The following is a 576,716-nucleotide window of genomic DNA, read 5'->3' on the forward strand; positions in this document are numbered from 1 at the left end:
CACCTGGGTAAATGAAGCTTGAACTTAAATCTTCATCCCGCCTCTCTTGTTGTTCAGTTGTAGGGAAACCAAGGAAGGGATACGAAATATTAGCTCTGTGAGCAATTTTTTTTCTCCAGTAAAAATCTCTGTCCCTGAAGGGTTTCAGGCATTTTAGTTTTGAGATCCACAATATTGGAACATTGTTGTTTTGGGGCAACTTCCCTGACCATAAATGAACTTTGCCTGCAATCTTATTTTATGCCAGGGATTTTATTGCCTAGAGAATAACTGCATGTAGAATGTTTAATCAATATTTGGGGAAGCCAATCAATTTTTCATGAGACAAAAATGCTGTGATAGTAATATTCTGCCTCTGTCGTCTGTTGTTTTTCTCTACCCAATAAGATAAAAGAAATATTTTCTTCATGAGCAAAATGGTCATTTCCCCATGCACATTTATAAACAGGAAGTCCACCATCTGTGGTTGCTATTTCTCCCTTCAGTCAGCAAACCACCTGCATCTTTGACTCAACAGACCATGATTATTGTGATCCTGCCACACGTGCAGAGGGAAGGTTTGGCTTTCAGTGGGTTTGTTTTGTTAGGAGAAGACAGCAAGTTCCCTAAGACTCCAATTTCCATACTAGAGAAAAAGACCTGTAGCTTTTAGAAGAAGCAGTATAAATTTGACTAGATACCCTCCGACTGAATAAAATCAGGAAAATTAATCGTCATAGCTAACATTTACAAGCCCTGTGGTAAGCCCATTATATGGGTTAACTCAGTTAATCGTTACAAAATCCCTTTGAGTTAGGCACTCTTGTTATCCTCATTTTCAAGATGAGGAATTGAGGAAAAGACAAGTCACTCACGTAGGACGTGGCAGAGCTGGGATTTGAACTTAGGCAGGCTGAGTCCAGTACTCACGTTCCTACTCAAGTCCTGGGCACTGGCCCCTATGGCAGGAGAAGAAAGCAGTGCCTGGATTCTCCAGCCAGGTGGACCTTCTCTCATGGGACACAATGTCATAGCACAGAGCCTGGGAATTAGAACAAAGTCACACTCTTCCCTTCTGCAGACATGGGGGAGGACTGGCCATTGCCCACAGGGTAGGTCATCTCTTCTGAGCAGAGGTTGGGATATTCAGGTGGGGAAAGGTGGGTTCGTCAAAGTCTGGTTGAGAGGAAGTGTAGCTTAGGGAGAAGAACTTTGTGCTGGGGGTCAGGGGATGAATGAGGGCCCCCACCCAAACTCCACCCTACATCAGCTGTGTGACCTGGGGAAAAGCACATACCTTTTCTGGTCTTCATTTTCTTTACCTGTGAGAAGAGAGGTCTGGTGGACAAAACATGTGTAGATATAAATATAAGTGGAGACAGCCTAACACTCTGAGACTCATCTAAAGGGCGTGATAAAGTTGGTTTTATTATCAATTTGGGAAGCAAGGATTGCACAATATATAGTCCTGGGTAACTGATAAACTATTTGGAAATGAATTGTATTAGGCTCATACCTTATATCCACAGTAGACTCTAAATGTATTAAAGAACTACATGTAAAAAAAAATTCCCTTAAGAAACAATATGAATTATAAGCAAATGTTAATTTCAGAATAGGAAAGGACTTGATTCTCAAAAGCAAAAGAAGAAGTCACAAAGCAAAAGATTTTTAGTAACCTAAATTTAAAAATTTAACCCAATAGAAACTTAAGAGAAATATTTAAAAGAAAGGGTTCAGCTCTCTTACCAATCTTTCAAATTCTTATGAAACTGATACTGGTTTCATATCTTATTAATTTTATTTACAGTTCTTTGATGAGGCATGAGGCTGAAACTTTTCAAGTGTCTGTTCTTCTTTTAAGTGTTTGCTTATAGCCTCATCTATTTTTTTAAATTGGTGTGCTCATCTTTTTTCTGAAAAAACTCTGTACATTAAGGAAATCAACATTTTCTACTATATGCTGCAAAGATTTTTCCTTAATATATAATTGGTGAATAGAAGTTTTAAAGTGGAGTTTTCCTTTTAACTATTCTTTTTTGCTAAAAAGCAATTTTATATATTTGAATCTATTTCTTTTCCTTTATAATTTTTGGCCATGAAATCGCTTGATCTCAATATTATTAATGATTTCACTAAGAATAATTCCTCATTCTTTTATGATTTTATATTTTGCTTTTAAATAGTTTATCCATCTGGAACTTATTTTAATAATGAGAATGGGCCAAAGATCCAGGTTTATTTATTTTTTTTACAAATGTACCAAAAATGTTTATTGAATAATTCATTTTCCCTACTGATTTTGAAATGACACTTTTATTGTAAATTCCATTCTCACATACTTGTTTCTATTTGTTGGCTCTCCTTCTAGTCCATTTATCTGCCTATCTTTTCCAGTGTCACTTCTATATTTTATACTGTCATTTTATAATGCGTTTCAGTATCTGACAAAGTAAGTCTGATTCCTCTCCTTCCTCCCTTCCCCAGAATTTTCTGAGCTCTATTCCCATGTTTGTTCTCCTTGTCATGCTAACATGCCAAATTCCTACTGGATTTTTTATTACATTTCTTTGAATTTATGGGTATATTTTGATATCATTAATATTCATAATCGATTTTTCCCTACAGAAACATGGCATGCATCTTATTTTGTACTTTTCTTTTAAAAATTAAAACAGCACATGTACACAAAAGGTGAAATGCCACTACAATATTTATAGTGGAAACAACAGTCCTTTTATGTATTTACATGTGTACTATTCATACTACCAGATCTAAGAACTAAGAAAAAAAGGGGGAAGACTCGAAATACTAAAATCAATACCGAAATGGGGAACATTACTACAGACCTTACAGAAAAAAAAAAAAAATTATGGAAATCATTTGACCTGATGACATGAACAAATTCCTGAAAAGACACAAACTATTGAAATTGAATCAATCTGAACAGACCTACAACAAGTAAAGGGATTGAATTATTAATCCAAAATTTTCTCACAAAGAAAATTCCAGGACAAGATGGCCTCATTGGTCATTTCTATCAAATGTTTAAAGAATTAACACCAATCTTTCACAAAGTCTTCAAAAAAGAAAAGAAAAGAAAAGGAATATAATGGATCACTTCCCAACTCATTCTCTAAGACCAGCATTACTCTGATATTAAAATCAAAGACATCACAAGAAAAGAAAACTACAGATCAATGTCTTTTATGAATATAGACATGAAAATTCTCAACAAAATGCTTGCAACCCAAATCCAACAGTCCATAGGAAGGATTGTGTACCATGACCAAGTGGGATTTATTCCAAGGATTAACATTTCCATTTGGGTCACCATTATAGCTTCTATTTCTTTGTGAGACTTTCTATTTCTTTGCATTTTTTTCACATATGTTTGTAATTGCTCCTTGAAACATTTTACTGATGGCTGCTTTAGAATCTGTGTCAGATAATTCTAATCTCTGTCACCTTGGTGCTGTTATCTAGTTTTATTCAGTCTGAGATCTTCCTGATTCTCTGTATAGTGATTTTTTAATAGAAACCAGAACATTTGGGCTATTATTTTATGAAATCTAGATGTCATTTAAACTTAAGGTGTTAGCTGGCTTCCTCTGACCCATTATGGCAGAGTAAGGTGGGGAGATGGGGTGGGTTGCAACCTCATCACAGCCAGGAGAAGTCAAAGTACAGGTTCCCCACTCAGGCTTTGCTGGTGTGTGTTGGAGCCACAGCTGTGTATCTGTGCTTGTGTGTGCATGCACGTGTGTGTGAGGCGGTTGCCTGGGGCAGAGTGGTTATTGTCTGAAAGTGTTCTGCCTTGCTAGGCTGCCCCATTCCTTTGGCTTTTGGGGAGGGCTTTTCCTGACTACCCTCATTAGAGTTTCTGGGTTGCCACCTTCTTCAGCACCCAGCTAGATATGTGAGGCATAAAGAAAACCCAGAGAACCCACTGCTGTATGATTCTTCGGGTCTCCAGTTCCCTAACGAATCTGCCTTCCTCTCTCCACCTTTCAGAGTCTCCTGTGTTCATTTATACATAACATCCAGGGGTTTTAGTTGGACTTAGAGGCATAGGGAGAAGTACATCTATGCTGTCTTCCTGGAAATGAAGTCTCTTCTTCTCTAGTGTTGAGCACTTTATTTGATTCCATTTTATTTCCTCTTGTAGTTTATCATTTATACTTTTAAAACGTTTTAATGGTTGACTTATGGCTTACAATGTATATTTCTAAATAATCTATACCCATTTAAAAATAACTCTGTACCACTTCATGTGTAGTGCAGGAACCTTATGACAGATTATTCCCAATTCCTCCTCCTGTTGCTGTCATTTATTTCTCTTACCCATATGTTATAAAAACCCAATGCATAGCTATTATTATTGCTCCAAACAAACAATTATCAACTAAGAATAAGAATAGGGGAGGTGAAGATTTTATTTTACCTTCATTTATTCCTTCTCCAACACTCTTCCTTTATTTTTGTGGTTCCAAGTTTCTGACAAAGGTTAAACATTTCTTGCAAGGAAGGTCTGCTGGGCATTAATGCCCTCAGTTTTTGCTTGTCTGAGAAGGTCTTTATTTATTCTTTGCTGTTGAAGAATACTTTTACTGCGTATAGAATTCTAGATTGCTATTTCTCTTTCTTTCATCACTTTCAAGATTTCCCAAGAACAGACTTCCAGGTGGTCCAGAGTAGACTTGCTGAGTCACAGTCTGCATATCTTCAACTTTGACCTGTATTGCACATAAAAATTTTCATATTTCTGCCAACAATATACATGAATTCTGCTTACATCACCAAAACTCAGAGTTACTAACTTTCTGCCATCTGATGGGGTGAAATGTCTCATTGACTTAATTAACATTTCCTCTGATAGTTAGGAAGTTTGGGAATATTTTCATATACCTACTGACCATCGAGGTTTTCTTTTCTCATGAATTTCCTGTTCAGCTCTGTAGGTCATTTTTGGGTCATTGTAGGTTTCTTATCTTTTTCATATTGATTTGAAAGACATCTTTATACATTTTGCCTATCAGTTCTCTGTTAGTTATTCTGCATTCTGAATATCTTCTTTTCCAATTTGCAACTTATCTTTTCACTTGGCTTTGGTATCCCTTGTTGCACAATGTTTTTCATTTTCACAAAGCCTGATTTATTATTTTTTCCTTAATGGTTTATGCTTTACTCCTCATTTAAGAAATTATTTTCTGTATAATGTATTCAGTACAATGTTTCTCATCATTGATTTTATCAGCTTTCTTTGGCGTAATTTAGTTGTTATTTTACTAAATATTGAGCCTAATACTTAACTAATTTTTATTCTTTCTTTAGTTTTAGCAAAATTTGATTAGGAAGATTTTTAAAAATTTCCACGTGGCAAGGCTTTCTGTTTTTGCTTTTTTCCTTTCTTTTACTTTTTCTACTTAAGGTATTACATTAACTTCACTGCATTACAGTCAGAGAATCTGGTCAGTATTTTTTATGTCTTTCTTTAAATCTCAGTCTGAAGCACAGGATCTCAGCATTTCCTGCCACTCACATGGTAGAAGACTCAAAGGCATGACCAGTACACGCATGTATGTTTGCATGGAGAGAGAATTGGTATCATCAGCCCCTAAGGGGAGTCATACACAATTTAGAGATTCTGCTGTATGGTGAAAAAGATTCTCATGTATATATTTGACCTCTTAATTCACAGTGACTCTGCCTGCTCCAAAACTATGTCTGGAATTTAACTGATCAAGTTAGCAAATTGCCCCTCAACAATCCCTCCCCAAGCATCCTTTTTTTTTTTTTTTTTTGGTACGGCCAGCCCAGAACAATCCAGCAGAGCATTCCAGCTTTGTCCCTGAGAAGCTCTTGCATGGGAGAAAATAGAACGTTCATTGACTGTCATGTCTACTCTGATCAGCTGGAAATTCACTCCCAGCCCTACTCCATCACTGGTGAGTTGGTCAACCTTACTTACAAGAGGGTCATGCAGTGAGCACCACCACATGGTAGACTCTGAAAATCATAAGGCCAGAAATAGAAAATGACCCAAATTTTAATAGGATGAGCCTTCTTCAATTATTAAATTTCCTGAGAAATTAGAACCCCAACTACAAATCCTCCCTCCCCCCTGGGAAATGAATGTCCTCAAATGAAATGTCCCCTCCCCATAATCTCAAAGGAATTAAGGTCCCTTCCCACATCACCTCTCCCTGATTATTTTTCTAATGAGTCCCAGGCATACAGCAGGACTACTGCCATCACTCTGAGGATTATGTGGTACCTCTCCCTAGTCCGCAGACAGAAGGTGCCGAGCCAGCAGCACGGGGGAAGGAGGCGTGCAGATGACATAGATCTGCTTCGAGGCATTCTTTGTGTTAACGCTGTCTCTAGGATACCATATTTTCCCAAGGTCCCGAACCCCACAGAGTAATATATATCCTGTTGCTTAATACATATTTATTGAAAATTAATGATGATAAGCAGCTGCTTTCTATGTCTGCCAAGTACTCCATTTCCATAATTCTGTTCTTTCTGAAAAGAGTTGATTCATCCAAGGAAAACATCCAAACGTTGGATATTAGAGCTTATTGTTGTAAAACCCTTATGTCCAAACCTCCCCTGGTTCCTCCTGCTTTAACTCTGTTGTAGCAGAGCCCCGACAACTAACGGATCCCATAAATCTGCAATCAGTAACAAAGCTTTCTGATGACATTTATCGTTTTTGAAAGTAGAAGAGAGGAGGCGGTTGCACTGCATCCCTTAGAACAAAATACCAGCAAGGATTTCTCTGCAATATCTTTGCTCTTACTTGAAGGGCCACACTCTCCCTTTACTTACTCCTGCTCCAAACACACACGCTCACACACGCACACGCACAGACACGCTCACACATGCACACGCTCACACACACACATGCACGTGCACACACAAGCACAGACACGCTCACACACGGACACGCACACACGTGTGCACACACAGGCACGTGCGTGTATGCACACACGCACATGCATGTGCACACACATGCACGCACGCACACGCAAGACACGCACGCACACACACGCTCACACATGCACGTGCGTGTGCACACACATGCACACACACGCACACGCTCTCCTAGCATCTGGTCCCAGACTTCCTCTCAGCATTAGGTCTAAATCCTCTATGTTTTCAGTCTCACTAAGGAAAACAAAAACTTGGCATGTATTAAGTCCTTGACTTATGTGTGGCATTGCGTTGGTGAGGATTGGGTTCTAATTATCTTGCAAAAATCCGTAAATATAATAGATCCTATCTATGTGCCTCATTGAAGTCCAACACACTTTTTTTCCAGTGGGTTAATTCAACATAATCACTTATTTCTCTAAGGCTGAGCATCAGATGAAACAGTTGATGATATAAAGGGGATACAGTTTGAAAAATATCTCACATTAACTTGCACGTCCCACTCAGTGCAGTGTCACTAAAGTAAACAGTTTAAGCTTAGGAATGACTTGTCATACAGGAGATTGAGACCAACTGAGGAGACAACAGCCTGGTGAATCCCACTCCACAGTCAGGAGAGCATATGCCATTATGCTGTCACATGGAAGTGCAGACAGACTCACTGTGGAATTCTTTTTTTCATCTACCTGTTTTCATATAATCGTAATGGCTTAATTTAAATGTATATATGATTTAGCTCTGCCATCCTTGACTCAACTAATGTAATGGGAAGTCTCTGTTTATTTTGCCACAAATAAGTGCATATTTAAGAAAACTATTTTCACCGTATAATGACCTTGTAAATATCTAATAAAAATATCAGATTTTAAAAACAGGGCATCTGGTATTTTAAAAGATCTCAATAAATCGGTTGATTAAAATGTAGAGAAATGCTTCAAAGTACAGGGGGATAATGTCTACAGGCTGCACAGGAGCTAATTTTTATCCCAAGGGGTTTGTACTGCTGAGGAAAGCATTTCCTGATTCAGCCAGTTTTCCATAGCAATTGAAATTGAACCTGGATATTAAAGATAGAGGCAAGTTCCCTCAGAAACATGAGAGCAGGACATAGTTGCTATTTGTGGCCTAAATAGGATGGGGTGAGTGTATATAATTTTATTACTAGAGAAAGAAGGGATGTCTGACTAGAGACATTGAGTTTTGGGAGCCTTCATGAACAATTCTGTTTAAGGGAAGCAAAGCTAGAATACAAAATGAATACATGGTACAGGCAAGATATAAAATGTATATAGGAATGTATATAGAAAATGTATATAGAAAACAATATTTACCCAAGAGAAATAAAAACCAGGATAGTGACTATAGGTAAGAGGGTATACATCCAGCTCTTTTATATTTCATTTATATTGTAGGGAGAATCTTTCTCCTTTTATTTTTAAGATTGCCAATGATGAAATATGGAAAAGCGACTGGGGGGTTATTATTTTTTAAATTGACACCTTACTCAATTCAAATTCAATTTTCATTCTTATCTTAATTTGTGGGAATAACCACATCTATAAATTATGGAACTGTTTATACTCAGTTTTAATATTTCTAATATTTTCACTTTTTAATGTGAGTGACTAGAACACTCTGTGTGATATAAATTAGTGGTAAGAAGTGGCAATTTTGACTAATTCTTGAAGGTAAGAAAGGTTGCAGTGATGGCCTCTCCTTTGTAAGCCCACCTACAGCTTTGAATGGTTCTCTGCATGCTGACAGCTTTCCACCTAAAGCACCTGTGCCCCACTTCTCTTCTGGAGGCTTCTGTCCATGCTCTGGGGGTTTGCTTGGCTATGTGTAGAACTAGCTCTGAAAGGTGGCAGGGGAGAGGTCTGCTAGGGATAGCCATGAAGAGATGGGGGATGGGAGTGGGTGATAAGTGCCCTCTCCTCCTCAGTCTCTGCTAGGACAATTCTGAGGAGATCATTGTACTTGCATGTATTTACCTCTTCTTCTGTGATCATTAAACATTTTATTTCTTTTTCTGGCCTTATTGCAATGGCCGAGAACGTCAATACAATTCTCAATAGGAGTGGTGAAAGTGGGCATCTTTGCCTGCTCTTCAAGGACTCTTTGGTTTGTCCCTCCTTCACTGAAGCTTTTCCTGACCCCCTTCTATAGAATCCATCCTTGTTTAGCCTCAGCTTCCAGAGAGGGTAGTGAAGACCTCTGTCCCTGAGTACAATGGGTTTTATTTATTTTTTCACCGTGAACTTTTTTTCCACGTGTCTTTCCCTACTTGGACCGAGATCTTTTCCAGAGTACAAGGAGACTGGCGGATTAGAAAGACAATGAACTGATCTAGATTCGAAACCCCCTTTATTACTTATTTCTATGTAGATCATTTAATGTCTGAGCTTCATATGTGTCTTTCATAAAACAAGGATAATAACACATGCGTTGAAGAATATTTTGAAATCTTACCATCAAGGAAGTAAAGGATTGGGAGATGATCCCATCAGACACAAAGGTCTAAGGATTTGTCATGGGAAGGGATGCTGGCCGAAGCTGCTGCTCTGTCATGGTGCCTGTGCTTTCATACCCAAAGCTGAAAACATGCGTGTGAAGAACAACGAAAACCCCAATCCTCGTTACCTCTCTGCCTCGCTGATCAGTCCCCTTCAGCCACACCAGCCTGCTCTTCTTCCTCAATGAAGATGAAGCCAGGCTCACTGCTGCCTCAGGGCCTTTGTACGGGCTGTTCTTCCCGCCCAGAGTGCTCTTTCTTCCGCTATTTTTTTTTTTTTTTTTTTTTTTTGCGGTACACGGGCCTCTCACTGTTGTGGCCTCTCCCATTGCGAAGCACAGGCTACGGACGCACAGGCTCAGCGGCCCTGGCTCACGGGCCCAGCCGCTCCACGGCATGTGGGATCTTCCCAGACCGGGGCACGAACCCGTGTCCCCTGCATCGGCAGGTGGACTCTCAACCACTGCGCCACCAGGGAAGCCCTCTTCTGCTATATTTGCAGGATGAGTCCCTTCACATCCTTCATGTCCTTGCTTAAGATAATTTAACCCTGCCCCTCCAACCTTTTATATCTCCATTTCTAACTAAAGTTTTTTCCGCCTTAATATTTTCTACTCATGATTTAATTAGAAGTCATTTAATGACTAATTTTTTTCTTTGTCCATCTCTACCCCAGAAAGAGGGTGCAAGGATTTCTGTTTTGTTCAGTGCTGTAACCCCAGAACCAAGAGTAGTGCCTGACACATAGTCAATCCTCATTAATGTTCGTAGAATGAATGAATGCAACTTTGGGGCCCAACCATGGGCAAAGCCTGGACCAGAGAGAGGGTCATGCTGGTGGCAGTAGATGGGCGATCTCAGCTGTCAGTTGAGTGGCTTCTGCTCACAGTGATCACGCGTGTGTGAAGGTGGAATAATAGACTCTGTGTATTTTTCCACTGAGCTTTGGGGCTCAAGCTTGAAGCTTCTTTGGACTGAATTTTGGAATAAATTAGGGGTGGGAAGGGTGTACTGTTTTCAATAGGGAAGATGATAATCTGAGCAGTTAATTGGAAACACAAAGGAAAAAGGCCATGTCTGTATCTTGAGAAAGTGGGGCAGGTTGCACCAGTTTCATTCCTCTCCCTGTGTGGATGCCCGTCAGTGCTCAATACAATACCAGGTACGCAGAACTACTTCCTAATGAAGAATGACTGATTGAGAAGGTTCGGTGTGCAATTCATTATATTGTTTGACCATGGATGACAATAGCCTTGCATTTCCTCTACTTCTCAGCATTTGGATCCAATTCCACTGACACGCTACAGATTTTAATCAGCACACGATTCAAATTATCTGCATCTCATGTGCCTACAGAGTAAGATTCATTCCTTAGAGACATCCTTGATTAACTCTCACAGTTGGCCCGGAAGCAGTGTCCTTAACTTGGTCTTAGGCGTCACTCATTCCTGCAGAGACTCTTCAACCCCTTTTCACTGCTCTGCCCAATACATGACTGCCTGCCTTTTTCTTATAGTCTAAAAATATCCCCCGCCCCGAAGTTATCATTTTATTGTTTTTCTAAGAGAAAAGACTGTATTTAATGATTTAGTCTGAGTCAGAGAAAAGAGGGTCAAAAATGGTGGTGAGGACTGTTTACCCTTCTCTGGAAGGAGCCATCCTATCCTAAAACTCAGCAAGCGTTTTCCTGGGGTACACTTTCGGGACAGTGCCATCCAAGGGCACCCCCCCATCACCACAAGGTGTTTGTTCTCGTGGGACGTACTGAGAAATTCCCTCCGTGCCAGCACCATCTCTGGTGCCAGATACTCTAGTGTCTGCGATTTGTGTTTAGGAACTAGGAACGCACAATCTCGCTATCACGGTGCCCTGTCCTTCCTGGGTTGTGTGAGGTTGGCACACGCGGATTCCTCAGCTGCTCACACGGGGGTATGTCTATGGAGGGCTCAGAGATCAGTTAAGAAGGCAGATGAGAGCCTTTGCCAAGGGGAGACGGGGACACGAGGGAGACCGGGCCTGCAGCCAGCCTACTGTCCTGAGAACGAGCGGTCGGGAGGATCTCTGCTCTCTCCCATCTCTGTGTCAGCTCTGCGATGGGGCCACTAGAATAACAAAGACAAACCATCTCCAGGCTGTACGCTAAGATTTTTCCAGTCCCATAAAATCAAAAGCCGCAGATGACATTAGATTTGGAGCCTGTACGTGCCCGCTAATCAAAGCCATGTGCATGTGGAGCGTGATTGCAACGGAAAAAAACCCCAAAAAACAGCTTCCAATTTGTTTGCAAAGATGCATGCACGGCAACATGCATAGTGATGCAGATCCTACTGAGATGGCTGAGGGGACGTTCAGAGTGTGTGGTGGGGACAACCCAGCTGTGAGCACACATGCATTTTATTGATCTCATCAGCATATATTTGCAGTTTTCAGAGATCATTTCCTCTTTCTTTTGGAGGGGGAGTGTTATAAGAACTGCCTCTGATGTTTCTCTGATTTGGTCTTGTCTCTATCCTAACAAAGCATAAAGCCCAAAACCTCTAGACCGGAGTCTTCAGATTTTTCTGAGGGTGGAAGCAGCCAAACATTATATTGAAGCATATACTGTGTCAGGGAGCAGAGCAGTGCTTCCTGTTCAGGTCACTGTAAACTCCCTGCTGACTGTCTCTGCACCCAGGGACATATTATGATGCTCTGACTGCCTTCCTTGGGTTGCCCGTGGTATTCACAGGCCATATATCACACCAAACAAGGGGGTTCTTTCCAAGTTGCAGACTTTATTTTGCAAGCACTCCTGGAAAGAACTCTACTACAAGTTTCAATAACATAAAGAAGTCTGTAGCCTCACTGAACTCACTCACAGAGGAAGTAGGGATGGTCTGTGTGGTGAGGAAGAGCTAGTTCCCTGATGCCAGGTGGACCATTCCATGATGTGGGTATTTAGTTAGGTGTTGCCAGAATCTGCTAAGGATGAGACATGCTCCACATAATACCATGAAAATCCAAAACGCACCATGTGCCCTTGATCCAAATGTTCCCCAGCAAACGTGCAGTGTGCAAGCCCTGTTGTCTGAATCTCTGTCCCTTCCTACCTCCTCTTTCCTCTCATTTAGGAAAGATGTCTTTCTCCCAAAGAGTCTCATTATACGTGTTTATGGTCCTTCACACATTAGTTAGAATGTTAAATTCTAGAAATTGTTAGAATATGTTAGTGGTACAATATATGTTGATTGTATGTCATTGGATGAATGAAACTATCTCTCTTTTTCTCCCAGATAATGAGTCTGAGAAAGAGATTATTTAAGGCTCATGAATGCAGTTCCACAGGCAAGTTGCAAGGAGTTTCATCCGGACTTGAGTGTGCCAGCTCCATCCTTGTGGGACGTACTGGGTCTGGGTGTGCCATGATCATAGCACTGATGCCACATCATGATGGACAGCGACTTTCCCATTCAGTAACCTCATTCTGAAGCCTGAGGTCCTACAACTCACAGGTACCATCATCCATTTTTCTTTTTTCAGTTTTATTGGAGTATAGCTGATTTACAATGCTGTGTTAGTTTCAGGTGTACAGCAAAGTGATTCATTTATACATATACATATATTCATTCTTTTTCAGGTCTTCTCATATAGTTCATTAAAGAATATTGAGTAGAGTTCCCTGTGCTAGACAGTAGGTACTTGCTGGTTACCTATCTTACATCTAGTAGTGCATCATCCATTTTTCTACTGGACTATAATGACACACTTCCATGAGTGTGCATACAACATTTTATAAAAATGGGGCAGATTTTACATGCTGTTTTGTGACCCTTTTAATTCAAATGAATATTTCACAAACATCTCTCCATGTGAAAAGTGTGCTTCAACTCCGACATGTCCAAAGACCACCCTCAATCCACCATGTGGCTGCATCGTTCATTTGTTTAAGCTGAAATAGATTTGCAGACAGCTCACAGAGATGAAGGATCAAGACCTCTCTCTCCACCAATCTTCAAAAGCCCTGTTCTTACTTCTGTATTCCTAATTTTATACTGCTTTTCTTAAATAAGGCTCCCTGAAATGCATGAACTTCATGTCCTGCAAAAGGGTTTTTAGGGCCATCTTATATTTATCTGTACCTTTACTTCCCTTTCATTCCTTACCCTTTTTTGCTCCCCTTCCTTCAGGAAGCAAGCATCTGGCAATCTTGACAGGTCATCACAGGAACACTTTGAAAGCCCATCTGCTACGGACTGAGTGTTTGAGTCCCCCCACAAAATTCATATGTTGAAATCCTAACCCCCAAGGTAATGATTTTGGGAGGTGGGGACTTTGGGGTGATTAGGTCATGAGGGTGGGGCCCTTATGAATGGGATTAGTGCCCTTATAAAAGAGACCCCAGAGAGCTCCTCATTCCTTCTACCCTATGAGGAAACAGCTAAAAGATGGCCATCTATGAACCAGGAAGAGGACACTTACCAGACACCAAATCTGCCTGCACCTCAATCTTGGACTTCCAGCCTCCAAAACTGTGAGAGATAAATGTTTACTATTTAAGGCCCCCCACCCAGTTGGTGGTATTTTTGTTACAGCAGCTGAAACAGACTAAGACCCTATCTTTAGTCAAATACTCTTTAAATACAAGGAGACAAGCAGCGCCCATAGAGGGAGAGTCCAGGACCCGTGGTTCTTGACCCTAACTCCACTTGAGTGTCACCGGGGAGCTTTCAAAAATGTCATCCCCAGGCCATGCCTCAGACCGAGTGAACTAGAAACGCTGGCAGTGCAGCCCACACCTCAGCCTTTTTAAAACTCCCCAGATGATTCCAATGGGAAACCAAGGTTGAGAACCATCTCTAGCTGAGGCTCCTCCAGCAGCAGGGGAGATGGTGCTCAAAGCCAAGCCACGAGACACTGTCCCAGGACGGGGCAAGAAGGCACAAAAGTCACAGTCCCAGCCCTGAATAATTCCCTTCTAAGGCTTTCCAAAGCCTTTTAAAAGGAAACCAAAGGAGCAGCTTTGTGGCTGTGGGAAGAAGAGGCACCAACAAAGATTTTCCTTTGGATAAGTCACGGACATGGACCACAATCTCCTGTGTTTTGTTGTAAAGCTTAGGATTCTGCTAGGTGCGATCACTGGTTCTTAACAAGGAAGACATCCATATTCGGGCTTTGGAGTTGCAGCGTCTAGCCAAACTCAGAAAGCTCCACAATTCAAATAGATTTCCCTTTAAAATAACATGAAAACTTCTCCCTCTCCACCCAGACTTATGGGTTTCTAACCCTTTGGTGCAACCAATTATCAGCACAGCTGCTGATTTGTTTCAATCCCCGTTGGGTTGGAAGCTGCTTGCTTGGCTGCCATTCTTGATCTTTCTGGGAGGACAGTGGTGAAGCCTTGAGGCTGGGCAAGGTCTGTGGGGCGAGTCCCTCCCTCCGGACGCTGTGTCATAATTGCCTGTAAGAATACTAATTTGGGGCTGGCAGAAGTCCTGTGCTCTAGAAATCAGATATGTTACTCAACTCTTTGATTTATTTTAGGATCATTAAAAATTAAATGAGGGAAAAAGAAGCAAAATAACATAGAATTCTTCTTGAAAGAATGAAAATCCCCTAGGTATGCTTTTTGACTTTTAGAGTAGAAGGCAGGACTGGGTTTTCCATCTCTGGGGACCATCTGTGGGTCTCAGCAACACGGCTAAGGAGGGGACCACAGGCAAGCAGAGAGGAAAAGCTTTGAGTTACAAGGGTTTTAACGCTGGTCTCCCAGATAGGTGGGAGCAGACAGGCCAACCGTGGAAGAACAGGCCTGTTTTCCTCAAAGCTCCATAGGAATTGAAAGCATATGTGATAGTGATTACTTTTCAGCGCTGTGGGTTTGGTGATTTTTCCAGTGGGAGAGCTAGTTTGTGGTGGATTCTGTTAGCAATGAATTAGGATTTAGGAACCAGGAAGAGGTGAGGTTTGACATCAGATAGTTTGGTCATGTGAGTGCAAAGTTTCAGGAACCATCGAAGTGAGGCTTTTCATAAGAATTTTCCACTGCCTTTGGAGGCAACTTGAGATTCTTGCTAAAGAAAAGAGAAAGTTAGTCTAATGATGCCAGATGGTGATAGGGGGCTTCCTTTTGTCATGTAAATTCCAAGTTTCCTAAGGGCTGCACAGGACAGCTGCTGTTTCTTCCCCCTAAGTCCCAGAGAACTGTATAGCTTCACAGAACTTTCTTTGCAGTTCTGGGACCTCTCCCACGCCCTCAGTTATATACACAAACCCCTTTTTTGTGGAATACTTCATTTCCTGGCAAGTGGCTGAGCCAGCAGAGCTACAGGTCCAGATGTTACCCAGCGCTTGCAAGAGTGGACTCAAAATTCACAACACCTGTACTGAACACTCCTGGCCAGGCCCCCAACCTGGGGATATGCGTCTTCACAATGTACATGTGACACCGGTGTGGCTGGAGACCGACCACAGCCTGTGTGTCTTTAAGTTTCCTTCCTGACACAGAAACTCCACCCTAGGAGGGAGTTACTGCTTTACTGCTGCCTCTGACCTTTTGTTCCTCCAGTGCCTTTCATGTGTCTTATATCAAGTATGTCGCCCTCCTGATGAGAGGCCCTCCCTCCAGATGTATCAGAGCAAGGAAATGAATCCACATGGAATGCTCCGCACAGACCAGAGCCTGCAGAGAGTTCCAGAACCTGGACCACTGCGACAGGTTTATGATTGCAAAAACAAAGCAAGGAAATGGATCCAGCGGGCATACCGAATTCCCCGAATACCTGGGATATTGCCCCCAAATTTCCAGCTGCGGTCAGTTTCTCCTCACTGACTGAGTGCAACCTGACCTGCCCCAGGGACAAAGCAAAACCTTGCCTGGTCCTCCTGGGTCACTGCAGCGCCGGGGCTCAGAATTCATTATACATCTAATGCAGCTGTATGGAGGGAGTGGTCTGCAGCAAGTCCAGAAACTGCTCTCCCTGACCTTGGGTGCTTGGTGGGCTGTTAGAAATTTAGATCTGCAGCTCAATACAGAGACCAAGGGTGAAGGTATGGATTCTGAGTTTGAGGTAAACTGGAAAATAGCTCCCGAAAGATATCCATGTCCTAATCCCTGGGACCTGTGAATGTTAGTTTATGTACAAAAAACAAAAACAAAACACAGGGTCTTTGCAGATGTGATTAAATTAAGGACCTTGAAGTAGAGAGATTATCCTGGATTATGTAGGTGGGCCCTAGTTGCAATCACATGCATCCTTATAAGAGGGGGGTAGAGGGAGATTTGACGCACTGAAGGGAAGGCACTGGATCACAGGGGCAGAGTTTGGAGGGATGTGGCCCCAAGCCAAGGACTGCGGCAGTCACCAGAATCTGGAAGATGCGAGGAATGGGTTCCCCCTGAGCCCCCAGAGGGAGTGGGATCTGCCAACACCTTGATCTCAGCCCAGGGACACTGATTTGGGACTTCTGGCCTCCAGACCTATAAGAGAATAAACGCATTATTCTAAGACACCAAGTGTGTGGTAACTTGTCACGGCAGCAATAGCAGCACAGGACACTACTAACCCCAGGGGCAGAGGGAACAGGTCCGGGGTGGGGTCTTGGAGACCACTTGCATTTAAGGAGGTGGTGGTGTGGACAGAGGATAAAAAATCAGTGTCAAAAACTAGACGTCAAGCAGGAGTAACACTGAGCTCTCCGCCCCCAGGATCCAGCCCAAGTCGGGCGTCTCTACTGTGGGATTCCCCTCCCGATGTTCCCAGCAACCTAGTGACGTGGCATCTGGAATCACCTGGCTCTATCTCAACCCAGACGTGTGTATTTGGTGAGGTGCATACCCTCCCCCATCTATGAAGATGCTGATACTAATAGCTCTCTTTATTAGTAGCTAGGTGAATGGCTAAAAGCATTTAAGGAAAACTACCTCTTCCTCAATCCTGTGGGGCTGCAGTGAAGTGATTAGTGCTAAAGGCCTGATCTTTAGGAGCAGGAGGGATGGCCGGGAAGTGGTCTTCGGAAGAGGAATCACCAATGACACTTCACCTACAACACAGAAAAATTCTACCCATCCTTCCACCCGACCCATCCGAATTCAACCCAGGCCTCTGCCTTGGAGTTGGGAAGTGGAATCAAGTGACCCTGAAAAGACCTCTGTGGTCCTATTTCTTCCTGACTGAGCTAGCATTTCTCACTAGGCCATTCATTACATGTGCCTCTGGTGGATGCTGCCTGCAAGAGGAACTGGGTTAGGTAAGGCATTTCTTTATAGCTCTCAGGCTTTATACAGCAAGATACAGTTTACCATGCATTGGTGGCATGGCAAGAAAAGATGGATGTGAGGGGTAAGACCCAGATGAGAATTTCAGGCAACCCATGGAAAAGACTTCACTGGTCTTTGGATATCTCAGAAGTGGACGGGGTCCAGGACTGTGCATGGGGCTGTTGGATCTGTTGTATGGGCTTCACGTCTGAGGTCTGTGAGCTAAGAGCATCACACCAAATCCCAGAGATTCATGGCAGATTCGTGGAAGATTGCTTTTCCTTGTTTCAAGGCAATGACGTCTGAGTCTGCTGTCTCTTAACTCTCTCTCTTCCCTGAACCTCAGACACCTCATCTTTGTTCCTTTGTTCCCTAGTGCTGAGTTTCTTGGGAGCCTTCAGCAAAGGAGCTGAGAAAATGTCTGATTCCCAGAGTTAATGGGATAACCTATACTGTCCTCAGAAGACTACTCAGCCCTTAATTCATAGGCCAACAATATAAATACTTCCATTCCCTGGGCTGAGAATCTTCAAAAGCAGAAATAGTTATCCCTTAGGTCAGCAGTCCTTAGCTTGTGGTTGCAACCCCCAGTGGGAAGATCTAGTCACTGGCAGAGTTGGGAGGTGGGTGAAAAATTAAGAAGGAATGTCCTGTGTGAGGACTGTCAAAGCTCTGCAGGGACCAAGGCATCCATGGGATTCAGAGTCTGAGTCATTCCAGGGGCAGTGACAACAGCTGAACGTACGTGGCCAAGAGGCATCGAATCGGGTGACTCAACCTCAGGGCCTCCCACTGCTTCCTGGCTATGCGGGCACCCACACACAGGACAGAGTCAAGACGGGACCACCAAATTGTATTTCCCACAGCTCAAAGAAAGTACCCATGGTTTCAGAATGAGTCAGAGCAGGACAAGATGAGTGAGTGTTTTCTGATGACTTTTTTTTTAAATTCCAAAAAAGTTGAATGCTTGAAAGTTGTGAGCTCAGGCTTAGCCAAAGTAACCCAGATAAGTAAGAAATGGAAAAGTTGTAACTGCATTTCAAAGTTAATTTTAGTCCCCTACCTCAAGTAAGCCTTGAGTATAACAGCTTTGAGAGGCCTATGCAGAGAAGCAGACCATAGAATTTTCTAGGAACTTGAAACTTGTGATCATTGATGCTGCAGGAAGAACAATGCTTCCACTGAAACAGGCTTGTCAGTCATCCTAGAGTCCCCAGGTCCCACCACCTCACTGGCAGTGAGTGTCCTCTATAGGGAAGGAGACTGGGATCCCGGACCACTGGTCGCTCCAAGCCTCCATAAAGAGGCTCTCGGAGCTCCTCAGGCCTCAGTGCAGTCAGCTCAGTTCTCTGGATTTCTCTCACTGAGTCTTACCCCCAAATGTGTGGAAAAGAAGAGAAAAAGGAAAGTGATTCACTAGGAAAGGGACTCATCCGATCTCTGCTTCTCCTCCCCTCCCCTTCCTCCTGGGTCTCATGTCACCTCCACGTGGAAGAGAATGTTTCCCAGTGCCAGGCTGGCCAGAAGCTGGTGCTCAATGGTGAGACAAGCTGGGCAGCTGGAAACACCGAGATGGTGAAATGATCCGAGGGGATCTGTGTGAGGCATGCAGAGCACTGACGGCAGAGTCTGAAGCTACTCTGGGCTCAGGTGCAAAAAGCTCCCACCTCTGCTGGGGGTCGGGAGGGGGAGGGGTAGAGGGGGCCTGGTATTTGCCACCCTGACCTGTGTGATTCTTGCTCAAGCCCAAGTCTCCCAACCAGCAGTATTTTGTTGATGAATGCTTGTTTACTTTTCTCTGTGTCCTCAGAGACTTAAGACAGAGGCTACCGTAGTTCTGACATCACTCCCATATACCCAGATATTTGTGGAGTACCTGTTATTACCTGCCAGGTATGGTTCTAGGCACTGAGGAAACAGCAGCAAAAAAAGACCAAAAATAAACAGTAAAAAACAAGCAAAAAACTCTTCAGAATCCTGTCATTATAGACCTTAGATCGTAGTCAGAAAAGACCAATTAAAAAAATTACCATGATGAAGAAGTCAATTTCATCCCTGTCTCCCTGTCTGTGTAAAACATCACACAGGTCCTTTGGACCTTCCTCACGTCATTTGCAGATAAATCAAGTTGTCGTTGGGTGGGGTTCCTTCCATTCCCTGCATTTGATTTAGGACTCGTTCCTTGTCTGAATCCAGCTCATGTTGGGAAAAGGACACAGGTGCACCTCTAACAAGCCCAATGGTCACTCTTCACTTCCTTGTTGAGCCTGTGCTTTGTGCCAGGCGCTGCGCAAACACAGTGAACGTGTGTCTGTACTCCACGTGTGTAGAGCTTCTCTTCCAGTATGGGGGACAGATAAGAAACGAGATCGTGACAAACTGTGATCATTGTTAAAAGGAAATTAAAGTGGTGACCCTGTAGAGAAGGGCTGGTTGGTGTGCTCAAGTGCAGCTGCTCTGAGAGGTGCAGCACGGGCAGGAGACTCTGGGACAGTCCAAACGATACGACTGCTGGGCCTTTGGACCGTGTAGAGTATGGATTTTACTCTTGGTGCAGAAAAGTGACCCTCTGTTACTCTGTAGATCGAGCTGCTGTGTATTGAGGTGATTGTAGGGCAATGAGCCTTTATCCCTGCCTGCAACAGTACAAGCAACAGGCAAGAAGAGGCACTTCCCTCACCCACCCAGTTTTCCATTTCCCCAGGGAAAGGCACTGGGCAGGGGTCAGATGGATGTGGAGCTGATGGGAGGAATGTCTCACTCAGAGGAGCCTCTGCTTCTTTATGGACCCATAGGCCATGGTAAGAGGGAGAGGAAAGGCCTAGAGTAGGGCAAAGTGCGCAGCCAATGTTCCCAATTAAGAGGCCTCCAGAGAGAGGTACCTGGGCTGGGGAAGCAGACATGTGCAGAGCACGGCTGCCCTGGCAGCACCTGAGTCCTTGACCGCAGCTTCTTCCAGAAAATTGCAGCATGCAGACTGTGCCCCAGGTCTGGCGTGAGGGGGGTGCTTTCCCCCACGAGGTCTGCTGGGCAAAGCCTTGTATTTGCTTGTGGTCCAGCCTGAAAGATCACTCGTGGGGTTTTGGCCTGACCCTGGATTTCAGCCTCCCCAGTGAAGAAGATGGATTTTAGGGGGAGTCACCATACATTCAGGTTTGGGGCACAGTCCCTACTAGAACCTATTGTTCTGGCATCACTATTACCAGTGCCCCAGTTCATCCAGGGGAGAGTTCATCCAGGACCAAACATAGACATAGCAACGGAGAGAAGCGAAGAGAGATGAGGTTTCGGAGACCAATCTATAGGGTGTGCTAATGCAGGGGTCCCCAACCCCCAGTACCGGTCCGTGGCCTGTTAGGAACCGGGCCGCACAGCAGGAGGTGAGTGGTGGGCAAGCAAGCGAAGCTTCATCTGTATTTACAGCCGCTCCCCATCACTCACGTCACCTCCTGAGCTCCGCCTCCTGTCGGATCAGTGGCGGCATTAGATTCTCATAGGAGCGCGAACCCTACTGTGAACCGCGCATGCGAGGGATCTAGGCTGAGCGCTCCTTATGAGCATCTAATGCCTGATGGTCTGAGGTGGAGCTGAGGTGGTGATGCTAGCGCTGGGGAGCGGCTGCAAATACAGATTTTCATTAGCAGAGAGGTTTGACTGCCCGGAGACCATAATAAATTAATTACTTGCAGACTCATATCAAAACTCTATCAGTGAGTGGCAAGTGAAAACAAGCTCAGGGCTCCCACTGATTCTGCATTATGGTGAGTTGTATAGTTATTTCATTATATGTTACAATGTAATAGGAATCAAAATAAAGTGCACAATAAGTGTAATGCACTTGAATCATCCTGAAATCATCCCCGTCATCCTGGTCCATGGAAAAATCGTCTTCCACGAAGCTGGTCCCTGGTACAAGAAAGATTGGGGAACACAGTGCTAATGTATTGGATGTCAAGGATGGAGGAAAAAGAAGAATCAAGAATATATCCCTGGATATTTGGCTTGAGCAATTGTAAATTATCATATATGAATAACAAAAAAGTGGTGTCAGCAATTGTTAGAGAAAATGCGAAAATGTCAATGTTCAGTTTTGATCATTAATTTTCACCAAGTCACTGATGATTCAACCTAGCTGCTGTTGACGCTGGCATTCTGTGGGGAAAAAATACATTATAAGATATCATATTTCCCCTTAAAGTTGAAACAGTCAAGACTAATTTTAAAAACTATGCCTCTATGATAATGTAGCTAATCATGAGTAATTCTCTCAACAAAAGGCAAGCACAAAGGAAAAACGAAAACCCCCAACCTTCCATGATTGTTGTTTAATTCTTTACCCATAAATTCTCCCTCTCTAAACACAAAGGTTTTAGTTTAATTTCTAAGTAAAAGGAAAATTGACCGAGCCTCACACACATCCCTCCACTAGACAAGCTAGTAAAAGAGTCTCAAATTGAAAACAGAAAGAGAGGGGTCAGATGAACAGGGTGAAGTCCAGCATTAGTGACAGAGATGCTCTGAGCTTGAGGTCCTTCCTGCATCAGAAACTGGCCCCAACCCAGCCCCATGCTCCCTGTCCTTGCTGAAAGGGTCAGCATCACTCCTGCTGACTCCTTGACCCAATGAGGAAGAAATAGCCTGGGAGGAGGCATTCTGCAGCGGTGGAAAATGCATGGAATTCGGAGCCAGACACACCTGGGTTCAGTCCTGATCTCCACCGCCTATTAGTTAAGTCTCTGGGAAAGTAACTTCTCTGAGCCTGGTCTGCAAAGTGTAGATTCCACGACAGACCACCCAGGCTGTTCTGATGACTCGGAAGTGTGTATATGAAGTGCTGAGCACAGTGCCTGTCGTGTATGGAAAGCCAATAAAAATGCAGATCCCAATTCAGGCTCCTGCAACTTAATGGTAGAAGTCCAGGGATTTTAGAGCACAGGAGTGATTTTTAAATTTCTTTTTTTTGGATGGAAAACCTCTTTTTTTAAACTCATAGATGCTTAAAAATATTTACGCATAGCATTTCCCAATGGAATTTTTAAAAAGTAAGAAGTAAGGGGCATCTGTTTATCTACCATGATTCAAGAGCTTTATGTTAAAAAAAAAAAGATGTTAAAATTTTTGCATGTAATAATAAATTCTTATTCTCGAAGTGAGAATGGAAATTTGAAACTCCCTCCAAAAAAAAAAAAAAATCCTCCCATGCTAAATTTTAAGACTATCACATAGTTTCTGCTGATTCAGGACCTTATCTACAATGTTGAAAACAGGTATTTCAGCCAAATTTAAAAACAGGGAGAACTATATATTGAAACATTTTAGGTTCACAGATAAACACATGAATTAGCATGGCTGTAATTTTTTCAATTGGATGAAAATAACAAATAATTCCTGTAGAAGATCTTCTGGAAACCTAAATCTACAGATACTAGGAATATTTGTCAGTAAATCCTTCTTCTGAATAAGCTCCCATGTAATGTTCTTCTTCTGTCTTCTGGAAGCTTCAGTAGCCAGCAGTGGGGACTCTTCCTCAAATTTGTCGTGATTTCCCACCTCCACACTGTTTGCTGTATGTTGTATAATTACAAGAACACTGGATTTAGAGGTGGGAAAATATGAATGCTTGAAATCAAACTTCTCCCTGACTTTGGTTAATTACATAACCTTTCTGTATCAGCTAGCTATTTCCACAGTAATGCTGCATAACAAACACTCCCAAATGCAATGGCTTTTTGCAAATTTTTACGCGCATGTTCATGGACCTACATGTTGATGCCACGGAGCTGGTCAGCCCTGGGCTCGGTGGGCAGCTCTGTTTCAGGCTGTGGGTCAGCTGGGCTTGGCTCTGGGCTTTAGGATAAACTCAGGTCTGCTGCTAAGTTTAGTTCAGGGGTCAAGGCTAAAGAGGCAGCAGCCACACAAAGGAAGCTCTTTTAATAGCAGACCTCAGTGCATAAGAGAAAGGCAAACTGCCCAAGCATGTCAAAGGCTTGTGCTCATTCCACATCTGCCTACATTCCATTGGACAGAGCGTGTCCCAATGTGATGAAGCTGCTTGGGAGTGGTGGTGTGTATTGTGGATAATCACCCAAACTATCAGACTGCCCAAAGCCATCTGTAAAACTGTAGCGCTTCCCACCTCCCTGGCTGCTGTGTGTGTGTGTGTTCGACAGACCCAAGTGTCTGTTCCGTGGTGAGATCAGCATTGTCCTGGTCTAGTTGTCCAAACACAGGAATAAGAATCAACTGGACTGACACACAACTCTCATCCTGTAACTTCCCGGGGCACTTCAGTGGCATGCAGCCCTGCAGCAGGGTTAAGGGGCGCTCCTCTGGCTGAGCCCCTCTGCCTGGTTCCAGCGACCACAGCTTTCCCTACTAGCACACTTGTTCAGTGTCTATCCCCCCACCAGCCTGCCTGACCCTCTGTCGGTGGAGGGGCTTGATAGCTAAAGTGGTTCTTTTATTTTTCCTTCCTAAGAGCTGTGGAGACCAGGACAGATAACTGCTTCCTTCTCTTTCTTTCTTTCTTCTCCTAAACTCATCCCAAGTACAAATCTTATCCAAAACACATCTTTGATAATCTGACATGAGTCTGGCAGCAAAATAAGATTCTTAGAGAATTTATGTCACCATCTTGATAATGGAACGTTCCCCAGTGATTCCCTTAGAACATGTCTGTTTAATTCAGGGTGGTTTGGGAATACAGCTGCTTTTGAAATGGACCAGCTCGTGGTCAGCAGCTGTACACAGGAGCTGCTTTAACCTGGGAACATGTGAACTCTGGTTTGTGGGGATGGTTGTCTTGTTTAAGGGACAACAAACAGTTGTAGAATTGCTGGTGACTCAAGGGTGAAGGGTCTCTCTGAGAGCTCTGTGGTCCTTGGCAGTTATATGTTCAAAGACAGAGGCTTTGCTTCTGTTGCATCAGAGCCCATAACTTCCAATTCTGACGTGGAGGCACTGAAATCTTTCGTTTGAAGCTTTGGTTGAACTACCATTGGGGGAAGTGTAAAATCGGGAAGAGATGCAGTCTGTCGAGTGCACGGTTGCAGCGAAGAGGCTACTGTACTGGAACACAGAGAGTTGAGCCTACTTGATCCAGATGCCATAGTGTCAAGTGTCACAAGGCCTTTGAGCCTGGAAGACTCAAACCCTGTTTCTACCAGTTAACACTGTGTGTCTTAGACATGCACTTAATTGCTCTGAACCCCAACTTGCTCATCTCTAATGAATACAATCATACCTCACCCCCACTGGGTGGTTGTGGGGATTTGAGATCATGTAGCAAAGCAGCCAACACAAGGTGCCGTTGCAAGAGGCTGTAAAGCACAGGTGTTCAAGTTCTGTTTGCTGGTGTCGCCTACCTGGATTGAGTCAGGAATCTGTCTCTTACCAGCTGCGTGTCTTTGGGAATGTTGCTTCACCTGTCTGAGCCTCAGTCTCTGAGTCTGTAGAATGATGATGATGGATCACCTGCTTTACAGCTGTTTGTGAAGGTCAGGTGAGGTGATGCGGCGTGTCAGTTGTCCTGCACGAAGAGTCATGGCAAATCCCATGAAATTGAATGCCACAGGAAGAGGTAGGGCACACGCCGTATGTCAGGGCCAAGGTTGAAGGCAACCTGACTCAGGTGGACACTGGTGCCTCCAGAAAGGCCTCTCCAGGTTGCATTGGTCAAAGGTAGAATGAGGCCGGTCAGCTCAACTCCTGAGCGGTCTTGACTTAGGCTCAGGGCTGCGTGGCCCGAGAGACCAGCGGAGTACAGTGTTGTAAGGACATCCGCACAAAGCAGCGCTGATCTCAAAGATGGTCTGGTGGGAGGCTGTCAGAAACTGGGGGAAAGCCTTAGAGATTCTCCATGAACTAGGCGAGGCAGAATAACTACTTTTCCATTGAGATAGAGTCTGGCTGCCTCTCACTAAGCCTTGATGTCTTGTTTTCGAAAAGGATTCCAAATCATTTGTTTCTCCACTTTCCTTGAAGAAAGATCATTGTCTTTTCCCTCTATTTATTTTTCCCAACATTTATCCTCAGACGAAACACAGCCACACGTCACCCGCTTTGTCTTCACACTGGAGGTTTTGACTTTGTGTGGGGTGGGGAGTGATGAGACAGGCTGAGAAATGTCAGCCCCCATGGTGGGGGAGGGAGGGCCAGCTGGGGACCTTAAAAAGCCACAGGCTGGAGCCCGTGAAGCCTACACCAAGGGCTACAGCAGGGACCCATCAGGGGATGGAGGCCAAACCCTGCTGGAGTTTTACACTGAGTCCTGACACACTTTCCAAGGGTTATACTCCCAGGGTGAATCCGGATCAGCTATAGCTGGGCTGTAGCTGGCAGATTCACTCATTCTATTAATATTTTCTAAACATCTACTAGGCATTGGGCAAGACCCCCTAGTCCTTGCCACAAAGGCTCAGGGAGAGGAACATGAACCAAATAATCTGAGAAATAACAAACAAGCAGTACCTGGAAGAAAAATACAAAGAACCATGAGTGCCTCTAACAGGGACATGATTTACTCCAAAGAAGCAGAGAAGATTCTCCTGAGACAGTGAAATCAGCTGAGCCTTGTACCGATTCTCTCAGTATACGTGAGATTGGGCTCCCTGGAAACAGACTGGCAGAAAGGTTACCAGGCAGTGTTCCCAGGAGAACTCCACAGGGACATGGAGGAGACTAGACACGGGGACAGCTGACCTATAACATGGCTGCAGATAAGACCCCCAGGCAACCGGCAGGTAACTCTGCAGATGGGATGCTCCTGCAGAGTCGTCCCAACCGACGGGAGAGAGTTGGGTCTCTGTGTCCCCAAGTCAGGTGGTCATTGGCCATGGCACACTTCTGGGACCAGGAGAACCCTGAGTCAGGAGTTCCCTGGGGCTGAGGGCAATTCCCAGTAAGGGATGCAGCCATGAGCCATCAGCAGCCCATATTCCCTGCAGCTGGGGAGGGTGCATCTGTCTGGAAGAGGGAAGCTGGGTGCAGCATCAGGGAGCCGTCACAGCCAACAAATCCCTGTTGAAAGCCCGCTGGGAATTAGGTCCTCTTCTAAGTGTCGGGAGTCAGCACGAACAAGAGGCACACTCTCCGCCCTCACACCAAGTGCTGATGGTTCTAAAATCTCACCCCATTCCACTCGTCTCCCCTGAGATCTATGCCTGGATCCCCGACTGCCTACATGCTATGTCCTCTGGGATGGGACACACACACACACACACACACACACACACACACGGCAAACTTAACGTGCACAAGCCAGACTCCTTATCTCCCCTCCCCCGACCAAACTCGCTCTTCCCACAGCCTTTCCCAAATCTGCTGGGGGGAAATTCATTCTTCTAGTCCATCAGGCTGGAAAGCACCCATTTCCCACTGATCAGTTCTACCCACATCTTGAATCCAGAATTTGACCATATCTCCACCTCCATGGCCACCACCTTGACCCAAGCATCCATTAACGTTAGCTCTCACCTGGATTATCACAGTAATCTTCTCTCTGGCTTCCCTGTTTCTGCCCTTGCCCCATGAGTCTATCCTCAACCCAGCAAGCGCTGTGATCTATTAAATCACGTGTCAGTCGATGCCACTGTGCTGCTCACCGCTCTGCAGACCTGGTCTCATTCAGCACAAAGCCCAAGCCTTACCATGGTCTCTACGACCATCCTGTCACCAGCTTCATTTTATTTATTGTCCATCTTTCCAACTGAAATACAAGCTGCATTGAGGGGAGAGTTTTTATTTATTATTAATATTTTTATACCTATTCTACTTCCAGTGCCTAGGACATGAGCTAGTACATACTAGGTTATCAATAAATGTTTGGTGCATAAAAGGAATAACTTGATTGCTTGAATCTCCTCCCCAAACCTCTCGTTGGAGAACATGAAGCTACTTGAAGTGAAGGTCAATATTTCACATCGGCCAACAGGATGTGCTTTACGTCAGCCCCACCTGAGACTGGACCTCACCTGTTTTCAGGGTGCGATCCCCACCAAGGGCTCAGACTCTGTACAAGGCAAGCATGTGCCTGAGTCCTTGCTCGCGGTGATTGACATGGGAAGGTCTTGATCACTTTGGGATTGTTTCTTTGAATTGACTCCAGGCTGAGTGTGGACCAGGTGGAGCCCAGATTCTGTCTGAGTTAAACCACAAAGAGAACTTAAAGATACTTCCTGTATCTTGTTCCCCTTCAGCTGCATAGAAGGAAGAAGATAAAAAAGCGAGGCTTGATGGCCAAGCCTGTATCTGATCACTAGAGGGTGAAGCCATGGATGGTGGAGTCATGAAAAAGAAGAGATGCATCGCATGGTGAGGATGAGTTTCTCCTTCCCAATTATCCCAGGGGCTGATCTGAATCATGGAGAAGGTCAAAGATCCTTGGAAGGAAGAACATGCAGTCCTGTGAGTAGGATGGGACGTCCAGCCTGAGTGGAGATGGAGTCACAGTGAGGATCCAGCCCATCGGCAACAGGTTGAGACCAAACACTCTGCCTTCCCCCTGACTTTTATACAGTCAGAAAAACAGATTTTGTCTCCAAAAATTCACATCACATGAATTTTTAGTCATGAGTGTTCTGCAAAATAGACCATTTCCTCTAGTTAAATAAAGAACTTGTGACCCATGAGCTGAACTTTTCTGAAAACAACTTGATTTGCAAGCCAAGCTATATGTCTAAGAATGGATGTTAACGAGGTCCAGCCAGCTGGACTTTCCAGGAAATCCTCTGGGCTACATTCACAGAAGCTTCTCCTTCACTTTCATCAACAATGTAAGTTTGTAACTAGATGGATGTCTTTCCCGAGCTCTAAACTTTTTATTTTCTGCGATTCTGTCATAATTACAAATTTTATTCTCAAAACACATGAAATTCATTTTTCCAACTTGTCTGAAACCTTGAAAAAACAGAATGAAATTAGATACAGAGGCCAAACCCAAGGCACTCAGAGCTACAGGGAGCTGCTGTCTTGTCCTTGTAGGAGGGCAGAGAGGGAAGTTGGTTGGAGAAGACGCCTGCACAGTTGGGCCCAAGGACTTGGATCAGAACTTACTGCCAGCGAGTTGTCTGCATCTCCCACCCATCTTCCAGCCCAGAATATTCGCTTCAGTTCCCAGGAAGCAGTGCTATCATCCTGGATTCCAGAACCAGGGTAGCACCTGGGCTGACTCACCAGCTGACCCTCCAGTTAAGCGACGAAGACTCCCAGATAGGAAAGTCACGTTTTCCATAGGACCTGCATCCTAGTCATTTCTACAATTGGGGACCAAGATCTGGGATCTTTCTGTTCTGATCTTGAGAAGAGTAAAACGTGGGATTCTGTGTCTGGAGGAAGAAGGCCCAGGTAAACCCCGAGAAGGCCCAGGACAGGATGCGGACACAAGTCCTCCAGTATATCCCAGAAAGGTGGCTTCAGACAGACAACTAGTCAGTTCACCCCTCCTACCCCTCCCGCCTCCAGGGAGAGCTGGAGGAGCTACCCATGGCTTGTCTCCATCACCCTCCCCTTTATCTGTCCATGCCCGTAAATAAGTGAGGATACAACTCAATGTACAACCCAGAGAGCAATTTTCACGGGGCGCCTGTGGAGAAGCAAAGGGGTCTCCCTTTCCTCAGAAATGACTCTCACCACATTCCTCCCAGAGACACTGTTCATCCACTGGGCTCCAGTATTCAGCCAACAGGGAGGGAGGAATTCCTACACTATCTCAGCCACCCCGGGAAGTTCCAGTGGACTCTGTGACACAACTCCGGCCCCCTGGGCATTTAGAATCTAAATTCCCGGGCTGATGAGAAGCTCAGGCCTGATGTTTGTCATCTATAGACAGCAGGCTACACGGCCTTCTGATATTTACACCCTCTGAGGAGAGATGGTTCTTAAAGGTACCATTTGGCTTCTCTGAAAAGGTGAGATAGTGAAGACCCAGACAGTGCAGCTTGCCTGGAATGAGACAGTGAATCACACAGAAAATGAGAAAGAAAACATAATCTCTGGGCTTGCAGCCCATGAGACCATTTTCTTTTTCTTGTTAAAAAAAAGCACAAGTTAAAATGAATCCATGTAATACCATAAAATCTTACTTCACTGATAAGTCAGACACAGACAAATATCATATGGTATCACTTGTATGTGGCATCTAAACAAAATGATACAAATGAACTTACTTATAAAGCAGAAATGGACTCACAGACAGAGAGAACAAACATATGGTTACCAAAAGGGAAAGGTGGGGAGGGATAAATTGGGAATTTGGGATTAACAGATACACACTACTATATACAACATAGATAACAAGCAAGGACCTACTGTATAGCACAGGGAAATATATTCAATACCTTGTAATAACCTATAATGGAAAAGAATCTGAAAAAGAATATATATGTATATATATACATTATATATATATATGAATGACTTTGCTGTACACGTGAAACATTGTAAATCAACTCTACTTCAATTTTTAAAAAAAGAAAAACAAACTTAGTTTGCTGAGAATATTGCTCTATTTAAAAGCGTGAAGGGCTGACAGAACTTGCTTATTTAAGTGTATTTTTATAAGTAAAATTAGACCCATTTTGTAAGTAGAAAAAGATTTTGTGCACTTAAAGACTGATTAATTTTTTAATTTATTCACATAGAAATATTTTCAACTTCCAATTATACACAAGACATCATATGCATAAATGAGTATAATTCCTTTCCTTTTAAAATTTACTCAACATACTTAGCACCTTGGCCCCAATATTATTTATAATTGTGTTTTCAATAAAGAACAATGTATCTTGGGAAAATAGGAAGGTAAGTGTCCTTGTTTAAGCCTCTAATGATGTGCACTGCAGAAGGTGAGGATTAACTGAGAGAAGCAGCAATGGAAAACTAGGAGAGAGACATGAACTCTCTCACTTTTGTGCTGTTCAGGCATCACAGCATGGGAAACAACAGATAAATATCCTCAGTCCTCATTTCTTAATAGTCAAAGATGATGCACTAAAAGGCTTTGGGTTTCATCAGCAGTGTGATTTGTAGTTGCATGTCTTGAGTATCAGGTGACATGGGACGCTGCTACAACATGCTACTTGTTCACTGGCCAGAAACATGTCCAGCCAGGGGACGAGGCAGACCAGAATGCCATGGGATTAACACCCTGAAACAGCCCTAAAGCAAGGATGGGTGGAAGGTGGTGGTCCAATAGCCAGACCCCTTGCCCTCAAAGGTGAGTTGGGTGCAGTTTCCCAGGGGGACTGAGCCTCCACTGCTCACAGTGGAAGCTTTGCTTATTCATGTGCCCTGTGTTTGTTTTCTTCTTTTTCCAATGCTTCAGCACATCATGAGGTCCCCCCAGTTCCAGCCCTTCCTTACCCTGCTGGACTTTCCTGCTTGGTAGACAGGTTTGAAGGACTTTGCTAAGGCAGACATTCTCATGCAGATCACTCTGAACAGCCAGCCTGCTTGCCCAGCCCACCTGTTGCCATGGTTATTGCACAGAGGGGACGTCGTCAAGCAGACTATGGACTCAGAACACGTTCCTTCTGAACCCCAAATCTACCAGTTTGCATCTGCGTGTTTGTTCCCCAAAGTACTGGTTCCAGATTATTTCCCAGAAACTGGCAAGGAGGCTTTTTAACATCACTCAAACTTTACTTCTACAGTAAACTTATTAACTAAATAAATAACACATACCACAGTTCTTCCTGACTCCACCCCCATCTAAGCTAGACCAGTGGCTGGGGTGTGGCGATGTTGTCCCAGGTGGACACGAAACGTTTCCTTAACGTCTGCTTCAGGCAAAGTTGGTGCCCAGACCACCACCCTGGACCAGCATCAATGGCTTTCTTGTGTAAGCAGCGCTGAGGTTTGGGCTTTTTCTCCCATGGGAGAAAGCATAATAAAAATCTATCAACGATCTATGAACCAGGAGGGGAGCTCTCACCAGATACTAAATCTGCTGCCACCTTGATCTTGCACATCTCAGCCTTCAGAACTGGGAGAAGTAAATGTTGTTTAAGCCACACAAACACACAAAAATATCCATTAACTTCAGAAATGATTGTAGACCTTTTTTTACTTCTTTGGCCAGAGGAGTGATCCAGTTGTTGCTCTCCTGACCTGCCCTTGAGAAAGATGCAAACCTTCTGTGTGACACAAAAGCCGTAGTTTGCTCCCAGGACTCACCCACGCCTTCCTTAGAACTGCAAAGTCTCTCCCTTTAATATTATAGATTACTTAGCAGTGAGTCATCGCAATCTGAATTGTCCGATCTCTTACTATATTTGGGGACCTTCCTCCCCACGTGTCCCTGGAAGATTCCTGGTGACCCTGAACTCAGGCAGGGATGCTTGGACCACTGTAATCTTCCCAGCTGGATGCTGTCCTGTACTGACACCAAGCATCTAGCAGTGGAGACCAGAACGCGCTGGCAATAGCCAGAAATGAAAGACCTTTTCTCGTGCCTTGTATTTCCTAATATCACTTGGCAAACAACCACATTGTAACACCTGAGTGTACATACGATTTAATCCTTATTATTTGATTGTAAATCCCAGCATCACAGGAGCATCAGCAAAATGTGCTTATTCTCTTTCAGCTCAGAAGTTCACCCTCACATGGGCTACTCATTACAAGGGTCCAAGAAAGTGTTTTCAGGGCTCTGTAAATATTCTAGGAGGTCTTTTTGGAATATTTTGCTTTTACGACCCTAGTTGATTGAAAAAACTATGGCTGAGGAGGTAGGACCAAGATGGCAGAGCAGGGAGACCCTGAGCTCACCTCCTCCTGTGAGTACACCAAAATTACAACAACTTATGGGGCAACTATCTACGAGAACAGCCTGAAGACCAGCAGAAAAGAGTTTCCACAGCTAAAGATCTAAAAAAGGAATCACAGTGAGAGGAGCAGGAGGGGAAGAGACACAGTCTAGTCAAGACCCATACCACCAGGTAGGCGACCACAAATAGGACGGTAATTACAATTGCAGAGGTGCTCCCCAAGGATTGAGGGGTTGAGCCCCACATCAGGCTCCCCAGCCTGTGGGTCCTGCACGGGGAAGGTGAGCCTTCACAACATCTGGCTTTGAAGGCCAGCAGAGCTTGAGAACAGGAGAGCTGGAGGGCTGTAGGAAATAGAGACTTCATTCTATAGGAAATAGCAACTCTATACTTAAAGGGCATGCACAAAGCCTCACATACTCCTAGTCCCAGTGCAGAGGCAGTAGTTTGAAAGGAGCCTGGGTCAGACCCACTTGCTGATCTTAGAGAGTGTCCCAGAGAGGCAGGGGGCAACTCGGACTCCTCCTGGGGACATAGATGCCTGCAACAACCGTTTTTGGGTACTTGTTCTTCTATGATGACACTGGTGCTGGCAAACACCATTTTGAAATCCTCTCTCTAGCCTACTAGGACCAGGGGCTTACCTATCCATCAGTGGGCTGGCACCAGTCCTGGAACCCCTGGACCATGCAGCAGACACCCACCAGCAGGCTGGCATCAGCCCTGAGCACCCCCAGGCTGCACAATCAGACATGCTTGGACCTGGTTTCACCCACCAGTGGGCCAGAAGCTACCACATGAGGCAGAACTTGGCAGCCAACCTGGCCAGGGGCCAGCCCAGTGTACCAGAACACTCACAGTAGTTGGACTCCCCACAACAGAAGGCCCATGCAGCCCACACAGGGGGCACGCCTAGAGCCTATATCTCTGCTGATCAGAAGGAAGTGTGCTGTTGGGCACCATAGGACATGTCCTACATAAGGCCACTTTTCCAAGATTGGGAAACATAACCAACCTACCTAATACATAGAAATAAACAAAGAGAATTAGGCAAATAAGGAGACAGAGGAATATGTTCCCAATGAAGGAATAAGACAAAACCTTAGAAAAAGGTCTGAACAGAGTGGAGATAGGCAATCTACCTGATAAAGAATTCAAGGGAATTATCAAAATGATGCTCAAAGAACTTGGAAGAAGAATGGATGAACACAGTGAGAATTTCAACAGAGTCGTAAAATATAAAAAAAAACAAAACAGAGCTGAAGAATACAATTAGTGAAATTAAAAAATACATTAGAAGCAATCAATAACAGATTAAGCATACAGAGGAACAGATCAGTGAACTGGAAGACAGAGTAGGGGAAATCACCCAAGCTGAACAGAAATAAGAAAAAAGAGTTTTTAAAAATGAGGATATTTTAAGAGACATTTGGGACAATAGCAAACACAACAACATTCACAGTATAGGGGTTCCCGAAGGAGAAGAGAGAGAAAAGCGGGCAGAGAATTTATTTGAAAAAATATTAGCTGAAAATCTCCCTAACCTGGGGAAGGAAACAGACATCCAGTTCTAGGAAAGACAGAGAATTCCAAACAAAATGAACCCAAAGAGGCCCACCCCAAGATACATTATAATTAAAATGGCAAGAATTAAAGATAAAGGGAGAATCTTGAAAGCAGTAAGAGAAAAATAACTAGCTAAGCACAAAGGAGCTCCCTTAAGACTATCAGCTGCCTTTTCAGCAGAAATTCTGCAGGCCAGGTGGAGTGGCGTGAGATGTTCAACGTGATGAAAGGAAAAAAACCTACAAACAAGAGCGTTCTACTTGGAAAGGCTATCATTCAGATCTGATGGAGAGATCAAAAGTTTTACAGACAAGCAAAAGCTAAAAGAGTTGAACATCACCAAACCAGCTTTACAAGACATCTTAAAGGGACTTCTCTAAGTGAAAAAGGAAAGGTCGCAACTAGAAATGTGAAAAGTACGAAATATACAACCTCTCAAAACTGAACCAGGAGGAAATAGAAAATATGTACAGAACAATTACCAGTAATGAAATTGTATTAGTAATTTTAAAACTTCCAATAAACAAAAATCCAGGACCAGATGTCTTCATGGGTGAATTCTACTAAATATTTAGAGGAGACTTAACACCTCTCCTCAAACCATTCCAAAAAATTGCAGAGGAAGGAACACTTCTGAACTCATTCTACAAGGCTCCTCTCACCCTGATACAAAAACCAGAGACTCCACAAAAAAAGAAAATGACAGGGGCTTCCCTGGTGGTGCAGTGGTTAAGAATCCGCCTGCCAATGCAGGGGACACAGGTTCGAGCCCTGGTCCAGGAAGATCCCACATGCCATGGAGCAACTAAGCCCATGTGCCACAAATACTGAGCCTGTGTTCTAGAACCCACAAGTCACAACTACTGAAGCCTGTGCATCTAGAGTCTGTGCTCCACAAGAAGAAAAGCCACAGCAATGAGAAACCCATGCACTGCAATGAAGAGTAACCCCTGCTCACCACAACTAGAGAAAGCCCGCGTGCAGCAATGAAGACACAATGCAGCCAAAAATAAAATAAATAAATTTATTTTTTTAAAAAAGAAAATGACAGGCCAATATTACTGATGAATGTAGAGGCAAAAATCCTCAAGAAAATATTAGCAAACTGAATTTGACAATACATTAAAAGGATCATACAACATGATTAATTGGGATTTATCCTAGAGATCAAGAATGACTCAACATCCACAAATCAATCAATGTGGTATACCACATTAACAAATTGAAGAATAAAAATCAAATGATCATCTCAATAGATGCAGAAAAATCTTTTGACAAAATTCAACATCCATTTATGACAAAAACTTTCAACAAAGTGAGGATAGAGGGAATATACCTCAACATAATAAAGGCCATATATGACAGACCTACAGCCAACATCATACTCAATTATGAAAAACTGAAAACATTTCCTTTAAGATCAGGAACAAGATAAGGATGTCCATTCTTTTCAATTTTACTCAACATAGTATTGGAAGTCCTAGCCACAGCAGTCCAACGAGGAAAAGAAATAAAAGGAATCCAAATTGGAAAGGAAGAGTTAAAATGTTATGTTTGCAGATGGCATGATATACTGTATATAAAAAATCCACCACAGATGCCACCCAAATGAATTAGAACTAATAAATGAATTCAGTAAAGTTACAGTATACAAAATTAATATGCAGAAATCTGTTGTGTTTTTATACACTAACGATGAACTATCAGAAAAAGAAATTAAGAAAGCAATCCTATTTATAATTGCACTGAAAAGAATAAAATACCTAGGAATAAGTCAAACCAAGGAAGTCAAAGACTTGTACCTGGAAAACTAAAAGATATCGGTAAAAGAAATTGAAGATGACTCAAACAAATGAAAAGATATATTGTGCTCATGGATTGGAAGAATCAATATTGTTAAAATGGCCATGTTACTGATGACAGTCTTCAGATTCAATGAAATGCCTAACAAAATACCAATGACATTTTTCACAGAGCTAGGGAAAAAATTCTAAAATTTGTATGGAAACATAATGGACCCCAAATAGCCAAAACAATTTTGAGAAATAAGAACAAAACTGGAGGTATCACTCTCCTTGCTTTCAAACTATACTGCAAATCTACAGTAATCAAAACAGTATGGCACTGGCACAAAAACAAATATATAGATAAATGAAATCAAATAGAGAGCCAAGAAATGAACCTATATTTATGTGGACAATTAATTTATGACAAAGAAGGCAAGAATATACAATGGGGAAATGACAGCCTCTTCAATAAATGGTGTTGGGAAAATTGGACAGCTACATGCAAAGGAGTCAAACTGGACTACTTTCTCACACCATATACAAAAATAAACTCAAGATATATTAAAGACCTAAATGTAAGACTGGAAACCATAAAACTCCTAGAAGAAAACAGAGGCAGTGCACTCTTTTACCTTGATCTAAGCAATACTTCTTTTTTGATCTGTCTCCTTAGACAAGGGAAACTAAAACAAAAATATGTCATACAGAGTGAAGTAAGTCAGAAAGAGAAAAGCAAATATCGTATAACATCACTTATATGTGGAATCTAGAAAAATGGTACAGATGAACTTACTTGCAAAGCAGAAATAGAGACACAGATGTAGAGAACAAATGTATGGATACCAAAGGGAGAATGGTGGGGGGGGGGTGGATGGCATGAATTGGGAATTGGGACTGACATATATACACTATTGATACTATGTATAAAATAGCTAACTAATGAGAACCTACTGTATAGCACAAGGAACTCAATGCTCTGCAGTGACCTAAATAGGAAGGAAATCCAAAAAAGAGGGGATATATGTATACATATAGCTAATTCACTTTGCTGTACAGCAGAAACTAACACAACATTGTAAGGCAACTATACTCCAATAAAAATTTTTAAAAACCCCAAAAAACGAAGGGAACTACAGCAAACTAAAGAGCTTTTGCACAGTGAAAGAAACTATCAACAAAATGAAAAGGCAGCCTACTGAATGAGAGAAGATATTTTCAAATGATATACCTGATAAAAGGTTGATATCCAAAATATACAAAAAACTCATACAACTCAACATCAAAAAAACAAACAACCTGATTTAAAAAGGGGCAGAGGATCTGAATAGACATTTTTCCAAAGAAGACATGCAGATGGCCAACAGACACATGAAAAGATGTTCAACATCACTAGTCATCAGGAAAATGCAAATTAAAACCACAATGAGATACCACCTCACACCTGTCAAAATGGCTGTTATCACAAAGACAACAAATAACAAATGTTGATGAGAATGTGGAGGAAAGGGAACCCTCGTGCACTCTTGGTGGGTTTGTAAATTGATGCAGCCACTATGGGAAACAGTATGGAATTGCCTCAAAAACTAAAAATAGAACTCCTGTGTGATCCAGCTAGTTCACTTCTGGGTATTTACTGGAAGAAAAAACTCTAATTTGAGTTATAATGTCTATTTCCACTATTTACAATAGCCAATATATGGAAGCAACCTAAATGTCTATTAACAGAAGAATGGATAAAGAAGACATGATATATATACAATGAAATATTACTTGGCCATGAAAAAATGAAATTTTGCCATTTGCAACAACATGGATGGATCTAGAGGGTGTTATGCTAAGTGAAACAAGTCAGAAAAAGGCAAATACTGCAAGATCTCACCTGTACGTGGAATCTAAAAAACAAAACAAAATGAAATGAAAACAGACTCAAAGACAGAACAAACAGGTGGTTGCCAGAAGGGAGGGTTGGTGGTAGGAGTGAAATAGGTGAAGGGGATTAAGAAGTAGAAACCCCCAGTTATATAATAAATAAGTCACAGGGATGTAACATACAGCATAAGAAATATGGTCAACAGGGCTTCCCTGGTGGCACAGTGGTTGAGAGTCTGCCTGCCGATGCAGGGGATGCAGGTTCGTGCCCCGGTCCGGGAAGATCCCACATGCCGTGGAGCGGCTGGGCCCGTGAGCCATGGCCGCTGAGCCTGCACATCCAGAGCCTCTGCTCCGCAACAGGAGAGGCCACAGCAGAGAGAAGCCCGCGTACCGCAAAAAAAAAAAAAAAAAAAAAAAAAGAAAAGAAAAAGAAATATGGTCAATAATATTGTAATAACTTTGTATGGGGACAGATGGTTACTAGACTTTTTGTGGTGACCATTTCGTAATGTAATGTATGCAAATATCAAATCATTATGTAGTACACCTGAAACTAACATAAAATTGTATGTCAACTATATTTCAATGAAAAAATAAAAAAATATGGTTGCAAAGTTTTGCAGCCCCTCCTCATTAAGAGATAGAGTCTATTTCTCTCTCCCTTTACTCATGCAGCTTGTTTTAGCCAATGGGTCACAAGCAAGTATGACATAAGTAGCAGCTTGAAAAGTGTCCATGATGGTTTGTCTTCTCTTGCTGCCTTTGGAACCCAGAAGCCATGGGAAAAAGACAGGGCTGGCTAGCTAGATGCTGGACATGTGTGGCTCACATGTCACTCCCCAAGTTTTACTCATAAGAAGAGCGGCTGTTGTGAAGTTTCAGGCTCCTGGGTCAACCAATAAACGTTCCATTCCTGGGCTTGTATTTCTTGACCTCAGGATGTAGAATACGTAGGATGTTAGTCATGTCTCTGCTGGGAATGTACAGACAGATGGTCAGCATCCCAAACCTCCAGGTCCTGGACCACCTGCTTGAACAGGCAGTTGTGTGAAATGAGCTCTGACATCCGAATCCTACCATTCACTCCTTCTCTGCTCCAGTGACCCCTCCAGGAGTGATCCACACCAGGATCCCAAGGCAGATGGGATACAGCTCTGGTCATTAGTGTGAGCCAATGCCTGGCGACCTCCTTCCTTATCCCCTGAGGACACAGGTCTCCTCCGGTTGACAATGAGGGGTAGGATGAGCCTTGGGTGAGGAGGCCCTGAGGGGAGCTTCTTGGACCACACTTTGCGCCCCTGAGTCTGTATTTCAGACTTAAAGTCCACTAGACCAGTTGGTAGGCAGAACAGAGCCGAAGGCTCTGATATAAGCTGGTGTGCTCAACTCACAAAGCAGGGAGTCATTGAACATCCTGACAAAGGGAACTATGAGTGGAGACTGACCTACATACTACGATTCCTCTGCTGTAACCAAAATACCATAGATGGGGTGGCTTAAACAACGGACATTGATTTCTCATGGTCCTGGGGGCTGGGAAGTCCAAGATCAAGGTGAGGACCAATTTACCTCCTGGAGAGAACCCTTTTCCTGGCTTGTAGATGACGCCTTCTTGCTGTGTCCTCATGTGGTCAGGAGACAGAAAGGAAGCAAGCTCTTGCAGGTCTCTTTGTACAAGGACACTGGTCTCATCGTGGGGGCTCCACCCTCATTACCTAATTACTTCCCAAAACCCCACCTCTGAATACCATCATATTGGAGATTAGGGTTTCAACATATGAATTTGGGGGGGATGCAAACGTGCAGTCTGTAACACTGCTATACTACAGATATGGCCAAAGAGAATCCAGCTCTGACCAGGTTGTTGACCTCTCTCCTTTTGGAGAGGAACTGGAGAGGGAACAGAAGGACAACGGGGACCTCTTCACCCCTTCCCCAACTCTGGTACTTCCAGTGAGGACAGAGAGGCAGAAATGACCACCCCCATGGACCAAGGTGGGAATGTGGGGAGAAGGAAATTATTAGCCTCCCTGACACCCTCAAACTCTCCTGGGTCTGCTCTCTTGACACCCAGGGGGCTTAACACCAGTGATCCCAAGGGTACCAGCTATGTCCCCAAGCTTCCCTGGGGATGAGACCCAACATCATGTTCTGCTCTCACCTGGCACCCAATTCTGCCTCTGCCTTCAGAAACTTCTGAAACAATTAAAACAGATAGTAACGAATTCTGAAACTTCTGAAACAATTAAAACAGATAGTAACAAATTCTATGTCCAAATTATGCCCCAAGCCAAAAATTCACCCCTATACTCTTTCTTTGTGTGTCACTCAGCATACATAAGGCCATGCTGGGTGCTGGACCCCTCGTGCTCTATCATTACGGTCTGTTATGAAATGTTTTCAACACTGACATGAAACCATCAAAATTTCAGATCACTTGTTAGCAAAGTAGTACAGTGACTTTTCCTATAAATCACTTGATAACTATTGAGGAGGGAGAGTGTTCTAATAAGTAAGCACGAAGTCAATATTTTAGGTATGAAATAGATAATTTTGGGAGCTAAAGACAGAGAATAGACTGAAACCAGAGAGGCATTATTCCAGGAGGCAGTCGCCTAGCTGGACAGATGTGACTTCCTCAGTTCCTGAGATGCTCACACAACAAGCCACAAAGCCAGTGACACTTTGCTCAGAGAAATCTGAAATTTCCATTCACAGAATTCATTTATCAAATGACACCAAGTAGTGGTACGTAACATCATTGACGTATGCTGGTAAGGGTTTTGCTTTGGGACTCAAAGTCTGTGACGTTCAAGCATCGTTGGCTCTTGACTGACGTGTAGGAGGGAGAAGCCCGGGGAGACGGCTCGTGCTGCTTTTGCCCTGCGAGCCTGGATGTGGTCTGGAAAGCGAGCGTGGGAACGGTCTGAGAGGACTGTCTGTACTAGTCTGTAGTGAGGGAGGTACTGCTTTATTGAGACATTTATGAACCCTGAATGGCCAGCCCACAGGATCATGAGGTCTCCTGCTCTCAGTTCAGTGCTGGAAGCAAGGGTGAAAATTGAAAACAGATTCCAGCCACTGAGTTTACGGGATCAGCACGCTGTGTGAAGAAATGGCTACAGGGTACAAGAATCTGCTTCCTCACCCTGGTGCCTTTCAAGGAGAAGGTTGTGTCTGTGAATTTTTGAAGGGAGAGATCTTTAAAACCACACTTTCATTACCCCAATAGTGTCAGCTCAAATCATGCTATGATTTTGAGTGGTTTGATTAAATGGTATATTTCAGGAATAATTAAATGCCTTGAACAGCTAGAATCCAACACCACAGGGCTATTTTTTTTTAATTGAAGTATAGTTGATTTACAATGAGTTAATTTCAGGTATATGGTACAGCGTTTCAGTTATATATATATATATTTCTTTTTTAGATTATTTTCCCTTATAGGTTATTACAAAATATTGAGTATAGTTCCCCGTGCTCTACAGTAGGTCCTTGTTGGTTATCTATTTTATATATAGGAGTGTGTATATGTTAATCCCAAAGATTAGACCTAGAAATTATCATACTAAGTGAAGTAAGCCAGACAGAGAAAGACAAATATCATATGATATCACTTATATGTGGAATCTAAAAAAAAAAAAAAAAAAAAATGAACTCATTTACGAAACAGAAAGAGACCCACCGACATAGGAAACAAACTTATGGTTACCAAAGGGGAAAGGGGGGAAGGGTAAATTAGGAGTTTAGGGCTATTTTTTTAGAGATAAAATGTCTAGGTTTGTAAAAGAAAGCCACCCATGGGCAGACGGCTGAAATGCCAATAGTTGGTCTCCTCCCTGCTCTTCATTTTCTTTACTGGTCAGAGAGTGAAGGCAGTGAGAAATCATTATACAATAAAATCCACATCCAAACGCTGCCACAAAATTGAAGAAATACTTTCCAGAACTGAATGTATCCCCCGAGTAGATTTGAAGTCACTACAAAAGTAATGCATGTTCTTCAGGAATTTTAAAACAGATATAAAATAAAAATGAACCCTTCCCCCAACACCTTCCCCCTCCTGAAATAATCATTCCTAACACTTTCAAATGTTCCATTCAAGCTTTGCTTCAATGCGTATGCAAATACTTACATACCCCAACTCACACACACATACAGACTGAAAACCAGATGTCAGATGAGGAAATTTGTCTTTCAAGATTCAAATAAAATTTTCTGGGACGTCGTCCCACATGTGGTGGGAATTCCACATTCCTCCCAACCAGTCTGAGAATTTGATAAGGGAAGGAAATAGGGTATCATTTTTTCTTAGTCCCCTTTGTTTTTTTTTTTTTAACATCTTTAGTGGAGTTTAATTGCTTTACAATGGTGTGTTAGTTTCTGCTTTATAACAAAGTGAATCAGCTATACATATACATATATCCCCATATCTCCTCCCTCTTACGTCTCCCTCCCACCCTCCCTATCCCACCCCTGTCCCTTTGGGTTTTTTTGGGTTTTTTTTTTTGCGGTACGCGGGCCTCTCACTGCTGTGGCCTCTCCCGTTGCGGAGCACAGGCTCCGGACGCGCAGGCTCAGTGGCCATGGCTCACGGGCCCAGCTGCTCCGTGGCATGTGGGATCTTCCCGGACCGGGGCACAAACCCGCATCCCCTGCATCGGCAGGCGGACTCTCAACCACTGCGCCACCAGGGAAGCCCCCCTTTGTTTTTTAGCTCAGTTTTCTCCCAGTTACTTCAGAAAATGATGATTGCTTTGTTATCCCAAACATACTAATTTGTTTCCTTAAGCCTCAGGTGCAAAAGCTGAGGTAATTAGACTCTTTAGTTCATGGATCATTATCGTCTGTGGTCCCTGCTAAGTCACCCATCTGCCTGTCTTTCCATCTATGCATCTACCCATTATCTCTCTCTCTCTCTCTCTCTCTCTCTCTCTCTCCATCTACCCATCCATCAGCCATTCAAACAATCATCATCATTCATCCATCCATCTATCCATCCGTCCATGCATCTACCTTTGTCTGCCTATCTATCGATCATCTATCTATCTACCTATCTATCTCTCCATCTACCCATCCATCAGCCATTCATCCAATCATCATCATTCGTCCATCCATCTATCCATCCATCCATGCATCTACCTTTGTCTGCCTATCTATCGATCATCTATCTATCTCTCATCTATCTATCTCTCATCTATCTATCTATCATCTATCTACGATCATCTATCTATCATCTATCTGTCTATCTATCTATCTATCTACCTCTCTCTCCATCTGTTCTTCTTACTTACTAAACATTTCTGCTGCTCCCCTTTCCTGTTAGTAAATCATTCTGTGTACTTCCTTCTAAATCGGATCTTTGTTTTTGGCATGTGTTATTACAAAATGTGTACTTTTGAATCATGCACGTGTATTTTTAATTTATGTAAACTGTATTGTTTTAAATGTTTCACAGCTTTTCCCCCTCCATTTTCACTCACCCTTTCCACCTACACAAGGCATCTGTGGGATTAGCAGATTTACTAATTAGCAAACAACTGAGGAATTTTATACATTGCGTTGCTTAGCTTCCTCTCTCCTAAAGACTTCAACTTGTTCTGCTTTTAGGGTCCCTTCCCCCTGAGTTCCCCTCAAATCTTTCTCTATTTGGCTTGGACTCATATGTACTATATATATATTATCAAATATATTCAGTCTCATTAATGCTCTGCTAAACAATAGCCCACCTGGATCTCTCTCAGTCTCAGTGCAGAAGTGGTGGCGGGTATCAGAAGGTCCCCTATCCCTTTGCTCTCTCTCCCAATATCTGCAAGTAGAAGGGGTGCTATTAGAGATTTATGTTCCTGCGGATGTGGCTATAGTTGCTTTTATGAGAAGGAATGCATAGCTATAAACAGGTTTTAATATTAAATAACAATGTTTCTCTCTTCTCTACTCACACATAGACTTACCCATTTATTTTCCCTACTAAAATGAGAGATCCTACAGTACATGTGCATTCTGTATTTTTTAAACATATTTAGAATGACCAGCAAAGGAACCCAAAACTCATGGCCTGATGGGATGTAGGGAGCAGTTAAGGGCTGAAAGTATTAACACTACAGTTAGAAATGGTATTAATTACATATGGCTCATCCTCGGGCAAGAATGTGGCAGGAATGCTTAGACAAGTGTACACGTCCATTTTCATGTCGTTATAGTGAGGATTTCTTACTGAGGCTGTTCAGTATCTAATTACCATATATTTGGGGGGATTTTTTTAGATAGATGGGAAGCAGGACTCCACCTCACACTTTACAGGCAGCCAGTGAGGGGCAGCAAACTAGGTGACTTCACCTGGAGCTTTGCATCATGAGCTGTCCTGGCTGCAGCAATGAAAGGCCACCACAGCAGCGCCAAACCAAACACAGTGGTACCCACCGTCCCCAGCCTCATACAAGCAGGCAGCTCCTGGGAAAATGCTGGCTGTGTGCCTCTCCTATTTTCTCTTGGGTCTGGTTCTGCAGCCTTTCATCAAGCTTGAGAGCCCCCTGTTACCCTTTTCTTGTGCCAGAGTGGGTTTCTGATATAAGCAGAAGCCTTGGAAGTTGGACCAGAAGGGCAAAAGGCATATGGTTATTCAGGAGAGAAAAAGATGAGAAAGAGCTAAGAAACAGGACATAAGATCTCTGGAATCTGTATTCTGGTGCCCAGAGCATGAACAATAACCTGAGGAACTTCAGGATTTAAAATACAAGACTGTAATTAGGAGGTGGCAATGGAAAAATATATCCAAGTCAAAATGCAGAGAACTTTAAAGAGAATAAGAGTAAGATGTCAATGGAAGCAACCTAAGTGTTCATTGACAGATGAATGGATGAAGAAGATGTGGCACATATATATACAATGGAATATTACTCAGCCATAAAAAGAAACAAAATTGAGTTATTTGTAGTGAGGTGGATGGACCTAGAGTCTGTCATACAGAGTGAAGTAAGTCAGAAAGAGAAAAACAAATACCATATGCTAACACATATATATGGAATCTAAAAAAAAAACGTTCTGATGAACCTAGGGGCAGGACAGGAATAAAGTTGCAGATGTAAAGAATGGACGTGGAGGGGGAAGGAGACGGGTAAGCTGGGACGAAGTGAGAGAGTGGCATGGACATATATACACTACCAAGCGTAAAATGGATAGCTAGTGGGAAGCAGCCGCATAGCACAGGGAGATCAGCTCGGTGCTTTGTGACCACCTAGAGGGGTGGGATAGGGAGGGTGGGAGGGAGACGTAAGAGGGAGGAGATATGGGGATATATGTATATGTATAGATGATTCACTTTGATATAAAGCAGAAACTAACACACCATTGTAAAGCAATTATACTCCAATAAAGATGTTAAAAAAAGCAAAAACAAAAACAATAAAGGTGACCATGTAAAGAGGATCTAAAAAAAAAGAAAAGTAAGATGTCAAGAATGTGTGTGCCTCAGTGGAGAGAACTCAGGGTGTGAACAGAGGGAGAAGCCTTAGATAGTTGGCAACTTCCCCAGGCTGCCCAGATGGAGGGCATAGATGGTTCAATCCTGACTCTACCCTCAAATGTCTAGATGGAGAGATAAGAGATGCAAGGAAGTGGAAATGGCGTCCACCAGACTTTTGTCCGCATCTCATGAGAAAAGGTCAGGGAATCTCTGCTCAGCTTTAACTCTAAGAGGTCATTGTGAAGTGCACATAATGCAACCTTTAGAGTATCATATATTTTATCTCTGAGTTTTTGAAAGCCAGGGAGAGGGACACTTGAGAAAGTTAGCTTTGAAAACTTCAGGAAAAAAAATAGATCTTTCTGGAGGAGTTAATGAAAATGTTGAGTTCATTTATTTCCAGGTGTCAAAGAGGTTTTCTCATTTGAATGAGAAATAAACTTTACATAAATTATTTTTTAAGTGAATACAAATATACAAATAGTATCAATGAATAAATAGGCATAAAATACGTTCTGCCTTTAAGGAGAAAAGAGCCGTCTACCTTTATGGCTGTTTTTAAGATAGTACCGTTTTCTTGGGTTATAGAAATTCTTAAGATCACTTCACTCTTGAGAGAGCACAGAAAACTTCTTTTAATTTTAACCCTGAAATTATGAAAGCATATGAAGAAAGGAATTGATGTCCCTAGGAGTTTAACTTGGTGGGAACTTAAATGTACCTAAATGAAAGAAATGAATTATTAATCTGTGGGTAAGAAAATGCATGTAACTCATAATTGTTTATCCTTTGGAAAAGTACTTCTAATAAAAACATTAGAGATAAAATAAAATAAAATAAAATAGTAATGTTAATCATTAGTTTTGAAGGTAGGTGTCAAGGTGAGTTCGGGGTACTTCGCTCCTTCACCCCATCCCATCTCCTTTACCCCAGGCATCTAGCAAAGGCCACCATGTGAGCTCTCAGGTGACACTTTAGTTTATTAGGTGGAACTTGAGCCAGAATTGGTTGTTGCCAAATAGGAGCGCAAATGGGGCGAGAGCTGAAGCAGGAGATGCAGGATAAATCATGGGGAAGAAAGGTGTCGGGAGGGTGGAGGCAGGGAATGGGAGGGTCGGAGAGAGACGCGTGTTAGATTTTTCCTGCTCACGTTACTTCAAATTGCCTCCTGTACCTTCTTTAGCATCAGTGAGACCTCAGCTGGAAAACCTAACCAAACCCAGCCTCAATAGTGAGACGTCTTGCAATAGTTTGAATACAACATAAAATGAAAGATGGAGAAAAAGAATGCCATTTTAACTCCACAACTTGTTACTTCAAATGGTTTTTAGAAGATTAGGTTTTTAAGATGAGAACCGACCACCTGTGTCAACATGATGTCATGCTTTGCTCTGCCTCTGCCTGTGAAAGATAAAATACACCCACCAGTAAATTTGCTCTTTGCTTCAGAAACTTCCTGAAGATGAATTTGTCTGAGACAACACTCTGCTCACTTAAACAACTCACTTATAAACACCAGTTTACTTCTCAAGACTTGCTTCAAGAGTCTCACCTATCAAGTCCATCATCGTGAAGTCACTGTGTCACAGACTTTGTCCAGACCCAGTCAGTTTCCTGCCTCAAAAAGTCTGCCTCACCCAGACCCTACTGGCCTGTAGGTGTCCTGCTCTCACTCCCCGCAATCACTGCTGAGACACTGGCCAGGTGTGTTCCCCCTTTCTGCAGTGAGCCCCAATAATCTTAGTTTTGCTTTATTAGCAACATTTTGGTGATGTTTTGGGGAGTTCAGCAAAATATAAAATTCAATCATTAAGCTTTATGTTCAGTATAATTTCAGTTGTAAACTTGTGTGACCTGCAGCAAATGCATGAACCCTTCTGAGTACCATTTTCCTTTGCGCGGAAAGAGAACCATCCTGTTTCATAGGTGAAGAAAAACAACACGGTGTAGGGGACACAGTGCCTCTTGTAGCACTTTAGAAGGTGACTGTCATTGCAATTCAGAAATGTCTTGATTTTCAGGCTGAGTTGAAACTTAAGGTTCGGACTTCCCTGGCGATCCAGTGATTGGGACTCTGTGCTTCCACTGCGGGGGGCATGGGTTCGATCCCTGGTTGAGGAACTAAGATCCCGCATGCCGCATGGTGCGGCCAAAAAAACAAACAAAACAAACAAAAAAACCCTGAAACTTAAGGTTATTTGGGGTGGCTTGCTTTTTTGGTTTTGTTTTTTAACGAAAACCGTAAGTAGCATTAGAGAAATGAGTCAAGCTCATGCCCTTTGATGAAAAGGGAATTTTATCTGTCACAATTACTGTCAGATAAAGGGAGAACTGGCTTCCTTGTCATCATCCTCAGTGTGCTCCTGTCCAGCTCAAGACTTTGCTCAAATTGGATTACATCTTAGCTTTTTTTCATGACATGGAATTTTTCTAAGCTGAATTTTAGTATGTTATTCAAATGCTGAAAAATTGCTAAATAAAAATGCTCAATTTTCAAGTGTGCTTTTACTTTTAAAATTGGGAATAGAGGATTATTATAACACATTTGCGGAAGGAATGTAACAAGCGAAGTCTTTCTATCAATCATTTGCAACAGAATGTTAATCTTTCCATTTCTTCAGAGGCACCAAAGGCGGAGAGTAATGCAAGAGTTGCCAAGCACCCTCTAACCTGACCAAGGTGCTAAACCACCTACCAGAAGCAAGCGTGTCCAAAGCCACTTCTGCCGGCATTAGCCTATTATCCTTTGCAGCTACATAAAGGAAGGCTAAGAACTTATTAGATAGTTGGAAAGGGTGATAAATATACCAGAGAAGACTCTTGGAGATCATTGTCTGGAATTGTGACCTTCCATCCTCCCCCCCATGGTAAGAATGTTTCATCTTCATCCTCCTTCACCTGAAGTCACATGAGAGATCTTCAAGTGTGAGGGATGCTGAGACAGGTGTTTTGTGATCTAAGCAGGAAAATCTGAAGGCTGTGACCACACTGGTTCACCTGGTGGTAGAGTTAAGAATCAGCATTAACTGTATACAGGAACATTTTGGGGTTGGGAGGCCAAGGATGGATGCCTTTTCTTCTGAACCCTAAGGTTCTCCCTAGGGGGGAGAATTCTTACCTGGAAAAGCACAGTGTGACTCTGGGAGAATGCATTGAAATGCAAAGAGGAGAAACAAAAAATAAATCAGTACAACCTAATCCTTCTTCTGCAGGCGTCCAAGCCCTAGGCTGGTCTGAGAGAAAGATATTTTAAATCAGACAAGAGTTTGGAGGTTTGACATTACACTTAACTTTTCAAAGCCAGGAAAAGAGAGACTATCCTTTTGTCATTATCTTCAATGATTTTGAAAAGCAATGAAATTTTGCCCAGAATTTAATACAGGGATAGAAAGAAAGATTCAATAGACCAGGCTTCCAGGGGTCTCAGAATGAAGAGTAAAATTGTACTTGGTTTCCACTATATTAAATCCAACTCTCTGAATACACGGGTTTACAAAGTTCGTAGCAAGAAAAAAAAGAAAAAGAAAAATCCTTGACTCACATACACAACCTAATCTTCTTGCTTTCTTTCACCTTATATTTGTGTTAGGATGAAATTCTAGACCCATATCCCCTTGCAGAGTTTAATTATGTATCTGCGGATGATCTAGAGATTAAGATATTTCTTACACTTATTGGAAATGCAGCTTCCAATTGTTGAGGTAACTCTTGGATTATTTTTGTGCCATTCAGAAGGAAAAAGGAAATATCTAACTCTGATACCATCAAGAGGTAAGGTATTGGAGAACTGGTGGAAACAAGTGAGCTCTCAGAGGAAACAAAGGAAGACGGACCAGCAGGACTGGAGGAAAACCAGAAGCCACACCATGGAAGCCATGTGAAAAGTATCCTCCACAGTGTGGGAACCACCACGTGGAGTTGTGTTAAAGTTCGACCGCCGTGAGCGTTGACAGAGGTCTGAATCTGGTGGGAGGGGAGTCATCGGTGTGTCCGGGTAGAGTGGTACACAAGGGTTCCAGGTACTGTAGAGAGAGTAGGGAAGGCTTCTGGAAGCAAGGTAGACCAGGCTGACGCCTGTCCCCCCACCTCCCACCCTACAAATGTACACAAGTAATTTGGACCAGGAGAAGAACGTGCTCCTAGTAAATGCACAACCACACTCAAAGCAAGGAGGGGAATCATCAGATGCCCCAAACATAAAAAGAACGCAAAGCTAAGATGACACTCTCCCACCAGTGCCAGGGCAGTCTGGGACCCTGTGTTTGAGTTTTCATGTCCATATCAGGCAGGAGACAGGACTTTGGATGCATTTGAGTTAGGGAGATAGAACTGAGATGCCTGCATAAAGTTCTTTGTGTGAGGAGGGGATTAAAATTCGCCACTCAACAGAAACATGACAAAGAAGGCTTTTCTTTGGTTGGAGAAGAGCTGTTCCTATGAGAAATAATCTCACGTCAGGAGCTCACGTGCAACAGATAAGAAGTGGAGTGGCCTGTGCACTATGGAATCTGGAGCCTAGAAATGAACAGAATGTGCCTGGGGTGCAGAGCATCCTCTAAGACCCCAAACCAAATCACAACCAGTATCAGAGGCACAGTTGCTTCTCATCCATGAAATCATGTCCACTGACAGTGAACTCGCTATAAAAGATACAAACTACGGGGCTTCCCTGGTGGCGCAGTGGTTGGGAGTCCGCCTGCCGATGCAGGGGACACGGGTTCGTGCCCCGGTCCAGGAAGATCCCACATGCCGCGGAGCGGCTGGGCCCGTGAGCCATGGCCGCTGAGCCTGCGCGTCCAGAGCCTGTGCTCCGCAACGAGAGAGGCCACAGCAGTGAGAGGCCCACGTACCGCAAAAAAAAAAAAAAAAAAAAAAAAAAGATACAAACTACGTAGGGAAATTAGCCACCATGAGGAAGGACGGCACGTGCAATGAATGGTATGATTTTTTCTCCAAGAAATTAAAAAAAATAGGACAATCTATTAAAGATGACTCAATAAAAGCATCTTTAAAATGATTACAGTGATTTAAAAAAGACATGGAAACTATAAAGGAAAAGCTGGTAGTTTAGAAAAAGAACCAAATAGGCCTACTGGAGTCAAAAATATAGTCATTGAAAGGGAAAACTCAATGGGAAGATCCAGCAGTAGAGTAGACACAGGTGACAAAAAATATTAGCAAACTGAAAGACGAGGAACATCGGAATTCAGCAAGAGAGATGATGAGACGGAGGTTACAGAAGTAAAAAAAATTAAGAGAAATAAAGACTGGAGAGAGAGTTATCACAGAAAGGGACAGACGGACACAGAAGAAGGAAAGCGGCACGAAAATGGAGAAAAGGGAAAGAAAAACCTCAATCAATACTATAGTAGGAAAGGGGTAAACAAAATTACAGTCAATAAAAAACACAAAATAATATCATAGAATTAAATGTGATCATTATCCCTAAAAATGGATCAAATTCACTTTTAAAAGAGACTCATACCTCATAATGAGTTTTAACATTAAAATACAGCAGGAGAAAAGAAATATATAGGCCAGTCTCACTTTTAGCAGTTTTATGGGGAAGTTTTACCGGGCTTGAAGAGAACAGATTATCCTGGTGTTCCAGACTGTTCCAGAGACTAGAAAAACCTGGAATATTTTCCAACTCATTTTATAAGTTAAGTCACTGAAATGAGACAAGGATAATATGATACAAAAAATTATCAAAGGAACATAAATACAAAAATCCTAAATGTACTATTAGCAAACTGAGTCCAGCAATGCATTTAAAAGGTTTATTTTTAAGTACGATGAAGTGGGATTTGGACCAATAATATAAGAAGAGCTAAACATTAGAAGAGTGTTAATATCATTCATTATATTATCAGATTAAAAGAGAGAATCATATGGTCAATTCAATATACATAAATGTAGAAAACACATTTGGTAAAACTTATCACCAGGAGACGAAGAGAGCTTCCTTAATTTGATTGGGGGGATTTACCACAAAACCACAGTAAATCGCACATTAAATGCTAAAACCATGGGGATATTCTCTTTGATGCTCCTAAACATCAGACCAAAATAACTACCCAGCTGTCACAGTTTCTATTTGTCATTTTACTGAAAGTCCCAGACACTGAGATAGCAAAAGAAAAATTAAATGAGGTAAAAAGTTGGAAAAGCAGAAACCAAATCGTCATTATTAGCAGAGGATATGATTCTTGACATGTGAAATTGAAAGAATCTACATACTATCATTCTTTAAAAATGAATTCAGCAAGATTCTCGGATATAAAATCAATGTACTAAAAGCAACAGCATCACAACGTACTAGTAAAAACAAATTACAAAATTAATAAAATTAAATACTGATCTCATTCATGGTAACAAAGTTATGAAGCATATAGGAATAACTAAAAACAGGCTATCTGGAGAGAAAATAAGAACATTCTATTTGAAGAATATCAAATATGCCTTAAATAAATGGAAAGAGAAAAAAAACAAAAGATGGGGGAAAGATTATATTTACGTATGGGAAGACTCAAATTCACCCCAAATTAATGTGTAAATTTAATGCCAGTTCAAAAAAACTCTTAACAGGGTTTTTAATGAATGTGACAAACTGATTCTAGAATTTGTGTGAAGGATTAAATGGCCCCAAACTGCCAAACTATTTAAAAAAGAATAAGGAAGGACTCATACGACCAAATATAGAGACCTATTATATTGTTATAGTATTTACAACAGTGAGTTACTGGCTCAGGAAAATACAAATACACCAGTGGAACAGAACAAAATCCAAGAAAGATACCCACACACATATGGGGACTTGAGCTACAACCATGATGGTATTTGCAAATCGATGGAGAAGAAACAGGCCATCTAGAAAATGGAGCAGTGACAATTGGATTGGATCAAAGACTTACATGTGACAAGTACAACTTGAAAACTTTTAGAAGAGACTGTAAGAAAACATCATTCTAACTTTGGGGTAAAGGAGCATTTCTTAAAGAAAACACACACACTGAAAAAAAAAAGAAAGAGAGAAAAAGATAAATTTAATGAATTAGAAATTAAAAACTTCTGTGCAGCAAAAGACATGCCAAAGTTAAGGCAGTCTCTGATTAGGAGAAGCAACATGCAACTTATATAATCTGATGAAAGATTAGTATTGGGGTTAGATAAAGAAACCCTTTAAACCTAACAAACAAACACATGGACTGGAAGATAAACACTCTGATAGAAAAATGAACAAAAGACGTAAGTGGTCAACTGAAAGCAGAATATACCCAAATGCCTAATAAACTTTTGAAAAGACATTCAATCTCACTAGTAATTCATGGAAATCCAAATTGATGTTGATTAAAACAAGATGAGACACTTGCTTCTCAACTTTTCAAAAGCCCAAATTTTAAGAGAAGGTACTGAAAAATGAAACTACCAAGCAAAAGTAATTTTGTAAAAATTTGCAACCAGTTTTCAAACATGGTTAGACCCACAAATACTGTCTTTGGCACTGGAGGTAACTGGGCTGACATCATTGAACTGGCAGCCCCGGGTCTCCCCCAGCCCCACTTAATACACTTGCCTCACTTGCCCTCGGTCCTCACTGAAGATCTAGGCCTATTCTCTCTCTCCAGATGGTGATGGGTGACCTTCTAGGTCGCATGGTCGCATGGTCACCTGGCCTCTAGTGACTTCAATAACAGTGGGTATTTCGGACCCTGGGGCAATCCAGTTAAGGAGACATTTGGAGGGCAGGTGACCCTGAGCCAAGGGCTGTCCCTGAGATGTGGCCTGACCACTCTTCCTCTGGAGACTGTCACAGACATCACAGAACTTCACCAGCCTCCCCGGCCAGCCCTTCATGGCTTAGTAAGAAACTCCGGGGAGCTCCCGCCCACGGTTCCCTTCCCAGAGCCATCCCCCCGCAGAGTGAGGAACCTCGTTCAGCTTTTTAGTCTAAAGATCTACTTTGCTGCTCTTGTTCTGCTAAATGCCCCCTTCGCCCTGGACACATGATGCCTCTCCTTTAGCTTTGAGTCTTTGGGGAGATACATTTCACCACTCAGACAAGCTAAAGAGGTTCCAGAGGGAAATGATGCGAAACACTGTGGTTAAATCTGTGGGTGGAGCTTAGAGTCTGCATTTCCTGATCCCTCCATGTGAGGTTGACTGAATTCTTTACCTGATCCAAGTTTCTATACTAAGCTGTATACGACAGTTCTGAATCACACAGGTGTAGCTCTAGGATATGACTTTTTCCAGTTTTTGGAACCTAGGGGTGGTCCACCAAGGGGGTGTGGGAAAATCTAGAAAATTAGTGTCTCTATCAGGAGCCTCCCTGGGGAACCCAAGTCCTTCCTTACAAACTTCTCTCTTCACCTGACCCATGACTCTGCTTAATCTTCATTTTTATTGTGAATAAAACAGTTTTATAGAAGAAAATATATAAAGAAGGAACTAGGACTCACTCCTAATTCAAAACAATCAAAGGAAAACATTTGATGAGTTCTGAAGCAGTTCTCTTTTTTCTATGCATTTTACAAGAGTGTGTCACACATGAACTTCTGTGATCACTGTTTTCACGACCGTCATATTATTAGAATTGTCCTAGGTCATCAAATACTTTCAGAAATTGGATTTTTCACACTGGCTAGTACACTAGTACTTTGGACACCCTCGACTACTGGAAATATCGGTTTCCTACTTTTTACTGTTACAAATAATGCCACAAAGGGTATTTTATCATCAGTCCTAGAGATGGACTTACAAGGTCAAAGGTGATATATGTGTTTAAGTCTTTTGAAAAACACAGTCACGGTGCCTTTGAGGGCGGGCAGCCCGGGATCCATCCCACCAGCTGTGGGTGAGAAAACATCTCCCCACTGTTTCAGAGTCCTCTGCGGCCTCCGCCCCTCATCACAGTTGCAGGCTGCGCCTCTGGGCTTCTCTGCTGGCCTTGGCCCCATGACACCGTCAGGCCACCGTACCTCCCTTTGCTTCTGAACAGTGCTCGACCTGGGGCCTCCTGCTGTGCTTAGTGATCAAGGGGGCCATTCCCCAGTCATCATGGAAGCTCTTTATTTGTCTCCCTCTACGGAAACCTTGTCTGTCCATCTCCTTCCAGCCCACGTATTTAGGAGACTGTGGTGAGCCCCCATAGAAGTGGTTTGGAGGATCTCTGAAGGCTGTGTCCCCAGCGTATCCCTTGCTGGTGAGGATCAGGATTGAGCTCAAACACCTGGACTCTCTCTCACCCCACGGGAAGTCCGGGGTGGCCAGGACTGGCCACTTACATCAGCTTCCGGTTGAAGGCATCTCTGCCTGCCCCCAACACGCTCCTCGGCAGCGCCCCCTCCTGTGCACCTCACTCTTCTCTGAAGACCCCGAAGGACTCTCCTCTGTCACCTTCTTAAACAGGTCATCAAAAACTAACTGGGGATACAAAACGAAGCTGTGTTATATTTAGGCTTTTTCTCAAAACAACAAAACTTTAAAGAAGGGCCTCCTAAGAGAACGCGAATACTATTTTCTAGCATTTCCTTTAAAAAATTCCTCTTGTACTCAGTTTAACAAGCCCCAGGAGGACTGGCCCACCGTTCTCTATCCCCGCTGCAAAGCACCTCCATCCACGTTTATTACTCTGTTCTTCTATTAGAGACAAAGTATCTTCACTGCATTTTTGTCTGCCATGTACATCCACATGCCCTGTTTGCACGAACTGGCCAAGTCTTATGATGTCCAGAGTGGGGCAGGAAGCCTTTCTGGGTAGTCCCACAGAGAAATAATTTGTAATTTCCTTTGGAGTAATTAAAAAAGAGAACCCCGTGGCTTCCCTGGTGGCACAGTGGTTGAGAGTCCACCTGCCGATGCAGGGGACGCGGGTTCGTGCCCCGTTCCCGGAAGATCCCACATGCCGTGGAGCGGCTGGGCCCGTGAGCCATGGCTGCTGAGCCTGCGCGTCCAGAGCCTGTGCTCTGCAACGGGAGAGGCCACAGCAGTGAGAGGCCCGCGTACCGCAAAAAAAAAAAAAAAAAAAAAAAAAGAGAACCCCCGGAGCCGGGTCCACTGTCTCCATGGTGAACACGATGTAAGGACTGGTCTGATTCATCTGTGCTGAGTAAGGGCAGGCCTTTGCGAGAACACTGAGATGCAGCCTCATCTGATCTGAGCCTCATCCAAGGCCATGGAGTGTGCAGCTCTTCTCCACGTTAACTGTAGCAATGCTGTGTGGATGGTCTCCCAGGGCTTCAATGAGAATCCTGTAATCTTTCATTAGACTTCCAAAAGGCTTTGTCTTTCTATCCACGTTTACTTAGCTGAAAACTATTGTAAATAAATGTTGCTTTGAATACGAAAGGTGCTGCAGATATGCTCTCTCCAATGGGATGCAGATAAATGTGTAATAACCGATTCTCCGGGAAAACCCAAAACCGAAACCACCTGATTTGTAGTGTTTGCCAGTTTCCAGGGCGTGGATACTTCCACCATGGCCAATTTTAAGCTACCCACATGAAGTAACTGAACACAGAGCTGGGAAGAGATACACAGTATCACACCACTATATAGTACTTGACCGTTTGGATTTAGTTAAATAAATAGTAGGTAACAGTGAACTGTAATCCAATAAGAAAAAGTGGTAAATTGGGGGAATTTATTACCTGTATTGATAATAACTTATTTAATTGTAAACATGTACAATTTCATTTGTAACGATGGCTGTGTTTAACAACTCCCTCACAAAATTCCTGAGTTCTAACACAGCACGTGAGAGCCTGTCTGAACTGGCCATCGTAGATAGACCACTGGCTCTGTCTGTAGTCGAGACCTGCTGTCTGTCTGTCCCTGGATAAGAGCCGTATCAAATTCCAGACTCTGCTGAAGTACAACCTAGTTCTCCTCGAGGCAGAGGAGCTTGCTGGATATCATGACAAGTCAAGCAAGAAGGACCTCGCAAAATAGCAGAGCAGCGGGATAGAAGCAATTTATTCATGCCGTATGCAAACGGTTCAGCGGTCTCTGCCACACGTACAGCCAGCCACGGAGGGTGGGAGGAGGGAGGTAAAGTCAGAATAAATTAGACTATAGACTCTGAAGCCAGCAGTGCACGGTTCAAATCCTGGCCCTGTTGCCTAGCGGCTGAGGGACCACAGACAGCTCCCTGAAGCTCTCTGGTCCTCAGTTTCCTGGCCTGTAAAATGGGGGCAGTGAGCAGCCGGCGCTGAGGGCTGTTGTTGAACCAACGGCGACAACGTGTATAAAGTCCTGAGCGGGGGGCTCAGGACCTCAAAGGCACCTCACCGAGGCCTGGGGGGCAGGTCTTCCGCTGCTCCCCCTCCCACCTGCTGAGTGGCCGAGCGGGGCAGGCGAGGAGAGGGGAACCAGCACCCTCTTCTCCCTGCAGAAGCTGCTGAGTCCAGAGAAGCTGAGAGACTGTGAGGTTGAACCCTCTGTCTGCAGCCCCAGGCTGGGTGGGCAGTGGGCTCCTCTGTGCAGCCGGGGTGGGGGGAGGGCGACCCCCATGCCCGTCTCTGTGGCCATCGCCACAGAGAAGCAAAGGGTCACGTCAGAAGTGCTTTCCCGGCTGTGCTCAGTTAGTTTGGGGTGTAATGCATGACACGGATTAAAAGCACGGACTCCGGTGAAAAAGCCCCGGAAAAGGGTCCGAGCCTGAAGCTGATGAGCCCCAACCTTGCTTTCCTGGTCTGTGAAATGGGTAGAGGGGCAGCCTCCTCCTGAGCTGCTCTGAGGACCCCAGGGGTTAATCCACAGGCAGGCAGGCTGGTCTCTGAAGACGTGCTCATCCCTGGAGCACTGTCCTTTCAGCCAGAGCGCACACACCTGGGCCACGTCCAGGAGACCAGGGGACCGAAGCAACGGAACGTCCAGGGAAGGATTATCCCCTGGACCTGGCTGGGAGCAGCAGCTCCCGCAGAGCCAGGCCTGTGACTCACAGGCCCTGCAACCCTGCAGCCCAGCCAGCAGCCGGCTTCTGATTCGTGTTTTCCATGGTGATTGCGTGGGCAGTGGCAAGGACGGGGGATGGGGGCGGCAAGGGCGGGGGTCGGGGGGTGAGAACGTCTGACACAGGAGGAGCTCTTGGTCATCTGAACCCTTATTAACGTGGAATCTGAAAACCTTCCTTCCCTTCCCCAGCTCCCTCCCCGAGATGCAGCTTCGGATCCTACTGACCAGAAGGCATGTGGCAACTTCAAGCCTAAGACCAAATGACCGGGTGTTTCTGCAAAGGAGACCCAGTGACGTCAGAACGCCCTGTGCACCAGGTGGCAGGGGGCGTTTGTAGGTCTCTGTTTTTTTTCTCATTTTCTGTTATCCTGGGCTGTTCTTTTCATACAGGAACCACAGAACGTCACGTGGTCTCTATTGACTGCGGTTCCCCTCAACAGCGTTCCATGGGGAAGGACGGTTAGAATTTTTCTCTAATTACAGTGTTTGAGTTTGAGGAAAGGGAAAATAGGGGGGAGTCACAGAACTGCCCATGTAAAGTTAACTGTGATTTTCTTTGGAACCTTCTGCAGCTGGTTGCTAGAATTTTCACTCTTCTGTGTAGGTAGCGGTATAAAGAACTTTCCAGTTAAAGTAAGCAGCATTCAGAGGTGTTTCAAAAAAGGAAACAAAAAAGGAAATGTGTGGCCTCAGGAGGCTCCCAGCACAACCTGACGTCAGGTCAAGGGTGCTTTCCTGGGAGCACCGGCCATCAGCCTGCGAGCCCTGGGCAGACGGAGGAGAGGAAGGTTCTGACCCCCAGGCTGGCTGCAGGACCTGGGGGGACTCACTCACTGCTCTGAGCCTCAGTTTCCTTCGCTGTAAAATGGGCACGATAATGATTCTTCCTGAGGTTGCTGTGACGACCGCATGAGGTGGTCCTTGGAAAGCACTTAGCCGGGAGTCCGGCCCAAACTATTTGCCCAAGAAAGATGCTGCAATCGCTGCTGCCGTGTCGGGGGTGCCTCTCCCTCCTGTGCGCTCCTCCAACCCCCTTTCAACAATTGCACGCTGAGTTTTTTGTTTTTAAATGGTAAGTGTGTGAAATTCACATTGGTTGAAGAGCACAGCCCAAACTCCATCTCCTTTGGGGTCTCTGTTTAGCCCCAAGGAAAGAATTCCTCACGCCCCTTCCCTCCTGAGACTCCATTTATCTCTAGTCTGAGTCATTCTCGGAAGTTCTCTCGCCTCTTTTGCTTGCTACCTTGCCATGACCTTGAGCAGACTTCTCTCTGGCCAAAGGCCCAGGCTTGTGTACATGGGGACACCGCGATGGGAGCCGTCCCTTCTCTCAAAGGACAGATGAGGGCCCTGCTGGGTGAGAGGCTGGATCAGAGAGGTTGGTCTGTGAGCCCCCTGCCCCTGGTCCAGGCAGCTGTGAAGGGAAGGAAGCTGGGGCAGAGACGTTCCCAGAGGCCAGCAGAGGGAGGGCAGTGCCCTGGAGGAAGGCTGGGGGGAGAGCGGGCAGGTGGGAGAGCACGCAGAGGCCCGGAGCCAGGATGGGGGCCAGGGGGAGGGGCTCGGGAAGAGGGAGTGGTGGATGCTGCCCCAGGCCTGGAAATCATAGCAAGGAAACTGAAAGAGGATGTGGAATTTGCAACCAGGAGGCCATCCAGGGGAAGGAGCTGCCATCTGTGCAACGGTGGGTTGAGCATCGGAGTTGATACAGGAGGAAAGTCGAGGTGAGGGCACTCTTCTAGAAAGTTGGCCGTGGAGACAAGGAAAGAGAGAGGTAGTCACGTTGGGTGCAGGGACTAAGGTCTGCTGTTTGATTGTCGTTGGTGATGGGGGACAAGCACGTTGAAAGCCTGGTGTGAGCAACCAGGTGAGGAGGGGCCCACCTGTCCACGGGGAGCGGAGCGGCCTGGAGAAGGCACACCTGCCCTTTCAGCCCCATCACCTTCTCCTCAGTGAGAAGGGCCTGTTCTCACGCTGCTGGGCTGTCTGCTCTCCCTTCTCTGTCCAACAAGATGTTACTTACACCTCTGCGAGGGACAGGACACGGATTTCTGTATCCCTGTTCCCCCCGCAGGGGGATGCTGCAAGGAAGCCGCCCTGAAAAGAAATCCCAGCAAAGGTTTGCCAAACAGGAAACCTGGGAAACCTCCAGGGGATTCCTTGATTCACCGCATCCCTTATTTAGGAACTGTTCACAGTGACCTACAACAGCTCTGAGAGCAGGGAAGTGTCTCCTCGGTTTAGCTAACAGCTGACAGTTCAGGAGGGATATGCCGCTGGTAGCAAAAAGTAAGTCAGGACAATCCCGTGTTTTTGGAAGACCACCCTTTGCAAGGAGACCCTGGCCCTAAGGTTTGAAGTCAGTGTCCCTGATACCAGCTGCCCCCTGAGGCCACCTCCCTGTGTTTCAAGGGTGCCATCTTGTGGAAGGCAGTGGTAACTGCAAACACTTAACATTCCCTTACAAGACCTTTTACATTCGGGGCAATTCAATAACCCTGCAGCACCAGCTACATGACCTTACAATTCTGGAGTGCCGTGCATCCCCAAAAGACTTTCACATTTGTTTCATTTAATTCACAAAACCCAGGGTAATAGTCTGATTATCCCCTTTTTATAGTCTAGGAAACTGACTCAGAGAGGTTAATTGACTTACAGAAGGTAACACAGCCAATGAAAGGCAGTGGCAAGTCCTCCCCGCCCTCTTCACTGAGCACTCCATGCAAAGTCCATCACCAGGTGTTCTACACCACTGGTTTTCCAACTTCTGCCCGACCTTTAACCTTGGGACCCTGTGTACACACATGTGCTGTATGTGCAGAGGTATGTATCAATATTACTGAGATAAGTTTCATGCTGCAGCACTTTCCTGCACCAAGTGTGGTGCCTCTGATTGTTATATTCTTTTTTTTTTTTAATTTAATTGAAGTATAGTTGATTTACAATGTTGTGTTAGTTTCAGGTGTACAGCCAAGTGATTCAGTTATACATATACTTACATAAATTCTTTTTCAGATTCTTTTCCATTACAGGTTATTACAAGGTATTGAATATAGTTCCCTGTGCTACCCAGTAGGTCCTTGTTGTTTATCTATTTTATGTATAGTAGTGTGTTGATTATTCTATTCGATTTTTAAGGGCGCTACTTTTGATCCATTAAATTGTTCCCATGACCCATTAGTTGTCGAGACCCACAGGCTGAAAGACTGAGTAATGGCTCCCCCCACATGTCCAGATCCTAGTCTCCAGGATCTGTGAGTCTTACCTTACGTGGCAAAAAGGAATTTGCAGATGTGGTTAAGTTAAGGCTTTTGAAGTGGGGAGATTATCCAATATAACCAAAAGAGTCCTTATAAGAGGGAGGCAGGAGGGTCAGAGTCAGAGAAGGAGTGAGGACAGAAGCAGACTGTAGAAGGTGGTGGAAGGGGCCACAAGCCAAGGAAAGCAGGAGAGGCCTCTAGAATGTGAAAGAGGCAAGAAAACAGATCCTCCCCTCAGGGCTTCCAGGAGGATCCAGACCTGCAAACACCTCGACTTTAGTTCAGTGAAACTGCCTTTGGGCTTCTGGTCCAGAACTCTTCGTAGGAGATTAAGTTCGTGTTGTTTGGGGTCACCACATCTGTGATAATTTGTTACAGCAGCCCCAGAAACCAATGCAGATGATGTCTGAGAATTATAACCAGGAACATCACGCTGGAACTTCCAAGATGCATATGACCTGCAGACATGGTGCTTGTATGCTTGCCTTTGCCTTCATAGTGTTTTAAAGTCTCTTTTGAATTATTTAGAACCACTTAAAATCATGATGTTTCATGTGAAAAATCAGAATTTCTGGCTTGTCTTTGGTTATACAAAGCCCAAGTTCTCACATGGTAACATCTGACTATGGCTGGCCAGACCCTTTTCCCAAACCTTCTCCTTCTCTTCCAACATACTTTTAAAAATTAAGTTTAATTCTTGTCAAGGTGGTACACGCACATAATTGAAGGATACGAAGGAGTGCTGTAAGGATTGAGGAAAAACACATTTTCCCATCACTCGAACTTTTCCACCCTCAGTTCATACTTTCAGTCTTTTAAAAATTCTATTTCTTCTTGTATTTCTGAATAATATGCTTGCCCTGGTATATCAGGGGTACCCAACACTAGACATTATCTCTCTGCTGAGGGTCTAGAGTGGATAGGTTTAGCTGTTAACCCTACTCCAATTCTACTCTCTTTTCTCATCTTCCCAATGCGATGAAAACATAAGATTTGATAAAATCACGTAAATACTGTTCACTGTTGAGTTTTTTCTTATACAACTTTTTGTTTTTCCTCGATTTAAGAATTGCATCATTTTTTATTGTCTTGGTTCTCTGTGTGTCTACCACTACTTTTTGCAAATGATCTATCTGATCAGGCAAATGGCCAGCAATATTATTTTCCACATGATTAAATATTTTGAAAGAGCCTAACAGGCCCATTACTTTCCCTGGAGGCTCTTCCTCTGGAACTTACCATGGTCCTGGCCACAGCAGGTTTCACCCTTTGCTATGCTCTGCCTTGGGGTCCCCTTTTTCCTGATCTCCAGGTCTCCCTCCCTCTTAGTTTGGACTCTTGTTTTGCCAGGCGCACCCTGCAGCAGTGCTCTCAGAATGACTGACAGCTTGGCTAGTTATAGAACTCTGCTTTCAGGTATTTTTCTTTGACCTTTTCAAGGTATTGCCTCATTGTCTCCCACCCTCACCACGGATCCTGAAGAGTCCAATGCCTTTGGGAATCTCAGTCTTGACTGTGACAGCTTTTCTCTGTAGGCTTTAAGGGCCTCTTCTTTTTTTCCCCCTGGTGTGGTGACATCTCATACCAACATGCATCTGTGTGGGTCTTCTTTCCTTTTTCCTAGTTGCACCTGGCATTCAGTGGGCCCTCTCAGTCTGGAGACTCAGATTCTAAATTCTGGGAAACTGTCTTAGGGATATTTCCATCGATAATACTCTTCGTCCTCATTCTCTCTCCGTCCTTTTTCTGGAGCTCTGATTAGTTAGGGCCTCAGGAGACAGCAGAGGGCACACTCAGATTAAGGTAATTCCAGGAGGGTTTGACAATGGAGAATTTGCAAGGCCATGCAGTGCCCTGGGGGAGTAACAGTGGGACTGTAACCCCCAAAGGGGGGAAGGGGGAGCTGCCTCCAGGATGAGAAGAAAGAGTCGTGTGGATGTGCCTAGACTCCTCCTCTGCTCCCCCTCCGCTGGTCTCTTACTGGACCTCCCACTGGCCCATCTAAGCTGGAGGCCGGAGGGCTGGGGTCCTCTTGGGGTAGAGCCTGGAGGTCAGCCCCCTGGGTGCAGAGCAGGGGAAGAAAGGAGAATCAGGGTCTGGATGGGGAAGCAGAAACCACCCAGTGCATTCCGACATGGCTGCACCGTTTTCTCATCTTTTCTACCTTTCAGCCCTTTCTCTTTTTCTCCTACTAACTCAGAGCTATGAACATTCAGCTCTCCTACGAACATTTGATTTTGCTATAGTTTCCAGGGTTTGAAAGTGATTTCATATTCTGCTCCGTATTTAGGGAACTTTCATTCTTGTTTTTCGGATGCCATAGTTTTCTCCTCTCTCTGAGGTTAACAGTTGTAATTCTTTTCTTCTGCTTCCTGCCATGTTTCCATTTTCTCTGGGTTGCTTTTTTCTATTTGATTTTGGTCTCTGGTCTTCATGTCGATGATTTTCCTTAATTGTTTCTTGGTTCGTCCCATTCATACTAAAAAGTGAGGCACCAAACAGCTGGTTGGGATCCCCGTGTGAGCGCCTGGCTTGGAAGAACCCAGTTCTTGATGGGCTGGAGACACATTCTTCTCACATTTTCTCACGTCACTGCTCAGTGGTGAGGGGAGATGGTCACCAGGATGCCCACCCCACGTCAGGCACTTCCCTGGGAATGGTGCCGACATTGAAAGGAGGGTCTTACTTCCCTAAAAGTTCAGAAAGTCCTTCAGGACAGAGAATAAGCAAACACAACACTAGTATTTATGGAGAACGAATGTACATTCACTTAGCACTGGCTGAGGTAGGTCCTGTCATGTGGTCTCATGAATTGGAGCATGGAGACATACCAAGGTCAGACAGCTTGCCCAAGGTCACAGAGTCTGTGGGAGGTGTGGAGGGGGCAGGGGGGAGGTGGGAGGTCTCAGCCTCCGGAGTCAGGAGCTTTTTGGTAAGGCTGTATCGCATCACACTGAAAAAAGCGATGGATGAGGAAAAGGTAGGATTAAGCAGGCGTTTAAGGCAGGACAAATAAGGCAGAGCAGGCAAAGGGAATGTTTTTCAGAAGAGAGAATTCTAGAAACTGGGGGTGGACGGGCTGTGTGTACTGAGTGATGAGGGTTATTAGTGACCCTGGGGGAGAAGTTTCTTGGGAGGGAGGATCCTCTTGGAGCCCTAGAGCTAGAGGCTGCTGGCAGAGAGTATGAACGTCATCAGCGCTCAGTAAACAAACTGAGTGGGATCCTGAAAGGAGTCAGATTCACGGGGAAAAAAAAAAAGAAAAAATGAAATATTGAGCTATCCCAGCCCCAGGGAGTCCTCTGAGGGACCTCACAGTTCTGGAGAATCCCTGGGAGTCCAGCCAGATCTCCAGGCTTCAAGTGAGGAAGGAGCCCCCGTAGAGATGCTGGGGCTCCGTGCGGAGGCCCCCCACCTGGCCTCCCTGCCCCGAAGCCCACTCGTCCCTGCAGCACTGAGTCCCTCCGCAGCTAAGACTGAACTTGCCGCACTCACGCAGGCAGCCATGCTCTTGAGAGCTGCTTTCCTGTGATTTAAACGCCTTGTGATCCTGTTGCCGCAGATGCTGGTGGGCTGGGCGGTTTGACACTTGTTTATTACTTCATTCAGACAAAGAGCACGTGCTGGGAAGCTCCCAGCAACAAGTGCTCCGGACATTTTGCTGCTGTGATTTCAATTAAGGACAGCGAGGATCACCCAGCTACGTGTCCAAAGCTGGAGCTACAGACTCAAGAGCGAGGCAAATCCTGTGGGTCCCAAGAGGGTCAAATTGTGCTCAAAGAAGAGAGTTTCGAGGGAAAAGAGGGGATCATGGAAGGTGGAGTGGTGAGATGGGAATGGGGTAGGACAGCCGTGGGGTCAGTTCCCGGCATTGCTGTGGGCCGGCTCTGTGGCACCTTGCAAGGCCACATGCACACATGCACACAACTCACTACACATAGCGTGTACACACACACGTGCACACACATAGCATTACACACACACACACATGCACACACGCTTACCACACATAGCATGTACACACACACGTGCACACACACACCACGTAGCATGTACACAAACACACACACATGCACTCACACTCACCACCCATAACACGCACACATAGGCAAACACATACACCCTCCAAGGGTTGCCAGCACAGGGTGGACACCCCACACCCAGTCCCACAATTTACACTGTGGCTCAGGCTATGATTCAAATATTCTACACGCCTGTCCCCAGACGCCTGGGAGCCTCACCCCCGGCGCACACACTCTCTCCTCTCAGGATTTCCACGTTCACTTCAGCAAACGCTCAGTAGCAGATCTGTTTACTTTCCGATGCTGTTGTAACTCGACCTGTTCTTTCAACAGCAAGGAAAAGCCGGAGGAGCTAAACCATTTCTGTTCAGGGAACTCACTGCCTTCCCGCTCCTGAGCTCTGTCTGTCTAAGTCTTGTCCAGAAATCAGTGTAGCTACTAAAAAAGAACACTCTCTTCACTTTCTCTTGCCCAGTAGGAAGCCAGAGCTAGCAGTCCTAAGGAATAACTAATAAGCTCATGAGCTTCTGCTTGAGTCTCCCTGTCTGGTTCTAGAAGGTTCTTCTGCCTCCACAGAGTCCCACGGGTGGTCAGAGTGGAGGCCGGAGAAGGAAGGGGCTCCAGATGATGGAGGCTTCAGAGCCCCTTGCCCATGAGTGAAGCTCATCACTTACTTATTTCACTTTTGTTCATTCTGGAACCTTCCTAAGACGCCAGCTAGTATTAAAAAGCCCTCCACGTAACTGACTAACAAGTAATAATAATAGAAATGTGAAAAGTGGCCTCAGTGGGAACCAAGGCGTGCTTCTCTAGGGGCTGCTCCACCCTCGCCCCGTCCCTTTGCTCAAGTGCCAAACCCTCAGGAAGGAGAGTGTCTGCTTGGCCCCCGGGTGTCGGGGGATGTGGCCCGAAGTTCAGGCGGCATGAAGCGACAGTCCTCCCGGGAGCAAGTGGCATGGAGGAGGGGCACTCGCCAAAGGAGAATGGGGGGCTGCTGCCAACAGAAACAGGTACAGGGAGAGCAAGCATCCAGGGGGCCACCTGTGTGACTGGGGGACACCCGATCAGCTCAGAGGCTTCCAGCCTCAGGGCGGGGAGATCAGGGCCTCCCTTCCCAAGGCAGACCTTCAGCAATGGCTGTAGAGCCGGGGCGCCCGAGAGCCAGGCCACCTGCCCCGTATCTCCTAAGCGACATTCGGGGGTCCCAGCCCACGGGGCTTAGCCGAGCTGGCCCACAGCAAACGCCGACTCCGACACAAGCTGTTGGTGAGCACAAAGTCTCGGTGGAAAGAGGACCCTGCATTTGTCTAGCGGCTGGGCTGCGCTTCCCATCCCGCAGTTGTTCTGGTGGAACAAGGGGCTCCCGGAACTGGCCGGAAGGGGCGGCAGCATCCGTAAGGAGGAGGGCTCGGCTGCTGCCTGGGTGCACAGTGATGAGCCTGGGCAGGGGCCGTGGCAGAGGGACCGCACGAGCCCGGGGTGGAGGCGAGGATCTGCACGGGGAGGGAGGGGGCAGGGCCTCGGGCTGGGCAGCGGGGCTGCTGGGACCGAATCCCAGCTTCCGCCCTTGGTGGTGAGAGCAGGCAGGTCATTGCCCTCTGGAAGAGCAGCGTCTTCCTCATTAGCGGGGTAACGGCAGCAGCTGCCTCTTCAGGTCGTGGTCCCGTTGGTTTGGGGTAGAAATAATCCAGAAGCAATATGGTGCGATGCTTCTTGGGCTGGAATTCCATGGAGCGCTAAGTACACCATTCTTCTCCCCTGATGGCCTGGCCTGTGTCAGCTGACAGTAGACGCCCCTCTAGGATTTCCAGTGCTCTAAGGTGCCTGTAATGGAGCTGACAAATGTGGCAGTAAAGAACATTCTGGGTCATATTTAACTCAGTGGTTTCCACAGTTATTAACAACAACAAACATGAAAAGACTGAAAATGCATGTTGGGATTGGGGTCACCCAGGTGTTTCCTCTCCAGGCCTCTCTGAGCCTTGACTTTCTCTTCTGTAAATTGGGGACGTGAATGCTGCATCCCAGTGTGGTGGTCAAGATTGCACAAGGTGGTTTGCACGGGTGCTTAGCACGAAGCCCAAGCTTGAAGCTGGAGCTTGAGAATTTCCACGAAACTCTTACACTGAGAAAAAAATGTATCGCTCACAAATTGACTACAGAGCGTTAGCACCTGGTAAAGGTTATCAGTGAGGAGCCCCAGCAGATATATTCATAAGAACAGCTCAAATACCCCTTACGTATGGACTAAACTAATAGAGGGAACTTAGTTACAAAGCAGAAACAGACTCACAGACGTAGAAAACAAACTTACGGTTACCAAAGGGGAAATGTGGGGATGGGGGTAGGGATAAATGAGGAGGTTGGGATGAGCATACACACACTACTATGTGTAAAATAGACAATCAACAAGGACCTACTGTATAGCGCAGGGAGCTCTACTCAATACTCTGTAATAACCTATATGGGAAAAGAAACTGAAAACGAATGGAGATATATATATATATATATGTATAACTGAATCACTTTGCTGTACACCTGAAATTAACACAACACGGTAAATCAGTTATGCCTCAATATAAGATAAAAATTTAAAAAAAAGGAGAGGTTGGTAGATAACCCATATCTTTTTGGAAATATTTCTTTTATGTAGTTGTAGATGATTATTTATCACCATACAGGTATATCCGTGAATGAAAAGGGAATTGCTCATTAAAAAAGAACAACTCAAATTTATAATCATATTGACTTATATAGAATACAAGAATAAGAATATATAACTTTTGATAACATAAAGAATTTTCTTATAGATACCACTGCCCATGACTAACATATTATCACATACACATACTGGTCTTACATTGTGCTGGAAAGATTAGTCCTGGTTAGGCAATATGGTAACTCAACTATATGAATACCCCAAACAGGGCCAGGAAATGCACCATGATGTCTCAAAACAAGACGGAAAGCCCCAGACATTGCCCCTAGGACTCAGCTGTCATCAGCTGAGGTTAAACGTGGTCATTGGCAAGGAAGGAGAACAGGGGACTTTGAAACCTCCCGCTTCCTTACTGAGTGACCGTGGGTATGTGGCTTCTGTGTCGTGGGTGTTTGTGTGAAGACTCCCAGGGCTTATGAATGTTTATATAAAGTCCGTGAGCTGAAATGGTTCATCTTTCAACAGAGACGACAACCAACAGAGAGACATCCAGTTCTCAGAAAAGACCAAATTTAAAGCCAAAAGTAAACAATTGTCATAACATGAATTCGAAGTAACACTCTGGTAAAGCTTCTGCATCATCTGTTCCAGGGGTCTGCAAACTTTGTCTGTAAAGGGCCAGAGAGCAAATATGTCAGGCTCAGTGGCCCAGACAGTCTTTGTCAAAACAACTCTACTCTGTCGGTGTGGAGCCAAACCAGTCACTAAACTAACTGGTATCAAACTTACCTTCCCACTGTAAATCACCAGAAATCTGGTCAAAATACTCGAAACAACTGTTTTTAAGTATAAAATGACAGGCAGGGTGGGATTCTAATCTCTGATAAAATATACATAAAGTCAGCCCTACAATTGCCCTAGCCTTCTGCCTGTTTCTGAGCACATCCCAGACCACAGCGCTGAGAGGGGCACCTTACCATGGTGGTCTTGCTGGGTTGAGAAGTCAGAGGTGAGACATGGGGCAGCATGAAGTGACCAGAATTTGCTGTTCAGAGCGCTGGAGAGGAGAGAGCTACATATAGAAGGAGCACGAGCTCTGTGTATAGCAGTCCCCTTGAGTCTTAGATTGAATGCTAAGCTATACATTTATATAAGTAAAACCCTTAAGGAAGAGATAATAATAATTCTACGTAAATTCAGAGAGTAAGAGAAAGGAGCATATCTCAACTCATTTTATGAAACCAGCATAACCCCAGTATGAATACGTACAAAGACATTACAGGAAAAGAAAACTACAGAACATCCCTCATAAACATAGAAGCAAAAATTCTTAATGAAATGTTATTAAACCAAACATAGCAATACATATAAAAGGATAATATAACATGACGAAGAGGGGACTTTATCAAGAATGCAATGCTGGTTTAATATTCAAATACCAATCAGTGTAATCCACCACTTTAATAGAATGTAGTAGGAATAAACACATATGATCATCACAATAAATATAGAAAAAAAACTTGACACAATTCATCATTCATTCTTTTTTTCATCATTCATTCTTGATAAAAATTCTCAGTAAACTAAAAACAGAAGATAATGTTATCAATCCAATAAAGAGCATCTATGAAACTATTTACAGCTAACATCATATCTAATAGTGAAAAATTGAATATTTTCCTTGTGTGATCAGAAACAAGGTAAGGATTTCTACTCTAACCACTTCACTTCAATACTGTAGTACAATCTCTGTCCAGTGCACTAGGATGAGAGGAAAAAATAAAATATATATAAATAGGAAAGGAAGAAGTTAAATTGTATTTTTTTCCCACAGAAGACATGATTATATACATGGAAAATCCTAAGAATTCTACAAAAAAAAAAAAGCCACTAGAACTAATTAGTGGATTTTGCAGAGATGCAGGATACAAGTAAATACATGAACATCAATTGTATTTCTATATACTCAAAACAACAACAGAAAAGGAAAATAAAAATACCATCTACACTATCAGGCAAAATCTTGAAATATCTGGGAATGAATGTAACAAGACATAAGATTTGTACACTGAAAGCTACAAGACATTGCTGAGAACATTTTATAAAGACCTAAGTAATAGCATGCTGGTAAATTAGAGGATTTAACATTGTTAAAATATTAGTTCTCTCAGACTTGTCAAGTGTATAGATCTAACACAACCTCAACCAAAATCCCAGCAGGAGTTTTGGTAGGAATTGACAAGTTTATTTTCAAGTTATTATGGATAATTATTAAATGTACTAGAAATGCCAAAACAATTTTGAAAACATAGAAAGTTGAAGATTTACACTACGTAATTTCAAGACCTACTACACAGCGACAGTAGTACAGACAGTGCTATTCACTAAGGGTATCCATGTCAATCAATAGAACAAAAGAGTCAGCAAATGGTCCTGGAACACTTTGCTATCCATATGGGGAAGAATTAACCTTGACTCTTACCTCAGAGCATATACAGAACTTGATATGAAATGTGTCACAGATGTATACATGAAAGCTAAAACTGTAAAGTTTCTAGAAGAAAAAATGAGAGAAAATCTTCATGATAATGAACTAGGCAAATATTTTTTTACACAGGACTCAAAAAGCATTAACCATAAAAAGAAAAAATCAGTTAGGGGAACTCATCAAAATTAAAACTTTTGATCCTTGAAAGACTTTTAGGAAAGTAAAAAGGTGATCAGAGACTGGGAGGAAATAGTCTCAAAACATATTTGACAGAGCACTTGTTTCCAGAACACATAAAGAAATCTTTATTAATCAGAAGATCAACAACCCAACAGGATATGAGCTGAAGATTTTGAGCATTTTACAAAAGAAGATACGTGAATGACCACTAAGCACAGGCAGATGTGCTCAGCCTCATTAGGATCATGGGCCATCAAGGAAATAATCATTAAAAATCCAACGAGACAAAACTGCAAACCCAACAGAACGGCTACAGTCAAAAACGGGCCGCACAGAGGTCGCAGCTGGTGACCGGGCGGTAGAGGGGGATGCCTCCATGAATGAGGTCCTCACCCTCCCATCCGGGAGCCAAGGCTCTTGAGTGTCACTGACTCCTGCCCTGCTTGTGTGTTCCTGAATGGGTCCTGCAGCCTCCAGAGCATCTATGAGGACTGCAGCATTTGTTCCTCCCAGAGTGGCTCCTTTCTACCTCTGTACCCTTCGGACATAGCTCCCATGTCTGTCACTCCCATCCCCACAAGACTTTGACCGCACTTTCCCAGCGTCCTTGGAGTTCTCTGACAAATTTCAAACTCATCCTAAGATCCCTGGGTCAACAGGCTCTCCCTTTTGCCCCCCATTGTCTTAAATGTGGCACAATCAGTGTTCCTTATAAAAGTGAGAGATGAGCGAGCTCGTCACTTCCTGAGTTTCTAGAACATCTAAAACTATAAAAATACAAGTGTTTTGAGTTTGGCAAAACACAAAAGGGAACTGCCAAGCTTCTTGACTTCATTTTGAAGTCTGTGTTTACTTAGAGTATACATGTGTATATTTTCTGATAATGTGTCTCTTTAGGTCTTGCAAAATGATCTCGTACGTTAGTGAATTTTCAAGAGGCTTGTTGAGTTTGTGAAGGAAAACCATTAAAACAACAATATGTTAAGTATTTTCTTCCCTAGAAACCCTATGACTCAACAGATCCTATACCAGGCAACACCAGCTCTCTCATCCCACACTGCAGGAATCTGTGGTGTAGAAAAGGAAATGGAGTGTGGAAACAATAAGTATATTCAACACAGAAATTAGAAGCACATGTCTCTGTCTTCAGGGTTTTCCCACAAGAGGGAAATGTGAGTGGAGCACAAGAGGTTTTTCTCAGGAGAAAAGTCCAGGCTGCGGGATCTGTTTTTAAAGTAAGATTTGGGTGTTCTTTAAGGGAACTACAGATCAGAAAGCCAACAGCTCCCTGACTATCCAGTTTGAGACTACAGTAAACCAAACTGGTGTTCAGCTTCCCCTGGCTTTGTGCACGGTACTGAAATATTTCAGAGAAAACAGACTGGGAGTGACGAGGTCCATTGTATACATGCTGACGAGGGTGAAACCCTATTGATTTTTCTTCCCATCCATTACATTTCAGTGTTTGTGAATGTAAAATAAAACTCAAATCAACTTCAAAAGTTGATGAAAAAATGAAATCTCAATTACATATGATAAAACAAGGAGGGTTGGCCAGACAGGATTATACAAAATAAAATAACAGAGCCTTGAAGGCAGAATGAACATTTTTCACAACAGAAAGAGCAGATCTCAGTCCTTTTCTGACTGGCATCTTTGGTTCTGGGTTTAGAGCTGGAAGTAGAGGTCAAAGTCATGGGTCAACCTAAGAAATCCAGCACACTAAGGCATCAGTGAAAGTGCTGTACAACAGACAGACAAATATTTAAGACAGACATACAAGAAAAACAGACATATAAGACAGAGAGAGACGAACAGATGGACAGACGGGTAAGACAGGTAGGAAAAGTGGAGGGCCTTTCTTGACCAATCAGTACCTTCTCCCACAAAACCCCCAGTCCCTAGGGATTTAGAGAAGACAGGGTGTGCTTTGTCCTGACAGCAAAGACTGAAATTTTTATTTAATCGTTCTATATTTTGGCAATATTCAGACACCAAAATGAACAAAAGCACCTTGGAGTAAACATTCCATCTAGACCCCTGTACACGGACAAGATCTCGGTTGATCTCCAGCACACACCGGGGCCCCAAACCCACAAGCTTCATCTGCTGTGATGGATGTCTACTTAGGAAGGTTTAATACTTGGGCAGGTCCTGAAGTTTGAGTCTGGAAAAGGGTAAGGGCCCTTCCCACCCCAGTATCCCTGGTTCCCAAGTCCAGTGAAGGAGATGAACATTTGAATCAGTAGATTGAGGAAAGCCGATCGCCCTCCCCATTGTGGGTGGGCCTCACCTAATTCTTTGAAAGCCTGAGTAGAACAAAACGGTGGAGCAAGAGAGAACGTGCTCAGCTCTGGCTGACTGTCTTCAAGCTGGGACGTTGGTTTTCTCCTGCCCTTGGACTCAGACTCAGACTGGAACTTACACGATCAGCTCTCCTGGGTCTTCGACTTGCCAGCTGCAGAGTTGCGGACTTCCCAGCTGCGGATCTGGGGACTTCCCAGCCTCCATAATAACCACAACCCCAAGGGCTAATTCCTTCTTAGGTATGTTAATCTCATCCAGAAAAATGCTCACAGACACATCAGAAATAATATTTAGCCAGATATCTGGACATCCCGTGGCTCAAACTGACACATAAAGTTAACCATCACATTATACTCTCCGCTCTCATCCCCCTGCAGCTATTATCTTGTCTTTCTTCTCCCTTCACAGATAAACTTGCCCAAACTGTCCTCACTCACTGTTCCCATTTTGTCATATCTATACAACTATATATCAACATATCTATATTGGTTCCATTTCTGGGAGAACCCAGAATAAAACAAACATGCATAAAGGATTGTTTGTACTGGTGGTGGTTTTCACTGGTGGTGATCATGGTCATCTTGGGTGTGTTTTTAAAGATGAGTGGCATGAAATGATGAAAAGGAGACAAGGAGAGCAACATGTCAAAGATACAGGAAAGAATGAAAATCAGCATGAAAGGGTCCTGAGAATGGAGAGGTCGGATGGGCTCCAAAGAGGCTGGCTGCAGTCAGTGCTGGGGCCACTCCTCCATTGTACCAGGCAAGAAGGAGGATAGGATCAAAGAAGACACGAGTGGGAATGATGATGCAAAATTAGAGCACTCCATGTGATGGCGTCTACTCTCTCCGGGAAGAAGGAAGGCGGTGTGTTGAGAGTTAAGAGTTGCCTGGTCTCAGAGGCTTGAGTAGAGTGAAGACCATAAATCTGACAGAGGGAGATTCCCTCCCTCCTGTGTTTCCACCTCCTTCCTCCTCAAAGCCATATATCATGGGCAGCTATGTCACGAATCCCCACAGCCAGGTTTTTATTAAGTGCAAGAAATTTTGCAATATGATATAAATTTGATCAATTCTCGACTTGTTCTTTGGTGTTCTGTTTTTCATGCTGCTTCACTAACCCAGCCAATTTTTTATTCTTATAAATATTTCCAGTCTTTGTCAAACTAGGTGTTTGGCAAGAAAGGTCCACATCTGTTCACACATGGGACAGACCAGACCGGTTTTTGACAGCCAGTAGTTTTTGACAAAAGAATGGTGTGAATCTGCTCTCTCAAGTTTCTAATAATAAGAGCAACAATGTGTCAGACTCTAAGTTCCAAAGACACATATTCATATTCATACATATTTATTCTTACAGCGTGATCGGGGTTCCTGCCACTCCCACTGAGAGGTGGTGTCTGGTTTCTCCACTCAGATCTGGGCAGGGACTTGTGACTGCCTGACCAAGGGAGTATGACAGAAGTTTGATGCTATATGATTTCCTATGCTAAGTCATAAGAAAAGAGACAGACACAGCTTCTTCCTGGTCTCCCCACCCCTCTCTTCCCCTTCTCCTTCTCCTTCTTCTGCTTCTCTCTTTCTCTCTCTCTCAATGTCAGGATGTTCATCTTTGAAACCCAGAGACCATTATGTGAGGAAGCCCAAGCCACACGGACTGACCCACACGGAGAGGGATGGGGCCGCTGTCAACAGGCGGCGCCGATCTGCTAACCACGCAAGTGAGCCACCTTGGAAGTGAGTCCTCCAGCCTGTGCAGCCTTCAGACGACTGAAATCCTAGCTTTGCAACCTTTGCAACCTGTAAAAGGGCCGGGGTTGCAAATCCTTTGCAACCTCACCAGAAAGCACACGGCAAGCTGCCCCTGGATTCCTGACCCACACAAAGCCACATCAAAAAGTACATAATTTATCATTGCTTTAAGACACTGAGTTTTGGGGGGCTTTGTTTTGCAGCATCGGATAATTATAACAAACAACATGAGTAAATTCAACAGATCCTGCTTGACCGTCTACCTCTGTCAGAGTTCTCAGTGCCCAGCACAGAGTCTCAGGGGAATAGTTTAGGGTATTTGATTTACAGATATCACCACACAGAGTCTGCACAAAATCCCCATGAGTCATGTACTGAGATTAGCCCTATTTTACAGATGAGGAAAATGAGGCCCAAAGGTCACACAGCTGGTAACTGGGAGAGGCCTAGGACAAGAACCTCTGTCTCTGGGATGACCGTCAGAGCCTCCAAAGACATGCTGTCCCTTTGCCTCAGTCTCTTGAGGTCCACTGGGCCCACCTCAGGTCACAGATAAAGGTTGGCCCTGCCACCAACTAAGGGGAGACCAGCTTTGTGTTCCAGGCCAAGCGGCCCCCCGGCCAGTTCTTCGACCTCCCCGTCCGCTCGCTGCCCCACTGCTGGTCCTCCTGGAAGGACTGTGGCTCTGACTTCAGGAGTGTTTGTGCCTGATTAAAACCCCGTGGCTGGTGGGGCGAAGAGGCCAGGATCTGCTGGAGGCTGTGGTGCAGTGAGAAACATAACACTTCTCCTTGGTGATGTCTGTTTTAGGCAGTGGAACCTGGGCCGATCAGAGCACCTACAGCCTCTGTCCCACAAGCGCGGACCCTGCCACACTTCCCCAAATTGTCCTGCAGCCTCAGGCCCTCCAGGCCCTGGGCCGCTGAGCCTCAGGCTCTTTGGGGCTCCTGCAGGGATTCCCTCACTTTCTTTCCAGGGGAGGTTTTCTAAGATATGTGCAATTATACCCATCAGTCCCTCCTTTCTTTCCTTCTACTCATCTACTTTGTACGTGAAAGACGTTTCCTGAGGTTTCTTGCCTGTGAGTATCAACCTTCCCTGTTTTCCAGGGTTGATTCACTCCCCAGCACTATTCTTACATTTGTTCCGTGATTTTCCGTGGGAATTTTGGAGACAGCAAAGTTTGATTGAGGGGCTTGTCATCTTGAACCAGATCTGAAAATTTTTAATGGTCAGAACGTCTCTGCAGAGTGAGTTAATGCAGGGTGGGTAGCAGGATGTTGGGCAGCCCTGGCCTGGCTGAGGGGTGAGGCTGGGAGGGGGCCGCCCAGGCCCTTCTGACCTCACACTTCTTGCCCCTTGGAGGTTCTCTCAGGAGAACATGAGGACCTAGGGGCGACAGGCTCGGTGTGTGCCCGTGGTTAGAAACTCCAGATCTCCAGATGATTTTCATCTTTTGATTGTCGTTAGAAAGGGTGTACAATGAAGAATACTAACTATTCCCTGAAGTCCTGAAGATGCAATTTTCCCAGCCACAGCTCAGGGCTACTGGCCAAACGCTGTTCCCACGAACAAAGGAGAAGATGGCCTTTGGGGACATGAGTCAGTGACCTTGGCCTTGGGGAGGGCTGTGGTCCCGAGGTTCCAGTAGGAACACTCAGTACCTTCTCCCACCCAGCCGAATCCACTGGAGCCTGTGTGTCAGGAGACCCACAGACGATACAGTATTTTTGGAACAGCAAGGAGGTCTCCAGGGACTGACATGACATTGCTGGGGCCATGGTCTGCTCTGCGGAGTCCTAGTGCAAAGGGGACCAGATCTCTACACTGGCCAATCCAGTCTACCCTGGTGCATGACTTGAGGCTGCATCCTGACCTGATGATCAAGACCTACTGTTCTAAACATCTGCTGCTTCTCCCACTCCTGGTCTCGTCAGCCACACAGGGAGACCCCAGCAGCACCAGGGTCAGCTCAAAGGGCCACGGGAGGTCTGGCCTCGGTAGCTCTCTGAACAATGTGCAGTTAGGTTCACCGCAGGTCTTGCCATGACCATGTTGGACAAATGGCTGGTTTGGAGGCCTGGAGGCTGTGTCCATGCTCCCCGACCCTTTTACAGCTCAAACCCCAGAGCCCAGACAAAGGATTCTGGGGCTGGATCCCTCGGCACGACCTCTGTTGTGTGCCATCCCCTGAGCCCAACCACTTTTCTTACTAGAAATGAAAAACCTTATTTTCTCCACGTGTTATCAAAGTAATTTGCGCTCATTCAGGAAGATTTACAAGACGCAAAGAAGTAGAAAGAAAAAAATACATGAAGTACCATCACCACTATGTATACTTTGGTATATTTCCTCTTGGTCTTTTAAACATGCATAAACAATGTGTGTGTGTTCTGTACAAATGTCTAACTAACCCAGGATCTTCCTTTTGAAATGTATTATGTGATAATCCTTTTTAATGTTATGAATTTATTGGGGAATCTGCTTAATGGCTCTTTAATATTCTATCAAGAGTATTCGTAATAATGTTTTCACATTTCCTATGATTGGATATTTTGGAGTTTTTTCCCCCCTCAAGTTTATTATTGCAAAAATGCTGAAATGAACCTCTGCTTATTTTTTTTTAATTGCTTTGGTCCCCAGAATAGATTCTCAGAGAAGAAATTAAGAAGTTAAAGAATATGAACATTTTTCAATCTCAAAATGTGTTGCAAAATTTATTTCAAAAATTCTTCAAATGATTTATTTTCCCTCCAACAGTGCATTAAAGCGCCTGTTTACACACATCCTCTCTGGTTTTGGGTTATCTGAAGCACAGGGGAAAAAAACCCAACAACAACTTGCTATTTTAAAAACAGCTCCACACACAAGATGCACATTGTGGATCAGAACATCCATCCACATATTTCAACAGGAATTCTCCCTCCCAACCCAGAGTTAGAGTATTTCAATCAGGTGAACTGAAGCAAATCTGGGGGGAAAAAATCCCCAAAAAACTAAGTTGAGGTGGTATTTGAAAGATACTAAATTTTATTGAGGAAAACTGTTTTCTCTCTGCATGACTAATCCCTTCCATCCCTAAAAGGTGTGTTTGAGACAGAGCTGAACTGCAAGCACAAGGTCAGATGGACTACAGGCCTCTCAGACCCGAACCTGAGGTCACCTGGGGACATCATTCAGGCTGCCTGCCAGCCAGGCTCTAGGACAGATGCTCCTATCCAGCTCCCTTAGGAAGTATGTCCAATTTGTCAAACATTCTATACTCTTAACATGTAAAGAAAGAAAGGGGGAAACACGGTAGGAAAGTAGTTAGAAGTATTGAGCTCTGGCCTCCAACGGGAGGAAGTAAAACACAACTTCAGTGAAGGAAACTGAGACCATCTTACTTTTTTTCGACAAACAGAATGTGAGGGGAATCCAAAATGGAACACAAGTAAACACAAGTGACAAGTAAACCTAAATGAAAAATGAGAGGGCTGAGAAGAAGTGACATCCCAGTAGCAACGAACACACCCAGTACCCAGATCTTGGTTTCTAAATAACATTGTCCAATTAAAGGAACAGGGCTCCTTGGAGAGACAGTTGACACCAGAGCTGGCCCAGGGAATGCACAAGACTAGCCGGAAACATTCTGTAGTGCCAGAAAATAGGACAGTGATCCAAAAATGATGGGGTCACTGTCAAAACAGGAGCTAACTCGAAGGATCACCAGTGACTAAATCTGGGACAAGTCGAGCAATTAAAAGACTCCTCATATGATAGTCATGGATTATAACTCCTAGAATAAACTAAATACCCAAGAGGTCATATTAATACAAATAAATAATTGAACATATAAAATAAGAGAAAGAACAGTTCTTACAATAAAATTTCAGTTAATACATGTAGAAAGAATGATGAAAATAATAAGTCTTTATTTGGGTAACACATACTAATAATTGTTGTAGGCAAAAAGCATTCAACGGATGGTAAAATGGGTGAGTGAAAAGTATGATGAGAAATGGGATGTTTACCTAGTCTCATAGTATCTCCCCACCAGATACTTATTAAGCACAAAGGGAAATATGCTAGTATGACAGTAAAGAAACCTGACAGAGACCACTTTAGGCAAATCATCAAAGTGACCATTAGCAGTAATAAGACATGGACCTCATGTAGCCACAGCTATGATGCACTGAGAAGGGAGCAGCAGTTTCTGGGGTATCCTTGGCAAAAATGCATAACCTTGGTCTCATCATGAGAAAATATCAGGCAAATACAAACTGAGAGACAGTCTGCAAAGTAATGGCTGATGTCCTTCACTCACACTGAGGTCATAAAAGACAGACTGAGGGGGCTTCCCTGGTGGCGCAGTGGTTGAGAGTCCGCCTGCCGATGCAGGGGACACGGGTTCGTGCCCTGGTCCGGGAAGATCCCACATGCCACGGAGCGGCTGGGCCCATGAGCCATGGCCGCTGAGCCTGCGCGTCCGGAGCCTGTGCTCCGCAACGGGAGAGGCCACAGTAGTGAGAGGCCCGCGTACCGCAAAAAAAAAAAAAAAAAAAAAAAAAAAAAGACAGACTGAGGAACTGTCCCAGATGGAGGAGACCAGGGAGACAGGACTACCAAATGCAGTGTGGGATTCAGAATCAGATCCTAGACCAGAAAAGGACATGGGTGGGACAATGGAAGTGAAATGTGAATAAGGTTTGTAGATTAGTTAATAGTGGTATATCAACATTAATCTCTTGGTGTTGATAACTGTACTATTGGTTATGTTAGAAGTTAATATTTGAAGAAGCTGGAAGAAGAGAGTATAGTATTTCTGTACTATTTCTGCAATTGTAAGTCTGAAATTATTTCAAAATAAAAAGCAAGAAAACAGATGGCATACCTTTACAGGGTTTCAAAGCTTTTCATTGGGAATTTCATTTATTAATCACTTTGGGGAAAATTGAAATTTTAGATATACTTAAACTTTCATTAGGTCATGTGACTTGATCTGTTTAACAACATAGAGCTTATGGAAGTAAAATTAGTTAGGAAGTAAAATTAGTTAGGAAAATTAGTTAGGAAAGTTAGGAAATTAGTTAGGAATTAGTTAGGAAAGGGACTGTATTTTATTTTATTTTTTAATTGAAATAGAGTTGATTTACAATGTTGTGTTAGTTTCAGGTGTACAGCAAATTGATTCAGTTATAGATATATTCTTTTTCAGATTAAGGGACTGTATTTTAGTGTTGAGCAGTAGAGCTAATAGCAAATAGTCATCCAAAAATAAACATGTTGACTATCAAGAGGTCGAGTTGAACTAATTATAGAAATCCTTGACATGCTATCTTGATTTAAAAAGAATTCAAACTAGCATTTATGGGAACACTTGGTAAAGATTAATTGTGAATCTCTCCAAAGTATGTATGTAATCAAGGCATTTTCAGAGACATACCTTGGATTTCCTGCAGCTTGAATTAAGAAGCAGGTCAGTTAGCTCTTCTAGCTGAAGGCTACCTTCAGTTTCATGGATAATTAAGCCAGAGCTGTTGGATCACTCGAGTAAGATGTTAACTGCTGATGATTTCAGAATGAGCTAATAAGGGAGACCCTCCAATTGGCTATGGGTTTTACTAGAAACTGAAGCAATAGTCAAAAGTCTGTGTTTTAATCACATTTAATCCTTAAATCTCTGAATTTGCTCTTTGGCATGCATTTAAATCTACAGATGATTTCCATCACAAAGCTTCTACTAGATCTTCTCATTCAGGGTGATATTCTAACCTTTAGTAGTTTTTATATACTTTACTCTACAAAATCCCCACTGAGATGACCTAACAGAATAATAAGGAAAATTCTCCATAATCACTGGGAATTGGAAAAGGCACTATCTAAATTCCTGAATTCCTGATGCTCTGACATAAGAAATGGTACCAGAAAGAAAAAGAGATTAAAGGAAAATGTGGACCATCCCACCATTTACATCTTCCAGAGGGGGCTACAGATTATGGTGGTTGAGTGCATAGGGGTTGAATTTCAGTCCTGCTGCAGCCAGTCTGGGGCAACCTCAGCCTATAATACCTGCTTAGAGAGAGAGGTGGGGAGGGCAGCTCTCTGCATGGAGCAGAAAATTCTGTTGCATCAGCTCCTGCTGACCTCTGTCAGCTGGCAATGGGAGTTAAAGGCTAAGTACTCCCAGCCAGCTGAAGACTGCCACAGCAGATGGCCCACTGGGAGGGGAAACTGTTCCCCCCAGAAGACCTCCCAGGTGTGTGCCACCTTCCATTACCTGACTTGCACATCAAATTACATTAAATCTACCAAAAAGAGATGCTAAGAATTCTAAAATTTTCCATTCTTTTACCTGGACTAGATTTCCCTCTGTAAGGGTTGAAAAGAAAAGAAAAAAAAGCATCTAAAACTCACTAGTTTCTGCAGATGAAAAAATGAAGACCAGTTGGCCCATTCAGGGAAATTGAATCTCTATGAAACAGGTATTTTAAGAAACAAGAAAACTTAACAAAAAGAAACCAAGGTTAAGAAATTTGAAATATATATTGTAAATGAGACGTCAGGAAGTATTTTTTTCTTCATAACCGTTTCACTGGTGCAGTTGTAGAGAAAGAGCATTCTCCAAGTATTATATACCCAGCTAAACTACCAATAAAGAATAAGGGCAAAATAAAGACCTGTTAACATTCAAGAAATCAGAATATTATCTTCTATCTGTCCCAAAATGTACTTTGGAATAAAATTCAGCAAAATCAAAGAGGAATCCAAGGAAAAAGAAACAATTCAAGAATCAGTGGGCATAAACAAGTGCAATGAAAAGATACTCCAGGTACTAACATCAAGTCAAATGACATATGGAGGGTGAAAAGGCAGCCCATAGAGTGGAGGAAGATACATGAGTATTATACATATCTAACAAAAGGCTCATCTTCGGGACATATGCAGAGCTCCTAAAGTCAGGAGTAAAATAAGAAAACCAATCCAACAGTAAAATGGTCAAAAGACTTGGCAAAAAATGATATCCAATGACCAACAAACATAGGAAAAAATGCTCAACTTCATTGGTCCTTAGAGTGGCGCAAATTAAAACCACTGTGAAATTTCTTTATGCACCCATCAGAAGGACTCAAATAATAAATTTTTGAAAAACACACAATACTGTTGATCAGGATGTAAAACAACTGTAACTTTCATACACTGCTCATGGGAGTGTAAACTGGTATAACCACTTTGGAAAACTCCCTAAGTTAAACAGAAACCCTTGGATCAGGAATGCAGAATTCCAGATCTGGGCTCTTCCTGCTGTTTACCAGGAGTGTGCATCGGGAGCTACTCTGCAAGGAGATTGGTGTAGTGACAGTCAGGTTGCCAGCGAGAAACAGACGGCACACGCAAGCTGGGGAGCGTGAGAGGGTTTAATAAAGGAACAGTGAACAAGGCAGGGCCTGACTCACAGGCTGCCGCACATGGGCTAAGCCTTTAGCGGAAACCCGGTGCCCTGTCCTCAGCAGCATGTCTCGTCACCCTCAGGGAATTTGCGCTACCCATTGAAGTCCCAGCTTTGGGCTCCACTGCAGTATGGCCCTGAGTTTGCTCGGAGGCGCTGTAATGGGTCCACTGGGGTTGAGGCTACCATCACTTGTGTCCTCATGCCAGTGGCCAGTAGGTAAAGAAAGGAATTGCTCTAGTGATATTTTGAGCCACATCATTCTTTGCGGTGGGGCTGTTCTGGGCCCTGTGGGGGGCATAGCAGCATCCCTGCACCCTGTGACCTCCACCACCAATTGTGACAACCAAAATACCTCCAGACATTGCCAAATGAACCTTGGGGGCCAAACTGCTCCTGGTTGAGAACCACTGACTGAGGTCATCATCTTCAGCCACGGGGACATCCCAGGATCTGCACAAATACATTTTAGTTCTGACAGTCACACAGTTTCTTTGGATTTGCTTTATGATCTGCTCCCCTGCCGAGCATCTGATGCAGGCGAGGTTAGGTCAAAGGTCTGGGTCAAAGGTCTCCTAAGGGCTTTCACTGTCCAAGGCTACCTTCTCAGACAACCTCAGGCCCTCCCCAGCTCCAAAGATGGTTCTTCCTGTAAAATAGATAAAAAAAGACAAGGTTTATGTTTTCTAATACCTTTTAAAATATTTGTTATTGGTATCCACTTGGTATTGCGGAAAGGATGGGCTAGAATCAGAGGGAGTTTAGGATCTGGGCTGCACCATTCCCACCGTGTAGGGTCCAGCTTGCTCCTTGGGGTGGGGGGCAATTTCCTCAGGCTGTAAAACTGTACCGGACCCACAGGCTTCTCTGCAGGAGTGAATGGTCTCAACGTGTGAAGCATTCAGTAAAGCCTCACCTGACGCTTCTTTCCTGGTTGAGGTTGGCTTCCTAGTTTCCCCTCTTCTCCTTTTCACGTGCTGTTTCTCCCCCTGATCATCATAGTGGGTGAGAAACGTCGTGAGGAGCGGCGAGCCTGCCCAGCTGCTGCATTAAGTCTTGCTTCTCCTTATGGACCGGGCAGAACCGACAGCGCCACGCCACTGAAACAGAACATGAGACCTTTATCAGCTTCCGAGTTACCACGGAATCACCCCTAAGGACACAGGTAAGTGGGATGCGCTGAAGAAGAAGGCTTTGTGAAGCCTCAGAGTCCACTGAGCCCAGGCTGGCCAAGGAGCAGGGGTGGGGAGGTTGACGTAAGTCAGCAGCCGGTGGAAGAACCTTGTTTCAAGGCCTGTTCCTGAGAAAGCGGTCTGGGGAAGGCAAAGGGGAATCAGGGAAATGTGTACGCAGATATACACAGGAACACACACGAAGACGGTCCCACATACACACCGCTTCTCACGCATGCACATTTGCTTACTCGTACCTGTACACACAAGCTCACACACAGACTTGGTTTCTCAGTCTCACACACACACACACACACTTTCTCATGCTCACACACAGGCTAACACACATTCACATACTCCTACACACACGCCCTCTCACACACACTCACTGACCCACACACAGACTCTCTCACGCTGTTGGGCCGCAGCCCGCAGCCCTGCAGGCCTGTAATCGCCTGGCCGCCAGGCGGAGGAAAGAGTCCAGAGACAGCAACAAGGACATCAAGTGTTTATTGGACTGGGGGCCTTACACGTCCGAAACTAAGGTCCTGGAGCGACACTCCACCATGGATGGCAGTAACCTTCCCTGCTCGGGGGAGAAGAAGGCTGCCATTTATACGAGGATTGATGTCGGATGGCCTTCTCAGTTACCATGGAAACCAGCCTTGGGTGGGGGGGTACATCCCTCAGCTTAACAAGCATCTCAGGGTTAGAGGTTTCCCTTTAGTGAACTAGCAGGTGGAGTGTTAGAACCGGCCGCCGGGGGGCGGGGGCGGGGGGGGGCAGGCAAGCTTCTGTGCGTAGGTGCAGGTGGCGCAGGGGCTGGGCAAGCACAGGTGCAGAGAGCAGATCAGCCGTGTCGAGCGGCCTGACCGCGCAGGCGCACGCTGCCGCTCAGCTCTCGCCCCGTCCATGCCCAGCTCCCGCTTCCCGCTTCCCGCTCTGAGTCAGGGTTCCCGTCATGGGTTTGGCAGTGGGTTCACTCCATCCTCCAGCCGCCTCATCCCGTGATGAGTCACAAGCTTCTTGTTTATTTAGACACTTGGAGAACCTGGGTTTCTTCCAGGTGGTTTCTTGGGCGGCGGGAGACGTGAGGGAGGAGAGGCTGGGAGAGAAAAGCAGGGTCATTCTGGACAGGGGCTGAGGAAGGAGATGTGAGCGGAGGAAGTACCAGCTGGTGCCCGGCCTGCTTTCCCTCTGTGGGTGCCAGGCCTCCAGGGCCCCCCACCTGCCCGGGGAACAGAGGCTAGAGGCCGGCCTCTTGCTCTGCAACTGAGGAGGGAGTGGCCTGGCTCCTGCCAGAGCTGGAGCGGATGCTGTGCGGAGCCTGACAGGCTCCCTGCCCCGAACCCGGGAAAATAAGAGCCCGCCACCCATCTCACCACCGACACAGCTGAGCGAGCTCAGAATCAAAGCAGCTTTAGAAATGTTCTGCCTTGAGCTGATGTGGCGTTCAGAGAAATCCCAGGAAACAGGAGGTTTTAGTAAATAAAGATGCTGTCCTGAGACTTTGGCGGGCCCTTATCTGAAAGCCGTTGATAAGGATCAGGGAGGAACGGCTGGGTAACAACGATGCTTTCTGTCTTTGCTTCTTCAGGGCATTGGTTAACATTTTTTTAAGAGAAAAGGGAAAGTAGGACATTTTAGCCACCAGAAATGTATGAACTTAGCAAACTTAACTGCTTCTCCAAGGAGCTTAAATCCAGTGATTTACAGAGGCCCAAATGCAACTCTAAAATTTCCTTCTAACCAGACCAGCCGTCCTGCATTTTGAGGCGTTAGGAGTGAAGTTGGCAGGCATTCATTAGCATAATGAATGCTAATTAGTGCTGGCGGCCCTGCTGGAAGGCTTCGTACCAGGTTCCAGGGGAAGCAGCCCAGCCCCGCGTAGGAGCCTCTTTGGAGGAGTGTGGGAACGAGCTCCACAGCCTCGCTTTTCCTTCGGAAACTACAGAAACCAAAACCCAAGTTGCTCGGAACACGGCTTGGCTCAAAGCGTGAGTCTGAGGCCGGTGGAGTCGAGGCCGCTGCTCGCCCGGCAGTGACCCCCGCACAAGAGGCAGGGCTCCAGGCACTGACGAGGCCTGCCGCTGTCCGAGAGGCCAGGGGAACCCTCCCGTCACGGCCTCGGCTTCCCTTTAGCAGTGGGGGAGACAGTGGTTTCAAGGAAAGGGCCTTGTAGGCTGAATTTTACAAAATGTGGTTTCAGCTCAAAGGGAAATGGAGAAAGAAAAAGAAGAGGGGGTGGAGAGGGGCAATGGGGTGGAAAAGTAAGCAGCAAAGAGAGGGCAATAGGTCCGAGTAGGGGAGTGGGGTGTGGAGGACGGAGAGGGGAGAGAGATGCTGTGATCCTCGGGTGGTGCCGGGGAGGGTGGCCCAGTGGCCTTGAGGAGGGGCCTTCGTGGGACCCTGGGCTCAGACTTCACACAGGGAGGGTCTGAAGACCAGACTCAGGCTTGACCCAGGAGTAGGTGGGATGTGAGGAACCCAGAGGGTCCTGGACCAGCCTCGGGTCTCCCCCGGTAGAGAGGACTGGGTGGGGAGCCGGGCTGAGGGCTGACCCTCCGGGTGGCGGGAAGGTGCAAGGGCACGGCTGGCCTGGGCCCAAGTGCTCCGCACCTGTGTCCCCTTAGGATGCGGAGGGAGGTCACGTGCCCTGCTCCCATGGTTGCATGCATTTGCGGAGCCGCAGAGACCCTGCAGCCCATGCCAGGACCCTGGTTCAAAGCCTGGGTCCACACGGGAACCTTTTAGCAATCGTTAAAGTGAAGCTCTGGCAGTGGCCTCGACTGGGCCCAGGAGGGAAGCTGGTGGGGACCTTGCGGCCGGGCTCCAGCACTACCCGTTCCCCTGCCCCGCGCGCTGACCCACCCCTGCACCCCAACTCCTGAGAGGGCTTCTGTCCAGAGAGGGTGCCCATGCGGTGCTCTGTGGGACAGACAGCAGGGGTGCACGGGACAGGGACAGAACATGTAGGGGAGGAAGAAGACAAGTGCGGTGGGTTTTGGTGACTTATTTCTGCTATGCTTGAACTGTTAGTGGGTGATCTGGTGCTTCGGTGTGTGTACACACATCCACATATATGTTTGTACGTGATAATGTATTTGAATTTAAGCTCATTTTAAATTTGGACGATGCCAGAGCGTCTCAGGCTTACACGTCAAACTTGAAAGAAACAAAATCCTCTTCCTGGTGGAAAGATTTAGTCAGTTAGATGAAAATGCTGGTTCTTTTTTTTGAAATGCTGAGGAGATGCATTTCTAGACTTGGGCCTTTTTAATTCTCAATTTTTGAAGTGCTGCAAATTCCTTTTCAGGGACTGACGTTAAGGATATTTAGTCTGTTAAAATTCACAATCCTATTATGATGTTAGAAAACAGACAGAGCATTTAGTCCCCCTCTTAATTTTTGTCTACACCAAACTGGACTCAGAAAATGACAGCATAGCAATTCAGTTAGTCTAAACTGATGCTTTTTAACAATGGAAAAACCTTCAGTTCTTTGTGTTTTTAATTACAGGATGGGTTTGTAAATGCCAAAGTTTCTAAATATATTTTGAAGTTAATTGAATGACTAATTTCTCCAAGAAAGCTTCCAGTCCCCTGGCAGAAAAGAGGCAGAGGGAGGCTGAGGACCTTGGCCATGACCAGTGCTGGTGTCTGGGAACAGCTTTTGTTCTGTCATTGGGGTCTGGTTTCTCTTATAAATGAAGGATTAGTGGGTCACAGAGAGAAAGGGAGGAAGGGTGCCGTACCAGGAGCCCGGTTGTGGTGACTTGGGCGGACACTATTAAGGTTGGTTTTAGCCAAGCTCCATAGAAAGTGGACCCCTGGAGTCAGGGAAAGGGGTGCATGACTCCCTCAAAACTCCTTTCGGAACACCAGCTCTATTCTGCAAATGTGCCCCAAAAACACTCACCCAGCATCATGACACTCTTAGATGGAAAAACAGAGTTCTCACTCCAAAGGACGCCCCTCTCTCTCCTGTGCTATCAGAGGGGGAAGCTGTTTCTGGCTCAGACGAGGGTGCACAGGCCGGGGCCCCCGGTGTGATGGGCAGACAGCCCAGGAGGACTGGGGAGTGTGTGTCTGTCCTGTAACGACTTGGTGACTCTCTGAAAGGACCTCCATTTTCACCAGTGTGACCTTTTGACCACTCGTCGCCCTTCTCCAGATGCTTATCAGGCCCTTACCCTAAAATAACTTGTGATTCCTTAAGGACAAGTATTTCCTGGTTTGTGTCACTGTCAGTCAGCACTCTGTCCAGGCAACTTTAACAACCTTGTGGCTTTTGTCTCTGTAAACCCCTGACTCTTTTTCCTCCCCAGAACACTCTTGGGGATTTAGCCAAATCTGTGTCTCCTGAATTGCAATTCTTAAGACCCCAAATCAAGCCCTCCGTTCTTTGCAGCCCTGACAGTTGTTTGACGCCAGGAAAAGTCTCTCACTGCAATGCATTTTTCTACCACATCCTTACACTGTTAGCAAGTTGTATTAAAACGTGTAGACTGGTCTCTGCCATGCTGTGGAGGGGGAGATGAGGGAAGACGGAGATGGGGTAGAGCAGGGTCCCCAGCTAAGCCCAGGGTGACAGCAGCGACAGCGTGACTGGGGTGGACAGCTTCCCAGCAGAGCGCGGCTGCATGGCTGGGAAGGTCCAGGCAGCAGGGGCGCTGTGAACGCCGCTGTGAGACCCCTCGGTCACGGTCGGCCAGCTTTAAGGCAGGTTAACTAGGACGGTTAGGGGTAGCCCTTCAAGCAAAAGTGATTCTTCTCTTCAAAATGTTGACAGCAATGGGTTTCTTTTTCTAATCATCTTTCTTACCACTTGAAGCTGGATGATTTCAGTTAGAGAAGTGCACAACAAATAACGAGCACATGACTGTTCAGACGTCTGGAACGTGGTGGGAGATCAGGATTCTGGGGCAGGGGGGATCAACGGGAAAGCACGCCGAGGACTCATCAGGTGTTGGAGGCTGTTTGTCTAAAACCATGAAGACTTGTGCTCCCAAAGCTGGTTCTGGAAGTTGGAGTGAAAACCAGCCATGGCTGTTAGAAGCGTGTTTCAGTGACTGGGAGACACTGTGACTTTTCTGCATCACTCTGTAAACCAGGAAGCAGAACGCTGATCATCAGGGCTGACACGGTGGTGCTGGACAGTGGCGAGAGCCAATGTCCCCAAGCCCGAAAGCCAGCTCTTCACGGAGGCAGCCACCCACCCTGCAGGACAGGGTGCTCTGTCCACACCAGGAGCGAGCCTGCACCCATGACCCCCAGGGGCCGAGCACGGAAGCATCCTTTGGAACTTTGAGACCATTAATTAATTTTAGTCCTTGCTTGTGTTCTTCACCCCAAGACGCATCTCCAAAGGAAGAAGAGCCTGCCCCGTTCGGCCAAACTGCAGCACAAGTGTGAGAACAGAGCCTTTTGCTTAAGCCGTTCTTAACAATACATTCGCTTCCTTTGGAAATGCCATGTTAATTTTCTAAATAATGTAGTGGTAAATGTTATCATTCCCAGAATCTTTAGCTGCATCTGAGATGACTTCTTTAGAAAGAAATGATGAGAAGAATTACTGGGTCACGTGGATAAGAAATTCTTGGGGTGTTTACATCTGCTGCCTTAATCTGAACATCTGATACTAGGGATTTCAAGATACCTCAGTTTTCTCTCTGAAACTTCCTGTCGAATCAGTCGTCATCTGTGGCCTCAGAAGGACTCTGGCCAACCCTCTGGTCTCCTTCCTCTGGGACAGTGTGACAGTTGAGATGACCAGCTCCATCACTGCTGTGTGACCTTGGGCTCACTGAAGCCACGCTCTTACCACTTACAAAATGGAGACACAGAGGTCAGCCCCATAGTTTTGTGGGAATTAAACAATGTATACGGAGAACATGGCAGTATGCTAAACTAACATAACAAACCTTAGTCAAACACTAAATATAGAAAAAACACTAACGGCAAAAGTTAACATCAATTCTGAGAGCTAGAGTGTCTTCCCCTTCTGATGACAAAAGGCCAGAGGATCACGAATCCCGGCTGTTGTTTTGCACGTTCACGCCTGGCTCCCAGGAGCAGCTGCCGTGGTGGATGGAAGGCCAAGTGTTGGGGTCAAGAAACTTGGCAAGTGGTCCTTTGAAAAATATCACGAAGGCTTCCTTTATCCATTGAGGAAACATCACCATCAGAGAAGACTATTCATTTTCACGAATAATATTAATTTACTAATGGATTCCCCCCTTGTTCTAGAAAAAAATATGGAGGGCATTTAGAGGAATTCATTCAGGATAAAGAGAATTAAGTAAAAAAAAATCAGGGCGTGTGGGCAGTAAATAGAGGGAGAGAAAAAGCAAGTTTAGGGAGAAAACCCAGTGTCACACGGGAACAGCTCTGAGCTCCCCGTGGGCCAAGGCGAAATGGCAGGTGTGTTGGTTTCAGGATCACGGGATCCACCAGCCTCCCTCTCCGGACGCAGAGGCCTGGCGGAATTTCTCACCTGAGAGGGTTCTCATGTAGGCACGTCACTTGGTGACATGGGTGCTGCCTTCTCCCTAGTTTGACAGGAAACACAAAAGCCGTGTCCCAAGGCTCCTCTTCAGATTGTCTCATCGAGGGCAGGGCCGGCACGAGGGTAGAGCGAGGGTCTAGAACGAAGACTGCAAGTCCTTGGGGCCACCGCCCTGGCTTTCCTTGCAGAGAATCACCTGCAGAGCTGGCTGAGGGCAGGTGTCCGTTTAGTATGTCTGGACTGGGGCTCCTAGGTGATGCCCAACTTGTGGCCCAGGGAACACACTTTGAGAAATCAGGGCTTTCGGGGCTCCCTCTATGAATGTGATTTTTCACAACTGAAAATATGATGAAACCTGGATAGCAGAGCACTTGGAGTTAATTTCCTGATGAGAGCAGAATGCTTTCACACCCTGGGCTGCAGTCAAAGGCCGGGCCACACACTTGAATGTGCAGGGCCGATGCTGCCTGCCTGTTGGTGCTGATAGCCTGACCAGCACTGGACCTGCAGCCACGGCTGCTGCATTTCCCCCCCCGGGGGGGGGGGCATGTCCTCAGTCGGCCCCGGCTGGCGCTCCCTGTGCGGACTCTGCAGATGACCTCTCTTAGCAAACATCCAGGGTAATGTGATTTGGCTTTGTCTATTTTATGTTTTGAGATTAAAACAATTATTTTTATTTTTTAAAATTATTAGTTTCATTATTATTAATTAAAATTTTAAATTATTATATATTAATTTAATTTAATTTTTAAATTTAGCCTACATTTGGATTTGGTCTTCCAAACTTATGAATTCAGGTATATGACCACTGCCCCCCACCCTGTCCCCCAAGAATTACACCTTGGCTGGATCTTTTAATTTTTTTCCCCAATTATTAGGGATTCAGCTCTAAATTCACCAGATTTTCTATCTTGCCAAGTCTTAGTAAACTCATCCATTCCACTTCTATGACAAAAGGACTGACATCTCAAGGGCTGATCAAAAAAATTACAAACTAAGAAAACAAAACTTCTCTTTGTCCAAAATATCTAGTATCTAAGGGCACTTTCTCCAGCCTTTAGATAAGGTTTATTTCTCTAGGAGACTACGTTTTCAGCCAGGAGTGAGTGATAGTGACCTGATATCCACAAAGCCTGGAGCCACAGGAATGACCCTGCCCACCAAGTGAATTACAGCAGCATTTTCCAGACAATTAGAAGACCGAGTGACAGCAAGGGGAGGGGTAAGAATTACGCAGACGCCTGGCTCTGCCTAGACCACGTGCTTCAGGCCATTCAGTGTGGACCCCGTGTGTCTGGCTGCCCTGGTTGGAGCCCCAGGCTGCCCTGAGGAGGGCGTGGGTGGACGTGAAGAAACGCTTCCCTGCAGGGGATCCCGCATCGACAGCAGCAGCTGTGGGCACAGGGAAGACGTCAGGTGCAGCATCAGAACAACCACTGAGCCGAGTTAACCTGCATCCTGGAAGACAAAAGCCTCCTGCCCTTTTGAAATCAGTCCCTATCAAAGGGTCTCTGGCAAGACGCAAGCGGCTGCTCCCGTATTTCCATCCATGTTCTTTGCGTTTTATGGTGACGTGGGCTCAGAAACCTGTGTAGCAGTTCTCTGGAAATCCAGATTTTACAGGAAGCCATCCAATCGGCTTAAGGCTGCCAGATGGATTTGGAAGTTCTTAGACCATTCTCCTTTGACATCACTCACCACACAACCTCACAAGCAACCTACTCCAGTTTTTAAACTGTTATTTAACTGACATGGGACACCTGAAAATAGGTTTTTATCACCATATGGATCATTACACGTGGGGCATTTTGCTGGTTGTCCTGAGTGGCTCTTCTTAGCATCTAGGCACTGGCACACAATTAGGAGAATGTTATTCAGTCAAAACTGACTTTTGGCGATTCCTCCCATCATGTGACTCACGTGGAAAATGGCCTGGTTTCTCTTTATTCAGAATGAAACCTTTGCCTACAGCTCCACCCAGGAGAAATCTTGTGATTCACATTCAGGGTTTGGTCAGGTGGATGCACACACGTGATCAGTGAAGTTCACTCGTTTTTTGTTTTTTTTTTTTTTTACATATATCCACTCTTATTAAAAAAATTTTTTTAACATCTTTATTGGAGCATAATTGTTTTACAATGTTGTGTTAGTTTCTGCTTTCTAACAAAGTGAACCAGCTATACGTATACATATGTCCCCATATCCCCTCCCTCTTGCGTCTCCCTCCCACCCACCCCCATCCCACCCCTCTAGGTGGACACAAAGCACCGAGCTGATCTCCCTGTGCTATGCGGCTGCTTCCCACTAGCGATCTATTTTACATTTGGTGGTGTATATATGTCCATGCCACTCTCTCACTTCGTCCCAGCTTACCCTTCCCCCTCCACGTGTCCTTAAGTCCATTCTCTACATCTGCGTCTTTATTCCTGTCCTGCCCCTAGGTTCTTCAGAACCATTTTTTTTTTTAGATTCCATATACATGTGTTAGCATACGGTATTTGTTTTTCTCTTTCTGACTTACTTCGCTCTGTATGACAGACTCTAGGTCCATCCACCTCACTGCAAATAACTCAATTTCATTTCTTTTTATGGCTGAGTAATATTACATTGTATATACGTGCCACATCTTCTTTATCCATTCATCTGTCGATGGACACTTAGGTTGCTTCCATGTCCTGGCTATTGTAAATAGAGCTGCAATGAACATCGTGGTACATGACTCTTTTTCAATTATGGTTTTCTCAGAGTATATACCCAGTAGTGGGATTGCTGGGTCATATGGTAGTTCTATTTTTAGTTTTTTTAAGGAAACTCCATACTGTTCTCTATAGTGGCTGTATCAATTTATATTCCCACCAACAGTGCAAGAGGGTTCCCTTTTCTCCACACCCTCTCCAGCATTTATTGTTTGTAGATTTTTTGATGATGCCCATTCTCACTGGTGTGAGATGATACCTCATTGTAGTTTTGATTTGCATTTCTCTAATGATTAGTGATGTAGAGCATCCTTTCATGTGTTGGTTGGCAATCTGTATGTCTTCTTTGGAGAAATGTCTATTTAGTTCTTCTGCCCATTTTTGTATTGGGTTGTTTGCTTTTTTGTTATTGAGCTGCATGAGCTGCTTGTATATTTTGGAGATTAATCCTTTGTCAGTTGCTTCGTTTGCAAAATATTTTCTCCCATTCTGAGAGTTGTCTTTTCGTCTTGTTTATGGTTTCCTTTGCTGTGCAAAAGCTTTGCAGTTTCATTAGGTTCCATTTGTTTATTTTTGTTTTTATTTCTATTTCTCTAGGAGGTGGGTCAGAAAGGATCTTGCTGTGATTTATGTCATAGAGTGTTCTGCCTGTGTTTTCCTCTAAGAGTTTGATAGTTTCTGGCCTTACATTTAGGTCTTTAATCCATTTTGAGTTTATTTTTGTGTATGGTGTTAGGAAGTATTCTAATTTCATCTGTTTACATGTAGCTGTCCAGTTTTCCCAGCACCACTTATTGAAGATGCTGTCTTTTCTCCATTGTATACTCTTGCCTCCTTTATCAAAGATAAGGTGACCATATGTGCGTGGGTTTATCTCTGGGCTTTCTATCCTGTTCCATTGATCTATATTTCTGTTTTTGTGCCCGTACCATACTGTCTTGATTACAAGTTCACTCGTTTCTTGAAAAGATGTTGGAAGAACTGGTTTCCCACTGTCTCGACTGACCCAGGAGAATGTCGTCCATCACTTAAATGAAGAAAATTTCCACCCTGGTTTTAGCTTGTCTTTACATATTTAGATAAAATTAAACTGTCTTTTCCACTGGGTTCTGAAAACTTTCTTTCCTTAGAGAAGCAACAAAATCACAGGAGTGTTATTACTTTGCTGGACCTTAAAGAGTGATCAGATGACCCAAGGTTATCAACTCCGTCAAAAGGCAAGCCTCCATCTTCCTCAAATTGCAGTGTTATCAGTGGTTTGCAAGTGAGGGGATACCCAGGCATAGCATTTGCTTAAAAAGAGGTACAGTTGACCTTTGAACAACTTGGAGGTTAGGGGTGCCAGCTGCCCCGCCAGTGCAGTTGAAAATCCACATATAACTTTTGATTTCCCCAAGTTAACTGCTAATACCCTACAGTTGACCAGAAGCCTTATCGGTAACAGAAACAGTTAATACGTGTTTTGTATGTCTATATATATTATATATGTATCTACAATAGAGGAATCTAGAGAAAAGAAGATGTTACTTAGGAAAGAGAAAATACATTTTTAGTAAAGTACTGTGTTTATCAATACCTTAAGTTTATGTCATCTGTTTACAAGATGAATTGTCTGTCAGTACCTACATCAACATTGTCTAATATGACACAAAACACTGTAGATGTTATACATATTACTAACACTAGACATCAAAAATTAAAAGCTAATGTGAAAAAATTCATATTTATTTATAGGTATAATGATTGCATTGATCTGAAGAAGCAGCAATGTGATTGCTTTATGGTTGCCTAGTGTAATCGATCTGATTGCTTCACAGTAGACTAGCCTATATCCTAATGAATGCATCATTATAAAACTTTTATAGCATAGAGTATTACAGTCACATTCATAATACAGTATTGGAAATATTGTTATACTTAAAAAAACCCCACCTCTGATGATAGACTGATATGCAGTATCCCCAGTTAGGAGAGAGGGACGTATTGTACACTGATGTAATTCTTTGAAAGCGTAGTCATAAAATAGTAAGAAAACTAACATTATTAATTTTATCCTAAATATCACTTACCTTGCACCTATATAAGGACAAACTAGTACATATGTATATTTTATGCATTCATAACTTTTCTTATTTTATCAATATTTCTAGGCTACGTGTGATTCATCTGCAAGTTTTTTCAAATTGTTGAAAAATCTCTAAAAGTTTTTCCAATCTATTTATTGAAAAAAATCTATGTATAAGTGGACCCGTGTAGTTCAAACCCGTGTTGTTCAAGGGTCAACCGTACTTACTCCTCATGAGCTGTCAAGAGTCAATAGATGCTTTTGTCTCCCTGCTTTTCAATGCAGAGTTGATTGCGGGTTGTTTTAAAAATCCTCCAAACTCACTGGAAGCTAGGAGACTTCTGGAAAACCGCTAATCCTTCCCAGAAGGCCAACAGCCCTCACTGCCATAATCTGGGTGGACGGGGGCAGAGAAGATGCATGCCGTTAGGTGGGGTTCTGTTCTTCCTGTTTTTGCTACATAAAGTGGAGATGAGGCAAGTGGGGAGGAGAGATCAGGAAACGGTCCCTTTCATAACCAGTACATTCCTCTAAACGTCCTTAATGAGTGGTTATCTAACTTGGTTCCAATGATACCTGATTGACAGGACTCTCTTGGTCTCTGAGACAGTCCAGACCACTGCTGTGTAATACGCACTGGGCACATGTGGCCGCTGGTGAACACTTGGGTGGTCCAGACTGAGATGTGCTGTGAGTATAGAATCCACATGGGATTTCAGAGACTTAATATGAAGAAAACAATGTAAAATATCTCATTAATATTTTTTGATATCGTTGACATTGTTTAACTGATAACACTTTGGACTGGGCTGAATAAAATATGTTAAAATTAATTTCATATGTTTTCCTTTGTCACTTTTTTTGTTTTGTTTTGCGGTATGCGGGCCTCTCACTGCTGTGACCTCTCCCGTTGCAGAGCACAGGCTCCGGACGCACAGGTTCAGCGGCCATGGCTCACGGGCCCAGCCGCTCCGCGGCATGTGGGATCTTCCCGGACCTGGGCGCGAACCCGTGTCCCCTGCATCGGCAGGCGGACTCTCAACCACTGCGCCACCAGGGAAGCCCTCCTTTGTCACTTTTTTACAGTGGCTACTAGAAAATTTAATATTACATGTGTGACTCACCTTCTATTTCTATTGGATAGGGCTGGTCTAGACAGTTTGGGTTGAGTCCAAACTGGCCTTCTCTAACCTTCAATCAATTTTGCTTTTGGAAGCAATAAACAAAACTTTTCCACATGAAAGTCCAATATTTGAGGATTCTCATCATCCCCACCCCATCTTTTCTTCTCATGCTGTACAGCCCCTCCTCGAAAACATTCCTTCTACGGCATCTGTTAAAGATTATTTATCCAAAATTTGGAAAATGATTGCTGCTATCTTGCTGAACAATTTCTTTATTAAGCCTAGTTGACTTTCACCGGGCTCTTCCAGGGAATGTAACTTTGATTTTACAGTGCTGTGAAACATCTGGGTCCTTATCAGTTGTGGATCATTACTCAGAGCTTAACCTGTAGAAACTAGAGAATGAGTGATGTTCTTACAACCTTAAGAGAAACGCAAAAAAATCTGGACCTGTATCTCCTGGAGTTATGGGGACGGTACCCAATGATGCTCTGTCCTCGTGCTCCTGCCTTCCAGCTGTTGAGGACACAGCTTCACATTAGTTGTGGTTTGGTTCAGTAAATGCTCCACCTCTTGGAGGGAAGCCTCCCGATCGGCAAGTTGTTGTCCCGAAGCTGGCACACTAGCTGAGCCTTGACTAGGACATGCCACCATTCTATTAGGCTGGGTACTCTCAGGTAAGGATTGAGAATCAATGGAATAGCTTAAAGTCAATGGATCACGTGGTCATGTACCCAGTGTCACATCTTCTTTTGTATATAACAGACTAGGCAGTGTTCTGCAGGATTTTTATCAACATCAGGTATTTTGGATGTTCTTGGAATGTGATGCTAGAGAAGACACTGTCAGCGTGGAGGGCGAACCACACCTGGACTAGACGTCACTTCCAACAAGGAGGCAGCACTGCCCTTTGCTGCACGGTGGAAAGGGCCAAGATAATCAACTTGCCACCGGCTGGTTATTTGCTTTCTTTCAGGAACGGTGCCCTTTGGAGGGTTCAACATCACTTTCTGCTGAGGCCAGGTCAGCCTTGGTGATAGAGACCTCATTCTGCCTAGCTCACGCATCATCTCCATTCCTGCCACCGTGGTGGCCCCGCATAGGGGCCCATTGTGCCAGCAGTAGGGTGACTGAACAGAGCCCGGCTTGCGTCCAAAGAAAAGTTACCTTGTCACCTTGGTAGCTGAGATTGTCCTCTCTGGTGGGTGCTTTCTGGCGGGCATTAACATTGAAACCCAGGGATCTACCTGCTGTGTGTCTACTCCCTTGAGTTCAACCATCTTTCCCAGATGTCTGTATCTCCAATTTTCCAATCGTGCTCCTTTCAGGACCCTGACAACCAGCCTAGCCATTTGCCACTGTCTTTAAGTCTGTAACGTAGGCTCCTAACTTTGCTCAAAGTGAATGGCCAAAAGCACTGCTCAGAAATTTGCCCACTGGGACTATTCCCCTCACTGCTGTCCTTTATGGTCACCACTAAATGGTCTGTAATACGGCAGCCTTGCATTTTTGGCTTGTATCAACACATCAAGCTGACCTAAACATGAACCAGGCATGGGGTTTTGTCTCTTCCATCCGCTTATCAGAAGACACCTCCCATAAAACGACAAGCATGCGTTGAGAGAGAGGAGCTGGTACCATAGAGGCAGGAAGTATCTGAGTCTGGGTTACCTGTTTGTGTAATTTCTCTCTACCTCTTGGACCTGCTATCAAATTTACCATTTTCATTGAACAGCAAAGGACTGCTGTACACCTTTTAATCTGACAGTACCAAGCTATAGCCCATCCATTGAGATTCTAATTTTAACTACTGTGTTTTTCTTTTTGAGAGATTCTAGTTCTTTTTCATATACGCCAGGTATTTTTTGATGTCTCTTCATTCTTCACACTTTCTGTACCTTGATTTCCGTACATATATTTAAGAAATATAATGTAATAAATTTGTTTCATAAACATTTTAGCATATATGTATACTTGTAATACTTTATTATATGGTTATAATATTGATAGCTAGTGTAATGTCTTTGAGAATTTAATCCTCTAGTTTTCAGTTTATCCTGATTCTTTCTCCCCTCCCTCCCTTCCTTCCTTCCTATCAGTGGCCAAAAGTAACTCGGGTTCTAGGGCGTCAAGACTGGCAGATGCCCCAAGAACAAATGCAGTTCCAGCACTGGAGTCCAGTTGTTTCTGGCCTTTGAGGATTTGCATGCAAGCTCATGAATGTATATTAAAAAATAATTTTAATACTCTAAACCACAGTTTAGTTGTTCTAGACTTAAAGGTTTTCTCCATTTAGACAAGTATATCGGCAGAAGCAGACGTTAACCCTAGAGTTTAACGTCTAAAATTAATCTGTATCTTTCCTCCTTCTTGAACACTTCAATGATTTAGGATTAACATACTGGGCAATAATAGTTTATAAGTTTGGAGACATTTTGTTTTTAGATGTCTTTATTTTAATAATTCTCAATTAGACGCAGGGAGTATCAAAATCTTCAGGAGACCTTTCCAAATATTACAAATGCATTGATAGTCAATTACGTGCATGGATATATCTCCTAGTTCTATCCACTGCGAGAGCCTATGCTCTGTCTGTCCACTGAGAGAGCATGCAGCAATGACACCCCAGCAGCAAAAAGCACACCTACCCTCAGATCATTGCTTCTGGAAGCATCTCTAAAAGGAACTGGAGAGTTCCACATTTGTGTGCCTTCTGATACAAAACACTGAAGAGAACACAACATCACTTTCGTGGTGTTCATGTCAAAGATGTATATCCCAAATCTAATAATTAAGAAGCTTCAGACAACCCCCAAATGAAGGACATTTTACAAATTAACTGGCCTGCACTCTTCAGGAACACCAATTTCACAAAGCTTGAAAAGCTTATGTAATGAATGTACTGCATATACTAACAGCATGAAGGCAAAAAAACTTTGAGAATTCAGTGCTCTCATTGATTAAATCATCTTATAAAAGTAGCTCTAATATTTATTGCTGACAAGTACATATATGTAAACTATGTACACATATATGTATGTGTATATATATGTTTATAAATATTTCATTTTCTAAGTAAATTTACTTTCTGAAAACAAGGATGCTCTCTTCTGTCACTACAGTAAAATCAACAAAATCAAGAAAATTAATGTTGAAACAAAATTATCTAATCTAAGATTTGGGAAAGTTTCTATAAAGGGCCAGACAATAAATATTTTAGCCTTTGTAGGACATACAATCCGTCACAACTACTCATTTTGCTCTTGTGGGCTGAAAGCAGCCACAGACAGTACACACACAAGTGGGCGTGGCTGTGTGCCAATAAATCTTTATCTACAACAGGCAGCAGCCTGGTTTTGGCCACAGGCTGTAGTTTGCCAGCTCCTGACATAATCTATACTTTATTCAGATTTCATCTACTTTCCAATCATGTGCTTTACGATGTACTTTTATTTGCTATAGCACTGCATTTAGTTGTTGTGCACCTTTAGTTTCCTCTGAACTGGAACAGTTTTTCAAGCTTTCTTTGTTTTGTATCAGAAGACACATGAAAGTGGAAGTCCCTAGTTCCTTTTAGTGGAGATGCTTCTAGAAGCAATGACCTGAGGGCAGGTGTCATTGCTCTACTCTCAGGGGACAGAGCTTAGTCTCTCTCAGTGGACGGAATTAGGAGATATATCTATGTCCCTCTCTATCCATGCATCCATCCACCCACCCGTGCATCCACCCATCTTAAAACCCAGGAGTTTATGCAATATCTCTAGTTCAGTCCAACATCACAGGATTCAGTCTAATGCTTCCTCTTTTCTATAACTGTAACTCCTCCGACAGTGGGCAAACTGGATCCTATTATCTTCAATATACTTATTTGTTCAATCCTAGAATACACACAAAGTAGTTTTAGAACTGCTAACTTTTACTTTTGCAAAAAAGAAACCCACTAACTGGAGTTCAACATGTTTAAAGTTCTTTTGTCTTTAACCTCTGGACATATCTAAATAGCATGTTCGAAACCTACTTGAGTTACGTCCCTTGCCTTCAGGGCAGTTACGTTATTCATTTGAAATACAGACAGGGTCACTCCTCCCCACGCCTCCATCACCATTTATATTATTTCTTCCTTGAATATGTGAAACATTAACATAATTCCAAAAGTCAGAACTGTACAAAAGTGGCCCTAATTCCCCAATTTTTTCTATCCTTTCCATCTCATTCCTTCCCATACCCTGAAAACAAACAATTCCATTATTTTCCTTTCTCTCTCTCTCTCTCTCTCTCTCTCTGTGTGTGTGTGTGTGTGTGTGTCCACTGAGGAGCAAATACAGGTATATTTTATTTCCTCTTCTCTTACACAAAAAAATAGCATACTCTGGGCATTTTTATGCACTTTGCTTTATTTTCCTTAACAACATAGCCTGAAAATCCCTCCACATCAGTGACTGTCATCATCCTCTATTACAGATACGTAGCGCTCCCTTACATGGATATACGAACATCTATTCATGTATAAGCAATTAGGTTGTTTCCAAATTCTTTACAATCAGAAACAATGCTGCAATAAATTAATGCTGCAATAAATAACCTAGTGTATGTCTGTGTATATTTATATTTATATTGTGGGAGTTGAATCTTCAGGGTAAATTCCTGAAGATTAGTTGCTGGGATAAAAAGTAAATGACTGTAGTCCTTAGATATTGCCAAATCCCCCTCTATAAGAACCATTCCAATGTGGATTCCCATCAGCAAAGCACGAGAACCAGTTTCCCCAGAGTTTCACAACAGAATGCAGTTAAAACTCTTAGTTTTTGCCAACTGGACGAGTTAACTCACTGTTTCTAATTTGCATTTCTCTTACCAATAAAGTTGAACATCTATTCATGTTTAAGGGCCACTTTTATAAATTTTTTGTGAATTGTGTTCACGTCCTGTGAATTGTGTATTCATGTCTTTTGTCACTTTTTTCTGTTTTCTTCCAATTCCCTCAATTTACATATTAGGAATATTACTAGTCCTTTCTGTTGTAAATATTTTCTCTCAGTTGTCAGACATCTGTTTGAGTTTATTTTTGGCCATGCAAATGTTTTATTTTTAGGTCGTCAAATTGATCATTCTTTTCTTTAATCTTTTCTTTAATCGGGGAGCCAGAGGCCCTTCCCTTGCCCAGGTTAAAGAGGAATTCATCCATCTTTTCTTCCAGCGCTGGCATCAAGATCTCCGATCTATCTGTACTTTATTCTTATGGACCTTTCTAGTTTTCCAATGGCTAACCAGTTTTCCCGGAACCATTTGGTAAAAAGTGTGCTTTTATCCCAGCGCTCTGCGATGCCACCTTTATCCTATAGTGCATCCCTGCATCTGTCTACTTCTCATCTCTGTTCCATTCCACTGGGCTGCCTGCTACTCATGCCCCAGTGCCTTGCCCTTAGTAACAGAGGCTCTGCGCTGGTTTAATGTCTGATAGGACAGTGATGTCCCCGCCCATGACCGCAGAGGACTCCCAGTTGTCAACTCTTGCTTGATTAGACTTAGTTTTAGATTTCACGATACATTTAGAATTACATATTCCTGTTGCCTGTTGAACTGATTCCTGTGGTAAGAAGAATGGTCCAAAAGACATCCATATCCTAACCCCTGGAACCTGTGAACATGTTAGGTTACATGGTAAAGAGAAATTAAGAGAGCAGATATAATTAAGTTTGCTAATCAGCCTATTTTAAAATAGATTATCCTGATTTCCAGGTGGGACCAATGTAACCAACCACAGGGATCCTTAAAAGTGGAAGAGGGGGCAGAAAAGAGAACCAGAGAGAGAGTAGTATGGGCTCAGCCCGACGCTGCTGGCTTTGAAGATGCAGGCAGAGGGCCACGAGCCAAGGAATGTAGGCGGCCTCTAGAAGCTGGAAAGGGAAAAGAGACAGACTGTCCCCGACAACCTCCAGAAAGAACGCAGCCCTGCTGACAGCTGATGTCAGCCCATGAGACTCATCTCAGGTTGCCGAACTACAGAACTGTAAGTGTATATCCCCCTGCTGCTTTAAGCCATCAAGTGTGTGGGAATTTGTTACCGCAGCAACAGGAAACCAATGCACCCTTTTCCACAAAAAATTCTTCTCTGTAATGATGCTTCTCGCCTTAAAGTCTACTTTTTGTAATATTACCTAAGCTGCGCCAGCCTTCTCTTAGTATTTGCATTGACGTATCTCTTCCCAACTTTTAACAACACAGGAAGACTGAAAGTTAAGCATCTCTCATAAATAGGAGTTTTTTCTTTTAACACTTTAGGAACGCCAGTTCACTGTCTTCTAGTTCACTGTTGCTTCTTTGAAGAGAAAGTCCCCCTCCCTGCACCCCCATGCTTCTAGTATTTTGCTTTCTGGTTTTCAGTGGTTTTACTATCATGTGTCAGGGTGTGGTTTTGTGTATTTATCCTGTGTGGGGTTTTCTGAATCTGTGGCCTGATTTCTTTTATCAGTTTTGGAAAATTCCTGGGCAGTACTTCAAGTATTATTCTCCTTCTTTATCCTCTCTCTCCTTCTTGGGTCCCAATTCCTACAGGGTCTGTCTCTGTACTGTGTGCTTCAGTCTGAATAGTTTCTAGTACCCTCCAGTTGCAGTTTGACTAATGGTTTACTGCAGTTTATGCTTACAGGTACCTCGCGACCCCAAGCCTTTCGTGTTGACTGAAGCCCAGCACAGCGGACTGAAGAAAACCAAGCTGTACTCAAATGGTTTTTTGGATTTGGCCTGTTGACTTCCTACCCCAAGGAGCCTTAAAGTTTACCAGATGGATAAACAGCAGTGTGGTTTAGCCCTCGCAAGTCCTGTTTTTAGCACTCCAGCCCTGTGAAAATACCCGAGTCCCACGGGTTGCTCGGTTCTTAGCAGTGGCACCAGAATCGGCACACCCCCCAGGAAGAGGCTGCTGCAGACACAACCTCTTCAGGAGCCTCTCTGCTCTCAAACCTCAGCTCCTCATTCTCCAGCTCTCCAATGCCGTCAGACAGATTTGTATTTTATGCATCCCTCTTTCTGTAGTTCTTGGCACATTATGGGTCTGCCTGAAAGTACTTCAGCCAGGAGCAGAAATACACATGTCCTTATCGCCATCTCCACCTCTCTTTTTACGTTATTTATTTAAGGAAACTCGGTTCTTTGTCCTGCTAAATTCCCCTCACTCTAGATTTGGCTGATTGCTCCTTAGTGGGGTGTTTAACTTGTTCATCCGATTCCCACATTTCATGTAAGTGAGCAGGTAAATCTGAAACCTTGATTAGATTCACATGCATTTTGTGGGGGCAGGGCTTGCCTTGACAAGAAAACTTACGGCTGATGCTACGTGTTTACTATGGCTCCGCACCAGGCCCACTGGTGCCACTGTTAGTGACGCTAAGCCTCCACGCACAGGTGGATCACTGCTCTTGATTCCAGGAAAGAGATGGAGAACTGGGAAAAGCAAAATGAAGAAGAAACAGTCCAAGGCCATGCTGCAGACAGGCTGGTCACAATGGGCAACCACAGCTCAATCTTCTTGGGGTCTTTTCAGGAACCAGGTAGAGCACGTACCCTGGAACTGTCTTCCTAGACAAGGAAGGGAGTGTTTACTCACCATATCACGTGCCCAGCTGCTGAAGAGCTAACTCTCTTCCCCGGTTTGCAAGGGCAGCCCCTGTGGCAGTGTCACGGTAACCCTCACTGGATGTACAGCAAGGTGCTGCCTGCGTGCAGCGGGCAGTCTCGGTGGCAGCCAGAGCACGAGGATGGGCTGATTCTCACTCCGTGGTCTCAGCAGCCACGGATACTCGTTCCCTAGATGCCTTACTTATTTCACTAGGGGCGGCAAAGGACTGCTTTTCTATCTGTATTTTTAGGTGGAATTCTTCCATGAAGAAGTTCCCATCATTGGTCAGCTGGCTACTGTGCAGGTTCCATTTTATTACTTTGGAGATTGCTAGGGCATCAATTCATTGTTCTGAAAACTGATAACTAAGCGAGTGTACTTTCTTGTATATGATGAGGTTTTTCTAATATTATAATTATGACCTTGCGATTGAAAATAGAAACACATATACCTATTTTTCATGCTCAATTTGTCTCATGTTTAGCCAGTGGGAACTCCTTCAAATTATGGCGAGCGGGGGCTACTCTTCGTTGTGGTGCGCAGTCTTCTCATTGCGGTGGCTCCTCTTGTTGTGGAGCATGGGCTCGAGGTGCGCGGGCCTCAGTAGTTGTGGCTCACGGGCTCTAGAGCGCAGGCTCAGTAGCTGCGGTGCACAGGCTTAGCTGCTCAGTGGCGTGTGGGATCTTCCTGGACCAGGGCTTGAACCCAGGTCGCCTGCATTGGCAGGCAGATTCTTAACCACTGCGCCAGCAGGGAAGCCCCAATCTACAATTATTGCCCCAGACCTAGTATTAACCATTTTGCAAATAAGTTCTTGTTCTATGTAGTTGAAAATGGAATTTAGAGACCACGACCTGGACATTAGTGGTTCTCATTGTTACTGGCTTATAATTCTTCTAGGCCTTTACAGATGGGCAGAGCTAGGAAATATTTACTGTTTAGAAAGAAAAATAAACCATATGAGGTTGTTGAGTCAAATTTAAGATTAGCTTCTAACATTAAATTATGTAATTTCCAATTGGTTTTATCCTATAATATACTTTTAATAATAATGGTAATTATTATCAAATAACGATTAACAAAATCGTTTTTGAAATTAACCATGAAACCATATTCAGTAGTTTGAGATTTTTTTGTCCTTTGTATGTATCCCATTGATAATGTAAAACAAAATACTATGAAATACTACGAGTCGCCTGAAATAATTTTTCCTCTATGCTCGACTGTCCTCCCCTTCCATTTTAGGGAACCATTTTTATTAGTTTTTGGTTTATCCTTCAATGGCTTCTGCTTGAAATACAGGTAAATATGCATGTATGCACAGTTGTATATCCATTCACCCTTTCTTACCCTCAAAATAACAGTATAAACCCCCGCTGCTTTGTGTTTTCACTTGAGATCACCTTTAGTGCACCGAGATCGTCACTCATTCATGCATGCGTGCATTCTACAGCTGCATGGCGTCACCATACTGTACACTACTGTTTACTCAACTAGTCTCCTATTAATGAACATTTGGGTTGATTCCAATCTATTAAAACTAAGACCCGTGGATACAATTTGTCCTTAAACCTAGAAGTTCAAAGACTAGCAAACTAGCATTGTTACTTTCTAGCTATTGATCCTCTGACTTCTTGAATTTCCATTTCCTCAACTGTAAAACAAGAAGTTTTAACAACATGACTTATATCAAGGTTAAATAAAACATTAATTTAACAGGTATTTCCATAAATGTTAACAATAGCTGAAATAGCCAGTAAAGTCTATTTAAAATGAGTGAAAAACATGACTCATGTAATTACCACTATATAGGTCATTTCTATTTAATTAAGAAATTTGTAATTTAAAAGAGACAATGACAAATTAGAACACATCCACAGGAAGACAGGATAGTGAAACTTCTAGAAACTACCTTCAAAAAAACAGTTGAAAAATTCAATTAAATATTTATTGAACAAATGCAGAATAAATGAACTAGGGGGTGGTTTTAACCTGAAGATACAATAAACAACTTCAAATATCATTCAGAGGGCTGTCACACAAAACATGAAAGACTTGTTCAGTATTTCTCCAAAGGGCAGAACTTGACCCAAGGGCCAGACGTAAGCAGCCAAAAGGCTGCGGACAGCTGTACAGAGTGTGTCACTTAATCGCTTCTTTCCCAAACAATGCATTCCACACTTACACTTCCCTTCTTCTGAAAGGAAATATTACAACTTAATACTTCTCATGAATGTCTTTGACAAGTTGCATTTTCATGGCAAGCCCTCCACTGCCAGCAATGGATGTACTCACACTCTTAGAAAAAAATCTGAAGTTAACAAGCTGGTTTACTAGGGAGATGGCCTTTGTTCCTCAGCTCTATCTCAGCATTTTATATTTGTGATTCTCAGGAGGGGAGAGAAAAAGAGCATATTCTCCAAAGGGGGTGAATTAGAGTCCCCAGCACTTCAGATCCTGCCCCTGGGGACAGTCCTTCTCAAACCCCAGACGCATCACTGCAACTGTCAACCTGTGGTAGAGATGGGAGTGTGCTGTGTGCTGGGGCAGAAGAAGACAGCTGACAACCACTGTTCTACACGAAGCAGGAGAGCTGTATTTCGCGAGTCACTAGGAAATATAAACTGACTGCCTAATACTGACGGGCTCCATCCAAACTGTCAAATATTACAAAATGAGAATTGTTTCAACAACCATTCAGCATGTTTAAGGACAAAATATATATAATATATTTTATATTATATACGTATTTTATCACATACTCAGTAAGGAATGCTGAGGTGCTTAATCCATCCAATAAAATTGAAAATAAGAATTTTACATTTTTCTGTCAGTATTCAGGATGCTGAAGGTGGATCTTGAACTCAGAATGATAAGTCAGTTTTCGAGGAAAGCCACATAATCGGTGAGTCTGGCTAACTGCTGTTCATTGGGGATGGGTGGAACGGGGGCAGGCTCTGCGCGTTGGAGACAGAAACACACTCAAGTCAGACACCAGGGTCACAAATCTTTGGTACTGCCACCCCCGCCCTCCAATGTCTTTAACAATACGGAAACTTTCTTAGCTTTGCCTTGATCTTGGACATTTAAAAAAAACAAGCCAAGAAGCATCAATTTTTATGAGTAGTTTTCCCAACCTGGGAGTAAAGGCATGTCTGGCTTTGCTGTTACTGAAGTTTTCCATGCGAAGGTTAAAAATACTTTTAACAGGTAATCCGTCTACCAAGGGAACATAGCCCTTCTTGGAAAGACCCTCCCCACACGACATTTACTTCCATAGTCACCTAGTGCTAGCCACATGCCAGGCACTCCTCTAGACTACTCAACTGTCAGTGAACAAAAAACCCACAAAGGACCCCATCCCCCAAAGTTTACTTCTAACTTTTAAGCTACTAAGTGTCAGCCTGGGGCTGCGTCTGTGTCAATGCTGGTGAGATGCTCGATCACACCTCCCCTACAGGACACCCTGCGGCCAGGCCAGAGGGGATCACTACCTCCAGGTAAGCTACAGAGGGGAGTCCACACATTCACGGTTGTAACCAGATGTACTATTATAAATACCAAGTTAGGATTTCATCCCCTTGTTTATAAGATTAGAGCTAAGAAAAATAAATACTACAACAGCAAACAAGAAAAACGATGAAACAATTTTTAAATGAGCATATGAAAATACATACCTGAAAAGGGAATAAACCTGTTAAAGGAAACATCCAGGGCCCCTGCAACTAAATAAAATGTAGAGCCCAATTTACAGAAGTCATTGTAAAGAACCTTCACATAGAACATGTCATTTTTTTTTTTTTTTTTTTTTTTTTTTTTTTGCGGTACGCAGGCCTCTCACTGTTGTGGCCTCTCCCGTTGCGGAGCACAGGCTCCGGACACACAGGCTCAGCGGCCATGGCTCACGGGCCCAGCTGCTCCGCGGCATGTGGGATCTTCCCAGACCGGGGCACGAACCCGTGTCTCCTGCATCGGCAGGCGGACCCTCAACCACCGCACCACCAGGGAAGCCCAGAACATGTCATTTTTAATGCAGTGGCGTTCAGACAGAGACAGTTACGCTCTATTTTCTTGCATTGCTTTTTACTGCAGCAGTCTTCTCTCCCCATCTAGACTGACAGGACCCCCTCGCATCACTCCTCTGCACCCTCGCAGGTCCGAGCACATGGAGATCTGTGCACCACTTTACTGTGGGGTCAACAATGTCTAACAACAGGGGTTCAGAGCAGACGGAAGGAACTCTGGGATGAGGCAGATCAGAAGGTTTACGGATGTGGGCACTGAGGCCAGCTCTAAGGACAGGGCAGGAAAGGCCACTCCTGGTAAGCAGGAGGGAGTGGAGCTTTCTTGCAGGAAGGAACGTGGCTCATTTCAGAGAGGAAGGCCGAGGGACCAGGAATTCAGGTGGAGACAATGAGGACAGGCCAAATCATTTAAGGCCTGTAAAGGCCAGAGACCTTAATTTTGTGAACGTTAAAGCCACTGAATATCTTGTTTAGGAGAAGAGTCTATGTGTCTACAGCATGAGGAGAAAAGGGGAATTTCTGAATATTTTAAATATCTTTTTAAAAGGCAATAGTTTAGATATTAAGAATAAGCAGTTAGAAATGGCCCCATAAATAAAAGAACGAGAGATTAATACTTATTAAAAATTAAGTTGTAATAAAGATTATGAAACACTCACATAAAATAGTTTATGTATGAAATACATTAAAAAAATTAAGGTAAAACCAGGTGACTTTTTTTTTTTTTTTTGCAGTGTGCGGGCCTTTCACTGTTGTGGCCTCTCCCATTGAGGAGCACAGGCTCCGGACACGCAGGCTCAGCGGCCATGGCTCACGGTCCCAGCCGCTCCGCAGCACGTGGGATCTTCCTGGACCGGGGCATAAACCTGTGTCCCCTTCATCGGCAGGTGGACTCTCAACCACTGCGCCACCAGCGAAGCCCCAGGTGACCTTTAAGATCCTTTCTACCCTAAGTATCCATCCTATACCTGAACTTAACATGAGTTACTCTCATTTTGTTAGTATAGCAGAATTTTATATCAAATTATTCAAATTCAATGCCTGAAAAACTTCAGTGATCTTATAAGAGCTCAGTGCTGCAAGACGGACGAAGAGCTCCACCTACCTGGCTTTCTGGGCATGACCATCCTCGTGGTGGAGTCGGCCTGCCATCCTTGTTCTAGGATACCTAAAAATGTGTATTTAACACAGAAATGAATTAAAAAAACCAAAAACTTTTCATTTACAAGATTCACAATCTGTCAATGACACTACTTGTACGGGAGACCTGACGTGTGTAGATTAACCTGTAATGTGTATTTTTAACTAGAAGCGTATACTAGAGACAGCATTCTCACGGGAACTTATTTTTGAAATATTTCTGAAACATATGATTTTATTCTATCAGGCTGCTATAATCACTAACAGATGATTAGTTTTCTATAATATATATATATATTATAGTATTAACCTGATCAAACCTTATTAAAGACAGACATAAGGAAGACTTATTTAGTATCTTCTATAATCATTACCTCAGTAATAACAAAGACGATGGTGACAATAAAAACAACAGCATACATACACAACACAGAAGGCTGGCCACTAGGTACTGTCCTAGGTGCTCTTACAGGGATCACTTTACGTAATCACAACAGCTCTGTAAGGGGACACAGCACCATAATTGAACAGACGTGGAAAAGGAAGTTTAGAGAATTCCAGTAAATTGCCTTAGGTCACGTAGCTAGCACGGGGGAGGGTACCAGGATTCATACTCAGTCAGTTAAGAGTATGGACTCTGGGATATACTATTTATTAGATAATAAATTATGGATCAATTTCAAAATAGTCAAAACAAATAAATGTTTGTATTAGTAAGTAACAGTATGATTTACTGTAAGAACGTTCATTAACCTGCCGTCTATGCGTCTAGAACTGTGCTAGGCCTTGGAAATTTATAATCTGTGGTGCTTAGTGGAGCTCGTATTTTGACTGGAGAATCCATCATCGTAAAACAACGCCACAAGGCACATGCAGTATTAATATTCTACAGCAACCTAGCAAGGGGAGGGGACAGTTTGGGCATGACCTGAAAAATGAAAATGCAAAAGCACATCTGGAAACCAGTGGCTAAGAGTGGGGTGCAAGCACCTAGGTTACTGTTAAGAAATGGTGAGGGAAAAGTTGGGCTGAACAGGGATGCTGGGATGAGACCGCCTTCACCACGGAAGGGTGAAACAGGCATTTCTAAATGCGAGTTCCAGACCAACTAAAACTTCCTTCCCTGAGAAAACCCACCAACCAAACCCCCACCTCGTGCTGATTTTCAAAGGAAGAGAAATAATTTAAAGACGTTACAGAGTTTAAGCTCAGAATTATGAGTATAATGTTACCCACCTGGCATGTTTAGAAGCAAATGATGTGCACATGCTTTATTTTCTTGCATCTCACATTTTCTACCACTTGTAACAACTATGCTGTAACCTGGGGCTCAGATGTGGGAATGTTATCGAATGCTTGACTCTGTACCCCCATTCGCTACCTTTTTCTTCCAGTAACTCACTGTTCTCACTGCCTTCTTTTCCCTCCCACTCTTAGTCAACAGCAGCTCTAATTTTTCCTTCCTGGGCATCAACTTGGAGAGCTCCCTATCACTTAGTAGGGCTTAGGAGTTGATCAAAGGTCTTAGAGATAAAAGTAGAAAATATTCAGGGGTCAGACCATGGGTACCATGATAAGAAATAGCTACAGGAACATTAAAGAGGTTCCGTAAGGGAAGAGCTAGAATAATCACATGCAACAAGGGTACATCTCAAAGACACAGTCAAATGTTAATTTCATAAAAATGGCAAAGTATTCCTTTACAAAGCTCCTGTTCTAAGACATCTCTAACTGCTGCCTGTCTTTGGCAAAAAGTGCTTTAGTAAACACAAACCCGAAATTTCTCATCCACACGCAGAAGTCAAAAAAACTCTATGAACCAAAAAGTCTTCTTTAACCGCCACGGTGGCGAAATCTGATGCGAACCCCCAAGCCTTTTCTGTACACTCTTCCCTGACGCCACCTGCGTGCGGGTCTGCGCTCTGCTGCCTGCAGAACCACGACTGGGCTTGGCCACGTGGTGCTGGCTGCTACGGTTTGTGCAGTGCAGGTCTGCCAGCACCTTTCTAAAGAACACACACAAACTGAACTCCAAAACACATCCTGTTCCAATGGTTTCAGATAAGGGACCGTGGACCTGTAATTTACACTTCCGTTTTCCCTGAAAGTAAAAAGTAAGCCCCAAATACCTTTCACAGCCTCTTCCACGGGAAGTCCAACAAAGGCTGCGAAATCGTCGGCGATGATGGAGGTATATGCCTGAGAGACCAGGGCGAAGGCTCGCCTCCGGGTGGCATCTATTGTGGGAGGGGAGGTTTGGCAAACAGTGAACCACAAGAGCTGGCATTTTTTGAAACACACAATTAAATTATTACATCACTGTCCTTGTCCAAGTTTGATAAGCAAGACTACAGCAACCTAAATTTGTGTTTACAGGTACAGCTGTAGGCGCCTAACATGTAAGAGGGGCTCAAATATTGCTGAATAAACACATGCACTTCCTCTTAGGTCAAAAAATCTCAGGTGACAATAAAAATTACAAAGATGGAAAAAAGTTAATATACACAAGACTCCAGCTCTAAGAAAATTTCGTTTAAATTTGGGATGTACTGGGGATGTATATTTCAAAATTTTTCTTTTATCTCACTTATAAAAACTAGAAAGAATGGAGCAGAAATTACCTAGTCCCATAATTAGTTGTCCTTTCTCATCAGGGCCTCTGCTATAGGACCACACCTGGGAGTTGCAGAGCAAACCTCGTAACTAGAGCACCTTCATAACTTTCAAGTCTACTCTGAACTCTTGACGTCATTCAGGTGCAAATCCTGAATGACTGAGCCTCACAGAAAGGGGCTGCAAGCAATTCCAGCAACAAAACCTCCTCCCTGGAGACCACATGTGGGATTTCCGCCCCCCAGGCTTAAATTTCCACATTAAATAATTCAGGAATGAAGCAGAGACAATAACCAAATGGTAGAAAGTGGAGCCCACTGCTCCTTGAGTAACACAAAGCATCCTCCACCTGCCTTCAACATGCTTAGCAAGTGTTCTGGATTTTACTTTCCACACTTAATAGGCAAGTATACACGTACAAGATAGCCCTGCAACATATGAAAGTCCGCTCTCCACTCCTGGGACACCGCCTAACAGCCACATCAATCCCCGTAGACACTCTGCTCCAAAGTGGCCTGCTGGCTCTCAGAGAGGAGCCTTACACCTTCTCATCCGTGCGGCGCTGGGTGTATGCTGCTGTGTGGTCTGAACCGCCCTCCTCTCTTCTAGTCCCAGGTCTGTTTATAAACTCTCCCTGTGGCACTGGAGTCACTGCAATCTCCGCCCTTCTCTGAACTCACAGTAACGTTTACTTATTGAACAAGCAATCTTTTACCACCTATGGTGTACACTGCACCCCTCCTCACCCCATCGTCTCAATTATATCCGGAACTTCTCTGCAGGAGGGCTTTTATATCTTTATATCCCCTGAGGGGCCCAGCATCTCTAAGGAAGTATGTGCTGCACACAGGCTTGCGGAAGGTCTCACCAGGACCCAAGGGGGCCCGACCCCAGCCCTAGGCTTTGTGCTCCCATCTGCCTGAAAAATCGCGGGCAGTCAATCACCTTGTGTCATTTCTCACTGAGGCTGACACCCTCCCCAGCTTTCAGTGAGCCACTGTTTGCTCCTCTTCCAATTCCTTCCTTCTTGCTACCAACTCTCAGCAAACGACCTTAAATCAGACTTCTAATACAGCTTAGAGATGAAGGAACTTTCTCCGTTCAAGGCTACAGACATTCAGTGGAAAAGAACCGAGAGCAACAATGAAAGAGGAAAATACAAGGGTGCACTGAAAACTACATTCATTTGGCAAGCTTACCATATTGTAAAAACATTCACTTTAGTTCAAGTACTCTGGTCAAATTCTCAGATTTGAAAAAGATGGGGAACAGAACAAGAATAGAATGTGAATGAAAGAGAAAAACAGAATGGAGAGAAGAGAAACATACAAGGGGAGGCACAGCAGACTGACAAGGAGAGCAGAAATCAAGGCTAAGTGATCCAGGGCACCAGTGAGACACTCAGGCGGCTTTTAACCTCTCAGCGCGAATGAATCTGACATCTGCATTCTCACCAGTCACTATGTGGCCCGCGAGATCTATGAGACGTGTAACCTCAGGAGGGCACGCGTTACAACGACAAGCTGGAAGGTGGCATCAGTTGAGCTCGCACCTAATACTGCTGGCAATTCATCCTGGGACAGTCCTGGGGAGACCCTAAGAGAATGCTCATTCTTTTGTTCAACGAATACTTAAGTGTGCCTATTATCTACCGGGAACTGCCAACTGCCGGCACTGGAGACACAAGGGAAGGTGAGCTTGCTGTCCTTCCCAACCCATCTCTGCCCTTAAATTCCAGGGCGGCGGCCACCCAGGCCTGTGGCACCTGGGCTCCCTTACTCCGTGAATGGGATTCTGCAGGGCAGGGAGTGTATTTCCTCGGCCCCTCCCTGTCTCGCTCTGGCTAAAGCTCTGTATCCCCGCTCCTCAGGGCTTATGCAACGTGGTTAAGGCTGCCTCCAGTGCGGAGATCCAAAGCTGCCCCCACTGCGCCCGCGCAGCAGTGACCCCACACGCCTCCCTCCCACCGCTGCCGGCTCCGTGCCCCTGCTCACTTCCCCCACGCTGAAAGGAAGCGGCTCCTGTTTCCTCACTCACACTGCTCTGCTTCACCACGCCAAGAACCGGGTGCACCTCGGAAGCAACCTTCCCCTCCTGCCCCTGAAAAGCTGACATGTCCTGCCAGAGTGATGAGCGATTCTCAAGAACTTCTGCTCACTGATTCCTCCAGAGCAGAAGGGCGGACAGTGAGGGCAGGTAGTGGCCAGAGAAACAAGGTAACAAGAAGTGAGGGTATAACAACATATAAGAGGGGGAACCAAGAGACTGAAAGCAAACGCTGGGGGTGGGAGAATGGAAAGAGAGAAGCACGGGGGAGTTTTGTTGCAGGATCAGTGCTATGTCACACCAGACTTGCAATCTTTCAGCGTGATTAAAAGAAGTTTGAGCATCTGCGTACTGAATTGATTAATCACAAATCCAGAAGCTGGAGACAACCCCATCAAATGCTGAGGTCCACAGAGTCCAAAGCAGTCTCTACTTTCAAACATGCGGGCTTGAAATCTTATCCAACTCATGACCTGGACTTATTAGAATATTACATTTCATTTCAGTAGCCAAAAAAACACCTCTTACTGACAAGTAACTCCACTTCTAGAATTAAATTAATAGACAGTGAGGTCCTCAGCTGCCGACATAAACTCAAGCAACGTGAAATCAAAGCATGATTACAGCAAATCTAAAAAAGACTTCTGAAAACCCTACTCACTTAGCAGAGCGTACCTATTTTCACACACATCATCGACTTACTTCAACACCCTGGCACCTTAGGGGAACAGGTCTAGTCTGATTTAATTCTGAGCCACAAAGAAACACTACCTTTAAGTGCCTCCATGATTGGCTGGACCGTCTCAGACCACGGGTGAGCGCTGATGGTGGTATAGATCCCGGGGAAATCTCTCTGCCAGATTCTTTGTCCTACCGACCAAATTCCCCCAAGTTCAGAATTTGCCTGCAATAAATATCATTGCCTCATTTGAAGATATTCACTCTGCACATATACCAACAAACGTATCTTAAAACATAATTCAACATTTCTTTTAAGAGGTGTAATTACTTTTTCAGCCCAACCACTATCAAAAAGGTTTTCAAATGTTTTGAACAGTACTGTAGAATTTATTTGCACGTTTTATTATAACAGAAAATTAAGGCATGGGAAATTAGTCCAACAATATTTCACAAATAAGTTTAGGAATTAGTTATCTGAAACATTGTTTTTTGAAGATTTACATTTATTTACATTTCATATATACTTATGTATAGTATACAGAACATGTACTAATCCACATATACATGTACATAAAATACATACACCTATTCTTCGGGCAAAAATAGTAGCAAAATGGCTAATAATATAGACTCCCAACCTAAGATGTCATAAAATGTAGCCTAAGGATAAAGTTCCCACTAATATCACTGAAATATCATCTCATTTACAGCTTTATTTTAAACCAGTAAAGCTGGAGGAACATTCCAAACTTACTTCATAGAATGTGGAGGAAAGAAAGAGAGTATAAATGCTAATCTGATCTGCTGCTGAATATCAATAATGAACAAAGGAATTTAGGTGAATTCTTATTAATGCTCTGTGAATGTACAAAAAATTCACTTCACATTTATGCTAGACACAGTGAATCACCTGAAATTAAAAATTTACTTCATTCCATCTTGGAAGAAACTTTTAAGTGAGTTCATCTATTCTCACACGAAAAACAAGAAATCCAAAATCCTAATTAGCAAAAATCTTAATGCTCTGAATAATTATTATTTTTAGAGTGTTCTTGTAAATAATACTAGTTGCAAAATAAATACCATTATAGGAAACTGCACAGATCAGTTAAAAAAAAAACCTAACAAACAAAAACCAAACTTTTACCTAAACTGACCCAGTTGTTTATTGCGTAAATTGACACTTTGCTACAAAGTGTCTTAAGAAACCTGATCGGCAGGAGCTGAGCACAGATTTCTGTACCACCCAAGGGAAATTACAATTTCTGATGAGAAGAATTTGTAGATCTATTCTTAAACTTTAATACCAGTTTAATAACTATTTCTGTGATCCACATGAAAAAGAAAACAGAAACTTTTAAGAGATCGCTTTTTAAATGAATGTCATTACTATATTAAAGTAATAAGGTATATTGAAGACTACTTACAGATTTTATAGCAGGTGGTATTCTTTTCCAAAGATATCTTGCATTATTCCTAATTTACACCCCCCCAAGAAAGAATAAGCAATTTAAAAAAATCACCTCCGTAAATGTTTAGAATTCTAGATCCCAGAAATATACTTTAAAATACTCTATAAAATACAGAGCGAAATTCATATAATGAGTTTATCCAGGGGAAGTAACAGTGGTTTTCCAGATAAAAGACATGAAATATTTTTACCAAAGTAATGTTTTACCATTTTTAGTGAATTTTTAAATTAATAATACAGATCTTAAATTGAGGCAACACCACAAAGCCTTAAATAGAACTGCCTAAATAATTTATTCATATATAAAATAAACAAATTCATACACTTTCAGGGTCCTGGCATTCCCTGACAATATACACAGTACACGATGCTTTTCTCCTTATCATGACCCCTCGTCCTACTAGTGGATATAGAGCCACCAAAACTTCAAGGTAGTTCTTTTTTTTTTTAAAGAGTTCGCAAACTTGAATGACATCAAGCATATGACATAATGAAAATCTCAGTTTAGTTTAAAAGGTATGAAATGAAAAGGTTTAGAAGAATTTAAAACAAAATTTAACAGTAACCATCAGTGGGTTACAGAACTACAAGGGACTCTTTTTGCACAACTATACTTTCTGACTTTTCTTCAATGAACGTGCATTAGGAATAATTAAAAAACAAAAACCTTTCAAGAACTGTCATACATGTTAGTAACAAATTCCTCTTAGTCGTCTCAATCTTCCCTTTCAGTTTCTCTCAGTCTCAATAGAGACTGGGAAGTTAAGTAAACAGTTTAAGTCAACAGTAAAGTAAACTTTAGATGTGAAGTTAAGTAAACAGAGGTCATAAAAGACAGAGGTTTTATAACAAGAGAATAAAGAAAAGATCAATAGATTTAAAGGAATTTACTGACAATGCAGTTTCTCATAACAAATTGGAATGTTTTTTACAAGGTATATGTAAAACAGGTGTATTTAAAAATAACTCAGACTAATCATAACTTCTTGTCATGATTCAATATACGAAATAAACATACTAAGTATTACACTAAAAAGTATAGCTCCTTGTGCCTACGCTTTAGTGCTGGTACTTCAAGGCAAGAATAACTGCTTGAGGAAAACGCTTCTCTTAGCTTTAGGTAAAAGGTACTTACATGTCATTATAAAGCAGATATAAAGCTAGAAGCTGACCATACACTGGGGGTGTAGCAATTCCTCCTGGAGCCTGTAAGACCAAAAAACAAAAGAAAAAAAACCTCATTTATTCTTATACTTTTATAATTTTAGAAGTGTTTTCTTAACTCATCTAAAGAGTAAGTATATTCTATAGTACTTACAGATGGAGAGACAGCTTAGAGGAGTATCGCACACTAAAAAGCCAGAGTATTAAGTTTAGATCTGTCATCAGATGTGACTTCTCCCCCTCTGGGCCTCTGTGTCTTCATACGCACAAGAGTATTTAAATGGGATCCCTTTCCCAGTTCTCAAATTCTTATTTAAATAGCCTCACTATTATAGGAAGTATTTCCAACAGATTCCTAAAGCAATATGATTCTGCCCATTATACCGAATATGTTAAATAGCTACATAAATGAGTAATAAAGAGAAAAACATCACAGCTGAGTTACAAAGACACTACTCCCCTCATTCAATTTTAATTCATTCAGGAGACATCTACTAAGCGTCTGTTAGTGAGCGGCTGCTTCTTCGCAGTTCCCTCCTTTGGTTAATTAGCTTTTTAGACCAATGCTATAAATGTCTTTAAGGGCCTTTCTAAGAAAAAAAAAACAAACCCTTAATTACTTTAGTAGTTGCATGATATAACCTTCACCTGCCCTACTGAAAACAAACGGTAAGCTTCAGTGATCACAGGAGACTAAGGGCTTTCCGAATTAATAAAAGGTTACAAGTTACATCTTCTTGGTCTGTGTGTAGGCCTGCACAAACGTCTTTAATAATATACATATTCTCCACCTCTCCCCACAATGGGGAGGAAAGAGATTTAGTTTAATACGAGAAGCATAAAGGATGTTAGGAGCAAAGATGCACAGCGTTTTCGGGCTCACTAGCTGAAGACAAACAACAGAAAGCTCCGAGCGAGTTGGGGGAGGCCAGGCCTGGATGCTTAGCCTTCGGAGCAGGCCCCGGCGGCCCGGACTCCACACGCCCAGCTCCCGCGCCCGCAAGGGGCCGGCCCCAAGCCCCGTGGGCCCCAGGCCCCGTTACCCTGGAGACCGGCGCGGTCCGAAGCCACGAGCGACCCCACGAGGAGAATGGCTACCTCGAGCTCCTGGTTCTCGCACTGATCCAGCAACTTTCTGAAACTAAAGGAACTTTCCGCCATCACCGCCACTGGCATTTTCCCGGCCGGTCCCGCCACCGAACCTCCCCGCCGAGCCGGACCTCAGACTGTCCCTCGGGGCGTCGCGCCCGCGATGACGTAAAAGCCGACGATGCCGCCGAGCGCCCATGCGCAGGCGCCTCGTTGGTTCCGCCGCGTCAGCAGACATCCCTGAGGTCGGGAGGGTATGCCCCCGCTCTGGCCGGCGCTCTCGGTGCTCTGGAGGACTGGCCCGGCCTCCAAGGCAGCCAGTCGCTTTAAGAGCGTGCAGCCGAAGTCGGGATGGGAGGGGTTTAGTGCATATTTGAGGACGATTAGACGTCTTTGCTTTGAGGCCATGCAAATTTAAACGTTCAAAACCTAACTTTTGGTTCCTCCCGCACCTACTCCTTCAGCAGCCCTGCCACATCGGTGAAGGCGCTGCGGTGCCCTGCGGGGCTCCCCTCCAACGACCTCACGTCCCCACCTCCGAGGGAAGCTGCGCTGGCCTGGACCTCCAGCACCGCCTGAACTGCAACGTTATCCTGACTTCCACTCCTGCCTCCCTCCAGGCTACTCCCCACACAGCCACCGCAGCCGAAACGATGCTTTCGGAAACATAAATCAGATCTTGTTGCTCTGATGAAAATGATAGCATAACAACAAATTCCTAAAATCCAGTCTTTCACATTGCTTGCAAAGGGCTTCAAGATCTAATTCCCAGATCCCCTCTGACTCGCTCTGGCCATCCTGGCCTCCTTAGTTTTCTGCCCGGTGCTTACCGTTAGCGAACATTATGTTGTGAATTATTTATTTACATCTTTGTTTTGCTGCCCTTGGCTACACAGCCAAGGAAGTGACTTCCATTTGTCCCGTGTTGCAGGGCTGGCTACACTATTTATGGGCCCAGAGGCAATTGAAAACGCAGGTCCCTTGTTCAAAAAACAGGGGAAAGTACAATTAAAGCTATGTAATATAAAGCTTTTCCCTTTATTCGCAGTGTGTCTCTCAGACTTTCACATCATTTCAAAAACTGCTATTTAATATCCTAAGTAAAGAAAAAGTAATACAATTTTAAATTATTAGCATGAATTTTACCATCCATCTTTATGCAAAGCCCGTTAAATTTTATTTTATTTTAATTAAGTTGTTATTGAAACATACTTGATTTACAATGTTGTGTTAGTTTCTGGTGTACAGCAAAGTGATTCAGTTCTATATATGTGTATACATATTCTTTTTCATATTCTTTTCCATTATAGTTTATCACAGGATATTGACTATAATTCCCTGTGCTATACAGTAAGACCTTGTTGTTTATCCATTCTATGTAGAATAGTTTGCATCTGCTAATCTCAAACTCCCAATCCATCCATTGGGAAGCCAGTTTTAAAAGCAAATATAAGTGCATTTAACTGATATGTGGAATCACAGAAATCACACAATTTGTATTTCATAGCTCGTACATGTGTGTGTATTTTATCCTTATCAGAATCATGGGAATGCTTCACAAAATGAACTCAACTGTTTTTACCACACTTTGTTTTTTGCAGAAGCCCTACCAGCACTGCCTACCTTAGTTAGGCTTATGGATGTGTGAGGGAGGACTGAAAGCAAAAGGAACTATGGGTTGCTCTATCTTGCCCTTCACTGTTACGTTATTGTTTTCAAAACAAAGGAATATTTAGCATCATACAAGGAAGTAACACAAGTAAGAAAGAATATGATCAGGTTCCTTGATTATTCATGTTTCTTAGGACACAGTTGTCTACATTATGCATTTGAAGCCAGTTCAGGTTCTACGGGGAAAATGTGGCCTTTCAGGGATGTCAGCACCCAACGTACTCTATTGAAGACATAACACAGTTGCCTTGCACTCATGTTGAGTCTTGGGTGGGTGAATTCCCACCATTGGGGATCCACTGAGAATTCTAGATTCATGGGATATTTTAAACACGCTCTGGAATGGCAGACAACACACTGCATGTGTCTCTTTGCTTGTGTTTCCACTGTCCCTTTGGACTTCATTTACCAAACACAAGCTAGAAGATAAAATTGTTAAGGACGCTAAGACAGTGATGGCTTTACTGATTAGTTTTGCAGAATCAACACTGTTTCCCCATGGAAATGATTGTGTTTAGTAATGCATTGGATGGAATATAAAAATAAAAACTGACTACAGGGCTTCCCTGGTGGCGCAGTGGTTGAGTCCGCCTGCCGATGCGGGGGACACGGGTTTGTGCCCTGGTCCGGGAAGATCCCACATGCTGCGGAGCGGCTGGGCCCGTGAGCCATGGCCGCTGAGCCTGCGCGTCCGGAGCCTGTGCTCCGCAACGGGAGAGACCACAACAGTGAGAGGCCCGCGTACCGCAAAAAAAAAAAAAAAAAAAAAAAAAAGACTACAAAAGTCCCTTGAAGAATAGCCAACCTTAAATAGGAAGGTATCAAATAGCTAGTATAACTAGATATTTTGAAGGAATAAAGCAACAAAGTTTCATTGATCATGCAGAAGAGAGAAGGACTCAGGGCAGAATGATTCTGAGATCGTTCCGTAAAGTTTGAGGAGCCAGATTTTGAATTTTCAACATGTGAGAATGGCTCCCAACCTACCTCTGACTAAGAAGGATCCAGTGGGAAGATGGCTAATTCAGATCCCTGAAATTTCACCTGATTCCAGCAGTTTGATCATTTAAAGGGAAAACTATGATTTTAAAGTTTTGGCAGGTAATATGGGTTGCTAGAAGATGAAGACAATAGATGGGTTTTTTGCTGAACAGAAAATCACAATAAAGATTTGGAAATACAATCACAGGTTAGAGGTAGAGTTTGGGGTGTCAGTCAGAGGACCAAACTCTTCTTTAACAGACAGGTACAGGGATTTGGGAATTGGAGGCTGGGAGCTACAGGGGGGAAGGAAGAGAGTCTTGGAGAGGGAAAGAGGGCTCTGAATGTGAGGGGAATGGAGTAATTGGGGGCCTATGGTGAGACTTGGCTTACATGCAGAGAATTCCAAGTGACCGTGAAGGGCTGATGGATTTCCAGGGCTGCAGTGGCTGACATTCAGTTTTAAGTTGTTACTGATGGTGCTGTACCTATGTTTTTACCCCCAAACTTTCAATAATGGAGTGAAAGGGTATGATAAAGGGCACTGTGGTATAGAAGGCAGTAATTCCAGGAGGTAGGACTCAGAAGAGATATAGAAATGCTGCAAAAACAAGACAGTAGAGAAGAGGCCACCAGAAGGAAGCTCTGCTCCCCAGAGATGCTGCCTTGGGGCTGGCGGGAGGCTGTTTTTCCCAGTGTGCTTGGGATGAAGGATGGGTCATCATGCAGCAGGGAAGCGTGGGCTCCTGAGGCTGGAGAGTGTAGGTCTTATACCCATTACCCTTAGCTTAGCCCCCACTTCTGCAAGTTGCCCCTCCTCTCCCAACGGTTCTCAGAGGAGAAGCACAGTTGTCATCAAGGGGTTGGAAACGGGAAGATGGCTAACTCGGGACTCCAAAATTTCATCTAGTTCCTAAGGAATCCACTGAAAAAAACTAGAATTAATAAATGACCTCAGCAAGATTGCAGGAATAGATGATCAATACACAAAAGAATTGATTTCTATACAGTAACCATGAACAAACTGAAATTAAGAAAACAACTTCGTTTACAATAGCATGGAAAGAATGAGATACTTAGGAAGAAAGTTAACACAGTAAGTGCAAAATTTATACTCTGAAAACTATAAAGCACTGTTCAAAGAAATTAAAGAAGGCTTAAAGAAATGGAAATGCATGTCTTGTCCATGGATTGGCAGACTTTATATGATGATGGCTACACTACTCACATTCAGATTTAGTGCATATCCTGATCAAAATCACAGCTGGTTTCTTTGCAGATATTGACAAGATGATCACAAAATTCCTATCCACATTCAAGGGACAGGGAATAGTCTAAACAATCTTGAAAATTAAGAACAGTAGGTTTCAGACTTCCCTGGTGGCACAGTGGTTAAGAATCCGCCCGCCAATGTAGGGGACACGGGTTCGAGCCCTGGTCCGGGAAGATCCCACATGCCGTGGAGCAACTAAGCCCGTGTGCCACAACTACTGAGCCTATGTTCTAGAGCCTGTGAGTCTCAACTACTGAGCCCGTGAGCCTCAGCTACTGAGCCCACGTGCCACAACTACTGAAGCCCATGCGCTCTAGAGCCCGTGCTCTGCAGCAAGAGAAGCCACCACAATGAGAAGCCCGCGCACCGCAACAAAGAGTAGCCCCTGCTCACCACAACTGGAGAAAGCCCGCACACAGCAATGGAGACCCAGCACAGCCAAAAATAAATAAATAAAGTAATTAAAAAAAGAAGAGTAAGTCTCACACATTTCAATGTAAAAACTTAACTACAAAGCTACAGTAATCAATACATGGTAGATATGTAGGTCAATGGATAATTAGAGGAGATATATAGATCAATGGGACACATTGAGAGTGCAGAAATAAACCCTTGCATTTACATTCAATAAATTTTTGACCAGGCTGCCAAGACCATTCTGTGTGCAAAAGAATAGTCTTCTCAACAAGTGGTGCTGCGACAACTAGGTATCCATACGCAGAAGAAAAAGGTTGGGCTCCTGCCTCATACTAGATACAGTAATAAACTCAAACTGCATCAAGGACTTCAATGTAAGAGGTAAAACTATAAAACTGTTAGAAGAAAACATAGTGTTAAGTCTTCATGACCTGGGATTAGGCACTGGTTTCTCAGAGATGACACCAAAAGCACAGGCATCCAAAGAAAAAATAGACAAGTTAGATGTTATCAAACTTAAAACCTTTTGTGCTTCAAAAGGCACATCAAGAAAGTGAAAAGACAACGAAAGAATGCAAGAAAATTTTATAAATCGTATGTTGGACAGGAGACTTGGGTTTAGAATAACTCAAAAGTAGAATGGCAAATAACCAAATTTAAGAAGAGACAAAGGGTTTACGTAGTCGTTTCTTCAGAGAAGATGTACAAATGGCCGATAAGCACAGGAAAAGACGCTCAACATCACTACTGGTTAGGAAAATGCAAATCAGACCCAAAATGAGATATTACTTCCCACCCACTAGGGTGGTTATAATAAAGAAGGCAGAAAAATGTGTGAGGATATGGAGAAGTTGAAACACTCACTGCTGGTGGGTCTGTGATACGGTGCAATTTCTTTGGAAAACAGTCTGGAACTTCCTCAAAAGTTTAAACATAGAGATATCACGTGACCTAGCAATTCTATTCCTAGGTATATATCCAAGAGAAATGAAAATATGTCCACACAAAATGTTTACGTAGATGTTTATAGCAGCATTATTCATAACAGCCAAAAAGTAAAAACAATCCAAATGTCTATCAATTGATGAACTGATAATAAAATGTGATCTATCTGTACAGTGGAATACTATTGGGCAATAAAAACAGTAGAAGTACTGACATACGCTACAACCTGGAGGACTCTTGAAAACATTGTGTTAAGTGAAATAAGCCAATTGCAAATGACCAAATACAGTATGATTCTCTTTATATGAAATATTCAGAATAGGCAAATCCGTAGAAACAGAAAGGAACTGGCAGGAGGCAGCAGGACCTGGGGAAGAGGATGGGCCACAAAGGACCAGAGCCATGGTGGAGTTTGTTGACAACACAGGTCTGCATCAGAGTTGCAGGGAAGCGGCTGCAGCAGTGGGCCAGTCTTGAACCAGCCCTCCTCTGTGGCAAGGACCTGGGCTTCACACTAAGGGTGGAAAATAAACTCAGCGCATGGGCAGCTGCCTCTGTCACAGGGTGAGCAGAACAGGCAGGGAGGGAAAGGGATGCATTTTAAGTTCCTGGGCCATCGAGAAGTCTCAGCAGAGTTGAGGAGTGTATTAATTCTGATGGGTGGTCCTCTGGAGGCCCAGGGATTTGGGGGCCGCCGATGCGGCCAAGAGCAGGAAGGTGGTACTGATGTACTCCATTGGCCCGTTGACTTAGAGGGTGTGTGGGTCTCTGTGTGGTAAAATTACAAATGGAGCTCTTGGCAAAGTCATGCCCTGTGGGTGGCGTCACTGGTGGATGCCGCCATTTTGGAAAGTAAGTTAGCAATGCGACCTTAGCCTCAATGTAGAGTTCTGCCCCTGGGAAGTTATCCTGAGGGGGCCATTGCAAAAGAGGAAGTAAACATAGCTAAAAATGGCGCAGCAACATGAATACAACGGCTGAAGCCCTTAACGTGACCTAAATGTTTAATAGGTGAATGGCTACACGTGTCATGGTCAATCAATTCAAGGAGATTTTTGCAGCAATTAAATTCATAAACATAAAGTCTTTGTAAAAGTAGTCTTTCTGAGATAATATTAAAAAAAACATGGAAAGTGATATTATATATACCTCTTGGCTATTAGTACGTTCCAGACTAGATTTATGGATAGATATTGGAAGGGAACATAGAATTGAAAACTCTTGTAAGGTTAGGGGGATAAATGATCAGTGAAACAATATTTTCTTTTAAGATTTTTAAAAATATTGTAAAATTATTTTAATGATTTTTTTTGCCCCAAGTCTTAACTTTAACAATCCAAACTTAAAAAATAGGACATTTCTCTTTTTTCTTTTCTTTTCTTTTTTTTTTTTTTTGGTCTCTTTCTTTTTTCCCCCTTTTGACTAATGCTTGTGTTCACAGTTGAATAATAAAAGAGAACATTTTTGCAAAACTTCTGAAAGGCCCTGGAGCTAAGGGCAGATAAATGTTAGGGAAAGTTTGGAGGAATAAAGAAAAGTGGTAAAAAAAAAATGATGGCAGTGGTAGAAGCAAAGGCATTATAAATAAAGCAGGGAAGAATAGAAGATGTACAAGGGAAAGCGAGGCCAGGGATGGACCGGGAACAGGGCAGTCTTCTAGAAAAATGTCATCATTTAAAGCCCCTTCTCATACTCATTATTTATTTCCTCGGTAAAGACGAGTCTCTTGGCTAACAACATGAGAGGGAATGTAAACAGTTCATTATGCTTTGTCGTTGCTAGTTCTATTTTAATTCTTTAAGCTCCGTGGGGCAGTGCCACACTCTTGTATTGTGAGCACATCATAACGTTGTAGGTGCTCAGTCAATGTTGAATGAATGCTGACTGCATGTGTTCACTTTCATTTATTCCCTGAGACCAGGACCTGGCCTTGCTTGCCCTTCCTCTCTGTCCATTAATTCTTGCTTCATTTCCTTCTGTGTCTTCATCTCTTTGCAACAGGGTCTTCTGGTACTTTCAGCTCCGGTGGCCATTTGATGAAGAGGACCTTTCTCAAGACAAAAGGGTGTCTCGGCGCTGCTCTCCCCTCCCCACCCGGGGGGATCTGGCTCCTTGCATGCACCCAAACCTCAGGACAGGGTCGTGGCTGGAACTTCTCTTGTGTTCAGGGAGCCCAGCACAGGACATTCATGATGTCACCTCCTAGGATCCCCCTCTGCCCTCCCCAGTAGCACCCAGAGCCTCTGCCTGGATATCTGCCTTCTGTCCTGCAACACTTCCTCATGGTTTATGCTGATGGCTTCTGTCCACTTCACTCTTCCTGGACTGTAGGACCACCCACGACCCAACCCATTCCCACTGGGTTAGGACTCCATACTCCATCCAGTGCCCTTGACTTTCCTCCCCTTGCTTTAGGTCATCTCCTCCATTTCCAGCCTGAGTACAGACAGCTCTCTTGGAACCAGAAAAGGCAAATTCATGGCGTGGATGCTGCCGCCATTACTAATCAATCACAGCCTTCTTTCCAATGGAGCCTGGATGTGGTCTTAGAATCCCCGCTTAGGATCAGAGTTGGTGAGCAACTTGGAGTGATCAGGGTGAATAGGTTGGTGGCAGCCTTCATTCCCGCACAAGGATGTCGTGCCCCATAGGCTTGATCAGCGTCCCGATCTTGAGAATCTCCAGAGGTGGAATCGAGACGGTATCTTCCTTAGGCACTTCTCTCCCTGTTCATCCTTCCTTCCTGCCTCCTGTTTGCTCAGGGCTCCCCAGGTCCCAGCAGACTCTGTGCCGGAGTGAGTCGCTGTGACCTGCAAGCCTGACCCAAGGCTCACAGCCACAGCACGCACGTGGTAATGAACCCTGGGTTTCACTTGATTTCTCAGCTGGGAGTCTGATTGTAGCCATGCTTTGGAGCCACCAGAGTCACCCGGGTGACCCTATGCCCACTGGACTGTGCGAACCGCTCGCCCAGAATGTGAGGCTCCTGCTGCTTGCTTTCCCACAGCGCCTAACCCAGCTCCCTTGCAAACTGCATGTCATCAATTCTCTCTCTCTCTCGGAGGGATGATTTATACATTCCTAAAAGCAGACTGGAATCCGGAGTTGACTAACAGAAAGTCAGTTTTTGGTGGGGAAAGAAATGTAGGAATTCTGGAAACCAAACAGAACTCATCGTGTATTTGTGGAATCAAAGCTGAAACCATCAAGTGTTTCCCACACAACTTACAGCCGAAGTTTTGGGATCCCAGCCTTAGAATCCTATCACTGACCTTGGGCGAGACCCTTAGCCCCTCTGAGGCTACTTCTGCTCCTGTCAAACCGAGGCAACACCGGGGCTGCCCTGCAAGGCCGCTCTGAGGACTGGATTAGGTTACTCTTAGTCCAGCGTTTGGGCTAAAACGAGGTGATTATTGTTAACCGGATGGAAGCAGCCAGATGGACGCTAGGTTGGGATGTCCCATAACCTTATTCACCCGGGGTTTTAAGACACAGCTTCTTTAACCTGTAAGAGTGGAAAGCAAACATTATACTTAAGTTTTCTGGAGGCAACAAGGTCGTAGGGAAGTAATTTTCAGCTTTCTCTCCTCCAAAGCAAAGGCGGGAGCCGCCTGGAAACCTTCTGGGTGCCATCTCAGGACGCGCCACTAGGGGGCGGTATCGCACCGCGAGGATCTTTAATTTCCCTCCTACCGGGAGGAATTCGGACAGACCTTGGGTTGAGCAGTTTAACACGCGGGGCCTTATCTCATCCTCTATTTTTCAGTTCAGAGCAATTAATTCCTCCTCCTCCTCCAAATGACTTTTTCAAGTGGAAACCTGGGGCTCTGTGTTTCTGAGGAGTCCCCTTCCGTGTGCCTTATATTTGGCTCTAAATCTTCCGGCTTCCTCAGGCCTGTAGTCCCCTTTTGGCTGCACTGACGGTCCAAGCAAGTGGACGCGTGTACGAGGCTCGGGGTGCAGGTCAGGATCAGCCTGGAGCATCTGGGTGCAAATCCGATGAAGGTTTTGGGAGAGCAGAGGGGAAGGAAGCTGGTAGGTAGGTTCCTCTGGGCGTCCTTGCTGGGAAGGGGGCGTTCCCAGCTGTCTTGGGGAGGCTGATGGGCTGAAGGAGGGGCCAGTGTGAAGGAGCGTGAGGCTGTGAAAAGGTCACTGCTGCATGTCTTGGAGGTCGGGGGCTGAGTCCGATAAAGTTGAGGATGATTTTTGAACTGGATTTAACTAGATTTGAATGACCGTGTATTAAGCTACCTTATTTGCAGCATCTCCTGCAATCTTCTTCCAAATGAAGAACCAGGGCTCAGAGAGGTTAGGTAACTCTCCGGAGGTCACACAGCTAGTAAGTATGAGAGGTTTGAACTCACATTCTCAGCAGCGTTGCACAAGAGGCTGGGGGGACCCCTCAGTACCAAGGGGCACTCTCTCCAGCTATGTGACTCCTGGGGATGGGTGCCTGAGGCAGCCTGGACACAAGTTTAAGCCCAGGTCACAGCTGAATTTCTGAGGCCATATTATGATTCCACATCCTTCCTGATCCTTTCAATTCCGTTCTCTCTCCGCACTTATATCCACTCTGCCCACTACCCCACCAAGACCTACTCACTCTGCCCATGTCAGCGCTTCTCCCTCCTGGAGCAGCTCGTGTACCAAGTGCTTACTGTGCGCCTGGCACTGCTCTGGCTTCTGGGGCACAGTCTCTGTCCTCGGGCCGCCCACGTTCCCGTGAGGCATTTCTCTGGGGTCTGTGCTTTCTAGAATTTACTCTCCATTCTGTATTAATTATTTACATAACACACAATCCCAGAATGTAGCAGATGACACGATAGACTTTTATCATCTCATAGTCCCTGACGTTTGGGATCCTGGTGCGGCTCAGTTGGGTTCTTCCTCAGGGTCTCTCACAGGCCGTCATTAAGGTGTTGACTCCTCTTGAGGGCCCTGGGGAAGGAGCCCTTCCACGCCCCTTCACGTGGTCCTCGGCAGGGTTCAGCACCTCAGGGCTGTTGGCTGGAGGCCTCCCTCAGTTCCCTGCCAGGCGGGCCCCCCGCAGATCAGCTCACGGTGTCAGCTGGTCACCTCAGATGGGAGACAGCACCACAAATTAAAACCAGAGTCTTTTCATAACTGGATATTGACGTGACATCCCATCACTCTGCTGTCTTATGTTCTTCAGAATCAGGTCATTAGGTACAGCCCACACTTCCTGGAAAGGCTGTGAGCACTGGAAGAAGGTGTGGCTACCTGAAGCGGGGCGGGGGGGGGGGGCACTGGGGTCATCTTAGAGGCTGCCCACCAGTTTGCCCTCTGGCCCTCAAAGATTCACATCCCTTTCACATGAAAAAGACACTCGACTCCTCCCAAGACCCCCAAAGTCCCATTCCATTTTCACATCAGCTCAAAGTCCAGAATCTCAGCGTCTGAATCAGATCTGGGTGTGAACAAGGCCCCAGGGTGTGGTTCAAGTACAGTTCCTCTCAAACTGTAGATCTGTGAAACTAAAGAGACACATGCCCTGTCCCCTGTGCACTGCAGGTGGGACGGGCACAGGACAACCGCTGTAGATATTCCTGCTCAAGAAAGGGGGGGAAATGGGGGTATGAAGGAGTCACTGGTCCACAGCAGTTCTGAAATTCAGTTGGGTAAATGGCGGCCATTTCTGGAATAGTTTCCACATCTCTCTAGCTCCTGACTCTGAGCCATCCTTCCTTTATTCATGAAAGGTAAACCGTGTTTACAGCTAAATGGTCTCCTCAATCTGTTTCCTGCTGGTCTAACTCTTCCTTTCTTTATGTGTCTTCAGTCCAAGCTGGCAGTGTTTCTACTGGTGTGAGTGGGGGAGGGACACACACACAGAGGGGTTCAGCTGTTACAGTGATTTTTTTCTTTCTTAAGCTGGGTAATAGGTATACAGGTCATCATTGCCTCACTCTTTAAACCTTTGGGTATGTCTTCAATATTTCACAGTAAATGCTGTAAGAAGAAAGTATTCTTTTAAAAGAAAACTCAGGGTGTTGGTGCATGAATAGAAAGACTGATCCACAGAACAAAAGTCCAGAAATAACCCAAGTACATAGGGAAATTTAGTCTATGATAAAGATGACATTTCAAATGCTGGAAAAGTGATTGGCCTTTTAACAAATGATGCTGAGAAAATTAAATAACCATTCCTCATCTCAGACACAACAATAAGCTTCAAATGAATTAGACATATAAACGAGAACAATGAAATCATACAAATTCTAGAAGGTAACATGAGTGAACTCCTCTATGGGGAAAAGGTTTTTCATTATGAATCAGAATCCAGGTGTCATGAAAGAAAAAGTGAGTAAAATAAAACACATAAAAATTACAAAAGAACCTCTGCGACCCAAATGTGACACATGCACTGTTTAAAACACACACGCACACGATTCGCCAGAAAATACTTGCAATGTATCAGAAACAGGGACAATTTCAGGAGCCCATAAAGAATCCTTCAAGATTGAGCAAAGGCAGGTGAAGATGGCCACGTTGGCAGTACTCTGGTTTTTCATTCTCTCTGCATTCCTCCGTAAGAATAGCTAGAGCAACTAGACAGAGAAGCAGAAGCTACGGGTAACATTTATAATAAAACTGGGTCACAAGATGTCTTAAGAACTTCAAAATACAAGCAGATGGGAGCAGACCATTATCAGTACGTGAAGACTCGTGTGTTTTTGTGTCTGTGCAAGGAAAAGCAGAAGAAGTAATGGGGCTTCTGATGGACCCAGGAAGAGGAAACCCCCAGAATAGCCACGGGGTTTTCACGATAATGCACAGAAGCATGATTTGAGCGCGGAGGCAGGGGCAGAGCCAACCTCAGCAGCCAATGACTGCAGTGGTCCCTGGTGAAGGCGGGGTGGAGCCTCCTAGCCCCAGTTGACTCTTAAAACGGACCCCTCAGGGCTTTCTTCCGGGACACCCTGCACCCGGGAGAAACTGCCGGGAGTGGAATAAACAGTTTCCAGAAAAGGGGCAACTGAGAAACGGGAAAGAGAGGGTCTGCATACAACTGAACAAGAGGAACATAGCCAGGGAATTTCAGAAACGAAGCTGCCGTATTTAAAAAACGTTTTACATGAGTAAGGGCAGAGAGCTCTGTGGATTAGAGAAGCTAGTGCGAGCCACGATTCCTTCTAACTGGTCGTGAAAACTTCGCCACACGAAAAAGAACAACAAAAAAGAATTGAGGGAAAATCCTGGACAAGTTGGATAGGAAAAATAGAGGGAAAAAGACCAGAGCTCCTTAGAAAAAATGGGCAAAGATATGAACTGTCCAAAAAAAAAAAAAATGTGCAAATCGACACATAAAAAAACCGCTCAACTTTATGCATAATGAAAACGGGACCACTGAGTACTGTTGTCCACATGTGAGGTTGGCAAAATTTCCAAAGCTTGACAACACACCTTGTTGCTGGCTGTGGAGAAACTGGCGCTCCCATACACCGCCAGGGAGAGACCACCACGGGGTAACTCCGTGGGGGGGGGAATTCAACACAATATAGCCAAACTACATACACACTTACAGGACTGGGTTGAATAGCTTCTCCCCAAATTTCTGTGCACCCAAAACCTGTGAATGGGACCTCATTTGGAAATAGGGTCTTCGCAGATGTAATCAAGTTAAGACGAGATCATCCTGGAGCAGGGTGGGCCTTAAACCAAATATGACTTCCTTATGGGAAGAGAAGAGACACAGACACGGGAAGAAGGTCATGTGATGATTGGAGTGATGGGTCCATAAGTCAAGGAATGCCAGGGGCTGCCAGCAACACCAGAGGCTGCAAGAGGCAATGAAGGATGCTTCCCTAGAGCCTTCCTAGAGAGCATGGCCCTACCAACACCTTGATTTTGGAACTCTAGCCTCCAAAACTGTAAAAGAATAGATTACTGTGATTTAAAACCACATTTTTTTTTTTTTTTTTTTTTTTTTTTGGCCACACTGCGCGGCTTGCGGGATCCCCGACCAGGGATTGAACCTGAGCCCTCGGCAGTGACAGCAGGCATCCTAACCGCCCGGGAATTCCCTAAAACCACACATTTTGTAGTGTTAGGTAATATTAATACTAGCATGTATTAGGTAGCCCGAGGCAATGAATACATGTACCCTTTGGCCAAATAATGCCTCTTGTAGGAATTTATCATGAAGACACACCTCCAACGATACAACAAATAGTACATGAACCATCTTATTCATTAAGGCATTGTTTGTAGTTGAAAACCATCTAAATGCTGAGACGCAGAAGCTTGGTCGGCTAAACCATGGTACATACTCTCAGTGGAACGCTTTTCAGAGGTTTATAGCTCTAAAAAGGAATGAAGAATATCTTCACTGACTCCAAAGATGACACAGTCAATTCCATGAGTCCCAGTATGAACGTGCAGCTAACTGCATGCAGAGTCTGGGCTGACCCTGAATCTTCCTTCCTTCCTTCTACTGTGCCCAGTAGAACATAGAAGTGAACTCTGTCAGTTCTTTAAGGGCACTAGTCTTCAGGAAGACTGGCAACTTCCACCTCCTCTCTCTTGGATATCACATAAAAGATTGGGGGCAGACATGGAATATGGTTGGTGCAGCCAACAAGGTCATGATCAAGGGCACTGAAATCATGGTTTCTTTGGCAAGTCTCGTCTCTAGGGAAGGCAAGGAGGCCCTCAACTCTTTGAGCCAGGGTAAGGGAAATGGTGAGGGGCTTTTAAAAATGGCCAAGTCCTTCATTCCCTCTCTCTAGCACCCAAAATGACCTTCCTGCCACAAAGGTATCCACAGGTAGAGAAGGGCCTGGAGGGTCTGGTCCCTCTAAGAGCTGACATTTTCATTATGGGGTCTTAAAATAGTATTTTAGAGGACACTTCAGCCTTTGAAGGCTTTGGATATGTTACTCTTCTGAGCTGATCACTGCTGGGTCCTAACCAGATGGTTTCTCCGAACTGCTCCTCTGGAACCTGGGTCTTCTGTTGCCACCATCAGCCAGGGCTCTGCCCTGGAGGCTCTGAAGGGCCCCACTGCTCACAGCCCTGCAACCTGTGAAGCTTGGATGATGACATTTCATTTTCCTCCCCAGGAGGCACTGGAAATTTTCCACATCGTTTGACCCCTTTGAAGGGTTCAACCATTGCTGACATCATCTGGGGCAGATAGCAAACCATTGCCCCATTTGCCCAGAGGAAGAGGAAAGTGTATTTTTTAGAAACATACTCATTTCCTTTTAGAGCTACTGGGTCTGGGTTAGCTGGTGAGTGTTGAAATCCTCAGAAGAGCTCTGTGGGAAATGACTTTCCTGATATTCAATAGCACATCCTGTGGCCCCCAGGCAAAGGCCAGCTTACACGAACTGTTGATGTACTCCCTAATTGAGGGGACAAACCAGGGTGAAGTTTCTGAATTTCAGGGTGATTGATAACATCAGCTCTGGCAAAACAGAGAGCCTTCAATAGAATATGATACTGATATCAAATATGGGCTTGGAGGAAAACAAAAAGTAATTCACAGAAAGTGCGCGGGCCAAAGAGGCATTATACGTATGATTATGGGGCTACGATTTTGCTGTTTGGTTAAATACTTATCCAGTTACAGAATTTAAATGTAAGTGTTCCTGCCCCAGAGCCCTACTCACCCAAAGGGATGTCAGTAGCTGGTTGTGTAATAAGGAATCTGGTTGGCCTTTATCTTTGGTTCCCGGGAGGGGAGGTAACCTCTAAACCTTTGGAATTTCCTGAGTGACGGGAAGGTCTTTGTTATTCATGGTGGGCCTTTTAGACCCCACCTGGTAGGTGATGCCAGTGAGGTGACTCGTGGGGGACCCTTAGATGTTTTATGTTTATGGGATGACTCAGGATTCGGGCTGGCCATGCCAGAAAGAACGATGATGTGATCAGCAAGTTGGAGGTTTGATCCTCAAGCTGTCAGCCCAAATCCAGGGGGACAGGAGGGGGCTGGATGTGGAGTTCAGTCATGCACGTGGTGATTCCATCAATCATTCCTCTGGAATGAAACTCCAATAATAGATTCTGGATACGGAAGCTTGGGTGAGCTTCCTGGGCTGGGAAAACTCTGTGTGGATCGTCACACATCAGTGACGGGAGGGTACTGCGTCCTCGAGGATATAGAAGCTTCACGTTTGGAACGCTCCCACGCCTAGACCTGCCCCCTGGGTCTCTTCCTCTGGCTGGTTCTGATTTATTTCCTTTTGCTATAATAAAACTGTCATTGTAAGTGTCGTGCTTTCCTGAGTTCTGTGAGTCATTCTAGCGGATTATCAATCCTGTGGGTGTCCATAGGGAGCCCCAAATTTGTAACCAGCTGGTCTGAGTGAGGGTGGCTCTCGGGACTCCTAAACTTGCAGCTGGGGTCTGAATCTTCGCTTGGAGTTTGGCAGAACCTGGGTGGTGGTGATGAAGACCCAGGGGTTGGAAAAGGTGTGATACCCAGACTGGGTGACCACGTGGGTGAGGAGGGGCGGGGCCTGCAGATGATGGAGGCGGGGCCTGCAGATGGGCGGGATGGCCTGCGACCAGCTCAGACAATTTTTCCCCAGACAATTTTTCCCCGGGCTCCGCAACACACAGGGCAGAGAAGGCTTTGGAGGGAGAGACCTGTGCTACAGGCGGGGGTCTGTGCAGTTGCTCAGCAGCCTCGCCCCTGCCATTGCAGTAGCCCCAGGTGACCTCACGGTTCTGTGCTGGTGGAAAGGATCGTCTGGGTCCAGTAGACCCACCAGGGCAGGGGTAGCGTTTTCCCAGGGCCACAGTGCCCAGACCCAAGACACAGATCGCTGCCAATCACGGCGGACAGCTGAGCTCTGTAGGTAACCAGACAGAGGCCCCCGACCGCCTCCACCGGGTGGTGCCGGGCCTGCTTTGCATCGGGCGGCTGCCCTGCCCGCGCTGGGAGGTCTGGTTTTCAAGTCGAGTCAGTAAGTATGCATAAGCTGCCTGCTCGGTGCTGACAAGGACTAAGTGGCAAAGGGAGTCACCTCCTGCCCCGTGGGCTCTGAGCAGGTAGATGACACAGATTCCTGTACTGGGGCCGCTGGGAAAGAACAAAGTCGGGGTGCACGTAGAAAAGCTAAGTCCACGGGGAGAATTGATGAAAGAAGTGGGAAATCTATAGGACCTCAAAGGAGCCTTGGGGTCTGGCTTGTCGGAAAGCTGGGCAGGTGGGCACAGGACTGGGGGCGCAGGGGAAACCAACCGCCAACAGAGACAGCCCTTGGGAGGTCTGGCCGGCAGGGGGCGGGCGTGAGACCTGCGCCCCCCCCACCACCGACGTGAGAAGCCTGGACTGCGGGCTGAATGGGGCTGCCTCGAGCGTGGTTCTCGTTGGTCAGGCTGTCACACAGGCTGCGCCCTGGGCCCTCATCCATCATTAGACTCGGCACACGGTGCGTCCAGTTTCCTCCATCTGAAGATGAGGCTGGTGAAGCCCCGATGGGTTGTAAAGCCTCTTCCAGAGTCACACAGCTTGTCCTCAGTAGAGCTGGTGTTTTATTATATTTCTTTTACTATGGTAAAATATTATAAAAGGATTTACTTAAATAATATACAGTTTGCTTTTTTAAAAAAAAATTATTTATTTTTGGCTGCCTTGGGTCTTCGTTACGCCGCGCGGACTTCCTCTAGTTGCGGCGAGCCAGGGGCTACTCTTCCTTGCGGTGCGCAGGCTTCTCATTGCGTGGCTTCTTTTGTTGCGGAGCACGGGCTCTAGGCGCGTGGGCTTCAGTAGTGGCAGCACATGGGCTCAGTAGTTGTGGCGCGTGGACTTAGTTGCTCCGCAGAACGTAGGATCTTCCTGGACCAGGGCTCAAAGCTGTGCCGCCTGCACTGGCAGGCGGATTCTTAACCACTGCGCCCGGGGAAGTCCCCAATTTGCTGTCTTAAAGTGTATAATCCATTAAGTACATGCACAGTGTTGTGTAGTCATAATCACTATTTCCACAATGTTTTCATCACCTCAAATAGAAACTCTGTACCCCTTAAATAATAACTCCCCGCCCCCTCTCCCCCATGCCCTGCTAACCTCTAATCTACTTTCTGTAGAAAGAGAGACGCCTGGAGGCATTGCCCTCCCTTGAACATGTCAACTCCACTTGCCCTCACCCCGCGGGTCCCTCCTCCTGGGGGTGGGGGGGGGAGTGAGGGAGGGACGTGGGGCTAAGCCTCCTCCTCAGTGCTTTCCCAAGAAGCTCCCATGCTCTGGGTCAAGATACAAGGAAAGGAATTCATTTTCTCAGATACATTTTATAATCATACTTTGTACATTACCGTGTCAGTTAGGACTTTTCGTGCCAGAAATCCAACTACACCGTCTCAACCAACAAGGGCGCAAGGAACAGAGAAGCCCGGAGTCGGGGCATTTCAGGCAGGCTTTCTGAGTGGGTCTCACGTTGCCACCTGAACCTGGTTTCTCCCGTCCCACCGTGACTCAGTTTCCCCTGAGTTGGCACACTGGCAGGCAGGCCCAGCCTCACCTTCTCAGGTTCAAGGGCAGCAGGAGAGAGTCCCACGGGATCTGGCGCCCAGTAGGCCAGTCAGCGCGAAGATGTGAGGCTCTGATTGGCTTCGACCCCACCCAGAGCCCGTGGACTTGAGGCAGGCCGCGTGGGCGTGCTTTCCAGGCTGAAATCTGGAAAGAGCCACCGGCAGTGGGGTGAGTGGCTGCCAGGGGTCCGAACCAACAGGAAATGACCCGCAGTCACTGAGCCCAACCTCAGGGCTGCTGAGGGGCTCACTGAGTTAGTCCTGTAAAGCACTTAGGAAGGCGCGCTTGCGTGGCACGTGGCCACGTCCTAGGTCAATGTTAACTCGTATTACTATTTGCCAAGCACGATTCTCAGCTCCTAACTTGTTCTCTATCATTTCATCCTTACAACAGCCTCAGGAAGTGGGTCTTATTTTCTCCAGTTTACAAACAAAGACACCAAAGCTCGGGAAGTTTATGCAGCATGGCTCAGGTCGCACAGCCAGTGCGGGATGGGGCGGAGGTTTGAACCCTGGAAGTCCCATTCCAGAGCTTGCGTGCTTGTAGAGGGATTCAAGAGGGAAGCCCGTTCCTTGCATGGGGGCCAAAGGCAATGGCAGTAGGATAAATAGCAGTGTATTGAAACACCCCATAATAGTGCGAATCAGGTTCTCTCAGGAGCCAATTTTCACCCTGGTTTTAATTTGTAAACCCTTTAAAACTACATTAATGCTCTTAAGATATAATACTGAAACACAGGAGAATTAGCAATACCTCCCTGTCACTATAGTAGCCAGAAAGAGTTAACGCAGCTTCTAAAGCCTTGTAACTTACAACGAGGAATTACACTCCCAGAAAGTATAATTCAATGAGTAATGGGAATCTGGATTAATTCCCAAATAAAGCTGTTATCATAAGAATTTATGAACAGAGGAATAAAAGACATTTAGCAGAATCTCCAGAGGCAGATATTAGACATGAAAATCAAACTTTGCAGTGGTTTAAATATTATTTATCACATCTTGCTCTCTTTTGTGGTCCAGCGCCTGGAGCTCCAGGCGTGTGATCATATTGTTTTCAGTGGAAAGGATCACAAGTGGCTGCTTTCACATGGAGGTAAAAGGACAGGGAAAGATAAATGGGATAGAGATGATTCACAGATGTGAACACACAACACAGGAGGTAATAGTCTATCCAGCTCAGGTTCAGTGCTTAAAACTTTCTCTGGAAGCTTAACATCAGGACTTTTCCATTAAAACAACCCAGAGGATGTTGGCAAGTCAAGCCAAGTATTCCTCTCTGCTCTGTTTTCTATGTTTAGCCCAGGACCAGCGGGGCTTATCAGTGTGTGAATTGGGGCAATGGGGTCCCAGCTTTGTCCGTCTCCTTAGTGGTCGTGCTCCACTTCTAGAAGTCTCTTTGGAAGTGGGAGCTGTCCCCCATCCAAACAGAAGCCAAAGCAACTGGCCTGTGGGCTGCTAAGCTGGGATCAGTGTGTGCCCTGTCACCTTTGCATGGCATTTTTTTTTTTTTTTTTTGGTACGCGGGCCTCTCACTGTTGTGGCCTCTCCCGTTGCGGAGCAACAGGCTCCGGACGCGCAGGCTCAGCGGCCATGGCTCACGGGCCCAGCCGCTCCGCGGCATGTGGGATCTTCCCGGACCGGGGCACGAACCCGTGTCCCCTGCATCGGCAGGCGGACTCTCAACCACTGTGCCACCAGGGAAGCCCTGCATGGCATTTTTGAGAGGTCCCAAAGGCACCTGGTCATTCATCCCAACACATCTGCGATCCTGGGGGGCTGTCCCTTCAAAGCTAGTCCACTGATAAATGACGTGCAAAGGCTCCGCCTTCCTTCTGCTCAGCTAGCTGGTTGGATCTGCGCAGCGTGTTGACCTCCTGGCCACAGCCTGCAAGCCATGCTTCAGTGGAGATGAATGATTTAGGCCCACAGATTTGGAGATATTGGCTTTCTAGTGATGGAAGTGCCTCTGCTGGATGCGATTCAAACTTCTTGATCCAGGATGGGTCTCCTACATACACAGTCAGCAGCCTTCCTCCCGGACGTGAGCCATCTTAACTGGGGCCGATAGAACCTATGGGGGAGCTCAGCCCTGACCACCACCTGGGTCTTCATGTTCAGTTCACTATCTACACATGAGTCACATGGTTACCTCCCACATCTCTCCTTCTGACATATTTCTTACTGCCTGCAAAGCCCTTGAAAACCATCATTAGGCCTCTGCTCACCTCACTGTTTTGCCCTAGTCTTCACTCTAGTACAGATCCCATGAATATCCTCTGTTTGGCTGTATTACTGTTTCCATGACAATTTCCAGCACAGCTGTGTTATTCTGCTCTTTTTTCTCTAACCATTTTTTAAAAACATTTATTTATTGATTTATGTAGGCCATGCCATGCAGCTTGTGGGATCTTAGTTCCCTGACTGGGGATTGAACCTAGGCCCCAACAGTGAAAGCACTGAGTCCTAACCACTGGACCACCAGGGAATTCCTCTCTAACCATTTCTGGATGCCTCCTTTTGCTCTCCTAAGTGTTGCAGTCTGCCTTTGCCTGTCCGTAGGTGGCCTCGAGTCTGGGTGGCCAATGTGCACCCTGTCCCAGGTACGTGGGCCTCTTGCATAGGGTCACCTGAGAGTCTGAGAAGTGGGCAGACATAGTTACAGGAAATGTGGCAGGACCCCAGCGCTGGTCCATCACGTCCCAGCCCGGCGGGGGGTGATGGAAAGGGCTGCCAACCTTTCTCCTGCTCCAAACAGTTAAAGACAGCGGCAGCACCTGCACCTCTTCTCCCAGAGTCACCTAGGGCCACCCTTTCCCTCCTGACTTCCCACGTTTGTCTCCCCAGTTAATGAGCCCCTCCCAGCTTTCTGCTCCACCTCTGGGTGCCTGCTGATGGTCTCTCCATTTTTCAAATCTTCTAGCCCCTCTGCCCAGTTTACATCAACAGATCCAGCCTTCCTGTCCTGTCCATTAGCTCTTGGCTCTGAGCAGTCCCTGGATCTCAGCAGGATTGACTGCTCCAGGTAGGGATGCACCATCTATCTGACTCGGTCCCCCAGTATCCGATGTTCCCACATCATTGGGAGAGCAGCTGACTGGTGAGTAGACCTCATGGTATGCGGGAACCATTCAGAGATGAACAGGAGCATGGTAGAACTTTGGGGACAGTGGCAGGAGAGACACAGAGTGACAGACTGAGAAATAAAGATTATCTGCTTTCCGTAAAATAGTGACCAGGGAGAAAGGGCTCTCTGTCATCTGAGGGAGCTGGATATGAGTGATGATTCTGAAGACCAAGAACCCATCTGCATGCCACGCTAGATATCGAGGAACCTCAGCCCTCTGAAGGACATCCTGTTAATCCCATTTTTTCTATAGAAACTAGGAACAGTCTTCAGAGGACAACCAGCAAGAAAACAGGGACGTCGGTCCTACAACCACAAGGGACTGAATTCTACTGACTCCTGAATGAGCAGGAAATCGACCCCCCCTCCCCCCCCACCCCCCGCCCAGGCTCCAGAAAGAAGGGCAACTGCCTACACTCAGCTTTTAGTCTGGCGAGATTTGAACTTCTGACCTACAGAACCACAGGTTACACGCTTGTGTGGTGAAACCACTAAGGTTGTGGTGATTGTTATGGCAACAGTAGAAAATGAATACAGAGTAAAGAAGAGGAAAGCAGTGCCTGTGCCTGGTGGCCCCTGGTCTGAGCCCTGCAGCGAGAGGGCTCTGGACAGAGCGTGACGGAGCAGTTTTCAGCTTAAATGCTGGTCACCACACATGCTGCCTGGGAGGACAGGGCAGTTTGCCCAGCTCTGTAAGGAGAACAGCCTCGCTGCAGCATGGAGAGGGCTGACGGAACCCTGCACACGTGGGTCCTCCTGAGTTTGTCCAGATGGTTCTTCCAGAACCCACCTGCAGCCGTGGTGAAGGGGGTGCTGACCCCCACGGCTCTGCAAGCAGGGGTGTCCATGAGGAGAGCCTGTGTGAGATACCCAGAGACCAGAGACACCCAGAAATGCCCACATATCACTGAGGGGTCCCGGTGGGGCTGCTGATGCTACTTCCATTTGAGGGGAGTCACAAGCCAGTAGAATTTGAGTATCTGTGACAAAGTGAACTCATTCAACAGGTTGGTAATGTCTAGGGAAATTCAAGACAAGTACATTTCTAACCTCCTGAGCCTCTGTTTCCTCATCTGTAAAATGGGGGAAACAATCACTACATTAAACTGTTGTTGGGGAGAATGAATCAAATACGATGAACCAAGTGTTGGATATGGGGCCAGGCCAGCCTCCTGGGTCCACATCAGAAGTCACCTTTGCCAAGTCACTTTGGCTGCAGGATGGGTCTGAATGTGGAGGGAAGGATAGATTTTCCTGGCAGATGGTAGTTTTGAGTCAAAATAGGCATGGGGTGGGGTGGGTGGGCACTGTGTAGGGCAATGATCTCAGGTGTGGCGGCAACCTGAGGAAGCAGAGAGTGACCTGGGGGCACAGTGATGGTTACAAGACACCTGCGCCCTGGTCCAGGGGCAAAAAATTGACCTACAGTCTTAATTCCAGAAAGTGGGATGAGCCTGCTGGGGTGGGTCTGTGGTGGTCCTGAGCCCTCAGGTGGGAAGGTTAGGTGTATTTGTCCAAGTGTGGGTGGCGAGACCCCTGTCCCCAAGCCTGGGCGCCTCTACCGTGTTCTTGGGAAAACTTCAAGAGATGGACCACAAGGTGGTGCTCTCCACAAAAGGATTCCAGTCCAGTCACTGCTTCATCCCCCAAATGTAATCTTTCTTATTAGTTCTCCATTTACAAACACAACAGTACGAACAAAATCAATCTGAAACTTTCCTGGGCATTCTTTCCTTTTTCTGCTTTCCCAGTATTTGCAGTTTGATTTGCATAACCTAACCCTGTGTTGTCCCAAGCTCTAGCTCAGAACAGAGGAGCTACTCTTGAACTTGTCTGGGAAAGAAAAGCTCCATCTTCAAAGTGACCTAGAACACTGATGAAGCCACAAAACGCCCCGCCATATGTGATTTCCTGGATGGATAAACGCTTTCCCCCCAGAGGACTGACAGAGTTGGGCAGGGCAGCCTTTGGGATGTGAATTTAGGATTTTATCCTAACCCAGAAATTCTAGGGATATAGGGAAGAGTTTGGTTATTTTTTTGTTTTTTGTTTTGCAGTACGCGGGCCTCTCACTGTCGGGGCCTCTCCCGTTGCGGAGCACAGGCTCCGGACGCGCAGGCTCAGCGGCCGTGGCTCACGGGCCCAGCCGCTCCGCGGCATGTGGGATCTTCCCGGACCGGGGCACGAACCCGTGTCCCCTGCATCGGCAGGCAGACTCTCAACCACTGCGCCACCAGGGAAGCCCAGGAGTTTGGTTTTATGCAAAAATTATTCTATTTCTACACACCTATCCTTCCTTCCGTACCATCCCAACCTTCTTTGCTTCTCACATTCCCCATGCGGGATCACACCTCCCGTTCGCTCTCACGATCCCGTGGCACGAGCAGCCTCCTTAAGCCTCCAGAGCTGGGTGCTGTGCAGGGTCCAGGGCATCACCTTAGGACGTGACGTGGAGCGAAGGGGGTGACAGGACTCTTCAGAGACCAGCTGCTCCTCAGAAGGAACCCAGAACTTTGGAACTTTGGAAACAAATACGTTTAGTGTCCTTGTGAAAAGTCCCCAACAAGGAAATTGTCGCAATATTTTTTCCTGTTATTTATCTCTTGGTGTGGTGTATGTGTATGTGTGTAAATAAAATATTCATTTCTAGTGTTGCCTAAGAGATCCTCATGGAATTCTGCCTGCCTTTCACGGATAAGGGGAATGCTCTTGGCAGCATCATTGGTAAGGTCCAGCCTGCCTTCTGTGAGCTTTGTTCCCAGGACTGTCCTATCTGGGCAGGACAATCACAGCCAGAATGTGTGGTTGGCCAGAGTGCTCAACCCTACATCTCCCCAAGGCACACCTGCTTTGCCTGCCCATTGACTGGGGCCACTGATGCAAACATTTGTAGATGGTAAGCCAGGGCTAAAGAATTACATGGTTATAACTGTCGTGATGGCGATGGTGAGAGGAAGAAACATGGGAACTTCTGTAAAAGGAATTCTCTTAGCAGTGAAATCTGCTGAAATCAAGATATATGTACCTTGATGGGAATATACACCTATGATTTAATATGAAGTCTGCTTCAATCCCAAACGATGGAGAGGTGAATTTATACGTATCGGAAAATGAGCATTAGGTATCTGTGAAATAGACAACGTTGAAAAATACGCAATGACATGGACTAACGTTCTGAAGTGAAAATAGCAGGCTAAAAACAGTGGATTATCCCAAACCAGGGACTTAGGACATGTAAAGTGGAGACCACAGGCTCACAGCACGGTTCTGTGCTTAAGTCATGATAAATGCTTTATATTAAAAAAAATACTGAATTCAAACTATAATAAGATGCTTTATAAAATATTACTATTGTTTAGCTATGCTTGGTGGAATTATAGATGATTTCTAATTTTTATTCTTTTTTAAAAAGTAAACATGTTGTATTCAGTACTTTGAAAATAATTTTAAAAACACCAACTAAAGGGTAAATCTCTCATAACTTTCAAGACACCTGCTTCTCGTCAGTAATGCAGCAGAGTCAACCCTACTGGGACAATGGGGTGGCTTTGTGCCACCTTATTGCTGCAGCTTCCCCTGGGATCATGTTGACAAGGGAGCCCCGTCTACCCCACCCCCAACTGGGGACAGGGGTCCGGCCCTCCTCCAGGTCATTGACTCCTGTAGAGGTGTGAGTGTTCACAGATCTGACATCTTCCAGGAGTGGGATTGAAATTGATGAAACCCAGGGGCACGCTGGCTTACCTGAGCTGATAGCCCTCTCCAGGCCTCTCTTGGATGGAGCTGGACGTGGCTTGCCTCCAGCCAGGGCTTGTCCAGTCTCCAATAGGCCCCTCCCTCTGCAGCCTACTCAGCCCAGCAGGCATGCAGATTCTCACTGGTTCCAGTCCCTGGCTCAGCATGGATGACTTTGGACTCCCCACAGTGTGGTTAATTAAGCAGTGTCCAGGAGCCCATCACACCCAGGCCTGAAGCAGATCCATGGGCATGCAACTCCACTGACTGAATTCCTCTCCTGTCATGTGACATGGTGAGGTTCTATAAACAAAGACCCTAACCTGTTAACTACCCTTCTATAAACAAAGACCCTAACCTGTTAACTACCCTTTTGGGTTATAATATGATCTCCTCGCCAGTTATCTGGATGTTTAGAAAATAAATTATTTCATCCCTAAGGTTTTGGGCTCCTTTCTTTTCTGATCATAGGGGGAAAAATTTGTCAAGAATCCAGCCTTGACTGGCCACCTTCATTTCATCCTATGCGCCCAGGCTCATATAATAAAAATCCATTTCTCCCCTTATGATTTTGCTGCTTAATGAGATGGACATCGTATGGCTTAGTTAGAGGCTTAGCCTTATTCTGACAGTCATTTGAACTCTACGTAGTCCATGAATTCTATATATTCCAGCTGCTATCATTATTTCTGAAAAGTGAAAGTCAGGATTGGTGGTTAGAAGATCACCTCCACAAACAACTGTGAGACTCGAGCTAGCCAGATTTAGTCTTAAACATTAGTATTGCTGGATAGCTCTCTTCCGGCTAAGACTGGGGTAAACTTCAATTAAGTTCCTATTTTAGGGCTTCCCTGGTGGCGCCGTGGTTGAGAGTCCACCTGCCGATGCAGGGGACACGGGTTCGTGCCCCGGTCCGGGAAGATCCCACATGCCGCGGAGCGGCTGGGCCCGTGAGCCATGGCCGCTGAGTCTGTGCGTCCGGAGCCTGTGCTCCGCAACGGGAGAGGCCACAGCAGTGAGAGGCCCGCGTACCGCAAAAAAAAAAAAAAAAAAAGTTCCTATTTTAGGGCCAGAGTTAGAGATTATTAGGAAAATCTCTCATCTGCATTTGCTATATCCATTACCAGAAGAAAATAATTTACAGACACAAAGACTCACAGACTCTCAGGGTCCAGAAGATGAGTCGCAGTGCTGAGATGTGTTGCCCATCCAGCCCTCCACATGCAACCTGGACCAGAGCATCACCTGGGTGCCCCCTGTACGGTTCTCCCTCTGCTCTCTTGTCGCCACATTCCCTTCTGAGTTTTCCACCCATCAGTCACCCCGAGGCTCCATCCTGCTTTTTCAGTGCATGAAGGAGGGGTGATTGGCACTAGGGCATCTTCAAGGTGAACAATTTAGATGTTGTAGTGTCTTAGCCCTTCAGCATCTTCACCGTGACCAAGGCCATCTTTCATAATTATACTTTTCATTATCCTTGCAAAATCTCTACTTCTTTACTCTGTGTCACGGAAGATTTTGATAGTGAAATGAACAAAACAGTGGGTGGGAAGAAAACGCAATTTTCCACTTAATATTCCCATTGAGATAGCATGGATCATCCTGATATGCAGTCTAACTGTATGTCTGCCTCCGTGCACCTGGCCGCTCTCGTTAAACCACAGGGAAAGAAGGCTCAGGTGTATACATTTAAGTTTATAGTGATACAGACCCTATGGAGATATAGAAACTTAGAGCAGTGCTGTCCAATAGAAATATAATGTCAGCCACACATGGAATTTTCTAGTAGCTGTATTAAAAAAAGAAAATACGAAACAAAAAAAATTAATTTAAACACTATATCTTTTTTAAAATAATTAATTAATTAATTAATTAATTTTTTGGGCTGCATTGGGTCTTCATTGCTGTGCACAGGCTTTCTCTAGTTGAGGCGAGCGGGGGCTACTCTTTGTTGTGATGTGTGGGCTTCTCATTGCATTGGCTTCTCTTGTTGTGGAGCATGGGCTCTAGGTGCGTGGGCTTCAGTAGTTGTGGCTCGCGGGCTCTAGAGCGCAGGCTCAGTAGCTGTGGCGCACGGGCTTAGTTGCTCCACGGCATGTGGGATCTTCCCGGACCAGGGCTCGAACCTGTGTCCCCTGCCTTGGCAGGCGGATTCATAACCACTGCACCACCAGGGAAGCCCTAAGCACTATATCTTACCCAGTATATCCAAAATATCATTTACCATGTAATCAGTATAAAGTTATTAATGAGAACTTTTGTATCTTTTATACTAAGTCTTTGAAATCTCAGATGAATTTTACCCTTACCTCTCAAGGCAAATGTTAAGTTTTCATGTGAAAGACTTGCTGTGCATTTAAATTTCATAAAATTGAAGATTGGAAAGGTAGGTTCACATACCCAGGTGGTGCCAAAGATACTTCAGTTTCCCAATAACTGAATGATCAGTTTTAATTTAAAATTAATTAAAGGAAAATATAATGTAAAAATCATCCACGTTTCCAATACCCAATAGCATTGTTATAGACAGCTGGTAGTTACCACACTGGACATGTGGATTTAGGATATGCATGTGTTTTGTTTCTAAAGATTGCGTAATAACAGCAGTAGGATGTATATAGGATAACTACCAATAGGGAGCCTCAGGAGGAAGCTCTATAGAAATGTTGGCCCAATGGACCATTTTGCTGAGAGAGGCTGGACTTAGGAAAAGTATCAAAAACTAGGAGGCCCAATTCCTTTTGCTGTTTGTCCCAGAACTGCTATCTCAAATTGCATAGACCCTACCCCACTCTCAGCATGTGTCTCTTCCACCTATAATTCCTTCTAACCCATAGCTTACTTTATTGAAGACCAATACCACTTCAGTTAGGGTAAGACTGCTGAGGGCAAAAATCATTTTTAGGCTTTGATTCTGAGGCCAGGATTCTACCGTGGGCTAGCTGCATAAACCCGCAAGCTGCATTGCTTCCTGGTCTTTAAAGTTCTTGCAAAATCTTACCGTTCATGTAAAAATTGGGGTAGGCAAGACAGCTTTCTGCCAGACCAGGTTACTCTCTTGAATACTTACCTGTGTCTGAGCCTTCGACCTAGATATGTTTCATTTGTGTTTGTGATTGGAACCACTTGGAGGAAGTACCCCTTTCATGAAGCAGTAGCGCACTCCTGACACCCGTGGTATGGTTTGCTCATCACGGACCAGTCCTAGTTGCTGCCCCAAAGAATCCATCCTCAGTAATTGTTATAAGTGTGTGTGAGGCCCTCTTGACTTCAAGACTTTGGATGTTGATAGGGGGGATAGGCCTGGGAATTACGGTGTTTCAACTATTCCATAATAAGGGAAGTTCATCATGTGTTCAGGTGGGGTGGACAGTGTTAATCATTTCCAAGTTACCTCCTCTGCCTCCAGTGTGTGTTTGTGTGTGTGTGTGTGTGTGTGTATTTGTGTGTGTGTGTGTGTGTGCCTAAGAAGGGATGGCAAAGGAAGACCCTGTAGGAGAGGTTGGGTCTGATCAGCCCAGCCAACTAGTAGACCCACTGGTAATCCAACAACCCAAAGTTAGCAACTAACTCTATACAATTTTACAGTTTTCTCCCCAAGAACAGAAGGTAGCACTTGGCACTGCTCCAAACTCCTACGGCCCTCCTGGGATGCATAGATGGTTAGTGTTTTCCTCCAGTTCTTTCCTGGTTTATTTGTCTATTTCACCACAGCACAGAAAGGTGGAAAGGGGCCCGATCAAAGCTTACTCTCCTTCATCCTTCAAAATGATGCCTTACCATGTTCACTCTGATTGAATTTTGATGCTGAGCATCTTTTGGCCTCTAATTGGTTTCAGACTTCAATCAGGGGCATTAACAGGAATCACTGAGTGCAACACACACTCCCAGCTCCCGGTCTCGGGCTTCCTTTTCCAACATCTGCAGGAATCCCCTTGCCCTTGATCTTTCTTATAAAATATTTTGAAGACTCTGATATATTAACTGCTTACCTACCTCTCTCTCTAATTCTCATTTTTTTTTTTTTTTTTTTTTTTTTTTTAGTCTTTGAACCTTTAGTCTTTGCAAAATTCCCCTTCCTTCACGGCTATTACTCTTTGGGCTAAGGGGCCTTCTGGAGCCCACGTTAGCATTCATTTCCATACTTGCCAATATTTCCCTGTTTGCTCTCAGATGGGGCTGCCAGATTGGCACATAAACACACAAGATGCCCAATTCAATTTGAATTTCTGATAAGCAACGAGTAAATTTTTGTATAACTGTGTACCAAATATTGCATGAGGCATACTTATACTAAAAATTTATTAGTCGTTTATCTGACATTCTAATTTAACTGGGCATCTGTATTGAATTTGGCACCACACTCTTAGAACAATCCCCTCCTTGCCGTACCTCACAGGGACTCCATCTCCCAGCTCCCTTGCCCTCCTGCTGCTAAATCCTGCATAAATAGGTTCGGTGGGCAGGTGGCCAGGAAGAGCCAGGTTATTTGGCCCCTCCCTTTTTCTGGTGGCCTCTTCGGCCATAACCAAGCTTTCCTATGGCTCCAGGTCTGGCCAGATCTGCCTGCCACCGTTGCAGTTTCTTCCAAGTGGCCAGATCCTGGGCTGCCCTGGGTCTCCTCTCCGTGACTTCCTAGCCCTGGGGACAGCAGCTGCACCCTGTTGTCCATCTCCACATTGCCTGCCATCCCTGTTTAAATGCTCTGCTTTCCCAGTACCTGTTTAAACTGTTTTGTGTATTACATTTCCTCTGTTTGAAATACCTAGAGTGGTTTCCATCTTCCTGACAAGACCCTGACTGAGAAGCCTATTGACTATTTATTCTTTGCTTATTTCCTACCCCCACCCCACCCCCCGGCCTTTTGCATTCAGTTGCCTTCGCCTGTAAAGATGGATAAGTGTAGGCCATGGCACAATTCATTTGTTACCAATATCAAAGCCCCAAATTTACTTCTCTATAAAGGTTGAAGTACATTCAGGGCTACCTGTAAAGGAATGCCACTGTCACTCACTTACACTCTAACCCTGTTGACAGCCCAGAGCGAGCATCTGTCAAGTTGGTCAAGAAAAAGAAAGACGGTGGAGAGTTCCTCCTGCAGAGAAGTTAGAGAATGTCACAAGTTCCAGACTTAGCTGTCTATTTCTTTCCTGATGGCTGTACCCAGATACAATCAGATCAATCCATAACTACAAACGAAAATCACGTTCTCAACATATAACCAGATGTGAAGGCTGTGAGAGACCCCTGATAACTTAATTACTGGAAAGTGGTCCTTTGCAAATTATTTCCAAATTACATTGACAATAACCAAAGTAGCTGCCCCCAGGCATAGCACAGACGGGGTGGTAACTTCTAGGACTCATGGAACTCTGGGGTATAATGGAAGGGAAAACACGACAAGAAATGCTTAGAGTTGTTACCAATGTTACAACCTTCAGAGCTCCAGCTCTGTCTCCACATCCAAAGCCAAACTGGCAGAAGCTCCCACAAAGAAATGATGCCATTGCTCATTTGCTGTCCCCAGAGCTGCCTCTTCTTGTTACATTGGACAGTGGGACTCCTGACTGTCTTCAAGAGGAATAGCACACATACTCACAGGGCGTGGTCTAGCCCTGTCTCGCCCCAACAAGATAATGGTACCGTATAGTCTTAACATCAATACCTGTATCAGGATGTTAGTTAATTAACATTAAGTAATATTACATATGGATGTCAAGAGAATTTTATTCCTTTTTATAGTCCTGAGAATGAGCCTATGGATCTTCCCAAGTTTTTGAGATTCCTTACTCCTGTTAACATTGAACAAGAAAAGTGTATGCGTGCACACACACATACACACGCACGTACGCACGTATACATATATAGTCGCCTCCCTAGAAGCAGGAGAATGAACAAAACTTAGGTGCATGGTTTAGTCTAGATGAATATTTACAGAAAACCTTTTTTTCCATAGGAAAATTTTTGCAGAGACATACTTTTAGAATTCTGCTTACACTTTTAAACACATGTCTAATCACCCAGAACAGTTTACCTCTTCAGAGCTGTCTTGTCTTGGATATTTCCTTCTCAGAAGAGGGCCTTCTTTTTCTCCCAGGAAGCCACCTCTGTGAGCTTTTAAATTATGCAATTGTGAGCAAAGAACCTGAGACCAAAATGCAGATGCAAATTTCTATTCTTGATAGCAGAATCTACCACTAACCTAAATGAGAGGTATTTTAAATTATGAAATAATTTGAAGATACAGAAAGAATATAGTTAATGAATAAACATCCTCTTAACCAACCATCGAATTTAAGTAATGTTAATTCACTAATATTTTTACATGTATGTTTCATACTTCTTATTAAACTATGTAAATGGTTTTAGGAAGAATATATTATTCTTTAAATTTGATCTTTTTCACTTAATATTCAGTTTCAGGATAGATGTTAATGTGTATAAACTTATCTATTACTCTAGTTCATTCCTTAAAACTGCAATATTCCATTCCATCAAATTAGCTTGTTCTTCTTGCCAAGGTGGAAACACAGGGACTAGATTTACCCTCCTGCCTGAAACAACCAAAAAACAGACAAAAGATATGAAATGATGAATTTCAAGACAGTGGACTTCAGGCAATGGAGGACAGTGATCTTGTGAGACAGGAAATTAACCACTTCCCAATTTCCCTGCCTTGAGAGAGTTACAGGCTATGTGCAGGGCAGGGGTGAACCAGCAAAGCCTGATAACTCCTGAGTTGAGAAGGCAAAGGTGAGAGTCCAGGAAAATCATGGTGGCTGGAGCTCACATGTCAGAATACCAGAGGAGAGGGCTTCATGGAGAGAAAACTCCGGAGATGTGGAGAGTCACTCTCAACAATTCAGCTGAATATTGATTAGCATATACATTTGAGGAAAGCTCCTGTCTTGGGAAAGAACCGTCCAAAAGGATTAGAGGTAACAGTGCCTGCTGCTGACACAGTCTGAGAAGAGTGCCTCCTCTCACCAGCCAGACTGGAGAACATCATGACTCACAAGATCTTTGGCTGGAACACACAGAAAGGCCTCACCTTAATTAGTGGGAAATAAATTAGAACTAGCCTGAGCATTAATCTGTTCCCACCTAGAAGATCTTTAAAAGCAAGAGCCAAAAGGATTAAATCCTTTCCAAGCAACCTAGCTGCATCTCAAGATAAAGCTCAAGAATACTGATAGGAATACAAAAACTTTCCACATGCAAGAGAAGGAATGCAGAGATGCTGAAAAGTGTGGCCCATAATGGAGTTAAATCAATGAAAATTAATCCTGAATGGACACACATGTTAGATATTAGACAAGAACATTAAAGTGCAATTACAATAGCTGTATCCCCTATGTTCAAAAATTAAGTAGAGGCATGAAAGGTAAAAGATGACACAAATCAAACTCCTAGAGATGAAAAATACATTGGATGGAATTAACACCACGGTAGGTACTGCAGAAGAAGAGATTGGTAAATTTAATGATATAGCCACAGAAACAGTCCAGAATGAAACACACACACGAGAAAAATACTGAAAAAAAAAATAAAAGGAACAGTAAGTAGTGAACTAATACACTTGTAATTGGAATCCCCAAAGGGGTGGAGACGGAAGAGATGGTAGAATGAATAATTAGCCCCCAATTTTCTCAAAGTGGATGAAAATTATAAACTCACCGATCCAAGAAGCTCAGGCAACCCCAAGCACAGGAAACATGAAGAAAAGTACACCAAGACACATAACAGTCAAATTGTTCAAAACCAATGATAAAGAAAAATTTTAAAAGAAGCCAGAAAAAAATAACAAGAGAAAAAGCCAAACAGAATAAAGAAGAGGAAACATGTGGATGACAGCACATTTCTCATAAGAAACAATGCAAGTGAGAATGTTCCAATGTCTTATTGGAGCAACATCTTTAATGTTTGGAAACAAAAAAAAATTGCCAACACTGAATTCTTTACCCAGTGAAAATATGTTTTAAAAATGAAGGTGAAATAAGGACTTTTTCAGAACACAAAAGTGATTCCATCAAGTGAATCTATTACAATGTTCTTGTCCATTTCTTTACTGATGGACAGTTAGGTGGTTTCCCTTTCATGTTGTAAATGCTGAAATAAGCACATGCACATTACCTTTTTGTCCACATGATAATTTTCTAGGATGTGTCCCTAACAGGAGAATTGTTGGGTCATAGGTGAGTGCAACTTCAGTTTTACTTGTACTGCCAAGGTGCCCGCCAAGGTGCCCACCAAGGTGCCTGTCAGCACTGGTATTGTCAGATATAATTTTTTTCTTTTCTGATGAATCTGGGTGTTCTATTCTGTTGCACTGGTCTGTTTTCCTATCTTTGTCCCTATATAATATTGTGCAATAACATAGATTTATAATAAATTTTAATATCTATTGGATGAGATCTTCTGTATCGGTTGTTTTGGACTGCCATTATAAAATACCACAAACTGGGTGACTTAAGCAGCAGGAATTTATTTTCTCACAGTTCTGGGGGATAGAAGTCTGAGATCAAGGTGTTGGCTGGGTTGGTGTCCTCCGAGGCTCAAAGGGGAGGATCTGTTCCAGAAGATGTAGATGGACATCTTCTCCCTGTGTCTCCCATCATCTACTTTCTGTTCATGTCTGTGTCCATAGTTCCTCTTTTTATAAGGACAACAGTCATATTGGATTTGGGCCCTACCTTAATAATTTCATTTTAACTTAGTTATCTCTATAAAGACTCCATCTCCAAATATGGTCACTTTCTAAGGTACTGGGGGTTAGGGCTCCCACCCATGAATTTTGAGGGGAATAATACCTCCTCTCTTAGTTATTCACCAAAACAGAATTCTAGAATCAATTTCTCCAGTCCCACCAAGAAAATCCCTTTCATTAGAATTGCATGGGATTGACTTTGGGAAAAATGACACATTTGTGATACTAAGCCCTCCTTTTCATAAACATGTAGATCTACCTTTTATTCGAGGATTCTTTTAAGTCTTCTAATAAAGTTGTAAATTTTGCTCCTAATGGCCATGCATTAATCTCTTTCCCATGGCTTACTGCCGTAGACCCCACCCCACCCTGGAGTCCACTCAGCCTTTATTGAGAAACTCTCGCCTGCAAGCTCCTGGGTCCTGTGTCATTATCCTCATTTCTCATCATTCACTACTTCAAACTCTATGCCAAAATTCTTGAGGTTTTATCAAACATACCATGCTATAACACACCTTCCTGCCTTTTCTTCTGTTCTTCTCTGCCTTTCTTTTATGATTTACCTATTAAAGGATGGGCTGAGTTAAAGACTTAACCCAGACAAAACCTTCTACAGGAATCCAACCTTAGCTCAGACCACTGAGCAACCCACAGACTAGTTAGGTGGTTCTTCTCTTTGTGCTTCTGACCATACAACTGTAGTGTCACAGGATCTTATAAAAGTCTCTAGAATGGAGTCAAGCTAACGGAGCCTCTCTGAGGGCTGGGATTGTACCTGATTCAAATTTGGATGCCATCAAACTGTAGCACAGTGTTTGGCATACGGGAAGTTATAATAAATATTGATGGTATGAATGAACGAAATAAATCAGAAAGGCTATATTTCCTTTTCAGAGACTGCTAGCTACGACCCCCTTCTTAGGATTAGTAAACGTGGGAAGTCAAGGGAGATAGGAAAGTGGGCAGGTAAACATTAATTCAAGGAAAATCGGGGCAGACGTGATGACAGCTGACAAGCTCTCCCCACTTTATAACAGAGAACATCATTTTAGTAGCCAGAATATTTGTGTCCAAGATTTAGGGCCTCTTGTTCTTAGAAATTGCGGGATAAACATGATCAGGGCTTGTCTGTCTCTCCATTGTCTTGGCTTCCTGCTAGCTCTGTCATCACAACGTTTCTCTGAGACTTGAAGGCAGCCTTCCTAATTGTGGACCCATCCTGGTGCTGCCCCACTGAGATTACCACGAGCCACACGGGATGAAGCCACGGGCCTCCCCATGAGGGCCCAGAGTCCTCAGTGACAGATCAGCTCCTGACTCGAGCCTCAGGGCATTTCCTTTCTTTCCAAATTCTTGGGTGAGGAAGCACCCGGCTCTTGTCCTCAGGTACTGGCTCCACTTAACAAGGAAAACTCAGTGTCTGTGCCTGGGCCTTTTCTCTGAAATTAGTGAGCCGACTGAGGGTTTCAAAACACCCCCAAGGCCACATGGTAAAGGTGACTCTTCAAATATGTTTTAAGTCCCCGGCTTTTGATGCCTTTTATCTTCTCAAAAGTAAGTCAGAGCTTTAGACAGAGCAGTGAGGACTATGCAGTCAAGTGTGAGGCCTGGAGGGAGCTGGGACACACCAGCTGCTTGCAGAGTGCTCTTCTGTCCCCTGTCCCCTGCGCTGGGGCCTTTCTTCTCTCCATGGGAAGATGGATTCGGATGGGCTGTTGAGCTGTCTGTGTCTACAAGACCTTCTCCTGTAAACCAGATGCTTCGCGTGCACCCCTCCTCCCGCGTCCCCTCTTGTAGGACACTGGGACCTAGGGATTTGCCGTTCTCATTTTCGGGAAAAGAATGATATGGATTCAACCTCCCTTTTGCCTTGTGCTTTGCACAACAGAGATGACCCCCTTTCTCCCTGTGTGGAAGGTCACTGGGCTCGAGTGTGACACTCATGGGAGATTCTTATGGGAGAGGCAGAATACTCTAGAAAACTGCCTTGCATCATGTTGGTGGTGGGCTACTGCTCTTCGCTTGCTTCCTGTCTTCGGGTGGTAACAGTCTCCTTGCTTTCCTTTAAGGACCTGTCCCTTGCTTATTCCCTGATGACTTTGTGGACTCCTAGGCAAGCCCTCGCTCCAAATAGCTCCTCCAAGGTCGTGTTGAAATGCTCCCCTTGTGGGTTCTTTTGGGGACTCAGAATGGCCATCCCACTTGTTGCAAAGAACTTCTCATCCCCCTCCATATGCTGGGTGCTCGAACACTATTCGTGGTTTTAATCAGTCCATACACATATTTTAGGGATGGGCAACACCCCCAGTGGATAACTTCTTGGGGGTAAACTTCAGCAGCCCCTCACTTATCTGCCATCCTTGAGAATGTATTGTTTCACCTAAGAAAAATGACCAGATAATTGAACCAAATTTTTGTGAACAAAACTTTAAAACACTCTACACTTCCATGGGACTTTGAAATATAACAGATGAATCAGAACATACAGAAAACACATCTAATTTAACCTGGTCTTTACCAATCAGAATAGTCCTTCCGCAAATCAGTCATGGCTCAGGGTTGCAAGGTTATGTACCTGACAAGTGCGTTGGCTCAGAGAGCTTTGGTTGGCATTCCTTTGAAGGCTTTCCTTTGTACTTCCAAAACTTCTTTCTCTCGCAGGCAGCAATCGACCTCTCTTGCCATTGAGAATATTTCCCTTCTCATAGGTTTCTGTGCGCTGGTAGGTCATCAAAGGTGTCTGAGTCCACATGTAGGGAGGGGTGGTGGTGGTGAGTGGGGCAGGCAGAGGCAGCTCTGGGAAGTTTTCAGGAAGGCACAGGTGATCCACAAACTCTCATCTCTGGCTGACCTGTTTCCTCAAATGTTGGTTCAATGATTGAATAAATGAATGAAGTAGAACACGGCAAAGCTGATTAGGTAGAGACAGATCTTCCTGGAGTTCTCAAGTTTCATCATACCGGTTTCTTTTATACAAGTTCTACAGATTATACAACTTTTATCTGTCAGCTTAACAACACCATTCAAATAATGAACATTGGAAAAATTACTAGAAAAACAACCCAAGTATCATATTGTCAAATGTCTTAGGGAAAATATATTGAGCCAAAACTCTTGCTTTATTTTTTTGAAAAACCAGGTATTGTTGGGTTTTTAGATTTTTCCTGTTAAAATTGGTTCACTTATACATTTTCAAAGGAATTAAACATACTCTAGGAAAAAGGAGTGTGCAATTGCATGGTGTCTAATATTAGGGATGCTTATTTGATACTATTATAAAGTAAACAGAATTCTGGCATGCAAAGTTCCAGGCTCCCTTGCTACCCTCTGCGTCCTGGTTTATGTTACTCCTGTCTTTTCTAAGGAAGCTACACCCATTGTCTCCTGCCCTGCCATTCAAGTTGCTTTTCTCTGACATCAAAGATTCCTCTGTGATTTCCTTTCTTGGCTCAGCTGCTAACAGGGAAGAATGTGGACTCAGCAGCAGTGAAATCTCAAGTCATTAAGTGTTTTAAATTCCCCTTTGGACATATACAGTGACTTTCAACAAGTACTACATTTCCTGTACCTTTGTAAGAGAAGGGGAAATTTAAAAAACATTACAAACTTCAAAGCAGTTAGGTCATCCAACCATCATGTTTACATTTGCATGATTACAGCAGCAAAATGCAAGAGTCCAGGAGATGTTTTGAAGTAAATTGAATAAATGATATGTCACAGTAAAAATAAATATTTTAAATCGCTATTGTGTTAACAGATTAATCGCCCTACAACCTCAGTTAGATAAAGCAGAGGTGGGAGCATGTGATGTACGGTCATTTGGAATATCTCCAACTACCTCCATGGCGTTCCATTGGGCACTTAATGATGTACTCTAGGTTTTTATGAAAACATGCCATCTGCTGCAGCGTGACCCAGCTACTCTACGAGGTCAGCTCTTACTGAACATTAGTGTAGTGACTTAATCCTCTGCAGGGTGTACACTGTCCAGGGATTCTCTTATAGACAATACCACAAAATGTTTCTTTAATTGGAAAAGTAGAAATAAAGACAATAATTAACAGAAACTCAGTTGTACTACAGGTGACCATGTTCATGGAGTGATTTAATGAACAGTCAACTTCTAAATAGCTAGCTTGGGTGGGATTCTGTTTTGGACCACTAGAAGTGTCTCTGGCCTGCACCAAGGACTGGGAACTCCTCCTCCTGTTTTCGTTTCATCATCAACACCAGCTTGACGTGGACAATGGGCTATTCCAAAGGGCTTTATAAATATTTACTTATCGTATTTACTTCTTAGCCCAAGTAAGGTCTTTGTGTTATATGCTCAGATGCCCTCTCTGCTTCCTGGACTTTTCCCAGATTACAATTTTATGTACACTTGCAAAATTAGTTGATTACTGTCTCTTCTCCCCCACCCCCACCCCATTGAGCGGGAGCTCCATGCAGGCAGAAATTAGTCTGCATTAAAATTAACAGCTGGGGATGGGGAGGGATAAATTAGGAATATGGAATTAATAGATAAGCACCACTATACGTGAAATAGATAAACATCAAGGACCTACTTATAGCACAGGGAACTATATTCAGTATCTTGTAATAACGTATAATGGAAACAATCTGAAGCTGTATACTCGAAACTCACACAATATTGTAAATCAACTGAAGTTTAACAAATAAAAATGTTAACATCTGATTGTGAGTAGGGCCCACACAAGTCCATGTGTTCTGTAGTTGTTTAAATGGAAAATTAGAAATAAGGATGTTGACTGAAAGTGACTAAATTGTGCTTATGGATGAACAAGTATATAGAGAGATTTTCTGAACAAGGGACCCGCAGATGACTGATGACAGGTGCATATTGCATGGGTGGGGTACTTGCTTGGTGACCCATGAGAGGTGCTCCGTGAATGTCTGTGAATGAGTGGATGTCAATACTCGCAATAGTGCAGTGAATTAGGAGATGTTATTCCGGTACGTGAGGAAACTGAGGTCTAAAGAGCATAGGCTCTGGGCTCAGTAGTGGGGCTGTGGCACCAGAGCTAGGGCTGCAGGGCTGCAGAGCTGTACAGGCTTGACCATCATATGAACTGTCTTCAACCCTCTCCTTTGTTATGTCCTGTGTTATCTTCTTGGGTCCAAAGCCACCATTGCTGATTGCAGGAACTCAAGACCATCATGGTCACATTACGTCAGTGTTTCTTTAGTGTGGCAGCATTCCACGGACGATGCTTGTAAGGGTTTTACATGACAGACGCATGAATATTTTTATTTGTTAGTTATATATTATTTTAATTTGAGCTGAAGAAAATGTAATTGGAAAACATAACTAAACCGTATAACTGCAACATGAAACCAGATTTTTTCATGGATATTATTGCCTACGATGGAAATAAATTATTTAAATTTTCCAGTGAATCAAAGAAATACATTAAGTAACTAGTGATGGGTGTTTGCACGGACAAGTTAAACATCATAAAGTGTTGGAAACACTACTTAATGTTATGCAACTTTCAGCCTAAGTGGAAAACATTCTCTTTGATCTGTCCCCCTCTCTTCACAAAGTTTCATCTAACCTACTGCAGGCAATGGTGAAAGTCTTCTCATGGCAAAAAAGGACACACCTTCTTGAGTGGGAAAAACCATTGCTTTATCTGTCTGACAATAAGAAGGTTTATGCTTCTGTCCCATGGGGAAACCTTAGACTTTCCAGGAGAAGAGTTTGCTTTGAGAGGTTCCATTTGCAAACCAGTCCCCCAAACAAAGCACCTCCGCTATCTTTCTTGCTTTCTTTGCAAAAATTTCCTGCTGCCCTGAAATAGGAGGATCAAGGGGAACTCCTTCCCCTGGAGTAAGGAAAGGCTATTGCTGCTTGTAGCAGAGTTGACAGCCAGGCCTGGGTAAGGGGCTCTTCATAATATTATTAAAAATTAATAAGCATTTTAAGACCAGGGACTTGCCTTATGAATAACTGACACTCCCCCATCCCCTCCCCCCAGCCCGCTCCCCCCTGCCAAGATATATGCAAATCATGTATCTTTCAAAAAAAAATATGCTAATTGGATGAGGAATGGGTGGATAGTTCTTCCACTATTTCCCTCCAAAGTAGCAAAACACTAGTAAAACTCATACTTTTACAATTATAATATATTCTTTAACGAGTTGAAAACAGAGTTGACATCCACGCTTAGACAGTACAGGAAGCTTCTTTGAACTTTCAACTTGGAATGTGAAATTTGGGAAATCAAGAGATATGGAATTATTCCTTCTATATTAAGCAGCTGCTCAAGGAAATTTATTGATATTTTTACTGGCATTAATAGTGTCCTTTCAAAATTCATGTGTGCACGGAACCCGTGAATGTGACCTTATTTGGAGATAGGGTTGTTGCTGATATAATCAAGTGAAGATGGGGTCACAGCTGAGTAGGGTGGGTCCCAAATCCAGGATGACTGGTGTTCTTATGAGAAGAGGGAAATCTGGACACAAAGACACAGACACAGGGGGAACTTTATGTCATGACAGAGGCACTATGGGATGACAGATAGGAGTGACCCATCTACCAGCCAGAGAACTCCAACTCTTGCCATATTACTGGGTTAGGTAGCTTACAAAATAAATTTTGTGGAAATTTCACAGCAGTCTGCAATTTCTCCATGAGTATTTTACAGTTTTGTTTTCTGTTTTGATGATTAAGAAATTAGTAGAGACCTACTTGGAATTACCTGGAAAACCCTTTGCCATGTTATTTGAAGGCCTGCATTTACTTTAACCATCACGTCATGCTCTGTGGTCTCATACAATAAACCTAATGTCACAGGACAGCATCCTTTCCTGTTTGCCACTGTGTCAAGTTGAATTCCTCAACCAGGTATAACCACAACCATTTTCACAGATGAAGACTTCACTTTCTTAAATTATCTGAGGACAGAAGACTTTGATTTGACGTAGCTTAAAAGACCTAGAACTGCAGGGTGGTACTCTTTGTAATCATCCTGGATTAGCGAGAGCAAAGGCATACTTTATATGAAAGCAATAGTGCTGCCTCAACAAATATGCAGTCATATTTTACTGAACAATTAAGGCTTGCAGAGGTTAGACAAAAAGCACGTGCTTGAACTGAGACCTCACACCATACCTCCTGGAGTAGACCAGAGACCTGGGGCCATGGCTGTCCCAACACTCCGCTCTCGCAAGGCTGTGACTCCCAGGTCCCACCTTCTGTGCATCGTGGAGCAACACAGCAACAGTCAGTTAGCAGTAAATGTAGCAGGAGACGGGCCATGGGGAAGTTTTTATTAAATGGCATACTTTGATTTTCCATCATTGCATTTGGAATACACTTTTAAAATGATTGGCCTGTCAACATAATGGATTGGCAGTTAAAAATAACTAAGAGAATATGTAAAATAATAAAAGGGTAAATTATGACAATAATAATGTTGGTGATTCAAAAGATGGTCCATTAAGACAAATAACAAAACACATTCCAGGCAATGACAAGCCAACATAAAGCCACCAATACATTTTTCTATGCAACACAGAACTAGCAATTTTGTTTTAGCAAAATAATGCAATCTGTCATATCTAATGAGTGCCATTGATCTGAATATCATTTGTCTTTAGGTCTTTCTTTTTGTATGTTCTCTGTAAATGTCAGTTGCAAGTGAATAAGGGGTTATGACTAGCTTTACGTTTGTACTTATTTAAGAAACATTATAATGAAAGAATTTGTCAACCATAGGAATCCATGAGAATTATTTTCCTTTTAAAGGAAATGACTCAAGTTTGAGCAGTTCAGCCCTAATGGCATTGTAGTCTTTTCTGCATTTTATTTTCAATTTTTGAAAAACCACATTTTCGGTATTTTCCTGTGATTATAAAGGAAACACATGTCTCTTGCAAAAAGTAATTGTTTCTTACAGAGAAGCAAAAAGAGGATGAATCACTGAGAACTTCTACTTCCCACACCATTTTCATACCTATTCTTTTAGGGGTTTTCTATAAATATTTACTTTCATAAAGTAAAAATGAGATGGAGCTATACATTTTATTTCATAATCTGCTTTTATTATTTATACATTCATGACTATCACAGGATGTTAAAGGGAGACTTTTCTACTTCAGCGTTTCAGCATTGAACAAGGCAATCAATCTCCCAAAGGTGGAGTGGATCACGGAGTGACGATGAAGCCACGTTCCCAGCATTACCCCTGTCGCAAATCTGCTCCAACTGTGAATTGAGACCAGGTAGGGGGTGGGAAGAGGGTGAGCTGGGACCCCTTTGGGGAGGGTTGCCGACATGCTGAGCATCCCCCCTTCCAGGGGGACAGGAGGGTTGCTTCCTGCACACCTGGAGCCAGGTGAGGGGGTGTCAATGGGACCCTTCGGGAAGCTTCGCCCATCTGCTGGAATTTGGGGAGCATGATGTCTGCCTCACAGAGGAGAAGTATCAAGGCCTGAGGCTGTTTTAGGTAGGTGCTATGGACTGAATTGTCTCCCCAAATTCATATGTTGAAGCTCTAATCTCCCCTCCATGCGACTGTGCTGGAGACAGGCTCTTTAAGGAGGGTAATTAAGGTTAAATTAGGTAGTCAGCATGGAGCCCTGATCCCAGAGAACGGATGCCTTTATAAGGAGAAGCTCCCTCTCTCCTCCACATGAGGACACAGGAAGAAGGCGGCTGTCTGCAGGCTGGGAAGAGGGCTCTCACCAGAACCTGACCGTGTTGGCATGCTGATCTTGAACTTACAGCTTCCAGAGCTGTGAGAACTAAATATCTGTTGTGTAAGCCCCGCAGTTTATGATATTTTGTTGTGTTAGCCTGAGTGGACGAGGACCGTGGGCTTGAAGAGGAAACGGTGAGTGTGCTAGGACCTTACCAGGGGATGCAAGGGGCTTGACCAGTCTCTGAAAGATGACTCTTTCTACCTGTGTGTAGGTGGATTACACATGCGCACACACAACCATAGGACTGATAAAGAGAGAAAAGGAGAAGGACGCTGGGGAGTGAGGGTGGACAAAGGGGGAGGTTTCTGTGAAGGATGTTCAAGTTTGCTCCCTTTCCTCAGAGGTCACAAATATAACCTCTACTGACCCAGGGAAATACCTGCTACAGCTATTAGCTGAAAGTGCGAGGTTGAGCACAGCTGCAGGTCTGACTAGTAGGATTTTACCGTCAGAGGTGAGGAACCCCAAAACAGGCCAGTCTTCTTTGTTCAAAAATAGTATTGAAAAAGCAGCCACCTGAGAAACTCCTTCCTTGCCCTGCCCTTCTCTCTCAAGAAGAAATTCTCTTGGGTTCTGGCTGTATGATGGCTTCCTGTCAATTAACACAAGCACATAAACAATTTCTTTAAACGTCACAATCTAACCCTACCTCTATCAGAGCATATAAATAAAATGTCAATTTGTTGACTCTTCTAAATGTCCCTTATTTTCTCCTTTTTTTCCTATGAACATCTGTATATTTCAAGAAACGTTCTTTTTTCTTCTTCTTCTTTTCCCAAAATAGAGGGAGACAAGCATATAACTAAACATATAAAAATGCAGGTGACAGTTTTCTTAATGTTTTGTATTCTTTGGATGGAGTCATAAGGGGTGCAGCTTTGGAAGCTGGCATGCATAATCTCTCACCTGTTCAAACATCACGGTTTTGCAAGGTTGGTCCTTCTGTCAATCACCACCTGCAAAGCCTTTGCTGTGAGTCTGCTGAGTCAGCCAGTGTCCTAGCCGTTGATGGGTGGAAATCTCTCTTGTGTGTGTGAAGGCTCCTGGCAGGGCAGCTGGTGACTGTTATTAGCTGAATGGAGTGATATTTAAAGATATGATTAAAAATGGGATGTAAAGAGAAACAGGGTGTCAAGAGCGTCCAGACACTCCCAAGTCTTCGAAGCCTTACACGATTCTAATTTCCCACAGGTCTGCTTTTTTGTTTTGTTTTGTCTTTTCAATTAATGAAGAATCAAGGGAGTTACTGGAACTCAGAATTGAGTCAGAGGTTAGAATTTAGAGTCTGACAGCCCTCAGGTGAATTGGTGGATAGTCCATCCTTTCTGGGTTTGGGAGATGGTTTTCTGATTTCTTGCTCAGATTTCTCAAGAGTCCACTGAGAAGGTGGTCCATGGGGTCTCCAGTCATGAGGAGTTTGTGCCCATGGAAGTTACAGAAGTCAGCCTTGCAACTTCCAGCATCCTTTGATGACACTGACGGAAGAAGTAAAGAGGTCACGTCATGCTTGCTTCCTGGGAGGCTGAAAGGGCAAACTAGAGGCACATATTACGGTGATTGTCTGTGTTTTAACTCAGACTTGTGGGTGTCTAGATACTGGCTTCCATGCTTTTTTTTTAATTGGGGTATAGTTGCTTTACAATGTTGTGTTAGTTTCTGCTGTACAGCGAAGTGAATCAGATATATGTATACATACACCCCCTCTTTTTTGGATTTCCTTCCCATTTAGGTCACCACAGAGCATTAAGTAGAGTTTCCTGTGCTATGCAGCAGGTTCTCATTAGTTATCTATTGCTTTTTACTAGCCATGTGACTCTGGGTAAATTATGTAAATATTCCGACCCCCAGCTTCCCCATCTGTAGAATGGGAATAACTGCCGAGCTCATAAAGTTGTCACGCAAGTCAAGTGCAGGGCCGTCACGGGCACGAGGTCAGCCCTCTTCTGTGACAAGCAGGGGCTGAGGGTCATTGTTGTGTATGCTATGTCAAATAAATAATAAGAAAGATCCCAGCAGAGGAATGCCATGCCGTTATTTTATCATCCTAGGACCTGGTACAGGATATAGGTCTTGGTAAGTACCATGCTGGGAAATCGTTTAACAACGATTTGGGAGAGAAATGATACGTGCAGTAAAACGGATGCTACGGATCTTTTATGGGGAATAAAAGGCAAAGCAATACAAACTGTGCTTCACTTTTTCCTGGACTAGATTCATATTCAGAATTTTATGGTAAATGACTTACTCTGTTCAGATCAATGTCATCCCCGGATACCACATTCCCATCTTTATCAAGATCCTCTGGTGACAGATCTTAGTCTTTAGTGTAAAAAGTACCTTAACCTTGTGAGAAAAAAAGAGATGCATGGATGATGGATAAAACTGAAAAAATGAAAAAAAGGAGATTCTAAGGAAGCAATCAGAAAAGATATAGTAAAGGGATGAAAAAGTTCATACGAAGGATGAAACACAGTTATAAAGCCTCCTACGTGTATCTAATAGGCAGGGGGTCTCAGGATCTCATTACTCAAGAGAGCACTGAAAAATTAGCAACAGGACTATTTTAGCAAACCGGTGCAGTTAGAGGGAAAACGTATCCTACACCCATCAAAACTATGAATGAGCAGTTGCTTAAAGTTTGGGTTGAACTCAGGTTCATTAGATTTAAAATGACCTTGGCCAGCTTATAAAATCACCATCAACTTTGAAAAATTGTTAAATTCCTAATCACACCCAGCAGCTGATTCTTGATTTAAACAGGTCTAATCAGCCCCTCCCAATGATGGCCTTAACTGACCTCTTACAGTAGCAGCCTAATTAGTTGAAGAGGAACTGCCCTTATGGAAGGTTTAGAATCTCCAGAGGGTAGGTCCCTGGAGGAAGGACCCTGGGCAGGCCAGTAGGGCGGGGTGTCAAGAAAAATTGGGAAAAGGCTTTGAGAGCCACTCGGAAGCTGGGTTGTGGGTCTCTGGAGTCTGTATACCTTCTCTTGGTCTAAATTATTTTGCAATTCCAGGCTTTCCTCTCTCTATTCATATTTTGAAATTTAAAAGAACAAAGGTAAAAAACAGCGCTAGAGATTCTTAGAAGTTCACTCTCCTTTTGGATGATAAATAGTCTTTATTTTGGGTGATAAATAGCCTTAATTCTCCTTTCCTAGCAGCGTAACCAAATGACTTTTTCTCAAAAGAAGTCAAAACTCTCTAAGGAAATCATCTTTAGCTAGTAGAATTTAATTCTGTTTTAGACCCACTGTTAAGTCCTCTTGTGATAAAACTATAAGGTTACCATTATATTTTCCTCATTAAAAAGGATAGCCTACAAAATGGAGTTAGTTTGAGATATTGAAACATTTTCTTAAAGGAAAGTTTCATCCATGAACATGATTGAATAAAGCAAGTCTTTCCCAAGGTGAGTCTGAGGATTGTCAAAGTTTCCCTTCACATATTTTCAGCAGAAGGACTTTTCTATTGTAACTACCTGGGGATATTTGCAGTCATTTCATTTCCAGTCATTTACCCCACGAATGTTCACTGCACACCGACTACATCTCAGTGTTGTGCTGGGTGCTGGGAAGAGAGAATATATAATGCAGAGTGAGGAATGCAATAATTTCCTGAGAGTCTCTCTTTCTGTGGAAAGGCTTCCTTGAGGGTTTGAAATTTGGGTTGGACTTGGGAAAACAAACAAAGTCCCTTTCCGGTGGCCACAGTTGCGGTGGGATTTTGTGTAGAGGGGACAGCAACACCCAGTGGGCACAGTGGCCTGACCTGCAAACAGGGTGCTCCATTGTTGGAGTGTCAGGTGAAAGGTGGGGTGCGGGCATTGGGATGGACCTGGACGGGTGTGCAGGGGCCAGGTCATGCCCCCTACGGAGCTGTAACTGGAATCCATAGTCAATGAGGAGCAGGGAAGTGCCTCAAACAGGAGAGAGAGATTAGCAGTCTGGTGTTTCAGAAGAATCCTTGTTAATAAGGAAAGGAGTATTTGGAAGAAATGGGTTTAGATAGATGGAGACCAGCTAGGCCACTGCTGCAATAGGCCAATTAAGGCCATCGTGGGAGTGGCTGGGAAAGTCGGGCTTGAAAGGTGTTCAGAAGGGACGGTCCTCACTCATCTTGCGGACCTTGGTTTCTAGATGCAGAAACTGCAGAGGTGTTGGTGCTGCCAGTCCGGATACAGTATGCTGTAGATGGGATGCGGAATAATTCTATTTGTCTACTTAGAGATCTAGAAAGCTCTGGGGTGTGGAGAGGGCAGCTGGATGTAGGCAGGGCTCTGGAACAGAGGGATATTTAAGAGTCATCAGAAGGTAAGTAGCAGCTGCAGCCCTGGGGGCTGAGAAGAGGAAATTCCACAGGAGAGGGTGGTAGCCCCCAAGAGACAGACACAGATTGCAGTGGTTAGATGCTCGCTCAAGGCCACATGGATAATGCCAGAGGGTAGGGACTGGGTCCCCGGGGGCCAGTGGGGATTCTGATTCTACCACCTGTGCTGCTTTTCCTCTGTCCCACCTCATCTTCATGATGCCGGCGAACTTACGTCCTTGTCTCGATTACTCAAAAAAGCTACAACGTTTGTAGAATTCAATGTGTTTGTTCTCAAAGGCAAAGTTTTGGAACTAATCAGAGTATATTTGGCCTTTTAATCACTCACAAAATGAATGCCTTTCTGACTCAGGGAAAGCAGTTCACATATTATTGAAAATTTTAGACCAGAGCATGGACTTCAAACTCCTTAACAGTGGATAGGACTTTTGTACAAATTTAAATAAATGGATAACAAAATAAATAAATTTGATAGATGAAAGTGGGTTGACCTGATTGAAGGAGGGGATGGGTTCTCTCTGCTCCAGTCATTGGTCCTCCTTTTCACCCCTGGGGGAGAAGGCACTGGACCCAATGGTTGTCCCCTAGTTGGGTTTCCCAGTGGTTGTATGGGGTGATATAAGGCCGGAACCAAGTGTGGAATGGCAGACGACGAACAGAGGGTGGGATGGTGAGGTCTGGGAGACGCCCATATTGATGCACACATCTTGATACTCATGGGTCTCAGATATCACGGGTTACCGTGAATTTAGCGATGATCTTAAGTGAGCTGATGTAAAGTCTCAGTGGCCAGCCTCTTTCAGATGTGTTCAGTCCTGTCATACTTACACAGCCACCGCCAAAGGGAGGCCCTAAGATCACATCCGCGTGTTATTCCTCTTCCTACCTACCTGTGCATGGACTTCCTACCTCTGCCACCTCTGCTCGCTCTGGAATCAAGGTCCTAGCGTGGAGTACGCGACTGCCCTGCGATCTGCAGCAGCTTGGTTCCGAGGCCAACGCAGGGAGTCCGAGACAGATAAGGAAGTTCCTGGGAGTGATTGCCATGCACGCAGAAGGCAATCTTCCGCAGGTATTTGCTTTGCGGTTAGTTAAAAACAAGCAGCAAAGTGTCTGATGTCATGCCGTTTACTTTAGCATTAAGGATATATTACGATTTGAACACAGATGGCGGTTTTCTGCTGTATTTTTGCAGAACTATCAGGAGAGGTGGGGAAAGGCACGAAGTGAGGTGAATACCAGACGAGAAACTTGAGAAAAGCAAATTCGCTTCAACTCTGAGTCTCCCAGTCGCATGTGATTGAACTTTCCTTTCATTGTCTTGTGAATGAAAAATGTTACCTGCCGTATCAGTAAACAAAGGATGCTGCAGGCTTCAGCCGCCCGCAGCGGGGCGCCCTAAGGGGACTCAGGATGAGAAAGCACAGGATGCTTGCCCCAGGTAGCTGAGATGCGGATGATTTCTGATTTCAATGAGCCCAGACTCCCGCATCTTCCCATACAAAGAAGCATGCTAAATTCCTTGACTTGAGATCCCTGGTTTTCTTTAATTAACAGTAATCTTTTAATGTTCCGACTACCTGGTCTTTGTTGAGGAAAACTCTGTATATCCTGGCCCCTCCCTTGCCTCTTTGGAGCAATCTGAGAGCCTGCCTCCCAGGCTTAAGTCCTCGGCAAACATAACATAACCTTCAAGTTATAGGTTGTGCATTTTCTTCAGTTGACACTCTCCATGAACTTCTGATGATGAATATCTCACTTTGAACATATTGTGTTGCCACAAAGATTCCAAATTTCAAAGATCCCCGGGAGGTTAGCATGTTCATGGGTGCAGGTTGGTACAGACTGATTGAAAAATACATAAAAATACTCACGTGAGGTCATAACTCATTGGTCCCAAAGCCCATGGGCACATGTTTAAAAGTCATGAGACCTTTCTTTAGTATGCAAGTGGCACCTGGTGGCCACAGTGACTGCAAGGCTCCCTGAAGTAGGACAGAGCTCTGATATTCCCCCAGGGGTCTGCCACCCACAAATTGGGAACCATGGCCCCAGGAAGCAGAAATCCTAGGATGTTTGGTTTCAGAGTTAATTTTCCATAAAGAGGTAGAATCTAACCTTCTGATGCTGTCATACCCCCTTATCCATCACAATAACAATATGCTCAAAGAAGCGAAGCCCGCTCCAAATGTCTTCTATTGGATCAATATGGCAGTTAAGCTCTGTTACCATTGAAAAGGGCAATTACACAGTGGGTAAGCCAGACAGGAACTTTGGGAAACCGATGCATTGGAAGCCTCTGGAAGTTTATGAAGAACAAAAAGTGCGGTGAGAACCAAAATATTCTTTTTGCTCTGGGCTTTGGTAAAAAGATCCAGGATGTTGAATCATGGTTGCCTGGAGGAGTTTCAGAGAAACGTGACCTTAGTGGGGTCCAGGTGCCTCTTCTAATGGTCTGAATGGATTTGGATACAGAGCTTACAAAAGAGGGGGACTGGTCAGAAAATGCCTTCACGGGGCTTTGCCAGGAAACTCAGGTGGGCACTGACTGTTGGCACCAATGGGAAAGTCCTTGACACAGACCCCATGGGGAAACTGGTTGAGAGGGGATCCAGCTGCTTCCTCTGATGTGGTCATGCAGAGGGAATATTTTGTTCATTTCTTCGTCCACTCATTCAGCGAATATCTGGGGGTATGGCAGGTGGGCACAGGGGGTCCCTGCTCTGGTAGAACCTTTGTTCGGGTAAGGTGTGGGGCGAGGGGGACAGACAACAAGCAAATAAATAGGTAAACGTATAGAATACTTCCTGGTGTTCAGTGCCATGGGAGAATGAAGCAGAGAGAGGAAAGGGTAACTTAGCACAGGGTGGTCCAGGAGGCCTCCTGAGAAGGTGATGTCCGGAGCAGAGCCCTGCAGGAAGTGTGGGTGTAAGTCGCACAGCGCTGGGAGACAGGAGTGTTTCATGAAGAGGGAGCATCACATGCAAAGCCCCTGAGGTGGGAGCCAGGAGGCTAGCGGATGGAGCAAGGTGAGGGGGAGGGAAGGGCGATTACAATATGGGGTCAGAGGGATCAGATGAGGCCTCCTTGAAGGAAGATGTGCTCCCGGTGAGGACTCACCGCGGTAGGGAGTGTTCTGAGTGAGCTGGAGACCAGGGATGCTTTTGAACGGCGGAGGGATGCAGTCTGACTGGCTTTTTCACTGCATCACTGGCTCAAGAGATGCCTTTGTCCGTGGAACTAACAGAGCCTGACTTGACTCTGTCCCAGATGGAGATCAGACTGTCCCTACACAGGATCATAGACACACCTCGGGCAGCTCCTGTCTCCCCTTCTGCAGTCCTGAATCCCATCGATGGCTCCGAGCAGGGGCTGCTCCCCACGGGCCAGGCCACAGGGCCAGAGCCCCTCCCTCCTGTCGCCCAGCTCGAGTCCCTTAGCAGGGTTAGACCCTGGTCCCACAGCCCCACCCTTGGAGGTGAACCCGGGGCTCAGCACGTCAAATGTGCACCCCGAGTGTGCCTCGTTTTCCTCAGTGCTGAAGGCCATTCCCGCCACAACTGAGATGTCCTCTTCTTCTGGATTTTGAGATGTTTGATGAAACCCTCAGTGAAATTGGTTATTGAATGTCTGCGTCTACTTCTCGAATCTCATCACATTTGTGACCACCTGGGAAGCAGTTCTGCCTGACAAGGACCCATTTCAATTCTGCACGTTAAACAGCTGTGCCCCAGGCACAGCCCCACCTCCCCCGATCCCTCCCTCCCCCTCAGCTTTTCTCAGTGCCTTTTGGGGCCTCATCCCTCTCCCCCCCACCCATCTACCCCCGGGTTTGTCTTCCCTCCCAGGTAGGAGACATTAACTTAAACAAGGCAACGTATGCCTATGGCTTGGGTCTGGTAGAATCAAGTTGCTTCTTGCCAAAGGCCACTGTAAAACCTTTACCACGGGAAGCAAATGCAGTTGGCTTTCAGAGTAAGTAAGAATTCTAGTGCAGTCTTGGAGCGTGGGGGTACCTTGCACAGAGATAATTGCACAAGAGGACTCTAGACCGTGCAATGCTGTGTCTTCTTAACATGCCTTTGCATATAATATAACTTTAGCTCTGAGTTCTGAGGTTTTCATCACCTGGGAGAATACGAAGCAGTCAGAAGCTGTGCCCGAGCCATCTTGGCATCCTTTCTCACAATCAGTATGACCAGCATCTCGCTGCCAGCCCTTGGCAGCCGCGGGGGAGCCCAGGGGAGCAGGGCAGGGTCCTCCCCTGTCCAGGGACTCACGATTTCCTAGGGAAGAGGCCCAGGTAAACGGAACCAGGGATCTAACCGGAGTGACAACCCGGTGACATGACTAATGCCCTTGAAGCGGGGGAGGGCAGTCATGCAGAGGACGGACCACCGGAGTCTTCAGGAGGAGGAGAATTTTCTCCGGGGCTAGAGAGGATCGGGGGTGGGTGAGGCAGGGGTGACACCGATGTTACTTCCTGAAAGCGGCTTCCAGGAGCAGGGAGGACAGGCGTGGACGGAGCCTGCAGCGGAGTCACTGCTTACCTAACTTGTTCCTGAGTTTGTTCAGAAGAGCCAGCTCTTCAGGGCTTATTAGTTTGAGGTCCAGGGAGTTCTTCTGGGCATCAAGAAACTCCAGAAATGATATCCGGAAGTTTCCATGCCTGTGTATGTTTTCCGAGGGAGACTCCACAGTGTCAGGTGATTCGCGAGGAGCCTGTGTCCCTGAGGCTGGAGCGTTGCCTCTGCTCAGGGCCCGCTCACCCCTGCTTTCTGTCTTTGACCCATGTCCAGGTCCTGCCCCCTCCATCCCCGAATCATGCTCAGTTCTCCCGCGTTTCTGAACTGCAGCCTCAGGATCCTTCCCGAGGCCCCTCGCACCCGCTGGGCTGGACTGGTGGCCGCTGGGCATGGTGGGTGGCCGGGAGAGACAAGATGAACTTGTCTGAATGCTCACTTTGCTCTCCATGTCCCTCTGATTTCCATGACAGGGTGTCTGTGTCAAGCTTTACAGCAAAAGTACGAAGGTCCCGGAGGAAAGTGGGCTCCTGTCCTGGGGTGTGGCCCTGGGGGGACATGAAGCAGGTGCAGCTGGTGATGGAGGAGGAAGGGCCTGGACCAGAGAACCAAGGGGCTGCCAAGACTGAGGAGAGAGACAGAGCCGGGAGCTGCTGGCCGTCACAGTGGCCATGCCTCAGGTCCGGCCTGTGTGGGTCTGACTGCACAGCGCTTTGGGCTGGGGTCCAAGAAGTGGGTTTGGTTCTGGTTCTGCCCTCACTGTGAACCTTGGGCAAATGCTTCGTGTGTTTGGACGTCTGCTTTCTTGACTGAACACGGGAAGGTGAAGTTCTCCGTGATCTCTTGGTGCAGACAGCTCCCAGGTTTACTCATATTCCTAGACGGGTCCACACAAAGCACTCAGAAAATCTCAGCAGAGTTGAACTGAATGCGTCTCTGGATTGCACGGCCATCTCTTCATCATACCCTGTATGGCCAATAACAGCACCTTTAACCAACTAAGTAAGTGCCCGTTGGCGTGAACAAATGGCCGGAGGCCCTCGACCAGCAGGAACACCTAAGCAGCCTGGTCGGGTCGCGCACCCCAGGTCAATTAGAAACCTAACACTTGTTTCGAAAATGTCCTTTCTGGCAGGCTTTAGGGAGTGAATTTTTTTCCAATAATGGGAGAGCTGGAAACGACTCAACTGGAGGAATAGAAGCCCCCAAAAGACGTAAGAAAAGTCAATGACAGCTTCTCAAAAGACAGTGAAAGGGTAAGGTGTGACAAAGTGAGAGAGTGGCATGGACATATATACACTACCAAACGTAAAATAGATAGCTAGTGGAAGCAGCCACATAGCACAGGGAGATCAGCTCGGTGCTTTGTGACCACCTAGAGGGGTGGGATAGGGAGGGAGACGCAAGAGGGAAGAGATATGGGAACATATGTATATGTATAACTGATTCACTTTGTTATACAGCAGAAACTAACACACCATTGTAAAGCAGTTATACTCCAAAAAAGATGTAAAAAAAAAAAAAAGACAGTGAAAGGGAATTGATAGCAAGGAAAATATCCTTGAATGTTTAGCATAAAAAAGAGGACCGTGCCCAGTAAAGCAGGCGACCTTGCTGCGCCTGTGGCCAAGAGCCATTTCCAAATAACTTGCGCCTTTCATGTGTGAAGAGAGATCTCTGTCTGTTTCTACTACAACTGCCGCCAGCAGCTCTGTGTCGGGGGTGAGTCCCTCAACATGCCCATCTGTGAAGAGTCGAGGCTCCCAGGGCCACGCTGAGGACAGAGCGGGCAAAGGATGCTGAAGGGACTTAGGACAGATCAAGTCTACCCAAGTTGAGTGTTGCATGGTAGTCATTAGTAGGGACCACCGGCGACAGCTTTGCTCTGACCTAATTTTATGTCATTGGAGCTGGTGGTGACTTCCCTCATGTCACCCACCGGCCACCAGGTGGACTCAGCTGTCCTGGCTGGTGGCTGCGGGTCCCTTTGTTTCTCAAGGCTTCTTGAGTGTCCTTTCCTCAGAAGGCAGGTGCCGGGATGGAGAGCCGTCATTCCTGGTAGAAGAGGCTGGTTTTCAGTCAAGCCGTGATGTACTTGCTTCCTTTCCAAACTCTCCTCCTCTGAGTGTGGGGCAGTGTGGGCAGTGGTGGGGGTGTCCGAGGGGCTTCCCTCCTTCCTGACAGCTCCAGCGCAACCCCCTTTAATTCCTCCCTTCACTGGAGAAGGCATTTCCCCAAATGCTCCATCCTTGGGTCTCATGGTCCCCCGGGCATCTCACCCGCTCTGCCTTCCAGCTTGTGTCCTTGGGATGCTCCACGTCCAACCTCCCAATGGACCGGTAGCTCCAACAGACTGCCCGGTGCACAGCAGGTTCTCAACAACTATCTGGGGGACGGACACACTCCCTGGGCTCCCAGACCTTCCGCTCCCTGATCCCGTTGCACACGCTCCCCTGAGCTCACGCAGGGGCTTCCTCGGCCTCCTGTCCCCCTGCTTGAGTCCCTTAGCAGGGTTAGACCCTGGTCGCACAGCCCGTAACTCGTTCTCTCTCTGCTTCTGCACTCGGCTTCTCCGTCCTCCCTGCAGCTCTCAGCGCCCGGTACCCTCATCTCCAGCCCCGGTGCCTCTGGGAATTCCCTCTCAGTCTCCCTTACCCTCTTCTGAATGAGTCAGGTTAATACGACTTCTCTGTCTCCTTTCCTTCCTCCTGGAGGAGGCACTGGCTTCTTCCTTCAGCCCAAGGTGAGTCCCTCTCTCTGGGCTCTGGGTTCCATCCGAAAGGTCTAGGGTCTCCCGTGACCCCTCCTCTTTGTATCTTCAGCTTCTCCCATCACTGTTTCCTTCTTCAGCCTAGAAATATGCTCTGCGGTTTGGGGTAACTGCACACACCACACGACCAGAGCAGCAGCAAACCTTCCTTGGGCCCCATGGAGCCGTGGAATGCTGCTTTGTCTCCTTCTGTGCCAGTTATTCGATACACGTGGAGTGTTAGAACAGAAGAGAGATGTTAGGGGCTTCCCTGGTGGCGCAGTGGTTGAGAGTCCGCCTGCCGTTGCAGGGGACACGGGTTCGTGCCCCGGTCCGGGAAGATCCCACATGCCGCGGAGCGGCTGGGCCCGTGAGCCATGGCCGCTGAGCCTGCGCGTCCGGAGCCTGTGCTCCACGATGGGAGAGGCCACAACAGTGAGAGGCCCGCATACTGGCAAAAAAAAGAAGAGAGATGTTAGTTATCACCATCATCATTATCTTTAGGGCAAATATTCTCAAGGCTTTCTCTAAATTCACAGCCTCCATGTCTTCCTGTCCCAACAGCCCCTCAGGGCACAGAAGCTGCAGTGCGGCTTTGCTTCCACCACACCCTGAGAGTATTCTGACCAAGGTACCATTGACACCCTAATCACCAAATCTGAAGGAGGCTTTGGTCCTCTTGGGCGTGTCGGCATTTGACCCATGGGAGCCTCTCCTTGTCCCTGAAATGCTTGGCTTCCTTCTAGTTGGAAGGCCTTCCCTCTGCGGCCACCCTCCCAGGCATCTTTGAGGCTGACCTTTAACCTTTGAAGTCATTCGGGGCTCAGTCCTCTGACTCTTTCTCTTTCCCATCTTCATCCAGACAGCGGGACCGCATGCAGTCTCCTGGCTTTGAATGCCATCTGTATCCTGAACGCCAGCAAAGCCGTCTCTCCGGCCCTGGGCTCTCCCTGGAATTCCTGTGCATCCACATCGCTCCTTAACGTCTCCTCTGGGCTGCCCGCTATAGTCACCTGACGCCCACCCCATCGTCATCTGAGCTCCTGACCTGTCCACCAAATCTGTTCTTCTTCCACTCTTTCTTCAAAGTCAGTGAATTCTTTCTATTGCTCAGAAAAAATGCTTGGAGGGAAGCACTTTTAAGTCTTTTCTGCTCCCACTGCCCACCCCCCTACACACTACCACCACCCGCCCTCAGCCCCCTTCAGACCCGCTCCCTCCTGGGTTCCTGCACTTCTTCGTGACCCGTCTCCCTGCCTCTGGCCCTGCCCCGCCGTGCCCTCCCTCAGCGCTGCTGGAGTCTCTTGTCAAAGGGATCCTGTTACAAGTCAGATCCTGCTTCCGAGCCCTCCTCTGAGCAAAACTCCCCATCGGCCCCCCCAGCTCGCTCAGCCACTGCCCGAGTCTCGTTAAGACGCCCCAGGGTCCCGTGATCCCGTGTGACGCTTCCCACCCACCCCCTAGCTCATCCGCTCAGGCCACGCTAGCCCGTGCCCTGCGCCCTGGACACACCAGCACACTCCTGCCTCACTTCCGTGCACAGTCTGTTCCCTCTGCCTGGAATGCTGTTCCTTCGCGGGGCTCCTCCCTGACTTTTTTCAGGTCTTCACTCACGTGGCATCTTCTCAGGCCCCCGGAACTGGCATTTCAACCCCCTTCCTAACACGACACGCTCACTTCTCTGCTTTATATTATCTGTCACAATATTCATAGTGAATATTCTATATATTATATTATTTATCTTGTGAGTTGCTGGCCTCCCCAGTTTCTCACTGTGATAGAAGCTTCACGGGGCAGGGGTTTTGTCAGCTGTTGTTTTTTTTCTCTAGAAACAGGACACTGGAGCTAAGCACCGTCATGTGCCCTCCTGTAAATGAGACCTGGGAGTTCAGAGTCCAACCTCGGTGGGATCCGGACATGGTGACATAGGTCCATAGGGGTAGGAGAGGGACAGGCTGGAGACCACATCGCGGGGAGGGACAGAGGGACCCTGAGAGAAAAACCTCCATGAATGAGCGGCAAGGCTGGGGCAGGGACGTTGGGGGACGGGGCAGCATGTTCAGTTCTAGTGAGGGTTACACTGGAATCTTTTCTGACCCACTTTTCTCCTTCCCTGAGAAAACAACTCCATGTCCTATAAGGGCAACGCCAAAGCTAGTAGGATCCCTGACTCCCAACCTCTTCTCCTAGAGGAGATCCACTGGGAAAAGCCCAAGTCAAACAAAAACATGCATTTTCTTAATAAATGGAGAGAAAGAGGAGAGCAGAGGTCACCAGAAGCTCTGAAACGAGTCACCTGATGGTAGCAGCAGAAAGTCTAGGGCAGGTGCCTTTATTCTGGCCATTACCAGGGCAGGGGGGTGGACAGGAACTGATGCAGAGGTTGGGCCAGGTGGGGGATGGCTTCTCCGGTCACAGCCACGGTCACAGAGAGGGTGGCACTCACTCTGCCGTCCCCTCAAGTGGACAGACGGTCCAGCAGACTCAGCGATGAACAGCTAACATGACCATTTTATAAGAAATGGGAAACGCAGATAGATGCCCCTCTGCAAAAAAAAAAAAAAAAAAAAATCATAGTCAGTGTACCGTTATGAATCTTTTCCATTTAAAAATATGGCGAGACTATTTTCCAGTCAATAAACAAATATATGCAATTTCATTTGAATTGAACAGAGAAGATGGTGGCTATGAGGTCCGTGTGGTTTTGTACCTCGTGGGCCCTTCCCTGCTCTAAGGTTTCATGACCTTTACGGCAGCAACATGCTGGTAATTGAAAGAACTCAACGAAATTACCACCTTATTGAGCCATCAAATCTGTCAAAAGGAAATTGAGGCTGAGCGGCAGGAGAACTTTTCCCTCATAGCAGGAAAATCTATGGGAAGGTAAAATTATTTCCCAGGGAAGTTGTTAAAAATCCCTTATGTGAGCCATTTATAAACATGTTATTTAGCAACATCTTACAAAAAATGTTGACAACACATCATCAACAAAAGTCCTATATTAGCAAGATGGACCAGATGCCTCAATAAGAAAGTTTTTCAAATCCACTGATGATTTAACTTATAGTATTCTATTTTTTTACAGGATAAAGAATGTTATTTTCTTGCAATATGAAATGTAACATCAAATGAAACAATTGCTTTATAGTTATCTTTTATAGCTTTCAATTGGCGAATTAGGACAAAATAAAAAAATCTGTGTAACTGCAAATGAAGGTAATTTTTTAAAAGTCAGATTAGTTACGTGAATATGTCCTTAGAAGACACAAAAATTGATTTATTACTGATTAACATGATATATTAATATTAACATGGTTATTAGGACATATTAATTAAAATGACCCAAGGGCAGGTGGGGTGGGGGAGGAAGGGCATTATAGGGAGGGACTCTGGTTGAAGGGATGATGAACAGGGGTAGGTCCAGCCTGAGGTTGAGAGGGAGAGGGTCCAGGGGCATATTTCATACTTGAAAGATCAATCGGGTAAGTCAGGTACCACCCAAAGTGCTGGATCAAGATATCCCACTGAAGCCAACTGGCAGCGAGCTTTTTAAAATCAAGCATAACGACCCCAATATAGAGGAGAAATTAACTGGAAAATATTTATTCATAAGAGCTACCGCTCTCTATATAAAATAGATAAACATCAAGGACCTACTGTATAGCACAGGAAACTATATTCAATACCTTGTAATAGGGCTTCCCTGGTGGCGCAGGGGTTAAGAATCCACCTGCCAATGAAGGGGACACAGGTTCGAGCCCTGGTCCGGGAAGATCCCACATACTGCGGAGCAACTAAGCCCGTGTGCCACAACTACTGAAGCCTGGGCGTCTAGAGCAAGAGAAGCCACGGCAACGAGAAGCCCGCACACCACACTGAAGAGTAGCCCTGAGTAGCCCCCGCTCGCCGCAGCTAGAGAAAGCCCGTGCGCATCTGCAAAGACACAATGCAGCCAAAAATAAATAAATAAATACGATAAATAAGTTAAAAAAATACCTTGTAATAACCTATTATGGAAAAGAATCAGAAAAAGAATATATATGTAACTGAATCACTTTGCTGTACATCAGAAACTAACACATTGTAAATCGACTATACTTCAACTAAAAACAAAAGAGCGACCCCTGTGTACGCTTAACGGATATTCCTCTATGTGTTTAAGGCATTAATAGTGCTCTGCACTTCTAGACATCAGAGTCGGAGAAAGAATGGTACACGGAGCCAGCAATGGATCAGCTCCCAAGTTCTTAATTTACAGAACTACTTTAAAGGGGCAGAGAAAATTCTGGAATGGTGTTTGAAGTGACCACTGTAACATTCTCCAAGCTATGGAAAATATTGAAGTCAAATATTTACAGTACTGAAGGGCTCACGTGCAATGTAAAATAACCTCCAAATTGAGAACATCTGGGAGAAAAGTCTTAAACAGAGGCAAGTAATGAAAGCAGTAATAAAAATGCAGGCGATATTTGTGAGGAAGTCTAATGAAGAAGGGAAGCTTTTTTTTTTTTTTTTTTTTAAGGTAACGAGGCTACCTTCCTGCAGTGAGCTCAAGGGAAATGATTTGATTCTCTCTGACTGAGTTTACAACCTGCCAAATGAAAATATTGCTACCTCTAATTTCATGGAATGAAATAATTACTGATGTACAGAACTTGTAGACGGCCTTAGATTTTAAAACACTAGAGGAAAAATGGATATATATGTGTAACTGAATCACTTTGCTGCACAGCAGAAATTAGCACAACATTGTAAGTCAACTATACTTCAATAAAATAAATTTAAAAAAAGAAAGAACAGGAAAACCCAAATTAAAAAAAAAAGAAAGAAGTAGAACATATATATGTATATGTACATATATGATATATATACGTACATATTTGGGATCAATCCATTGAAGAATGTTTTTCTGGATTATAGGAAAACAAGAGGGAGACCGAATTTAGAGAGAAGATAAACAATATTGGCTTTGGTTGCATTCAAATTCTGATTCCATCTCATTGCTGATCTTAGGCAAGCTGTCTTAGCCTCTCCCAGCCTCAGTTTGTACATCTTTAAATGGGGCTCTTACAGAAGTTAATCGAGATACTGCTGACAAAGCTCTTGCCCTTACACCTGGCACAGACAGAGCCAATACGTGGGTTTATCATCACTGCTGTTATTACACCTTTATTTAAAAAAATACAAGGTATCAAAAGGAGGTTAGATTTCCATCAAACAACAGTGACCCAACAAAAAGTATTTATAAACTCTCAAGGGTTTAAACTCTCTCTCGAGAGCATTTTGGATGATGAGCCTCATAATATAATGGGGTAAAGTATTTGCTTCCTGTGGTGAGAATAGTTGCATGATTGCACAGGAGGGCCACGGGGCACATTTGGGTGGTCTCATGTCGAATGTACTATGGAAGGGAAATTAATAAAATGCAATCTGAATGAGCATGGCTCCTCTCCCAGGTTTCCTCTCCTCTGATGTTTATAATAGGACATCACACAAGGGTAGAATCAGCAGCGTCTCTACATTAACAAGAACAGGTTTAAAATCCTAGATGTCCTTGGAGGTCTATTATTTATACCGTGCATGGTCAGTATTTCCACCTCGAGAACCTCCTGTTACTTAGGCACTGAAAAAAACTTTGAAGTTTAGAAAGTTATGGACTTCAAAAGAATGCTATCGGTTGAGGATACAAGAGCAAAGTCAGGAACCAGAAGAGGACAAAAGAATCTCATGGTATTCAAGTCATAATTATGGCTCGTCTGATGTCTCCCTGCTGTTTAGAACTGAATAGCAAATCGCAAAGAATTCCTAATTTCAGGCAGGGTCTGGCTGCCCATTAGGGTACCTTGAGTCTTTAACGATAGCAGAGAAAGCCTATAAGAAAAGTCAGAAGTATTCATACTCTGTGTTTGTCAAACAACTGGCATTGAAATGACACTGGTGGCTAAGAAAATTCTATCTCTCTATCTCTCTATCATCTATCTGTCTGTCTATCTATCTATCTATGTATCGTCTATCATTTAATAAGCCTCTCAGAACTGTTAAAGCATTGAAGTAGAAGCCATGTCAGAAAATGCCTGTTCCAGTGCCTGATGCAAAGCCAGTGATAATAGTAGTTCTTTATTTCTCTTTTTCTCTTCCCAGAAAGCCAAAGAGGGTCCCAGTGGTGTTATTTTGCCTCCGATGTTTACACTGTTGGGATTACTCTCTAGGTCACATCAACAGCAAGTAGGGACCCCAGTCTCCTTCTGCCCTGCAGGAGGCACGGAGAAAAATGGCTCTGGGTGTGGGCAGACATGGAGTTATGATCAAGCACAAGTGGAGGAGGAATATTTGAGACCTGAGAAGGCACCAAAGCCCCTGAGTTATCAGTGGTTACTTGTCCCTTCTGGAATCCCTTTGATTCTGAGCCCTGGGCCCCAGAATGGCCAGCCATGATCTAGAATAGGGAGAAGACAATAAATAGATTGCACCTTCTGGGCCTGAGGATGTGAGCCTGGAGTGCCTGTGTGGAGAAGGATTGCAAAGCTCAGTGAGAAAGGGAGCCATGATCAATTAGTGATGTCTGCCACTGGATAATCAATTAGTGATGTCTGCCACTGACTCAGGATAGAGGAGGATAGCACACATCAGCTTATTTGAATTACCATCCATAGTACAAGACCCAGCTCAAACACCGTCTTCACAAACATTTCTCAAGACTTAGAATTAAAGCATCATATGACCTCAAGGAGAATATGAGTTAACATGGAATCCAAGGGTCCTGATGCTGCCATTTCTACCACGCTGCCTTGCCTCGTATTTTGTTCTCTCACCAGCTTGTTTTGCCCGTTGGTTTTCTGACTTTGTCTGATTCCTCCAACCAGAGAACTTGGAGCCTTTCTGATTTCTCCCACCGAGTTTGAGCCCCTTAAGAATAACTATGTTTTGTAATTTCCTTTGTAGCAGTCAGCAGAGCCTGCAGATGAAAATCCCCATAAGCAATGACTGAAATAGATGCATGGAAGCTACCCACATGCCTAAGAAAATAGTAAATAATCTTGACACCCACCAGAGACTCTCTTGTGACACCCAGAATTATTGGCACCAGAAAGTAAATCAGGCTCTGTCACAGGGCAGTAAGGCTCCACATGGATGGAGCAGTCATCTGGTCCAGTGTTCCTACTGCTCAGTGGAGCCACCATGGTCCAGCATGCTGAGGTCACCAGTATCTGGTAGCAAAACTGGAATCAGAACCTAGTTGCACACTGTATTACTTTCTTAAATTAATTTTTATGGGAGTGTAGTTGATTTACAATGTTGTGTTAGTTTCAGGTGTACAACAAAGTGAATCAGTTATACAGATACATATATCCACTCTTTTTTAGATTCTTTTCCCATATAGGCCATTACAGAGTATTGAGTGGAGTTCCCTGTGCTATACAGTAGGTCCTTATTAGTTATCTATTTTATATATAGTAGTGTGTATACGTCAATCCCAATCTCCCAATTTATCCCTCCTCCCCTTCCTCCCTGGTAACCATAAGTTTGTTTTCTATATCTGTAACTCTATTTCTGTTGTGTAGATTAGTTCATTTGTATGCTTTTTTTTAGATTCCACATATAAGCGATATCATATGATATTTGTCTTTCTCTGCCTGACTTACCTCACTCAGTATGACAATCTCTAGGTCCATCCATGTTGCTGCAAATGGCATTATTTCATTCTTTTTTATGGCTGAGTAATATTCCATTGTGTATCCATACCACATCTTTATCCATTCCTCTCTCGATGGACATTGTTGCTTCCATGTCCTGGCTGTTGTAAATAGTGCTACAATGAACACTGGGGTCCGTGTATTTTTTCGAATTATGGTTTTCTTTGGATATATGCCCAAGAGTGGGATTGCTGGGTCATATGATAGCTCTATTTTTAGTTTTTTAAGGAACCTCCATACTGTTCTCTGTAGTGACTGTACCAGTTTACATTCCCATCAACAGTGCAGGAGGGTTCCCTTTTCTCCACACCCTCTCCAGCATTTATTGTTTGTAGATCTTTTTGATGATGGCCATTCACTGTATTTATCACATCAATATCCCCCAGTTTTCCTGGGCAAGGGCTGAATGGATAGAAGCTGAGGGAGGAAAAGCGGAAGGAAGGGAAGAAGCAATCCAGACATTGAAAAGGGTTAGGATGTCATGGCTCTGTGCGTCTTACAGCAGGGCAGCCACTCCCTGGTAAAGTGTCCAAGGAGGCCTGAAACTGCTCTGGTATCTTTCACAAGCTTCCCTCTCTCTTTTTGCAAGCAGAGAACTTTCTGGCTCTCTGTTTTTGTTTGTTTGTTTGTTTTTCTTAATTCTCTGATTAAGATGTACCTTCTCCCTTCTTTACTCCTATCATCCCGTCAGATCCCTCCTGTCCCCAGAACTCCCTTTTTAATGACAGAAAATGCCTGACTGATCTTGGAAAGGGCTGTGAGTAGGCAAGCCCTCCGGAGACAAGACACTTTGGGTCCTGCTTTTTCAAAGCTGCTCCCCTGCTGGCTCTGTTTTCTGTCTCTGTCAAAGAACTATCAACAGTTCTCTAAACCCAAACTTGTTCCTCAGGAATCAAATGTGTATGTGGGGAGAAGAACCGTTTGTATATGACTGGTGGTGCCAGGCGTGGCATTCGTGGGGGGCTGTCAGGCCAGGCCGTTTAGCTGTCAGTTCATTTAATCTCATTCATTCAGGTAACTCAGGGGTGAATTATCTTTCACCTTTTGGTCGGTTTGGCCTCATGTAGATAAAACCTGGTTGCGTTTTCTAAAGGACCATTTGAAAAAGTTCTTTAAATCAGAGAAACAGCTCACCCTTAAGAGAGCAGAACCAATCTTTGTGATATTCAGGGAACAGAAGGTCTAGTGGACTGTTTTAATGCCAGGTTTTTTATCATGGAAATCACCCTCAGGTCCTCGGAGGAATTAAACTACGTACAGACAGGGCATTATTAGCATACTCAGTTAACTGCATCGTTCTAAAACAATACTGGGGCTGATTTACAAATTTGGGCAGGGAAGGTCCTTAGACGTGATTCTGAGTCTATACAGCCTTCCGGTATAACCTTCCACATTGACACGTGGGTCAGTTTCAGAGCCCATGGATTCCCTGTTTGGCCGCTGCCAATAGACTTTCTTAGGCGAATCAGTGATGTCTTATAATAAGTATATGCTGCTAATGGCCAGCGATCATAATATCACAGGATTTTTATTTATGATCTCAAATAATATTCCCATTCAATTAGTGATAAAACAAGCCAGGGTGAGAAGAAGTGGGAATTTAATGAAAGGTTGCTGCATGCCAGATGGCATTCCAGACCACGAATCCTGTTACACGGGGGAGACTCACAGATTCGCTCAAAACATGCTCTCCCTTCCTCCTGGGAGGCAGCCTCCAACTCGCGGTGTCTCTCTCAGAACTCTTTTGAATTTTCCGAAGATGTAGGTGATTAATCAGGGCCCCGGGTGTCACAATGACCCATTGTCCCTGAAGGCATTCCTTCTGCTGGCATCTGACCCTTTCCTCTTGGGGTGAGTGTGCAATTTCCCAAACTCTTAATGCACAAAAACTCAAGAACAATGGCCCTGCGTGTAGCTTACATTTGCGGGATGGAACAGAGAGGGGTTTTGTTGCTGGAGGGAGGGGAAAGGGGCATCAATTAACTTAATCTTTATATTCTCATGAAAAGCATACATATATTTTGAGAAAGACAGCATTCCACTTGGTGTTTTCTTCGTAAAAGAATTAGTGGCACAAAACCCCATCGTGACAATATTAAAGAAAACAAAAATAAAGGCTCAAGCCCAATGCTATCTCTGGCAAATTTAGTTATTTGCATTATCTGTTTCCCTCTAGCCCTTGTCCACACACGTCCACATGTGCACAAGGTTTTTACACAGCTGTCTGCAAAGCTCCCTTTGCTTGTAAAAGCATTACACTGTGATGGAGAGATCTCTTTTAGATAGTTATGTCCCGTTATTAAAGATTCCAAATATCATTCATTTCCTTCAAGCTCTATTATATTTATCATCTATCACCGTGTCAGCACATTAATCACGTGCTCGGTTGCCTCAGGACTGTTGCCTAACTATCCACTGTTAATAGAAATTTGACCACCATGGCCTTTCTCCGCACCAGCAAAGACAAACCACTTCACGAGCTGCTGATGCCCTGAAACAAGTGAGCTCTTTTAATGATCTCCTATGTGGGTGAGATTTTTTTTTATATTTATAGAATGAAAATTAAAGGCCAGAAAAGTTTGAGGAAACAGAGAGAAATGTCCCTGTTATTCCACAGTTCCCGGATGCAGAGCAATTGTGGACACAGCAGTGATGAGAATTCTGACCAAGGGAAGCTTATCTGCAACCCGGGGCCCCTATGCTCAACTGATCACTGGCCAGGCAGCTGAGATGAGGTTATTGGCTCAAGTTTGCAATGAGGGTGGAGGGTCAGGTGCCGGGTCTTTCTAAGTGCACAGTCCTAGCGGTATAAGGAAGCTTGAGAACGTGGATTTAAGAATCAAAGGCTCTGGGTTCAAATTCACACTTGTACGTTTGCTCAATATGTGACGTTGGGCAAGTTACGGGACCTTTCCGATTCTTGTTTCTTTATATTTGAAACAGAAATTTCAGCTGTCATTCGTTCCATAAATATTTATTGAGCAGGGCACTAGATGCTGAGAATAAAACTGATTTTATAAATTAGAAGTTGCAGGAGACGGGGAGGCACAGATACTGATCTAATCATTGCCCTGTGAAACCACAGGCACATTCAGTAGGATGAAGGAACAGAGCGTACATGCTGAGAGCCTGTAAGAGGGACCTTGAACTTGTTAGGCTTGTTAAAGAATGAGTTAACCAGCTGGGGACTGGAGGGAACAGCATTCTCAGCAGAGGGAAGAGAAAGCGCAAAGTCTTTGTACTGAGAGGAAGCATGGTGACCGGGAAGTACAGGGGTCGATGGGAGCGTGGTGGTAGAGGTGGCTGAAGGGTAGGAGCCTCGGCCTGTGTTAAGGATCCCCTCTAATGGCTTGAGGTGTCTCAGGAGGGTTCAGTAGGACAGGATATAATGAGTTATAGGCATTGAATGCCAACTTGGTACCAGGGGAGCTGGAGTAGATGCAGAGAGACCAATGAGTCTCTCTGAAGATCTCTAGGAAAATCACCTGGTTTGCCCCTTGTTGGGGTCTGACAGCTGGCTCAGAGCTTGGAACAGAGTACGTGAATAAATAGTTATTTCAGTGAATGAGTGATCCTTTGATAATTGTTGAGACAGGGGGACATTGGCAGATTTCAGGAATATTTAGGAGATAAGATGGGAGGCTATTGCTGCCTGTTTGGCAGGGGGAATCATCATCTAGGCAGCCCTGCTGACTGTGGCCGGGAACCCACATCTCGGTTCCAATGGCCACTGGCTGGCCCCCGGTGGCCTCAGCTGGGTGATTGGAGCCCATTGGCTCTGACCATAGTTTCTTACCCTATAGAAGCCTATCCCGGAGCCCATGCTTATATGACTGCAGAGGGACATGAGGGAGCCTGGTCACACAAGCACACTTCAAGCCTCTGCTTGCATCACGTTTGCTCACACCCCCCTCACCCAAGCTGCCTCCAAGGTCAGACTGGGAGGTCACTATAAAGTCACACGTGGCTACGAGGGAGGGTGAAGAATGGGCGCCACCGTCGTGATCTATCAAAGCTCTGAGCTAACCGATCCCTTCCTCATTCTCATCTTCTCTTAAAGAAACAGGAGTTAAACAATTCCTTTTTCTCTCCTATTTTCCTGTGGCCGTTCATTTCTGGCCCTTCACCCCCACGGGTTTCCCCAGCTGTAACCTGGTCAACTGAGGATGAATACGTAGTCATGAAGAAAATTCCAGAAGTGGCATGTTGTTTGTAATCCAAATCCCACTCATGATATAGTTAACCTTGAATATTATGAGTTTATTCTCTCAGGCCATGAGCTGAATCTCTTTCGCAGTGTATAGTCATGTATTTTCTGTGGGCTGCAAAGCACACAGTGGGCGCTGAGCACGAGTATATTCTACCCTTGAAGTTTCATTCTTAGGCAATGTCTTTGCAACCACTATGTAAAGATTACCATTTTCCAAAGTATTCCATTTTAGCTCATTGATCAACCTCCAAAATATTCTCCATCACTGACTAGGTCTTAGAAAACACATACACCCCACATAATAAGAATGAAAGTAGTAGTAATAACAACAATAATAATAACAACAGATGAAAACTAACTAGTGCTTACCATATGTCAGCATTGTTCTAAGGGCTGATTCGTTACGAGAAATTGAGGCTTCTATACTGATCCCCCCAAGGTGAGTGTGATGGAATACGATGGAATCATCTCAAGAGGGTCTTGAAAAACACATCGACACCACAAATAAACTATATATACTTGGTAAAAAACTTTCAATAGAGAATGATCCTAAATGCTATTTACTTAAACCTATGTTCAAACCCCTTCTGTTTGATTTGTAGCGTTGAAGGGTTCATTCTATAAATGGTACACTCCATAAAAAAATTACATTAAAGGGTTCCATTTTGTATTTCCAGGAGCATGAACTCAGGTGGAGATGCACAGGCGATGAACACAGCCTCTAGGGCTGTTGGGGACTTAGGAGGGGACAGTCCCATCTGACTGATGAAATGAAGGAGATGTGATGGGACCGAAGATTGTTAAGGATTTCACAGTGTTCCCACTCTTTACTTTTAACTGTGGTATAAAATTTCATTTCCTGACTGGAACTTGGCTCCAAAGGATGAAGTTAGAAGGACTAAGGTCACACTGAGCCGTATTTCTCCCCAAGTGGAAAATAACATTCTATTTGATGTAGAGTGGGTCTTTAAACCAACAGAGAGAGAGAGTGAGAAGAAAGAAAACTCTTTTAAGCAAATGAAAGTAAGATCTGAGTTTTTATTTGGAATTCCTAGAGCACTCTTTTGTTGTTTAAAAATTGCCTGCCAAGATCTCACGGTTTATGTGCAGGTAATGGACATCTTCATTCTGGCTTTGACATTTAAGAGCGTCTAGTCCTGACAGGCAGAATCTTAATAGAACCACAGTACGGGAATATGGATTATTTTATAAAATATGGGGAATCCACTATTTTCTTACTTAAAGCAGTTATGATATCTGGCAATTTCCCATTAGTTCTGAATAAACTTCTTTCCTCCGCATCACACTCCATCCCCAAGGACCAAAGAGACGTTGAATTTAACTTCCTGCTCTCTACTCCAATGGGTCATGGGTCAGGGTAGGCATTTGTTCACCTTGGTTCTGTGTTCATGGAATTGGTTCATTTTATATTACACCATACACTTACCCCTAGTTTCTACAAGGTCTTTCAACAATTATGCTTCGTGACCATGTAATATTCCATTAGATTAAAGTACCAAAATTGATTTCCCTATTTGTCTGTTATTCAACCTTTAAGTTGTTCTTTTTTTCTAACAGACATTATGCCGATAATTACCTTTTAAAATTTAGCTTATATCTTCTATTTAATCATTTCCTTTAACATCTCTTCTAGATAAATTTCTAGAAGTGGGAAAATTAGGTAAAAAATGTATTGGCCATACTATAGTCATCTATAAGAGGTTTGTATTAATTTACGAATGAATGCTATCAACTGTGCATTACGCACGCATATGTGCGTGTTAGTTTCATCCCAATTTCACCAGCAACAGATGTTACTTAAACTATTTTTTCTAATTTAAGTTTAAAGTTGTACTTCACATTTGCTTTTATATTCATTTCTTTTTCAAATGTTGGTTTATTATTTTTACCTTCTTTTGTGTGCATATTTTGTATTTGGCCTTGATTCATTTCTTATAAGGGTCTTTAAATCCTTCCAAGTATGTGTGAGTATTTTCAAAGGGCATTACTAATATTATTATATTTGTTGACATAATTCATGTAAACATTTTATCTTACATGTTTCCCTGTATATTTTAGTCCAGTCCTTTTATTTTATTTATTTATTTATTTATTTTTTTGCGGTACGCGGGCCTCTCACTGTTGTGGCCTCTCCCGTTGCGGAGCAACAGGCTCCGGACACGCAGGCTCAGCGGCCATGGCTCACGGGCCCAGCCGCTCCGCGGCATGTGGGATCTTCCCGGACCGGGGCACGAACCCGCGTCCCCTGCATTGGCAGGCGGGCTCTCAACCACTGCGCCACCAGGGAAGCCCCAGTCCTTTTATTTTAATCAATATAGTAAAAAAAATTGTTTAATTGAATTGCTCATCAGTTTGTTTCCTGCCTCCTTTACGTAAAAAAAATATTATTTATCATTTCTTCAAAGGCAGGATATTCACTGCTGATTTTTCTCTATGAATATACTTGTAATGATCAAACGACCTTTTTATTCGTTTGATTATGGTGTAAAGTATGGATATAAATTAGTTTTTCTCCAAATTGCTACCAGATTATCCCAACGGTGTTTAGATTACAGTTCATCCTGACCCCTTTGTTTTCAGAAGATCGTGCAATCACATATTATACTGTGTCTATTCTGCTATGAGTATTCTACCCATTCATTTTTACCTCTATTTCTTAACAATTCCCCTCGGCTTTTATTATCGTTACAGGAATTAATACTCTGTTTCCTAAAAAAGCTCAGCTTCAATTCATTTCCTCTATTTAATAAAGCCACACAGGGAAGACTCCAGGTTCTGTGGAACATGAAGTTTATACAATTTGGGGACCCTCTTAAGAAAAACAAGACAAAATTATAAACACAAAATGTCGTAGCTCCTCCTGTGAAGGACCAGAGGAAATGAGGGGCCCTGAGCCTTCGGCTTCCTTTTCTTCGTGGGAAACACCCGTCCCCACCTCTTTTATCGTGCTGAATGAATTTATCATCACTTGGCTGAGTTATAAAAACTGGACTCTATTTATATTTTAAATGGAATCACATTATATCTGTAAAATAGAACATGATGTTTCTCCACTTTGTCTTCTTTTTTTAATCCCCTAATAAGGCCTTCTAATTATACTCATTCATCCAGTGGCAATTTATTGAGTACATCTTCAGTACTTTTGCAAGGTTTTTTATGATGGTACCACATGTACACAATTTGACTTCTTATTTCAAATCCTCGAGTCATCTGTGGATGGGATCTTGAATTTCAAAACAGTTTTATCTGCTTGTTTTCTAGGTTTTCCATGACTAATGACATTGCTAGTTTTTTTTTCTGCTTTTAAACCATTTTATTGTGAAGTATAACACTCAGAAGGTACATAAAACATAAATATATAGTTTAGTGAACTGTAAAGTGATTAGCCAGGTAACCACCACCCAAGACAAGAACGTTGCCCGCATACCAGCATCCCCTGCTTGTCTCTTTCCCATCATAATCCCATCGCCTTCCCATTTGAGCAGTAACCACTAATTCTGGTAATGACTCACTTGCTTTACTTTATAGTCTCACCACCCATGCGTGAATCCCACACAATATAGTTCAGGTTTGCCTACTTCTGAATATTTTACAAATATAATCAATCAATATATGACATTGCTACTTTTTTTTCTGGGTATTTCTCTTATAGCTGTTCCCTCACAGAGGTGTTTGTATTAACCTTTAGATTTTCAAGCAGTTTGTCTTTTAGACATTTTTAGGAATGGAGTCAGGTCTTCTTCAACTAATCGTATTTAAAGAATCTTAAGTGCAGCTCTTCCCTGCTCAGAACTCCCCGTGGTTCTCTATTATCTTTGAAGTTTAAAAAATATATTTTTAGGGCTTCCCTGGTGGCGCAGTGGTTGAGAGTCCGCCTGCCGATGCAGGGAACCCGGGTTCGCGCCCTGGTCCGGGAGGATCCCACATGCCGCGGAGCGGCTGGGCCCGTGAGCCATGGCCGCTGAGCCTGCGCGTCCGGAGGCTGTGCTCCGCAGCGGGAGAGGCCACAACAGTGAGGCCCGCGCACCGAAAAAAAAAAAAAAAAAAAAAAAAAAAAAATATATATATATATATATATATATATTTAATTGTAAAAAAAAAAGCATAGCATAAAATTTACCATCTCAGTCATTTTTACATGTACAGTTTGGTAGTGTTAAGTATATTCACATTGAGGTACAACAGATCTCCAGAATGTTTTCATATCAAAACTGAAACTCTATCCCCATTGGACACTAACTTCCCATCCCCCTCCCCCAGCCCCTGGAAACACCGTCTGCTTTCTGTCCCTATGAATCTGACTACCCTAGGGACGTCACAGAAGTGGAATCATGCAGTATGTGTCTTTTTGTGATTGGCTTGTTTCACTGAGCTATGTCCTCAAGGTTCACCCATGTTGCAGCCTGCGGCAGGATTTCCTTCCTTTTTAAGGCTGAATGTTATTCCCTTGGATGGATGGACCACATGTTTATCCATTCATCCGTTGATGGACTCCCATTGCCCTTTGATGGGATCCCAACTCCCCTCTAAATCCTTGTGTGTCTGGTCTTATCTCCTCCAAGGTCTCATCCTGGTCTGACCCTCCCCTCCCCCGCTCCCATGCCAGAGGCTCCTTCTTCACTGCTTTCTTTCTGTCCCTCAGAAGCCAGATTTGTTCCTGCCTCAGGGCCTTTGCATGTGCTTTCCCCACTGTGCCTAATGATCTTCCCCAAATCTTCAAAAGGCTGGCTCTTCTCAGCATTCACATTTCATTTCAAATGTCACCTCTGCACAGAGGGCTGATTACTCATGTAAATAGATGCCCCATCCTTGTCACGTTTTTCCACTCTGCTGTTTCAGACTTTTGTCATTACATTTATTATGACCTGACGCTCACCTGTGTATTTATTCCCGTGCCCATTGTCTCTGTGCCCCACTAGAAGGTAAACTCCACGTGGGTTTGAAGGTTATCTAGCTGTCTCACACTGTGTCCTCTTCCCAGATAGCCCCTGACCGTCATTTACTAAATATCTCTCCTATGAATTTGCTCGTCATTATTTATTTTCCCTGCGTTATTGCATTGTGGGGAACTTGAAAAATAGAAAACGAATGGAGATGGTGGTTTTCTCTGTGTCATTCTTGAACGTGAAGCCATCTTTCAAAGGCTCCACTATTATGTAGAATGTGGCCTTTGAAATGTAGTCAAACATTTTAAGGGAAGGATACTTAAATTGGGTTTGTTAGGAATTTATGATGAATTCTGTTAAATGTGCATCGGCATTTATTTGAAATATTGCTCTTTTTTCGTCTGCCCAAGTGCAGCACGAGCCAGCCCTCAACAGTGAGAGGCCCGCGTACCGCAAAGAAATAAATAAAATAAATAAAAGAGCTTAACTCCTTTGTGTAAAACCAGTCACCCATGTATTAAAATGACTCTCAAATTATTTTGATAGTGATCAGGACAATTAAAACCAGAGATACCCCGAAAACGGGGGTACATAAAACGTAGGCTTTCTGGAAAAGCTGAATGGGTGGCATTTCCTGTGTCCAGCCTCTTTGTTTATAGCCCTGTGTTTGGAGTTGTTTTCCACTGACAGCAGAGTTAAATCATCCCCTACGTGGGCAGACACCCTGTGTGGTGGGAACCTACCTCTGTCCGAAGGGCTGGCGTGGGAAACCTCACCTGACGTGACAGGCACTGGGGTGTGCTCAGCGCCCTGGTAGTCTGGGCCTTGAGGAGTGTCCTTTCTGAAATCTTTGGTGGCGGCGGCCCGCCCCTGTAGGAGTGCTGTCAGCCTCTGAAGCCAGTTCAGCCCAGAGCAGGTGTCCTGCCAGCTCTAGGGCTCTGGGCAGGTCATTTACTATCCCGCACCTCCGTCTTGCTTTATATGTCACGAGAGTACTCAGGTGTGGTTATCACAGAGGTAGAGGTTTAGCATGAGCCTGTCACATACATGGTCTCATTTAATCCTCATCCTATCTTACAAAACCCACAACCCATATTTTACAGATCATGAAACAGAACCTCACAGACACTAAATAAATTAACCAAATCAAATGGTAAGTGATAGGACCTGAATCTGAATCCCAGCAGCGCCAAGCACAGGCCACACCCTACACACTCCCCAGCAGCTGCCACACTTGTGGGCTCTTCTGAGCAGCCAGGCGGAGATTCCCAGTTCACTTGGGAGGTCCATCCCGAGAACGGAGATGGATGAAGTGGACTTTCATAGCCTGATAACAGTATTTCCTAAGGTCACCCAGCCGGTCCTAAACCTCTGGTTCATACTCCCTAATGGGTCAATGGTAGAAATTTTATTTTCCAAATAGGTTTATCAGTTTCCACCGGAGAAGAGTCTGCTTTGCTGCCCCGCTGCCGTGAATGCACCATCCCTCCCAATGGTCAGGGCAGGGTTCACGAGAACATCACTACTGGGTCTGGGCTGAATGTTTTTTTTGCCGGGGGCCATCTGCACACTGTAGGATGTTCAGTAGCATCCCTGGCCTCCATCCCCTTGATGCCAACAGCATCCTGTCCCTCAGTTGTATCAACCAAAAATGTCTCCAGACACTGCCAGATGTCCCCCGGGGGCAGAGTGCCCCCATGGAGAACCACTGAGTTAGAGCACGCTGTTAATTCACAGGAGACAGTCATTTGCGTGTCTGCTGAGCATGAACCGCAGCGTCAATCTCTCCAGTCCTGGATGAAGAGATAAAATTCAAATTCTGAAATTGCATGTGAGACTGAAGCTTAGTGGCTGCATCCCAGGGCACCAGGAGGAAACAGATGGCCCCTTAGATCTGGGTCACTGAGGGGAGCTTAATTAAGATGATCAGAGCAGCATCAGCAGGGCTGAGGGAAACCTGCGAGGGCCTGGCAGTGGCTGGAAGCTTCGATCATTCCTACCCTAAAGGGGTCAATGACTAAGCAGTTTCCTGAACCTGGAGAGTTGCCTGGAAAGGCTGCCTGGGCCAAGCAGCGGGCGCCAGGACAGGGAAGCTGCTTCCGGTCCAGCAGTCACCTGGCGTTGGAGACCGGGGAACACTCCCCTACACGTACTGTCCTCTCTCCTGCCTATTACCTGCTGCCTCCCTCCACTGGCCAAGGCAGGAAGAAGACAAAAGGCAAGAGAGCTTGTAAATACAGTCCACATTGGGTTTTGTTCTAGATTCATTTTCTGCCAATTACATACGAGCCATCCCAACCTCATTTGTTACATAACCCTTCTTTCCCCTAAATGGAATGCTTATTTATTATATTTTGAATTCTTCTATATAATAATCTTTCTTCTGTTTATTTTGTTGTGTAGTTCCATATGTCTTTTAAAAAATTAGTCCCTCATTCCTTCAGTTATTTGTTTTACGTTGTGGTTTAATATCTAATGGAGTTAGCAGGACTAATTTTGCTGGTCAAACTATAATTTTCCCTAGATGTGTCTTAACTGACTAATGGCCAAAAACCTTCTGATTGCAATGAGCAGATTGCCTGGCCCTTACTAGAAATTTAGCACATTTTAACACTTGTCAAGCTTTGCTTTGCCTTGTTTTCCTTTTCATTAAACACAAAACTTTTCTTTAGAATTGTCCCACTGCCTATTTGCTGGCATGATTTATTTCATCCTGGATGTATACATCATTAGTCTCTTTTCCAAATAGAACATTCTACAAAAATCAAAGTGCACACGCACACAATATGCCCTTTTGTTCCCAGGCAAGAATTTCCAACAGTAGCCAAAGCTTTGTTTTGGTCTTCAAGTACGTCATAAGTCTTAATTAAACAATGTTATTTCATTGAGAGCTGATGTTTCTCCCAGACATACAGCACTTATTCAGTGTAAATGTTTCATTTTTAATGAGAAAAATTTAGATTCAGTATCTGCAAGGAAAGGTAAGATTTTGGTATCTGACATTACTACTAACCCTTGCTTGAATAGTACAACATCTGGGTACAATAAACAATAATAAAGTCTAATCATGTTTTCATTGCTCAGAATTCTCTTAATAACCTGTCTATAGATTTTTAAGTGCCCTACACAAATAACAATAAAGTTTCAAAACCACAAAGCATCACTAGCTTGTATATCCTGAGAATTATTCTGCTGAGTAAAATAGGGACGTGCACACATGATCTAAAATTCCTGGTGGGCAGAAACATTTATCATAGCATGGGGGGAATGCTTAATGAGTTACAGGGAGACAAGACCTCCCGACTGGAAATGCTGATTTGTGCTGCCTCTTGGAGCAGGAACCGTGGACTGAAAGGTCATGATGATATAAGCTTCAACTGGAGCCAGTGGAAGAAACGACGCAAAAATTCAGTGTTCAATTTGGCTAACTTTGTTTTGTTTTTTACATTGTAGATGTGTTTGGGTTTTGCACAGCTTTAAAGTGTACTAACTAACACTCACAAGAATGGCACCCATGCAGCGGTAAGACAAGACCCTAATTTATTTGGGAAACTGACCAAAACAAAAATACATTTCTGGAAAAGGTGAAGAATGACTTTCCCTTTCTCTGTTTGCTGAGTGATTCTGTGTACTTCGCTCGGGCAGGGAAAACAAGCATTGATACATTAGCTGTTGCCAGCGCCCTCCTGCCACGTTAGGATGGAGGACCCGTGGCTTGCTTCCTCCTAATCACTTGTCACTTTATTTCTCTCCTTGGGAATGTCAGGAAGCTGTCCAGAAAAATAATTGGTAGGTGGGTCAAAACCTTTTCCCAGCTCTCTAGAAGAAAGAATAAAATATTACATTCAAATATCTGTCTTGCAAAGTCTCTTATATTTTACACTTTTTTTATAATTTAAAAAATTTATTTATTTATTGAAGTATAGTTGATTTACTATGCTGTGTCTATATTTTGTACTTTCCATCATTCCACTGTGTAAACAAGTGATACCAGTAGGTCTGTCCCTGTATTACTTTCCTACATAGCGAGTGTCATGGGAACAAAATTTAGAAATACGCGGTCTCTTTCTGGAAGACACGTAAAGTAACAAAATATTCCTAATTTAAAATTAGCCAGGGATATGAGATGGGATTTGCCCTTACAGGTGAATTAAAAACTACAAAGAAAGTGGCCTGTTGTTTCAGAGGAGAGACGCACCCAGCTGACATGCTCACGTGGGTTTCCCCAGGGGCCAGCTGTGTCTGCAGATCGAAGGCCCTGGCCCGCTCTGGCTGTAGCGCTGGTGCCAGTACATGGACGCAGACACATCCCTGAAACAGATCAGAGAACAGGAACCTCGCGGGGGTCAGTGGCCGCTCAGGAATGGCAGCGTTAGGAAGGCTTCCGAGGCAGTTAGAGAAGTGGGTCTGGGTGGCAGCAGGGTCCCGACTTCAGGAAGCCACAGAACATGCCAAAAGGGAGGCGTCGGGCACAGCTATGGAGTTCCCTACCCCACGCTGCTCCTAACAGAGCTGCCTGCCGGGAAGCTACGTGGACCCCAAGATCCCCGGCTTGACAGCTAGGGCTGGAGGTGAGGTGGGAAGCGGGGAGGGGCCTCAGCTGCGTGTGGGGAGGGGCCTCAGCTGCGTATGGGGCTCCCTGTGGGCCTGCTCCTGGGTGGGAGCACAGCTGGTGAAGGGGGGCCCTCTCATGTGGGCTCACTGCGAGGGTGGCATCCCAGGGCTTCCGCAGGGGCAGCCCCCCACCAGCTGGGTGTACCTCCTGAGTGGCTCTGCTTCCCCAGGCCTCCCGCACTGGGACCTGTGCGTCGCCAGCAACAGTACTGAGAATACGTGTTTCCTCTGCCCCCGCCTTCCTGGGCTACAAGAGCTCACCAGGGGCTCAGGGACCATCCTCTTCCTCCCCCGAAACGTCAGCAAACAGAAAATTGTGAGCTATCCAAACAGCACCCGAGGAGGAAACGTCTCCCCAGGCAGACAACTTGCTTCAGGAGCGAGAGGACAGCTCTGAAGTAGTCAATTCACATTCTCCAAGACCTCTAAGGACATTCTTTAGAGAAAAGAGAACAAGGTAAATGGGAAAACGTGTAAGTTTTGTTTTTAGTCAAAAGAGTAAACAGTAGATTGGCTCCTGTGCAAAAGGGAACACATTACTTTTATAATTAGGGGGGAAAAAAGTAAAGCTATTTGCATTTTTGATTTTAAGAAGCACGTAACTAGACATATCTCTGATCATTTCAGAATTCCAGAAATACGGATGATCTGCCAAACCAAGACAGAAGGAAACAGGCTGGCGTTTAGACTTCTTTGCAGCACGAAATACCATCATTGGAGCACCAGCTTCTGAGTTTGGGTGGGAAATATGTGATGCTGGCATCCAGTACTGCCACATCCCATCCCTCACCTGAGGCCACGTCATGGCCTTCTCACAACTGGAAGGGCCGTGGTGCCCTACAGCAAAAGTCACCAGTGGAGACTTCTTGAAAACTGAGCGGCAATTAAATATGGAAGGCAACAATGGGGAAGACGAAGTATAAAATCAACCCCGTGAAACGTACAGCTAATGAAAACACGATCACACAGTTTAATGCAAATGTGAAGAGTAATCGTACTGAAAAGAAATGTTCTGTGATATAGAAATAATTTAATGATAATTGTCTGCATTTCAAATTCCTAATGACTTCAACAAGATTTTGGAAGGGAGGTAGGATGAAAGAAAATAATTTAGTAACATACTGCATGCTAACTCTTTCGTCCCATGCGTAGGAGCTAGGAGATGCAGTTTATAAATGTTGATGGAAAAATATCTTATTACACATTAGGCATTACTGTTATAAACTTAGGCGTTGCTGTCGTTATAAAGACACAGAAAATTTACAAATCGTAAAAGGAAGAGAGCAAGTATTGCCTAAGCAGTTTGACAAAAAGAAGAAAGGAAATAAATTGGAAACATGGAAGAAACAAAAGGTAGAAATCATAAACTAAGATGAGAGAATCAAGACCAAGGAAATCAGTTAATATGACACAATAAATGTGTTAAACTATTTTATTAAAAGACAAACTCTCAGACTGTATAAAAACAAGTATACACTTATATCTCCCTCCAGACTATCCCTTTAAAATACGGCCATCTTAATGGAGAAGGCAGATTCTTGGGGAAAAAAGAGCTACTAACACTAGTGAGACAGAGAGAAAACCAGTAAGAAAGGATTCATCTCTCCATCCATCCTTCATTCACTCAACCAGTATCTCCTGAATGTCCAAGGGGCATGAAGCTGGTGGGTGAGAACTGGGTCAGCTCTCAGCAAGGTGACCTTCTAGAGAGGAACACAGATGTGGCTAAAGGTGGTTTTTCACAGAACACATGCTGTGAAGGAAAATCCCAACCAGCCCTTGCCCCTCCAGGGATGAGATCAGCTTGAAGCAGATTGGGTCATTATACAATGAGTCATTTGTGTCCAACAATCTTATACAGAAAAGAAAAATCAGATTGGATAACTGCCCATGTACTTAATATATAACCCTTCCTATGTACATTTCAGTTCTCAATATTAACTTTTATTTTGTCTGCAGGGACCACTTCCCAGTGTGGGCACCAGCCATCCCAGCCTCCCTACGTGTTTACAGCTTGACTTTCCTCCATGGGTGCTGCCTGGGAGCTGGTTGAGCACAGAGCAACTCTGAGCTACACGTGTGAACTTTTCCTACAGCAGCAGAGTATAAAAAGATCAATGAAAATAAGAATTCAGGAATTCAGTCTGCACAGAACAGGGAATGAAAGCACTGCACTCTCAGGGGTGGGGCCGGAAGCACGCAATTGCTTTAAATTATTTTTACAACTGGTCCGCCATTGTGCCAGGTCTGAGTTTTTCCCCAATGAGTGGAAAGGTTTTTAATAACTCTTCACATTTTTGGAACCACTTGAGGCTGGTATATGTGCTTTTTATGTGTCTCACACCTGTGTGGTGACTTACCTACTGTTGATGGGACCCGTCTGCGATTGGGCTCCCTCGGAAGCGGACGCCACAACCAAGACGGGAATGTAAGTCATGAGCTTTGGAGGTGATCCTAAAAAGCAACGGTGAGTGAGTAGGGGGAGGCGCCAAGCTAGGGTAGGAAACCAATGCCAGGTGTCCCAATGAGCGGGTCACCCCTCTGGCATTAGGGACTCATTCTTGCTTTGAACTTCAGAGGCTGCGGAGAATGGGCTTCCAAGTTGTGGGAGAGCAGATCCTCACCCACCTCTCCCTTCCATTGTGGTTGAGGGCTGCTCTGGGACGGTAGCCCAGCTACTCTTCAGCTCATTCAGTCAAGCCTTGTTCTGCAGCCAAAAAAGCCCCAAGCAGAGGATCACTGCAGACGAGGGCCTTGCAGCAAGAAGCCACGGAGGGTGCCGAGGTGCCAGTCGTGGGCTCTCACAGCCTCTCCTAAAAGGTTTATCTCCACTCTCTTCTTGTTATCCTCTGCTTTTTTTTTTTTTTCATTTCTTTGTGAAGTCGGTGCTTTGCATGTGATCCTGCTACAGCACTATGGCCTCACTCTGTCACCTTCCCTCCCTTTCTCCCTTCCTCCCTGTCTGTAAACCTGTACTGAGCGCCCACTCATTCTAGGGCTCAGTGATGAAAGATGACGAGATGTTTGTGTGCACAGACCCTTTCACAAAGCTGTGCGGAGGAGAGCTGAGACAGGTGAGCACAGGATACTGTGGGACCCAGAAGTGTCTTCTGGCTCCAAATCTCTGGAAAACTAGATGGAGTGACCCCTGAAAAGGTACATTGACAGCACGAAAGGTGTGGGCAAAACATGAGGTTTGATGATCGTAACTGGTGGCAGGGGTTTGATGGGCTGGGAGGAATCTGGGCTGCTCTGAGTTCCCATCACTTTCCCGGCAAGGAAGTGAGCAGGCCCGTGACCTCCATGGGGGGAAGGAGCCGAAAGAGCGTGCTGAGCTGATGTCTTTTCCAGGTGGAATTTGGGTCATCCTGTGAGCAGTTCAAGAGAGCTTGAAGGAGGACACGTGGCAGACAGCATGTTCTTCAAATAAAAGAGGGTCACCATCACCTCTTCTCACATCCCTTTCTTCCCAGAGAATGTTCCCCTGAGCAATTGCACTTCACATATCATTTTGCCAGGCGTTCAGGCCAATGGGAAGCCTGTGCACCCTACTCTTGAGCTCAGACTTCACTGTACATGATAAATCCTGAGAATCTTATTCTAATGCGATTTCTAGGCTCTGCTCCAAGCCTACTGAATTGGCATCTCCATAGTTTCCTCAAGGTTAGGCACTTCCTAGGCAGCACACTTTGCTTTCTCTGAGCTGGAAGAAGAGGTCCATCCTTCCATCCATCCGTCATTCATCCTTCCATCCATCCGTCATTCATCCAGCCATCATCCAGATATCCATCCGCCATTCATCCGCCCATTGATCCATCCATCCACCCGTTTATTCATCCATTCCAAAAATATTCACTGAGGACCTATGATGTGCCAGGCGTGGCACCAGGCAGTGGAGATACTGTAGTGAACAAAACAGATAGTTAATCCTGCCATCAGAAACATTGCCTCTTTGTGAGGGAGACAGACAGAAACAAGACAGACAGGCCAGTTCTGTAGTACGTCAGTGGTGATGAGTGCTGTGGAAAACCTAAAGCAGGGGAGAAGGACACAGAATGTCAAGGATCAGCTGAACTTTTAACAGGAGTGTTTGGGCAAAGTTCCTCTGAGAAGGTGACATTTGTATCGAACACTTGAAAGAGGAGAGGGAGCAGGCCGTGGAGATGCCCCCGGGGGAGAGGATTCCTGACAGAGGGACCAGCAATAGTGGGGCCCAGAGCCATGCTGGCCTGGTGCCTCCTAGAAATGGCAAGTCAGTGCAGCTGGGCTGGGGCAAGTCAGAGGTAAGAAGGAGCTGGTCCTCATGGGCACTGGAGGACTCTGGATGTCACTCTGGTTGGAATGAGAGTCCTGGGGGGATGGAGACGTGGAGTCTTATGATCTGACTTGGGTTTTAACGGGGTCCTTCTGGCTGCTGTGTTTGGAATAAACAAAATGGGAGTGAGATGGATTCAGGTAGCCTGGTCAGGAGGCAAGTGCAGTGGTCCAGGTGAAAGAGTCGGGTGTATTACAGGGATGTCGCTTACCGGCTGAGCGCACAGCTCTGGGGGTGCATTGCACAAAAGTTATCGGGGCAGTGCAGTCGCCCAGATTGGACCAGGGGCTTAGCAGTAGATGTGGAGAAAAGGGCTAGGATCCTGGATCGATCTGGATGGTAAGGCCAACGGGACTCACCAACGAGGTCACCTTGGAAAGTAAATCACCTTTCATTGTTTTCCCTAGAGGGCTTCTCTCTGCAGAGCAGGTGAAGGGGAGAACTTTCATTTTGATTCTCAAGAACGAGCAGCATGGTACCAAGTGTTCCCCCGGTTTTGTCGTAGGTCATCAATCTCGCAAGAGCCCGAGGAAGACAGAGTGGAAAGTGCGCCCAGATATATCTTTGGAGACAAGGTGCCTATTAATAGAATGTCCTATGTAGTCAATGACATTGTAAGTATTTTCTGAAGGGAAAAATAGTTTGCCTTTGATGGATTTTCTGTTTTACAGACATAATTAGTCACAAAGTCTTAAGAAATCAATTTCATAGCAAAAATAATCTATGTTTCGCCAATTGGAAACACCTCTTTTACTTAAGAAACACTCTCCCTCTGTTGATTGTACTTCTTGGCACCAGGAGCAAGAATGCTGTCCATGAGCACAGATTATATGAGTCACTGAGGAAATATGAAGTTCTCGGGCAGAATGCATTAAAAGGGTTTTCCCTTAACAAATGGATTTTTATTCAGAAATGGATGTGACAGGGCTTCCCTGGTGGTGCGGTGGTTAAGAATCCGCCTGCCAATTCAGGGGACACGGGCTTGAGCCCTGGTCCGGGAAGATCCCACATGCCATGGAGCAACTAAGCCCGTGCTCCACAGCTACTGAGCCTGCGCTCTAGAGCCCACGTGCCACAACTACTGAAGCCCACGCGCCTAGAGCCCGTGCTCTGCAACAAGAGAAGCCACCGCAATGAGAAGCCCGCGCATCGCAACGAAGAGTAGCCCCTGCTCGCCGCAACTAGAGAAAGCCCGCGCTCAGCAATGAAGACCCAACCCAACGCAGCCAAAAATAAAAAATTTAAAAAGTTAAAAAAAAAAGAAATGGATTTGACAGATAAACAGTAAAATGTGCAACAGTTGTTTCCCAAATTTCTGAGCAATAAACATTTTCTAAGGGGCATCATGCCATAATCCAGAATTGAAGAATTCTGGGACTAAATTAACATTCCATGAATTTAGTCCCCTTCCCCTTGTCCCCATTGTAAGACCTCCTCCTCAATATCAGGAAATGGGCCTCTGGTCTCTCTCTCAACACATCCAGGGCTGGGGCTGACTAACCGCCCACCATTTCCCATCTGAGAAGGGCTAGTTGTTGGAAAGTCCTTCTGTTAATCAGAAATCTGCCCTCCTGCAATTTCCCCATTGCCCCTAGGTCTGCCTTCCGGAATTACAAAGAATTTGTACAGTTCCTTTTGCAAAGAGATGAAGATGGCTATTAAGTCACTACTAAAATTTTTTCTCAATCCGCACTTTGCCAGTTCCTTCATGGGTCTCGGCAATCCAGTTTGAGGAGTGACTTCTGACAGAAGCTGTTTTTAGTAAATCATATCAAAGGTCCATTGTTCCTACAAAATCTCCCCCTGTGCTTTCCCCATCCATCGCCGTGTTTCCGGATGGAGCCAGGTCTAAGCCTGAGCCCAGAGTGCCTCATCCTTGCCAATGGGCTTAAGAGGTGGGGTCACTTTGGGGGAAAAGATCCACTTGTTTAAAAACAAGGGAGGAATTTGGCTCACCCCGACTCAGAGGTTCAGGCTCTGTTGGAAAAGAAAACGCAACATCCTGAATCCACCAGGGTGTGGAAGGAATCTCTTCAGAGAGAAGGGCTTGATTTTAAAATTTTAGCTGCCTTTGTCATTTTCCTGACAGGCCCAACCTTTTATAAATGTGCTTTTAATTAAGCAAGCGTTTTCTTTTCCGGCCGCCACCCTCTTCTGTTTCCAGCAAAGATGCCAAAGAAGCCGCGTCAACTTCTTAAAGCAACGTTGGGGACCGCGGTGCTTGCGGGGCTTGGGTGGGCACAGCGGGGTCTCCTTCCCTTTGCTTGTCATGGCTGTAGGTCTGCAGGCCAAGGTCTGGGGACACGGGCGATGGTCCTCCTGGCTGCCCACGTCTGTGACCTGGCCAGTGGCTGCTGACTCCGACCTGGATGAACTCAGAGGACGCGTCTCTGGGGTGAAGGGTGGTTGGCAAAGAAGCTTGTCTTCTCTGCTCCAAGGCCACAGCTGCAGAGAGTTTTGGTCATGGAGAGCCACTGCTGTCCCAGAGTCTGAACTTGGAACAGGGTGTCCCTTCTGTTCTCTGAAACTAAAAAGAAGAACAGGAAGAAAGATCAACAGACGCAGAAAGTGCGCTTGTGCAACAGGCCTGCTGGAGGAAACACAGAAATCACTTAACACGAATTGGTGAAATTATTGTGGCAGTGTTTTCTGGTCACATGAGGCTAGGTGACATTTCTTCTCAAGAGTAAAGGGGTAGCGCTGAAAGGATGCTCTAACGAAATACTCAAGCTCACTGGCTAAGCCCCCCTTTGTCAAGGTCTGACCCCTGGTTGTCTTCAAAGGTAAATATTGACTCTGATAACGGGTGAAAATCAGTCATTTCAAACACTCCCTGACAAACATTCTGTAAGCAAGGTTCACAGGACATGGTTTTAAATCCAGACACCCCAAAAAGCCTGACTCTGTCACCACACTCATCTCTAATGTAGGTACTTGCAGATACCTGTTGGTTACATTGGTTTCCTTTGGATTCGGGAGCCTGACATTGTTTTAAATTAGCTGCTGAGTCTCAGAGCTCAGCTGCTTGCTTGGGTTCCAGCCCTTCTCTTGTGTCTGGAATTTTGAGAGACATCATGGCCTCCTTGTGCTTCCTGCTAAGTCCATCGGTCTGGGATGCACTCAACAAACGGAAACGGCAGACAAGTTTGCTTCTGAGGCTGAAGGAATGAATTCCCTTCATAGCTCACTTGAAGTAGAAACCTACCTGCCTCCTTACAGAAGGGTTCCTCCCTTGTATATCATATTGGGGTGAATGCTTAGGGCACAACACTGATAGCCAGGGTCATAGAACGTCAGACCAGGAGACTCATTAGAATTCACTCATCTCTTGATGACAAACCCACGGTCCAGGTGTTCCAGGTCCCACACCAAGCAGACACCAAAACTCTGCCCACGTTCCTGGGACTGCTGGGACCTGTGCCCCGTACTATACCCTCCCAGGATCCTCCAGGCCTTTTTTTCATGTGATTTTGCTTTATTTCATTTTTATTATTTTTATTTTTATGGAAGTATAGTTGATTTACGTCGTGTTAGTTTCATGTGTACAGAAAACGGATTCAGTTATACATATATATGTATACATATATGTATTCTTTTTCAGATTCTTTTCCCTTATAGCTTATTACAAAATATTGAGTATAGTTCCCTGTGCTATACAGTAGGTCCTTGTTGTTTATCTATTTTATATATAGTGATGATTATCTGTTAATCTCAAACTCCTAATTTATCCCTCTCCCCTTCCCCTTTGGTAACATAAGTTTGTTTTCTATGTCTGTGAGTATCTTTCTACTTTGTAAATAAGTTCATTTGTATCTTTTTTTTTTTCAGATTCCACATATATGTGATGTCATATGATATTTGTCTTTCTCTGTCTGGCTTATTCACTTAGTATGATAATCTCTAGGTCCATCCATGTTGCTGCAAATGGCATTATTTCATTCCTTTTTATGGCTGAGTAATATTCCGTTGTAATATATATACCACATCTTTATCCATTCCTCTGTCCATGGACACTTAGGTTGCTTCCATGTCCTGGCTATTGTAAATAGTGCTACAACAGACACTGGGGGTGCATGTATCTTTTTAAATTATGGTTTTGTCCAGACATATGCTCCAGGCCCTTTAAAAGGAGGAACCACTGAGCTTGGTGAGGAGAGGCACACCCTTCCTGGACAGGGGGTGGGGTGGGAAGGGGAAGTTGCCGGTCTCAGGGATCGCACCTGTTCAGTGTCCTCCCCACTCCTCATTTTGCAGTCACCACCAAGAAGGGTAAGAAGAACCATCCCAGCCAGACCCCTTTGCCCTGAGTCACCTACCACTGATGCGGTGGGTGGGCTTCTTCCCCACCTGCTGAAGTTCTCATGTGTCCATGCAACCTCTGTCTGCAGCACTTCAAAGAGCTCCCCTTCTCATGGCACTGGCAGTGGGAGCCAGCATGGGTCACTGGAGAGGACACTGTCTTATAGACCGAAACACGATCAGCACGCTGTCACCCAGTGGGTGATATCAGATCTTAGCGGAGGGGAGGGGGCGGTGGGAACTGCCATTCCCGTATCTTCCAGAAGAATTCCTCAGACTACACGGAAAGTCATCTTTTCCACAGGGCAGGCCACCACCACCTGTTCCCTTGAATGGCCCTATGTCAGTTTCAGATGCAAATAAATCAAAGGAAGGGTATTGTCCGGTTTTGTTCTCCTGACCTGTGAACGTGGGAATCTCTTCTGTGCTGCTCCCACAGCAAGGTGGGTCCTCAGTACGTGTTCAAAGGGGGCGGGTTGGTTCAGTGACTGGTCACCCCACTCATCTCAGCCAAGTTGGGGGTTGTCTCTCAACTGAGTCGTGCCTACAGCATGCTGAGATGGTCTCAAAACCTTCCCAAGGAGGTCACTAATGAAAAGTCCAAAAACCCAGTGTGTCCACCAACCTCCCTGCAACATAAATAGGCTTTATTTATCTAGGATCTGGACAAAGCTACCACTGAATAGATGTTTGTAAATGAATGAACAGTGGATGGGTAACTGTTCAACATGTCTTACACAAGGAAAGTGGAATGGGGGAGTAACCCAAGGGTCAAATGATTGCCAGAAAGCTGAGAATTGAAGGATGCAACCACCATGTCTCCATTATTGGTTTTCTTCAAATATATCCTACCTCTTGCAATTACTGAAATAATCCAATATTAAATATATAGGACAAAGACCCATATGCATATAACATGGCATAATTTCAGACTTTGGAAGCACTTTCCCACAAGAAAGACTGAAAAAGTGTTAACGAACGCAGGTTTGTGTGTCCAACGCACAGTGAGGCCAAACAAACGAAATTTTGGAGTCTGGAGCAGAGAAAGTTTTATTGCAGGGCCATGCAAGGAGAACAGGCCCCCCAAATCCCGAACTCCCAGAAGGGTTTCAGCAAAGCACTTTTAAAGCAAGGTGAGGGAGGGGAGTGGTTGGTTGTTGCAGACTTCTTGGTGTCCGCATCCTTTGTTCTTGCATGGACAATGTAGGTCAGGTCATGAAGTTCCTGTAAACCTCCAACAAGACAAATGTTATTCTCTGCTCTGCAACTTTGTATCATATGAATATAAAAGCGTTATACCGTTAAAGATCAGAGCCTTGAGAATGGACTCTCCTGCGTATTTCAGGCTCTAGGCAACATTCTTTTACAAAAGGTACAGAGGCAACGGAGCACAAAGGCTAAAGTAAAAGGAACAGATTTAATATGGAGTCAGATTTGTTCTTCCCTATTAGAAAAGGACTTTCTGAGCCTGCAGGAGAGAAAGAGAAACAACAAGTCAGGCCCAGAGAATGGTTCACAGCAAGCCACAGCCTGTCTGGGAGCCTTGGTGTACACACGGGATGGGCCCCCGGCCGAGACTGCAGGGCAAAGGCTGAGCAAACAGGAAGTACCTTCAGTTATTCTAAGACACAATGCTGGTGACAATACCAAATACAGGCTGAAAAGAGAAGCAAACAGGCTAGCCCTGTCTTCCTGGAGTTGTCACAGGTGTCTGAATAATTGTGTAATTAAATCACCCGCCGGGTCATAGGATTATAGGCTAAAGTGAATACTTATCACAATGTCACCTTCTTCAAAACAAAGATAAAAATAAGCGGTAAAAATAGGTCAGGGTGTGCAGTATCTGCTTCGAATTTTTTGTGTTTAACCGAAACTAAAGAGCCTTCAAGAAGGGCTGAAGGGTTGTGTAACCCTCAAATGCTTTAGTCAAAAACAAAAAAAATTGACCTGCCTAAGCAAGTGTTGGGATTTTTTTTAACTGTATCAATTCCCTAGAAAAACAAAGTCCCCCACAGCATTCATTTTCCCTTTTTAAGCTGTTGTAAGAAAAATAGATGAGACCCGATGGCCTCCCCATGAATGGGATTCTCCCCCACCTGCATCCTTCAACTGCGTCCATGGGATTCCTCCTCTATCACACGTCTTCTCTCTTCCCTTTCTTCCCTCTGATCACAGCCTTTAGCTCAGGGGCTGCACTATCATTAGTCACTTTCAGACAGACTCTGTAGATTTCAAATGTCAAAATCAGGGAATTCCCCACATGGTCATTTTATTGGGAAAAAACAAAAAAGGAGAGAGAGAATGAAAAGTAAATTAAGTACAGCTCACATTTTCCACACCCTCTGTTGATATTAGGTTTTGGCCAAGTCTTCCTACCATGTGTTCTGCATGTTGAATAATAAACTGAATGGTTCGTTTCCAGGGTTATGTTACTGTTGGCTGATAGTGTATCATTTCAAGGGGGTCCATTTTTCTCAGCTCTGCTCAAATCACTTTGGCAAGTTTAATCTGGTCTAACAGTTTTGCTATTTACTGCTGGAATTTCTGTATCTTAAGAGCACCCTGGGAATTTAGCTTAGTGGCTAAAAGATTGACTTATAGCTCTTAACCAGGAGGAAGTGGAGATGCACAGAAAATATACACAAGGATATATTGCAGAGTTACCTTTGCTCTCAGAGTGTTCCCGTGGGTTCAAGGATTAGTTTCTGGTTTGCAAACTGTGCAGAAGTGACTGAATCTAGAGATTTAGAGCACTGCTAACGCCCAAAGTGAAGAGCTGTGCAGGGGAAGGAGTGGGTGCTGGGCTCTGTGATTTACTAGTCCTGTGATCTTGGGTGCATCCCTTGATCTCTTTGAGCTTTCTTTCCCTCATTTGCAAAATGGGGTTAATAAATCTTACCTTGGAGGGTTGTCTTGGAGGTAGAGTGAGGTGGTGCTCCTGGGAGACGTTTTATCTATAAGACTCCATCCCTCTCTTGGTTCAGAGGTAGCTCCAGCTCCTTCTCCAGCCAAACCACTCTCTCTTGTGTTTCCTTCCAAATGGGCTTTAAATATTGTGAGCCTGGGAATTATGAGGCAAATCAGAGTAATTAGGATCCCAGGTCTTAATAAGTGGTACCATAGCTTTTTCACAAATTTGATGAATCCTATTCTTCCAAAAGTCTTAGGAAGAAATTGTTATAATTACTGTATCTAGATAATGAAACCATGTCACACAATTGAAAGCAGCAAAGCAAGGACCTAATAATCATAAGGTAACTATGATGACAATGATGCCACTGATGACAGTGATACTGATGTTGACGATGGTGCTGTTGGTGACAAGTATGCTGATGTTGATGCTACTGATGACAATGACAATGATGCTGATGACGATTTTGATGTTGACAACATTCAGTGAAGCCTTCCCTGCACCGACACTCTGTCAAGTGTTCCAACCTATAGCTATTCATTTAACACTCACAACATCTTATGTGATGGGACCATAATTATCCCTATTTTACAGTTGAGGTCATCACATTTCAGAGAGATCCAAGGTCAGAAAGCAAGTGCAGAGGGAGGACCTTCAAGATGGCAGAGGAGCAAGACATGGAGATCACCTTCCTCCCCACAGATACATCAAAAATACATCTACATGTGGAACAACTCCTACAGAACACCCACTGACTGCTGGCAGAAGACGACAGACTTCCTCAAAGCTGTGTAGCTGACAGGGTGTTGGTGCTCCAGCCAGGTGTCAGGCCTGAGCCTCTGAGGTGGGAGAGCTGAGTTCAGGACATTGGACCACCAGAGACCTCCTGGCCCCATGTAATATCAATCAGCAAGAGCTCTCCCAGAGATCTTCATCTCAATGTTAAGACCCAGCTCTACTCAATGACCAGCAAGCTCCAGTGCTGGACACCACATGCCAAACAACTAACAAGACAGGAACACAACCCCAACCATTAGCAGAGAGGCTGCCTAAAAACATACTAAGTTCACAGACACCGCAAAACACACCACCAGACGCAGTCATGCCCACCAGAAAGACAAGATCTAGCCTCATGTACCAGAACACAGGCACCAGTCCCCTCTACCAGGAAGCCTACATGACCCACTGAGCCAAACTTACCCACTGGAGCAGACACCAAAAGCAGTGGGAACTACAAACATGCAGCCTGCGTAAAGGAGACCCCAAACACAGTAAGTTAAGCAAAATGAGAAGACAGAGAAATACACAGCAGATGAAGGAGCAAAGTAAAAACCCACCAGACCAAACAAATGAAGAGGAAATAGGCAGTCTACCTGAAAAAGAATTCAGAGTATTGATAGTAAAGATGATCCAAAATCTTGGAAAAAGAATGGAGAAAATACAAGAAATGTTTAACAAGGACCTAGAAGAACTAAAGAAAAAATGAACAATGATGAACAACACAAGAAATGAAATTAAAAATTCTCTAGAAGGAATCAATAGCAGAATAACTGAGGCAGAAGAATGGATAAGTGACCTGGAAAATAAAATAGTAGAAATAAGTACTGCAGAGGAGAATAAAGAAAAAGAAATAAAAAGAATTGAGGAGAGTCTCAGAGACCTCTGGGACAACATTAAATGCACCAACATTCAAATTATAGGGGTCCTAGAAGAAGAAGAGAAAAACGAAGGGACTGAGAAAATATTTGAAGAGATTATAGTTGAAAACTTCCCTAATATGGGAAAGGAAATAGTCAATCAAGTCCAGGAAGCACAGAGAGTCCCATACAGGATAAATCCAAGGAGAAACATGCCAAGACATATATTAATCAAACTATTGAAAATTAAATACAAAGAAAAACTATTGAAAGCAGCAAGGGTAAAGCATCAAATAACATACCAGGAAATCCCCATAAGATTAACAGCTGATCTTTCAGCAGAAACTCTGCAAGCCAGAAGGCAGTGCAGGACATATTTAAAGTGATGAAAGGGAAAAATGTACAAACAAGATTCCTCTACCCAGCAAGGATCTCATTCAGATTCAATGGAGAAATCAAAAGCTTTACAGACAAGCAAAAGCTAAGAGAATTCAGCACCACCAAACCAGCTTTACAACACATGCTAAAGGAACTTCTCTAGGCAGGAAACACAAGAGAAGGAAAAGACCTACAATAACAAACGCAAAACAATTAAGAAAATGGTAATAGGAATATACATATTGATAATTACCTTAGATGTAAATGGATTCAATGCTCCAACCAAAAGACATAGACTGGCTGAATGGATACAGAAACAAGACCCGTACATATGCTGTCTACAAGAGGCCCACTTCAGACCTAGGGACACATACAGACTGAAAGTGAGGGGATAGAAAAAGATATGCCATGCAAATGGAAACCAGAAGAAAGCTGGAGTAGCAATTCTCATATCAGACAAAATAGACTTTAAAATAAAGACTATTACAAGAGACAAAGAAGTACACTGCATAGTGATCAACGGATCAATCTAAGAAGAAGATATAACAATTGTAAATATTTATGCACCCAACATAGGAGCACTTCAATGCATAAGGCAAATGCTAACAGGGATAAAAAGGGAAATCGACAGTAACACAATCATAGTAGGGAACTCTAACTCCCCACTTTCACCAATGGACAGGTCATCCAAAATGAAAATAAACAAGGAAACACAAGCTTTAAAGGATACATTAAACAAGATGGACTTAATTGATATTTATAGGACATTCCATCCAAAAACAACAGAACACACTTTTTTCTCAAGTGCTCATGGAACATTCTCCAGGATAGATCATATAGTAGATCACAATTCAAACCTTGGTAAATTTAAGAAAATTGAAATTGTATGAAGTATCTTTTCCGACCATAATGCTATGAGACTAGATATCAATTACAGGAAAAAAAAACTGTAAAAAGTACAAACACATGGAAGCTAAATATGCCACTAAATAACCAAGAGATCACTGAAGAAATCAAAGAGGAAATCAAAAAATACCTGGAAACAAATGACAGTAAAAACACGATGACCCAAAACCTATGGGATGCAGCAAAAGCAGTTCTAAGAGGGAAGTTTATAGCAATACAATCCTACCTCAAGAAATAAGAAAAATCTCAAATTAACAACCTAATCTTACACCTAAAGCAATCAGAGAAAGAAGAACAAAAAACCCTCAAAGTTAGCAGAAGGAAAGAAATCATAAAGAACAGATCAGAAATAAATAAATGAAATAAATGAAAAAGAAATGAAGGAAACAATAGCAAAGATCAATAAAACTAAAAGCTGGTTCTTTGAGAAGATAAAGAAAATTAATAAACCATAACCAGACTCACCAAGAAAAAAAGGGAGAAGACTCAAATCAATAGAATTAGAAATGAAAAGGGGGAAATAACAACTGACACTGCAGAAATACAAGGGATCATGAGAGACTACTACAAGCAACTATATGCCAATAAAATGGACAACCTGGAAGAAATGGACAAATTCTTAGAAAAGCACAACCTTCTGAGACTGAACCAGGAAGAAATAGAAAATATAAACAGACCAATCACAAGCACTGAAATTGAAAGTGTGATTAAAAATCTTCCAACAAACAAAAGCCCAGGACCAGACGGCTTCACAGGCAAATTCGGTCAAACATTTAGAGAAGAGCTAACACCTATCCTCCTCAAACTCTTCCAAAATATAGCAGAGGGAGGAACACTCCCAAACTCATTCTACAAGGCCACCTTCACCCTGATACCAAAACCAGACAAAATGTCATACAAAAAGAAAACTACAGGTGAATATCACTGATGAACATAGATGCAAAAATCCTCAACAAAATACTAGCAAACAGAATCCAACAGTACATTAAAAGGATCATACAACATGATCAAGTGGGGTTTAACCCAGGACTGCAAGGACTTTTCAATATATGCAAATCAATCAATGTGATACATCATATTAGCAAACTGAATGTTGAAAGCCATATGATCATCTCAATAGATGCAGAGAAAGCTTTTGACAAAATTCAACGCCCATTTATGATAAAAACCCTGCAGAAAGTAGGCATAGAGGGAACTTTCCTCAACATGATAAAGGCCATATATGACAAACCCACAGCCAACATCGTCCTCAATGGTGAAAAACTGAAAGCTTTTCCACTAAGATCAGGAACAAGACAAGGTTGCCCACTCTCACCACTCTTATTCAACATAGTTTTGGAAGTTTTAGCCACAGCAGAGAAGAAAAGGAAATAAAAGGAATCCAAATCGGAAAAGAAGAAGTAAAGCTGCCACTGTTTGCAGATGACATGATACTATACATAGAGAATCCTAAAGTTGCTACCAGAAAACTACTAGAGCTAATCAATGAATTTGGCAAAGTAGCAGGATACAAAATTAATGCACAGAAATCTCTGGCATTCCTATACACTAATGATGAAAAATCTGAAAGTGAAATCAAGAAAACACTCCCATTTACCATTGCAACAAAAGGAATAAAATATCTAGGAATAAACCTACCTAAGGAGACAAAAGACCTGTATGCAGAAAATGATAAGACACTGATGAAAGAAATTAAAGATGATACAAATAGATGGAGAGATATACCATATTCTTGGATTGGAGAGACAACATTGTGAAAATGACTCTACTACCCAAAGCAATCTACAGATTCAATGCAATCCCTATCAAACTACCACTGGCATTTTTCACAGAACTAGAACAAAACATTTCACAATTTGCAAGGAAACACAAAAGACCCCAAATAGCCAAAGCAACCTTGAGAACGAAAAATGGAGCTGGAGGAATCAGGCTCCCTGACTTCAGGTTATATTACAAAGCTACAGTCATCAAGACAGTATGGTCCTGGCACAAAAACAGAAATATAGATCAATGGAATGGGATAGAAAGCCCAGAGATAAACCCATGCATGTATGGTCACCTTATCTTTGACAAAGGAGGCAGGAATGTACAGTGGAGAAATGATAGCCTCTTCAATAAGTGGTGCTGGGAAAACTGGACAGGTACATGTAAAAGTATGAGATTAGATCACTTCCTAACACCATACACAAAAATAAGCTCAAAATAGATTAAAGACCTAAAGCTTAGGCCAGAAACTATCAAACTCTTGGAGAAAAACATAGGCAGAACACTCTATGACATAAGTCACAGCAAGATCTTTTTTAACCTCCTAGAGAAATGGAAAGAAAAACAAAAATAAATAAATCGGACCTAATTAAACTTAAAAGCTTTTGCACAGCAAAGGAAACCATAAACAAGACCAGAAGACAACCCTCAAAATGGGAGAAAATATTTGCAAATGAAGCAACTGACAAAGGATGAATCTCCAAAATTTATAAGCAGCTCATGCAGCTCTATAACAAAAAGCAAACAACCCAATCCAAAAATGGGCAGAAGACCTAAATAGACATTTCTCCAAAGAAGATATACAGACTGCCAACAAACACATGAAAGAATGCTCAACATCATTAATCATTAGAGAAATGCAAATCAAAACTACAATGAGATATCATCTCATACCAGTCAGAATGGCCATCATCAAAAAATCTAGAAACAATAAATGCTGGAGAGGGTGTGGAGAAAAGGGGACACTCTTGCACTGCTGGTGGGAATGTGAATTGGTACAGCCACTATGGAGAACAGTATGGAGGTTCCTTAAAAAACTACAAATAGAACTACCATATGACCCAGCAATCCCACTACTGGGCATATACCCTGAGAAAACCATAATTCAAAAAGAGTCATGTACCAAAATGTTTATTGCAGCTCTATTTACAATAGCCCAGAGATGGAAACAACCTAAGTGTCCATCATCAGATGAATGGATAAAGAAGATGTGGCACATATATACAATGGAATATTACTCAGCTATAAAAAGAAACAAAATTGAGCTATTTGTAATGAGGTGGATGGACCTAGAGTCTGTCATACAGAGTGAAGTAAGTCAGAAAGAGAAAGACAAATACCATATGCTAACACATATATATGGAATTTAAGAAAAAAAAATGTCATCAAGAACCTAGGGGTAAGACAGGAATAAAGACAGAGACCTACTAGAGAATGGACTTGAGGATATGGGGAGGGGGAAGGGTAAGCTGTGACAAAGCGAGAGAGAGGCATGGACATATATACACTACCAAACGTAAGGTAGATAGCTAGTGGGAAGCAGCTGCATAGCACAGGGAGATCAGCTCGGTGCTTTGTGACCGCCAGGAGGGGTGGAATAGGGAGGGTGAGAGGGAGGGAGACGCAAGAGGGAAGAGATATGGGAACATATGTATCTGTATAACTGATTCACTTTGTTATAAAGCAGAAATTAACACACCATTGTAAAGCAATTATACTCCAATAAAGATGTAAAAAAAAAAAAAATAGAATACTGAGACTTAAAAAAAAAAAATAGAGTCAGGGATGGCTTCCAGGTTAAGCTTTAGTCAAATGATGCCTTCTTTTAAAAAATTCACCATTGGTAGGCAATGTTTCTAAGAATCTACTTCCCTTTATTGAGCAATTCTTGCCATCTACCATCCTGGATCTTTAGCAGAGGGTGAGTTGATAATCTGTTTCCTAAAAGCAATCTTGTTATGTGGCTGTGTGGTGGAGATAAGAATAACTTCTAATACTTGAACAGAATCCTGTAATTCGGAGGGAATTTCCTTCTATCTTATCTCACATAATTTCTACAGATATCCCATGAAATAGTGGGCTAGAGATTCTTGTTGCTGTTTATATTTGATAACTCTGAGGCTCAGGATAAGCAACTCATTTGGAAGCTGTGTATTTTGATCCTGGCCCAATGCTCCTCTGATCTTAGAAGCCTTGGTGCCCACCACCTTCTCACTGATGCTGCTTTTTCTTTAGAGCTGTCATCTCCCTTCTGATGGAGGTACCCACTTTCAAGGTAACAGATACTGCAATTCTTCATGGGTATGGGTGGGTTTGTGATTTTCTTCTTCAGTGTAATCCTTTCAGAGATTCTCAATACTACAAGGAGTCAGATCTTTGTTTATTTTTCTTCCTGCGCATAAAAGGAGGGATTATATCATGTTCATTGGCTGAAAAATCCAATACTTTGAAAAATGCCAATCCTACTTAAAGTAATCTATAGGTTCAATAAAACCCCAACCAAAACCACTGGGGTTTGTTTTGTGGCATTGGACAAGTTGGCTCTAAAAATGTGGAAATTCAATTCATTACACCACCTATATGTGTTAATATACGATATTTGTTTTTCTCTTTCTGACTTACTCACTCTGTGTGACAGTCTCTAGATCCATCCACATCTCTACAAATGGCCCAGTTTCATTCCTTTCTATGGCTGAGTAATATTCCATTGTATATATGTACCACATCTTTATCCATTCGTCTGTCGATGGACACTTAGGTTGCTTCCATGTCCTGTCTATTGTAAATAGTGCTGCAATGAACATTGGGGTGCATGTGTCTTTTGCAATTAAGATTTTCTCAGGGTATATGCCCAGTAGTGGGATTGCTGGGTCATATGGTAATTCTATTTTTAATTTTTGAGGAACCTCCATACTGTTCTCCGTAGTGGCAGTATCGATTTACATTCTCACCAACAGTGCAAGAGGGTTCCCTTTTCTCCACACCCTCTCCAGCATTTGTTGCTTGTAGATTTTCTGATGATGCCCATTCTAACTGGTGATGAATTGGGAGATTGGGATTGACATATATACACTAATATGTATAAAATGGATAACTAATAAGAACCTGCTGTATAAAAAAAATAAATAAAATAAAATTTAAAAAATGTGGAAATTCAAAGGGCCAAGATAGCCAAGACAATCATAAAGAAGAACAAAATGATTCAACCTACACTACCAGATATCAGGACCTATTACAAAGCTATACTAATGAAGAGAAGGCAGTATTTCTGAGAATACATAAATAGACCAGTGTAACAGAATGGAGAATCCAGAAACAGACTTATACATACGTTATCTCAGTTTATGCAGTATATAAAGGATGGTGTTACGGGCAATATTGTGTCCTGCCCAAATTCTTATGTTGAAGCCCTAGCCCTCAATGTGACTATTTGGAGATGGGGCCTTTAGGGAAGTAATTAAGGTTACATGAGGTTGCAATGAACATGTAAACTCTTACAATCATTTTGGAAAACTGTTTGCATTATCTACTAAAAACACATACCTTATGATTTAGTAATTCTGTTCCTAAGTGTATACCCGAAAATAATATGTAAATATATTCTTCAAGGGACATGTTTGAGAATATTCGTAGCAACACTATTTGTACAAGTCTCAACCTGGAAACTCTCCAAATGCCCATTAATAGTAGAACAGATAAATAAAATGTGAAGTCATACAATGGACTATGAAGTGAGAATGAGCAAACCACACAATCATAGGGATGAATGCACAAACATAATGTTGAACAAAAGAAACCATTGATGGGAGCCATGAGTTCCAAAAATATATATCAGATGTCAGGAGAGTGGTTGTCCTGGGTGGTGAATGCCTGGGAACAGGCGTAAGTGGGCCTTCTGAATGTTTTGGTTCTAGATCTGAATGCTGAGTGCATTCAGTTTGGGAAAAACTGTGTATTATATTTTTTATGCATTTCTATGTGTTTATAGTATTTCAATAAAAAGTTAAAAAATTATTAAGGTGCTAACTGACTTCATATTGATTAGCTTGGCTGCATTTGGTCACTCTTTATGGTGAACTGTTAATTGTGGTCCCCAAAGAACAATGTCTCCTGACTCAGTTCTTATGTAGTCCCCTCCACGTTGCCTCTGGACTTGGCCGTGTGACTGGCTTCCACTCGTGGAACACCAGCCAGCAGGATGTAAGTGGAAGCTTGATGAGCACTTGCCCGTTGAGGTTGTCCTCGTGCCACGCTCGTCCTGGGACCCTAGCTGTCATGTTGTGAGGTAGCACAGTCAGCCACCTGACGGTATACTTGTGGACTTTCCTCCTGTGTCCCAGAGGCCAACCTGTACAGTTGACGAAATGAGCTAATGCACAAAAGGTGGACGCTCCGTACAAGGTTGACCAGAAGGATTCTGTCTCCTATCTGCTAGTTCATACATTTCTTCTAACTTCTGCTCCAAATTCACCTTTTCTAGGGAGCCTACTTGGTACTGCCTGTCCCAGCTGTACCAGTCCACACAGTCTGAGTCAACATAGGAAGGTTCAGTTTACCCTCTGTGGTTCTGCAATATTTTAACTATAAGTCATTGCATCTCTATGGCGCTAAGAAGCTCCCTCGCACTCTCTCTCATCTGGGTTTCACCACAGTGCTATGAACTGGGAAGAGTACACGCTGTCATTAACATTTTAAAAGGAGAAGATTGATGAACAGAGAAGCTGGCTGCCTTCCCTGGATCACCCTTTAAGGGGAGCCAGGATCCAGAGCTGGCCTCCCCTTCTGGCCAAGCATCCTTCAGCAAGGAGTCGGTACCTCCTCTGCTTGGCATCTCCCCTCCACCACTTCCTGTTCCTGCACCCACCAGGACATTCCACGGTGCTCTCAGCAGTGTTGAACCAGGACTTGGTGCAATAAATCTTAGCTTTTATTGAGTAGTCTTATCCTCAGCGGGCTCTGCTACCTGACAAGTAGGGCACTCCTCTGAGAGTCAGAGGGATGGGCTGTCTCCGCAAGAGTTAATGAGGTGGTGTCATCCATCTTGCATGGTCTCACCCCATCGTCATTTACTAAACCTGCCCACTCTTGTTCCTGCTGCTGGACCGCACTTATCGAGCAGTTATTCTGCAAAATTGTGGTGCAGAGATGAAGGCCTGCTTTCTCCACTGTGGTCTCTTCTTGTTATGGGGATTAAGACAGATAACAAAATAATGCTGGGTTGGGGGCCGTGGATGGGCACACACAGGGTGGCATGCAAACCCACAGGTGGGTCACTAAAGCTTCCCTGAGGAGAAGCTGGGCTGACTTAGTGATGACATCCACCTTCATCTTACCGTCTGAGGAGACCTCAAGGAGAGGGAAGCACAGATACGTGTAGCAGACTCTGCAGAAACTGTTGCTTTCACCTGCTTTTCCATTCCCACTGAGATGGTCCAGGTCCAAGGACCATAACCTCTGCCTCAGCCCTCCAGTCTCCTTTACATCCTGAGCACAGCTGCCAGACTGACCTCTAGAGCGTAGCTTTGTCCTCCGCGGTCTGCCTTGGCTCCCTATTGCCTGCAGCCGTGTTTATTTACTTTCTTCTCCCTGCAAAATTACACTTGGCATCACAGTGTCTTGGCCACCGAAAGCCCCCAGGGGAGCTGGAGTAGCTGACATGGATTGATTTCTTTGATCAGGCTTTAGCCTCAATACAACGTCTTCAGGAACACCCTCACTGGGGTCATAGCCTGGACCCACCCCATCCATGCACTGCCTCTTTCCATAACACCCATCCTAATATTAACACATGTAAGTGTGGACTAAGTGTGAACTGATGTTTTAAGGGGCCGTTTCCCACACCAGCCTGGAAACTATGAAGAAGGTGGCAGTGTCTGTCCAGTTCCCCATCGCAGCTGCACTTCGCAGAGCTTGGCACATGCGTGGGGTTTCATAACTAGTAACTGCTTGGCTACTGGTTCCAAGGCCACTTGCGGCATTTGGTGTCTCCATCCGGGACATTCTCAGACTCCCCTGTAACAGATTTTAGGCTAAAAGCTAAAGGAAATGCAAATAGGCTTGAAACTTAGTCTAGGACCCCAGGAGCCTTCAAGTTAGTGGTGGAGACAGACATTGTTACAAAGGGCTCCACGTGTGGCTCCTGTGAGCTGTCATCTCATGTCAGGAAGTCTCTCCAGTACCATCCGCCGTTCGACATCTACTTCTGCTGCATTTTTCCGAAAGGTTCTGAGATGAGGTTGTGGAAGCTAATGTTTGTGGAACATTCACTCTGGGTCAGGCACTATGTAGAGCACTTTACATGAAGCATTTTTTCTTAATTTATTTTTACTGACGTATAGTTGATGTATAATATTATATGTTACAGGTGTGTAATATTGTGATTCACAATTTTTAAAGATTATACTCCATTTCTACTTACTGTAAAATATTGGCTATACTCCCCGTGTTGTATCCTCATAACTTAATTATTTTATACCTAATAGTTTGTGCCTCTTAATCCTCTATCCCTATCTTGCCCCTCTCCTCTTTCCTCTCCCCACTGGTAACCACTAGATTGTTCACTGTATCTGTGAGTCGCTTCTTTTTTGTCATATTCACTTGTTGTATTTTTTGTACATTCCACATGTAAGTGATATCATACAGTATTTGTCTTTCTCTGTCTCATTTCACTTAGCATAATATCCTCCAAGTCCATCCATGCTGCTTCAAATGGCAACATTTAATTCTTTTTTATGGCTGAGTAGTATTCCATTGTATATATGTACATCACATCTTCTTTATACTTTCCTCTGTTGGTGGATACTCAGGTTGCTTCCATATCTTGGCTATTGTAAATGATGCTGCTATGAATACTGCTGCTATTGGGGTGCATGTATCTTTTGAATTAGTGTTTTCTTGGGTTTTTAAAAATACATACCCAGGAGTGGAATTGCTGCATCATATAGTAGTTCTATTTTTAGTTTTTTGAGAAACCTCCATGCTATTTTCTGCAGTGGCTGCACCAATTTACATTCCCATCAATAGTGTATGAGGGTTCCATTTTTTCCACATCCTCGCCAACATTTGTTATTTGTTCGTTTTCATGATGGCCATTCTGACAGGTGTGAGGTGATTCCTCATTGTGGTTTTAATTTGCATTTCTCTGATGATGATTACATGCAGTTTATAATCAATCCATGCAAGAACTCCATTTGAGAGAAAAGAAGTCGTGATTTGGACTAAAAAAGTAATTTGCCCGAGGTCACACAGCTAGCGAGCAGGAAAAGCTGAAATGGACCGAGGTCTCTGTGATGCTGTGCTCAGCCTTCAGTTATAGAAAGCAGAGTCATTCCAGCCAAGTTAGAAAGAAATTTACTTCTGTTACTAGATGGACAGCAGAGTCATGAGGTCTGCTGGGGAATATAATTGTAAGTGAGCTTGCAGGAAAGTCTCCCATGCCACAGAAGTTGCTGCCCAGGGAACTGCCTGTCAAGTGGAAAGCCATGGTTTCCATGCCGCCTCCAGAGCCTCATTACGACCTGCCTCTTTCCCCGCTCAACCCACTTCTGAAAGCATGTCTTGAAAGAGTGTGTCTGATTGGCACACACTAAGCCATCACCAGAACCCTGGCTGCGAGGGAGTCTGGGAAACATAGGTCTTGGCGTTTAGCCTCTGAAGAGCAAAATGGTACACTAAGTAGCTTCTCTGATGTGAGTTAGAGAATCAGCCTCAAATATCAAAGTCCAAACATTACATGGTGATGAGGGTATGTATACTCTTTCCTCCTGTGCAAAAGCACCAACCCAGGAGAGAGGGAAGCCCCCGTCAACTCCTTTCTGCCGTATGCCTGCTGCATTTCATCTTGTCCAAACATCTCTTTCACCTGCTAACTTCCTGACCATGCTGGACACTAATTGACTCCAGTGTGTGTTCTCCCTTCCTTGCTTCCAACCCCCACAGCAGGCTGGTCCCTTTTCCTTGTCAGCAAAAGCCAGCTTATGTCAGGGTGTGCCCAGGACCTCTTGCAGCTAAGGATAGACTTGCCACTTAGTTCTGGCCAGGAAGATTTAAGGAGCAGTTTCATAGGGGAGGCTTCTAGGAAAGCCATTGCTTTCCTGATGAAAAGGGACAGACTGAGCTGGCCTTTCCTTTGGAGAGTTGTCCTTTCTTTTTCTTTCTTCCTGTCTGGAAATGTGAGCAGATTACCAGGAGGTGGTGCACCCGTCCAGGGAGCATGTGAGCAAAAGCCACATGCCGAGAATCAGAGGAGGAATCGGGAAGCAGCCTGTGTCCTGGTGGCACAGGAGAGGTGTCTGACTTCGGCTGCCTGCTTATGGACTTACTGTGATGCCAGAAAAATAAAACCCGATTTAGATAAGCTTGCCTGTTCAGTTTTCGGGTTTTGATATCCACAGACCCCAAAGGGTCTTCTCTAGGGTCAGTCCTTGTATACCAGCCCCATGGCTGATGGAATTTTAGGGCCGGAAGAGAGTAAGAGGTCACCTGGCTATAGTCATATATTGCCTTGCAGTTTATCAACATCCAGGTATATATGCCTAGTCTACACTGTCAGATTTAAGCTCCCTGTAGATGGGGATTATATATAACATATATGTAATAATATATACAATATATATCTATATATCAATATAGATAAAATGCTTAATATTAAAAATGTTTATCAAACCCTTGCTAAGTGAATGAATTCACAGATCCTTTGACAATGTCTGTGGGACACTTACTTTTAAAAATTGAAAAAATTTTTTTTGCAAAAGAACTCAAATGGATTTATTAAAAATGTATTTAAGGCATATCCAACATTTGAGAGCAAATATTCTATTCTGCATACATCATTTTTTAAAATTGAAGTAGAGTTGATTTACAACGTTGTATTAGTTTCAGGTGTACAGAAAAGTGATTCAGTTATACATATATATATTCTTTTTCAGATTCTTTTCCATGATAGTTATCATAAGATATCGAATATAGTTTCCTGTGCTCTACAGTAGGTCCTTGTTTTTTATCTGTTTTATATCTAGTGGCGTGTATCTGTTGATCTGAAACTCCTAATTACCCTTCCCCGCATTTACCCCTCGGTAACCATAGGTTTGTTTTCTATGTTTGTGGAGTACTTACTTTGGAACGTATACTCATTGTATTAAGAATTTGGAGAAGCTAGAAAGAAAAAGAAGAAAAATCCTATGGAGAGGTGAAATTCTTTTATTCTTTCTTAGATTTATTGTGCAAAACTTGATTTATCTATTGCTGTATAAAAAAACCAGCTTCAAATTTGTGGCTTCAAGCAACCCTCATTTTATTTGTTCTTGATTACATGGGTCAGGAACTCCAGTCAGGTTGCTCTTCCGGTTCAGGTGATGTTGGCTGGGGTCACTCGATAGGTTGCATTCGGTTGCTGCCTGTGTTGGGCTGACAGGTCCTAGAAGGTTCCATTCACAGGCACCTGGGCGTCCCTCCTCAAGGCCACCCTTTCTCACTTGCTGCTTTGGGCTGCCTCACAGCATGGTGGCGGAAGGAGAGCTGGAGTTCTTCGATGGTGTCTGGCTTCTAAGAGGGAGAGTTGAAAGTGGCAAAAGCTAGAGACTTTAGGGTCAGCCTGGGAATGTACAGCACATCATTTCTGCTGCATTCTGTAGGTCAAGAAAGCTCACTTCGTGGGCCCTGCTCAGATTCAGGGGAAGGACCAAGGTTCTCTACCTCTTAATGGAGGAGAAGCAAGGTCACACTACTAAAGGGTGGTAGATAGTACTGCTGTCATCTTAAGAGACAAATCTGCCTTGCTACCCTTTACCTCCCTACAGGTCCAGATTACCCTACAAATCACCTCATTTGACAGTTTTTACATGGGAGGAAGAATTAATATTTGTAGGATTCATACTATATGCAGAGTGCTGTGCTAACTCCCTTCACATAGTATTTCTTGTTCACTGTGACTTTAATTGTCAAAGTAATATTCTTTGGACCTAATCTCTGGGTTCATTTGAGCCATCTGTTGATGGTAAGTAAGTAGCCAGTGAGTTCATAAAGCAAGATGCACGATTAGTCGCTGAGAGGTGGGACTTATCTGGCTGTCTTCCCTATGCAGAGATAACCCTAAATGTTTTCTCTTTATCTCTGGGGATCACAGGTTACCGACTTGCATTCCTAAAAGAGCTCACTTCAAACTCTTGTTCCTTCAGCTCCCAGGGTGGGGGTATGGAAGCTTATCTCTTGAGAGATTCTTTTATTATTGAAAAGAAACCATTTCTATGCCTCTGGGTGCCCAATTAAAACTTGTACAGACAGAAGATATTGGAGGGGCAGCTCCCTGGCCACTCCCACCTATTCAGTTGTAAAATACCCTTCCAGAGCTATTCAGAACTGCAGACTCCATCGTTGCCTCACGATGTCTGCACAAGAACTGATGACAGACACACCCAGAGGCTTACGGGTGTTTGTGCTAAACGGCAGCCCCTGCGGGGATCGTCTTATTTTATCCCTTTTGAAAGTCTTGACTGGGATTTAAGAGGAAAGAAAAAAAAACGTAAGCTGCGTGTGCACCAGAGCAACTGCGCTGTAGTAAAACAGCAGATGCAGGAACACTTCTTTCACCAAAGGCTCACCAGAAGCCAGAGGAAAGTTGTGACATGGGTGGAGTCAGAGGCAAGTGGAAAGTTCTGGAAGCTTCTAGCTCCCCAGTAAGACTTCAGGGATGTCGGGGAAAAGTCGGGAGAGGCTCCTCATTTCCAAGAGGTGTAACTTGCTAAGAAACACCTTTGAAAACCTCAACCCACTTTAGGGGTAATTCAGTTATTTTGAACCATTATTCTTCAGATGGGGACACAGAGGCCCAACGAGTGAGGTGACTGGATGGGGTCAGTGCCCTGGCCTGTGACAGAGCAGCGTCTGCACCCAGTTTGCCTAATCTCCCGTTCAGATCTCTTCCAGACACTGTGTCCCCTCTGACTTTGACTTTTCGACCTGATTGGCTTTACCATGTGATGTTGAAATGGGGAAATAGAAACTCCTGCCTGCTCGGGCCTTGGATAGCAGGGATAAGGGGGGTGACACGTACCAAAGGGGGTTGCACAGGGTCAGGGGCTTCCAGAGGGTTATGAAGCAGCCTCAGGCTGGAAGGTGGGTGCATGGGGGTCTCTAACCACCCCTCCCCTCACTAAGGGGAGAAGGGAGCTGCCTTCCTGCAGGAACACCTGCGCAGAGCCTGCATCCATGCTCTGCGCGGGGCAGGGAAGGTGCTGCCACAGTTGGGCCCTCGGGGACGCCCGTGTCCCTCATCCTTGGAATCTGGTCTCCCAGCAGATGTAGACAGAAAGCTGGAAAGTCTCGTGGATGAGGTCCTGGTCAGATCCATCTGTGTGAAACGTGGCAGGACAGGAAAAGGAGGTGGGAGGCTAGCCGTGGGCACAGTTGTGCAGGAAAGGATCGTCATTAATCTGAGAACACAGAGTATCTCATTTGTGTCTCCTTGTATCTGTGAATGGATGGGTATGTGAGATATTGAAAACTGTACGGCTCAGAGCAGAATCGCCCTAGCCTGGCTTTGTTTGGGACTGTGGGTTAGCAGATGAAGAGATGAAAGACTCTGAGTCAGGGTCTGGGGGAGGGGTGGGGTGGAGGGAGAGGGAGGGGGGAGCCAGGAAGAGGAACTTAGAACTCGAGCTTCGGAACTAGCCCGGGGGCTTTTAAGCAAAGATGGCCCACTATTTTAAGATGCCAGGAAACCTGGTCTGCTATCCCCTTTGGGCTCCTAAATATTCAGTCAGATCTGTGCTCAAGTCACCGGCCTTGTTGGGGGTGGGAGGTACGATGGATACAGAGGAAAGGGGTGGAGTTCTCTTGAGGGGGAGACAGACCCCAAGATGCTCCTTTAGCCAGATTGGTTCAGTGGAAGCAGAGCTCCTGGGAATCACCCACTGCTTGAGGAGCTCACTGCCGGGGAAGGAGGGTCAAGTGAATGTTGTCTCCACCCTAAGGGCCCAGGGCCCCCAGTGACATACTCCTATTGTTCAGAAGCCTGGTACAGTTTATGACAGAGTCCTGAGGTCCATGGCTGTCCTTACAGAGCGAGGTCTTAGCCAAGACAAGTCCTGGTTGGGTAGACACTCCTTGCACCAAAAGGCAGGAATTCTGTACCAACTATTTCTCAACAGAACTTCATAGCTGGCATATCCTCCCCACTCCTCTCTCTCTTTTTTTTCCTACCTCCTCCCCAGTTATATAATTCTGGTTACAAATAGTTTATGAAGTCCAACCTTCTCTTCAAAGCCTCCATATCCGTTAGAAATGAGTTTGTATGCAAGTAACAGAACATGCAACAGTGGCCTAAACCAACAGGGCTGAGTTTCTCACAGAGCAGGACATATGGAATCAGCAAGCCAGGGCCAGCACAGTGGCTCACCAGTGTCACCAAAGCTCTTTGCACTCCACCGTCCTTAACATGTTGGTATGCAGGGTCACAGTCACAAGGTGGTTGCCCCAGTGCCGGCCACGTGTGAGTTAGAAGGGGAGGTGTCCTTGTAAGGCCAACTGGCCCGAGGCAGGGGAACACAATCAGGTTGCATCAGACCAAAATTCTACGGACCACCCAGTTCCAGAAACTGACCTGGAGACTTTCCAGACCACCCAGTTCCAGGAACTGACCTGGGGACTTTGAACCCGGCCCAGCCTTCCCGCCTTTCGAGGGGCGGGACTAACGGTCCACCAGGATACCCGAAAAGACCACCAAATAAGGAATACCCTGCACCCTTCCAGATTCACCACATCCGTTTCCCTTCTTCCCCTATAAAATCTTGCCCAACCCTCGCCCGGGTGCGACTTCTCTGGCCCCTTTCTCTCGCACCAGTGACCCTCGCCCAGGAGCGCTCCCTAATAAAGCTCACTTGAAGTTTTCCTCTGTTTCGCGGTGCCGTTTGTTAAGATCCGACCTTACAGTCATCTTTGTCGCTTTCATCAGGAAAGCAAAAGCTTTTCCAGAGGTGATCCCAGACCCCAGCATTACGGTCACATCTTTGTGGTAATTAGTGCTTACCCAGGACACTGCAAAATCAGTTCCCTACATTCTTAAGCGTCCTGGCAATTAGGTTGAAATGCAAGTTCTGTCCAACAGACAGGGAGCAAAATGACACAAGACACTTTACAGCCATGAGTGTTAAAAGCCTGAAATGTCCTCCATCTTCCTCTTCCCTTTGTTGGCAACTTTGGGAACTGAATGTTCCAGACCGGGCAGCTGCAAAATAGTAAAATTCCATCCGGCTGGGTCCCTGAGGGACATGGTGGAACAGAGACCCCAGTAGACCCCCCAGGGGCATGCAACTTGCGTGAGAAATCAACCCTGTTGTGCTAAACTGCTACATGTCAGGGTTAATTTGTGACCACAGCATAACTTAGCCTATGCTGGCTTACACAGTCTTATCCTCCAAAACTCCATCCTACGGCTGCCTCTTGCTGACGGAGACTGGGAACATGAGCCTTTGGGTCTTTCGGTCTCCACCTGGAGTCAGGCAGCAGAGCAGTGTGTTGGGGACTGGTGTTAGGTTTGCCTGATCATAACGCCCACCGTAGCTTCCCAGGTTGGTCCTGAAGTTCTGTACCCGTGTGGCTAAGATCTGAAAGCAAGAGACACAGATTAAAATACACACACACACACTCCCACACATACATGCACAGTCTCTCACACAAAAACACACTCTCTGGCACAAACACCCACATACTCACACAGAGATACACACACAGACACACACTCAGACACATGTGACAACATGATCTCTCAACCACGAAGAAAAGTTTGAAAGAAAAAGTGTTATTTTCCTGTCACCTCTTTAAACTTGCTTTCTGATTTTGGAAAAAACCACAACCTCTCAACGTTGAGGTTTTCCAGCTCATGATCCAGATAAAGAATGATTCTATTAAAATAATGTCAGGCAGACGTGGCAAGGTGGGCACAGGAAGGCAAACCTACCATTGGTTTGGAAACAACCCTCCGAGTCTGGGATGAGGAGAAAAGATGGAGATGAAATAATTGCTGTGCTGTGAGAACGCGGGGCTGGATACTAAACTTGGCTGACGTCTTGAAGACAAGGAAGGGGAAGTTCATGATACCTGTGAGGTCAGTGACTTAAGACCAAATGGTAGGGAAAGACCTTGGGAATTTCAGCAAAATTCTCAATTCAAAGAGTGAGAGAAGGCGGATGATTCATGGTGGGCGGGGCAGCCTGACGAGCTGACGGCAGGCCAGGAGCAGGGAGCGCCGGCTTGGGGAGCTGTGTGGGCAGAGTCCCGGGAACTGCTGGTGACGGACGTGCCACGCATGTTCTTACCAGGGGGGCGCGAACTGGGCCCAGGGCAAAGGCGGTCGCTTCTCCAGCGGCCCTGGTCTTCTGTGGATGTAGCCAGTGAAGCCAAACCAGGAGAGGTCTGGGTTGGGGGCCTGGAAAGCCAGGTCTGTCTCCCAGGACACAGCACCCCGACGCACAGAGATTTTTGCCCCCAGGGTCCCTTGTCTTGCAGTGAAATGCTTTGTGCCCTTCGAAGCCACTGTGGGTTGTCAAGGTAGTGAGGCGGGGCAGGGTGAGGTAGATGTTGAGGAGGTCCCCTGACCTTCCTGCTTTGGGAGACAAGAGGAGTGCATCTTGGGAACAGCAGCAGACCAGCTCAGCCTCCCCTGGCTTGGGCCCCTGGGGCGAGCTCTAATAAGAAGCCGAGGCCACTTCCGGCCTCCATCTCTCGTCCTCCAGCCTCGGGGTACACAGCTGACCCTGTAGGTGTGCAGCCTCACCTGGTCCCTCACGTGGTCCCTCACGTGGCATCCAGAAGACCCAGGCCGGGAGCCAGATGTTTCCAGTGCTGGCCTGGGCTTTGTCAAGCTCGGAGTGAGCTCACCCAGGGCTGTGGGCAGGCAAGAAGGAAAGGGCATCTGAAGCAAGATCTGAAGAAGGCCCTCAGTGTTGGAACACAAGAAATACCTTCCTATCTGGCCCCCTTCCCCAACCATATTCTTCCCTAAAAAGTCACATTTCAGGAAGAAATATTTTGAGACAGTACGGGGGAAGGGAAGAGATCAGCTGAAATAGGGCATGAGGCGACATCACATCTATGGGTTTTGTGTGCAGGAGAACAGACAGGGAAGGGGCACTTCCCGCGCCCCCCCCCCACCCCACCCCGAGTCTGCACCTGCCCTGGGTCTGAGGTCACTTGGGGTTCCATCCATGACCTGACACATCGCAGTGTGGCTCTTTTAAATTTCCTGACTCATATGTTTATTTTACAAGATATTTTCTGGGCAAATCTTAGCTGTAGCACTTTTTTAAAAAAATTATTTTATTGAGGTCTAGTTGCTTTACAAATGTTGTGTTAATTTCTGCTGTATAGCACTGTGATTCAGGTATGCATATATATATATAATGTACATATGTATACGTTCTTTTTCATATTCTTTTCCATGATGGTTTATCACAGGATATTGAGTATGGTTCCCTGTGCTGTGCAGTATGACCTTGTTGTCTATCCATTCTATCTATAAAAGTTTGCATCTGCTAATCCCAAACTCCCAATCCATCCCTTCCCCCACCTCCACTGGCAGCCACAAGTCTGTTCTCTATGTCCGTGAGTCTGTTTCTGTTTTGTAGATAGGTTCATTTGTGTCATATTTTAGATTCCACATATAAGTGATATCATATGGTATTTGTCTTTTTCTTTCTGACTTACTTCGTTTAGCATGATAATCTCTAGGTCCATCCATGTTGCTATAAATGGCATTATTTCATTGTTTTTTACGGCTGAGTAGTATTCCATTGTATATATGTACCACATCTTCTTTATAAACACTCATCTGTCGATGGACATTTAGGTTGTTTCCATGTCTTGCCTATTGTAAATAGTGCTGCTATGAACATAGGAGTGCATGTGTCTTTTTGAACTATAGTTTTGTCCAGATATATGCTTAGGAGTGGGATTGCTGGATCTTATGGCAACTCCAGTTTTAGTTTTTTTGAGGAACCTCCATACTGTTTTCCATAGTGTCTGCATCAACTTACATTCCCCCCAAGAGTGTAGGAGGGTTCCCTTTTCTCCACACCCTCTCCATTAGCTGTACCGCTTCTATGTCAAGTTGACCTCTCCTTTTCACTCAAGGACACCAAAGTGAAATAACTTCACGGTGACTGATGCAAGACACCCCTCTAAGGATGGCTCCTTCCTCATGGAATATTCCACCTGGGGAAGGCAGAAGATTTTGTTACGTCTGCCCAGATGAAGACGTTCATAAGCCCCCAGTTCTGGGCCTTGTCTGTCCGATGTGTCCATGTGCCTCGCGTGCCACGCATCTGTGGAGTTGGGGGTGTTAGAATACGCTCGTCCCGGAGAGCAGGGCTCCGGGTAGCAAACCACCAGGATTGCGTGTGGAGCGGAGCCTCAAAGGCCATCAACACACCGCTGTGCTCCCAGTCCTGTGAATATCAGTTTAAAGATTTTAACAAAACAATGGAAAAATTATTAACAGAAAGCTGAGCTCTGAGTCTGGAGCCAGACAGCCAATACTCTAGGCCGTTTCTTTAGGGCCTGCGACAGAGGCCCCATGGGATAGGAGTCACTTCCCTGCACCTCACTCTTTCCAGAGAGGGATGTGAAAACACACCTGGAAAACTCTCCTTTTGCTCGCCCAGGTTTGAATTTTCCTTTAGTCGCCTGGGCACAGAAATGATGGTACATTCATCATGAGATTCCAGAACCCCACAGGACATCAGAGATGCTGGCTGATTTTTCTTCTAAGTCCCAAATAACCCACTATGGGTAAGTCTGGCACCCTTGTCCAGGACCGGGTTTTCTATCAAACTAGGACCCCTGCCCACACCCCTACCCTGGCCTCCTCCTTTCCTTCACAAGGTTCTGGGAACATACAGAAACACGAGAAAAGTGAGAGCAGCACACTTCCCAAACTTATGTGAATCCCTGGGGATCTTGTAAAATGGAGATTCCAATTCAGTAGTTCTGGGCTTGGTCTGAGACGGTGGATTTCTAATATGCTGCTGGGCCCATGGAGCACACTTTGAGTAACAAGGGTTAGTGCAGTGGTTCTGAAAGGTGGTCCCCAACGAACAGCCACATCAAAGAGCTGGATGTTAGAAATGCATGTTCTCAGGCCCCTCCCAGACATACTAACTCAGAAGCTGTGGGGCTGGGGCCCAGGCATCTGTGTTTTAACAACTCTCCCACCCCACCCCCTGGGATTCTCTCTCTTTCTTTTTTTTCTGTCATAACTCGCAGCATGTGGGATCTTAGTTCCCTCACCAGGGATCGAACCCGTGCCCCCTGCATTGGAAGTACGGAGTCTTAAACATTGGACCACCAGGGAAGTCCCTACCCCCCGGGATTCAGATGCAAGCCTGACTGCTGAGTTTTGGGAACCACCAGGTTATAGTAAGTTGCAGTATAACCATCTGGCTACAGTAGGGTTTAAACTAGCGGGGCTGGGGAGGAGAGGTGGCCCATTTACTGCATAAGCTGGCCCTGTGAAGGACAATTAGGGACTCCTAGACAGAGCAAAGGGCTGTGCAAAGGCCCCGAGAGGAAAATGGAGGCTGGGGATGGGGAAGGGAAGGAGGCTGAGGAATAGTCTAGAACATTCTTTCAGGCCAACCCAGCCACAGGTACAGAGTTTTCCTCGGCACCTGGCCTTTCGTGGTTAAGCATCACTACCTCACCCCGCTGCTCTTTACCAACAGAAAGATAAGAACTCAGCAGCCAGGGTCCCTCTTCCTGTCCCCGGCTGTTTTTAAGCTCATCTGCCTTCCTGGAGAGGAAAGCTTCTGATACGGAAAACGATCCCCAGTCTGATAAGTTCAAGATGGTGTCCAGAACTGAAATTTTCACTCGGGGATGGCGGGACTCAGCAATCCCCCTTTCCCCAGGATGCTGAAACAGGGAGCGTGAGCCTGTCAGAAGGAGTGAGGGGGAGAGGCTGGGGCAGAGGGAGGGCAGCGTCAGGAGATGCCGTTGTGGTTTCCTTGGTTGATGTCGTCTCACAGGAAGGAGGATGGTTCCTGTCTCTGTTTTAGGTCCCTGTAGGCCTGCAGACACTCTTCCCCCAAGTATCGCCAACTGCAGAGAATGTGTGTGTGTGATTCCAGGACCTGGGGGAATAGCCAGGGGCAGCTAGGGAAAGCTGATACTGTCTGGATTTTATCTTTGAAAAGTGTGCCTATTTTCTCCTATTAAATAATAAATGTTTGTATTCGTGTAAGATATGGCCCAATGCTGAGGAAAATAAATAATCCTGTTATCCCACGGTTACATCCCAGGGAGTACGCACATTGCCCTTGGAAGAGAACAGGCCCAGGCAGAGAACACGCTGTTTTCTGAATAAGTGTTTTCACAGAGGGGACGTTTTAGAGGAAGGATGAAATCTACCTTCTTTGCGGTGAGCACACAGGGGTTGGGGTGAGGGCAGCGTGTTTGGGGGCGTCCTGTGACCAGAGACTGGGGAAGTTCTCTTCAGCCCAACAAGCCCGGTTCCCAGAATCCCTTGTGCCCAGGGAAGCAGGCCCGGCAGCCTCAGGGGGGCCACCAGCAGGTCCTGGGGTTCACAGTCCATCCTGAGGGGCTACCGTGCTAGAAAAGTGCTCAGTTTTCGGAGAACTGAGCAGCAAGACGAACTCTGACAACCTGGGCGATTCCCGTCCTGAGGATACACACTGGCTGCCTTGTCTCGGCGCCCAAGTGCGTGGGCCTGAGCCTGAGCCCGATCAGCTGGGGAAGGAGGACGGGCTGCTGGGCGGGGGACCGGAGCAGCTAGTTCGCGGAGCATTTCCAAAAGGTCACGCTTGCTCAGAAGCACCAGACAGGAAGCAGGGCGATCCGCTTCAATCTGTAAGGAAAGGACGATTCGTAGGGTGGTTTGTGTTTGCAGAGCAATCTCAGGGCTTCTGGTATCAGGTTCTTCACCTCCTAACCTCCCCCCCCCCCCCCCCACAGCTCGGGTTCTGGAGTCACCAGCGTGGCCAGACGCACCGTATTGCTAAGCACGTAATCCATCTCCTAAACCCTCGTTAACATCTAAACGTTAGAATATAAAAGCTGACTTGCAAAACTTTGGGCAAGCAGACTTGTACCTAAAGCACCAACAAATGAATGAGTTAAGAGGCAAGAGAGATGCCCTGGTGACGCAGGGGGTGGGCTGCCCTCCAACTCCCAGGGTCCAGGCAGCTGCAGCCGTCTGGCCCCGCCAGGACCAGAGGGCACAGAGGGATGCCAGAGACACCCTTCCCTTCGGCCGAGGGACAGCGGAGGCCACAGGGCTGGGAGCCAGTTCAGGGCACACTGTGGGGAGGAGGCCGCCCACCCAGAGAGGCCCCCGCCTGGGACGAGGGCACAGGAGCCCCGTCGAACTGGCTTAGGAAATCCCAGCTCCAGGCTGGCCTTGGTTTGGGTGGACTGAGGGCCTCAGGGAGCTCCCCAAAATGCTGACAACCATGCTTTGAAAAGGCAAAAATTCCAGCAGCAACCCTTCCTGCTTCTGACCCTCTCACCCTCGGCTCCGGGAGCGGATTTCTGTCACGAGAAATGTATGTTCATTTATAACAGATGGGGCGCGTGGACTTTCGGGAAATGGATTTATGGCTTTGGGCCCAGCCCCAGCTCTCTGAATGTTGGGCCCTCCGGGAGGTCACCGGCCTTCCTTTCCGGAAGGGGCCTGGGGCATCATGGCCTTGTGTTGGGACAGGAGCAGGGCGGCGTCCACACCACACCCTCTGACCTTGTGACATTCAGCAAGCGAGAGGAGGAGCAGAAAGTGTTTGATCAAAACTCGGCCCTGCTGCTGTGCAGCTTCTGAAGTTGATGGAACACAGGTTCTGAATCGTAAAAAAAAATCAAAGAGATAGAGTAATTGACCGCAAGTCGTATTCTCCCCGTTCATTATATCCAGGAAGGTGCATTTTCTTCATGTTCTCACTTTCAAGTGCATCCACATCCCCTGAAGGGCTTGTTAAAACAAGTCTCCGCCCTCAGGATTCCTGACTCAGGAGGTCCGGGTTGGCCCTGAGAATCTGCACTTCCAGCAAGTTCCCAGGTGAGACTGACGCTGCTGCCCAAGGACCGCAGCTGAGAACCGCCCTTTGCAGCTGACAGTGCCCCCGTGGCCCGTGTTCCTGCCGCATCCCCTCTTATTTCCGTCTCCCAAGGCTACTTAGGCCGCACGGGAGTGGGCCCTGTTTCTGCAGAGGCAGGTCCTAAATCGGGAATTGGGGTCGTAGAGGGGCTCCAGCGTCCACTGAGGCCACCAAGGAGGCATCGCAAGGGCAAGGCCCCACCCTGGCCAACCAGATGACCTTTCACACCTGGGACGCGAGTGGGAAGTGGTAGCAAGGCCAGCAGCGGCTTGGGGGCAGAGGTCCTCGTCCAGCCACTCAAGAACCTCAGCTCTTCCCCTCCAAGTGCAAGTTTCCACAGCAATACCACCCTTTTATGTACAGGAAAGAAGCTTTAGGGAGAGATGCAGGCAGAGAGGGGATTTATCTGAGAAACAGAGTTTTTATTTTTCCAAGGAAGGTAAAAGCAATTTTTGAAATTATCGGGTGGAATTAAGCGTTTAAGTACAATGAACATTAGCTATTAGCTAGTTTCTCCGCAAACCAGTGAATAGTGGCTTAATGGGTAGATTAGTAATACACAGAATAGAGAAATATTGTCCCCTCTAAATACAAGTCTTGGAATGAGTTGGCTTTTTTATGTCACTGCCCTTGCTTTGGCGGGTGGCCATGTCTCCAGAAGCCCGACCCACCACCAACCAGTACTCATGATATTAATGGCCAATGTCCATGGAGATTTAGGGGAGGGTGAATCATTTTCTGCTGTCTTGTTTTCAGCAGTTTGGGAGAGAGTGTTTTACCCAGAAAATGGGGAGTAAGTGTCATATGTGACCAGTCTTAACTCTAGAGAAACCCCACCAAAAAAGCCCTCTGATTTTCCACTCTCGAGCACCCCGCTCCCAGGCCTCTTGGGGTCTGCAAGGATGGATCAGTGACGGGGTGCATCCCAGGAACTGAACACCTTAATCTGTGGAAGAGTTATTTAGAAGTGCGCATCTATGTTTTGGAAGATGTCTTCCAAACACAGCAAAAAATGGAGACAGATTGGATCACCTCCTAAAGCCCCCCCAGTTGCAGAGAACAGGAAGGAGGGGCCACCACCTCCCACACAGCTGGAATTTTCCTGAAAGCACTGTTGGCAGGCTTTCTGCCAAGCTCAGGTCTTTAATTCCTTTCTATTGCCCTATTTTTTCCAGTATCGTTCCATGTAATGCTTAGTGACCAAAAAAAAAAAAAAAGTTAAGCCAGTGAGCTAGAAAGTTCTTGATCGCCTTCTACTTCCAGATGTGAGAAAAATCTCTGAGATGTTACTGCCTTTGCACTTCACACTATCCTGCCTTAAGTAATGAGCAGTTTTATGGCTAATTTCTGAGCCTATATTCCAATAAAGATGAGGCAAAGCACTTCTGGTGGTTTTTTGTTTTTTAGGTTTTAGTGTAGTTGATTTACAACGTTGTGTTAATTCAGGTTGTTTTTAATCAGTGGTAGAGCGGCAGGCATGCCAAGGGTTAAGCTGCTGGTGCCGTATTTGAGAGCTTAGGGCTGCCTGAGGAAAAGCCCAGTAACACTGGACTGAGCTGTCCACTCAGCGTGATTCCTGGAGAATTTTCTCCAGCCTTGCTGCGACTGTGCTAACAACCGACAGGGCTGACTTGATTTTATATCATTGGCAGGTTTTCCAGAGGCCCCGAAGCCGTGCCCTGTGCTGTGATGCTAACAGGCAGCTAGAAAGGTATTGCCTCCCACCTGGTTTGGAATCTCTTCCCCAGCTGCAAATATTGTATCATGGCTGCCGATCTCTTTGCAGAATAAACACCAGCTAGAGTCGCTGCCTGTCTTCTGAGTGAGGCAGCCACGCCTACTACAATCACGCTAAATGCCAGGCCACCCACCCCACGGGGCTGCGTTGAGGCCCAATAACGCAGACACACGGGTCTGCTCGAATGGGGGGGAGCCTGCCTCGCACCCCGGTGGGCACGAAGGGAGCTAGATGTCAAATGACCTGCACGTGGTCTGTCAAAATGCATGCTTCCCTCTATGTGTTCCAGAAAGAGCTGGACGATTTCTCCTACCATACCCTGCATTTCAAACCCAACCCTGGGCTTGGCTAAAAGATAAAATGCACGAATCTGAACCCAAGTCTGCTGTAACAAATAGCCTCGCTCCAGTCCAAGGGCGAATGAGGGGCCTCCGCCGGTGGGAAGTTCAGGAAGGTGAGGGGAGCTCCCCACGTCCTCGAGCCATCCCATATGTCCAGGAGGCGGGGAGGTCACACTCTGAGCAGGAGGTCAGGAGGCCAATCAGAGAGAGGCTGCGGCAGGCCAGGCCTTAGCTGGCAATGCTGATGGGAATTAAGGTGCACGGTGGCAGGACCAGGAAAGTCGGAACAAGGGCCCGGACCCAGGGAAGACGTGGCTTCACAGCCCCTCCGCAGATCAGGGAGAGGGGGCATCAGGCCACAGGGCCGGGCTGAAGGACAAGATACAGAGGGAGGTCAGAACCCAGTGTGCCCAGGCAAGGAGACGTCACCCAGCCCTCAGGGGCCCAAGGACACGAGATGGAGACACTCTTCTTACTGGCATTAGTGGGGGCCTGGCACAGAGGCCTGTGTGCACGAGGCTTCCCTCCCCAGAGAGAATCGCAGGTTTGAGACAGAAGTCTCAGGACTGTGCTGATGCCTGCTGTTTACCACGGGGCAAGTCAGCCAGACTCTTCTGGCACATTCCTTGTGGTGTTCAGCTTAGGACTGATGATTCGCTGGCTTACGGAACACGTTGGGATTCTGTAAGGAAACACTTGGAATTCTTGTGCAGCTTTGGGGCCAAGAACAGAGAAGGTCCCTGCTGACCTCCTGGGTTGTTATGAGTTGGGTTGTAGCTCCCAAAATTCATATGTTGACGTCCTAACCCCAGTACCTCAGAACGGGACTGCATCTGGAGATAGGTAATTAAGTTAAAATGAGGCCATTAGGGTGGGCCCGAGTCCAAGGTGTCTGGGGTCCTTAGAAGAGGAGGAAATTGGACACGGGCACACACACAGAGATGACCACGGCGGGGCACTTGGAGAACACGACCATCTGCCAGCCCAGGAGAAAAGCTCAGAGGGAACCGACCCTGACAGCGCTCCGATCTCGGACCTCAATCCTCCAGAATCAGGAGAAAATAAACGTCTGTTCTCTGAGCCCCCTAGTCTGTGGTACTTGTCACGGCAGCCCGAGCTGTAACACACGAATGATCTCTTGTTCCTGAATTTGTAGTGAGAAAAGACTTGTGACATTCAGGAGACCCCAGCACTTTTTGATATTCGCATGAAATCTTCATTTTTTTTTAGGAAACCCTCAAGCTGTAACGGCATGCACTTAATCTCCCCTAATGAAGCCTCCTTCTCCCACTAACTCCAATGACCAGTGTCATCTATTCCAGAACCAGAGCGCAGACACTTCCGGGGTGATCCAGAGGACCACTTCCCTCTCCTCCTAACTGCTGGGAAATGGTGTAATGACAACAGAAATGTATTACCTCAGACCAGGCAAGGACTGTCAACACAATAACTTATTTAGAGCTTGGCTTTTGGTTGGGAGAAGACAGTGTGAAGGGTGAATGAAAGGCATTACTATTCCAGTCTAAAAATATACGGCATAGGGCTTCCCTGGTGGCGCAGTGGCTGGGAGTCCGCCTGCCGATGCTAGGGGACACTGGTTCGTGCCCCGGTCCGGGAGGATCCCACGTGCCGCAGAGTGGCTGGACCCATGAGCCATGGCCGCTGAGCCTGTGCGTCCGGAGCCTGTGCTCCACAACGGGAGAGGCCACAGCGGTGAGAGGCCCACGTACAGCAAAAAAAAAAAAAAAAAAAAACCTATATATATATATATATATATATATATATATATATATATATATGGCATAAAAAAGACGATCTCATTCAATGGAAATCTTTCTTTGTTAAGAATAGCCTACAATACATTGGACGTTTGGCCAGAAAAAAATCTTTTAGAGCTTTTGAGTAGCTGTTTAAAAGGCCTGGATAGCCAAAAATAGACCTGCAAATGCAGACGACAGATGGAAATGAAGTCTGCTTGGAACTGTGCCGTGAGCCAGGTCCAGAGGCCTCCAAAGGCTGACACCCCTAAATCTTCATGTCACGAGCCAGGTGGAACACCTACAGGGCACACCTTCGTCAACAATCCTGTGCGTGAAAATGGAACCACTTCTTAATTTATTTATTTTATTCTTCAATTTGTTAATATGGTGTATCACATTGATTGATTTGCGTATATTGAAGAATCCATGCATCCCTTGGATAAATCCCACTTGATCATGGTGTATGATCCTTTTAATGTGTATGATCACATTAAAAGGACCATGGTGTATGATCCTTTCATATTTTCTATTTCTTCCTGGTTCAGTCTTGTAAGGTTATACCTTTCTAAGAATTTGTCCATTTCTTCCAGGTTGTCCATTTTATTGGCATAGAGTTGCTTGTAGTAGTCTCTTAGGATGCTTTGTATTTCTGCGGTGTCTGTTGTAACTTCTCCTTTTTCATTTCTAATTTTATTGATTTGAATCCTCTCCCTCTTTTTCTTGATGAGTCTGGCTAATGGTTTATCAATTTTGTTTATCTTCTCAAAGAACCAGCTTTTAGTTTTATTGATCTTTGCTATTGTTTTCTTTGTTTCTATTTCATTTATTTCTGCTCTGATCTTTATGATTTCTTTCCTTCTGCTAACTTTGGGTTTTGTTTGTGCTTCTTTCTCTAGTTCCTTTTGGTGTAAGGTTAGATTGTTTATTTCAGATTTTTCTTGTTTCTTGAGGTAGGCTTGTATTGCTATAAACTTCCCTCTTAGAACTGCTTTTGCTGCATCCCATAGGTTTTGGATCATCGTGTTTTCATTGTCATTTGTTTCTAGGTATTTTTTGATTTCCTCTTTGATTTCTTCAGTGATCTCTTGGTTACTTAGTAATGTATTGTTTAGCCTCCGTGTGTTTTTTTTTTTACATATTTTTCACTGGAATTTATTTCTAATCTCATAGCATTGTGGTCAGAAAAGATGCTTGATATGATTTCAATTTTCTTAAATTTACTGAGGCTTCATTTGTGACCCAAGATGTGATCTATCCTGTAGAATGTTCCATGTCCACTTGAGAAGAAAGTGTAATCTGCTGTTTTTGGATGGAATGTCCTATAAATATCAATTAAATCTATCTGGTCTATTGTGTCATTTAAAGCTTGTGTTTCCTTATTAATTTTCTCTTTGGATGATCTGTCCATTGGTGTAAGTGAGGTGTTAAAGTCCCCCACTATTATTGTGTTACTGTCAATTTCCTCTTTTATAGCTGTTAGCAGTTGCCTTATGTATTGAGGTGCTCCTATGTTGGGAGCATATATATTTATAATTGTTATATCTTCTTCTTGGATTGATCCCTTGATCATTATGTAGTGTCCTTCCTTATCTCTTGTAACATTCTTTATTTTAAAGTCTATTCTGATATGAGTATTGCTACTCCAGCTTTCTTTTGATTTCCATTTGCATGGAATATCTTTTTCCATCCCCTCACTTTCAGTCTGTATGTGTCCCTAGGTCTGAAGTGGGTCTCTTGTAGACAGCATATATATGGGTCTTGTTTTTATATCCATTCAGTGAGCCTGTGTCTTTTGGTTGGAGCACTTAATCCATTCACATTTAAGGTAATTATCAATATGTATGTTCCTAGGACCATTTTCTTAATTGTTTTGGGTTTCTTCTCTTGTGTTTCCCACTTAGAGAAGTTTCTTTAGCATTTTTTGTAGAGCTGGTTTGGTGGTGTTGAATTCTCTTAGCTTTTGTTGTCTGTAAAGCTTTTAATTTCTCCATCGAATCTGAATGAGATCTTTGCCGGGTAGAGTAATCTTGGTTGTAGGTTCCTCCCTTTCATCACTTTAAATATGTCATGCCACTCCCTTCTGGCCTGTAGAGTTTCTGCTGAGAAATCAGCTGTTAACCTCATGGGAGTTCCCTTCTATGTTATTTGTCATTTTTCCCTTGCTGCTTTCAATATTTTTCTTTGTCTTTAATTTTTGCCAATTTGATTACTATGTGTCTCGGCATGTTTCCCCTTGGGTTTATCCTGTACGGAACTCTCTGTGCTTCTTGGACTTGGGTGTCTATTTCCTTTCCCATGTTAGGGAAGTTTTAGACTATAATCTCTTCAAATATTTTCTCGGGTCCTTTCTCTCTCTCTTTTCTTTCTGGGACCCTTATAATGTGGATGTTGTTGCATTTAACGATATCCCAGAGGTCTCTTAGGCTGTCTTCATTTCTTTTCATTCTTTTTTCTTTATTCTGTTCTGCAGCAGTGAATTCCACCATTCTGTCTTCCAGGTCACTTATCCGTTCTCCTGCCTCAGTTATTCTGCTATTGATTCCTTCTGGTGTATTTTTCATTTCAGTTATTGTATTGTTCATCTCTGTTTGTTTGTTCTTTAATTCTTTGAGATCTTTGTTAAACATTTCTTGCATCTTCTCGATCTTTGCCTCCATTCTTTTTCCAAGGTCCTGGATCATCTTCACTATCAGTATTCTGAATTCTTTTTCTGGAAGGTTGCCTATCTCCACTTCATTCAGTTGTTTCTCTAGGGTTTTATCTTGTTCCTTCATCTGGTACATAGCCCTCTGCCTTTTCATCTTGTCTATCTTTCTGTGAATGTGGTTTTTGTTCCACAGGCTGCAGGACTGTAGTTCTTCTTGCTTCTGCTGTCTGTCCTCTGGTGGATGAGGCTATCTAAGAGGCTTGAGCAAGTTTCCTCATGGGGACTGGTGGTGGGTAGAGCTGGCTGTTGCTCCACTTCTTACTTTAAAATGTGTTATTGTAAAGGAAGAATATACTAAAGACCCAAGAGGGAATTTTAAAGAGAAAAGTATACTCACATCAAAGGCTTTTATCTTTCCATGTTCCCTTATAGTCATTGTTCAAGTATATTTATAATTTTATAGTTATGATAATGGAATAAGGCACCACTTCCTATCATTTTTTTCCTTCTTCATTTTAAATGATTACCCTTAGGATAAAATCAAGGATGATTTTATTGGGCCAAGTATGAACATATTGCTAAATTGTTTCTACCACCAGAAAGGACCTTATCAGCTGAACCACATTCTCACCCTCACTAAGTATTTTAGTTTTGTTTTTTTTTTTTAGTTATTAAGAAAGGTGAAGGTTGATCCTTAATTTTTAAGAGCACTGCATTTAAAAATTATTAAAAAGACAGCATGCTGGGCTTCCCTGGTGGTGCAGTGGTTGAGAGTCTGCCTGCTGATGCAGGGGATGTGGGTTCGTGCCCTGGTCCGGGAGGATCCCACATGCCGCAGAGCGGCTGGGCCCGTGAGCCATGACCGCTGAGCCTGCACGTCCAGAGCCTGTGCTCCACAACGAGAGAGGCCACAGCGGTGAGAGGCCCGTGTACCATAAAAAAAAAAAAAGACAGCATGCTTTTCCAGATTTGTTTGAGAATTGTAGATTGTTTTGTACAAATTTTTTTATCACATCCTTTACCTATTTGCGTGCTTAGATTTTGATTTGTTTTTTTACAAACTGGGATGCATGTTTTATATTCATACCAACTCCATCATATTGCTGGAATGGTTCTCCCAGTCTATTATTTTTTTCCTTATTCCTTTCATGTTAGTTATACAATATTGATGCAGTTAAATCTGTTCAACATTTCTTGCAATTCTGTCTTCACTTGAGTCTCAGAAAGTCCTCTCCCTGCCCTGGTTAGGCCCCCTGAGCTCTCCTCTCTTCCTTTGCTTCCTCTGCCCTCCTTGCTGGACCAGCTGGCCCTTCCCTTATACTTGTGTAGGGCTGTCCAGTTTAGCAAATAAAAATACAAGACAGCCAGGTTAATTTGGATTGCAGATAAACAACAAATAAGTTTTTTTTTTAAATAAGCACTCCCAGGCAATATTTGGAACATACGTATGTTAAAAAAATATCTTGCTTTTTTGAAATTCAAGTTTAACGGGAAGTCCTGTATTTTATCAGGCAACCCTAGCTTTCGGTCCCCACTTGTGCCCGGTGTCAGCTCTTCCCAACCAGGTTAGTATTTATTCTCAGTCCTCAGAAGGATGTGCTGCTTGCCCAAGAAACAGAGCTCAGGTCCCTGTGTGGACCCCAGGGGTGCTCCTGTGCTGCTCAGCAGGTCTGGGTCTACTGTGGTGGTCTGGGGAGGGGGTTCTCACTGGTACAGTCTCTGGTCTCTGCATCTGTGCTAGTTTGCTCGGGCTGCCATAACAAAAGACCACAGACTGGGGGCCTTAAACAGCAGAAACTTATTTTCTCACTATTTTGGAGCCTGGAAAGCTAAGACCAAGGTGTCATCAGGGTTCCTGAGGTCTCCCTCCTTGACATGTAGATGGCCGTCTTCTCTCTCTGTCCTCACATGGTCCTCCCTCTGTGCGAGTCTGTGTCCTAATCTCCTCTTATAAGGACATCAGTCCTACTGGATTAGGGCCCAGCCTAGTGACCTCATTTTAACTTAACTACCTCTTTAAAGACCTTATCTCCACATACAGTCACACTCTGAGGGGCTGGGAGGTGGGATTTCAACACACGAATTTGGGGGACACAATCCAGCCCCAAACAGCATCTTCCGCTCCCATGGTGTTTTGTCCAAGGCACTCATCCTGCACCTTGTTCTCTCACTCGACAGTACATCTGTGGTCTGGAGGGTCCCACTGTCCCCCTAGGATTGGGGCCATATGAAACCCTGATGGTTCTTGGGGCAACCTGACTTCCTCAAGACCTTCTCCCAGGGCACAGCTCCAGCCTCCTTGGTGGGGCTGCAATGGGAGGCGCCCAGTCCACTGTGGACAGATTACCCCAAACTGGGCAACACCCTTTTGGGCTTCAAATTGGACCCAGGCCTGGAAACTTCTTCTCTACAGCCTCACCCCATGAGGATCTCCCGATCCAGATGGTTTTCTGAATCACTTTGGAAATTCTCTCTCTGCTTTTTGGTAGTTGGGTCCCTTGTCGTCTTCTCGAGGACCTGCCTTAGTAAACAGGTCATCCATCTCCGTCGCGTCCATCACCTCCTACCTTCTTCCCTCCCTCCTCAGGGAGTTCATTTTTTCATCGAACTGACAGCCCTCTCACCAGATCCAGCCAAGACATGACACAGTTCAACTTACTGCTGGCTGATCTATGTTTTTGTTTCTGAAATAGTTTATAATCTACTACATGTAGGATTTATTGTGTCAGATGGCCTATGGTGTGGTTTCATTGGGATATACTTCTGGATTTCACAAATCATTATCAAGACATTATACCATTTAATAAACATCTATTTTCCTTCACTGTTTTCCTGATACTTGTTCAATGACATGTAAAACTCCCTATCCCACAATCTGTGCTGTAATAATGTGATAGCCACTTGCCTCATATGGCTACTGAACCCTTGAAACATGGGTAGCCCAAATTTCAAAGGCAGTACAAAAAAAAATAAAATGTAAAATATCTTTTAATATTTTTTAGGTTGGTTGAAATGATAATGTTTTTGATATATCGGGTTAAGTAAAACATTATTAAAATTAGTTTTACCTATTTCCTTTTGCTTTTTAAAATGTGGCACCTAGAAAATATTAAATTCTGTCTTTGACTATATTTCTACAGATGATTGCCTTTAACTTAAGGCTTACATATTTCGTTACTTTTATCTCTCTCTTGGTTTTTAGCCAATATTTTAATGTTTCCGTGAATGTTCTTCTTAAAACATTTTAAGATCTGTTAGAAGTATAAACATTTCCCTCATTATTCTTATCTTTTCAGACTGTCTTTTGGAAGTCTAAGCCAATTGTTCTTTCAGATGGATTTCGAAATTATTTTTGCCAAACTGATAAAAATCCTGTTTGAATTACTCATCTTTACATCCAGAAATATTTTTTGCCCCTAAAATTGATTGACTTCCAATATAACTTTGAGGTTTTATTTATATGTTATATATTTTCTCAAAATCACCTCTCTGTGTATAATACTGTTGATACCATTGTGGATAGAGGTCTATACCGAGACGCTATTGGTCTTTACATATTTGTCCCTTGAAGTTGCTTAATTAACCTGTGTTTTAGATAGCGTAGTCTTAACTGGTATTATCTATGAAGAGTATTTTTCTCCTTTTATCATATGCATTCATTTTATTCTGTTTCCTATTTTATTATAATGTTATAATGACCAAGACTTCCAAGGCTTAATAAATAATTATGGTGGTATTGGGCATTGTTCCTGAAGATAATTTGCTAAATATTACTTTTTGGAATATTTACCCTTTGAAACTTGGCAATGCTTTTTCTTGGCTTTGATTGCCTTCAAGGACATCCACTGGAGAGGAGTTTTCCTTGTCCAAGTAAAATAAGCAGCCTAGAAAACAGAATTTCCTCTGGCTTTCTGCAACCTACCCACTCTAAAAATAACACAAAATCATCATGTTTTTGGTTTTGAGACATATTTTCACGGGTAAATTGTCAGATTATAGACTGTCCCTGATGCCCTGCAAAAATGTCAGTGGATGGAGAGACAGTTCTGTTCTCTCCCCTTGGGCAAGGGGAGAGAACAGACACATGATTTAAGGTCAGGCTTGGTGTTAGGGTTAGATTTTAGAGTTAGGGTTAAAGTTAGGGAAACCTGCCTTGAATGCACAATGTATTGAATTTCAATTGAAAAACTCTAACATTTCACATAACTTTAAAAAATGACTACATTCTCCAAACATCATTTAGAGCAAGGCTCCCCAGCCGTGGCTTGTTAGGAACCGGGCCACACAGCAGGAGGTGAGCAGCCAGCGAGCAAAGTTCCCCACGCTTGCATTACCATGTGAACAATCCCACTGTAGAAAAATGGTCTTCCACGAAACTGGCCCCTGGTGCCAAGAAGGTTGAGGACCACTGAGTTAAAGGTATCTTATGCTTTATATCAACAGATCAACAAAGAAGCCACTAGGGTGTATCTTGGAGAAAAAGGCAGGCTTAGAATGGTCATAGGATAAAGCCACAGGAGCAATCTCTTATCAGAGGATGAAGATGGATGTTGCTGAGTGTGTCATCAGCCAGGGCTGCCGTGGCGGGCAGGCTCTCCAGACAGAGTTGCCAGCTGCGGCGACGGGGGCGCCTGGGCTCTGTCTGAATCCGGGTCCTCAGGAGAGGGCATTTTGTTAGGTTTGGAGCCAAATCAGACACAACTGAGTGACGAGAAGCATCTTCCTCATCTTTCAAAGTGTCTCATGAGGACCCAGGCTACAGTCATTGGCCAAGTCTGGGACTTCTGGGCTGAGAAAATTCTGGATACATCTCCACCCCAATAAGTGTACGCAGCGTTACTCGCCACAGACATGGAGTGCTGCCCTGGGTCTGACAGAGTATTTTCAGATGCACCTTCCCTTAAAGGGACATCCATGGGATGGTGTTCTGGTCAATAAAATAGAGTCCCTCCACCCCCTTGGCTCATGATGTCTGGAAAGTCATATAGTGGAAGAGAGTCTGGGTAGGGCTAGATTCCAAGAAGATTCTTCTTTTCCCAACTCTCCAAACTGTTCCTGCTGTCCTTTAAACGGCCCCCGGGGCTCTATCTCCCTGGGGATCTCCTTCATCAAGCAGTAGCTCCTGCAGGGAGAGGGCCACGAGACAGCCCCTCATGGGCAGGTGGGTAGATGCCGGAGACCTTTCGGGTGATGGGGTTTTCGGCATGCAGTGTGCCTTTTGGACCCTCTGGGAAGCAAACGCTGAGACTGAGTTAGGAGAGCAACGTTTCGTTTAGGGTTTCAATGAAAAAAATGTCACCTGCCATATCAGTAAGCAAAGGATGTTGCAGCCATCAAGCCGTCACATTACAGCTGCCCAACTGTGCACCCTGAAGAGACTCAGGATGAGAAAACACAGGATGCTGGCCCTAGATAGCTGAGGTGCATTTCAAAGGAATGATTTCCATGAGCCCAGACTCTTGCATCTTCCCATACAGAGAAAAGTGCTTAATTCTTTAACTTAACCGGAGATGTCTGGTTTTCTTTAATTAGCAGTAATCTTTTGCTGTTCCAACTACCTGGACTTTGTTGCAAAAACTCCTGAAGATCCTGGCTCCTCCCTTCCCTCTTAGGAGCGGTCCCTCAGAGCTTAGAGCAGTCTCTTTATACGCTGTCTACTTATCCTGGGCTAAGTCCTCAGTTTTGTCAGCCAAGTAAAACATAATTCAGAACTTTTATGTTGTACATTTTTTTTTTTTTTCAGTTGACAGGGATAATGGCTTTGCAAGGAAAAGGGAAGATGCAGGATGGGGCAGGCGAACCGTCGGGCTTTGATGCAGACCTGACATCTTCCCTGCCTGCCCTACAGTGAGCTCTGGAGCAAAGCTTCCTCATTAGAGGAGTCCTGTGTCTGGTGGAAATGGCCAGGACTTTGCCCCTCAGTCTTGCTTAGTCACTGTCTGGGGCCACCCCAAGATCAGGAAGGTCCTGGCCCCAAAGCTGAGGGTGACCTGTAAGCTGTCTCCTCATGTCGACCAGCTGACCACACTCCTCTCAGCCTGCACGGGAGTCTGAACTCCCCATGTAATAGGGACTGTCGATAACCCTCTTGTCAGGCACACACAGTGTCTGGTCTTCTATGAACTTCAAGCCTAGCTCAGCTCTAGCAAGAAGATTCCCATCCTCTCAGCACCTTATCTACTCTGGGATTCAGCTCCCTTTGCAGACAAGAACCTGCGTCCCTTTGGCTCACCCCTTCTGGTGGCCACGCTGCCAGAGACCCCTCTTTCTGACCTCCCCAGGACCTCCAGCTGTGCAGGGCCATGAACAGGGCAAGAGCAGTTCCCAGATACTCTGGGCTTACTCAAACTTAACTAGAGTTGAGATTTAATCATCTTAAGAGTAAAGGTCCTTCCACCTCTCTAGGCTGGGAAAGAGTGATAATGTGTTATCTCCTCTGCCGAGCCCTTTGTAAACACTTGCGTCATTCAGCTGATACAGGACGAGATAAGAAGGGGGTCCAGGGTCCCCTTTGAAAGTAGTCATGAATCCAAACAAGGATTCTTGGATGGGTCATCCAGCTCTGGTTTGTGTTAGCTCTGCAGTCACAGGGTTTATGCAAAGCACCCCTCAAAGGGGCTTCTTCACCACATGAAAGGAGGAAAGTTAGGTCCTGAAAGGAGGCGTTCCTGAGCTTTTCTTGGCGCTTTTTCCCAGACCTTGGAAAAGGCCAGTGCTTTTAAAAGCAGAGGTCACCCGGAGGGAAGATGATCAGAGGCCAGCTGCATAAAATGGTCCTTCCAAAGCCAACCGTTTCCTTCCTTTCTCAGTCCACGATGGCTTCAATCTGCCTTTCCCTTAAATCGGACAGGAGGAAAGGGAAAGCAGGGTGATGATGCTGAGAGGGTCTAAAGTGAATAAAGATGGCCTGTGTAACCCCCCAGGTCCCTCCATCCTCCAGGACCAGGTGAACCAGCCAATTCAGAACATGCTGACAGGAGCCACGGAAGAAAGTGGGACAAAGTACCCCCCAGTGTAGCCCACCCCCCAGCCCTGCTGCCACCCACCCTGCTGCTTCCACCTCGAAGGTTTTCTCATGTGACAGAGAGGCTGAGGCTCTGGGCTGGATGCAGGAGGGGAGGGGCTCCCAGAGAGCCTCAAAGTCAAAAAGTCTGTCCTTTCATGTTTCATTCCAGGACCTCATACAGGGCCAGCCACCACGTAGGTAGGTGTCCAGCACGTTTTTCTTTTGAGGAGTCTTTGAGGGATTTTTGGAGAAGGAAAAGAGCCTATTGTGGTCTTTCTCTCCATCTTTTAAAAGTGATGAACTCCAAATTTGTACTGTGAAAAGTCTAAGGTCACACAACCATTCTTCCCTTGCACATGTAGGGGTGTATGGGTCCCTCCCCACCATTGGGTAGTTTGGGTGGTAGACTCCACCTCAGCTCCAGGGTACCCAATGTCCGTGGTACAGTGGGTAGGTCAGGTGACCCAGGTCTAAGGACATGCCGTCCTCCTGGTCACTGGGTTGGTTCAGGAGTGTTCCATCAGCCCAAAGCTCAGGCCGTGGTCAGATGGCTGTGGATGTGAATGAGGGAGCATGTGTATTTGGGGGTGCTGCTATCTTGCAATCATGGGGGAGGGGGCTGGCAAACACAAAGGGACGAGCAGGGCTGAGAAAATGACATAGAAAGAGAGTCAGAGTCCAGATCAAAGCCTGCTGAATACTTAGTCCACCTCTGTATTTTTCTGTTAGGTGCTATGATAAATTGCCTTGAAGTATTGTAGTCATTCTGAGTTGGGTGGTCTGATGTCTACGGGCATACCACCCTGAACGTGCCCAATCTCGTCTGAGTTGGGTTGTCTGATATTTGAGTGCAAAAGGTTGTTGATAACAGGGTGTGTTAGGTAAGATGTGCTGTTGACTGGAGCATAAATAAAATGCGGAACTTCAACACGTATGTCAGCGTCAGCGTCATCTCTTACTGGTCCTCTTTCCCTTTGTAATTAGCTGTATTTGGGACGGATTTACAATCTTTCTTCTCTCACTTTGACACTTGCTGGTCCATACAGTTCAGGATCCACACTTTAGGAGCAGAAGTGGACAAAGAAGACGCCATCCTGGCCTTTGTGGACACGCTGAGCCTTTGGTTGCTTCCCATTTTGTCAGAGTCTGGACTGAAAAAGATGGCGACTGGGAGAATGCAGCTGAGTGCTTCCCTAGGAAGGAAGCTGTTCATGCTGAAGGACAGGGCTGGCCTTGCGAGCTTCTGAAAATGCGCCCTGTGTTGGGTTCTAGTTTAGCTTTGTAAGGAGCTGTGTTACCAGGTGGACCTTCTCTGAGAACGGGAACCTCTTCCCACGCACTCCACCCACCAAGGCCACACTTTCCCAGCAGGTGTGACACATCACAGGGCTTGATCTGATGAAGGCAGGTGGGTGGACTGCAAAATAAGCAAAACCCAAGACAAAAAAATCATTATCAATAGAAGTAATATATGATCCAGAGAAAACTATAATTCAAAGAGATGCACGTACCCCTGTGTTCATAGCAGCGCTATTCACAACAGTCAAGACACGGAGACAACCTAAACGTCCATCAACAGATGAATGGATAAAGAAAATGTGGTATATAGACTTTATGTATATATACATATATATAATGGAATATATAGAATATATATATAGAATATATATATATACATATATATAGAATATCACACAGCCATAACAAAGAATGAAATAATGCCATTTGCTGCAACATGGATGAACCTAGAGGTTATCATACTAAGGGAAATAAATCAGAAAGAGAAAGACAAATACCATATGACAACACATATGTGGAATCTAAAATATGACACAAATGAATTTATCTACAAAAGAGAAACAGACACACAGGCATAGAGATCAGACTTGCGGTTGCCAAGGAGGAGAGGGGGTAAGGGAGGGACGGATTAGGATTTTGGGGATTAGCAGATGCAAACTATTATATAGAGAATGGATAAACCATCAGGTCCTACTGTATAGCACAGGGAACTATATTCAATATCCTGTGATAAACTATAATGGAAAAGAATATGAAAAAGAATGTATATATGTGTATAACTGATCATTATACGGTATAGCAGAAATTAACACAACATTGTAAATCAACTCTACTTCAATAAAATGAAAAGTAATACATGCTCATTTTTGAAAACATGGACACAAAGAATAAAAGAAGAATCATCCACAATCCAGATATTATAACTACGTACCCACTGTCCAGGGTTTATTTCTCATTTTTAAAAACAATTATTTCAGTATAATATACATACTAAAAGTACACACGTCCTAAGAGTACAGCTTGATAAATTTTCCAAGTTTAACACACCCATGCAACCGGCACCAAAATACAGAAAGAACTCCAGCAGCAGCCTCGCCACCCTTCCTGAGTTCCTTCCGTCATCCCCTCCACCCCCAATCACTCCAGGGATAACAGCTAGCATCGTACATTAGATTTGCCCGTTTTCAAACTTTATGCAAATGAAATCAATACAGGATGCTCTTCTTTGGAACTGGAGTTTTGTAATCAACTTTATGTTTCTGAGGTTGACCCACCCCATTGCATATAGTTCTTTATGCTTGTTGCTCTCAGGTATTTTCTTCTGCAAATAGAACTCGGTTTGTTTACATCTGTATTCAACTTTAGTAGATACAGTTTTCCCACTACCACCCTCAGCAGCAAGCAGTACACAAGTGTGCTGGAAGCTCTTGCCAACACTTTAATTTTTCCATTTTTTCCATCTTAGCCATTCTTTTCATATTTATTGGCCATTGGGTTAGCCTCACCTGTGAAGTACCTTTTCCAATCTTTTGCCCATTTTCCTACTAGGCTATTCATTTTTTCTTATTTAACTTGTAGGAGTTCTTTACCCATTCCAGCTATGATTCCTTGGTAGGGATAAGTATTGCAAATCTCTCCTTCTACCCTGTGGCTTGCATTTCTACTTTCTTCATTAATATTAAAACTTTATGATAATCTTTCTGTTTTCTTTATGGCTCAGCTCTTTTCTGGTCTGCTTAAGAATTCCCCCTCCTTCGTGTTCATGAAAATGTTCTTTTTTCCTACATTCTTCACGGTTTTTCCTTTAACATTTAAATCTATTTAATTTAAATCTACCATGTAAATCTGGAAGTGATTTTTATATGGTGTGTTTTTTCCCAAGTGGATATCTAGATTGACTCAGCAGATTTCCAGTCTTTTACTAAAAATACTATGAATGCGTATGCATGTTTATTTATAAATAAGTATCTTAATGCATACAGACTATTTTTTTCACACACACTGTATTTTACTTTTACAAGAGATAAACAAACTGACACCAAGCATTGTAAATGGGTGACCACAACAAAAGCAACAATGATTGCAATTACCAAACACGAAACACACTCACAATGTGTCATTCAGTCCGGCAATCCTCCACTGTAACAGCTCCTTTACTTTGCAGTGAAAATTGATTTGTATATTTTTTGCCTCTGAGTCCTTGTGGGATTTTTTTTTTTTATTCAAACAGAAAGTCACAAAAATTATAATCATCCTCATCAGTTCACTCAGTCACATGTAATTAATTTTTTTTTCATCTTGATCTTTTGGTAGCAATTTTATGAGTTCATCAGTTTTCCATTAGAGTTCTGAAAATGCTTATTCATTCAGTTCAGCAGTAGAGTCAGTTGCCAGAAACCTGTACTTCTCAGAGCCTTTTGCATGAATTCCTTGAAGATGAAACCCTTTTATAGGAACATTTTTGCAAAAGCATCAGAGTACACCCAGAACTGCATACAGACTATTTTTAACATTGCTTTTAAAATTATTGTTGACTAATTGTCATTTAAATCCACCAAAACATAACTTTCAGTGTCTGCATGATATTCCATTATATGGATATATCAATTTATTTGACCATCCAAGTGCTATTAGACATCCAAATTATTGACAGATATTCATACTTATAAATAAAACCGATGAAAAGCTAGGAATCTATATCAGTGTTTCAACCCATGTACTCACAAAAGGGTCCTGGAAGGATGGACCCAAATGAACATTTTAAGGCTCTTCATCATCATCACCAAATTGCTTTTCAGAAGATTTGATGAAACATAAAATTCCATGAAAATTGGGATGATTGTATTCTCCCCGTGTCACTACAATTTGTCAGCCTTGAAGATTGTCATTAACATCTTATGACTATTGTCTAGACGATAAATCATACCTTGATGTCAAATTAGGTGTTTTAAGAAAGTGAATTGGAACACTTTGTGTTAACCACGTTTATTTCATCTTCAGAGAACAGTGTATCTTTTTTACAAAGGCTTTTCTACAAAGGCTTTACTGTTCTTCTTACTGGTTTGTCTGAGCTGTTTACAGAAAAGGTAGAAACCAGTCACATATGAGGTAGATTTGTTCCAAGGCCTTTAAACCTTGCCTATTTATATTTTCATGTAGTGAAGGCTACTCATTTTTATTTTATTATTTCTGCCATTACGTTTAATCTTAATAGCTTAGAGCAAATATTGACCTCTACAGGTTACCCTTGTGTTTAACTCCTTTATCTAACGGCAACTTATTCTGCAGCTTTGAGGTAAGATACGGATCTCAGTGTATGCCTTCTCCCCTATCCCTAGATACCTAGCTAATTTTTCCCAGCATCACAACCAGGATGTGGATCATTTTGTGTTATCTTAGCAGCTGGTGTTAGAACTCCACTTAGGTGGAGAACCAATACTGTTTGCAAGAATCTCTTGGTACTGTGGTGTAACTACTGGAGGCCCAGCGATCCTGGCACTGGAGCCTCAGGGGAGGGAAGAAGCCGGTCTGCGATTCCATTGGAGGCATTTACTGCTTTCGGGTGGCGGGGGCATGGGGATGAAGAAGAGGAGGAAGGTGGTGAAAGAGAAGATCCAGATACGTGAAAAACGGTTGGAGCAGGTGGAGGTGCTAGAGAAGCTTGTTGGTGATGGGGTGGCCAACAAGGTGATGCCCACGTGTCACATTCCTGATCCCCAGACCCCAGACTGCTCCCAATTGCTTTATCTGCATTTTGCCGTGTTCTGTGAGGCTCAGAGAGGTGCAGAGCTCACCTCTGTGCTGTGCACACAGGGAGCAGAAGCAGAGTGCAGAGGCTGAGGGGTGCCCTCGGGAATGCAGGGGCTGTGGACCAGGGCTTGGGGCTGCGATGGACCAGGGCCTTGGTAGGAGACTGAGTCAATTACACCTGCTTCTCGAGGGCCAGGGAGGCCCCTAGCTCACGTCTGTGGATTAATCTGGCTTGCTTTCTTGCTTTGCCATTCACTTTGGTGTCTTCCTTTATCACCAGAGCTGACGTGTTGATTCCCTGTTGCTTCTATGTGAAATCGCTAAGCTCCTTGCGCCAGTGTTGCAGTCCGGGCAAGCCCTCTCTCTTAACCATCTTAACTATGTTGAAGTGTACAGCTCAGCAGCGTTCGGTGCATTCCCATTGCTGTGTAACCAAACTCGAGAACTTTTTCACCTTGCAAAACTGAAACTCAGCTCTGCCCAGTAGGGAAGAACAACTCCCCATTCCCCTCCCCCAGCCCCTGGCAACCCCTCCTCTTCTTCCTGTCTCTGTGAAGCTGACTTCTCTAGGGACCTCACAGAAGTGGAGTCCTGCAGTATTTGTGTTTCTGTGACTAGTTTATTTCACTGAGCATAATGCTCTCAAGGTTCATCTACATGGTAGCACATGTCAGAATCTCCTTCCTTTTTAAGGCTGAATAATATTCCACTGTGTGGTTGGACCACATTGTGTTTTCCCTTCATCCATCTAAGGATACTTAGGTTGCTTCCACCTCTTGGCTATAGTGAATAATGCTGCTATCAGAGCTTTTTCTGCGCTCCTAAAACTGAAATTGCAGCCCAAACTTGGGGAGAAAACAGCATGGCACTCCAGAGCATGGGATCTGCTTGACCTTCAAACCCCTGATGGTCTTTAAGGAGAAAGACCTTGTCCTGCCTCAGGGTCATTACGTGAGTACCATGTCGCTGAGAAATGCTCTGACTCCACACTGTTCTTGACATGCGCCCCCCACCCCACGCCACCACAGAGGAGATGTAAGGACCGTGGTCTGCTTTCACCCTGCCACAAGGGTTCCTCATGAGGTTTCTTACACTAGAGCCTCACCCAAGCCTGTGGCGAGGTCCATTCTAATCTAATTCTCTCACTTAGTTACTTCCAGAAATGGGACTTCCCCAGCTGACCCAATCTCTCCATATGGATCATGATTTTCTTTTTCAGTGGACTCCAAAGAGAGAGAAGTTTCTTGAAACACATAACAGCGGTGACATTTGGGATGCCACCAGCACCCCTGAGCCAGATGCTTCATTTCTCAGGGGTGCTCTAAGTGAAAGAGGGCCCACCTCAGGCTTGACGACCATGGCATCCTCTGAGGTAATGGAGTCTGGCTTGTGAGTCATCCTCATTCATTCATTCAACAAATATCCAATAAGAGCGCAGTATACATCAGTCGCGGGGCTGGGTGTACTAGATACAGATATGCATAAGAATCCCTGCCATGGAGGAGATGACCAGGTACTACGGGAGACACATGCACACAAACAGCTAAGCACAGTGACATAAGTCCTGGGATGAAGTCATGAACAGCATGGTAGGTTGTCCAGCTCTGGCTTTTCGGCTGTCAATTCAGAGAAGGTGATGGCGAGGATTGCTACCTTAACAATCAGCCTCATTTAAGGATGAGAAAACCGAGGCTCAGGGAGAGTAACTGATTTCTAAGGACGTCAGTTGGTTGGTGGCAGCCCTGGGACAGGCATGCAGACCTTCCATGATGAGTCTGGTTCTTTCCTGAACCAGTTTGCCCGTTTCTGTGGTTCAGGTCAGAGCTGGCCTTGGGCTTTGTTTTGCTGGGCTTTGAAGAGACGCTGATCTCCAGAGTTTTTGTTAGAAATCCCCACTCTTCCTCCATTGAATTCTTTGCTGAAATGACACAGTGTTTTAGACGCACCCTTTCTGATGCATGAGTCTTACCTCATCTCCTGTGGGACAGTAGCTAGAGTGTGGCTGCAAGATTACCAAATGGTCAGTTTGCATAAACAAAATCCATCAGCCTTGCTCTGTCCTGCCACGAGGGGTTAGCACGAGCTGATTCCAGGAAATCGTGATATCCATCAGAGCATGCGACATTTCACAGAGGATCACGGCTACATTCAGAAGTGCCCTGACTCCCTGGGAGCACACTTTGTCTTTTCACTGAGCCTGTGTCCTGTCTGAGGCATTCTGATGGACATCTGATGGACACCTGCAGGTGTGTCTACCTGCCCATCATCCATTCCCTCTTATCCTGGTAAGAGGACCTTGATCTTCCTTCAAAGACTCACCATCTTCTATTCCCACCATCACTCCAAATGCATCCAACACCGTCCATGTGGGAACATGGTCCAAACCAGACAAATTAGACTCTGACGTTTGGACATCAAGCTGAGGGCCTCAAGGTCAGAAAATGTCTCAGTTTTGTTAGTCACAAGGGCTGAGCCCAGAGGAGGCTGCCTGTCCGTTCTTGCTACCTAGTCTCCGCACCCCACCTCCAACTGTGGGCTTTGAGTTGTCTTTCTATTTTGTGACCCTCCATGTTTTTCTGTGTGACACGATTTTGCTTTAGGTGGCCAGAGTCTACTGTTATTTGCAATTACAGAGCCCTGACTGACATGTGTTGACACTGGTCAGGTAGAGGAGGGTCAAAAAACCAGGAGCAGAGGGGGAAGTTAAAGGATGAGGGGCCAGATGTGAAGATGAAGAACCAGTTCAGTGTCAGTGGGGAGCCACAGAGAGATGAGGTTTAGAGTGAACGGGAGAGAAAAACCGGATCCAGTGATTAAAGTTACCAGGAAAGTGGAAGTATGTGAATTTACCCAGCTTGGACCCTTGGAGTCCTCGTATGAACAGTGGGCACAGATGGATGGGATTGAGAAATCTTTGAATTCACCTTCTCCAGGACCTGGTTTCCTCTCCTGCACTTGGGATCATATGAATTGGATCGTTCAACTGTGAGTTTACGTAACCCCAAGTACTGGGGTCTTAGCGTGGTCTAACCGTGAGGATAAGTTCTGGCTCAGAGCTCCTGATGACCTCCTATACCCCTCCCAGGATGAGGCAGATGGGGCAGACACATGCCAAGTCCTGACAGGGTAGATCTCCTTCTGGGACCGAGCAGTAGTTGTTTACAAGGCAGTGTGACATAACAAATGTAGTTCACATCCCAAGTGACCGGGCCTTTTCTGGCCCTGCCTTCCAGTAAAACGTCCAAGATTCTGAGCCCAAACACCCATCCTTCATTTGCTCTGCTCCCTCCCATGTGTCTCCTTCCCTCACCTGGGTCAGAACCTGTCCAGGCTCCCAGGCCCCCGGGGCAGGCTGGAGCCCCCCTTGCCCCGGCCCATTCCTTTCAGGGAAAGAATGACCTTTGGCCTGGAGCTCTGTTCCTCCATGGATGACATTGCTCTGTCTTGGACGGATTTTCCTACAATCACATCAAGAGCAGTCCGGATTAATCAGAAGTTTGGTTAAGCACTCAGAAATGTGGGCTTCTAACCATTTCTGGGTCACTGACCTCTTTGAAAATGAGAAGGAAGCTATGAACACTTAAGAACACACACACACACCATGCAGAATTCTGTCCACAGTTTTGGGGTGTTCCTGGGACCTCCCATCTGGTCTTCCCTTGGACTCTGTCTAGGACACATAGCTGTCTCTGGACCCGCGAAATTCTCCCGCCCCATCCGCAGGGTTACTCACACAGATGGTAGCTCTCCTGCCGGAACAGCACTGTGTGGATCCACGTGCTGGGTGCCAGAGGCTGCCCTGTTCTAAGGGTCATCGACAAGCCTTCAATGGATCAATGAAGGAACACGAGGATTCACAAGGAAGCTCTAAATGTCACCTGGATAATCATTTGAGAGGGTTGGGTGGGTATCATGCCCAGGACACTCACCTCCTTGAGGTAGAACCTCAGACCCAGCCTGTATCAGTCCCAGCCCAGGGCCCCGAGGAAGAGCCCCTCAGGCCTGCTGTGGGCACACTGGCTCAGGTGCGGGGGGGACTGGGGCTCACCTTACACTCAGTGGAAACACACATGCACACACACACACATGCACACACAGACACACATGCACACACAGACACACATGCACACACAGACACACATGCACACACACACACATGCACACACACACATTTCAGATGCACTTAATACGTGTATTGGCCTAATGCAAAATGTTCAAATGTGAAAATCAACAGCTGACTGAAACTAAGATCAAAGCATCTGGGTCTTAATAATAAAAAGAACAAAATTCAAAAGTATTTAAACTTGTATTTAAAGGTTTATTTATTATTACACTTTTATTACAATTTTAGAGATTAAAATGTTAAGTTTGATGCTATAGACCAGGAACAAGGATCTTTCAGGGCTGCCATCTCTTCCTCATGCCCTCCTACTGCACGTTTGCAACATGAAACAGAGAAAAACATGGTCCCCTAAACTGATGTGTTCCCAGCTGACTTCAGTTAAAAGCAAGGACTATATTCTTGTTTTTTCACCCACACCCACACCCACACACACACACACACACACACACACTGTATTTTATTTTTACAAGAGATAAACAAACTGACAGCAAGCATTGTAAATGGGTGACCACAACAAAAGCAACCATGACTGCAATTACCAAACACGAAACACACTCACACTGTGTCATAATATTGACATTCAGTCCAGCAATCCTCCACTGTAACAGCTCCTTTACTTTGCAGTGAAAATTGATTTGTATATTTTTTATCTCTGAATCCTTGTGGGATTTTTTCTTTTTATTCAAAGTCACAAAAATTATAATCATCTTTATCAGTTCACTCAGTCCCACGTAATTAATTTTTTTTCATCTTGATCTTCTGTTAGCACTTTGACGAATTCATCAGTTTTCCATTAGAGCTCTGAAAACGCTTATTCATTCAGTTCAGCAGTAGAGTCAGTTACCAGAAACCTGTACTTGTCAGAGTCTTTGCCATGAATTCCTTGAAGATGAAACCCTTTTATAGGAACGTTTTTGCAAAAGTATCAGAGTTCACCCAGAACTGTCTGTAAATGACAAAAGACTTAAAAATGACCACAGTTAAAGATTTGACGGAAGTTCATAATAATGCAATTGACAAGGAAATTTAGTTATTTCTGAGATATACATTTTAAAGTAATAACTAGAATTATGACTTATAACATTATACCAGAACATATAAGATTTTTAGAAATTTCACGTAATGTCTGAAACTTTTATATTAACATATTTCCATACAAATAACCCAAAGGAAGTTTAGTATTAGTTGTTTTTTCTTTGTTTGTTTGTTTGTTTTGTTTATACCGCAGATTCTTATTAGAAGGACTATACTCTTATGCTGTCTATGGTGTCTGGATTAGTCCTGTAGGCTGAATATCCTCATTTTGGAGTTTTGCCTCCTTATAATACTTTGAGATAGCAACTGTTGACATTCTGCTTTCAATTTGTCCATATAAGGTGTGAAGAATTCTCAAATAGGATTTTTTTCTTGAAAGATCATGGCCGAAGTGGAATTGAATAACAAAAATAAAACTACAGCTATTTATGTTGTTTCTGGTATAATTCTAGTATCAAACAATTCTACAAAGGTTAGAACCATGATATAACTAGTACCCAAACAATTCTACAAAGGTTAGAATCATGATATAGCTAACTTCTGTTTACCTGTCTACATTTACTATTTAAGTTTTTTATGAATATTTTTGGCTCAGAAGGCTTTAAAACAATGTTATTCTGAATATTATCTAACACATAGCCTCTTTCTAGCCAATATCTTCCAATCTCTTTCCTTATTTAACTACAGGAAGACTTTCAACAGTTTTGTATATAAAATTAATAGATTTCAAATGATCATTTATTACATTGTTTTTGCAATATTATACATTACTATATAGAGACTGGTGGAATTTTAAATCGACAGTATACACGGAGATTTTTTTCTGGATTGCATCTACAAAGGTTATCTACGTTTGAAAGTGAATGATTAACAATAAATCTGGCTTTGTCCATGTTGGAAAACAGGTTAGACAGGATAATAACTTCCAGGACCACCTAATCCTTGACCCACACAAGACTGAGAAGCTAAAAAGGATGTTGAAATAGGCATACACCTAACTGGCCTTCTGAAGGTCAAGGCTGAAGCCGAAACTGAACACTGGAGTCTGTCCCAAAGCTGAATTTCGGTGCGTTCTGGTATGTATGTGTGTGAAACACTACTTACTCTTGCCATAGACCTACGATATCTTTTACCATTGTGCTTTATCCTATGCTCCACGCCAGTCCATTCAATGAATGCTGGCCATCACCTTCTAAGTCAAGTTCACAACCCACAGTTTGAAAAGCCCTGGAGGATGCTTTCTAAATTCTGGTTCCCTTCCTTTGTGCTTTAAAATATCCCCAGGAAGGCATCGTCCCATGATCAGTTTCACTCCTGCATCCCCATCTTCCTTCCCCGGGCACGTGTTGGGCCTGCTCTTTGTCAGGAGCAAATGTGAAGACCTCACCTCTGTCTCTAGGAATACTCTAGCGAGTGAGGAAGTTCCCACAAAGGCTACTCTAAACATGGCAATCCCATGTTTAGGATAAGCGTGGCACATCATAGGAGCTGAAAGAAGGATGTCTCTCCTAGGGAGGGGTTCTGGCTGTCTCCCTGGGGAAGGTGACATCTGAACTGAGACTTGAAGATTGCATAGGAGACGCCAGGTAGAGGGAAAGGAAGGGCAGGGTGGGAATGGGAGCTGGGGCAGAGCGGGAGAAAGCATGCTCTGAGCCTGAGCATCTCCCAGCTGTAAGGTCTCTGGGACCTTGGAAATATTCCTCTCCCTTCAGCAGGGAGGGGGCTGCTTCTCCCCCAGTCCTGGGAACCTGCATTACAAGTGGGGCTGTGAGATGGCCCTTGGGACTCTGAAGAAGTTAAGAGACCTGAGCTGGGAGGGGCTGCCAGCTGGCTCACTGACCTTCTTCCCCAGGGAGTAAGCCCTGGGGAGCACCTGGAGCTGTGAGCCCTACACGAGCAGAGACCTCTTTGGGGATTATCCCAGTGGGGACTCTGAGAACACTCACAATAAACACTTGAAGGGAATCCTTTGGACACGGTGTGACAATAAGGACACAAGCATTCTTAGGGTTGCCAGTTGTGTCTTCTGGTCCCAAGTCCTGGGACACAGAGAGTCCCCAGGTGCTGCATGGGGACCATCACAGCTCTGGTAACGCCAGTGAGTGGGTCCAAGACACAAAATACACTATCACAAGTCAGAGGAATACTGACTCATCCTTAAAGAAAGACGTCCTGCTTGCAAGGACCGTCAGGAGGAATGTTACTGGGAGGAACGGGCGTCAACTCTGAGTCCTGCAGCCTGGGCTCCCCAGCCGCCCGCCCGCCGGGCCCCTCTGTGTGCTCCCTGCGTCCCCTGCCATGTCCACCTTTTCCTCCAGCTTGCAAAGCAATGCATTTCTCCAGGGCTGTCCACTTCTAGCCTTGACCTCACCCCGGATACGGTCAGGGCGGGGCTTTGCCAAGGCTGCCCCGGAATCATTTGTTAACGTTGACACATGTGGTGTATCAGTAAGGAACTGGCTCATTAATCACTAGAACATTTCCCCCAAACAAATCTATCAAAGGAGCAGAAAGTGTATATAGTGTTGTCCCCTCGGCCAGACCCAGCTCCGCTGTTCCTGGTGCCGAGCAGGTGGCTGAGGTGACACCTCCCTCACCCTGTGACAGTTTAAAATAGCCCAGCAGACTGTGTTTATTATTGGTACCCAGGCTGATTCGACGACACGGTTCATCTGCATTGAAAGATATCATCCACATGAATCATAAAGTGCTTTTGCTATTAAACACGATTCTCTGGGATCTGGTGATGTCACACTTAAAGATTCCCATCCAGCCTGACGCTGGGGGCTGGGAGGGAGGAGGGTGAACCTTCCGGTTCGAGGGCAAACTTCAATGGAGAGATCTGATCCCTCTGGGGCATCCTTATACTTACTGCAGAAATGTAACTCACATCCATACGCCTATGTCCAAATTTATCTCATCTACATATTTTCATCGCCAGCGCAATGATGAGTGAGGTCGAAACCCTCTCACCTGGGTGCTGTGTCAGCCCCTGTCTGTCCTCCTGCCTTGACTCCACTCCCTGAAGTCCTTTCGTCACTCAGCAGCTGAGGGAGCTTGAGAAGGGGGAAGGAGCCATGGAAACTTTGAAGGAAGCCAGGGGGTCCCAGTATGGGTTGCAGACTGTGACGAGAGATCCTAGCTACATGAAAAAAATGTGTGGAACGACTGCAGTGAAAGGCAGAGGGGAAAAGGAGGTGCTGACCCAAGTGACTGGAAAAAAGTGGATTCTGTGAGGTTAAAGGCAAAAGGAACTGCACACAAGAACTGCACATACAGAAGACATACAGATGGCCAACAGGCACATGAAAAGATGCTCAGCATTGCTGATCCTCAGAGAAATGCAAATTAGAGCCACAGTGAGATATCACCTCACATCTGTCAGAATGGCTTTTATCAAAAAGTGTACAAGTAACAAATGTTGGTGCGGATGTGGAAAACAGGGAGCCCTCCTATACTGTTGTAGGGAATGTAAATTGGTGCAGTCACTATGGAAAACAGTATGGAGCTTCCTTAAAAAACTAAAAATAGAGTTGCCCTATGATCCAGCAGTCCCACTCCTCTCTCTGTATATCCTAAGAAAACAAAAACACTATTTCGAAAAGATATATGCACCCCAATGTTCATTGCAGCATTATTCACTATAGCCAAGAAAGGGAAGCAACCTAAGTGTTCATCAGCAGATGAATGGATGAAGATGTGGAATATTACTCAGCCATAAAAAAGAATAAAATTCTGCCATGTACAACCATGTGGATGGACCTAGAGGGTATTATGCTTGGTAAAATAAGTCAGACAGAGAAAGACAAATACTGTATATTTTCACTTATATGTGGAATCTAAAAGATAAAATGGATGAATACAGCAAAACTGAAACAGACTCACGGATATAGAGAACAAACTAGTGGTTACCAGTAGGGAGAAGGAAGGGGAGACGGGCTAGATGAGCGTATGGGATAAAGAGATATAAACTACTATGTATAAAATCAACAAGCAACAAAGGTATATTGTACAGCACAGGGGAATATAGCCATTATTTTGTAATAACTTTAAATGGAGTATAATCTATAAAAATATTGAATCACCATGTTGTACACCTGAAACTAATATAATATTGTAAATAAACTATATTTCAATTAAAAAAAAGAACTGCACTCTAGTTGGTAAAGCTGTTCAGCACAGAGGTGCGGGTTAGCCACTCTGAAACCACTGTCCGTGTCTAGTAACTGAATAATTAGGTAAATGGATGGCAAATGGTGGGGATTGTTTCCCGCTCTTGGAGTTGGACGTTAGAGATAAGCTAGGGTAGGGGATGGAGTGATCCGGGTGATGTAGGATGAGAGTTGGAAACATCAGTAGGAACTCATGTTTAGTCTAATACAGATACAGATGGATAAATACAAAAGTAATTCTTTAGATATGTGTACTATACTTGGGTTAGGATACACACATATGTTGCTAAGCTCTTTCTGCTGAGAGAGCCCAAAGGATTGACACCACAGTAGCATAGCAATGAGTTCACCCAGCGCCCAGATCTTGGTTTCTAATACCATTCTCAAATAAAAGAAAGATGGGATCCTTGGAAAATTGGTTGATTCTAGGGCTGGGGTAAAAAATATATAAGAAGAGTCTGGAGTATCTTATAGTGACAGAAAGTGAGGAATGTTCAAAAGACAAATTGGGAATAATGAACAATAATGTATAGTTTTTGGTCAATTAGTGGTGACAAAGGCATCAAACTAATGGAAGAATTTCAGAGGATGTGAGAACCGTCTGTACTATCTTTGTAACTTGTCTGTAAATCTCAAGCTATTCTACAGTAAAAAACGTTTTGAAAAAACCTGTAATGACACCCAACACTGTTAACTCTTCCTTTCTCTATGCCCTCCTCCGTTTTCTGACTTCCTTGCTCATTTCTCTCCAGTCACATGGCCCTCCTTTCTGGTCCACCTGTCTTCACCATCCCAGGTCTCCTGAACTTCCAGGACTTTCCATGTGCTGTTGCCTCTTCTTGAAATGCTCTTCATCCTGTGTCTGGCTCCTTTTCCCACAACAGGTCCCAGCTGAAATCTCACCTCCTCAAAGAGATGATCCTGGGCCACCCAAGCCAAAGTGGTGTCCTCCATCACCAGATACCCCTACTATACACACACACACACACACACACACTCACACACACACACACACACACACACACACACACACACACACTGGTATTCCATCATTCCATCACCTTGTTTATATTTTTCATTGCACTTACCATTGTGTTTAATAAACTGGCTTATTATCTGTCTCCCCAATAAGATGTTAAGATCTCAGAAGAAGGTGTATTATCACTAAGTACCCAAAAGTACCCAAAATCTAGCTCAGCACCTGCTCAATACAAATCTGCTGAAATAAATAGATGAGAGCGTTAATTAATAAAACATGCTCTGACAGTCCTCAACTTTTACTGTTACACACAAAACTACACATCACAGGCTGTCCTCATATGGCAAACGGGGGACAGTTCCCAGACTCCCTGCTGGGACCAGTCTGTCCCCCAGGGAGGAGGTGATCCCTGACTACCAGGAATTATCTAACTGGAAATCATCACATGATTAAAATTCACCCTGGCAGCACACAGAGACACAGGACACTTTGCATGTCACTACAATGAGCCCCCATATCTGTTATCCAGAATCTAAAGTCAAATAAAGCCCCCAGTACCCTAAGAACAAGGTAATGTGGGGTAGTCCAGCTTCCATGTTGCTGCTGTGTGGTTGTCAAATGAAAGTGATATGATGAGTGAAAATGAAAGGCAACGAATGAAAAGGTACTTTGAGGGGGATGATATGATCAAAACATGTGAAAAATGAGCTTTGAAAAAGCAACATTGTGCTTCCTGCTGGTCACACGATGAATGACTCCAAGTTAAACTCAAGCTGCCATTCTTCTGTAGCACTTTGTTGTGTTAGGGTCACTCTGCCCCACTAGACTGAACTCTTTGAGGGCAGGGACTGTCGCTGATGCCCCCAAACTAGCACAGTGTTGGCTCAGAGAAGAATCCGAATAAGTCTCCACTTAAGGCACACCTAACTCAACATGCCCCCAACGGGACCCCTGACCTTCTACCCCAACCCTCTTCTGTTCCCTGATTCAAGCACAGGCACCACCCCCCACCAAGCTGTCTAGGCTAGAAACCCCAGCCTCTTCCTACATCCCTCACTCATTGCACCTGAGCTGTCTTCAGGGTCTGTCTTACCTCCTAGACTGTGTGAGGGTCTCAAATTTAGGGATCGAATCGTTCATCTCTTCATCTCTAGTATTTAACACGTATCCGGCACATGATCGGTGCTGAATCAAGGTTTGTGCCCTGCATGACTGGGGAGTCGGACTGAAGTGAAGATTTTAATAGGGTTTGAAGTCATGCTCTGCACTCCCAGAGAGCATTGGACTCTCAGAAGATTCCACCCTGTCTCTCTAGCCAGATTTTAAGTTACCTCAGGACAGGAACTCCTTCTCACGCTCCACAGAATCCCTTTGTCATCACCAGCCTCCCACATAGCTGTGTCCTCACTGAGGAGAAGAGATGGCAAACAGCTCACAGCCCTGAGTGGTCTGAGATGGAGGAAGAGAGAGCTGCTGAGAAGGGCGTCACCAGCCATGGATTCTGCACGGAGCTGGGATATGGGGGCCACAAAATTCCACTTTCTACAGCTGAAGACCATGCCGTAAACCAGCACTTCCTGTAAAAGGTTAATAGTCTTATACATTGTTTCCCAAAAATATATTTAATAATTATTTGATTTCTTAATAGCAGGTAATAACCAAGATGGACCAAGTCAGGAGACTAACTAGGAACTTTCTGGGTCAACAAATGATTCTCTCAATTTAGGAGCCAGTTCAGAGATCTCTGATCAGCCACCACGAAGGAGTTTTCAAGACTGTGGACCGAAGAAAGAGAGGAACCAAAGATTTGGTGGCAGTCCATCCAGGGGAACAGACATGGGTAGTAGTATCTCAGAGACCCCAGCCTTGTTTCAGGAGTCTGCACTTCAGCTGAGGTCCATTCCCTCATCCCAAATGTCCAAAAGCATCTAATAGAAATAAAACACTATGACTTCCAGGGGTCGGCTGAGACCACTGGCTCGGGGGAGGGGCTGGGAGCCGGGCTGAAGTCTGAGCTCATCCTAAACAGATCATTCATTTACCCAACCAATTTTTTTGACCAGCAAATGGCTACTTGGAGAACTTCTTGGTCTTTGAAACTATCCCATATATTTCTTTTGTCACTCTCTCTTTTTTTTTTTCCTGGCCCAAAACCCTGGTAAGAAGCCTTGAAAAGAAAAGGTCCTCTGAGTTATCAGCTAGCTCAGGAGGTGGGGAGACTGCAGTGGGCAGATGGAAGGAAATGGTCCAGTTCCTGGCCTCCGTGGGAGGGACCCAAAGGCACTCCAGGAAGCTGACAGCCGAGAAGGGAGGAGTGAGCTTGGAGGGTCCGGGGGTCATGCCTTGGAGGCCCAATTCAGACGAAGTGGACAATTAATTGTAATAGAGTTTTACAGAGTTCCAGCGGAGTCATGGCCACAAAACTCATGTACTCATTTCCTGGCTTTCCTGTGTCCTCCCTCAGCTGTGCCTGAGATCCTGGGTTGTGGCAGCCTCTCGTGTTTCTTTTGCCCCACCCGTCTGTGGCTCAGTGCTTTTGATTTATCATTCGCTCTCTGCCCTTTGGTGTTTAGCAGCAGAACCTGCAATGCCGCTATGGGTTAGGACCCCAAACAACTGATCTTGGTTAAAATTTTGCCTTAAATCCAAATGGACTGTGACCGTGTATCGTGGGTGAGATTCCTGGGCTTTGTGACATCTGTTTTGGCTGCTTGGAAGCCTATTGTGTTCCCTCTATTTTCTTTTCCAGTTTTCAAATGAGTGAGGTTATAGGACAGCCGACTCTGGATAACAGAGGCCAAACCTGGTATTTCCAGACTGTAAAGTAAACGGAGACTATGACCTTTCTAGGGGACCCAGGCAAGTGAGGCAATGCACAGCTGCAACATCTGGCCTTATAGAACTAAAGATAACACCCCATAAAATGTATTTTATTCACTTATTTAACAACTGAAATGCACTTTCCATTACACATGACTCTGTAAGTCTTGCAGGTGCAAGACTCCTGCTGTTAGACGGCTGCCGGCTTGACGATGTTTTAGTCACATGGATTCACCATGGCCCCTCTTCCTCACCGTCCCCAGTGGTCTGGAAACGCTGAGTCCTTCACTCCCGATACAGCCTCTGCTTAGAAGGCCCTTCTCCCCTCTTGTTTATTGCAACCCCATTTCTCCCCTTGGACCTCCCTCCCAAAGCCACTCTCAGGTGATTCCATGTGCTCTCATGTATGACGAGTCTGCCATCTCATCTACACTTTCTACCCTTCCTTTTCTCGGTTATTTATCCAGTTTGAGTCAATGCTCTATATTCATAGAGAACATTCATACCAGGTGCTTGACTCCCTTTCTACCCCAAAACTCATCGCCGTTCGGGGTGACTTAAATGACCTTTAGGCTCGACCAGTTGGGCGTTCTTCTTTCAGCTTCTCGACTCAGTGACATCTTCTTCCATTCAACTTCAAGTAATTGGTCTCAGGGCCATATCTCGGACTTGCCCCTAGAATTTCCCCACTTCTCTAATCTTAAATTCCTCTACGCAAGGAATGTTCTGACTACAACGTGCCATCATTCCAGCTCCCTTGTTCTCTAGCTCCCCTTACACTTGTTGAAGACTCAGCAAAACTTGTGAGCAGTTGATCCTTTGGTCTTCTCTCCATCTACCTGCTCCCCTCCCTCCCTCTCACCTCCACTGTCCTGATACACATTTCAGACCTTGGACTGTCACACATTCATGTTCTTACCCAGACCCAAAAGCTCTTCCTTTCTTGTCCTTGTCATTCTGTCCACTCTTCCAGCAAAGCCCAGTCATGATTTCGCCTCTACTCTGCATATCTTGAGGCCCCCAGGACTGAGCAGCACACTTCTGGGCTGTGTGGTAAGCTCTCTGTATGGCCCTGGCCAGCCCCTTGTCATGTTCTGTAGAGGGTTAGAGCAGCTCTCTCAAATATTTACCATTTCCCCAAACTCTGATCCCTCCTCCATTGCCCCTCCACTTTGAAAAGACCATCTTGGCTTTAACTGAGAGCCTCAGAACCTGCTTCTCTGGATTATATCTGCATCACAACACAACCTGGCATCTTTGGTCCTTTCTCTCATTTACAAAAGATGAGTTGTCTCCTGCGAGAATGATCTTCTACTTGTGTTCTGTATACCATTCCTTTGGTCTCACTAGAATTTTGTATCCCTCACAGTCTTTCCATCCTGGGTCTGCAATCTCAACTGTTGACTCTTCTTATTCACCTTATGAGTGTTCTTAAGACTCTTTCGTTATAACAGTAGGATAGTTAGAAAAGGTGTTGATAAAGGGTATTAGGATAAAAATGATAATGATAAAAATATTTTTATGCCTCTGTGATCTATTATTATTAGTAATATGACCTGAGCAATTTGCTTAATCATTGTATACTTCTGAAAATAGCAATTATTCATTTAATAGGAATTATTAAATGAGCTAATAGTTTGAACACGCTTAAAACACTACTTGACATCTAGTAAGTCTTTTGTTGTTGTTTATTATTATTTCAGAAATATGAATTTCAGTGGCAATCAGAATTAGAGATTTTGTGGAAGGAGACTTGCAAATTAGAAATATGTGTATGAAAATATGTCAAGAGCTTAAAAATATTTGAAAAGCTTTTGGTAAATTCCTTTAATAATCGTACTATTCTTTGAGCTGGCCTTAGTAAGGCTAATTTTACTGAGAAACAGTAGAACTCACATTTTAAACTGTGACAAAAGAATGGTGGACTGAATATATTCTGCCTTTGAGTATAAAAGAAGTAAGAAATAACAAGCATCAGCATGATGTGAGCATTAAAAAAACATTCTCTTGAAAACAAAAATAATGATACATGAATACACATAATGTTTGGCTAAATAAAAATAAATAAATAAGTTCATTAAACAAGCCCTACACACACATGAAAAAACAGAGAGAAAAGAAAAAGGGATATTTTTTATTGAAGCAGAGCTGATTTACAATATTGTGTTAGTTTCAGGTGTAAAAGAAGTGATATTTAGAGGGAAATGATGCCTTGGTCTGTCATTCACTTTTCTATGTTCCTATCCTAAAATGAACTAAAAACAAAAGAAAGAGAGAAAAAACATTTTTGAAATATTTGTGGCCAAACCAATTCCGGTCTGTTTTCAGCAGGCTTAATTTAAAACTCATCCATTCAGTAGAAAATGATCTGGTGGCTAAATGAAACCCTGTAATTTGGAAACAGAAATGGAAACAAACACACCAATGAGTGAGTGTCCTATTTGGCAGAAAGCGTTTATTGCAGACTACCCAAAATACTCATTCACCATTTCAGGGCAAAATTATACTTCTTAAAACACACACAAAAAAAATGTCTCTATGTGTGATGAATGATATTGTCTTTCTTAGGAAGTCAAATGCTCCTGGCCATCCGTTGTAGACACCATGGTATCTACAGACAGTGCTGGACGGGCATCGCTGCCATTCTTTCAGCACTGTCATGGTGATGACTCCTAATTTGTAAAGTCCAGATGAGGGTTACATGAGTTCTTGTAAGAAGCATTCTTAGAACAGTGCTTGGTGTACATCTTATATAAGTGCTACTAGTTTTGTTATCAGAACGTGTCCAAGGGGACTTCCCTGGCCGTCCAGTGGTTAAGACTTCGCCTTCCAATGCAGGGGGTGCAGGATTGATCGCTGGTGGGGGAGCTAAGATCCCATATGCCTCGCGACCAAAAAACCGAAACGTAAAACAGAAGCAATGTCGTAACAAATTCAATAAAGACTTTAAAAATGGTCCACATAAAAAAGAAAATCTTTAAAAAAAAGAATGTGCCCAAATATTAACATGTTTTCAAAGTTTGTTGTTTTCAGTGAAGATTACCTGTCAGCACAGGATGGTCAACAATGACCCTCTTCCTCAGATTAAGCAAGAACTGTCTTCGGATGGTCCTGTCTTTCTATCTAATTTACAAACCTCATTTACACAAACACCATTAAAATGAAAACCTGTGAATGACCCAAATCCTAAATCTGTGTAAAACTGTGTATTTCATGCCTCAAAACCAAGTATAGCAAAAAAAAAACACAAAAAACAAAAAAACAAAAAAACCAAGTATAGCAAAAGAATTCTGTTGCCCTTTTGACTAAAAATATTTTATACAGAATTTACTCTTAGAGTGAGTACAACATTGTGGTTCAGATTATGCCTTTTAGCTCCAAATATAAATTTGTGCTTCAAATCTGGTGACGGTTTTACAAAAGAGAAGTGGTTATTAGTATTGGAATAATTGATCTATCTTTCTACTGTGTGAGAGCTTCTTACAGGTCGTAAAATTTTTAGGAACTAAAGCAATCCCTGCATTTGCTAATCTTATTTAGTAACTATCAAAATGTCTCCAGGCAATAGAGCCATAGATTACAAATTAACAACAGGTGATTGCAAAATCTACTACTTTTCGAATTTGAACATTTTCCTGTAGTTCTTTAACATTATTATTATTATTATTTTTTATTATTTTATTTTTTTTTGGCGGTGCGCGGGCATCTCGCTGCTGTGGCCTCTCCCGTTGCGGAGCACAGGCTCCAGACGCGCAGGCTCAGCGGCCACGGCTCACGGGCCCAGCTGCTCCGCGGCATGTGGGATCCTCCCGGACCGGGCCACGAACCCATGTCCCCTGCATCGGCAGGCGGACTCCCAACCACTGCGCCACCAGGGAAGCTCTAACATTATTTTTAATTAAATATACATTTTCTTAGATAGTTTCTCAATGAGTATTTAAAGTTCTTCACGGTAATAGACCATAAATCTATTTTACTTAGAATATTTTATGGTACCATTTGCATGTATAACAGGTTTTTTTTTTCCCCAAAATGTGTGGGTTTGGTTTATAAAATGCTGCTCACTGGAGACTTGCTGAATGTGAAGAGGTAGATTCTATGTAGATAACTGGAAGAGCCATATTACCACTGAACCGATGGAAGTTCTACAAGTATGTTAAACATTAAAAATTTTAATTTTAAAATAAAACAAAAATACAGCACACCAAATAAATAAATAGCAATAACAATTAAACTATATTAAGGCAGTAACCGTTGATACAGTTACGCTGCTTTCCGTTCAACTTTGATTCTAAATTATCCACACAACATCATGATAATCATGGTAACAATTATGATATGATGAAGATGATGGAAGAAAAGAGGAAGAAGATGTGTACTACTGGAAAAGGAAAACCACTCTTGGGCTTTTTTCAGAAATTCACAAACCTTTCCTTAATTGTATCCAAACGTTCCATCTGTGGTTAAATCTGTAGTAACCTGATGGCTGTTTTGTAAGTTTGAATGAACTAAGCTTTTCTGAAGGTACTTTTTTTCACAGTTTTGAACAAAGTGCAAAGTGAGTGATCTTTTTTTGAAGGAATTTTGCCCTCCTCGCAGGGGTGCAGCCAACCATTGTGGTTTTATCTGAAGTTCCAGCTTTATTCATGAAAGACACTGATTTTCTTTGCCTCCACAGTAAGTTTTGAATTGTGAAATTTCCTCCAAGTTCAGACCCATTTGATGATGTCCTGAGCTCTCCAGGGTCCCTTCAGAGAGTCCCAGTCCCTGGCAGTTCTCCAGATGGAGAAGAACCAAGCTAATTTTGGTCAGGCTGAGGAAATAGCTTCAATGCCTGACACCTTTCAAGTGTTCTCTGTCCAAGTTTCTTTATCCCAGGACTCTCAGGGCACAAGGATTTGCCCAACCTGTAATGCCAGTAGAGGGAGACCATCTCTCCAAACTTCCTCCCCAGCCCCCTGGCAAAGAGTACCATGGACAGTTGCTTTGATGGAAGTGAGATGCCAGGATCGTGCTTGGTGGCCACCAGTGGGGTCAAGTTGAGAGCAAAAGCTTGGAAACTTTGTGGCAGAGAAAAGGGCGAGAACCTTCAAAGCAGCCCAGGAAGGGAACATCCTGGTGGCAATGTCTCTAAGAGAATCCACGGGCAGTAAAGCATTTTTCACGCCTTAGAACACGTTTCCCGAGGCAGCAAACTCTGCACCAGCAAGGACCCTATTCTCAATGTCCCTGAGAAAGTTAGTTACTCAGGGCCTTAGTCACACCCCTCACACCCAGAGCGGCTGGGACCGAGGAAGTGAGGCTGCATTAGCAATTTGTGAGAAGCATCAACGTGTTGCTTCTCCTGTCCACTTTACAAAAATTTTAAACGAAGCCCAAGTATGTGAGGATTTCAATAGCGACAGTTAACGAGACTTGCGATTCTTTATGTATTCTTAGATAAGTTTAACGTCATCTAGAGAGTGTTTCTGTTTATTTGTTTCAGTAACAACTTAGGCAGAAGAAAAAGGCAATCTATCCAATTCATGGAGGGGAAAATTCATTTTCAACCTGGCATTAGATAAGTATTTTGCTGCATCCTAGCTTATTAACCAGGGCGCCTAGATCCCATGTTTCAAGTTCTGCTCGAGGAAGATGTTACTTGACTTACAAAAGCAGCCTTTATGAGCTGTGGCCCTAAACGACTGCAAGGGGCCTTCAGCTCCATAGGCATCTCATGAATTTCTGTCTCTACTTCAGATAATTAACATCTTTCAAGGGCTGGTCAATATCCACAGCGAGAGTTATGGTTGAGGAAAAACATAAAATGTTGAGAGACGGAGCAATCATTTACTGAGCTTCTGCTCTGGGCCAGGCACTGTGTTAATGCCTCGCTTTTATGTAAAACAGGCCATTGCCCAGTGTCAGTGATAAGAATATATTCTTCCCACACACAGATGGCCAGCAGGCACGTGAAAAGATGCTCAACATCGCTAATTACGAGAGAAAGGCAAATCAAAACTACAATGAGGTAACACCTCACACTGGTCAGAATGGCCATCATAAAAATGTCTACAAATAATAAATGCGGAAGAGGGTGTGGAGAAAAGGGAACCCTCGTAACACTGTTGGTGGGAATGTAAATTGGTGCAGACACTATAGAGAACAGTATGGATGTTCCTTAAAAAATTAAAAATAGAGCTACCATATGATCCTGCAATCCCACTCCTGCGCATATATCTGGAAAAGATAAAAACTCTAATTTGAAAAGGTACATGCACCCCAATGTACGTAACAGCACTATTTACAATAGCTGAGATGCAGAAGCAAACTAAATGTTCATTGACAAATGAATGCATAAAGAAGATGTGGTATATATATATATATATAATATTACTCAGCCATAAAAAAGAACGAAATAATACCATTTGCAGCAAACATGGATGGACCTAGAGATTACCATACTAAGTCAGACAAAGACAAATATCATATGATATCACTTATATGATACAAATGAATTTATTTATAAAAATGATACAAATGAACTTATTTATAAAACACAGACTTAGAATACAAATTTAGGGTTATCAAAGGGGAAGGGCGGAGGGATAAATTAGGAATTTGGGATTAACAGATACTCACTGCTAGATATAAAATAAACAACAAAGTCCTACTGTATAGCACAGGGAACTATATTCAATATCTTGTAATAACCTATAATGGAAAAAATCTAAAAAAGAATGTGTGTGTGTGTGTGTGTGTGTGTGTGTGTGTGTATAACCGAATCACGTTGCTGGAAACCTGGAACATTGTGAATCAACTATACTTCAGTAGAAAAAAAGAATATATTCTTCCTAGAGGAAGCATTAGGTAGACCAAGATTCTTCAGGTAAGGGCTCTAACAATCCCAAGATTTAAGCCCACCTGAAATGCCAGTTTGTGTCTCCCAAGAAACAGCTGGATGCCTTTTCAATAGAATGCCAGGTTGCCTGGATTTATTGAGCACTTGTCACATGTCAGGCCCATGCAATCCTCACAAAGCTCTATTGTCTCCATTTGACAGATGAAGAAATTGAGACACAAGAAGTTTGGTAAATTATCTGAGGTCACACCGCAAAGAAGAGGCAAAGCTGGGTTTGAGTCTAGACTTTGTGACTTCAAAGCCCTTCTCATAATGACCCTTATGAAGCTGCATGGGTCCCGTGTGTGTGTGTGTGTGTGTGTGTGTGTGTGTGTGTGTGTGTGTGTGATTTAACCATTAGAGATTAGAGACATAACAAAATATCATGTGACACTGGTGGGGGGGGGTCTTTGGGTAAAAATGGGAAATAGAGACTTTCTTCCCTTTTTTCTGCAGTGGTCCTGCCAGCCCTTGTCCAGCACTGCCCACACCCCCCCACCCCAGCTCCAAACACAGCACAACACAACACAACACAGCACTCCCCGGCAGCCCGTCACCACCTGGAAGTCTCTTGAACTATCTTGCCCCTTCTCACTTTTGTGTCTTTTTTTTTTTTCTAAAAAGAAATTCATAAGCTCTAGCTAATAAGCTATTCCTCCCAAATATTGAATTCTATATATACATATATATATATATATTTTTTTTTTTTTTTTTTTTTTTTTTTTTGCAGTACGCGGGCCTCTCACTGTTGTGGCCTCTCCCATTGTGGAGCACAGGCTCCGGACGCACAGGCTCAGCGGCCATGGCTCACGGGCCCAGCTGCTCCGCGGCATGCGGGATCTTCCCGGACTGGGGCACGAACCCGTGTCCCCTGCATCAGCAGGCGGACTCTCAACCACGGCGCCACCAGGGAAGCCCCTGAATTCTATTTTCACCAGGGTTTTCTGCAGACATATTCCTTGTTCCGGAGATAAAACTTGATGGACAGAAATTTCCCAGAGTGTGGCCCTCCAGCTCGACACACCTTTTGGTCAGTCTGGCCATTCAGTCTCTGCAATTCACTGTGAAATTGCTTGTCTCGACCACGAGGCTGCTCTGAGCAATTGCATCTCTCTAGGGAGATTGCAGATAACTAGCTGTCTAACGGTCTTCTAGGAGAATTCAGAGGGAAAATAAACATGATGTATCACAAGACCCCTAAACCTGTAAGTAGACTTGGTATAGAAAGCATCCTGGATGTCTCCAAATGAAAGGGAGCGTTTTGGAGGGTCGGCTTGACCCGCGAGCACTGGTGGTACTTTGACGTCTTCTGACCCTATAGGTAATACAGCTGCAGCAGATAAGCAAAATAGCCCTGGGAAAGCTCCCAAGGCCTTTATCTGCAGCCTGGAAAGGACAGTGCGTAGCTGAACTTCCTTTCCTAAAGCAATTACGCTCCTGGACCTCTCCTGCTGATATCTGCTACTAACTACAAACAAGTTGAGTTTTCCTGGAAAAAATGTCAATTGTTCCATATAGAAAAGATCTGCAGTAAGGTTCTTTATTGTATTATCTTCTTTTTTACCGTTTGCTTTTCCTTCTAGAATAACACAGCTTTAAAAGGACAGAGGAGACCATGACGAAATAATTACCCCATGAATAGCCCAAAAAGGCCAGCTATGGTCTCACTCCCGTTCAAAAGTGGAAATAATACTTCTTTCAGCTGCTACCCATAAAATATCTTTTTGATGTGAAATGTGACATGTAACATTTTTGCTGTAACAGACACTCCTCCATGAGGAAATTTCTCCCATGTCAACAGTGGCTTTTCAAAATTCCCTCAGGTAAGTCTTGCTTATATAACTTGCTTATATGTAGGGACACAGTGAAGCTCCTTCTCTAGTTAGCATCTGTTATAACTCTAGCACAAAGGCAATCAGGACTTTGTAAAAAAAACTTTACTATGCAGCTTTCAGAGTGTGACTTTCTAAAGCTTATAAAACATAACCCATAGAAATGTATAGTAAGCGTATTTTGAAGATTTATTTAACTCATTCATGAGGGAACCAGAAGAATGAAAGCTGGTTGAAAGGCAGAGACTAGTGTCTATGATCAGTGGGGAAAAGAGTGTTGAATAAACTTGCAAAGTTAGAAACAAAATGGGTAGCTGTTTACGGGGGAAAAAAAACAAAGCAACAAAAATTGGGTCTTCATTATCTTTTCTACTGGACAGAAATCATTTGCACCTTATCTTTCACCTATATTGTTTTCACCGCCATATCGATAGTAAGTAGTCCATTAGATTGAAAGAAGAGCTTTCTTCCAGAGCTTCAGATGCCCCTTGGATGGATTTGGTAAATTGTTAGATGTTATTCTAGTATGAGATTGAAAGACCACACAGTAATTTTTCCCCTTATTTCTAAGCTTTAGATAATTTTTTAACACTTCTTTTCTGTGACAACTGTGCAAGAGAGTCCTCGATGAAATGGGATTTTCTGGCTGGTAAATCCCAGTGCTTCACTGAAGCCTCTTTCCACAGTTCCTGTCTTTCAAATGGAATTGTTAGTTGACTCAGGACAACTCAGCGCCTTCAGGGAGTGGCATCCGTGGCCCTCAACATGGAGACCGTTATAACAATACTAACGTCAGTGTGGAGGCTTTGTTTCGATTTTTATTTCACTTTTAATTTTTTAATTTATTGTTTCATATGTAGCCTTTGAAGCGATTTCTGTAGTTTAAAAGAAGCTTTCACGCGCCTTGGTCTCTCTGCCCTCCTATCAGGTATCTATAGAACAGCTGGCTTTCGTCCAGTTATTTATTACAAATATTTCATAAATAGGCAGATCGTTTGGCATTCTATTTCTCTATTTGCAGCAGTGCCGTCACAGACAGAATTCTTTCAAAAGAGAAGGAGACGGTAACGTGCCAAAGAAAACTGAGAGAAGAGTGTTGAAACGACAGATGTCCCCCTGAAATACCTGCCGTCAACGGGCAGAACGTCCATCTGCCCGGCTGTATGTCCGGGGGCGGCGCTTCTCCTGGGCACAATGGCCTGGCCTGAAAAGAGCAGTTAAAATGCAAATGAGGGGACAGACCCAGAGGGTATCAACCCCTCACATCTCTGAGGCTAAAAGACATCCTTTCAGAGGCTTCTGTTCTAATTGCAAACGCTCTTCCTTTGTTCCTCAAGGCCTGGGAGACAGTTCTGAGTTATGCCTCCCTCCCAGGCTGCCCCACCACAAAGGCCCACATGGCTTTTAAAGTGCAAAGAACCGATTTTGTCCACAGGCCTTAATGAGGGTTAAGTTTAACCAACATCACAGGGGATGTCCTGGGAAACCCCACCTACTGCTACGGACCTCATGAGAGGCCTGAGAGACCATCAGTTTCTTTGTTTCAGTTGGTTTTTTTATTGGAGTCTAGTTGATTTACAATGTTGTGTTAGTTTCTGGTGTACAGGAAAGTGATTCAGTTACACATATACATATACATCCATTTTTTCCAGATTCTTTTCCCTTATAGGTTACTATAAAATATTGAGTAATGTTCCCTGTGCGATACAGTAAATCCTTGTTGGTTATCTGTTCTTTTTGTAAGACCCGTTACCCAGAGTTCCCAAGAATTTGGATATTTCTGAGAAATCACCCCACAGGTCCCAGGGGTGATGTCAAATGATAACTGACCATGTTAAAACCTAAACTTTGATGGTATCTGCTTTTTCCTGAACATGTAGCTTTTACTCTGAGGGGGTCTAAGAATTCCAGTCCAAGGGATGTCACATCAATGTCCCTTGCCTTCCTGGTCATCATGGCCCAAGGCCTGAGAGTCAAGCTTCAAAGCCCTTCTATTTCTCCCAGGTGGGATGGATGGTCCAGGGCTGGCCACCCCTGGTATGTCAAGTCAGGGTGGCACGTACAGAGCAGAAGCTGGGATAACCAGCCTCGTGTGGTCACCAGGCACTGGAAGCCTGGGCTGGGAATCTCCCTCAGGGACTTTGGGAGCCCTTTTTGGATCCTTGGTCAACTTTTGAGTAAATGCTCCCAAACGTCATGGCCAAGACCCTTCCAGGAAATTTAGGAGGAGACCGGCTTCAGCGGTACAGTAGTAAGTGACCTGAAAGGTATTTATTCAACATGATACAAACTGACAACATGATTCTCTTCTCTGGAAGCAGGAAGCAAATTCTCACGAGACCCTATTATTTTCTGATGACTGCTTCTTTGGAAACAGAACAGCTTGGGATTTTTAGTGCAAGAAACATGAAGAGTTTCCTTGGTTTGCTGAGCTTCGGTTAAAACTAAATAAAAAAAGACACCAATGCGGAGACCTGCCTATGACCTTAAGTTGGTAGTGAAAAGAAATGATTAGAAGAACAACTGCTTATTTGACTTTTAATAATCCAAGTGACTCCAAGTGTCCCACCCCTCCCCAGCTGGGAATGGACCAAAAGTTTCATTACCACTCCTGCCCAAGCAATGCTGGTCCTCCGGCTCTGCTCATCCGGGACCTCTGGGAGGCAGCTTTCCTGGGACCAGGGACAAATCCCTGACCAATCCGCTCCCGTCCCTTCTACTGTCTCCTCTGCTGGCGTCTCAGTAGGAAACAGCTTCGCTCAGTGCCGTAGTCCTCCCCTGGGTAAAAGGGTCCATGTAGGATGGGGCCCTTTTTAGTTTTGTGTTACTCTGATAGGTGGTCTGCTTTTGGCCCCGAGTGTCCCAGCATGTTCCGCTAACACACATCCATCAACCTCTGGCCATAGGGACTCAGGTTGGCAGAGGTGGGGGGGGCTGACCTCATAACATTCTCTCATTTTCCACATCACGAAGCAGCTGAGAGTTTTAGTCTATGCGCTCAGACAGGCAAGAAATAGCTTGTCTTCATTTCCCTCAAATTAATCTGAATCTGACTTCACAAATTCAACCCACCGGACTGGAGAGAGCTGAGTCTCCTGTTACGACTGCCTCACCCCTACTTCCCATATTTCTAGGTTTACACATTGCCCACTACCAAGAGGAGAAAGGTCTCTGATATTCAATCTGTCACATGTGTGGTCTGGCAGCTCTCTGCTCCGTGCTCCTGCGGCACTGGAAGCCTTGGCCAACGTGGAGGGTCCAGGGCTGGGACAGACTCTTAAATGTCCCCCTTGGCCTCTAGGAGGCCCAGCCTCCCCCTAGGAATGTGCACAGGGTATAGCGTGCAGGTAACCCTTTCCCACAGGCCCTGTGGACATCAGACCTACTCTCAATCCAAGTAAAACACTACGTCTCCTTTTCACCCTTCTCAGTCCAGGACATTTTCAACAAACTGAAAAAGGGGGAAAGATTGTCTCCAGGCAGCTCCAGGTCTCCCAGCAAATGTCCCTGTAGCTTGGAAGTACAGAGAAGCTACCTCTTCTTTTTTTTTTGGTCACACTGCATGGCATGCAGGATCTTAGTTCCCTGAACGGGGGTTAAACCCGTGCCCCCTGCAGAGGAAGTGCAGAGTCCTAACCACTGGACCACGAGGGAAGTCCTTTCACCTTTCCTTGAAACGGGTTTAATGTCTCATACGAAATACAGCAGTCAACTACTGCTATGCAGGCAAGGAGACTACAGAGGCAGACCCTGGGGGTCTCAGAGGCATCCCCTCTCTGCCACTGCCCCTCTCTGTTCTGTGTCACAGCAGGCTGGGTGCTGCAGGCTGTGAGTCCACAGCCCCCACACCTCTGTTTTCCAACTGTGTTTGGCCAGCGGAAGCCCGGCAGGAGGTGGGGGTGGGCAGGAGGGAGAAGGGGCCCAGGTGTTGCTCCTCCTGTCTTTGTTTGGGCAGCATCTCCCTAGACACTGAGCCTCCTTCCCCTGTGTGCCAGTTTCTGCTCCATCGGCCCCCGTGGTTCCAACTTCTGTCCTCTAAAGTCCCTGCATTAAATTCTCTCTGTTTTGAAATTAAGAACAGCTGCTGTAGTCCTGACAGGATCCTGGCTCGGCCACTTCCTACTGTGTGGGTTTGGACAAGCAACTTTATCCTTTGTGCCTCAGTTTTCTCATCTGGAAAAGAGGTAATAGTAGGACCTTCTTTGGGGAATTTTGGGTGGCTTGGATGGGCTAATACTTAGCCCCTATTATTAGAAAATCACACAATTAATAGTAGTTATTATAATCGGTACCGGGCAGTCCTGCGTGTGGGCTGAATGGCCCCTGTAGGTGGTAACTGCACATTGGATTCACCAACTGTGAATCACGGAGTGAAAAAGGTGTTCCCCTTTCTGTTCTTTCTAAATACATCAAGGGTTTTAGTTCGTTTCTAGTAAGTCTTCATCACAACCCTAACTTCCAGTCTCAGATGTCGGGATAGAATCTGATAGCATCATAGCATTGCTCTGTTTACATGGAAGTTGTTTGTTTTACAGCCAACTTCTACTGATGGCAAGTGATACCAGTTTTTCCTTTCAGGAGGTGATTAAAAAGCACCCTTAACAATGAATTCATTTACGCTGAAAAAAATGATCGGTTTGGAAAACCATAGAAGTAAAAAACTGTGCAGGTCTGGCGGTGCTCAGATGACCTCAGTTGGGAAGCCCTTTTCTGCAGAATATGTACTCTGGGGCTACACCACGAGTCAGGACACAGAGTAACAAAGACAGCTTCTACCTTCAAGGAGCGCACAGTTCACAGCCAAGATCAACAGGAGTCAGATGACAGAACAGAATTAAATAGCAACTAATTTGTTACAGATGCAAATTCTATAGATGTTCAAAAATGTGGGGACCAAAGAGTGTTAGGAGAGGATGCAGGAGAAGACTAAGGGGATTCCTGACCGTGGATACAGGTGCAGAGGAAAGGGGCAGCACGTGGGTGAGGGGCAGCAAAGGAGAGGAAGTGTGATGGCTGGATGGGTTTTGAGTTTCTGGGGTAGAGTTCCAGTTCAGTGTCAGTGGGGTACTGGGGAATATTAAGGAACGTGATGACAAATTAAGGGGAGGAAATGGAGAGTTCTGCATCATTAAGCGTCAGCTCTGCAGGAGAAAGCAGTCCTTACAGAGTCATTCTGGGCAGTGACGAGCAGGCACTGTTTGAGGCAAGACCCTGCAGGCGTAGGAGAGTCCAGCTGGGAAGCAGATGTCCTCATCCCAGTGGGGGCCCATCCCTTACCGGCAGAGCAGGGGAAGGGACCAGGTGAGGCAGGAGGAGGATCACGAAGGTCATCAGCCAATGGCGCTCAGCACCACAACTCAGGGGTTAATATGCCTCTTCCGCCTCTTTCCATCTTGGCTCTTGTGAATGGTGCCGCAGGGGACACGGCAGTGCTAATGTCTCTCTGAGCTCCTGATGTGCATCCTTTTGGATAAACACTCAGAGACGGGATTGCTGGATCACGTGGTAGGTCTGTTTCTCATATTTTGAGGAAACTCCATGCTGCTTTCCATAGAGGCTGCACCACGTTGCATCCCCACCAATAAGGTTCCAATTCTCCGCATCCTCGCCAACGCACGTCTCGTGTTGTTTTGATGATCACTGTCCCAGCAGGTGGGAGGTGCTGAGCATCTTTTCGAATACCTATTGGCCATCCATTGATGAATGAATGGGTAACAAAACGTGTTCTGTATACACAATGGACTTAAAAAGGAAGGAAATCCTGCCATATGCAACCACATGGATGAACCTGGAGGACATGCTGCTCAGTGAAATAAGCCAGACACAGAAGGATGAGGACCGCGGGATCTGACTTACATAAAGCACTTAAAATAGTCCAACTCAGAGAAGCAAAGGGTAGAGTGGTGGTTGCCAGGGACTGGGGGGAGGGGAAAGAGGGATTTGCTAAACATGAGGATATAATTTCAGTTACACAAGCTGAATAATTCCTAGAGATTTGCTGTACAGCATCAGGATGACAGAAAACAATACTGTACACTTAGTATCCACTGAGAGTAGATGTCAAGTGTTCTTGCCACAATGAAATAAAAAAAAAAAATAATGTAAAAGAAATGAAATAAAAGAAATGAATGAAATAAAATAAGATAGAATGAAATGAAATAAAATAAATGAAATGGAATGAAATGAAAAATAAAATAAATGAAATAAAATTAAATAAAAATTGTCATGAAGACCCGGGTGAGAAGCAATCCTGGGAAGGAAGAGGTTAGATGGTTTGTGTCAGGCTGTAAACATGAATGGAGTCCAGCCCCTCCTGCAGTTTCCCTCTAGGAAAGAAAGTCACGGCCCACAAGGAGAGTGGGAAAGCGTGTTTCCTCTCGCAGGGCTGCAGGGACGTTTGTGTGGCGGCCTCTCCCTAGGGGGCACTTGTCAGGCTGAGGCTCTGTCTGTGGGGTTCTCAGGGCTGCCTGATCTTGTTTTTGCAGGTTTTGGCTCCGACGGGACACGTTTGCCTCTGGAGTAAAAAGTAAAAGCAATGAATACAAAGTGCACATGCCAATTCCAAGATGGAAAAAACAGAAAGCCAGAGGCTTAGGGCACCAGGAGCCAGAAGGAAGGTGTTACCCACATATTCTGACCGCCCTCAACAGGAGAACTTAGCAATGGGAGTGTGTTTCAAGACTAACGGGGATTCCATCTTAATGACAACCATTGCCCTTTTCAGTTTTAAATTTGGTAGTCAGGGGCTTCCCTGGTGGTGCAGTGGTTGAGAGTCTGCCTGCCGATGCAGGGGACACGGATTCGTGCCCCGGTCCGGGAAGATCCCACATGCTGCGGAGCGGCTGGGCCCGTGAGCCATGGCCACTGAGCCTGCGCGTCCGGAGCCTGTGCTCCGCAACGGGAGAGGCCGCAGTGGTGAGAGGCCCGCGTACCACAAAAACAAAAAACAAGCACAAGGGTAGAATTTCTTGACATTTGGTGGCCATCTAAGATGCCCTTGTGGGCTTAATTAACAAGCAAGTAACAGTTGCCAACTAACAAGTTCCACCTAACAAGGAAGGCTATTGCAGAGAACATGATGCCAAGGAGAGCCTGGAAGGGGAGCAAGGCGCCTGCGGAATGGCGCTCCTACTCAGGGTACAATGCCATTGGAAGGTAGAACTGTTAGAAGCTGATCTTTGGAAGGACTGATCCCAAGATGACTTTCTTTTGGATCTAAAAATGAAGTGCAGGGCTTCCCTGGTGGCGCAGTGGTTGAGAATCTGCCTGCCAATGCAGGGGACACGGGTTCGAGCCCTGGTCTGGGAAGATCTCACATGCCGCGGAGCAACTAGGCCTGTGAGCCATGGCCGCTGAGCCTGCGCGTCCGGAGCCTGTGCTCCGCAATGGGAGAGGCCACAACAGTAAGAAGCCCACGTACCGCAAAAAAAAAAAAAAAAAAAAAAGGAAAAAAATTAAAATTTGGTAGTCAGGGTTTTATATTTTACTGAAAATGACCTGCGAAAATTCTAGGAATAATGTAAAAGCGTGCCTCTCCCCCTCTTGCTGACCCTTGCCATGCATCAGAGGCATCTATTTGCAAACGGTATCAGTGATGAAATGGCCCACGCTCTCCACCAGTGCAGCACATACTCAACCCAACTGCCTTGAGCAAAGTAAATAAGCCGTATTTATAGAACGAAATTTCTTCTATTCTAGCAATTGAACGCGAATGGTAGGGCCTGCAAACTGTACAATTACACTCATTATAAACTGCAAGTCGCTTTCATGGTGTAGACACCGACTGTGCCACGTCTGTGCAGGGAACATTTGGATGAGGAAACAGCCTGGACACCCACACAGCAGAATGACCCCAGGGCAGTGCTCTAAACCGGGTCTACGCTCAATCTCCCCAGATGTGCCACAGAGGAAATTGCAGTGAGATGTGTACCATCTGCTTCGTAACACAGCGCTGAGCAGGAACCGGTAACAATACTCCCCGATGTAGGCTTGTAAAATAATTTCTTTTCCCTGAGCATAAAACGACTTCTCCATCTGTCCTATGAAAACAGGAGATAAATAAATGTTTATTCAACTTCATCCCTGTCAGTCATTGTTGTTTAGGAAAAATTATAAACTGTCTCTACTGTGGGTTCAACAAAACTATCCGTAGTAGATGAAGCTATCGGCCTTTGCCAAAGCTCATGGGAGACAGGAAGTAAAACCGGCAAATGCATTCACACCTTATCCATTTAATCAGAGCAGCTGATAATATAATTATGGGGAAAAAATGTTGCAAATCGTGATTCTGTTCGCTGATCCATTTTACAGCCAGTCTGACCAGTTTCCACCAAGCCAGCAGGCACAGGGAAGGGAGGGCTTGGGATAGCTCTAAATTTACTCTTTCCTTTAACTTTTTCTAGGTCCTCATTATTTGAGGCCTTGCTACCTGCTTCAGGGCCTTTCACCCTCACCTCAGTCCACCCCGTAGGCTGGGACAGGATGAGGCTTTCACCGTGGGCTGCAGTCACTCGGGCCACCAAAGGTCACCATCTGCAACCTTGAGAGTGTCTTCACCACTGCTCAGAGACCCATCTCACTCCTTGTAGGCCATTGTACCAACTGCTGATGGTTGCTGTGCAGATGAAGTGAAATGTATGTGTGGAGCTAGTGACAAGGGCAGGACAAGTGACAGATGCTCTAAAAATAGGGTACAAACCAGGACAAGGGATAGGAGATGCTCTTAGTAATTACTCTGAGGTTATAGGCATGAATGGGATGGTCTTGGGCAAACAGGATGTGTGGTCACTCTCTGCATAATTATTAGCTGTTATTATAATTGTAATTCTCATCATCTTCGTCATCGTCAATTCCTCAAACCTCCTGGCCACCCCATCCCCATCCTACCTCAGACGGAGCAGACAGCATGAGCTCTGACTTCACAAACAGAAGCCATTGGACCAGAAGACTGTCTTCCACCTTCTAAGTCTGCGAATGACCGGCCTGCCTTCTCTGCTGTCCCAGAAGGGGCGTTTCCATCCCTCCCTCCACCAACACCAAGTCACTGCCAGGCCTCATCTAGCTTAGGACGTGGGAGCAGAAGGGCCAAGAGGAGACTCTGCCACTTACAAGATGGCGGCCTTGGACCATGACTTAACCTCTGTGTCTACTTCCTAAATTGTAAAGCAGGGGTAATAGTGGAAGCTACCTCACAGAGGAAGTGATACAAGGGTTGATTCATACACAGTATGGAAAGCTTTGGAAGGGCCATCTGTATCTGGCTGCAGGAAATACTTCATAAATATAGCTACTCTCAGCACAATTTCCTGCCAACAAGTGTCTCTGGGTTCCATGTTGTTCCAAGTCCTCGAATGACATTATGTTATTTAATCCTCTTCACAGCTCTGTGAGATGGGTACTACTAATTATCTGACTTAATAGTACTGGGTAGCTATTCCTTGTTTAGTTCTGGACTAGCTGCTGTAGGTTCTACTAATTATCTGACTTAACAGGACTGGGTAGATAGCACACGCTTAATTCTGGAGTGCTGGACACCTGGAGGGGCTGAGTCAATAAGAATTCCCAACCTTTGGAAGTCCACGTGACAAAGGAGACAGAGGGGAAGTGAGTGGACCTGTAATCCAGTGATGTATAGAGAGGGAGGTACAGGATGGTGGGTCCAGAAAGGGCTTCTGAGGAGGTGGCAGTCAGCTGTGACTCAGGGCATGAGCAGACGTTGACTGGGCCAAGAGAAGGATGACCTTTCCAGGAGGACACGTGCAGAACCTTGGATGGGAAAGATGGTGGCCCCTTTAGAAACTACAAGAAGGACAGAGTCATGAAAACTGAGTGACCAAGAAGGGGCAGAAGGAGGGGACAGCCCAACCTTCTGTTTCTAGGGTTTGACAGCCCCAGAGGTGTCTGGAGGATGGAAAAAGCATCGCCTTGAGGCCCAGTGAGACAGGTCTGGCTGGAGAGGGTCGTGGAGGGAAGCTGGAGGAAGGCAGCCACCATCCCGGACCAGGCCACCCAGAAGTGGGCCACAAGCACCCGTGCAACCATAGACGTATGACACAGACAGTGAACCAACCTTGGGGACCAGAGCAGCATGAGCACAGATGATGAAACTTCAAATTCTTGCCAACCCCAGGGCTCAGAGAGGTTTATCTGAGTTATAAAAATAAAGAGACGTGACGTTTCTTAATCCCGTGTCATGAATCAAATTCTGATTTGGCTCAGCTGCTCTCAACAGAACGTCTGTGGTCACCTGTTCCCTGAGCGCTGCACCCCCATGCCTGCCTCCCAGCCCCTGCTCCTGCCTTCCATCTCCCGGGGCTCCCCCTCATCCTTGTAGTTCCCCCATTTCTGCTAATCTTTTGAGGTCCACCCCAAATTGACCTCTTTTACCAAATCTCTGCCCCTTCCAGCCCACACTAACTTCTCTGGTGCCTGAAATTGTGGTTCACGTCCTTGTAATACTAATCGTAAAACACACCACGTCCAGCCCCAGGTATCTTGCATACGTGTTCTCATTTCCTCCAAGAATGTAGCCTCAGACAGGGCCTCAGACAGTGTGAGAACTCAAAAAATGTGGGTCCAATTTTCAGAGGCTACTGGGCAACGATCCACAGTATTACTTTTATGGATAGAAGAGAACAGTATGCAAAACACTGATGATTCTTTACCACCGCATTCGTCTGCCCACACCTTCATTTATTCATCCCACAAATATTGGCTGGGTGTCTACTATGTCCCAGGGACAATAGGCAAGATGTTTTTGATAAGAAGAGAACTTTTGAACTGAACAGAAATACTAACAAAGTTGGTTTTGGTTCTGTTTTTTAAGTGGATGGATATTTTCGACCACGGTGCTCTGTTTCTAATTTCTCAGGAACCTCTGGCTATACATCTGACTTGGCTAAAGTGTTCTGACCAACGAGTGGGGCCTCCCAGTTTGATAGCTCTCCATAAAGCATCTCCCACCTGAGTGTTTCCTTTCAGTTCTTGGCACATATTAAGAGAGAAACCAGGGACGCAAGGCCCAGGGGCGCGGCCCTGGAAACCTCCATTCCTTGGAGGGAACAGAGGGATTCAGATAAGCCTTAGGAAATCCTCACAATAAACTGGTTCCATTCTGCATCCGCAAACACAACCCCCTTCTCAATGGAGTATTTCTTCCTCTGTCCTCCCCGACTTCCTAAACAATTTCCTTCAACCTCATTCTATGTAAACACAAAATTCCCCTGATGGCCCCTTCATGTGTGTGCTTTTCCCACTGGCCTCCACACCAAGTAAATATTTACTCTTCCTTATTTAGCATCTACCATTGTATGTCTTGCAGTCATTCATAGTTGGTCAATAATGCCTGTGGCAAAGGCTAATTCTGAGTCCTGGAAGATCCAATTCCTTTCATACACTAATTTTTATTTTGCCCGGAATAGATGTTTATCGTAGAAAATGCAAAAAATGTAACCAAACAAAGGCAAACATTTTTCATGATCCCACCAGCCTAGAGTAAATCACTATTTCAAAGCCTCTGGAAGGCTGTTCAACAGAATGCAATGGGTCCAGAACACAGTTTTGATAAAGGATAAAATATGCATGCCATTTGCTAAATGCATTCCTCACTTAGCCATGAATCAGTGTATCCTCTCTTCATGAACATTTTTGCATGATGATTCCTGGGACTAAATGTCTAAAAGTAGAAGTCTGAGGTCAAAATGTACACAGTTTTCAGTGGCTTTTGCCAAAAATTCTCATATTACCTCTCAGAACCTTGTATCAATTAACACGCCTATCAGCTCTGAGCATCCTGCCTTTCTGCTGCTCAGCTAACACTCAGCGGTACATTCCTTTACAGCCTTTGCCTGATGGATATAAGAAATTATCTCATTGTTCCATTTTTTTATCTCTTTTTGTTTTTTTGTCAATTGTCATCTTACGTCCAGATAATATTTTCCTGCTGCAAACCTGTGTAAAGAAGGGATCTGGTTAACGAGAGAAGTCAGTATGGTAGCTGTTCTTCCATTAAGTTAGGAACACGCATGACAGGTCTTATGCTGTGTTCCCAAAACATGTAAATCAGTGATGAACTTGGATGGACAGATCATTACTGGAAGTAGATTACACACAAGTCATTGCAAAGGCACGTATCTGCTTCTACACATGGGAGTCAAAAATGAAAGACTTTGCCAGTTCATTGACCACAGTAGTCTTTATTGGGTTCCTACTGAGTCCCGAGCACTTTCCTAGTGACTTAACAATCTATTATAGCTGGGGGAGAAAGATGACAAGCACGTAATCAAATAGACAAAGAAGAAAACACCTGACAGTTGTGAGGGCTGAGATAAGTGAAACTGGGGATGCTAAACTTCCTATCAAGTAAACGAATATTCTCAATGAACTGACCCAGAGAATGAATGAATTCAACAAGTATATACACAATATCTGTTATGTTCCAGAGTAAACACTGAAGAAGACTTGGCCCTTTATCTAAACGTGTTCTAATCGGTCTGAAGCATAGAAGGTGGGGAAGAAATAGAAATTTGAAGATTGTTTTTGAATTTTTTGTTAGATAGTGACTTACGCTTCTCCAGTACTGCATCAGACCCAGAGTCATCGTCAGGGTAGACACTGTCCCCACCGTGCACAAAACTGAGCCTTGCCCAGGGTCACATGGTTGGTCAACAGCTCAGCTGGTACTAGCACAAGGCCTTCTGAAGGTAACGCTCCTGTTCCGGCCATCACACCCCTCCCACTTCGAATGGAGTGAAGAATTGGAGAAGAAGAGGCATTGTGGGAAGGGAGCAGAGGTGAACTGGTCATCTGGTTGATTACACAAGCTGAATCTGATATTTACAATTGTCTGCCTGATGCAAAGCCAGCTGTCCCATGCATCCAATTCAAACAGTAAAAGCCACGTCCTGGGAGAATATTCAGGAAACCCATTCTTTGGTGCTGAGTGCTCAAACCTGACTCTGCGATGGCATCATCTTTTTGTTTTTTCACTTCCGTTTAGTGGCTCTGATGCTCAAATCACTGGGCTTCAAGTCAGAAGGCCTGGGGTAGACTTAACAGGGCGCGCCTTCCGCGTAGAGACAAGATCTGATTTCTGTTCGTTGTGCTCTTCCCGTGGGAACAAAGGCAAGTGCACTTTAAAAGCCAGTAAAAATCATGCTGCTAAAATGAAGCGCATGGAGAAAAATTTGAAACCAGAGTGTCAGAGAGCAAAAACACACAGTTATGAAAGCCTGAACAGAGGGCTTATTCACCGCAAGTCTCCCAAATAGATTTTCTCCTAGACATGCTCGGATCAACGTCAGCTTCTGTTTCAAACGCATCCTTGAGTATGTCAAGGCGTTTCTCTTTTGTTTTCGAGTTTATTGGGGAGACCACACACGCTTCACTAGGGCCCCTGCGGTGGTTCCCTGGGGCTTCCAAGTCAGTCCAAAGTCACTGATGACAGATGACAAACAGATCAACACTGATGGCCGTTCTCATGAGCATCTCTATCTGGTCTTCATAAGAGAGTGGGGCTGGGGGAGAGGGGAGAAGAGCAGAGAAAAAGTGAGAAGGGGGCTGGGGGGAAGGAGGAGAGAAGGGTTGGGAGAGGCAGAGAGGCCCCCGAAGAAGGCTGGTTCAAACGTGGGGCTTGCTCACCTTCCAAAGGGGGATAATAACCCCAGATTCTATACAGAAGATCTGAAAATTCACATCTTCCAGGTTTATAAAATGCCCACACACTGCTTGTCTTCTACACCAATTTATCCATGAAGAAGCCCACCCTCAAATGCAGGCTCTCCAAATGGCTGTGAGGTGAGCAGTTTTGATATGAGAAAGATGTGCAGGTTATAATTTGTGATCACATTCGACTAAATAAATATTGTGGCTTTCGCTTTGTTTGAAGTTGAGTGAAGTCAGTTCCTCGGCAGACACCGTGCCAGCAGCCTCTGCGATGTTCAGTACCATCGGGTCCGAGAATGAAGGTCCGATGCCCTGGAGCTCAGGCTGCAGGATGAGCAGGCCGAGCGTGATAGGCTGGGAGCCCAGCCAGGGGTCTGTGGCGCTCCCTCCTTCTCCTTTGGCAGCTCTCTCTCTGCTGTCAACCGTGTTCCTCGTGATCTGGCAAGAGCTTGACCTCATCAAAACTTCCACCCATTGATGGGGTGATATTCGATGATAACCTAGATTCGTTCTTGGGGGTTTTTATTTCAAAAAGATACTTTAACATAAAATGATAACTATGCTAATTGCAGGTGTTGGGCTGCACCACGCAAGCCTGCAAGACTTGTAATTGCCCAGCCGCTAGACAGAAGGTAGAACCCAGAGTCAGTGACAGGGACGTCAATGATTTATTGGACAGGGAATCTTACAAGTCAGAGGCAAAGGTCCTGGAGTGACACCCGTCTGCCTATGACCAATGGCAGGCAGGATGCAGCAGCAACCTCGGCGACACAGAGGAGGAAGAGGCTGTGTGCGTGACGTCACAAGGGCTCCTCGGTTGCCAGGGGGAGTGGGGCAAGGGCCACTGTTGATAACCTAACATACTGGAGCAGTTCTGGTCCAAGGGCAAGAACAATCATGGTGGGTTCAGGCCGATCATGCAGATGGTTACTGCTTAAATTTCCCACCTAGGTTGGGGGAGGGGGAGGCAATCATGCACGTAAGGTAAGAGTGAGTCAGGGCCGGGTCAGGCAGGGGATGTACAGAGAGCATGAAAGCGGTCATCTAATGGGGCCTGACCCTATAGCAGATTTGTAACAATTAAATATGCATGCAAAGATGAGAAGTAAACACATATATACAATAAAAATATTCTCATGTTGGGGTAACAAGCTGATTCTCCATTCAACAAACTTGTACTGAATGTCTACCAGAATCAGGCAAGATGCTCGAGACCCAAGTCAGGTGGTTTGTGACCTACTGGTGGAGAAAACGTCAAGCTGATAACTCCACACGTCACTGTACAATTACTCCTGGTGATATGGGAAGGAGATTCCAGGCTTCTGTGAGAACCCACATGGTCCCCGTGGTCCCTGTCTCTGTCTGGTTGGGGGAGTCAAGGGTGGTCCCCTAGGGGCAGTGGTGTTGGAACTGAGTCTGAAGCATGTGCCGGGGTAGGGTAGGGGAGGCTGGTGGCTTCTCTGAGCCAAAAGAAAAACACATGTTCCTGGCTGAGGCAAAGGGATGGATTGCAGGTCAGGATGTATCTGGAGACAGCCCTTGAGTCTGGTCTTATTCCAGAGCAAAGTGAAGGCCCTGGAGGTTTTTGGAAGTGAGACGCTCAAACATGGCCTTGGGTGATTTATTTGTATCTTCAAAAATTCTTTTAAGTTTTTATATCATTGTTCTCACAATACAATTAGAATCATTATGACTCTGTAGGACCATAATAGAATGATAACTAATACAGTGTTTTAGATAAAAGCCAGACGTAAGATCACATGTATGTGCTGGTCACTAGTATAAAATCTGCAGGAAGATGGATGAAGCCCAGAGGGCATGTGGACTCTCATGGGAGTTTTCCAGGCGTGAGGTATGGAAGGGACTCACACTGGCCTTTCACACTTTCCTCGGCATACAATTTGGAATGGGTCTAAGTAGACAAGAAGAATCTACATCTCTAAACATTGACAGATACACCTGTAAGATATCCATGCAGCCCTGTACCCTGAGAACTTGTGGAGTACTAAGTACTTGCCTCATTTTCTCTATCTGAAAAAAACCTAAGAATTCTACGTTATATATTTGAGAAATAAACAGGACCCTGAATTTGCACAACTGGTAGAAAATAGCTGATGGGAGGATTTAAATGTCACCATAGCAACGAATTCAGGACCACCTCCTGCTTCCTGAGCCCACCTCTTTCCCTGGGACTCCCAATTCCATCTCGTGAACTGTGTTCGGAAGAGGCAAAAGCAGAGATCACAAGAACAACCTCTTTGGAGACCATGTTTGCACAAGCCCAGGTGTGTACGTATCTGTGGTTTCTGAAGCACCGTCATGCACACTAGGTCATGTGGTCCCTGCACAATTCAGTGTGGTGCATGGCAACTGTATTTTGTAGATTGGGATTCATAAATATTAGATGTTTTGTCAAGTCCTCAGAGCCAGCGAGAGGACCTTGGGCTGCAAGCCCTGAATTGTAGGTCTGAGCTCCTTGCTCATCCTTCCCTCCCTGACTGAATAAGCCATCCCCTCTCCATGAATCCATTCAAGGCCACCTTGAGTGGTTGTGCATCATTACCTAAAACACAGGTCTGTTGGGAGGTACCAATGAGGTCATCTGTTTGGGAGCTACATTCATAGGTCTAATGAAAAGCAAAAGGCAATCTACCAAGGGTTCTAGATCACGTTTAATTAGAATAATTTTTTTATGTCAAGTTGAAAATTATTTTGAAGGAGTGCTTTTAATAAACTTCTTCATTACAGTATAAAACTCAACCAGTAAAGAAAGCAAAGCAAAAGTGTAGCACTCGATGAATTTTCACAAAGTGAGAACACGCTTACCCATCCCCCAGACCCAGAAATAGAACCAACCAGCCTCCCAGACACCCCTCTCATGCCCCTTCTCAGTCACTGCTCTCTTTCTCCCCCAGAGGAGGCCACCACTGCTTTGCTTTGCCTATTTTAAACTTTATGTAAATGGAACCTACAGTATTCTTTTTATGACTGGCTGTCTTTCACTCAATATTATGTTTGTGACATTCTTTTCCTTGCTCTATATCATCTCATTGTGTGCGTGTTTGTGTGTGTGTGTGTGTGTATTGAAATATATTTATTTATGCTGCCCATGGTGGACATTTGGGTTTCTAGTTGATGTAGAATCATACTTGCATATGTCTTTTCTTTCCTTTTTTTTTTTTTTTTTTGCATATGTCTTTTCATGTATGTGTTCACATTTTGTTGGGTGTGGAACTAGGAATGGAAATGATTTTTGCATCACATAGTGTGCCTATGCTTAGCTTTAGTAGAAGTGGCCAAACAGTTTTCCAGAGTGGTTGTGTCCATTCTGCTCCCTCTGGCAGTGTGTGAGAGTACTGGCTGTTCCGTGTCCTTGCCAACACTTGGTATTTTCCATCTGTTCATTTTAGCCATTCTCCTCCTTGATAAGTCTTTACCTACCCCACAAACATAAAGACATCTCGTGCTTTTTTCTGGACCTTGATGTGACCACCGAAACTCAAATTTCACATTCTCCCAAAACCACACAGATCAATAAGGATAGTAGATAAACGTATGTATAACCAACACCTACAGTGTATCCTGGAGACCAGAGAATACTGCAGACTTTAGTATACAGGAAAGTAGAAACATAAACTTCCTAGGGTAACAAGACCAGCTCTGGAAACTTATGCGAGAGCAGGGAATACTGCTCATAGATAAGAGGATGCAGTGCAAACCTGGTGAAGATTGATCCCTGAAAGAGTCTCCCATCCTTGGTGGGGTTCTGAGGACAGGTCTGGACCTGGCAGGTAGCAGTGCTGGTCACTGGAGAATCAAAAGCAAAGGGGTTGAGTGTGCTCAGGGCAGCCTTGGGCAGGTACTGCTTCCAGGGGAGAGGAAGTCTTCTTACAAGGAGGAAGCACTTCTTGGAGGGTTATTGGTGAAGGGAAAATAAAAATGCAAGTGGTAGAAATGGAGGATCTAAGGAATAAACAGCCCTCAGTGGAAACACCTATTGTTGTTGGTTCTGGAATATTCTAATATAAAGTAAACAAAAAAGGACAGATAGCATCCATGCAAATCTTCCCTAATCAACGAAAAGTTGGAAACAAAACCATTCAGCTAATGAAAACATTACCCCCCAATCGCAGTAAAAACATATTTTTGAGAAATATGTAACTACCAGAAGAAATAGTTAAAGGAGTAAAAGTTGGTTCCATTTTGAAAGCCTGATTGAGAAGAAGAGGTCAGTTTTTGAAAGATTTTTTTCAGCAGCCACAAACTTAGAGAAACGTTGGTGATACAGTACAAATAACTTGTTTTCCTTCTGATCCATCTGAGAAGTTGCCAAACTGATGTCTCATCCATCCAGAACTCTTTAGTGTGTGAGTCACACAAGTGAGGACGCTCTGGCATGAACCCCCAATGCAACCACATCACCATCAGGCAGTCAATGCTCTTGCCTTGCTACCATCCAGTGCTCAGACCCCACGCACGTGTGGCCAGTGGTCCCATTAACGTCCTCCACTGGGAAAGGAGCCAATCACTCATTGCATCGAATCATCACATCTCTGAGTCTCCTTCGATCTGAAGTAGTTCCTTAGTCTTTCCTTGACTTTTAGGACCACATTTTTTAAGACTGTGGACCTGTTATGTTGCAGAATATCATTCTCTTTGCACTTGTCTGATGTTTCAGATTCTGAACCTTGGATGGGAATACCCCAGGAACTATGCCTCCTCTCAGGTGACACATGGTTTCTGTGTGCCCCATTCCTGATGGCGTTCACTGTAATCTCGGTTAAGATGATGTTGGCCAGTCTTCTCCATGATCAAGTTCCTCTTTCTCTTGTGGAATCCGTAAGTACTTGAAATTATGTAAATATCCTATTTCTCATTAAACTTTTAATTTTAAAATTACTTTTTTACCTCTGTGTGGACTCATGGTTTCGTATTTAATTTAATTCAATTCAATGGTTTATAATCCATTACTATCATTTATTTTGATGCTCAGATTGGCCAATAGGAGACCATTCAAGCTCATTTCTGTCCAACTTTTGTCACATCCTCATCCTTCTTTGAGTACTTCTTTGCATTCTGTTACAAGTCATCCCAGGTTCACCTTGTATGTTTCCTTCCCCAGCCTTAGAATCAGCCATTTGTCCTGGCTCCTTTTAGTGAAGAATGATGTTTAGAAACCAAACTCTTGGTGGTAGTCACCACTGTGCTCAGGCTTTCCAAGCAGATAGTGTTAGGGGATTCTATCTATCTACCTATCTATCAATAGATCTAATCATCTATCATATATACATCTGTATATTGAAAACTTCCCATTTACAACAGTATCCAAAACCTCCAATTTCAATCCAATAAACAGGTCTTTGTAGTTTTCTCTTTTTCTGTGTTGTAACTCCTTTCTCTGATAGTTGGGAACCTGACTTCCATGATCCTTAATACACTTACATATTTGTTCAAAGGACCCCCTTTGTGTAACCAACCTCCTGGCTCCACCAAGACCCTCTTCCTTACAGGTGGATTCCTTTCCTTAGTTGTGCCTGACTTCCCATTTTGACACTCCCCCTCTTCACCACACTTGGGCTCTGACCCCACCATCCAGGCTGCTCCTTTGTGTGGCTGTCTTCTTGTCCCTAGTTGGACCCTGACATGTCCACTGGGCCACCCCAAGCATAGCCTCCTTCTAACGAGGGTTTTACCTCCTGGCACTGGGTTGCCCCATCCAAGGATGTCCTCCTCACCCTGCTAGGTCTCTGACGTTCCACACCTGTCTAGGATCACCTGTTTCCTGGATCTCATTTATTCTTTTTTTGTTTACTCCCTCATTGTGCTGGAGCCCATTCTTCTGTAACTTACTAAGAAAAGGTGAATGTGAAACTAATGCTTGAACTCTTGCTTCTCTGAAAATGACTTTATTCCATCTGCATATTTGATAGTGTGACCAGGCATAGAATTTTGTACTGAAAATCATTTTCCCTCAGAAATTTGAAGGCAGTGTTTCACTGTCTTCACACATTTGGTGTTATTGAAAGATCTGAAGTCATCGGTTGTAATCTCTTTTTAGGCCACCTGTCTTTCTGTCTAGATTCAAGAAGCTTTCAGGTTCTTTGTCTCTGGTGTATCAGCATCTTGTGATGCTGTACTTTGGTTTGGGTCATTTTAAAGATGATTATATTCCTTCAATCTGAAAACTTATTTCTTAAAAATCTGTGGGTTTTTCTTATGTTGTTTCTTTGATAAACGCACTGCTTACTCTGTTCCATCTGAAACTCTTACTGGTAAAATTTTGGAATTCCTAGATTAATCAACCATGCCTTATTATTCTTCTAATATTTTCTATCTCTTGGTCTTTACATTCTCTTTATCAGAGAGTCAAACTCCATCATCTAATTTGATTTTTTAAGTTTTGGCTCAAGTTTTTAATTTCTCAGAGCTCTTTCATCTCTCTGCTTCTTTCATTTTCTAAAAACAATCTGTTCTTTTATTGATATTATGAACGCAATATCTCTGTTAAATCTCAAAAATGTTTTTCATTCATTTTTTGGACATTTTCTTCTGGTCCCTGCGCTGTTTCCTCCAGCCTCCTTTTGTTCATGTCTTTGTTGGATTGCCTTTCATGCTTCTAAGTTGGAGGCATCCCTCAAATGTTGCTGTCTTTGTTCGTCATTCATATTTAATGTGGGACATTGACAAACTACTCGAAAATCCTCATGCAGGAGTGAGTTAGTTGACAGATGGGATTCCCTGTGGGCTGAAAGAAGCAAGTCGATGGCTTTTATTTGGGATTCCCCAATGCCAGTATCCAGAGGTCTTTCTTTTGGGTGCTTATACCTGGCTGCCAACATTTTGGAGGCCACACTGGTGAAGAGAACTGGGGATCTCGCTGTTAAGTATTAAGATTTTCATTTAAATTCTTTTTGTTAAGGTTATCATCTTTTATTACCATTGTCTATTTTTTAATTAATTGATTAATTTATTTATTTTTGGCTGCGTTGGGTCTTTGTTGCTGTGCATGGTCTTTCTCTAGTTGTGGCAAGCAGGGGCTACTCTTCGTTGCAGTGTGCGAGCTTCTCATTACGGTGGCTTCTCTTGTTGCAGGGCATGGGCTCTAGGCACGTGGGTTTCAGTAGTTGTGGCACGGGCTCAGTAGTTGTGGCTCACGGGCTCTAGAGTGCAGGCTCAGTAGTTATGGCACACAGGCTTAGTTGCTCTGTGGCATGTGAGATCTTCACGGACCAGAGCTCAAACCCATGTCCCCTGCATTGGCAGGCAGATTTTTAACAACTGCGCCACCAGGAAAGTCCCAAGATTTTCATTTAAATTCTGACTCTCACCTAAGACTCCCTGTGTGTTTGCTGCTACCCAGACCAGGGCTTCTCCATCTTCTTCCTGGAGGAAGTAGGTGCAGGTCTGTGCTCCGTACATGAGGGGATTGGGGATTTCCCCTCCATCATCTGCTGTCTCTCCCCCCCACACCCCAATTTCCATCCTGTATCTCCCCACCTCCACCACTGCCTGGGGGCTGAGCCCTTCAGAGGCTCTGGTGGGTGAACTGGGTGCTACTGGGCATTCTTCCCTCTGAGTTCCCTTAGGTGGTGTCTCTTCCATCTGCTTCTTTTCATCTAAAATGGTCTGTTGAGGTTTCCTGTCCTCTGCTGTTTTTAGTGGCAGAGTCATACTTTTGCTGTTCCTTTACTGACATTTCTGTATAGTTTGGAGAGGAGAAGAGACAGATGGTTGTGGTCAATACACCATGTTTTACCAATGGTCTGGGAAGAGGTGCAGAGAACTTCACTGAACAGACAAGGGCACCAGAGAGGAACAGTCAAGGGAAAGGAATATAGCTTTATATCTTTGGGCCTCTACTATCACTGTTCCCACTTTCCCTGTTCTTCTGCACTTAGTCAAACTCTCCAACTGCCAGCCCACATGTCATTAGTCTTAGTGCCAGCCCACGTGTATTAGTCAACAGGACTGGGCCAGCTGCAGTAACAAACAGCCCCCAAATCCCAGTGGCTTAACACAACAAAGGCTTGTATTTTGCTCATGTCACATGTCCAGTGTGGACAATCGTGGGGCTGTCATTTTAAGCACTCAGGAACCTAGTTGAACGCCCAGCTTTCATGACCACCAAGGCAAGACAAGTCACATGTCTTCCAATTTAAATGGAGGAGAGAAATGTAACCCTACCTGCTCAGGAGAATGAGGTTAACTGTAAATAGCACTAATGACTGCCATGCTCCCAACACTGTAGGGCACAATTCACAGGCTACAAGAATACTTTGTGCCAGTCACTGCTCTAAGCACTTGCAAAAGTATGAATATTGAATTGTCCTATTTGGAAGTTCCCTCCTGCTTGACCAACACTGAACTCCTCGAGGGCAGGGGCTGAGTATTAACCATGTTTCTAACTGCAGAGTGCAGAACAGAGGCTGGATCAGAGCAGGTGCTCAAATGTGCTGAAAAAAAATACACATTTTTTACTTACTTAAATTTTTTTCTTATCTGACATTTTTACTATACTTATAGTCTCCAGTAAATTAGTCCTTCCTTTCCTGAATTTCCAGAAGGAATGGGCATCACTTCTGAGGTCATATGACTCCTGGAATCCCAGGACAGCTAAGGAAGAGTGAGCACATGTGATTGGACAGTTGACCAGTAGAATTAGGACATCAGCAAACATGCCGTCGGCTTCCTGACTACAGAATGATGAAAATACACCTACCAGGTAAGCAGGAAAGTTGCTGCCTTGTATGCAGGTTAAATGTCTTTTACATCATGTTCACTTTATTCCAGAAATATTTTGTGTGTGCTGACCTAGGTATCGGTGTAAACACTTGCATAAATATGTATACGAAAACACACTAAACTTTATATTTCAATAAACCTTTGCTCTTTGATAAGTATAAAAACTCACATCCCATTCCTTAAAAAGTGTAACATTCCAGAGTTATTAGACCTCCATAATTTTCCCTCTTGCTTTGCTATTTTTATAACCAGAAATCACAGATGGGAGTGATTCATGAATTCCATTAACAATGGCAAATTTTTAACAAGGAAACCTCCCTTCCCCACCATCCACTCCCTTAATCTCCTTATCAAATTAGTACCTTTATTTTCACAACAAAAATGGCATTCCTCCCCGTAGTTCATGTTCAGTTCAAGCCCCGGTGGGATTCTACTTTACTTCTTGCAGTTAGTTCAGAAGAATTTGACCATCACGTGATGCAATTTGCACAGTAATTTATGGGGGCCATGCAGTGTTCACAGAGACGAAGAATTTGACAATTGTTACCAAACGATGTTTCCGGTTCCTGGATTTGCTTGAATATACCCTACAATAACATTGTCTATTCCTCTTCTAAAACCAGTACAAAGGCTGGATTCGGAAGGGGTGAATTCTAAATTACCTCTGCCATCTGGCGTCTGAGTAAATGGAGACATGGGCCAGCAGGAATCTGATTCCATCTGCCCCAGTCACGTGAGCAAAAGGTGCTGAGCTTCACAGGCTCCACAAGCTAGAGGTAGTTCTCAGTGCATTTTAAAACTGCTATCAAAGTAATACATGTACACTGTACAAAGATGGGAGAATACAGAAACTATGTTAAATCGCCCAGAAATTAGTGCATTTAACATGTTGGTCTTTTGCCTGCTATTCATTTATTCTTGCTCTCTCTCTCTCTCTTCCCTTCTTTCTGTCCTATATGTGTGTGTTCCTATAGCCAAATATATACATACATGTACATATATATAAAATACACAAAATCAGGGCTTCCCTGGTGGCGCAGTGGTTGAGAGTCTGCCTGCCGATGCAGGGGACACGGGTTCGTGCCCCGGTCCGGGAAGATCCCACATGCCGCGGAGCGGCTGGGCCCGTGAGCCATGGCCGCTGAGCCTGCGCGTCCGGAGCCTGTGCTCCGCAACGGGAGAGGCCACAACGGTGAGAGGCCCGCATACAGCAAAAAAAAAAAAAAAAAAAACAGCACAAAATCACATACACAAAAATAGGAGTCAACTGTAATACTGTTTAGAAAATTGCTTTGTTACCAGTATATCACATTTTCCCATAAAACTGAATACTTTTTGGAAAAATTATTTGAGTGATCAGGTAATATTTCCTCACATAAATGTAGCATATTTTACTTAAATAAATTTTGATCATTGGGTATACAGAGATCTCCTATTTTTTTTACTTTTATAACTTAAGAAACAACATACACCCTTTTATATAAATATTTTACACATCTCTGACCTTAGCTGGGGTTAATTTACTTCAAGTGGAATTACAGTTTAAAGGGTCTGAATGTTTCCCAGGGTTTAGATGCCCTCCAGATAATCTGTACTAATGTACATTCTGCCAGCGGTAGAGTGTCTGTTCCCTGAACTCTCACCAATAGGGAATCTTGTCACTTTAATTACATTTTTGACAATTTGATCTGTAAAATAGAGTTTGCTTGTTGTAATTTTCATTTCATTGATTCCTAGTATAGTTGAAATTTAATTAGTTTTCTTAGTTACAAAAGCAATAAGTGGTCATTGTAAAATGTACAAACATTAAAAGCTTTAAGCTAAAATACTCAACTTTTAAAACTGTATCACAAATTTGATTTTTTTAGTAGACTTTATTTTTTAGAGCAGTTTTAGGTTCACAGGAAAATTGAGTGGAAGGTACAGAGAGATTCCCCATTTACCCTTTGCCCCCCACCCCATGCATAGCCACCACCGTCATTCACCACCCCCACCAGAGGGGAGCATCTGTTACAACTGATGAACCTGCATGGACACGTCATCATCCCCCAGAGTCCATAGTTTACATTATGGTCCACTCTTGGTGTTGTTCATCCTATGGGTTTGGACAAACGTATAATGGCATGTGTCCACATTCTAGTATCATACAGAGTAGAATACTCGACTTTTAAGTAAACATTTTCTATGATCTGACACTCCTAAATTAATCATAGTTTAATAATATGAAGTATCCTCTTTCAGATGTCTTTTTCTCCAAAAGAGGCTGTCTGGGTTTTCCCTTCCGGACCCAAAGGAGTTTATTAAGCCTATTGTTCTTAACAGACAAATTTAACCTCAAGAAGAACACTGGTGCCAGTTATCATCATAGTAATTTGTATACTCAACTGCATTTTCTATTTTTGCTTCAGATATTATTTCTTTTAATAGATGCATGTTATTCAAATAGTTGAAGTTTCTATCCCCATCCTGTTCTACTCCATATAGGCATGTTCAGATCTATGGAGGATTCTATTATATGAATGTGGCATGATTTATCCATTTTCCCATGTATGGACATTTAGGTCTTTTCTCATCTTCCCTTTTACAAGTGAACATATCCAATATGGGCAATGTTCTGTGGGATCTATTCTGAGTTAGTGAAACGTAGGAATGTAGGGCATAAACATCATCAGCTTCACTAGAAGAAGCAGATTGTCTTCCAGGGAAACTGTCCCATGTACAATACCCCCCAACACCCTACACACACACACACACACACACACACACACACACCACATACACACAGAAGTGTCGTCTTTTCTCCATATCTTCAGCATTGGCTATTGTCCTATTTTTTCTTCTACAAAGCTTCTAGTTTTACTTTTCAAACTTACTTCATTGGTCTATCTGCAATTTGTCATGGGGTAGACATTTAACTTTATTTCCCCATATGATGGGTAGCTTGTTCTAGTACCAACACTGCATCATCATGTATTTCCACCATGACTGTTTTGTCATAGAGTTTGATAAAATCCTCGAAGAACAAATATACCTGTCTTGGCTTCCAAGCCCTTTGCTCTGTTTCCTTGGACTATTTGCTCACCTCTGTGAGGCTATCACCTTGTTCTAATTAATTGCTTAATGTTATGAAGTTGGGAGAAATGGTCAGTCTCCCCTACCCACCCCACACCTCACTCTCCCTTCCTCAGAACATCTCTATTCTTAACCCTGTACCCTTCCATACGAATTTTATGATAAAACCTAATGTCGTTTCATTAACAACCTTATGGGATTTCTACTGGAATTACATAGAATTCACATGTTAATTTGGAGGTAATTGATGTGGCTATAAGTCGTCTTCTGACTTGTAAACACAGAATGCATTTTCTATTATTTAACTATTTTTAAATTGTGTTATAATTTTCTCAGTAAAAGTCATGCTCATCTTATGCTAGATTTATTCTCAGATTGTATATTTTTCTGTGTTTTTGGCAGAAACTTGTGTAACTACATTTTCTAATTCATGGTTGGCAAAAATAATAACTGTGTTTCTTTCTTTCTTATCTCTTTATGTATATTTTTTAGTTTGGAATTGTTTTTGTGTGTGGAAAGAGGGAATCTTTTCTCCTGATCTTAGTATACTTGCTAGGTTTTCAGTACAATGTTAATATTAAATTAATGATAAATTAAATATTAGAAACTATAATAATATTTTCTTGCTCTTCACTTCAAAATAAATGCTTCTAATGTTTCACCACTCAAATAGGATGATTTCTAACTGTTTTGTTGATGCCTTTTATTAAGTTAAGAATGTTCCCTTTTCTTATTAGTTGGCGAAGAGCTGCTATTCGATCACGTACGAGTGTTAAATTTAATTGAGTGTTTTTCTGCATCTACTTAGATGAGCATATGGTTTCTTCATAAATCTGGCAACATAGTGAATTATGCTAATAGGTTTTCACATATTAAGTTATCCGTGCCCCCCACCCTTTTTAGTCAGAATGAAATACTTTCTATTCCTTTTGTAGCTTTCATTTTACAATCAGTATTTTTTCATCTTGTGATGATTTAAGAGCCATATAATTTGTTCTTAGTTCTAGTGACTTATTTTGTATCTTTAAATAATATGGATAGATGCATTAAATTTTTTTCAACTCCAGAAACAATATTTTAAAAATGAAACAGTTTCTTGCCTTTCTGCCATGAAAATCAGTATAGCACCCTTCAGCCACTTCTATCGTTAACAAGCGCAGGAATTTTAGCCTCTCCATATTACAGAATATTTTAACATTTTACTTTATAATCTTTTCTTTCAGTATGTTGACTTTTATAGTATTCATAAACATAATTACCATAGATGTTTATCATTAGTCCTATGTTTAAATGCTCACTACTGGCCCTTTCATAATATCTTCCTTTTGTTCTGAGTTCTTTATTTTTAATCATTTCAAGTATGGCTTACTAGTTTTTCCAGGAGGAGTTCATTGCATTTTTTTGCGGTACGCGGACCTCTCACTGTTGCGGCCTCTCCCGTTGCGGAGCACAGGCTCCGGACGCGCAGGTTCAGCGGCCATGGCTCACGGGCCCAGCCGCTCTGCGGCATGTGGGATCCTCCCAGACCAGGGCATGAACCCGTGTCCCCTGCATCGGCAAGCGGACCCCCAACCACTGCGGCACCAGGGAAGCCCACTGCATATTTGATAACGACTTTTTATTGACTTTATACAAGAAGAAGAACTTCATTCGGTACAAAAATTAGGGCTCACAATATCTCCTAAAAATTCCATATACTTTGCTTCTGTCATAGTTGTGTTGTGGAGCAGCCTGAGGACAGTGGTGCTTAATTTTTCCTTCTCCTTTAGGCTAACTATATATTCCCTGTGTGAAAGCTTGTGGTTTTCTTTCTCCATCTCTAGAGTTAAATAATTTTACCAGGATGTGTTTCAGGATCTATTTTCTCTATTAAAATTTTCCAGGAATATGGTGTGGTCTGTCAAGCAGCAGATTGAGTTCTTCCCTCACTTTGAGAATGATTTCTTCTCTGATACCTCTAATAAGTAGTATTGTATGTGTGTGGTATGTGCATGTGGTGTGTATGTGTATGTGTTTAATGCACTTAATATAATGATAAAGAACCATATGGGAATCACATAAGTATCCTGGGCCAAAGTGATGTTATTCCAAGGGAGGGACTCCTGTTGGCTTCCTCCTGCCCTTTCAGAGCACCCCCAAGATGGAGGAACCTACAGGATCTTCAAGGAAACGTGAACCATCCCTCAAGTCTTTTCACGCAATCAAATTGCCCTCCAAAAATAAAAGCAACACATGGACTCCCTCATACATGAAGAACTCAGGAGCTACCGCATCAGTGAGCTACTCCTGGAAAACCCAGCTAACCAAACAATACATCCTAAAAAGATCAAGATGGAAATGCTCTGGAATATTAACTCGTGGCAAACAGTGCACATGTTCAGAGGCAGAGTTGGAACTAAGCATTTCTGGGAATTATCGTTACCAAATAAATCATGGAAACCATAAAACCTTAAAATGCACAAATAAAGCTACTGAAACCTAGTGGGAAGTGAGAGGCAGGGTGGAGGGAGTGGAGATGCAATCATTCCATCATCTTTTATAGTGAATTAATAGAAACTGTGAAAAATTGAAACCTGCAACTAAAACCAAGCAGAGATTCTATTAACTGTTTATCATCATTTTCTCCTTAACTTTCTAGGAGGCTTTTAGGAACCAATTCTTTTTCTCACGGTGAAGAGGCAAAGAAGACCCTGTTTGAAATTTGGCAGTTAAATTTAGTGCATGTTTGATAAATTTATAATAAGATCCAATTTTATGAAAGTATTTCTCTCCATCTGTCTATTACTATTCTTGTCTATCCATCATGGCATTTCTAGACTAATGTTCAACAAATCTCATTTTTTTCTTTCATAAATGTTTCATATTGTTTGCATTATCTATATAAAGACATATATCTTTTTGGTTTCAAAACACTAAAGTCATTTTTCCCCAAACTTAGTAAAAAGTAAAAATCTCCTTCCCTCTCCCAACGACTAACTCCCATCCTCCCCAGCAAAGATTTAATCACTGTCATCATTTTCTCATCTTTCTTCCCAGAAGAATTTTAATCTACAGCTGTTCTGTTTACACGATAGTATCATACTATACATGTTGGTCTGTAACTTGCTTGTCCCCCAAGGACTAACTTGTCAATGTTCCAATTGTTTTCTCTCTGCCTTAACATGTCAGCTTTCTTATATGGAAAGTTCTACAGTCCCGTAGGTATTTCAGTCTATTTCTGGCTTATGGATTCAGCTCAATGACTGCCTATCCATGCTTCAGTGCAGGGTATTCTAATTTTTCTGGAATAACTAAACATTTTCATATCTGGGAAAGATGGCCATCATCACTCTTCTTTTTCCACAAGCCCCTTAATCATTCTCATACACTATTTTTCCCATGTGTGATTTAACATCATGCTGTGAAATTCCAAAGCATCCTGGTAGTAGTTTACTTCATGTTTCATGGACTATAGGACCTAGTTTAGGGTAATTTCTTTCGTTACATGCTGGAGTCTCCCATCCCAAGGATAAGCTATGTTATTTCTTTTACTCATAGGAAAAGTCCCTCCATAGAGTTTCTCTCTCAGCAGAGTAATCTACTTTCCTCCTAAGGGTCCTGCAATTGTCTTAGAAATTTCATCCCTAGATAGTCAATTGCTATTGCTATTGTAAATGAGAGTGGTCTCTCGGTTGTATTTTCTCAACGTGTGTTTTTCAAGTAAGGAGAAGCTACTGATTTCTGCATATTAATTTAAAAACCACACAGCTCACTGAATTCTCCTACCCTTTCTAGTTATTTCTTCAGTTGATTATTCTGTGTTTTTAGCTATGCAATTATATCATTGTCAAGCGATCTGTTATCTAATTGCATTGGCTGGTATTTCCAAAACAACGTTAAATAATAATAGTGGCCAAAGGCATTTCACTCTCCCGAGTTCAATTTGAATGGCTTTATGTGTCACCGTTAAGCATGACAAGAATTTTTTGCTTTGAGATTTTAAAGCACATATGAAAGAACTACAGTGCATTCTTGTATAAAAGGGTTATAAGTTTAGTATGTATGCATGCAAATTAATTCCATGATATTCAATTTTATGGGATGAGTTCTTTGCTATTTATTGAATTGATCATGTTATTTTCTTCCTTTGACTTATTAAATGTTGAATTAATTAATAGATTTACATGCTTGGGCAGTTGTGGTTGATGTGCTGTTGTTTAAATCCTTGCAGAGGGGAGTTGACACCTGCCCAGTGTTGAGATAGAGGTGGATTCTGAAGTTAGTGTTTAGGTCTCAGAGAGGTTTGTTCAAGGTTAGGATGGAAGAAAAGGGGAAATTTTTAATTGCTTGTCACTCGTTACTCATCTGGGCAGAAGGAATGTTTAGGATGTGGGGAGTTGATATGCAGAGGTGGACCAAGGAGTCGGGAGATGCCTGGGTACGTTGGATGCTACGGTGTTTTTCGTTTTTCCTGTGTATTTGGCAGAGACAGCCCTGGTTTGTTTCGTTTGCTTGTTTGCCTTTCCTGGCGTAGCCATCACGCACGAGTGTCTCAGAGGAATCTGCCTTTGGCACGGTCCCTGGCATCAGACCTCTGCCTGCCCGGCTCTGCCTCGATCACCCAGGTTAGGGGTAGTCACAGAGACCCTCTGGCGTGCCTGCCTTCCTTCTCAGGTGAGTTGGCTAATGTGGAAGTCACGCATGTGTGCTTCCCTGTCCTTTACTCCATTCCCTTCTGCACCAGTTTGAACAGAAGCACATCAGCCTTTACAGAGGGGCACCCTCCATGGTTCCCAAGGCCACTGTGTTTTTCTCCAAGTTCATATCTCATTGGTCACTCAACGGCCATCTTCAAGAGAGGGCAGTAGAGAAGTAATCCCTGGCCAGTGGCTTGCTCAAAAGATTCCCAGTCCTTTAAAAAGATACACACGTATGCACACATACGCACACGTACACGTGCGCACACACACACACACACACACACACCCCTGTACGCTGTACGTTTATAGACAAAACCTCCTTGACCAAAGTTTGAAATTCAGGCGAGCAAGGAGAGAACTAGAGGGAGTCAGAGATCATGGGCATGTAGCATGGGGCAACCCGCTAGAATAGAAAGCTAGGCTCTGGCCATTCCTTTAGAGACAGGAGGCTGGTCTTGGGGGGAGATGTCTGTGGCCCGGGGAACCTGCTCTAAGAGTTTTGCAGCCTGACACATCCCCATTTCAGGATCCGCAATATCTCACCTCATGTCTTGCACAGAGATAGGCATCCTCATTTCCCCTCTATTTAATCATCTCAGGGTCAGATGCTGGGTCTCCCAGGCTCACAGTCAAAGAACCTGATAAATGAATCTTCCCTAAAAAGAGAGGGTCTGGCTAATTTAGCCCCTGTTCCTTACCTGTTGGGTGCATTGCAGAGGGAGACCATAACAACGTAGCAACCAAGACCATGGCTTATCTGTCTGTATTTTGTTGTCTCTATTTTTAAGACATAAATTACTGTAGTTTATCTTCATATGTGCACAGGGTTCAAAGGACATTGCTCCTGTTTTTCAGGTAAAAATCTGGAGCTGCCAGGAGGTCAGAAGCTGGTTCCCACTAACTTGTGCATAGGGGCTGGAGCTCCCTGGGGACCACGAGCTTTCCACCTTAGTCTGCCCGAGAAGGGGAGGAACCAGTGAACAGATTAAAATCTTGAATATTTAAGCATATTCCTTCAGACTGACCTTTGCCACACCCAGGTGGAAATGAGTAGCAGACATCTTTCCACAGAACTCACCTCTCTCTCCTCTGAGCCCTGGCTTTCAGGAAACGGGAGGGGAGTTCAAGGAAGTCAGATCTAAAGAAACGCCGAGAGTCCATAAAGAATAATTATAACCCTGGGCCACAGGGAAGAGGAAATGGACTCAGGAGTCTGATAGATAGGATTTGATTAACTCGTTAACCTCGCTGGCCTATCTAGAAAATGAAAAGCCAGACCTTTTGGTCCAGCAGTGACCGTTACACGCTGGGACCCAGCAATCAGACAGAGCTCAGAGGGATGTGTTTATACAAAGAAAGAAAATGCAGTTACAACAGTGCGTGCTTTCCAGGTCTTTATTCCTGGGAGAACATTTGCTGGAAGGGGATTATCTTGAAATATGAAGCTAGTGATATTTCATCCATAGTCACCCTGGAGATAAAAGACCTTGTGCTTTAAAAGAAAGTATCAAGAAATATGCAGTAACATGTATTTCTTCCTTTCGTGGGAAGATTAACTCATGTGTGGGGAATATAATTTTCAGCCTGGAAATTGGTGATGTCCGGCCACCTCTCCCACAGCCCACCACCCAGGCTCAGAGAGGCAGGGACCACAGGGTGCGTTTCTAGACAAGTGACCTCTGCCCACCCCTCACCCAAAGCCCAGACCTTTGCCGCAGCAGATAGGAATGGAGCGACACAGCCTTGGGGGAGCGGGGCCTCAGCTCTCAGTAACTTTAACGAGGATGTGGTTCTTTTAAACTCAACAGTCCATTGAGTTATTGCACCTTTGCTGATCCAACAGGCAGAACATGGGCCCAGGAGGGAGTCTGGGGTCTCTGGCTCCAGAGAGAGGAACTCCAGCTGCAAGGGGGCTCAAACATCCGAGGTTCCCACAGGGAGGATGGGCACCAGCCGGGACCCAGATCCCTCCGGCAGCGATGCTGGAAATGACCTCGTGGGTCACTTCAGCTCTAAATCTCCCAATGGTTATGCATCTCTCAGAGCAAATCCCATGTCCTTGCAATGACTCCATGGCCTGTCGCCTCATGGAGCAAGACCCTTCTCACCTGGAGGCTTACCCTGGTCCCATCCTCGCTCCCTCGAGAACCCAGGTCAGGGCGTTTGTGCGACATTCTCTTTTCCCAGGGAGCTACAGGGGAGGTTCTCATCCCCCGCAAATCTTTGTCCCATTACCTTCTCAGCGAGGCCGGCCAGGTCTACTGTGTTTGGGCTGATTCTCCTCACTTTGCTCTGTTTTTTCCATCACACGTCGCCTCGCAGCTAACGAAAATTATTTTCTATTTTTAAAAATTTCATTTATTTACGGTGTTTATGATTTGCTTTCCCATAGAATGCAAGCGCCCCAAGGCCAGGGGGTTGTGTCTGTTTTCTCACTGTGTATTCCAAGCACTGAGAAGAATGAATCAGCAAGTTAGAGCAAGTTTTCAAGCACCGTCAATGGTAGCCTGGTCCCATCAAATGTGGCATCTCGAGCGGGTGGTGCATCCCCTTCTCTTCCTTTTCAAGACAGTAGCACGGAGGCAGGCAGTATGTATGGGACAAAATACCTTGAAATCGTGCCGTTGTCCTGGCTTTACTTCACCATCTGATCTATGCACCAACAGAAACATGTATGCAATCTCTGTGCTGAAGTTTTCTGTCCAGGGGCCTCAGAATAGTAGGTGATCGTCCATGATTTACAATATGGCAAGAGGCCCAACAAGAGTGACGTTCCTGCTGCCTTAACCCCAAATTTCCTGGCTCAAATCAGGTCATGCAGACCATGACTATTGTTCTAACACAATTACTAGCATATAAATATTTGTAAAGTGTTTCATTCAAATGTTTTTTCCAAAAAAACAGGGTGGAAGGGCAACCACATGCCACTGGATCTTAAGGACACTGTTGTTGTAGCCCTTCCGATCTTTAATCAGGAGCTCACTTGGAGGGTGCAAACGTCATTTTCTCTGCTTGTCTTTCTTTCTTTACTCACTTGGGGGAATGCATTTATTTATTTTTGTCATAGTTAGCGGGGAAGTTACATAAAGACATAGGAATTTCAAGACTGAAAAAGAAAACCTATTCAACTGAAGCTAACAAGTTCAGTGCTGATGGCGCGGTCTGATTTATCTGGAAGACTGAACCGAAGGGTAAACCACAGCCCTGTAGAGTCAATGATAACCTCAGGTTAACATAATGCAAACGATACAAATTATTTCCTCCAACGCAATTTGAATTAACCTTTGTGTGTCTAGTGCTGAAAACCAAGTCTGAGGTGGTTTTCTGGGAAAGGCTTTCAGAAGTTGTGTGCTGCCCGAATGTCCTCATCGTCTCTGCGCTCGGAAGAGATTGCCTGCCTACTTAGAAGTCTGAAGCTCTTTCAAATCACTGTCACGCAGTGCAACCTAGCACTAAGCCATTCAGCAAATTGAAAAATGTTTTTCATAAAATAGAAAATGGTTCTCTCTACGGCAAAACTTTCTATTTCACTTCATGTGGATTTCAAGAAATTTGGTTGAAAGTTTCAAGGAAAAATGAATCAAATGACCAGAGTGTAGAGATCTTCACAATAAGTTTGATTATTTTTCTTTGTAAATTAACAGGCTGTTAGGATGCTGTGTTAGTTTAGTGTGTGGCAGTATGGACCAAGACCCTGAAAGAGGTGATATTCTTTGACTCCCATAGTCTCACCTCTAAAAATGTGTCCTGTAAAAGAATAAAAAATAGGGCCTAGATTTTGGTACAAGCATGCCTTTTTAGTGAGAAAAAGAACAATCTAAATGACCAATGGTGGAAGAATGGCCAAATAATTTATGGTACACGCAGAATACTGAATACTACGAATCTATAAAAATTATGTTCCATAAAATTTCAAGATCATAGAGAACATCTAAAAAACACAAAGGGAGAATGTTCAAAACGTTGGCACGGGCTTCCCTGGTGGCGCAGTGGTTGAGAGTCTGCCTGCCGATGCAGGGGACGCGGGTTCGTGCCCCGGTCCGGGAGGATCCCACATGCCGCGGAGCGGCTGGGCCTGTGAGCCGTGGTCACTGAGCCTGCGCATCCGGAGCCTGTGCTCTGCAACAGGAGAGACCACAACAGTGAGAGGCCCGCGTACTGCAAAAAAAAAAAAAAAATGTTATCAGAAGTTATGTCTGAATTGTGTGCTTATAGGTGTTTGCATTTTATTTTTCATACTTTTCTATATATTTCATTTTTTAAAACCTAGCTTCATGTATTACTTTATTCTCTGCAGAAATAATGAATGCTATCTTAAAATAGACATAGCCTTTAGTAACAAGCTAATGATGGATTGCCCACATGATTTTGTTAAATGTGATATCTGGGAGCCATGTCAATAAGTAACTACCAGCGTCCTAGGTACCTGGCTGGAAAATGCCTAGTCCTCAAGCCCAGTGTCATCTTGCCCTTTGGTTGAGTAAAAGTGCCTTGAACTTTGGTGGGGAGATGAGTCATAACAAGACAAACCTCCCCTTCTTAGTAGAAGAAGGTGTGCTGGTCCCTGGGTCAGGCCTGGAGACAAGTGGTTTTTCCTTATTTGTTCCTTATGCTTTGAAGACAGAATTTTCTCCTTTCTTCCTTCACATGTCCCAACATTCCCTCCAGTTTCTTTGTTCCTACTTTGTCGCAAGACCAACTATGAATCCAGAAGGGGTTAGAATTTGTCCTTGGGGCGATGCAATGAAATACAACCAATGGCGTTTCACTCTCTGGTTCAGAGTTTACTTTCAGCAAGTAAAGATAATGCCTACAGAGCCCTCTCTGGCTCTAGCAAACATAAATGACGTCTCTGAGAAACAACTGTTTGATTAATGCAGCCAATTCCAGCAAACAACTTAAAAATTTCATGGAGAAAATAAAAGCCAGTAAACATGCTTGTCTGACGACATAGGCCAATCCAGTGTTGGGTCTGGGGAGCAGCTGCAGGACCACTGCTACTATTCTGCTCCCCAGAACATCTGGACACCTCCAGGCACCATCACTGCAAACAGGAGACTGTTCATCCCACTAGGTAAAGAGTTTGTTGCCTCATTGAATTTTATTCATTGCTTTGGAAAACATTTATTGGCCAAGAAAATGGACATGCCTGGTAAATTAGTTTAAGCCCTGCAGCATAAAATACAGCCCATGTGTCTTACACATTTATTACAGATCCATTAAAATGATGAGAGGGCTTGGAGCGCATGGAGTGCATCAGGGCAACTCGAGCCTGGCAGTCCCCACCGGCCTCCCCACCACCGTGTCTCCCCACCAACAAGTCCGACTTTCCTCCCTGACTCCACTAGCATCCTGGGCATGGGAGGAATGTGTAAGGAGAGGGGCTCTTCACAGAGCACCCCAATTACCTGACATTGGGGGGGCTAAAAAGTTCGTTCAGATTTTTCTGTAACATTTTATGGAAAAACCTGAACAAATTTTTTAAAATAAATTTATTTATGTATTTATGTATTTATTTATGGCTGTGTCAGGTCTTTGTTGCTGCACGTGGGCTTTCTCTAGTTGTGGCGAGTGTGGGCTACTCTTAGTTGCGGTGTGCAGGCTTCTTACTGCAGTGGCTTCTCTCGTTGCAGAGCACAGGCTTTAGGGGCATGGGCTCAGTAGTTGAAGCATGTGGGCTCAGTAGTTGTGGTGCACGGGCTTAGCTGCTCCGCGGCATGTGGGATCTTCCCGGACCAGGGATTGAACCCATGTCCCCGGCACTGGCAGGCAGATTCTTAACCACCGCGCCACCAGGGAAGTCCCCGAAACACAAGTTTTAACCAACCAATCCTGTTCCACGGGCCAGTCATTTCCAGGCAGGAAATCTTGTTATCAGTTGATTTCTGAACTGCTGGCTGGAGGTTGATTTGCTTACCGCTGTATTCATTGAACAAATACTTACTTATTAAGTGCCTCTGTGTAATGATTATTGACACAAGTAGCTGTGAGACAGAACAAATTGATAAGGTGGCAAGACGGACAAACACGAGATCATGCAGGGGAGAGCGTGAAGTGGTCCCTCACTATCACTGGGAATCCCTGGCCACACCCAGGTCACTGCCAAGAGACGGATCATTCATCTCCCAGGAGAGTTCATATACTCTTTTGGTTTTTTTAAATGTTTTTACTTTTTAAATTTTTAATTTTTATACAATTTTTGTAAGTTACTTTCCATTTACAGTTATTACAAAACATTGGCTGTATTCCCCGTGCTGTGCAATACATCCTTGAGCTTGTCTTGCACCTAATAGTTTGTATCTCCCACTCCCCAGTCTTTATTGCTCCTCCCCCACTGGTAGCCACTAGTTTGTTCTCTATATCTGTGAGTCTGCTTCTTTTTTGTTTATATTCACTAGTCTGTTGTATTTTTTTAGATTCCACATGTAAGTGATATCATACAGGATTTATCTTTCTCTGACTTATTTCACTTCTTCATTTGGTTTGATTCACTGATTTGGAAATTGTTTGTTGGCCAGGAAATGAAATGCCAGGCAAAGCTTAAGCCTCAGAGAAGCTCACATGGAAGAAAAGATGGTCAAGGGCAGAAGGCATTTCTTGCAGAGGGAATGGCATTAGCTAAGGCAGGAAGTCAGGAGAGCACAATACTTCTGATGAACTGCAAGTATTTTCCTGAGAGGCCCAGCCAAGGATACCTGAGGGGAATGGGATAGTTAGATGGGCTGAATATGGTGCTGATTTCTATGAACATCCCTTGAACTGTTTTCTTCCTTTCCAACTGCACAGGCTTAGTTCTGGGCCTCACCAAATCTCTTCATCTCTCTGTCCTCCAAACATCTTCCACGCAGGACAAGAGTAGCTTTCCATGCAGAGGGTGACCATATGTCCAGTTTGCTTGGGACAAACAAGGGCAGGCAGGCCCTGCATGTGGAGCGGAGACAGGATTCTTACTGACCAGGCCCACATCTTCACTTTGGGCAGATACAAAACCCCAAGGCAACTCTATATTTGCAGTAAGTTCATCTTTACACTGGGTACCAACCCCTATGACGGGACAAGAAACTGTGGAGACAGGAAGTAAAGGAAAGATGTCTCTCCAGTGAACTCTGAGAACCACTAGACTCTTCCACAGCCTTCTTTTCCAGGAGCGTCCAGTACCACATGGCGTCCACTAGAACAGCTATGCTACACCATGATGGAACATGACATTTTCTCTGTACCAGCAACCAGTCCTAGGCTCTGCTGCTTCTGTAGGTCCCCCTGCCTAAGGGTCAGTTACCTCAAGCCTATGGCAGCATCTGGCCTGCCCCTCACCATGCTGCCCATAAGCCTGCCTATCCCCCAGAGTAGGGACACAGAAGTGTCTAGGACACTGGGGACATCTCAGAGTCTGCAGCCTATAGTACTGTCCTCCACAATTCTTGTGGGTCAGGCAGAGGTCCTGGGCTTCAAGCCTCATGATCCCTGGATGCCTCCACCACCTCTCCCAGGGTCTGGGAAGCAAAGACTTTGGAAAGTGTCAGAGCATCGTGTTTTCTAGCAAGTCTATGTCCCCAGGGCCCTTGGAGCCTCCATGGGGCATTATGGCTGCTGACCTCATTCCAATATCCTTTCCTCAGGAACCTACCAGGTCCTGGGCCTCAGCTCCCACCTCCATGGAGTCTGCATCCCTGCTCCTGGAATGGGAGTTCTCTCACTTCCAGACCTCTGGGCTAGAGTACTTGAGGACTGGGCAACAACTGCCAAGGGTCATCTACTGGAATCCAAATCCCCAGCTCAGCCTCAGTGGAAGAGCAGAGCAGAGGCCTGGCGGGACACCTGCCCCCAGGCTCTGCTGCTTGAAACTGAAATTAGTCCTTCTTTGGGTGCTGTTTTCAGAAGAACAATAAAATATATCAAACTTTCCAAAAATATTAAGGCCACAAAATAAGATAAACATGGTTTCTTTATGCAAAATTCCTCAAGCCTTTAACAAGCCAGTGTACATTATGACTCACCAGGAAGAGGATCTAGGATGCAATATTTTCCAAGCTTACTCCACCATGAGCCCTTTCCTCATGGACCATCGGAATGGACTTCTCTTTTGCAGAATCCACACTGGAAAAAGTTGGAGTGAGTTAGTAGCTAAGGTGGGGAACAAGGATATCAGGAGGACAGATAAGCCCAAAATGTTTATAATAATTCTGAAAAAATCAGAAATAACCTTAATGTCCTCTGGAAAAATAGATGCCATCGTATAAAAATGCCACTCAAGGTACAGCCAATGCAGCCTATGGAGCACATAAACCATACACAAAACGAGATACATTTAAAAATAAGGAGCAAAACTTGTGAGTGATAATCAATTATACGTGAAAAATCATATACAGTACCTGGCTACAAGGGGGTAAAAAGTTGAGACTTATTTTCCTACTGTAAGTGAGTAAAAACTGGACAAACTGTATGAAGCAAAGGTTTTCAGATACTGGAGGAAAGGAAGTGCAAGACTATGGTCCCGGAGAGACAGGAAGCAAACAAGGTGGATACGAGAGCTCCTTGGCTTGCTTCCAAGAGGCATTTTCCAGACTGTAGGGCAGGGAGTAAAGCCCCTAATAGAGGAAGACCGTAGCATCGAGGAGAGGGAAACTGAGGACTTTCATGGCCGAGTGCCAGAGAGGAGAAACTATGCGAAGAAAGAGCTTGAGAACCCTTGTAGGGGCCCCAATGAGTTTCTCCGGATGAACACTGCTCCACGTGTGCATAGAGTGAAATTCTATAAGGCAGGGTGAAGAAGAGCCTCCAGGTGCAGAAACGGTACCAGGAACCTATAGGCCAAACAATCCCCAGGGCTGCTCAAAGCCAGAAAGCTTTTGACTTACCACCAGCTAGTGAGGAGAGACTTTGTGAGTACACACGGTCTTCAAAAGAGACCTCAGAAGGGTCATGTCGTAGTGGGCTAAAAGCCCTAGAAAAAAACTAAGAAAGATTAAATATACACCTCAAAAATAGCAAGTTAATCCACACATAACTTAATTGCCTACCAGAACAAAGCCTAACACTCTTAAAAAACAAACAAAAAACCCTAACACTAAAAAAAGATGACAATGTCTGGATATCTAATTAAAAATTACTGGACCTATCAAGAAGCAGGAAGATGTAACACATATAAGAAGAAAGCTCTGTCAGCAAAAACAGAACCAGATATTAGCAATATTATCAAGATGGTAAAATGAGAAGAAAGTGATTTCAAAGCATATATATTCTTAATATGCTCAACGGTTGAAGGGAAAACATGAATATAATGAAGAAAGAAATAAAATATATGAAAAAGAACCAAGTGGAATTTTTAGAGATAAATATCTTTAAAATATAAATTTTTCACTGGAGTGGATTAAGACACTATTAAAAACTGTGAAATATCAGTGCATATAAAGACACGACAACAGAAACTATCCAATATAAAGCATACAGAAAAAGAAAAAAACAATGAAAAATAATGACCAGATTCTGAGTGACCTGTTCGACAGTATCAAGCCACCTAACATAGCGTAATCAGAGTCAGAAAAAGAAGATAAGAGGGGTCAGAAATAATATTTGAGGAAATGGGCAGAGGTATTTCACATTTGGTGAAAACTATAACCCACAGATCTTCGTAATCCAATAAACCTTAATCTGAACAGACACAGAGAAATCCACACCAAAGCGCATCCTAGGAAAATTTCTGAAGACTAGTGATAAAGAGAAAACCTTAAAAGTAGCCAGAGGAAAAAAATGTACATTACAAACAAAGGAACAAAGACATTTTGTCAGCAACTATATTGAGGGCATCATGCTAAGTGAAATAAGTCAGAGAAAGACAAAGACTGTACGATCTCACTTATATGTGGAATCTACAAAAACAAAAACAAAAAACTCATAGAAAAAGAGATCAGACTTGTGGTTATCAGAGGTGGGGAGTGGGGAAGGGAACCTGGAGGAAGGGGGTGAAAAGGTACCAACTTCCAGTTATAGGATAATTAAGTACTAGGGAAGTGTGTACAACATGATGACTCTGGCTAACGCTGCTCTAGCTTGTACCTTAAAGTTAAGAGGGTAGATCCTCAGAGTCTTCATAGCAAGAAAAAAAATACTTTTCTTTCCTCTACTTTTTCTTTTTTTGTATCTACATAAGATGATGAATGTTAACTAAACTCATTGTGGTGATCATTTCACAATACATGTAAGTCAAATCATTATGTTGTACATCTTAAACTTACATAGTACTGTATGTCAATTATGTCTCAGTAAAACTGGGGAGGGAGGTGAGAATCTATGTAAGTCAGAAAACAATTGAATTACATATTTAAAGGACTGAGGGAAAAAAACTTTCAACTTAGAATTTTATAGACTTCATCTTAAAACTTTATCAGACATACAAAAAGAGAGAATTTGTTACCAGCGGACCATCACCACGAGAAATGGTAAGAAAATTCTCCAAACGAAAGGAAAATAATCGCGGATGGAAAGTTGTATCTATACAAGGGATGAAAACACTTGAAAAAAGTTGTAAATGTGTGCAAAAACATGAATTTTTGTTTTAGTTTTTAAATTCCTTTCACCAACAATTGACCATTTAAAGCAAAAACTGTATATAATAATTTTTTGACTTGTGTTATTGTATATAACATATGTAGATATAAAATATACAACAACAACAGCAAAAAGATGGGTAGTTAGATGTAAAGTTCTTACCTTATATTTGAGTGATATAATATTCTTTGAAAATAGACTGTGAAATGTTTAAAAGGCATATTTCAAACACTAGAGCAACCAAAGAAACAAAGTGGTATAGCTAGTAATATGATAGTAAATATAAAATGGATTCATAAACAATACAAAATTAATTCTAAAAAAGACAGGTAAAGAGAAAAAAAAGCAACATATATCAGACTAACAAACAGAAAACACATAGAAATATGGTACACCTAACCCAGGCGTATCTATAAGTGCATTGAATGCAAATTATCTGAACCTGCATTATTTCATATGGCAGGCACTAGCCACGTGTGGCTATTTGAATTTAAATTTATTAATTATGATAAAAGAAAAGAAAAATTCTAGTCCTCAGTCCAACTAGAAACATCTTCAATGTTCAACAGCCACATGTGGCTAGTCACCACCATCTTGGATAGTGTCGATGTAGAGCATTTCCATCATCATAGAAGGTTCCATTAGACAGTGTTGATCAACTGAAAACCAGATTTTTCAGTTTGGACGACAAAACGCAACTCGAGTGTGTGCTGTCTACAAACAATTGAAACCAAAACAACAATAAAATAGCCTTAAATATAAAGACATAGGTAAGTTCAAAGCAAGAAAATGGAAATAGATTTTCCATGCAACACTAATTACAAAAGAGCTGGACAATGGAGAATTTGCAACAAGAGATATTACCAGAATTAAAGGGGGTCATAATGATAAAGGGCACACTTAATCGTGCTGGCATGCAGTACTAATGTGCATGTACCTAATAACAGAACTTCAAAATAGATGAAGCAAAAACTGGCAGAACTTAAAGGAGAAATGGACATGTTCATAATTATGTTTGAAGATTTTAACACTTCTCTCTCTCAGTAAATGACAGAGCAAAGAGAAAATCAATTTGAATACCTTGGACTTGGAAATCACTGTTACCCAAGTTGACCTAATTGAACTTATAGCATACTATATTCCAAAACTGCAGAATACACATGCTACTCAGACGCACATGGAACATTCACCGAAATAGACACTATACTTGGTCATAGAATAAATCTGAATAAATTTTAGAGGATTGAAATTTGTGTTTCTGCCTTTTTTTTTTTTTTTTTCTTTTTTTTTTTTTTTGTGGTACGGGGGCCTCTCACTGTTGTGGCCTCTCCCGTTGCGGAGCACAGGCTCCGGATGCGCAGGCTCAGCGGCCATGGCTCACGGGCCCGGCCGCTCCGCGGCATGTGGGATCCTCCCGGACCGGGGCACGAACCCGTGTCCCCTGCATCGGCAGGTGGACTCAACCACTGTGCCACCAGGGAAGCCCTGTGTTTTTGCCTTTTTATTTTTGTTTTTTAACCACAATGGAATTAAATTGTAAATCAGTACGAGAAATGTACCTGGAAAATCCCCAAATATTTGGAAATGAAACAAAACACTTCTAAAGAACACATAAGTCAAAGAAGAAATTATAACCTATTTTGAACTAAATTAAAATGAAAATGTAACATGGCAGAATTTTTAGGACACAGCTAAAGCAGTTACAGAGGAAAATTTTTACCTTTAAATGCTTATAGAAAGGATTAAAATCAATGACACAATATTCCAATGTAAGAAGCTAGAAAAAGAACAATCTAAATCTGAGGGAAGTAGAGGGGAAGAAATATAAGAGTGACAAACAATGAAATAGAAAACAGCAAAACAGTAGAGAAAATTAATAAAACCAAGATTTGGCTTGAAAAGTTTTGATAACCCCTAGTATGATAATCCCTGATCAAGTAAAAAAAAAGGAAGGAAGGAAGGAAGACACTAGTTCTCAATATTAGGAATGAAAGCAGGAACATCACTTCAGATCCTACAGACATTAAGAGGCCAATAAGTGAATGTTTGAATAATTTTAAAACAACAAATACAATAACCTAAATGAAACAGCCAAATTTCATGAAAGGCAAAATCAACAAGATGAAGGCAGGAAAAAATAGAAAAGTCTCAATAGATAAAGGGCTTGAATTTATAACTTACATATTTCCCCCAAAAGAAAACACCAGGACCATGTTATCTCACTGATAAATTCTATGAAATATTTAAGGAAGAACTAATACCAATCCCATAGAAATTGTTTCAGAAAATAGAGGGGAAAGTAAAAGTTCCCAACTCATTATAAGGCCAGCATTAACCTTATGTCAAAGCTCAATAAAGTATTACAAGAAAACTACAGACCAATACCCTCATGAACATAGATGCAAAATCCTTAACAACATATTAGGAAATAATATTCAGCCATATATACAAAAAATTAAATATTATGACCCAGTGGAGTTTATTCCAGAAATACAAGAAAACCAATCAAAGAAATTTACTATACTAACAGAATAAATGAGAAGGACCACATGATAATCTCAATAAATGTAGAAAAAGCATTTGACATTAGTTAAACCTGATTCATATTTTAAAACTTTCAGCACACTAGGAATGAGATAAAATGTCCTCATCTAGATAAAGAGCATCTACAATAAATCTATAGCTAACTTCATGTTTAATAGTGAATTTGAATGCATGTCTTCTGAGATGGGGAACAATGCGAGAATACCCCTCTCAGCACCTCTATTTAACACTGTCCTGAAAGTCCTAGCCAATGTAATACAGTAAGATTTTAAAAATTTAGAATAAAATGTAAGAAGTAAACTGCAATCATGCATGTAATAAAAAAAAAATAATGTCAGTAGAAAATCCTAAGGGATCTACACACACACACACAAAGAAGAAGCTGTTAGAACTAATGAATTACATTAACCAGGTGGAACAACGTAAGATCAATATACACAATCAATTGTATTTCTGTATACTAGCAACAAAAGATTAGAAATTGAAAATTTAAAAATAATAACAATGACAATAGCTTCAAAAATACAAAACCCTTAGGAATAAATTTAACAAGACGTGTGTAAGAGCTGTAGAGTGAAAATTCAAACTACTGTTGAAATGAAAGAAGACAAATAGAGAAATATAACATGTAGATGAATCGTAAGACTCAACATCATTGATATCTATACTCTCAGACTACTCTACAGCTAAACAATCCAAATCAAATTATCAGCAGATTTTTTTGTGCAAATCAATGGCCTATTCTAAATTTATATGCAATTTCAAAGGTCTCAGAACTGGCAAAATATGTTAGAAAAGAAAAAGTTTGAGGACATACAACAAAGAACTTAAATACTTGCTGGAAGAATGAGGCTAGATTGGCCAAGGTTTGGGTGGGGGGCTGCAATAGAGTTCACCCAACTCAGCGTCCTTCCCCTTCCTTTCCTACGTCTTAATCCCTAATAAACATCCTGCATTCCAAATTCTGCCACAGAGTTGGCATCTGAAGAATCCAGCCTATAGCAAGTACCTATTTACTCCAAACTATTCTAATGTTGCTTCTACACTTACTGTTCTTAACATAAGTTATTATTCTACTTTCTTATAAAATTATTGCTAAAACAAATCCAGAATTTCCATAACAACTCTTCTAGAGTATAGAAACAAATGGAATATTTCCTGAATCCTTTTATGAAATTTGTATAACCTAGATTCTAAACCTGTGAAAGAAAATGAGGCAAGATAAATATATAGACAGACTGAGCTTACTTATGTGAAACATCATATTAAAAATAGTATCAGGGTTACCCTGGTGGCTCAGTGGTTGAGAATCTGCCTGCCAATGCAGGGGACACGGGTTCGAGCCCTGGTCTGGGAAGATCCCACGTGCCGCGGAGCAACTGGGCCCGTGAGCCACAACTACTGAGCCTGCACGTCTGGAGCCTGTGCTCCGCAACAAGAGAGGCCGTGATAGTGAGAGGCCCGTGCACCGCGATGAAGAGTGGCCCCCGCTTGCCACAACTAGAGAAAGCCCTCGCACAGAAATGAAGACCCAACACAGCAAAAATAAATAAATTTAAAAAGAATAACAACCCAAGCCAAGCTGTAGAAAAAAAAAAAAAAATATATATATATATATCAATGAGAGTAAGCAGTGCATTTGAAGGATGGTACAACATTACTTAAGTCTTACTTTAATAATTCAGGAAGATTAAATATCAAGGAATCTATCTCTTCTACCTAAAATAGAAAGTTAACACTTGTCAGCAGAGTAGGTATTTAAAAAATCTCCAAGTGAATTCACATGTCATTTTCAATGTCAATCAACTAACACACCAGCCCCAATACAGCAAGTTAATAGCTTGTGTCTACACTAGCTTTCCTGTTCTTACCTGAATGGTCTGTTTATTTAAGTGGCCTTAGCGGTTCTTAACCCATCAAAAGTGTTAGTTTAACAAAGAACACCAAACAATTAACCTCTGGTGGAAAAAAGGAAAGGATTAAAATAAGCAAAATTTATCACTTTGTCAGGTTCTGCAAACACAATCTTGAAGAGCTAAAAGCCCCTAATAAAAGAGCAGATACACTCTGTCTATAAAAGATCTATCTCAGTCATCATGCTCTGTGAGTGTCTACTAAAACAGAGAAGTGAATTTGGTGGTGGGTCTTCATGAAGCAGAAAGACAGACGTGATGAATTTCGTGCCCCGTGGACCCGTGCTGTCATCAGATGGTACCATGCGAGCCGGCGAGCTGCACGCAAGAAGGAAAGAAGGAACCCAGGGGGCTCAGGGCAGGGCCGCCCAGGTAAGCTCCAGACTCCACGCTCCTCGCAGACACAGCAAGGGAGCCAGACGGCAGCCACGCTCTCCCAGCCAGAGCCCCTGCAAACCCGTCTGGACAGCAGGTCAAGGCCCCTGCTCAAGACACATCATTACTCTCTGAGTCGTCGACATCTTCCTCACCAGGTGACCGGGAGACAAGAGGAGACGTGAGTGGCAGCCTTGGTCTCCCCTGGGGTGGGCAGGGACCTCTGTGATAGAGTGCAGGCGTCGGCCTGCTCCCGTCCCGGCTGTCTGGACCCACTTCCCCGCAGCCTGTGATAGCAATTGTTCACTTGCTCTGTGGATCTGGAAGCAGTTTAGCTGGGTAGGGGGAGCCCTGCTTTGTGTTCTGAGACACTGCAGAATGTTCATTCTAACCTACGAGCTCTCAGGGACAATTAGGAATGTAAATCTTTTATAGATCCTGCTAATATTTCTCTCTCAAAATAGTCTCTAGAATACAACTGTAGCGAGAAGCTCTATGTGCCCCTTAGCTGGGCTGGAGCCTGTGTTGCTGTACGGAGCATCTCCATGAGCAGAAAGAAAGTCTCGCTCTTAGTGGATCACAAACACACAGTTTGCATTTTCTCCTGGGGTCTCCCTCCAGGTGGACCTGGGGTTCTCTCTCTGGCCTTGCTCTATCTTCTCCTTCTCCAGGATCTCCGGGGCATTTCCTGTCTCTCTCCACCCCAGGTGCTGGCTCTATCTGGAAGACCATAGCAGATTTTTGAGGCTTTAACAATTCCAGCTTTTTGACTGGGCAGAAACTCTAAGAAAAGACACTGTCTTGCTATTAGTAAACGTTTTTCATAGCTTAATAAACTTGATCAATATCTCACTCTTCTAAAGGAGTCTCTGTATGGTTAACACAGTATTGCCAAATAGCCTCTCCCTACAAATGGTGTGGAAGGAAAGGAGCCAGCAGAGGTGGGGGATGGCCCTCCTCTCCCCCTTAGGAGGTACAGACGGGGTGACACCTGCAGCCTCCAAGGCCGGCAGTCGCTGGGGTTCTCCTGCTTTGTCTAGCAAAGAGTTCTGGTGTTGGGGTATTTATTACCAAAGGAAAAGGTAGTGCGTGCCCGTGAAATCTGAAACCTGGGCTGACAACCTCTGAGACAAAAGTCCATGGTAACAGGTTCAAAGGACGGGACGGGAGACTCAGGCCAGACACAGGGCAAGACTTGTTTGTTTGAAGAGGCAGGAGAGTTGCAGGAAGGGTCACCTTTTATTAGCTGCACTTACATTCCTCAGGCAAGTCCTCCAGTTTCTCAGTGAGTTCTCAGAAAAGGGGGGTGGGAATGGAGCATCCCTAATTTAAAGGTCTGTCACCAGCGGCTGTCACCAGTCTCCACTCTGACCTTGTTTTTACAGCCAGCCCTTCAACTGGTCCTTAGCCTCGTGTGGCTTCAGTCCCCAGTCACAGAGACGTGGGGCTCAGATCCCGTAGCCGAGGCTCAGCGAGCATCACCGCTAGGCCCTGTTGCCTTGGACAGATTTCAGCAGCAAGTACAGTTGGTGTGAAAAACACAGAGGGACCCTGAGCTAAGGTTAAGAGACGGGAGGGGAAAATGCCTGGAAACATTCTTCATTTGTCACAAACTGGCCCTTGGTGTAGAGCAGTGTGTTATACTCCATGGATTTGTAATACAGCCTCGAAGGTCATGGTCAAGAATTTCTGGAGCATTTAGGGGAAATAATGAAGCGCTTGAAGTCTACTTCTAAGGTCTGCCCTGAGTCTGCTGTCAGCAGTTTCTAGAACAGTGACAGATATGCAAATCAAAAGCACGGTTCAAATTATTTGGAAACTTTATGTAACAGGGAAGAGCCAATTCTGACTCCATGTTGGACCTGTTTCTTTCACTTTGATCTTTGCTTCCCGTTGCTTTTGTTCACTGAAAGGATACTGTCTATACCTAATGGCCTGCTTGGGGAACCCTGCCCCTCGGCCTGAATATTAAGCCAAAGTGCCTTTGTTCAGGGAAACATCTGGACCCTGTCCACCTGTGAATGGCTGCAGGACAGAAGAAATTTGCAAGACTTATGACCTTTTTACTTTACTTCCCCACCTCGTCCCCCTCACTGTTCTGTAAAAGAAACTGGCATCCAAACCCCGATAAGATGGTTCTTTTGAGACACTGGTCTACCTCTTCTCGGTCTGCCAGCTTTCCGAATAAAGTCGCTATTCCTTGCCTCAACAGATCGTCTCCCGATTTATTGGCCTGTCGTGCAGTGAGCTTGGATTCGGTAACATTTATACACACATCTCTCTATGAATAGATGCTAGGATGAAAATTCCTGACTTGTCAGGTAAACCGATGATGCAAGAAGGGAGTAAGTAGCCAAGAATAAAAATCAGGACTTTGTCTCCCTGCTTGGGAAATAGGATCTCTCACTTCACAAAGAACGCAGAAATCAATCTGCAGGTAAGTTTTTCTTTGGGTGTTGATTTCGATATCAGTATCAGCCTCAAGCTATGAGACCTTTTATCCTCGCTCTGAACCACACAGAGTGTCTTTTTCCTTCCAATATCTCCCTCCAACTAAGCAATTTCTTCTTGTATGTGCACGCGTGTGGGCAAGCCCACACACATCCTATGATATCCTCCCCAGTTCTAACTAGAGAGACTATATAAAATTGTCTTTCATATCTTTACAAGTATAGTAGGTGCAAAAGGATATTCTCTGAATGATACAGTGAATGGATGAGAAAAATAAATGAGTGAATGTAAAAAAAAAAGTGAAGGATGAAAAGAAGGAAGGAATAGAGGGAGAAAAGGGAAAGAGAGAGAAAGGAGGGAGGGAGGAAGGGAGGGAGGAAGAATTAGTGCCCACATTGATTAACGAATTGGTTTCAGAAGGCCAAAGAGTAATTTCATCTTTCAGACCACCTAGTCACTGGGATTACACATCCCTTACAAAATGTAGTTAACATGTGTGGGCACCTGTTCCCTAGAACTGCCCCGGGAACAGTTGGATCTGATTTCCCCGTGGTCCCCTGACAGCTGGCAAGGGCCAAATGCTCATGGACACCTCTGGCCAGGCCGGCCACCCCACAGGAGGAGGTGAAAGGTCCCTTGTGCCTTGACTAATTGTAAGATGCATGACTGGCCCAACATTTTCTTTTTCATGCCCAGATCCCTATTTGGAAAAAAAAAAAAAAAGATTCACAACTGTGTCCACATACTCCTTTTTCATGATGTTACTTCCTGCACATGGCTTTCAGCATAACTTTATGAGCAGGGAAGAAGGCCTGATAACTTCAAAACGTGGAAATTGCCTGCGTTTTAGGGACCTGGCGTCATTTATCTTTGTCTTTTCTTATTAAAAGCCAAGCAGCAGCAACAATAGCAAAAGAACACTTCTCCCTGCTTAATCTGGAGTCCCCAAACACAAAAAATGATGGAGCCCCTGTAGTCACTGAGAGGGTCCCGCGTCCCCCCAGCACAGCTAGTCTGTTGTGTTAACCCTGGCCTGTCTGTACACAGCTCACAACTTAGCTGCCTAGTTCTTGTTCAGAATTTCATCTGATCAACATAGCAACCAATTATAAAGTGTCATTTGTGGAATGTTAAATCCGGATTAAATCTGTAGAGGGCTTTACTTTTGTTCTGTTTTCCATAATAAAAGATCAAGATACGAGATGCAGGGTGAGAAAGGGTTACAGAACCTCAGACGATTCTGCCTGAGTGTGATTGTACTAAGCTCTTCATGCAAACATTGATTGAATTGTCATAACAGCCCTATGGAAGGGGCTCTGTTTTTAGCTCCATTTTACAGTTCAGAAGTTAATTTCCTTGCCCATGTTTACCTAATTAGTAAGTGACATTGTTAGGTCTGATGGCTCCTATGTTCATGCCTGATCTGCTGTAACTTCCTGCCTTCCTAGAGCAAACCTAAATTTTTGCCCAGACTCCGCGGCACCAGGGACTGGATTCCACGTGGAAATCTGTTCAAGATGTACCTGCTTCCTTTGCTAGGGTGACAGAAGGCCCTGGCAAAGAGTTTGCTGGAGAACCCTGACTATTAGCTCCTGCAGGCAGGATTCTTTGCTTGCCTAGAGCCTAACATGACACTGTACATGCAGAAGGAGTTCCAAAACTGTGTTGGAGGAATGAATGAATGAACGAACAAATATGACAAGACATAACATGAACTAGTGTGGGTTCCACCCTGGCCAGATAGGGCCTTTTGCTCCCACCATCCAAGACACGAAATATTAAATTTGCCAGCCCCCAGTTACAGTAAACTGAAAGCTAGGGAAGAAGGGTAGTGTTGACCTCACCCTGTACACATCTAGGAAATCTCCACTTACACAGAACCACTTGGAAGTTCCTGCTCTGACAGGAAGTGACCTGGGAGAGGAGACAAACTGGGGAATGGTATGAGCCAGCCCAGCTCCATACCCCCTGCACTTCCCACTCCCGTGGGTACCAGCACCGAGGTACTTTCCTAAGCCCTCTTGACAGTCATTCTTGGTCTCCTGAGAAACCAGGCTCACCACACTTACCATACAGCTCTGTGCACATATACTGCCTGAGCATCACGTATGTAAATATCAAAAGAAAAAGGAAATCGCTTTGTCCAGGCTGTTCTGTGGTTGTTCTACTGTAAAGAGGAAGCAATGCAATAGGGGCCTGGCATAGTACGAATCATTAGAATAGCACTGAAGAATCAAGAGATGAACACATCCAACAGTTAGTTATACCCTTGAGAAAGACCTAGAGATAGTTCTTGACCAGTGATAAAGTATGAGTCAATATGGTATAGTGTTATGAAAAGAAGGAGTCAAGCATCACCATATATTAACATGAAAACAGGTTTATATGTTATGATATTTGGCATGTTTATCAGGCCTTTGTTATAAAACTGTGTCCAGTTTTAGTCTCCAAAATTTAAGGGCACTGTTGTAAAGCTAGCTCACAGAGAGGCTAACAAAATGGTCGAGTGTTTGGAAAGCAAGATAAATGGTGTAACTGTGTTTGTCTTCGTTTTATGAGTAAAAAAATTGAGGGCTTTTTAGTTTGGAGAAAAGAATGTTGTTGGACAATTATAAATCATTGTTTCCTTATTCTTTAGAAAAACAGAAATTGAAAAATGTACTTAGATTTCTGGGTGCTTAGGTCATTCTCTGGACATTAATTGTTAATAAGTAGGGTTCAAAGTTCTTGCATGTTTAACCAGAATATGTTTACGAATCCATGGACATGTTTTTGACACTCGTTTCTCATGGTGAGAACAAGGAAGTTCTGGAGGCTCAGTAATATCTCTGTTGAGACATCCAACATTGGGAGCCTTTGGTACCTTTCTTATTTAAGGAGACTGTGATATTCTCATGAATATACTTACTGTCTTCTCACGCTTTCTTACAGCCATTCAGTAACACTTAACTGTCAACCAGGCTCCGGGAAGAGTTCCAAGGTATAAGAAGCATTCACACCATAAATGTCATCAAGATACACAGTCCTGGGTGGCCTGCTGGAAGGAGCCCAGACTGACACAGGTGTGCATTCTAGTTCTGTCTCATCTTATTAGCTGCACGGGCTCGGGCAAGACACTACTTTTCAGTGAGCATTGGCTTCCTCCAGTGCAAAATTAGAATAATCAACTGCTTGGCAATAAAGACAGAAAGTGGCCATTTATGTGACAGCTCTCTAATCAGTAAGTCACTGTTCAACCATAAGGGACTCTACAAGGCCAAGGTGATGAGTCAGAAGTTAGAGCAGGGGACAAAGGGAAGATGAACTGGGGAATGACTTCTCCACGTAGATGTGAGTTGAATGACACCCCAGCACTGAATAGTTACCTAAGGGCAGTGTCCAGGGAATCTACCCTAGACATCATTTTCCTTTCAAGGATATTAAGCAAGAATGCCTAGACCTTTTTGAATCAATGCCAATTTAGACCTGACTGTTTAATTCTGAAACACAATATCAAAGATTACAGTTGGAGGCGAGGAAGGGAAAATTTGTGCTACCATGAATGCTATCATCTAGAAGTTACTTCGATAGTGGGAGAGGGTTGAGAAATGTGACATTTCTGCTTAAAATAGGCAAAATACTGATTGTTATGAAAACAACCATTTACTTGCAAGTTTTAAGTCACTTCTAGAGGGAAAATATCTAAATATCTACATTATTTTCACAAATAAAAATGTTGTTAAGTGGAAACTGAACGAGCTTGGAGTGAGCTGGAAAGCAATAGGTTTTGATTTGCCAGTGGGTCTCTCTCCATCATTTATCCTGGAAAGAACATGAGGCTTGTTCTGGTCTGCTATGGCTGTTCTGATCACGCAGGGCTCATGTATAAATTAATGCCAGTCTTGGGTGTAAGCACTCGTTCTTTACCCCAGGGAGGTAGTAGAGAAGTTCAACAAGCAGAACAAAGTTTAATGTCACAAAAGGGGGAATATGTCTCATAACAACAAAGAAACAGAGATAGTCAACAAAGAGAGGAGGGCGGTCCTTGGATTTTAGAAAGGCTGTTTCTGTAGAAGGGCGGGGCTTCCCCTTCATTGAGGGTGCAGCCAGCTAAGAGTCAACAGAAGTGGGAACTTGTTACTGAATTCCGGTTTGGCTTCTCGCTGCTCAAAAGCCAATAATTTGAGAGGCAAGTGTCAGTAGAAAGGAAAGATGCTTTAATCAGGACAGCCAGCAATCTGGGGACAAGGTGGACTTGTGTCCTGAGACCAACTCTGAAGACTGTTCAGTCATGACAGTTTTTAAAGCAGAAAAAGGGGGAAGAATCTCAGCGAATCATGGAGGCAGGAGGTTGGGTTCTGCATCCTTCTCCATTGTGTGCAGACTGGCTGACTCTCTCTTCAGATGTTATCTTACTGCACGATTGCTAAGGGGGCTGTTAGGGGTAGAGAGCTAGTCATTCTGAAACTACTTAATTCTTCATTCTTACTTCTTTTTATCTGGGAAAAGAATCAACAGATTAGGCAAGGCATGGTGTGTATTCAGGAGAGCATAAGTCAGGAGTTCGGTTAAATTGTCCAGTGATCTCATTCCTCTAATTAGGTTCTTTTAAGGTTAGAAGGGAACAGAAAGGGGCAAACAGGAAAGGGGCAAAAGAGCTGCTTTCAAACGCAAACACAGAGTCACACAGCATGTGTTTCCAGCAGCTTCTGATTGAGGAAGAGCAACAGCCTTCGTAAATCATCTTATGTCTCTGAGACAAAAAGAACAAAAAGGTAGCTCAAGGTATAAGGCTACCTCGGCCGCTTTAAGGGAGGGCTCTCTTCAAAGCTTAATTTGACCCCAACGAAAGTCCATTACATACCTCGTACCTGCAGACGACATGTCTACTCAGATTCCCTGGGAGCCTGCCTCCAAAAAACAAAAATCACTCCGTTTACAAACTTGGGGTTTCATAGCTTTCTACTCGCAGTCTCAGCTTGCCAGTTGCCCCAGGACCATGTGATTCCGATGTCACCGTACAACAGGGCGCTTTGAGTCACAGCCCTGACGCTGCAGAATTGCTTCTGCTTCTTTGGGAATGAAGACTTTTCCGGGCCTGTGAAAAAGATTCTTGGGAATTGTTCAACACTGAGTCTAAGTTTGGAAGGATGGGAAAAGAGAGAAGAGAAGGCCCAAGAGCTTGCCAATTTCTCCTTGACACGATCATAAAGTAAAGTTCAAGTGGTATCATTCCACGCTAATCAAAATAATGAGGTAAGAAAATGAAGAGGAAATGGCTTCACTCTAAGTACCCATTATCTGATGCCAATTGACAAAGAAATGCTTAGGAAATTGGAAGTGCGTGTAGCAGTCACGTGATGGGAGCCTGAAGTCAATGTGGTCATTGTAATTCATTTCAAGGTCAAGGTTTCCCGAGTGGAGGGATTTGAAAAGACACAATTACAGTCCTTATTAGTGAGTGTTGAAAATGATGCTGGAAACAAGTCTTTGTGTGAAGCTCCCATAAGGTGAGCAGATCAGTGGTTTAATACTATTTACCGCAGTATTTTAAATTAAGACCAAATGCCAGTAAACAATGTGTGTCCTTTTCTATGGGAATTTTTCTCTCAAATGATTCTGTCAGTATGAGATTGAATTTCAGATCTACCTAGAGAGCTGCTATATGAGAAATGAACAACCTGATCTTTGAAGGATTTAGTTTCACCCAAGATACCCTGACGTTTTCTTTGTCTACACACGGTATCTCTCTCAATTTAATGTGGTTAATGATTGGGAATGTCAGAAGCCACATGACGCTCGAAGGCACATTTTCACTTCATCTGCCTTTCTGACACGTTTAGTTTAACTTAATCAGGGGGTTGAAGCTAATTTCCTGAAGCAGTTTCCAGGGTCCTTGTGCAAAAAAGGGAAAACTGTTCCCATTCTTTTAGGACATATGGTTGTTATTATGCAAAAATTCCCTTGTGCCATTCTGGCACACACATTCCCTCCCTCCCCCCCACTCCTGTGGAGCACACTTAACCACTGTATTTCGATGCACTCTTTTCCCAAGGCTTTCTGGTCCAAGTGTCAACCCAGTCCACCCCTGAGCTCAGCATCCCAGCCCTCGCCCAGCCCTCACCCACTTGAGGCGGCTTGGAGGGGTCACTGCCTTGCCAGGGAGCACAGAGGGCCATCTCAGAGCAGAATCATTTAGGCAGGAGTGGGGACCTGGGTGCCTTCAGAAAGTCACCCACCTGGGTCTTGCTGTGGTCGTGGTGGGCGCTCTGGGACCACTGCCTGGGTCTGAGTCCTCTGCTTCTATGGCTGATAAACTCTGTGGCCTCAGGCAAGTTACTTACCATCTTCCAAGCCTCCAGTGTTCCCATCTGTGAAATAAGCACCCATCTCTTAGAGCTACTGTGAAGGTCAAGTGAGATAACACACGTAACACATTTAGCAAAGCAACTGGCATGGAGGACGTAATTAATAAGTAGTAACTCCCTTCCTTGCCTGCCAAATGGAAATGAAATACAATGGTGCCCTCAAGGCAGATGAAGGCAGTTGAAGATGAGGGCAGTTGAGGTGTGCGCATCACGGTGTACCTAGGGCGCTCTAAGCACACAATGCATGTTGCCAGTAACGGTTGCTCGCTGCCATCTTTGGTGTCTGTATCATAGATACAGTGGCCTTGGCTGTCCTGGCTCCTTGTCTCATAGGAGAGCTAAGGCATGATCCCAGGGAGGACTTGGGTGCCCAGGAGGTGACAGGGGGGTGCCCCAGCCTTCTGATGTGGACAGAACCTTACAGAAGACATCACTTTCTGGGTCTAGGCTCACGACAGAGACGCATTGTGAGAAGATAGGGTGGTCATGGAAACTGCGACAGGCCAAGGGGAGTCAAGGAGACCTGCTGTCCTGGGTCATTGCCAGTAGTCATTGCTGGTGAAAGAAATCAGACCTCACCTTTAATTCTCGCTACCATCCGTCAGTGTCCATCTGATAGGACTGAGTGAGCTAGAGCAAGCATTTTTTTTTAAAAAAAAAAAAGGAGAAGAGGCTCTTTGGCAACTGTGGTGGTCAAAGAAAGTGGTACCAACTGACCCTCCAATATCTCCTCTTGGGACGAATGTGGCTGGACCAGATGTAGGTCTCAGGCTCCAACTGGACCATGGTTTGACCAAGGCCCTGGGCCTCCCTCTGCCAAGTTCTAGTCCAAAGAAGGTCAGAGGAGCTGGGCTGGGTCTCAGGGCTCATCTGAAGGGCATGGGCATAGTGTCATATGTGGACCCTGAGAGTAGCAAGTTATCGCTAACAGTAAATTAGGAAATGAAATACTTCAACTCCTAACCTTGAATGTAGTTAGCATGACCCTCACTTTACCTTTCTTCAAGGAGAGATAATCCCACCAGTTCTTTAAGGAACTTCTCAAGGGCAGGCAGATCCCTGCCCCATTGTGGATCCCTTCCCCAAACCCCAGGGATATAGGAGGAAACAGTCCTGAGGCGATGCATCATATCTCTTACCTGAGACCCTGGGGCAGTTTCAGGAGCCTGGGACCCGAAGGACCAGAGGACACAATGTTTAGTGCTATTGAGGAGTCCACGGCTCTCTCCACGTGGCAAGGTCAGCCACCAGGTTCGTAGATACAGAGAGTCAGTCATTAGACCAGAGAGAAGGCCCACAGGCCAGGAATGGGGCAGACCAGGGAAGCAGAACCTTAGGGAAGAACCCAACTCAGAGCTGGCAGACATTGAGAGGACCCCAGCCATGGGGTCTCCTCCCGGCCTTCTGCTGGGGCGGAGAATGTTAATCTTTCACACGTGCACCACAGCTCGCAGCGCTACAGGCATGGAGCATCCTCGGCCTCTTTGACTCCCCTCCCCACCCCCTCCAAAGACTCGGTGAATATGGCCACGCAGGGCAGCCAGCATGACCACATCAGACAATGATTTGTTTCAGCCAGAATTTGAAAAAAGGGAAATAGTGTGCTGGTTTTAATAATTGTCCAAAGAATGCGTGACTGCAGGGAGCTCTTTGTGAGTGTGAAATTTGGGGTTCTGAATATTTGGACATATTCCCTGCCAAGCCACAATACCCCTTGGACAATTCTTGGTGACTCTATGCTTGAGTAAATCCAAGGTGAAGGTGGAGACCTCTCAGACAGGGACCCTGGACCCCTGCTGGCATGGTCCTCCAAAAAGTCCTGACCGAATGAATGAATGAAGACTGAAGGGAGAATAACAGGGCTGCCAGTTCTGATCTGGCTGTGCCTAAAAACGGGGTTTAAACCAGAGCAGAAGGTAGAACACTCTTCCCATGCCACCCATCAGCATGGTGTCTGTTGGCCCTGGGTGTGAGGGAGGATGTACCAGCTAGGGAACTTGATCACCTGAAAGGTTCATTCAAACTCTAAGATTCTGTGACCTATCAATTGAAGAGTGTCATCAGAACCCACTCATGTTCTTGTTTCTCTGAGCTTAGCCCCTGGCACTCCACTCTTTTGTAGACCTTTGGACTAAGTATTCCTGCCACGAATTTGCTTGTGTTCCCTGTTTGTTTCCTACATTGGGACACAGACTCTGGCTTCATTCCTAGTCTCTTGTTTGGTCTGAAGTCTTGGTCTTTTGTTCAAGACTCTTAGGAAGAGCTATACCCATTTTATGTGGACCTGCCTCTCAGTTTAATTGCTAATCTGTGCACCTGCACTTACCGAGCTGACAGTTTCTCGGAGTCAAAGATCTGGTGCAACTAAATACCCACTACCCCATGGTTTCTTCAGGGGCCCTCTGTAGAACACCTAATACATTCTGGAGACTCCAAGATAATGGGCAGCCTCTGTTTTACCTTAAAGAGGTCAGGGAAGCGATACTTTAGCTCAAAACTGTGGCATATACCCTGAGCTCAGCCATTCAGACCAGGGTAGGGAAACACAGAGCAAGCTGGTCACCACCACCTCCTCCTCTGCTCATGGAAGACATTTCCAATCGATCCCAGAACATTTTCTCACTGAGCACAGATGTGTTCTCACATCACCATTAGATTGGAGCTGAGAATCAAGTTGAAACCGTCTGGTTTCCTGCCCCTTCCATGGGCCTAGACATACAAAGTGTTATAGCTGTGCGGGAATTTTCCTGTTGTGGCAGCTGTGTCATGATGTGATTGTTGGTTTTCCCTCAGCTCTGCCCAGTCCCTAAAGAAATGAGAATACATTGCACAAAATACCCTGCTGAGATTTCATACAAAGCCACAACAGATCCCTCTGTTGATAGGTCCCAAGTTCACAGTCAAGGGCACAACACACAATGTAATGAAGATGTTGCTGTCAGTCAGGTGACCTTTGTCATCCTCCAAATGCAGAAGAAAGCAGCTTGCAGAGACAGAAGCCCGCAGTAGTCACTGTTTTCCCATAATGAAACCAGTGTCCTTGGGCCTGGTGTCCATGAGGAGCTATTGCTAGTTTGATTATATAAATAACCATTAGGGGGTTACCTATCCAGACAGAGGTACCTGGAGGAAACTTTCTAGAAGGGCTCCTGTTTGGTAAAATTACTGGTAGAGTTTTACCATTAGAAACCACGAGACGGGAAGAGTAAGTAAAGAAACTGTCACACAAATACAAATGTGGAAAATGAATCATTAGGCAAAAATGTGTATTCCTTAAAATGAAACATGGAATAAAACTATAATCAAGTAAAAAAAAAACTGTTCAAATAGAAGGGTCCCTAATAAGTGACCTTTACTGTTGTTAGTCTGGAGAGCAAAGGTTTACTGGAAAATTTCCAATTAGGTTGAAATTTTAATGCTGTAACATGGTGTGAGTTGCAAGTTGAGATTCTCATACATGTTTTCCTACTGGACAACTTGAGGATAAGCTTCTGTGGTGCTGTGATTTATAATAAGAAATACTTATTTGGTCTTTATCCAGATGTGGGCATAGAGATCCTATAACTTTTTGTTATGTTAATGAAACTTGTGGAAAACCTGTAGGTCACCTAAGGATGGAGGCTGGTTGCCAGGGGAGCAAACCCCCTGGTAAGAGGTTTGGAACTTTCAGTCCCACTACCACCACCCCCATCCCCAGGGAAGGGAGAAGGGCTCAAGTTTAAGTTCAACTGCCAGTGGCCAGCGATTTAATCAATCATGCCTATGTAATGAAACCTCCAGGAGAGTGGTGCTGGGAGAGGGCATGGACGTTTCTCACTGCTTCCCCATGCCTTGCCCTGTGCATCTCCTCCACCCGGCTGTTCCTGAATTATATCCTTTTATAATAAGCCAGCTAGCTAGTAAGTAAGAAGTTTCCCTGAGTTCTGTGAGCTGCTCTGACAAAGTAATCAAACCTGGGGAGGGCACTGTGGGAACCTCCAATCTATAGCCAGTAGGTCAGAGGCACAGGTGACAACCTGGACTCGAGATGGGTGCCTGAAGTGGGACTGAGCTCTTAACCTGTGGGATCTGATGTCATCTCCAGGTAGATAGCGTCAGAATTGAGTCGAATTGTCGGACCCCCAGCTGGTGCTGGAGAATTGCTTGGTGATGTGGGGATAAAACCTGCACTGGAGTTAGTGTCAGAATCACCGCCTCGCAGCCTTGCAGCCCCTCTGTTCTTCGTTATCACACAGATATCAAAAGGGATTCGATCTGTAAGAACCAGCACCTTTTCCTCTTGTTCCCTTTCTCTGGCGGCTCCAGAGCCACCTGTTTTACACTGAGGGCTTCTTTACACACCTTTATACGCGCATCTTCTGCCGACTTGCTTGTGTCGATAGATCTCACCTTCTAAATAATCCTTCCCATGTGTAGAACCAGAACGAAGAATGTCAGGAGAGGTCCGTGATGGGCTCCACCTCCCAGAGCTGTGACTGTGTTCAGCAACACTTCTCCATTGAAAGCTGTCTCTGCAGGGAACTGGAAGCAGGAAGTTACCCTTTTATGCTTTGGTTTTCTGTGCTATAGTACTACTGAACATATAAGCTCTTTTGGTGTTTAAAGTCCTTTGTGGGATCATATAGAATGGTAATTTTGATTATTAATAAAAACAAGAATAATTATGAAGGTGGCAGGGCGCCGCAGTCAGAAGAAATGTGTGTGGGAGCAGCCCTGGTCTGAGGGAGCACAGAACCGGTCCACGTGGCTGGCACCCAAGATGCCCAGGATGGTGGAGGGAGGTGAGGCTGCAAGGGACCCAGTCTGCCCTGCATCATAACAGACACATTTTATTAAGCATCTATCCCATGCATGATTTCATCTAATCTCTCTAGCATTCCTTGGAATTAGGTATCCTTGTTCTCTTTTTACAGATAAAAATGGAAGCTTAGGGAAGATAATAGCCTTGTTTAAGAGCCTATTATGAGCACAAAGGGAAACTTGGAATCTAAAGCAGGTCTACCTGGTTTCTTGGCCCATGCACTTCCATACATGGGCAAAGAAATATATCCGGAGATATGCATGCTAAAAAATGAATACATGCATACGTGGGGGGTTTAATATACATCCATATATTCTTTGATACTTCTTCCTTCAAGAGGTGAAGCCTAGCTCCCCACCCTTGGATGCGAGCTTGTCCCTTGCTCTCCTGGATCACCCACCCAGGGAATTTAGCTGCCGAGTCATGAAGACACTTCAGCAGCTGCAGGGAGAGATGCATGTGTGCAGGAGCTCAGGATCCGGCAAGCAACCAGGAAGGAGCCGAGGTTGGCAGCCCAGAGCCACATCGGTAAGCTTGGAAGTGGATCACGCAGCCCCAGTTGAGCTCTCAGATGGCGGTAGATTTAACCACCATCCTGACAGCAACCTCAAGCCAGAACCTCCCACTAAGCTGCTGCAGGATTCCTGATACACAGAAACTAAGAGCTAATAAATCTTATTGTTTGAAGCCTCCTGGTTTGGGGGTCACTGGTACACAGCAATAGAAAATGAATACAGCATGAGTGACCCAGGAAACACAGACGCGTATAAGGTAAGAAGTGTAACCCTACTCCTTTTGTCTGCATCTCCCACAGAGGTAACCAGATAATGGTCTAGTATACACCCTTCCAGTCCATTCTGCCTCCAGTTAAGGACTTAGGGGCTAAAGAAGGTTGTGGAAGTTTGCAGAAACTACTGAGTCTCTGAGACAGAGGAGTGATGTGATGAGACTTGCAGTAGACGATATCACCCTGGTAGCCTCAGGAGGAGAGATTAAAGTGGGTAAGATGAGAGGCAGCCTCAGTGATAGAGATGGAAAATGAGATGGTGATGGTAAGGATGGAAAGATGCAGAACCGAAAGCCAACGTCTAGAAATACTTAGAGAGGGAAATCACAGGACCTATCACACCTCACCCCTATCGTCCACTTCTTCCCGCACCAGGAGGATGAGGCATGTGAAGCGGGTTCAGGAATCATTTGCTCACCTGAATGAGTCTGACTTTGGTGAAGACCAACGACAATCCATGTGACCATTAAATTTTACAGATATGTAGCCTGGAGAGGGGGTAGGAGAGTCCCAAGTTCTGCAGATGGGTAAATACAGACCTCGGCCCCCACACCCGAACCAATCAGGGCGCAGGGTTAACCTAGGCCTCTATCAGTCTGCCAGGTTCTGTGCTAAGAACCCTGCAAGCATCTCACAGTCCCTCAACATTCCTGTGTGGCAGGAACCTTCAAGATGCTCACGTTACAAATTAGAACGGGGGTCCGTAAACTACAGTCTGTGGGCCAAATCCAGCAGCTGTCTGTTTTGGTAAAGAGCGTGTTTGGGGAACACAGCCATGCTTGTTCATGTATACATTGTCCGTGGCTGCTTCCGTGCTACAGTGGCCGGGGTGAGTAGTTGCTATGGAGACCTTATGGCCAGTTATTAAACCCATCCGTTTATTAAAATAAAATCTACTGGCTATTTAGTCAATGCATGGACTGTCCATGTCAAACAATAATTCTGACATTTTAAAATAAATTTAATAGCTAAGTTGATCAAATCAATGTTATCCTGTAGACAGGTTGCCTCAATTTTCTCCACTGTGTTAGAAATATGTGAAGTCCCGAGAAAACTTGGACGAGTCCAAACACGTCGGAGGAATTGCCTGCTGGTGTTGTCAGGGTGGGATTCTCAGCCCCAGAAACAGAGCAGTGACACCTGTCGTGGAGCCACGGAGGCTTTGGACAAAGACGCACCTGAGCTTGACCCCAGCTCTGCCACGTAGTGCCTGGGTGACTTCGGGCAAATCGCTTAAACTCTCTGTCCTCAGTGTCCCCATCTGTAAAATAGGGTTGATAACACCAAGGTCACTGCATTGTGAACATCAAATAAAATTATTAATGTAAATGAAATGCGAGGTGCAGTTGACAGGAAAATCTGCCCAACTGTCAACTCTGATTCGTCCCTGACCACCACAAACATGGCAATGGACTTGAAGGAGCAGATGCCACGAGGTCCTGGGGATGCCACCAGCTGGAAAGGCCAGGTGACTCCCAAGCAGAGAGCCGTGGAAACACGTCATGTCCACACGTGTGCGCTCAGGGTCTATTTAGCAGGCAGGCCAAAGCTAGAATGCCATGAGGAAGCAGATTCCCAAACAAACTCAGATTCCCATGGAAAGGAATGGAGAGTTCAGGGGGTTTAGCTTCTTGGGCTGCTGTCCCCTCCCGGGCTGTGTCTGCGCTGGTTTTCCTGTGCACTTGCCTCCTGTTGGCCTGCTCCCAGAGGCCTTGGTAGGCCTGCTTTGCTGGGCTTCAGTGCGACCTTCCCTGACCCCAGGGTCATCTGAGGTGTCACCACGGAGACTGCCAGACCTCCACGGAGTTGGTGTCTTCCGTACTCATTTCAGGCTGTTAGCATCCAGCCCAGACACCCATAGGTTCCCAAGAGGTCCCCTCATTTAAATTTAAGGAATATATTTAGCAGATAGACTTTATTTCATGGGTGGATATTTTGGGGTGAAGCTGTCTCCATAATGCTGAAAAGGTACAAGTGACATTCAAACTAGTTTTTCAGTGTCAGCTATATCTGACTTCTAGTTTGAGTCTAGTGCACTTGCGGCCAATTACAGATTACCGAAAGCAAAGAGACAGCAAGCCCATTGCTTTTGCAACTGCCTGTCAGCAACTCCATAAAGGGGGATCTCTTTACTTTTATAGCCTCTTTTCAAAATAATCACCGGTGGGATAGTTATTTGGATTCACAGCTTGCATCCCCTTCCGTTGGTAGGCAGGTCCCAGCACTTAATAAGCACGTGATCTTACAGGGATGATAAGACACAAAATGGATGCAGAGCGATATAGGTTAGAGGGTTACACTGATTATAACCAGCGGCCTGAACGGCTGACCTGGGCGAGCAGAGGCATGGTCTGTGCTCGGAACATTCTCCAAAGGAGGTCGGTGTGTCTCCGTGTCTGTTTCCACTGGATGAGGCACAGGTGATTGGTTTGATCAGCTCCCCAGTGATTCGGAGGCCAGCACACCGCAGTGGAGCAAAGTATTACATGAGATGAAATTAAAGGTCAAGTTGCGTCAGGAACACAGAGCTTGAGACCATCCTCTCTAAAATGGGGTGAAGAATAAGAGTTGCTCTCACCAGCTCAGGGCTGCTGTGATGGTCAAGATGTGCATGAAGTTGGAGTGTGAATGGAGGAGACGTGGAAGGCGGAGCTGAGAAAACCACAGGTGTCTACACTTTCCTGCAACAAATCGAGACACAACGCATAGTTTTGGGCCACAAGACAGAGATGAAACCTCGGCTCCCAGAGGCTTTCTATGGGATCACTTTGAAAGGCTAGATGAAATTCTCAAATTGCAAGTCCAGGCTTCTGCTCTACCCCGTGGGTTCCTTTTCTTCTAACATCAAGCTGGCGTGCTGCGGGATTGAGAACGTCAGGGCCTGCGGACATAGGCCCCCTCGTTTCAGTTCCTGGCATCTTTGTTTTGTACTTACTCACTGAAGACAGGATCTTCCTTCCTGGCTGGAGGAAACCCTTTGCTTCTCTTCCTCCTGCCCTGCGCTGCCACCTACCCCATCCCAGCCACTGTGCTTCCTCATTCCCCAGTGTCACTCCCTCTCCATCTGGCACTACTCCTGCCTGGCCCCTCTCTCCTGACCCCCTTCCCTGGTCAGCCATCCAGGTCTTGTCCCCCTCTTCAGTCTCTGATCACTTCGTCTGCATGCTCTCTCCCTCCCTCCCCTCTTTCTTCTTGCCTGACCAACTTATCAATCAAATATACGAAGATCCGTTGAGTTATTTTTTTTAATTTTTATTTTATATTGGAGTGTAGTTGACTTACAATGTTGTGTTAGTTTCAAGCGTACAGCACAGTGATTCAGTTCTACATATACATAGATCCATTCTTTTTCAGATTCTTTTCCCATACAGGTTATTATAGAATATTGAGTAGAGTTCCCTGTGCTACACAGTAGGTCCTTGTCGATAATCTGTTTTATATATCGTAGTGTGTATATGTTAATCCCCAACTCCTAATTTATCTCTCCCCCTCACCTTTCCCCTTTGGTGACCAAAGCTTGTTTTCTATATTTGTGAGTCTATTTCTGTTTTGTAAACAGGTTCATTTGTATCATCTTTTTAGATTCCACATATGAGTGATATCGTATGGTATTTGTCTTTCTGTGTCTGACTTACTTCACTCAGCATGATCATCTCTAGGTCCATCCACGTTGCTGCAAATGGCATTATTTCATTCTTTTTTATGGCTGAGTAATATTCTGTGGTATATACGTACCACATCTTCTTTATCCATTGAGTTCTTATGTGTGAGACACTTGGGCTGGGATGAGCAATACATGAAAAAATGCAAAGAGAAGGTCAAATGTGGAATACAACTGGATTTCAGAGGAGGGGGAGGTCATTTCTGGTTGTGAGGGGTCAGGGAGGCTTCTTTTACGAAAAGATTTTGATCTCTGGTAATCCTAGGGTTCACATTCTCTATTGTGTCACTTGTACTTTTTATACTTGTTATTCTGGGGGCTGCCCTCCATTTGTATCCGCCTTCTCCGATAGACCGTAAGTACCAAGAGGTCAGAAACCACATCTTATTTATGCCAGTGCTCCTGCTTCTGGCACAGCTGGCACCTGGAGGATGCCCAGTAAATGCAGGTTGAGGTGAATCAATCCCAGTGGTCCTTCCCTCATGACTTAGTTTCATGCACCCTGTCCTTTTCTTCCCTACACCCTCCATTAGGAAATGCACCAATTCCCGGTAACAGCTCTCATTTCTGGATGTGTGATGTTCAGGCCACATCTCCGTTGCAGTCCCAGAGGACCTGTCCAGCAAGCGCACATGTGCCCAGGATTATCTCAAACGATACAATCTATCTGATAGACTCTACAATGTGATGTCAAACTGACCCACCCCACCAGGATATCATGAGGAGAGAATAAAGATAACTCAGTACTGTCCGCCCAAGGGACAAAAGGGAGACCCATGTATCTACCAGTGCCCATCTCCCAATGGTTGAGGGCTGGTCCATGAGATATCAGCCCTCCTAAACTTCAGAGGTGCCCAGGCATGAATGCCAACCAGCCTTCCACAGGCATGCCACACGAGAAGTAGGAGACAAGAGCCATGCTCTTGAGACGAGCAGTGATCAGTACAATGCTTATCCAAGTCTATGTGCAGCTCTTACCGTAGCCATTGCTGACATCAGAGGAAGGACCAAAAGGATGCACAGATCCCTTCCCTGCTGCCCTGTGTCTATCCACAGGACTGCCGTCCTCTAGGCATCCAGGCTCATTTACAGAGGTGTCTGTAGCTCTCCTTTGTTGCTTCCTCTCTCTCACACTACCTCCAAGTAAATCTCCTTCTTTCAATTCTTCCCCTGTATGTCTCTCAAATGTATCCCCCTTTCTCATCTTCACTGCTGTAACTGTAAGGCTGGATCCTCATCATATCTCTACTCATTTGGATTGGTTTAAGAGTCTCCCAAAGACTTGAGCACCTTGTTTATTCCCCTCTAGCCCGTCCTCAGGTTGCTACCACATTGATTCCCCAAATTACTTTCATCATTTCCCTCCATGATCAAAAATCTGGCTGCCTGCTCCCAGTAAAGTTAAAATGTCCAGGGCATTTGGAAGAGTTTAGAGTGTTCTGCAAGGGAGTATAACCATTTACACACAATTTTTAAATCTATTTCTTTAACCAATATTTTTGAGAACCTGCTCTGTTCTTGGCCTAGTTCTAGACACAGAGCTAGAACAGTGAGTGTTACGAAGAAGGACTCTGTCCAGATGATACTGAGATGACATTCCAGTGAAAGACATAGACCTCAAAATGTGAAAAATAAAAAATAGTGACCACTTCTTGATAACTGTTCCTAAGCAGGTGTTATGGACTGAATTTTGTCTCCCCCAAATCCATGTGTTGAAGCCTTAACCCCCAATGTGACTGAGTTTGGAGACAGAGCCTTTAAGGAGGTAATTAAGGTTACATAAAGTCATAAGGGCAGGGCCCTAATCTGATAGGACTAGTGTCCTTATAAAATGGGAGGAGACACCAGAGATTCCTCCCCATTTGGCATAAGAGAAGACGCCATGTGAGGACACAGCAAGGAGGTGGCCGTCTGCAAAACAGGGAGAGAGGCCTTGCCATACACCAACCCTGCTGACACCTCAACTTTGGACTTCCAGCCTCCAGAGCCAGGAGAAAATAAGTTGCTTAAGCCCCCAAGTCTGTGGTATTTTGTTAAGGCAGCCCTAGACAGCAAGACAATAAGACAACAGAGTGAGGTGATGGGGAATAAATGAGAGATGGGAAGACACAGCTTTAGCCATGTGGTAAGGAAAGTGTTCTCAGAAAAGTGTGAAAGGCAGGGTCTTCCAAGGAAATAGGAAACAGATGGCACAGACAAATTAGAATAACCAGGCTGCCGCGATTATTATTTTTTTTAAAAAGGGACTATTCATGTTGACATGGGAGTTTCAGGGAAACGTGGAGCCTCATTCCAGATCTGCATCCCTTACCCATGACTCCCCCTTCCCATCACTCTGACCTTACTGAGACCCGGTTTGTTGAACTCTCATTTGGCGCTTTACCTTGTGACCCTCATAACCGGCGCCTGCTCTAGGGCTCCCTCCCACCGTGTCTATCCCAAGACCACAGAATAGGATTCCTGAGAAGCTGGCTCTACAAGCGTGTTCTTAATTGCATATTCACAGCATTAATTTCTTTTTTTCTCTCTGCACGCTGCCTGGGTGGTAAGCAGAAGCCGGATAACTCTACAAGCTCCGTGATCATTATTGTTGCCATGGTGACTAAGTGCCACAGCACCTGATCTCACCGTGTTTGCTGTCCACCTGCACTTCATCCCATAACATGATCGTCGTGATGCTTCCACATGCTGTGCGTTAATCATGTCACTAGCACAGAGTTTATGCCTGTGGTCATTGCACATAGGAGCGAGCCAACTCCAGAACTTATTGTGAGGGTCAGAGGGTCTGCTACTGCGTTCAGTTCTGGTATTAGTAAGAGTCTCAGTGAGAAACAGAGGGTGCACTCAAATTAGGATAACTCAAAAAGGGTTTTAAAAATATTCCCCCCCCACAAGTGTGGGAGAGGCTTAGGGGGCTCTTAAGGAATGGTACAGTCACCCAGGAGAAATGGGGGAGGCGGGTTGACAGAAAGCAAGGAAAGAGTCATGCAGAGGAGCCCACCCTGGAAGAAGCAGTGAGTGCCTTCGGTCAAGTGACAGCCTGCCAGAGAGGGGGCAGGAGTGAATTCTCTGGTCATGTCCTCTTCCTCTCACCTCCCAGCTGCCCCCCAGTAGTGCCCCAGAGGACACAGAAGCCCATGGTTGCAGCCTGTATTAATCATGCTTTGTATTTTCTATATTTTATGATGCTTTTACACCTTGAAGTCTCATGAGCCCTGGAAGGAACCTCTCCTCTCAGGACTAGCTAATTCCTAGAGACAGCAAAACACTTGCCTGTCAGCACACCTTTTCTATGCAAATCAACCAATCCTGAGCCCACACCCCCAATCAACTCCTTTATCCAACTCTCATACACCAAGCCAATCTTCTCCTCACCCTAAATCAACCCAAGACCAGGTATCAAACAACTAGGGACCACACTTCTAACCCGGAGCCTGCTAAATTATTCCAACTCTTGAACCCTAAGCCTGCTGAGCTTGTCCACCCCAAATCCTCCATTCTTCCCACAAAACCATGTTAGACTCTCCTCTCGCTCCCCCCACCTCCTGACCAACCCTGGTGCTTCCCCACGTGGCCTGGCGGGTGTGGTGCACCCTCTCCTCTTGGGAACTGTAGGGAATATTCTCTCTTTCAAGGGAGTCGTCTCTGTGTCTGTCATCTTATCATCCCTAATACATCAAATTTTGGATAGAGTAAGTCCCCTAAATACAAACGAGTTCCATTCTGAGAGCACGTTCATAAGTCCAGTTTGTTCATAAATCCAACAAAGTTAGCCTAGGTACCCAACTAACACAGTCAGCTATATAGCACTGTACTGTAAGAGGTTTATAAGACTTTTCACACAAACAATACATAAAAAACAAAGAAATACCAAAAATAAACACTTTTAATCTTACAGTACAGTACCTTGAAAAGTACAGCAGTACAGTACAATGGCTAGCACATAGGGGCTGGCATCGAGTGAACAGGCAAGAAATAAAGACACTGTACTACTGTACTCTACACAATACTGTACAGTAAAGTACACAGAAGCACAACCACTTGTAGAGGATGCACACACATGACAAAGTGCGCCAGACACGTGAACTAACTTACGTGATTGGACATGTGAATGCGCGTCCGCATCTTTGAAAGTATACAACCTGAAGGTTTGTATGTAGAGGACTTGTTGTCCAGTTTTAAACCCAGTCCACATGGGTCAGCCTTCTAGGGCTGAGAGCTGGGGGAGAATTCAGAGAGCTGATTGAAGGCACCCGTAAGAGTCCCAGCACAAGTGAATTTTGAGTTGTTCTCTGAAAGACAAGGTTGCCAACCTTGCAGAACTCTGAGACAAGGACACTCCAGGCATGAGGAACAGTCATTCCCGGCCTTTGGAAGGCAGCCAGCCCCCAGTTGGCACCGATGCCATGGCCAGGTGGCGCTCCCATGTCCTTGAAGTGCCGACCCCTCCCTCTTCTGTTAATGGGCCTCCCCAGGGCCCTGCTGTGCCCATTGTCATCCTCTTTCTCAACTTCGATCATCCTGTCCAGTAGGGTTAAGGCCTGTTGAGTCCTGAGTTCTCTCTGTTCATGTCCCCCTTCCACAGAGAGTCACCTTTGTCTCCTGATTCTAATAGCTCCTGTGTATTTACTGACTGCACCCCAGGGCTAAGCATTTGACAGAAATTATCTTGTTCAACCCCAATGCAGACCCAAGAGGAAGGAGTTATAGCCCCATTCTCAGATGGTTGAAATGGGGATCTCTCTGAACACAGTGCTGAGACCTTTACCCACTGACCTGCAATGTCTCACAGCTCTGAAAGCTTGAGAACAAAGCAGTACGGCTGTGGCAGATTCACAAGAGTTTCTAAATGAAATTTCCTAGAGCAGCAAAGGACTTTTTCCTGATTCTGGATTAGGAAGGAAGGGAAGGATGAAGCGCTCCAGACAGCATCCCCAAACCCTTGACCTACGCCAGGTAGCAGAGCTGGGTGGGATGGAGGGGGTGTCTCTTGAAGACCCACCTTCTTTGAAGCCTTGCGTTTTTATTGTAGATCATATAGGACTAGCACTGGGGGAACTCTGTCCCTCCCTATTGCCACTGGTGTCTTTGCATTTTAATGGGCCCTTGATGCACTTCCACACTCTGGATGACGCAAAAGTCCCAGGTGTGGTATTGAGGTGTGTCCCACCCCTGCAGAAGAAGGCAGATGTTTTCCATGTGAAATTCTACAGGATGGCCACTTTAGTATGACAACAGCATGGCATGGCCCATTGTCAAGAATCAACCACGCCCTGACTAAACAGGGATTTCCACCTCTAATCACAAAAGTGCTTCCTAGCGTCAGTGTTTCCTACAAAAACTGGGATCCTAAGCTGATGAAGGAAGACCTTGTTTATCTTTCACTGGCAGGATCTAGCCTCCTCCCTTTCCCCATTTTGAAGCAAAACTTGGGAACCATGACATTAACACAGGATCATTCTGAACCCATCTGTCACCTGTGAACATACACAAACCTCCCCAGACCCACCCTTCTCCTCTCCTGCAGGAATTAACCCACTTGCGATTAGCTCCACAGCAGTGGGCTGTGTTGAGCACATGCTCTGTGGACACCGAGGAAATCGATCTGACTCTAATATGCCCAGTTCCCCCGTGTTGCCTGCTTCCCGGTGTCTGGCCTCAGATCTGCCCTTCATGTACAAGTCTAAACATAAATCATGTGGTGAGACAGACACAGAGAAGGCCTCTTGCCAAGCTGATTTCTGATCCATCGTAACAGGTGTCGCCGGGCTGATGTGGCTGCTGCCCGCTTACGATCCGCGTTCATTACAACGTCTGCCCCGCCGCCTTCCTCCCAGCCTGCATCGCGGACCCCTGGGGGGACGTGCAGCCTCATCCCCCTTCCGACTCTCATCCCCTGATTGCTCTACAGCTAATTTGTGGTCCCAGGGAGAGGGCCTCTGAGTAGACGCTTTCTCTTAACTTTCTTCCCTCTACTTCTGTTGGGCTTTGCGGGCTGCAGAAGTCAAGTGGTTCCACGGGCCGGTTTTCCTCTTCCGTGGCCAGATTCCCACTTTGCAGAGCTCTGTGGGAGGATTCCTGTCTGCGAGATGAAAACCTGGCTTGATATCTGAAAAAAAAAAAAAAAATCCAGAAAGCCTGGGCTCTTAAGGAGGACATTGGGAATCGCAGGCCAGCCGTACACCTCCAACTCATCTGTTCTCCTGAAACTCATTCATGCGTGATGAAGGATGTGTCAACTACCTGGGCAAGAGCCAGGACTGATTTTCAGCTGAGTTGGAAGTTGAACTCCCTGAGCACACAGCCAGTGTTTACCAGAAGTGGAGCTTCTCTCCCTTCCACCTTGAAGGAGGGGAGGCCCGTGTATTCAGGGCCAGTGCCCTTTCTGGACATGGAGAAAGGGACAAGGGGCAGTGGGAAGTGGGTGGCTGGGGGCTGGTATCGTCTTCAGATCAGTCCAAAGCAAGGAAGAAGCTGCCAGATTTAGCTAATAAAGACACAGGGTGGCAGTTAAATTTGAATTTCAAATAAACATGACTAACTCTTTGTAGAAGTATGTCCCAAGTGTCTGAAATTCAAATTTTCCTGGGTGTCCTGTGTTTATCTGGTTAGCCTAGAAGATGTCCTATCCTTTCCAGGGAGCTGAGGTACTGGGGATGAAGGACCAGAGGCAAAGGCTCCATTTCAGAGGAAGCCAGGTGAGGTACACGAACTGGGAATTGGGTCTAAGTGGCAGCAAGTCTGCAATGGCGTAGACAAGACCAGACCGGGACAAAGCATCTGGAACAAAAGGAGAATCAGATAGCAGGAGAGCTGGCCATGGGCCACCAAGATGGGCTTTGCATGTTAAACACCTGTTCTTTGCTTTGGTGTTTTTCCTTGGCTGTTATAGGAATTCATGATACTAATTTCTGAGTCACTGGGGATCTATCTCAGAAAGTCTAGAAGGAGATAAACAAAGGGTAATCTGCGTTCCCTTCCTAGGAGGAGAGCACGTCTCCTCCCTTCTAGACAGAAGGGCTAAACGCAGGACAGTTTCCCGAGATCACGATCACTGTCTGCACCGCTTGCCCAGCACCCAGGACATATTTTGAATAAATACTAACACGAAACACTTATACAAAGACACACAGGTGCGTGGCAGTGTGTGTGTGTCTGCGTGTGTGTGTGTATGTTGGAATATGAGTCGTTTAACACTCTCAGCCACCCTGTGAGACAGGAGCCTTTTTCACACCCATTTTACAGATGAAGGATTGGAAGTGGAGGCCCAGAGAGCTAAGTAACTTGCCTGAGTCACACAGCTGGTGAGTCAGCGGTGGGACCAGGATTCAGACCCACCCTTCAGGGCCCGTGTTCTCAATCACCGTATCTGTGACCACCCCCAGGAACGGGTCGTGAGAAACACCTGTCAGGATTGGTGAAGATGAGACAGACTCAGAGTCAGGGAGATCTAGAACAGGTTCCTGTCTCCAGTCCCCCCCACCCCTCATCCACATATCCATGGCCCCATGGCCCCCAGCGTAAACTGGGGCTGTGCTGGTGGTGCTATCCATGCCAGGCTTCCAGGCACTTCTCCCCCTGCTCCCTGTCCTGGACATAAACAAACCTCTCAAGGGCATGTGGGCCACATTGAAGGCTCAGGTCAGCTCCCGTGAGCTCACTCGCGAGCGGAGCCCCGGGAGCCATGCCCTTACAAGGGGACACGAGGAAGGCCCAGAGCTGGCGTTGCTTTGCTTTCTCAGAGTAACAGTGGCCAGACTTTTTGCTGAGAACACCAACTAAGGGCATTCTGCCTCATCTTTTGAACTTTCAGGGATCAAGTGTCACGCCCTTTAAATAGATGGGATAACTCTGACCAGACTGGATTCATGTAGCAATGCCAGGCTCCATCCCAGAAACAATTCCAAAGAGGAAAACTGTGCCATTCCTTTGCCTGTGGGATAGTGGGAGTATTATTTCCTGTACATTTCTACCAGGTGGGAAAATAACTGTCATAGTTTTCATCGGAACAAGGGTATATTTAGCATTTGTTAAATTTAGACTTCCTAATCTTTCTCTGTCACTAAACAACTACACACAAATAAGATGCAATATTTCTAGCTCAAAATAAACAGAGCAAATAGTTTCCCAGATACGGCAATCCCTCCATGAGAGAGTGCATGCCGGCCACTGTCTCCGCTCTGTTCTCACACTGGGCTGAATTGGTCAAGGGTGCCCACTGTGGATGAGATGCACGGAGACCACCAGGGTAGCTGAGTCGCTGCTTCTGTATGGCCCTGTCGGAAAGGTCCGTTTGTTTTGATGTGCTGCGGCCTTTGCCAGCCCTGCATTTCTCTATATCTAGTGCCATAACTTGAGTCGGATTTGCCCCAGATTGACAGAATCAGGGGCTCTCAGGATGAGAAAGGGTCGGAGGCTCTTGGTAGAGCCAGCCTCCACAGATGGCCAGGGGAGCACGCTGAGAGCAGTTCTGGAAGGGGGGTGACTCTTGCCAAGGTGACCATTTCAATTCCAGGCCATTTCTTGGCGCCTCCTGGCAATGAATCGGCTCCTCGGCGCCTCCTGGTAAATGTCACATTTGTTTCCATCCACTGCTCCAATCTCTGCTCTCTGGGGCCACGGAGGACCTGTCTAATCCTCTGTCCACATCAGAGGCATCAAAATATTTGAAGACAGTTATCCGCTCACCCAAATAAAAGAGTGCTAATTTCTCCTCTTACTTGGATGGTATTTCAAATAACTGTTGAAAGGATGAATTATTCAAAAGGGTGATGAGATAATTGGTTAACTACTTAGTGTAGATCTTTATCTCAGTTGAGTCAAACACATTCCATCAGAATTAAAGATAGACAGAGTCTTTTTAAGTGAAATCATAAAATAATGAAAAAAATTTAAAGCTAGAAGAAAATGTTGGTGAAAAAAAACCCTGGTACAGGTTTGGCCTTTCTCTGCATAATACTGTATTCAGAATACACAAAGATGTTTGTTGATTTTTCAAACCTAAAAGTCACAAGTATGCATACGTTAATACAACCTATAAAAAGTTAAAAGTAGAACAACGTAATGGAAATATTCTCATTATGTAAGATAAATAATTGAACTCCTTAATAAAGTAGGAGTTCTCAAACAATTTAAAAACGAGGGCATGAATAAATTATTTATAAAATAATAAATTCACAGGATCACTAAGCTTTGAAAATATTTCATTTTGTCAATAAGCAGAGTCAAACTTAAAAATTGATGTGTTTTCCACCTATCGATTGGGAAAGACTTCTATACTGTCTCCTCCTGCTGCGGGTCTGGGAAACTCGAGCCGTGTGGAATGATGCGATTCAAGGATAAATATGTGGAAATGCATCAAGACAACAAACTTCACCCAGGAATCCCACTGCCACACTTTACGCTAAAGACACACTGAGAATGTTGGCAAAAGGCTTGGTACAAGGCTGATTAATTAGAGTTTCGAAACAAGAGTCAAGACTGCTAAGTTGAAGGTCCTAAAATGTGGAATTAAGAGAAATATACTTTCTGATAGTTTCCAAACAAATGCTGTGACATATTATTAAATGAAAAAGAGGTTAAGGTCCGGTATCCAGTGCAAACACTTGCATTATTTTTTAAATAAGCATGATCTATTGTATCCTTATATATGTGCATAGGAATAATCTTGGAAAGACATTATATTAGACTATGTCTAGAAGATGGAATTACAGGTGGCTTTTGTTTTGTTCTCTTTGCCTATATCTGAATTTTATAATTCTTCTAAAATAAGCTTGTATTTGTTATGCTCTAAAAACAAAAGAATGAGATAGCAATTAAAGCTGTTATATCAATAAAATAATAGAAAAGCTACATACCCAGTGCTGGCACGGGAGTTGTGAAACAATCATATTCTTACATTGTTTGTGAAAATGTAAAGTGGTAGGAATATTTTCTGAAGTCAACATGGCATTATTGACTGAGAACCACATAAAGGTTCCTTCCTTTTGACTGAGTAATCGCCACTCTAGAGGTAATTCAAACGATCAAAGCTGCTCTAGATAAGTATTCAGTACAGTATTACACGTTCATGTGGGAAAATAAGTAATCTTACGATAAGAAACTGAGAAAATGATGAACCATAAACAAAGTGGATTAACTTGCCATCATTAACATTATAGCTGCCAATTTTGATTTAATACCATAATTTTGTATTGTTTTAAGAATGACTGTTAAATCATAAGAATTTCCATCACGCCAGGATTGTGTGCTTGTGTTCACACTGTAAAGGAAAAGAAAGGAGCCCAAACATGGAAACATGAAAGCAATGTGATTTGCTGGGCTTGTGGACCCACAGATGAGGACATCTGATATCTCTAATAGAATCACAGTAACGTTGCATGGTTTGGGTAAAAGTAAAGCAAAGGGTAAATGTAAACTGTTAGGATTGGCTCTTAAGGAAAACGAAGTGCCTTCCATTGATCGTGCTCTCTTTTCTGATGACTCCCCAGTCACTTGTACAATAACCCACTCTGGAAGTCAGCCTGGGGTCTGAGCCAACTGTATCAGTTTCGATAACCGGGTACTTAGTAATGGAGGTAGAGTCACTAAACGCGGGTGTTCATTTCTAGCTACACTTAACCTGCATCCCCTCCACCCAAGAGCTGCCACAATCATGCAGAGAAGCTCTAGTGTCTTATATTTTTCGTAGCATCCTACCGTCTATAAGATACGTTGTTCTCTTTTATCTATTTGATCCAGGTGTCATGAACTTGGTCTTTACAGATGAAGAAATTGAGGCTCAGAGAAGTAGGACATTGTCAGGGTCACAGGCCAGTAAGATGGGCCAAGGCTGGAGCTAAGTCTTCCTTTCAATGCAGCACCACTGTCCAGCAGATTCAGTGCTATGAGTGTAAAGGTAAGACTGTGGTCCATTCACCAGGACTTGAAATCTTGCATACTTGTTAATAGACTAAAGGAGTTTCCACTCATGACGTGATCTAAAGGTTTTGGCCTTTAGATGGTCTCAAAGACCCTCACCAGAGTGTGGACTCTGTCAGTGACCATGACGGAGACTCTAAGCTGAGCACCAAACTCTCTTTTTCTTCCGCCAGCTTCCCTTGCAGTTAGGTGTGGCCAAGCAGCTGAATTATAACACCTGGATCTTCTCTCTTTCTTCTCCTGATTGGACCTGGGGTCCACACCCACAGCAGCCTTGTACAGTGCATGTTGAAGGGGGCAGAGCCAGAGTTGCCCAGGGTCACCGGATGGTCAGACTCAACCACTGACCAGGGACACTGTTACCCAAGGGAGGGATCATGTGTCGGGTTAAGTCTCAGATTTCTTAGGCAGCTCGTGTCACCTTAACTGGTACAATGACTATCCACTTCCTCACTTTTCCACGTGATTTCATTCAGCTCCATCTTTTCATTCTTCTCTAGGTCAATATGTACGAGATGTGGCATCAAAAGGACCCATGTAGCATCTCTAACCATCACAGACGTGAGTCCTTAAGGGAATCACTTAAAGATTTCATCCTTCTATGCCTCATTTGTTATCTGAGTATAATGATAAAAGCAATGCCAACTCAGCTTCCTAAGCTGTATTACAAGGGCCCACCTGATAGGGTTGCTCGTGAGGACCAGAGGCGTACCTGTAGTCAGGTCAGGACAGGGGAGTTACTGTATTCCTTCCCCATCCTGAGCTCCCTCCTGCCTCTACTTGTCCCGTTACAATGGACGGTCCCACCAGCTCTACCAGCTTCAGCTTCACCTCACTCCCAGCCTTAAAGCTCCTCCCTCCCTGACCCTGAATTGGATTGCTTTCTAGTCCTGTGGTCTCCCTCTGAGTTTCCTCTCACACTCACCCCTCCTTCTTTCTCCACCATGATGCAGACACTCAGCATCTCCCACCTGGTCTTTGCTGGAAGCATCCGAACAGCATCCTTGCTCTGCTGTCTCCCCAACTCCACTCCGTCCATGTTAGGCTGGGGCGTTTCTCCCTGAGGGCAGCTCTGGCTGTCATCACCTGCTCACCAGCTGTCCACACCTCCTCCTGCCTTCAGAGACACAACCCCCTCTCCTGGTTATTAAAGAACCTCAGCAGTATGTCCAGTACCCCCATAACCTTATCTCTCTTACCTCTCCTCTTGGACTTAACTCCCCAGCAAATTCGGTGGTTGGGCATTTCTCTACCTCCAAGACATTGCTCCTGCTTTTTTCTCAACTTATAATTCCCTCCACTTTGCCCCAACTCAAGCCTTCCTACTCCCCCCAGCTAAGCCCATGAAATCCTACAAATTCTATGCCTCTCCTGCTTTGAAATTCTACAACCCCACAAAGCTCTCTAGCATCTCCCCAAGTCTGGCAAGCCTTTCATTCTTTTGAAACCCCTCGAGCTCCAAGCCATTTCACGGGAATGCCCATGGTCAGTAGGTATCTGGCCGTTTCTGCCTTCGCTTTCCCTGTGGCGTTTGGTATAGCACCTGGCACAAAACAGGCGGTAAATATCTGAGGGACTACGTGCCATCCAGAGTTAGTATTCATCATGTAAAGCCCTTCTATAAGCTACTAAGTCCGTAGCTTCTCTCTCATTATCTGATTTTCTTGGGTCTCTTGAAATCAGGATCTACTAAGAAGTTAGAGTATCATAATTTTAAGTGTTAGAAAAACACCACGGAAATCCAAACATTATTGCTTCTTAGTCAGAGAGACAGATCGGCTCATCCATTTACCAGACGCTGTCTGCAGGTCTGTGCAGGACAGTCTGAGCTCTACAGTGGCTTGGACAAGGGGAGGGAAATCAGCGCAGTCTAACACAGACAAGGAGAGTGCGGTTTCCCCCAAGTGCACCCGCCGCCGTACCCTGGTCCCTAGAACAAGGTTGCACTTGGCCCAGGAGCTGGGAGGAGAGCACTGAGTTGCAGAAAGGGCCCCACCCCGATAGCCAAGAGCCTGGCAGGGTCTGTGAAGTGGGCTGGGATAGCTGGGATGTTACACATACTTCCAATCCCAGACATTTCAGTGCTCCTGAGAAATCCCGAATCTCTTGGCATTTCCTCAGCATCGGTCTTTTGAAATGCTGCTAGTGTGGACTCAGCCAGAAGCATCTTCAGATTGGGGAGCACCCAGCGCACTGATACACTGCTGGTGGGAATGTACAATGGCTCAGCCACCTTGGGAAGCAGTCTGATGGCTTCTTGAACAGTTCAACGTGAGCCTGACCTAGGACTCAGCTATCTCACTCCTAGGTATGCACCCAAGGCAATATCCTTCCAGAGACTTGTACACAAAGGCTCATAGAAGGTTTCTTGTGACAGCCAAAGCCTGGAAACAGCCCGATATCCAACAGGCGAATGGATAAAGCAGAATTGTGGTGCAACCACCCAATGGAGCACTACTCAGAAATAAAAAGGAAAGAATTTTCGATAAACACAGCATAAACAAACCTCAGAGTAATTATGCTGAGTGAGGCAAGACAGAAACGATTACAGACTATGTGATTGCATTTACCTAAAGTTCTAGAAAATGCAAAGTAATCCATAGTGACAGAACCAAGATCAGTGGTTGCCTGTGGAAGGGAGGGGGTGGGCACGGGTGGGAGGGAGGGGTGAGAAGGACTAAGGAAGAAACCTTTGCAGGTGATGCAGGTGTTCTCCACGCCGAGTATGGTGAGGGTTTCACAAGTGTATAAAAATGTCCAAATTTACCAAATTGTACAGTTACAATACGTGCAGTTTGCTGTGTCTCAACCAGATCTCAATAAAGCTGCTTAAAATTCTCTGAGTTGAGGGCTTCCCTGGTGGCGCAGTGGTTGAGAGTCTGCCTCCCAATGCAGGGGACACGGGTTCGTGCCCTGGTTCGGGAGGATCCCACATGCCGCAGAGCGGCTGGGCCCGTGAGCCATGGCCACTGAGCCTGGGCATCCGGGGCCTGTGCTCCGCAACGGGAGAGGCCACAACAGTGAGAGCCCCGCGTACTGCAAAAAAAAAAAATTCTCCAAGTTGAAAGTATATGAAATAGGATCCTTATTGTCTGAAGTTCTCTCTCCAGCTTATAATTCACACCGACTGGGGGAAGCTAGTTCATGTCACGAATTCAGAGCACAAAATGTTTCTTGGGCTGCCCACGTGCAAGATACTGGCTGAGGCAGGAGGGGACCAGGACAAGGTCTCGTCCTTGGTTGGTCCTCGAGAAACATACCCAGCAGGGGGAAGGCAAAGCTGGGCTCGTCACCAGAAAGAACCTGGTCAGGGCTTTGGGAGAGACCAGGAGGCAGAGGCCTGAGCCTGGGCGGGGAGGGAGCCAACAGGGAATTGAAGGCCATAGAGCCTCCAGGAAACAGTCCAGGCTCTCAAGGACAGCGAACAGAGTACCAGGTGTCTGGTGGGGAGCAGAGGCAGGCACTCAGAGTGGGGCAGACGGCAGTGGGAACAGGAGTGTGTTGTAAGATGGGATCATTATGGGAGTCCTGCCCAAGGAGACCAGGATAAAAGCGAGACCCTGTTTCCCAGGACCACGGGCTGCTCAGAGCAGAGCCCAAAGTTCACACCAAGTCCACTGGTGAGAGATTTGGAAGGGTTTGTAGATGGGGTGTTCAGAGGGTGCCCGCAGCCCAAGGGGCCCTGCCCATCCTCCCTGGGACACACAGCTGAGCATCTGCTTCAGAATCCAAGTTTTCAGGAGGTATCCTGGCCAGCTGTCCTGCCCCAGTGGCTGGATATATGATGGAGCTGGGACAGCACACCAGGGCTAACAGGAATTGGGTAGATGTCATGAGAATAGAATTTTTGTGTCATTCACCCATTCAAAATGCATTCATTCAGAAAGCATCTGCCCACGCCTGCTCTGTGCTGGCATTAGCAGATGCAGAAGTGCGTCTCAGATGCTAGCAGGGGGTCAACTTCAAGCCAGAGACGGTGGAGGAAGGGGACAGATGTGGCAAACACTGCATCCAGAACTGGCATTTACCCTGTAAATGTGTGTTGCTTGAATGAATGAATGAGTGTCATATTTTCTGATTCCAAAGCCCTATCACCAGTCAGGTGACAGGTAGGCCATTCCCAGCCCTGTTACCTTTTCTGATTCCAAGGGAAGAGGGAAAGATTTTCAAAAACATTTAATAAATGTTTGGTAAAATAAAACATATTGCAACAGGTCAAATCATGCTCCTGTCATGTAATACCTATCTTATACGTATAGCAAAGGTCAGAAATTTCATGCCTAGCTAGAAACGCTGGTCTGCTGACAGGAGGAGGAAAACAGTGCCCTGCGATGAAGTTACCGACAATTGAGGGAAAAAATAGAGAAGCATTCGGCCTGCCTTAACTTTGACAATGACCCTCATGGAGTGCTTACCCTTCATCTCCAAAGGAAATCGGTGGCATAGGTTCATCTCCAGACACTGGCATCTCGGGATAATTTAAATACCCCTGAGTTTTGAAATCTCTGGATTGTTTCCAGGGCTTTTCCGTGGAATTATGCATTTTCCGAGTTAGATAAGACTGGCATTCTTCCCGTCAGGTACAACTCTGAGAAGGCAGCAGAACTTCTGTGTAATGGAATTCCCATAGCATTTCATAGCCAGAGCGTCGGAAAGGGCAACATAATTTCCTGAAGGAGGTTCAGGGCTAGAAATATGTTCCTAAGTCCAGTGATTTCCCACAGTGCCAAACAGGATGTAACTTGCAGCTGAGTTTATGAACTTTTTACCTCTTGGACCGCTATGGGAAGCTTCATTCACGCTGAACTGTCCTTGGTCAAATTCCTTTTGGATGAGAATGGGGCAGCAAGATTGGCCCTGGCCGTGACTTTGATGTTGGTCAGTGGGGCAATGTCTGCACTTGTAGGGGTGCTGGCAGGGTTGAAGCTACGAGCCCCTTCCTGGAAGCACAGAGCCTTGTATTGGGGACTTGGTGTTGGGAGGAACACACGAAAAGTGCTGGGGAGGTGGTCATTTGTCAAGCCTACTGGCTCATGAATCCGTGATGCTGGCCAGTGGGGAGAGAAGCAGTGGGTCACGATCTCCTCCCAGGAGATCCTGCTCTACATAGAGCAGCACTGGAGAGTTGGCAAGGCTCACGCAGATCATCTGACCCTTCATGTCCATTTTACAGACAAAGAAACCAAGGCCCAGCACAGGGAGTAAATTTCCCACTGATGCACAGCTCATTCATGGCGCTGAAATTCCAAGTGGAAATCTAAATGCAATTATAAGCCACACGCATAGGGTCAGGTGCATCCTCTGTCACCTCTGTCCCCTAGGTATTGGGGTTACCTTCAACTCTGACATTCTGGGACGTTTTAGTCAGAATATATCTCTCTGTTTCATCTCACGTTCCCAACCGAAGAGATGGAATTCAAGCCCACAACAAAAGACTGGAAGGTTCTTTCTGAAGCTTTTGCCCTGGGGTCCAGCATTGTCCCCCTTTATCTGTAGAACCCATTCTTTGGCAGAAATGACAAAAACAAGAATAGAAACAATATCATTAATATCGACCGTCACTACTACTAATAACAAAAAAAAATAATAATAATACTTGCAACTCTCGCCTACTACGTGCCAGGGACAGGGACTCTGAGATGGGTTATTTTATCCCCATTTTGCAAATGAGGAAACTAATTCTCAGAGGGGTGAAGTCACCAGCCCCAATCACACTGCTGTGACTGTTGAGAATTCAAAGTCAGGTGAATTTGAGGTGAATCTAACTTGAAAAAGCAAGACTGTGTTCATTCTCTGGGCTCTAGTGACTAGTCTCCAAGTCCAGTTTGGGGCCTCAGTGCTTTTGAAAGTGTGTTTTTCACACCAACAAGCATATAGTATGCGATGAAATGAAACCACAAGCAGACTCGAAGACCTTCACCATTTTCTTCCATTTGTGGCAAAAGAGAACATCTAAAAATATTTATCCATTTCACAGAAGCAATGTAAAAATAAAAGCTGAGAACAAGTCATGCCAATGGATGGGGATTTTCCTGGAAAAAAATCCTCAAGTGCCAAAGTGTAAATAAATGAATAAACATGATCAGTCATACGAAGGCATGGAGCTCAAAGTTCAGGATGGCTCTCCAGGAGAAGAATCCCTACCCTTCGGAACAGCCGCCTCTCGGACTCACCTCCTTTCTACACATATGTACATTTTAAGGTCGTTCTAAAGCTTTCCTGGAGAGCCTGTGGGCTCTGTTTAGTCCTGGGGCTGCAGAACTGGACATGACACAGACTTACTCTTACCCAAAGCTGTAGACAAACAGTTGTTCTGCAGAGTGACCAGGGCCTTAAATGCAAAACTGCAACCATCCCAGATTATCAGAGAAGAAAGGAAAGATCCCTCAGTAAGTGATTGTGGAACCATAAAATCTAGAAAGAATAATTTAGATTATTTCTTCCCATAGACTGACGTACTTCCTAGATGGATTCAAGAGAGACATATTTAATCATCTATTTTTTCAAAAAGCAAAAATACTCAAGAAAACAAACATTGATCATCAAATCTTTGGAGAAGGATAAGCTTTATAAGTTTTGAAGCAATAGAAGAAATTACCAAGGAAAAGGTAATCAGATTTTGGCTAGATAAAAATTTTTAATACCAGTGTATTAAAGATATAACCAGGATTTCAGAGTAAATGGATAAAGAAAATGTAATTGTGGTAAATATGCAGACAGAGGGTTAATTTCACAGCAAAATGCCAATGGAAGAATAGGGTTGGGGGTCATGAACCAAAGATTCACAAAAGGAAATACAATTAGTAAACAAATACTTGGGAAAATTTCCAGCAGCATTAAGGATGGAATAAATACAATTAAAATAATTACATACCATTTGACCTATCAAGTTAACAAAGTTTATAAAAATAAACATCATTGCCACAGAAGGTACGGAAACAGTCCCTTAGATCAGCAGTGGACAATACTTATCCAGAGTTCTGAAACCATCTGTGGTGACAGACCAAATAGTCTAACTTCTGGGAATCCTGAGGTAATGAAAACAAATACCATAAAAGCTTCAGAGAGAAAGATTTTCATCACAATGTAATTCATAATAATGACAAACTGATAATATTATAAATACCCCCCAAAGAGACAAGACGGTTAGGAAAACACACTGCAGAAGTGATTACTTGTATTTTAAAAGAGTATATCATAACAAGAAAAATATGTCTGATAGAATATTAAATGGAAAAAGCAGAACATGAACTTGAATATACAGCAAGATCAAAATCATAATAAAAAGGAATTACATGGAAAGTCAAAAGAGACATACCAGGATGTTTTCGTGGTGGGATTAAGAGCGATTTACTTTTCATTTCATTCTACTTGTTTATATTTTACAAATGTGCTTTAGTGAGTACACCAGTGGCTCGCTAGTATAAGTATCACTAAGGCACTCCTGAAAAATGAGGATTCCCTGGCCCAGATTATCTGATCTAATCTGGAATCTACATTTTTATTAGCATCCCAGGGGATCATAAAAACCAGTTCTCAGATACAAACTGGGTATCTGACAGATCAATTCAATTTTGACCCCAACTACCCAGAATTAGCACAGGCCCCAAAGTAAGGGCAATGTCCTTCAATTCAGACACTACCTACCTACGGTTGGTATCAGATCCCACAGTTAAAGGGCGAGGTCCCCAGAGAACTGCCCTCACTTCGGATGGCAGCCAAAAATGGTATCCCGTGGCTTGCCAGACTTCTGTCCAACTTGACTACAGATCTGGGAGTTCTCACAACTCCCCACTTCACATCTGATAATTTGTTAGAAGGACACACAGAACTCAGGAAAGAGCTATACTTGCAATTACATTTTTTTAAAAAAGAATACAAATTAGCCGGATGAAGAGGTGCACAGGGCAAAGTCATGGGGAGGGGAGGACAGGGTAGCTTCCAAGCTCTCTCCTCCTGGAACTCAGGTGCGCCACCCTACCAGCGCATGGGTGTCTTCACCAACTGGGAAAGTCCCTTGTTCCTCTGTGTTCAGAGTTTTGCTGAGGTTTTTTCTTTTTCAATTTTTTTTTAAACATCTTTATTGGAGTATAATTGCTTTACATTGTTGTGTTAGTTTCTGCTGTATAACAAAGTGAATCAGCTATACATATACTTATATTCCCATATCCCATCCCTCTTGCGTCTCCCTCCCACCCTCCCTATCCCACCCCTCTAGGTGGTCACAAAGCACCAAGCTGATCTCCCTGTGCTATGCAGCTGCTTCCCACTAGCTGTCTATTTTACATTTGATAGTATATATATGTCCATGCCACTCTCTCACTTCATCCCAGTTTACCCTTCTCTCTCCCCATGTCCTCAAGTCCATTCTCTACGTCTGCATCTTTATTCCTGTCCTGCCCCTAGGTTCTTCAGAACCACTTTTTTTTTTTTAGATTCCATATATATGTGTTAGCATATGGTATTTGTTTTTCTCTTTCTGACTTACTTCACTCTGTATGACAGATTCTAGGTCCATCCACCTCACTACAAATAACTCAATTTCGTTTCTTTTTATGGCTGAGTAATATTCTATTGTATGTATGTGTCACATCTTCTTTATTCATTCATCTGTCGATGGACACTTAGATTGCTTCCATGTTTTGGCTATTGTAAATAGAGCTGCAATGAACATTGTGGTACATGTCTCCTTTTGAGTTATGGTTTTCTCAGGGTATATACCCAGTAGTGGGATTGCTGGGTCATATGATAGTTCTATTTTTAGTTTTTTAAGGAACCTCCATACTGTTCTCCATAGGGGCTGTATCAATTTTCATTCCCACCAACAGTGTAGGAGGGTTCGCTTTTCTCCAAACCCTCTCCATCATTTATTGTTGTAGTTTTTTTTTTTTTTTGCAGTACGCGGGCCTCTCACTGTTGTGGCCTCTCCCGTTGCAGAGCGCAGGCTCCGGACGTGCAGGCTCAGGGGCCATGGCTCACAGGCCTAGCCATTCCACGGCATGTGGGATCTTCTTGGACCGGGGCTCGAACCTACGTCCCCTGCATCGGCAGGCGGACTCTCAACCATTGTGTCACCAGGGAAGCCCTGTAGATTTTTTGATGATGGCCATTCTGACCAGTGTAAGGTAATACCTCATTGTACTTTTGATTTGCATTTCTCTAATGATTAGTGTTGTAGAGCATCCTTTCATGTGTTGGTTGGCAATCTGTATATCTTCTTTGGAGAAATGTCTATTTAGGTCTTCTGCCCATTTTAGGATTCGGTTGTTTGCTTTTTTGATACTAAGCTGCATCAGCTGCTTGTATGTTTTAGAGATTAATCCTTTGTCAGTTGCTTCGTTTGCAAAATTTTTCTCCCATTCTGAGGGTTGTCTTTTGGTCTTGTTTATGGTTTCCTTTGCTGTGCAAAAGCTTTGAAATTTCATTAGGTCCCATTTGTTTATTTTTGTTTTTATTTCCATTTCTCTAGGAGGTGGGTCAAAAGGATCTTGCTGTGATTTATGTCATAGAGTGTTCTGCCTATGTTTTCCTCTGACAGTTTTATAGTATCTGGCCTTACATTTAGGTCTTTAATCCATTTAGAGTTTATTTTTGTGTATGGTGTTAGGGAGTGTTCTAATTTCATTTTTTACATGCAGCTGTCCAGTTTTCCCAGCACCACTCTTTGAAGAGGCTGTCTTTTCTCCATTGTCTATTCTTGCCTCCTTTATCAAAGGTAAGATGATCATATGTGTGTGGGTTTATCTCTGGGCTTTCTATCCCGTTCCATTGATCTATATTTCTGTTTTTGTGCCAGGACCATATTGTATTGATTACTGTAGGTTTGTAGTATAGTTTGAAGTCAAGGAGCCTGTTTCCTCCAGCTCCGTTTTTCTTTCTCAAGATTGCTTTTTCTATTTGGGGTCTTTTGTGTTTCCATACAAATTGTGAAATCTTTTCTTCTATTTCTGTGAAAAATGGCATTGGTAGTTTGATAGGGATTGCATTGAATCTGTAGATTGCTTTGGGTAGTATAGTCATTTTCATAATGTTGATTTTTCCCATCCAAGAACATGGTATATCTCTCCATCTGTTTGTATCATCTTTAATTTCTTTCATCAGTGTCTTATAGTTTTCGGCATACAGGTCTTTTGTCTCCTTACATAGGTTTATCCCTAGGTATTTTATTCTTTTTGTTGCAATGGTAAATGGGAGTGTTTCCTTAATTTCTCTTTAAGATTTTTCTTCGTTAGTGTATAGGAATGCAAGAGAGTTCTCTGCATTAATTTTGTATCCTGCTACTTTACCAAATTCATTGATTAGCTCTACTAGTTTTCTGGTAGCATCTTTAGGATTCTCTATGTATAGTATCATGTCATCTGCAAACAGTGACAGTTTTACATCTTCTTTTCTGATTTGGATTCCTTTTATTTCTTTTTCTTCTCTGATTGTTGTGACTAAAACTTCCAAAACTATGTTGAGTAATAGTGGTGAGAGTGGGCAACCTTGTCTTGTTCCTTATCTTAGTGGAAATGGTTTCAATTTTTCACCATTGAGAATGATGTTGGCTGTGGGTTTGTCATATATGGCTTTTATTATGTTGAGGTAGGTTCCCTCTATGCCTACTTTCTGGAGAGTTTTTATCATAAACGGGTGTTGAATTTTGTTGAAAGCTTTTTCTGCATCTATTGAGATTATCATTTGGTTTTTATCCTTCATTTTGTTAATATGGTGTATCACTTTGATTGATTTGCATATATTGAAGAATCCTTGCATTCCTGGGATGAACCCCACTTGATCATGGTGTATGATCCTTTTAATGTGTTGTTGGATTCTGTTTACTAGTATTTTGTTGAGGATTTTTGTATCTATGTTCATCAGTGATATTGGCCTGTAGTTTTCTTTTTTTTTAACGTCTTTGTCTGATTTTGGTATCAGGGTGATGGTGGCCTCGTAGAATGGGTTTGGGAGTGTTCCTCCCTCTGCTATATTTTGGAAGAGTTTAAGAAGGATACGTGTTAGCTCTTCTCTAAATGTTTGATAGAATTCACCTCTGAAGCCATCTGGTCCTGGGCTTTTGTTTGTTGGAAGATTTTTAATCATAGTCTCAATTTCAGTGCTTGTGATTGGTCTGTTTATATTTTCTATTTCTTCCTGATTCAATCTTGGCAGGTTGTGCATTTCTAAGAATTTGTCCATTTCTTCCAGGTTGTCCATTTTATTGGCATAGAGTTGCTTGTAGTAATCTCTCATGATCCTTTGTATTTCTGCAGTGTCAGTTGTTACTTCTCCTTTTTCATTTCTAATTCTATTGATTTGAGTCTTCTCCCTTTTTTTCTTGATGAGTCTGGCTAATGGTTTATCAATCTTGTTTATCTTCTCAAAGAACCAGCTTTTAATTTTATTGATCTTTGCTATTGTTTCCTTCATTTCTTTTTCATTTATTTCTGATCTGATCTTTATATCTTTCCTTCTGCTAACTTTGGGTTTTTTTTGTTCTTCTTTCTCTAATTGCTTTAGTTGTAAGATTAGGTTGTTTATTTGAGATTTTTCTTGATTCTTGAGGTAGGATTTTATGGCTATAAACTTCCCTTTTAGAACTGCTTTTGCTGCATCCCATAAGTTTTGGGTCACCGTGTTTTCATTGTCATTTGTTTCTAGGTATTTTTTTATTTCCTCTTTGATATCTTTGGTGATCTCTTGATTATTTAGTCGCATATTGTTTAGCCTCCATGTGTTTGTATTTTTTTACAGTTTTCTTCCTGTAATCGATATCTAGTCTCATAGCATTGTGGTTGGAAAAGATACTTGATACAATTTCAATTTTCTTAAACTTACCAAGGCTTGATTTGTGACCCAAGACATGATCTATCCTGGAGAATGTTCCATTAGCATTTGAGAAGAAAGTGTATTCTGTTGGTTTTGGATGGAATGTCTTATAAATATCATTTAAATCCATCTTGTTTAATGTGTCATTTACAGCTTGTGTTTCCTTATTTATTTTCATTTTAGATGATCTGTATATTTGTGAAAGTGGGGACTTACAGTCACCTACTATTATTATATTACTGTCGATTTCCCCTTTTGTGGCTGTTAGCATTTGCCTATGTACTGAGGTGCTCTTATGTTGGGTGCATAAATATTTACAATTGTTATATCTTCTTCTTGGATTGATCCCTTGATCATTATGTAGTGTCCTTCTTTGTCTCTTGTAATAGTCTTTATTTAAAAGTCTATTTTGTCTGATAAGGGAATTGTTACTCCAGCTTACTTTTGATTTTCATTTGCATGGAATATCTTTTTCCATACCCTCACTTTCAGTCTGTATGTGTCCCTAGGTCTGAAGTGGGTCTCTTGTAGACAGCATATATACAGGTCTTTTTTTGTATCCATTCAGCCAGTCTATGTCTTTTGGTTGGAGCATTTAATCCATTTACATTGAAGGTAATTATCGATATGTATGTTTCTATTACCATTTTCTTAATTGTTTTGGGTTTGTTTTTGTATGTCTTTTCCTTCCCTTGTGTTTCCTGCCTAGAGAAGTTCCTTTAGCATTTGTTGTAAAGCTGGTTTGGTGGTGCTGAATTCTCTTAGCCTTTGCTTGTCTGTAATGGTTTCAGTTTCTCTGTCGAATCTGTATGAGATCCTTGCTGGGTAGAGAAATCTTGGTTGTAGGTTTTTCCCTTTTATCACGTTAAATATGTCCTGCCACTGCCCTCTGGCTTGCATAGTTTTTGCTGGAATATTAGCTGTTAACCTTATGGGGATTCCCTTGTATGTTATTTGTTGCTTTTCCCTTGCTGCTTTCAATATTTTTTTTATTTAATTTTTGATAGTTTGATTAATATGTGTCTTGGCATGTTTCTCCTTGGATTTATCCTGTATGGAACTCTCTGTGCTTCCTGGACCTGATTGACTATTTCCTTTCCCATATTAGGGAAGTTTTCAGCTATAATCTCTTCAAATATTTTCTCAGTCCCTTTATTTTTCTCTTCTTCTTCTGGCACCCTTATAATTTGAATGTTGATTCATTTAATGTTGCCCCAGAGGTCTCCGAGACTGTCCTCAATTCTTTCCATTCTTTTTTCTTTATTCTTCTCTGTGGTTCTTATTTCCACTATTTTATCTTCCAGCTCACTTATCCATTCTTCTGCCTCAGTTATTCTGCTATTGATTCCTTCTAAAGAATTTTAAATTTTATTTCTTGTGTTGTTCATCATTGTTTTTTCACTCCTTAGTTCTTCTAGGTCCTTATTAAATGTTTCTTGTATTTTCTCCATTCTATTTCAAGATGTTGGATCATCTTTACTATCATTACTCTGAATTCTTTTTCAGGTAGACTGCCTATTTCCTCTTCATTTGTTAGGTCTGGTGGGTTTTTCCCTTGCTCCTTCATTGCTGTGTATTTCTCTGGCTTCTCATTTTGCTTAACTTACTGTGTTTGGGGTCTCCTTTTCGCAGGCTGCAGGTTCGTAGTTCCCGTTGTTTTTGATGTCTGCCCCCAGTAGGTAAGGTTGGTTCAGTGGGTTGTGTAGGCTTCCTGGTGGAGGGGACTGCCTGTGTTCTTGTAGATGAGGCTGGATCTTGTCTTTCTGGTGGGCAGGACCACATCTGGTTGTGTATTTTGGGGTGTCTGTGAACTTATTATGATTTTAGCAGCCTCTCTGCTAATGGATGGGGTTATGTTCCTGTCTTGCTAGTTGTTTGGCATGGCATGTCCAGCACTGGAGCTCGCTGGTCATTGAGTGAAGCTAGGTCTTAACACTGAGACCGAGATCTCTAAGAGAGCTCTTGCCGATTGATATTACATGGGACCAGGAGGTCTCTGGTGGTCCAATGTCCTGAACTCAGCTCTCCCAATTCAGAGGCTCCAGCCTGACAGCCAGCGGGAGCACCGAGACCCTTTTGGGAAGTCTGAGGTCTTCTGCCAGCATTCAGTAGGTGTTCTGTAGGAATTGTTCCACATGTAGACGTATTTTTGATGTATTTGTGGGGAGGAAGATGATCTCCATTTCTTACTCCTCCACCATCTTGAACGTCCTCCTTGCTGAGGTTTTATTACCTAGAAACAATTGATTAAATCATGTCCATACGATAGAATTCAATCTCCAGTTCCCCTCTCTGGATTTCTGAGTATAGGGCTCCAAGTTCCAACCCTCTAATCATACACATGATCTTTGTGGTGTGGCTTGATCTTTCTGGGTCTTTCCTCCCTTGAAACTCTTTAAGGTCACACCTCATTAGCATAAACTCAGGTATGCTCAGAAGTTGCCCCTTATGAATAACAAAGACACTCCTATCACCCAGGAAATTCCAAGGGTTTTGGAGCTCTGTGCCAGGGATGGTGACAAAGACAAGATACACAATGACCTATGTCTAAAAATCATCCTTTGAAAAATATTAGAATATACATTATTTTAATTAAAAAATAAGTTTTTGGTTATTAATGAAGAAGGCATTTGGGGATATTAGAGGCAGGGGAGACTCCCCAGGGAGATCTTCCAGCTGAGTCCAGGGTGGTGATGGGGGTTTTCCAAGAGGGACATTTGATGGGGGTGGGTGAGTGGGAGGGATGGGTATATGCTGAGGATACAGAACGTACATCACATTTCTGGAAGAAGTGGTGTGTTCCGTGGTAGTTGGAGTTTAAGTCTTCACGGAGAAGAGACGGCACCAGGTTGGGATAAACCATGTTTGCTATACAAGGGGGTCAAATTTGTCCCTTAGATGAGAGTTTTATAAACTACGTGTGGCATGGCTGATTGATAGACTAGGAATATCAGACGACATGCATTCTTGAAGAGGAACTGTTGTTTTGTGAATTGTTTCAGTTATATGTGTATGTTTATGGTGTGTGTGTGTGTGTGTGTGTGTGTGTGTGTTTGAACAACATCTGGGCCCCACAAGTAGACTGAAAATGACAAGTGTCCCACTGCTGAAGCTGTGACTTCCAACCAGAGGCTGTGAGCTGCAGACGGGCGCCGGTCAGACTATAAAATGATGAACTGGAACACTGGCAGGGGACTGCAAAGGAAAGGCCAGAATGGAGATATACCAGGGAATTCTACTGACGGAATTAGGTGCCTGTCTTCCTGTGAGGCTGGATGAGGTTAAGATCCATAGAAGAAATACCAGGGAGGAGAGGCTATGTCATGAGAGACACGTTGACTGAAAGGGCCCACAGGACATGATGTTAAGTGTGGACCTAGGTGTGTCTGCCGCAACCGTGGGCCAGAGGAAAACCAAGCCAGGAGAGCCAAACACACTGGAAAGTGGGAGGGCAGAGCGCACAGCCCACCAGGGCTTAAAGGAAGGAGAGGAAGAAGCTATTAGGGAGACAGGAAGAAGAAGTCAGGGACTTTGAAGGAGAGGTTTCCGGGCAGAAACAAGAGCCTCAGCCTGGTCTCCCCCAAAACCCGCTGGAATGCACACGGAATCTCCCTCGCAAAGCTGTGAAATTAACTAAGCTTGAGAATGGGAGAACGCAAATCAGTCATGTTCCAGACTCTGGAAAGAATTTCCACTCAACACTACCTGGATAGAGCTAGTTGGAGCCAGAGTGATTAAAAGCTCGTAGGACTGATTCAAGCAAAGAGAGACTGATCCTGGGACAGAAGAGATTCCAAACGGACTGTCCTGTGAATAAGAACTTGATACCTACAGAGAACGCACAGCCCAGTGGAATTCAGGTGAATTAGCTACCAAGCAACACCAGGAGAGCTGGCTGGCTCTTTGGTTAAAAAAAAAACCATAAGATTATAAGATCTTTAAATCCTACCCCAATACATTTTAGACAAATCAATGAATTAATAAACAAAAGAGAAAATATACGAATATGGATCTAATCTCTGTCTGGAGAAGGGCCTTCTAAAAAATAAATTACTGATGTGAATTATTTTAAATACACACGAAGCTAGAAACAGAGCCAACAGGATGCATTCCAGAAAATTCCTGGGGGCGTTTCCAGAAAGAGTGATCGGTAATGTCAACCACTGTGTAAGCCACCTCAGAATCAGGGTAAAGTCAAAGCTGGGTTCTGAAGAAGAGGCCAGATATAGGCAGGTGTGTATCAGGAAGGGAGGCCCAGGTGGCCAGGACAGAATGAGGCCGGGCCAGGGGCCAGCCAGGCCATGGTTTGGCCTGGCTTAATTATCAGGTTACAAAAGTCCTGCATAAACAAAGGCCACCTGGACAAGTGACAGCACCTACCTAACTTCATTTCCTTATGACTGTCAACATTGACATTGGTAGACTCTTTGAAAACAAGTGTAATCACGCAGGGAAATAATATACTCTCTGCAGGTAAGCAGGTCTCCATATACCTGACCCAGGATACTGACTTGGGTAAAGAAAGTCACCACCTTGGGAAAATGAGGCCAGATATTTGTTAAGTGCTAGTATGCAGAATTGGTTTCCTAATTAATTTCTCCTCCATCAAACATATCTAAAGAGCAGCGTTTTGCATATTGTATCTAGAAGAGACACGGGACCTTCAAACACAGATCCCTGCCATCAGGGGAAGAGAAAAAGCCCGCAGAGACAGCAGATTTACACTGCTACCTTCCCTGGAAGGTATTTCAAAGCAGCTATTCAATTCACAGCTAAATACAAATGGGTTCTGTTTCATCTTCAACGAATGCTTCTGAAATATCTGGCAACCAGAACAGAGTGCCTAATTTACAGCACGCATGACACGTCCACATTTTTAAGTGGCATTTTCTTTTCTGATGTTCAAGAAAGGAACTAGACACTTAGACCAAAAGGTTAGAAAAATATCCTTCTAGTAATTACAACCATGTTTTTTTCTTGCATCGCCTTGGCTAAGGTGAGCAAGGAGGCTGGGCGGTGGTGCCCCTGTCCAATGCAGACAGGCTGGAAGCCCCTCCTCAAAATCAAGCAGAAGTGGTTTTTACTAGTGACAGACCCTAGGTTTAAAATGAATGTCCATCCACTTTGAAATTCAAGATCATATTTAACGTGCTGTGCTGCATCCCTGAGGGGCTCACATCCACCTGCAGGATTTTCTTGGACATTCTGCTGTCCGGGGAGGGGACAGAGGGGTGGACTCCCGCAGAAGCTCCATTTCCTGGAGCCCTGGTTTGAAAGATCAGAGTTTTATTCACAGGTTCTCACCTTCAATAAAGGGGTTTTCCTCCTTTCAATTCAACACAGTCTTTGTTTACAGAGCTGATGAAAGGTGTTCCTTTCCAATCTGGTCTGTTTTGGGGGCGGGGCAAACTCCACTAAAAGCTGCTGGTGTTTAGCCAGAAGGGAGATAAGGATTTGTGTTTTATGATGTAGGCAGCCAGATGGATCAGACACCTAAGACAAAGCTGAGAACTCATTAGCATTTGAAAGAAACCCACAAATGCTCGTTGCTCACAAGGATTTTGCCTGATGCTTCTGTTCTATGAAAGTTGAACAGAAGGTTGTTTTTTTTCCTACTTCCTTGGAGTGAACGTGGAAAGACACAAAAGTTGCCCTGTAGAATGTGCAGGAGGTAGCTAGAGCCTTTAGATATGAAGAAAGTGCGGTTAGCAGGGACTTAAACTGTCCTGCTTTCAGGACCCCAGGCTCAGTGAGGCCTGCTCTGAGCCTTCCCCATTGCCCCATCCTGGCCAGGTCTCCTGTGCGGATCCTGGCTCTGCACCCAGTTCATTTCCTCTGCGGCGCTCTTTGCAAATCGTAGGGATACGTCTGTGTAGACATTTGTCCTTCACCCTTGCTAGACCCGGGATTAAGACAGGGGTGCTGTGTGTATTCACTTCCGTACACCCAACCCCTTGCACAGGGGATGACATCAGTAAACACTCAGTAATTACTGAATCAATCACATCCTCTTGAAGACAAGGAGGCTTTGGTGACGTCTGCCCTTTGTTTAGAAGGACACATTTTTTTTCTTTTATCTTAAGTGTCTTTCTGTATACTGGCTTCTTTCCCTAAACTAATAAATGCATTTAAATATCTCCACTCATTAAGAGAAGGAAGGAAGGAAGAACAGGGGTTGGGGGGGAAGGAAGGAGGGAGGGAGGGAGGAAGAAGGAAAAAGACTCAAAGGTAAGCAAGAAAAAAAGACACAAAGAAAGAAAAAAAGTCAGAACAGGAAACTTCTTCGATTCTATCTTTTTTTTTTTTTTTTTGGCAGTGCCAAGCAGCGTGCAGAATCTTAGTTTCCTCAGCAGGGATCGAACCTGCGCCCCCTGCAGTGGAAGCACGGAGTCTTAACCACTGGACCACCAGGGAAGCCCCAATTCTATTTTCTTATCTAGATTATTTCACTATCAAACTTCTTGAAAGGTAAGCAGCCCTTATTCTAGCTTTTCTCACCTCCATTCATCCTGCAGCCCTCTTCAGCGTCTCCCCATTCCGCCACTAAAATAGCCTCTCTGAATTACCTGTGTACTTCCATTCTGACAAATTACCTCTTGCACCCAGAAATGGTCAGATGGCATCTGACTGGCCTCTGGATCGAGGAGCAGAATTCCTGAATGTCATTTTCCTCTTTCCCAAGATCGGACCTAGAGAAGGGGATAGAGATAGCGATGCCTTTCTCCTCTTTGTAATGGTTGTGCTGAATCTCTTCCATCTCCTCCAAGCCTCCCTGTCCCACCTCCATCATCCCAAGTCCAGCAGATGGGCTTGCCTTCTCCCTCACAGAAATGGTGGAGGTCATCAAGCACACAGTGCCTCAATTTCCCCAGCATTTCCACCTCCAGAATGATACCTACCTTTACCAGTTACTGAATAACAAAATACTCCAAAACTGAGTGGCGTAAAGCTACCACAAACATTTATTACCTCTCATGGCTCAGGAATTTGGGAAGCGCTTAGCAGTTAGGGGTTCTGGCTCAGGGTTTCTCATGAGTCAAGGTGTCGGCTGGAATTGAAGTTATCTGAAAGCTTGACTGGGGCTGGAGGGGCCACTTCCAAGACATCTTACTCACAGGGTTGATTTTTGCAGGAGGCCTCAGGTCCTCAGCACACAGACCTTTCCACAGGGTTGCTTGAGTGTCCTCACAACGTGGTGGCTGGCTTCCCCCAGAGAGTGACCCAAGAGAACAAGGTGGAAGCCACAAGGTCTTGTGCGACCTATAGCCTCAGCAGTGACACTCCATCCATTCCTTACTACCCTGTAGGTTACACAGGTCAGCCCTACTCAGTGTTGGAGAGGATTACACCAACGTGTGAACGGCAGGCTGCAAGACTGGAAGGGACGGTGTCTTGAAGGTTGGCTACCACATAGAATTTTCTCTTTCCTGGCTCTGCCAGAAACCCTCTTTCCCCTTTTATCTTTAGTCTCTCCTTGTCTACTGACTTATTTGCCTCAATAAATAAATATATCCAAATATCTTCTAAACAAAAAAGGAAATAAAACTCTCTCTCCATCTATCTGATTTCACCAAGTTTCCTTAAAATGTCCTCAATCTGCTGTCTCAGCTTCCTCAGCTCCATTCATGCTTCAGCCCATCACAGCCTCTCTTTGGTCCCCACGATTCCTCTAAAACTCCTGCTGTGGCCACCAAGTCCTGGTCACCAAATCCAGTGACCGCTCTAACCCAGGTGACATCTCTGGGGACATGGGCGTAGGTAACCCCCCCCTTCCTCTCTGAAATACCTTCTCCTTAAGTCCCTTGGGCATCTTCCTCTCCTGGGTCATGTCTTGAGTCTGTTTCTTCTGCACTCCCCTCACTGTTCCTTCTTCCTCTGCCTCTGCCCTTAAATGCTATATTTCCAGGGATTCCATCCTCAACCCTCTCCTCTTCACTCTCTGTCCACGCTCTGTAGAGCTGAAGCCCCAAGTGTTGCAGGGAAGCAGAGTGGCTTCCCTGAGTGGCCGTGACCAAGTCCCTAAACTCTCCATGTGTCAGGTTTTCTGTCTCCACGATGGAGAGCACAGACCAACCTCATGGGAGCGTTAAATATGCTAATTCAGGCCGATGACAATACTTAGCAGCTAGGAATGAGGTTGGGAGTGTCACCCCACTCACGGGATCCAGCAATTACTCGTAGCCGATTCTAATTTCACAAATCACTCACTTAGGGGTGCAAACGGTTCCCATATCTGGACTTTGTGCCGTGAGCCCCCACTGCCACCTGAAGGTGTCAGCACACTTAATCTAGTCACTTCCAAGTAAACTCAGCCAGCTTCAGTGATCTCTTGTTAATTTCGGATGAAACTCACAGGCAAATCCAGGGTCCCGTCCCCCTTCTTCCAGGATGACACCTGGGTTCAGTGGACACCTGCACAACCTCATGACATCAGGGACCAACCTTTGATTCTTGGCCACTATCTGTCCATGTGGCTTCCACTTGTTCCATCGTCCTCGGCCATGGTCACCTGCTGTCACCCACTAAAATATAACCTTCCAGGCTGGTCTTGGGACATCACCATCCTTCATAGCTGCCATCAGCTGCAGGGTACCTTGTAACCATTTCCTGATCCAGCCTTCAGGTAGGCACCCTCATTCCAGATGACACAGGCTTGCCGGCTGGCTTTTTCTCACAATCTCCATGCCCTTTCCAGCCACAGTAGGACCTGCCCACATCCTCTTGGTGTCCATGGGCCTCTGGGAGGTACCCACAGGTGCATCTATCTGCCTGCTGTTCTCTGCCACACTGGTGCCCTGTCACACACCAGGCTTCTCTCCAGACCTCCTGTCTACCTGGCACCCACCAGGAAGAAAGACATGGGATCATCGCAGGCTGAGATGCACTGATCTAGCTGGATCCTCATTGCTGCCCATGGCGGTGGGAACTCAGCCAGAAGAGGGCTGGTGGAACCCAGGACCCTAACGCGAGGCTTGTCTCTCCTGCTTCTCCTCCAGTTCATCCCCGCTTATCACCTCCTCAGCAGAGACACTTGTCTGGACCCTAGGAGGAAGAGAGGAAGAGGGCAATTGCGATCATCTGTAGATAATTCAGCTGCATACCCAAACCACTCACCCTAGTTTTTAACTTGAAGCCAGAAAGTTCACGCATTCATCCTCTGGTGTCTCTGTTCACAGATGAATGCCCCCAGCCTGAATGGGGGAAAATCTCAGGGTTAGGTTATGCGTGTGACAAACCCTTGGGTTAATAATCACTGGCCGCCCAGCCATGCGTGTGTATGCTGATAACTCCCAAACCCTCTTTGCTGGTCCACAACCTCCTGGACACCCCCAAGCTGTGGGCACTCCAGGGTCAACCAGATGTCGCCTGCACCTCAGGGCCGCTTTGCCCCACCTCGTCTCCCTTGGGGTCCCTGCACTGAAGGCTGCGTTTGCACATTACTCTCTCTATTTCATTCTCAACATCCAGCCAATTCCAATACCACAGCTTCCTGCCACTAAACCACAAAATGCCTTCCCACAGAGAGTTGGGGCAAGGCTCCGAGTGCCAGCTCCCTGACGTCTAAGCCCTGTGACCCTGCATGGTCCATGCCTAATAGAGACAGCTGTTTGAAGTTGAAAAGACTAGATTCTAGTTCCGATGCAGCCCTGAAATTACTTAAAAGAGATTTTTTTCAAGATGGCTTTTTTTGTTTTCTAGGCCTCAGTTACCTCAATCTCTCTCTCTCAGTATCTACCTCCAATGATTTCCAAGCTCAATAAGCGAAGTCTCGCCTTTGCCAAAAGGATTCTTGCAGGCGTTAACCTCCACGGTTGATTACGTGCCACGGGCCGAAGCACACGGGGATCGGAAGCGTGCACAGCATCCCGGAGGGCCCGGTCGGTGCTGGGTCGCTTCTGAGGCTGCCCGTGGCGTCCACGGGGTGTTACCCATCACCCACGTGGGAAGGACGCTGCTGCCGGGGCCTCTGTCCCCCCGGGGGGAGTGGACGCTGCTCTCCAGTGAGTGATGAGAGCAGTAAAAGGCTTGAGGTTCCGGGGTGATGGATGCACTAGGTTTGGGTTCTGACTCCACTTATGTCTGGAATTTGAAATTCTCAGGGGAGCCGACTTTCACTGAAAGCCATTTCTCACCTTATTGATGCCCAAGGATGTCAAGTTATTTGACTTTTGGCGTCCCTCTTCCTCCTGCCCCTGCTTCCTCCCTGTGAAATGTTATGATTAGACATTCTCTTATCAGATGATCTAATGTAAAGAGCAGAGCAGGAAAGAGCAGTGTGAAGAGTGGAGCCCGTGCCAAACCCCGGCGGTCACACGCCCCACACGAGCCCCTCTGACCAGCAAGGGAAGCTCACGTTCAACCACAGCCAGAGAACCCTCGCTAACACGCGCCCCACGGGTGAGGCGCTCGGGGGGGCTTAGATGCCATCCATCAACTCTGCTCCCCCTCCCCCGGTCAGGGCCACCTCGGAGCCAGTGGCTCGCCTGCCTTAGAATCGCTGCCTTTTTTCTAATGCATATCCCAGTGACTCAGATGCCCGCTAGAGGTTGAGAGCTGGTACCCAGAGCCTTCCAAATGCATTGTTGCCCTTTCAGGACCATTTTGGAGAGAAAAACGTTTCTGTACAGAGAGCCACCACCCCGGTATGACCTGGAGGATGCTTTCAGGAGATGATTCAGCTGTTTCCAAGGCCCATCCCTGTTCCTGTCCGTGAGGACCCGACAGACCAGCTCGAGTCCCTGCCCTGGTCTCGTCAGGGCTCCTCAGGGTTTTCCAGATGGACTTCTGTGATCACAGACCAAATGAGCCTGGGGCTGGCATGTCACCTGCAGGCCCCACCACTCTGCAGCCCCTACTGTCTGATAAAGTGATAAAGTCCTGTGTCCTCTTCCCTGGCCACCCATGCTGCGTATCGGGGGCCTTTGGGAATCTTGGTGGCATTCTGCTCCTTGAGAAAGTGACCTTGAGGAGTCTGTCCTAAGGAATCTGTTTAGTTCTTTCCAAGGTGGAATATGCCAGAAATCCACTAATGGTGAGTCCTGAGGGCAGCAGAGGAGGCCACATCATTTAGGCTTTCTCAGACACAGCATATAAAAAATGAAAGAAAAAGAGGGAGAGAGGAAGGGAAACATAGGACCACAGTCATCACAGTTTTCTTAATTATTTATTTAGTAAAACAAACCCTAAATTAGTTTAATTAGCTTTTTATATATAAGTGTTGGGCACTTGACCCAAGATAGTGATTTGTGTCTGTGCACTGAACCTCCTCCACCACTAACTCAGAAGAAACATCAGAAGACCATGATTCTGTGCCCGTGGTTGAAGGGCACCCCCCAAAGGCCAGGGACTCAAGGGCTCTCTGTGTAGGCCTGGCCAGAGGGGACATGGGTCCACCCCCTGCTAAGAGGGCAGGGAGGACAGGCAGAAAAATCAGACATTGTACAGGCCAGTCTCATTGTACAGTCTCAGCTTCCACCATCACAGAACAAGAAACCTTTGTGCTGAGGAATTTTGAGCAAGAAGGGAAGGCTGAGGCAGGATCTTGTGTCTGAATGTTCAAGCTGATCTTACAGAAGGAGCTGCGCGTGAGACTCCGGGCAGCCAAGAGGCTCGGGAAGGGTGTGCCAGCAGAGGTGACGTCATGGGGAAGGGTCCCGGCAGTCAAGCAGACTGACATGGGTGTTGGTACTGAGAAGTGGGCTGATACTGTGACAAATCCCTAAAAGTGTGGAAGCAGTTTTGCAATGGGGTGATGGGTGGAGACTGGCGGAGTGTTGAGGTTCATGCTGGAAAAAGCCTGGATTTCTGGGAAGGGACTATTGTTGGAAATATGGATGTTAAAGGCCATTCTGGTGGGGTGTCAGGCGGAAATAAGAAACGTGTCATTGGAAACAGGAGGAAAGGTGATCTTTGTTATAAAGTGGCAAAGAGCTTGGGTGAACTGTGTTCTGGAGTTTTGTGGAAGGTAGAATTTGCAAAGCGATGGCATTGCATTTTAGCTGAGGAGATCTCTAAGCCAGGTGTTGAAACACTTGGTTCCTCCTGGCATCTTATAGTCAAAGGTGAGAGGAGAGAGATGAATTGAAGAAGGAATGGTTAAGCAAAAAGGAGCCAGAACTGAAGATTTGGAAATTCTTAGGCTATGCATATTGCAAAAAAAGAGAAAACTTGTTTTGAAGAGAACACCGAGGGTGTGACTGAACAAACATTTGATAAGGAGGTTTGCATGGGTGTGAACTACGAACTGAATGAGGCAGCACAGCAGAAGCAGGAATGGAAATGGGAGTTTACCAGCAGAAACACTGCCAGGTGGAGCTGAACGGGATGGAGATGGGACAAAATGAAAGAAGGACTTGGATAGCATCATAGAGCTATTGGACTGTGAGCTTGTGGTATTCTTCAAGAAAAGGGAAAATGACCCTAAGGGTAATACAGAGATTATCAGAGCCACCACAAGAAGGCCTCCGCCAAAAGCCATGAGGGTGGAACTCAGGCCCAACAGAACATGTGGCTGGGACTGCTGCCCCAGAGCATCTGGAAGGCAGGGTGTTGAGCCTTAGAGATTTATTCTCAAGCCTTAAGATCTAATAGGATTCACCTTGCTAGGTTCTGGACTTGCTTGGGACCCTTTGCTCCTTCCTTCTTTCCTACATCTCCCTGTGGATTAGGAATGTCTATCCTATGTCTGTGCCAACCTTATATTTTGGAAGCACATAACTTGTCTGGTTTCACAGGTTCCCAGCTGGAGAGGAATGTTGCCTCAGGATAAATAGTACTTCCAGCCTCACCCACATCTGATTTAGATGAAATTTAAATGAGGCTTTGGACTCAAGATTTTAGAGTTGATGCTGGAACAACTTAAAATATTTGAGACTGTTAAGATGCAATGAATGTGTTTTCATGTGAAAATGACATGAATTAGGGAAGGCTAGGGACAGAGTGTTATGGATTGAATGTTTCTGACCCCCAAATTCATATGTTGGAGCCCTAACCCCCAGTGTGACTATGTTTGGTGGTGGAGCCTGTGAGGAGGTGGTAAAGGTTACATGAGGTCATAAGGGTGGGGCCCTAACTCACCAGGGCTGGTGCCCTTCTAAGAAGAGTAAGAGACACCAGAGCCCCCTCTCTTCTCCTTATGGGATATAGCGAGAAGGCAGCCATCTGCAAACCGGGAAACAGCTCTCGCTGGGAAGAGAATCAGCGGCACCTTGATCTTGGACTTCCTACCTCAAGGAATGTGAGAAAGTAAACGTCTGTTGTTTCAGGCCCCCAGTCTCTGGTGCTTTGATAAGGCATCCTGAGACTATTACTAGATGTTACCATAGCTCATGTTGGAGACCACAGAAAGGCAAGGATGTGGGCAAATGCTGAACAAGCCACTGAGTGCTAACCCTGCTTAATACAACTGTCGGAAGGGGGATTTCCTGCTCTTGGTTGAAACCCCACTGCCTGGTGCCTTGACAGGTGGTTCCCCCAGGAAGAGGTCAGGCACAGCAGTGGGGTCCATGTACGATTTGAGCCCAGCTGTCTGGGTCCAGGAGGCCATGGCTGTGCCTGGCAGGGAAGGCCAAACTCACCGGGCATACCCCAAGGGACAGCAGCGTGGCCCAGAGAAGGTTAATGTTATGAGGCAGACAATCAAACCTGTCAGAGCCCTGGGAGCCCTCTTGGGAAAGCCCCCAAATGCTACAGGGACAGGGGACACTCCCTGCACTGGCAGGAGGGCCAAGGAGCAGGGAAGACCAGGACCATGGTCCATGAAGCAACCCCATTTGTACCCAAAGTCCTGGTGGGACCCGAGTCAACTCCAGGATTGCCATTGCCTTGTTCATTCGTTGACTCAGCAAATACGTATTGATCACCAACCCTGTGCCATGCATTGTTGCATGCCATCTTAGTCTGTTCTGGCTGTTCTGACAAAAGTACCATAAACTGATGGCTTATAGACAATAGAAATTTATTTCTTATAGTTCTGGATGCTGGAAATCCAAGATCAAGGCATCAGCAGATTTGGTGTCTAGTGAGGACCTGCCTCTTCACAGATGGCCACCTTCTCCCTGTGTCCTCCCAGGGCAGAACGGACAAAAGAGCTCTCTGAATCTCTTTTACAAGGGCACTAATCCCATTCATAAGGGCTCCACCCTCTTGACCTAATAACGTCCTGAAGGTGCCACCTCCAAATACCGTCACACTGGGATATAAGTTTTAACATACAATACAAAGAAAAATTATTAAAAGCAGCAAAGGAAAAGCATCAAATAACATACAAGGGAATCCCCATAAGGTTAACAGCTGATCTTTCAGCAGAAACTCTGCAAGCCAAAAGGGAGTCGCAGGACATATTTAAAGTGATGAAAGGGAAAAAACCTACAACCAAGATTACTCTACCCAGCAAGGATTTCAATCAGATTCAATGGAGAAATTAAAACCTTTACAGATAAGCAAAATTTAAGAGAATTCAGCACCACCAAACCAGCTTTACAACAAATGCTAAAGGTACTTCTCTATGCAGGAAACACAAGAGAAGGAAAAGACCTACAAAAACAAAAAGAAAACAATTAAGAAAATGGTAATAGGAACATACATATTGATAATTACCTTAAATTTAAATGGATGAAAGGCTCCAACCAAAAAACATAGGCTGGCTGAATGTATACAGAAACAAGACCCATATATATGCTGTCTACAAGATACCCACTTCAGGTCTAGGAACACATACAGACAGAAAGTGAGGGTATGGAAAAAGATATTCCATGCAAACGGAAATCAAAAAAAAGCTGGAGTAGCAATTCTCATATCAGACAAAATAGACTTTAAAATAAAGACTATTACAAAGGACAAAGAAGGACACTACATCATGATCAAGGGATCAATCCAAGAAGAAGATATAATAATTGTAAATATTTATGCATCCAACATAGGAACACCTCCATACATAAGGCAATTACTAACAGCCATTAAAGGGGAAATCGACAATAACACAATAAGAGTAGGGGACTTTAACACCCCACTTTCACGAATGGACAGATAACCAAAAATGAAAATAAATAAGGAATCACAAGCTTTAAATGACACATTAGACAAGATGGACTTAACTGATATTTATAGGACATTCCATCCAAAAACAACAGAATACACTTTCTTCTCAAGTGCTCATGGAACATTCCCCAGGATAGATCATATCTTGGGTCACAAATCAAGCCTTGGTAAATTTAAGAAAATAGAAATTGTATCAAGTATATTTTCAGAACACAATGCTATGAGACTAGATACCAATTACAGGAAAAAAACTAAAAAATACAAACACATGGAGGCTAAACAATACGCTACTAAATAACCAAGAGATCACTGAAGAAATCAAAGAGGAAATTTAAAAATGCTTAGAAACAAATGACAATGAAAACATATGACCCAAAACCTATGACATGCAGCAAAAGCAGTTCTAAGAGGGAAGTTTATAGCAATACAATCCTACCTTTCAAGAAAAAAGAAAAATCTCAAATAAACAACCTAACCTTACACCTAAAGCAATTAGAGAAAGAAGAAGAAGAACACCAACAAAAGTTAGCAGAAGGAAAGAAATCATAAAGATCAGATCAGAAATAAATGAAAAAGAAATGAAGGAAACAATAGCAAAGATCAATAAAACTAAAAGCTGGTTTTTTGAGAAGATAAACAAAATTGATAAACCATTAGCCAGACTCATCAAGAAAAAGGGGAAGAAGACTCAAATCAATAGAATTAGAAATGAAAAAGAAGTAACAACTGACACTGCAGAAATACAAAGGATCATGAGAGATTACTACAAGCAACTATATGCCAATAAAATGGACAATCTGGAAGAAATGGACAAATTGTTAGAAAGCACAACCTTCCGAGACTCAACCAGGAAGAAATAGAAAATATAAACAGACCAATCATAAGCACTTAAATTGAAACTGTGGGGGTTTCCCTGGTGGTGCAGTGGTTAAGAATCTGCCTGCCAAGCAGTGGACATGGGTTCGAGCCCTGGTCGGGGAAGATCCCACATGCTGTGGAGCAACTAAGCCCGTGTGCCACAACTACTGAGCCTGTGCTCTAGAGCCCATGAGGCACAACTACTGAACTCACACCTAGAGCCCGTGCTCCACAATAAGAGAAGCCGCTGCAATGAGAAGCCCGTGCACCGCAACGAAGACTAGCCCCCACTCGCCACAACTAGGGAAAACCTGTGCACAGCCATGAAGACCCAATGCAGCCAAAAATAAATAAATTAATTAATTAAAAAAAATTGAAACTGTGATTAAAAAATCTTCCAACAAACAATAGCCCAGGACCAGATGGCTTCACAGGCGAATTCTATCAAACATTTAGAGAAGAGCTAACACCTATCCTTCTCAAACTCTTTCAAAATATAGCAGAGGGAGGAACACTCCCAAACTCATTCTACGAGGCCACCATCACCCTGATACCAAAATCAGACAAAGGTGGCACACAAAAAGGAAACTACAGGCCAATATCACTGATGAACATAGATGCAAAAATCCTCAACAAAATACTAGTAAACAGAATCCAACAGCACATTAAAAGGATCATACACCATGATCAAGTGGGGTTCATCCCAGGAATGCAAGGATCCTTCAATATATGCAAATCAATCAATGTGATACACCATATTAACAAAACAAAGGATAAAAACCATATGATAATCTCAATAGATGTAGAAAAGATTTTGAAAAAAATCAACACCCATTTATGATAAAAACTCTCCAGAAAGTAGACATAGAGGGAACCTACCTCAACATAATAAAGACCATATATGACAAACCCATAGCCAACATCATTCTCAATGGTGAAAAACTGAAACCATTTCCTCTAAGATCAGGAATAAGACAAAGTTGCCCACTCTCATCACTATTATTCAACATAGTTTTGGAAGTTTTAGCCACAGCAATCAGAGAAGAAAAATAAATAAAAGGAATCCAAATCGGAAAAGAAGACATAAAACCATCACTGTTTGCAGATGACATGATACTATACATAGAGAATCCTAAAGATGCTACCAGCAAACTAGTAGAGCTAATCAATGAATTTGGTAAAGTAGCAGGATACAAAATTAATGCAGAGAACTCTCTTGCATTCCTACACACTAACAAAGAAAAATCTGAAAGAGAAATTAAGGAAACACTCCCATTTACCATTGCAACAAAAAGAATAAAATACCTAGGGATAAACCTACATAAGGAGACAAAAGATCTGTATGCAGAAAACTATAAGACACTGATGAAAGAAATTAAAGATGATACAAACAGATGGAGAGATATATCAAGTTCTTGAACTGGAAGAATCAACATTGTGAAAACGACTATACTACCTAAAGCGATCTACAGATTCAATGCAATCCTTATCAAACTACCAATGACATTTTTCACAGAACTAGAACAAAAAAATTCACAATTTGTATGGAGACACAAAGGATTCTGAATAGCCAAAGCAATCCTGAGAAAGAAAAATGGAGCTGGAGGAATCAGGCTCCCTGACTTCAGACTATTCTACAAAGCTACAGTAATCAAGACAGTATGGTACTGGCACAAAAACAGAAATATAGATCAATGGAACAGGATAGAAAGCCCAGAGATAAACCCACGCACATGTGGTCACCTTATCTTTGGTAAAGGAGGCAAGAATATACAATGGAGAAAAGACAGCCTCTTCAATAAATGGTGCTGGGAAAACTGGACAGATACATATAAAAGAATGAAATTAGAACACTTCCTAACACCATACTCAAAAATAAACTCAAAATGGATTAAAGACCTAAATGTAAGGCTAGAGACTATAAAACTCTTAGAGGAAAACATAGGCAGAACACTCTATGACATAAATCACAGCAAGATCCTTTTTGACCCACCTCCTAGAGAAATGGAAATAAAAACAAAAGTAAACAATTGGGACCTAATGAAACTCAAAGCTTTTGCACAGCAAAGGAAACCATAAACAAGATGAAAAAACAACCCTCAGAATGAGAGAAAATATTTGCAAATGAAGCAACTGACAAAGGATTAATCTCCAAAATATATAAGCAGGAGATGCAGCTCAATATCAAAGAAACAAACAACCCAACCCAAAAATGGGCAAAAGACCTAAACAGACATTTCTCCAAAGAAGATACAGATTGCCAACAAACATATGAAAGGATGCTCTACATCAATAATCATTAGAGAAATGCAAATCAAAAGTACAGTGAGGTATCACCTCACAGCAGTCAGAATGTCCATAATCAAAAAATCTACAAACAATAAATGCTGGAGAGGGTGTAGAGAAGAGGGAACCCTCCTGCACTGTCAGTGGGAATGTAAATTGATACAGCCACTATGGAGAACAGTATGGAGGTTCCTTAAAATACTAAAAGTAGAACTACCATACTGCCCAGCAATCTCACTACTGGGCATATACCCTGAGAAAACCATAATTCAAAAAGAGTCATATACCACAGTGTTCATTGCAGTGCCATTTACTATAGCCAGGACATGGAGGCAACCTAAGTATCCATTGACAGATGAATGGATAAAGAAGATGTGGCACATATATACAGTGGAATATTACTCAGCCATTAAAAAGAAACGAAATTGAGTTATTTGTAGTGAGGTGGATGGACCTAGAGTCTGTCAACCGTATGCTAACACATATATATGGAATCTAAAAAAAAAAAAAAAATGGTTCTCATGAACCTAGGGGCAGGACAGAAATAAAGACCCAGACATAGAGAATGGACTTGAAGACACGGGGAGGGGGAAGGGTAAGCTGGGACGAAGTGAGAGAGTGGCATGGACATATACACACTACCAAATGTAAAATAGATAGCTAGTGGGAAGCAGGCGCGTAGCACAGGGAGATCAGCTCGGTGCTTTGTGACCACCTAGAGGTGTGAGATAGGGAGGGTGGGAGGGAGACCCAAGAGGGAGGAGATATGGGGATATATGTATATGTATAGCTGACTCACTTTGTTATACAGCAGCAACTAACACACCATTGTAAAGCAATTATACTCCAATAAAGATGTTTAAAAAAAAAGTTTCAACATACAAATTTGGGGAGACACAAACATTCAGTCTATACTATATCCCCTGGAGCTTCAGCAGTGAACCGAACAGACAAGGTCCCTTTTCACACAGCAATTCCATCCTCAAAGTGGAAACAGACAAAACCGTATCTCAGAGGGAATGGGAGTGAAGGTATGTACATGCACATACACATATAGGATATACGACATTCACATTATACATACATATATATTTAGTTCATTTCTTAATGAATCAATCACCATGAAATTGTTTGCAGTCTTCATAAGATTTGGAGTTAACAGGAGAGGGGCAGGTAGACACATTAGCCCTGTTCTCCAACTGGATGGACCGTGCTTCCAGAACAGGTGGGCCCTCCTCACGCTGACCAACTCACAACCATTTTGCATCAGGGAAGTTCCTGGTCCTCCTGGAGATGCCCAGCCACACAGCCACCTGCTGAGCGTGACTTAGGAAGACTTTGGTCTTCTTGCCTTGGAGGAAAAGTCACGGGTGATAATCCACCCTGCCACGTCACCCACATGAAGCTGCTTCAGCTACATTTCCAACATGTACCCACGTGTCAGATTCATTTGCCTCGTTATTCCTGGAACCCATCACCTTCCTGGCAACGCCGAATGTTGCCTCCATAAGGCTTCGATGTCTATGGGGCCAAAGGAATCCCACGTTAATGCTGTTTTAATAGGCACAGAAGTGCAGTTGCTACATCTCAGCATGTCTTTCCCTATTATGCTTTTTCTTATTATATACTGTCATTCGTTTGCCAATGTCAACTGTTAAAGGGGCTAACACTGCAGTTACTATGAAAAAGCAATAATGAGGCTGGAACACTCACTTCCCGCTCCCTGCACAGAAGCCTATCTGACAATAATAAGGTCTCACCTGAACGCAGTATCTTGTCTTTTCAAAGCATCTCTACATTTTCTCGTTTGATTGTAGCACCTCTGTGACGTGGGCAGGCTAGACTATCTTGACATTTCAATAAGGAATGTTCTTTCTGCACATCCCTTGGCTGGTCAGAGGCAGACCTGACTACAATGCCAAGTCCTGGCTCTGCCCCCACCACTCTCCCGGAGCAGATAACCTGGTGCAGCCTCTCCTTTCTGTTATCACCAAACCCCATCAACTACGGCTGATATTAATCTTGTCACAGTTAATGCAGGACCTACAAGACCCACTTTGTCCACAAATGCAGTCACCTTCCTTTTTATACTTATGGTGCTTGCTGAAGATTCCCCATTTTGTCAGCCCATCCTTAACATGGATGGTGTGAGGGCTCTTAGGGGAACAGACCAAAGAAGGCTGTACTTGCTGGTGTCCCCTCTCCAACTGGCCCAGGGCAGAGACCATGGGGGGTCCGTGATTTTCCTTTCAATGGAGGTGGTGACTGAACCTGTGACAGGACAGAGGGCTGGCTGGACACATCAATAGTCTCTGCTTCTCAGGGGATGGTGGAGGTTTCCAGAAGGCCGGACAAGGGACACGCAGTCAGGGAGCCCTGCCAAGCCCCAGGGTGTGTGCCTAACTGATTGTGCCTGCAGCCCTGGAGTCACCATGAGAGCCTCGCTGAGCTAATGTTTATTGATGCTATTTTCTGTTAATTAAATTAAACCTCTTTCTGAAGCAGGGATGCCTGGGGTGGGTGGGTGGATGGACTCTGTTTTCCCAGGTGCTGGGTGGGGCTCAAGCCAAGGGAAGTGAAAGAAGATTCTCCCAAGTGTGAAACTCCCCCAAAGCAACCCTGCCCTTAATGCCAGAGGCCCCCATCGCCAGGGCTGCCCTTGGATTCCAGCACATCTTGCTTCCTTCGATTCAGTGCTTTTTGCATAAAATTCCAAGCAGAAAAATAAAACTGAGACATAATGATTTTGATTGGTAATTACTGCTAACATAAAACATATGAAATGTCACTAAGTTTTACGGATTATGATTCCCTAGTAGACAGCGTACTAGCCCTGTGTTCAGAAAATCAGAAATTTAGTGAATTTAGACCCACGTGATTTATCGAGAAGGTCTGAAATGGAATCAAAGTGACTGTGCTTACACATACTACAGATACAATGGAAACTTGACGTGTTTGTTTTTAATGACTGTGGTCCTCTTTATGTGCTGATTCTGCATCTGCAAATTCACCTTCTCCCTAAAATTTATTGGTAACTCCCAAATCAGTGCACACAGCACCTGGTCATTTGTGCACAGATGAGAAACAGCCAGACAACAGGAATGTCCAGAGCATGTGCTCCCAGCTGAGGTCCTACAAGGTGATGCTCCGTTTTTTGTTTCAATTCATAGTGTAAATAAGTGGCCTTGATATGACCCAGCAATCCCACTACTGGGCATATACCCTGAGAAAACCATAATTCAAAAAGAGTCATGTACCACAATGTTCACTGCAGCTCTATTTACAATAGACAAGACATGGAAGCAACCTAAGTGTCCATCGACAGATGAATGGATAAAGAAGATGTGGCACATATATACAATGGAATATTACTCATCCATTAAAAAGAAACAAAATTGTGCTATTTGTAATGAGGTGGATAGATCTAGAGTCTGTCATACAGAGTGAAGTAAGTCAGAAAGAGAAAAACAAATACCGTATGCTAACACATATATATGGAATTCAAGAAAAAAAAATGTCATGAAGAACCTAGGGGTAAGACAGGAATAAAGACACAGACCTACTAGAGAATGGACTTGAGGATATGGGGAGGGGGAAGGGTAAGCTGTGACAAAGCGAGAGATAGGCATGGACATATATACACTACCAAACGTAAGGTAGATAGCTAGTGGTAAGCAGCCGCATAGCACAGGGAGATCAGCTCGGTGCTTTGTGACCGCCTGAAGGGGTGGGATAGGGAGGGTGGAAAGGAGGGAGACGCAAGAGGGAAGAGATGTGGGGACATATGTATATGTATAACTGATTCACTTTGTTATAAAGCAGAAACTAACACACCATTGTAAAGCAATTATACTCTAATAAAGATGTAATTAAAATTAAAAAAATAAATAAATAAGTGGCCTTTTTGCAGTCTGTTCAGTGCCATGTTTTTGCATTTTTGTGCTTATTGAGGGTGATTTTGCTGTTTGCAATGGCCTCCAAGTGTAGTGCTCATGAGCTGTCTAGTGCTCCAAGCACAAGAAGGCTGTGATGTGCCCTTATGGAGAAAATACGAGTGTTAGACGAGCTTGGTTCAGGCCTGAGTAACAGCGCTGTTGGCTGGGAGTTCAACGTTAATGAGTGAACAGGGCAGCACACTGAGAGGTAGGAAGAGGAAGTTCACCAATCCGTACGCGAGGCCACTCTGGAAAATGCCAAAGGAACATCTATGGTACACGATGAAGCAATGGAAAAGATGGGAAAGCAGCTAGATTTTTGCATTCGTGAGATGATGACTGATTTTTTTAAATCTAGAGATAAAGGCACTGCTGTGAGGCTAAAAGCCAAAGAAATGTATGGCCACATTTCCCAGGGTCATGAAAATGTTAAACCCTTCTCAGCTGGTATTTTATTATAAAGAAATACTGCATGTAATTAGTTATGTATAAGAAATATAAATTAAGGTGTCTTTAAACAGAAACACACTTATAACAGGGTTACGTATTGATAGGTTGATGAAATGCTATGACCAGAGGCTCACAGGAACCTAACCCTGTGTGTCCTTTGGGAGCAATGGCTCAATATTTGCTAATTCAGTGTCTGTGACGACTTGACAGAAAATAACTACTGTGGAGAATGAGAATGAACTGTAATTTTATTAATTATAAAGGTTGTACATAAAGAAAACTTAAAATATAAAATCACTAAGGAAAACTTTACCTGCCACTTCATCTCCTAGAGACAAGGACAGTTAAATTTTGGTTTACATTCTTTCTGCCTTTCTTCAAGGTGTCAGTGTTCGTACTTTACACCATTTGTGGTCTGCTGCTCTCTTTTTCAATGTTTCCTTGAGAACATTGCTTTTTTCAATAAACGTTCACCTACAACCTGATTATTCATAGCTATATGATATTTCATCCTATAAACTTACTCTGTTACTTGTATCTACTTCTCTTTTGTTGGGTAGGGTTTCCAGGTGTGGTTGTACAGGTTGTTCACTGCACAGCAGCACCCCACAGAAGGGCACCTGAGAGACGAATCCAGCTCACACGGAACCTGCCAAGCCGTGCATCCCAGCCAGGGCTGTGTCTCCTTGGAAGAGGTGTGCTTGTCAGGCCATGAGCTAAGGGCTGGCCACACAGAAGACACACTTTTCCCATTCCGTCCACGACACCATACAGGCCAGAGGAGGCCCTGGTTGGACATCCAGGTTGTTTCCAGTTTAGGGCTTGTAAAAACAGTGAGGCTGTGAACGGCTTCACTCACAACACCTCCTGACTTAAATCACTGATGATTAATCATTGATCAATTCCGAGACGTGGGATAATTAGGTTAAAAAAACTATTAATTTAGAAGGGATCATTTCAGGAGATAGAATAATACAGAGAAGCATAGGCTAACATAAATTCTAATTTTAGGAAAAGTTTTTACCAGAAAATTGAGTCCAGCCGGATTTTGATGAGTGGAAGATGTTAAAGCACTTTAAAGGGCAAATCTTTCTTGGCAACCCTGACCCGCCACCTAAGAAAGCAGTGCTTTTTATGCAAATAAGCTCTTTGCAAATCATTCTCATTTATTCATGAATGCTGAGAAGTGGCGGGGTCCTCCTTCCTCAACCCTGAACGGGAATAGGATTTTAAATAAGGGGAGAGGAGCTGGTGTTTGTTTAGATCCCTTTTTAGGCCAGAAGCTTTGTCTTTACTTACATTTTCTCAGAGGACCTTCCTGCATGGCCGCTTCTTCTAAAAAATGAGATGATTAAATGAGCCATCCTCCAAGGTCTTTTTCTGCTTTAGAAAAATAACACTTATACTGTGTTTTCTGGACTTTGACTTTTATTTGGTATCAGCATTTTAACCAGACGAATTTCTTTATTAAAATTCTATAACCCAGCCTTATCCGGACCTCGTGGCTCTTTCCTTAATTAATCACCACCGTGAGTTTTCATCTGCTGAGCTCCCCTGCCCAGGACTGGACAGACCTTGCCCTGTGGCCTTAATGGTCCTGCTATCCATCTGCTTCCCATCTCAAGAATGAAGCCACAGTCATTTCAAACCAATAAACCGAACAGATGGGGAAATACTAACAACGCATTATTTTTTTTTTAAATAATCTGTCTCTAAACGGCTAAAATATATTTTCCCTGTCTGTTTTTTCAGGCAGGAGTTTTGTTTCCCACCAGCACCTCGATCCTGGCACCCACCCTGACTCTCCGCAGCCCTGTCCCCAGAGCAGGTGCTATCAGGCCAGCAAGGTCCGTCCACTGCAGCAGGCGCTAAAGTGTAACCCCCACTGGCAGTGCAGTCATGCAGGGGTTAACGCTCTTCTCCTCCCTGAAACCCACGGAAACATCCAAATGAATGAAAATCTAAGAGGAGAACTTCATTTCCAGGGAAGGTGTTATACAGGGTAGAACCTCACCTAAGCAGTTAACCGTGGGAACTCAAGTCCCCAAAGTGGCTCACCCCTGCTTTGTCTCCCTGGACTGGGGCTCCCCTGGCCCTCCATAGTGAAGTCAAAAGAGCCTAACCCCCCGACAGGGGCATCTGGGAGGGCGGGCTGTCCCAATATGGGAAGGTAGGGCATGGTGTTTTAATGGGGGCAGTGGCTTGACAGATGGCTCCACAGGTGAAGGTGGGGTGGGTTACCCTGATGTTGCAGGTAGTAGGATGGATTTTTTTTTAAATTTGGGCATGAGGCTCTAAGGAAGAGGGAAGTGCTGCCCCAGATGCAGCGGCAAGCAGGCTAGGGGGAGGGTGATCACTGCCCCAGGGTGGGCATCCCCTCACTCAGGGGCCGTGTAACCAGCTGCGGGAACTTGAGACATGGTGAGTATCTCTCATGCTAAGTGCGGAATGGGGGACATGGGGGCCTCTCTCTACAGCTCCTGCAGTGCCCGCAGCCAGCACACAGCTGAGGACCGCACTCCTCAAGATGGGTGGCATCCTGGAGCTGGGGGCTGAGTCAATGTTGAGGACAGAGCAGACCCCGGGTGCTGCTGTGGGCCATATCGGTGTCTGTCCTTGAACTCCAGTTTCTACATCCAGGCTCCCAGTGCCTCCTCGACCCCCAGGTATTGCTGACCTGACTATCCATCATATCCTTTATCTTATGGTTACTGGGGGGAAATGGGTGGCAAGATAAATGGGAGATTGCGATCGACATATACGCCCTCCTATAAAATAGATAACGAATAAGGACCTACTGTGTAACACAGGGAACTCTACTCAATACTCTGTAATGACCTATATGGGAACAGAATCTAAAAAAGAGTGGATATATGTATAACTGATTCACTTTGCTGTACAGCAGAAACTAACACAACATTGTAAATCAACTAGACTCCAAGAACAAAGAAGAAAGAAAAAGAAAAGAAAAGAAACAAAAAGCTCTTCCCATACCCTGGGAAGGTGTTCCACAGTCTAAGCGTGAGTACTGAACCCAATTGCCTAGGAGGTGACCTCTGCTTATCTCTTCAGCTGTTTTGCCTCAAAATTCACATTTAAGTTTCTTTGCTTCTTCCCTCGCAATCTGAAGAGTCTTGCTTTGGGGGCAGAAATTAGGAGTCTGGAATTCTCACCCCAACTCTGCTGTTAGTTAGCTGGGGAATCTCAGGTGCTGCATTTAAGTTTTCTTGGCCTCAGTTTCCTGAGTCATAGGACTTCCCAGACACCAGTCCGTAAATGTGTGCCAGTCAGTTATGAAGCCACAGCTAAATGAAAACACTGGGAACAAGGATATTTACATGTGTGTGTAATTATAACTGCTGGTTTGGGAAATTTCTATCCTTTATTCTGATATCATAACTTTCTAGTGGGATTTTTTATGGAGGTGGAGTAATAAATTGTGTTCATTAATGAAATTATTATTATAATAAATTATTACTGTTTAATTATTATCTTATTACTATCTTTACATGAGAAAATTAGAAGTTAGTGATTTTTTGTTGCCAATACACTTTTTACTGTTTATTGTATTTAAGGGGTCTCTAAAAACCAAATTCTAGGAAGCAATAAACTAGATGCTTTTTATAATTGTTTTCATGTATAGAACCATAAAATTATTTGACTATAACTACCAGGGGTCTAATATTCTTGTCTGAAGATATTTTCAGCAATGATTACCAAAACCTTTCTACAAATTCTCATGATACGCTCCTTTAAATATTAACAAAATAATTGATTTTGTCTTTTTTGAAGAGATGGTATGCTCTCTTTTCCATGGGAAAGATTCAGAGTTTTTTCCTTTCCTCTTTGTCCTTTGGGAAGTTCAGACTGAAATAGATGGGTCCAGTATAGTAACCACATATGCTATATCTGTTTGCTTACTTTGTACGTCTCTCTTTTTGTTACTGTGGTCTATTTTTATTTTTTTAATCTTTAAAAACAAGCTGTGTCAAAAACTTTTTGAGGGAGAGTGTGGATAATAAATACAGAATAAAAGAAAAGTTTAAAAAGAAAATATAAACACTTATTGAAAACTTTTGAAAATATCTTGAGTAGGAAATTCATATAAAATAAGTATAAATGGTAACGATTATATGAAAACAATTTAAACTTACTGATAAGCAAGAAACTTCAAATCTACACAATAGGACATTACTCTCCCCTTCCCCCATCCAATCACTGTTGACAAACATACAAATTGGTGCAACTTTTCTGGCAGACAATTTAGCAATTAATATCAAAGGCTTTAAAATGGTCATGTCTTTTGACCCTAGACTTTTGCTCCTTGGCCTTCTTTCCAAAGAACATGATTAAGGATGTGTTCAATTTATTAGTTATCAAGATCATTTTAACCAAGATGGTGATAACATAGAAAAACTGTACCAACTAGCTCGTGCAGCAGCTCTGCTTTTGCTGGGAGGTTGAGGTCCATCCCCACGATGGGATACTCTGCAACAATTACCAACGATTTTCTCCCAGCTGTTACTGTCCAGTGAATAAAGAAACACTGTTGTCCATAGAAATCTAAAGGTAAAGAAGTATACGCATGCCTAGAAAATAACCTGGAATCGCATTCACAGCCTCGTAGCAAAGGATACCCTGAAGGATAGAACTTTAAAGAGACGTTTTACTCTCTGTGTCTTTGCTTGCCTTTATTTTCTGATTTTTCCCCTTGCAATGAACCTATGTGACTTGTATCATGAGTTAGAATTGTCATTTTCAAAAATAAAAAACAATGAAAAGAAACAAAACAAAAAAACACATGCAGCCTGATTCTAAGTATATCTGTTGATCATAAGAAAACCGGTTTTCCCATTTGCTCTTTGGCGTGTATTTAAACAGTGACAAATACATCATACACTGTTGATAACAAATATTTCTAACCATCTCTGACATGATGGTGAAGTAGAGTGTCTCAGGTAAACTTCCAAATTTTTACTGTTTTTTTGGAGGGTTACCTGAACATGAGGCACCACCCTTTGTCGGGGGAGGTAAAGCATGGGAAGGTCAGAGCCTGGAGCAGGTCTCACAGAATCCTTGAGAGCTACTCCAGCCACCAAAACAGCGGTGCACCCATCCTTGCCCTCTTCTCCCACTCAGCCCTGAGGGCCACCCCCAAAGCCTGAGCTTTTCGCCAAGTGTCACATATATCATGCACTGTTCCCATTCTGGAAAATGTATCAACTCAGCAACATACTGAATGGAAATGCAAGTGTAACCGACTGTTATCTCCTGGTCCCAGGACATCATGAAATAGTCAACTCAAAGCTTCCAATGCCATGTCCTCTGCAAGTTCTAAGTCCTCCTCGGACTTTACAACCGAAATCAGCTCTTCCTTTATACACACACGCATACATACCTGAATAAAGCAATACAAACCAAAACCAAAAATATTTATCCAAAATATTTGTATGCATGGTGTAGTTTTTCCTGATGTGAGTTGGGTGGAAAAATGAGAAATGAAAGAAGGAATTTCACAGTTTCAACACATCAACGTCTAGGTGAACTGATCCCATTGCTCTTCTAAAATGTTACTCAGTCACCCCAAACTGGCCCCAGGTCCACTTTCCCTGCTGGCTGGTCCTTCCCCACCTCCTCGTATTGATCTCTGTTCCTCTTCCGGCCACACAGGGCAGTTCCCCGTCTTACAAGGCTTCCCACACTGCACCTCCCACCCCAAGATCTCTCCAAGGAACAGCCGACATTGAGTATAAACTGGCCAAACCAGCCATCGTCCTAAGTTCTTTATGTATCCAATTCTCACCATAACCCTTCAAGCAAGGTAGTTCCTTAAGAGGAACCCAGTGCCAGCTGGGCTTTTTGTTTGTTTGTTTTTACTTCATTCCATAAATAACTCCATTGGCTATTTGGAAACCTGAAATACAATTTTTAGAGCTGGAAGAAACAAATGAACCACGGTGGGTTTATTCTCTGTGTAGCTGTTTAAAGGTAGGACCGATTCACGTAATGAATCTATTTTCTCCAATGCTCTTTCCTTTAAGATGAGTCCAAATATATCTGGCTCTATCCCAAGAAAACAATGTCACGATTCTGCCTCAGTGTAATTCAGAACAACTTGCTTTTAGACCACTTGGAGGGAGGGGGGATGATGACTTGAGGGAAGAGACAGATGTAGAATTGATTAACTGCAACTTACAAAAGTGGTGTAAAAGGGATGGGTTGTCACATCTGACAGACACACACCTGAGAGACCCGTCATCCTGGCCAGCCCTTCAGATTCCCTCTCACTTAGCCCACACCTAAGTGAAGGAGCTCTTCACTAAAAGTCCTCAGGCAACAACCCTCATCTGTTTCCTGCTGTTTCCACTCTCAGCCTGAAGGGATGAGAGGAACCCAGGAGTTGGTCCATTGACGACAGTTGAGAGGAGATGGGATCCAAGTGAAGGAAATAGACATCCCCTCGACCCTGCCCAGGTAGAAGGCCCAGATCTGTTGCCCTCCCTTCCTCTGACCTCTGCCGGGGATCCCCACTGGCTGAACTCAACCAGAGCCAGGGGGCACCAGGGCCCAGCAATGATCAAGCAGGTGGACGGCAGCGGGGTGTGTGCGTGCAGGGACAAAGGGAGGAGACCCCTCCCCACGGCGCTCAGAGCATAGGAGACAACAGGAGCAGACACGTGCACACACACACACACGCACACACACACATACACACACACCTGTTGTCTTCTCTGGGAGGCTATCTTTCGCCTGCCTCACAAACTTAGGCATCTTTCCACACGTCTTTCCCGGAAAGCCTTCTGAAGTTTCCCTCAGCTTAGAGTGCCTTATACATTCATCCAGTAAAGTTCTTATCTCACCGCCTGCTTTCTGGACTCTTTTCTCCCTCTAGACTTAAAGTTCCTTGAAGTCAGGAATGGTGTCTTATTCATCATTGTATCCTGGGAACCTACGCGGGAGCCTTTCACCCACGCTCAGCGGAAAAAACTTACAAAATAAAACACATTATGGCAACACTTCGGGAGTTTTTCACACAAAAGTATCTTTACTGTTGTGTTTTATTCCTTTATTATTCCTCCCAGCACAGATGGAATAGACAGAGTAAAATATGAAATGTGGTTCATCATTACGTAGAGCAAAGATTTGGACTAAGTTGGAGAAGAGGTGTTTCCATGTGCCTCTCCCACCTCCCAGTCCCCTGGGATTCAGTGGACATGGGACCAGTTCTGGCCAGTGGGTTATGGCCGGAAGGGACAGGTATCACTTCTGGGGACAAGGGCGTGTGCTGTTTCCCTATCCTCGGCCACAAGGTGCCTCACATTCCAGAAGGTGCTGACACGAGCTTCAAAGAGACTCCCTCCTCCTGGGCCTTGAGTGACTTGGATCAGAGCCTTCCATCATCCCTCACTGGCCAGGTCCACGTGACCGAGAAATAAACCTCACTGTTTAAATCCCTGAGACCTTTTGATTTGTTACCACAGAATTGCCCAGCCTGCTTATCACTCAGAATGCAACTTCTTCTATAAAAGGGACCACAGTTGACTAGCTTGTCTCTAAGCTCCTTTGTAAGTTATGGACTGACTTGTGAATTCATATGTAGAAGCCCTAACTCATGGTACCCCAGAATGTGACTGTATTTGGAGATGGGGCCTTTAAAGAGGTAGTTGAAGTTAAATGAGATCGTAAGGCTGGGGCCCTGATCTAATAGGACTGGTGCCCTTATAACAGGAGGAAGAGACACCAGGGGTATGAACCAACAAGAAAAGACCACGTGAGGACACAGAGAGAAGATGGCTATCTCCAAGCCCAGGAGAGAGGCCTCAGAAAAACTCAGCCCTGCCGGCACCTTGACCTCAGACCTCCAGCCTCCAGAACCATGAGAAATGAATTTCTGTTCTTTAAGCCACCCAGTCTGTGGTACTTCGTTATGGTAGCCCAAGCAGACTAACACTGTGACCTGATAGTCTATAACTTTCATCTTATATTTGAAGGATTAGAGGGGAAAAAATCTACGAATAAGATCCACAAAATAGGAAAGTAAGTGGAATAATATTTTCTCTTTTTTTTAGGATTTCTTATTAACCACAGATAAGACTTCTTCATAAGCTAACATATAAGAGCCAAAGAAACACAATTCTGTTTTCCCTTCTGGGCACATTTAACTTTCTTAGCGTTCTAATCAAGGATTTATGATGTCATTCCGGAAAGCATACATCTTTTTTGGAAAAATGCATTTCTTTTATCGTTATATCCCTGTATCCCCATGGTGGGTGACCAGAATTTGGCCCTATGAGTCCCAAGGGCACTGACTAAGCAAATTATCATTTGTACAACATCACAGATCCTTGCTGGGAGCTGGAATAAAATCAGATTTAAGTGAAGAGCTAAGTTTTGGATGTGGGAATTGATGTGTTGGTTCTCATCATGAACACAGGCATATAACAACAATGAATGAATATTCTAGCAAGGAACACTGAACTGGGCTGACAGATCTGCTGTGTAAGGGCCACCAACCCCCCTCCCACGTCCATAGCACATCTTGCTAATCAGCCAGACACCCGTCCCTCAGTGACTCTGAACTTGGCTCAGAACCCTCCTTAAAAGCAGAGCAGCCACTGTCAGGGAGGGCATGTGCGCTAAATCCCGGAGCCCTGTCTCCAGAGTCTGGTCCAGAGATTTTGTTCACTTCTGCTTCCTTGTTCTTTGACTTCTTATCCTCCATGTAACCTTCTTTTTGTTCTATGCCTATCCTTTTGTCATGGGTGGAATTGTGTCCCCCCAGAAGATATGTTTGAGTCCTAACCCCCTGTATCTCTGAATGTGATCTCATTTGGAAATAGAGGCTTTGTGATATGCTGTGTGTGTGCTGTGTGTGTGTGTAGTGTGTGGTTGTGTGTGTATGTCTTTTCTACCCATACCTATCACCGCTACTGACCCTACATTCTTCCACTCTGCAGGAAGGAATTGGCAGAAAGCATATCAGTTTCCTGTGGCTGCTATGACAAGGACCACAGAGTGCATGGCATAAAATAAATGTATTCTCTCACCGTTCTGGAGCCTGGAAGTCAGAAATCGAGTGTTGCAAGGCCACGCCCCCTCAGAATGCTCTAGGGAAGCATCCCTTCTCGTCTCTTCCAGCTCTGTCCTTGTGGTTACTGGCTGTCCTTGGTTACTGGCTGTGGTTACTGGCTGTCCTTGGTTACTGGCTGTGGTTACTGGCTGTCCTTGGTTACTGGCTGTGGTTACTGGCTGTCCTTGGTTACTGGCTGTGGTTACTGGCTGTCCTTGGCTCAAAGGGGCATCACTCCAGTCTCTGCCCCCATCATCCTGCAGCCTTCTTCCCTGTGAGCACGTCTCTTCCATGTCTCTGTGTCCAAGTCAACCCTCTTTATAGCGATGTCAGTCACTGGTCAGGACCCATCCAACCCCAGTGTGACCTCATCTTAACTTGTAACACACCACATAACACCACACCACACACACACATACACCACGCATGACACACCACATACACCACACACATACATATACACCCCACACACACACCCCCCACACACACCACACAGACATACCACATACATCACACACACACACCACACACACCACACACACACACATACCACGTACTTATTCAATAATAACTGAGGACCATGAGTGCAGGGTTGTGTAATACATGTGCTATAAATCCTTTTTTCCTGACTTCAGGAGAATAACCCTATATAGTTAACCTTAAATGAAACTATTCTGACACAAACGGCTGTCCTTTAATATACTATGTTCTGTTAGAAAAAGAATTGTACTTGGTTTGCCTTTGGCCGAAATAAACTGTGGAAAATGTTCCACTTATTCTAGCTTTCTCTCTAAGACCTCTAAAACCTGTGGCAACATTTAAATGGAGCCTCTATGAATAAATCCCACTTTAAGCCACACAGATACCATAGTGTTTGTTAAAATTCTACAACAATAAAACAATAAGCTGAAGTGATGAGCGGTTTCCTTGTATTCAGGCTCTATGTCTTTGAGTGAGATTGAGATTCAAAGACAAGATTTGTGGGAAAAGTCATAGTCTCCAGACCGTGAAAGGAAATAAAATGTGATAATTTGTCAGCAAGCAAAACAGAACTGCTTTTTTTCTTAATGTGTGGCAGTTAAGGAAAAGCAGATATTTATATTTTCCTTCTTACCTTATAGGTTTTAAGTTCCTAAACTGTAAGTTTCATCATAGGCCTTGAGTCAATGGCCGAAACAGTCAAAACAGTTCTGGAAGGAGAGGTGATCTGACACGGCATCACATGCATTTTGGAAAATCACTGTGGAAAATCAGCCTCCTTCTAATCATAAAATCCTTTGATGGCTTTAGTGAGATCATTTTAATCTTCTGCAATGCTTCATGCTATAATAATTAACTTGTGTGCAAATTAATGCTATTTTTAATTATCTTTTTCTATAGAGATTTTAACACCAGAGCATTCTTTAACAAGATTCATAAATCTTAAGCGATTTCAGCCTAAGCGGGCAAAAGCTGAAACAGAGATGCGGGGCCGTGTCGAAATATTTAGAAGGTTGCTCTAAATCATTCTAAATCCATTATTTTTAGAGGGAAGTTTTGAAACTACCACTCCATAATCATTCATACTCAGAAAAGCGCTCCATAATTACGGGAGCTAAAGACCATCCTCTGAGTTGAAAATTACGGAATTGACGCAGATCCCAGGGAACACGGTTCTGGAGACGAATCGCTCTGTGGTGGTCAGCCTGGCCTGGACCCAGCAAAACTGCATGCTCCTGGCAGGCCTGGTTTCCCCAAACGGTCCACCTGTCAATGGGACAGCACCTACCTGGTGCCTCGGATGACACTGAGATGCCACTGTCATCTCCCGGCTGCAAGGTCACTGCTTTTAGGAAATGACACTCTACCTTGAGGAGCCCTTGGGGCTTATCGTCTGCCCCCAGAACCCTACATCCTCGGACACAAGAGGGCTGCGGTGCTCCACCAAAAATTGCCTGGAAAAGTCCCTCACAAGGAAGCTCAAGCAAGAACGCAGATGACAGGCAGGCGGGGTCATGAGATCCCCGACTAGGGTCTGCTTCCAGATGTGGGCATCTTACTTCCTGGAAGGCGATCCTCCATCTGCAAACATCTGCATTTCATCAACCAAAATGGCAGTGAATAAAGCAGGCTTTCGTCCAAGCTCAGAGGAAGTGGTCGCTGCCCCAGTGATGCACCATTCAGGTGAAACTCTAGAAAGAGCTCCCTGCCCAGATGGAGGGGTATGTGCGTCTGGTACGTCCAGCCATGGTCTCCTTCAGGTTCATCTCAGCTTGGAGCCACGGTCATGTTCTTCCTCAGGTGGCCCCTAGCCAATGACCTGGCAAGACCATCCAGGCCCTGGCCATTCCCACCCATCAGAGGGTCCCTCAGGGCACTTTGCTGGGTCTGCACCAGAGCCAGATAGCTCCCCCCTGCCCACCCTGCTCCTTCTCCTTGACTTGCACAAAAATTACCCCAACAAACCTCTTCATTCCTAACCCCATCTCAGCACCAGTTCCCAGACAACCCAGCCAGCTCGGGAGCTATTATCAAGTCCCTACACGCAGACTGACTGGATCCTAAAGAATCTTCAGCTAAGGAGAAGAAGGGCAATCGAATAGGGCTGACGCTATAAGCAAATGGAATTGCAGGAGGGAAAATGAGGATTGGGACGGTGAATTGGCAAATGTTTAGAAGAGAGAAAATAGAATTTCATAAGATTGAAAAGCTGTGAATATTACAGGAACATTCACAGATTGGGTAAATCCCTTTCCGAGCTTCCTAATAATTTAAGCAGCAGTCCTTTCCCCATTACAGATGCTATGTGCTATGTCTTGACTTGTGTTTTCAATGGCTCAGTCATAAAATGCGTCAGTCTGCAGCTCAAGCTCTGTGGCACTGAGTGCTTGTACTGGGCGCTTTTTTAAGACCTCTGAGGGCTCAGGACACTTACACTGTGGAGGCCGCTCAACAGAGCATCGTCAGAGAAATTAAATATATCCCCAGGTCTCTATGAGTTGAGTTGATTCGTTATTACCGTATATTTTTGTGGACCTTTAAACGTTTATGAATTTTGATTTTGCAGGTTTTCTTTTATGTCTCAGAGCCCATATATCTTTTATCCAGACTGTAACCATTTATTTTGGCAGTGTGGTAGGGGGCCGCTTAGTAAGTAGGTAGGCCTTGGTGTTTCCCACACCGTACACGATGGGTAAAGAGCCTGGTCTTGGATGGCCCCTGCGCATGTCTGGCAGAGAATTCTCTGGCTTGTTTTAAGACCACATTTCAGTGAGTGAAGGCAGAGAGGCTTCCCACACACAGCAAGGCCACAGCCAGCTCCTGTGGACAAAAGGCCAGAAACTTTCTCCCGTGAGCCCAGCGTCTTCGGTTCTTCAGCAAAGCTGCAGGGGGATCCTGCGGGCAGCACCTCTTTAGCTTCTGAGTCAGACCTTTCAGGTCCCTGATCTGACCTCACAGCTGGGCAGGGTCCCTGGGAGCGGTTTGCACTTGCCCCGGAGAAGATGAAAATTGAGGCCGCCGAAGGGTGTGACAAGAGGGTGCAGACAGGACCAACAAGCCTGGTTCTTGAAGCAGGAGCAGCGCCAGGCAGCCCAGGGCAGGGCGCTGGGTTTTCCTGTCTTTTTTTTTTCTTAATATTTTTGAAGGCTTAACAAAATTTGTTTTATTGAAGTACAGTTGATTTACAACGTTGTCTTACTTTCTGCAGCACAGCCCAGCGATTCCGTTATACATATAGATACGTTCTCTTTCATATTCTTTTCTGCTGTAGTTTATCACGGGATATTGACTATAGTTCCCTGAGCTGTACAGTAGGACCATAGAAGGTTTTCACAGAAGGAAGTAGCAGCTCCACTGGGGCTGCGCGCTTCCAGCTTCAGGACCGTGTCTGCGCTGCTGCGTCTCCAGGCTTCCCCACAGCACTCTCTGCCTTGGGAGACGGCACCAACTGGGCTGCCCCCGTGGTAGCTCTGGTTGGGTCTGGCCAGCGAACAGCCCAGCAGGAGGTCAGAAAGAGGCAGGGGGGAGGCAGGCCAGGCATTGTCCCCTTGGCCCCTCCCCAGTGAGGTCATCCCCCCCCACCCCCCAGGGAGAACCACCTCTGTCTCTCAACCAACGATCCCTACCCCCTCAAGGCGGCTGAGTCTTCACCCTGGCCGCTCAAAGCGTGTCCACCCTGAGGGGTCCTAGTGAGACGTGGAATTTGGGCTTCCACCCTTCCCACTGAGTTGGAATGGGCATCTCAACCAGCTTCCGGGTGCCTCCGGCCCAGCTGCTACCAGTCTGCGTACCCTCGGTTCCCTGGGGTTTCTCAGGCCCCCGCACCTTTGTAAATAGACCTTTGGCAAGTAAGCCTTCCTCGACTTGCCCCACTGAGAGCCTGTGTTCTGGGGGACTCTGAACCCGCTCATCTCCCCCACCTCCGCCTCTGTCTCCACTTTCTAACTACTCAGCTTCTGACCAGGGCACGTGGTTTGTTCAATTACTACATCAGCCGGCTGGGGACACGCTAAGTTTGAGGTGACAGAGGTAGGTGGGGATCAGAGGCTGACAGACCCAGAAAGGAAGGAAACCTCAGATCCAGGGCGCCCAGGGGATGGGCTTGAGCCTGTGGAGGAAAAGAGCCCCCGGAGAGACCAGTGTCAAGAGAAAAGGCCCGAGGATGAGAGAGGGATGAGAGGTCACAGTGAGAAGAGACAGAAATGCACGATCGAGAGGGTGAACGGGGAGAGAAAAATATTAAGGACTGTTTAAAGTTCAGTGTGGTGGGCTGCTGGAAGTCCGCTACGAGCAGACTGAAAAGACACCCCGCGCCGTTAGATGGGAACCGAGCACAGACTCCTGCATCCCACGCTCTGCTTCCTCCGTCTTCGCCATCGGTTCCCACGTTTGATAACCTCACAAACACCTTCATCCCCAGCCAGCAGCTTTCATCCCGTTTGACCCAGACCCTTGCTTGGTGCCCGGACCCCGGCACCCTGACCCTGGCACCCCCAGCATCTTCCAGCCCCCTGGGCGCCTTGCTCCAGGCATCCCAGGTCACAGGGAGAAGGAAGCTAGATCTCTTCCCAGTGAAAAATGAAGCACCAGACGGCTTCTTCTCTATTTAAGCCTAAACCAAATTAATTTGGGGAATGGCATTTACGGTCCAATCCCTAATGGCTGTACGTGAATGGATTTGTCCCGTTTTCTGATGAAATATTCTACTGTCTCTCACACAAAAATAGCAAAATGAATGAGTGCGGAAATGATGGATGCAGAGACGCTGAGCGTAACCCAAGGTAAGTGCTTTTCGCTGGTCCAAACCTGCTTTTAATTGGAAGAGCTCTGGTGAATATTTCTGTGCTGTCTCATTTGTAACATGAAGTCGTTCAAATAGATGGCCTCACCCCCGCTGACTTCATGAGTTCCTCTGATTTTATAAGGGGAGAACGGGACGAAACAGCTCCTGACAGAAGGAAGGTTCTTTGTGTTTGACTGCTCATTCCTGGTATCTGAGTGAAAGGAAAGGTGTCACAGGCAGGACTCAGAAGGTGGACGTTTTGAAACATACACACTCCCTCCTGGGGCTGGAGTCCCTCCTGGGTTATTCCGGGGAGACCCGACAGCGATGCCATGCTGTCCGCCAGCCTCCAGGGGACACTGAGGCTGCTTTAAATCTACTCACCTGCCCAGTGAGTTCCAGGGCCTGGCCTCCTAGCGTTGTTCATGATGTGTTATTTTGTTTTGATATTAATTTATTTTTCATTATAAAAGCAGAACAAAATCACCTGTGGAAATTTTCAATATACCAAAAGAGGGGGGGCAAATAAAGAAAGATAAAGAAAGGAAATTATCTAAAAGGTCCAGCACCTAGAGCCAATTCTTGGTATCCTTCTGTGTTTCCAGTTCGTACCACACGCAAAAATTTTTAGATGCAGTTGTGATCACACTGTGTATACAATTCCACATTCCAGTATATAACACGAGCATTTAGAACAGATGGTGGAGCAGACGTCTGTGCACAGGAACCGGTCCTGAGGGTCACTCAACACCAGCATCAGGCTGCCAAGATGAAGCTGGATTGTGGTAACTGCTTTTTAAAAATGAGGAAATAGGGCCTCCCTGGTGGCGCAGTGGTTAGGAATCTGCCTGCCAATGCAGGGGACACGGGTTCGATCCCTGGCCCGGGAAGATCCCACATGCTGCGGAGCAACGAAGCCCGTGCACCAAGACTACTGAGCCTGAGCTCTACAGCCTGCGAGCCACAACTACTGAGCCCGCGAGCCACAACTACTGAGCCCGCGAGCCACAACTACTGAAGCCCGTGCGCCTAGAACCTGTGCTCCGCAACAAGAGAAGCCACCACAATGAGAAGCCTGCGCGCCACAATGAAGAGTAGCCCCCACTCGCCACAACTAGAGAAAGCCCTCGTGCAGCAGCAGAGACCCAACGCAGACAAAAATAAAATAAAAATTTTTTTAAATGAGAAAATAAAAGATTTGGTAGACTAGGAAATAAGAAAGAGAGAAAGTTATATTTTTTGTAGCAAAGCACTTGACAATCTCTCAGTGTGTCCTTTTCTACAAAAGCACAGAAATGAGGGCTGGGTTTAGGTCTAGAGACTGGCTTCGTGGTTTCAGGGAGGATGGTGGGCCCTGCTTCTTGCCTATAACTGGGCTTTTCCCTGGGGCTGTGTCCACCGCTGGCCCCAGGACCTGTCCCAGCCCAGACGACAGGTATAGGCAATTTGGGACAACTGAGCTTACACCGGGGTGCCCGGCTTAAGTCCCACACGTGCCTGGTGTACTTCCCGGCACCTTTGATTCACATGCTGGGATGACCTTTGGGCCCATCTCTGCACAGACACCTCATTCCAGTTATATTCCATTATATTCGTGAGAGGCAGCAGGGTTTGCTCTAACCTGAGGGCTGATTTATATCATAGAGAAAGGAAAGAAGGGAACAGCTCTTCTCAGAGGAGGTACCTCAACATGTGCTTGACAAGCTGGGTCATGTCGCCCCATTGCCAAATCAGACGTCTCCAAAGCCACCAATCTCACTGTAGGTTTCCAGCACCTCCTTGTCTGTTCCTGAGAAAGCAGATGATTTCATCAGAAAGAGCTGCCTCATTTTGTGATTTGCGCACCATTCCCCAGACTCCGCGTACTCCAGCCATCCTGAGGAACAAAGCACCTGTGGCCACGTTGCATCTGGTTCGGGATGCTCTGAGCACGTCTCTGACAGGCACCAGCAAGACCAGCCTGTGATCTGCAACAGAGCCCCATATCTTGGGATGGGTGGGTGTTTTGGAGAGGTGATCGTCTCCCCCATCAAAGCGAGAGCTTTCGGAGGACCCCAGCCTCGGGATTCCAGGGTGAGGACCGAGAGGGCTTTGGGTGATGGAGACAAAGCAGATGGAGAGAGAAGCCTCCTCTGGCTCCAGGGAGATGGCGGGAGCTTGTCCAAGCAAAAGGGGTGGATGGTTCGTTGGGAGAGATGGTTCCAGGGGAGCTTCACAAGTCTGGGAGGATGGAATCCAAGGAAAAGAGAAAAAGCAGGGAAGCTCAGAGCTACTCCTCTCTCCCTTGTCTGCTCAGTTATCCACAAACAAGGGGATGAGAAGGGAGTTATCAAGCAGAGGGGTCAGGATTAAGCAACTGGAATTCTTTCTCCGGTCTAGGCCCAGCTTGCGTGTGTGTGTTTTGGAAGGAGTGATGGAAACACCATTCCGAGGAGGACACGAGGTCAGGGCGGGTCAGCCTGCCCATCTGGAGCCCATCCCCTGGCACCACGACCCTTTCCTGACACTTCCCTCTGCACTCGTGGCTTGTCCGGCCTTTGCACGTGTGCTGGCTGTGGAGGGATAAGCCAGAAACCTTTCCCTGAGGCTTTACAAGGCCATCAGAGAGCTTCAGAAGAGAGCAGCCCGGCCTCCAGGGACTTGGAACTCTGTTTCATCGCACAATTATCAACGTCCCCTCGCCCTGTATCTCCCACAGGACGTCCACATTTCTACAATTCACCCTTCTGCAAACCTTAATTACGGCGAAGCATTCCAAACTGATTATGCCTCAGACATAAAAAAAAAAAAAAACAACAAAGCAAAGAATCTCCTAAAGGTATTTGTCTGCTCGTGTCTCAGCTTAGACCATTAAAGGCAGTCGCTTCACCTCTTTGCGACTGTGCTCCGGGTTAACAATTCTGACTGAATTACGATTCTGTGACTCATCGGCTCGTTTGAAAAATTCATCAAAAACCTGCTTTGCCTCAATGTTTGCTGTGACTTGAATCAGTTGCTTCATTAAATTTAATTTCTTTGGTGGGGGTTGTGGGGATACACGGTCATTTGATAATTCATTGCTTGAAAGGGTTTGTTTCCTTTCTCCTGCATTTTTCTTTCTCATTTGAAGATCAGATCCACACGGGCATTTCAGAGGAAGTGGGTCTGTGCCTCTGTTTACAGAGGTGGTTTCAGGGGCCTGAGCTGGCCGGGTCTGCAGGGAGAACTACGACACAGGGTTTTACCTCTTAGGCAGGCGGCCAAGCACCTCTCAGGACGGAGCTCAGAGGTGGGCAGAGAGAAGGGCTCTGTCCTCCCTGCCAGGACCTCAGAAGAGAATCGACAGGTGAAAACGGGGACCCGGGCAGCTTGCAAGCCACCCCATCTCTACTTTCTCCCGTGGCTTCTCCAGCAAATGCTCTCAGCTAATTCCAAGCCGTTCAGTGTCCTCAGGCCTCTCTCGCCAGATGCACTGGATTTAGAGCTTCGTGCCCCTCTCCTACCAGCCGGTTCTGCTTCACGTCTGATAAAAGACAATCCCACGTGTTGGTTTTCTGGAAAATATCAGATAGACAAGCCCAGGCAGGGATGCTTTTCCTGTCTGGCTAAGCAGAGAGGGCAAAAGTCCTCCAGCCCCATTAGGGCAGAAGTGCAGGCGGGGAGAGCAGGGCACAGCAGAGCCGCCTCGGGGCGCAGGGCAGGGAAGTGGCAACGCAAGTTGGCATCGCTCGCCCCAGCTCTAGCTGTTTCTCTGGGAATAGCGCTCCTGGCTTTTCTGTAAACCCCTGTGGGCGAGGGGACACAGCCCCTTACCTACTTATGCACACATCTCTCCTTTCACTCTGCCAGGGCCTTGGATTCTAGGTGTTGTAGGGAGAATCCCCAATCCTGAAAGAGGCAAGCAGAGCATCCCAAACTGTAGGCTTCCTTCCCCTCACCTCCCCACCCCCGCCCACCCGTGCTGCCATCCGACTAGGCTTTTCCTCCCCCGACGAATCATCTTACATCCTGGCCTCCACCTTGGGCCTCTGCACAGTCTCACCCACAGCTCTGGATCCCGTCTGCAAAGCGCATTCCCAGAGGAACAGCCAAACTCCCTGCTGGGGACCAGAGCTGGTCTCTAAGCCAGCTGGGGGGACCCAGCTGAATTGCTTTGGAATAGCGACTCCATCCCAAGTTCTGCCCGGAGACCCCAGGTCAGGTACATCCCCATGGCCATGGCCACCAGCCAGAACTGTCCTGAGGAACACAGACCTTGTGAGAGGACATCAGGTACCCAGCGCCCCCTCACCTCGGATGCCCCCAAGTCTGAACTCCCTCCTGTCAGGCCAGCTTGACACCCTCCCATCACCTTAGGGCTGTTTGCCCAAGCCACCAACAAGGTGTCATCTGATACATCCAGGCTAAAAATGGTATGAATTCTGCCCACATCCAAAGTTGGCACTTTGGTACAGCCAGCCCATACCGTGCATATTCACAAAAGGGAATAAAAATCACCTATCAAAGTTATATCTTATGACCCACTGATCTTAGCCGACTGCACCAGGATCTAGGAAACACCCCATCCTAGCGAAAAGAGTTTGGAATCACAGCTCTTACAGGAAACAAGAAAACGTGACTCCAGTCCTGCACATGGGGTTCCCTTCAGAAGTTACGCGAGCAGAGGTCCTAGTCTCTATCAACTTATTTTTTACATTTTGAAGTTGCTTCCTGTGCTTACTAATAACGAGGGTTTAATACTTCTCTTGGAAGTTTTGTTTTTTACAAGTAGACCTCTGCTGTGATGTTTGTGCCAGTAAATCTCTCCGGCTCCTCACATACGTCGCCAAATCCCTCCACCCCCAAATAATCCCAACCAAAAAGCTGCATCCGAAATTAATAACCATGATCGTAAATCAAAGTGAAGGTTTTATCCTTTCATTCTGCGTACGACATCCTGACTAAATGAGTACCCCCATGCACACAGGACTTATCAAAAAGGGAAAAAAACCTTCCTTAATCAAAGGCATATTTCATCTCTGAAAAATTCATCAGAATGTGTTACAGAGTGACTGTAGGTCTTAAAATTCTCTCGCTAGCACATCTGGAAGCTCACATTTTTTTCCCGTCATTATATTCAGGAATACAAGCGGTTCTGATTTGCATGCACAAAGCGGTTTCTTCATCTCTTATCTTGTGTGCCATGTGAGTGAATTTCTGTGATCTATGGTTACAATTACTGAAGTATGGGTTAAGAGTGCCTACATTATGCAGATGGCTGTCTTGATCAAGAAGCTGCCGGAAATATAATACAGTGAGGGACCATGTGTTTCTACAACGCTGATCTCTTCCTCTGGAGCCCTGCCTGCTGCCTGGAATCAGAGATTTCAGGAGTACCTGAACGCAGACTCTTCCAGGCTTCAATCAGGAGTGATGCTGACAGGTTACCCTGCTCTTGCAATCTTGCACCCAAAGCCAGTTACTGAGGGGCCACCTTCTGATTCCTGTAGCCCATCAGGCTGACTTATTTCTTCTTCTCTGCTAAGGGACTCTTCCTCTCATCTCCAAATGACACAGCTGCTGGCTCGTGCCACGTCCTCTCAGGTAGATGTTACGTGCATCCATTTCTTATCTTTTGGCTGAAATCAGGGACCAACATCTCCAGGAAGGGCTCTCATCATTTATAATCGTGCCCATTCTACCTGTGCGTAGCAGCCGAGTTTGTGCACAGAGTAAATGGTGAAATGTGCAGAAAAGCAGTCTGTGTGCCAAGCATGTGGAAGCTTATGTTTATCACCACCGCCTTCCAAAAGCAGGGTTGCTGGGACCTATGATGGCTATCATCTGTACGAAACATCCCTGTCCTGTGGGTGGGAGGGACCGAGGAACTCTAAAGATAAAGATACTTGAGTTTATCCCACAACACTTGCTAAAAGAGCTTGGAGAGATTCCTCAGACTCAGTTTCCTCAACTATAAACTGGAAACTATAATATCCCCTAGTGTATTCGTTTCCTAGGGCTACTGTAGCAAAGTTCCACAAACCGGGAGGCTTAGAACCACAGAAAGTTATTATCTCACAGTTCTGGAGGCTGAAGTCCAAAATCAAGGTGCTTGTGGGGCTGTGCTCCCTCTGAAACGTAAGGGAAGGACCCTTCTAGCCTTTACCAGCTTCTGGGACCCACAGATGATTCTGTGGCAGCATCACTCTGGTCTTCACACGTGTCCTCCCTGTGACTCTCCACGTGGTCCTGCCTCTGGGCGAGCCTGTCTCTATATCCAGATATCACCTTTTTATAAGGACTCCAGTCATATAAGTCATACCGGAACAGAGCCCATCCTATGACCTCCTTTGAACTAGGCAACCTCTATAAAGACCCTATTTCAAAAAAGGGTCACATTTGGAGGTGCAGGGGGTTAGGATTCCAACATCTCTTTTGGAGGGGACAGAATTCGGCCCATACCCTAGTACGCAGGGCCATGGTGAGATCTCAAGGTGAGGCAGGCAGAGCTGGCTCTGTGCTCCACACATGACTGGCCTTCAGTGCCATGCCCTCCAACCCCTCCCAGCCCCCTGGGGAGGCATGCTCCAAGTAGCCCACGGTGCAGCCTAAGTTAATTGAGGGGACTTGGTAAGGACCCAAACTCTATAGTGAGCAGGAACTTTATGAAAATGAGCCGCAGGCGTCACGGTGGGTCCCAGGCTAGATATGCAAATTCAGCTTCCAGATAATCCTTGCAGCTCCTGCGGCTGCCCCCAAACAAGGCATGATAGGAGTCACGTGAGCTTAGACGTTAGTCACGTCTAAACTTACCACAAAACCTGTTTTCTTCCAAAATCATGGGCAATCATTCTCTCTGAAAAGACCAAGGTTCATTGTTTTTCAAGGAGATATGAAAGGGAGAAGAAGACTGAATAAGACATAACTATTAAAGACGCTATTGGGGTAAATGTCACACAAGGTAATGAATGCTTTGAGCAAAGATTGGCTACACGCATGTTCGGCATAAAGACGACAAGGTGAAACATCCAGACCGAGGGTCAAGATTGCAGGGTTTCAGCATGGCTCTCGCCGTCCTAACGGCCTGGCTGCACTCGGGAACCCCTTTTAAAGAATTCTTAATAAACAATACGACGTTCATCGCTCTCAGGGACCTGTCCCCAGGCTTTGGCTGAGGACCCGACCAGCCTACGGGGCAAGCAGTGTGCATGCCCTATGGAGTCCAGGATTCATGCGTGCCTGGCTCTGCCTTAAACACAGCTGCATGAACCGAACTATAGTTTCCAGTGGCGTAAAACAGGACCTTATAATTAAAATGGCTTTGAGCAGCGCTGGCTGCCCATCCTCCTACTTCAGAGAGCTCCAGGCAATCTTCTTTTATGTGGGCGCACACAATTTTACTGTCAAGAGTTGGGAATCAGTGGGGAAACCAGTCCTGCTGGTTAACTATTGCCAGAGATTATAACGTGATAGCCATTTGTCTTAAACTCCAATCCCCATTCCAGCAGATGTTCTCCAAAAAAATGTCATGGCAGACGGGCTATAGAAGGGCACATTTGACGGTGATTACTTCTTGCTGGTTTCACTGAGAAGTCATATGGTGCCCAAACTGATGTTCTGTGGGAATATCACTGAGGGTTTTTCCCCCCTTTGGCTATGATGAGGAACCTGCCACGAAAAAAAAAAAAAATCCCAGTTAAAATAACTTTTCCACTATTCTCTACGGAATAGAATTTTGGGAAACTCACTCATTCTTAATGTTTCTAATTTCCCCCCTCTCCCCACCTGCCCCAGTTTCCTTCTAGTGGAGAGTTTGGGTTTGGATTCTCAGTTCCCAAAACACATGCAACGTGACCATCTAATAAACTCTCTGAGTTACCTGGGTCTGACCTCAACCAATAACACAAAAGTCCCAGGTTCGGTGCACTTTTCAAAAGCAATTAACCACGTCCAGAGCAACTCTTACCCACACTCCCGTTGAGAAAAGGCACGGAGTCCATCTAGTTCTCCACCGGTTCCAGAATTTTCCTCATGAAACGTAGCCTTTATTATCTTGTTCCCTTCCCTGCCACAGAATTGTACTTTACCATCAGACTCTCCACGTGCATGCAGTGGCGACAGAAGAAAAACCCTTGAGCTCTTGAGGACACAGTGCATCAAATCACTTAAGAAGCCCGATGTAAGAAAAGGCATTACACGCGCACACACACGCACACGCGCACCAGGAGACATTTTGCCTCCCTGAGGAAGTCATTCGTTTTCTTTTCATGAACGCTGAAATCTGAGAGCCAAGTCATGTTTCTGTTTTTGCTTTGGCTACTACAACCATCAGAACCAAATTTGCATCTCAGCTTCTTTGGTAGGGGTAATACCATAGGGTTTTTCTGCCTTCCCTAAACTTCTGCTATCTTGATTCTCCCCCAACTGTGATGCCCCCAGTCCTAATGCATTATTTCTTTATTCCTTTTTTCCTGACTCACATATCTGTTTTCTGAACATCACCTAAAATCATTTGTGGAAAGAGGTTGGTATGTAAATAAGTCAATTACATTGGTGAATAATGAGCTCATAGAGTGAAATATCTTTAACCCAAGTTTGTAGCTCCATTGATGAAACATATGTTTCTGTGTGTGAACCTGGGGAATCAGGTACTGGTCCCAATGGTTGGTGTTGTTTTCCTGAACCCAAAATTAGAACAAAATGAGGAAGCCTGATATCCTTTGGACAAGAATCCCTGTCCCTTGGGGTTCTGTTCCCTCTCGTATCCCAGTTGCTCCTGCATCTTCACCCTCCCTCTCTCTGGACGCCTCACCCACAGCATCTAAACGTGCTCAAACTTGCAGCAGAGTCAAAAAATAAAAATAAGCAATGTCCTTCTCCCCTCTCTATTCCTCTGCTTGAAGGGTGGGCAGTATTCCATGGATGGGAATCCAAGACTTTCAAGGTCACTCACAGCTGCACTGAGCGCTCCTGATTCTACAGGATCCAAACCTTGTGCGGGTCCCTGGATGCTGAGGTTCAGATTGTCACACAATGAATAAAGTTTCAAACATTAGAGAATCGTCACCAATAGAGGGCTGGATTCTATTCGTGCTGCTTGACTCTAGAGGTCAGTGAACGGATTTTGCATAGCGTCTCATGTGCTAGGGATGGTAGAGACATCATCTAGGCCAACCCTGACACCCAGGGTCCTCTCCACCCCACACCTGCCTGGAGCCAGTCCCGGCATCTGCCAGCCTCCCCAGCCACTGGGACGAGCGCCTTCACTGCACCTTCCTCTGCCAGGGGCTGTGCCCGCCCACCAGCTCTCCCAGACCCATCAGGAGGACCGACCGATTGTGAATAGGACGGAGCTTCAGTTTCAGGGCCCTGGGAGCAGCCTAGCAGTGTGTCCCTGGGGGCACTTGTTGTGTGAAGTTTGCAGAGAGATGTATCTGGGCCGGTACCGGTTAAGCCCGCCATCTCTTTCCCCTCCGACTTCTCTCCATCCTTCTGCCGTGGGTGGAGGAGGGGCCAGGGCATTTGGGGATCCATTTCAGGGGAAGTTGAGTTGGGAAACTGATTAGTTCTGGGTCGTGGGATATCTTTCTGTGGTTTGTGTCCACTTCTGTGTACAGTTATGTTGTTGGTCACCACCCAGGTTTAGAAATAACTTCTGTGAATCCTCCCGCTATCCCTCGGCTGCCCATGGAGTGTGCTAACCCCTGGATTTTGACAAACTGGTTACCGGTGTCACCAACACAGAGAATCCTGAGGTGCAGTCCCTGGGCTAGAAACCCAGAAATGCCCTGAAACTGAACAGGAAAAAATTTCAGCAGCCACTTTTCCAAGCTCGACAACAATCCTAACAGTTTACCTGAGTTTTCAGTATTTACCCCCTAACATCCAGCCACCAATAATGGCTTGTGAAGCTGAAAGACACGTTCCTAGACTGTCAAAAATATAAAACTCATTTTGACCAACCCTGCCGAAGGCAGGGGTGAATTGACTGTTAGTCTCTACAGGAAGTAATAGCTCAGAATTATTGTTGAATACAGATGTGATCAATGAATATGGAGCTAAATGGAAGGGGACAGTGTGATAACCAGAGGTTAGGCAGTTAATAAAATACATTAACTATAATTCCAAGAGTCACAGAGCAGGTTGTTTTCTTGGATTTTGTAACTTATGTGTTATATATCAGCTTTTCAAAATTTGGGATTTGTCATGATTTCTTTCCAAGTGTAAACGAACACCTAATTTAGTGCCTGTGATCATGTTTTCTCTTTCTTAAAGAGAACCCCAAGTGTTGAAGGGACACAGAGCCCGCATCCTCCCCTGGCATCAGGGCGTGGGGTCTGGACTTACTCCAGTTGTCCAAGACCAGCATCCTCAAGGGGCCACCCATGGTCAGGGGCACGGAGGTCCAGATGGCCCCCTTCAGCTTAGCCTTCTCTGCCTGTGCCTATGACAGTTCAGCCGGCACCCAGTCCCCTCACTGTGTTGGGGTGCTGCTCTGAGGCTCACCTTCTGTAACAGGCTCTGACACCTGCCTGTCACTTGCCAGGTCCCCATCCCAGGGGTAAGGGCTCTTCCTAAACAGACAGACTTTTCCTGTGATCAGCATGGGAGCTCCCAAGGGAAGGTTGCTGTGAGCAGAAAGTCTGCAGTGAGACTCCAGCTGCTGAGACCCCTCCCCCTGAAATGAGACCCCTCCCCCTGAAATGAGACCCCTCCCCGTGAAATGAGACCCCTCCCCCTGAAATGAGACCCTTCCCCCCGAAACGAGACCCCTTGAATATGAGAGAAAATTCACCATCCTCCCCAACCCTCCACTTCCCTCTCAGCGCCAGCCTTTGTTTCGGCAGGAAAATGGGAAACTAAGGGCTCCCACCTTCCTGGATTCTGGTGCATAATTTAATCCAAGTGAAGCCTTGGGCACAGGGCCTGGCACACAGCAAGCAGTCACGACAGTTACCAGGAGTTATGGTTACCCTTGTCACGGTGGTCATTAATAAGAAATATTAATATTATTAATAATAATACCCAGTGTGCTGTCAATGTCACCTAAATTATGGACAGAAATACTTCACAGCAGAGCATGAATGACAGAGTCCTTTGGAAAGCTGGGGGCCGCCCACTAATCTGAGAGTCATCAGCCCCATTTCAATAGAGCCATTAATCCCTCACCAATCCGGTTGATCCCCCGGCTTACAGGTCCAAAGGATATCATGAGAAACTTTTCCAAAAATGTTGTTTCAATCCAGATATATTATGTCTACAGAAGGCCTCAGCTCTGTGAGTCCAATTTCCCTGTCAAAACAAGGAAATGGAACTAATCTTGCCTGATTGGCCCTTACTGAACTCCCGCTGGCTTCAAATGATCACCTTCCCTCTCCAGAGGCTTATAAACCATCTACTTGAAAATCATTTCTAAATTCCTGCCATGATTCCAGCTCATAGGCCTGTGGTTGAAGGAGATGTCTCATCTTCCTCTTTTTACAGAAAGTGTCAGAGTTTTCACATGGACCACAGGGTTTACAGAAACAACTACCCCGTGGGCGTAAGTGTCTAAAACTGGGCCTGCATTATCTCTCCATCCTAATTATCCACATGATTTTCCAGTTGCTCAAAATGGAATTCTGTCTCCATCTAAAAATGCTAGAAGACAGGAGGGCATGAGTTTTTCATCAGAGTGATTTTTTAAGATTTTTCTTGGGCTTGGTTTTCTAAAAAACTTGGGGCTTATATTTGAATCTATCTGCTCCTGACACCATGAGAAGGTGCAGTGCCTGAAATTAATTAGGAAAAACCACCCTCAAGTTCTTAGCTTTGTCCTTGCTGTCCAGGACATGCTGAGCTGGGACCACTGTGCTGCTCTGACTGCCACCAAGGTCGACCCAAAGCAAATCAGAGCTGGGTTCTGGTGGAGGGGAGGCCACAGCAGGAAGGGCTAGTGGGACAAGTGGGGCCGCGTGATGTGGGCAAAGGCTATGACGTCGTCCTGGATAACAAGATGTCACAACCGCTCAACCAGAGTGATTCATTTGGGATCTGAGGTACATGACCCAACCCAGCCAATCAACGTTGAGCCCCAGCCCTGAGACTCTTGCTAAATTTCCTGGGAAAGAGCTTCTCTAACTGTTGTAAGGCTGGAGTTTCCATCTTTGGGAGATGCTATCTAAGGATGCAACAAAGACAGACAAAAGCAGAACTAAGAGATGGAGACTAGCTTCTGACTATGTCACCTGAATACCTGGAACAAGTTTTCCCTAAAGCTAGAATTAGGTCCCACTGGAACTGCAGTTCTATAAGCCAATGAATTCATTTTTTCTTAGGCCAACTTGAATTACATTTCTGTCTATTGCAACTAAAAGAATCTCACCAGTTGTTTGCAGAACCAGAGAGCTTACAAAGGGATTGGGCAGGCCAAGGACCAAAGGCATTGTGGCAGACATCACTGATACCTCAAATTTCCCCAATTCTTGGTTTTCCAGGCTCATGTTGCTTTTCCCTACTTCCTTTGAACTTGGCTGTGGCCACGTGACTTTCTGTGGCAAATGAAATGTGATCAGAGAGGTACATTTCACCTCCAGGGAGAAGCTTTAGGAGCAGATGTGTTATTTCAACACATCCCTTTTTTCTGCCTTGCCAATCATGGAGGCATCAAGCTGGAGCCTCCCTCATCCCAGGTCCATGAGACAGAGAGAAGCTCATGTCCCAACCAAGCAGTGATGGACATGTAGCCTGAGTAAGGGGGACAAACAAACAAAAACAAAGTTTTTCAATCCACTGATACTTTGGGCTCATTTGTTACTGCAGCATACTTTGTCTGATCCTGACTGATAAAAACATCTGGGCTACGGGAGCAGCAGTGAGAGTCCAGACAAGAACCATGCATGGTGGGCATCTTGGGTGACCAGCCAGCTGTGTCGTCTGGGTCTTCCATGTGAGGGGAGAAATGGGGAGGAGGATCTCGAAGATAGGAAGACCCAGAGGACCATTAGACAAAGCATGTGAACATTGTTAAAATAAAGAGGTAAGGAAATAGTGGGAGGGAAGACTCAGATTGGGTGGTAGCCAGGAAACAGTGGGTAATACTTGCAATGAACAGCAGCCAAAGGAGATAAGAGAAATGGAATTTGAAAGAAAACACAATAGTGATCACACCCATAGGACAGAACTGAGTTGACTAATGAAACTACACTTGAAATTTACCTGTCTGGATTGTTCTGGGAACCAAATTCTCAGCTCACTGACATATTCTGGAGCTCCATGGTAACTCTGGAGAAGGTCCTGAAAAGAGACAGACCAGAATCCCAAGGGTGTGGTCACTGGGATCAGACTCTACTCATCTTGTCCCACGGGATGGTGTGGCATCCTGATTAGATAAGAGAGTTTCAAACACTATGAAAGCAGAAAATAATGTGTTTTCTTTCATGTGGGGGATTCTGAAATGGCTTTTATTGTTCTAATGATCTATTGACATACAGCGAACGACCTCAAAATCTGTGGTTTAAAACAATAGACACGTATTATGCTACAGGTTCTGTGGGTCTGGAATTTGGAAGTGGATCAGCTGGGTGCTTGTGGCTCAGAGTCTCTCATGAGATTGCAGTCAAGGTATCAGCTGAAGGGTCCACTTCCCAGGTGGCTCATGCACAAGGCTATTGGCAGGAGAGATCAGCTTCTTACCCGTGGGCCTCTCCACAGAGCTACATGAGCATCCTTAAAACATGGCAGCTGGTTTCCCCCAGAGCCAATGATCTGAGAGAGAGCAAGGAAGAGGTCACAGTGCCTTTTATAACCTAGTCCCAAAGCTTAGACCTTGTCTCCAAGAAGTTACAAACCAACACTTCCACCATCTTCTGTTTGTTAGAAACGAGTTGCTAAGTCTAGCCTACAATCAAAGGGAAAGGAATTAAGCTCCATTTCTTGAAGGAAGGAGTATCAATTTGTGGACAAATTTTTCAATCACCATGCTCATGCATCTTGTTCTTCATGTGGTAAACAGAACAATGGACTCCAAAGATGTCCTCCTCTTAATTTCTGAAATCTACGAATACGTGACCTTACTTGGCAAAGGGACTTTGCAGGTGTGATTAAGTTAAAGGGCCTTGAGATGGAGAAATTATCCTGGATCGTTTGGATGGGCTCAGTGTAATCACAGAGTTTCTTATTAGAGGGAGACAGGAGGGTCAGAGTCAGAGAAGGAGATGTGAGGACAGAAGCAGAAGTCCAGTGATGTGAGGAAGGGCCCATGACCCAAGGGATGTAGGCAGCCCCTAGAAGCTGGAAAAGGCAAGAAATAAGAGCCTCCAGAAGGAAGGCAGCCCTGCTGACACCATGATTTTAGGACTCCTGATCTCCAAAACTAGAAGAGAATAAACTTATGTTGTTTTAAGCCCCTAAACGTGTGGTAATTTGTTACAGCAACAATAGGAAACAAATACACTTAGCAAATATTTGTTGAATCCCCACCACGTGATGAGCATGCAGAGCTGCAGGAGATATAAAAGTGGGCAAGAGAGACAAGGAGCAGAAGACAAACAAGCAACCAAGTTCAGGAACAAAATAAACCAATTAGCGATCATTGCTTATAAAGGCAATACTATGGGTGATCTGATTCAGCCGCTGTGAGGTAGTTGAGAAGTGGCTGAGACTGTGGTCAGAGAAGACCACTGGGAGGAGGTGAGCTGAGACATCCGTGAGAAGAAGGACCTTCTGCCTCACAAACATCTGGGAGAGGAGCAGAAAGATATCCAGAAAGACGAAACATCAAGCGCAAAATTCCAGAGGCAAGAATAATCTTGACATATTCCAAGAAGAAAAAACAGGGCGAACAGGAAAAGAGACAGGCAGGGGCCAGGTCAAGGGGGGCCAGGTCAAGGGGGGCCAGGTCAAGTATGGCCAAGTGAGATGGGATATCAGAGCCAGACTCTGCTCAGGGGACGGTGTGGCCTGATTTACGGGGAAAATTCCCCCTGGTGACTGTTGGATGTGACTGGAAAGGGACACAGGGGCCACCTGGAGGGGAGCCGGGCAGCTGCTGCTGCAGCCCAAGTGAGAGATGTGGGGTTGGACGAGGTGGGAGTGATGGAGAGGAAAGGTGGGCTGGAGCAGAGTGTGTTTTCCAGATGGAGAGAAGAGGACTGACCCCACTGGATAGGGGGTGAGAAGTGAGCCACAGAGAACAACCAAGGGAATAGTTTGAGCGCAGATGGTGTATTGGGTTCAAAGGCTGGTGTCCCCTTTACTGGCCGTGGGGCCTCGGGTGTGGGACTAGATTGTCTGTACAGCCCTACCCAGCGTGTAGATTCTTTGCGTTATCGATGGTTTTTATCCAGATGGCTCCCGACCTCAGAAACCTACTGCACGTAGTGTTAGCAGAGAGGGCAAGGAGTAGCCAGCACCCCAACGTGCTAACACTGGGGGGCCTCCTTATCCACAGAGGCACGAGAAGATCCAGGCAGCCCCACGGAAGAACTCACGGAAGGCAGCAGGGGGGTTGCATGAACTTGCTTAGGCTGCTGCCGAGTGACTCAAGGATACTTGGCATCAGCTCCAGGGGTGATGTGCTTGTCCACCCTGGACTCTCTGTGCCTTCAGACGAGGGAACCTGACTCCTTCTTCCTTGACATTCACCCAGGATCTGCAGCCCTAGTTTATCAAACTGTACTAACAAACACTGAGTTAAAATGTTAGGTGCTGTGTCCACTTCTCACTGCAGACGACGGACAAAGAACTGCAGGATCAGAGCATGGTGCCCAGAACTCCTTTCACGCATATTAACTCCAGCTCACAAAGAAACACGTTCTACAATTCCCAGGCGGAGGGTTGGACTGTTCACACCCGCAAGTGACGCCTAATCTGCCCCATACTCTCTGCGGGCGCGCAGGGAGATTTTTGCCGCAGGTCGTCTGTAATTCCCAGGCATGTGGTCTATTTCTTCAGAGCAAGGAGAGCCAACAATTTTTGCTAAGCAGTTGCGTTTGTTTTGACACTTAATTACCCCGTGATCCTCCAAAAAAAAAAAAAGATAAAATCGCCATTTTTTGGTGCTTTGTCCGTAATGAGAGCTCAGAATATATTTGCTGAGTGAACGTGTCAATGGATGGATGAGGTGGACTATATCTGGAAAATCTGGATCCCACTGGCCAAGCTTCTCAGTGGAAAGTACGGCTCTGACAGCATGGATCTCAGCATGACAGGGTCAAAAGGTTTGTTAACGATACCAAATGTTCACGGATATCCAATATGTGGCTTAAGCCTTGGGTCACTGCAAAACTTCCTAATATTTTTTAGAAGTATATCATTTAAAAATCAATTACATCAGTTACCAAGGGCATGTGCATAGTATTTCCGTTCTCTGGGGAGTTGTTCTTACTGGCCGAGATTTCAACTCCTGGCCGGTGGCTTTGGAGAGCTGCATGACTCCGCTCCTTAGCCAATAAAGCGTATCTGTACCCAGAATCTTAAAGCTCTATAGATTCCAGGAAACAATCGCTTTGGAGCTCCTAGAAAACGATGAAGTAAATAATATAACAGACATGGGAAATGTTACTGCCCCGTAACCCATAAACGGTTGCTTCTACATAATATTACCATGGCAGCCCACGCACTTCATGTTTGTCTTAACGCAAGAACTAGTAAAGGTGACATTCCTTAGCGAGCACGAGAGTAGTTCGGCTTTCTTGCAACTCACGCGCTTGCAGGACACACGCAAACTGATCAAATGGGAAGATCCCTCCACAGCTTTGTGAGGCTCTGGCTGACTCCCTGGCTCGAGCATTTTGTGGTCCTTTGACCTGTATTTTCCTGCCTGATGGGCCACGGGGCTCAGCGTGTTGACACAGAGCTTCTTTGGCCAGTCATGGGAGGACGCGTGCACACATGCACGAGATGGGGAATTGAGAATATTTTAGTGGCAGTCCAAAAAAGACGTCTGTTTTCACAAAGTGTTATGTTTAGCACAAAAACGTTTTCTGATTCCACTACATTATGGCATGAATCTACATATTCAAAAAAAGAAAAGAAATGTGTTTAAATTCCTAAAGCATTGCATCCTCTCTTCCTTGCAGAGCAAAGAGCCCAGCAGCCCTCAGCTTAGCCTCTTGTTTTGCTAAATAGACGAAACTGGTCCTCCTCCTCTGCAGAGAATAAGTCCTGGGGGTACAGCTTTGAAGAGCATCATTTCAAAGGAGGAAGGTAGAACACAGCCTTGGCCAAGCAGATGGCTGACCCACAGTGGTTCTGGCTAATTGAATCTGCTGGTTAACTCTGTTCTCTCGCCTCCCGAACAGCCCCACAGTCTGCTCACCCCTGCATTTACTAAAACACAGCTGTGGTCATCTCACTGGCTTGCCCACTGCCTTTTTGGTTTTGTTTTCGAATTTGTTTGAACATTAACTGGAAAGTGTTTTTGTATCTTCCAAAGAAAATCCATTTGAGCAGAGCTGACGCTGTGGGACAAGGAACCTGCCGGGAATCTCAGCGGATTTTTTTTTTTTTTTAATTGGAGTCTAGTTGATGTACAATGTTGTGTTAGTTGCAGGTGTACAGCAAAGCGATTCAGTTGTACAGGTACATATACTCAGCTGAGTGCATTTTGGTTCAGACTTCTTATGCATCCTCCTGTCACCCCAGCTCATTCTCACCCCAGCCCTGTGAGGTGAGGAAGGTGTTTTATCTCCTCCAGTTTTCAGATGAGGAGAGCACTGACAACCAAGGCTAAGGGGTTTGGGCCTTTCTTGGGAGGGGATGAAATATACGTGAACGTTTATCAGTTCAGTGATAAAGTCAGAGCTGCATACCAGGATCTTAGGAAGCTGGTGGTGGTGATGATTATGATGGTGGAAAAGGTGGGTGAGGGAGAGAAACCAGAGGCAGAGAAAGAAGTAGACCCTTGTCTACCAGGAAAGAGATCATAAATCAGGAATGGTGATGGAGGTGGGGACAGATGCAAGGAATATTCTAGAAATAGCATTGACTTTGAAGAAATGGCAGCTTCCAAGGTGGTGGATGGGGACTCTGGAAAACAGCCAAATCCTAGTGAAGCCCCCAGAGACAGATTGCACCGCCTACAGAAGTCCAGATCAATGGAAGAGAAGCACGCAGGACGAAAGAAGGATGCTCAGTTCATCCTGATGTGCTGAGCTGAGGTGTCTGTGGACCAGCCAGGTTCTTCAGCCACTTAAGCACCTCAGATTTGGGTGCAGCATGAGAGACATCCCAGATGGAGATTCAAATTTAAACAATGACACACAGTTGATACCGTTGGAAAGGTAAGAGCGTGGAGGGACAGAGGACGGAGAAAAGAGGAGACACCAGCAAAGACAGAAGCCGGAGCTCCTAGAATTTCTGTGGGGACCCTTTTTCCTATGGTCTGAGTAGAAAAACAGTTAAGTCTCAGAATGCTTACTAAAGTCGATGTTGGAATAAGAGCCTCAGTTTTGGATAGAATTTCTGTTTTGACAGAAACATAATATATACAGTATAGAACATGTAACTTTCAAAAACTTAATAATAATTAAGGCCAGAGATATCTGGTTGTAGTTACATCTTAAGAACAAATGATTAGAAAATAATCTACACCTGAATGTGTGTGTGTGTGTGTGTGTGTGTGTGTGTCTGTGTGTGTGGTATGTGCACAAGTGTATGGAAATGATATATAACAAGCAGGACCATGTTCTCTGCAGGCCAGGTTTCTGTGGTTTTGAAACAAGAGGACATTTGCTCCTTGAAGGTTCCATCAATGAGTTCAGGGCTCTTACGATTGCTGAGTCTGTGGATTTTGTGGTGCGAAATGAATGTTAGCTGAAGGCTGCTCCTCCCTCAGAGAGTCAGGCAGATGTGGGCTTCCCCTCATCTACCAGAGAGCAATTTCTCAGTTACCGTGGCAACGTCACCATGAGATGATTTCTCATTTCTATCTGGCCCTTTGGTATTTTGACCAAATGAAGTTTTTCTTCTCAAAAATATACAATAGGCAACAAAAGAAAAAACCGATAAAGTAGACTATATCAAGAATTTTTAAAAACTGCTGTGTATCAAAGGATACCGTCAACAGCATGAAAAGGCAGCTTATGGAGTGGGAGACAATATTTGCAAATCGCATGTCTGATAGGGGTTAATATCCAGAATATATAAAGAATTCCAACAGCCCAACAACAAAAAAACAAGCAACGAGATTAAAAGTGGGTAAAGAACTTGAATAGACGTTTCTCCAAAGAAGATCTATAAGTGACCAATACACACATGAAAAGATGCTCAATATCACTAATCATTAGGGAAATGCCAATTAAAACCACAATGAGATGTCACCTTATGCCCATTTGCATGTCCACTATCAAAAAACAGAAAACAGCAAGCGTTGGTGAGCATGGAGAGAACTTGGAACCCTGTACACTGTTGGTGGGAATGTAAAATGGTTCAGGAGCTTTGGAAAACAATACAGAGATTCCTCAAAAAATTAAAAATAGAACTACCATATGATCCAGCAATTCCATTTCTGGGTATGTACCACAAAGATTTAGAAGTAGGGTCTCTAAGAGATAATTGCACACCGTATTCATAGCAGCACTATTCACGGTGGCCAAAAAGTGGAGTCAACTCAAGGGTCCATCAGCAGAAGAATGAATAAGCAAAATGTGGTCCATCCATACAGTAGAATATTAGTCCTCCTTTAAAAGGAAGGACATTTTGACACAGGCTACAACACGATGAACCTTGAGAACATTATGCGAAGTGAAATAAACCAGGCACAAAAGGGCAAATACTTTATGATTCCACTTATATGAGGTCCCTAGAGGAGTCAAATTCATAAAGACAGAAAGTAGATGGTGGTCACCTGGGGCTAGAGGAGGGGGACGGGGGGTTAGTGATCAATCGGGGCAGAGTTTCAGTTTAGGAAGATGAAACGGTTCCGGAGATGTTTGGTGGTGATGGTTGCCCAATGATGTGAATGCGCTTAACACAACTGAAATTACACTTAAAAATGGTTAAGATGGTAAATTTATGTTCCATGTATTTTACCACAATTAAATTTTTAAAAAATATATAAAATTAATGTGTGATAGGTCTTAGGATCTTCCCTTTGCCTCCAAAAATTTAAAATTAATGTGTGATAGGTCTTAAGACCTTCCCTTTGCCTCTTAATATCCTTTCCATACGTAGACCTCTGGGTAAATACGGAAAGGCTTTCTCAGGGGACAGCAGCTTAGAGCCCCATTTGAATGACAGAGCTGTTTCTAAAAGGGAGGATTGTGTGTAAGTCCACAGACAGGCATCTTCCATGGTGGGAGGCGAAGATCAACAGCTCCTTTAGAAGTGACGTGTCTCACATTCATTGTAAAGATGCCTTTGAGCAAAGCCTCCTAAAATCTGGCTTCTTATAAAACTACGTACAGCAGGTCAAGTGGACAAATAAATAACTCCATGGAAAAAGCATGTTTCCAGCCTCAGACTTGGCGAGCTTGGGTCTCTCTGTGACTGGAGGGATGGCCACCAGGTCCCAGAGCAAAACACCCCCACGTGTTTGTGACCCAGCTCCTTCCCACCTGGGACTGGTTCCATCGGGTCTCAGGACCTGCCATGGGACAAGCAGTGTCCTTTCTTGCAGAACTGGGATTTGGGGGTGACCAGACGACTCCCAGCGTAGTACTGAAATAGAGCCAGCGTCCATTCACACCCAGGACACAGGACCCGGTCACAACTCTTCTTGCCCCGGACACATGATAGTCTATGTGAAATGACCACTGCCCACCCAGCCACCCTCCGATGGGTCTTTCATTGGCAGGTGCCCTCAGGCGTGCAGTCCACCCTTCTCCCAGCTTCCAGAGACCCTGCCCGGGGGTGTCCAACTCTGCTGCCGCAGGACAGACGCGTGCGGAGCCAAGTTCATCCCTCAGATGTAGAAAGGCAGGGCTGCGGTTGGCGGTTACCACGTCCACCAAAGAAACGTGCTGTGCTTCTAAGAGAAAAGGGATGTCAAATTTCTGCAATGCTGGACAGCTTCCAACGGCTGCGAGGAGCAGAAACCCTTCCAGAACACGGCACCTGAGTGGGTCCTGCAGGGGGAATGGGGGGGGGGAGCAGAGAACCATTTCTTTGTTACTTTACTGTGGTGTCATTCAAATTTGTTAAAGCAAGCACGCATCTCTTCAGAAAATAAAGAAATGCACACACACCACAAAGGTGTGAAACGACTTGTGCTAGTTCCAGGCATGGGCGTGTAGTCCCTGGGACACGTGAGTGTGTCTTAGCTTTGGGGGAACGGGACCCGGTGAATTTGAATATCAGATTTCACATGAACAAATGTTAAAATCAATGAAATAATATTTGTCCTGGCAACGTTGCCCAAGGATCAACATGACTACTGGTAAAAAGTAAATAGCATCAAGTAGACGCGTATGTAATGGCTTTTTGCAGGAAAGAGCTGAAAAACAGCTCATTTCTGAGGCTCACCTAAGGTGGAAGCCCAGGCTTCTCTTGAATGTCAGTAAGAGAGAAGAAAAAGGCAAAAATCTCTTCATTCCTTGAAGGAACCTAGAGAGAAGGGTGTGCCGACTTCAGCAGACCCTGAGCATGACTCACGCTTCTGATGGCTTCCCGTGAGGAGACAAAAATCGAAGTTCATTCTGCAACAAATCCTCCAGAAGTTTACCCAGCAGAGCGGGTCTCAGGGGGTAGACGCGGGGTTTAACGGGTTGAACAGGAAGATCTGTGTTTCTAGAGCACGTATCAGATTCCTGTGTGTGTTGGACGATGGAGAGACACGCTCAGGAGTGAAGAGACAAGGACCAACGTTTCTCATGGGACGACAGAGCTTGTGTATCTCCATAAGGGGAGGGCCAGCAGCCAGAGAAGGATGAATCTGGGGGGAATAACAGGTCCTCCCCACAGCCTTTGGTGAATGATTAATTCACATGGGCCAGGCATGCACGCAGCAGAAAGATTTGCAAGGATCCCAGCCACAGCTACGGTCACCCTTCTGAGGGCAAGTGAGTAGAGTCCACAAGCCATCCCCTCCTCCTGTGTCACAGAGCCCACAAACTCAAGACACTTCAAAATCCTCCGCAAAGATACTAAAATCATCAGCGCTGATCCTCGGCTATTGGCCAAAGCTGCCGCTAATGGACGGAAATGGCCGAGGGGGATTCCAAAGAAACATCGTTCTCAAGGGTTAATATAAATTCCACATCTCGTCTTTGCAAATGGGTTACTTGCTGTGAAATTTAAAAAAAAAAAAATTTTTTAATTCCAAGTACAAAAGGGTCCTAAAATGTCTGAAACTCTTCCTTAAAATGTCAAGAGTCTTCTCACGTTGGGTCCTTTCCTTCTCAGTAATTATTTTCTCCATCACTGGGAGCAAAGACATGAAATACCCTCTTTGTCTGAAAACCCCTAATTTTACTTAGGATAGTTAGAGCTGTAAAGTCTGGGTATTTTCTTTTTGTGAAATATAACCGTTTTTCTATAATGTTTGTCAAGAGTACATAAGGGTACCAGGACCCCTCAGAATAAAAATAAGTAAATAAAAATAAAGCCTTGCCTGAGGCCTGTATGTTGCTACCGCTGTTCTCTCCAAATGCCTTGTAACTCTCGCTGTTCTCTCCAAATGCCTTGTAACTCTTGTTTCCCAGAAGAAAATCATAGCACACAATTTGTTTTAGACCTAGGACCCTCCTCTCCCAAAAAATAGCTACTATGTTAATAGGATTTCATTGACTTATAAGAAATACACAAGTAAACAATTATCTATACAACTTAAATGCTCAGATAAATTATGGTTCATCAACACAGTGGGAGTCATTAAAATACAGCTATTAAAAATTATGTTCTCACATCATTTTTAATAATATAAAAATGTTTACCCTGTGATGTCAAGTGAGGGTAAGCAGGATATTCAGCTGCACACAGAAGTTACAGTGTTCTGGGAAATAATTCATTTATTTTTAATTTCGCTGCAGTTTATTGAGCACTTGCTACATGCCAGGCAACAGGTGAACCTTGACATACTTTACCTCATTTATTCTTTGCAAACTCTCTACAAGGTAGATGCTATGCCCATTTTACAGATGAGAAAACTGAGGCTAAGAAAGGTCAATCATCTTCTCACTGGCCCTTCTGGATGTTGAAAGCCTGAACTCTCACGCTCACTACCCAAAGATGCGGTCCCCAGACCAGCAACGCCAGTGTGACCTGAAGCTCAGACATGTGAGATCCCAGCCCCACTCTAAACCTTCTGATTCAGAATCTGAATTTCCTCATGATCTCCAGGCAATTCATATGCACACCTGACTCCAACAAATGCTGCTCTGAACTACTACTTGAAGAATAAAAACATGGAGAACATATATCAAAATGTTAACAGTGATTAACTGATTTTATAAGCGATTTTCATTTTCTTCTTTACTTTCCTGTATTTTCCAAATAGCTTCAATGAGCATATATTTCATGTCTAATAAGAAAAATATTGAGATGAGTTTTCCATTTTCATGCTCTGAAACAATAGAACATAGATCTACAACATCACAATTTGCAAAAACATAAATTAGAAGCACCTCTTCCCCTTCCATCACCACCACACGCCAGATTTATGGAGCACAGCCATGGGTTCTGATGTAAACAAAAAAGGGAAAGTCTGAACTGGGGACAGTGCCATCCAGAGGGATGTCATCAACCACAGCTGCTCCAAAAAGGACAGTGTCGGCTCTGCCCGGGCAGCCTGGTGGTCCAGCAGGGGTCCCACACAGGACCAGATGGAGAGACAGGAAGCAAGGGTCAGGATACACTCACCGGCAGGCTGTCCCCTCCCAGGTGGCTGCAGCTTGGGGTGACAAGGAGAAGTTTGTCCAGGGAACGGGCTAATGAGCGGATTTGAGGATGAGCGATGGCGTGTGGCCCTCAGAGAAGGATGCTGGATTCTTTGTAGATGAAAGCACTGTCCCAGCCCCCCACTGGAAGCCTGTCCCTCTGCGGCTGGGACATGGCACCCACGTGCTTTCCCACCCGGTTCCTGAAACCATACTGTCCTTACACGCATGAGAATGGTTAGTGGTGCTGATACTGAGCAAAATAAACAAAACCCCGTCCAACTGCAGGCAGCCCAGGCCCTGCATTTTCTCTGCAGCCATTTCAAAATCATCAAAGCAGCTCTAGAAAGCATCAGGGTCTCTTCGGCGCTTTCTAAGGGGCCTTTGTTTGGGCTGCTTACTCATCTCTGACTCTCTCCACTGGGAGCAGCCCATGCATGCTAATCTCGTCAAGCCTTTGACACTTTAACTGGCCTTGAATAGCCACCAAGTTTTCTCTGTGTCCAAGAAAAGGACTCTGCCCAGCCCCTGTCCATGCTAGGTATCTCCAGGGGCCCCGGACCTTCTCCCCTACTCCAGCGATTCCCTTTCTGCTTGCCCCTCCTGTCCACAAGGGTACAAGGGAGGGGATCCTGGCCGCAGCTGTTTCACCAGGGGGTGGGCACACCGGACCCAGGCTCAGCCAGTAAACTTCTCAGGACTTCTCCACTTTAGACCTGAGGGATCCCATGAAAGCTTTTAACATAAAAACCCGGGAGCTGTCGGGTGGCACAGTGGTTAAGAATCCGCCTGCCAATGCAGGGGACACGGGTTCGAGCCCTGGTCCGGGAAGATCCCAAGTTCCAGCCCGTTATGCCAGGGGCCGAGACCCCTACTTGTTCAGATGTAAAAAGGGAAATAGCCACAGAGGACCTGCACAGGTTGCATTATGTTCCCCAAAGATGTGTCCCACCTGGAACCTCAGAATGTGACTTGATTTGGAATAAGGATATTTGCTGATGTAACTAAGTTACCTTCATTACATGAAATCGTCCTGGATTAGGGTGGGCCCTAACTCCTTAGAGGCAACAGAGAAGCTGAAGAAGTAGGAAAAAAAACCCAAAAGCACAGACACAGATGGCAGGCAGGGCCATATGAAGCTGAGACAGAGTTTGAAGGGAGGCAGCCAGAGCCCAGGAGTGCCAGGAGCCCTCAGGAGCTGGAAGACACAAGTAAGGATCCTCCCCTGGAGCCTTTGGACGGAGTGCAGCCCTGTCTGCCGACACATTGCTTTGGGACCTGTGGCCTGCAGAACCGTATAGGAGAAGTTTCTGATGTCTTAGTCCCCTGAGTTGCAGAACTGCAGGCGCTGGCGCAGAGATTTGAACTGAGCACTAAGCAGGACCGGGCATATGGACAGTGTCAGCAGTGGGGACAAAGGTTCCAGGAACCTGAAACCAGTCTCAAAAGATGCTCAGGAGGTGGCCGTTACGGCCGAAGCTGAGCAGAGATGCAGTCCAGAGCCAGCTGTTCTTGAAAGAGCCACGAGGGGGGCAGTCCCGGGACTTGAGCTCCACAACAGCCAACTAAATGACCCGCTGGACGTGTGCGTCCAAGCCTGAGCTTTCAGTGGATACGAGGAAAGATACGTAAATACGTAAATCTGTGGTTTTCAACCTCTGCTCCGGGGCAGTGTGCTCGCAGGAGGCTTCAATCCAAGAAATGTACCCGTGATAAAGGAAGGCACAGTGATGGTCACCATCGAGGTGACCACAGGGACGTCCGGGACACGGAGCTGGGTGGCCTGAGTCACATGGGAAGTGGGGGAGGGCTTGCATTCACCCAGAGCAGAGCTGACGAATGTACAGACGCTGAGAGCGACACGTTCGGCTCCTGATGCTGTGGCGTGAAGATTCTCCACTGACTCAACACAGCCCCCGGCCGCCGGGGAGGAGGAGCAGCGGAAGAGCCCCTGGTTTTTCTCTTGCACTTACAGTGTCTTTACGGGCTGTCTTTGACTTGTCCTCAGAAGTACATGTCTTCACATAGACAAGGCATGGGGAGCCGTGGCTGCCGGCCTCCCCACTCACACGCGCACTTCCAGACCCCGACCCGGGGGGCGCCCTTGCAGATGAAGACGGGGCTTCCTTCCAAGCCAGGCGCAGCAGGCATCATCTGCGTTCTGCCTCCTTGCCTACCTGCCCTGTGGGGACTCATCCTCTGGACCTGTCACACCCGGTCCAGCTCGGCATGCCGGGGCCACCCCTGGGGTCCACACGCCCTGGAGGACAGGGTTTGTATCCTCCAACCAAAGGGCATCCGATTTGTCCAGGGTCCAGAGCACAGGCCGCTGTGTGTGTCAGGGGGATAATGTCCCTGACTCTGTAACCGCCTTGGAGAGCATCGCAGTAAACCGCCCAGAGCGAAGGTGCGTTGAGCCCCGCCCACAGTCCCCCAGTTTCCTCAGTGCGGACGGTAATCATTAATGGGTCTTGAATCTGACTGACTCCCGAATATCACCTGTGGGGACACTCCATCCTAAAGCTTTTGATGTCTCCCCGTCTGCTTCCAGTTCTTCTAGGAATGAGCGCCAGGAAGGGCAAAGCCCACCTGCCTGGCGGGCTGCTCCCTAAGCCGTTCACAGTGAGAACCTGCGGCTCGCCTCCCAGCGACCCTCCTTCTTTCCGTCCAGGGATTCTCCTCCCACTGTGCCCCCTGCCCTTTCATCCCACACCCGACTCTGTGCCCAGGCCCACATCCTGGGCATTTGCCTAGTATGCAGCCTTGCACTTGGCGTGGGTGGGACCGGGATGAGTAAGACCTCCACCCGCATGGTCCCACGGAAAGGACCCGATCAAGTCATGAAGATGCAAACACTTAACCACCCAGGTCTAAGCCCTTGGGCTGGGCTGCTGGACTCTGGGCTCCCACCTCTTTCTGATTTCCTCCTTCCACCTGCCCCTCACGTTTCCTGGTTGGAGCCCCCCGCCCCATCGTGTCACTCCTACAGGAACTCTTCCCTACCCACGGGACACATTCGAGATTCTAGATCCTTCCCTGGCACCCGGATTTTTGCCCCTCCCCGACCGCCAAGGCATCGGCTCTCTCGATCCACCAACATAGCCCCCCTTCCCCAAACATACCGTTTTGTTGAGGAAGTACTCAGAAGCCGCTCCTTATTCCTCTCGGCCCTGCCTCTGGTCTTCTGACAGGTCAACGCCCTTCCTTTCCAGGAAACTGCTCTTCCTGCCTCTACCCTCTACAGGGTACGGGCATCTGCTCATCTGGGATGAAAAAAGTTACCTTAAAAACTACACACGCACACACACACACACACAAAGAAACGTTTCTCATGCTAGGGAGAGGTGGAAGAACGTGGCCTGGAGAAGGCTAGAACTCTGCAAAGAAAGTGCTTGGGCCTGGCAGAAAGAAGGCCCAGAGCCTCATCCTGATGGGACGGCTGATCCCACGGTGAAGCCTGCACAGGCTGAGGTGCAGAGCTCAGACCAGCTCGGCTTGCACTGGGAAGACAGGCTCTGGAAGAGGACTGCCTGCCCCCCTCTCCTGAGGGTCAGCGTCCTGACTCTTGTCATTTGTCTCCAAAGGTCAACAGGAATCACCTCCAAAGCCTGGGACACTCAGGGGACTCGGGTGACAGTCATCCCCCACGGCATGACCACTGCCTGTTCTTGATTACGTGCTTTGCTTCTGACACAACGTGAGAAAAAGCTATGAAGCCAGAGAGATATTGAGGCAAAACCCGTTATTTCGCGCACACCTAGGTCAACATTCAAATCTGGAATCTTAAGCATTTTTGTATTGTGGACAGACTGCAACGTCAAAGGAGGAAAAGAAGGAGTAGGGGGGTTTCTGGATTCAAGACTCTCAGCTCAGAGCCTGGGGTCAGCTCCGAGCATGACCAGGGGTACCAGCCAGAGGAGGGAGAGGGAAGACGCCCTTATCTCCGAGCCGGGCTGCACACTGGATGGGTCTGCCCCTCGGGAGCAACAGAGTTGACTCCAAAGATCAACGTCATGCCAGCCACCACAGACCAGAAGCAGGGATGGGATGGGCCAGTAGGTTAACCTCGAGAGTTGGGGGCTAAAGTGAGGAAGGTCAGGGGACGTCTGGAAGGCGTTACTTAATGCAAAGATTCAGGTTTCCCCTGCCCACAGGGATTCTTCCATGTGTAACCCATGACCTTCAGGGCTTCCAATTTCTGTGTGAGTAATAGCCTCAGAGGGCATGCTGCAACAAGAAACCCCAGGGTAGATGGCCAGTGCGGGCACAGATCCAGGGTCACAGACATAGGGCCTGCTGACGGCCTGTGCCGCAGTCATTTGGTCACATGACCCCATGCTCAATCTGTTCATTCACTGGACAGAGCCGGGGGAGGCGCTGGTGGTGGGCGCTGGGCTCCTGAGGTGCTGAGGGTGAGTCCCCGCTTCCCAGCCTGGTAAGGAGCACAGCCCACAAACACAGGAGCGTTAACAATAACGCCAGGATTTGCTCATCAGTTTCCCTTTTATTGTCTGGTACCTCATTCTGAAACCTCTCTGCTTCCCTGCCCCAGTGGCCAGGGATCCGGGTCACTGTTTCCTTACACCCTGTCCCGTAACTTTCTGTCCCACGCAGAGACTAGTTGAGGGATGAACATGCCCATTAAAACTGAGTGTGTCGGGCTTCCCTGGTGGCGCAGTGGTTGAGAATCTGCCTGCCAATGCAGGGGACACGGGTTCGAGCCCTGGTCTGGGAGGATCCCACATGCCGCGGAGCAACTAGGCCCGTGAGCCACAACTACTGAGCCTGCGCGTCTGGAGCCTGTGCTCCGCAACAGGAGAGGCCGCGATAGTGAGCGGCCCGCGTACCGCGATGAAGAGTGACCCCCGCTCGCCACAGCTAGAGAAAGCCCACGCACAGAAACGAAGATGCAACATAGCAAAAATAAATAAATAAAATAAATTATGTTTTATAGTTTATATAAATTATAAACTCCTACCCCCAACATCTTCAAAAAAACCTCAGTGGGTCGTCATCAAAGGGTGGCACTTACGGAGTGAAAAGGCAAAACCGAAGAATGGGAGAGAAAGCTTGCAAATCACACATCTGTGAAGGGTTAGGCCCAGAATATACCCCAAACTCAGCAACAACAGAAACAGCCCAAGCCAACTGAGAAACAGCAAACGATTTGAATAGCTGTCCTGCAAAGAAAATGCACAAATGGCCAATAAGCACATAAAAAGATGTTCGAAATCACTAATCTTTACGGAAATGCAAATCAAAACAACGAGATGCCACCTCACACCTATTAGGATGGCCATTAAAAAAAACAGACGCACACACACACAAGAAAAAATAAGAAGTGTTGGCAAGGACGTGCAGAAATTGGAAGCCTTGTGCACTGTTGGTGGGAATGTAAAATGATTCAGCCAGTTATGGCGATTCCTCAAAACTCTAAACGTGGAATTACCATGTGATCTCACAATCCTACTTCTGATATACCCCAAATATACCCCAAAGAAGTGAAAGCAGGGATTTGAACAGATATTTATATATCCATACTCACATGCAGTGTCGTTACTCACAATAGCCAAAAAGTGGAAGCAGTCTAAGTGTCCACAGATGGATGAGGGGATAGCGAATCGTCGTCTATCCACACAGTGGAATATTATTCAGCCTTAAAAAGGAGTGATATTCTGAGACAGGCTACAACATGGGAGACATTACGCTAAGTGAAATAATCCAGTCACAAAAGAACAAATATTATATGGTTCCACATTGATGAGGTCCCTAGAAGAGTCAAACTCATAATAGAGACAGGAAGTAGATGGTGGGTACCAGGGGCTGGGGGAGGGGGATGGAGAGTTAGTGTTTAACAGGGACAAAGTTTCCATTGGGGAAGATGAAGATGTTCTGGACACTGATGGTGGTGACGGATGCGTGACGTTGTGAATGGTACTTTACGCCCCTGATCTTTGCAATTAAAATGGTTACAATGGTAAATTTTATGTTATGTGTATTTTGCCCCAATTAAAAAAAAAATGTCTTGGGTTGAGTTAAATCCAAGTCACAATGTAAAGACAGCTTTGCTTTCAGACCAGTAAACTCAAGGAGGTCAGAGGTCACCAGCTGAGTGTGTGACCTCTGTACCTCTCACTCCTCTTTGCTGGGCTCCATCGAGTAGCCTTTCGTGAGAACTGTAACACTTACTTGTTCCATGAACCAACTACCAGTTTCCAGAGGGAAAAAGAAAACGCAGTTGCCCTGACACAGCCTGGACATGGTTAGGGGGCTTCTCCATACACAAATCACTCCAAGTATCCTAGACAGTGTTTATGGCCCAGTTTTCTACGGCGGCCCCAGAAGTGCACCAACCTGGATGTTCCCAACCTGGGGCGGAGGACTCGAGAGCCTGGGGGCCGAAATATTATCCTCAAATCACATGGATGGAATTTCTCTTGCTTTTTTAAGTACAAAACTATTATAAAACTGGTCTGAGCCTTTTCATAGGTCACACTGAATTGAAAGATTGACTAATTTTTCATTTCAAAACCTGGTTTATCCTGTACCAGGGTGGTCCCCTATCACTCCAGCCTCCGAGGTCCTTTAAAGACTCTTTATGGGGGAAGCTTGAAAGCTTTGAGACTGTTTGTTCTTTCCAGAGATAGACACATTTAAAACCCCAGTCACGGGCCTAACTGATGTGGTCACATGGCCAGACCGAGGAAGGGTGGGATATGTCCACCTAAACCCGAAATACGACAGAGATTAAATTCAGTGTAAACAAGAGGGGATTAAGAAAGAAAAGCTGGGCCGGGTGGGATCAAATGACACTGGTTGTCTGAGAATAAAGGCTCCTTGGGAAGTTTAAAAAGTGGTTTAGCAGAGACGGTGCTAGCATTTTAGGTTCTGTTCACAAAATCAGCAATTATGTATTTAATGGAACAGAAAAGCAGTGCAAGAGGGCTCGGGCAGCAGCGTCTGCACTTCCCAAGCCAGAAAGACCCGCCACTTAGTGCCAGCCCAGACATCACCTTGGCCTCTAGATTTTTTAACCAGACACCTAACCAACTGCATGTTACTTCGTGGTAACAAAGGCCCCCAAGAAAGTGCATGCAGCTTTGCTGTTATTTCTGCAGCTGGTCTCCAAACACCTTCGGGTGTTTTCCCAGAAAGAAAACTTTAGGAAGAAGGCTTTTCCCGCCTGGGTTTTCTCAGCACGTGGCTTCAACAACACGCCAGCAGGTACAGGCGTGCGTGACCACAACCCCGCTCTCTACAGCAGGCTGCTTTGTCACGCTGCTGATGGGAAGCTGCAGACACAGGGAGAGGGTCCACACGTGGGACTGGCCCTAGGCTAAACCTTGCAGAACGAGGTATGTAGACCTCACGGCCTGGTGCAAGGAACTCATCTCGGGCCAAGTGGGCCAGGAAGTGTGGATTCTTTTCTCTCCTTTAAAACATTACAGCAACAAAAAACGCCAAGAACAAACACTAGAGAGATAATCTGAAAATTTTAGAAATATTTGAAAGCATCCTGGATGTCAAATGGTCAGGTGTGTGGAGCTATTGTCCTGCCCAGATGAGAAATATTTGAAAACTTTGACAGAGAGGGACAGAGACAGAGAGAGAGAGAAAGGGAGACTACAAAACAAATTCAATCCCATCACCCAGAGAGCACCTCTGCTAACATCTTGGTGCATAAAGTTGCAGGTTGTGTCTTCCCTGTGTTTGTCATGGGTGATCTCTGGGAGGCTTCAGTGGGTGCAGGGTGCAGCTGGTCTCCGAGTGGGAGCTCTCATGGCAGGGATGGATTGAAAGTACAAGATTTTCTCAAGACAACTCTGGAAACACACTTAGCGATAAAGCCCTGGAGGTGGGAACAAGCATTTCCTCATGGTTTTCTGAGCCTCACCATTGGGGGGAACTAGAAATATATAAAATAGACATTTAAATATATAGAACATTTTAAGAATTTCTTGTTTTTAATCATTTTACATAGTGTTTTTTGTTTGTTGTTTGTTTTCGTCTTACTCTGCCTCTGAATCCTCTTGCAAAAAATTAAGATCTCATCACTTACTGGGTGAGATTACAGCCAAGGCAGTCAGCACGAATTACTGAACTAATGGAAGCCCCAGAGCATCTCCTGTTCTTAAACAATGTGTGTGCCTGTTGTATGCCTCTCTAGAAAACATGCAATTGTCTATGTGACCGGCAGTGTTTCTCCTTAAATTCCAGATGTGGAAATTGTATTATCTGTGCTGTCATGTCCAGTAAATAACACGGGCGGATGCTGCAGGCCACATCTGGTTCCCGTGTGCAGCCCTCATCTGCTCAGAGCCTGACAGTAGCAGACAACACTTGGATAGGGTTCGGGCGAGCTTTTTCCTTAACTGCATGAGCCTTCCACGTGCCTTCTGTGACCTGAAGTGGCAGATTTAGGGCACAAGCAGACTTGGACCTGCCTTTCACAGTGCCATTTCTGCTTCCTTGCACGTCAGAGGGTCAGGTGTGTGGAGCTATTGTCCTGCCCAGATCAGAAGCTTGACCTTCACGATCACAATGTGGCAGGTGTGTGAGCTGCAGTGAGTCTCTAATCTACATAGTGCTTACACATCTGACGGTGATGGAGGTGGTGCTGGTGCTGGGGTGGGGGGGTGGGGGAAGACAGTTGATATTGATCAGATCAGCCCCCTTTCCTACAAATCTCCCAGACTAGTCCACACCTTGTGCAGGTGTGCCTCCAGGTGCTACCAACAGGTACTGCCAACAGGTACCCTCCTGGCTGGTCTTTTGGCTTCTGATTTCCTTCTCTGCTTTCCAGATAAATCTAAGATAGATAGATAGATAGATAGATAACCCTTAAATCTCACTGATTTGCAAAAGCAAGTTTAGAAACCTTGATGGAGTATTTGATTTTTGGATACGTAAAGATCAGCTGATCTTGTCACAATATATCCAGCAGATGAGATTCTCCTACTGTTCTTCAGTTCTTTTACTCTGTGGAAAACACATACAATAACTTTGCATACCCACTCTCTGTGAAAGTAAGGCTTTTGCTTTCAAATGTGCCCAAGTACTTGGGAATCTAGTTTCTGTCCCACTGTGCCTGTGCAAGACCACATCTGGAGGGGTGCAAACTGCTTTGCTGAATTTTCTTTAAAAGCATCCAGATCGTTATTTTATTTTTACTGTCTTCCTCAACACTTTCACATATTCTACTTACCTCAAATATCCAAAACATATACAAAGCAAGGGAAAAAATTGCTCTGGGGAAAAAACATAAAATCTCCTCACGTAGAATAAACCTTTGTTCTTTCCCCAATTGAATCCATAGTTACGTTTAGAAGACTGAGAAGAGAGTGACTCATTCTGCTATTTCCATGGTGCCTTGTATTCCGATTTCTCACTATGTGATCAAGGCTGTGTCTCAGGTAAGGTGAGTGAGGCACCCAGAGTGCAAAACTGAAGGAGGCGTTTACTCTCGGGGTCTTGCAAGTGATTCTACACCTGCCGGGAAACCAGGGACACGATGTCAACACGAACACAGAGAGCAGAGGTAAGATGCCAGGGTGTTGGGGCTGCTTGGCAGTGACCTGTGGCTGCACCTTGTAATCTCAGGACATGAAGGTAGGGGAGGTCTTTAGGGGATACATGTCCTTGCAACCCTACATCTGAGCCCTAATAAGATTATGATTTAAGAAACTCACGATTGCTTTTACCTTGGGTCTCCAGAACTTCAGAACTAGGCTTGCAGTCTGGTTAGCATTGTGCAATGGGAGGTGTTTTGGACTCATTGCCCCATGTCTCCCGTCTTCAACATCAGCTTCTGAATTAGTTGGGCCAGGGATCTGGAGCTTCCAGAATTCAGCCATCTGGTCAACCTATTGCTGCCGCCTGGGGCTGTCACCCATCACTCACTGCTTCCGTGAGTTATCCCATCCTCCAGAGCCAGTCTTTTCTCCATAAAACACCAACCCCCTCAGTGAATGAAAAGAGTTGAAAGCACCCCACGAGAGCAGCCAGAGCTTTCGCCAACATTCTCCCATAAAAAGCACGGCTCCCACACCCCACGCCATCCTCCCACTCAGAGACTTCCCTCCTCTCTAAAGCTGGCCTCTGCACCTGTATCCTGGATTCCATCCCTTCCAACACTCCTGTAGGAACTCGTTGCTACAAATACCGCCCCACCAACTGCCAGTGTTCCTTCTAACACAGACTCCATACCAACAACTTATCCTTCAGCTAAGCTCATGTTTTAAACGATTATTGTAAACGTAATACACCAGCATGGTAAAAAAAAAAAAATATTTCACACAGTACAGAAAGATGCTAAGAGTAAAAATCTCTCCACCTTGCTTCCCATCCCACATTTTACAGACAACCTCTGTAAAAGTTTCTGGTTTGGGTTATCCCTGTGGCTGTCATTACAACATTAAACAATGTACTTAGACATCTGTTTCCAAGCCCGTCACCCATATGCAGCGAGCACTCACTCTCCTTTCAGAAAGGGGAGAGATACAGTGCAAGTACACTTCATCCCTCCGTGCTCCCTACTATTTGTTTTGTCTGTCATCTTCAGTTTCTCTTATCTGCTACGGCTTTAAGTGGTATACTTCAGATAGGAGCTCTTAGCCTTAATGGATCATCTGACGACACGTGACACATTTTTAAAACGCAGATTAAAGACCCTTCCCTCCTCAGACCAACGAAATACCCCTGGCAACTGTAATACAGTCTTACATTGGAGAAGTGATTGATTCCAATGAGCAACCAGGGCTGAGAACCATGGAAAGAGACATTTTTATTCAATGTCAGGAGACCAAGGTGAAGGGACAGTAAGGGTAAGTAAAATCACTACGAAGAGTTATTCAAGGTAAGAAAAATAAGCTGGAGCCAAGAATAAGAAAACCAAATGCAATTTTTAATAAAAATTAAACATAGATTTATCATATGACCAAGCAATCCCGCAGCTCAATATCCACCCAAGAGAAATGAAAACACATGTTCCCATAAAAACCTACACGAAATGTTTATAACAGCTTGATTCATAATTGTCCAAAACTGGAAATGACACAAATGGCCCTCAACTGGGGAACGGGGAAACAAATTGTGATATATCCACACAAAGGAATACTACCCAGGAGTGAAAAGGAATGAACTATTTCTATGTATAAAAACTTGGATGAATCTCAAAAGCATTATGCTAAGTGGAAGACGCCACACCAAGGGTTACATTATGCATTTATGGAATATCATTTATATGGTATATTCTGGAAAGGGCAAACCTACAGGGATGGAAATTAAATCGGTGGTTGCCAGAGGCTGGGCGTGGGGAGAGGGATCGATTACAGAGGAGGGTGAGGGAAGGTTTTAGAATGGAAGACAGCCATGCTCACCACTGTGCCACCGACGCACGTTTCTAGAATGGACGTTCCTCTTCTACACATGGATTGTGGTGGCAGCTACACAGCTAAACATTTGTCAAAATTCAGCTGTAAAGGTAAATTTTACTGCTTGAAGATCGTACTTCAATAAAGTTGATTTTAAAAATGCAATTAGGGATCTTCTCTAACATGTTAATACATGGGAATTGAGCAGGTAAGAGATTAATGCTCTAAGAGAATTGCAGCCACAAAAATTTCGACTGAAATTCAAGGAGTAGGTTAAAGGAGTAGGTTTATGATACTGTGTTGAAATGACTCATTTAGTGTCATCCACGTAAGTCTAGATCATTGTAATTTCTCACTACAGTTAAGTTTTCTAATTTGCCTGTAACCTACAAACATTCTTTAAAAGCTAGTTTCTAAGTTATTATACCTTTTTGTTGCTGTAGAGCATAATTTCTCATATTTTATAGTGACAGTAGAGATGTTAAATTTCATAAATATATTTTCTATGTGGTCACTGTATTGAACTAATTCACTACTGACAGACACTATGACATAAAAATAAGGTTAACTTTCCCCCTGCTTTGCCATATTTATCGATTTTACACTTTTTCATGAAGTTTCTAAAATTTCCAGAACAAAGTTGGGCAGTCTCTATAATAGTTGATATGTAGATGTGCTTCTGATTTTGGAGGTGAAATACTATTTTCATCGTCATTTGTGCTATGGGTTTTGATAGATACTTAAGAAATACGTAAGAAAGTATTTTTCTGTTCTCAGTTTATTACACACTTTAGAAATAATTCTATTTCCAACTTTACCAAAAATCTTTTTTGCCATTAATTAGGATTGTCATGGGCTTTTCTCCTTAGTCTCTAAACTTGATAGGAATAAATTATTTGATGTTGAATCAACTGTGCTTTCTCAGGGTAAAACCACGTTTTTTAATATATTATAATTAAAACATATTAATTATATTTTGTTCCTTTTTGTTTCTGAGTGTTCTGTATTTGTTTCCTGCACACTTTATGTACTGTTTTTAAATTATTTAATAGATGAGTTATCAGAATTTTTGGGGGGGCTCTCTTTTTCAGGTTTAGTTATCAGAACTGAACTTGTAATATCACTTTGCCCACTCCTCAATACACATTTTTTCCTTTGAACTTGTGTCTTAATTTCAAAATTAACGACTTTTTTCCTTTTTCATAATTAATGCATATTTGTTTAAGAAAAAAGTTTAAATACCAATAAAAATACAATTAGGCAAACATACTTATGATAATAGGATAATGGAGTTACAAATACAGGAAGGAAGTTAAGATGAATCCTACTGCATTGAATTGGAATTAAAGTACTCTTGGGAAGTCATATACATGTAAGATCCAGCTCTGTCCTTGAAGAGAACATAAGTGGCAACACTACACTAGGAATGAGCCTGTTTAGTACCCAGATGTTGGTGTCTAAGTACCGTTCTCTACTGAAAGGAATCAAAGCCACTTGGAGAAATAGCTTATTTCAAGGCGGGGAGGCTAGAACATCTCATTGTAACAGCAAATATAGAACTGCTTAACCCATGGTGAGGATATGACAAAAGGACGTCGATACCAAGTAGGGAGGACGTCCAATAGCAAAATATGGCACGATTTGAGCAACAAAATAAGGAAAGATACTAATGCATCATAACCCATTGAGTAAAATAGGAGGCCACGAATAAATAAATAGGGGTAAGAGGAAGCTCTTCTTAGGGTTGAAAGCCAACTAGTAAATGCAGAAGTTGGGATGGAATTAGGAAATCACAACTTTTTGCAACTACTGTACTACAGTAATAATGTATCCCCAAAAAATCAAGATGCTAAAACTAGTGGGTGAAAGTTTGAAGTCAGATAGGATATTTACACATCTCCTACACATAATACTTATTAATTGCAAAGGGGAAAAAGTAACTTTACAAAAGAGAATCCTGGTAGACACCACATTAACCAAGTGATCAACGTCAACATCACCAGTAAAGGGATGAAACAAAATCATTTGGTACCTGCTGGGATGCAATGGGAAAAACACGGCATTGTGTCTATGTTACTCTTGACAAACATGAATATTATGAATTTAATCGAGAGGCACATCACATGATAACTAGCTTCTAATCTTCAAAAGTGTTTAGGTCATGAAAGTCAAAGAAGGATTAAGAATTTCTTCTAGAATGAGCGAAACTAAAGGAGGCAATGCAATTATCTATAACCCATGACCTGGGTTGAGTCATTTTGCTCTAAATGGACATTGTTGGAACAACTGATAAAACATGAAAGGAGACTGAGAATCAAAGAATAATAATGTATCCTCCAATAAAGCTGTTAAAAAAATAAAAATAATACTGTATCAACTTTAATTTCCTGATTTCAACGGCTGTGTTGCGGTTGTGTAGGAGAATGACCTTGTTTGCACAAAACACACAGTAGCATATTTGTGGGTGATGGGACACAGGGCTATAGCATTCTCTCAAATAATTCAAGGAAAAATGTTCCTTGTGCTATTCTTGCAACTTTTTTTGTCGGTTTAAAATTATTTCAAAATAAAACATAAAAGAAGAGGCTTAAATTATTGTAATGATTCAACACTGGCAATATGTATCAAGAACCTTAAAATCCATATAGCATTGACCCAGAAATGCCACTATAGAGGATAGATCCTGAGGATATAATCCCAAATGTCTGCAAAGATGTAGCTTGGCAGTTGTTCATCCAGAGTTATTTATAGGTAAAAAAAATGAGAGCCAACCTAAACATATTACGATAGGATTTGGGAACATAAATTATGTTATAACCATGAAATGGAATGCTCATGCAACCGTTAAGGGACCTTGGGAAGAGATGGCCCCTTAGGGACATTTCTTTGTCCCATCTGGGCACCATCTTTCAGTCCAAGAGGTCCCTCCGAGCTTCTACAAGAGGTGGGGTTCGGTGAAGATCTGCTGCTTCTCCCTCATGCACCCTCCCCCACTACCAACCAAAGCTTCTGTGTCTTGGTTTGAGAGGTTTCTAAACCTGCTCAAACCTAAAAAAAGTTTGGAAACCACTGACCCTGGAGTCTGACCTGCACCCTTGGCCCTGTGTGGTCACGAGGAGGAAGGTGATGATTCGTCATCTCAGTAATAGGTCAGCCCAGCTGACGGTCACCAACTGGTCAGAGGCACCAAAGCATCTCCAAAGTGCAGGGAGAGGGGGGACACTTTGCTTAGCCGCCCTTATCTTGGAAGGGTCGACCTCCTTGGAAGGAAGGAATCCCTTCATAAGCCACTTGGGATGGAGGCTGACTTGTTACAGGAAACTGCTCCAGTGGCAACAGGTGACCATCAAATCGGCTTCTAATAATGCCACTCTCATGAGGTAGCTGGGAAGGTTAAGTGGCATGATGTGCACACAGTACGTAGTACAGTACCGAGCACAGAGTAAGTGCACAATAAACACTGGCGGTCCTTGGCATCATAGATAGCCAAGGAGGTAAGCATCTGGAGAGCTGCAGGCTTCCTGTTTTGCTAAGCGGGGTATGCAAGCCAGGACCTTGTTCACAGGGCCTCTCCCTTCCCTTTCTAGGGAGTAGAGAAGGGAGAAGAAAGCACCACAGGAACACGGATTAAGAAAATGGTTGTACCTATTGACCCTCCTCACTTGACTGATATGGACTGGAAGGATATACATAATTATAAAAAGATTTTATTTTCTCTGATAATCATTGTTTCTGGAACAGGAAGTGTAGCAGGCAGAATTGTGGCCCCATGACCTTTGTTCCCTAGTGTTACTCCCATGAACATGTTCTATTAGTTGACAAAAAGGACTCTGCAGATGTAATTAAGTTTGCTCATCAGCTGCGTTTAAAATATGAAGATTATTCTGAATTATCTGGGTGAGCCTAAATCTAATCCCATGAGCCCTTTCTCCGGCTGACAGAAAAAGAAGAAATCAGAGAGATTGGAAGTCGGATTGGGTGGAAATTTGGTCGCAACTTTGGTTAGCTCACCTGTGGCTTCAAGACCTTTGAAGGAGAGTTGAGACCTCTCCTTCCAGAAAGACCTCAAGTTTGTAAGATCTCAAGATGGCAAGACCTCAAGGCTGCAGAATCTTAAGACTCTGAGACTGGAAGAGTGTCCATCACATGACTTAATACCCTCAGCCCCTGAACTACTCCTGGGTATCTAACATATATATGGCGTATCCTTGGTATATGTCCCACATGAGAGAATTACCAGGCTAAGAGAATTTCCTTTACTTTAGAATTCCTACAGATTCACAAGCCCACTGGATTAACAAGCATTTCCCAATTTCTTCTTGACCTGGAAAGATTAACCTTGACTTTCTCTAGCAGGTTTGCTCTTCTGCTGCCCTGGCCCTAACCTCAGCATCTGGCCCTTGACCACCTGGAAATGGCTGATCCTTCTGGAGTTCAGTTCTTCAAGAATTCTTGGTGTCAACACTTCCAAGACAACATTTTGGCTTTACCCAGTGATTTCTTATTATTGCAGAAGGGAAGGTCCTATGTTTCCTTGCACAGCTTAATTGTATGTGCATCTCCCAGGACACTAATTTTTGACTAACATTTATTAAGTACCACCGTGCGCCAGGGATTGATCTAGGCGCTTCTTTTCCTTTACACTATACTAACTTAATCCTTGCAACAACTCAATAAGAAAGATATTACAATGTTTACTCTAAACATGAGCAAATGGAAGCTTGAAGGGTCAGATGACTCTGACTGTACACGTGACCCATGGAAGACCCAGTCTCTTGCCTAAGGCTCTTTCTAGCCTGCCTCAGTTTCCCCCTGCAAGGAGTATACAGAAGGTCAGCTCTCACACAAAGCCAGCTGCCACACAGATGGGTGAGGGCATGGCCAGTTTCAGGAAAACGGAACAGGACAAAAGACCTGGGGCCCTCCAAGAGAAATGCAGAAGGAGTGGGCAACGGTTGCTAGTGGGCAGCAAACCGACAACCGGCCAGTGATCATCCAGAACCTGGGCAGGGCCAGGACCAGAAGGGAACAGCGATGGGGCTGGGGTTCACGTTTGGGATCCACCCTGGGCCCAAGTCCATCTCAAAGTCAGGGCCGAGGGAGACAGGCCATTCCCTGCGTCCAGAAGCGCTCGTGCTGGGCGAGGTGAGTGAGGGGTGCTCAGATTCACACGAGCGCCGCGGGAGACCAGCAGCCCCAGGTGGCGGAGGCCCTTTAGGGGACACGGGGTGTCCTCCGGAGGCAGGGCCATGTTCTAGCGGGGACACAGACACTAGCGTGACTTTTAATTAAACTGGATTAATCGCTACCCACCAGAGACTCTCTCCCCCGATGGACGCCAACCTTTTCAATTAGAGGAAGCTTAGCCCAAGCAGCTATTTAATGTTCGTGAAGACCTCGATGTACTGCAGGGGACACATTTCATGCAAAAAGGATGAGAGGTGAGCTAAGTATTAGTGGCTACGATTCATGTGTGTTTTTAAACAGAAGAGGATTCTACCGGACACACTTGACCTCAATACCTAACACTTCAAACTTGGAAACTAGAGTGAACATTTATTATTTTTCACTTGCTAGGGCATTTTCAAGTAAGAAGAGGACATGGAATCATGCTGGCAAATGTTCTAAAGAGTCTGTCAGTTACTCCAGTGCCCTTCCCCAAGCCTGATGGATTAGGGGGGAGTGACAGATGGCATCTGCGTCGACTTCAGCAGAGCTTTTGATTCTGTTCCACAAACCCGGAATAAACAGGTCTCTGCTTCACAGCTTGGAGGTGGGCATCTTTGCTTCAGAATCTTCTCAGTGGCCCAGCCGCAGCTGGGGACTCCCCAAAGAAGGGTATAATGCAGACCCAGGTGGCAGGGCCTTTGGATTCCTCTGGTACCTAGGGTAGTTGTGAGGGGTAAGCAGGGAGATGGAAAGCCAGGCTCCCCCAGAAGGGCCGGCCTTGGAGACATTGTTTCCTGGAAACCGTGCAGGCACACAACCGCTTCAGTCTAGCCTGAAAAGTGCTTTGGGATGGATCTCAGCTCCAACCCCAAGCCTGCGTCTGGAGGGACGTGGCTGAGTGGGAAGCAGACACTGTAGGGAGTTGGGGAGACCCGGGAAGGGGGGGGTCGGTGACCTCATCACACATACTACTTCATGAGATGCAGAATTAAGGGGTTTGGGGTAAAAAAAAAAAGGGAGGGAGACATATCCACATCCTTGGCTAATTTTTGCCGGGAGTTTGTCCTCTCCCAGTTCAGGGTAAGCAGCTCCTGACAGACCCAGGAGCCTGTGTGGGGTCCGGGAGCAGGAAAAGGAGGCCGGCATCACACCCCAGCTCTGCCACCCGACACAGGGGCTGTGATTCGAGGGACACAGGCTGGCTGTCACAAGGGTCTGATTTGTCATTCATTAATTCATTCAGCCTTGCTTTCATTCCACCTGAATATCCTGCCCTGAGGAGGTCTGGGGTTGATTTTGCTGAGGTTTCCTGCAGGCTCTCAAATGCACCTGCCCAGAAAGTGAGTGCAGACAGGGAAGGAAATTGATAAAACAAGTCCAGTGGGAGAAAATGACCTCGAAAGGGTCGGTGGCTCTCTAGCTCCGGCTGGCGGTGGCCACGTGGGAGGAACTCAGTGCATCCTATCCAACTTCTAGGGGAGCCTGGATTCGTATTTGCACGTGCTGTCCAGAGAACGTTAAACACTGAAAACTTCTTCCAGCCGGGTGGCCCAAACCACCCCTCCGCATGAGCTCGGTTTGGCTTACGTGGTGAGTTTGTAACCCCTGCCCCGCGGGTCCTGGGGTCACCTGGTCCACCTGGGACACAGGTCCCTGGAGTCCTACTTCACTCTCAGTCTCAGGTCACAGGTCACAGGCGTCGATGCCTTATAATACAGAATGAACTGAGGCCCACATAAAGGAAATGGGAAGAATGTTCAGACAACTGACCACTGACAGGGAGAAAAGTGTCTCCCCAGGACGAGGGAAGAATCAAGTGCAAGGAGAAAAAGGAACCATGAGCTGCGGTTTCGCTGGGCAGACACGTCCCTTGCACGGGCCAGGGCCACCACCACTCCGGGCACCCCTATTTCTCTGTGTCCTGTGACAGCCCCCCCTCCTCTATCCGCCCTCTATTTTTTTCATTGTAGTCGAGTTGATTTACAATGTTACGTTATGTTCAGGTGTGCAGCAAAGTGATTCAGTTATACACATGTATACATATCTATTCTTTTCCAGATCCTTTTCCATTATAGGCTATTACAAGATATTGAATGTAGTTCCCTGTGCTATACAGTCGGTCCTTGTTGTTTATCTTTTTTCTACATAGTATTGACAGTATGTGTTTCTTTCCAGCCTTAAATCAGAGTCTGAAATATGCTTCCCCAACTTGTTGGATCCCAACAGTGCTTTTTAAAAACGTGAACGGATTGGCGATATTTAGAAAAAGGGAACCAACATAAAAATCCGAGTCTCTTAAAAACTCAAAAGGCCTGTGGACACTCATCCGTTCCCATGGCAACGGGGGACTGAGCTGAGTATCGGCCACTGGCCTCCCTGGGGGGGCCTGGCCTTCCTGGTCACCCAGCCCCCATCTGACCTGCTTCCTACATAGGAGAGAGCAGGTGCCTGAGCTGAGTGGCCTAGTCTCTATTCCTCAGTTTCTCCACGTATAAGGTGGAGGTGAAGGTACCTCTGGCATGATTCTGAGAAATCACCCCTGAGTCACTGAGGGCAGGGCCAGAGCACAGGGAGGGGCCCATGAGCATCTAACCTGCAGCCCCCGCTTGAGGCTTTGAGAGGCTGAGGCTCTGGCTGGCCTTCCTCTCCTCTTTGCTGCCTCCCCTCCAGATGTCTTCCAAGACTCACTCACCATGGCTTAAATCACACCTTCACGCTGACAAGTCTCCCATGTGTATCTCTGGCCTGAGCTTTCCCTGTTTGAGAGTGAACTTCCCTGATTCTCTGGCATAGCCCCCCCGCCTCCAACGTCTCCCTTGGACGGTTCAAAGGCACGTCATACAGAGTCCAGGTGAGTCCTGCCTCGCCACCCCCTCCAGCCTCCTCCTTGTCTCCCGATCGCATTTGGAGCAGATTCCTCCATATCTGGAGCTCGTACCTGTCTGCCAGCCAGTTACCACGTCCATGCTCCCCACGTCTCACACACACCTACCACCTGTCCGTCCTGGTCCTGCTGCGGCCACCCAGCCCACTGAAGGCTCACCTTCCTGCTCACCTTGGCTCACCTGCAGCAGAGCTCCAGCCTCCTGCTGGCTCTTCTCCTCCGCTCTAGGTCTCCCTGATCTGTACATAGCATCCCAAGGGACCCTACAAAACGGCCAGTCTGATAGGGATTATGTCTGGACTAAAGGCCTTTAGAGGTTTCCCATTGCTGTAGGATAAAGACACATGTCCTCACCTGCTCTCAGCCCCTGTGTGCTCCGGGTCCCACCCACTCAAGGACCACATCTCTCCTTTGCTCATCCTATGGGCCGGGGTCTTTCACAAGCTTTCCTCTCTCCTGGGAATTTTCGTTCCTTCCTGGCTGACCCCCGTCCTCCTAGAGGTCTCTGTGTGAACATTCCTTCCTAGGAAGCCTTTCCTGCCCCGTTATTACTTTCCAAGCATGCCTTCCTTCCCTCAAGCCACTTCCCACAATTGTACCCAAACAGCAACCTGTGTGTTTGGGACTGTTTGCCTTCCTGCTGGGCTGGGAAGGCCACGTGGGCATGGAGCACGTCTGCCTATTCACCACTAAACCACCAGTGCTACTCCTGAGTACCCAAGGAGTAGCATAATTAACGCAAATACCAAATGAAAGTGTTGTGCAGAAACGTATCAGTGGCTCCATCAACCACATGCTAGACTGTCAGATGGATCTCAATGTAGGCAGTGTTAGGAATGCAGGGGCCCCATAAAGGCCTGACACTGTGACACTGCCCTGGCACCAGCTGGGTCACGGCTGGAACACTCTAATTGTGCAATTTTTTTCTCTTTGTAAAAAGTATTTGAAATACAGGTGAGCTGGAAAAGCTCTACCTTCTTGAGGAGGAGTGCAATTCACATCTTCTTTTTCTCTTTATACATTTTTTTTCATTTATTAGTTTTTATACAATTTTAAAGTTTACGCAGTTATTACAAAATACTGGCTCTATTCCCCGTGTGGTACAACACACCCTTGAGCCCATCTTACACACAGTGGTTTGTACCTCCCACTCCCCGCCCCTCCCCACACTGGTAACCAGCTTGTTCTCTGCATCTGTGAGTCTGCTTCTTTTTTGTTATATTCACTAGTTTGCTGTAATTTTTAGATTCCACCTATAAGTGATGTCATACAGGATTTGTCTTTCTCTGTCTGACTTATCTCACTTAGCATAACGCCCCCCAAGTCCATCCATGTTGCTGCAAATGGCAAAATTTCATTCATTTTTACGGCTGAGCAGTATTCCACGTATGTGCATAGATCACATCTTCTTTATTCATTCATCTGTGGATGGGCACTTAGGTTGCTTCTATATCTTGGCTATTGTAAATAATGCTGCCATGAACATTGGGGTGCATGGATCTTTTCGAATTAGTCTTTCTGGGTTTTTTTTATGTATATACCGAGGAGTGGAAATGCTGGGTCATGCGATAGCTCTATTTTTAGTTGTTTGAGACACCTCCGTGCTGTTTTCCACGGTGGCTGTACCAGTTTACACTCCCAGCAGTGTGTGTGGGGTCCCTTTCCTCCACACCCTCGCCAGCATTTGCTATTTGTGTTCTTTTTGATGATGGCCACTCTGACAGGTGTGAGGTGGTACCTCATTATGGTTCTGATTTGCAAGGCACTGCTGTTATTTCCACTAAAGTTTTTGGGACTCTGGTCCCCTTTAGCATCACACTCCTGGCCCACAGTCCACGTCCCCTGAGAATTCGGTGGCAGGTGAGCTCCAGGTGAGGAACAGCTGGGCAGGAACAGGACAGGCCAGCAGGTGCAGCAGCTGCACCCGGGACCAGCATGCCGTCGGGGGGCCCCAGGGCACTCCCCTGTTCTCCAGCTCCGTCAGCAAGGCATCTGACTTTCACCTGGGAGACCCGTCAAAATGCTTTCCAGCCTTAAGCCTCTGGGGATTTTAAAATACCTCGGGCTCAATGGCCAGGACTCAACGGAGGGATGGGGATGCGGGGTGGGAATGCTCACAGCCTCCCAGCCGGGATCAAGCAAGGTCCTGTAATCGAGTAGAAAACAGCCGACTAAGGGAAAAGGCTTGGGAGGTTGGGAGGTCCTGCTGGGACCTTGTTTAAGAGAAAACGAAGCCCAGGGAAATTATTTAATGCCGGTATTTACTAATCATAATGGTTTGCTTCTTTGAAAGGCTGCCTGGGCCAAAACCATTACATTGTTCTTCATTAAAAAGGGAGAGATGGTAGCAGGGGTGTCTGCTCTGCCTCAGGATGACCCTCTGAGGCCTCATCTAACCCCATCTCTGGAGCTAGGATGGGGAGGTGACATTCTGCAGAGCAAACTCAACGTGGAGGGGCTAACGCCCAGTGCAGGAGAGAAGACCGACCACTCTACTGACCCCGAGGTTCCCGCTGGGCCCCCCTTGCTGGCGGCCTGGAAGGTGGAACCAAGAAGTGAGGGGATCCGAGGCCCCTTCTGTGACAGCCCTGGGCTGTGATTCTGTCTCAGGATGGAGAGCGGATGCTTGTGCCCCAACTCGACTGGCAGCGGACAGTGTTGCACAGGCCACCAGAACAGAGTCAGGAGGAAGGTGGCCTGTCCCCACCTGGGGAGCTTGCACTCCTCACAGATGTGCCTGGGGATGACCCCCAGACAGTAGGTCAGGTGACCTCCTCTGCCCTGACCTAGACGGTCGCTGCAGGTGCCGCTCCCTGGGGACGGTCAGCAGCGGGTGGGATGCTGGCCGTGCTCAGCCTCAGAGCGAGGGGTCCCTCCACCCAGGAGACCACGAGGCCTGAGGGGGCCATGCAAACACCCTAGTCCCAGCTCTGCCCCCGTCCCCCATGCAGGGGAATTGGACCAAATACTCCACTTCTCGGTGGCTCTGTTTGCCAAAGGGAAACTTACAGGTCGCTTAGGGTCATCCTGAGGAGGTGAAAGCCTGTTGGGGGATAATATCGGAAGGAGGAATGTTCTTTTCAAAACAGCAAGGTCCCATCCTTTGCATTTCTCATTATGACACCTGGGCGTGAACAGCCACATCTTTATTTACATGTTGCCAGCTAGAAAGTTGCTTTCACATTTCCCCTTCTCAGCCTCCTTTTGTCACCTCCATGTCGCCTGCCACCCAGAACCCTCAGGCCTGTCCCCACTTTCTCCACGTGCTCCCCTTTGAGGGGGCTCCCCTCACGCAGGGTGAATCCCGAGCCCACCCCCTGGACCCCTGCCCATCAGCCCCTCACACAACTTCCTTTGCTTCTGGACACTCGCGTCTATGCCTCATGCTTCATTATATGGCAACTTGTTGGTTTGCTAATTAGAAAATGACCCTAAAAAGAATCCAACACAACTCCTTCATTTTAGAGAGAAAGACGCCAAGCGTTAGACAAAGGAAATCCCATTCAGGGTCAGCGCAGCAATTTAAGGGAAGAACGAAAATAGAGCCCCACCCTCCTGTCGCCATAACAAAGCCATCTGACTGGCTCGTGCTGACCGCTAATCAGTTGGGTAAGGAGCTGCAGCAAATATCTTTTATTGAAATCTAGTTCATTTACAATGTTGTATTCATTTCAGGTGTACAGCACAGTGATTCAGTTACATATACACACATATATGTATGTGTGCTTTTTCAGATGCATTTCCCTTATAGGTTATTACAAGATATTGAGTACAGCTCCCTGCGCTATGCAGTAGTTCTTTTTGTTTACCTCTTATTTACATATATATATAGCAGTGTGCATCTGCTAATCCCAAACTCCTAATTTATCCCTCCCCACCCTTTCCCCTTTGGTAACCATAACTCTTTTTTCTATGTCTGTGAGTCTATTTCTGTTTCGTAAATAGGTTCATTGGGCAGATTTTTTTAAAAATAGAAAGAATAAAGAAACACTTCCTCATAAATGGGGTTACATCCTGGATTTCAGAGAAATGTTTAAATATTGGGGCAGAGCGGTCCTGGGATCCAGGAAATGTCCTTTTTACAGCCCGCTCACTTCCCAACTCCCCACTGACCCCCACTGCCTGGGTGCTAGGTTCTCAGATGGAGATCCTGCCGGGAGGACAGAGCACTCACCAGCATTCACTCATTTATCATGACCCTCACCCCACTGCGGGTCCTAGGGGTCTCAAAGTTATGGGACGTGCAGGGCCCCAGAATGTCTGGCTCCACCAGCGCCTGCCTGCATGGCCCTGCCACACCACCATCCTCCCTAAGCTGCGTTTCCCCTAGAAGGAGAGCAAGGAGGCCAGGCCTGCCTCTCGGCCAGGTGCTCTGAAGAATCAGTGAGATACTGACTGTAACTGTGGAACCACAACCCTTTCCACCAATCAGGCAAGATGAGGCCATGTGACAGCACTGCTTCCGGTCATAGAAATAAACAAAAAGGCACTAATATCCTCCTCTCTTGATGGAATGGTGCTCTGTGCGTTGATCTTAGAAAAGTGTCAGCAGACTTGATTTCAAGATGGCAAAACAGTGCAGAGAGAAATAATCAATGATTTTCCTTTTTTTTTGTAACACAATAGATTTTTTTTAAGTGAATTAACTGATTTCTTTCCAGATTTGAAGGAACTGAAAGGAATCTTTAGTGTTGGGCTGATTTAATAGAGAACCAAAGAAAAGATGAGATTGAAAAGGCAAAAATAACAACAACAAATAAAACAGCAGTGAGGAAAACAGCCCAGAGCAGATGGATAGACAGCTGTTGAGGTGACGTGAATGCCGAGGCCCAGAATGTGACCCGCCGGGTGAAGGGCATCTGTGGGTAACGAGGCCGAACTTCAAGGTGAATGCAAAAGGCGCTTCGAGGTCGGCCGCACACTCAGCCTCCCCCTGGGCTGCCAGCTGCTTTTGTGAATTCCCTGGAAATAATAAGGTTAGCGAACTCCAAGCAAGGAGCATGTGAAACCAATTATGGACTCTGCCAGTCATTTGGGACTTCTGATGTCTCATCCAGCACATTCCGTCCTATGTCTGTAGGCACCAAGGGTCTGGGTGGTACATTTCAGCTGGTCACACCCCAGGACCTCCTATATCAGGTAGAATAAGAACATCAGTGATGAAGACACTCACCAGTCAAGCTCTATTTGCAGTGACAAGCGTCTGAGGGAAACAGCTGTGGTGGCCTTTTAGCCGATAGAGATGTCATTTACTGCAAAACGATGGCAGTGCACTGAGATGTGTGCTGATGCCTGTCTCAGAACAGAGGTAATGCATGCAAACAGCTGGGGCTTTCTTGTTTCAGCCAAATTTTTACTTCACTAGAAAACCTTGTGTTATGGTTAGTGCAAGAACATATCAAAAAAGATTCAGGAGATCTGGGGATTCTAGAATCAGCTCCTTTGCTGGAGAAAGCTGGTCCCACCCCTTCCCTTCATGATCCCTCATCTAGGAAAGTAAGGGCCTCCTTTTGACTCCAAGTTCTCAAAAGGACACTGGCTCATTCTACCAGCACAGCCCTCCTCCTGGACCACTTTGTCAATTCTGGCCGAATTTCTTCCTTCGTTTTATGAATTGATTTTCTTTCCATTGTATCTTTGGAGAGGCAGGTTTCTGCCTGGTCTCACCTTTACGTCTTTCCAAGAAACAAGATTGAAACCTGCCTTTTCATTTTAGAACCCAAATGACACTCTCACTATTTGACATTCTTTATTCTGTTGAGCTAAGAATAATTTAGGGGAGCCTAACACAGCTCATCTTAATAAAAGAACCAGGGGAAACAATATTCCAAACAAACACAAACCATCAGTCATCTCCAACAAAGGAGCAGACACACCGGTCCAGAGGTCTTCCAGGCACAGCCACCCTTCACGCTGGCCTAGGGAGCTGGCGGGATTCAGCACACAGTGCTCAGTCTTGATGGCGAAAGCTAACATCAAGGATAAGGCAGAGGGGCTTCCCGGGTGGCTCAGTGGTTGGGAGTCCGCCTGCCGATGCAGGGGGCGCGGGTTTGTGCCCCGGTCCGGGAAGATCCCACATGCCGCGGAGCAGCTGGGCCCTTGAGCCATGACTGCTGAGCCTGAGTGTCTGGAGTCTGTGCTCCGCAACGGGAGAGGCCACGGCACTGAGAGGCCCGCGTACTGCAAAAAAAAAAAAAAAAAAAAGAAAAAAGAAAAAAAAAAGAATAAGGCAGAGCCCCTGCGAGCTGGGACCTTCCTGTATTTCAGGGCTCTGCATGTGCGTCAGGCCCCTCCTGCATTTTTCACCGTGCCCCAGCCCCTCTTACCTGAAAGCGCGCACAGCTCACTCATCGGACAGACGTGCACTAGTGAAAACTGAAGAAGCAATGCCAACTGCAGATACAAAGAGAAATCTTTCACCTTTTCCCTTTAGAGCTGGGGGTGTTAGGGTCCTACACATCCTGGTCTTAAGACATACAGAGATGCCACCTGCTGTGCATAATTCCTTTACAGAGGATATGGTTTGGAGGAGTTACTAAAATGAATTGAATTAGAAGACGCAAACTCCTGATAATAATTTTGTACTTCATTTTTATTTATTTATTTAAGAAGATGTTGGGGGTAGGAGTTTATTAATTTATTTATTTATTTTTGCTGTGTTTGGGTCTTCGGTTCTGTGCGAGGGCTTTCTCCAGTTGCGGCAAGCAGGGGCCACTCTTCATCGCGGTGCGCGGGCCTCTCACTGTCGCGGCCTCCCCCATTGTGGAGCACAGGCTCCAGACGCGCAGGCTCAGCGGCCATGGCTCACGGGCCTAGTTGCTCCGCGGCATGTGAGATCTTCCCAGAGCAGGGCTCGAACCCGTGTCCGCTGCATTGGCAGGCAGATTCTCAACCACTGCGCCACCAGGGAAGCCCTGCACTTCATTTTTAGATCCAAAAGAAAGTCATCTTGGGATCTGTCCTTCCAAAGATCAGCTTCTAACAGTTCTACCTTCCAATGGCATTGTACCCTGAGTAGGAGCGCCATTCCACAGGCGCCTTGCTCCCCTTCCAGGCTCTCCTTGGCATCATGTTCTCTGCAATAGCCTTCCTTGTTAGTTGGAACTTGTTAGTTGGCAACTGTTACTTGCTTGTTAATTAAGCCCACAAGGGCATCTTAGATGGCCACCAAATGTCAAGAAATTCTACCCTCGTGCTTGTTTTTTGTTTGTTTGTTTGTTTTTTGCGGTACGCGGGCCTCTCACCTCTGCGGCCTCTCCCGTTGTGGAGCACAGGCTCCGGACGCGCAGGCTCAGCGGCCATGGCTCACGGGCCCAGCTGCTCCGCGGCATGTGGGGTCTTCCTGGACCGGGGCACGAACCTGTGTCCCCTGCATCGGCAGGCGGACTCTCAACCGCTGCGCCACCAGGGAAGCCCCCTTGTGCTTGTTTTAAGTCATGTTACTATTCTAGAAGAAGAGAGGTGTATCTCCAAAATCTAACCCTAATCCAAGCAACCCCCAATGGCCAGGAGTTACCGTGCCAGCCGCTCAAATCTCTGCCTATGAAATTGTACATCACTATAGGCAAATGGATCTATTTTCCAGGGTTATTTCTTAGGAAGACTATTCATAAAGTTTTATAAAGCTTTCTTAGAGACAAGAAGAGAGCAAGTCACAAAGAGCTGATAGCAGCAGAAATTTGCACTAATACATTCTTGAAATCATCTACAACCTTTGAAGATGTTATCCAGCGACCTAAGAATGCTTCAGTCTAATCTTTTAACAACAGGCGTCTATGCCCTGGATTGAAGCGTCTGTTGGTTTACCCCGATAACATCTATGAATTCTGCAAATCATTCGCATTCTTATAGCTATTATGCTGTAATAGACCACCCAGCTTGATGAATACAAGGGTTTCGCTGGAGGAAAAATAACAATTGTGGTTGAGGCTAAATTCCATGCCAGAAGTTCAGCGCTGAGGAACGTCTTCCCTGAGAAGTATGGGTACCTAAGTGTGGGGAAGGGAGAGGTCTTGGACAGCAGAAAGTCTTGTGCATACAGGGACCCTTGGCAATGACACCGAGTGGCCTCCCCATCCCCCGGGCTTGTGTGAATGCTTCATTCATCTCTATTCTTCACGGCAATTGGCCAAAGTTCAGTGCTGAGTAGGAATCTGGGGCAAACACCAAAGGAATATATTTAAAGCAAATAACCTTAGAAAAACTCAGCTAGCTGCATCTTTCTGTGCTTCTCTTTCTACTACGGCACTTTTTTTCTGAATGGAGGGATTTACCCACTTTTGCATCTTTGACCGTGTTGTGTTTTGTTCTACTGTTTTTGGCACAGAGAGAAGAATCTCCGGGCCTCATTAAGTCACTGATAAACGCACGTGGCTCCTCTCCTCTGTCTCCCGGCCCGGGTGCTGACTCAAACATCTGCGCGTGGTAATTCTCTCCCAGAGAGCCGCGGATGGTCAACAACTTCATATTTGTGGTCAAAATGAGGCGCTTAAGAAATGCCTGTAGCTGATGAAGTGCAGCTGGCATGCCCTTCGTTGTGAATGGGATGGATCGGTGAGTTTTTCAAAGCATTTTGGCACTTGTGAAAGCACTGCAATTTTTTTCCTTAGGTGCTTTCTGGGACAATCTTGGGAGTGAATCCGGTAGCATGGGATTCTTTTCCATGGCTAAGGAAGTCAAGGTATTGTAATTTAGTCATCTGAAACAAGTTAGAAACCAAAGCTGTAGAGGGCAAAAAACAGTGAGAGAATCCTCAGCTCTCAGGGCTTTGGCAAATCTCCATTTTGAAACCACGACACAAACGAGAAGAGGCAGGAATGGTGACCCAACAGACGGGGTCAGGGTCGCAAACTATGTGAAACCAGGTTGCAGCTCCGTTTTCCCCTCTCCTTACCCATGAACTTGTGTCTTTATAGTCTAACAGAGCTTTTAAAGAACTGGGTGTGTGTCCCCCAACAGAACACGGATGAAGATAAATCTCCTCCTTTCTGCTGATGACACAGTTTTATGACCATGAACTAAGAATGACCTCAAAAGATCCAACCGCAACCAGGAAGAGCAACTCAAGTTGAATTACTCCAGACCTAAGGTCACTGTCTTTGCAGACACTCTTCAAAACCCAATGGTCGTCGCTCGATAAGTTCAAGGGCAATTCAGCATATTCAACTCAGTTATCCCTGTGAGTTCCCGGAATCTTCAGCTGCTCCAACACACGAAAGAGAAAGGGTCTCCAAGGTCTCCTGGGCCCTCCAGCGACGAGGAATGGGTAACACTTTCTCTCAAGACATCTCAGGCCTTAATGGTCTCTGAGCTCTCATTAAAGACCAGATCTAAAGTTAGAACCATTCCAAAGATGAAAAAAATCTTAGATCCTGCCTGGCACTGCCCTCCCCATGTTGAGGAAACAGCCACCTCCTTCTCAGTGTTGGAAGGAGGGGATCGATCCTGCCACCCCAGATCCTAGGTTCCCAAGGGCCTGGGCCTGCCCTCCACCAACCACATGGAGCTGCGCATCTCAGGCCCAAAAAAGTCCCAACTAGATGTGAGGATGTCTTGGATTGGACGCACGCTGCGCTTCTGTTCTTCCGCTCTTCTCACATTCATTCTTCGCATTCAGTTACGATATCATTATTCTAAGATTCAAAGACTGGAAAATGTTTGCATTGAGTTAGAATATCATAGGCTATGTGCTTGGACCACATAAATCTCACCTCATCCTAAATCCTGTTTACTGAGTTAACTTTCATACTGTGCCCTGGCCTTTTATCAAGGTTTACTCTAAGAAAAAAGAGTCATAAGAAAACAGCTCTTGGGTTTCTTGTAAAAACACTGTTTACGCCTTTTCTCATCATGTTATCTGATGTTTCCATACAGTTGAAGTCCAGGTCAATTTTTATTTTAATAAGTCACAACCAGAAAACCTTTAGTCAACACGAGGAACTGAAATACGTCCTATTTTCTGATCATGGAAACAATGACATAATTTTTCCCCCTGTTTTCCTCTTTCTTCTGGGATGCTCAAAATTAATTTAATGTTTACTCCAAATGCATTGCCTGTTCTCATATACCTGTTTACTTCTTCCTCTTCCTAGGTTCTTACTCTCTAGATTTATTTTGCTATACTGTTAATATAGGGGATATAGACCCTATACTACAGGCCATCATTTTTGAAAACAGATAATGCATCTTTTAAAAAAATTTTATTGAGTATAATTGATTCACAATATTGTGTTAGCTTCAGGTGTACAGCAAAGTGATTCAGTTTTATATTTATACATGTATATATTCTTTTTCATATTCTTTTCCATTATAAGTTATTACAAGATATTGAGTATAGTTCCCTGTGCTATACAGTAGGTCGTTGTTGGTTAGCTATTTTATATGTAGTAGTGTGTGTATTTTAATCCCAAACTCCTAATTTATCCCTTCCCCCTCTTTTCCCTCTGGTAACCATTAGTTTGTTTTCTATGCCTGTGAGTCTATTTTTGTTTTGTAAATAAGTTCATTTGTATCATGCTTTTAAATTCCACATATAAGCAATATCATATGGTATTTGTCTTCCTCTTTCTGACTTACTTCACTTGCATGATAATCTCTAGGTCCATTCATGTTGCTGCAAATGGCATTATTTCACTCTTTTTCACAGCTGAGTAGTATTCCATTGTGTAAATATACCACATCTTCTTTATCCATTCATCTGTCAGTGGACATGCTGCCATGTCTTGGCTATTGTAAATAATTCTGCAGTGAACATTGGGGTGCATGTATCTTTTCAAATTAGAGTTTTCATCTTTTCCGGATATATGCCCAAGAGTGGGATTGCTGGATCCTATGGTAACTCTATTTAGTTTTTTAAGGAACCTCCATACTGTTCTCCATCGTGGCTACACCAGTTTATGCATCTTTAAAAGTAGCCCTTCACAGGAACTTAGATGTATGTATCTACCTAGTGGTGAGAAAGGGCTACATGAGTTAGAAGAGGAGTCCCCATTCTAGTTCCTTCTCCAGGAGATTTGCTCTCTGCTCAACCAGACGAAAGAGCTCTGCTGTCCTAGCCATCCACTTTATTCATCACATATGCCCACAGCATATCCAAGGTTATTTTTTTTCCTTAAGCTAAATTCATCTATAGCTCATGAGTGTATGTTTGCTTCCAGAACCTCCTAAGTCAATGGCCCGGGCTGCTCCTGGCTGCAGTGGCTCCCGTCATGTCCCACGGCTTGATATGCCGCATCTCCCACTGGTTTGCAGATCTTCAAATGGATGGGTGGGCTTTTGTGGGGGCAAAAACACTCACTCAAATGCCGTGACCGATACTTGCCCACAGTATAAGACCAGAGTCTATAGAGGCACATTGCTCTTCTTCTGTGAGATACTGACATTTATTTTTAACCCTTAAAATACTACTATTAGCAAATTCCATCAAAACCATTGCATTCTTAGCAGATTATGGAATTTCTTGGAGGTAAGTGTATTCTTCCAAGTCTTTTTCAAAGAAAATTCAGGAGGAAATGGAAACAGCCCTAAAATAATCTCCACTAGAATTCCAGGAAACTATGCATGAAGACTCCCCTAGGAAATGGGGGGGGGGGCGGGGGAAAGGGGGAGGAAACAGAAAACTTTATCATTAGCAAAAAACTGCACTGCAGTATCAGAAACGCATCCAGTGGCTCCGGGTCTCCTCACCTCCAAGGGAGAGAGGTCTACAGGAAGGGGTCCCAGTACAGATTTTTGGTTGCACAATAAATCCAACCAAATGCCCCCTCCAAGAGACTCATTAAACAAAACGACTTGGAAAAGCGAAAAAGCAAAAACCTATATCAGTCATTAAGCAAAATGAAATCGGGGAGATGATACAATCACATAGAAGGCATTACTTGGTAATGCCTGTACAGAGGGGTGGGATGACATTGAAAACAGAATCACAGATTTCCTGGTGGGTAACTAAAGAGAATGTACTCAGAAGTGAGAACCTAAGGAGCCCTCCCGGGCGCCGGCCACCCCCAGGCCCAGCCCGCCTCCCTCCCCTCACCTGGGGGAGGTCTCACCCATTCACCCATCTTTGCAGGTGCTCACTGAACAGGAGCCTCAGGGGGAGGGAAGTCGTGTCCAGAGAACATCTCCCACAGCAGAGTCAGGCGGGGGTGAGTGAGGGTGGGCAGGCTCAGGGCGTCAGCACATGGGTTCAGGATTCCTGTTAAAACCCAACTATATGGATTCGACACCTTTCCTACAGACCAGTGTGACCAGGACCAAGTCCCCCTTTCTGTCTTTGCCTCCAAATACCTGCCTTACCTCAAAGTGATTTTATAAAGAAGAGAGCAAGGAAAGAATGGTAATACACTTAACGAAAGATGAAAAGAATAATGATGATGGTGGTGATGGTGATGATAATGTTGGTGATGATGATGATGGTGATGACGGTGATGGTGACGATGATGGTGGTGGTGATGATGATGTTGATGATGATGGTGATGATAGAGGTCAAATGTGCTGAAACCTAAATCCCCCAATGCCTTCCCACCTCTTTCAGAGCAAAAGCCAAAGTCCTTCCAGAGGCTGCCAGTTCCTCTGTCACCACCCCAGCCTTTCCAGCTGCTCTCCCCACCCCCCCTTTTCTCTCCTTCACCCTCTAGGCACTCGCCTTTGCTGTTCCCTCTGCCTGGAATGCTCTCCCTTTAGATCTTCCCATGGCTCTGCATGACTTCCTCCATATGGTTGCTATGTCTAAAATCACACGCTTCCCCAACAGGTGCACACACACATACACACACACACTGACATTCTCCTTTCTTACCCACTCGATTCTTCTCCTTAGCACTTAGCACATTTCAACGTTTTACACACCTTACTTGTTTATCTTGCTTATTTTTTAAAATCTCCCAACCCTACTGGAATACAAGCTCCATGAAGAAAGGGATGTTGTCTGGCTTCCTTTTCATTTTTTTCCCACTGTTGAATTCTCAGCACCGAGTGCAGTCCTTGGCACACGGCAGCAGTCAGGAAGTATATGTTGAATGAAAGAAGACACATATCATAGACCCCAGATGGGTGGGTGTATCCTTACTATCATTGCGGCCAGCCACTTAGATGTCTATTTTCTTTAGTTCTTGGCCACTGAATACTCTTGACCCAGAGAGACACGATTTTAGAATGGAAAGACAGTGCCTGAGTATCAGAGAGATCTTGTTTCTCATGATCTCATTGACCTGACTGTGTGACACTCAGGTAATTCCCTCAAACTTCCCTGAACTGTTCCTCCTAAAACTGTAAATAAAAATTATAGGGGGCTTCCCTGGTGGCACAGTGGTTGAGAGTCTGCCTGCTGATGCAGGGGACGCGGGTTCGTGCCCCGGTCCGGGAGGATCCCACATGCCGCGGAGCGGCTGGGCCCGTGAGCCATGGCCGCTGAGCCTGTGCGTCCGGAGCCTGTGCTCCACAACGGGAGAGGCCACAGCAGTGAGAGGCCCGCGTACCGCAAAAAACAAACAAACAAAAAACAATAACAGCTATCACTTTCGAGCACTTACTAATACATCAGACACTGTGCTAATTACCTCCTGAGGTTCCGGGGGAAGCTCAGGTGAGTACCGTTACTATGCTGAACCTACAGATAGGGAAATGAACTCTCAGAGACAGTAAGTCCTTTGCCCAAAGCCACAGCAAAGCAGCAGCAAAGCTGGGGTTCATACCAACACAGTCATATTCCAGTGTCCACATGACTATTACTAGACCACATGATTTCCCAGGGAAAGGCAGCATTTAACATCCCTCCAGCCGTAAGAATTTCTCTCCGCCCACCCATTCAATTACCAACTCATCCATCCGTCCACCCACCCACCCACCCCCCAAACCAACTGTCCATCCATTCATTCATTCATCTACCACCCACCCCTCTATGTATATCTATCCACCCATCCATCTGCCCATCCCCCCACACACTTATCATCCCATGCACCTACCCAACTACCCATGCATCTGTCCATCAATCCATTCACCCATCCACCCACCCCTCTATCTATCCATCCACCCATTCATCTGCCCATCTACCCATCCATTCGTCCATCCATTCTCTCACCGGCTGACCTGAGGAATTTTACTGGTGGATAATTTAATGAAACATCTTTCCAGCCAGAGAAGACATTCACAGAGCATGTCCTACTGGCATTCAGTTACTGGTGACATCTTTGTACTCAAAGAAGGGTACATCGTGACTCCATTAGCTGTACCAATAACTTGGAATTTGAGATGACAAAAAACTGGCCAGAAAAACAAACAAACAAATATGAAATCCAACCAGGCAAGAAACGCAAGAGCTAATATTTGGTGTCAGGGAGCAGAGGGAAATATAACATATTTTCTAATACAGACAGTTTGGGAACTGGCCATGCCTTCAGGTGTATTCAATGTCTGAATATTTTTTTAAATTCAGGATTAGATTGGTAAAAACACAAAATTCAGTTTAAAAGGACAAATAAAAATCATTAGCATCCTCTGCAAGTATTTCCTGCAGACAGTAACTAGCATGTACTCTTCTCTCCATCCTGCACTGCATGTTCTGGGGAACCCCCAAAGTCAAAGGGCACACAGCCTATCTTTGAAGAGCTTTCATTTCTTGGGGAGGAGAAAAAACATTATCTTTGGCATGAAAACATAGTGGGGAGGGGTGCGAAGGAGTGGTACAGGTGTCAAGGGCAGAGAAGTTTACTTGTCAGGAAGGTTGGATCCTGGGTCTGTACAGAAGGGAGGAACTTCCTTACTTGGAGACAGGCAGCCCTAAGGTACAGTTTTGCTAGTCAGAGAGGAAAGCCCACTCCTCAAGGGGCTGAAGAGTCAAGCCCTGCCTGGTGGCATCCTCACCAGCCTCATCCTCATCTACAGCAGCAAGGGCAGAAGCCTGGGGAACTGTACCCCCTGGAAGCCTCTCTGTCACCATGCAATCAACCTTCAAGGCCAGGGCATGGGAGGAGGGCCGCCCACTGTATCCTCATCTGGTGAACCTAAGCGCAGGTCTGGGAGCGCTGAGAACTGCCCTGGACCAGGGGTCCTAGTGCTCGCGCCGGAGCCCAGCGACTACCCCATGCCCTGGGTTTCAATGTGCATTTGCTGGGATTCGAGTTCACTTGTTTTTCAACCTTTCACCAAGTTACCATCAGATCCTGCTGAAAGAGCACCTTCGGGTTTGTATTATTAGCCTCACTTTCTTTGATGCAGACATTTTATCATTCTTTCACAATAAGAATGACGGATGATATGTTTCGATATTTTCCCTGCGGTTCAGACTCAGATTTCCCTCAGGGCTGGAGTCTTGATAAGCTAATTTTTTTTTTTTTCCTGGAGCATCAGGTTTATTAACTAGAATTGACGCCTTTTCTTAAGGACCTTGACAGCCACCTGTGTCCCGGTCAGAATGCGCCAGGCCAGCTTCACTTTAGCGAAGCTGCCTTCACCAGTGGTGTGGAGGATCTCATAATCATCAATGTGAGCCTCCTTGTCAGCAGAGTTGGCTGTGAGGCCCTCCATCACGGTGACCTGCTAACTACACTGACTGACAGCCCTAACTAGCAATGCTAACTGTGCTAACTAGCAATGCTAACTGTACTAACAATGCTAAGTATGCTAGCTCTACTAACAACACTAACTATGCTAACTGTACCAACAGCGCTAACTAGTACTAACTACACTACCTATGCTAATAAAGTATTAACTATACCAGCTACGCTAACTATACCAACACTACTGACTATGCTAACTGTACTAATGTTGCAATGCTAACTAAAATTAAGATAAAAATGAGAAAAAGAACAAAGGAACAAAGGAAAGCAGAAGAAATGGAAAAGAAACACCAAAAAATTGGGAAGAACAAACTTAAAACTAAAAGAAATGATAAAGAGAGAAAAATAAAGAAAAATGAGAAAAAGGCAAAGAACAAAGAAAAATGAGAAAAATAAAAAAGGGTAGAGAAAAGAGGAAAAAAAAAATAAAAAAGGGTAGAGAAAAGAGGAAAAAAAATCAACAAAATTGCAGAAACAAGGAAAAAACAAGCTAACTGTGGGTCCAAGGCTGTCACGTCACCAAAAGCAGCTTCCTGGGCTCTAAGGACAAAATACCTGGGCCCAGCTGGAGTGTCTTCTAGGGTTCTTGTGAATTACATGACAGTGGGGCACTCTGAGGTCAGAGCAGGGAATGGACCCATCACCGCTGGGGGTAAACCACAGCAGTTTTCTCACTCTTTGAGTTCAAGGCTCCTTTACACTTAGGGAAAAGGATCCCAAAGAAATTTTTCTGTACGTGTGTTATTAGATATTGGTATTCACCCTGTTATAAATTAAAATCTGTGGGATACTTCAGTGGCCTTTTTCTTTCTAGTTTGAAAATGTGTAATAGTTTTGAAGACCTCATAATGTCTGCACTTGGAATAGTCAATTCCTTTTCCTTAAATTCTGGTCTCAAAATAATGTCACAACTTAACTGACTTCACGATACTATACAAAACGTTCTGTTGCATAAGACACGATAAGGTACATTATGAAAGTCTGTGAAGCTGAGAGAAGATCTGCCAGGAAGGTCGTGAGCAGATTTCTCATCAGGAGCCGCGGAGGCCAGACGGCACGGCTCAATGTACTTGAAGTGTTGAAGGAAAGAAACCGTCGACCAAGAATCCTATATCTAGCAAAACTTTTGTTTGAAAATGAGGGAGAAATCAAGACATTCCCAGTTAATCAAGAGTCGAGAGAGTTCTTAACCACCAGACCTGCCTGCCGCAGGGAGTTCTTCAGGTTGGAGTCAAGGACCCTGGACAGTAACTCAGAGCCTTATGAAGAAACAAAGCCCTCTGGTAAAAGTAGATAGACGGGCGATGAGAAAAGCTAGTGCTATCGTAACTGAGGTTTGTAGCTCCACTTTTTGTTTTCTACTTGATTTAAGAGACATATAGAATAAAACACACACACATACAAATCATCACCTTGTTTCTAATACTGTCTTCTTTAATTTTGGGGAAAAGTCTGATTGGTCTCTAAAATGAATGTATGCGTCTGACCTCAAGGATTGCCTTTGGAAATCACAGTGTCTCTGTCTCCAGTACAAAGGTTAACCAAGGTCGGGTCCTTTTGAATGCAGCAGCTCAATAACAAGCTACAAGATAGATGGATCTGAGGCAATAGAGACAAGAGCAGGCTTCGAGAAAAGGAGCAGAGGAACACTAGTGATATGTGCACAGACATCTCAGAACTGGTATTCCAAATACCACCTTGAATGCTATTATAATAAAAAATACCTGGGAAGAAATGCTTAAGAACTGTGTAGTAGACCCTGTCTTAGTCTGCAGGGCACCATAAGAGAAAGCCACAGATTGGGTGCCTTAAACAGCAGAAATTTATGTTCTCCCAGTTCTAGAGGCTAGAAGTCCAAAATCAAGGTGCTGTTGGGGTTGGTTTTGGTCAGACTTCTCTTTCTGGCTTGTGGACAGCCACCTTCTAACTGCATCCTCACACGGTCTCTTCTCTGTGCACACACACAGAGTTCTGGTGTCTCTTCCTCTTCTTATAAGGATACTATTCCTGTCAGATTAAGGCCCCACCCTTATGGCCTCATTTAACCTCTAACCTCCTTAGAGACCCTATCTCCAAATACAATTGATAAGCTCATCTTAAGACACCTGGCCCTTAGAGGGCATGCTATAGATATGTGTGTGTGTGTGTGTGTGTGTTTAAAACAGCCTTGTTGGGATTTACATGCCATACAGTTCATCCATTGCAAGTGTACAATTAAATGTCTTTTAGCAGATTTACAGATCTGTGTAACCATCACCACAGTTAATTTTAGAACATTCTCATCATCTCAAAAAGCAGTCCTGTATCCTTCGTTATCAACACCCCATCCTCTCATGGCTCCAGCCCTTAGCAACTGTTAATCTACTATCTTTCCCTGTGGATATGCCTATTCTGGACATCTTATATTCATGGAATCAGAATGTGTGGTTTTTTGTCACTGCCTTCTTTCACTGAGAGTGTTTCCAAGGTTCATCCGTGTTGTAGCCTGGGTTGGTACTTATTCCTTTTTATGGTTGAATAGCATCCCATTGTATGGCTAGACCACATTTTGTTGATCCATTTATCAACTGATGAACATTTGGGATTTTTCCACCTTCTGGTCATTATGAGTAATGCTGCTATAAAATTAAGGTGCAAGTTTTTATGTGGATGTAATTTTCATTTCTCTTGAGTATATACCCAGGAGTGGCATTGCTGGGTCCTATGGTAACTCTGTTTCACCTTTTTAAGTATCTCTATGTTTAACTGTACCCATGGTATTCCGAAGTCGCTGCTCTCCCCACATCTTCGCCAGCACTGGTTAGTGACTGACACGTAGATGTGTCTTGAGTGATGACCGAGGTTGAGACTCCCGCAAGATATAAGAAGTCAGTTCGGACTCTGAGGTGGGAATCATTCTCCGTGATTCTTGGCCTTCCGCACAGACCCAGGTTGGCCTTGTGAAAGTGAGAACGCATCCGCTTTCCCCTATGCCTGGGTCCCCATGTTGAGAATGTGCCAGACTTCGCTCATCTTCACCATCCCTCATTTTCTGGCCTCTCTTCACCCTTTTTCCTTGGATTTCAGTTCCCACTTCAAGGCATTCTGCTTCTGAAACCTCGTATGGTGCACACAGGGGTGGGGCAGCCCAGACACCGTCCCGACAGACACACTAAGGACACGGGCAAAGCACCTACACGCAGGTGTAGTGCCCAGCTCCACCCGATTAACCAGCAAGGTGGATGTCCCCACCTGACCCACACCAACCCAACCCCCATGCCACATACGCAACCACTCATGGAGAATGAGTGAGCAATCCTGAAAATCAGCAAATGTCCTCATCTGAACATGCAGCGAATGACAGCTCCTTACCAGGATGAGGTCTGAGAGGAGCCAAGAAGGGTGAGAGTTATAGGAAGCAGGACTGCAGGTACCTACTGATGGGCACTGTGAGAGTCTCCATCCATCCCTGAAGTCAGTGTGTGGGAGAGGAGGCTGGGGGCCGGCGGACACCCTCAGAATCACGTATTCTGTTTTAGCCCACCTTATGGAAATCAGCAGAGATTGCTGAACGAGTTATTTTGCAAAAGAAATTCAAAGTTTCAGGATTTGAATATCAGCACAAACTGTGGATCATATTTCCTCTTTTAAAAACCATTACCAGTGCTAAAAATTTTTTGGAATCATCATTTTATAATTGACCTCTGGTTCCACTCGTCTCTTGGCATGAACAAAAGTTACAAAGGAACGTTGCCTGGCACCCTCCCTGTGGTCCCACCGTGACCAAAGCCACCTGCCACAAAGCTGCCCTAAAGAAAGTGAGGAATCTGGAAACAAAGCAAACTCTCTTAATCCATGAGAAAATTGTATCACAGCTTTTCCCAAGGAATATCATTTAGAGTGGTAATACCATAGGACAGTAATAGATATTAAATAACAAAAGAGCCCTGGGCTCAAACAAGGATATAAATCACCAGTTAAACCCAGTTTAAATAGCTTTATTTACTGCAGCATTTTGAGGGGTAGTTTTTAATACTGCAACGTGAATTATGAATCTCCAGGAGGAGAATGTAATATTCAATATTTCCCAAAGTCATGTGACCACAGAAACTGTATTTTCAAGCACATCCAGGGGACTGTGTTTCCACAGAGCAGACTTCACCACTGTATCACACACCAGGATGTAAACATCAGAGTTGGACCAAAGGTCACGACGCTTTCCAAAGACCATAATCCTTGTGCTAAAATTACAGTCCAGCTCTTTTATTCTCCCTCAATCACATCATCATATAACACATATCCTACTATTCTATTGTTTGAAGAACAGCGATTCACTGATTTTGTAAACTTCACATGGCATCATTGAACTAATGTGTGGTTTTTGGTGGTTCGTTTCAAATACCATGTTTCATAAAGAAACTTGTGTTTTTTTCTGAATTTTGGAATATTCCTCCCCACCCTGGGCTTTCTGCAGAGTCCTTCACAGAGCTAGCTGGAACACTGGAAAGTGACACTGTAACTGAGTGTGCCCAGCCACACGGCCACCATGGCCATGAGGTGTCATTCCCGGGAAGGCGTGTTGGACAACTGTTGACACACGAGGCGGGCTTCATTTTCCTTCGTGAGGAGCAGGGGCTGAAGCTGCGATCTCAGTACCAGAGCCAGTGTGTGGCACTCACTGCCAGTGTGGCAACATCAGACCAACTCCAGCAGGTTCCAGCCTGCCAAGAATGCTTCCATTCTGATCAACCCAGAGAATTCCACGTGAAGAAACACGGAATTTTGTGAAATGGATGAAACTGATAGATGACACAAAACTGCAAAGAACATTTAATATCCAATATAATAGATGAGTGTGTCAGTTTCCTGGGACTGCCGTAGCAAAGTACTGCCAACCGAGGGGCTTAAAACAGCAGAAATGTCTTCTCTTGCATCTCTGGAGGCCAGAGTTTCCAAAATCAAGGCATTGGCAGGGCCACGTTCCTTCTGAAGGCTCTAGGGAGGGTCCTTCCTGCGTCTGCTTAGCTTCTGGCGGTGGCCCTCACCTGAGGCCTGCAGGTACCTCACTCCAGTCCCAGGTGGCATCTCCCTGTGTCTGTTCCTCTTCTTCTAAGAACAATGATCATGAGATCAGGGCCCAACCTTCTCCACTGTGATCTTAGCTTGATCATATCTGCAAAGACCCTGTTTCCGAATCAGGTCACACTCGCCTGTACAGGCGGTTAGGATTCGAAGGTATTTTTGTGGGGACATAAATCAATTCAGTACCATGATCAAGAGAAAGCCTGTAAAAGTCTTGATAACTAGAGCAAAAGAGTAAATACACAGGAAGAAAGCTAAAAGTGATCATTTAAAAATTTGCACTTGGGTTCAAACATACACCTAAACATGTATACAGTGAAAGAGATTTGACGGGAAGAAACATGTGTGTGAAAAATCTTCGCTATTTTGGTCAATGGCAAAGCTCCTCAGAGTTAAGTCTGCAACGTGCTAGTTAAAATAACAGCAGGACATGAGTATGGCATCTGGATCAAAGGCCAGGCTCACCTCGGTCCTACCCCAGAAAGCACAAACCCGAAGTGCCAGGTTTAGTGGTGAACACAAGACCTCAAGAAGGAGACTGCAGGCTGGAGGCTGTTCAAAGGTCATCTCCAGTGAAGTCCAGAACCCAGGATACATGTGAAATGATAAGCAAAATGGATGATGATGGAAAAAAGACTTCAGGAGGACAAGAGAACCATCTTCAAATCCTTGAAGGGCAGAGATGTAGAGCGACTTTGGACTCATGTCCAGAATCTTCAGGGTCAGTGGTAATAGGGAGGGGGGGGTTGAGTTTAATACACAGCCCAACTTGGGGGCTGTTGACATGGAAGAACTTTAGGTGGAAGGTGGGTGAGCCCTCACATGGGATTCATGTAAAGAGGACCTCCATCCCAAAGACCCTGTCCTTCTCGGTTTCAGGAAAGAATAAAACATTGAGTGGAGTTGGGATGCCCTTCCAACTTTGCCCAAACAGGCTCTTGGTTCTGTTCTCACACTGCTGGGCTGCCCCAGAGGGACCTCTCGGATGGCAGGGTGTTGGTCACAGGAACCAGGGGGAGCCAGCGTAATTTGGCTAGGTAGCAGGTCTCCAATTTATCTCGACATCTTTTATCAGCCAAAACGGGGTCAGGGACTGATGTTCCAACAATCCACTTTTAGTACCTGTGGCTGCCGGGAAATTCAGCTGAATCTTGTTAAGATCAACCAAGCCCCCCTCAAGGCTGAATCCCCAGGGCTCGGTGCTGCAAATATGGCTGAAAAAATCAGGCCACCCTCCCCTCAGCCCAAGAGAGGGTTTAGGAGGGCGTTAGGATGGAGGGGATAGGGGTGCAGATAGGGGTGCAGGGGAGATGGGGAGACTTCCAGTCACGCCTTCATAGATGGTCAGGCACCCACAGTTCTGCAAACTATGAAGATTTCCAAACATGTACATACATACATACATACATACGTGATCAGTTGTATCTGCCTGAAGATCATCACTTCGCTCTTACCTGTTTTACACATTAGGATTTTGGTTACTATTTTAGTTCGTTGCTTAAGGTTTACAAAGTGATTTAGTCCTAGAGAAGTGGACCCTATGAAACACAGTAGGTTGCTAAATATGTGATGGGAAAAAAATGAGTGAAGGCAGGAATGAGCAGGAAGGTGAGTGAGTGAATCTCCACCTCCACAGGCTGTAAATGGTGTAGGTGGGGCTGAAGATTTGGACTAAAGAGGAAAAGCGTAGGTTGAATCTCTGGGCTCACGTAGAACTGGCTCATGGTCACCCAGGGCTAAAACGTCCCCTCCAGTGACCTCTGGCTTAGACACCTGGACACGCAGGAAGGGAGGACAGGAGAGTAACCGACAGGAAGCCGGCTGGCCAGTGTTAGTCACTTCCTGCCAAATAAGGCACCCGTGGGTGGCCTTCAGTGGATTTCAGGCAGAGAATTTACATTCACGTGTTCTCCTATTTTTAATGTCCTCATTTACTTGTTCCTTTCTCTGTCTTTTTAAATTGTTGTTTTCCCTTTCACAGAATCTCTTCTAGGTTTAGGCAACAGAGCTTCTACCTGTTGTCCTCCAGGAGCCTCAGGTGAGAATCAACTGCTTCCGCCAGCTGAGCTGCTCCTAGGGAACCGAGGGCTCTCCCGGGTGGACACGGGGTGGGCATCAGGTCCCATTTGCCTCCCCCAGTTCCTATTTGCATGGCCTTTGGGTCACAGAAGGAAGAGAGAATACTCCCAACCCTCAGGTTGAGGAGATACAGACCCAGCACTTTCCTGGGCGGATGCACTAAATGGTCACAGGGCCTCTTCTGCAAGCGACGTGCCACAGTTCTGCAAACTATGAAGATTTCCAAACATGTACATACATACATACATACGTGATCAGCTGTATCTGCCTGAAGATCATCACCTCGCTCTTACCTACTTTACACATTAGGATTTTGGTGACTGAAACAGTCCTGCCCTTTGCCCCAGCAATCTGCCTCCTGCAATCCGACCAGAGGAGCCTCTCCAGACAAGGGCACATGGCGATGGTCTGTCCTGTGCGACCGGCTGCTGTTTCTCCTGAGACCAACCTGGATGCAAAGGATAGATCGCCAAGACCCTGTCGCACAGTGAAGCTCTCTCCTCCGCGGCATTCATCACAAGGGAGGGCACGCTGGCCGATGTTCCTCCATTACTCAGCCCTTCGTGAGGAGGTAAATGCTTGGGATCTGGACCCGGAAGACCATCCCGATTACTCACAGGCAGCATGACGGTCCCGGACCATGAGCCAGTTCGTCCCATGCACCCACGCCACCTGGTAGCAAAAGCTGCTCTGCCCGTGCCTCCAGCCTGGGCGTCCTGGATGCTCAGATGAGACTCCTTTCCTCTCTTAGGGTCAACGCCCTGGAGCAAGACACAGCGAGACGATGTACATCGCACTGGGCCTGAGCATCCTTCCTCTCCGGGGCTGACGCTGTTATCTGAATCACGAGTGATTCCGAGACGAGGCTCCGGAGAGCAGAGCCTGGTCTCAGGGGGCAGCCAGACACGGGGGGCCATGCCACCCGAAGAGGCAGAGGGGAGGGCCTCAGTCCTGCTGGCACCGACTCCTGATGTCCAGGCTAGACGTTACTGGATGCTGGTTCTCTGAGACCTTCACCCTTACAATCGCCCTGTGTCTTGAGTCCTAAACAGCCTGCACTACAACACTGACCTCCTTGAGCTGCAGTCCTGCCCCATCAGAGAGGATCAGTTTGAGAAGTGCATGGGATAATGCAGCCCTGGCGGTGTCTGGAACACGGCCGGATCTTGGCAGCCGTCCTGCCTTCCTCTCATCCACGCCTCAAGTCAGGGGTCAGCACACTTTTCTCTGTGAAGGGCAGACAGTAGATATTTGGGGCTTTATGGACCCTATAGTTTCCGTCACGATTATTCCACTCTGCCACTGCAGCGTGATTGCAGCCATAGACAATTTGTAAACAAATAGGCATGGCTGCATTCCAATAAAACTTTATTTATAAAAACAAGGGATGGGCCAGGTTTGTCCCATGGGCTGTCATTTGCTGAGCTTAAATTATTTCTCCACCTCTCCCTGAACTGGATATTTTTTCCCTTCGCCTTCTAACCATGGAGACACACCTCGCCATGTATCTAAATACACCTCCTAGTGGGAACACTGATCTGCGGTGCATGTAAGACTGCCAGATGACGTACAGGATGCCCAGATGAAACTGAATTTCAGAGAAGCAACCGCTGGTTTGTTTCAGTTTGTATCCCACATATTGCACGGGATCTACTTACACTAAGAAAAACTTGTTTATCTGAATTCAGATTTAACTAGACATCCTTTATTTTTGTTGCTCAATCTACCAATCCAGGTGCATGAAACTTTGGCTTGGGAAGCAGCATGTAACCATTGTAAGCATAGATGCAGAAATCTTTCTCCTGATAACCCTGGACTAGTTCTGTCCTGCAGAGCCGCATCATAGATTTAGCAAGACTAAAAAGTCGAAAGGAAGAAGCAGCCACGTGGGAGAGCAGAGCTGGGACTGGAGCAGCAATTTCTGATGCTACAGGTTCTAATCTCAGGGATGCAACTGACCCCTTGTCATAATAAGTTCACCCCTTGCTTTTTGTAAGAAAAAAATAAAATGTTTTCATGAACAGTCTCATCCTTTATCCCATTCTTCCCCGTTAGTGTTCAATTTAACTATTGAAATGTGCTGAGTTAGTGGATGAAGACGTACTGGTTAAAACCTAATACATTATATATTAATAAGTAGATTGAATGGGCAATGATACATTCCTAAGTGTAAAAAGTACCTTCTTGACTGTCAGGATGACCTTGTCAGGAAGATATTATTATTATTATTATTATTTTCCAGTTAGGGAAACCGAGGCACTGGGAAATTAGCGATCCTGACCAGGCGGACCCCGTCAGTGGAGGAGGCCCACGGAATCTGACACCTGAGCCCACTGAAGCCATGCTCCACCCCCTCAAAAGGTCACGTAAACATGTTTCTAGTTTTAAGCATCTTCTTCCTAATGGTCTGTTTTAACCATGGCATTTGTTTCTTTCTAATTATTATAGAAAATTTTTAATGTAAAATAAAGGGGAAAAATACCAACAAAATATAATAACTTTTAACTCTGTGGTTTATTACTTTACTGCTTTCTATGTACAGGTGTGTGTGTGTGCGTGTGTGTGTGTGTGTACCTTAAATATGTACTTTTTTAAAATACATGTATTTATTTTATTTATTTATTTTTGGCTGCGCTGGGTCTTTGTTGCTGCATGTGGGCTTTCTCTAGTTGTGGCGGGCGGGGGCTACTCTTCGTTGTGGTGCACGGGCTTCTCACTGTGGTAGCTTCTCTTGTTGCGGAGCACAGGCTCTAGGCGCGTGGGCTTCAGTAGTTGTGGCGCGTGGGCTCAGTAGTTGTGGTGCGCAGGCTTAGTTGCTCTGCAGCATGAGGGATCTTCCCGGACCAGGGCTCGAACCCGTGTCCCCTGCATTGGCAGACGGATTCTTAACCACTGCGCCACCAGGGAAGCCCTAAATATGTACATTTTACAAAATGGAGACATCTCCCTCGACCCTGCTGTCCTTCAGGTCCAGCACACGGTGACTACACGCTTGCACGAGGTGAAGACCTCAAGCTCAGGGAAGGTCTGGAAACCCTACCAGCATCGGGGCAGGATTTACACGCACTTCAGGGTAAGCGCAGTGGAGACGCATCCGCCCACCCCACCGTCTGGAATCCCACCGGCTCCAGAACCTGTGGTGCCAGCAGGTCTGGGAAGAGCAGGACGCGGGGCTCCCGGGGTCTGCTAAGGTCGTCCAGGTGCAAGCCCCTCTCCCATTCCCCACCAGGTCCTTCACGTTCGGCAGGGACCGTGCTGTACCGGCTCCCGCATCCTGCATCCCGCATCCTGCATCCCACCACATCCCCACCCAACTGGCTCCTCCTCTCCGGACCCGTTTCCTCCCCATCCCCAGGGTTCTGTTTCCTTCAGCTCTGAGGCTTTCTCCAACCTCGACAAGGGGAAGCAGGTGCCACCTTTAGCTCCCTCCCCAACACCTGCCCTGGGACACAGGCTGGGGGTCCAAGCCCGCTGCCCACTCGGTCCACTGACCCTCACCTCCTCCTTCTCCAGGGCTAGTGGGACTCACAGAAGTGGCTCCGGAATAAGCGGCTCACAACCGCCTTGTCTTTCCCCAAAGGTCTTTCCACCAAAGGTCACGGAAGCTGCCCTTTCATTTGTCCTCAACCCTGTGCTCATGGGCCAAAGGTCACAGCAGAACAACAACAACATGGGGCGTCGGACAGGAACCAGAGGAGTGCGGATTCCTGGGCCTTTTAGTCCAGATGTCGACTGCTTGCTGATGTCAGGTTGAAGGTAGAGCCCAGAACAAGGCGGGTGGTGGGAAGGGAAGGATGGGAGAGGGGAGGGGAGGGGAAAAGCTGCTTACTACTATGCACTTGACTAGACCAACCCGACACCAAACAGGACGACGGTAAGGACAGCGCGGATGTTGGGGGCTGGGATCATTCATCCCTTCATTCGCTCGCTCTCACAGCCGCTCAGCCGTCACTCACTCATCCTAGTGTGTTTAGGGCTTTGAGTGGAGCTGCGGGGGAGGGGAGCAGGCTTGCTTTCAGGGGTTCTGGGGACCCTGGGCAGGCTGATGTCAGCAGAGAGAGGGGGCCTGAGAGACCACTCCCCACCCCAGAGACCCCACATCTGGAACCAGGTTGCTGAACTTGAATCCCACCCTGAGACTTGCCAGTGGGGAAACTAGAACAAGTTCCTTACATCCTCAAGCCCCCGGCATCTACACATGGAAATGGGGGTTCTAAACTAATGTAATTTAAAGCCCTGTTAGCTTCCTTCTCTGTGTCCTGTCTCCCCAAAGCTTCAGCTACTCTCTCTAGTTTTTCTGTGTTGATGACTTCCTTTTGCTAGTTCAGGGCTGTGAAAACACTTCCCTTCTGCTGAACCCGGGGCACATGGCCAACAGCAGTCAGGTCCATCCAGGACAGAAAACCAAAGTCCAGCAGCCTTGCTTCTGTCCCACCATCACTTCCATGGACACCCAATTCTGGGGACCCACAGGGTAACAGGGACAGTTACCAGATCTCCTGAAGATAAGCCATCCTAGGGAAGCCCTCTCCTAACATCAGGTCGGAAATCTGGGGCCAAATGCCTGTGCCATTTAGACACACCCCTCCTTGCCCAGCATGGAGCTGCAGTGTTCTTGGGGGTCCCCAGAACCCTCCACCTGAGTAGAGAGAAAACACCTTTCCCAGCAGACGTCTTCCTGAGCTGCCCCCGCTGACACTGAACCCAGAGATGCCTTCCTCATGCTGTTCATTTCCTCTTGAACACTATGTTTATTGAAAGCAGCACTTATTTTCCTGATGGGATCCTGAAAGGCGGAGGGAACCGTGGACACGAAGAAATATGTCTAGTGAGGAAGTTGCGGGCTGCCCAATGTGCTGACTATACAATCAACCTCTGTATCGTTTATTCCGTAGACGGAGTCTGGAACAAATTGCAATATTTAATGCGCAATTATGGTTTTCAGTAAATTGTTCCCAGATGGCTCGGGGAAACAGCATTAAGCAGAAAACAAGGAATGATCAGATTTTAATGAATGTTTGTCCTTTTGCCTTTTTCCTTCGTAAACCCTAGTCGAATCTGTGGTCGGTTGTGTTATCAGCAGCAGGGATGTGTGTGCATCTGTGTGCATGAGGCATTAGACACTCCTGCATATTTAATAATACATATTTAACGCATACATATTTAATGTATACATAATATATACATAAATGCATATGTAATGAGCATGCATGGATAGAACGGTATTTCATTTGTTCAGCATCTTGTGTACCGGGCATTGTGCTCGACGACGTATATCATTATATTCCTCACAATTCTGCCAGAAAGATGCTATTATTCCCATTTAAGAGATGAGAATGTTGAGGCTCTGAGAAATTAAGTAACTTGTCCAAAGTCACGCAGAAACATTAGTGATGGAGATAGTAAGTGGATACCCCTCCATGTGCCCACAGGCACATTGCCTGTGCATATAACACATGGTCAGTATGTCAGACAGACAGACAGAGTGTTGACAGATGGAAGTAAATGCACCATCAGAGAGAAGGCACCAGCCAGGGTCTTAACTCCCCAGGCTGTGCACACCTGGGCCTCTGACTCCGTTGCTGGGAAGCTCCTGCCCCCTGGCCTCTGCATGGCTGGTCCTCTCATCACTGGTCAAGCTTAAATGTCACATCCTGAGAGATGCCTCTCTGAGCCCCAGTCTAATCCCCCCAACTTCTCTATCACATCACACTTTTCTTTATCCTTCATCACCGCTCTACGTCTATTTAACAATTGTCTGACCCACCCTACAACTCGCAGGAGGTCAGGGCCTTATTTGTCTCGTTTACAGTTAAACCCATGAAGCCTAAATATTTATTCAATAAATAAACGGGGGCCAGGTTGGTCTCTCCCATGCTACCTACTCTGTGTTTGAGGCTTTGAGGTGTAACCTACAGGCACCCCTCCCCATGGTCCTTGGGCCCCTGTGGTTGAGGCAGCGCTAATTCAGGCCATGTGCCCCCCTACATGGATCTTGGGTCCAGCATTTGGGGCACTCTGTGTTTTTCTCCCCTCAGTAAATGGGCACAGTGAGATGTTGGCAGTGAAGACCTGTGCCCAGAGTGAGGAAATCCTGCTTCTAATCATTTCATATCAAATCAGATTGGAGGGGCTGCTCCCACGCAGACACATGTCCCCGAGAGCGAGAGTGGTGCCTAAGTCCTCGTGGCTGCCTTGCACAAGTGTTGGTGATTAAGTACCACAGACATTCGGGCAGCACATGCCAAGCAGCCTGGATGGGGCAGTTCACGTTTCCCAAAACACTGAGCTCACGTTGGTGCCTGTGGGCGTTCCGAGGATGGATCTTCTACCAGTGATGTCCATGTAACGTCTCTGGGTGTCGTGCACTAACTGCTGCATCCCTGCTGTATCCCAGGGTGTCTCCCAGCACCTGAAGGACAGGTACAGGTGTGGCGACTTGCCTCCTATGGCAGCGGGTGGGGCGGAAAGAGCAGACTTTGGGCACCTGGTGAAACTGGGTGTATCCTGACTTTGCCTCTTGAGGGGGTGTGACTCCAGACACTTTCCTCGCCTTCTCAGAGCCAGAACTCCCCCCTCTGCTAAGCGGGTGATGTAATTACTCCCTCCTAGAGGCACGGTGAGGACCACAGGGGGAAGTGTGTGAAGATCACGCCACGCGGGGCCTAGGGTCCAAGACACACCCACCCAATGCACATCCTCCCCCGGGGTAAACCACCTTTGGAAAAGCCAGGTAGAAGCAGCAACGAGTAGCAACCGGGTACTCTGGCTCCCCTGGTCTTCCAGGTAAGCAGCTTATGCTCCATCAGAGAGAAGGGACCCAGCTCCCGGGCCAGATGACAGCCAGTGACCGCTCCTTCCCCGCGAGCCTCCAGCAGAGAGAACCGCCTCACATAGCCGAGCCCAGGGAAGCAGCAGCGGGAGCCTGGCTGCTTTGCAACCTCAGGGGTCTCCAGCCCGTCCCTCAAGCAAACACAAGCGCGTTTGCCTTCCGCGCTGACGTCCACCAAGGTCCCGGCTGCGTGGTCGGCCTCTGCCTCGCCTCTGCAGCCTGTACCCTGGGTTTTGTGGGCATCCAGGCCGATGATATGACTCGATGGTTTCACGCACGCTCACCTGGCGGGGATCGGGAACCTAGGGCCGGTCAGCTGCTTCCCAGGACTCAGCTGTGAGCCCCCAGATTCCAGGGCCGTGAGAAGTATCCAAAGGGAGGAGAAGGGAAAGGGCTCATCAAAGCCACTGCTTAGAGAAGCGGACAATAGCAGAGGTAACGACTGTTTATTGTTGCTCATAAATAGGCAAATCAATAGTTACCAATCAGCTCACTCCATGCTGGTATGTTCACAGTCCTTCGCAATTCTTGTAAGAGCCTTTGAGGGAGGTACTGTCGTGGTTATTCCCACTTTACGGTTGATGAAACTAAGGTCAAAAAGGTCATATGACCCACACAAGGTTGCCTAGTTAGCAGGCAGTAGACATGTTAGGTTTGAACCCGGACCCTTTGCCACTCAAAGTCTGATTCTCCACCAACAGAAGCCACGTCTCACGGGACTTTGCTGCGAATGCAGCGTTGGCCCTCACCCAGGCCCACTGAATCAGTCTGTCCTTTAATAAGACCCTCAGGCAGAAGGTGGAGGAGGCGCCCCAGGAGCTCCACTCTCGGCCACCCCACCCTGGGCTCCCTCTTACACACGAGCATCCACGTGCCAATGCCCTGCTATATCCCCTGGTTTATTTCCCCTCAATACATGAGCATGGGGTACCACCATGGGTAAGATGCTCCACTAGGTCCCAGGAATACAAATAATGTGAAAACAACCCTGGGTCTAGAATCCATTTCACTCAAAGTGGGGCAACAATAAAAAACCTTCTCAGCTATGAAAAAGTAATTACCTAATGAGAAAGCACAATGCTATTCTATTTAGAGACACTTTTATCTAACTTAGTTTAAAGTCCAAGAAAAATGCCATATTGTCACAGCTTGATTGATCGTAGACCTATAGCAGCACTATTCACAGACTTTGGGTTTTTTTTTTTAACATCTGTATTGGAGTATAATTGCTCTACAATGGTTTGTTAGTTTCTGCTTTGTAACAAAGTGAATCAGCTATACATATGCATATATCCTCATATCTCCTCCCTCTTGTGTCTCCCTCCCACCCTCCCTAGCCCACCCCTCTAGGTCACGGAGCACCGAGCTGATCTCCCTGTGCTATGCGGCTGCTTCCCACTAGCTATCTACCTTACGTTTGGTAGTGTATATATGTCCATGCCACTCTCTCACTTCGTCCCAGCTTACCCTTCCCCCTCCCTGTGTCCTCAAGTCCATTCTCTAGTAGGTCTGCATCTTTACTCCCATCCTGCCCCTAGGTTCTTCATGACCTTTTTTTTTTTACATTCCATATATATGTGTTTTTCTCTTTCTGACTTACGTCACTCTGTATGACAGACTCTAGGTCTATCCATGTCACTACAAATAACTCAATTTCGTTTCTTTTTATGGCCGAGTAATATTCTGTGGTCTATATGTGCCACATCTTCTTTATCCATTCATCTGTCGATATAGGCTTCATGTGAGTGCTGAAAAAATGATGGAAGTTTGTCCAAAAAGAAACACAAAACACCAGGGTAGCCCATCTTGAAGGCACGTCCAGTAGCCAAATCTATAACAGTTTGAGCCAAAAAATAAATAATGGTGTCAATGAATTATAACCCCCAGAATAAAGCAAATATGTCAGTTCATACTGATATAAAGAAGCAATTGAGATGGAGCAGGAAATCAGGGAGAGGGATTCTGGGCAGTGAAAGAGGCTCAGATGCAGGGGCCAGTTTGTAGAATCTCCCCGGTTTACTTAAAACAATGGTTCTCAAACTGTGGTCTGTGGAACCCTTGAAGTCGCTGAGACCTTTTCACGGGACCCATGAGGTCAAAACTATTTTCATAACATTACCAAGCATTTGTTTACCTCTTTCACTCTGTTGACATTTGCACTGAGGGAAAGCTTAGCTGGGATAGAGGCTGTTAAACCCAACAGCAGTAGTAGTTGTTGTGTTCTTCACTACCTTTTGGTTGCAGAATATTGAAAAATATCCTGGTTGGAGTATCAAAAATTATTAGGTTTATTAAATCACCATTCTTGAGCCCACATTTTAGAATATCTTATAAGGTAAAAAGGGAAGTAGACACAGAGTACTTCTGTTACATTCCAAAGTACTCTGTCCCAAGGAAAATAATTTTTGTGAGCCAATCTAGCCTCTTTTTTGTGGGATCCAATTTTTACTTTAGAATGAATGACAGAGACACTATGATTATTTAGACTTAGTTGTTTGGCATACATCTTCTCAAAAGTGAATGTGAGTCGCTCCCTTTTGGAAAACCAACAGACAGTATTTATTGCCAATGATACGATGTAAGCTCTCAAGAGAAAATTAATCTTAATAGCTTCCCAGTACTGACAAGCTTTTCTAGTGGGATCTGTGGTAATACTAACAAACATTACTATTTGATCATCTTAATTAAATATGTCAACACTCGAAGATCTGTAGGACTAGGTGAAATAATGCATTACTTTGAAAAATCATGCATTAGTCCAAGATTCATCCAATGCACAAGATAGGCCTATGGATTCTAAAGCAACAGATCTGAAAATATTTAATGATAAAATTTTAGCTTCCACATTGCAAATAACTTTTAAGAAATGACCCCTTGTGTGGTTTTAGTGTAGTATCAAAGATGAATAACCATAATTATCTGAAAACGTTATTTGAAAAAGAAGAACTCATTGACTAAGTAATTAAGTAGGAGAAGGAACAGCTCTTCCTTACAGTAGGGTTCCAATTAACAAATGCAGAAGGAATCACCATTTGCAACACCACAGTGATATTCGTTCTACACACGAATCACTGGTGGGCGCTAACATTCGTGGGCAAAAGGATAATGAGAAACGGGATTTTGAATAGTCTTGAATTGTCTTCCCACAAGACGCCCATGAACCATAAAGAAAAAAATGATAACTTGACAGCAGAGAAAGCTGGAGGCAGCCCCTTAACCCAGTGGTCCAGATTAACCGCACCAGTCATGGGGCTCATCCTCGTCACATACCCCTGCCATGATTTACTGAGAAGGACACAACGGCACTTTCATGGTATTCTTGCCAAAATGCATAATCTTAATGTGATTCTGAGGAAACCTAGACAAACCCAAACTGAAGGACGCTCTACAAGAAACAAACAACAGCAACAACGACAAAGATAAGCCAATATGTTCAAAAATAGTGTTGAGGTCAAAAAAGACAAAGAAAGATAAAAAGAAATATTCCAGATTAGAGGTGACCAAGAAACATGGCAACTAAATCCTGGGCCAGAAAGAGGATATAAGGGGACCATCAGGAAAATTTTAATAAGGTTTGTATATTAGTTCAGAGGGTTGTATCCACAGTAATTTCCTGGTTTTGATCACTGTAGTGTGATTATGTAAGACCTGGCCATTTGGGGAAGTTGGGGGCAGGGTATTCAGGAACTCTGTGTACTCTTTCTACAATTTTGTTGTTTTAAAATTTTTTAAAAAGAAAAAGATTTTTAATGTGCTTTATGTGAATAGACTCAGGGGTAGCTCTTCAGAGCCTTGTGTCATGGTATCTGGGGGGACGTCAGGAAGAAATGCAGAACGGTTCCGTGAGCTTTTATGGAATTGTTGGAAATTAATTTGAATTATGCCATTAAACAGATGTGCTCCATGGGGCATGGACAACTTTTTATTTCTTGAACGTCTAACCCGCTGCTGCACCAGATGGCATCAAATTAATTATACAGAGTCATCAACGGCCGTGACATAACCAGCCATGGCACGACCATACATCATCACGCGTCACAGCAGAGGCACTGCCAGGCCAGGAGGGGGTTTTCTGCCATCCTGGGATCAGATCCAATTTGACAGGGCGTCTGATGACTCTTCACACACTCCTGGAGCACATGCATGTGCATCTGAAAACTTAAATGTGAGCTCAAAGTAAAAACACTCAGACAGAAGAGACGTGTCTAAAACCAGCAGAACTGCTTCACTGGTAAATGTTCATTATTCACATTTGAAAATGCAAGGCATATACACGGTATGCTTTATACATACATTTTATACATTTAAATACTGTTCCCTATAGAGAACTATTATATATGTGTTTGAATAGTTTATGCAGCATATGAAAGACTACGACTTGTGTATATGAATGGGAGAACAAGCGGTCGGATGGGTGGATGGATGGATAGAGGATAGAAAGATTCACATACACACCTGGAAAATATAAAAGGAGAAAGGTACATTACACTTTTTAAAAAGTAAAATAACAGTTAAATTTGTTCTCTTATCTAATTTGTTATGTCAGAGTGACAGTTACTCTCTTTCAAAAAGCAGTGCTGTTTTGAGGATCCACAAAGCACCATGAGTCCTACCCTGAATTTTATTCCATAGAGAAAGCCTAACACACAATCAAATCGGAGCCAATCTTTCTTAAGGTAAATGTTCGGCTTCTTCAATTAAATAATAGAGGGATTAGAGGCAGCCCTCAACAAACATTTGTTGAATGAATAAAAAAGTGGATGATTAATAAAAATCATGCATAGCTTTATGTTTAGAATGAGGGTTAATACAGAAGAAACCAACATAAAATATAATCTATTAAAGATACATGACCTTCCACCCAAAGCAGAACTTGAGTTCTAACAAACACCAAAAAATGGGCTGAATGTTCCCAGATCAGATTTCTATTTGCACTTAATCACCCATTCATTCGTCCCTCCAACCGTCCTTCTACCCTTCCATCATCTGCCCCTCCATCCATCCACCATCTGTTCACCCATTCACTCTTTCAGCGAAAGCTTAGAGACCCCAGGACCCTAGCCTAAGGGCTGCCTCTGCGAAGACAAACACGACACGAACCTTTTCCAAAGAACCCACTAACTTTTGGGAAGACAAATACGTGCACCCACAAACCCTGGCCGTCAGGACTGCAGGTCCTATTGTAAGGCAGCCGACCAGGCTAGACACAGGCCTATCCGCTCAGAGGTCTGCACGGCTGCTTGTGGCTCCTCGAGGTTGCAGCATCTCGGCACTCATTCACTCATTCAAGCCACAGCTATTTTTTAGGCTCCTATCATGATGATGTGTCTGGCAGGGTTCTGCAAACATCCTCCAGTTCTGTAGGAGAGACAGCAGCTGTAATTGCATGGGTGCCGCAGGAGCACACAGGAGACCACTCGCCCTGGTGGGCAGGTTCCTCAGGAAGGGATGGGCTGTCTCACCCAGAAGGTGAGTAAAATGCATGCAGGCAGCGTTCCAGCCATCGGGAACAGCAAGTGAGAGGGTAACAGGTGAGGGAAAGAGGGCCTGAAGGAGTTGGGTTTCGCTATGACAGGGGCAGGGCCAGGAGAAGGACACGGCCTGAGGGGTCAGGTAGGGTCAGTGTCCTAGGCCCTGGAGGGCACACTGAGTCTATCCTGAGGGTCTCAGCAAAGAACGCCTGTGACTTGATCTCAAACCTGAGTGTAGAGCCCGCCTCTGAGAATTGTCAAAGGCTGTGAGCCAGACAGGGAGAACCAAATCCCTGCCCAGACAGCCCTTCCCTCCCGTGGGGAGGTCCTATCACCCACCCAGGCCGCAGGAGCGCAGGCCCGACCCTGACACTTCCTCTCTCTGGCTCAGGAAGCCTGAGGGTGGAGGCTGGAGAGAGGGAAGAAGTTTTCAATTGGATTTATTTCAAAGTTTTGACTTGACGCCTCATGGGATCTTTTTAAGTGATCAAAATGAGTCTCTCTCGGAAGGGTAAGTGACTGGACAACTCTTAATTGTTTCTTTTCTTGGCCTCACCACACGGCTTGGGATTGAACCCAGGCCCTCAGCAGTGAAAGCTCGAAGTCCTAACCACTGGACCACCAGGGAATTCCCCCTGGACCACTTTTAATACCTGGGATTGCCCTATGTAAGGAAAAAAAAACTGTGGACTTCCCCCAGAATTCACTGAGGAACAAATCTTCAGAGCACGTGTAGGAGGGATCTACTGGGGGGACATGTGGCGAGGTGTTTTCTTCCTGCTTCTCTTCTGCTGACTCCCCCTTGGGCAGAGAGACCTTCCTTTCCAGAGGACCTGCCCAGCTTCAGTGAGGACAGTTGACCAGCCCAGGGAGGTGGCACCAGGAATGAGGTACCAAGCATGCTGGTGGAAGGGTGGCCTGGAGCCTGGGGCAAGAGGATAGGACACAGCAGAACTTGGCGGCTGGCTGAGCATGGGAGGAGCGGGACTGGCGGGAGAGAGAAGGAGACTTGCAGCCTCCCTCCGCGGTGTTCAGGCTCCACCACGCATCCAGATCCCCTGGGGAGGGGACCAGGCACCCCAGGGTGTCTGCATCAGCAAGTCCAGCAGGACCCGAGAATCTGCATTGGTAACAAGTTCCCAAACGTTGCTGATGCTGCAGTTCCTCTTTGAGACTGATGGATGAGTCTTCTCTGTAATAATTGTGGACATCCTGAGAACTTACATGCTTCCCTAAAGCAAACTGTAGAGGGCGGACGGCAAGTTTCACTATCGAACACCAGCGCCCACTGGATCTGAGAGTCAGGCTTGCCCAGGGCCAGTGTGGGAAAGTTCTGGCCTGGAGACCTCTTCTGCCCATGAGATAGTGAGCTCATATCGTCCAGCAGCCCTCAGACACTCAGGGTCCCTGGCTGCTCTCAGGGGCTTACGGTCTGTGCACCAGCCCTTGCTCCCAGAACCCTCGGCTCCAAGCTTGGATCAGGCATTTCTCAGGACTGCGGTGCCTCTCCCGTGAGGGGCCCTCACCTGCTGGTCAGGTTCCCCACGTTACCAGACCCGATGGCACTGCCGTGCCTGTTCTCCAGCGGAAGTGGGGCTTCCCAATGGTTTCCAGGTCACGGAGCTTATCTAAAATGCCCCTAATGTGTCAGTCCTGCAAACCCGGGGTGGGGACGGGGGACCTGGGTGCCCTCCTGCAGCCCTCGGCCCCCAGCCACCCTGAAGGCTGGAAGGAATCAGACACACCTGTGAATCGTGATGAGGGACCCACTGTTTGGGAAACACTGCACCTGTCTCCCACCCACCAACTTGTCGTGTTTACCTTCGCTGGGTTGGTGTTGCACCCGCTCTGTGGGATAAACCACCCCCTTCAGGCTGCGGGGAAGAAACAGCACATTAAAGCTCTTTGTTGGGTGGGATAAAGTGTCCTGTTTGGCATCAGAGCAGAAGCTGGACCCCTCCCCCATGACATGGTACCTAGCCTCTCCCTGGGTTTCAGTAGGAAATATTCCTCGTGGGAGCAGGGCTAATGGGCTATGCTGCTTTAGCTTCTCATGTCCTTGGGGTCCCTCCCTAGCCTATCTTGGCGGTAGATACCTGGAGGGGGTGCCAGCTCTCAGAACCCCCTACTTCAGAGTCACCCCTCGTCCAAGTGCATCAGGGGCAGCAGCCAGCCACACAGGAGGAGCACATTGTGCTGTGTGGGCCAGAGAAGCCGAGAGAGCCTCAGAGGGGCTGGGGAGGGAAGACAGACGGACGGACAGGCAGAGAGACAGACACAGACAGGGGCAGACAGACACAGAGACAGGAACAGAGAGAGACAGATAGACAGGGAGAGACACACAGAGACAGACACGGACAGAGATAGACAGAAACAGAGGCAGACAGAGACGGAGACAGACAGGTAGAGACACACAGAGACAGACATAGACAGAGATAGACACAGGCAGACAGACAGACACAGAATCAGACAGACAGACACAGACGCAGACACACAGAGACAGAAACAGACAGAGACAGACAGAAACATAGAGACATGCAGAGATACGGGCAGAGACACACAGAGACAGACAGACACAGAGGCAGACAGAAGAGACAGCAAGGAGAGCCTTCCTTTTCTTGGTTCTCACCTCCCCACAAGACCTGGAGGCATCCTACCCTTGGGGTCCGTGGGACATCCCTATATCCTCATAAAAATGTATCTTTTTTTCAGCCGGCTCAAGTTGGTTTTTCCTCGTGGCCCAGGAGTCTGACTAGCACAGCTCGCCGGTGGCCTTGCCCCTCACACAGCTCCCCGCTTCACCCTCAGTGTCCCTTGTACCAGCCAGGGGTCTGACTTTGACCCTGACTTGCCCCCACTGCCCTGGGCCGAAGGCCTGACCTCTGGTTCCAGACTCAGGCCAACCAGGTCTCCTTCTCACGGCCCCTCTTCACCTGTGGGTTGTAAATCTGGGCCTGATGACCTCGACTCTGACCTGCCCCTGACCCACGGAGAAGATCCTTCTTTGTCAAGTAGGACATTGCCTCCCACTTTAAGCCCAAACTTTAAGTTTGCCGGCAACTGGGGCAGAGAAGGGCCTGGTGAAATGCATAGTCCCTTTTGGAAAACATGGGTTTTTGCTTATTAACGCCAACAACCGAGGCCGTTCTAATTAAACCTTTACCTCCAGGAATATTTGTACAAGTCCCGCTTCACAGCTGAGAAACACCAGGCCCAGGGAGGGGCCTGGCACACGCAGCTCCCCACTGCCTGCAACCCGGTCCAGAGGTTTTGAGAATCAACAGGGCTGGTCTGGTAAACCCCAGTCAAAGGGATCTCAGCTACACACGCCCCTGTCAAATGCTGGTGGTCCAAGAACCTCAGCAAGAGAGACACGAGATCGTGGAGAAGCCCAGAAGTGTTTTAAGTCACCACAGTGCTCTGGTCAGTGAAACAGAGAAGCTCCAACTGCTGGCCTTGGGCAGCCTGCGTTCTCCAAATACGGGGGTTCCACGCCCCATGTTTTACATCCGCCCGGGGTGAGAAACTCTGTGCCCTCGTGTTCCTTAGGCTTCCTGTGTGGGCAGAGAATGCCTGGGAGCGCACGGAAAATGCTGATTCCTGGGACGCCCCCTGCCCCACGCGGCCAGGATGCCCGCATTCAGTGCAGAAGTCCTGAAATTAGTCACAATTCTAATCAGATGACTATGCTGCAGTGGTCCTCGGGCTCAGCTTGGAGAAACATTGCGGGATGAATGTAGACTCCAAAGGAAACGCAGTATTCCCAGGGTTCAGGGGACGCCTGGCGGGGATCCTGCTTCGTTAGGTTGTAGAGCCCTCCGTGCCGCCAATCTGCAGAAAGTTCTCGGAGTCCCAGCCTGTTGGTGGCAACATTTCTATTTTCCAGGGAAGATACAGAGTTTTTCCTTTTTTTTTTTTTTTTTTGGTATTTTTTTTGATGGTGTAAGGGGAGGGAGGGGTTAAAGGCTCATGGAGTCCCATCCCACCTCACAGCAGAAGCCCAGGCCCAGGTTCTGAAGCCCTAATTAAAGCCTGTCAGGATAAGCCGAATTTGGAGCCTGCAGTCCTCTTCTCTAATAAGACAGCGCAGCTCACGCGATGATAAGTGATTTCATGCGCATCATCAAATCACACGGAGAAAATGCAGGAGGGCCTTTAACGTGCTGCCTGCAGAGGAAGCCACATCCTGCAGGGAGTCCGGGCTTTCTGGGTTTCAATCCATTTCCCATTATCCTAAAAAATTACAAGACTAAGGGCATCAAATGAACCACTCCTTCCTCCATATGAATGTTGGTCCATCCCTGGCGCCTTGTTTCCGGCCCTTGTTATCTCCGGGCAGAGGCAGAACAGCAGCTCTCAGAGACCCACTCAGCCCTCAGTGAAGCACACTCCTAGGTTCACGGAGCACCAGGCAAATTCATGTATCTTAGTATTTTCTGTAGCAGAATTCTGCCTGCTCGAAGGAAAAATCTGTTCTACCCGGTCTAAGCTGCGTCGCTCAGCTGGGCAGGTTCTGTTGCCTCTCTGTGGTTCAGTCTTTACCTGTAAAATCGGCGTAAAGATAGTCCTACCGTGTAAAATCCTGGTGAGGATTAAAGACAGTATCCACACGAGCACAGTGCACAGCACCTGGCATCTTGGAAGTTTGCCATGATTATGAGCGATGGTCGTTTTCATGCCCTTGGTGAGACTTGGGGTTTAGCAGGTGCTTGACCTAGGTTCCCCGTCTCCCCTATTTCCCTCCAGAAGCAGAGATCTGATAAAAGTGCTCTTGGGCAGCAAGCTTTTCAGGGAAATGATGGGAAGGAACTGGAGCAAAGGACCAGGGAGAGGGTGAGGAACGGAAGGAAAGTCAGCATAAAGGGTGTGTTACTGAGATATCCACTCGGAAAGGAGAACGATGCCTTGGTCCTGTGTGGGACCCTCTGAGAAGAGCGTAGAATGTCTCTTGGAATCATCTCTCCAGAGATTCAGGCCAAGGGTTCCTCCATGGGCTCCTTCCCCCACGGCTGGATTGCTGTCCCGGGGACACCAACTCCCCACACTCTGCGTCACTAGCTTGACAATTAGGCTTTTGGCAGAAGCCAGGGCTGGAGTCACGATGGGACGGGGGGCGTGGGTTAGGAGCGGTTCTGATACCATGGTGGTGCCGAGAATGAAAAGAGTCAGTGGTGGATGCCCTGCGCCACAGTGCTGAAGATGTAGCCACGGGGAAAAGCCAAATACCAGCAATCCAGGGCATTCACAAGATAAGGATGCTGGCAGCCGTTGCTAGAGCATCCCAAGTGAACGATCAGGCTGCTTCCTTTCCTAGGCTGGTACTCACTGCCTGACATCCAAAAAGCACCAGCATCTCAAACCTGGTATGAGACCCTGAGGGATCTGAATAAGTCCCGGGTGGTGACTTGCTGCTTGGGTCTAATATTATGACCTTAAGCATTGTCAACTGTGAGAAATCTATTGTACTTGAGTAACAGAACGAGCACCTTAGGGAACGAGAAGGGTGTGAAACAGCTCATTACGTTCCATGGTCCTCCCTCCTCGCATCACTAAACACGCATCCTGACAAGTCCTTACAGTTACAAGGTGAAAATTCAATCAAAGCCACGCTTTCAGAAGTTCCATATCACAGCCATGATTAGCTAATAAAATCTCAGTGGCCTGATGATATGCGTTTTCTAGGTTGTAATTTCCATTTTTACTGCAATCCATCTTTGTCTGAGTCCAGATCCATTTCTTTCCAGCTCTGGGCACTGGTTAATTTGAATAAATGAGACAAGCAGTGTGGACAGGTGAATATCCATCATATTTCCCGCCTCTCCTGGGGGACCAGTGTGATGCCACCGTACCCTCCAGCAGGCGGCCCTTGCCCACACCCACTGCTGTGCTGGCATCAAAGGAGCACAGACGTGGGTAGCCCGAGACAGCAAATTACCCAGAAATTAAGGGTTTGGTCTGGCCTCCGCGGCGCCTGATTCCCTCGAAGTTTCTGTGACGGATTAAGTGTTTACGGCTTCCCACTGCCGTCGTCACCTCTTCTTCCTCGGGCCTGTTGTTAAGCTGTCATTATAAACAATGGTACCGACTTGGGCTGCTCTCAATGTCCATCAGACTCAGGAAAGCAAACAGCTATTGTCACTCTTGGCTAAACTCCCATCCGAGGGCAATGCTATTTTTTTTTTCTCTCTCTCTCTCTGTGGTCCTCATCTGGCTGAAAACAACTTTCCAAAAAGTAATTAACTTTCCTTTCAAAATGAAGTAAACCGATTTCCCCTCCCATCTTCTTTCTAAAGATACTTCAATCTGGGATATCCAGTGCTTTCAAGAACTGATGCCACACGACAGAATCTTGTCTAGAAGACTTCATGATTTAAGAACTCAGGACTTCAACCCAGATCCAATCCTGCAGCCCCAGGGATTCACTCAGAGAAGACTTTCAGATCTCTGGACCATGGTCATCATTTTAACTTGAGTGTCTACTTTGCTCTCTCGTTCAGGCTCTGACTTCTCAGACGTCTTCCTTCCTTTGCCTTTGCGTGGTCCCAGCCACAAACCACACCCCCCCATAAATACACAGATGAGTTTCTGTGGAAATACTCGCAAGGGATCGCTGTCAGGGGCCACACGGATGAAACGAAAGAGTTGAGGGATCAGAGCAGCCTCTGGTCCACCTTTGCAGCTGCCTGAGCCCTAACCGTGCACTGTTTCGTACAGAAACCACTAGTCACGTGGTTATCGAGCGCCTAAAATGTGGCCGGTGCAAACTGACACGCGCTCTCACTATAAAATCCACACCAAATTTCCAAGACTTAATATTAAAAAAAAAAATTCAAAATATTTCACTGGTAATTTTTAGATTGAGTCCATGTTGAAATAATAATATTTTGGATATACTGAGTTAAATAAAATACGATATTAAAATTAATTACACCTTTAGAGAAAGGTTTTAAATATAGATTCTTTTTTTTTTTTTTTTTTTTTTTTTTATTAACATCTTTATTGGGGTATAATTACTTTACAATGGTGTGTTAGTTTCTGCTTTATAACAAAGTGAATCAGTTATACATATACATATGTTCCCATATCTCTTCCCTCTTGCGTCTCCCTCCCTCCCACCCTCCCTATCCCACCCCTCCAGGCTGTCACAGAGCACCGAGCCAATATCCCCGTGCCATGCGGCTGCTTCCCTCTAGCTATCTACCTTACTACGTTTGTTAGTGTGTATATGTCCATGACTCTCTCTCGCCCCGTCACAGCTCACCCTTCCCCCTCCCCATAACCTCAAGTCCGTTCTCTAGGAGGTCTGCGTCTTTATTCCTGCCTTACCCCTAGGTTCTTCATGACATTTTTTTTTTCTTAAATTCCATATATATGTGTTAGCATACTGTATTTGTCTTTTTCGTTCTGACTTACTTCACTGTGTATGACAGACTCTAGGTCTATCCACCTCATTACAAATAGCTCAATTTCGTTTCTTTTTATGGCTGAGTAATATTCCATTGTATATATGTGCCACATCTTCTTTATCCATTCATCTGATGATGGGCACTTAGGTTGTTTCCATCTCCGGGCTATTGTAAATAGAGCTGCGATGAACATTTTGGTACATGACTCTTTTTGAATTTCGGTTTTCTCAGGGTATATGCCCAGTAGTGGGATTGCTGGGTCATATGGTAGTTCTATTTGTAGTTTTCTAAGGAACCTCCATACTGTTCTCCATAGTGGCTGAACCAATTCACATTCCCACCAGCAGTGCAAGAGGGTTCCCTTTTCTCCACACCCTCTCCAGCATTTATTGTTTCTAGATTTATTGATGATGGCCATTCTGACTGGTGTGAGATGATATCTCATTGTAGTTTTGATTTGCATTTCTCTAATGATTAATGATGTTGAGCATTCTTTCATGTGTTTGTTGGCAGTCTGTATATCTTCTTTGGAGAAATGTCTATTTAGGTCTTCTGCCCATTTTTGGATTGGGTTGTTTGTTTTTTTGTTGTTGTTGAGCTGCATGAGCTGCTTGTAAATTTTGGAGATTAATCCTTTGTCAGTTGCTTCATTTGCAAATATTTTCTCCCATTCTGAGGGTTGTCTTTTGGTCTTGTTTATGGTTTCCTTTGCTGTGCAAAAGCTTTGAAGTTTCATTAGGTCCCATTTGTTTATTTTTGTTTTTATTTCCATTACTCTAGGGGGTGGGTCAGAAAGAATCTTGCTGTGATTTATGTCATAGAGTGTTCTGCCTATGTTTTCCTCTAATAGTTTGATAGTTTCTGGCCTTATATTTAGGTCTTTAATCCATTTTGAGCTTATTTTTGTGTATGGTGTTAGGGAGTGTTCTAATTTCATTCTTTTACATGTACCTGTCCAGTTTTCCCAGCACCATTTATTGAAGAGGCTGTCCTTTTTCCACTGTACATTCCTGCCACCTTTATCAAAGATAAGGTGTCCATATGTGCATGGGTTTATCTCTGGGCTTTCTATCCTGTTCCATTGATCTATCTTTCTGTTTTTGTGCCAGTACCATACTGTCTTGATAACTGTAGCTTTGTAGTATAGTCTGAAGTCAGGGAGCCTGATTCCTCCAGTTCCTTTTTTTGTTCTCAAGATTGCTTTGGCTATTCGGGGTCTTTTGTGTTTCCATACAAATTGCGAAATTTTTTGTTCTAGTTCTGTGAAAAATGCCAGTGGTAGTTTGATAGGGATTGCATTGAATCTATAGATTGCTTTGGGTAGTAGAGTCATTTTCACAATGTTGATTCTTCCAATCCAAGAACATGGTATATGTCTCCATCTATTTGTATCATCTTTAATTTCTTTCATCAGTGTCTTATAGTTTTCTGCATACAGGTCTTTTGTCTCCTTAGGTAGGTTTATTCCTAGATATTTTATTCTTTTTGTTGCAATGGTAAATGGGAGTGTTTTCTTGATTTCACTTTCAGATTTTTCATCATTAGTATATAGGAATGCCAGAGATTTCTGTGCATTAATTTTGTATCCTGCTACTTTACCAAATTCATTGATTAGCTCTAGTAGTTTTCTGGTAGCATCTTTAGGCTTCTCTATGTATAGGATCATGTCATCTGCAAACAGTGACAGCTTTACTTCTTCTTTTCCGATTTGTATTCCTTTTATTTCCTTCTCTTCTCTGATTGCTGTGGCTAAAACTTCCAAAACTATGTTGAATAAGAGTGGTGAGAGTGGGCACCCTTGTCTTGTTCCTGATCTTAGTGGAAATGCTTTCAGTTTTTCACCATTGAGGATGATGTTTGCTGTGGGCTTGTCGTATATGGCCTTTATTATGTTGAGGAAAGATCCCTCTATGCCTACTTTCTGCAGGGTTTTTATCATAAATAGGTGTTGAATTTTGTCAAAAGCTTTCTCTGCATCTATTGAGATGATCATATGGTTTTTCTCCTTCAGTTTGTTAATATGGTTTATCACATTGATAGATTTGCGTATATTGAAGAATCCTTGCATTCCTGGAACAAACCCCACCTGATCATGGTGTATGATCCTTTTAATGTGCTGTTGGATTCTGTTTGCTAGTATTTTGTTGAGGATTTTTGCATCTATGTTCATCAGTGATATTGGTCTGTAGTTTTCTTTCTTTGTGACATCCTTGCCTGGTTTTGGTATCAAGGTGATGGTGGCCTCGTAGAATGAGTTTGGGAGTGTTCCTCCCTCTGCTATATTTTGGAAGAGTTTGAGAAGGATAGGTGTTAGCTCTTCTCTAAATGTTTGATAGAATTCGCCTGTGAAGCCATCTGGTCCTGGGCTTTTCTTTGTTGGAAGATTTTTAATCACAGTTTCAATTTCAGTGCTTGTGATTGGTCTGTTCATATTTTCTATTTCTTCCTGATTCAGTCTTGGCAGGTTGTGCATTTCTAAGAATTTGTCCATTTCTTCCAGATTGTCCATTTTATTGGCATAGAGTTGCTTGTAGTAATCTCTCATGATCTCTTTTATTTCTGCAGTGTCAGTTGTTACCTCTCCTTTTTCATTTCTAATTCTATTGATTTGAGTCTTCTCCCTTTTTTTCTTGATAAGTCTGGCTAGTGGTTTATCTATTTTGTTTATCTTCTCAAAGAACCAGCTTTTAGTTTCATTGATCTTTGCTATTGTTTCCTTCATTTCTTTTTCATTTATTTCTGATCTGATTTTTATGATTTCTTTCCTTCTGCTAGCTTTGGGGTTTTTTTGTTCTTCTTTCTCTAATTGCTTGAGGTGCAAGGTTAGGTTGTTTATTCTAGATGTCTCCTGCTTCTTAAGGTGGGCTTGTATTGCTATAAACTTCCCCCTTAGAACTGCTTTTGCTGCATCCCACAGGTTTTGGGTTGTTGTGTCTCCATTGTCATTTGTTTCTAGGTATTTTTTGATTTCCTCTTTGATTTCTTCAGTGATCACTTCATTATTAAGTAGTGTATTGTTTAGCCTCCATGTGTTGGTATTTTTTGCAGATCTTTTCCTGTAATTGATATCTAGTCTCATGGCGTTGTGGTCAGAAAAGATACTTGATACAATTTCAATTTTCTTAAATTTGCCAAGGCTTGATTTGTGACCCAAGATATGATCTATCCTGGAGAATGTTCCGTGAGCACTTGAGAAAAATGTGTATTCTGTTGTTTTTGGATGGAGTGTCCTATAAATATCAATTAAGTCCATCTTGTTTAATGTATCATTTAAAGCTTGTGTTTCCTTATTTATTTTCATTTTGGATGATCTGTCCATGGGTGAAAGTGGGGTGTTTAAGTCCCCTACTATGAATGTGTTACTGTCAATTTCCCCTTTTATGGCTGTTAGTATTTGCCTTATGTATTGAGGTGCTCCTATGTTGGGTGCATAAATATTTACAATTGTTATATCTTCTTCTTGGATCGATCCCTTGATCATTATGTAGTGTCCTTCTTTGTCTCTTTTAATAGTCCTTATTTTAAAGTCTATTTTGTCTGATATGAGAATTGCTACTCCAGCTTTCTTTTGGTTTCCATTTGCATGGAATATCTTTTTCCATCCCCTTACTTTTAGTCTGTATGTGTCTCTAGGTCTGAAGTGGGTCTCTTGTAGACAGCATATGTAAGGGTCTTGTTTTTGTATCCATTCAGCTAATCTGTGTCTTTTGGTGGGAGCATTTAGTCCATTTACATTTAAGGTAATTATCGATATGTATGTTCCTATTCCCATTTTCTATATTGTTTTGGGTTTGTTATTATAGGTCTTTTCCTTCTCTTGTGTTTCTTGCCTAGAGAAGATCCTTTAGCATTTGTTGTAAAGCTGGTTTGGTGGTGCTGAACTCTCTCAGCTTTTGCTTGTCTGTAAAGGTTTTTATTTCTCCATCAAATCTGAATGAGATCCTTGCTGGGTAGAGTAGTCTTGGTTGCAGGTTTTTCTCCTTCATCACTTTCAGTATGTCCTGCCACTCCCTTCTGGCTTGTAGGGTTTCTGCTGAAAGATCAGCTGTTAACCTTATGGGGATTCCCTTATGTGTTATTTGTTGTTTTTCCCTTGCTGCTTTTAATATGCTTTCTTTGTATTTAATTTTTGACAGTTTGATTAATATGTGTCTTGGCGTATTTCTCCTTGTATTTATCCTGTATGGGACTCTCTGTGCTTCCTGGACTTGATTAACTATTTCCTTTCCCATATTAGGGAAGTTTTCAACTATAATCTCTTCAAATATTTTCTCAGTCCCTTTCTTTTTCTCTTCTTCTTCTGGAACCCCTATAATTCGAATGTTGGTGCGTTTAATGTTGTCCCAGAGGTCTCTGAGACTGTCCTCAGTTCTTTTCATTCTTTTTTCTTTATTCTGCTCTGCAGTAGTTATTTCCACTATTTTATCTTCCAGGTCACTTATCCGTTCTTCTGCCTCAGTTATTCTGCTATTGATCCCATCTAGAGTATTTTTAATTTCATTTATTGTGTTGTTCATCATTGCTTGTTTCATCTTTAGTTCTTCTAGGTCCTTGTTAACTGATTCTTGCATTTTGTCCATTCTATTGTCCATTCTATCTCCAAGATTTCGGATCAACCTTACTATCATTATTCTGAATTCTTTTTCAGGTAGACTGCCTATTTCCTCTTCATTTGTTAGGTCTGGTGCATTTTTATCTTGCTCCTTTATCTGCTGTGTGTTTTTCTGTTTTCTCATTTTGCTTATCTTACTGTGTTTGGGGTCTCCTTTTTGCAGGCTGCAGGTTCGTAGTTCCTCCTGTTTTTGATGTCTGTCTCCAGTGGCTAAGGTTGGTTCAGTGGGTTGTGTAGGCTTCCTGGTGGAGGGGACTAGTGCCTGTGTTGTGGTGGAAGAGGCTGGATCTTGTCTCTCTAGTGGGCAGGTTCACGTCTGGTGGTGTGTATTGGGGTGTCTGTGGCCTTATTATGATTTTAGGCAGCCTCTCTGCTAATGGGTGGGGTTGTGTTTCTGTTTTGCTAGTTGTTTGGCACAGGTTGTCCAGCACTGTGGCTTGCTGGTCGTTGAGTGAAGCTGGGTGCTGGTGTTAAGATGGAGGTCTCTGGGAGATTTTCGCCGTTTGATATTATCTGGAGCTGGGAGGTCTCTTGTGAACCAGTGTCTTGAAGTTGGCTCTCCTACCTCAGAGGGAGAGCCCTGCCTCCTGGCTGGAGCACCAAGAGCCTTTCATCCACACGGCTCAGAATAAAAGGGAGAAAAAGTAGAGGGAATTAGTAGACGTATGAGGAAAGAAAGAAGGAAAGGAGGGAAGGAAGGAGGGAAGGAAGGAAGGAAGGAAGGAAGAAAGAAAGAAAGAAGCAAAGAAGGAAAGAAGGCAAGAAGGAACGAAAGGAGGGAGGGAGGGAGGGAGGAAGGAAGGAGGGAAAGAAGTAAAAACAAAAAGAAAGAAGATACAGTAAAAATAAAATAAAGTATAATAAAGTTATTGAATTAAAAAATTCTTAATTAGAACAAAAAAAAAAGGACGGATAGAACCTTAGGACAAATGTTGGAAGCAAAGCTGTACAGACAAAGTCTTACACAGAAGCGTACACATATACCCTCACAAAAAGAGGTAAAGGGGGAAAAATCATAAATCTTGCTGTCAGAGACCACCTCCTCAATTTGGGATAATTCGTTGTCTAAAGGAGGGAAGGAAGGAGGGAAGGAAGGAAGGAAGGAAGGAAGAAAGAAAGAAGCAAGGAAGGAAAGAAGGCAAGAAGGAACGAAAGGAGGGAGGGAGGAAGGAAGGAAGGAGGGAAAGAAGGGAAAACAGAAAGAAGATACAGTAAAAATAAAATAGAGTATAATAAAGTTATTGAATTAAAAAATTCTTAATTAGAGAAAAAAAAAAAAAAAGGACGGATAGAACCTTAGGACAAATGTTGGAAGCAAAGCTGTACAGACAAAGTCTTACACAGAAGCGTACACATACACCCTCACAAAAAGAGGTAAAGGGGGAAAAATCATAAATCTTGCTGTCAGAGACCACCTCCTCAATTTGGGATAATTCGTTGTCTAAAGGAGGGAAGGAAGGAGGGAAGGAAGGAAGGAAGGAAGGAAGAAAGAAAGAAGCAAGGAAGGAAAGAAGGCAAGAAGGAACGAAAGGAGGGAGGGAGGAAGGAAGGAAGGAGGGAAAGAAGGGAAAACAGAAAGAAGATACAGTAAAAATAAAATAGAGTATAATAAAGTTATTGAATTAAAAAATTCTTAATTAGAAAAAAAAAAAAAAGGGACGGATAGAACCTTAGGACAAATGTTGGAAGCAAAGCTATACAGACAACGTCTTACACAGAAGCGTACACATACACCCTCACAAAAAGAGGTAAAGGGGGAAAAATCATAAATCTTGCTGTCAGAGACCACCTCCTCAATTTGGGATGATTCGTTGTCTAAAGGAGGGAAGGAAGGAAGGAAAGAAAGAAAGAAAGAAAGGACGAAGGTAAAGTATAATAACGTTCTTAAAATTAAAATTGATTATTAAGAAAAAAAATTTTAAGAAAAAACCATGGACGGATAGAACCTAGGACAAATGGTGGAAGCAAGACTATACAGACAAGATCTCACACAGAAGCATACACATACACATTCACAAAAAGAGGAATAGGGAGAAAAATCATAGATCTTGCTCCCAAAGTCCACCTCCTTAATTTGGGATGATTGGCTGTCTATTCATGTATTCCACAGATGCAGGGTACATCAAGTTGATTGTGGAGCTTTAATCCGCTGCTTCTGAGGCTGCTGGGAGAGATTTCCCTTTCTCTTCTTTGTTCTCACAGCTCCCAGGGGCTCAGCTTTGGATTTGGCCCTGCCTCTGCGTGTAGGTCGCTGGAGGGCGTCTGTTTTTTGCTCAGACAGGACGGGGTTAAAGGAGCCGCTGATTCGGGGGTTCTGGCGTACGGAGGCCGGCGGCGGGGAGGGAGGGGCACGGAATGCGGGGCGGGCCTGCGGCGGCAAAGTCCGGCGTGACTCTGCACCAGCCCGATGCCCGCCGTGCGCTCTCCCGGGGAAGTCGTCTCCGGATCCCGGGAACCCGGCAGTGGCGGGCTGCACAGGCTCCGCGGAGGAGGGGAGTGGAGAGCGACCTGCGCTCGCGCACAGGCCCCTTGGTGGCGGCAGCAGCAGCCCCAACGTCTCCCGCCCGCCTTGGGGTCCGCGCCTCCAGCCGCGGCTTGCGCCCGTCTCTGGAGTCAGCGCCCTCAGCCGCGGCTCGCGCCCGTCTCTGGGGTCCGCGCCCTCAGCCGCGGCTCGCGCCCGTCTCTGGGGTCCGCGCCCTCAGCCGCGGCTCGCGCCCGTCTCTGGGGTCCGCGCTTTCAGCCGCGGCTCGCGCCCGTCACTGGGGTTCGCGCTTTTAGCCGCGGCTCGCGCCCGTCTCTGGAGTTCCTTTAAGCAGCGTTCTTAAACCCCTCTCCTCACGCACCAGGAAACAAAGAGGGAAGAAAAAGTCTCTTGCCTCTTCGGCAGGTGCCGGCTTTTCCCCGGACTCCCTCCCGGCTAGCTGTGGTGCACTAACCCCTTCAGGCTATGTTCAAGCCGCCAACCCCAGTCCTCTCCCTGCGCTCCGTCCGAAACCGAAACCCTAGCCTCAGAGCCTCAGCTCGCAGCCCCGCCCGTCCCGGCGGGTGAGCAGACAAGCCTCTCGGGCTGGTGAGTGCCGGTCGGCACCGATCCTCTGTGCGGGAATCTCCCCGCTTTGCCCTCCGCACCCGTTGCTGTGCACTCCTCCTCGGCTTCGAAGCTCCCCCCTCCGCCTCCCACAGTCTCCGCCCGCGAAGGGGCTTCCTAGTGTGTGGAAACTTTTCCTCCTTCACAGCTCCCTCCCACTGGTGCAGGTGCCGTCCCTATTCTTTTGTCTCTGTTTATTCTTTTTTCCTTTTGCCCTACCCAGGTACGTGGGGAGTTTCTTGCCTTTTGGGAGGTCTGAGGTCTTCTGCCAGCCTTCAGTAGGTGTTCTGCAGGAGTTGTTCCACGTGTAGATGTATTTCTGGTGTATCTGTGGAGAGGAAGATGATCTCCGCGTCTTACTCTTCCGCCATCTTCCCTTCGAGCTCCTAAATATAGATTCTATTGGACTTAAGGTTATGTGTGTGACTCAGGCGGCATTTCTGTTGGGCTGTGCCGCTCTGGACCTTTCCTCTCACTGTGCCCATCTCCCGGCCCCAAAAGCCTCTCAGAGTCCAGTAAGAATGGGGCCTGCATGTTTGAGGGCTCCCCCGGGGGCAGGGGAGCAGAGGAGAGGGGTCCATGGCGGGCTGACCACAAAGAAGCCACAGGATGGCGTTACCAGCCCAGCCAAACCCACCTAGGTGAGAGCACAGGTCGACCACATCTTTGTGGCAAAGTTGTGTGTGTGTGTGAGTCCATATTCCATGAGTAAAACAGACATTCAGGCCGAGTCTCCTTGTGGGAAACCAAGAGCTCTGCCTTGTTCACAGAGCATCAGAGAAACAGCCCTTTGAGTTCCATTCCTGAGTTCTGCTCTGGGGACTGTATTAGTTGTCTGAGGCCGCTGTAACAAATGACCACAACTCTGACGGCTTACACCGCAGAAACGTATTCTTTCACAGCTCTGGAGGCTAGGAGTCTGCGATGAAGGTGTGGGCAGGACCCTGCTCCCTCCAAGAGCCCCTCCTTGCCTCTTCCAGCTTCCGGGGGCCCTGGGCCTTCATGGCCTTGTGTAGCATCCCCCAGTCTCTGCCTCTGTCTTCACATGGCCTCATTTTCTCTGCCGTGTAGTTCTCCCTCTGCTTCACTCTTAGAAGGACATGTGTCATTGGACTTAAGGCCCAGCTGGATAATCTAGGACCAACTCCTCAAGATCCTCAACTAAATCAGACCTTTTGCATACATGGTAATATCCACAGGTTCCTGGAATCAGGACAAAGACATATCTTCCTGGGGCCACCATCCAGCCCACTACAGGGCACGGAAATGAACCACGGGTCAGGCCCCCCGAGGAGCAGGGAACTGCTGAGTTTTTGTTGCCTGAATTGAGTGGGTATCCAGAAATCAGATGGCATATACTCCTCTCACCTACGAGTAGCTTTAAACGCATTTTATATTTTACCAAACTCTTCTTTTTTCTAAGTAAATATCTAACCATGTCTCATTCTCAGAATTTGGCAATAAACCAAAATCACTGCTACAAGTAGAATTGTGTGCACATTTCCTGGGTAGAGATCACTTTTCCAAACCACGTCCTTATGAACAAAGTCAGACGTTGTCTCAGGTAGGTGGAGAGCAATTTATTGTTGTTTGGTTGGAGGCCCTTCATCCAGGACTGAGATCAAAGCAATACCTTCATGGATCACCCCTCCGCCTTGCTTTTCAGACTACAGCCACCGGCCTCACGCCCCAGAACGCGCCGAACGCCTGCGAACTCTGTCAGCTCCCAACCTCTCCCCAGGTCAGGACCTCTGAGGCTGGGAGTCCCAGGAACTGCCTTTCTAGCAAACTCCCCTGTTATTTTTATTAAGAGAAAGTTTAAGAACCACTGCTTGGCCTTCTCTCAGCCTCCATCCTTGAGGATCAGCACTGTTTCTACAAGTGGGAAGCAAGCAGAAGGCATCATATCATGAATCAGGCAGTGAGAACCTTTACTGCCTTTGTGTCTTTCTTTTTGCTCGTCTGTCTTTAACACCCAGTGTTCACTCACCTCCCTGTTCACCCATCTTTGTCTGAGTCCAGATCCATTTCTTTCCAGCTCTGGGCACTGGTTAATTTGAATAAATGAGACAAGCACTGTGGACAGGTGAATAGCCATCCTATTTCCCGGCTCTCCTGGGGGACCAGTGTGACGCGAGCAGCCCCCCGAGGCTGAGCCCAGGCGTCACGCCCGAGGGTGACAGTGTTCTTGGCTTGCATTCGGGGTAAGTGATGCTGCTTTTCAGTTTCAAACAGTGATACCAAGTTCCCTTTAGAACAGGAAGTATTACAAAAATAAGTCAATTTAAGGGAAACCATTAAGAAACTAATAATGCAGAGTCAGCTGAGGAAGGTTACAATCGATGAAAATACTCATTTATTAGCCAGGATTCTCCAGAGACACAGAACCTGTATCCTGTGTGTATACACACACACACACACACACACACACATACACACATTCATTACACAACTATTATAAACCAAGAAAAGCAAGCCTAGAGTGACTGTTACGTGAAAAGTGTAATCTTTTAAAATCATAAATCTAATTCTCTCCCTGGTCTGCTCAAAACCTTCACTGTCTCCCGCTTGGAGCTCAGGTAAGGACCAGACTCCCTCGTGTGCACTCTGAGGCTCACCCTTCCTCTGCTGCCCTGCTCGCACTAGCGGCCCCTCACTCACCAGGCCCCCAGCGCCTTGGCCCACGTGCCCAGAGCTGGGCTGCCAGGCCTAGTCTATAAAGGACCAGATAATACACACTTTCGTTTCAGTGGCCCACAGGGTCTCTCTCCTAACTGTTCAACTCTGCCATTGTGGCACAGAAGCAGCCACAGATAATACATTAGCACATGAGTGAGGCTGTGTTCCAATAAAACTTTATTGACAAAAACAGACGGCCGACTACCTGCTGGGGCTTGCGGACTCCGCTCTCCTGGCTCTGGGCCCCGTGCACACTCCTGCTGCTGGTGTGGCCTCTTTCTTCTGTCTGGCTCATTCGTGCTCTTCCCTTAGCAGTAAATATTCCTTTCCCAGGGAAATTTTCCGAGTCCTCAGGAGAGATTCTGCGTCTTAGAGCAGTTATCCCGATTGTGTGCGTGTGTGGCCGTGTGTGTGACATGATCCAACGTCTGCCTCTCCAGGAGTCCCCAGGGACAGCCTGCTTTGCTCCCTATTCTTTTCCCAGCCTGGTACCTTGAGGAGGCTGAATCGTCCACCGAATTAACAACTAAATGAGTCGCTGCTGAGAAGAATGAGTGAATGCATAAAAGTTAGGAAAAGCTTGCACCCTTGATCTTACCAAGTCCCAGCAACAAAACTATGAACACATGCTTATTTTTCTCCTTCCCAGCTCCCTCATCCGACAAGGCAGCTGGATCAATGTGACCAGATTTGTGTCCTTTTCTTTTGGGGTGATTTCCCTGGGGAGTGTGTGAACTGTTCTCTGAGTTTACTTCCACTCACCAGCTCTGCAACTTGGGGTGAGTCGTTAGGTGTCTCTGATCTTCTCTTTGCTCGTCTGTGAAAGTGATATAGCCACACTCATCTCACAGGGCTGTCGTGAGGATTAACACAGCGACCTACGGTGCCAGACCACGGCTGTTACCACAAGTACACTACTTCCCATGATTTACTACATTGACATTTCCCCTAGATGTGGAAACTCTACAGCAAACAGCGGAAGACCCCAGGAAGCCACCATATATGGTCAGATGACAAAGGCCAATGTGTGAACAAGTATTTTCTCTGGAAAGATTGTAAATGTCCTATTTCTCCCTTCTTATTAGCAGCATCAGATCTAATTAAAATGTTTCCCAGGGCTTCCCTGGTGGCACAGTGGTTGAGAATCCACCTGCCAATGCAGGGGACACGGGTTCGAGCCCTGGTCTGGGAGGATCCCACATGCCACGGAGCAACTGGGCCCGTGAGCCACAACTACTGAGCCTGCGCATCTGGAGCCTGTGCTCCGCAACAAGAGGTCATGACAGTGAGAGGCCTGCGCACCGCGATGAAGAGTGGCCCCCGCTTGCCACAACTAGAGAAAGCCCTCGCACAGAAACGAAGACCCAACACAGCCTAAATAAATATTTAAAACAAAAAAATGTTTCTCAAGGAACATATTGGGAGAATTTGATGTAAAATATACTCCTAATGTCAAGCACATCAGTATTTAAAATTTTGAAATCGATCTATATGTCCAGCGTTAGGGGGCAGGGTCAATAGATTATGATGCAAACAGCCAGTGGCCTGTTATCCAGACTTTAGTTTGTTTATGAAACATCTTTAAGATCAGAAAAAAAAATGTTTATATTATAATTTTCAGCAACCAAAAAAGATGAAAAATTACCTATATCGGGATCCCATTTACATCAGGAAAAATGTATTCAAGACGACAAATTGTAATAAAACAAGATATGAACAGTGTCTTCCTCTGGCCAGTGAATTATGGCTGATGTCTGCGTGTGTACCTACGTGTGTTGTGTATATGTCTGTGAATATGTGTGTGTGTTCACTTTTCTGTATTTTCCAAATTTTTTACCCAAAGCAAGTATGACATTGGTGATCAAGGGAGATCAAGAAAGAGAACATTTGAATACATTAAAAAATATTAGATATAGAATGGAAAAACAGGGCTTCCCTGGTGGCATAGCAGTTAAGAATCCGCCTGCCAAAGCAGGGGACGTGGGTTCAAGCCCTGGTTGGGGAAGACCCCACGTACCGTGGAGCAACTAAGCCCATGCGCCACAACTACTGAGCCTGCACTCTAGAGCCCACGAGCCACAGCTACTGAGCCTGTGAGCCACAACTACTGTGCAGCAATGAAGACCCAACACAGCCAAAAATAAATAATAAATAAATAATTAAATATATAAATTCTCTTTAAAAATAAAAGAACGGAAAAACAAGGTCCTACTGCATAGCACGGGGAACTATATTCAATATCTTGTGATAAACCATAATGGAAAAGAATCTGAAGAAGAATATATACATATGTATAACTGAATCACTTCGCTGTACAGTAGAAACTAACACAACGTTGTGAATCAACTCTACTAAATAAATTTATTATTTTTTTTTTTAGCACAACATGGTTTGGGTTTAACAGCAGTTTAAAAATGAACAAAAAGGAAACCTCTCATGCAGACACATCAGGTGGCATAAACCAATCAGCAATTTAATACGGTGGGAGCACCGTTAGCCATTCTCTCACGTGTGAGTATATATATACATATATGAGAGTGTATAATATATATATATAATAATTTCTATATATTTTATATACATTACATATATATATATATCTATATATAAATAAGATACTTTCTGTTGCCATGACCACGTTGTCCCAAGCCGCGAGGCAGTGCACAGATCGTAGCAAAGCCTGGGAACCTCTCCTCGCGGGGTGCACGGAGCTCGCTTCATAAGCCGCGCAGCTGTCCCGTCTGTCTTTCCATCAGTCCTCCTCTCTTCTCTTCGCTTCTGCTTGGTTTTATGAAAACAATGACTCTGATGGATTTGCACCTGTGCTAGTGCTTGGGCAAGGTCCATGCAGGAATGGGCGCAGTCACAGGATGAGTGAGATGGCGTCATCCCCAAAAATAAACTAAAACAAAACAAAAATTAAAAAAACAGGACTAGAAAACTCAATTTTTTGGACATATCTAAAAAAGGGGACAAGAACAGTAGTCATCTGTTCTCCCCATGGGGACAGGAATGAAGAGGGAGGAGGGAAAAGAGACTTGATTTCTTCTGTTCACAATAGAATGGTTGGAGGGGATTCTTCAGAGTTTTTCAGGGGATGGGACCCAATGTACTGCCCAGACTGGTCCTCAATGATTTGTTCGATTTTGTTATAAATCTCTTCCAGTGAGTCACCCTGTACAATGGCTGTGAAGTATTCTCCAAACTCCTGCTCCAGTTTCATGGCTTTGTCATAGATCTTATTTGCTTGTTCATATGTCTGCCGTCAGTTCATTTCCATAAGCGCTTCAATGGACTTGGGCTTGAAGAAAGTGGCCATGGGATAAAGTTGTGACTGCTGCAGCCTCTTGATAGCATTGCCAGGAACATCTAACATGCAGTGCTTGCCCCTCCCCCAGCTCCCTTCACTGACTGGAGGCTGGTCCCATAGAGATTATCGCTGAATTGGCCTGCCTCGATGAGCTTGTCCTGAATATCCTTCTCCATCTGTTCTCGGGAGACCACAAAGCAGTAGTCTTGCCCATCCACTTCATCATCACGCCGAGGCCAGGTAGTATGTGGGACACAGGATCCAAATTTACGCAGGAACTCCGAAATCAGGTCATCGTCGACTCTGTCCTTCATTGGGCCCAGGATGATGACGGGTCTTGCCTAGTGAACTTCTTGCCGTGTCACTGGCTCATATGACAAAATAGCATCCTTTTGTCCTTTGCAACCGCTTTCGCCGTCACTGGTGTTGGATGTCACTCCCTGTTCCTGTACGTTGCTCTCCTGGGCCATGTTTTCTTTGCTCTTGTAAAATGGAAACTTTCGAGAGAGGCGGAAATTCCTTTTACGTTTCGTTTTGATCGACCTTTTAGGCTCAATCATCCCCGTCCTGGCATGAAACTTCATGGTTTTCAATGGAGCCCTTTCTTTCTTTTCCACTCTCCTTCTTACTGGGAATCACACCAGTTTGCTCACTTTCTCCATGGGGGGGGTCACCAGTCTCGCCTGCCACCACTCATCATCAGAGGTGTTAATGACATGTAGAATGTCACCATAGGAGAGGCTGAGGCCTTAGCTCGGCAGGCAGCTGTCCCGAGTCCGGTCATAATCAAACAAGGCCCTGACATACAAGGACCTCTTCTCACTCGTTCACAGGGACCCAGACCCAGAGCTCACACTGCTGTTCATCATTTGTTCTCGCGAGTCATGTATCTTCGACTTAAAGCGGCTGTATTCTGGCGCCGGGTCGGAGTCCAGGTCTAGTACTGAGAAAGTTCCAGCTCCGGCCGGCCCCTCTGTCCCGCGCGGGAGACCACGGACACCTAAATCAAATAAACTTTAATAAAAGACAGAAAGAGAAAATTTGTCTGATTTTCACTTATGGCTCCCTGGACAGAAATTATATGAAGAAGCACATCTTCCCAGCCTTTGAAGACTACCTTGGACTGTAAAGGGTTAAAAATTCTGGTGTTAGAACCCCTGCCTAGACCTCCAGGCTGTGAAAGTCCAGCGCCAGCCACTGGCAGACTTCAGAATAGGCTGCCAGGGCAGAGAAGGAACTGGTCCACAGCCCACTGCGGGGTCTCCAAGAGCCAACCTCCAGGGAAGGGGAGGCCACGCACAGGGAACCCTGGACTGCTCTGCTCCTGGGTCCTGTAAAGGGCTGTGGCGGGGATGCCTGCCTACTGCCAAGGGCACGGCCAAGCCCAAGTTTCAGGACTAGCTGCCGACATTCACCGTTACGATGGCTCTTGCACTCACCACCTCATTAAACGCTCAAAACTCACCTCGGAGGCCAATGCCGTATTGTCCCCATCTCACAGATGAGGAAACTAACGTTTCAGCAATTAACCAGGAGTTGAATCAAGGCTCTGTCCTCTCTGAAACTCGACAGCTAAGCAGAAGCAAACAGACCCTCTCCTCTTGACCTGAAGCTTACAGTTGGCTTGTCTGCAGACTCCCCTGTACCAACGTTCTCAGTTACTGCCTGGACTTTCTTAATGGGCTGGTCTTTATGTGGGCTCTTTATCAATTCAACAAATATTTGTTGCAAGCCTGCTTTCCCTGTAACACCAGGCTAGGCTGGGAATTGTGGAAGGTGTCCATGTGTCTTAGAGCCCCCGGTCCTTGCACAGAGGGGATGATGGACTGGATGAGAACTGTGTCTTGACTTCATGATTACGTCATGATTCCTATGGGAGCTCATCAAAGTCCAGCAGCCCATGGGGCAGATGCAAGTTCAGGCTCTTTTAGCCACAACTGGCCACAATCCAGCCTAGGCAGACAGGCTCCACTTTGACTCAGGAAGGACCACATCATCCCAGCTGGTGGGGAATCGTTGACAAGTGGGAAGGGAAGCTTCACTGAGATGGAATCTGGCCCGTCTGCAGCAGGATAAAAGGAGCTGGTGAAGGAGGAGGGACTGAGACAGGAGGGGAGATCTGGGGGGAGAGGGGTACCTGACAGAGAAATACCCACGGGGGCAGGCAGGCTCAGTGGTCCTCCCATGCCACCTGCGGCTTCTCCTCTGAGACGTGCTAAACTGGGAAACAGCTGAGCCTGGGGTGCAGGTGCCGTGTCACTGGCAAGCTTCCTCTGTGGGCACTGGCTGCATCCCTCCCACAGATGCTCTCCTCCTCTGCACACCTGCCCCAGGTCCTGGTGGCTGGGAAAGGACCCAGCAATAAGCAGGAAGGGTTAAGCCAGCCCAGCCGAAGCCTGTGGAATAGGCTGTGTGGTTTCCCGTGCTCAGAAACTTAATACGTTCCCCAGGATTCTCGACTTCACACCGCTGCGTTGTTCGGACGCCGTCCCATTCGGTTGCACGTAAGTCGAGTCTCCACACAGGCCGACTGTCCCTTTGATGTGGCTGGGCCTGCACCTTCCCCACAGGGCTAGGAAGAGGACCCACCACACCTGGGAAGCGGCTCTGGCTCAGGTCAGCCAGGTCCGGGCTGGAATCCTGCCTCAGCCACGGTGGCCTCCGCGACAGTTTCTGTCCCCTTAGTGACAGAGTTCTCACCTGTGAAATGCTACGTAGGGACCAGGGCTGGGCTAGGTGAGCTGAGTCAGGTGCCTGGGGCACAGAATTTAAAGAGCTCCCCGCAGGCATGGAGAGCGGGTGCCCCCTTAAATGCTGTGCCTTTCCACTGGGCTCCTACCTTGCCTCAGCCTAGTCCCAGCCCCGCTGTGTCCACTGTGGCATGAGCCCAACCACCTGTGTACCCTCACTTCACGCCCACCAAGCCGGGCTGGAGTCTCTCTCTGGTCCTGGAGGTAATTGCCCAAGACATTGTTTTGCAAATGAAGGTCTCAACCCACTAATGTAAACTGATGTGAAATCAATGGAGAGATCCTGGGCCAACATCTAAAAACCTGAAACAGTCTTGACTAGCCTGGAGTGGAATAAAAAAGAATCGAAAATATCAGAATGCATCTTATATGCCTTTTCATAAGACATTTGTTTCAGGTGTGTGCGCTCTGTGTGTGTGTGTGTGTGTGTGTGTGTGTGTGTGTGTGTGTACTGAGTTGGGATATAAACATTATTCTTTACCACAGCTGAAGACATACCTGCTCCCTCTAACCTGCTTTTCTGCACCTGGCGGGTCCCTATGGCATCCCAGCCCATCCCCAGGCACGCCATGGCTCTCGTTCCCACAGACCGATGCTGTGTCTGGCAGGTCAACATGCAGGGTGTTCTGCATGCTTTCCTCCCTTGTGGAGGTTCAAGTCCTCAGCTGCCAGCCTCTGGGCGATGACGATGATCTACTGGACCTCACCTCCATGGCTCCTGGCCACGGTCATGGCCACGGCCCAGCCCATGGAGTGGGAGAGTCAGACGTGGAGATGAGACTCAGACCCTGGGCAGCTGGACAGAGGCATGTCACGGTCCAGGTCCCGGTGTGGAACCTTGGAAGATGTGGCTCAGGAGTGACAAGGTGGCACCTTCCTCCCACCCCCACTGCCCTCGAGGAAAGAGGCGAAACGGGCTCAGGAAAACCACCCGCTTCCGCATGCACCTAAAATTATGCTTGAAGTCCTTGCTGGGCAGGATGAAGACACCAAGACACAGAGGACATAATACGTCTCCTGCAGGTAAGATACACACTCACCTGCAGTTGATAGTGAAACACTGTGTATAAAGACACCATGATGCTGAAGAAAGCAGGGAGAAGGAATTGATATTTTCTGAGCACTTAATATGCAAGATCATGCCCTGTGATTTCATTTCATCGTCAGAAGAATCTTCCAGTCCGAGTGTTGTTACGCCTGCAATTGATGAGATGGAAATTGCCCCACGTTTTTAAGAGTTGGGAACAAGATTCATACATTCACGCACGCCTGACACCCGCCTCCATTTATTCAACCAATAAAGATCAAGCAAATATTATAATCACACGCTCTCTAGGCAAGATACAAAATATTAGAAAATTATATGCCCTCAAGATGTTCACAGTCTAGCGTGGGGAGATGGGTACCTAATATTTAAGTACATTCAAATCATCGATGTCCTTGTGACTCAAAATTGAGTACGCGGGGTGGGGTGGTGCAGAGCAGGGGAGTTCTGCTGGGAGGGGCTGGTTGGGCAGGGAGGGAGGGGGGTGTAGATGGCAGCCCGCATCTTGGTGAGATCAGCTTTGACTGGGGAATCAGGAAATAGGTTCACATTAACCAGGGCATCAGCAGAACAGAATAACCAGAGAGGTGCGGGGCGGGAAGGAGGGTCAGCCCTACAGAAGATGGGGGTGGGGGCAGTAGTGCCACGTGGTCCAGAATCCCTGAGGAAGACGGCGGGCTGGGGGTAGATGAGCGGCAGCTCTCAAATCCATTAGGAAACAGGTCCTTGGTTCTCATCTGCCGGGGTCCACAGGTTGAGGTCGCATTTCCCCTTGTATCCAACTCTGAGGACTAGTCTCATTATCCTTAAGAGCTCAGACTGCAGTAAGGGCTGGAAGACAACAGTGGACCCGAGCTCGCTCTGCAAAGCTGGGCGTGTAATGCAAATGTCCATTAGGGTCATTGTCTTTTGAGGACTGTTGAGGCCACTGCTTTGGAAAGCATCTCCTTCTTCTGTTTTCCTAGACAAACCTGCATGCACGTGGTATAACCACCGGGAGGTACGTGCATTTCTGGGGTAGGTAAGTGAGGAAGAGGACCCTGAAGCAGGGTGGGTGGCCAGGTGTGGAAAGAGGTCCCGGTCACTCCCAGGGAGCTGGGACAGGCTTCCAGGAAGCAGAGAGACTTCAGGGGCTTTTGTGCTCCTGCACTGCCGAACTGCTCCCGATGCAGCTGGATTTTTATGCTGAAGACCGGTGCACAGAAAACAGAGAGGGCTGCAGGCACTCATTAAAACTTTACATCCTTGGGGGTGTGTGGGGATGTGTGTATGTGTATACATACTTGAGCTGTTGGAAATATAAACATCTTGCATATTTTATTTGTTTTTCTTCCAACTAAGGAAAGGCCTTCCCTTTGGTTTGTAATCTGTAATCCCCTCGGAAACCCAGGGTGTAATCTGATAGAGGAAACTAAAACCCATCAAGGTTTCACGGGATCCTGAGTTGGCTTTCCTTGAGAAATGGCTTCTCCCAAGATTGCTTTCACTGTGAGAATGCGTTTTTACAAGGCCGTGTTGGAACACTGGGTATGACATTTGATTGGGCCTTCCTTTAAAAGGTCAGGTTTGCTTTAATAATGGTACATGTCATTTCGATGCATAATAGGAAACTACTGGCCAGTTGACAGACCTGAGGCAAAATGGATTTTCTTCTTCGGATTCAGACCTTCTGGAAGTGGTAACCCAGCAGTGTACATAAATATTGGAATGTGGTAGTAATTATAATGTGTGAATAGGACAGAAAGGTTAATTCTGTTTCATTTTGACACCTGAAGGTGTCCAGTGAAATGTCAGTTAAAAATGTCCATATAAAGCCAGGCTCCTTTCAGCTTCAAGTAAGAAATGCATATCTGATATTAGCCAAAAAGCCAATAAGTGCTTAAAAAAGCCAGATAACTCAAGGCGTATTCTATGATCCATGCTCCAAAGATGGATGTCCGAACAGAAACAGCATGGGACGGTTTGGATCATTCGTGGAGTTCCAGAGGAAGATGACTTGTCATCTAGGTTATTAAAGTAGATCCAAAGAACAGCCAAACCCCTTGCTATTAAGCAAGAGAACAGGGAACTAGCCCTAGAGTTCAAGTCTATGGCCTGGGCCACAGTCTCAGTTACCAGTGGTTCTGTCTTCCTGGAGCCTGGGTCCCTGTAGCCTGAGTGTGTGTCTGAATCTCTTCTGGCCTTGAAGTTCTCAACAGATGCTCTACCGTGGACCACCCATCCCTGCATGAGCCCAGCACTGTGACAATCCCCTGGAGAGGGTCCCGGGCCTTGATGCCTGCCTTTTTACTCTGTCCTTGCATGCCCTCCCCTCCTCTGCACTCTGAGGCTCCAGCCTACCTCTCACCTCAGTCAACCAAGTCCCTCCCTAGAGCTTTCCAAGTTCCTCTGTGCCTGGAACTTGAACCCAAGCACTCGTGACTTACATTCCAGCAACCGGAACACCTGTTGGCCTGAAAAGTACACGTGGTCCCCAGCTCTGTGGCTTTAAAAGGTGCCCTTCCCGTATTGCTTATATGTGGAATCTAAATAAAATGGTGCAGATGAACTTATCTACAAGACAGAAATAGACTCACAGACATAGAAAACAAACTTACAGTTACCAAAGGGGAAGGGGGAGGGGGAGAGATAAATTAGGAGTATGGGATGAACAGATACACACCACCATATATAAAATAGACAACCAACAAGGACCTACTGCATAGCACAGGGAACTATACTCAATATCTTGTAATAACCTATATGCAAAAGAATCTAAAAAAGAATATATATACGTGTGTGTGTGTGTCTATATATATATACACACATATATATATAACTGAATCACTTCGTTGTATACCTGAAACTAACACAACATTGTAAATCAACAATATTTCAATAAAATTTAAAATAAGATAAAATTAAATTAAAAAGATGCCCTTCCCCCGGGACTTTAAAATTCCATGGTCCATAGCCTGCTGGCTGCACAGTGCCTGTCTTGCAGCACAGATCATGAGACTTCAGCCACAAAATCATTCATGATCCCATCAAAGGCATGGAAATTTATACGCTGCTGACAACTCCCATGTTTTTCTATCCAAATCACACACCGATCTCCCAGCAGGAGTTGCCCCGAGGACAGATGTCCAAGTACAGCCCAGATGGAGGCTGCCCTCTATTTGTCTGTAGGACTCCTGTCAGGCTCCCCAGTCCATCCCTGGGCCCGCCCAGAGTAGCCAGTTTGCCGTAATGATCCGGACACAAGCCAGTGGGGCACCACCACCACCAGAGACAAGGGGTAGCACAATCAGTCCACTTCTGTGCGAGAATCGTTTTCAAATTGAAGGGCAGGGCAGCCTAGACTGGGTGGGGAATCCACTGTCTGTTGCTGGGGAAAGTCACAGCCACGCCGTGACACTGCACAAGAGACAGGGACTTTGTAAAAACCTATAATGGAAGAGAATGTAAAAAGAAGATTTTTTAATGATAATAACAAGGACAATGATAACAGCAACCCTTAGTGGACTTGTGGGTGCCCTCCTGGATGTTGTGACTCCAGGGACCCATCCTTAAGATTAAACACACAATAAACTTGGGTTAAAGCAGAAGCGGTACATTTAACACACACACACAACACAAGGAATATATCTGCAACAAATCACCCTAGAGATCTTCTACCAATTATCCCGGGAAGAACACTGATCTACGTGCTTCTCACAGAGAGCAGAATATTTTTGTCCTTTTGTTCTGGTGTGTACAGAGCACCTCAAGGCCAGTCAAAGAGGATGGACCGTCCACCTCTACTTTTCCAGGCAGGTAGCCAGGATGCCTGAGTGTCTCGGGCACCCCAAAGGAGAATTGCAGTTGCTTACATAGCCTTAGAATTTGCTGTGCAATTTGCTGTGCAAATATTTGTATCCCTAGAGAGGCTTGTTAAGGAGGGCAGCTGGGCAGCAGAGGTAGTTCTGCTCTGGTTTTCTTTCCTGAGCAAGCACTGCACAGTTGTCTGACACTTTGAATTGTGTAAACCATAAAATTAACAGTGGCCCCAAAGATCAAAGGCCAAATTGGACATTGCAGAGCAAGTAATAACACCCAGGCCTCATTCCTGGGGTGGCAGATGAATCTTTCCATCTACAAACAGAAACCTGGTTAAATACAGTTCCCCTGAATCCCCAGAAAAGTCGTGCCCCTCTCAAAAAATTTTGGAAAAGTATAAGTAATTATTGCAGGTACTTACTATTCAAAAATCAATCTTCAAGTAACCTAAAAATAGAACTAGATGCACGTATAAAGATCTAAAAATCTTTTTAAATAAAAATTTTACTAATCTTCAATTATAAAATGCCCACACGGATAGCAAGAGTAATAATTTAAAAATTCATGTCACATCCACTATTTGACGTCCAGAACTGCCGGTTCTGAAGGGATGACACAGGATGTGTTTACCTCTGCCAACTTCCAGTACCAATTCTAGATTTTAGGATTGGAATTCACAGCATATGATAAGCAAATACATTATTAAATTAAGCATGGCTTTGGGTGCTCACTGCTAAGGAAAAGCCCAAGTAAATAAAATGAGAAATTATTGCACACTACATAAAACCTTCAACAGACTTTATAAATCTTCGCTCTGCCCCCAGAACACCCATTCATTTCTGTTTCCAGCAACGTGCCGAGGTTTGCACATGTGCACTGGGGAGGGGGCGTGGTGGAGATGAATGGGGGGGGGGACTAGCCCCGGACCCTGTTGCTGGGTTCTCAACACATCAGGGACTTCCCTTTCGTGCCAGAAGCAGATGTGCAGGAAGGATCCAACCTAAGAGGTTACAGGTCATTTCTTCAATTATCCTCCAGCCTCAACTACTCCATTCAGTGGAGTGTGACAGTGTGTCCTAGACCTGGTGGGAGGCGGGGGAGGAAACACACAGAGAGAGAGAGAGAGAGAGAGAGAGAGAGACTGGCAGTGAGACACAGCCCCTCCCCTCAAGAAGCTTAACCCTCTATCAGGTGGATAATGCATGTATAAAAAAAATAAATAGGGCTTCCCTGGTGGCGCAGTGGTTGAGAGTCCGCCTGCCAATGCAGGGGACACGGGTTCGTGACCCGGTCTGGGAAGATCCCACACGCTGCGGAGCGGCTGGGCCCGTGAGCCATGGCCGCTGAGCCTGCGCGTCCGGAGCCTGTGCTCCGCAACGGGAGAGGCCACAACAGTGAGAGGCCCGCGTACCGCAAAATAATAATAATAAATAAATAAAGAGAATTTAATAGTAAAGGAAGAGTGAGCATTTCTGGGCCTTCTCTGCCCTCCCAGGGCTGCTCGAAGCATGAACCCATTCCTTCCCGCCCCTGCAAGCCCCGTGGGGTGGATGGGTCTCCCCTTTGTTCTGACTGTTGAAAAGTTAGGAGAGGCTCCTAGGCTGACTTCCAGAAACCTCACAAGTTTCGTCTTGTTTCCCAGTAGCCCAGTTTCCTAACCTCCTTTGCTTGCACAGCCTGTAGTTTTGTAAACTGCCTTAAATCACTTTGTAGAACATGTGATACTCTTATAAGAATGTGTTTACTAAACTCGGCATGCCTGAACTCAAACGCTATCATTTTCCCCAAACCTACTTCTCTTCTGGATTACCCTCTTCCGGTGAATGGCAGCTCCAGTTCCAGAGCTGAAACCCTGGGGGTACCTTTGCTGAGTCGCTCATTCACTCCCTGCTTTGTTTTTCTGCTCTGCCTGATAAAGCATTGGTCACTGCCCGTGGCTCCAGATATCTTCCTGGCTCATTTTTCTTGTTTCCATCCACACGTTTGCCATCCTGGGTTAGTAGATAGGATGTTATTAATCTGGGATACGGAAATACTTTTCCAATCCTCCTGCCAACCTCCTATCTCTCTCCGCACTACTGTATACTCTGCTGCCACAATGAGTTCCCAAAGCAGAGTTCTCATGACATCCCCACCCATAGCAAACCTCATGTAGCTGGTGTACATGTCCCATCCACCCACCCATCCATCCATCCATCCATCCATCCATCCAGATGGATAAGAGTCCTTCCTCTGTGCCCACCTAGCGCTGAGTATTTTACAAGCATTAAACCATTCTCTCTCCACTTCCCAACCCCATGAGGAGAACATATCTCCTCTCCTGCAGGAATGGACAGTGACAAGGACTTTATCAGATTAGACAGAAAAAGCAGGAGAGTATAAGGGACTCAGCAAAGGTGACTGACTACAGTGTTTGAGCTCTGGGAACGGGATCTGCTGTTGTCCAAACTAGGGTAATCCAGACGAGGAGATACAGGGAAAATGACAAAGGGTTTGAGTTTAGACATGTTGAATGTAGTCAGTGAGTTCTTGTAAAGGTAAGTCTGGGCTTTGAGAGAAAGACTAGAGTTTAGATTTGGGGGCAATTAACATGGTAAAAAAAAAAGAAAAAAAGTGTCATAATGTTAAAGAGATCACCCTCCAAGAGAGAAGAAGGAAGGAAGGAAGGAGGGAGGGAAGGAAGGAAGGAAGGAAGAAAGGAAGAAAGAAAAACCAAGATGGCAAATCTGGAGGCATCCCAGATGCTATGGGTATAGAGCAGGGATCAGCAAACTTCCTCTGTGAAGGGCCACATGGTACATATTTTAGGCTTTGTGGGCATCCGTCTCTGTCGCAACTACTCAACTCTGCTGTGTGGCATAGAAGCAGACGTAGAGATGATGCACAAGCGTGCACAACGGACATGGCTGTGACCCAATAAAACTTTATTAACCAAAAGAGGCCAGGGCAAGATTTGGCCTGAGGGCCATAGTTGGAGGACCCCTGGTTTGGAGGTTGAGAAGAGGCATCAAGGCCATGGAACTGGAGCCACGCGGCACAGGGGCCGGGCGTGGGGAGGGGCTGGGGGAGGGAGGACACCGACCCACTTGTACCCAAGCTCTGCAAGGTGTAACCACACCTCCACCTCATGCTTTCCTCGCACTGGCCGTGCTGTTTGCCCAGGTGAACGATGCAGAGAATTAAGTGTCCAGATCTGACTGCAATGGTGGGTGGGGTCTGGGTACCAGCAGGCTCTCTGCTCCGCCTGAGGGGCAGCGGGACGGTGCCCGGACGTCCGGGTGGAGGAGACTCAGAGGAAGGCTGGGGTCAGAGGCTGCGGAGCGGCAGGGAGCAGACTCCTGCTCCCCAGGCCTCTCAGCGGCCCCTGCAGTTCCGGGTCTTCAGAGCCCTCTGGACTCCAGGCACTTTGCGGGGCTCCTGTGCAGGGGAACTGGATCCCTCAGGGGCCTCCCAAAGAGATGCTCCCCCAAGATGCTTTTCGCTCTTAGGAGCGTCCCTTTTCTCTTTCCTTACCTTGATCATGAATCTCACGTCAAGAGGATGAGATCTTCTTTTCTCAGCTTTTTTCCAAATTAACTGCCTTCCTTGACCTAAAAACCTCACCGGAGGGGCCCTGGGGCAGCACCGGGCTGGTGGTGGGTGCACCCTGGGGGCACTGAACCACCTGCTGCTCCAGACCCCGGAATGTCAGGTGTCCTGGCAGAGATGGCGGGGGGGGGGGGGGGAGGGGAATCAAAGGTTCCCATAGGCAAGAAGTAACTGCCCATCCCGGTTCACCCATGCGGCAGGCCCACCCGAACGCCACCCTCGGAGCCCCGACGGGACAGCCGGTCCATGCGAGGGGACAGCGTCTACCTCTCCCACAGCCCTGCCTTCCTGTCCAGCAAGTTTTCCTCTCAACCTCTTCCCTGCCTGGCAGCTTGACACCTTCAGGAGATTGTTATCCAGCATCTCCTATGCCTCCAGTCCCTCCGCCACCTGCCCAGCGGTGGGATTCAGGCCACTGGAGGGACCGTCCAGCGTGCGGGGCAGAGGCCGTCCAGCGATGGTCTGGCCACAGTCACCACTGCTCACCTTCCAGCGAAGACTCCCCATCTCCAGCCCAGTGGGTCATCTGGGCCCACGGCTCACTCAGGAGGCTGCTGCAGAAGCCCCGTGTCCACCTGATTCAAGCAGGGACATGCCAAGGCTCGGAAGGGCAGGCTGTGGGGATGGAGGAGGGAAAAGTTCAAGTCTTCAGACCTCCCCTGTGAATAAATACAATAAAAGAGGAAACGCTTCTTTTTTTACAAGGCCAGGATGAGCGCAGGAAGAAAGGTCCTCTCTGCCTTGCGGCCTCACCTGGCTGGTGACATCCCTTAGGTGTCCAGGTGGGCTGGATCTTCCTCCCCACACAGGGCTGATGGGTCCACTCGCCACCAAGAAGCCCTGAGGCAAGGACCGGGCAGTGGTCCCAGGAGTGGGGACCACAGGCTGGGGCAGGGGACGTTTCTGAGCTGGCATCAATGGGATCAACAGTAGAGGCCAAGGAAGATGGATGCAGAGGCCGACCCCAGGTGAGGGAGGCAGGTGCGTGGTGATGCCATTGTCCCTGGTGAGCACAGGACCAGAGATGGGGAGATGGGAACAAGGAGAGTGCTGCTAAGTGCTCCACTCTGGGCCAGATGCTTTCTGTGTGTGAAAAGTGAGGCACCAACAAGTTCAGGTTCAACATGCTGGGGGTCCCCCCAGCATCAGGTAAACATACACGAAGATGGGGCTTTGTGCATCGTTCTGTGCTGGGCTGAGAGCTGGTTCCTCAGAGAAGATGACTGTGTAAAGCAAGAAAGAAAAACACAAGTGTAGCTCACAACTGCAGGAAAGCTTGACATTGAGGGGGGTTCAGAACAGAAGAGCGGCCAGCCGTCTGTGTCCTCGAGAGAAGGGATTTCCCAGGTTTCCTCACAGTCTGTTTCACTGTCCCTGAGAAGGAGCTCAGGGAATGCCTGAATGAATGAATGAATGAATGAGTGATTGAATACATGCATGCACTGGAGGGACCTCCTTTGAATCCTACGCCAAAAATATCTACCTTTCAACTTGGGCAAGTCACTCCAGCTCCCTGACATTTTTGTTGCTATGGTTTACCTATAAATGGCAAATAATAATTCCACAAGTTGTGGGAACCAGGGCAATGTCAAAAACAGAAACCCACCCCAGTGCAGGGTTTCACTGCCTGCTGTGCCCTTTCTGCCTTTCCCGGGCCTCATCTTCCTCATCTGGAAACACAGGCTATAGGACTAGATGTTTCTGAGGTCCCTTTCAGCTGGCGTTCCAGGATTCTAAGTGAATGCAGAGATTGGGGAGTACATGGTCAGGGGGGAGGGGACCCGTCCCACAGAAGATGGTCTATGAATGCAGTTGGCACGGCTGGATTCCTGTGTCTTGGCTCAAATCCAAGAGAAAACATTCCTCTTTTTCAATCACTGTCATGACTGACAAGTTCTGCGGGGATCCCTCTGCCCGTGTGGAATGCAGACATGCAAGGCGTTCTGAAACCCAGCCCTTAACAACGGAGAAGTCTTCCCCTGCTAAGTGAGTCCAACAGCGCAATGCTTCAGCCGCAGGGCTGAAGAGATGCTGAGGAAGGGAATGTTGTTGGGGCAAGCGTGCAGTCCGACCGAATGGAATCTGTGAGTTGCCTTTATGCCACATCCAAAGCTCAAAATCTAGAGATTCCCTACATCTGAATGTGGTGTCTATCTTCAACTCTATTCTACAACTCAGACGAAATTGCTATATAAAAGTTTATAGATGAGTGGATTCAAAATTTGAAGGGAAGTGTAAGGAACCTCTTTTCCAGCCACAGAGCCAATTAAGGGGGCAAAACATTCCCTTGAAACTTGAAATTTAAAAAGGAAAACAGGGCTTCCCTGGTGGCGCAGTGGTTGGGAGTCCGCCTGCCGATGCAGGGGACGCGGGTTCGTGCCCCGGTCCGGGAAGATCCCACGTGCAACGGAGCGGCTGGGCCCGTGAGCCATGGCCGCTGGGCCTGCGCGTCCGGAGCCTGTGCTCTGCAACGGGAGAGGCCACAGCAGTGAGAGGCCTGCGTAGCGCAAAACAAAAACGAAAACAAAAACAAAAAAGGAAAACAAATGGTCCCCTAAGAGCCAACGATAATATCTACCCATAAGGGGCAGGCCAAAGCAGCGTGCAAAACTCGATTTAGAGAGAGTCCAGCTCCCCGACCCATAAGGTGCACTGTCTTCCCATCTGAAGACAGAAAGTGCACAGCAGACGTGAGGTGGTAGCCGCAGGAGCCCAGGACAGAGAGCCACTGGAGAAAGTGAGGAGCGGGGCCTGGGGAGAGCACCGTCCACCGAACGCCCACTGGTGGTGGTGAACGTGTGAGTTGCTGGGCTCTCCTGAGCCGCTGACATGACACACAGCAGGATTCTCACTGGCCAGGGCTCTGGGCTCAGAGGGACCACGTGCTCACCCGCAAGAGCCAGCCCCAGCGTCTGTGAGTTTCACGGTCTTGAACTGAAGTCTTATTTCACACGCAACAGTCTTCAATAAATGTTTGCCTAAAAAAAAAAAAAACCGCAGGTAATTAACCACCTTGTAAGTACCTCCCGAAGTATCATTTGGCTTCCCCTGCAGGACTGAATGCATGGTCAGACCCTCCCCTAACCCCGGAGACCTCCTTGCTTTCAGAGAGGTGGAGGGTAGTCGCTTCCCATGATACCATGCGCTCCTTTCCGGCGGACAGGTCCTCCACGTCTTACCAGCCTACTTGTTAGCGCGAGATCACAGATGCCAAGATCATTTTGCAGCTGAACCCGTCTCGGAAATGACTTCCTCCAGCCTGACATTTGACACACGAGGAGACATGGGATGGGACCAGCTCAGACTCTCCGTGGTGGAAGCAGCGCTTGCCCCCAAATCCCCCGATTCAAGGACCTTTCCAAACCTCCCTTTAACTCCTAGGTATTGTGTATGGTTCAGGTGTGAAAAGATTAAATTAGAAGTTATGACCAAAGCAGCGAGATGCTACACCAAGGTCTCAAGATTCCCAACTAAGCACCCAAGATCCAGGTTATCAGTGACCCCAACCGCTGGGGAGCGGGGAGTGGAACCTGAGGGACGTCACCTCCAAGAGGCAGGTGACCGGCAGAGGCGGCCAAGCACACAGCTAGTCGCATTACACCCGACACGTGTGATGGTAAAGGGGCCACACGGTTGTTTTTGGCTTGTGATGAATAAGTTTACTTGGTAGAATCTTCTAAGTAACGTCCCCCAGTCCCAGAATTGGAGGCACCAATCAGGAAGTGAACCGAGTGTCTACTGTCAGCTGAGCTTGTCTACCGGGTGGTCCCGAGCTACTTGGTTTCCTCGTGTTTATTTTTAGAACAAGAATGCCTGTCACGTTTTTGGAAATGCATTCCTTTGAATTCAAACCACTTCAAAATGGTTGGACCCCAAATCAGCATTCCTGGGCCCTCTCCACTCAGGAACACGACGTGGCTTCATCTCGTAGACCCCACGGACCCCCTAGAGGAGCATCCCTAGCATGCGAGGTCCTGGGGCAGGGCAGGGGGCTTCTGCCGGCCTGGTGCCCGCCCCCAGGTCTCCTGAGTCCCCTGGGGCCCCGTCATGCAGGGCGAGGGGAAGCTGCAGTGCCGATGGCTGTGCGGACCCAAGAGCCGCACGTTGTGGCATCAGGAGAAACGCAACAGAGCCCCTTATCAGGTGTGGCTGCTTCCTCCTGCAGTGTGGTCCTTCCTACAGCCCCCCGCCACACCCCCACAACCCCCACCCCCAGCTCCAGGCACATTTCACAGCCTCTCCCCTCCCAGACATCGCCCTGGAAACCAGAACACTTCCTCAAACATCACCCTATTCTCACGGTGTTCAGGAACTCTCTGGAAATAGGTGGGGACCTTGTGATTGTTTTTACAGAAGAAGGAACAGGAGAGAAAGCGTGAACGCATTTTCTGTGGTCGTCTCTGTAAGAAACCGAATTACAGCTCTGACTCCTTGAAAAACCCGAGAAGAATGAAAATCCAAATCTCAGGACAAATTAGAGGTTTATTGATCGTTTTGCAAAAGGAACCACCAGCGGCTTCATCTCCATGGATGGCTTCCCTGGTGCTCATGACAGGGCAAAGTTCAGCCTTCCGGCCCTGGCGACAGGGACGGGGGACACACCCGCAACCCCTGGGCCTCGTGTTCTGGACAACAGGTCAGATAAGGAGGGGGCAGGCGGCAGCCGGCAGCAGCGGTCAGATATCTGGTCAGCTATCGGCCTGCAGTGGGGGAGCTAAGAGGAGTGGGAGGGCCCGGGGTCCCCGATAAACCCACAGTGCTGATACCTCGAGATCAGCAACAAGAAAGAAACAAAAAATCACCAGTCGCCTTTGCATGTTTACCCACAGGCAATGTGCAGACGGAGGCTTTGCTGACACAAAGCCCCAAAGAGAGGTGTCACGTTCCAGGGCAAGATCCGTGTTTTTCTTTCACTAAACTTCCCAGGTATGTAGTGACCGGCAGAATGTCATCTCTGCCCAGGCGCAGGCTGGAACCTCCAGGGCCATCCCTGCTCGAGACCTGCTGCCCAGGCAAGGGATACCGGGACCCAGACCCTTGACTCCCTGCACTCTGTTCCAGAATCTTCCATCTGAGTCCTCTGTGCTCTCTGCCTTTTAGCCCGGACACCACGCATCGGAAACCTGACTTTCCCCTCCACTCCTTCTCCACAAGCATCCCTGTGGGACCCGCCCTGGCTCTGACCCGGCTTCCGCGTGATCCTGTCCTCCTCTGCCCTGATTTCCAGTTCTGGCCACCACCCCGAGACTCTCAGCTCCTGTGAGTTCACCCCAGTTGCCTGGACCCCTGTCCAAGTGCTGGCAAGTCCCACACACCCAGAAGAGCCAGACTGACCACAGAGACTCCCCTGTCCCCTCTTCCTGGCTGGAAACGGCTTCCCATCTGAGTCTGGAGGGAGGGGAAGAGCTTCCACAGCAGGTCAAGGAAGGCCAGCATGGGCCAGGGGCAGCCGTGGGGCCAGGAAGGTCATCGGACGGTCCGGGGCTCACACCGCAGGTTCATGTCCACCCACCACGCTCAGGCCAGCCTCCTCTGGGGGCCCAGCGTTCTAGCCCAGGCCTCATATAAGGGTTAGCGCAAGAAGCTCTGGTCTGATCATCCAAACAGGGCACACTCACTTCGAGCTAGCAGCTGAGAGTGGTAGGCACGTGCACGCACACACACACAGGCGCACACGCAGATACACACAGAGACACATGGAGAGAAAGTGGGGACACTGCTTCCAGGGGACCCATGTGTTTCAGCCTCTGCCTGACGACCACTTTGCGTGACGTTTTGGAAATAATTATAAAAGAAGAACTGGGGCTGAGAGAGGAAACGGTGCTGGACTTGGGAGGTGAGGCGGTGAGAACTGTCTCTGTGTTGGGAAAGGGGCCACAAACACAGAGTGTGGACACAGCGTTGCCCTCACCCCACCCGCTGAAAAGGTGAGCTTCAGCCACACCCATCATTCTACAGGTCATGACCAGGCGCTGCTCTGTGCCAGGCTCTGTGCAGGCTGGGACAGAGTGGCGAACAGGAACCGTCTGCCCTGCCCTCATGGCCCTTCCACTCTCACTGGAGAGGTACTGACCGAATCTGCTAGAAAGACAGGAGCCACATGGTAGAAAACTCGAGGGCCAGGGAGCCCAGCTGAGGTCGTTTGATCAACCACAGCTGAGGGGTGACATTTATGCGGACGACTGAATGATAAGGAATGAGTCCTGCTAATAGAGTGGGGGGAAATGATACAGACAGAGCACCGGTCACATGTGCAAAGGTCCTGGGGCAGGAAAGAGCCTTCATGATTAATGATTAAAAGAGCCACAGAAAGGATGGGGTGCTCAGAAAAGGGGACAGGGCCTGACGGGGCAGGGACTGGCCATGGTGAGGAGTTGGGATTTTATTCTAAATATACGTTGGGATTTTAGAGAGCTTTAAGGAGGAGAAAAATAGGAATTTTTGTAAAGCATCGCCCTAGCTATTTTGTAGAGACAGGACGTGGCGGGGGCAGGGAACACTGCCTCTTGCAGGCACCCTGGGCATGTGGAGAAGGCAAAAGGGTGGAGGATGCCGGATCCGTCTGGGAGTGGGCACGGGGTGGGAGGGCAGATGGAGTTGTAGGGTCTGAGGTTTCTGGCTGGAGCAGCTGAGTAGCTGGTGGCCTGGGGAACGTGGGCAGGAAGGCTCTGCAAATGCTCGCTGCCCTGGGGCTTGCTCAGAGCAGGAAGCAGGAGAAAGACGCTGAGACCATCCACACGCAGGGAATTCCAGGTCCAGAAGCTTGGTCTGGGATAAGCTCAGAGCCAGTGTTTGGAGCCCAGGTCTTTCCCTTCATAGGACGGTGTCTAAACTGTCTGAGCACCTTTTCCTTCCTCCTCTGTCAAATAGAATCACAGTGTCTGCCTCCTGGGACATCTGTAAGAATTAAATGAGAAAATTCTGTAGGTTTTTGGCATGGTGTCTGACACGTAGAAGGAATTCAATTTTTAATAGATATTAATACCACTACTAGATTAATAACGTTTGTGTGTTGCAGCCATTATTTTGCCTCATCCAGACATTTGCATTTTGAGCCTTTCTCCAAAGGGAAAAAACACTTCTGTATGGGATTAAAAGGACTTCTGTATGTGACCTGCAGATACCAGCAAGCACTAGTGAGCAGAGGAACCCCACTGTCACTCCATGAATAAGACTAGTTCCATGGCGATACTGAAAGGCTGCCTGGCCCAGTCCTGGCACGGTCCTGACGTAATAGAAGCTGGACGGTAGGCAGTCCTGGTACATTCCAGCCAGATAAGAAGCCTGGGTCCAGCCCACAAGTCAGCCTTGTGGACAGCCCGTGGTGTTTCCCTGAGGGCAGTCCACACTTTTGTGCCTCTTTTAAGATGGAGGTACCAGAAGGCTGTCTGCCTTGGATGCTAGAAACCTAGTTCCAGGTCCTTCACCAGCACGGCGAGCACAAGAATGCGTCATCAGGCCACCGTGGTCCGCAGCAGGGAAATGACAGCAGAGGGGAGGATCCTCATTCTATTCCCCTGGGGAGAAAAGGTCCAAGAGAGGCAGGCTCTTGGGTGCTCGAAATGGACAAGCTTCACAACTATGACGAAAGGTTTAGAAACCGGAGACCAGATACAGTGTGCACGGTACGATGGCTTTCCATTTTGTCTCTAATTGGAGGCAAAGAGATTGTTTTGAAAATAAACACTCTGATAGTTACATACCAGCACCGCCACTCGTGGTACACATGACCGACCTTCGGCTGGTCTTGTCTGCCTGAATTTGCGCTTGCGCAAGACCAAGGTGGGTAATAAACTTCACGCACTGCGCAGGGCGATGAGAGGTAGGATTTTCCCTGAGTAGAGCGTCCTGGCTCGTCAAGTGGCTTATAGGGAACGGAGTGGTTCCTCCAATGACAAGCACCGGCCTGGAGCTCCAGGATTTATGAAGTCCCTTTGTTTTCTTTATTTTTTTTTTTTGCGCAGTACGCGGGCCTCTCACTGTTGTGGCCTCTCCCGTTGCGGAGCACAGGCTCCGGACGCGCAGGCTCAGCGGCCACGGCTCACGGGCCCAGCCGCTCCGCGGCACGTGGGATCTTCCCGGACCGGGGCACGAACCCGTGTCCGCCGCATCGGCAGGCGGACTCCCAACCACTGCGCCACCAGGGAAGCCCTGTTTTCTTTTTGAAGCAAGCCCAACTTACTTTATAGATGCTGGCTTCCCAGATATTGGCAAATCAAGGTGTCTCTGCATTCACTTTTCTTTCTTTCTCAAGTCCACAGAGACAAGAATAAGATCCCCTTCTGAAAAGGATCCACACCCTCTTTATTCTTAGTCTAGTAAATCAAAACCAGATAATCAGAGAACCCCAAATAACAGGGTCTGCAAGCTTTAGAGGTAGAACAGCACAAAAGCACACTTTTGCCCGGTTATTTCTGTCACAGATGTCTTCTAGTCGCTTGTTCTCGGAACTTTCCTCTTGCGGAAACTGTAATAAGGAAGAACAAATCTGACTCCATATTAGATCTGTTCCTTTTCCTGTGCTTAGTCAGGCTCTGCACCTTTTGTAAAAGAATGTTGCCTAGAGCCTGAAATATACAGGGTAGCCTATTCTCAGGGCTCTGCCCTTTAAGAGTCCATTCATAGAGAGAGAAAAAGTTGCAGAACAGAGAATAACACTTGTCCTGTTGGAGGTTTACAGGAGCACCATGACCTGACCTAGTGGACAGCTGCAAGAACAAAGGATGCCCACATCATGAAGTCTGCAACCACCAATCATGCCTCACCCTCAACTTGCCTTTGAAAGTGCTTTGCTGAGACCCTTTGAGGAGTTCGGGGTCTTTTGGGCACAAGCCACCCGTCTCCACGCTTGGCCCTTGGTCTGCTCCAAGCTCCGACATTTCAGTTTCTTTGGCCTCACTGTGCGTCAGGCATACAACTTGCATTCGGTAACAAAACCGCAGCATCTGCAGGTTTCTGGGTCTCGATGGTGTTGGGAATTCCGTCAAGTAGTACAGCTGACTCAGGGTGGAGAGCCACACGGACAGGATTCAAATCCTCTCGGCAACAGAGACAACCGGGATAACCTCACCCCGGTCCTCACCTGTGAAATGAGGTAACAGTGCTGCCTGTGGGGTTGGCGCCACGATCAGGTGAAGGACCAGAGCGGGGTGTCCCACGAGTGAGCACCCTCCTTGGAACTGCTCTCGGGGATCAGAGAACATGGGCCCTGCAGCTCAGAGATATCTATTTTCTTAGCTACAAACTCCATGGAAAAAACACAATTCAATTTCCAATGAATCGGTATCCCATGATGAGCCCAGTAGTTATAAAATTCCTGGACTGAACATCCCCAAATCTCATGGAGCTGGAAAGCAGAGTTCTGGGAACAAAGCTGGCTGCCCTCGGGCCCAAACCCTCTGAGCAGTGTCACGCTGTGGAAGTGACCACTTTTTCCAAGCCTGCTCTATACACCTGGGATTGCTGGGAATATGTGATTCTTCGAGCTGATTGAAAAAGGAAGAGAAAAGTGGGGCTGCCTGTGGGGGGCTGTCCTCCCTGTACCTCTGAGCCTCGGTTTTCTCCCTCTGGAAGTGACCCCGGCCCAGAAGCCAGGAGATGGCTCTCCATCCTGATGATGCTGGTCCGTGGTGTGTCCTACGCCGTCCACCCCCCAGCCCGGCATCTGCATTGCAAATACAGGACAGACAAGGTGCTGGGGGAGGAACACCCAGCTTGAGCCTCCTGTAGATGGGTAGCACTGCCTGGCCAGCTTCACCCCCAGCCTGTCCCCCTCCTAGACCCAGCCTGAGGCAGCGGCGGGCTGAGTCCCAGTAAAAGGGAACTTGCATTTTCTTTTTAGGACTAAGTTCTGCTTTGCTTGGCTTTGATGGAAGGGTGACGTCAGATGGGAGGAAGGCCTGAGGAGAGGCTGCATCAGGTGCTGGCAGGGGGTGGGATTTGGGGTGGGGTGGGGTCATGGGCAGCTTTGCTGCAGCCCAGGTGTAAGCAAGCCCGAGGTCGGCGGAAGTTATGCCCCTCCCACAGTGAGATAGAAGCACAGGTACAGAAGGGACACGATGTATCCTGATCCCCTAAACCAAGCACCTCCTTCACTGGGCTCCCCTGCTTAGAGATGGGCATCTTATTGCTGTCTTTCAGACAAGCAGCAGGAATACAGTTCTTTCAGTCCCTCCTGACTGTCCTAGCTGGTACCTCCATGCCTTCAGCCAGCTTGGGTACAGTAAGAAAATAAGGTGAAACAAGATCTTTGCATAAAATAATCCTAGAACCACTTAGAAATGTTAACACTGCTAGGATTTTCCAGCACATGATGGGCCTGGGGGCCAAAGCTCCAGGAGGAAAATACATGGTAAGTCTTCTCACCATCCCTGAAACGGCTCATGAAGGAGCCGGATACTAAGGTGATGGGTTCCCACCACGTGGGACCAAACAGCAATGGAGAATTTGAAAATGGCTTAGATCACATTATTAATACATAAGTTCAATAAATAACCTTCCTGGAGGGGGGACGCTCTTTTAGATTTGAGGTTCTTAAACACTTGGTGTTGGGATGGCAGAGTATTCAGCAAAATTTCCACTTGGCTTACCCACCTTCCCAAGATGCCCTCACAGGCTGCTTCCGAAGGAAATTTACAGGTGACACCAAACATCTGGGAACTGGATTGCAGGTGTTTTGCATTCAACAGACCAGAGTCATTTGCAATGCCAAGTCACTCTACACAGACAGCGTTGCATTTCTCTCCATAGGAAGCCCATTGCTGAGGATGGCTTTTTGACGAAAGGGATTACATGAAACAGAGTTATGAAGGTCAAGAATGTCTTCAGTGGAGAGAAAGTCAAAGGCAATTCAATGAATATCACCTTTGAAGACTAACTAAGCTTCTTGGAATTGGGGTAGGGTTATCAGATAAACAACAGGACACCCAGTTCAATTTTAATTTCAGATCCTCAATGATCTGAAATTAATCAGATTTTTTTTTTAGTATATCTCATGCAATATTTAGGATATACTTACACTAAAAATGTTGGTCCATGTTTATCTGAAAATTAAATTTAACTGAGTTTCCTGTATGTTTATTTGCTAAATCTGACAACGCTAGATGGAGGAGCTAGACCCAGTCACTTTATTACTCCTTTTCAGGACTCACCAATCATTTCACAGCTGCTGCCTCATGTGTGTTATGGTTTCCTACCTGGATGTTTTGTTGTTGTTCAATATTTCTAGCTCATGACATCACTTTTCCACAACTGGAATTGTGATCAAGTCCAAATCATTTTTGAATGGTAGAAACCCACAGACTTATGCCATTATTGGTTTTTGTTGTTTGTTTTATAAAATTTTTTTTTCCATCTTCCAGCAGGTTTGCGTGCTGCTATGTTTTTAAGGAGAAACCCTGAAATGGTTAAAGTGTCGCTTCCACATTCAGGCTCTTTCACAGTGCTTTGTGTTTCCTAATGTGGAAATTGAGCTTGTTAAATTTCAAGCACAAAATATTTGGCTTTGGTTGTAAACTGCCTGGTTGCGTGTAACAGAATCCCAACGCCCTAAATGGAGGTTTGCTGGAAGGCACGAGTTTGCCTCATGGAACTCAGCGGCAAGTACACAGGGGCTTTGACAGGAGCCCAACCGACTTCCTTCCGTGCCTGCCGCCCCCGTCCACCCTCGTCATCTCTGACCACTGGTCCTCTGCATTCCTGTAGAATTATCTCCTTCACAGTCCAGTTCCAATGACCTCATGGCTTTCCCAGCTCCACATTTAGTTACTTCTTCACCCAAACACTAATTAGATTCACTGGGTTCCAGGTCCAAATGATGGGGAGAGCCTCTGACTGGCCCAGCTGGGTTGGGGCCAGCCCGGGTACAGTCACTCATGCATTCATGGCTCGGGGTGCTGTGTCCCAGGAAGAGTGGAAGCGGGCTATCTGGGAGAGGATGCTGTATTATGGGTGAATTCAATGATGTGTTCACCACTGTCCTCTTGGATATACTCTAGGGCAAGACAAGGATTATTATAGTACGGTTGGAGGAGAGCTTCCGACTCCATGTATCTGAATCATCTACTCTACCAGTCACCGTCTCTGTCAGTTAGATTCTGGACCAAGGTGTATTTTGGGGTGCGTACCCTGCAGCCATGATTCAGAACAGAACTCAGAGAAACTCATCTTGTTGACACATGCCTCTGCATTTCTGGGAATAAAGTTAAACATTACCAACTCATTTCAGGATCTTTAAACCATTACCAGTTAGTAAGTGGGTTTCAGTTATTATGCAAATAGTGGAAATCATCAACTGGGCCTGTCCCAAGGAAAATTCACAAAGTTGCTAATGAGAATATATCTAAATGAGCATGTGGTAAGTGAACTCTCTGGAGACTGTGCACAGGCAAAGCCCCACACGGTGGATCCCATACCCACAAGTACCCACATGAAGTCATGGGATGCTTCGCTCAGTGATCACATGTCATATCCTCACCCTAGTCCCCTCGTTTGTCTATAAATGTTTGCCTATTTTGATACCTAATTAATACATGCCCATGGAGACAAAGTAGAAAATAGCCATGAGCAAAAATATATATATATATATATATGTGCGTTACCCCACCACCCACAGATGAAACATAACCACAACTTTTAAAAGTGGGGGGATTCTGTACACTTAGCTTTCTTCCTTAGAACGTATCATGGGCACACTTCCATGTCAGTAAAGATGTTTCAGCGCCCACGCAGAGCAAGGGCACGCCCTCGTGTTTTTCACTGGCTCCTCAGTGTTGCATATTTTGACGTTCCATTTCTTCACTGTTGTAATCAAGGCTGTGATATGCAGCATTCCTCCTTAGGCTGAATTTTTGTACCACATGATACATTTTAGTAGTTTATAATTGGGGTTTTGATTTCATCTTTGACCCAATCATTACGTAAAAAGGTTTTGTTTTGTCGTGGTTTGTTTTAATTTGCTGATGGCTACAGTTTCCTATTTATATATCTTTGTCATGTTGCTTGTTTTACTGCATATTGTGGTCAAAGAATGTGGAGAGTGCTATTTCCGCTCTTTAAAATTTATTGAGTTTTTAAAAGATAGCTAAATATGTAGTCCATTTTTGTAGATGTCCTGTGGGGTGGTTAGACGATGCTGGGTCGTCCCTTTGGAGAGCATACCAATGGACTCTCACCTCTCAAACCTAAGTTATTAATTATAGTATTCAAATCCTCACTTTCATTTTTTTCCCTTAAGTTATCTCTTAAAAAGCAAAGAATGACCCCCCCCCCCCTTCTGTTTATTCCTGGCAAGCTCTTTCACTAAAGCCAAGTCAGTGCTTTGCTATTGCTGTTGTTTAATTTGGCCTGAAGGTCCAGGGCAGATGTCTTCTACAATCTGCTTGAACAGCATTCTTCATGTGTTAGATATTTTCCTTCAGAAACAAAATTGTAATAGGGAAGAACAAATCTGACTCCATATTGGGTCTGTTTCTTTTACTTTAACCTTGGTACACTATTGCTTTGGCTTCCAGTTAGGAATGTTGCCTAGAGCCTGAAATATACAGGACAGCCCATTCTCAAGGCTCTAACCTTTAAAGGTATAACGCTTTTCCATTCATATAGAGATAAAAAGTTGCAGAACAGGGCTTCCCTGGTGGCGCAGTGGTTGAGAGTCTGCCTGCCGATGCAGGGGACACGGGTTTGTGCCCCGGTCCGGGAAGACCCCCACATGCCGCAGAACGGCTGGGCCTGTGAGCCATGGCCGCTGAGCCTGCGCGTCCGGAGCCTGTGCTCCGCAATGGGAGAGGCCACAACAGTGAGAGGCCCGCGTACCGCAAAAAAAAAAGTTGCAGAACAGAGAATAACATTTGTCCTGTTAGAGGTTTACAGGAACATCATGACCTGACCTACCTGGACAGCTGAAAGAACAGAGGATGCTGACACCAACCACACCTCCTTTCCTTTTAGGATAAAAGAAGCCTGAATTCTAATTCAGGGAAGACGGTTCTTTGGGACACCAGTCCACCTTCTCAGTCTGCTGCCTTTCTGACTAAAGTCACTGCTCCTTGCCCCAAAAACTCATCTCTTGATTTATTGGCCTGTTGTGCAGTGAGAAGTATGAGCTTAGGCTTAGTAACAAAACCACAGTTGATCGAAACACCGCTACCTCTCATCCACAGCTATTATATTTTTTCTAATATTCTTCATCTCTTCAATCAGTTTTTTTTTTACTTCATCCTAAAAGAGATGCTAAAAATTGCCTGATTCAATTTTTTTAATTCCATATCACCAAATCCCATTTTAAATTCTGTGACATTTTATTTTTCTCTAACCATTTCTTCTTAAGGGGGCATTTCCTTTTTCACTTCTGTCTTAGCATCTCCTGGTTCATATCTTACTGTGCAGAGTCTGTAAAAGGGGAAAGAAGTTGACGTCTAAATGTTCCTCCTATTTCCTGTAGTAAATTTTTTTAAATCTGTTTTCTCCCTGTTGATTGCAACATGAGTTTGCCTGCTTCTCCTGTGTCCAAGAATCTTCTCACGGTGCGTGTGCTGGTCTGGCACGTCACAGGATGTTGTCTGGCTGAAAACAGCTCTCTGGTCTCCCCCTGTCCAGGCACGGTCACCCCCTCCCTCTCCTGCCAGACTTGCAGCTGGAGAGCGAGCCCCTGCAGATTTACACTGACAGTGCTGGGTATCAGGGGCACAGCTGTGAGTGTGACCTTGGTCAGCCCTTGACATCTTCTCTCACTGGCAAAGCCCTCACCTCGATACCCGGTTGCTCACATCTGGCTGTGTGTCCACCAGGCCACCACTCCAGCACCCAGAGTGGCTTTGGCTGGCCCTCTCCTGCCAAGTGGGATGAGGGCATCCTGCCACCTCGAATGAGACTGTGGGTCACAAACACGCTTGGTGAAATCAGATGATCCTGCTGAGGTCAGGAGAGGCCACTTAGACACAAGTTCCTCATCAGCAGGTTTCCGTTTGGCCTCCCTGAACGTCACTGTGGGAAGGGGCAAAGGAAGGCCAAGCGGCGTCTCCACCTCCCTCTCCTGACTCCTACCTCCCGAGGCTCAGTGAGTCTCCCCAAAACCGCCCCCACTGATCCCCACAACCCTCACTGATTTCTGGAGAAAGATGAGGGGGCTTCTGTGACCTCTGCCGTCTTGTCTCATCTCTACCCCCTCCGCTGGCAGGAAGTCGTCAGCATCCTTGTCCACGGAGCCTCCAGCCTCTACTCTCAGGGCTGATGACATTTACTCCCAACTATTTTGTCTTACAGTTGATCTTTGCCATCAGTTTCAAGGCGAGAAAGAGAGAAGCTGGGCAGTGAATCTTACTCCACAACGTTCATAGGAATAATAATAATAACAACTAGTAAATTAATAAGGCACTAATTATGTGTCAAGAACTAACTAAGTGTCTAATATACATCAACCCATTTAATCTTCATGAGGCTGGTACTATTATGACTCTTCCCCTTTTACAGAGGAGGAAACTAAGGCACACAGATGCTAAGTGACTTGTTCCCAGTCACACAGCTGCTGAGTGGCTGCAACAGATCAAATTCAGTCCAGCTCAAGTCTGCATCTTAACACACCCTTGATGCCTTTAATCCAATGTACGTAAGTGGCCCCAGCTGCTCTATGTTCCAGCATTGGATTCACCATGTGACTGAGTAGGAAGAACATGGGAAATGGTACCATGAGCTTAAATTCTGGCCCAAACAACCTTAAAATGGATCCTTTGTCGGTTATAAGATAAGCAGGTTGTAGAGACAAGAGCCTTTTCTGTAAAAGTCCACCCCCTCCAGCTCTAGGGCTGGTGGAGAGACGCCACCTCCATGGTGATCAGGAAAAGTCCCTGAAGTGGCCTTTCCACACGGTGCTTCAGAGACGCATTTGGCAAAATAACTGCTTCATTGCACATAAAAGCACAGGAAAATCTTCTGCCTGCACACAGGCTGTCCAGAGCTTGGACTCCAAACTTGACTTCACTTTTTTTTTTTTTTCAGTTTACATATAAGGGTTTTTTTTTTTTTTGAATTTTATTTTATTTATTTTTTTGTACAGTAGGTTCTTATTAGTTATCTATTTTATACATATTAGTGTATACATGTCAATCCCAATCTCCCAGTCCATCCCATACCACCACCCCCCTGCTCCTTTCCCCCCTTGGTGTCCATACATTTGTTCTCTACATCTGTGTCTCTATTTCTGCCTTGCAAACCGGTTCCTCTGTACCATTTTTCTAGAATCCACATATATGTGTTAATATACGATATTTGTTTTTCTCTTTCTGACTTACTTCACTCTGTATGACAGTCTCTAGATCCATCCACGTCTCTACAAATGACCCAATATCGTTCTTTTTTATGGCTGAGTAATATTCCATGGAATATATTTACCAAATCTTCTTTATCCATTTGTCTGTTGACGGGCATTTAGGTTGCTTCCATGACCTAGCTATTGTAAATGTTGCTGCAATGAACAGTGGGGTGCATGTGTCTTTCTGAATTATGATTTTCTCTGGGTATATGCCCAGTGGTAGGATTGCTGGGTCATATGGTAGTTCTATTTTTAGTTTTTTAGGGAACCTCCATACTGTTCTCCATAGTGGCTGTATCAATTTACATTCCCGCCAACAGTGCAAGATGGTTCCCTTTTCTCCACACCCTCTCCAGCATTTGTTGTTTGTAGATTTTCTGATGATGGCCATTCTGAGTGGTATGAGGTGATACCTCACTGTGGTTTTGATTTGCATTTCTCTAATGATTAGTGATGTTGAGCAGCTTTTTATATGCTTTTTGGTCATTGACTCCTCCTTTTAATCACCTTCAACTTCCGAGCTCCACCTGGCACGTTCTCCATCTCGGGCAAATACAAAGTTTAACAGGAGTCTAACTCGGCAAACATAAAATGTGCCAAGAAAATGCTAAACAACCATCTTATAGCCAGTGCCCTAGGATAGCAGGGCACTGGGTGGTAATAACATTCAGGTTGATGCCCTTCAGGTAGGTGGAGATGCCACAGAGATATGTGAACACCTCTCTTTGCTGGCTTCTCCATCGGCGATCCACCTACCTGCCCATACACACCCCATCCAAATGTGAATTACTCTGGAGACCAGGGAAAAATCACTACCATTTCGTTGTCCAATTGGGACACCTCCCAACTGTCTATTCTCTTGCTACCAAATGCCAACTCCATTGCCAAAGAATCAAAGTGTTTGAAAGATACTTTGCCCAATTGATGCTATGACATACAAACAGAAGTGTCTGTGGGGTTTCTACTTTCCTTAATTAAAGATCACCATGGAGAAATAAACAAATACTGTCTATTCGACAACATTTAGATAAGAGGTTGGGAATGCATCACCATCTGAGGAACAGAAACTTCTAAATGTCAGGAGGTGACATTAACTTGGAGTATCCCGTGGTCTTCCTGGGTGATCTCACGCAAGTTTCCCTGCCTCAGCTGACTTTTCCAATCTGTAAAATCTTGCAGAGACATTGAGATCAGTCAAGGAATGTCTGTAAAGTGCTTTGAACTCCTAGAGTTAGACATTAAATAAATACCCAGTTTTATTAGAATTCCATTGGGGCAATAGAATGTTCAAAATGGGACTTTATTATAAATACTCTCTGACGTTTGCCAAGAATAAATTGAATGGGCAAAGGCAACATACTTGGCTGTAACTTAATCCAAACTTGGCTTATTTGCCAAAACTTGGCATCATGATACATGAATAGAGAACTCCGAAGAGACATGAAAGAGTTCTATTCTTTTGAGCCAACTCTTTAGCTAAATTTCCATATCCTCCATTTATTTGTTCTATTCTTTAAATTGCTGCATTATAGAGGAAAGCAAAAGTACAAAATAAAAATAAAGGTCCATCAGCCTGTTTGCATTTTCCTGCAGTGAATATAACTGAACGTAAATTGGTTTAAAGACCACAAAATCAACCCCACATCGATTGACTAAGATGGATAAAAAACAAGATTCCCTTTTCTAAGTTCTCACAGCAAAAACTACAGGAGGACTAAACTGCCTTTGCCTGGTAACAATAACTACTCTCTCTGAGTTGATCAGAGAAAGTGATGCCTTCAATCAAATTAGATGTATTTTAAGTCTAACCTCTTATTTAAAAAATCCTGATTTTCCTTGAGTTAGAAGGAAGTTTAGAATTGCAGATTCAAAACTTTTGCACGGCCTCGAAGCATGCATTATGATTTGGAGCTTTTATAAAGATACGACATGAAGAATTACCATTACTAAGAGGCAGAATATTGCGTCTATGTCAGGATATCAATCAGGGGAGATAGCGGGGTGCAGAGAAAATCCCCACCAATGTTGGAGTGGGATTTCTGGAGTCTGGTCTCATTTCTGTCATGAACTAGCAATTGTATGGGAGTCAACCCACTCCCTGAACTTCAGTTTCCTTATCTGTAAAATGACAGATCCAGTGAACACCTCTTCAAATAGCAACTCTTCTCCAAAGCACTCCAAGTGAGGATGGGGCCAAAAGAATACCTTCCTGGAAGGAAATAGCCCCAAATTGATGCTTAAGCCTCACTCATACCCAAGAATAAATGTTTCTGGAACAACATTTTTTAATCAAACCCGATGTCTGAAGTTTTTACCCCATCACCTGCTTACAGGAAAAAGAAAATGCCTTTATATTTGCAAATGCCATCGGCTACGTTCAGCAGCAAACCTCAGCCCTTGCGTGTCCCTGTGTTTAAATTCAGCACGTATTTTAATTTTTGACTCCTAACAAATACTTTGAGGTGCGTTTCCAGATATGCTTACCAGGAGATTCAATCCCCCGTGATGGATGGCAGGAGTCACCTGAGAGGGAGCTCTGGATTGAAAAGAGGTCATATATTTTGTGGATGTGTAAATGGGGGAAACCTAAAAGGTCCAAAAAACGATTTCAACAAAGCAGTTCACTTGGGGCTTTTGTCTTGAACATGTGCTTTGGGCAAATGAGCAGACCGTACGAATGTTCTAGCTAAACTTAGGACGGAAAATAAATGCCCACCAACACGGCCTCGAGGAAAATGTGCGCATCGGCACGTGCATTGCCAGGTATGCAACCAGACCTGCGGTGCATCCACGCAACTTTTCAGCAGCCCCTTTTCCTCCAGGCTCAAGTGACAGAGGCCGTGACAGCAAGTCTGGGCTTTAACCGGGGTCTGAGCGAGGGTCGTGCTGCGAGGCTAGGGCCAGTCGGCTCTCGGAAGTCTGCAGACCCCCACTGTCCTTCAAGAGAAAACAAACGCTGGATGCTTGAATATTTGTGAAGCTACCAGCTCACCAGGCAGTGAACTGAGGCCACTGGATTCCAAGGTCTGCGGAGCTACTGGTGTCAGCATGCATCAGCCTCCTGCTAGAGGAGAGAGGAGAGGGCTGAGTCCCACCCGGGGCCAGGGTAAGGAAGAGGGGCCTCTCAGGGCCCGGCACCTGCCCGAGGTCTGTGCAGGGTGGGAGCAAGCCCAGCTCTCCTGATTTCCTGAGGCACTGGTCCAAGATCATCCAGCAGCTCCTCAAGTAGGGGATTGCCATGGGGACCGACATAAGGTGGAAGCAGACTTTGCACCCCAAGCACGGGGCACCCGGCCCTCAAGAGGCTCTGTGGATGAATGTCTCTCATTAGAGATGCTGATTCCCACACCCGCTCTGTGGTCCTGCCCTCCTGAGTATCCTGCACCATCGCATCTGGGGGGACTTGCCCAGTACACTCCAGGCAGGGGTCACAGAACAATTTGGAAGTCCTGCACTTTGGCACGTTAGCTAGTGTCATCACACTGTTAAATAAACAACCCGAATTCCTCATCAGCTTTGCAATGACGCAACCGCAGTAAAACCAATGAACTACTCCAAGGAAGTTGTTAGTTAGTTTCATTTCCCTGTGAGAACTAAGCGTTCTTGAGAGCATCCTGTATCCCGTTTCCTGGCTACCGGAGGAATGTACAAGGGCCACCTCATTGTTCCCATCAGGCCTGGGCTAATCTCAGTGTGAACCCCAGGCATCCCTCTTTCCACTTCCTTGCCCAGAAAGGTCAGAGCTTTCTGGCTTCAAAGCCAAGGCGCAGTGATCTCTAGCCTCATCTGGACTTTTAAGGAATGTGTACGAGTCAAGTCAGGAATGCTTTTTCCTCTCGTGGAAGGGAGGTGGGAGGACGTGGGTCACACACACACTCAACTCGTGTGCACAATCTCATGGACTCACACGTTCACACTCAGGCGTTCACTTACACAGACGCATACACAGGTTCACACACATCCAAATGCTCACAGGCTCATGCACTTAATCAAACGTGTGTACACGCCCATATGTGTCTGTACGCACACAGTTCACACTCATGCTCAAATGCATACACTCACAGGCATATGCTCACACACACTCACACTCATATACACACACGTGCACACACAAACTCGCCTGACACACAGCCTGGAAAACGGCACTCTGACAAGACGGGGTCACTGCCCAAATCCCCGAGGCAGCAGGACCGACTAGCCGAGTCCTCTGAGGCCTCGGGGCACAGAGGGGCTTGTTTATGGGACGCCTGCAGGTCCAGAGTACTCAGGTTATTAGGCAAGAAGCATCTACTCTCCCTGCTTTTGCTCCCCTTTCCCTGTGGCCGTGAGGTGGTGCCAGGACAGAAGAGGTGGGCCTGGCCCAGCCGCAGAGCAGGCCAGGGCACCTCTTCCCACTAGCAGACGGGGCCTTGAACCATTGCTGCTGCCGAATTTGCCCCTGAGTGAGCCCTCCCCAACCCGAGACCTGAGTCCCCACCAAGCAGAACCCCTACACACACACATGCACACACACACACACACACACACACACACACACACACACACACCCTCACACGGGAGGTTCTCGGCCAGGCTCGCTCAGCCCCCAGGCCTGGACCTTGGCCTTCAGAGTCCAGCTAGACCCTGGGGCCCACCGTGAGCTCTAATCCACTTGGAAGAGGCTCGAATTCCCTGCTGCTCAGTGAACCTCTTTTATTTTTAAGAGGAAACTTAACAGCCCAGCAAGCATCCATTCCTTTTATTATTTGTAGAAAACGGACATTTTGATTTCAAAACCTGACATCGAGAAGTCTGAAGCAGCAGCGTTTTAGCTTTTCCTCCAATGCTCGTGAATTCTGCTTTGCTGTCACAAACAGGCTGTTAGATTCTTTCGTGTCAAAAAAGCAGCACTTGCCCCAGACGGGCTGTCACACCCAGGCCGTGCTTTGTGTTTGTCGTGTGACTTCTGCCCTCCCCGGCTGGCCACCCCTGGTAGGCCCTGGATCCGTTCCCTGCTGAATGTCCCACCTTACGGCCATATCCCTTGGACCCTCCACTTCGGCCAGAGTGGAGGCCGGCACCGCCGGCTTCCCATCCGGTCACACACGTGAGGGCTCACGTGCCGTAGGGAAGACCAGCTGGAACCCCAGACTGTCCCCACCAGCCTCCAAGTGCAGCCACTGTCCAGAAGCACTCGCATCACAGCCACCCACACCCCGGGTCAGCGGAGACCTGAGAGCGTCTGCCTGAGCGGGGCTGGGACCGAGGGATGCAGAGAGTGAGGAAGTGGGCGGTGTGAGCACAGCACCCGGGAGAAGCGTTGTAACGGGGCGCACAGGCCCGGGACACATGGAGAGGGGCTCCTCCTGCAACAGGGTGTGGAGGGGCTATGGGGCAGGGGGGACACGTGAGCTGAGTCCTGCCAGGAGGCGGAAGCACCACTCTTGTTTACACAAGATTCTCTCATAGATTACTTTTTGAAATTGCAGTATAATTAATTTACAGTGTACTAGTTTCAAGTGTACTGCAAAGCCAATCAGTTACACATATATATATTCTTTTTCAGATTCTTTTCCATTATAGTTACTACAAGATATTGAGTATAACTCATAGATTATTTATAACAGCCAAACATACGAAAAGTTAGTTTGCTAGGGCTGCTGTAACAAAGGACTATAGACTAGGTGGCTTGAAGCAACAGAAATTCATTGTCTCTCAGCCCTGGAGCCTGGAAGTCCGAGATCATGGTGTCAGCAGGGCCTCTGTTCCTGCCTCTCTCCTTAGCCTGTGTCTTCTCCTTGTGTCTCTTCATGTCATCTTCCCTCTGTGCATTTCTGTCTCTGTGTCCAGATTTCCCACTTTTTATAAGGATACCAGTCATTGTGAGACAGGCTGGGACCTGGGATCTTTTCCTGGGACCTGGGACCCTTTGCTGCAGCGCTTGCACATGGACATACCTCTCCCGCAGCAACAAAATACAAAGAAACTGTATGGGACCAAAAATAAGCGTGTGCACGTGCAGTTGGGGCAAATTCTGGACCCCAAAATACAAAGAGACCAAAAAACCCAACTCCCACTTTTGAAGAGCCCGGAGCAAAAACAGGGTGTTGGGAGCAAAAACAGGGTACTGCACATGCCCCCTGCACACCACACCACCAAAGGGGCGGGCAAAACACCTAAGCCACCCCTCCCGCCCGACCCCTGGACACACCCCTACCCTCACCCCACATAAGAAATAAGCTCGCCCCACCTCGGGGAGCTAGCAAGCAAGGGAACCTGCCATTTGTGCTCCATTCCCCTGCTGCAGGGGCCCCAGTAAAGCCTGGCCTGAATTTCTTGTCTAGCCTCTAGTCAATTTCTATTGTTTGGGGAAGGCCAAGAACCCTGGATGGTAACCATTGGATTAGGGTCACCCTGATGACCTTATTTTTACTTGATTTCCTCTATAAAGACCCTATCTTGGACTTCCCTGGCGGTCCAATGGTTCAGACTCTGCACTCCCAAGGCAGGGGGCATGGGTTCAATCCCTCGTCAAGGAACTAAGATCCCGCATGCTGCATGGCGCGGCCTGAAAAAAAAAAAAAGACTCTATCTCCAAATAAGGTCACATCCTGGGGGTTAGGACCCCAATATATGAAGCTGGGGGAGACACAATTTAACCTGCAATGATTCGTTGAATAGTGGTAAGTTATAAACCATTCAAAAGGTGGTTAAGGACACTCTAGCTAATATGGAAAGTGCTTGGGCTGTGATGTGAAATGATATAATGATATAAAGAAAATAGATGGGAAGAGAATACAGACAAGTGAAAACAATGGGTGTGCTCAGGTCAAAGATTCATCAGGAATCCTAGTCCTTTTTCTATTTCCGAAGCGTTGTTTGCTGTGGTTTCATCACATTTATAACGTACATTGCCGCCTTGTATTAGCAGCCATGAGCCCCGCCCTGTCCCCTGCATTGGGAGGCCAGAGTCAGGGCTGACACAAACATTCCTTGAGGCTCTTGAGAAGCTGTGAGCACAGCGGGGTTCAAGCAAAATCCACCCAAGAGGCCATGGGGCCACCCCCACCGCACAGCTGCCGGCCTTGGTATAGCAGGTGCCTTGTGAATGGTCAGAAGTTCCACCTCAGGTCCAGAGAGGTGCTGGGACAGCAGAGGTGTCAGACCTTTCTACAACCCAGGTACCTGCGAAAGGAGATCTGGGAGGTCTAATGTGATGCTCTCTGGCATCTCCATCCCTGCTCCGGAAGAGCAGCACAGATTCCTGTCACAGGCCATGGAGTAGAATGAGCTGAAGGAAATAGGGAATGACCCTGCACACCCCCTCCGGCCCGGTAGAATCCCATGCCATGAAGACCCAGGCCCTCCAAAGGGCCACCAGTCTGGTGCAAGGGAGGGTGAGCAGTGCTACGAAGCCATCAGCATCTCCCTGACGTGGCGGCCTGCCTGGTGGTCAGGGGACTCCACTGGGGGACGGGGACCCTGGTGTGATGATCCACCATGGGTCCCAGGCTCAGATGTGTGGTGAGGCCACGGAGATTGCAGGTAACGCACTGCTCCGAGTCAGGCTGAGCACCAAGCTTCGGAAACCTCACTCGCTGGAAGAATTGGGGGACGCCATGAAAGTGGCGGCAGGGTCCCTGTCTCTCTAGCTGGCCATTTGGATTTGTCCTAGAAGACAGATTGCTACTCTGCTTTGGAAAAAAGAGTAATATCAAACACTCTAATAATCACTTTGCAAGGGAAAGCCAGTATCCTCTTCCAGATAGGAATGTTGGAGAAATTCAAGAAAGAGCTCAGCTGTGTGCAGTAAAGAGTATCAAAAGCTGTTTTGGTTGCTGGCAGATTTGTAATTTGGAAAATTGTTGTGATGGGGAGACCAGCAGGACCCTGGGGATGAGAAGAAAGTCTGGTCCTCCATCAAAGTGCCTGGACGGGGGTTGTTGTGGACCCCGGAAAAAGAGGGCACGGACATTGGCAGCCCCAGGCCAGGAGGTGTGAGGCAGGTGCCTGATACATGGCAACAGGGGGTGAACTGAGGGCAGGTGGAGCCAGGGGGGACCCCGCTGGGAAAGGAATGGCTGCAAGTCCACGTTAAGTTGACTTTTCTACATCATAATCTCCCTGCTGGCCTGGGCTTCAGTCAAGTCATATGAGCTGCGACAGCTCCACCTCTGCTGTCCTTTGGGTAATTGTGAAAGGGGCCGTGTCCACACCGGGAGAAGCCAGGTGCAGGGGTAGCAGGAAGCCTGAGAGAAGCAGACTTACAATGTGCAGAGGTGACCTGCAAAGGTGCTGACCTTGATTCAGGGTGACTGACAGCTGCCGTGCAAATGACCTCCAGAGTGGTCTTGGAACACGTATCCCCAGGCACCACCAGAATGCAGCAAGGAGCCTAGACAAAGAGTGAGTTCCCGAGATTTAGTTATTAAGAGGTCACCTGGGTGGCCTGAACACGTGGTTCAGGGTCGGGAGCTCCAGGAATTGGTGAGACCTTGGCTATCATCATATGGACCACTGACCAGTGAGAGGGAGGGGCAGTGGATGTATCTGTCAGGAGAAACTGGGTTATGCTACGTAACGAACAATCCCCACATCTCAGTGCCTAAATAACAAAGTCATTTCTCACTTATACTCACGTCCACTGAAGGGCAGCTGGAGGCTCTCAGTTACCCAGGGAATCCGGCTGATGGAGCAGCCCCCACCTCAAACTGGGCTCAAGGAAGAAAGCCAGGGCAAATAAATGCCCCACTTGGACACGATGAACTTCTGCTCACAAGTCAGAGCTAAGCACATGCCCTGTTCAATCCTATCAGACCTTGGCAGGGGGCAGGGGACACCAGTGATCGACCCCACCGCCTTCCTGAGTCCCAGCGAGGAGCTGCCCTTGGCATCGTGCCCAGGAGCCCCAGCTTCCCCCGCCCTCTCCTTGTAGATGGAGAAGGGGAAGCCAACTCCACGCCTCCCCTCCAGCTGCTGGCTCCATCTGAGCGACAGTGGCAGTCTCCCCAGGTGGGCAGGGTTACGGTCCTGCCAAGAGCACGGGAATTTAGGTATGCTGACCTGTGCGGTTGGCGGGGCCAGAATAGAGCCCCACTGCTCACGTCCTGGAGTCTGCAGATTTATTTAAAACAGGGGTGCGAGCCACAGGTCACGCAAAACTTGCCCTCTAATGTTAACTGAAGATTCCGCTTTGATTTCCTAAGGAGAAGCGCTGAAGTGAAGAATCAGAGGAAGAGTGCCTTCGTCTTGACCTGTTATATTTTTCTCTCCGCTGAGGACAGCAACACAATTCTACCAGTTAATGTAGAAATTCCTCCTGGAAGGGCTCTTCTCGGCCACCCAGCACTGTCTGCATGTAATTACTTCCCACCATCACACAGGAGCTGCAGAGGGCAGACTGTGGATTCCATCAAGGCCGGTGCTGAGTGGCCTCAAATTGTTCCTGACCCTCACTCCTTCCCTCCCATGTTACATTTGTCACTTGCTCCAATTTGAGCAAAACCAGCTCTGACCCGTCCAGAGGCTTTGGACCTAGAGGCTGACATTAAATCCAGCCCCCAGAAGTGTTCTGTTGGTCTCCACGATTTTTTTAAAAATAAATTTATTTATTTATTTTTGAATTTTATTTATTTTTTTATACTGCAGGTTCTTATGAGTTCCACTATTTGAAAATTGCATTAGTTGTCAATATTTTTATTCATTTTAATTTTAAATATTTGTTAAATATTTCACATTAAAGAAAAAAATCCATATATCTGGCTTCCTCCGAAAAGCCAAGTGATTAAAAAAAAAAAGCCTGGACCTGCATCCGTACATGGTGATCATTAGAGGAGCTACAGCACGGGTGGCCACATCACCGTTGTCCACATCTCAGTCCCCTCCTACGCCGTTCAGTCCTTCCCGTTACCTGCCTGGCTAAGGTGCGGCCCTTGGCTACAGGGTGTGTGTTATAAGGTGTAGGAATGCAGCTGTGCTCTGCATCCTGGCCCCTGGCCCCTAATGTCATACCCGGCTCAGGGTGGGGGCCATGATGCTTGTTGAATAAACAACTGAATGAATGAATATTGAATAGAGAAATATACCAGGCCTTTGAGTCAGGCGCCTGGGCTAACCCCTCAGCTCAGCCGCTTACTGGTGTTTGGGCCATTCACCTATAAGACTTCAAATCTGTTGAGAGAATGGTTGAAACTCACAGGTGACTGTGCCCAGCTTAGCAAACAGCAGGGGCCTTCCCGTTGTGTGGTCAATAGGGTTTTCCCTCCATCCCAGCCTGTCCTTGCGGTCAGCTGTGGCAGTGACCAGAACTGGTCTAGTCCACACGCCTGGAGCCTCTCAAAGGCAAGGGCACCTGTGTTCAGGTGGGCACCGTGGCAAAACTCACGCCATCCAAGACAGTAGGAGCCACGCTCCCTCAGCCCCCCGCACACACAGGGAGAACTGGCAACGGCCTAAGGATGCTGCGGGCATCATGTTAGTTTCCTCGCGCTGCTGCAACACGTGACCACTCAGTGGCTTACAGCAGCGCCAAACTCTCACCTTACAGTTCTGGAGGCTGGAGGTCTGACACGGGGTCCACTGGACGGAAGGCACGTGTCAGCACGGCTGCCTTCCCTGTCACACGTTCCCTGGCCGTTGCCAGCTTCCAGAGGCCGCCCACATTCCTTTGCTCGTGGCCAACAGCTGTATAGTTCCGGCCTCTGCTTCTGTGCCCACGTCTGCTTTTCTGCTGGATGGGTCGTCTGCCCTCCTCTCCCACTTTCAAGACCCGGGATGACACCGGGCCCACCCGTATGACCCAGATAATCTCCCTATTTTAAGGTCAACTGATTAGCAACCTCAATTGCCCTTTGCCATGTAACCTGACACATTCACTGGTTCCAGGGACAAGGACAGGGGCACCTTTGGGGGGCAATTATTCCACCACCACAGGCATATTCTCATGGAGGGATGAGATGACACAGAAATCCTGACTGCGGGGATTTCATTCGAGTGAAGACCCCTCTGAGCAAATGCAATCACAGGCTACGTTCAACCCGTGCAGCCAGCTGAGGTCAGTGTCCCAGGGCCAAGAGGATGCAGTCAATTAAATTAAAAGGCCCCTTCATCGCATGCCCCTCAGCAGAGGCACCAACCCCTCCCTCCTTACCCCATGGCTCACGACCCATCTGCCATCCTTTAACTCAAAGGAAAAGAAAAGTGGCTCTTCCTTAGAAACCCACCGAGACCAGTCCTGCAGCCTGAAAGGGTTGCCCCGCCTCCTGAAATTGGTGCTGTCACTGGTGGCCCCTTGGGCCGGCAGCACAGAGAGCTCCGTCCTGCTTCAGCTTGGCCAACTATTAGCTGTGTGACTTCAAACCACTCACACAACCTCTCTGTTCATATAATATCAGGCACTGAACACATCAGGTATACAAATTTTATTTTTCTTTCCTTTACCAGTGGAACCTTTCCTCCAGCTGAAACCCTGTACAGAATTACAGTACGTGAAACCGGTGAGAAGCAGGTGGCAGGGACCGGGGTACAGCCTCCCCTGACCTTTCAGCTCCCAAGTAGAAACCCCTCAGATGGTCCTGGAGGCCCCTTTGCCTGTAGGACCCCTTAGGTCCCTGCTCTCCAGACCCACAGTCACTCCTCTGAGGATTTTTCTGTCTTTAAATTGGCATCCCACGTGGCTGTGTAGACAGTTTTGTAAAGAATAACCCGTGGACATGTAAAATGCTCCAGCAGCCTCTTTATCTTCAAGTTCACCTTGTTCATCACAGGCTCACGCCACGTACAACAGGACGATGCTGGTCTCAGCGCTTTTCCAATGCAGACCAACGCCTGGCTTCTTTTAAGCTCGGCTGAAAGCCCTGGTTCTATGCTGTCCACGATCAATATCCTGTTACTGTGTGTGGTCAAAAAAACCCCATGAATCACCCAGAAGCCACGCTCAACGATAGACAAATTAAAGAGTTAAACCTCGTTTGAACGACTCGGTAAAGCTTGTAGAGTGCTTAAGAATCCATCTGCATAAAAGCAGCAGTATTCATCTCGAACAATATTAGTGCAGCAACAACGACCCTTGTGCCAACATTCCCGGGCCCCACCCCTCAGAGAAGCAGACTCAGCTCTGCCCTGGATATTCAGCCTCCGCGGCTGCTGTGCAAACAAACATCTAGCCCGACGAGGCAGCATCTGCTCAGGGGTGGGGCGGGAGGTGGAAAGGAGCAAAGTGCGGTCCTCCAGAGGGAAATGATTCCCAGGTTTCCATTCTGTGAGCTCAGGACTCAGAGCAGGTCCTGTTAAACTGTCAGCCACGCGCCTCCGCCATCAGGCCTGCGGTCTGGGCAGCCTTTCAAAGACGCCCCCAGGAGACGCTCAAAGCCCTCCTCAGCCCAGCGCAGGATGCTGGGTGTTTTTATTGCAGGGCGATCCAGAGTTTCTGAAGAGCCAGTGATATGCTATGAGCCGTCCACACACACTCATTCCCCACACGCGTCCTAAACTTTAAATTCATGTCTGGCTTTTTCCTTTCACCTTTCGGGCAAGATTCACAGGTCTGGCCCCGACAGCCCGTCCCACTGATGGGACACTGAAGCTGTTCTGGCAGGAGGAAAGGCAGGGAGACTGTGCTTGTGAACTTGAAGTGTCTCGCAGGCCTGCTTTGGAGTTTCATCATTCTCTGTCCTCCCACGTCCCCCCCACCCCCAGCCTGATGAGGACCACACTCGGGCCAATATATCAACTACACAAGAACAAGGTGAAGCAGGGGGCTGGAGACATTAGCAAACACAGCATATGAAGGAAACATCAAGATTTCCTTAACTGTGAACTTAACAGAAATGAAAAGAGGGATGGGACTTAGTACGCCCATCCTCACAGAGCCAAATCTGACCTCACCGTAACTACGACCTACCGTTTCTAAATCTGCCTCTGAAGTCATACAGACCAAGTCCAATCTCTTTCAATAAATCCACATATGCCCTTCCAAGCACAGAAGACAGCCACCAGCCACCTGAGGCTTCCGGGTCCCCAGAGGTCTGTCCCCAGGGCCAGGGTCTCCAGGCCTTTCTTGCTCTCCCAGCTGGCCCTGCTAGGTAAGCTGTAGTGAGGGTCCAGGTGGGAGATGCTCCTGTGAATAGTTTCTTGAACTGCTCCATCCCTGGAGCTGCCCATCTAAGGCTGGAAGGGATGCATTCATTGGTAGACCTGGGTATCTCAGTCTCAGACTATGGGCCAGTTGATAATTTGTCCCTTAGGGCGGTCCTGTGCATTGTAGGACGTTTAGCAACATCCCTGGCCTCTGCCCACCAGATGCCAGTAGCACTCTGTTCCTGGCAGTGACAACTGAAAATGTCCCCTAACATTGCTAATGTCCCTTGAGAGGCAAAGTCACCACGGGTGAGGCCCACTAGGGTAGAATGTAGGATTAGGGTGCTTCCAATAGCAAGGTTCAAACCTTAATAATTCCATGAATTTCCTACCTTTTCCCAAACAGTCTGCTTAATTCAGATTGTGAAACCGCTAAGAGCCTAAGACTAATTTAACAAACAAGCAAACAATAAAACTTGGTATTTTGAAAGTTCTCAGTGAGTAATAAAATCAACCCTGAAAGGGTTATGACGGTGAAGATGAAATTGCAAAAACTGTCCAGTCCCCCTTGAAATGAAAGCAGTAGCGGGAATGGGTGAACGGAGCAGAGGGGAGGATTCCTGAAACCTTATTCCTGGAGGATTGCCCTTTCTGGCTGAGAGCGTTCATAGCAGACAGCTTAGCAACTGAACTTCACAAAATGTTCTTTCCACCTGCAAATTGTGGTTTCCTATAATTTCAGCTGGCGGGAAGAGAGAGGAAATAAAAGAGCCCAGGTTTAATTTAAATGGAATAAGATAGCGGGTGCTCAGACGTCCTCACATAAATGGCTGGCTGGTGAAAACGAAAGACGTTTTTAAAAAATTGAGAGCCAGCTTTCAGATGCCTCATTGCTGGCTGTAGTACAAGCCAGAATTGTGGATTGGGTTAAGGATGTAGGGGAAAGCCTGACCTGAGATTTCAAAGCATCTGATTCTGGTTTGCAATTAACTTGGAAACCCACAGGAAGAAGAGACATGCCATTCACATCCAACACATTGTAAAATTTCATTCTCGAAGCCCGGAAGATTGGATATAAAGCCAAGGAGATGGTATCTTCACTGCCTGCCTGCGGCCTCTCAAAAACATCTTTTTAGCTTGATTGTCTTTTATACGGAAAAGTCAGTGGCTAAGATTAAAATGAGAGATTTTAAACAAATTCCTGAAATGTTTTTATTCCTAAAACTTTTCCACCTGGACCTTCTCTGTGACAGCCACACCAGTCTGGGTGTCAGGACGGAGGAGTGCAAACCCGCTTCACCGCCTGCTGCCCTTCGGGACATCCTGCTGTCTCAGGAGTTCATCCGTCTCTATTTGAAACGCTGGGTGACTCTGAGCCCAGGAAAGCAACCCAGAGCAGAGAAGCTTCTCCGGTCCCAGAACTTAACAGAACCAGGGTGTGAGTGACAGAATCCCAGCTGCAAAGGCTGCTGATAAAACAACACAGCTCCCTTCAGTCCCTGACCCCCCATAGCCTTAGTGTTTTCCAAAGCACTTCCTTAGGAATGACCCATTTCCCTGTGTGAGTCAGATGGTGGAGGTGGCCTCTGCACCAGGTTGTGACCTACAGTATTCTAGACTGGGCAGTGGTGAGCTGATACACGTTAACTTCCCAGGTGACTGGGGTGGGGCAACCCTGCTTTGCAGCACTTGCCAATTGCCGTGGTGTAAATTACTTGCCAATTGCCATGGTGTAAATACTCCCACCATGACCAATTTCAAGTTACCATTGTGAAGTCATCTAGCTCTCCCAGCATCTGAAAATGTGACAGTCAGCTCTGGCAAGCAAGCCCAAGCCACCTAGGGCATACCACCAGTCCCCCGCTGCTTCTCCCATGCCACACCACCTGGCTTAGACTCTGATGAAACTTATTTACTCTTGTCCCACAAATGCCAAAGGGTTAAAACATTTTTGGCAAGACAACCAGACAATCTGACTCTGGGCAAGGCAAAGGGGAGTCTGAGTCAATTCTGAGTTTGCTTTTTTTTGTAAGAGACAGTGTAGCTGCAAACTAGCACAGGAAACCTTAATGTTCTAAACCCTGAACTCTAAAGAATACACACTGTACCTAACATCAAACACCACCAGATTTTACCTCCCAGAAGAGGGAAAGGTGATTTATTTTTCTTCAAGTCTTCTCAACTAGAGAGTAACCTGCCTTATACTATGAGGCTAATCTTTACTGTCTATCAGGATTGCTTTTACCCATTAATGTTTTATTGTGGTTGAATATTGATAATGTCTCCCCCAAACAACCGGTTCTACTTTACCTCCCTCCATGAAATGAGCTTATAATTTATCTTTAGTTACAGGAATAACAACAATAAAGAAGCTTCATAGCTTGACTTTAGACATTCGGGTCACTGCTTCCTTAACACTGAAAAATAAACGACCACTTTTGATGAAAGATAACCACAGGTTTGCAAGTATATCCTCCACTAGAATTCCCCAGGGCAAAGAGAGAGAGGTTGAGCAAATGGCATCTCCGGGACCCATCAGGAGGAGAAAGGGCTTCATAAACATGAAAGAAAAGCCATAATGACCTAGACAGGCTCCGAAGAGACCTTTAATATTTAAACACATCAAATAACTTGATATAAACATGAAACTCCCTTCGCACTCCTGTTGCACCTTTATGTTTATCCCAGATGAGAAGCAGCTGAGAACAGTGAATAAAAGGAACAAATGCGTTTTCACGTTTCAGGATTTCCAAGGAGACATTGTGCATGATTTTACCGTGATGGCCAACCTAACTGGGTTCATTTGTAATCCCTTCACTTAACCCAGGGCTGGGTTGGGGAGTGGGGAGGTGAGGGGTGGGCGGTGGAATACGAGAATGACTTCGGCGCTAATTGTGAGACTCCCTCTTAGGCAAACTCACCAAGTACTCATAACTTGGAACCAGTTCAGGTCACTCTGTAATTTGCTAGACATGTCCGCGATTATCCATACTTTAATGGACACACGCAACACAAGGGCCAAACGGCAAGGCGGTGCCAAGGCTCAATCACCATTAACGTGCCTGTTAGAGGTCAGCGGGCTGCTCGGTGCAATTCCATCACACAGCAATCAGTCATGTGTAACCCAAGGACTCCCTGAGACAGCCCATAAAGCCATCAAAATGTGACCGTTTGCGGAGGTTAACCTAAGAGCACTGATTACAGCCATGGAATTGACACACAGAATTAGGTTAGAAAGGCTCTCTACACGAAACTGAAGACAGAATCTTATAGAAACAGACATTTATCCAACTAATGCTGTGGGGTGAGTGCCGCGTGGCCTGGTCCAGGAGATGCTCAAGGCTGGAGCATCCTTTTACTCTATGCCTCATTGTAACGCTGAGTCTCTGTTTAACGGAAGCCAACTGCACTGCCCCGGGAACCAGCCAGCTGTGGCATGAGAGCGCACACCTGCTTGATGCCCTGGCCCTCATGCCTCTTTTACAGCCTTGGACTCGAACACCAGGCAAGAGACAGGATGGGATCTTCCACAGAAGGACACTGGCATGGGCAGCATGGTCGTAGAGAAAAGAGAAGCAGAGAGAAGCAGCCCTCCTGATATCAGAGCATCATGATGGTGACTATAACTCCAACAAAAGGCCATGTCCTACTACACAATTAGAGGGGGACCCAGTCACAGGGGAGGGGCCCCAAGCTGGGGAAATGGGATAAGCCGGAGGAGGCGAGGTTCGAGAAGCCGATCAACAGGCCCCCTTATCTTCTCACACCAAGAGGGTCAAGGAAGGGAGTGGTGAGTGACAGCCAAGATAGACCTCAGAGGGCAACCCCGGCCCCCACCTCTGCCACCACCACCAAAGGCTTTTCTTTCTGGGTCACAAGTAGGAGAATGCCCAGCCGTGACTCAGCAGACAGGAAACCTGTCCCTCACACAGGGTGCACACTGGTAACCAGAGCAGCTTGACAAGGGCCACCAGTCTGTGCATGTGTCCCCATTTCCTTGAGAAATGCAAGCTCCCTTCCCATTCTGACCCATTGCCCTGCTCTCCCTGCAACTTCACAGATAACAGAAGTCTAACGTATCGGCGTGAAGTCGGACATGCGTGATTGTTCCTCCCCTTTTCTCCCCAAACTTCCTCCTGCGTCCTGCTTCCTCCCTACTAACCTGCCATCCATCAGCCGCTGTCCCTGAACTCATCCCCACTGCCAGACCATCACTTAGGACTGTCAATTCTACTTCCAAAATGATCTTGAGTCTGTCCACCCCTTTCCTTCTCCTCTGTGACCACCCTGCTCCAGGCCTGTGAAATAATCTCACGTTTGGTCTCTCTCCTCCCCTCCTTGCCCCACTCAACTCCATTCCACATATGACAGCCAGAATGATCTGTTTAAACTTATTCAGTCATGTCAACTCCCCGCCAAAACCCTTTTATGGCTTCCTACAGCCCTTTGGATAAAATCCAAAATCCCTAACATGCCTAAAAGACACAGTATGACAGAACATAATGAAACGTAGTACAATTGGAGACCATCTTAAAGACGCAGAAGGAGTGAATGCTACAACATCCCGATACGAGCTTATTATTGCAAGTTAATATTAAATTTAGCAACGAGTTTCCTAAAGGCCAGTCAAAAGTGAAATACTTTGGTGCCTGACTGGCCCTTTTAAACAAAAGGTGCCACGCAAATACATCTAGAAAGAGCTGCGGACATTAAACCCAAGGACCTACCTCTTGTCTAAGGAAGGAAAACCCATTCCTACGAGTGGTGTGATAATGAACCTCTCTCTGCAAATCCAAAGGGCACCATGTGACTAATACAAGGTTCAAACAAATGCTGCTAAAGCAAAAAGGGCTTTGTAAACTGTAAAGGGTGTTAACCAACCTTAGGTGATCGACACCGAAAGGTGTATTCCATTTCCACACTGTTTGTACTGCCCCCTCTGTTCTCATAGCTGATTGGAAACATTTGGGGTGGGATGAGGGGGGTGCATATGTGAGGTCATGTGATCAAGGTATTTTGCTTTCTAATGATCTACAAGTGTTTTGTCTGGTTTGCTCATTTGAAAAGAAAGGATAGACAAGATTTTGACTCTCCAACAGCCCCTTTCTCAGGCGAAGCTTAGGCAGGGGCTAACCAGCAGCACAGAATGGATGTTCCAAGCCAGAGAAGCAAGAGCTGTAGGCTTCACACAAGAGATGAAAGCGTCCTGGCTTCATTCTGTTGTGAAATTTAAAACCGTAATATGGCGCTCTATAAATTTAGTTCTTTAGCAATAACTAATCATTCATCCTTCCTCCAATTCAGAAGAGACATCCAGGTAATGACAAAGTGTCTGTTTATTGTTCTTGGCCATGAACACAAGTCAAGAGCATTTTCAATGGGAAAGAGTCTACGTGATGGATCCAAGGAAAGGCCCTATTCTTATTTCAACACTGTTGGAAAGTGTGGTCCAAACACAGCAGGAGAGTGGGTCCAACCCCCCCGTCCCTACACAAGCTGACTCTCCTCCCCCTTCCCAGTCCTCTACCCCCTGCAACTCTCAAGGCTTTTCAGGAGAAAGTCACTGGGGGTCTCTACCCCACACCCACCCAAAGCACGTGCCCAAAGACACGTTCTTTAGAAATACCGGAAACTTTAGAAGCGCTGAGGTACAGATGCCCTTTCTCAGGGCTACTTGTGTCACCGTGCAAGACTGTGCAGTGCACAACCCCGGGTGCCTCATTCCAGAGACCCCTTGATCTGACCAGTGACTTTCTACTGCACCCCGGGCATCTGGGTGGCATATCAGGTCATCGGATCCTTTATGAATCTCCTATTTTAGCAGCAGTCACTCAGTCTAAGTTTGATGCACGGGGTCTGGCTGATCTTTGTGGGCTGTAGTTCCAACAACAATTTGGATTGGGGCCCTCGCCGTGCCGTTCTGTCAACTTTGTGTGCAGCTCAGAGGTCACTCTGAAAGCCCTGCTGGTTTTCCACACTGCGGTCCAGCTCTGAGTCCTGGCACGTTCGTTCAGGTCAGTTTCAGATTTAGGTGGTCTGGAGTTTACCCAGGACTTTCCATGGAAATGTAGAGAACCCCTTTCTTCAGCTCCCTCTGATCTGAGAGTCTCCCTCGCTCTCTAAGTGGGGAGGGGGGAAGCCCAGAGTCCCCCCTCTGTCTTCCTTGACACTGAATCAGCGGGGAAGGGAGCACTTCTCTGGGTCCTCAAATATACCGAGGGCTGGGGGGCAGGGTGGGTGTCCATGCTCTCCGCTCAGGCTGCACTGACAACAGCTCGGGGTGGGGCGAGGAGGAGGTGTCGTGGCATTGGGTTGGGTTGGGGCACGAGTGCTGTCAAAACCCTTCTGTCCTACTGGGATGTCCCCTTCCCGGTCTTTTGGCCAGAAAGACTGGGATTTTCTTGGGGCTTTTCTTGTCTGCTTCTGTTGGAAGTTCTGGGTTTCAGGCTTCTCCAGCATCTACTCTAGAAAATGTGGAACATAAAAAGAAGAGCCAGGGAACTTACTGCCCCGTTGTTCCTCAGTCCTGAGGTCCCCAGCCAGTCCTTTTGCTGTTAAGAGCTTTGTCTGTTGTCTTATGTCCAGGGTTTTGTTGAATTTACCAGGAGGAGTAGGGAGAGGATGACTTGGAAGCTTAATAAAATTTTAATTTTGGAATACTTTTAGATTTACAGAAAAGTTGCAAAGGCAGGGCTGAGAGTTCCTGTAACCCCTTTGTCCAATTTCCCCCAGTGTTAACATCTTACATAACTAGGGTGCATTTCTCAAAACTAAGAAATTAACATGGTGCGTTACTGTCCACTGAACTCCAGACCTTACTGGATTTCACAGGTTTTCCCATCAGTATCCTTTTCCTGTTCCAGGACCCAACATTGTGTTCAGGCATGACATCTCCTCAGTCGTCTCTGATTTGTGACAGTTTCTCAGTGTGTCCTTATTTTCATGATCTCATAGACTTGCAGGTACTGGTCAGAGATCTCACTGCACCCCTCCGTCTGGGTTGGTCTGATGTTTATTTGTGATTAGACTGCGGTTATGGGTTTGGGGAAAGAAACCACAGAGATGCAAGGACCTTCTCATATCAGCGGGACAAGAGATCAGAGCGACTTATCCTGGTAGATCTTAACCTCCATCAGTTGGTTAAAGTGGTATCTGTGAGGCCTCTCCACTGTGGTGTGAGGACTTTTTTGTTTCTTGGAAGCTGGTCATTAAATCCATTCACACGTAAGGGCAGAGGATTTTAAGCTCCACTTCCTGGAGAGGGGAGTCCTACCTATGTCATTTGGAATTCTTTTCTCCCCTTCCTTTATTCCACCATTTATTTAAACCAGTATGGAGTCATGCGTGTTTATTTTGTACTTTGGGTTATAATCCAGTGTTATGTTACCTCTTCTGTTGCCAAAATTGTTCTGGCTTTGACCACTGGGGGCTCTTTCAGGTGGTTCTTCCTCAGTTTTAGTGGTGAAATGGGTGAAGTGAGCCGAAACCCTCTGTCGGGTCCTCCATAAGCCCCCCAGCCCCCTCCTCACACAGCTCAACATTGAGAATGAACGTTGAGGTAAGGGTCTTTGGCCTTATTCGTTCTTTCCAAAACTATTTGTTAAGACCAAACTTTATTTAGTTAATCTCATAACTAGAGTAAATTCACCCCTTGGTAAACAGAAGTAAACTTTGAGTTCCAAATACCTGTGATTGTGAGACAGCTCACGTAAACCTCTGCCTGATGCTCAGGCATGGGCTTTACTGCACAGCAATGAGAGAAATGCTGTCCTTCCTCCAAGCAGAGACAGAGGAAAGGGAACCATGCACACAGGAGAGGCACTTTTAAATAAGCTGCGTTTATAAAAGGGTCTCCTAAGAATTATAATTGTATTGAGCTGCCATCCAAACATCTGTGCAATCACTTAACTCCAGCAGTGACATCAAAGGAGAGGAAATTTAATATGACTTCAGAAGAGAGACCAAAATTTACTGTTTGGTCTACTGTTTACCAGTAGAAGATACTGGTAAATAGTAATACCAGGGTTTCCCTGGTGGCGCAGTGGTCAAGAATCGGCCTGCCAATGCAGGGGACACAGGTTCGAGTCCTGGTCCAGGAAGATCCCACATGCCGCGGAGAAATGAAGCCCGTGAGCCACAACTACTGAGCCCGCGAGCCACAACTACTGAGCCCAAGTGCCACAACTGCTGAAGCCTGTGCCTAGAGCCTGTGCTCCACAACAAGAGAAGCCACCACAATGACAAGCCCGTGCACCACAACGAAGAGTAGCCCCCGCTCACCGTAACTGGAGAAAGCCCGTGCACAGCAACCGAGACCCAACAAGCCAAAAATAAATAAATAAATGAATGAATTTCTAAAAAAAAAAAAGTAATAACAAAAATACTATTGCACCAAATAAGATGGAAACAACAAATGAATAAGACTCACATTTACAAATGTGGATTTATAAAACATTGCCCTAAAAATTTTCCTATCAAGTCTCCATTGGAGTTAATGTATATATTTACTTAAATAGTAGTGGTAAAACCAAAATAGAAAAATTTCAAAATTATTCCAGGAAAAAAAAAGACAAATAAAATGTTTTCTGTCTTTTTGGGTGATTTTTGAACAACAATAAAGACACTATAATACACTCCTTACAAATATAATCAAATCAAATCAGTTAATTTATATGAGTCAGATTTATATAAACTACAGTTATAAAAATTATCTAAGCATAATAAAACCCTATCAAGTTTCCATCTGGGCCAATAAAACCTAACAGCAATAAAAGGAAGAGGGAAAAAACAAAATCCTTTGAGGAGAGACAAAAGCAACTTGCTGTGGTTCTGGACCCTCAGAAGCAGCCTCATTGGAAGGAAGGCAACTCACTTCTGCTTTCACTTTCTGCTGTGTGGACAGTGCTTGGTGGAGACACTTTTTCCCGCACTCCGTGGAGGATGTGCCTGGAGGGGGAGCCCCTGGTGAGGAAGACTCCCCGGGGGGAAGTCAGTCTCTTCCCCGGGTTCTGGAATCTGGGAGGGGGGTGAGGGGGACGAGAGTCCTGTTCCCAGGAGCTGCCCCAGGGACATCAGACAGGGGAGGATGGAGCCCAGGCCAGACAGTTGGTCTGGAGGCGGGAGGGTTGGATCAAAAGCTGGCCCCGAGTTCTCATGCTCAGTGAGGGGCTGACCCTGCAGAGGCCCTGGGCCCTGGACACCCACCCACCACAGCCTGGTGCTCCCGTCTCCTCGGGGTGGTCACCCCTGCGGACGTCTGCCAAATGCTCCATGTGCAACATCAGGAACATAAGGATATTTTGTAAACCTTTGCAAGTCTTCCTTGACATTTTTGGTCTCAGATAAGCACTCATTTGTGCAGGTGTCTCTCAGCCAAGAGAACACTCAGCTCATTAGCACGAGCTTTTCTTTCCTGCAGAATAAGCTGCCTTGGACGACAGCCAGCGCCTCTTAAGAATGTTCCTGAAAGAACTTTGGCTCGTATGACACAGGTGTCAGATGAGACACCTCCACGGCGTGGCTGATCTTGTCTTGCCTTGGAAGAGTCTCCTGAACAGTGACAGGGTAAAAACTGTCTCTAAGTCAGATATTTGGTGAACGTGCTTTGTTTTCCCTGATGCAGGCCGGGAGGACATGTGGTTTCCCCGGGGGGCCGTGGCCTCCTCCTTCTGACTGTGGGGAAGCTTTCCCGAGGCGGAGGCTTCTCGTGTGATCTCTAAGGGCATCAATTATTTCATCTGCTTCAGTTAGTCTAGTGTACATTTAGATTCTTTCTCCACCAAGATTTTTAAACAGGTATTTAGCTGGGCTGCATGAATCCTGTCTTCAGAACCCCTTTGAATCCCCTCCCAGAGGGTCTACTTCTGATCAATTTGTTCCCTTCGGTCCCTTGTGAATGGCTCGGAGGAGACCTGCCCGCCATGAACTTTACCACCTTCCTCCTTCAGTCCCAGAATCCAGCTCTGTACAAGGATTAGCACCTTGGAATCAGAGTCCTCGCCGAGTTGCAGCCCAGTTTCCCAAACTAGTTTCCCTACGGCACCCCCCTCTGCCCCAACCCCCCATGACTCTGATTAACGTCTCCCAGGGCCAGCACTTCAGAGTACACTTTGGGGAAAGTGGATGTGGTGAGGTGCAAAGAGGCTGGGTCATTGTAGGGGTTTAACAGGGCAGGTGAACTTGGATTTGGGATCATTATACATGCCTCGTCCATGCGGAGGACAGAACAGTGTCTGGCACTCAGGAAAAGCCCAGTAACTTGGAGGACGGGTCTGCTCTGTCCCCGAAGCTTTTGTCCTCTGGCTTGAGTGTCCTATGGACGCTACCAGCCCTCTTGGGGAAAGATGCCAAGACCACGCCCATGGAATGACTCCTAAACCGTCTGGGTCTGATGGGAGCCAAGCTGCTCTGACCTGCAGCAAATGTCTTTCCCCTGGTGGCCTCCCCCTCTCTGGGGGTCTCACAGCCAGAAAGTGGAGAAGGAAACTCCAACACGGCTTTGTTGGACTTCTAGTTTTAGCTCAGACACACGAAGAGCTTGGAAGTCAGCACTGTCATCCTTGTATATAGTAAGAAAAGCTGGATGAACTGAATATTAACTACTTTTCTCGGATCCATCAGAGAACTGAGTTCTCAGGGCAACCCACCATCCCAAAATCTGAAGAAGTGTGTGTTCACAGGGGAGATTCAAAACCTGAGATTTGTTAACTTGGAGTAGAAACCACCAGACGCCACAAGCCAGCAGAAACATCAAGGTAGGAATTCTGACGAATTGCTGAAATCTGAGTGTGGGATGTCGCGTGAGAAGGTCCTGGGGGCCGTAGACCTGGAGGGACCCCCTACCTCTGCAGGCTTTTCTTCTGGGAGCCCTAACAGACTCCCACAGAGAAAAGTGGGGTGGATGCAGAGGCGACACCTCGTCGTCCCACTGTCCCAACAGGAGGAAGAAAGCAGTAACCATTGTATAACCCAAGCAGGAACTTCCTGCTTACCGAACGAAAGCCTTCCTCCTGGGAAGGACGTTTCCAGAGAGCACAGAGATATCCCATCCTGCTAGTGAAAGAGAACCGTTGTGTGATGCAATCCTTCCCCACTCCTTTCCAGTTGATGAGGCCCCCGGTTACAGCTGGGTTGCTGTCAGAGCAGACTGAGAAGGGCAAAGCCAAGCAGGGAAAGAAGAACAATCCAGTTAAATGATGCCCCCAGCGACACCATTCAACATTCAGGTACCATGGAACATTGACTGTGAGGAATTGTAGAAATCCCAGATTCCACTGCTGGCTCTTTGGTCCACATCTGATACATGTGTATCAGACCAGTCACCAATTCCATCACTCCTTTCAAAGTCTGCTGGTGGTTGGTCACTGCACATCTGTTATTCAGTCCCCTCACAGACAGCAAAGCATGTAGTTTTGTTGCCTCCTTGCCTCCCAGTGATAAAACCATGTGATGTTTACAAAGAATGGATAACTGAAGAGGAAACTGGCCAAGGTACGCGAAAGTGCATCAAGTAAGTGAAAAGTGATAACGTTCAAGGAAAATTCCAGTTGGACAGAAATGGATTTATAGGAGAAATAGAAGACCCTGAGAATGCCACCATCACCTTTCAAAAGACACTACATAAGCAGTCAGAGGAACATACAGAAGGCAAATTTATCAACATAATGAGGAAAGTGGTTCTGACAAAAGATGAAGTTTTCCAGTGCTAGTGATGCAAGATAAAACTTCCCATTAAAGGAACTCTCGGAGATATTTCATGACATTATGAGAGCAAAGGATAAAATGTTGGAGGCTGATCAAATTTAGAAAGGGGTGGGACAATTTGCAGAAGCATAGAAAAGATGCTTATATAACTTATACATATTATAAGTTATATAAATGAGCAGACGGTAAGCACTGTTCACACACTCTTGGTAGTTTTTACCAAGAATGAAACATTTTAATTCTCAGTGTTGCTCCTGTTTTAAATTATAGTCTTCTAAATAAATAATCGTTTTACAATTTTTTCATTTTCCTATACTGCTGTAACCAACAGCAGGAAACTGTTATGAAAGGTTAAAAGTTATGAAACCATCATAATTTTTCCCATTGCTTATTAAGACCACTTTGTGTGGTTTCATCTTCCATATTCTCTTCCGCAGTCTACACTACTGTACAAAGCAAGGGCTGCCTGTAAATGAACAACCAACACAAATGGTCTAAGCACAACAGCTAAAAGACAGAGATTGTCAACTTGGATTGAAAGGAAAAGACTCAACCGTATGCTATTCACAAGAAACTCATTTAAAATATAAAGACTCAGATACGTTGAGTTAAGGGATGAAGGAAGATAATATTATGCAAATACTCATCTAAAGGAAGCTGAAGGAGCCATATTAACCCCGTACAAAGCAGAATTCAGAACGAGGAAGATTATCGGGGATAAAGAAGATGATTTACCGACCCTGCAATCCCACTCCTGGGCATATATCCAGAGAAAAACATGGTCCGAAAGGATACACACACCCCAGTTTGTATTGCAGCACTGTTTACAATAGCCAAGAAATGGAAGCAACCTAAATGTCCATCAACAGATGAATGGATAAAGAAGATGTGGTACATATATACAATGGAATATTACTCAGACATTAAAAAGAATGAAATAATGCCATTTGCAGCAACATGGATGGACCCAGAAATTGTCATACTGAGTGAAGTAAGTCAGACAGAGAAAGAGAAATATCGTATGATATCCCTTATATGCAGAATCTAAAAAGAAATGATACAAATGAAGTTATTTGTATTACAAATATTTGTATTACAAATATTCTGTATTACAAAACAGAAACAGATTCACAGACTTCGAGAATGACCTTATGGTTACTGGGGGGAAGCATGGGGGAAGGGATAGTTAGGGGGTTTGGGACTGACACATACACACTGTTATACTTAAAAAGGATAACCAACCAGGACCTACTGTATAGCACAGGGAACTCTGCTCAATGTTATGTGGCAGCTTTGATGGGAGGGGAGTCTGGGGGAGAATGGATACGTGTCTATGTATGGCTGCGTCCCTTTGTTGTGCACCTGAAACCATCACAACATTATTAATTGGCTATATTCCAATATAAAATAAAAAGTTTAAAAAAATAAAGAGGGTCATTACATAATGATCAAGTGGTCAATTCTTATAGAGGACAGCAATCCTAACATGCAGGCACCTGACAACAGGATGCCAAAATACATGAGCAAAAACTTGTAGAACTGAAAGGAGAAATAGATAAACCCACAAGTATAGTTGAAGACTTCAACATTCCTCCATAAGTAACTGACAAAGCAGAAAGAAAATGATTAAGGGAATAGATGACCTGAAGAGCAGTATCAATGAATTTACCCTAATTGACACCCAACAATAGCAGAATATACATTCTTTCCAAGGGCAGCACATGGAACATTCACTAAGGTAGACTACATTCTGGGGCATAAAACACATCTTGACAATTTTTTTTAATAGAAATTATACAAAGTACATTCTCAGACCATAACAAAATTTAGCTGGAAATTAATAAGAAAGATAGCTGGAAAATCCCCAAATATTTAGAAGTTGTACAATACACTTCTGAGTAACCCATGAGTTAAAGAAGAACTCTCAAGGAAGTTAAAATAATAATTTTTAATTAAGTGAAAATGAAAATAAAACAAAAATGTTGGATGCAGTGAAATCAGTTCTTAGAGGGAAATTTACAGCATTAAATGCACATTTAGAGAAAGATTTAAAATCAGTAATCTGAACTTTCACCCTAGGAAAATAAGAAAAGCAAATTAAACCTAAATGCAAAGCAGAGGAAAGAATTAAAATTAGAACATAAATCAATGAAATTTAAAATAGGAAAATAATAGGGGAAATGAAGAAACTAAAAGCTGGTTCTTTGGGAATACCAATAAAGTTAATAGACTTCTAGTGAAACTAACCGAGGAAAAAAGAGGGAAGACACCGATTATTAATATCAGGAATGGAAGAGGGGTAAATACAGACACATGGATCAATGGAACAGAACAGAGAGTCTGGAAATAGACCCCTACAAATATGGTCAATTGACTTTCAACAAAAGTTCAAAGGCAATTCAATGAAGAAAGGATGGTCTTTTCAACAAATGGTACTGGAAAACTTAGACACCTATATGCAAAAAATAAACCTTGAATTATACCTCCCCCCTTGTATGAAATTTAACTCAGTGAATCATAGACCTGCCTGTAGCATGTAAAACTATAAAGTTTTTAGAGAAAGCATAGGAAAAATATCTGTGACCTTATGTTAGATGAAGATAGGATAATGAAAGCACAATTCATAAAAGAAAAAGTAGATCAATTGGACACCATCAAAACTTCAAAACATCTGTTCTGCAACAGAGAATGAGAAGACAAACCACCAACTGACAGAAAATATTTGCAAATCATATAACTGACAATGAACTTGTATTAAGAATATATAAACAACTCTCAAAATTCAACAAAAAACCAAAAACCTAATTTTTTAAAAAATGGACAAAAGACATACACAGGTGTCACATAAGCACGTGAAAAAATGCTCAACATCATTACTCACTAAGAAAATGCAAATTAAAACCACAATGAGATACTATTAAATGCTTACTGGAATGATTTCAATTTTTTTAAGAAAACCAACAATACCAAGTGTTTGCACAAATATGGAATAACTGGAATACGTCGCTTGTCAAATGCAACTAGGACAGCTTTCAAAGCGCAGTTGGACAGTTTCTAATAAAGTTAAACATACACTTCCTTTGTAACTCAGCAATTGTCTCCTAGGTTCTTACCAGGAGAAATGATAATGCTATGTCCACAGGAGTGTTCATAACAGCTTTATCCCTGATTGCCAAAAACTGGAAACAACCAAAATTTCCCTCAGCTGGGGAATGGATAAACTGTGGCACAAATGTTCCATGGATACTGTTCAGCACTCAAAGGGACAGACCACTGATTCAAGAAGCCACACAAGTGAATCTCAAAAGCTCTGTGCGAAGTGAAAGGAGCCAGACTCAGAAAGCTACCTGCTATACTATGCTATCAATTTCACCTTCTGACAAAGGCCAAACATAGGGACAGAGAACAGATCAATCTGACTACAAAGGGCAGCTAGAGGGACTTTGGGGTGGGGTGGCACTGCTCTGTGCCTTGATTTCAATTGTGGCCACATGACTCTATGCATTTGCCGAAACCCACAGAACCGTACACCAAACGTGTAATGGAACAGGACCCTGTGGGACCTTCCCATGACAGACCGCTCCCCATGTCCTCCGTCTGCCTCGTGTCTATAAGAAAAGAGCCAAAGAATTTAACCAGAGAAATGAGAAAATACAGAGACAAAGGAAAGCCGTCAAACAAGACAAAATAATAAGTTCAGCCATTAAACAAAGTCAAGGACTTTTAGTTCCTTCTCAAGGGCTACACTATAGATAATATTCTGAGCCACATCCTTTGAGCTGTTTTGCAGATACTGAGGCCCCCACCATGTGGAAGAAGTCAACTACATGATGACCAGACAGCAGCCATGACATAAACGGCTCCATCTTGCACAGTTCCGGGAACTGGCCTCAAGGAAATGGGAACAAACCAACCCCAGAGTTGAAGATTAACTGTACTTAAAACAATCAAGATGATACTGATCAGACAATGCATGATCCATTTCAAGACGACTGTCAGAGCTGCTCTGCGTGTCGCCCCCTCCCTCCACCTATACACCCCTGAAATTCCCCTTTAAAAGCTCTTGCCCCCTGATGGGCAGTGGGGAAATGGTTGTTTGGGACATGAGTTTACCTTCTCTCCAGGAGCGCCAGCTTCCTCAATAAAGCTTTCTTTCCTTTTAGGGAACACTCTTCTCTCAGGGCTGGATTCTTGAGCAACGAGCAGCCAAACCCGAGTTCAATAACAAAGAGTAAATTTTACTCTATGTAAATTTTAAAATAACCTTAAAAGTCAATGTCCTTTTAAGCATCCATTCATTGATGTACTCAATCAGTGTTTACTAAGTGACTATTTTATGATACAGACTGAGCTGATTTCTTGCAGTGGCAACAAGGTAAATACAGTCTCCCCTGTCTAAACTCACTATCTAGTGCCAGGGTTGGCAAACTACAGCCTGAGGGCCACACACACCCCACCGCTTATTTATTTAAATAAAATTTTATTGGAACGCAGCCAATGGCCATCCCATTTATGCATTGCCTGTAGCAGAGTTGGGTAGTTGTCACAGAGACGTATGGCCTACAAATCCTAAAATATTTACTGTCTAGCCCTTCTTCGAAAGTGTTTGGCGACTCCTAATGTAGCAGGTCTCCAACTTTATGTTGCCTAAGTATCTTTTTGGAGCCTGTTAAACTCAGGTTCTACCAGGAGAATTTCTAAGTGAGTAGTTCTGGAGCAAGTCCACAGATTTCTAGATGATTCTAAAGCGAGTAGCTCTGGACCACACTTGGGAAAAGCTAAGAGACACAGACATGAAGCAAAAAATTGTGATTGAGGGAATCTTGTTTGCAGGGTTAAAGTACAGCTCATGCATTAAATTCGAGGTTGACAGCCTGGCCCTTTCAGAAGTTGCTTCAACTCTCTGAAGGTGGCACCCTCTGGGTAAAACAATATTTTGAAAACAGCTGTTTCAGAAGAATTATGGGCAAGGGGTTATTTTACTCACCTTATCTCCCATTCTGAATACATATAAAACTGTTGAAGAACTCGATAATGAAACCACACATTATTTTAGGATTCAGCCCCAGTCCAGCCCAGCCAGGATTCATCAGGGATGCAAGACAGCCCCTCGGCAGGGAGGGTGATAGCTGTCTCCATATGTAATCCCGGAGGGCAGGAGCGTGGGCAGTTGTGTAGGGGAGTTGAAGGGGTGCCGTGGGAACGGGGAGGGCATATTGGAAGAACTGGAGATACTCCTGGGGAGACTGGGAAACAGCGTTCACTGTACAGCTCCCTCGCCCCTCTAGACCTTCCCCCACCAGCTTGTCCTGCTTCCCTTCTCTTCCTTCCAAGCACAAAGGCCAATTCTTAGCCAGGCCCTGGCAGCCCCCCACACTTGCGGAATGTAACACAGAATTAAATATCAAGGCAGAAGAGAGACAATCTTCAAGGAGCAGAGGAAGCTGTTGTGAAGTAATTATTACCCGTGAACACTACACTTAGCTCTGAGTTTCCGAAAAGCTGCAGTGAAAACATAAATACACAAATCACAAACTACTTGTATCAGCAAAATGCCCTAACCATGGGTAGGGATGGGTCAGAGAATGGGGGAGGGTCTGGAGGAGAGGAAGTGTTTGTTTTGGGGGGTTGTGCCCATCAGCCTGTCCCCAGTGGCCACCTCAAAAAGGGGATCTGTCATTAGTGGACCTCTGTTTGCCTCTGAGGACAGATTTGGTGGTTGATTTCAGGACTCTGCCATCAGCCCAAAAGCATGCAGTGAATTCTGTCAGATTTAGGGTTCTAATAATAACGATTTTAGAACATCACAAGATGGGACTATGACTGCTTTAATTAGTAATTAAGTGACATCATGACTAGGGAGATTTTATTTTGAAAGTGAAGCTACCCATGATGCAAAGTGAAATTATTTTGGGTCTCTCGTAGTGCCTCCTTGGTGACTTATAATTCTGAAGTCTCTCAGAACATATGAGCTATGTACAACGTGTAAATATAAACATTTTTTTAATACTACTTAGTTTCCAAATACACTTAGTTGGAACTGTACCTCTGAGGCCAAGATGGCCCTGCTGTATAATTAGTAATGAATTGTTGTCTGTCTGCTTTCAATTATTTTCTTTCTGGTTATGGTTTGACAAAAGCAGTGTGTCCAACAGGTGTCCCACCTGACCCTTCTCATCAGAGTCTGTGACTGGAGCATTCCACCATGACGGATGGGAAGGAGAGGAAGGGCATGCCTGTAATGTACACAGAAAATCAGAAGCTACACTTATGGCTGGAATGAAAGGCATCCCCATTGCTCCACAGACAGTAGGGGCATCAAGAGGCCAACACTGATTTATCCTGCGGAAAACTAGACTTCATGCACTGCTACAAAGAAGCAGCAAAAGTGAAAACTCTGGAATGCTTTTCTCAATTAACCGTCATGGCAGGAGTTGATGTGAAAGCAGAAAAGAGGTAGTCACGGGTTACCTGGGCCCTCGTGAAGTCATGAGTTACCTACATCTTTCTATTTCTTTATCAAGATTTGTTTTCTCTGAACTGTCTTATCAAAAGTCAAACTGGGGCTTCCCTGGTGGAGCAGTGGTTAAGAATCTGCCTGCCAGTGCAGGGGACACTGGTTTGAGCCCTGGTCCGGGAAGATCCCACATGCCGGGGAGCAACTAAGCCCGTGTGCCACAACTACTGAGCCTGCACTCTAGAGCTCACGAGCCACAACTACTGAAGCCCACGTGCCTAGAGCCCATGCTCTGCAACAAGAGAAGCCACGACAATAAGGCTGCACGCTGCAAAGAAGAGTAGCCCCTGCTCACTGCAACTAAAGAAAACCCGCACACAGCAACAAAGACCCAACGCAGCCGAAAAACAAACAAATTAATTAATTTTTTAACAAAACGTCAAACTGAAAGAAAATACCATTTCAGGAAATATCAAATTCTATAGGTTAAGAAATAAAATGGTGACAAAAATGCATGAACTAGACATTAGATCTGTATTCTAGATCACACTAACAGTCACAGTGAAAAGTGACACAGAATAAGTTTAGACTTTTTGCTCTCAGAACAAGGTTAATACTACGTTATTAGCAGTATTAATGTGCTGAAAGCCTTTCTGTGAGAAAGGAAAAACCGGCACCAGCCTACGCTGTAAGATAACCAATGTCTCGAAATTACCACACCCACACAAAAGGGGGATGAGAAAAAAAAATCAGGATTTTCTTCATTAAAATCCAAAATGGCTCAAATCATCTTTAAAATCCAAATGGGGGAGGGATAAATTAGGAGTTTGGGATTAACAGATACACACTACTATATATAAAATAGAAAAACAACAAGGTCCTACTGTATAGCACAGGGAACTATATTCAATATCTTGTAATAATCTAATGTAATGGAAGAAAATGTAAAAAGAGAATATATATTTATATATATGTATAACTGAATCACTTTGCTGTACACCTGAAACTAACACAATTTTGTAACTCAACTATAATTCAATTTTTTAAAAAACATTTTTAATCCAAATGGTAAAGAAAGGATTCCCAGAATATATTTCAAGGAGAAGTAAATAAAAAGTCTCAGTCCGTGGCTGCGTGACGGGGACGTGCAGTCAATGAGACAGTATGGCCAGAGTGACTCTGAGCTGGAGTCCAGGCACTCAGGGCGGCCCGGATGCTAAGGGGCCGACAGAACAGACCCGCAGAACTGGCTCCAGAAGCAGACATGTCCTGGAGCAACGGGAGGGGCCAGATGAAGGGGTGGCCGACAGCTGGGAGGACAGAGCCAGCCTGCCTGCCGGGCGATGGAATTTGGGCAGGTCAGCTGAGCAGCCCTCCTGCCAAGGGGGTCTGTGGAGCCACAGAACTGAGAGCAGGACGTTCCAGGTCAATGACCTGGAGGCCGAGGCTGGATGGTGCGCACCTGAGGGGCACACACGGAGCGCCTGGATGGAAGTGAGGTGCGGGGTGCAAGGAGGAGATGGTCCTGGCCTCCGTGCTGCGGCCACAAGTCTCAGGTCTCTTCAGCTGCCCTCTGACCCCTCTGCTGAGCCCTGCCTCTCTGTTTATAGCGCCCTCACTCTGTGTGTGTGTGTGTGTGTGTGTGTGTGTGTGTGTGTGTGTGCGCGCGCTTAGTTTCCTGTGCTTGCCATTAAAAATGACCCAAAACTGGGTGGCTTTTAACTACAGAAACTCACCGTTCTGGAGGCCAGATCCCTGAAATCAAGGTGTTCAAGGGCCCATACAAAGGCTCCAGAGACAGATCCTTCCATGCCTCCTCCAGCCTCGGGGGGCTCCTGGTGTTCTTTGGCTCGTGGCCGAATCACTCCAATCTCCCCCTCTTCTTCCGTGTCTCTTATAAGGAAACTTGTCATTGGCTTTAGGGCCCACAGGGTAATCTAGGATGATTTCCTCACCTCAGAGTCCCTTATTAATGACACCTACAAAGACCTGTTATGAACTTTTAAATTGTTATTTATTTTAATTAAATTAACATTCACAGGTCCCAGGGATTCTGGTGTGGGCATACCTTTTTGAGACCCCCTTGTTCAACCCACTACACCTGTTTTGTCAGTGTTTTAATGAAGACTTTTTCTCTACTCTCTCAGAGCGGTGAACAGAGGCTGTGGGTTGATCTGGGAGGACTGAGTCTTGGGGGTGAGTGAGGTGGAAAGATGGTGCCTGGAGGGCCCAGGTGGGCTGGGTGGTGTCATTCAGGAGACCAAGTAGCCAGAAATATGCCCTCCAGGGGCCCTGGGAGCCAGTGATGGCCAGAGGGGCGTGGGAGCATCAGGACACAGGACCCCAGGCAAGTGTCGAGTCCCTTCCTGTTGACCTTGACGTGGGCTCCTCAAGGAAGAGCCCAGAGAGAAGCTGTTAGGTGTTTGCCTGAGAAGCTGGGGAGGGGACAACTAGGTACTTAATTAATGTATTCTGAGGCCTTTAACAGTTTGGGCCACAGAATTTTAAACTGATGGAGCCACAGAAGAATTGAGGTCTAACATCTGAGGAATTTTTAGGGAATCCAGCCTGTGACACTTCCAAGGCTGTTCACTCCCATATTTTGAACAGAATCAGCTTTGTGTTTGATGCAAAAAGCACGTTGCTAGGTCAGGGTTAGGCTTTTTCTTGGAAAGGGTGTGATTCAAGAAAACCCAGAGGCTGATTGTGAAATCCGAGTGGCTGGAGCTGTCACAACTCAGCCCGCCCTTCCTCGTCTGAAAACAGATTTCTCTGAAATCAAACCCACTTGTCAACTCACCGGCTATTTTTCCTTCACTGCTCCACTCCGGTTCAACTGACCCTTTGGAAGGCACAGGGCCGGCCAGCGAGCATGAAAACATTCTTTCCCCAGGGGGGAGGAGGTGGCCACATCTGGGAGGACCAGATGTGAGTGGAGGAGGACAGAAGCTCTGGTGTGACTCAGCCTCACGCGGAAAGAATGGGCCTGACTCAAGCACTGAGCCCGTTTCTGCAGCATTGTTTTTCTGAACCTCAGGGATGTTTTGGAAGCCACTTAACTGCCCCGCCTCTGGAAAGAGCTCTGCTGGACGTCGTTCCGGCCCAGTGATTCTCCAACAGACACACACACACACACACACACACACACACACGTCAGAAGACTCTGTGAACTTTCTAAACAGGACGTGTGTGTTCAGGCCCCACCCAGACCTGCCGGAGGAGAGCCCCCAGGAGTGAGAGCAGCCATGGTTTTCTTTGCATGGTTTTGGTTTTCATTGTTTTAATGTTCCGCAAGTGACTCACAGAGGTTTGCCACGCAAAGCACGGAGTCCACTGGGCCAAGGTGACCATCCAGGACAAGCAGCCTCCCCCTACATGCCCCCAGGAGTTCAGTGTTCTGCCCGGGTCACCGAATGCGCCCACTAAGCCGCCGCCTCCTCAGTCCCGGGTACTTCTCCTCTCGCGTGAACACAGCGTTTTAGGGGCGAATCAACCCCAAGATGGGAATTCAGAGACAGGAGTAGATGGCGGCAGAGTAGGACGCGGAGATCACCTCCCTCCCCACAGATACATCAGAAATACAGCTACAGGTGGAATAACTCCTACAGAACACCTACTGAACGCTGGCAGAAGACCTCAAATCTCCCAAAAGGCAAGAAACTCCCCACGTACCTGGGTAGGGAAAAAGAAAAAAAGAAAAAACAGAGACAAAAGGATAGGGACGGCACCTGCACCAGTGGGAGGGAGCTGTGAAGGAGGAAAGGTTTCCACACACTAGGAGCCCCTTTGCGGGCAGAGACTGCGGGAGGCGGAGGGGGAAGCTTCGGAGCTGCGGAGATCACAGCAACAGGGGTGCGGGGGGCAAAGCGGAGAGATTCCCGCACAGAGGATCGGTGCCGACCGGCACTCACCAGCCCGAGAGGCTTGTCTGCTCACCCGCCGGGGTGGGCGGGGCTGGGAGCCGAGGCTCAGGCTTCAGTTGGAGCGCAGGGAGAGGACTCGGGCTGGCGGCATGAACACAGCCTGCAGGAGGTTGGTGCACCATGGCTAGCCGGGAGGGAGTCCGGGGAGAAGTCTGGAGCTGCCGAAGAGGCAAGAGACTTCTTACCTCTTTGTTTCCTGGTGCGCGAGGGGAGGGGATTCAGAGCACTGCTTAAAGGAGCTCCAGACACGGGCGCGAGCCGCTAACAGCGCGGACCCCAGAGACGGGCATGAGACGCTAAGGCCGCTTCTGCCGCCACCATGAAGCCTGTGTGCGAGCACAGGTCACTCTCCACACCCCCCCTTCCAGGGAGCCTGTGCAGCCCACCGCTGCCAGGGTCCCGGGATCCAGGGACAACTTCCCTGGGAGAACGCACGGCGTGCCTCAGGCTGGTGCAACGTCACGCCGGCCTCTGCCGCCGCAGGCCCGCCCCGCACTCCGTGCCCCTCCCTGCCCCCGGCCTGACTGAGCCAGAGCCCCCGAATCAGCAGCTCCTTTAACCCTGTCCTGTCTGAGCGAAGAACAGACGCCCTCCGGTGACGTACACGCAGAGGCGGGGCCAAATCCAAAACTGAACCCCGGGAGCTGTGCGAACAAAGAAGAGAAAGGGAAATCTCTCCCAGCAGCCTCAGGGGCAGTGGATTAAAGCTCCACAATCAACTTGATGTACCCTGCATCTGTGGAATACATGAATAGACAACGAATCATCCCAAATTGAGGGGTGGACTTGGAGAGCAAGATATATTATTTTTTCCCCTTTTTCTCTTTTTGTGAGTGTGTATGTGTATGCTTCTGTGTGAGATTTTGTCTGTATAGCTTTGCTTTAACCATTTGTCCTAGGGTTCTGTTTGTCCGTTATTTTTTTGTTTGTTTGTTTAACTTTAAAAAATATTTTTCTTAATAATTATTTTTTATTTTAATAACTTTATTTTATCTTACTTTATTTTATCCTCTTTCTTTCTTTCTTTCTTTCTTTCTTTCTTTCTTTCTATTTTTTCTCCCTTTTATTCTGAGCCATGTGGAGGACAGTCTCTTGGTGCTCCAGCCAGGCGTCAGGGCTGTGCCACTGAGGTGGGACAGCCAAGTTCAGGACACTGGTCCACAAGAGACCTCCCAGCTCCACGTAATATCAAACGGTGAAAATCTCCCAGAGATCTCCGTCTCAACGCCAAGACCCAGCTTCACTCAACGACCAGCAAGCTACAGTGCATGACACCCTATGCCAAACAACTAGCAGGACAGGAACACAGCCCCACCCATTAGCACAGAGGCTGCCTAAAATCATAATAAGGCCACAGACACCCCAAAACACACCACCAGACGTGGACCTGCCCACCAGAAAGACAAGATCCAGCCTTATCCACCAGAACACAGGCACTAGTCCCCTCCACCAGGAAGCCTACACAACCCACTGAACCAACCTTAGCCACTGGGGACAGACACCAAAAACAACGGGAACTACGAACCTGCAGCCTACAAAAAGGAGACCCCAAACACAGTAAGATAAGCAAAATGAGAAGACAGAAAAACACACAGCAGATGAAGGAGCAAGATAAAAACCCACCAGACCTAACAGAGGAAATAGGCAGTCTACCTGAAAAAGAATTCAGAATAATGATAGTAAAGATGATCCAAAATCTTGGAAATAGAATAGAGAAAATGCAAGAAACATTTAACAAGGACCTAGAAGAACTAAAGAGGAAACAAGCAACGATGAACAACACAATAAATGAAATAAAAAATACTCTAGAAGGAATCAATAGCAGAATAACTGAGGCAGAAGAATGGATAAGTGACCTGGAAGATAAAATAGTGGAAATAATTACTGCAGAGCAGAATAAAGAAAAAAGAATGAAAAGAACCGAGGACAGTCTCAGAGACCTCTGGGACAACATTAAACACACCAACGTTCAAATTATAGGGCTCCCAGAAGAAGAAAAGAAAACGAAAGGGACTGAGAAAATATTTGAAGAGATTATAGTTGAAAACTTCCCTAAGGGAAAGGAAATAGTTAATCAAGTCCAGGAAGTCCAGGAGTCCCATACAGGTTAAATCCAAGGAGAAACACGCCAAGACACATATTAATCAAACTATCAAAAATTAAATACAAAGAAAACATATTAAAAGCACCAAGGGAAAAACAACAAAAAACACACAAGGGAATCCCCATAAGGTTAACAGCTGATCTTTCAGCAGAAACTCTGCAAGCCAGAAGGGAGTGGCAGGACATATATAAAGTGATGAAGGAGAAAAACCTACAACCAAGATTACTCTACCCAGCAAGGATCTCATTCTGATTTGATGGAGAAATTAAAACCTTTACAGACAAGCGAAAGCTGAGAGAGTTCAGCACCACCAAACCAGCTTTACAACAAATGCTAAAGGAACTTCTCTAGGCAAGAAACACAAGAGAAGGAAAAGATCTACAATAACAAACCCAAAATAATTAAGAAAATGGGAATAGGAACATACATATAGATAACTACCTTAAATGTAAATGGATTAAATGCTCCCACCAAAAGACACAGACTGGCTGAATGGATACAAAAACAAGACCCATATATATACTGTCTACAAGAGACCCACTTCAGACCTAGGGACACATACAGACTGAAAGTGAGAGGATGGAAAAAGATATGCCATGCAAGTGGAAATCAGAAGAAAGCTGGAGTAGCAATTCTCACATCAGAAAAAATAGACTTTCAAATAAAGACTATTACAAGAGACAAAGAAGGACACTACATAATGATCAAGGGATCGATCCAAGAAGAAGATATAACAATTGTAAATATTTATGCACCCAACATAGGAGCACCTCAATACATAAGGCAAATACTAACAGCCATAAAAGGAGAAATCGACAGTAACACAATCATACTAGGGGACTTTAACACCCCACTTTCACCAATGGACAGATCATCCAAAATTAAACTATATAAGGAAACACAAGCTTTAAATGATACATTAAACAAGATGGACTTAATTGATATTTATAGGACATTCCATCCAAAAACAACAGAATACACATTTTTCTCAAGTGCTCATGGAACATTCTCCAGGATAGATCATATCTTGGGTCACAAATCTAGTCTTGGTAAATTTAAGAAAATTGAAATTGTATCAAGTATCTTTTCCAACCACAATGCTATGAGACTAGATATCAATTACAGATATCTAGAAAACATCTGTAAAAAATACAAACACATGGAGGCTAAACAATACGCTACTTAATAATGAAGTGATCACTGAGGAAATCAAAAAATACCTAGAAACAAATGACAATGGAGACACGACGACCCAAAACCTATGGGATGCAGCAAAAAGAGTTCTAAGAGGGAACTTTATAGCAATAAAATCCTACCTTAAGAAACAGGAAACATCTCAAATAAACAACCTAACCTTGCACCTAAAGCAATTAGAGAAAGAAGAACAAAAAAACCCCAAAGTTAGCAGAAGGAAAGAAATCATAAAGATCAGATCAGGAATAAATGAAAAAGAAATGAAGGAAACGATAGCAAAGATCAATAAAACTAAAAGCTGGTTCTTTGAGAAGATAAACAAAATTGATAAACCCAAACACATGGAGGCTAAACAATACACTACTTAATAACGAAGTGATCACTGAAGAAATCAAAAAGGAAATCAAAAAATACCTAGAAACAAATGACAATGGAGACACGACGACCCAAAACCTATGGGATGCAGCAAAAGCAGTTCTAAGAGGGAAGTTTATAGCAATACAATCCTACCTCAAGAAACAGGAAACATCTCAAATAAACAACCTAACCCTGCACCTAAAGCAATTAGAGAGAGAACCAAAAAAACCCAAAGTTGGCAGAAGGAAAGAAATCATAAAGATCAGATCAGAAATAAATGAAAAAGAAATGAAGGAAACGATAGCAAAGATCAATAAAACTAAAAGCTGGTTCTTTGAGAAGATAAACGAAATTGATAAACCATTAGCCAGACTCATCAAGAAAAAAAGGGAGGAGACTCAAATCAATAGAATTAGAAATGAAAAAGGAGAAGTAACAACTGACACTGCAGAAATACAAAAGATCATGAGAGATTACTACAAGCAACTCTATGCCAATAAAATGGACAACCTGGGGGAAATGGACAAATTCTTAGAAATGCACAACCTACCAAGACTGAATCAGGAAGAAATAGATAATATGAACAGACCAATCACAAGCACTGAAATTGAAACTGTGATTAAAAGTCTTCCAACAAACAAAAGCCCAGGACCAGATGGTTTCACAGGCGAATTCTATCAAACATTTAGAGAAGAGCTAACACCTATCCTCCTCAAACTCTTCCAAAATAAGGCAGAGGGAGGAACACTCCCAAACTCATTCTACGAGGCCAGCATCACCCTGATACCAAAACCAGAAAAGGATGTCACAAAGAAAGAAAACTAAAGGCCAATATCACTGATGAACATAGATGCAAAAATCCTCAACAAAATACTAGCAAACAGAATCCAACAACGCATTAAAAGGATCATACAACATGATCAAGTGGGGTTTATTCCAAGAATGCAAGGATTCTTCAATATACGCAAATCAGTCAATGTGATACACCATATTAACAAATTGAAGGAGAAAAACCATATGGTCATCTCAATAGACGCAGAGAAAGCTTTTGACAAAATTCAACACCCATTTATGATAAAAACCCTCCAGAAAGTAAGCATAGAGGGCACTTTCCTCAACATAATAAAGGCCATATATGACAAACCCACAGCCAACATCATCCTCAATGGTGAAAAACTGAAAGCGTTTCCACTAAGATCAGGAACAAGACAAGATTGTCCACTCTCACCACTCTTATTCAACATAGTTTTGGAAGTTTTAGCCACAGCAATCAGAGAAGAAAAGGAAATAAAAGGAATCCAAATCGGAAAAGAAGAAGTAAAGCTGTCACTGTTTGCAGATGACATGATACTCTACATAGAGAATCCTAAAGATGCTACCAGAAAACTACTAGAGCTAATCAATGAATTTGGTAAAGTAGCAGGATACAAAATTAATGCACAGAAATCTCTGGCATTCCTATACACTAATGATGAAAAATCTGAAAGTGAAATCAAGAAAACACTCCCATTTACCATTGCAACAAAAAGAATAAAATATCTAGGAATAAACCTACCTAAGGAGACAAAAGACCTGTATGCAGAAAATGATAAGACACTGATGAAAGAAATTAAAGATGATACAAATAGATGGAGAGATATACCACGTTCTTGGATTGGAAGAAGCAACATTGTGAAAATGACTCTACTACCCAAAGCAATCTACAGATTCAATGCAATCCCTATCAAACTACCACTGGCATTTTTCACAGAACTAGAACAAAAACTTCACAATTTGTAAGGAAACACAAAAGACCCCGAATAGCCAAAGCATTCTTGAGAACGAAAAATGGAGCCGCAGGAATCAGGCTCCCTGACTTCAGACTATACCACAAAGCTGCAGTAATCAAGACAGTATGGTACTGGCACAAAAACAGAAATATAGATCAATGGAACAGGATAGAAAACCCAGAGATAAACCCATGCACATATGGTCACCTTATCTTTGATAAAGGAGGCAAGAATATAAGTGGAGAAAAGACAGCATCTTCCATAAGTGGTGCTGGGAAAACTGGACAGGTACATGTAAAAGTATGAGATTAGATCACTCCCTAACACCATACACAAAAATAAGCTCAAAATGGATTAAAGACCTAAATATAAGGCCAGAAACTATCAAACTCTTAGAGGAAAACATAGGCAGAACACTCTATGACATAAATCACAGCAAGATCCTTTTTGACCCACCTCCTAGAGAAATGGAAAGAAAAACAAAAATAAACAAATGGGACCTAATGAAACTTCAAAGCTTTTGCACAGCAAAGGAAACCATAAACAAGACCAAAAGACAACCCTCAGAATGGGAGAAAATATTTGCAAATGAAGCAACTGACAAAGGATTAATCTCCAAAATTTACAAGCAGCTCATGCAGCTCAATGTTCAAAAAAACAAACAACCCAATCCAAAAATTGGCAGAAGACCTAAATAGACATTTCTCCAAAGAAGATATACAGATTGCCAACAAACACATGAAAGAATGCTCAACATCATTAATCATTAGAGAAATGCAAATCAAAACTACAATGAGATATCATCTCACACCAGTCAGAATGTCCATCATCAAAAAATCTAGAAACAATAAATGCTGGAGCGGGTGTGGAGAAGAGGGAACACTGTTGCACTGTTGGTGGGAATGTAAATTGATACAGCCACTATGGAGAACAGTATGGAGCTTCCTTTAAAAACTACAAATAGAACTATCATACGACCCAGCAATCCCACTACTGGGCATATACCCTGAGAAAACCATAATTCAAAAAGAGTCATGTACCAAAATGTTCATTGCAGCTCTATTTACAATAGCCAGGACATGTAAGCAACCTGAGTGTCCATCAACAGATGAATGGATAAAGATGTGGCACATATATACAATGGAATATTACTCAGCCATAAAAAGAAACGAAATTGAGTTATTTGTAGTGAGGTGGTTGGACCTAGAGTCTGTCATACAGAGTGAAGTAAGTCAGAAAGAGAAAAACAAATACCGTATGCTAACACATATATATGGAATCTAAGAAAAAAAAGAAAGGTCATGAAGAACCTAGGGGTAAGACGGGAATAAAGACACAGACCTAATAGAGCATGGACTTGAGGATATGGTGAGGGGGAAGTGTAAGCTGTGACAAAGTGAGAGAGTGGCATGGACATATATACACTACCAAACGTAGAATAGATAGCTAGTGGGAAGCAGCCGCATAGCACAGGGAGATCAGCTCGGTGCTTTGTGACCACCTGGAGGGGTGGGATAGGGAGGGTGGGAGGGAGGGAGACGCAAGAGGGAAGAGATATGGAAACATATGTATGTGTATAACTGATTCACTTTGTTATAAGGCAGAAACTAACACACCATTGTAAAGCAATTATGCTCCAATAAAGATGTTTAAAAAAAAAAGAAGGATGGGAATTAAGAATGCCCGCCTCATCCTGGCACACCTGATCCAGTCCCTGCAGAGGAAGCAAAGAAACAAAGGATGCTTAGTTTGGAGAAAAGAAAAACAGCTCAATCATTTGTGAAGGCAGCTTATGAGCCAGAAACCCACATGTTCAGAAAATAGCTGTAGCCGGGCCAGGAGGACCCAAAGACACCAGTAAAATCTTCTTGCATAAATTCCAGGAATCTGAGGGGCACACGTTACAGGGAAAATTGATGGATCACACCCATGGGAGCTAGGCCAGGGAAATGACCTGCTCCCCCTTCAATAAGTTGGATGTAAACACAGTGAATGAGCACCCTCCTCACTAGCCCCCAGGCCCCCCAGCTAGTGGGGATGGGGAGCCACACAGTTGCGGTGGGTAGAGGCTCAGTATCCCTGAGGTGCCCACAGTGCCATGATGGTGCCTAAGCACAGAGACTTGGATGTAAACGTCTCCTCCACTTCACTGCCCATTTTCACACTTCTCCAATTGTCCCACATGCCTTTTATAGAGGTTTCAGTTTCTACCCCAGGGCCCGGTTAAACTTCTTTCACTGCATTTTATTGTTTTTAGATTTTTTTACTTTCTTTTATTTTAGAACAGTTGCCCACTTTTTGTGGGTTTTTTTTTCTTTCACGACACAGAACAGTCTAGGCTAGTTGTCTTGAAGAACATGTGGCATTCTGCATCTGCCTGATTGTCTCCTGTTATTAACATTCTGGGGAGGAATGCCACATGGGTGAACTGGTTGCAGCACATTATTCTTTTTGATGAATAGTATGTCTTCTGGGAGGCCGTTCAAGGCAGCTCCTATGTCAGTTTGCATTTCTCCCATCAGCCCAAGAACGCTCCCTTGGTTCTGGAATCCAGTGTTCCAGGTGCAAATTGTGCCTCCCTACCTGCATCAGTCATGTCTCCAAAGATCCCTGGTTCCCTTTAGTGGAGAACGGTATTTAGAGACCAAGGTGTGGGTGCTAGGTGTGCTCATTGGACCTGGGATGCCATTGCCTCTTGGCACTGTTGGTGACGGGTAATAAATACATTTGTGTTCCTGTTTGATATCTCTAATTCAAAGCCAACACCGGGGGTTCTTCCTCACCTCCGCCATCCCATATTTGTGTCTCTCCTCTCCCACAGTGAGAGCCCTGGAGCCCAACAAGATGAACACCTTTACTTACTTGACCTCTCCTACAATATTCACAAAGTAATTTAAAAATTGCAGAATTATAGCAGCCATGCCACTCTCAATAACAAATCTACTTAGCAAAGTTCAAAGTTACTTGAATTAATTCTTTTCTCCTGTACAATTAAGATGATCAATTTGACACACAGCTATTCATCCCTTTAGGTTTTTATTCAATACTAGAATTTGGTTCTCCTGTTTTAAACCTTGTTTTGAGTCATAAAGTGTATATGGCCCAGAGACCACAATTCTATAAGGAAATTGTACTCAAACAATCCTTTCTTCCCTCCTTACTCTCTACCTTATTTTTATCCAGTCCCTGTAGGTCGGCACTTCTACTACATTCTACTTTATCTTTTCTGTGTCTCCTTTTTTCGTAAGTATGCAAATATAATCCTATATTTTTATTTGTTCTCTTTAACAGTTTTTTGGACCTTAACATCCCCACTTAACCACGTATCCTGGAAATCATATTATATCAATTCTTAACACTCTCCTTATTATTAATTTTACTGATGCACATTATTTCATTGAGTGTCAATGCATCCCATTTCATTGCCTCACACACATCAGCTGAGAAGGAGAAAATGGAGATTGATGAAGTTGAGAAAAGCAGAGGTTAGAAGAGAGACGAGAAGGTGATAAATAGGGGTAGGGCAGGTCCAGAAGAGTGACTTGAGGCCTACCTGTGATAGAATCCAATACAGCTTATGCCCTCCGTGTGGAAGGAGAGGCTTCCATAGGGCAAATAGGAGAAAGGGTTCCCATAAGGTCCAAGCAGTGAGGTTCCTTGCAGGCTCAGAAGGGGTCCCAGAGAGCTGCTAGAAGTGAGTGGAGGACAAGGTCCTACACAGCAGCTTAATCAACAGATAGGATGCAGTGCAGACCTGGTGAATAAAGTCAGCTTTGCAAATTAGAATTTTAAAGCATTTGTGTAGGATTACCTTGCAGATGGTACAGTGACGGATAAAATGACACAAAAGCAGAGATTCTCAACTGGGGTATCTGGAAACCCTCTGAAATTCCTTGTAGAACATCTGAGTGGACTTCTTGAGGAGGAGAGCATACAGGACTTTCAGCAGATTTTGAAAGGAGTTTGTGACTCAAATATTTTGTTAAGTTAGGAACCCTGATGTGAGGGCCGGGAAACTAATGGATGAGCGGATGGCCACGGGCACTGAATGGATTGTACCAGCCAATGCGGGCAGTGAGAATGACTTTCCCAGGCTTCCTCCATTATAACCATAGATAAGTTTTGCATACATTAGTTCATGCATCCCTATAACGTGTTTATTATAAACCCTGTCCCAGAGGGGTTAATAACAGCCCAAGGCCATGATATTGGCAGGTGGTAAAGCTGGGATTTGAGCCCACACCTGCCTCATTCCAAGGGCCACACACTGAAGCCAGCATCTAACGACTTCTTACCAGTCCAGCCACTGCTGACGCACCACACCCAGTCCTGTGTACCTTCCTTAGAAGCCAAATGGTAACATACCCAGAGAGGAGTGGCCGAACGGTGTGAAACTCACAGCCTCATCACTACAAAGACCAGTCAGGTGCCCTTCCCAGACTCTCCTCCGCGGCCAGCGCCCCCTGCAGCCTCATCCTGCCAGCTCCTACATCACGGAGCTGCAGGATGCAAAGAAGGCTGAAGATCTTCTGCCTGCCTGGACCCCAGGAAGGATGCTGATTCCTCCCTGTTCTGGCCAAGTCATCACTTTACCCACCCCTGGAAACTGGACCCCCACCACCCCAGATAGGTCTGCATTGTGAGTTCCTTGGTACTAGAATCTTTTCGGTTCTCTGTCCTGCACCTGGACCTTTCTCCTGCCTGCTGGCTCTCTTCCAGGAAGCCTCAGCCTCTCCACCTACTGGCCCAGATTCCCACCTGCGTCCAGGGCCTCCTACTGTACGTGCTCCCCCTTCCAACACTGACTCTGCCGGACCACCCTGCCCTCTGCACGCGGCATCGCTTTCCAACAGCACCTGATGGTCTGTCTCTTGCTAATGTCCTTAGTGTCTGTAAAGCGAGCTCTTCTTACAAAATGCATCATGTTAGCCATCAAGAAATGAATGCCAAAAGCCAAATTCGAGTTTATTATTTTTTAAATTTATTCTAAATACTTTTTATGAAATGCCTGCAGGGTTATAACTTCTCCATCCTGAAGAGGAGAGAGTGGGGCATCCCTGCCACTGCAGGACCGCCCAGCAGGTCCAGAGTGCCTCATGAATATTGACTCCGATAGGGAAACAAACACCATCTCTACTGAGGCGTCTGATGGGAATACAATTAGTAACAAATGTGAAGAATGACTTGAAGTTATTACAGCAGAACGCCGTAACTCCACTTTTATTTGACTGCATTTTCTGGAAACCGGGCTTTTTCCATGGCTTCTCTCTGGAGGGAAGTTAGGAATATTTTTAAGTATTTAATAAGGAATCATCTCCTTGTTAAGGACATCCTTGTGTTTCAAATCTGGTGCTTGGCCTCAGTTGAACAGATGGGATTTTCCGTTAGCTCTTTTTAGAGAAGAATTCTGTGTGTCTGCAATCAACTGTGAAATCCTACCTCCCCCAATAACACTGCCATTTATTTAGTCGGTTAGCAAACATGTTTATAGTACATGTTTACTCTGTGCCAGGTACTGTTCTGCACACTACAAACATTAGCTCCTGTGATGTGCACCCCTAGCTACAGAAGCTTAACCATGGAAGTGGTAAGTCTGTGAACCTGGGCTTCTCCATGTCATTTAAAATTCACTAGAAGTAACATTTCTTTTTAATTTTATGCCATCTCAACCCCCCAAAATTTTAAAGATGCTATAATTAGAAGTTAGAGTGAAAGAGAAGTAATTGAAGAGTGATTGCTAATGGCTTTCTTTTTTGGCGTGATGAGAATGTTGTGGAATCAGAGTGGTGATATTCGCACAACTTTGTGAATATTAAAAAAAGAAAAGAAAAGAAAACACCAAACGGTATGTTTTGAAAGGGTAAATTTTATAGTATGTGAATTGTAGCTCGATTCTTTTAAACTTAACAAGGTAAGAAGACAAGAAAATCAACCATATTCTCTTCCTCCTTCTCATGTTCCAACCACCCAGGCACCACAACGACCATCACTTTTTCCCCTCTTGCCTGCGACTCAGATGGAGAGAAAGGAAACAGTAAAATTGAAGAAAGAGAGAAAAGAAAACATAATGGTACTGCAAGAGTAACAGGGGCGGCCGTCCCCACTTCGGGGTGGAAAACAACTTTTGGCTCTGAGAATCCTCCTGTCCCTGGCTTGAAGCCCTGCCTTGTAGCCATTGGTTTGGTTTCAGCAACGTTCTCCAGGTGGCTACCAAGCCAGGCTGGCTGGACGTTCCTGGTGCTAGAGCGAGACAGCGGGGAGAGGCCACGCACAAGCAGACAAGCGAAAAATATCTTTGCAGGAGGTACGCGCAGCCTTCGGGAGGAGAAACGCAGGGAGAGAGACGATGCTGGCCCAGGGGCAGCTGCTGTGATGGAAGCTCTACTGGGGCCTCAGGAAAGCTGGGAGTTGGGGGAGCAACGGGCTCTACTGGGGCCTCAGGAAAGCTGGGAGTTGGGGGAGCAACGGGCTCTACTGGGGCCTCAGGAAAGCTGGGAGTCGGGGGAGCAACGGGCTCTACTGGGGCCTCAGGAAAGCTGGGAGTCAGGGGAGCAACGGGCTCTACTGGGGCCTCAGGAAAGCTGGGAGTCGGGGGAGCAACGGGCTCTACTGGGGCCTCAGGAAAGCTGGGAGTCGGGGGAGCAACGGGCTCTACTGGGGCCTCAGGAAAGCTGGGAGTCGGGGGAGCAACGGGCTCTACTGGGGCCTCAGGAAAGCTGGGAGTCGGGGGAGCAACGGGCTCTACTGGGGCCTCAGGAAAGCTGGGAGTCGGGGGAGCAACGGGCTCTACTGGGGCCTCAGGAAAGCTGGGAGTCGGGGGAGCAACGGCCTCTACTGGGGCCTCAGGAAAGCTGGGAGTCGGGGGAGCAACGGGCTCTACTGGGGCCTCAGGAAAGCTGGGAGTCGGGGGAGCAACGGGCTCTACTGGGGCCTCAGGAAAGCTGGGAGTCGGGGGAGCAACGGGCTCTACTGGGGCCTCAGGAAAGCTGGCAGTTGGGGGAACAACGGGCTCTACTGGGGCCTCAGGAAAGCTGGGAGTCGGGGGAGCAACGGGCTCTACTGGAGCCTCAGGAAAGCTGGGAGTCGGGGGAGCAACGGGCTCTACTGGGGCCTCAGGAAAGCTGGCAGTTGGGGGAACAACGGGCTCTACTGGGGCCTCAGGAAAGCTGGGAGTTGGGGGAGCAACGGGCTCTACTGGGGCCTCAGGAAAGCTGGCAGTTGGGGGAGCAACGGGCTCTACTGGGGCCTCAGGAAAGCTCTCCAAAGTAGGTCCGTTTGCACAGGGTTTTGAAGGGTGATTAGAGGGTGCACTGGAGAACTGGGCTCGGGAATGACCTTGCACATTTGGTGCAACTAAGACACATGCTGAGAAGGGGATCCCGCAATCGGCTTTAAGAAGGTGAAAAAGGAGGGTGCTCTGTGAGTCTGAGAACCCCGCTGGAGGGGTGGACACTGGGCCTGGTGAGGAGGGAAGGAGGTGCAGCTGGAAAGGATTCTGTCCACATCTCTCCCCGGGCTTCTGGCTTCGTGACAGGAGTCTCACGTTGGAAGAGTTGGGTTTGATGTGACTGTGGGTCTTGCCAGTGAAGACATTATAGGGACACGTGGGATGGAGCTCAGGGGACAGGGCATCCTCGACAGCAAGAGTGGGCTCGGCCTGTCTGTGAGCACGGAGGCTGTGGCAGGCAGGGCAGGGGAGGAAGCAAGAGAGTAAAGGATGGAGCCGCCAGGCGCGAGGAGGAGAGGGCACCTCACGCAGGGGAGGGAGAGAGGAGGAATGTGCACGGCCGGGTGGGGAGAAGAGGCGGAGCGCTCCGGGGAGGGGCCGCGCAGACGATGGACACCAAGGATGTGGGGCTCCAGGATGCACTGCGGGTGCGGTGATGGATGGACAGGGCCCCAGCTAAGACGGGCACTGTCCCCAGTGCTGAGACCGGATCACCGCCCCACACGCATCACAATTGCTCCTAGAGAAAGAGCTGGTCTCCATGCTTCCTCAGTGGAAAGGATGCAGCCCAGACAGACTCAGCGGCCTGTCAAACTCTGGGCCTGGGGAACGCTGCCCCCCTGACACACTCCCTCCCCTCATTCTGCTCACTTCGCGGAGAAGATGCTTTCCCGGGCCGAGTCTGTGCTTCTGATTCAGGCCCTGGAGGAGGCCACGGAGCAGAGGGCTGGTGTGCCCAGTGGCACATGTCATAAAGAAACATCTTACAGACAGCGTTCTGCAGGCCTGAGAATCTTCTCCAAACACGCTCCCAGAAAATGCTTTCTGGAGGCCCTTTTGAAAGGCAAGATTTTCTGGGGTTTACAAAAGGATTTGTTGAGAAAGAATGAGCCGCCACATGAGAAGGATAAAGGCATGTGGTTACACGAGATTGCTAATGTAGCCATCACGCACACTCACACGTGCACACGTGTGTACACACGCAGGACCTCCTTGTGACTCCTCCCCCAGTCACCAGCGGTGGCCTCTATGTTATTCTGACCTGGATTCTCCTTCTTTTAGGCTCTGATGATCCCAGGCCATCTGAGCTGAAATCATTCTGTGTTTATAACCTTACGACTTCCTGAAAAAAACTGGGCAGACTTTGAGCTGAAACTGCTCGGATCCCCACTTACATTCAGTTTTTACTTGGAGGTTTCTACAAGGCTCAAGTTTGCCAAAGAACTTTTCACGGGGGACGTCTCCTGCCTGCCCTGTGGGCTCAGAGACAACCAGCAGATTAGGAAGTGGCCAAGCAGGCCTGCAGCCCCTTTCTCTATTTTTACATTAGTCAGCGTCTGCCCTGCGGTGTGGGAAGCATTGCGCTCCCCGCGCTGGAGCCCCCGCTGAACCAGGGTCCCCCGTGTGGCGGAAACGTGGGCCCGTGGATGCCCCTTTGCACGTCGGGGTGTTAACCACCGATCCGTGTCGGGGCCCTTGGCCGCGGCAGCTCTAGAGAGCTGCTGTGAACTGATTTCATTGTGAACGTCACCTAGGCCACTCCCGCAGCTCTCAAACACCCCAGAAAGCATTTGAAAGGTCCTTTCCAGAAGATCCTGATTCCTTTGGTGTGGTGGGATTCAGGCGTCCACAGTTTTTAAAATGTCCCATTGTCCCACTGGGGATGGGAACCCCAGGCCATCCTGTGATAAAAGGTGTCAGGAAAGGTTGTGCCGACCCCCAGGGTGACTTCCGGCCTTCCTTGGAGCCACGCCACTGCGTCACATCAGCAGGACAGAGGCTGAGGTCAAGGTGCCTGTGGTGTGTTGTTTTAAACCGCCTGCCAGTCTTGGGGCTGAATTCATCACCCTATGAACCTATGTACACCCAGTTCAGCCCACAAAGAGTCAGCATGGCCTGTCACCCTCCTCCCAGATTCTTTTATAATAGGACGTTAAAATACTCAAGAATTGCAGACAGTTTTCTCCTTCCTGGCTCAGAGGGTCAGGGGAAGACTGGCTGCAGGGGAGCCTGAGCGAGCGAGGTCCCCGTGGCAAATACCAGAGAGCAGCCCTCAGCCTGGGTCTTGAGGTGTCCTCCATAAAGCCCCCGGGAGGGGAAAACACTGATTGGGAGGGGAGGGGAGGGAAGATAAAAATAATATCTGGTCCAGGCACCGAGCCAGACCTACTGTCTCACTTTGCCTTCCCATCTTCCCCATGGGGGGAGGGGGCCGTGGGTGCCAGCTTCCTGTGCCTGTTGTCCCAAAGTACCACGAACTGGATGGATTAAAACCACAGTGATTTTCTCACACAGTTCTGGAGGCCAGCAGTCCAAAATCAAGGCAGGGCCACGCTCTCTCTAAAGGCGCTGAGGGAGGCTCCTTCCTGGGTCTCCCAGCGGCTGGGGGCTCCGGGCGTCCCCGGCTTATGGCAGCATCCCTCAGTCTCTGCCTGTGTCCTCGCAGGGCCGTCTTCTCTGCGTGTCTCCCTTTGTCCTCGCCTCTTCTCACAAGGACACCAGTTGTCCCTTTGTCCTCTGCTCTTCTCAGAAGGACCACAATCAACGGTTGTGGACGAAAAATGTCGCCTCCCATATCAGTAAATAAAGGATGCTGCGGCCATCGAGACAGCAGCTACTGTAGCGTCCCCCAGCCGACTCCCCTCCCTCCCTGAGGGGAGTCAGGATGGAGAAAAACAGGATACTAGCCGTAGATAGTTAAGGTGCATATCAAAGGAATGATTTCAAATTTTTAAAATTTTTTAATTGAAGTATAGTTGATTTACAATGTGTTTATTTCTATTGTACAGCAAAGTGATTCAGTTATACATATATATATTCTTTTTCAGATTCTTTTCCACTATACTTTATTACAGGATATTGAATACAGTTCCCCATGCTCTACAGTAGGACCTTGTTTATTTTATATACAGTATTTTGTACCTAATAAGCCCAGATTCGCATTTTCCCATATATAGAAAAGTGCTGAATTCATTAACTTGAGATGTCTGGTTTTTCCTTAATTAACAGTAATCTTTTGATATTTCAACTACGTGTTTTTTGTTGCAAAACTTCCTATAGATCCTGGCTCCTCCCTTCCCTCTTCAGAGGGGTCCCTCAGAGCTTTTCTGAGAGGCTGCCTTCTGGACTTAAGTCCTCAGCCAGCCCACCAAATAAAACATAATTCTCAACTTTTAGGTTCTGCCTTTTTTTTTTTTTTCTTCAGTCGACAGGGTCCACATGAACCCAGAATAATCTCTTCTCAAGATTCTTAGCTAATTACATCTTCAAAGGCCCTGTTTCCAAATAAGGTCACATTCACAGGTACCAGGGCTTAGGGGAGGGTCACTATTAAACCCACTACAAGGGGATCACCATGTTACCCCTATTTCAGAGATGAGGATATAGGAGGAAAAGTGCAGTAACTGGTAAGGGTATAAAACTGGCAAAAGCAGAACACAGAGCTGTGATGTGCGGGCGTGAGTCTGAGTGTTTGTTCTAAAGGAGAAAGAGAACTCCTTTGGGTGATGACACGCAAGGCAAAGTTTAGTCGCCAGATGGCATTGGTTTTGATCCTTCTAGAACCAGGGCGCTTGAGTAGTCTCTCTCTATCCATAGACTGTAGACCACCCATCCATGGCATGGCCTCCGGCAGGCACCCACCCTCACAGCCAGGGTCTGTGACATTGGCCCCAGTGACAGTACCATGAAATAGAAAGATGCCATTTTAGCAAACACACTCACTGGCTTTTATCCCTGAATAAGCAAGGACGCTTCCCATGCTAATTAACCAAGACTCACAGGCAAGGGTCTCACCTGGGGCTCACAAGGCAGCCTTAATTTATGAGGATTGATCATAAATTCTCATTTAATGCGAATCATTCCGCAGCTTGTGGGGAATATGTCAGCTGTCACAAGCGCCCCGGGGCTGCGCTTCGCTGCCCCCGGTGAGCTGAGCCTGATGCTTGGAGAGAAGACACCTGAACCAGCCTCTGAAAAAATTACAGAAATCTAGGAAGAGACATCCAAGATCTCCAGATCACTGATCCAAGACTGAAGGAATTACAGTAGAAAATGTGACACTAGCAGGACAGATTCATCAGAACACACTTGCCACTTAGAGGAAGAGGGAAGTGGGAGAGAGAAGAAAATATGGAAAGTTAATTAACCTGCAAAATTTATAATCCTTCACCTGTAATTGAGAGCTAGAATGAGAATGACAGGGAAACAAAGAAGGAGAGGCGTTTCTCACGTGCAAAGAGCTCTTAGTAGCTGACCCTCCAATCCCGATACTGGACATGAGGACACAGGCCAGAGAAATCAGGAGACACAGCCGGAAGTCACCCTGCCCCTCAGGCCAGGCTGCTGGTGGAAGCCGCGCTCCTGGCTCAGCTCACCCCGTTACACCCCAAAAATGGGTTTCCCACTAAGAGAGTTGCCAAGTTTCCCTTTGACTTTAATCACCACCAGCTGAGGATTTTGCTTTCTCCCAAAACCAGTAGCTGGTCTCCGAATGTGCTGGTGCAGATCTTAGCATGGGTGTCAGGTTAGAGAGGCTCGGGCTGAGTGGCGTCAGACAGAACTTGGGGTTCATTGTGCAGCTTCTTCTGCAAAGATGCCCCAGCATGAAAAAGCAGAGCCCAGAAATTGGTTTTCAACTGGTTGGAGTGAGCTTCTAATACTATGAAATAAATGCTCCGGAATCTTAGAGACATGGTAATGATATTTATCCAAAATACTCTAACATTTATAGATCTGATTAGTTTTCCACCACCGATGCCCCATGGACCCTGCTCCTGACCACCTCCTCTGCTCATGCCATGGGGCCATTTTCCAGGCATCTCACCCCCCACCACCACATCCAGACTGATGACTTGCACATCCTAATCTCCATCCCGACTCCCTCAACTGTCCAAACAAAGCAGATCCCCTTCTGTTTCCCCTCAGCTGCAAACCTCCTCTTCCAGCTTCAGTTCCTGGTGGGGATATTGGCCCCACCACCCATTCAGCCTGACGTAAGGAGGATGTCGCCTCCCCTGGGGTTTCAGGCTGGCCCGCGGTCTCCACTTAATCCCCTCTTTGTCTTCCTCTCCTAATTTCTTAACTCATTTGATCCTTTTCTCCCCACCTCCCCACCCTGGCTGAGGTCCTCTCCTCCTTGGAGCCTTTCGCAGGAAGCCATTGACCACTGTCTCACCACCCACGTCTCCACTGAGTGTCCCATCCACGGTGCACCCAGGTGGTCACGGACCCGCCTGAATGCCTTCCCAGCCCTCCTGCCCAACACGCTGCCTCAAGGCTCTGCGCCTGTTCATCTGCTGGCCCCCGGCCTGCACTGCCCTCCCCATCACCTTCCTGATCAACCACACCCTTTAAAAACGCTTTCGTAGATCGTACCTATGAAGCCTTCTCTGAACGCCCCCTGCCCCACAAGGTCAGTTCATTTACGCCGCCCTCGCCTCCTCGGGCTGTCTCACACCACACATGTCATGCTCGTTCACTTTTTGCAGGCCTCCATCCCTCTGCACCATGGCTGGGAGCTCCTTGAGAGAGACCTGTCTTGTGCCTTTCCAAATCCCCAGAGCCCATCTCTCTATACGTCACAGATTTACGGGTCAAATCCCCCTGCCTCTCCTCAGGGACGCGTCGTGTTGACAGCCTGTACCTTTGACATAATGTGATGAAGGGTACTTCAGCTCTGTGGGCTGCCCCACCCAAAACCCACAACCCCAGTCCGGCCATGAGACACAAGGGCAGACAAACCCAGAGTGAGGGATGTCCTACCAAACAGCTGATGAGACTCCTTAAAATCCCCCCACACTCAAAAGGGGAAAGCACAGAGAGAACTTCTCCGTAAGTCTGAAGCCTGGTTTCCCAGCCAAGGTCAGATTCCAGCATCACCAGGGCATTTGGTTGTCAGGATGAGTGGTAGAGATGCAGTTGCTGTCAGCCAGCTGCCTCTGCCTCACTGATCCCAGCACTGCTGGCACAAGATCCTATTGTAATAGTGAGTCACCCCCCCACCCAAACTGTCCCATGCTTCTCCTTGCCCTTGGAAAGAAACCCAGAGTCCTCACGCCGGTCTAAAAGACCCTGCTAGGTCTGGCCCTGCCTGCCCCCAAATTTATTTCACTCCCCTCCCTCCCTCCTCTCACCGTGGACCAGCCGCACTGGACCCCTTCCATCCCCCGGACACCCCAAACTCCACTTTTGCTGCCTGCCCTCCCCCGACCCCGATATACCTGACCCTTCAAGTCTCCTCTAAACTGTCCCCTCCTCAGAGCGGTCTGCCCTGCCCACCTGGAGAGCAGGTGCCCCCTCCAATGCGGGGTTTTGTCGCAGCCCTAGTCGTCCTCCTGATTTGAGAGGTCCTGCTTACCGGCCGCGTCCGCCACTGACCTGTCAGCCCCTTGACAGCAGGGATCACACATGCCTCATCCAGTAGATCCAGGGCCCAGAAGCTCATTAACACTTACTGAAGGGATGAAGGAATGATGCTGTCCGTAGTTAAACTTCAGGGAAAGACGGTGAGTTCTGGGGCCAACTAGACGGGGATCTGAGACAGGACTTCCAGAAAATGTGTCTACAGCAGAGCCTTCTTCCCCCCCAGATGAAAGACGCCATGTCACAGGGCTGCAGGGATTAAGTAAGATAAGGGCTTTGAAGAGCCATGTGCTGCGTCTGGGGTAAGATGCTTGTTATCCCCTCATTTCTTAAAGATACGCTCAAGCCAACAGTGTACGTGTTTCAATCCTTTCCCAAACCAACCCCGTGGCTGTCATCCTTCCAACCTGCAGAAAGGACTCATGTTTTAGCTCAACCGTAAGTCATCCAATATAGCCCATTAAAAAAGAAAAAAAAGTCACCTTTCTACCCTTCTCACGTATCCTGAGTTCCAGAAAGATTCTAACAATACGTTTTGAAGCAACTTTTTCTGCTGGTAGAAAATAAAAGGTGAATTTGAAAGCTCCACTCGGAGGTGAAGGATGGTGAATTCTGTGCCTTTGTGGGTGGAAGCTGCAGTCAAAGGAAGAATCCAGAGAGAAGACGACTCTGAATAGGAAACAGAGAGGGAGAAAATAAGACAATGGCACTCAGCCCTCAGTCGCATCATTGCTCTGAAACATCCCTCTCGTCCAATTATAAAAAGAAAAAAATCCCTTTCTTGATGATAATTAGAACACTATCTAAAAAGGTAAACAATGGTGGGAAAAGCATAATTTATTGCAGTAAAGACAAATGTCTGTCAAGGAAGACAATGTACAAAAAGGGAGAGAGAAACACCCCTCGAAGCAATAGCGGCTACGGGAGACTTGAATGGGGACACCAGGCCTGGCATCACCGTGCCCAGGAATACAAGGAGCATTGCACAGCTATTTGCCCCAAAAGAGGACACACGGAAGTGGCGAGGACCTGCTCCTGCCGGAGACGTGTCGCAGCCTTGTGTTGGGATGCTGGACTGCGCTTGGCGGATCTCTGTGAAGTGAGGGGCATTGCACACAGCAGTAAAGAGACATCCGGCGAATTCCCTCTCTGAGAGATTGGGACCCGTGGTGCACGAAGCCTCCTTCCCACCGGACGGCCCTGTGGGCGGCTGGCTCGTCGCCCTGGCAGTGTTCCCTGAGAACACGTGCAGACTGCAGCAACAGAAGTAACCTCGGGGGCCTTGCTCACAGCCCTGTAGGCTGCAGCTGAGGAGGGGGGAGCTCAGGGCCCAGACCTCTGGCCCCCGAACACACGGGCAGGCCCCCTTGCACACACCACACGGCCTGCCTTTTGAACTCCGAGGTTCGAAGCAAAAATCGCTCCCCCTGCCCAGCGATGCCGGCTCAGGAAAGTACCTAAGATCGTGGTGTCGCCAGACAAAGAGCCAGTCCCAGACCTCAGCAGAATGACTTCCCTGTGCCGGGTTCTGAGTCACCAGAAAACGCACCACTGCCAGGCAGCGGGTCAGCTGGGAATCCCTCCAGGCTGGATTCTGGAAACGGCGGGCAGGGCAGCACCGGATGTGGAGTGCTGCCACGTCCGCTGGGTCACTGGAACAAATCCCAGCTCAGGCGGCTCGGCAGAGGCCATATCCGCGCCTGTTAGGGTAAGTGTGGTGGTTGAATGGTAGCCTCTCCCAAAAGATACTCCACATCCTGGAGCCTGTAAACGTGACCTGATATAGAAACACGCCTTTGCATATCTCATCCAATTACAGATCTTGAGATAAGATCAACCTGGATGATCCGGGTGGCCCTAAATCCAACTGCAAGTGTCCTTAGAAGAGACAGAAGAGGAGACACAGGAGGAGGAGGAGAAAGCCACGCGAAGACAGAGCAGAGACTGGGGAGGGGCAGCCGCAGGCCAAGGAACGCCAGGCGCCACCAGAAGCTGCAAGGCGCTGCCGCGGGAATCTGCCCCAGGACCTCTGGAGGGAGCGCAGCCCTGGGGACACCTAGATTTTGGACTTGCAGCCTCCAGAAGTGTGAGCAGGTAAACACCTGTTGTTGGAGCCGCCCAGTGTGTGGCGATTCATTATGGCAGCCCCAGGGAACAAATGCACTCAGTTTCTTTAAGTCCAGCCAGACTCAGAAGGTGGCTCCGCCCCCAGCAGCCACCTGCAGGGATCAGTGGACGACGGTGTGAGGGACCGAAGAAATCTCATGTCAGAACAAGGTCTTTTCCTCCCAGGTCACTCTGGAAAAACACCAAGGTCAGGTTTTCAAAGATGGCACTGGGCCCCCACCGCCAGCACCTCCGCCATGGTCCCTGAGCCCAGCTGTCCCAGGCCTCCCCTGGCGGCACTGCAGGCTGGCATTGCTGCCCCGCCCCACCCTTGGCCCTCTCCCAGACTCTGATTGTCGCAGGAGACTGTCCCCTTTACGAAGCGTGGGTCTGTGCGGCGCTCAAAGGCTGGCTGTTCAGACAGCAGCAGAACTTGAACAAATAAAGGGCTCCACTTCCACGAAAAGTTTGGAAACTCTGGGAGGAATTAAGTCAAACAGGTTTGTTTCTTACCTGAGTCCTTAGAGCAAGCTAAGGACCGCGGTGCCTGTCGTGAGGGAGCAGGGTGGGTGCACCGGGCCACAGAGGGACCCCCCCCAAATTCACATCCACCCAGAACCTCAGAATGTGATGTTATTTGGAAATAGGGTCTTTTTGCAGCTGTAATTAGTTAAACTGAGATGAAGACATATGGGATCGTGGTGGGCCCTGATCCAGTGGGACTGGTGTTCTCATAACAAGGGCACAAACACACAGGGGGAGGCCAAGGGAACAAGGAGACAGAGATTGGAGTCACGCAGCCACAAGCTAAGGAAGCCTGGAGCCACCAGAAGCTGGGAGCGGCCAGGACGGACTCTGCCCTAGAGCCTCTAGAGCCTTGATTTCACGGTTTCTGGCCAGAACTCTGGGAGAATGAATGTCTGTTGTCTTTAAACCCCCGGTACCATGTCATGGTGGCCACAGGAGACGAGCACCGTGGGTACCCTCACCCCGTGCTGTGTGATCCCGTGGGGATGCCAGGTAGGGGCCATGCCTGCTCACCACTGTATCCATCGCTCCCTGGCCCTGTGGCCCTGGGAATGCTGCCTGCCCTGCCTCCTCCATTTTTCCCCATCTGTGAAATGAAATAATGATGCCCCACAGGGCAATGAAGAGAAAACCATAATTTGAGAAGAGACATGCACCCCAATGTTCATAGCAGCACTATTCACAATAGCCAAGACACGGAAGCAGCCTAAGTGTCCCTCAATAGACAAATGCGTAAAGAAGGCGTGGCACATGTATACAACGGAACATAACTCAGCCATAATAGAGAATGAAACAGTGCCGTTTGCAGCCACGTGGATGGACCGAGAGATTATCATACTGTGTGAAGCAAGTCAGACAGAGAAAGACAAATATCATGTGGTATCAGTTACATGTGGAATCTAAAAAAATGATACAAATGAACTTATTTACGAAACAGAAACAGACCCACAGACATAGAAAACAAACCTACGGGTACCAAAGGGGAAAGGTGGAGGGAAGGGATAAATTAGGAATTTGGGAGTAACAGATACACACTACTATGTATAAAATAGATAAACCACAAGGACCTACTGTATTGCATGGGGAACTATATTCAATATTTCGTAATAACCTATATGGGAAATGAATCTGAAAAAAGAAAAAGCTATATATACATATATAAAACTGAATCACTTTGCTGTAACCTGAAACTAACACGACATTGTAAATCAACTATACTTCAATTTAAAAAAGAAAACAGAGGGCTTCCTTGGTGGCGCAGTGGTTGAGCGTCTGCCTGCCGATGCAGGGGACGTGGGTTCGTGCCCCAGTCCAGGAGGATCCCGCGGAGCGGCTGGGCCCGTGAGCCATGGCTGCTG

General features: G+C 45.3%; 1 protein-coding gene and 1 pseudogene across 1 annotated transcript; both read right to left on the minus strand.

The window, feature by feature from the left end:
• Nucleotides 1–99,072: 99,072 nt before the first annotated feature.
• Nucleotides 99,073–116,732, minus strand: COPS8 (COP9 signalosome subunit 8). Its single transcript, XM_060015872.1, has 8 exons — nucleotides 116,593–116,732; nucleotides 115,466–115,536; nucleotides 114,287–114,335; nucleotides 112,950–113,082; nucleotides 109,649–109,756; nucleotides 107,485–107,547; nucleotides 106,032–106,079; nucleotides 99,073–105,311 (listed from the first exon to the last, which is right to left on the minus strand). Exons 1-8 carry the CDS (start codon nucleotides 116,668–116,670, stop codon nucleotides 105,232–105,234), a joined length of 630 nt encoding a protein of 209 aa, XP_059871855.1. The 5' UTR covers nucleotides 116,671–116,732; the 3' UTR covers nucleotides 99,073–105,231.
• A 373,902-nt stretch (nucleotides 116,733–490,634) lies between these two features.
• LOC132427928 (disks large homolog 3 pseudogene) lies at nucleotides 490,635–491,769 on the minus strand (annotated as a pseudogene).
• Nucleotides 491,770–576,716: the final 84,947 nt, after the last annotated feature.

This window comes from Delphinus delphis, chromosome 7, assembly GCF_949987515.2.
Source record: "Delphinus delphis chromosome 7, mDelDel1.2, whole genome shotgun sequence".
Classification (NCBI taxonomy): domain Eukaryota; kingdom Metazoa; phylum Chordata; class Mammalia; order Artiodactyla; family Delphinidae; genus Delphinus; species Delphinus delphis.

Bases quoted from the DNA above. Each gene is read 5' to 3' on its own strand.
- COPS8 (XM_060015872.1), bottom strand. From the start codon at position 116,670: ATGCCAGTGGCGGTGATGGCGGAAAGTTCCTTTAGTTTCAGAAAGTTG. The intron at 115,537-116,592 runs GTAGCCATTCTC...TTGGTCTTACAG, and splicing joins GCGAGAACCAGGAGCTCGAG to GCTCCAGGAGGAATTGCTAC. The intron at 114,336-115,465 runs GTAAGTACCTTT...GGTGTAAATTAG, and splicing joins TATCTGCTTTATAATGACAT to GAATAATGCAAGATATCTTT.